Source organism: Mobula hypostoma, chromosome 23 (assembly GCF_963921235.1).
Source record: "Mobula hypostoma chromosome 23, sMobHyp1.1, whole genome shotgun sequence".
Classification (NCBI taxonomy): domain Eukaryota; kingdom Metazoa; phylum Chordata; class Chondrichthyes; order Myliobatiformes; family Myliobatidae; genus Mobula; species Mobula hypostoma.
Window position 1 is genome coordinate 12,021,174 of NC_086119.1, and position 576,716 is coordinate 12,597,889.

Below are 576,716 nucleotides of genomic sequence, written 5' to 3' on the forward strand. Positions count from 1 at the left end.
CTGCAGCTCAGCATCCACATACCCTCAGTTCTAATCAACAAGCCCCAAAACCTGGGCCTCCGTACCTCCTTCTGCAACTAGATCCTCACCTTCCTCATGGGCAGACCAATCAACGCAGAGAGAAATAACACTTCACTGACAACCAACACCAGTGAGCCTCAAGGAGGCGTGCTTAACCCACTGCTCCAGCCTCAACTGTGTGGCTAAGCACAGTTCAAACTCCATCTCTAAATTTGCCAATGATTGTTGGCAGTATTTCAGATGGTACGAGTTGTTGTATAAGAGTGAAATAGACAGCTGGTTGAATGGTGTTGAAACAACCACCTTGCACTTAACATTAATAAGACCAAAGAATTGATCACAGACTTGAGGGAATACACACCAGTCCTCATTGAATGATCAGCAGTGGAAAGGGTGAGCAGCTTCAAGTGGGGCAGCACAGTAGCATAGTGGTTAGCACAACACTTTACAGTAATGGCAGCCTGGGTTCAATTCCTGCCGTGCCTGTAAGGAGCTTGCACGTTCTCTTCGTGACAGCATGGGTTTCCTCCCACAGTCTAAAGACAAACCAGCTGGTCATTGTAAATTGTCCCGATTACACTAGGATTAAATTGGGGGATTACTGGGCAGCATAGCTGGAAGGGTCTGTTTCATGTTGTATCTAAATTTTTACAAGTTCTGGGTATCAGAAGATTTATCCTGGGCCTAACATATTGGTGCAATTACAAAGGTGGCCTAGCAGCAGCTTATATTTCATTAGGAGCTCAAGGAGACTTGGTATGACACCCAAAGATTCTGCAAATTTCTACAGGTATACCTTGGAGAGCATCACTGTCTGGTATGCACTGGATCAGAAAAAGCTGCAGAAAGTTGTGAACTCAGGCAGCTTCATCATAGGCACTAGCCTCCCAAGCAGAGGGCACTTTCAAAAGGCAATGCCTCAGAAGTGCAGCATGTATTATAAAGGAACCCCACCAATCAGGCTATGCACTTTTCTTATTGTTACCACTGAGGTGGTCCAGAGCATTAACTATTTTTTTTTTGCAGTACCTAATTTTTAAAACTATATTAATGTATGTCTTATGCTACTTCCATTTTTTAAAATTATGTATTGCTGCCACAGAAGAAGTGTGTAAAACTACAGCAGTATTCCAAGCATGATCATTGGTGGTTACAATTTGAACAATGTATGACAGTGCTGATAGCTACTTCTAAAGAGAAGCCCCATGAAATACTAAAAAGCTGAAGAAAGTGCAAAGAGACAATTGACCATCAACTGCAAGATGACTGAATGTATGGCTGTCAAAAACACAGAAATGTAAACTGAAAGTGGGCAACAAAACAAACGTTTAAGTTTAACTACTTAGGGAGCACAATAATATTTGACAGTATGGTTGATGTTGAAATTAGAAGGATTGGGATTGCTAAATGCAAGATACTAAAGAATAACAATTTCTATGGGTACGAAACTCTGTTGTGGCGCTATGTTCATTCCACACCAACATATGGGAGTGAATGTTCGATAATATCAAAGCAAAGTGAGGTTAGAGTTGAAGTTGTGGAAATGTGATTTTTGAGGAAAATGATGAAACTATTGTGAAGGACAGTAACAAATGAGGACGTGTTGCGAAAAGCTAAAGAACAGAGCAGATATCAATCAGGAAATGGCAGCTGGAAGTTCTGGGATGTACTACGGAAAGAAGCTCGAACATCTTGCAGAGATGGCAAAAAAAATAAATCGATGGAAGGAAAAGTTGAGGTTGACAGCACATGATATTCATGAGTTACATCATGGGATGGACAGGCAAAAAGTGAGCTTATTGGAACTTCAGATTAAAGACAGATGGAAGATCATGATCACCCATGTCATGCAACAGGACAACAAAGATGAGTTGGGATGCAACAAATTGGAAAGTTTAGAGGGACCAGTTATGGGCTGAAAAAGAATAAAACTGCAAATGTACTGAGTTGCAGGCACAGGCAGGAGGCACCAACTTCAATCCTGCAGGCCAGCTCCAGCTCACTCCAGGTTTTTCTTCATTGAGATGGGTAGTCAGAGCTGCTTGAGCTCAAGTGCTGTACTGTACCCATTCACTCTGCAGAGCTTAATTTAAAAACAAAACTCACGACACCACAGATGTGCAAGAATGAAGATGGTGCCTGCTGTCTTGACTCTACAAATGTGATGTCTGGGCTTGAATCAACATTACTAACAAATTGCAACTCTTCTCAGTGGGTTGAGTTTGCTAAATGACTTTACTGCATTACAATTGCAGAAGATATCCACCCAGTGTGACATGAGAAGTTTTGATGTTGTCCAAGAGATTAGATAAATACCAGTCTTAATTATACAAAATTGCATGGATACTGAAACCCCAGTTATAACCCAGCTGAATTAAAAGGCAACTGGAAGCTTGTAGGACTTTACACAAATTAGGCTGAAACATGAAACTGTGTTGAGAAACAAAGTATATTACACATTGAATGAAAATAGATGTCACATACACAATGAATAAATAGTCTGATATACTTGGTGTCTGGGGCTAGTAAAAGACTTGTCACTTTCAATATCAAAGCAATGTGGTAAAAGAGGTAGAATGCTGGGATAACAGCAAAATCCATAGATGACAAGTCTTTACAAGGCACTCAAAATCCCAAAAACAATTTTATCACACCACAAAGAAAGCAAATTCAAAGATGAACCATGAGGTAAATTAGATGAGATTGAAGCCAATGGGTGATTATTTGATTCAGCACATTATAGCAGCTGTTAATTGGAAGGATAAACCCAGGATACAACTTCAAAGCAAATTAGGCTGCATAAGCAAATTAGCAGGTAAAATATTGCAAGATACATTGAATCACTGTGCCCAGTTATAATTACATTAACTATCAAAATCTAAAACCACATCTTGGCAAGCTAGGGCAGCTAGCAAAGTAGCTGGCTTAACAGCACTATAATTTTTGGAACAAAAGGAGCAATAAGCTTCCTCCACCAACCACTACTGGACAAAGGATCATTCCAATGGCCAATATGAATGCAAGAAATTATACAGAATTTCCCCCAAAACATACATTTTGTAAATAGTAATTCATGTTATCTTACTGCGGTGTTTGCCCCATCTAGGTATTTTAAAGATGATTCTAACTTATTACGGAATCTAGTCTCTTGGGATTGTATATTAATATATCACAAGGCTTTGGTTTTAACCTCTGAAGGACAGCAGTTCCAACAGCAAAGAAGCATCACTTCAGATTGTGTGTGAACATCCTTAACCCACATTGTATCACACCAGAAGATTTTTCTAGCTGATGTGCATTAAATCCTCAAATCAGTAGAGAAAAATCATTTCAGTGCCTTACTGGAAGTACAGAATTACAAATGACAAACAAATGAGAGAAGCTCCAAGCTACAATAAAAAAACACCACACAAGCTGAATTCTGTCAGTTTTTTTGGATACTTTTTACAAGTCTGTACAACCAAGTAGCAAACTCATTGATCACAATATCATTCCATTCAAGTAATCTAGCAAAACTATTCTGTACAATGACAATAAGATTTCTCTTAAATATCAAATTAATCAGACATGACAATTGAGTGACAATCACTTACCTATAGATTCCATAACTTTGAAAAAGTCCCCTTTATGTACTGTGAGATCTTACAAAATATTAATACAGTGACTTATATACACATCTGCACAGCTAGCAAATGATTGAATTACAATGCAGTGCAAAATGAGTTTAGAAAAATGGCTTCCAGCTGCAGACTAGTAGCTCTCCATCCATTGTGCATGTCCTTTTTCCACCAGGAATCTATTTAACAACAGGACCTAGAGGGGGAAAATGAAAAAGATTATTCACCACAAGAAACAGAGGTCACTTCCTACAGCTCTCTGCGCATCTCCAGGTGTGAGCAATATAGCCTTTACAACTTAAATTTGATCCAATCGGGTGACCCATACATCACAAGGAAATGCTCCACCGTTTCATTCTGGCTGATCAATTTTTCCTCAGCCCCAACCTCCTGCCTTCTTGCCCATATCCCTTCATGGCCTGACTAATCTGCCTTAAATATACCCAATGACTTGCCTCCACAGTTGCCTTTGGCAACTAATTCTATAAACTAACTGCTCTCTGGCTAAAGAAATTTCTCATCTCTATTCCAACTAGATGTCCCTCTATCCAGAGGCCATCACCTCTGATCTTTGACTCCCCCACCACAGAAAACATCCTCTCCACATCCTTTCCATCGAACCGTTACCTTAATTCAAATTATGATTTCAGCACAAAAGCTCTTGGAAATTTAGGCTACGCCTACACTACGCCGGATGATTTTGAAAATGCCGGTTTCGAGTAAAAACGATAGGCGTCCACACTAAGCGTTTTTCAAAATATCTCCGTCCACATTAGGCGGATATTTGGGCGAATCTCCTCCTACTGGGCATGCGCAGGACACACAGAAAACAAGCGAAAAGGAAACAGTATACGGTGCGCGTTTGTCCAGTTACAGAGTAGAAAAACTTTGAAGGAATTGCTCTTGGCTCTCGCGCAGGAGGACTTAAAACTAAAAAAAACAAATACTGGAGTGTATGGAGGCAACCGACAGGGAGTTCACGGACAATATGACCCGGCTGATGACGAACATTGAAAAACTGACCAACTCTGTTGCATTAATAAAGCACCTTGTTAAATGTACTGTATAAAACATGTCTGCATCAGTGTTATCTTGCATTTCCATACAATGTTACATTAGGCTGTTACACATCTATTGTCAGAGAAGTACTTGCATAAATAGGTAAAGCACCTTCATACAAGCAAGGACAGAAAACAGGGCAAAGTGAATATACTTATTTATTCAGTAAGCTATGGGTCAAAGTATTTGGTGAGTACATTTCTAACTCTTCTGGCTTCAGTCTTGTTGCCGTCTGTTCTGAAATTGTTAGGTTATGTGGGGGGTTGAGTTCAAGAAAACAATGAAATGCCGTGCTGTGGCCATCTGTTCCGGCACGTCATGGCAGCATTTTTAAATAGTCAAAAAAGCTCACTTTACAATTTAACTCTCACCCCGTTCACACCAACTGTGCGTTATAACAGCCGTACGGCAGTGCTTGCGCAGTACCAAGCAGAAGCAGAAAAAGCATTGTTGTGTTGTTGTCATAACAACGTTCTTAAATCTCTCTGCTTACCCCATACACACTACAACGGATATTAGGCGTTTTCAGATTTATTCACCCTGGAGACAGTTTCTGAAAACCTCCATTTTCAGGGGATGAAAACGCCATTTTAGTGTGGAAAGAGGGTCAAAACGAAGAGAAAAGGCTTCATTTTCAAAATTATCCGGCGTAGCGTGGACGTAGCCTAAGTGGACTATAGCATTATGATTAAACCATTAAGCTTTCAATACTTGCCAATATTTGACAAAGAAACATACTTTATTGGATATTATGCACAAGGACTGTATAAGACCATTAAGACATAGGAGCAGAATTAGGCCATTTGGCCCATTGAGTCTGCTCCGCAATTCAAGCATGGCTGATCTTTTATGCCCCTTTAGCCCCTTCCCCTTCTTCCTGTAACCTTTGATGCCATGTCCAATCAAGAACCTATCAAGCTCTGCCTTAAATACACCCAATCATCTGGCCTCCACAGCTGCTTGCGGAATAAATTCCACAAATTCACCACCCCCTGGCTAAAGAAATTTTTCTGCATCTGTTTTAAATGGACACTCCCGTGTACTGAGACTGTCCCCTCTTGTCCTAGATTCCCTTCGGCCCCAAGCACACATATAGGTTCCGGATGAGCTGGGATTTGCACCTTGACTGGCGAACTCCGAAGAGACCAGTACTGGAATGGTTTGCATATAGAATGACTAGCTGTTGTTTACAATAAAAGTGCCTCTGGCACAATGGAAATGCAGATTATTTCTACTGCATCATGGGGTTCCAGCTGTCACCTGACACGTGCACTAAAACCCATACCTCACCTTTATAATTCTGATTTTTAGCCATTAGGAAGAGATGTTTTTGAAGCCTTAAAATTCAGAGAATGCATTTTTAAATGTCAAGACAAATAACTGAAGATCATTCAAGGAAAATTAAGATACCCATTACTTTCTACAACACATGATGCTGCTACCATTAAGCTCATTTGATCAATGGTGGCTCCCAGCAGCTAAGTGTCAAGTTCCATTCCACCCCCCCACCCCGAGCTTCTTTCAACAACTTTCTTTTGACACTTATTTACATTGGGATAACTTACAGTAGCCAGTTACTGGTTTAGGAACAGTTATTACCCATCAACCATCAGGCTCTTGAACCAAAGGGGATAACTTCACTCACCGCAACACTGAACTGTTCCCACAACCTAAGGATTCATTTAAGGACCCTTCATCTCATGTTTGATATTTATTGCTTATTATTTTCTCATTTTAGATCTGCAGTTTGTCTTTTGCACATGGGTTGTTTGTCCATCTTTGTGTGCAATTTTTCACTGATTCTATGTTTCTTTGTATCTACTGTGAATGCCCGCAAGAAAATGAACCTCAGGGTTGTGTATGGTGACATATGTATCTTAATAAAATTACTTTGAACCTACCAACTTATCTTAGGGACAGGAAACCAGATGACCCAGCAGAAATTCAGCCATAGAGAGAACATGCAAACTTCAGCGTCTGAAGTTACAACTGAACCCAGCTACATTAAGGTGCCACCATATTGCCCAATACTATATGAATTTTGTGCAATTGACAACTTAAGGCATTAAAAAGACCCCCGATGTAATATCTGACAGTTAGGAATAAACTTCTCAAATCCTTGAGATTACAAAACAGCCAAGAGAATGAAAGTGAATGAGGAGTGGCTGCTTTAACACCAACGATTCCGGTTCAGTTCTGACCTTCAGTCTGAATATTGAACTTGACTCTGGGTTTCCTCGACCACACCAGTTTTCTCCCACATCTCAATGACATGCTGACTGGCAGGCTTGATGTTCACTAGATTACTCCAAGCAGAGGAGAATTGGGGTGGAGTTGATGGACATGCATGAGGAAATAGTTACTGGGAAATAAGTGAGGAAAAGAGACTGCTCTGAGCTAGCTAAATAACCTAAACATTGAGGATAAAATATCAATCCTTCAAAAGGAAGCATTGCACCTCCAAACTGCACCATTTTAGTAACTACATTATTTATTTTCCTGACACCATTTCCTTTCCCATATACAGCTTAACACTTCAGATGAGACTAAGGGCCTACAAGGAACAAGGTATTTGACTCACCTTATCACCAGCTATACTCCACAAGTGTATGAGAGGTGTACCACTGTTGTCATAACCAGTTACCTGAAAATAAACAAACAGCAATTTAATCTCAAGACCAAAATCATTAGAGTTCCTGAAACTTTATTTTACAGCAATGAACAGGCCCTTCCAACCAGCAGCTCACCTATTTAACCCTAGCCAAATCAAAGGACAAATATACAATTACCAATTACTAACTGGAACAAGGAAATGAAGCACCTGGAGGAAGCTCCCATGGACAAAGATGAATATAGGAAAGTTACACTAGTCAATTAGTTTGCAATTCTGTAACTGATTTACTGACCTTTGTTTCATGCTCTGAATGCATAAGACCAGCTTTTATATTATATTGACCATACCAGAATGAATTCCGCTCTGATATATAGCAAGCACTTCCTTGAAATCTAAAATAATCAACCTCCACCCCCCGCACAGAAAATCCAGTAGATTCAGAGATAAACTTGTTTCTAGAAACAATGCAAATTGAAGCCACTTTTCATTAACTGAAAAAAGTCACATATTTGACTAAAATTAAACGGGGCCCCTGCCAACCTGTGAAACACAACCAAGTTTACCAGAGCAAGATGTAGAAACAAAAAGTGGAAATAATTTTCTGGGCAAACTATTACAAAATTGCTGGAATCCAAAGCTATGGAATCCCATGTCCAAAGTTCCCCTTTATTCATTCTGTAAACAAGGAGACAGATTCTCAAACAGGAGAAAATCTCATTCAGGATTTCTGAGCTCCACTTTCTTCAACATTGCTCAAACCCAATTAACAGTAACATCAGAGTGATAGGACTATCAAATGGACTGGAACAGGACTGCAAGTGGATGTTAAATCTGCCTCCTAGAATCGATTACATGAACAGTCTATTAGTAGTTAATATTTACTTGTCAAGTAGTCTCAGATCAGAACATGGCCCCATGATGAGCAATAAATGGTCACTGGGTCTACATTCTATAAAAAGATGAGGTGATCCCATTAAAATTTATTTATTTATTTGCAGGAATGAGCTCTCCTCTGGTTGTGGAATCAGAGCTCAGAAATGTGACAGTAACGAAATTGCTTCACACAGACATTTATGAATCTTTGGAATTCTCTATAGAACCATGGAAATAGACTTACCAAGCATTGTCTATCCAGGACAATATCTAAAAACCTACAGTTCTTTAAGAGAATACTAGCAAATAGTGCAGAGGTACAAGAATCAACATGACCTTGCTAATTGGGAGAGCTGCCACAAGCTGATAAATGGCTATTTTCTACTAATATTTTTTGTATTCTGATAGTCATTTACACATAGTGGAATTGGGACAAGGCATATTGCTGTGCACATAACTAGCAATGCTATTTGAATTTGCCTGGGAAACAGCATTCCTTAAAAATATCCATAATACCAGATTCCAAGTTCGGAAAGCCAGGTAACCTTCCAAGCAATTCTCACCTGGGCAAGTAAAGCTGCACCACGTGTCATTTCATCCATCGCAGCATTTGCTTCATCTGAGAAGTGGTCCTCACCTGTAAAACAAGTAACAAGGTCACAGATCTCTATTTGAAAGGGGGTCAGGTTATGCATCAACCTACTATAGTGATAAAATGCATGACTCCACCACGCCGGACATGCTATTTTCTCACTGCTGCCAACAAGATGGTGATACAGGAGCCTCAGGAACAGTTATTACCCCTAAACCATCAAGCTCTTGAACCAGTGGGACAACTTTACTTCTCCCATCACTAAACTAATTTCCACAACCTATTAACAATGCACTCTAGGACGTGCTGGGACAGTGATGTGAACCTGGGGTTATCGAGTGTTTTGTGCCTTTCACACACTCGCCCAGGTGACCCAGCCAGGGTTGATCACAGCCACCTGCAAGTTCACTCAGCAGCCTTTGTGATGGTCCTGATGGATCTTTTCTTTGCAGCCCCTTTAAAGCCAAGAGAGTAGGTTCTACACAGCGAGCAGACAGCAAAACCTCCACAGTACACCTGTATAGGCATGCATTGTGCCCTCCATCCCCGTGACACTGGTCTACCAGATCCTACTCACTTTCAAGGACTTAACCTCATATTCCCAATATTTACTGCTTGCTTACTTTTCCGTATTTACAGTTTGTCTGCACTGTCAGGTCTGATCTTTCATTGATTCTATTATGATTATTAGATTTACTAAGTATGCCCATAAGAAAAATCTCAGCTGTATATGGTGATCTATGTATTTGATAATAAATTTACTTTGAACACTTGTGAAACTCTAAAATATCCATGGGACATTACTAGCTACTCCAACATCAACTGCCCATTATTAAGTATGCTTGAGGTCATGTTGAACTGTGTAGGGAAGGAATTCCAGGATTTAAATCTGGAGACAATAGAAGAACAGCAAAATACTGCCATTGAATGAATGAATATAAATAGCAACTTGTATTTGCAACATTTGAACAGCTGGAGATCCTAAACCAGGATGGCAAACCTTTGAGTGTGCACCAAATTGACAATCTAAAAATTTCTTTCACATCTGATTATAAACTTCAGCAGAGATTATCATTGATTAATGAATTAGTTCAGTGATCCCCAACCACCGGGCAGCGGGCCAGTACCGGGCCACAAGACATGCGCTACCAGGCCGCGAGGAAATGATATGATTTGGCGATAGGAGTCAGCTGCACCTTTCCTCATTCCGTCACGCTCTGTTGAGCTTGAACGCACACGAGGTCATTATCCGTGCGTCATTCATGTCAGCACGGGAAGAATATCAACTCCTCCAGCTTGTAAATGATAGCAGGCTGAAAAGTATGTTTGACATAACATCTCTGCTGGCATTCCGGATCAAAGTCAAGGCTAAATATCCTGAGATAGCCATGAAAGCACTGAAAATGTTGCTTCCATTTCCAACATCTCTGCAATGAATGCAACGAAAACTAAATCGTGGAATAGACTGGACATAAGGAACCCCGTTCGAGTATCGCTGTCTCCCATCACCCCTCGATAGGACCGTCTTGTTGCAGGAAAACAAGCCCAGGGCTCACACTGATTCAGCAATATTGGTGCGTTGCAATGATTTTATATGTCCATACGAGGAAAATATGCACTGTGTGTTTAATATCCAAACGTTACTTAAAATGTTATGATGCTATTATAAGTGACTTATATAACCATATAACAATTACGGCATGGAAACAGGCCATCCCTGCCCTTCTAGTCCGTGCCGAACGCTACTCTCACCTCGTCCCACCAACCTGCACTCAGCCCATAACCCCCCCATTCCTTTCCTGTCCATATACCTATCCAGTTTTTCTTTAAATGATATCGAACCTGCCTCTACCACTTCTACTGGAAATTCGTTCAACACTTACTTCAAGTTCCCCTGTCCTCCCCGATAATTGTCTTATCGCTATATTCATGCAAGGAAAATATGCACTGTGTGTTTAATATTAAATTCGTTAGATAAACCCTTTTAGAAACGAAATTGAGTGTATTAGCCACTTATCACCTATATTCCAGTCGTGATTAATACCACCCCCCCACAGAATCGACAAAAACGATTTTTTTAAAAATCGGCATGTACACGCATGCAGAAGTTATGCATGTGCACTGGTGCCCGCGCAAGGCTTCATGGTTATTGTAGTCTTTCTTGGGGTAAACATAACGTATTTGACTGCTACTCTTGTACGTTGGCGAGCCTACCCCCTCCCCCCCCAAGTCAGCCGGTCCGCAAGAATATTGTCAATATGAAACCGGTCCGCAGCGCAAAAAAGGTTGGGGCCCCCTGAATTAGTTCACTCAAAAACACTTAGCAGTAAATGTATCTTTTTATTATGGGTGGGATTTAAGAATCGAGGAGCAACACTGCATGCCAATAAAAATTTGCATGTACCATCTTGAGCATGCCTGCAATAGGTTCAGTACCCCTGCCTAGACTGATGTTTAGATCTTTCCCCTTCTAAACTGTGAAGAGTTGCCATATTGCTGAGTGAATTCTTGGGAATTTGGGAAGTTTTGGCGCTCAGCACACCAGCCCGGTTATTATGTAGACTGTAGTGCAAAAATTAAATATAAACTTGCAACTGAGGCAGATGCACTTGAGCAGCATACGACTTGAACTTACAGACAATTTTCCACTGTAGGCTTTGAAAAGGCTTGGCACAGACTTCTTACCTGGAAGGGGCATTATATTATCCAGTAGGACTTCAGTCCCTTGGAAAGGGAGTGACACAAAGTCAGACCTATGCAAAGAAAAAGTGTGAAAAAGCAAATACAAATGTTTGCATTAAACATCAATCTAACTTAAGTCTCAATTGGGGCTCAAATTGACAACCGTCCGATTCGGTGTGTACTCACCGAGCTAGGCAAGTACACAGAACCTAACAGCCAAGTTCTACAATTTGAAATCACCAGACCATATTACTGTTACAGACTTTTATGCAGCAATTCTAATTTTTTAATTAGGTGAGGATTCTTAATTTTCCAGATATCTAAATAGGCTCACAATTTCAGCTAATGAGGACCCACTTGGAAGATATTTCTCCCACTGATGCATCTGCATAAGTAATAATGGCAAATATGTAAAATTTATATTTTAAGAATGAAGCATACAAATTAACAATGATTATTAGTTGATCTGAGGCGCATGATCGGAGGAAGAGTTGGCAACCTCAAAATAACATTAACATTTATCATCCATGACTTGAAATGGGTAAAATAATCAATTTTGATTTAGCTGTATTTTGAGAATGAAAGCTGAGGCACTGTCTTGACGTCAAGTACCTGGCTATAACACCTAAAAATAGATTTGGGCTCCTACTGGTTTACCTTTGGTTGAATTGTATGCTTAAGCACAATAGGTACATCACCTGATTTGTCGTAATGCTTCAATTTTAACTCGTTCATAGCCGCCATAGTCAACGTAACGAATTTCAACTTCATTTGTTTCTTCGAAAAAAGCAACCACTTGTGCCCTCCACCAAGCCCCATCTACTGCTGGAGCTGCACAAATTATACCAACTGTAGGAATAAAGAGAAGCATGCTAAGTTGTTTTTGCAACCGTGTAAAGGCAGTGAAAGCAAACATTAGTTACGCAAGATGTGGTGCTTTAGTAGGTTATGATAGATGAACAGTGATGAGAGCAGACCTGCAAATTAGATCACTGCAAGTTCGAACTATGGGACTGAGTAGCACCACCATAATTATGAAAACCACATGTTGTACTGCAGCACCAAACCTGCCCGTATCATGACTTGTATTATTATCCTTGTGATAAACAGCTTTGACAGCATAGCCATTGCATTACTTATCTTTCTCTCCTGCATTCAGTTCTTTCCAGACTCTACAACTCTCCTTCACACTTCAGGCAATTAACAATGGGCAATTAACTGATCAATCCACATGCCATAGCAATACAGGAGGAAATCAGAGTACCTGGAATAAAATTTTGTGGTCATAGAGAGAACGTGCAGATTCCATACAAAGGTCATTAAGAGCTTAAGGAGATTTGGTATGTCGAAGACTCCAGCAAATTTCTACAGATGTACCATAGAGAGCTGACTGGCTATATCACCACCTTGTATGGAGACTCCAATGCGCAGGATTGGGAAAGAGCTGTAGAAAGTTTAGACTCTACCAACTCCATTATAGACACTAACCTCCCCATCGTCAAGGACATCCTCGAGGTGGCATCCATCAGTAATGATCCTTACCAGCCAAGGTGTGCCCTCTTCTTACTACCATCACGCAGGTGGTACAGGAACCTGAGGCTGCGTGAACAATGTTTTACAAACAGCTTCTTCCCTTCAGCCATCATATTTCTCAATGGTCCATTAACACTTTGTCCTTTTTGCACTTTATTAAATAAATTTCTTTTTGTAAGAGTATTTTTTGTATTGCACTGACCTGCTGCAAAATAGTACATTTCACAACATGTCAGTGATAAACCTGATTCTGAGATCAAGACTGATGCTGGCGTTACTGGAGCTGAGAAGCAAGTCTACTAACTACAGTGCTGCCTATTGTCACACTGCAATCATGCCCAATTAGATAGCTCTGCTGTCATTTTCACAGCCAGGTTGCCAACTCTCGAGATAATGAAATAGAACATGCCACTGGCAAACCATGCAAAAGTTAGACAAGTGCAACGTGCATCCACAGAAGCCAAGTTTCTACAGTATCACCCGACTCCTAGAAAATGACTGCACTTAACGGCACAGCAGCACATCATGCTTTGAGACTGGCCACCAAATTACACTCAGCACCAAGACTGACAGTGAAATAAAGCACTGGCTGCAAAGAGACAAGTGTTAGAAATAAAACCAACACTGAAAGTTAACCCTGGAGAAGCCTGAAGCAGGGAGGTAGTGGGATACCAATATGATAAAGCAGATTTAAAACAAAATATCAATTTGCAATCCTTCCTGATGCATTTTGAAAAGAGCAAGGGAATTAGGCTCCCTGACTCGAAGTCAGCAAAGCAGCAACTCCATTGGTGGGGGAGGAAGGTCCATAGGGCTTTATAAGATACCATGGGATGTTTCCTCAGTGACACCAAACCACATGATTCCAAGATACCATAACTGGTTAGAAACATGCGGGATGGAACTGGGCATAATATACAGCACAAAGTTGAACGATATAGGTAGCATTTAATGTTGCCAAGATACAATACTTATTTCTTCCATACACAACGAATGGCAAGCACCATGGCAATTTATCATTGATCTTAAAACTAAAGCAATTCTCCAAATTCAGTGGTCAGGTAAACAGTTTTTAAACTTTTTGCTTATTTACTTCTTAAAGACTCCTAGATAAATAATTTGAAGTAGCAACTTGAGAAAAGTATACAAGTAATGCAAATTTTGGCTAATACCATTTTCTGGCCCATGTACGTGTCAATGAAAGACCATTGCACGAGATGAGTCCCATGGACTGGTCACTATGTTTTACATTACACAGCTTCTACCTTACTCTACCTTAAATTCAGATTATGTCTACATTAGCAAAGAAAAAACACTTAACTTCTAATGGAGGTGTCAGTGTTGGGATTCCTGGCTGAGAGTAAACAAGAAACATTTGTTGATCCATGCTACGTAGTACGTGGCACGTCGGATGAGTGTGCTGCTGCAGGAACATATGCCCTGCATTGACGATATTCACCACCAGCACTTCAACGGACACAGCATCCGGAAGCATGAGCTGTGCAAAACAGTTAAATTTAAGCCACTAAAAACAAAATTTGTCAAGTCAATCAATGTACATTTACACATCTAATTTCAAGCTTTCAGGCTTGGCATGAAGGTCCTCTATAATTTAAACCTACAATTTAAATGTGCAATAATTCACTTGACAACCGACCTTCAGAAAATCACAGCATGCAACCTTTTCACACTGCACATTGAGACCATCCCCTGCTAAGCAGCTTTTAAAAAAGTACTTGTTTTTAAAAAAATGCTTACTACTAATGGTGACATTCAGTTGTCTACATTCAAGTGCCTTCAATAGTTATCACCACATTTCAGTACATTTCTGCAACATTACAGCCAATACAAGTCAAAACAACTATTCTAAGCTCAGATGAATTCAATATTTGAAATATTATTTGCCTCAACATCTCAGTCAAATACATTCTTTTATTCCTCAAATGTACTCCTAATTTCTCCGGTTCACTAAACAATTGTATTTTAGCATCTGGACTGGAAAGCCTGAGATCCTAAGAGTTAAAGTTGCATTGCCCATTAAAGCTTAATCAACTGTATGGGTGTATTTCTGAAAAAAATGCTACTTTAAAAATCAGCATTCAGATCCCTCTATCATTGGGGGAAAATAAATTTTACCTGCTTGGTCTCCCCCAATTCTTCAGAACCCATAAACAAGACAACAGATGTATGGTTCATTGACCAGGGCATTCAAGCAAGTTAATTGTGGCAGACAATCCACTCTGCTAACCTACATACCCAGTGGTAAACTTTTGATTCTATGTTCTAAAGTTAGTCTTTGGCACATTGCAAACACTGCTGGCAACTTCAAAATGTGGTCTGATCATCAGGTAATTGCAGAAGGTTAACAATTTTTCTTTCAACTGTATATGGCATCCATCACAACATAATTAGGCTTAATGTTTCAGTATTAACATAGTTGATACTTACCCATGAGGTTATGGGCAATGCTGGTATTGTCAGAGATGGAGGTGCAGCATACAGGTTTGTAAGATCCAGCTCTTTAAACTTCTTTCCGATCAGGTCAAGTGCTTTGTCTACCTGGTGTTGATTTCCTGTTTAGAATAAAAACTTGGAATTTAATTTTGGTTTTGTCAAATAAGTAAATGTGGCACGTCTTTAAAATAACCAGATAATTCAGGGCAGGGGATGTTGACATTATTGGAAAACTCTTTGACATGGTTTCATGAGATTTAGTGTTTCCAATTCAGCAAGCAAATGCTTACTCAGTTTAGTACCTCATGGGAAACACAGTACCTCAAGCAATATGGTGCTTGCACAACGATAGTTGGCAATTGCAGCTAAATCCTTAACTCGTAAGACTGGGCAGCCGAGTGAAGCCATTTTGTAAAACTACTGGCTTAGGTTATTTCATTTAAAAGGCAGGGAAAAAAAAATCACATTACCTCATTTAATATTTTGTCCTGCAAGTCAATAGGCAAGGCAAAATTACTGAGATTACTGAATGGATGAGGTTTTTGAGGGTTTCCTTGAGAGGGCCTTTCCTGGTTGACTGCCAGTAACTGCTGGTGTTGCCTTGTAGTTGGGTGTGCTATTTTTCACATTATATGCTAATGTCCTGGATGACACAATTGCTGGCATTGTAGCCAACTTCGTGGATGACAAAGATAGATGGAGGGGTAGGTAGTGTTGAGGAAGCATGGAATCTGTAGGACTTGGACAGATCAGGAGAATGGTAGATGGAACAGTGCAGGAAAGTGTATGGCCATGAACTTCGGTGGAAGGAATAAAGGTGTAAATTAATTTCTAACTGGGAAGCAATGTCAGAAATCTGGTGCAAAGTGACTTGGGAGTCCAAGTGCAAGATTCAATGAATGTTAACTTGCATATTGACTTGGTAGTAAGGAAAGCTAATACAATATGTCAGCATTCATTTTGAGGGGACTAGAACACAAAAGCAAGGATGTAATGCTGATGCTTTATAAGGCACTGGTCAGATCACATTTAGAGTATGAGAGCAGTTCTGGGCATCATATCCAAGAAAGGGTGCACTGGCAGTGGAGTGGGTCCACAGATGGTTTATGAGAATGATCCCAGTAATAAAGATTTAATGTCACCTGGGCCTGCACTTGCTGGAGTTTAGAAGACGGGCAGGGGGAGGGAATCTCATTGAAAATGACTTAATATTGAAAGGTGACAGAATGGATGTGTAGAGGATGTTTTGAATAGCAGGGGACACAGCATCAGGAAAGAAAGATATCCCTTTAGAACAGAGATGAGGAGAAATTTCTTTAGCCAGAGGATGATAAATCTGTGGAATTCATTGCAACATATGGCTGTAGAGACCAAGGCATTGGGTGTATTTAAAGCAAAGTCTGTTTTGTAAAGGCATCAAAGGTTACAGGGAGAAGGCAAGAGAATGGGATTGATGAATGATGGCCAGACTCTGAGCAAGTGGCCTAATTCTGATCCTGTCTTCTTATGGCCTTTAAGTGGGTGTCTAATATAAAGAGAATTACACCAAATTCTGCAAGCACGTTAGTTAGGCCACAGTTCTTTAATGATCTGAATATAAAACAAGACTCCAACATCCATTCCTGTGGCGTTAAGCTGCCATCATCTTATTTAAAGATTGTAAACTGCAACGAAGTTTAAGCACTAACAAACCAAGGAATTCTAAACAGATGCTCAAGCACTATTTGGTTACCCTGGTCTCATTAATTACACAACCCATAAAAGTAAAAGTAAACCCAACACATTTAGAACTGACTAAGCAGGTCAAAACATCTGCCAAGTACAAAGCCATTGTCTGAGAAATTAAAGGCTGAACATTTCAGTAAATGAGTCATAGACATTAAGCCCCGAGTGATTCAACTGATTCAAGAGACTCGATTATCACCATAACTGTCGAGCATTGTGGGCAGGCTCTGTCGCTACGGTAATGTGTGGTGACACTTACAAGTTGCCCAGCACATGAGGGTGTATTGTTTGTTAGCATAAATGATGCATTTCACTTGACTTTTTAATGTACATGCAATAAGTAAACTTGAATCTTTACTGGCAGACATCTCGCACTCAGTCAGTTCTTGCCTGTGCATAATAGACACATTCCTGACCTACCTTCTATATGACAGATCTGGAAATCTTGTGTATAAGGCAATGTGGTTATGTAAATCTTGGCACCAGAGGTCTGCTTCAAGAAACTCACGTACCGTCCTTGCTTACCAATTAACCGTCCAACCAGATGCTGTGAACAGAACAGTACATGAATTAGAAAATTACAGGCAGAACATTCTGCCCATAAGGATTACCACAGAAATGTTACATTCTTCAAATGAAATACATATTCCATTACTAAGATCTTGTGTCCTTAACTGCAATACAATCACTGCACACATCTTTAATGATCTCGCACCGGCAGCTTGTTCCACTCACAACTCTCAATGAAGTTTCCCCTCACAATCCTCTTAAAACTTCAGCCTTAACCCATGACCTCAGTGGAAAAAGCCTGCTTGCACTTATCCTATCTATACCCCTCAATTTTGTACACCTCTATCAAATCTCTTAACTTTTTACGTTCTAAGGAATAAAGACTTAACTTATTTAACCTTTCTTTATAACTCAGGTCCTCCAGACCTGGCAACATTCTTGTAAATTTTCTCTGTACTTTTTTGTGGTGGCCATCACAAAGACTTCGATGGCTCAGGGACAGGAATTGTTACTTCAAGTGCCGGGTTTTAGACGTTTCAGAAAGGACAGGGAGGGAGGGAACAGGTGGGGGCGTGGTACTGTTGAACAGAGATAGTGTCATGGCTGCAGAAAAGGTGGACGCCATGGAGGGATTTGTCTACGGAGTCTCAGTGGGTGGAGGTTAGTAACAAGAAGGGGGTCAATAACTTTACTGGATGTTTTTTATAGGCTGCCCAATAGTAACAGGGATATCAAGGAGCAGATAGGGAAACAGATCCTGGAAAGGTGTTGTAGTAACAGTTGTCGTGATGGGAGATTTTAATTTTCAAAATATTGATTGGCATCTCCCTAGAGCAAGGGGTTTAGATGGGGTGCAGTTTGTTAGGTGTGTTCAGGAAGGTTTCTTGACACAATATGTAGATAAGCCTACAAGAGGAGAGGCTGTACTTGATTTGGTGTTGGGAAATGAACCTGGTCAGGTGTCAGATCTCTCAGTGGGAGAGCATTTTGGAGATAGTGATAATTCTATCTCCTTTACAATAGCATTGGAGAGAGTTAGGAACAGACAAGTTAGAAAAGCATTTAATTGGAGTAAGGGGAATTATGAGGCTATCAGGCAGGAAATTGGAAGCTTAAATTGGAAACAGATGTTCTCAGGGAAAAGTACAGAAGAAATGTGGCAAATGTTCAGAGGATATTTGAGAGAAGTCTTGCATAGGTACATTCCAATGAGACAGGGAAGTTCTGGTAGGGTATAGGAACCGTGGTGTACAAAGGCTGTAATAAATCTAGTCAAGAAAAAAAGCTTACAAAAGGTTCAGAGCTAGGTAATGTTAGAGATCTAGAAGATAAGGCTAATAGGAAGGAGTTTAAGGAGGAAATTAGGAGAGCCAGAAGGGGTCATGAGAAGGCCTTGGTGGGCAGGATTAAGGAAAACCCCAAGGCGTACTTGTAGAATGTGAAGAGCAAGAGGATAAGGCATGAAACAACAGGACCTATCAAATGTGACAATGGGAAAGTGTGTATTGAACCAGCGGAAATAGCAGAGGTACTTAATGAACACTTTACTTCAGTATTCACTATGGAAAAGGATCTTGATGATTGTAGTGATGACTTACAGCAGACTGAAAAGCTTGAGCATGTAGATATTAAGAAAGAGGATGTGCTGGAGCTTTTGGAAAGCATCAAGGTGGATAAGTCGCAAACACGAGGAATTCTTGATCCTCTCATATCCCTTTTGCCAATCAACTGTCCAACTCTTGGCTCCATCCCTCCCCCTCCTGGCTTCACCTATCATTTTGGATCTCCCCCTCCCACTTTCAAATCTCTTACTAGCTCTTCCTTCAGTTAGTCCTGACGAAGGGTCTCGGCCCAAAACGTCAACTGTACCTCTTCCTAGAGATGCTGCCTGGCCTGCTGCGTTCACCAGCAACTTTGATGTGTGTTGCTTTAAGATGGATAAGTCGCCGGGACCGGATGAGATGTACGCCAGGCTACTGTGGGAGGCAAGGGAGGACATTGCTGAGCCTCTGGCGATGATCTTTGCATCATCAATGGGGACAGGAGAGGTTCGGGAGGATTGGAGGGTTGTGGATTTGTTCCTTTATTCAAGAAAAGGAGTAGAGATAGCCCAGGAAATTATAGACCAGTGAGCCTTACCTCAGTGGTTGGTAAGTTGATGGAGAAGATCCTGAGAGGCAGGATTTATGAACATTTGGAGACAGTCAGCATGGCTTTGTCAAGGGCAGGTCGTGCCTTACGAGCCTGATTGAATTTTTTGAGGATGTGACTAAACACATTGTTGAAGGAAGAGCAGTAGATGTCGTGTATATGGATTTCAACAAGGCATTCGATAAGGTACCTCATGCAAAGCTTATTGAGAAAGTAAGGAGGTATGAGATTCAAGGGGACATTGCTTTGTGGATCCAGAACTGGCATGCCCACAGAAGGCAAAGAGTGGTTGTAGATGAGTCATATTCTGTATGGAGGTCAGTCACCAGTGGAGTGCCTCAAGGATCTCCTCTGGGACCCCTACTCTTCGTGATTTTTATAAATGACCTGGATGAGGGAGTGGAGGGATGGGTTAGTAAGTTTACTGATGACACAAAGGTTGGGGGTGTTATGGATAGTGTGGAGGGCTGTCAGAGATTACAGCCGGACATTGATAGGATGCAAAACTGGGCTGATGGAGTTCAACCCAGGTAAGTGTGAAGTGGTTCATTTTGGTAGGTCAAATATGATGGCAGAATATAGTATTAATGGTAAGACCCTTGGCAGTGTGGAGGATCAGAGGGATCTTGGGGTCCGAGTTCATAGGACGCTCAAAGCAGCTGCACAGGTTGACTCTGTGGTTAAGAAGGCGTACAGTGTATTGGCCTTCAATCGTGGAGTTGAATTTAGGAGCCGAGAGGTAATGTTGCAGCTGTATAGGACCCTGGTCAGACCCCACTTGGAGTACTGTGCTCAGCCCTGTTGCCTCACTACAGAAAGGATGTGGAAGCCATAGAAAGGGTGCACAGGAGATTCACAAGGATGTTGCCTGGATTGGGGAGCATGCCTTATGAGAATAGGGTGAGTGAACTCAGCCTTTTCTCCTTGGAGCGATGGAAGATGAGAGGTGACCTGAGAGAGGTGTATCAGATGATGAGAGGCATTGATCATGTGGATAGTCAGAGGCTTCTTCCCAATGGCTGCCACAACAGGACACAGGTATAAGGTGCTGGGGAGTAGGTACAGAGGAGATGTCAGGGGTAAGTTAGTTAGTTTGTTTTTTTTATCTATAAATGCAGAGGGTGGTGAGTGCGTGGAATGGGCTGCCGGCAACAGTGGTGGAGGCAGATACGATAAGGTCTCTTAAGAGACTTTTAGATAGGTACATGGAGCTTAGTAAAATAGAGGGCTATAGGTAAGCCTAGTAATTTCTAAGGTAGGGACATGTTCAGCACAACTGTGGGCCAAAGGGCCTGTATTGTGCTATAGGTTTTCTATGTTTCTACCTTGTCTTTCCTGCAGGTAGATGACACAGTAGTTGAATACAAGATTAATCCCACAGCTCCTTCAATTTTAGTGTGAAATTTTACAAGTGAACTTGCCCAAGTTTGTCAATCCACCTTTTGGAAATTCGACCTTTCATACAGCACTAACAGGTACTTTGGCCCACCAAATCAATAGCAGGTGTGCAGTTTAGTATAATGGTCAATTGTGTGCCAAAGGACCTCTTCCTGGGTAGTGCTCCATGCTCAAGGCAAGTCTATTCCAAACTAATAAGGACCATTAACAGTAAACCTACACCAAGCTTATTCTATTCACTCCACATTTAAATCAACCTTGGTAAACTGTCACATGTACCAAGACAGTGGAAAACCTTTCTTGCATATTGTTCATACAGATCATTTCAGTATAACAGTGCACTGAGTTGAGACATCCAAAGTGAAATAGTGCAGAATAAGGTGTTAGAGGGAAAATACAATACAGTCAATCAGGTGCGAGGTCATGACAAGATAGACTGAGGTCATAAACTCATTTTATCATATTAGGGAATCTATTAATAGTATTTTAACAGTGGGGTAAAAGCTGTCCTTCATGTGGTTTCAAGTTTTGTATTTTCTGCCTGATGGGAGAGATGAGAAGAGAGGATACCCATGGTGAGTAGGCTCTGATTATGCAGGCTGCTTTGGTCAACCCAACATTAGTGAAACTGACAACTAGCCACACCTTGAAACAATTTTTCTTTGCTTTCCTTTAACAGCAGCACGAATGTAATTCCTAGTGATTTCCCAGTGGCCACCCATTTAGTTCTAACATGTTGATCCATGGCCTCCTCCAAGACCACGATGAGGCCACTCCAGTTGGAAGAAAAAACTCCTCATTCTATCTGAGCACCCAACATGACAGTGTGCAGATTTTTCTTTTCCAATAATTTCTCTCCCCCTCTTTTTCTCCATTCCCTATCCTGGCTCCCTCCTTATCCCTTCTCTTCTCACCTACCTATCACCTCACTCTTGTGCCACCAGCCTATGCTTTCTCCCATGGTCCAGTCTCCTCTCCTATCAGATTCCTCCTCCTTTAGCCTTTTATCTTTTCCACCCATCACCTCCTAGCTTCTCACTTCGACCCCCTCCCCACCCACCCACCTACCTACCCCCCTCACCTGGCTTCACCTGCCAGCTTTACTCCACCCTCCACCTTATTCTCCTCCATTGATGGTGCCTGATCTGCGGAGTTTCTCCAGTAATTTTGTCTGTTGCCCTGGATTTCCAACATCTGAAGAATCGTTTGTATTTCTAATTTCAGTCAATCGTGGTTCATTGACAGCTGAGACAAACAGCTTTTACGATTCAACTGCCCAAGCAGTTAGCAGTGTTGTAATGACTGACTGCAGTCCATGGAACAAATAAACACGCCAATTCCTCTTGCAGCTCTATCCTTTCCCTGTCACCCAGCAATACCACCAGAATGGCGACAGCAAGTCCAGCTTATACATGAGTCAGAAGTTTATTTGCAATAGCAACCATTTTCCACAAGGTGACCTCAGTGTATTTTTTAAAACATTTGAGGTTGACCAGCATCTGCTTCAATTAGTCAGATTTGAAAACTAATCACTCAGAATTCAATTAAGGGGTCACACTGAAATAAACAGACTAAGTGTCATCATAAGCAATTCCGTCTGAATATTTTCAGCTAAGGAAGTCTTCAGGAACAAATAAATAGCCCTAGTTCTTATGTAAACTTGATTGCTTAGTCAATCAGGAGGCATATGACAATCTCTGAATATCAGGAGTTTAACATTGAAATGTGTAGTTTACCTTTGGCACCTGTACCTCCCAGATGATAAGTTCAGTTTTGCCTTTCGTAGTGTCTCTGCTCTGACATTCTGCACCACCTGCTGTACAGCCGCTATCATTTGAATCCATGCTATTTACATCTGAAGCTGGCAAACACATTAAAATTCAGTTATCCACAAACTATACTTAGCTTAATTAGCAAAGATATATTAAGAACTTTAGAACAATGTCATTGTTTTATCATGAAGCAGCATGCAGTTGTGCAGTCCCCAGCATTCAGTAAATTACTGCTGCCCTAGCTGCCTAGACTGGTGGAATAACCAAGATTTGAACACTACCAAACATCGAGGTTCAATAGCATCTTTTGACAGTGTATAAACACATCCCACCACGATTGCACAGAAGAATCAAAGGTGATCTACACTTGTCAGAGTCAGGTTCTTTTCCATCTTAAAGACCAGGTACAGGTACAGACCACAAAGAAAGCCATTATCATTCATAGATCATATCAAGCAACCAAAATTGATTGTTGGATGAACCTAATGAGATGTGTTGGAACACATTTGGACTTGGGGTGTAGTAGACCTGAACATGGATTAAATTTAAAATGCAGCTCTGGGCAATACGTTCCTAGAGCTGTGAATGGCAATTAACTGAAACACCAGATAACGAAGACTAACATCCATTTTGGTTCTCTGGAGTGTGGGTGTGAAGGTGGTGGTGTGAAAGTTACGTAATAAGTATTGTAGATACATTATAAGTACAGAATTTTCCTTTGATCTTTAGCATATAAAATGTCATAATATTGGGTCGATCAGGCCTCTTACTCTGAAAGGGTCTCAATAAGATGCCTGCTGTTCGTTTTTGCTGAATACACCACTTCTCTCTCTCTCGTGACTTTGTTTACACTACAAGATGCATCTTCCCAAAAGGAAAATTAAAGCTACACAGTTGAGGGTCATCAAGGGTGAGCACTGAAGTAAACCTGGAATCTGATGGTTGGGTATCTGAATCTCAGTTCACACAGAACTGTAATGGAATTAAATGCTTCTTGGGCTTGTGAATTTTATTCTATAACAAAGCCAAAGCAATTAACGAAGTTACAGCAGTGAAATGATTCAGCTGGGTAGTGTAACAGAACTGAAATGAATAACTTGCCTATGCTTTAAGCTGCAAGTAATGGCAGTGTTGTAGGCAATAAAAATTCAGGAAGTCCATTTATATAAAAAGGACTCAGTGAAAGAAAAAACAATGAAATACAGGGATATAATTCCACAAAAGCCAAAGGCTCACGTTGCTCTTAAACCCGAACCTCAAACAGGGTGACTAACAGACCAGCTCACAGCAATGCTTGCATTGTGAAATACAAAAGCAAATACAATGTTATATTGTCACTGACCTAGTACAGATGTACCAAGCTGGGAAATGGAGTTCTGGCCATAATCAAGAGACATTGTCTAGAAAGCCAATGGCTTCATTTACTCTTTTATAGCATGCCTGACCATTACAGTTACCCAATTGATAAATCAGTTCCAAGTATTCATTGTATATCAGAAACAACCTTGTTAGCATTTGAAACCAACTTCCCCAGTTTCAATGATAGCAATAAACAGGCTACCGAAGTTAATGTTAGAAGATGCTTCAATCTTAAACATTTCTCTAATTGAGACTGTATGAGTGGAAAAACGAGATCCTACTGAAAGTTTGGCAAGCTCTAGTTATAACCTGGCCTGAATTAGGATGGGACTTTTAGACGTCCAAGCACCAATTTAAAAAAGGTCTGGTACAATTTCTATATACTCACTGATCAAACATGCAAGCACCATCAGATCAGACATCTGGATGACTGCTGGTTCAGTGAGAAGATTTTCAATTCATTCAGCTTTGGACAAAATCAGGAGAGCAGTGGAGGAGATTTGAGAGAATGAAAAAGGACATTAACTGATGGACCGCATCCAGGAAATACATCAGCAGTTTTGCGTTCAGAGCCCTCAGCATTGTGAAGATTTGTCCCATCCATTTCACAATCTTTGACCTCCTACCATCAGGTTGAAGGCACCCCAGAACAAGGACCACACCCCCCAGGGCTAGGGAAAAGCTTCTTCCCCCAGGCTGAAAGATTTATGACCACTCTGCTACCACTCAGCACACATTTATGGCAGTGCCAGTAGCACTAATACTATTATATATTTAGCTATATGTTGTGTATGCACTTTATGTCAACTTGTACATCTACAGAATACTTTTTCCTATAATATTTCATTATTATTTTAGGTGCAGCATGTGACATAAACAGACTGTTTTGCACCTTTTGGACCCTGCGGCTGTATACATGTGTACGGTTGAATGACAAAATTAAACTTGTAAATGTCCTTTTCCTTGGTTAGAGGATAAAAAGTGCACCCAACAGCACTGTTGCTTCCATGGCAGCATTAACGGAGCATCAACTGATAGAACCTCGAGTAAGAATGGTGCAGTCACAATAACGGAGTTACACTATAGGCCTCGACATCACTAGGAACTAATGAGACATACAGACAGACTATGGAAGGATGTGGATAGAGGGCTATTATATTCAGTGAAATTAACTTTCCCTATGTAGACAACTCCTTAGTGTAAACAGAATTTGGTAGGCATATCTAGGGTTTCTTCAAAACGTAAACAATCCAAGTACCTGACCACACAAGAGCTTATTGGGGAAATGAGGCTGGCCAGGTGAACAGCAATCATAATTCTGCAAGCTTTCCTAGTTATGGAGAAGACTGATCCTAAGGTAGAAGTGCTAAATTGGGGGGGGAGAGGAGGAGGAGGGAGGGAAGGCTAATTACAACACTAAAAATTGACTTGAGGGCAACAAAATGCTAGAGGAACTCAGGTCAGTCATCATCTACGTTGGGGGGGGGTAGAAATAAACATTCAACGTTTCAGGTCGAAAGCCTTGGGAGCAGCAGATTGAGTGTACATCCACATCTGACTTGAGGGAGCTTTTTTTTTTAAAAAAAAGCGCCAGTTAACTGGAATTCAAAGACATCATGTTCAGTGAAAGGATGGGAACCCTGAGAGGGGATATTATAAGTTTAATCAAAAAGTTGAAGGTAGTATGACGTTTAGGAGGCTGAAATCAGACAAGACAAATAGAATGCAGAAAGAACTTAAAATTAGGAAGGTCAAGGCGAAATATCCTTGAAAAGTATGATCTGGGTGAATCCCAATGCATTCTATAGGAGCAAAAGGATATTTAGGGAAAGGACAAGCCCTGTTATGGACAAAATGAGGTAATTAACTTCAAAAATGCAACACAAGAAATAAGTCAACAGTAAATGGTAGGATCCTGTGAGAATCGATGTACAAAAGAATCTTGGGGTACAAGTCCCTAGCTCTCCATGGCGACAGCACAAGTGGCTAGGATGGCACATGGTGTGTTTGGCATGTTTGCTTCATTGGCTATAGAGTACAAGAGGTAAGAGTCATGTTGTAACTGTGTAAAAACACAGTCAGGTCATGTTTGTAGCATTGTGCAAATCATTATGCTCACACTGCGCTACACTATAGTAAGAACACGATGTCTTCTTGCAGAAAGGGTTCACCAAGATGATGTGCATTAGTTATAATGAAAGATTGGACTTGGATTGTTTACTTTTGGAGGATGAGGGGTGACCTGACGAAACTACATGAAATGAAACAGATAGGGCTGATTCTCCCCCCACCCCAGTGTAGAAATGTCAAACACTAAAGGGCATGAGGTGAGGGGAAGTTTAAAAGGTGAGCAAGCCAAATTCTTTCAATATACCTAGCAGTAGATGCCTGGGATGCGCTGCCAAGGAAGGTGGTAGCAGTTATGATAGCAATATTTAAGAGTATTCTAAGACATGAATAGGCAGGGAAGAGGGCAACAGACGATGTTCAGGTAGATGGAATTCGTTTAATTGCTATCATGGCCAGCAGAGATATAGTGTGCTGAAGTCTTTTCTTGATCTACCCAGGCTGTTTGCCTAAAATCAACATACAGTAAAAATACGTGGGTAAAAAGGCTATTTTAACAGTTATTACTAATGCTCCTAGGAGGTGAAGGAGAGAGAATACAACTGATTCAAATCATAGAAGTTTGTATTCACATATTGCAGTTTGACAATGTTGCAATTAAGAGCAACACACTTGCCTGGTTCATTAAAACGTTTGAGAACTGAAGGTTTGAACAGTTTGGGAACAACTTTATAGGATTTTCCTCACCTCATGGTTAATTTTGAAAACGAAGTTGATCTCCCAACCAGGAACAGAGTTTAAATCTGACACTTTTTGGAATAACTTTTAAAAATTTCATTACCACAGATGGTTGTGAAGGGCAAGTCATTGGGGTTAAAGTGGAGGCTGATGGGGCATGAAGGGTTATGGGGAGAAGGCAGGATAATGGAGTTAAGAGGGATAATAAGTCAAGTTTATTGTCATTGACCATAAAGTGCTGGTACAGTACACAGTAAAAACGAAATAATGTTCCTTCAGGACCCTGGTGCTACATGAAACAAAACTACACTAGACTATGTGAGACAGCACAAAGCTACACAAAACAACATAAAAACTGCACTAGACTACAAACCTGCACAAAACAGTGCAGGGCAGTACAATTAATAAACAAGACAAGCTGAAATGATGGAATGGCAAGGGGCAAATTTACTAATTCTACTCCTATATAATGAGGGAATATGGTCAATTGGAAAGGCTGTTTTGCTGTTGACTCACAATCCCACCAGCACTTCCTTGATTTTAACTTAAAACAAATTCTTTCCAGATTTATGCACAGAACTTCACAAAGATAGGATACACTACTAAAATGAAGCATATTCTAATTGGGACAATTGACCAAGAGTGATCGTGATGCACCATAAACACCTTATAGACTCATTTACATTAGTGTTAAGATAAGTTTGTTATTTTACCTCCAGAATGATCATACTCCATTTCAAGCAGCAAGTGGGAAGTCCCATTAGCAGCTTCCTCTTGACCTCCATTGGCATGCGAGAGTTTAGTGTCGTCCTGGAGTGTAGATTTATGTCCATGTTTTGGGTCTTGCCCCAAGGAATCTTCTCCAGCTACAGAGTTATGTAGTGTGTCTGTATTTTCTAGTGTGCTTTCTACTAGGCTAAGTGGCAGATCTCCTCCAGATATATCTCCTGAGTAGCAAACGCTGCATCCAGAATCCTCTGTGACAATGTTCAATTCCTCTGAAGACTTGTCATTAACTGGTCCGGGCTGCAACTCCTCTGTGCACACCTGACTTGTGCTCCCAGGTGCAACTTTAGCACAATCCTTTGAAACACTTTCTTTCACATCAGTTTCACTTGATAACATCTTTGGCCCTCCAAGCTTCTCCTTGCAAGTCAGGTCACTTTGAACGTTGGTTGCCTGGCAATTACTCAACAAGCCTTTATGGTTTTCTAGGTTGCATAGACCCATATTAGCTTCGGGTAGATATTCTCCATCAACTCCATCTTCTGAGAGACAGACACTGAAACCAGAATCTTCTGCTACTGGATTAGCTTCTTCCGAAGAGTTGTCGTGTACTTTGGAGATGGTCAACTCTGTGGAATGGCCCTGCTCTTCATCTTTACAGATCTCTTCAGTCAAGTCTTTAGCTGCCCTCTCCTTTGGTATCATGCTCTTTGGTGTTACTTCGGTCTTATATTTTTCTTCAGTGACCTCCCTTAACTCAGCACATACTTCACGTGCATCTCTAGCCACAGGCAATACTGTGGAATTTGTCAGCTTGTTATTTTCCACTCCAGTTGTGCACTCTCCCTCTGCACAAGGACCCAGCCGTGAAGAAAACAATTCTTCTTTGGCAGCCATTATTACCTCTGAGATCAAATCTGCAGCGGCCTCTTCAATCTTATCCAGATTAACTCGTTTGTCAATTGGTTCAGTGGACACACTGTCATCAGTGAAGCAAGCTTCTTTACGGAATTGGCTACCCTGCTCAGATTCTTGGCGAAGACCAGCTTGAATTAAATAGGGACTAATACCAACACTATTGAGCGCCATCTTGAAACATGGTGGCTCTGTTGTATTTCCTGAATTTTCACCTTCTGGTTCAGGCCTTTCCATGGAATGGTGGTCAGACACCAGATGTTCACATTCTGTAGGAGCTGCTGTAGTGAGTTTTGGTAAAGTTTTGTCAGTTTTTCCTTTGGCTTCCAGGTTATCAGAAGACTTTGCAATAGAGAATGGAGAACTTGTAACATTGTAGACTGAGGACTGTCGTGTTTCCAAGGAACCAAGAGTGGTTTTATCCATCATTTGATGGAGGTAGCCATCTTTCTCAAGCTTGGGTGATACCTGAATGGGGCCTTGCACATTGGGCATGAAGAGAGCTTCTTGGGTTTGAGAAGAGTCCAGTACCAATTTTTGAGCATTCTTTTCTGCACTGGCATCCAGGAACAAATTTGCAGCAATATCTGGTTTTCCTAGTGCTTCAGCCTGTAAAGTTGGCACAACTTGCATCTTGGCCACATTTTCCTTCTGGTTATATTTCTTGGCAGCAGTGACCGTTTCATTCGTACCATCCTCTACAGTAGCATGATTCTCTCCCCCAATCTTGTTGCTTTTCTCTGGCACAGTGGGAAGCTGCTTATTGCAGCTGTTTGCATGGCTTTTCTTACGGGTGATGTACCACCACCAGCCAAAGAGGGCCAACACTCCAGGGAGGGCGTATGGAAAAACATTACGAAATCTTAGAACCATCGCGGGACCTGAAAAATAAAATGGTATTTGTAAATGGTCAGTTGCTCAGAAGGAGAAGTTGATCTGTATTACACCTCTTGAAAATACGGTATTAAAATCTGGAACCATTACTGCACAGTGCAAGTCAGTCTGACGTTGAGGTCCATGGTGCTGAAGAGTTAGTTGGACTCATTCTCTGAATACCCCTCTCATTTCACTACACTGTGTAGTGAAAGTATATTTTCCAGTGAACCAACAAGTTTCAAGGGAGCACAGGAAATGGGACCTGGTCAATTTAAATGTGGGAACCATGGCCCAAATAAGCCAAAAAGGAGTGAGGAAGAAGGAGCAAGTTAATTGATTTCCAAGTGATTTCTAATAGTGTTGGTTTGGCATCTGGACACGAGTGCGGATACTGAATATTGTAATCCAGAGCAACAACGTGCTAGAGCAGGGGTTCCCAACCTTTTTTATGCCACAGACCAGACTGGGAACAAGTTGAGGGGTGGGTGGGTGTGTGTCTGTGTCTGTAGAAAGAACAATAGCTGGTATAACATGAGTGAGAGTGAAAAGCCGGATTAAAGCAGCAGAGGGCTGTGGTAAAGATATCCAAATAGCTAGATCAGGAATTATGATAGTTTTACTATACTTAAACCTCAAATAAGCCCTAGGAGAGGATGGAGAAGCTAACCAAAATATGATCAGTTATATCTTTGGTCATATCCAACCTATTGATTGGGATGTGAGGAAGAATTCCTAAAATTCTCATAGTAGTTGCATTGTTCGGTTATTCAAAAATTCATTGCAAAGCAAAACTCATTACTTATAAGATTCAAGGGACAATATACAAATAATATGCATATTCAGCTAAATTACTTTTAGGCAGCTGCTGAAATTTCCTGAATTTTAACAAAGATATTACCCACCAAGATTAGTTAAAATTCAGAAAACTTCAGCAGCTGCCTAATAAAGTAATTTGCCACTAAACAATGCAGAGTGTAAGGATTTAATGCCAAATGGCCCCATGCCTAGTGAATAGAGCTGACAATGGTGTTATGAACTAAGCATAGTAATATGCTACAGCTTGAAGTGTTTACATAGTATTTCATAACTGAACATACAAGTTGCATGGTGACATTCTATGTACTCCAAATAACTTCAATTCCTGTTATGCTTTCAAGCCATAACACTGCTTTAAAGTGTATATACACATGTAGTTGAAGATTCAAGGTTTCCTTCACTCAAATAAAGTAATTGCCTGCAAAAACTATAGAAAAATAGCACACATGCAGCCTGTTACAGACAATTAGCCAAACTTTGCTGTACAAATAACAGCTGAGATTTGGCTTGTTCAGAGGCAACAGCTCAAGTTTCAAGCCCCAATCAAAGATCACCTCTGGAGTTTACCCCATCCACAGATAAACAGGAAAGTTATTAGATTTAATACAAAGATAGCCTAATACATTAAACCAAAATATGTTGCTTTGAGTAAAAGTAGTCAAAAAACCTGAGCTTTTAACAACCTATACAAACCCATTTTCATTAACAATGAAAGTTATGTGCCCAAAATAGTGCCAGTTTTACTAAGTAAACAAACTATCCACATTCACACTGAAACATAGAACAGTGCACAAATGGCAGATAATTCTATATGAATATCATAGACTTTGAAAAGGCTTTGATGGCAGTAACAGGGATAGCCTCTGGCAAATTCTCAGATTATGGGATCCCTTCCAAAATTATCCTGCTTATCCAAAGCATCTATACTAACTTCACCAGCACAGTTTGGAACTGCAATTTGAACTCTGAAGTCAAGACAGAAACTATTTAACTTGGTGACTGACAGATAGAGGCATTATTGGCTACTTTAGAAGACCTTGACTTTGCAGGTGACCTTGCATTACTATCACACATACCAACATAAGCAAGAGAACTCAGTACCTGTGTACTTCTGGTGGACGGGCCGGACTCAGTCAGCCAGAGAAAGACTGAGACCATGACCCCCCAATGTCCTTCTCTCATCAAGGAACATGGCATCAATTTACCCAGCACAGGCAGATTCACTTAACTGGGCAGCATCATTCAGCAGGATAGGATGACCAAGGAGGACATCCAGTGCAGATTCAAAGCTAAGAACATCTTCAAACCTATGAGCAACATATGGGGACCAACCAAGTACAGCATCCACACCAAGATGAAGGTATACCAGAGCTGCGTTCTGTCCACCCTATTACATGAGCCAGAATGCTGCTGTATGACAGAACAACCTTGCCAAGCTGCCACTCCACACCATGAGCCTCCAGAAGACCCTACATATTTTTTGGCCAAAAATAATCTCCAACAATGCTCTACTCCCTCAGTGCCATCAAGAGGACATGGCCACAATCACCATGAGGAAATGCTAAAGATGGCTTGGCACATCGTGAGAAGGGAGGCAAACTCCATCAAGACTTCATTGAAGGGTGGAGGAAACGTGGGAGACCAAAGACAACTTGGCACCATACTGTCAAGACAGAACCACACTTGGGACACAATAGAGAGGATGTCCAAGGACAGACAGATGGAATACCTCCATTGCTGCCTTAAACACTGGTGGCATAACAGGCAGTAACCTACTAAAACTATCCACAGATAACTGCAACACAGTAAATAAAATGGGAAAAATGAACTAACTGTCCTGAGCAACAGTCCCCAACCACCAGGCCACGGACCGGTACTGGGCCGCAAAGCATGTGCTACCGGGCCGCGAGGAAACAATACAAGTCAGCTGCACCTTTCCTCATTCCCTGTCACACACTGTTGAACTTGAACATAGGGTTGCCAACTGTCCCGTATTTGCTGGGACATCCCGTATATTGGACTAAATTGGTTTGTCCCATATTTCCCCCGCTAAGGTAGAGTGTTCCTATGAAACCTTTCGTGCCAAAATGGCGTAAAGCGAAGAAGCAATTACCATTAATTTATATGGGAAAAATTTTTGAGCGTTCCCAGACCCAAAAATTAACCTACCAAATAACACAAAACCTAAAATAACACTAACATATAGTAAAAGCAGGAATAATATGATAAATACACAGCCTATATAAAGTAGAAATAATGTACGTACACTATAGTCGGGAAGATGAAGGCAAAACCAGTTTGTGTGGGGGGGGGGGAGAGAGAGAGAAAATCGGCACATACACGCACATCGCATGCGCACACAGGTGCCCGCGCAAAGCTTCATGGTCATGGTAGTCTTTCCTGGGGTGAAGTGTCCCGGGATTTGACTACTACTTCTGTCCCTTATTTGGGAGTGAGAAAGTTGGGAACCCTAACTGTAAAAGACATGTTGAGGTGAGTCTAACCCTATTTGAACACCCCCCCAGTCAGCCAGTCTGCAGAATATTGTCAATATTAAACCAGTCCGCGGTGCAAAAAAGGTTGGGGACCCCTGGTCCAGAGTAGCTGGAGGTCAACAAATAAACTTATCCCCCGGTTTGAATGGGTATCTTGTGTCAATATTTTTCTAAGACCAACAGCTCTCCAACTAAAATACTCAGATGCATTCAAAGCAGAAAAGGCCAGTTGCCAGATTTCATGAAGCCACAAACAGGATGAGTGGAAAAGTAGGAATTTTCCTTCCGAAATAGTTTATTCTATCAGCCATGGTTCAATAGATTGTATTGTTGTCCATTCACAAGATTGTGGGCTTACTCCACAATCTAGCCTCACATTCCACAGGAGCAGCAAGGATTGCACTGCTAGATTGCCAAATTTCAAGTACTTGTTACATCCAGGCTCTATTTACCATCAGACAGAAGACAACAATACATTAAAGGAATTAAGGCAGCCTTTCCTAACATACTGACTAATACTGTAATAGACTAAACTATATGGTCATCACATGTGAGCCTGGGGGAAACCCAAGTATAAATTTGCAGTTGTACTTTTAACACAGTGGCTGTTAAGCACCGAGCTCAAAAGGATGAAACAGTAGCTAGCGGTTAGCAACACTATGACAGCTGAGGGAGTCAGAGTTCAGAGTTCAATTCCAGTGGTGCCTGTAAAGAATTTGTACGCTCTCCGCAGCCCCATGAGTTTCCTCCGGGTGCTTCGATTTCTTCCCACAATCCAAAGACGTGGTGATTAGTATGTTACAGTTGGCCCTCCTTATCCACGAGTTCCACATGCGTGAATGAAAACCCGGAAGTGCTCTTCCAGCACTTCTTGTTTGAACATGTACAGACTTCTTTTTTCTTGTCAGTATTCCCTAAACAATGCAGTATTACAACTATTTTACATAGCATTTACATTGTATTAGGTATTTATAAGTAATCTAGAGATGATTTAAAGTATACGGGAGGATGTGCGTAGGTTATCGTGGATCCGGATCAAAAAAAACCATAAGTTCTCTTACTAAGTTGGAACAGGTACATCTGGTATTATTTAGCGTCAAACGTTTGTCTTAGTATATACTTTAACTTTCTATGCATATAAAATACTTAAACGTATGTTTCAGCACCGGGCTCGGGATCGGAAGTTCCCGAGTTCAATCCAGTGACAGATTGCTCCCGAGTGCGCTGTCCATCCCTGCCAGGTTGATGTAGAGGATCAAAAGCCCAAAACCCAATAATTAAACCACTGCGTTGCTTAGTAATAATTGTAGCTTTAATTGTGTTGGGCCCTTCTCATTTTATCCTTTAAAATTGTTCCGATCGTTGACTGACCATAGCCTAACACTTTTCCAATGACTGATGGCATTTCACCTTTTTCTGATTGCTTTAATATTTCCACTTTATTTTAAATCGCAATCGTGATTATTTTCGTGAACAGAAACACTGCAGATTCAGAGCTCTGCCACCGGGTCCTAATGCCCACCGCACTGAGACAGGTTAAATAAGGTCCGGGGTTCCGCTGGGTCCTAAGATCCACCACATTGAGACAGGTTGAATAAGGGACTTGAGCATCCATGGTTTCTGGTATCCACGAGGGGTCCCACAACTAATCCCTCATGGATAAGGAGGACCAACTGTAATTGGTCATTGTAAACTGTCCTGTGATTAGGCTAGTGTTAAATAGGTGGGTTGCTGGGTAGCACGGCTTATTGGGCTGGAAGAGCCTGTTCTGCGCTGTATCACTAGATTAACTAAATAAGGCTATAATTAGCATTAAATGGAAGTCTCTTCAATCTCCTTAAGTGACTGACTGAAACCAAGAGGAAGACTACGGTGTTTAGCTGCTGCAGATACTAACTTTGCTCAACTTGCAGTCTGCAAAAGGCCAGTTCCATACTCCACTGAATGAGGTCTGCATATCTCCAGTTGGTGGCTAACCAACTAAAATTTAAAACTCATTTCCATCCCTGGAAAGCTCATTCCCACCACCCTGCCTCCTTCACCAATATTCTATTAATCCACATGATCAAATAAATGCTGGTTCCAGTTAGGGCAAATCCAAGAGAACTTCAAAAAAAATTTACTAGCAAATATTGAGGGTTCATTTGATCTTTGTTCTGCTTGTCAGATTCAACTCAACTCAAATATACATATCACTAGATACACAGTATATATTTAAATACTTTATTTGCCATTTGCCTCCTTTTGCACATTGGTTGACAGTCCTTTAGCCCTTCACAGATTCTATTTTTAAATTTTCCTGTCAATGCCTTCCAGAAATTGAATCTCAAGGTAGCATGCGGTGACATATACATACTTAGAAACCGCAAAACTAAGCACTGTGTTAGTGGTATATTACCTTATATTCTAAGTTATATTTTGAGAAAGGTTTGAACAGAAACAAAATCCTACATCCCTCAACCATGACGGCAAGCCATTTTGCACCAAATCAGAAACCTAAGGAAGGCAGGGAAACAAAGTCGTACACTTGCCAAGTCAGAATGTGGTTTCAAATTTCACTGCAGTCATTTGGAAAATCTGGGCTAACACTGCAATACAGCAAGAGATATTAACCAAGGAATCAATGCTCCCACTTTTAAGAACACTTTTTCCATAGTCTGGGCCAATCTAACCTGTAATGCATTAATTAATAAAAGCAGATTAACAGGTCATTTCACAGTGCTGCTGTGGAACTTGCTATGCAGAAGTTAGCTGTCATGCTTCCCATGGAAATAATTGAAAAGATATAGAATAGACATCTCCAAATGGCTTAGTCCCATTTTCAAGATTTAGTCACAAAATTGCATCCCTATACAAGATATAACCATACTCCAAATAGCTTCATTCCTGCTTTAAATGAAGTCTTGACATTAGGCTTAGAAAATGTTCCCCAACCATATTAATGGGACAGCATTGCACAACGATCCTCAACCCACACCAAAAGTACAGAACCAAATGGAACAATACTACTACAGTGTCTTGTCCACTTACTCCTATTGCTCTTTGGGATACAGAAAGATGAGAAAATTGAACCACAAACTGTTTACATGCTGCACAGGAAATGCCACCTTTTTGATTCAAGTGACTTGAACACTAAGGAATTAGATCAGCCAGTGTATTCCCAAAATTGCTTGACTAGGTCTTTTTGTTGAACCTCAAGATCTATCAGCAGCAATTGATGGCAGGGCCGTGGCAGTCAATCAGGTATTGATAGGGTGCATAGTGGGAATTTGGTATATATCCCAGCCATTACTGTTGTCCACAGCTGTGCAAGGATCATAGAACAAAACCTTATGTTGGCATGTTTGCACAATGAATAGTCTGCTTCAATGTCAAAAATCTGCCTGAGGACTACTGTGGGACACACTGGGGAGAGAAGTACAGGTGGATCTAGATTACTCTTGCTGACAGTGTGTGGGCCACAGGAGTCACGGTCAGACTGCCCAAATCCTACAGCATCTCTCCATCTCCTGTTGAACCTGAAGCAGCCATCTCCCCATACTTGTTTGGCTGCACAACTTTATATATCAGTGATCATTGATTCGGGCTCCAGCTTAGCAGCCAAGGATGGAGGACAAGGAGTCAGCAGGAAAGGGTTGCAATCAGTTCTCAGCACCACAGCAGGAGTGGAGTTTTGTATCTGATCACCAGCACCAGAGGATTGAGCTTGTACCAGGTTACCAGCACAGCAGCACAAATAAATATGCTGCTATAATGACCACTGTAGCACAGATTTCACCACTTTTAGGAACATAGCTTGAGTGGTAGGTATCTATATTTACATAGCTAAAAAGCTTGTTTGAAGTTAAAGTAACTCATTGGAAAGTACAGCAGAATAAATTGAATGTTAAACTCTGGGCTGTTGTCTGCACTTTGTGCATCTAGGTACCATTTAGTCCAAGGTGAACAGTTCAAATCAACTTATTAATGGAAACTTGTGTTCACTTCCAAAACAGTCAGTAATAGACTGCTCAGCAGGCTAAAAAAGGAAATGCATTCCTTTCCCTTTTAGATGAGAGACACATTACTCCGAAGTGCAGATTACAAAATTTTACATAATACAATCTTAGATCCATAGATGTTGCTATCTATAATCAGTCAAGAATTATTCTTGTAAATTCACAGTTACAAATTAATTTGAAGATTCTTCATATTTGTAATTTTGAACTCAGTTCTGCATCCAATTTCTGGTCACAGCAAGTTGAGTATTCTGGATCAGTGTAACAACTTACATGAGTGGAACTGCCTTCAGGTGCTTATTCCACATTTGTGGAAAAATTCAAGCAGTAGAGCATCTGTGTGAAAATACAACTTGTACTTAAGAAAAAACAATTCTCAATTTGAAGTATTAGAGTAAAAATGCAATGCTAGATTCCAGTCTCAGGATTCTCCACACTTCTTAGCTGCATCTTCTCTTGAATCAGGCACATACATGTGACCAGCAACAATGATCCAACAAACTCAAATACTGCCCTAAGAAAAAGATGTCTTGCAGAATATTGTGACTCCATAGCACATACATTATGCACTGCTTTGCAAATTGACATCGTAGACAACTGTACTACACAGCCCAGCTCAAAATTCTTTGGAAATTTGAGAAGATTCAGTTATTAAAGCACATCAATAGGATCCATGAAGTTAAGGCTGAAGAAGAGAACAGCAGACTGCAAATCGGTGCATACAAGACCATCAACTGAAAACAAAAGGCAGACAAGTTTGCTAGCTTAAGAGGTTATAAAACAGTCAACAAAGAATTACTGAACAAGGCTAAATGGACTCTTCTGAGATCACTTCATAAGCAGTTTATGCAAATATTACAACTGAAGAGTTGGTTGGAGACAAGTGTTTGAGTATTGAAAGTACTGCTCCAAGAATTTTCCAGCACAATGCAAGATTTGGAAAGCAGCCCACAGACCATCTACTGCTTGAAATTTTCCTTTAAATATAATGCACTCACATTTGGGTAGATAAGCATGTACATGCACAAGTCACACATTGCTCATTACTAGGTCAAGATCAAAACATGGGACAAGGCAAAGGAAGCATCTGTGGAATGAGCATCTGAAGATAGTTTTATGATAGATGTAAAACAATTGATTTTATAAACCAAACCTCTTCACAGCTACATTACAGAAGACTTGACACATCAGAGAAACGACTGGCAACAGCAACATCCTAGGATGATTAAAGGCTACAGAAGACACTACAGGAACAATTCTGTTCGTACCAGCAATTTAAAAAAATGATAACTAGACTATGCAGACAACTGAAGTTGTGCAACACATCATAAATGTGTAGAGTAATGCAGAGGGAACGGTGCTCATGTTTGAAAAAATGCTTTTAAAAGTAGTCAATGCAAAGGTATAAATGGTAGTTCTTTAAAGTAACATTGCATGTGAAATAATTGAAGTGGAACTCACAGCTTTGTGGAGAAAACGCAGAAGCAGCCACTTGACGCGGTTTCCCACAAATGCTCATGTGATACTACAATACAGATGCATATGCAATTGACTACTTCAGTTTATGAGATTACAAAGAGGCCAAGTAAAAAAACAGCATCCTAGTCACACCTGATATTTGATAACTGTCTTCTCTTGGAGAGACTGACAGGACCAGTGTGAAAACTACACACTACCGTAGGTGGTATTGTCTGTTGCTTGACTGGTGGGTGATGCACTTGCTCCACCAGGTACACTAACTTTTGACGTGCTGATCTATGAACAAGGATCTCAGTATCATCCCAAACACCTCCATTAAGCAGTGATGGACCAAGGATTCCCACAAACCAGTTAAGGTTATTATTTTTCCTCATGTGGTTGAGACATCTTGAATCTTTTTCTTATCCACAGGATTGTACCTTGCCATGACAAAGGTCAGATTAGAAAGTCTTTTCCCAGAGTCTGGATTTGGGTACGTGAATAGTATGTCCTGCCAGGAGGAACTGGAATAAGATAAGGAAGTGAATGGAATTGTTGCCCGCTATATTAATTCACCTTCCTACACTGAAGTTTATAGCCTCCTGCACAGTTGTGAGACTCAACAAATTGAGGAACACATACCTGGGACACTATCAATTTCTCTAACTTTATATAATTTGTAGTTTCTGTTTGTATCAGGACTGGCTATTTGTGCTTGCTATTCCTCCCCACCACCAACACTTACTAAGCTACAGAGACCAACTTTCTTTATCAGTTCTGATGAAGGGTATTTGATCCAAAAGTAACTGGTTTCGGTTATTTCAGCATCTGCAGTTTTATCCTTACATCCATAAAACTTACTGCAGTGTAGTCACTGTTGTAATTAAAGTAGAATGGTAGCAAATTAGTTAGGGAACTTCTTACACTAGTAACAAAATGATGTTTTAGAGAGGAAGGATAAATATTAACAGAGCAATAAATACTTATGAGGCAGCCCCATAGCATGGTTAGCATAATACTATTACAGTGCCAGTGACCAGGGTTCAATACCCACGACTGTCTGTAAGCAGATTGTATGCTCTCCGCATGACCACGAGGGTTTTCTTGGGATGCTCTGGTTGTACACCCCAAAGACAGACAAGTTAGTAGGTTAATCAGTCACAAGGGTACAATTGGGCAGTATGGGCTCATTGGGCCAAAAGAGTCTGTTACCACGTTATCTCTCTTAAAAACACAATCAGGGTCAATAGCTTGTTCAAAAAGATCTCTCAGCACTCTATACCAGCCTGGAATTATTTAACATCTTATTCGGTAGATACATCTGACACTGTAGGACTTCCTTCTTATGACACGAGGGAGCTATCAGAGCATCTGAAAGCACTTTGCAGTCAATTAACACAAGAAATTCTGCAGATGCTGGAAATCAAAATCCAAATCAACACAAAATGCTGGAGGAACTCAGTCAGGCAGCATTAATGGAAATGAATACAATCAACATTTCGGGCTGAAACCTTTCTTCATGACTGGAAAGGGGGAAGACACCACAATAAAAAGGTAGAAGGACAACAACAAGGTGATAGACAAGTCAGGTGGGTGGGAAAGGTAAAGGGATGGAGAGGAAGTAATCTGTCAAAGTGGACAATAGGAGAAAGGGAAGGAGAGGCACCAGTGAGGTGACTGGCAGTCGAGAAGAGGCAAAAGTAGGGAAATAGAAGAGGGAACCAGAAGAAATCGATGTTTATGCCATCAGGTTGGAGTCTCCCCAGGCACAATGAGATGTTGCTCCTCCACCCTGAGAGTGACCTCATCCTGGAAAGAAGAATTAAAGATGACTTTCATGGAAGAACAGCTCGAATCTGATTCACCAGTCTTCCTGCACCAGTAATGGAGGTTGTGACAACCAGAATGTGGCACATGTACAATTTCTTTGGCAAGCAATGCTGTTTTCAGTTTACAAGAGTCTGCTACATCTGTTGCTTCCTTTCTTTCCAATGTTTGACAGCAAAAAAGATCTTAATAGCAGGGTTACAAGTTACTAACTACATTTTAAAAACCAAATAGCTTAAAACATTTCAGCTCATTCAAATATTTAAATATCAATGCAAACACCTTCAATTTAGTACATAACCAAGAACTAAAATACTAAGAGCAACAATGTCTTTGCATGCTATCCATTTAATATTTAATATTTGAATGTTATACAGTACTTTGCTGTGCAAAGTCCATCTGCAGAATTTAGGAGCAAGTTGTTCTTCAAAGCAAAATAAATTTGAATTCTGTTCCTTCCTTTCACATTTAGCACCATCAACTTGTCCAACAATGACAAACTACATCTATGCATATTCAAACCAGGACAAATTAACTTTATTGAAATCATGACTAATTTGGGAATAACAAAGACTAACCTGGCTAATGCTATCGAAGTTAACAAAATGAAGTTGCATACTATGCAAATAAGTTACCTCTCAATATAATTTGCTCCAAGTGGGAAATACTACAGATTCACCTTCAAACAGTGAAATGTGAAAGCAAAGAAATCTGTGACAAAATTTTCAGTACACTTCACTGCAGAAACTGGAACACCAATTTCTCCAGTATTCTCCAGGCCTAATGAGGTCCCATTTGAAAAAGGCCTGAATATTGCACAGATACTAAGTCAATGCTGTTTCAATAATCCATTATGAATACTGTCAACGGTCTTGACTTTTACTACCATTATCAACTGAACCTATGGTACAATTTTTTTTATACAGACCTTTAAAATCTGATCTGGCTATTTGCATACAATCTTGAATACTTTTGCCACACTTTGCAGTACAATGACTTTCCTGAATCCAGGACCTCAGGTACCAAAACCAAATAATACACCAGCATTACTTCATTATTGATAGTTTCAGGACAAACTGAATAGAATTAAAGACAAATCATATTCACCAAGTTGTTCCAGTTGTAATAAATCACACTGCAGTTCATTAATAGAAGACAGCCTTGTTAACTGAATATCTGGTATTGTGGTACTTGCCACACCCAAAAATACCTTTCATAAACAAAGCACTTAAAAAGTTAGAGGAATCTAGTTCAAGATTAGAGTAGTTCAGACCATTCTGAAGTCTGACTAATCCCTTAGGCATGCCAACATGTCTAAAATGGAGAAGTCAATCTGAAGAAACCAATAAATCCCTTTTGCTTTATGCAATCATTACTCTGGCATCCCACCTATTCCTGTGGATGGCCCTGGACTTAACAGATACTATTGCAAGCAGACTGGGCCAGTAGCATTTATTTAGAGGTACTGTACAGTGTGGAATAGGCCCTTCTGGCTCTTCTGAGCCACACTGCCCAGCAACCCAAATTTAACCCTAAACCAATCACGAGACAATTTACAATGACCCAATGTATCTTTGGACTGTGGGAGGGACCCAGAACACCCAACGAAAACCCATGCATTCCCCAGAGGATGCTGGGATTGAACTCTGGCACCCCAAGCTGTAATATACTCACCACTATGCTGCTGTGGTGTCCTGTTTAAAGAGTGGGGTTGGTGTATGTGGCCAGTTAGGAGTTGAAATACTTCAGGCACAAGTGCCATTGGTCTTGAGAATGATGTGTTAAGAGTCCAGACTAATTGGATTGAAAGCTTAATTTTTGATTTCAAAAATCGAAGTTCAAGTCCCAATGCAGTATCCTGTCTAAAGAATTAGTAAGGGGGGGGGGGACTTGCATAAATGCGAGTCTTTTCAAAACAACAGCTTCAGAGGGACTAGTCAATTAGTGCCCAATTCAAGCTTCTTTCATCTTGAACATATCTATAACAGTACTTTTCATCTCAAATGGAGGCAAGTTAATCAGAATTCAACATTTTTCATTCTAAGGGGCAAAACAAAACTGTGACAACCTCATTGCCCCCAGCACCCAAACTGCCAACTTTAAAATGCTTACCACTGTCCCAAGGAGCTTGTTGGGAAAAAAAAACTGAGAACAACTGGGATACAGGCTTCAGGTCAAGTGCCAAGTAAGAAACCCTCCTAGCAATCTAAATCAGTAACAAATTGGAAGAAACCAACTGCAGAGATGAATTTTTAAATGAAGCTCAATATAGGGTATGAATCTAAGAGGCACCACTTTTCTAAGAGAGAAAAAAAAACAATCTGGAATTACAACTGCACAGGGACATAACAGTTCTCTAGTCATCAGCATGCTTGTCCAACACAGAATTAAACGTTTAAGTGTAGCATGATTTTCAAAACATTAACTGCACAAATCAAAAGCAGCATATCTGCAGTAGGTCCATTCTAGCAAACCATCTGATTAAGTAGAAGCTTGCAAAAGTTATTCTACATTGCCTCACTTCCTACCATTCAGAAATGGCAGCTTGTGACAAAAGCTTGAGAATATTTGGGAAACAGAGTTAAACACTCATTCTGGAGGGCAGTTAATCATCTCCAATGAAATTGATTTCCTGCTGAAATCTGGCAGCAAGATTTTAAATTCAAATGCATCTCACTTGCCCAAACGTTAATCACATTGTATGATACTACTAAAATTGAGAATGTCTGCTTGAAGAATCCTGGAAGGACAGGAAAGTAAATGCCAGTGTTCTATTCCTGCTCGGTACAAGTCATAGTCATACTTTATTGATCCCGGGGGAAATTGGTTTTCGTTACATTTGCACCATGAATAATGCCCCTCGACTAAAGAACTGTCCAAAAAAGGGATCCTGTGCCCCGACAATACTCATTCCTTATCAATGAACTGATCCAGTTATCACCACATTGATCTTGAGCAAACTGGCTGGTTCTTATAATATAAATAAGCTTCAAAGTAGTTTAGAAATTGAGACATTCAAGAGATGCAAAACTGTATGTCTTATATATCAAAAGTATCTTCTTCACATTGCACACTCTGGCACAGCCTTTCCATTGCTCCTGGCCTACCCAAATTCCTGAATTAGTCCAATAAACAACAGGTGCAGGAGGCCATTCAGCCCTTCGAGCCAGCACCTCCATTCACTGTGATCATGGTTGATCATCCACAATCAGTATCCAGTTCCTGCCTTATCCCCATAACCTTTGATTCCGCTATCTTTAAGAGCTCTACCCATCTCTTTCTTGAAAGCATCCAGACTTGGCCTCCACAGCCTTCTGGGGCAGAGCATTCCATATATCCACCACTCTCTGGGTGAAAAAGTTTTTCCTCAACTCCGTTCTAAATGGCCTACCCCTTATTCTTAAACTGTGGCCTCTGGTTCTGGACTCACCCATCAGCAGGAACACGCTTCCTGCCTCCAGCATGTCCAATCCCTTAATAATCTTATATGTTTCAATTAGATCCCCTCTCATCCTTCTAAATTCCAGTGTATACAAGCCCAGTCGCTCCAATCTTTCAACATATGACAGTCCTGCCATCCCGGGAATTAACCCTGTGAACCTACGCTGCACTCCCTCAATAGCAAGAATGTCCTTCCTCAAATTTGGAGACCAAAACTGCACACAGTACTCCACGTGTGGTCTCACTAGGGCCCTGTACAGCTGCAGAAGGACCTCTTTGCTCTTATACTCAGTTCCCCTTGTTATGAAGGCCAGCATGCCATTAGCTTTCTTCACTGCCTGCTGTACCTGCATGCTTACTTTCAGTGACTTTCAGTCCATTTTACCTTCAAGCCACACACTCATGTTTTCTTAGATCAGCAAGAAGCTTCCGAAGTTGTATAACTAATCTTCCATTAAAATCTCTCATTGGCAAGTAGAATCAAGGATGTATGTGAATAGAAGTGCTTTAAAAACATCAGTGCCAGGCACTTTAGTAATGGGTGATAATTGGGCTCAAATGTGCTTTCTGGTGGATTTCTTCACCAATTTGGGCCAAAGGGCCTGTATTGTGCTGTAGGTTTTCTATGTTTCTATGTTACTTGCGATTCTAATGTCTGTAACCTCATCCTGCACACTCGGGTCTTCTCTGTATTGGTTAAAGGGCAATTTACACAAGACACTTTAAAAGTGCCTCCTGCTGGATGCAGTTGCGCATTGCTGATGACCCAAGTTATGCAAAACAGCTTTCAAAAGGGCTCATCTCATTACAAAAATAAAAGAGGTAAATGGAATACAAAATTAAGTACTAATTTTAGTCAACGATTAAAAAAATAAGTTGGGGGATAATGAGACCTCCAAGTAACCACAAGCCTACATTTCAAAAAAGCACCCAGCAGAAAAGGACAGTACAAATACCAAACTGTGGACACTCAATGGATTCATCACTTCAAAGTGGCCTATTGCCACATGACATAAACCAGCAGCACAATAGTGCTCATCTACAACTCCATTCTGCATCATATAATCTCTGAAAAACTTATAAATAAAACATGGAACAACTTACAACTGATGTATTCAAGAAGTCTTTAATTTCATGGGAACTGTACCTTAGAGGCTTGCATAACTACTGTCTTTCACTGTTAAAATGAAGTTCTTGGGAAGCTTAACAGCCCAAAGGCCAACTGTCTTGTTTGACCAAGGATTTGCAAACCATGGAAATTACACAAATCTCAAAAAATATTAACATCATCTTTGCAAACAATAAGCCGTGCTTTTAACCTACATCCCATGAACTTTTGTTATAGGGAATTTAAAGTTTAACATATTCATATACAGCAGAAAGGGGCACCAATGCATATTTAATGGATGCACTGTTTTTCATAATAGTTTCTGATACTGTCAGGAAGTGAATGCATAAAGTTGACACCCAAATGTTAAAATATTATGGACTATCTTTCCATTATTGCCTCCCTCAGAAACTTATCAATTTTGTCATATCCATCCAAACAACTAATACGCAATCAGGACCGAAATGATCAACCACTGAAGAAATCAACTCTTGCCCAAGAAATTCCCACAAACTTTGAAAGACTTTTGCACATCACCTGCCAGTTTGAACCCTCTCCCCCCCCCCCAACCTTATTGGGCATTTTGACCACCTGTTGTACAGCCTTCCTGTAGTCACAGTGTAGTTTCAGTACCACACAGTGATGCAACATGTCAGGATGCTCTACTGTGCATCGCTAGAATGTAGAATTTGTAGAGTCAAACTTTAAATTTATATCACCATGAATGCAAATTGCCAGTTGTTTGTCTACGTGTCAGAACGTTTTCTTCCAGGCAAAAGGAGTCTTATTTTAAACAAACCACTTCCAAACTGTCAATAAGCATAATAAAAGAGATCCTTCATATGTTATTGGCTCTTTTTCAGCACCTTTCCGTGTATATAGCCTCGATGGCAGGTAGGCAAACGCTTTGAGATTCAGGTCTGATTTTATTCAAAGGTTTTGAATTCTTAGGCAGGGCTGGTCAAAACTGGTGCCAAAAGGATCTTGCCCGAAGTTGCAAAAAGTACAACTAAGGGTCAGTGACCAAGGGGTTGTCTACTTGCAACTAAATGGATAAAATTCACCCATCCCAAGGACCATTGACCCTACATCTAGACAATGTGAGACTATCACTTCAAATAGTCGATATGACAGATGTAGCAAGGTGAAAACCAGTAAACATGAAGTGGATGAATGCAATAGAAGGGTACGTGAATAGACCACAATGAGAATGGCTGAACAAATGCAGGAAGACACAATAAGCATTTGGCTTGTTTATACTGCAGATTTTACTAATTAGACTGGCAGCTCAGAAATCATGAGCATTTTACTCACTGTCCTTAATACACTCCAAGTATTCATGAAAATTTATGCATCTAACTTTCCAAAATGCCCCTCAATATCTCCTATTTTCAAACAAGTCTATTTAAGATTGAGAGCAATGGGCTTGCAAAACCCACTGAAACATCCTCCCAATATCTCCTTTATTACAGCCCACAATGTTACAGATTTTAAGCTCATATTTCATTATTTATGCTTTAATCTAAAAACAGGACTAACATGCCCAACCCAGGGAATTTGTCTGAACTGCTGCCATTACAAGAACATTCCATCTCAACTTGGTGAGTAAAACTGTATAGAGTACTCCAAACATTTTAATATTATTTCTAAGGTATTAAATATAGATATCTCTCCTCACCCTATTACTGCTATCTTTGGACTTCCTAAAATTTCTAGTAATCTTTCCCCTTCAGCCCGTAGAATGATCGCATTTCTTACTTTAATGGCGAAAAGGTGTATTTTACAACATTGGAAAGAGCTTAATGCTCCAACTACCTTTTTTTGGTTCTCTCAGACGATTTTATGTTTGAATCTGGAGAAAATTAGAAGCAACCTTTATGATTCTTCATTTAAAATTGAACAGATTGGGGGACCTTTTATTCGATACTTTCATTTAATGTAATACATACCCTTCTTGTTTTTTTTCCCACTGTTTTTAAAGGAGGTCGGGATTGAGGACGTGATTTTAAGTTTAACTCTGTTTGGTTTCAAGTTAGCCCATTGCTTTGCTTTGCTTTTAGTTAGTTGCACGGTGGGTTTTTTTTGGGGGTTTTTTTTTTCTTTTTTTTTCCATTGATATATATATAAAATTTAGTATACTATTATGTTATCTTGGTTTTTTATGTTTAAATTACATTGTTTGTAGTATTTTTTTTGGTATTGATACCTTCTGGAATTCTATTATATTTTAACATTGTATTAATGTTTATATGGTTTACCTTTTTGTATACTTATTCAATAAAAAGATTTAAAAAGAAAAAGAAAACAAACATTAACTCAGCAACTTCACGTTGAGTCTAGTAAAATTCCCTCATTTTATACTTCATCCACGTTGCAATTAACGTTAATGTTATATTTGGATTTTCTGTCCAGTGAAAATAGCAGATAATTTGCAATTCAACTAATTTAATGCAAAACTAATTTGGAGTCAAGCCCATTTGGGTGTAAGGAGAAGCTTCATGTAGCTTTCAACTTTGTCTCATGTACAGTGCCTATAAAAAGTATTCACCCTCCCTTGGAAGTTTTCGTGTTTTGTTTTACAACACTGAATCACAGTGGATTTAGTTTGGCTTTTTTGACAGTGATCAACAGAAAAAGACTTGCATCAAAATTAAAACAGATATTAATTACAAATACAAAACAAAATAATTAATTGCATAAATATTCTTCACCTATAATATGACACATCAAATCAATGGTGCAGCCAATTGGTTTTAGAAGTCACAGTTAAATGGAGATCCGTTTTTGGAGACCTGATTGTAGTAAAAATACACCTGTATCTGGAAGGTCCAACTGCAGGCAAGTCTGTATCCTGGCAAAAAACACATCACGAAGACAAAAGAACACTCCAAGCAACTCTGCGTAAAGGTTATTCAAAAGCATATATCTGGAGATAGATACATGAAAACTTCCAAGTCAGTGAGTAATCTCTTGGAGTACAGTTAAGTCAATCATCAGAAATGGAAAGAATATGGCACAGCTGTAAATCTGCCTAGAGAAGGCGATCTTCAAAAACAAGTGACCATGCAAGGAGACTAGTGAGGGAGGCCACCAAGAGACCTATAACAACTCTGGAGGAGTTACAAGCTTCTGCGGCTGAGATGGGAGAGACTGTACATTCATCTGTTGCCAGGTGCTTCACCAGTTGCAGCTTTATGGGAGATTGGCAAAGAGAAAGCTACCGTTGAAAAAACTCACTTGAAATCTTGGCTAGAGCTCAGGCCAGAAGGCATGTGGGAGACGCTGAAGTGAACTGGAAGGTTCTATGATCTGATGAAACCAAAATTGAGCTTTTCGGCCATCAGACTAAACACTATGTTTGGCGTAAGACAAACACCGCACATCAAAAACACAACATCCTTACCGTGAAGCATGGTGGTGGCTGCATCATGCTGTGGGGATGCTTCATTGCAGCAGGCCCTGGAAGGCTTGTGAAGGTAGAAGGTAAAATGAATGCAGCAAAATACAGGGAACTCCTGGAGGAAAACCTGATGCAGTTTGCAAAAGAACTGACTTGGGAAAAGATTTGTTTTCCAGCAAGACAATAACCCCAAGCATAAAGCCAAAGCTACAGTGAAATGGCTTAAAAACAAAGTTAAAGTCCTGGAGTGGTCAAGTCAGAACCCAGACCTCAATCCAATTGAAAATTCGTGGCTGGAGTTGAAAAGGGTTATTCACTCATGATCCCCATACAATATGACAAAGCTTGAGCAGTTTTCTTAAGAATGGAGAAAATTGCAGTGTCAAGACGTGCAAAGCTGATGGAGACCTATCCACACAGACTCAAAGCGGTAATTGCTGCCAAAGATGCATCTATTAAATACTGACTGAAGGGGGCAAGTAATTATGATCAATAATTTTGTTTAACAATTTGTAATGTATTTAGAGCAATTTATAGAAATTTGTTTTCACTTTGACATGATCTCAGAACAGCCAAATGAAATCTACTGTGATACAATATTGTAAAACAATAAAACATGAAAACTTCCAAGGGGAGGTGAATACTTTTTAAAAATCAGTGTACAAGGAAACCCAAAACAGTATTTTAGTCTCTGGCTGGATAGTATACCACATTTCCACTTTTCCTACCATAGCACCATTACTCTATTTCACCACAACACGCCATTTACCAAATTTGTACTAAGTCACTTGTCAACAGCCGTCTACATTCTGCACTTCATACATGCTTTCCTTCAGTGCTTCACAATGTGAGCTGAGAGGTTGAGAAAGGAATTCTCAAAAGCTGAATATGCCTGGCTGTGGCAAGCAGTATCCAAGTCAGAAAATTTTACCATAATATTGCATCATCAGTTCTTCCAACTGATTAAAATAAACAAATGACAAAAAGCAAGCTCCCTTAGCAGGCAACTCAATAATAGAAAAATCATACAAAATACTTGCAACCAGAGACTAGTATTTTCCCCAAAAGGTTTGGGTTAGGACTACCTCGGTCAATTGACAGGTTTTACACCATTTTCGTAACCAGACTTAGACCACAATACAATCAAGTTATAATATATTTAATGCTTCATGTATTGCTGCCTGCCAAGAAAATTTAGGACAACAACTGCTCAAGTATGTGCCAGAACTACATGACTCATTACATCTGTAGTTTAAATAGTCTAAGTGAAATTTTAAGAGCATGCCTCAAAGTAATCTGATTGCTCAGAGCCCAGCACCAGAAGAGAGACAGATCATGTAAAAGCTGTCTGTTGGGCTCCAGTAAGATTTTACCTCAAGGGACTAGCAAGTACAGACTGTACACCTACCAAAAGCTGAACTTCCCGGTGACCAAACACTTAAATTGTGATTCCTATTCTGACAACGCTGGTCCATAGCCTCTTCTCCTGCTATGATGAGGCTACTTTCAAGGTGGAAGAGCAACACCTGATATTCTGTCCAGGTGGCATCCAACCTGATGGTATGAACATCAATTTCTCCTTCCAGTTAAAAAAAAAATCCCTCCCTCCTCTTCTATTCCCCACACTGGCCTCTTACCTCCCCCCCACCCCGCCAGTCCCCTGCCCCCTTCCCTTTCTCCCATGATTCACTATTAGATTCATTCTTCTCTAGCCCTTTTTTTTTAAACCATTCCCACCCACCTGGCTTCACCTATCACCTTCTAGCTATCCTCCTCCCCCAACTATTTCATTCTGTCATGTTCCCCTTTCATTCCAATTGAATGTTGATTGTTCATTCTTGTGGATGTTGCCTGACCTGCTGAGTTCTTCCAACATTTTCTGTTTTGCTTTGGATTCCAGCATCTGCAGATTTTCTTGTTTATTATTTACAATTTACTAGAATTTTACAAAGGTTTTGTGCCTGTCACTGGAGAAGGTAGTAAGCAGATGGACCCAGTAACTAGGAACTGGCCACATTGTTTTCATAAAGGGACATATTGATATTGTCCATAAAGGTCTATATCAAAAAACTTTCCATATACCCCAATGCAATCTCTTCAAAGTCATCTTGTGTTTTTCCAAAGCAGACACTGTGATTACTTAGCAATTGTGCTTCTTCTCCCCCCTCCCACACTTCTAAAGGCCAAATGGTGTGAATTCCTTTTGACTTCAATTCCACAATCTTTAAATGTGTCCCATATTCCAGTCACCACTGCCGTCCAGGGTAGAGAATTCTAGAGATTCATGAGCCTAAAAAATTCCAACAAATCTGCCCCCATTCAACTCTTCCACTTGTGGAGGAATCTCAATATCCACCTCATGACTCTCAAGATCTTTCCTCTCAAAATTACCTCACGATACAGGTCTAACTTTAAGTCATGTGATGAGGCAATCTTTGCATTCATGAAACAGTCTAGCAAATCCTTTCTGTACTACCGACAAAACCACAGTCCTACACACCTTACCAACAGTAGAATTGTAAAACTATTCCTAAATTCCCAAAAAGGCCATTTGCTTTCTGAATTTTTTATTGCATCAAAAACCAAGTTGGTTCATGAACAAAATACTTCTGTCCACCACTGGTCTACAGCTCTACTGCATGTCCAGTTAGTTAACTTTCCTTCTGATTCATCTCACCGGATATCAAGGACCAACATTTTCTTATTTTAAACTCATCTGCTCAGCTTTTACCCAATCAATCTTTCTAAATCCTGTTGGCAGAGTCCAGACATTGTCAGTTTAGGGTCGCTTTCCATCTCTGGCAAAGATGGATAGCTTACAACTCAATCTTTCTTTTTAAAAGAGAGCAAGTTCTTGAGTGCCAAGAACTATCCTTAGTCTTTGAATTCTGAGAACACCCATTTACTCTTACTGTAAATGTCTTCAATTCACGCTAACATGTGATGAACCGATCTTGAAATCCAACTCCTCGCATCTACAGGGTCCCCTCTTGATTCTGCCCTGTAACAAACTTGTCAATTTCCCTTTAAGATATCGATTGGTGTAGTTGTATTAATCTTGTCCAAATTATTTTAGTGGAATTGGAGTAGCAGAGTTTACAAATAATGTGTGCAACCATGGCGCACAACTGATTTAGTGTCATCTATTATCAAAGGGAGGATGTGGTACTGCAAGAGTGCATCATGAAATGGCGCAAGTAAAATGCTGCGTCCAGTACATCAGGAGTGGAAAGCCATTTCATACACCTCATGACCACCATCTGCATCACTGATTCAGTGCAATGTGAAAGCAACATTTAAATTTCAGTAACACACAAAGTTGCTGGTGAACACAGCAGGTCAGGCAGCATCTCTAGGAAGAGGTACAGTCAACGTTTCAGGCCAAGACTCTTCATCAGGACTAACTAAAGGAAGAGTTAGTAAGACATTTGAAAGTGGGAGGGGGAGGGAGAGGGGGAGATCCGAAATGATAGGAGAAGACAGGAGGGGGAGGGATGGAGCCAAGAGCTGGACAGTTGATTGGCAAAGGGGATATGAGAGGATCATGAGACAGGAGGCCTGGGGAGAAAGACGGGGGCGGGGACGGACGGACGGACCCAGAGGATGGGCAAGGGGTATAGTCAGAGGGAGAAAAAAAAGAGTGTGAGAGAAAGAATGTGTATAAAAATAAATAACAGATGGGGTACGAGGGGGAGGTGGGGCATTAGCTGAAGTTTGAGAAGTCAATGTTCATGCCATCAGGTTGGAGGCTACCCAGATGGAATATAAGGTGTTGTTCCTCCAACCTGAGTGTGGCTTCATCTCAGTTATGTTTCATTCAGCTTAGTAAAAAAGTCTGTTCTTAGTGTGTGCTGCATAACCTTTCAAAGGAGTACACGTTCTTCCAGGTTCTTTATAAACCAAACAGCATGGATGCTTCTACACCAGATATAAATATCTACCCACAAGCCACTTCCAAGGACAAGTGAGGTGGCACCAGGTTGTTTGCATATCTAATAGGAAAATAAAATAGGACATAAATTCAATGGGACAAGTTATTCCACTTAGAGGATTAATTTTACCCACTCCACTTGCCTGGAAACACCACCATATAGCCTGACTACGAAACAAGGGTTGGACAAGGGACTAGCAACTCCATCCTGTAAAAACCCAGGGCTACAGAAAGGCCAACAGAAGCTCCAAAGATCTCATCCCTGGGAGGGGAAGGATCGTTGAGATTGGCTACACCTGGGAACAATTTGAAAGAGATCATCCAAGGACAAAGGATTCCGGCAAGCTGATGTAGCAGCCTAAGCCACAGTAGGTGACGGGCTCAAGTACATGCCTGGCAAATCTTGCATTTCCAATAGTATTGCTAGCTCAAAAGTTTCTTGTAATACAGACTCAGCTCAATGATGATCTCCCGAATGTTGGAGGATGTCAAAAACTAATCACATGAGAACTCTTATGGCCAGCTTCATTTACATCCAGCAGCATTATGTGAAATAGCTTCTAACAGTAAAGGTCAGACCATTGAAATTATGCATCTTATGACTGTGTATGCACAAAGACCAGCCCCTTCAGCAAGCATAACCTTGAGCTGACCTCACCCATTTTAACCTTTGCTCTACTTTTCACTAAAGTCTCCACTCATACCTGGTGAGGAACTTGATTTATTTAGAGATACAGCACAGAACAGACCCTTCCCACCCACTTGACCCTAGCCTGATCACAGTACAATTTACAATGACCAATTAACCGAACCTGTGCATCTTTGGACCCTGGGAGAGAAGAGTACTGAAACACATGGGAAAGATGTACAAACTTCTTACAAACTGCGCTGGAATTGAACTCAGGTGCCAAGAGTCATAGTAGTGTTGCAGAAACCTGTACACTACTGGACTGGTTCCACCATCTTCGTTCGGCGCTCTGAAAAAAACTCTCCCACTGTATGTCAGTAATGTTGTTTTGTTCTAAGCTCTGCTCACAGGAGATCAATGTCTTGCCAGTTCCCAATTTCCTCACCTCAATTATGGTTGCCATCCCCCGCCCCCCCGCCAAATCAGGGCCAGTGTTACAATATACTCCAAAACTATTTCCATTTTAAATGCTTATGCGATACACAATTGTGTTAACTATTTGATTCAAACTGCTGACAAGCCCACAGGACGTACACTTGAATATTGCAGCAGCAGTCACAGCTTTCATCTTAACCAGGTTTCCAAAAAGGGGAAGCGAGAATCTATGGACCAATCAGCCTTTAATTTATTCCCAGGATGTCACCGATCAGCCAATGATTCACTTTTGTCCTTCAGCAAAAATACTCGCATGGAGTAACTGCACAAGGAGTGCCAGTAGTTAGGCACAGCAATAACAAAGGCACATGAGGAAAAGATCCAGTCAGGGGATGTACTTCCAGACATCTGCTCTGTCATGATTTGTGGTGAATGCCAAGACTTTGAGGTGCTGTCAAAGTAAAGCAACACAAACTACTGGAGGAAGTCAGCAGGTCAGACACTTCCTGATGAAGGGTCTCAGCCCAAAACATTAAAACTTATTCCTCTCCATAGATGCTGCCTGACCTGCTGAGCTCCTCCAGCATCTGCAGTCTCGTATTAGTGATTGCTGTCAAAGTAGACTTGGCAAAAAGTAATTCAAAATCAAGTTTATCGTTACATACACAAGTACACACATGAACAGGCAGTATTCATATAATTTACACAAATCATACAATCTTCTTCTACAGGAAAGGACAATTAGAATAATAAACAAAATCCATTTCAGCACAAAGAGATCACCTTATTGCTAAACTGTAGTGACTCAGCTTTTGCCCATTGTTCAAGAACCAAATGGTTGAAGGAGGCAGCTGTTCTTGAACCTGGTGGCGTGGGACATGAGTCTCCTGTAATTCCTGACTTTTAACAGTACAATGGGAGAAGTCGGTTAAAGTATTCAATGGATCACAGCTGCTCCATTTTCCCTCTCAGCCTCAATCTCCTGCCTTCTCCCCGTATCCCTTCATGCTGACTAATCAAGAATATATCAACCTCTGCCTTAAATATATCCAATGACTTGGCCTCCAGTCACTAGTGGCAACGAATGCCTCCTTCATTTATGGGGCTCAGTAATTGTAATGATTTTGAATGTTACAGGCCTGCAGATTATTACTGTCTGGTATGTTATTAACCAAGTCATAGAGGAATAAGCTATATTTGAGCATTTGTAAACTGAAATGAATACCAGTGTGACAGATGCCCACGTCATTCTGCATGCAGCCACGATATTGACCCAGAACAGATATGACAGACCAACTTTCAAAAGCAATTAAATTCACTGGTATAGAAATTTAGTGTAGTTACTGAAAGATAACTGAGTGATATGGCATGCAACAGAATTGAGCGTTCTTTATCTCAGACACCTGATATCAACAAAGAGAGCCGCCTTCCAAATAAATCACGCTGCCCTAAATACAGATCAGCCTCAATCTCAAGTCAATAGCTTACCTATGTCAGTTACCCATTATGTATTAAGGTGTTAATACATTAAACAGGTGATGCACAATTATCCAAAGACGAGCATGGACTTGTGCAAATCTGTATACCGAGTTGCACCCTCCATCTTCGACTCACCTGACTAGACCAGAGGAGAAAAGTCTCAGCTTCTTCACTCCAACTTTATAGAATCATCTACAGCTTCCAAAAAGTATCTCAAAATGTTTAATGAAACAGTAAATAACCCAAAATGAACTTTTTCCCCAAAAAATGTACAGTGTAGTGCTTTCAGCATTTACTTCAGCTTTCCAGCAGCTGCAGTATTTTGCTTCTGCAGATTTCCTTCACCCAATCTACACTACACGACCTTAGACAAAAGGCTGAGAAGGAATCCAGGACGACTATGTTCTGTAGGTTTCAAATTAAATGTCCTGTGTAAATTAGTTTCAATTCTTAACCCATCAAGACATACACATTGATATGCAAACTGAGGGAACTGCAAATTAAGGAGATATTTTAATTAGAAAATGCTGACCTGCCTGTGATCTAAAGACCATTCAACAGGACATCAAGGAGCAATGCCTCAAAAAGGCAGCTTTCATTAAGGACCCCCATCACTCAGGTCATGCCCTCTTCTCATTGTTACTATAAGGGAGGAGGTACAGAAGCCTGAAGGCACACACTCAGCAAATGAAGGAACAGCTTCTTCAGTTCATGGACTTTGAATCCATGAACACTGCCTCACTACTTTTTAAATATCTATTTTTGTACTACTTAGTTTAACAATTCACATTTTTTCTACTACAATTTGTACTGTACTGCTAAGCAAAGATGAATTTCACGACATGCCGGTGATATTAAATCTGATTCTGACCTGTGATTTAAATCCAATTCAACACTACTACCCATGACTGTCCATTCCGTTCTTCCTGCTGCCTGACCTTAGTTTACTGAAATGTAACAGCCAAAGTCTGGTGGAAGTCAGATTTGCATAAAAACTTAAAGACAACAGTTCAGAAGCTGACTCTTCCCACCAATTGGTAAAATGAAGCTAAACAGACCTTTTAAAGATGATGCTCTTCCAAAACTGGTTACCCATGAGAAAGATCATTTAAGCGATACTTGGGCTTTAACAGTTATTTATTACACATGAATCAGAATAACATGAACAAATTAAAGTGTTTAAGAACCCAAGAGTGACTTAACTGTCAAATGGAGGTCAGTATTTTACAGTTACTATTTTCAATAGTGCTTAAAAAGATGACAAAAGGCAGCTGCTTCCAATTCACCACTCACTATCTGTCCAATGCACTACAGACCATGAGAAGACATCACTGCACTTAAAGCCAAAACCATGAAGTCAAAACATTAGTTAGTTGCAGGCACACTGCATATAAAAAAAATAAAAGGGGCAGACCAGGGCAATAGCTATAACATACCAAAACTTAACCCACAAGAGGAAAAGTATTACCCGACCAATTCAAATAAATGATACACCGATTATGGGCAAAAAGCCACTTACGATGATTTTGCAAGTAGAGGGCCTCACCAATTTAAAGAGAAATCTAGATTGAGGTAATACTGTAATGGGGAAAAGCTGACCTGCCTGTGATCTAAAGCCAATTCAATACAATTAGCCACACTGCCCATACCTCTCTTCCTGGTGTCTAATCTGCTGAGCTCCTACAATAACTCGTTTTATTTTGTTCCAAGGTTTACTTCAAGCTGGCAGTAAAGGCAACTCTTCCCTAACCATTTAGAGAGTCGCATCTTCATTCCATCAACACAAAGAGACGAATACTTGAAATGGCTCCAACCCAAATTCTACACTCAGGGTTTCTAAGCACCACCCACTCAGTGCAGCCTCCCAGCGAGCCTAGACTTTTATCACCTGAAAACACAAACAGAAGGGCCGTTCTCCCGTCGGTGCCGGTGAAGGTGAACGGGGGCGGTCCAGTGACCTACAACACTCAGGAGGGACAATGGTAAGAAAGACTGTCGGGGAAGAAGATGGTATGAGGGAGCTAGTCTAGACTCCACATAGCCTTAAGCAGACGTCCAGTACTCGCCAGCCCCAGCCACCTAACCGTACCCCGGACTCGGCCGTGTTCCGAGTCCAGGGCCCAGACCGACCTTGGATACAGAAGCCCGGGGTCACTGCGGCACAGGGCGCTGCCAGCCATCCAGCCACAGTCCTCGGGCGGACTCGACAGGCGGTGGGCCGGGAACAGCCAGGAGAAACCCAAGGGTGAAGCGTGAGAGGCCTGGAGCAGCGGACAGGCCACAGCCGGGACCCCCAGTGACGTGCGCACCCTGGAGAAGCCCCTTCCCCCTCCCGGCAGCCGGAGGACAGCGGAGGCGCTCGGCTATGGCGGCCAGCAGTCCTTCAGGCTGGCGGCCCGGTCGCGGTACTCACGGGGCCGCTCGGTTGCCGCAGTCACGCCGCTTCGTCCCCGGCTCCGCTTGTCCGGCCCGCCGCCTGCACGTGTCCACGAGACGCCGCTAATGCAACCACCGCCTCCTCTCGCGAGAACACGCTTTTGGACCCGCCCACCGTCCCGACCCGTCTCCAGAAATTCGCACCTCAGGCCACGCCCACCCCAAGCGAGATCTCATTTGCGGAGGAAGGCAATCTCACGCGAGAACTCAACGCAGAGGGGGTGTGTGTGTGTGGGGGGGGGTGAGAAAGAGAAAGCGGTAAAGTCAGTGCAAGGCTCCGATTGGAGGAGAGGCCCAAACCCGCTGTCCAATCAGTTTGCACGCTTCGGAGTTGACGCACTAGGTGTTGAAGGGGTTCAACAGGGTGGATGACGAGATAAGATGGAAAATACGAGGCAATTCAGCAAGTTGTATGGGCAGTAACCGGGTAGGAAAAGTCTAGAAGGTTGAAGGGCCTGAAGTCTCACACCACGAGGTTCCTAGAACATAGAATAGTACAGCACAGTACAGGCCCTTCGGCCCACAATGTTGTGCCGACCCTCAAACCCTGCCTTTCATAATAACCCCCCCACCTTAAATTCCTCCATATACCTGTCTAGTAGCCTCTTAAAACTTCACTAGTGTATCTGCCTCCACCACTGACTCAGGCAGTGCATTCCACACACCAACCGCTCTCTGAGTAAAAAACCTTCCTCTAATATCCCCCTTGAACTTCCCACCCCTTACCTTGAAGCCATGTCCTCTTGTATTGAGCAGTGGTGCCCTGGGGAAGAGGCGCTGGCTATCCACTCTATCTATTCCTCTTAATATCTTGTACACCTCTATCATGTCTCCTCTCATCCTCCTTCTCTCCAAAGAGTAAAGCCCTAGCTCCCTTAATCTCTGATCATAATGCATACTCTCTAAACCAGGCAGCATCCTGGTAAATCTCCTCTGTACCCTTTCCAATGCTTCCACATCCTTCCTATAGTGAGGCAACCAGAACTGGACACAGTACTCCAAGTGTAGCCTAACCAGAGTTTTATAGAGCTGCATCATTACATCGCGACTTTTAAACTCTATCCCTCGACTTATGAAAGCTAACACCCCATAAGCTTTCTTAACTACCCTATCCACCTGTGAGGCAACTTTCAGGGATCTGTGGACATGTACCCCGAGATCCCTCCGCTCTTCCACACTACCAGGTATCCTGCCATTTACTTTGTACTCTGCCTTGGAGTTTGTCCTTCCAAAGTATACCACCTCACACTTCTCTGGGTTGAACTCCATCTGCCACTTCTCAGCCCACTTCTGCATCCTATCAATGTCTCTGCAATCTTTGACAATCCTCTACACTATTTACAACACCACCAACCTTTCTGTCGTCGGCAAAATTGCCAACCCACCCTTCTATCCCCACATCCAGGTTGTTAATAAAAAGCACGAAAAGTAGAGGTCCCAGAACAGATCCTTGTGGGACACCACTAGTCACAATCCTCCAATCTGAATGTACTCCCTCCACCACAACCCTCTGCCTTATGCAGGCAAGCTAATTCTGAATCCACCTGGCCAAACTTCCCTGGATCCCATGCCTTCTGACTTTCTGAATAAGCCTACTGTGTGGAACCTTGTCAAATGGCTTACTAAAATTCATATAGATAACATCCACTGCACTACCCTCATCTATATGCCTGGTCACCTCCTCAAAGAACTCTATCAGGCTTGTTAGACATGATCTGCCCTTCACAAAGCCATGCTGACTGTCCCTGAAATGCCTATAGGTCCTATCTCTAGGAATCTTTTCCAACAACTTTCCCACTACAGACGTAAGGCTCACTGGTCTATAATTACCCGGACTATCCCTACTACCTTTTTTGAACAAGGAAACAACATTCGCCTCCCTGCAATCCTCCGGTACCAATCCCGTGGACAACGAGGACATAAAGATCCTAGCCAGAGGCTCAGCAATCTCTTCCCTCGCCTCGTGGAGCAGCCTGGGGAATATTCTGTCAGGCCCTGGGGACTTATCCGTCCTAATGTATTTTAACAACTCCAACACCTCCTCTCCCTTAATATCAACATGCTCCAGAACATCAACCTCACTCATATTGTCCTCACCATCATCAAGTTCCCTCTCATTGGTGAATACTGAAGAGAAGTATTCATTGAGGACCTCGCTCACTTCCACAGCCTCCAGGCACATCTTCCCACCTTTATCTCTAATCGGTCCTACCTTCACTCCTGTCATCCTTTTTTTCTTCACATAATTGAAGAATGCCTTGGGGTTTTCCTTTACCCTACTCGCCAAGGCCTTCTCATGCCCCCTTCTTGCTCTTCTCAGCCCCTTCTTAAGCTCCTTTCTTGCTTCCCTATATTCCTCAATAGACCCATCTGATCCTTGCTTCCTAAACCTCATGTATGCTGCCTTCTTCCACCTGACTAGATTTTCCACCTCACTTGTCACCCATGGTTCCTTCACCCTTCCATTCTTTATCTTCCTCACTGGGATAAATTTATCCCTAACATCCTGCAAGAGATCTCTAAACATCGACCACATGTCCATAGTACATTTCCCTGCAAAAACATCATCCCAATTCACACCCGCAAGTTCTAGCCTTATAGCCTCATAATTTGCCCTTCCCCAATTAAAAATTTTCCTGTCCTTTCTGATTCTATCCTTTTCCATGATAAATATAAAGGCCAGGGAGCTGTGGTCACTTTCCCCCAGATGCTCACCCACTGAGAGATCTGTGACCTGACCCGGTTCATTACCTAGTACTAGATCTAGTATGGTATTCCCCCTAGTCGGCCTGTCCACATACTGTGACAGGAATCTGTCCTGGACACACTTAACAAACTCTGCCCCATCTAAACCCTTGGAACTAATCAGGTGCAATTCAATATTAGGGAAGTTAAAGTAACCCATGATAACAACCCTGTTATTTTTGCACCTTTCCAAAATCTGCCTCCCAATCTGCTCCTCTGTATCTCTGCTGCTACCAGGGGGCTATAGAATACCCCCAGTAGAGTAACTGCTCCCTTCCTGTTCCTGACTTCCACCCATACTGACTCAAAAGAGGATCCTGCTACATTACCCACCCTTTCTGTAGCTGTAATAGTATCCCTGACCAGTAATACCACCCCTCCTCCCCTTTTTATGCCCTCTCTATCCCTTTTAAAGCACTGAAATCCAGGAATATTGACAATCCATTCCTGCTCTGGTGCCAGCCAAGTCTCTGTAATGGCCACTACATCATAATTCCATTTATGTATCCAAGCTCTCAGTTCATCACCTTTGTTCCTGATGCTTCTTGCATTGAGGTACACACATTTCAGCCCTTCTACCTTACTGTCTTTACACCGTTTATTCTGCTTCTCTTTCCTCAAAGCCTCTCTGTATGTTAGATCTGGCTTTTCTCCATGCACTTCTTTCACTGCTCTATCGCTCTGGGTCCCATCCTCCTCACAAATTAGTTTAAACCCTCCTAAACCATGCTAGCAAACCTACTTGCAAGGATATTGCTCCCCCTCAAGTTCAGGTGCAACCCACCCAATCTGTACAGGTCCCACCTTCCCCAGAAGACATCCCAATGATCTAAAAATCTAAAACCCTGCTCCCTGCACCAACTTCTCAGCCACGCATTCAATATCCATCTCCTCCAATTCTTACCATCACTATCATGTAGCACTGGCAGCAATCCTGAGAACGTCACCCTTGAGGTCCTGTTCTTCAGCCTTCTGCCTAGTTCCCGAAATTCACACTTCAGGACCTCATCCCTCTTCCTGCCTATGTCGTTGGTCCCAAATGTATCATGACTTCTGACTGCTTTCCCTCTCGTACCAGGATGTTCAAGAAGAGCTACTTCCCTTCAACTATTCAATCGTTAAAAAAACCTACTCATTAAAGTATAGCAATACAAAGACCATTTAGATAGAGATAGGTAGTAGATACTTTATTGATCACAAAGGAAACTGCAGTGTCACATAGCATTACAAGTGCACAAATAGACAAGAGTTAGGAGAGGAACAAGAAAAAGATGAGTTACCTTAAATATAAGATGTACAAGATTTACAAGGCAAAGATTACAAGATCACACTGATAAGAAGGTAGTGCAAGCATTATCGTAATGTTATATAATAATGGGAGCACATTCAAACTGTCCAGATAAGTGGTGGTAGTACTGCAGGGTGTGGTAAACAGAGCTCTGGTAAACAAAGGTTAATAATCCGACAGGAGAAGGTCATCTTCCCCGGCTACAGGTTGACTCAGTATAGAGCCTAATGGTCGAGGGTAAGAATTACCTCGTATACCGCTCTTTGGAGCAGCACAGTTGTCTTAGTCTATGACTGAAAGTGCTCCTCTGTTCAGCCAAGTTCGCATGCAGAGGGTGAGAAACATTGTCCAGAACTCCTGGGATTTTCCATCGGGACCTTTGTTCTACCACAGCCTCCAGTGTGTCCAGTTTGCCTCCTATAACAGAGCCAGCCTTTCTAATCAGTTTATTGAGCCTGTTGGCATCATTCATGATGATGCCATTGTCCCAGCTCACCTCTGCACAGAAGATTGTACTGGCGACACCAGACTGGTAGAACATGTGAAGGAGAGGCCTGTATACTCCAAAGAATCTGAGTCTTCTCAGGAAGTAGAGATGATTCTGGCCCTCCTTGTACACAGCCTCTGTGCTGGTGTTCCACTCAAGTCTTTACACTAATATAGTCTTTGCTTTTTGTTTGCTCCTAATTGTGTTTTTTTCTTGTACAAAATGTGCATAACTTGTTTTTGTTTGTGAATGCAGTTTATCTGATGTTACATGCCTGTAAGGTTTTCAATCCACACATGTACTTGAGCATGTGACTATAATCATAACTTTGACCTTGCCTGCTGAAAATGAATTCAGGTGTCACATACTGTATAAAGTCACAAACCAGAAATATTAGTTGAAACAAAAGCAGAAAAATTGAAACTGATTGGACAGTGTCTGTGAGAGTAAAACAGTCAATATTTCCACCAAAAAAAACCTGCAGACGCTGGGAATTTGAAACAGAAATGGTGAGAAAACTCAGCATCTGTGAAAAGAGAGATAGGTTAAGGTTTTGATTTAGGGATCCTTCAGAGATGACTGTGTTGGCTTTCCTCAGATGCTGGCTGAGTTCTGCTTTTGCTTGGTAACATGGAATGAATTCTTGGCTTGGTAGCGCCGTAATAGAGAACAGGGGGATGATCAAATAGCAGAGAAATAAAGGTGGGGGGGGAGGGGCTCTACAGTGTCGGTACCATGCAGAGAAAGTCTGGAACAGATTCAAACTGTTCAAAGGTATTCAATGGATAGGGTAAATGCAAGCAAGCTTTTTCCACTGAGGTCATGGGTTAATGGTGAAAGCTGAAAAATTTAAGGGGAACATGAGAGGAAATTTCTTCACTCAGTGGGTCATGAGAGTGTGGAACGGGCTGCCAGTGCAAGTGCTGCACGCGAGCTCAAGTTCAATGTTTAGGAGAAGTTTGGATGGGTACATGGATGGTATGGGTATGGAGGGCTATGGTCCTGGTGCAGGTTGATGGGAGTAGGCAGGTTAAATGGTTCAGCACAGATTAGATGGAACGAAGAGCCTGTTCCTGGACTGTACGACTCTAAACTGACCCAAACTAAAAAGTGTAGGTTAAAGTGAACTATAGTAAACTCATGCCCTGGACAATTGCCTAACAACATCCCAAAAACTACAAGTCAGAGGCTTGTCATTGTATGTACAAGGTAAAAGCGGAAGAGCTTGACACTGTAAAAGGCTTACCCCAGTCTGTGTTTACACAGGATAGAGATAGAGCAGGAAAAGGTAGATAAAAAATAGCATAAGAAATAATAAAATCTTTGGCTCGGGGAGTATTCCTTCTAGAACAAGTGACCCACATATTAACATCAGCCTGCATTAAAGAGAAAGCATATTTTGAAGGTATTGTTGGCAGAATCTGAGGAGGCATACAAAAGTATGATAGATCAGCTGGTTGAGTGATGTTGCAACAAAAAACCGACATTAAGAGCTTGTCTTAAATATGGTTTGCCAAGCATAATAGAAAATAGCACAGTACAAGCCCTTTGCTATGATGTTTAATCCACTTTAACACTTCCCTCCCAAGGGTGCCAGGGTAACGTAGCAGTCGGCGCGATGCTGTTACAGCTCTGGGTGTTGGAGTTGGGAATTCAATTCCAACACCATCTGTAAAAACTTTGTATATCCTGCCTACGAGCACATAGACTTCCTCCAGGTGCTCCGGTTTCCTCCCACAGTCCAAAGACGTACCGGTTAGTAGGTTAATTAGTCATTGTGAATTGTCCCATGATTAGGTGAGGATTTAATAGGTGGTTTGCTGGGCAGGCTCGTTGTGCCGGAAAACAGAATAAAAGTAAATAGCCCTTCATTATTTCATCCATGTGCCTTGCTAAGAGTCCGGAATGTATCTGCCACTCCCACCATCCCTGACTGAGTGTTTTATTCACCCACCGTTCTCTGTGTAAAAACTCTGACATCTCTCCCTTACTTTCCTCCAATCATTTCAAAGTTATGCCTGAGTAATTATGTTTCTAATTTGCCACGCAGTCAGCAGAGTCTCATTGAGTTGTCCTGGCCACACTCCAACTGGATTTATGGAGAGTATAATTTGTAATTGGATAGGGACCCGACTCCATAGCTGGATTCATCATGGGTCATTGGTAGCTTTCTCAAATTGTCACCTATTGCCATTTCCCAAGATGATCACAATTGTCTTTTTAGCACAGCCTACAGATGCTGTTTGATCACCATCGTAACATTGATCAGTGTGCTGAGTTACTTAGGAAAAAGATCAAATGATATTTGCATGTGTATATCTTATCTTCAAATGTAATAAAGTGCTGCCTTCAAAATAATAATTAACAGAAATACTACTGTCGGTAATCTGCTGCCCCTCTACAGAATTACAGTAAATTCTCTATTGATAATCAGGGACAGTGAATAAGTCAGCTCAGAGTTAATTTTCTGAAGGGGATTTATGGTTATGTTCCTTAATCTACTCATCCAAAAGACGATATTTTTTCGGTGACGGAAGTGTCAATTTAATTGTGATGTGCACCTTGAGAGCAAAGCAATGCCCACTGCTCGCTGACAAGGAAATTCCTTGTTAGCTGGGTCCTGGCTGGCACTGGGAGTAGATTGCTTGCGAACTCTCACTTGCTAAAAGACACAGAGATGAATGGAGAGGTGGAAAGTAAAACAGCCACAGACTGAAATAAATCTCTAAACCGTGTCCCCAGAATATGCAGAGCCTGTAAAATCTTTGTACAATTTCTAGATGAAACCAAATAGAATTTAGGACAGCACAGTACAGGGGCAATATCTCTTTAGCTCATTGTACCAATGCTGGGTAATTCTATTTGCCAAAGCCTTCTCTTGTCTTCTAGATTTTTCTTAAGCTCTGTCCTGGTTACCTTGTATCTCTCTAGAGCCCTGCCGAATGTTTGCTTCCTAAACCTTGAGCAAGCTTCCTTGTTCCTCTTGACTAGATGTTCCGCCTCTCTTGTCAGCCATGGTTCCTTCACCCTACCATCCATTCCCAGTCTCAGTGAGGTAAAGACCTCCAGGCAGATGCTTCTTAAGCAACCTCCATGTTTTCTACTGTGCATTTCTCTGAGAATGCCTCCTCCAGTTTTATGCTCCCAATGATCTACTTCCTTATGACACTGCGCCTCATTGTCTGGCTGAGCTGTATTTTCTCTGTTATTGTTTTACCGAGTACGAACTCAATGCACTGTTGAAGTTAGTTACAACTTTGTCATTACTGAGGGCAATGAGATTGCAGTGCAAAACAACATACAATTCAATTACTGAAAACACAAAAACTAAATTTAAAATAATGTCTGAGTTATTTAGAATGACATGTAAGTTACAACTGAATTAAAAACAAAACTCTCTAAAGTGGGCATTGTTCAGTTGTGCAACGGCCCTGGGGGGGGGGGGGGTCTTTTTCTGTCTGGATGTCCATGCAGAGACGTTTCTGGATCTCCTGCCAGATACTGGGAGATTGAACAGGTGATTACTGGGGTGGGATGAGTCCATCACGGTTTTGTGAGCCTGTCGTACCCAGGGTGAGTTGTAGATGGTTTCCATATCTCACAACACGCTGGAGGAACTCAGCAGGTCGGGCAGCATCCGTGCAAATGATCAGTCAACATTTCGGGCCAGAATCCTTCGTCAGGTTCTGATTGAAACATGTAAGATTATTAAGGGATTGGACATGCTCGAGGCAGGAAACATGTTTCCGATGTTGGGGGAGTCCAGAACCAGAGGCCACTGTTTAAGAATAAGGGGTAGACAATTTAGAACGGAGTTGAGGAAAAGCTTTTTCACACAGAGAGTTGTGGATCTGTGGAATGCTCTGCCTTAGAAGGCAGTGGAGGCCAATTCTCTGGATGCTTTCAAGAAACAGTTAGCTAGAGCTCTTAAAGATAGTGGAGTGAAGGGATTTGGGGAGAAGGCAGGAAAAGGGTACTGATTGTGGATGATCAGCCATGATCACAGTGAATGGTGGTGCTGGCTCGAAGGGCTAAATGGCCTACTCCTGCACCTATTGTCTATTGTGTTGCTTTGACCCCAGCATCTGCAGAGTATTTTGTGTGTTGGTTTCCATATCTGGTAGTTGTGTCCCAGTGATGTTCTGTGCAGTCCTGATCACTTACTGAAGTGCTTTTTGGTCGATCTTGTTGCAAGTGGTGCCATTCAGGAAGGTCAGTATGCTCTCGATTACACATCGATAAAGGTTCACCACCAGCTTTTGGGGCAGATTTGCTCTCTTTAAACTCAAGATAGTACAGGTGAGGTGTTGGTGGTCTTAGGGAGCCTTCTGGGATGTTCACTCCAGAGAACTTAAAGCTGGAGATCCTTTCCATTGCTTCACCGTTTACGAGTAGTGGAGTTTGTCCATGCCTTCTTGATCTCCAGAAATCAATGATCATTTTGTTGATGTTGATTGAAGGGTTGTGTTTATTGCACCAGTCAAACAGTTTCTGCTCATCCTCTCTGTATGTTGTTATTGTCGTTACCTGTAATTAATCCAGTCACTGTGGTGTCATCTGCAAATCTGATGGAGGAGTTGGTGGCGTAGGCAGGGACACAGTCAGGGGTGAACAGAGTATAAAGGAGTGGACTTGGTACACATCCCTGCTGTGCTCCTGTGTTCAGGGTCAGGGAGGTTGTTGTGTACTTGCTTGTAATGACTTGATCTGCATGCAAGATGCGTTTTTCTCTGTACCTCAGTACCTGTGTCTGTGTTGGTGGCGTAGTGATACATCAAGAGGTCCTGAGTTCGAATCCGGCCGTTTCCTTGCTCGCTTTCCATCTGTGCTGGGTTGAGCATCGAGCTAGCAACTCGGCCTCGTAAGAAAACAGACAAATGGTAAAGAAACGACAGGGCTGTTGCCCAATGTGCCAAACAAGGTGCGGGAGGAACTCTTACTCAGTACATGTGACAATAGTGAACCAGTTTACCAATCACTTTAGTTGAGTTCCAGTACCTATGAAATGAGTACCTGGATCAATGCAATTTGATCCTGAGGATAGGGGTGATTGGAATTTCTTTCATCCCCTAGATCTGGGCTGGATTGCCAAGCAAATTCAAGGAGGTGAAAGAAAGATCATCTGCTCTTTACCAGCCGTATTGTTTCAACAATAATTGATGGAACTTCTGTTTTACTCTCAAGTCTTTTCTCCTTCTTACAAAGTTATTAAACCTCCCCAACAGTTGTGTTTCATAACCCATAATTTTGTTGTTTCTACATTTACAGGCTACAGACTGGTGACACTACACTCTTTTTCCACAGACGTTGGGTGAGACTAGAACTAGAGGCCATTGGTTAAGGGTGAAAAGTGAAATGTTTAAGGGGAACGTGAGGGGGAACTTCTTTGCTCAGAGGATGGTGAGAGTGTGGAACAAGCTGCCAGCATAAGTGGTGGATGTGGATTCAATCACGACATCTGAGAGAGGTTTGGATGGGAGTGGTATGAAGGGCTATGGTCAGGTCGATAGGGCTAGGCAGAATAACAGTTCAGCATGGACTAGATGGGCTGAAAGGCCTGTTTCTCCTGCGGTGCTCTATGACTCTGAAGTTCCGTATCCAGCCTTTCTCCAACAATCAACACCTCCTGCAAACATACCACTTGAGGATGTCCTTAACTTCTCCTCGACTGTCCCCAAGTCCTATGAACACCTTGAAACTTGTCATCAGCTGCAATCCAGCTCTTAAGGAGCAACTTTAGATTTAGCAACCGAACCGCGGGGTTAAAGGTAGATACATCATATCAATTAAATCACACTGAATTGCTTTATGTGACTGCAGTTCCAAATTGCTATGTTCCGGGGGGGTTGAGTCATTATCAGCAAGCCGGGATATGAAACGTTTGGTGAGGCTGTGCAGTTTATTTGTTATGCGAGGTTGCTTTCGGTTTGAATTTGCATTGCTTTTGTGAGATTATCATTTAAAAAGATAGATTGTGCAAGTATTGAATGTTAACTAGGTTGACACTCTCCAGCTGGATTTAGACCCTTAGATATAGGAGCAGAATTATGCCATTCGGCCCAACAAGTTTACATCGCCTATTCACCATGTCTGACCCACTTCCCTCTCAACACTAATGTGGTGATATGACGTGTCAGAACGTGATTGGGAAGAGTTCTGAGCATGCGCAGAAATGGTAGAATGATCAAGAACATGGTACTGAAAGAAACGTGGTTTGGTTGTTGCTGTAAATAAAAGTTCTATGTCTTCCAGAATATAATTCTTTATTGGTAACCCACGGTACATATAAATATAAAGAACACAACATGGTGTCAGAAGTCAGTCTGGAAGAATAATACATTTCCTAACACGGGAGAATCGAAGATAAAAAGGAGTTCGAACTGTTTTGGTGTTTGCTAACAGTTTTACAAATGGAAGGTTTGCAGCCTCCACCGACACTTCAATTGTCTGGGAACGTAGCTGAGAACTGGAGAAGATTTAAGCAGCATTTTGAATTATATTTAGCAGCGATCAAAGTGGATGGAAAACCGGAAAAAACAAAAGCTGCGCTTCTACTACACGTAATAGGTGACGACGCAATTGAGGTATATAATCATTTTATTTTTGAAAATGGAGATAATTTAAAGTTAAAATCGATAATGGACAAATTTGAAGCATTTTATATACCAAAGCATAACGTGACGTACGAAAGTCACATATCTTTTACATGTACACAGAGAGCTGGCGAAACAATTGATCAATATGTTACTGAGTTGAGACACTGGAGTAAAACATGTGAGTTTGGAGAACTGACAGACTCCCTCATTAAAGACAGAATTTGTTTGTGGCATTCGGGATAATGGTCTGAGAGAAAGTCTGTTAAGAGAACAAGACTTAGACTTGGAAAAAGCTTTGATGCTCTGCAAAGTTTTGGAAACCGTAACGTCACAGGCTAAAGACCTTTTCATTGAGAGCTGCAACGTAGACACTGTAAAAAAGCATGAAAATATCAGAAAAAATAATAAAACGACAACAAAACTGACAAAAATCAAGACGTCATCTGAGAGAAAAAAGCTATGTGATCGCTGTGGGCGGCAGCATCGACCAAAACAGTGTCCAGCGTATGGGAAAATGTGCAACAACTGCGGTAAGAGTAATCATTTTTCACACTGTTGCTGAAGTAGAAAGAAAATAAAACAAGTAAATGCAGTGCTTGAAAATGAACTTGAGGAGTTTTACATAGATGTACTTTGTGAAAACAAACAAAGTAAGATGACTGGACTATTCCATTGCAAGTGAACCAGAGCAATATCCTGTTTAAACTTGATACTGGAACACAGGTAAATGTTCTTACAGAATCTGAGTTTAATGCATTAAAGCCAAGACCAAAAGTTACATAAGACAAATATAAAAGTGACTGGGTATTCAGGTACTGACATTCCGGTTAAAGGAACATGTGTGGCAAAAGTATCACACAAAAATATTGCCAAAGCTTTCATTTGTGGTGGTGCCAAAGAATGTACAGTCAATACTGGGTTTATTTGCCTGTGAGAGACTGAATTTGGTGAAAAGAGTCTTAGTCCTGGATATTGGCGCAGAGTCAGAATACAGTGACTTGATGAAAGAGTATGAGGACATGTTCAGAGGGTTTGGTTGTCTTCCAGGGGAGCACACGATTAAAATTGACAACACTGTGCCACCCGGAGTACATCCATGTAGAAAAGTACCTTTTGCATTACGTCATCAACTGAAAACAGAGCTTGACAGAATGGAACGGCGAGGAGTCATAAAAAAATTTGGTGAACCAACTGAATGGGTCAATTCGCTTGTCATTGTTGATAAGAAAAATGGAAACCTGAGGATTTGCATAGATCCAAGAGACTTGAATTGAACCATTAAAAGAGAGCATTTCAAATTGCCTCCTTGTGAAGAAATTATGTCACAGTTTGCTAATGCAAAGTACTTTAGTAAAATAGATGCATCCTCTGGATTCTGGCAACTTAAACTAGATGAAGCGATTTCAAAGTTGTGTACCTGTAACACTCCTTTTGCCAGATACTGTTTTCTTTGGCTTCCGTTTGGAATTGCATCAGCTCCTGAAGTGTACCATAAAACCATTCACATGCTCTATGAGCACATTGAGGGCGTGGGTACTTCCATGGATGGTATTATTGTTTGGGGATCATCTAAACAAGAGCATAACCCAGACTCAGACAAGTTTTTGAGGCAACATGCAAGGCAAACCTGAAGTTGAAAAAAGACAAATGTCAGCTAGGAGTGACTGAACTTACCTTTGTGGGTGATATCATCAGCAATGAGGGTGTGCGTCCTGATCCATTGAAGGTTTCTGCCATTGAGAACATGTCAAGACCGCAATGTAAAAAGGATGTTCAAAGGTTTACGGGAATGGTCAACTACATGGGAAAATTCATACCCGATCTTTCGGAACAGCTTGCTCCACTGAGGCAGCGAACAGAAAAGAGAAACGAATGGAGCGCGAATCATGAACGGGAGAGGGCATGGCAAAATCTCAAGAAAGTGCTCACTAAAGAACCTGTGTTGAAATTCTATGATGCTGAGAGACCCATCAAAATCTCATGTGATGCATCTCAAGTGGGCTTAGAGGCAGTATTACTCTGGAAACATGATAAGGACTGGATACCAGTGGCATATGCACCTCGTTCATTCTCTGATCCAGAAACAAGGTATGCCCAAATTGAACGAGAATTGCTCAACATTATGTGTGCTTGTGAAAGATTTCATCAGTTTGTGTCAGGGCAATCTATTGACGTTGAAACTGATCATAAGCCTCTGATTGCATTGTTTCGTAAACTTTTAAGTGACTGTCCTTTGGCAGTTCAGCGAATGATGATCAAATTGCAAAGATATGCATTGAATGTGTCATACACACCTGGAAAATTCATGTACGTGGCTGACACACTTTCCAGAGCTGTGGATCCAACAACAAAAGACAGTCACAGGGATGCTGTTGATGTTCAGGCATTTGTTGATATGATCACAGAGACTGTACCTGTTTCTGCTGAAAAGTTGGAACTCTGCGTCTTGAGACAGAGAAGGACAAAATTCTCAGTCAGGTAATACAAGTGCCGAACTCTTACTCTCACCTAGTCCCATCAACCTGCACTCAGCCCATAACCCTCCATTCCTTTCCTGTCCATATATCTATCCAATTTTACTTTAAATGACAATATCGAACCTGCCTCTACCACTTCTGCTGGAAGTTCGTTCCACACAGCTACCACTCTCTGAGTAAAGAAGTTCCCCCTCATGTTACCCCTAAACTTTTGCCCCCAACTCTCAACTCATGTCCTCTTGTTTGAATGTCCCCCAGTCTCAATGGAAAAAGCCTATCCATGTCAACTCTATCTATCCCCCTCATAATTTTAAATACCTCTATCAAGTTCCCCCTCAACCTTCTACATTCCAAAGAATAAAGACCCAACTCGTTCAACCTTTCTCTGTAACTTAGGAGATGAAACCCAGGTATCATTCCAGTAAATCTCTGTACTCTCTATTTTGTTGACATCTTTTCTAGAGTTCGGTGACCAGAACTGTACACAATATTCCAAATTTGGCCTTACCAATGCCTTTTACAATTTTAACGTTACATCCCAACTCCTATACTCAATGCTCTGATAAAGGCCAGCATACCAAAAGCTTTCTTCACCACCCTATCTACATGAGATTCCACCTTCAGGGAACTATGCACCATTATTCCTAGATCCCTCTGTTCTCTGCATTCTTTAGTGCCCTACCATTTACCATGTATGTCCTATTTTGATTAGTCCTACCAAAATGTAGCACCTCACATTTATCAGCATTAAACTCCATCTGCCATCTTTCAGCCCACTCTTCTAACTGGCCTAAATCTCTCCACAAGCTTTGAAAACCTACTTTATTGTCCACAACGCCACCTATCTTAGTATCATTTGCATACTTACTAATCCAATTTACCACCCCATATTCCAGATCATTAATGTATATGACAAACAGCATTGGACCCAGTACAGATCCCTGAGGCACACCACTAGTCACCGGCCTCCAATCTGACAAACAGTTATCCACCACTACTCTCTGGTGTCTCCCATCCAGCCACTGCTGAATCCATTTTACTACTTCAATATTAATACCTAACGATTGAACCTTCCTAACTAACCTTCTGTGTGGAACCTTGTCAAAGGCCTTACTGAAGTCCATATAGACAACATCCACCGCTTTACCCTCATCAACATTCCTAGTAACCTCTTTAAAAAATTCAATAAGATTTGTCAAACATGACCTTCCACGCACAAATCCATGTTGACTGTTCCTAATCAGACCCTGTCTATCCAGAAAATTATATATACCATCTCTAAGAATACTTTCTATCAAATTACCCACCACTGACGTCAAACTCACAGGTCGATAATTGCTAGGTTTACTCTTAGAATCCTTTTTAAACAATGGAACAACATGAGCAAGACGCCAATCCTCCGGCACCATCCCTATTTCTAATGACATTTGAAATATTTCTGTCAGAGCCCCTGCTATTTCAACACTAACTTCCTTCAAGGTCCTAGGGAATATCCTGTCAGGACCCGGAGACTTATCCACTTTTATATTCCTTAAAAGTGCCAGTACTTGCTCTTCTTTAATCATCATAGTTTCCATAACTTCCCCACCTGTTTCCCTTACCTTACACAATTCAATATCCTTCTCCTTAGTGAATACCAAAGAAAAGAAATTGTTCAAAATCTCCCCCATCTCTTTTGGCTCCACACATAGCTGTCCACTCTGATTCTCTAAGGGACCAATTTTATCCCTCACTATTCTTTTGCTATTTATATAACTGTAGAAACCCTTTGGATTTATTTTCACCTCGCTTGCCAAAGCAACCTTGTATCTTCATTTAGCTTTTCTAATTTCTTTCTTATGATTCTTTTTACATTCTTTATATTCCTTGAGCACCTCATTTACTCCATGCTGCCTATATTTATTGTAGATATCTCTCTTTTTCTGAACCAAGTTTCCAATATCCCTTGAAAACCATGGCTTTCTCAAACTTTTAGCCTTTCCCTTCAACCTAACAGGAACATAAAGATTCTGTGCCCTCAAAATTTTACCTTTAAATGACCTCCATTTCTCTATTACACCCTTCCCATAAAACAAATTGTCCCAATCCACTCCTTCTAAATCCTTTCACATCTCCTCAAAGTTAGCCTTTCTCCAGTCAAAAATCTCAACCCTGGGTCCAGACCTATCCTTCTCCATAATTATATTGAAACTAATGGTATTGTGATCACTGGACCCGAAGTGCTCCCCAACACATACCTCCGTCACCTGCCCTATCTCATTCCCTAACAGGAGATCCAACACTGCCCCTTCTCTAGTTGGTAACTCTATGTATTGCTGCAAAAAACTATCCTGCACACATTTTACAAACTCCAAACCATCCATCCCTTTTACAGTATGAGCTTCCCAGTCTATGTGTGGAAAATTAAAATCTCCCACAATCACAACCTTGTGCTTACTACAAATATCTGCTATCTCCCTACAAATTTGCTCCTCCACTTCTCGCTCCCCATTAGGTGGTCTATAATACACCCCTATAAGTGTTACTACACCTTTCCCATTCCTCAATTCCACCCAAATAGCCTCCCTAGATGAGCTCTATAATCTATCTTGAGATTGCTATCCTGGAGGTCCTGTCCTTTAACTTGGCGCCTAACTCCCTAAGCTCACCTTTCTGGACCTCCTCACTCTTCCTACCCATGTCATTGGTCCCTACATGGACCACAACATCCAGTTGCTCACCCTCCCTCTCGAGAATACCGAGAACTCGATCCGAGATATCGCGGACCTTGGCACCAGGGAGGCAACAGACCATCTGGGATTCTCGATCTCTTCCACAGAACCTCTTATCTGTCCCCCTAACTATCGAATCCCCTGTCACTACTGCTCTCCTCTTTTCCCTCTTTCCCTTCTGAACTGAGGGTCCCATCTCGGTGCCAGAGACGCGACCACTGCAACTTGTCCCTGGTAGGTCGTCCCCATCAACAGTATCCAAAACGATGTACTTATAATTGGTGGGAACGGCCACAGGGGTGCTCTGCTCCTTCTGTCTATTTCCCTTCCCTCTCCTGACAGTCACCCAGCTACCTGTCTCCTGACTCTTAGGGGTGACTATCCCCCTGTAACTCCTGTTTATTTCTGCCTCTGCCTCCCAAATGATCCGAAGTTCATCCAGCTCCAGCTCCGGTTCCCTAACTCGGTTTGTCAGGAGCTGCAGCTGGATGCACCTTTTGCAGGTGTAGTCATCATGCTTGGGAAAATTCATGAAGGCCACCTAGGTATTGAAAAATGTAAGAGAAGGGCACAGGAAGTGATGTTTTGGCCCAAGATGATACAAGATTTTGCAGAATTGGTGTCTTCTTGTCAAATATGCCTTAAATACCAACCTGGCAACCCTAAGGAGCTACTGCATGCACACCCTCGTCCTCTGAGACCTTATCAGAAGGTAGGTGTTGATCTTTTTGTAACTGACAACAAAGATTATGTATTAATAACAGATTACTACTCATTGTATCCTGAAGTGTGTGGTCTGAGCAGAACAACTGCAGGGAATGTAATTACATGCATGAAATCAGTTTTTTCCAGACATGGTGTACCTGATGAAGTTTTCACAGACAATGGTCCACAATTCAATGGTGAGACATTTTGCTCATGAATGGAGCTTTGTTCATACAACATCTAGTCCATTTTTCCCTCAGCCCAATGGATTAGTTGAGAAGTCGGTAGGAATTATCAAGAAACTGATGCACAAAGCAAAAAATAGTGGAGGTGATTTTTATAAAGCTTTGTTAGCCTATCGCAGTACTCCACTTGAATATAGATTTTCATCTGCTCAGCTTTTGATGGGATGCCGTTTGAGATCCACTCTGCTAATAGATGAGAGCCTTCTGAGAACAGAGGAAGGTGAACAAGTGGAAAGATGGACACAAAGCAAAGCATAAAACATACTTTGACAAATGTTCTCGTCCATTACCTGAACTGCACCAAGGAGATGAAGTGAGGATACAAGACAACATGAACACATGGACACAGAAAGCTACAGAACTTGAAGAAGTACAACCCAGATCATACATGGTCCAAACAGAAGAAGGAGCAGTGTTAAGAAATCGCAAGGACCTCAAGAAAGAGTCAACTTCGGAGTTTCAGTTAACTGATGCAGACCAGACAAAACATGGAAATAACAACGAAACACAAGAACTGTGTAAACCACTTAGAAGGTCGACTCGTGTTCGTAAACCCCCAGAGAGACTGATAGAGACATGTTAAATTATGCATTTGCTCTGGTCAATGTTGCTAATTGTTTTTCTTTTTAAGGAAAGGAAGATGTGGTGATATGACGTGTCAGAACGTGATTGGAAAGAGTTCTGAGCATGTGCAGAAATGATAGAATGATCAAGAACATGGTACTGTAAGAAGTGTGGTTTGGTTGTTGCTGTAAATAAAAGTTCTATGTCTTCCAGAATATGATTCTTTATTAGTAACCCATGGTACGTATAAATATAAAGAACACAACAACCAGTCTCCTGCCTTCTCCCTGGAACCTTACATGCCCTGACTGATTAAGAACCTATTAACCTCCGCCATAAATACACACAATGACTTGGCCTCTGCAGCCACTGTGGCAATGAATTCCACAGATTCACCACCTTCTGGCAAAAGAATTTTCTCCTCATCTCCATTCTAAAGTGACATCCCTCTGTTATGAGGCTGTGCCCCCTGGTCCTTGACTCCCCCATCACAGGAATCATCGTCTCCACCTCCACTCTATCTAAGCCTTTCAACGTTCAATAGGTTTCAATGAGATCCCCCCCCCCACATTCTTCTAAATTCCAGCAAATAAAGGCCCAGGGCCATAAAAACCCTTTTCATATGATAAGTCTTTCGTTCCTGGAATCATTCTCGTGAACCTCCTCTGAACCCTCTCCAATGTCGGTACCCCCTTTCTTCAATACGGGGCCCAGAATTGCTCACAATACTCCGTGAGGCCACACCAATGCTTTATGACGCATCAGCTTTACATCCTTGCTTTCATGTTCTCGTCCCCTCGAAATGAATGCTAACATTGCAGTTTCCTTTTCTCACAACCGACTCAATCTGCAAATTAATCTTTAAGGATTCCTGCACGAGGATTCCCAAGTCCCTTTGTGCCTCAGATTTTTGAATTTTCTTCCTGTTTTGAAAATAGTCTATGCTTTTACTTATTCAATCAAAGAACGTAACTATACGCTTCCTGACACTGTATTCCATTTGCCACTTCATTGTCCATTCTCCTAACCTGTCCGAGTCCTTCTGTAGACTCCCTGCTTCCTCTGCACCAACTGTGCTTCTACTCATTTCAGTATCGACCACAGACTTGGCCACAAAGCCATCGATTTCATCATCCAAATCACTGACATACAAATTAAAAAGAAGTGGTTCCAACACTGATCCCTCTGGAACACCACTAGTCACAGGCAGCTGAGAAGAGAAGGTTCCCTTTTTTCTTTCTCTTTGCTTCCTGCCGATCAGCCTACGCTCTATCCGTGCTAGTATCTTTCCTGTAATACCATGGACTCTATCTTGTTGATCAGTCCAATGTGCAGCACCTTATCAATCACGTTCTGAAAATCCAAGTACACAGCATCCACCGATTCTGCTTTGTCTATTCTGCTTGTTATTTCCTCAAGGAGTTCTAACAGATTTCTCAGGCAAGATTTTTCCTTAAGGAAACCATGGTGACTTTGGCCAATTTTATCATGTGCCTCCAATTACCCTGAAACCACATCCTTAACAATCAACTCCAACATCTTCCCAACAACTGTGGTCAGATTAATTGGCTTACAATTTCCTTTTTTTTTACTTCCTGCCTTCTTGAAGAGTGGAGTGACATTTTCCAGTCCTCTGAAACCATTCCACAATCTACTGCTTCTTGAAAGATCTAATGCGCCCACGGTCTCTTCAGCTACCTCTTTCAGGACCCTGGGGTGTAGTCCGTCTGGTCCAGGTGATGTATCTACCTTCAGACCTTTCCGCTTCCCAAGCACCTTCTCCCTAGTAATGGCATTTGCACTCCCTCTGCTTCCTGACACTCTCAAACTTCCAGAACAGTGCTGGTGTCTTCCACAGTGAATACTGATGCAAAATACTTATTCAGTTCATCTGCTGTCTCCTTAAACCCCATTACTACCTCTCCAGCATCATTTTCCAGTTGTCCGATATCCACTCTCACTTTTCTTTTACTCTTTATATACCTGAAAAAAGTTTTGGTATCTTCTTTGATATTGTTGTCTAGTTTTCCTTCATATTTTCATCTATTCTCCCTAATGGCTTTTTCAGTTGCCTTGTTTTGGTTTTTAAAAGTTTCCCAATCCTCTAACTTCCCACTAATTTGACAATAATATTGTTAATGCCTGACGCCTCTCTAACACCAGCATCTCACTGATGTCACTAACATTGGGGCAATGGTCCATGTGAACCGACAGCAGATCTGGATGGAGATGAGACCACGGCCAGATCAGCCATGATCTTACTGAATGGCGGAGCAGGCTCGACAGGCCAGATGGCCGACTCCTGCTCCTATTCCTTATGTTCTTATTGATTCCCAAGTCACCCAAGGCCAGATGCCGTGCAGTAGTGAGAAGAGATGCTACCAAACACATAGTGTATCTCAAGAAAACTGATGTAGACATCACAATCTGGGAGATCTGAGCCATCAGGTTGTGGCCCACTTTAAGGAGAGGTGCTCGGTCTTTGAAGATGAAAATGGAGGTGAAATAATGGGTTAAGGACGCTTTGCCAGTTGGAGCACAACTACCAAGAAGAGCCTGGGTTTAAAGCTTCAGAATCAGATTATCAATTCAACTCAAAGTTCAAAGTAAATTTATTATCAAAGTACATATGGGTCACCATATATAATCCTGAGATTCATTTTCTTGAGGGGGCGTACTCAGTAAATCCAAGAAACACAATAGAATCAGTGAAAGACAGCACCCAACAGCACGGACAGACAACTAATACGCAATAGACAACAAACTGCAAATACGAGAAAAGAAATAATAAACAAAAAGCAATAAATATCAAGAACATGAGATGAAGATTGCTGAAAGTGAGCCAACGGCTGTGGGGAAAGTTCACTGATGGGGTGAATGACGTTGAATGAAGTTATCCCTGCTGGTTCAAAAGCCTGATGGTTGAGGTAATAACTCTTCCTTAACCTGGGGCTAGGTGAGTCCTGAGGCTCCTATACCTTCTTCCTGATGGCAGCAGCAAGAAATGTGCATGGCCTGGGTGGCGGATTGTGCTGGTGATGGATGCTGTTTTCCTTTGGTGGCGCTCTGTGTTGACGTGCTCGTTGGTAGGGAAGGCTCCAGTGATTGGCTGGGCTATACCCACTACTCTTTGTATGATTTTCCATTCAAGGGCATTGGTTGTTTCCAGACCAGGCTGCGATGCAACCAGTCGGTGTACTCTTCGCTTACAGCATCCTCCCGTAGTCCAAAGATGTATGGGTTAGAAGATTAATTGATCATTGTAAATTGTCCTGTGATTAGGGTGAGAGTTAAAAAGGTTGGTTGCTGGGTAGCACAGCTCATTGAGCTGGAAGGGCTCATTCTGCACTGTCTCTAAATAAATAAATCATTCAGCTTTCTACCCTCTTTCCAGTCCTAATAGAAACATAGAAACATAGAAAACCTACAGCACAATACAGGCCCTTTGGCCCACAAAGCTGTGACGAACATGTCCTTACCTTAGAACGACCTAGGCTTACCCATAGCCTTCTAAGCTCCTTGTACCTATCCAGGAGTCTTTTAAAAGACCCTGTTTTTTCCGCCTCCACCGCTGCTGCCTGTAGCCCATTCCACGCACTCACCACTCTCTGTAAAAAACTTACCCCTCACTTCTCCTCTGTACCTACTTCCAAGCACCTTAAAGCTATGCCCTCTCGTGCTAGCCATTCCAGCCCTGGAAAAAAGCCTCTGACTATCCAAACGATCAATGCCTCTTATCATCTTATACACCTCTATCAGATCACCTCTCATCCTCCGTCACTGCAAGGAGAAAAGACCAAGTTCACTCAACCTATTCTCATAAAGCATGCTCCCCAATCCAGGCAACATCCTTGTAAATCTCTGCACCCTTTCTATGGTTTCCATGTCCTTCCTATAGTGAGGCGACCAGAATTGAGCACAGTACTCCAAGTGGGGTCTGACCAGGGTCCTATATAGCTGCAACATTACCTCTCGGCTCTTAAACTCAATCCCACAGTTGATGAAGGCCAATGCACCATACGCCTTCTTAACCACAGAGTCAACCTGTGCAGCAGCTTTGAGTGTCCCATGGACTCAGACCCCAAGATCCCTCTGATCCTCCACACTGCCAAGAGTCTTACCATTAATGCTATATTCTGCTATCATATTTGACCTACCAAAATGAACCACCTCACACTTATCTGGGTTGAACTCCATCTGCCACTTCTCAGCACAGTTTTGCATCCTATTGATGTCCTGCTATAACCTCTGACAGCCCTCCATACTATCCACAACACCTCCAACCTTTGTGTCATCAGCAACGAAGGTCCTCGGCCTGAAGCATTGACTGTTCATTTCCCTCCATTGACGCTGCCTGGCTGCTTGGTGCCTCCAACACTTTGTGTGTGTGTGTTGCAGGATCTCCTGTGTGCCTGCAAACCTATATGTGGGTGATCTACTGCATGCTTTTGTTTTCTACTTCATCTTATTATGTCCCCCTTTCATCATCCATGGAACACTGGCTGCCCAAGTAAACATCAATAGCAAATATTTAATTTGTGCCCCATTTAAAAATGACGTGCTTCTGAGCTCTGCGATTAAACGAGGAATAGATTTGGCATAAAATTCAACATTTGGTCCATTGACAAATAAAGAGCGTATGTACAGGGCTTGGGTTGAGCTCAACCAATCATTTTAACACGTTTTACACAAACCAAATATGTTTTCATTAAGATTTTTAAGTTTTGGAATATTAAGGACAAAGCAGAAGACATGATTCTGTGGAACTCTACAGAACTTAAGCTCCTGGATTCAAAAACAGCTTAATAAAACCTAATCACGAAGAAGTCTGCAGATGTTGGAAATTCAAGCAACACACACAAAAAATGCTGGTGAACACAGCAGGCCAGGCAGCATCTATAGGAAGAAGTACAGTCGACATTTTGGGCCAGACCCTTCGTCAGGTCTCGGCCCAAAACGTCGACTGTACCTTTTCCTATAGATGCTGCCTGGCCTGCTGCGTTCACCAGTATTTTTTGTGTAATAAAGCCTAACTGACTGGGTAGGTCCATTGTCTCTGCCTGCTCCTGCCCTACTGATACACACATCTTGACTCCATTTTATCCCCTTGCTTCAGTCCCTTCCCACTTACATCCACAACGTGATCTTGATCTCAACAACTTTCAATTCTTGGCCCTGACCATCTCATTTTCACCTAGGTTGTCCAGTCCCTATACACTTTTATTCTATCATCAAGAAGGCCTTAAAGCTCTCTGCTTCTTTCTCAACAAGAGACTTGGCCAGTTCCCCTCCACCGCCACCCTTCTCCGCCTGGCAGAACTGGTCCTCACACCCAACAATTTCTCTTTTAGCTCCTCCCACTTTCTCCAAACAAAAGGTGTCACCATAGGCATCTTCAGGACTCCAGCTCTGCCTGCCTTTTTTTGGCTACTTAGAACAGTCCAAGTTCCAAGCCTTCCCTGGTAATGCTCCCCAGTTCTTTCTGTGCTACATTAATGACTGCATTGGTGCTGCTCCCTGCACCCATACTGAGCACATCAATGCCATCAACTTTGCCTCCAACTTCTGTCCTGTCCTGAAATTCACGATCCATTTCTGATGTCTCCCTCTCCTTTCTTAATCCGTTTCCAACTCTGGAGACAAACTGTTTACCGATATCTTTTATAAACCTACTGACTCCACTGTTATCTTAACTGTACATTTTCAACCTTGTCTCCTGTAAAAATGCTATTCCCTTTTCTCATTTCCTTTGTCTCTGCTGCATCAGTTCCCAGGATCAGGCCTTCCTTCCCAAAACCTCCTTCAAAAAAATGGGATATCCCTTCTTCCCCCACCAATGCTGCCTTTGCCCACATCCCCTCCATTTCCCGAACATCTGCCTTTACCCTATCTTCCTGCTGCCTTAACAAGGATAAACTTCCTCTTGTCCTCACCTACCTTGAGCTGGCACATCTGGTGCATCATTCTCCAGAACTTCCACAATCTTCAACTAGACCCTACTACAAAACACATCTTTACTCTCCCCCTGCCACCCTGCTCTCTGCCGCTTTCCATAGGGATGGCTTCCTCTTGTGATTCCCTTGTCCATTTGCCCCTCCTCACTAATCTCCCTCCTGGCACTTACCCTTGCAAGCAGAATTGCCGCACCTGCCCAATCACCTCCGCTCAGGGCCCCAAGCAGTTTTTCCGGGTGAGGCAGCACTTCACCTGCGAATCTGTTGGGGATTGTCTACTGTATCTGGTACTCCAGAAGTGGCATCTACATTGGTGAAACCTGAATTCGATTGGGTGTTCATTTTGTCCAGCACCTCTGCTCTATCCACAAAAAGCAGGATTTCCTGGTGGCGAACATGTCCATCCATAACCTCCTCTACTGCCATGATGGAGCCACTCTCAGGTTGAAGGAGAAACATCTCATATACCATCTGGGTAACCTCCAACCTGATGGCATGAACATCAATTTCTCCAGCTTCTGGTAATTTCCTCCCTCCCCCTTCAATTTCCCACTCTAACCCCTTCTTACCTCTCCTCTTTTCCTTACTTGCCTATCACCTGCCCCTGGTTCTCCTCCTCCTTCACTTTCTCGCATGGTCCACTTTCCTCTCCAATCAGATTCCTTCTTCTCCAGCCCTTTATGTTTTCCACCAATCACCTCCCAGTTTCTTACTTCATTCCCACCCACCTGGCTTCATCTGCCACCTTCCAGCTTGTAGTCCTTCCCCCGCCTCCCCCCCAACTTCTTTTCTCTGGCTTCTTCCCCCTGCCTTTCCAGTCCCGATGAAGGGTCTTGGTCTGAGACGCCGACTGTTTATTCCCCTCCTGACCTGCTGAGTTCCTCCAGCATGTTGTGTGTGTTGCTAATGAAACTTAACCTATCAGAAACACTGAGTCCAAAGGCAGTGATACCTGTAATACCTAGGAGCAGAATTACTCCATTCAGTCCATCCAGTCTGCTCTTGCATCCGATTATGGTTGATTTATTGCAGTGCATCAACTCTTTACTGTCATTGCTTACTTTAATTAAAATCAGTTTGTGGGACTTCGAATTTTCATTGTCACCCTCTGCAGCTTAAGAATGCACATTGCTCTGCATCAGTCACACGAGGCCCAGGGATAAACGTTGACTCTGGGACAGCAGAATGCTTTTATTGATTGGACAGGAAAATTTAATTGAATCAAAAAGAAATGAGCGCATGGGAGCACAAAGTAATGATGGGGTGAATGAAGATTAATGTGCAAGAGGAGAAGGCAGAAAATACCAGCAAAAGGGTAGAGTAGAAAGAGAATCCTAAATAAGAATTAAGTTAAAGATTAAGGCTCTTTGCCTGAAAGCATGCAGCATTTGTGATCTTAGTAGTAATGCGATCACTTGAGTTGAGTATGATATTCTGCTAAGGGATTGTCCTCAGGTTGCTGTAGAGATCGAGCCAGGATCCACACAGTCTGGTGCAGTGGGGGCAAGAGTAAGTGGTGGCTGTGGTTTGTGGTCGAGTCTTTTGGTTGTTTGGTCTCTTCTTTCGCAGCTGCTTCTTGTTTTCTGTGACGCATTAGTAAGCAGATAGATGCCGATGGTGTACAATGGTGCTTGATCTCATATTACAGAGGCGTGGTTACAGGATGATTTGGGAATTGGGACACAAGAGATTCTGCAGATGCTAGAAATCCAGAGCAACACACCACACCCAAAATGCTGGAGGAGTTCAAAAGAGTCACGGCCCGAAACGTCGACGGTTTATTTCTCTCCATGGATGCTGCCTGACCTGTAGGAATTGGGAACTTAGTATTTTGGATTATTCAATGTTTCAAAAGAATAGGTAAAAGGGGGGAAAGGATTCTGCAGATGCTGGAAATTTTGTGCAACACACATAACATGCTAAAGGAATTCAGGCAACATCTTTTTGGGCCAAGACCCTCATTAGGAAAAGGTGGTGAGGTAGTGTTGATTTTGAAGTAAGGTATTTGGGTGTGCATCAAGATATGAATAAACTTGGGTGGAAATAAATAATAGGGCGTGGGTGAGAATAAGCTGCGGTTCCCCAAAGCATTGTCACTTAGTAGGCCAAGACATAAACGGAGAAGTACCGGGGATGCATGCCAGAAGGAAACTGGACCAATAATGAATAACTTTAGTCTGCACACTAATTGAACTAGTCACACTGGTAAGAGTATCATTGGAGAAGAATTTGAGCTGTGCATTTTTCTGAAGGAAAAATGTTGCAGAACCTACCCAGAAAACTGGTTATTTTAGATATGCTAATTAATTGAGGCAGGATTAAGAAGAGAACTTGCAGTTAAAGATCCTTTGAGAAGCTGTGATCACAGCTGGGCAGAATTTCAGACACACGAGATTCTGCATTTGCTGGGAATCCAGAGCAATACACACACAAAGCGTTGGAGGAACTCAGCAGGTCAGGCAGCATCTATGGAGAGGAATAAAGAGTTGGCGTTTTGTGGCGAGACTCACCAGAATTCCAGAGTCAGTTTATGGGCAAACATCACATATCCAAAAACAACAGACTGAATTTAAATAAGGGCAATTGCAAAAATACAGAAGAGTAGTCCAGAATAGTTTAGGAACACTGGCTGAAGGAGAAATCAGTAGATGAACAGTGGTAATTATGTTGCTTATCGCAGTGCTCAGCAGAAGTTTATTCTAATTAGAAAGAGGGAATTTATAAGAAAAATGAACCAGCTGGTTAACAAAATATAAAAACAAAAGCCAGAGTATACAAATTAATGGGAGTTCAGAAAACTGAGAATTTTTCAGGAATTCTTCCATCATTAAGGACCTCCATCATTCAGGTCATGCCCTGTTCTCATTGCTACCATCAAGGAAGGAGGTACGGAAGCCTGAAGACACGCAGACGACAATTCCGGAGCAACTTCTTCCCCTCTGCCATCCGATTTCTGAATGGACATTGAACCCATGAACACTACATCACTGCGTGTTTTATTTCTGTTTTTACACTACTTACTCAACTATTTTATATATACATACACACACATAAATACTCACTGTAAGTAAGTTACTCTTGTTACCAGCAGGCTGACAGAAGGGGAACCTGGTACATTGTGATCTTTTGTCATTTATCACTTGCAAGATTTCTGAGGAGATTCAGAATAAATATCTGATGAGTTTCTTGATTTTTTTTAGGAATGACTGGAACATTCAAATTAAAGGACAATGGATTGTACGTCCTAAACCTAATAAAGTGGCCACCTGAGTGTATGTTTGTGGTCTGCTAATGCAACCCATCCACTTCAAGGTTTGACATGTTGTGCATTCAGAGATGCTGTTATTTGAGCTACTGGCACTGTTATGTCAGTTTGAACCAGTCTGGACATTCTCCTCTGACCTCACATTAATAAGGCATTTTTTGCCCACAGAACTGCTGCTTATTGGATTTTTTGTTTTTGTTTTTTGCACTTTTCTTTGTAAACTCTAGAGACTGTTGTTCACGAAAATCCTGGGAGATTAGCAGTTTCTGAGAAACTCAAATCATATAGCACCAACAATTATTCCACAAAGTCACTTAATCACATTTCTTCCACATTCTGATGCTTGGTCTGAACAACAACTGAACCTCTTGTCCATGTCTGCATGCTTTTATGCACTGAGCTGCTGCCACATGACCGGCTGATTAGATACTTGGATTAACGAGCGGGTGTACCTAATAAAGTGGCCACTGAGGGTAGAGTGGGGAAGTACAGTCCTCCATCCAGAAGCAAAGTTATTTAAACTGCATCATAAACAGAATCAAAATGTTTTGCAACATCAGATAATGGGACATTTTTTTCCCCAACAAAACTTGTGAGTAACATTAACAGCCATTTTCTTTTTGATTCTTTTAATGACATAAAATGCAACGGAAGGGAAGAGAGAAGTTAACATTACTGACACTAGAATAATCAAATTTCATATGTTATACATGTACAGCAACTAACTGCTTTACAAAAAGCAAAATAATACAATATATCATCACATGTATTTACAGTGTAGTAAATATACCTTTCTCAATTTTACACAAAAACTATTTACAGATGAACATACTGCAGTTTAAAAAAACTCTGTGGCCAACACTAGCAGTGACTTCTTGCAGTAAGGTCTGTTGCATAACATTGACTGAGAGAAACATCTTTGAGTTTTAAATTGTGTGCGCATGTGAACGTTTGTGGGGTGTGGGTGTGTTGACCTAGAAACTAAATTGAAGATACTCATGTTAGTCTCAGGTCACCTGCTCCGAGTTGATCCGCATTCAACTGTGAACAGAATCGTCTTGAAATCACACCAGAATATTTTGTTAAATGCACAAGATAGAGGTGCCGTTTCAGTTTTATTTTTGAGACATTAACGGCATCTACACAATTGTCCCTAAAGGAGTCACATTCGCTGAATACCACAAATTTAATACTAAGTTTTTTTTGTTTGTAATAATTACCTATTTTGGCAAAGTTCTTGCATATCATAGTTTAATTCATAGTTTTTCCAGGACTGTAAACAAATATAAAAAGAAAGACAAAGTCTTTGCTATTTGCGGATCAGTAAAATAAATGTATTGGATATGTACATTTTCTATGATTGCTGCAATGGACCTAACTTCGGTGAGTTAAATGTGCTTTAAACATGATGTTTGGTTACTGTACCTACAGCTTAAAAGGTTTCTTTCTCTAAACACAGGGTACCCTCAAAGCAAAAATCACCAACAGACATGATTAATTGCTACCCATTAAGCCATTTCTATTGATCGCTGAAAACTGAACTGTAAACAGAGGTTAAGCACTTTTCATTATCGTGTAGAAGGCGATTAGGTTAGAACCTTCCCTTCTGCAATTAATGGTTTCCATGTTTTGACAGCGATTACAGTGTTGATACGAATCTCAGTGCCTTTCCCCCCCTCCCCCAACTAAAGTAAAGGTGACAGAATTAAAACGAATCCTCTCTTTGCAACGCTAAGTTCCATGAAGAAGAACTCTTGTATTGAAACTGTAGAGAACACTGACGGCGTGAAAGGGAACTAAGATGAGTGTCCGGTCGCACAGCAATCTTCGCCCGTTAGTTGGACGGTGCACATCCCATGTGACGGGAAGAGAGCGTCTTTTTTTTGGGGGGAGCGGAAGGGCCCACTTGGCCGTAGCCTGACCAGGCCGGGTGGGTCAATCACAGAACACGTCACACAATCTTTTTAATGCTGGGGCGCTTGAAGCTGCTAGCACTGCGTTGCTTCTGCACTTGACTTGCAGACCCATGACGGATTCGCCCACTGTTGGCGTGTCCCGATGTTGGTGAGAGTTCCACGTTCTCTTTATCAATTCCTATGGAAACACACAGGTATACAGAGTGAATGTTAGTCACCATGAAGTGCATAAATTTCTAAGTAAATTTATTATCAAAGTACGCATGTTACCATATACGACCTTAAGATTACTTTTCTTGCAGGCATTTACAGGAAAATAAATTCAATTAAAGGCATCCGTTAGTCTTGTGAGACCATGGATCTGCGCCTGGAAAGTCTTCACTCTCCAGGGCGCAGGCCTGGGCAAGATTGTGTGGAAGACCAGCAGTTGCCCATGCTGCAAGTCTCCCCTCTCCACGACACCAATGTTGTCCAAGGGAAGGGCATTAGGACCCATACAGCTTGGCACCAGTGTCGTCGCAGAGCAATGTGTGATTAAGTGCCTTGCTCAAGGACACAACATGTTGCCTCGGCTGGGGCTCGAACTCACGACCTTCAGGTCGCTAGTCCAATGCCTTAACCACTTGGCCACGTGCCCACGCACAGGAAAATAAAGAATCTCTGAAAAATATATGTAAGTAAAAACTGATGAACAATCAATGTGTGAAAGAAGACGGTGTGCAAAGAAAAAGCATGAGTTGTAAAGAGTTCCTGAAAGTGCGTCTGTAGTTAGTAGAAGCAGTTCACAGTGGTGAGTGAAGTTATCAATGCAGTAGGCTGAGGGTTGAAGGGTAATTACTGCTCCTGAACCTGGTGGTGTGGGACCTAAAGCTTCTGTATCTCCTGTCTGATGGTAGCAGCAAGAAGAGAGCACGGCCTGGATGATGGGTGCCTTTGATGACAGATGCTGCTTTCTTGGGGCAGCTTTCCGTGTAAGTGTACTCGGTAGTGAGAGGGCCTTGCCTGTGATGGGACTGGGCTGCATCCACCACTTTCTGCAGCCCTTCCTGTTCCTGGGCGTTGGAGTTTTCATGCCAGGCCATGATGCAGTGTTAGGATACTCTTCCATTGTGCATCAACAGATGTTTGTCACAGTTTTAAGTAAACTTCTAAGAAAGTACAGGCACTTTAAAAAGAAACGTCACCAACCAAAACACAGCGCAACATCAAGCAGGCAGCTACACAATCAGGAAAGATAATCAAAGCCTCAATGAGTCTTTTAATCTTGAATCTTGCGTCAAATCAAATGAGCGAGGATTGTACTGAACTGCCCGTGAGTAGAACAGGCTATTCAGCTCCGGCAGCCCATTCCATGCACTCACTACTCTCTGCGTAAAGACCTTACCCCTGACATCTCCTCTGTACCCACTTCCAAGCACCTTAAAACTATGCCCTCTCATGCTAGCCATCTCAGCCCTGGGGAAAAGCCTCTGACTATCCACGTGATCAATGCCTCTCATTATCTTCTACACCTCCATCAAGTCACCTCTCATCCTCCATCGCTCCAAGGAGAAAAGGCTGATTTCACTCAACCTATTCTTATAAGGCATGCTCCCCAATCCAGGCAACATCCTTGTAAATCTCCTCTGGACTCTTTCTATTTCCATGTCCCTCCTATAGTGACCAGAATTGAGCACCGTACTCCAAGTGGGGCCTGACCAGGGTCCTACATAGCTGTAACATTACCTCTCGGCTCAACTCAATCCCACGATTGATGAAGGCCAATGCACCATATACCTTCTTAATCACAGAGTCAACCTGCGTAGCAGCTTTGAGTGTCCTATGGACTCGGACCCCAAGATCTCTCTGATCCTCCACACTACCAAGAGTCTTACCATTAATACTATATTCTGTCATCATATTTGACCTACCAAAATGAACCACCTCACACTTATCTGGGTTGAACTCCATCTGCCACTTCTCATCCCAGTTTTGCATCCTATCAATGTCCCGTTGTAACCTCTGACAGCCCTCCACACTATCCACAGCACCCCCAACCTTTGTGTCATCACAAATTTACTAACCCATCCCTCCACTTCCTCATCCAGGTCATTTATAAACATTACAAAGAGTAGGGGACCAGAACAGATCCCTGAGGCACACCACTGGTGACTGACCTCCATGCGGAATATGACCCATCTACAACCATTCTTTGCCTTCTGTGGGTAAGCCAATTCTGGATCCACAAAGCAGTGTCCCCTTGGATCCCATGCCTCCTTACTTTCTCAATAAGCCTCGCATGGGGTACCTTATCAAATGCCTTGCTAAAATCCATATACATGACATCTACGGCTCTACCTTCATCAATGTGCTTAGTCACATTCTCAAAAAATTCAATCAGGCTCACAAGGCAAGACCTGCCTTCAAAAAGCCATGCTGACAATTCCTAATCATAGTATGCCTCTCTAAATGCTCATAAATCCTGCCTCTCAGGATCTTCTCCATCAACTTATCAACCACTGAAGTGAGACTCACTCGTTTATAATTTCCTGAGCTATTTCTACTCCCTTTCTTGAATAAGGGAACAACATCCGCAACCCTCCAACCCTCCGGAACCTCTCCTGTCCTCATTGATGATGCAAAGATCATTGCCAGAGGCTCAGCAATCTCCTCCCTCGCTTCCCACTGTAGCCTGGGGTATATCTCATCCAGTCCCGAAGACTTATCCAACTTGATGCTTTCCAAAAGCTCCAGCACATCCTCTTTCTTAATATCTGTATCTACATTCCCAAGTTTTTCAGTCCACTGCAAGTCATCCCTACAATCGTCAAGATCCTTTTCCGTAGTGAATACTGAAGCAAAGTATTCATTAAGTACCTCCGCTGTTACCTCCAGTTCCATACACACTTTTCCATTGTCGCTCTTGATTGGTCCTGTTCTCTCACATCTTATCCTCTTGCTCCTCACATTCTTGTAGAATGCCCTGGGGTTTTCCTTAATCCTGTCCGTCAAGGCCTTCTCATGGCCCCTTCTGGCTCTCCTAATTTCATTCTTAAGCTCCTTCCTGCGGTTGCCCCTCAGTCCAAGGTAAAAAGTCCAGTTTATTCAATCTCTTGTCATAGCTAACATTCTAATCTAGTCAACATCTCAGTTAATCTCCCCTGCACTGTGTCCAGAACAATCACATCATTCCTATGCTGAGGCAAGGACAACACAACCTACTACGTATGGCTAAGCCATTGATTTACAAAATGTGAAGTTTCAAAGTTGCAGGGTAACTTTTATCAATGCCTTGAACTATGAAGGCAAGCGTGCCACATGCTGCCTTCACCAACGTATCAACCTGTATGCCACTGTCAAAGAACTATGAACGTGCACCCCAGGTCTCTGTTCATTAACATTCCTCATTTAGAGTACATTTCCTAACCATATATGACTTTCCTAAAGGCATTACTGTGCACTTGTCGGGATTAAATTCCAACTATATATATTCTAGCTATTTATATTTGTATAATAGCTATAAATTTCACAGCCCAGTTCTAAGCTCCAAAGTACACAGGCTTTTGAAGATTAGAGATGAGCTATATTTGTCACATGTACATTGAAACATACAGTGAGATGTGTCTCTTCCTCAATGTCAACAAGACAGAGGAGACGGTTATTGACTTCAGGAGAACTCGCACCACTCACACCCTCTACACATTGGCGACACAGCAGTGGAAACTGCAAGCACTTTCAAACTCCTGGGAGTGCACAACTTGCATAACCTCCCATGGTCTCAGCACACATATGACACAATCAGGAAAGCTCACCAACACCTCTACTTTATGAGTCTTTGAATCTTGAGTTTGCATCAAATCAAACGAGTGAGGATTGTACTGAGCAGCCCGTGAGTAGGACAGGCTATTTAGCTCCCTGCGCCATTCAACCAGACCATGTCTTTATTTTCATGCCATATAACCACCTCCACACCCTGCCTGGGAAAAGTGTTTGTGTTTACAAACCCATTGGATCTTCAGCATGCAACTGGACCTCAGTAGAACCAGTAACCGTGTATGGCTGATGTTACAATCAACTGCTTCATGACTGTGATGTTTGGAGTCCTTGGCGACAAGTGCACTTGCTTTGTGTCAGTTTCAGCCTTTGGTTTTGTGAAGATGATGGCTTGCACTGATCTGGCTTCCCCCAGTATCACTAACCTTCTTAGAACATTGAACAGTACAGCACAGAGCAGACCCCTCGACCCATGATGTTGTACTGAACTTTTAACCTTCAATCTAATGCTACCCTCCAACACAGCACTCCATTTTTCTTTTATCCATATGCTTATCTAACAGTCTACCTCCTCCTCCTGGCAATGCATTCCACGCCCTCACCACTCTCTGTGTTAAAAATCTACCTCTGACATCCCGCAATCACCTTCAAACTATGCCCATTCATATCAGCATTTTTTTTTCCCCTGGGAAAAAGTCTCTTGCTGTCCATTTTATCTATGCTTTTTAACATCTTGTACATCTCTATCAAGTCACCTCTAATCCTCCTTCGCCCAAATAGAAAAGCCCTAGTTTGCTCAACATTTCTTCATAAGACATGCTCTCTAATCCAGGCAGTATTCTGGTAAATTTCCTCTGCACCCTCTCTAAAGTTTACACATCCTTCGTATAATGAAGTAATCAGCACTGAACACAATATCCCAAGTGTGGTCTAACTATGGTTTTACAGAGTTACACATTAACTCGTGGTTTTTTCCCCTGACTAATGAAGGCCAATGCATCATATGTCATCTCAAGCAATTGAGTTTGTTTGGGGGTTCAAATTTTTAAGGAGAACTGAAGAGATCTTTGATCTCTGTTTATCAATGGGTATAAACTGAGTGAAAGGAACAGAAAAAGAAGAAATTCTTGTCCAGATGCTTTGACGTTTTAGTGTCTTGTTTGGGGTGGGGGTAGAGGGAATCAACATTCAAAGTTCAAAGCCAATTTATTATGAAAGTACATATACTGCTGCAAAGAAAAAGTTTGTGAACCCTTTGCAGTTACCTGGCACTAATTACTCATAAAATGTGGTCTGATCTTCATCAAAGTCACAATAATAGACAACATAATCTGCTTAAACTAATAGCACACAATTGAACAACTTCTTGTCAATACTGAGTACACCATTTAAACAATCACAGTCTAGGTTCAGAACAGTATGTAAACCTCTGGGGTAATGTCTTCTACAAAAGCTGTTCCAGCCAATGAGATGAGATTGGAGGTGTGGGTTGTGGAGCTGCCCTGCCCTATAAAAGACACACAAAGTTAGGTTACTGACGGAGCCTGCTCTTCTCAAAAAAAATCTGTTTATGTGCACCATGCCTCGATCAAAACAACTTTCAGAGGACCTTAGAAGAAGAATTGTAGACACATGAAGCTTGAAAAGGCTACACAAGCATTTCTAAAAACCTAAGTGTTCAGCAGTGCACAGCAAGAGAAATTGTCTACAAATGGAGGAAATTCAGTAGTGTTGCTACTCTTCCTAGGAGTGGGCATTCTGCAAAGATCACACCAAGAGCACAACATGCAATGCTGAAGGAGGTGAAAAGGAACTCAAGGGTTGTATCAAAAGACCTGCAGAAATCTCTAGAACTTACTTGCTAAAGTCTCTGTTCATGTGTTCACTACAAGAAAAACACTGAACAAGAATGATGTTCGTGGAAGGACACCATGGAGGAAACCACTGCTCTCCTAAAGAAAAACATTGCTGCATGTCTCAAGTTTGTAAAAGACCACCTGGATGTTCCACAATGCTTCTGGGACAATGTTTTGTGGATTGACGAGACACAAGTTGAACTCTTTGGCAGAAATGCACACCGCTATATTTGGACGAAAAAGGGCACTGCACACCAACACCAAAACCTTATCCCAACTGTGAAGCATGGTGGAAAGAGCATCATGATTTGGGTCTGCTTTGCTACCTCAGGGCCTGGACAGCTTGCAATCGTTGAGGAAACAATAAATTCAAAATTGTATCAAGACATTTCTCAGCAGAAAGTCAAGGTAGCAGTCCGCTATCTGAAGCTTAATAGATGTCAGATGATGCAACAAGACAGTGATCCAAAACACAAGAGTAAATCAACAACAGAATGGTTTAAAAAGAAGGAAGTTTGTGATTTGGAATGGCTAAGTCAGAGTCCAGACCTTAACCCAATTGAGAAGCTGTGACATGACCTGAAGAGGGCTGTTCATGCCAGGTATCCCAGAAATACTGATGAACTGAAACAGTTTTGTATAGAGGAATGGTCTAAAATTCCTCATCACTGTTGTGCAGGACTGATCAGCACCTATAGGAAATGTTTGGTGGAGGTTATTGCTGTTAAAGGAGGTTCTACCAGCTATTAATTACAAGGGTTCACATACTTTTTCCAGCCTGGATTGTGAATAATTAAACAATGTGTTCAATAAAGATGAAAAGTACAATTGTTCGTGTGTTATTAGTTTAGGCTGTGTTTGTCTATTATTATGACTAAGATGAAGATTAGACCACATTTTATGAGTAATTAATGCAGAAAGCCAGGTAATGGCAAAGAGTTCACAAACTTTTTCTTGCAACTGTATATAAAGATTTTCCTGGCATAATAATAGAAAGAACTGAAACAGCTCTGCACTGTATGAATACAGCAGTTTTATGTGGCGACAGGAGTGGACCAATAATCCACTAATCCAGTAAGACAGGAAATGACGTGTGGAACTCCTACATTGGTTTTAGTTTTTGTAGTAACCAAACACTGGTTTCATAAACATCTCCAGAACAACTGGCTGGTAATGTGAAGACTTGGCTTTTAGGAGTAAGAACAGATGGAGCTCCTGTTCAAAGAGCTACTGAAATACTAAAATGTCACCTAGACTACTAATATTCCCGCTGATCTGGGATGGTCAGGTAGTCCACACACGGGCACTGAGGTTTACTGGCTCGTGCTCATCCATGTTTTTTTAAAAATTGGGATTGCATTCAAGTTTAGGTCAGCCACCTTAAATTAACAATAGCACGTCAAGAAGAGGGCGAAGTTTGTGGAGTGTGGAACACAGAGCAAGATCTTGTAGGGCAGGGGGTGGCAGAAAGAGAGCAAGTAGGAACACACACAAAATGCTGGAGGAACACAGCAGGTCAGGCAGCATCTATGGAGAGGAATGAACAGCTGATGTTTTGGGCCAAGACCTTTCATCAGGACTGGAAGGGAAGGGGGCAGAAGCCAGAATGAAAAGGTGAGGGGAGAGGAAGAAGTACAAGCTGGCAGGTGATGGATGAGGGGGAAGGTGGGTGGGAGTGGTGGGGGAATGATGTGAGAATCTGGGAGCTGACTCGTGGAAAAAGTAAAGGCTGAAGAAGGAGGAATCTGATAGGAGAGGAGAGTGGACCATGGGGAAAAGGGAAGGAGGAGAGACACCAGAGGGACTTGATGGGCAGGTGAGGAGAAGAGAAGGGATAAGAGGGGAGCCATGATGAAGAATGGGAAAAAGAGAGAAGGGAGAGGAGGGAGAAATCACTGGAAGTTAGAAAAATCAACGTTCATGCTGACAGGTTGGAGGCCACCCAGACAGAATATGAGGTAACACACACAAAGTGCTGGAGGAACTCAGTAGGTCAGGCAGCATCTATGGAAATAGATGCCTGAGAGGAGAAAATGAATAAACAGTCAATGTTTTGGGCCGAGACCCTTCTTCAGGACTGGTAAGGAAGAAGGAAGATGCCAGAATAAAAAAGTGGGGGTTGGGAAAAAATGATAGCTAGATGGTGATAGGTGAAGCCCGGTGGGTATGAAAGGTAAAAGGCTGGAGAGGAAGGAGTCTAATCAGACAGGAGAGTGGACCATGGGAGAAAGGTCACTGGAGAGTATGAGTTGTTGCTTCTTCAACCTGGCAGGGAGATCCCATCAGCAGGGAAAACATCAGAGCACATGGACAAGAATTTCACCTTTGACTGTTCCTAACAACTTCAACTGTATAGTTGCCACCACAACCAGAAGGTATGTGGTTACACGGCCCAAATGCAGACTTCAAATGTTTATTCTCAAACTACGAGACTCGCAGGCAATTTTCCTTTTTTAAAATTTCCCTTTGTCGATCAGCTTAGAACTCGGAGACATTGTTTCAGAATTAGGAGTCAGTTATTACAGATAAAGACGAGAAGGAATTTCTTTTTTCAGAGCATGAATCTTTGGAATCCTCCACCCCAGGGAGCTGTGGGGATGAGGTCATTGAATATATTTAGGCTGATACAGACAGGGTGTTGATCTCACAAACAAGAAAAAAAAATCTACAGATGCTGGAAATCAGAGCAATACACACAAAATGTTGGAGGAACTCAGCAGGCCAGGCAGCATCTTTGGAGATGAGGAAACAGGCAACATTTCGGGCCGAGACCCTTCATCAGGCTGTTGGTCTATTGGGAGTCGGTATTTCTAGTGAAAGGCAAGAAAATGGAACTGAAACCAAGATTAGTTACGATCTTACTCTGTGACAGAGTAGGCGCAAGGCAAGGGCTACACGGCTGTTTCTGGCTCCTATTTCGTACGTTTCTTTGCAGAAAAAGCTGAATCTCTAAATATTCCTGTTTATTTTCCCCACTCTACTTGCCCCCTTCATCCTGTCCTGTATTCTTTTGGTTCTGTCCTGCTCATGTGAAATATAGGCTCTCACTGCCCAGTGGGCAGGGGGTACAAGAGCTTTAGGTCCCCACGCCACCAAGTTCAGGAAGAGTTATTACCCTACAACCATCAGGCTCCTGAGCCAGTGTGGATAACTTCACTCACCCCAGCACTAAATTGACTCTACAACCTATGGACACACTTTTATGGACTCAACAACTCATGTTCTCAGTAATAATTATTTACTTTTTAAAAAATTGCACAATTTGTCTAAATTTGCACATTTCAGTCTTTGTTATTTATAGCTTTTCATAAATTATATTGCAGTTCCTTAAATGCTCGCAAGAAAGTGAATGTCAGGGTGGCATATGTTGACATACTGTATATGTACTCAGATAATACATTTATTTAGAACTTTGTATTTGGTAAAATAATACACAATTATTTATAAAATTACGAATTCAAGATTATTGTTACGGGTGATTGCAAACTCAAGGAATTTCCCCCACTGTTCTCTCTAAGCTGTGCAGGTGTGTGGCCATACAGCAACTGAAATGCTCCCGCACGTATAGCCTTCGTTGTCACGCAACTGCGCAGCAACAAACGCTGCGTGTGCGGGAGTACTTCAGTTACTGCGTGGCCACACAGCTTAGAGGGAACAGTGATCTCCTGACGCACTCCCTTCTTTAAAGGAGATGCATGTGGTTTCTCTTGAGCAGCTGCTGGCTAAACAAATCTGTCTGTGGTCATAAAGACGACTGCAAATTGGCATCAATTGAAAAAGCAGCTGATATTCAAGCCGGGCAGCAGCTGCAGTGAAACTGCTCAACATTCAAGTCTATGACTTGGATTTTTGTAGGGAAATGCCAGGAGTACTTGTTGTCCTGGCAACAATTTGATGAAGCACTGTTGGCAGATGTCGGCAGCAGTTTCCTGGATTCTGCAGTTCAGTAAGACAGCACAGTGTTCTGGAGAATCCCCCACAGCCGAACGGTTCTCAATTTAAATGCAGGGAAACAACTGGAAGAGTCTCAAATAGGTGCCAGCACCTACACTCAGGTTTGTACTGTGCTGTACTATTCTATGTTATGTTCTATTAAGCGTGACCTTACTGAACTCTTCCTGTGTTTTCAATATTTGCATTTTAGATTAATATTTAAAGATGTTTATTAATTGTAAAAGCTAAATAAATTCTGTGTCTTTTCCTTCTGCATGAATGTGCAGGAAATGGAAATGCTGATCTAAGAACCTGATGAATGCCTCCACTACCACTCCAGACAACTGATTCCACTCCTGATGAAAGGTCTTGGTCTGAAATGTCAACTGTTTATTCCTTTCCACAGATGCTGCCTGGCCTGCTGAGTTCCTCCAGCATTTTGTGTGTCTTTTTGAATAGCTGACGCTTTATAACGGTCCAACACAGGGACAGGGCCTTCAGCCCATGATGTTGTACCGAACCCATTAAATTAGAAAACAAACTTCCAGTTAAACTGATCCCTTCCGGGATTAATCTGGGACAAAGTCCACATCCTTCCATTTCCTGCACATTCATGGGACTATCTAAGAGCCTCTTGAACAGCTCCACCACCACCCCAGACAGCCAAATCCAAGCACCAAGCACCTCCTATGTTAAAAAAAACCTGCCCGGCACATCTTCTTTGAACTTATTCCCTCTCACCTTAAATGCATTCCTCTTAGTGTTAAATATTTCAACCCTGAGAAAAAGATATTGTCTGTCTACTCGATCTGTGCCCCTCATGATCTTATAAACCTCTGTCAGATCTCCCCTCAGCCTCCGTCACCCAGAGAAAACGACCCAAGTTTGTCCAACCTCTCTGTATAGCACATGCCCCCTAATCCAGGCAGCACCCTTCAAAGCTTTTACACCCTTTAATCGGGTAACCAGAATTGGGTGCAGTTCACCCAATGTGGCCAAAGTAGAATTTTATAAAGCTGCAACATAATTTCCTGACATTGGAATGCAGTTTCTCAACTGCTAAAGATTATAGAAGGCATTCTATCCGAATGCATAATGACTTGATATGCAACTAACATTTACCTCAAAAGAACTTCTTGAAAGGGCAATTGGAAGATTCACTATAAATTTTTGCAATGAAATAGTGACAATACAGTACTGTGCAAAAGTCTTAGGCACATATAGGGTGCACAGTACTGTATTTGTCAACCTGGAGCAAAGAGTTTGTTTGTAAATCTGGTAGGAGCAAAGGATGTTGGGAATGGCAAGGGTGGAGCGCCACGGGAGGGGTGAGGGACAACAGGCAGGGGGAGGGGTGTCATGGGTGCAGATATACCCAGCCCACGGCACAAAAAAGGTTGGGAACCCCCGCTCTTCACCATCTCACCTGCTGAAGCTGAACTCTGACAAGTCATTTAACTGTATTAAACAATATCTCTGCACTTTTGGAAGAATCCACTAGATGGCAGAAAAGGCACAATTTTTTAAAAAACATATTTTAAACACCAGACAACAGGAATTCTGCAGATGCTGGAAATTCAAGCAACATACATCAAAGTTGCTGGTGAACGCAGCAGGCCAGGCAGCATCTATAGGAAGAGGCGCAGTCGACGTTTCAGGCCGAGACCCTTCGTCAGGAAGGGTCCTGACGAAGGGTCTCGGCCTGAAACGTCGACTGCGCCTCTTCCTATAGATGCTGCCTGGCCTGCTGCGTTCACCAGCAACTTTGATGTATGTTGTTTTTTTAAACACCAGAGATCCTGCAGATGCTGGAAAACCAGAGTAACACACACCAAATGCTGGAGGGACTCAGTCGGTCAGGCAGCATCCATGGAGGGGAATAAAGAGTCTACATTTCGGGCCAAGACTCTTCAGCAGGACTGATATTTTTTCAAATGTTCATAGCTTTGAATCATTCAAGACATCTTCTCAAGGGCAATAAATGCTGGCTTAGCTGGCAATGCCCACATCCCGTAAATGAATAAATTTAAAAAAAAACACTTCGCTGCAGAATAATTATGTTCAGATGGTGGTCAGTGAGTACTCAGTGCCTGACTTACAACTCTTTTCACCCTGTTCCTGTGCTTGGCCTTCCTTTCAAACAAAATGCAATCTCTTTTCAAAAAAGTTACGGGAGATTGAAAATCTAGTTAAGTAGTATCACAACAACAGCCTCTCACTTAACGTCAGCAAAACCAACGAGCTGATTAATGACTACAGGGGGAAGAAGCTGGAGGTCTATGAGCCAGTCCTCGTTAGGGGAACAAAGCTAAAGAGGGTCAGTAACTTTAAGTTCCTTGGCGTTATCACATCAGAGGATTTGTCCTGGGACCAACTCTTCAGTGTCATCACAAAGACAGCACCTTTACTTTACTTGAAGCTTGCATACATTCAGTACATTAACAAAAACTTTGGCAAACTTCTTTAGATGCACAATGGAGAGTATCCTAACTGGTTGCATCATGGCAGAAAGGGATGGGTACAGCCCAGTCCATCACAGGTGAAGCCCTCCCAACTACTAAGTCCATTTACGTGGAATGTTGTCACAGGAAAGCAGCATCCATCGTCAATGACCTCCACCATCCAGGTCATGTTCTCTTCTCACTACTACAATCGAGCAGGAGGCACAGAAGCCTTAGGTCCCACTCCACCAGGTTCAGAAACCATTATTACCCTACAACCTGAACCATCGTGGATAACTTAATCCTTCACTACTCTGAACTGATTCTTCAAACTACAGATTCACTTTCAAGGACTCCTTACAACTCATTTTCTCCGTTTTATTTATAAGATTAGCTTTGTCACACGTACATCAAAACATGCAGAGAAATGTGTCGTTTGCATCAAATCAGATGAGTGAGGGTTGTGTTGGCCTTGCTTATGGTGTCAACATAGCATGACCACAACTTGCAAACCCTAACTCTATGGTACGTCTTCAGAACGTGGGAGGAAACTGGAGCACCTGGAGGAAACCCAAGCAGTCATGGGAAGAACATACAATCCTCAATACAGGAGTGGTGGGAATTGAACCCCAATTGGTAATTGATGGCGCTGTAAAGCATTATGCTAACTGCACTATTTGTCTTCTTTTGTACGTTGGTGCTCATCGGTCTTTGCTTATGTAGATTTGTGTAAAATTGTTATCGAATTTCCTTTTTCCCTGTAAATGCCTGCAAGAAAATGAATCTCAGTGTGGTGTATGATGACATATACGACAGTACTTTGATAATAAATTTACTTTGAACTTTGAAATACTAATACAATGCTGAAAGAGATGCTGGAGTAAAAAGGGAGAAAATACTAAATATAATGAGGTTCTATTTGCTGACACTCAACTCCCATCTACAAGAGAGTTTAACACTACCACAAATATAAGCTACTTTGCAGCTCGTTCTACTAAATCATCCACATTTCTAATTTTTAAAAACTATAGTGAATTCAGGCAACTTTGGAATGGCCACGCTATAGTTTTCATCTGTACCAGAGAATTTCACCAGCAGAAGATCTCACGTGCGGTAATGTTGGGGATCGTTTACACACTGGCCAAAATGACAATAGCACACAGCCGGAGGAGACGAGGGAGGAAAAATGGAACAAGAGTAAGTTTTAGTCTGCGCTTAATAAAGTGACAGATAAAGATCAAATACAACATAGATTGAAACCAGGCAGAAAGGGCAGATTCAGAAGAAATATCAGAAGTGAAATTGGGAAGGATTGACCTCCCTCCACCGCAATCACTTAGAATTTGCCACTTCTGGAATAACCAGAACCTGGGGTGACAACCCATAGAACTTCCACCTGGAGGTTCAAGTTAAAAATTATTCTGCATTATAAAAATAACAGGTTTCAGCAAATGTGTATGCAAAACGTGCGGTAATCCCAACGAACAATTTATAATTAGTGGATTTTAAAAGCAGCATCTTCTCACCATAGTTCTGCTGTGCTCCGAGAGCTATTTATCAGATATCAGTGGGAAGAGAATTGACACACTGACACTTGAACCTTTCTGTTTTCATAAGCCTCCAACTAGGTACAGCTGAAAAATATTACTTAAAAATGTGCGTGTAACCTGAATTAACACCCAAAAGTGAATTGAGAAAAATGAAAACAATCTCAAGAAAGCTAAGTTGTACCCTGTTCACTAAATAAGACCATAAGACTCTGCAACAGAGTCAGGCCATTGAGTATGCTTCACCATATGATCACAGCTGATTTATTTTCCCTCTCAACCACATTTCCCTGCCTTCTCCCTATAACCTTTAATGTCCTTACAGATCAAGCACCTATCAACCTCTGCTTTAAATATATCCAATGACTTGGCCTCCATAGCTGTCTATGGCAATGAATTCCGCAGATTCACAACCCTCTGGCTGAAGAAATTCCTCCTCATCTCTGTTCTAAAAGGACATCCTTTTATTCTGAGTCTGTGCCCCCTGGTCCTAAACTTCCTCACTTTTGGCAACATCTGCTTCACATCCATTCTATCTAGGCCTTTTAATATTCAATAGGTTTCAATGAGAGTACCCTCATTCTTGTACACTCCTGCGAGTATAGGCCCAGAGCCAGAAAACGCTCATCTATTAACCCTTTCATTCTTGGGATCTTTCTTGTGAACCTCCTCTGGATTATTTCCAATGCCAGCACATCCTTAGATCATCATCGTGTCGATGTCATATGACATGTGCCTTGTCGTATGACGTGTGTCATCATGGTCTCATTATCCAGCCATTATCAGTACCCTTTGGAGATTGTCCTCCTGGTGTCAGTGGTCACATAACCAGGACTTGTGATATGCACCGGCTGCTCAAACGACCGTCCACCACCTGCTCCCATGGCTTCCTGTGACCCTGATCAGGTGCTACACCTTGCCCAAGGGTGACCTGCAGGCTACCGGAGGGAAGGAGCACCATACACAAGTGTAAAGGAGAAAAAAAATAATTATTACTCCAGATCCAATGCAGCACAAAAAAAAGATAAAGAACACAATAAATATAAATACATAAGATAGTTTATATACATAGAAACATAGAAAATAGGTGCAGGAGTAGGCCATTTGGCCCTTCAAGCCTGCACCGCCATTTATTATGATCATGGCTGATCATCCAACTCAGAACCCCGCCCCAGCCTTCCCTCCATACCCCCTGACCCCTGTAGCCACAAGGGCCATATCTAACTCCCTCTTAAATATAGCCAATGAACGGGCCTCAACTGTGTCCTGTGGCAGAGAATTCCACAGATTCACCACTCTCTGTGTGAAGAAGTTTTTCCTAATCTCGGTCCTAAAAGGCTTCCCCTCTATCCTCAAACTGTGACCCCTTGTTCTGGACTTCCCCAACATCGGGAACAATCTTCCTGCATCTAGCCTGTCCAATCCCTTTAGGATTTTATACATTTCAATCAGATCCCCCCTCAATCTTCTAAATTCCAACGAGTACAAGCCCAGTTCATCCAGTCTTTCTTCATATGAAAGTCCTGCCATCCCAGGAATCAATCTGGTGAACCTTCTTTGTACTCCCTCTATGGCAAGGATGTCTTTCCTCAGATTAGGGGACCAAAACTGCACACAATACTCCAGGTGTGGTCTCACCAAGGCCTTGTACAACTGCAGTAGTACCTCCCTGCTCCTGTACTCGAATCCTCTCGCTATAAATGCCAGCATACCATTCGCCTTTTTCACTGCCTGCTGTACCTGCATGCCCACTTTCAATGACTGGTGTATAATGACACCCAGGTCTCGTTGCACCTCCCCTTTTCCTAATCGGCCACCATTCAGATAATAATCTGTTTTCCTATTTTTGCCACCAAAGTGGATAACTTCACATTTATCCACATTAAATTGCATCTGCCATGAATTTGCCCACTCACCCAACCTATCCAAGTCACCCTGCATCCTCTTAGCATCCTCCTCACAGCTAACACTGCCACCCAGCTTCGTGTCATCCGCAAACTTGGAGATGCTGCATTTACCCTCATCCAAGTCATTAATATATATTGTAAACAACTGGGGTCCCAGCACTGAGCCTTGCGGTACCCCACTAGTCACCGCCTGCCATTCTGAAAAGGTCCCGTTTATTCCCACTCTTTGCTTCCTGTCTGCTAACCAATTCTCCACCCACATCAATACCTTACCCCCAATACCGTGTGCTTTAAGTTTGCACACTAATCTCCTGTGTGGGACCTTGTCAAAAGCCTTTTGAAAATCCAAATATACCACATCCACTGGTTCTCCCCTATCCACTCTACTAGTTACATTCTCAAAAAATTCTATGAGATTCGTCAGACATGATTTTCCTTTCACAAATATTGTTTATATCTCCATCCCACCACCTAATCCTTAGATAAGGAGCCCAAAACTGCCCACAATAAAGTCAGACCACATCCCATGTGTATACCTCTCATACATTGTGAGTGTTCAGGAAAGGAACAGAAACTGCTAAAGATTGCGTAAAGATTTCACGCACATCTGCTCTCACTCCATCCTCCCGTCACCCCACTAGGAATAGGGTTCCCCTGGTCCTCACTTACCATCCCACCAGCCTCCGGGTCCAACATATTATTCTCTGTAACTTTTGCCACCTCCAACAGAATCCCACCACTAAGTACATCTTTCCCTCCCCCCGCCTCTGCTTTCCGCAGGGATCGCTCCCTACGCGATTCCATTGTCCATTCGTCCCCCCCATCCCTCCCCATGGATCTCCCTCCTGGCACTTATCCGTGTAAGCGGAACAAGTGCTACACATGCCCTTACACTTCCTCCCTTACCACCATTCAGGGCCCCAAACAGTCCTTCCAGGTGAGGCGACACTTCACCTGTGAGTCGGCTGGGGTGATATACTGCGTCCGGTGCTCCCGATGTGGCCTTCTATATATTGGCGAGACCTGACGCAGACTGGGAGATCGTTTTGCTGAACATCTACACTCTGTCCGCCAGAGAAAGCAGGATCTCCCAGTGGCCACACATTTTAATTCCACATCCCATTCCCATTCTGATATGTCTATCCACGGCCTCCTCTACTGTAAAGATGAAGCCACACTCAGGTTGGAGGAACAACACCTTATATTCCGTCTGGGTAGCCTCCAACCTGATGGCATGAACATTGACTTTTCTAACTTTCGCTAATGCCCCCACCTCCCCCTTGTACCCCATCCATTATTTATTTATATACACATTCTTTTTCTCTCTCCTTTTTCTCCCTCTGTCCCTCTGACTATACCCCTTGCCCTTCCCCCCCCCCTTTTCCTTCTCCCTGGGCCTCCTGTCCCATGATCCTCTCATATCCCTTTTGCCTATCACCTGTCCAGCTCTTGGCTCCATCCCTCCCCCTCCTGTCTTCTCCTATCATTTTGGATCTCCCTCCCCCCCCCCACTTTCAAATCTCTTACTAGCTCTTCCTTCAGGTAGTCCTGACAAAGGGTCTCAGCCTGAAACGTCAACTGCACCTCTTCCTATAGATGCTGCCTGGCCTGCTGCGTTCACCAGCAACTTTGATGTGTGTTGCTTGAATTTTCAGCATCTGCAGAATTCCTCGTGTTTACTGCTAAAGATTGTATTGGAATAGAAATTCCTTGCCCTTGATTTTCAATATACTTGAGCAAGGATCAGTTCAGGTAATTTCCATTGATGGAAAGACCAGCACTAGCCCACCCACCTATATACAGAAAGGTGCTGGATAAAGGTCAGAAACAACATGAAGGAACCCACCCACTCTGCTCATGGACTGTTTGTCCCACTTCCGTCAGTAGCTTCATACCAGGACTACCGGACTTTTCCCCAAGCAGTAAGACTGATCCACACCTTCACCCACTAACGCACCCCTCCACTCCCCCCACCACCATTACTTTATCATTTACTGTCAGTCACCTTATGTACAAACACTCCCGTGCCTAGCGTCACTTTACAGATCAATCTATGTATATAAGCTATTTAATGTAATTAATATTTATTGTGTTCTTCATCTTATTGTGTTTCTTTTTGTGCTGCATCGGATCCGATGTAACAATTATTTTGTTCTCCTTTACACCTGTGTGCAGGAAATGACATTCAGCAATCTTGAAGAGATTTTCACTCACCAGGAGAATGCTGGGTGGTTGCCAGTGAGGTCATGGAATTCGAGAGGTTTAAGTTGGCAGTAATGCTAAGCTGGCTTTGGACAGGGGGTGGGTAGGGAGAGGTCGGTGTGCGTAAGGACTCCTCAGTGGATTCTTCATCTATTCCTGGCAAATACGTGTCGATTAATGCATCCAGAAACTTCACAATCAGCTCGGCGTAGTCTGGGATCTGGGTTTGCTGTGCAACAGGATAAACATTAGAGGAATATAGTTAAAATTAAAGGTTTCAACGATGATCCAAGTCAAATTTAAAATTAGAGAAATACATCTTGGCAGAACAATTCAAGCAAATGAAAGGGGTTAAATCTACAATGTTTGCTCAAAGTAACAGCTCCATTATATATTGGGAGAAACAAGAGAAATCATTTGTTGAGCTGTGTAAGTTATTTGTACTGTATAATCTTTGCACCAAGACTTGAATTACAAGAAAGCTCTTCACTTTGTGGGTACTGTGACAGCAGCACTGACAGCTGGGCAGACTGGAACAGCACCAATGGTTTGGAAACACAGGGAGCTTCAGGGGAGAGGAGGGGAGGCATGGATGGTTCCTGATTTGGAAGTAGGACTTGCTGCCTCATTTGTATCTGCAGAAGCATATTAACTGGAGCCACTGTGCAGCAAATTCAGCGAGGTTCATAACTTCATTCCAAACAACTCCAGCATCAGTACAGTTCTATTTATTAGACAAAGGGACGGAAGACGATAAGACACCGAGTGGAATTAGGTCATTCAGCTTATAAGGTCACCTCTGCCATCTGATCACGGCTGATTTATTATCCTTCTCAACTCCATTTTCCTACCTCTTCCCGTAACCTTTGACACCCTTACTAATCCAGAACCTATCAATCTCCACTTTAAATATACTCAATAATTTGGCCTCCACAGCCGTCTGTGACAATGAATTCCAGATTCACCACCCTCTAGCTAAAGAAATTCCTCTATCTCTGTTCTAAAGGGATGTACCTGTATTCTGGGGCTGTGCCCTCTGTTTATAGACCCTCCTATGTTTGGAGACATCCTGTCCACGTCCACTCTGATTAGGCCTTAGAAGCAAACTACTCAGTCCCTTGTCCTTTCTGTCCCTCACTGAAATTATGGGTGATCTGTGAATGTACAAATTCCTTACAGGCAGAGACGGGAATTAAACCCAGGTTGCCTGTACTGTAAAGCATCGAGCTAACCACTATGCTACCATGCCACCCCTTCTTCCCCGCTTCCCTTCTCCTCCCTTGGCTTTACATTTATCAGCCATGCTTCTCATTCTCATCCCCTCGATTCCGTGTTAGGTGGAAATAGTTTCATTCTATTTATGTCATCAGTTCTTATGATACCTGGAAGACCAAAACCAAATCACCACATTGCTGTCCAAAACCCAAAGAGTACAATCCAAGTTTGATTCAACTCTTCCCATAGGTCAACCAGTGGAGTTCTAGCTAAGTTTGCTCCACAGCCAATATATCCTATGGAGCACACGACTGTACAACTTCACAGTGTGTACAAATTGGCCGAAGTGATATCTATGTCACAACAGAGATTACCCTACAAATGTACTTAACTGCAAGGTTTTCTAGAAAATTTGGAGCCCATGAAAAAAATCTATAAACATTTTTGATTGCATTAATTTTTAATTAATAGTTCTTTAATGTTTCACCCAAAACTATCTCATTAAAAGTAATGAACATAATCACTTAATAATATTTTGTCCATTGTATCTATTTTCTACTTAAACATGCAGACAAGTCAATGCAAAGCCTAAAGCAAAAGTATTTAAATGATGCTTCAAAATAGTTTCAGTCGCACCTTAGAGAAAGATCCTGCGAATCTCCAAAGTCCATTGAAACCAAAACCTGAAATAGTGGGGCAAGAAAAATAATTATGAAGAGAAAACAATTCAAATCTTGGGACTTACTAGTGTACCAATCAAGATTAGAGTGTCCATTACCCCCAGATTTGCTTTTGATTCGTTATCTACAAGGACATACTTCAGTTGCATCTCAAATACTTCTGTATTGAACTTTTTAGACCATAAGACCATAGAAGCAGAATTAGGCCATTTGGCCTATCGAGTCTGCTCCCCCATTTCATCATGGCTGATCCATTTCCATCTCAGCCCCAGTCTCCTGCCTTCTCCTGTAACCCTTCATGCCCTGACTAATCAAGAATCTATCAACCTATGACTTAAATATACCCATTGACTTGGCTTCCACAGCTGCTGGTGGCAACAAATTCCACAGATTCACCACCCTTTGGCTAAAGAAATTCCTCCTCATCTTTGTTCTAAATGGACGTTCTTCTATTCCGAGGTTGTGTCCTCTGGCCTTGGACCCCAATCCCCGACCATAGGAAACAAGTTTGTTTGGCAACACACACGAAATGCTGGAGGAATTCAGCATGCCAGGCAGCATCTATGGAAAAAAGTACAGTCAGCGTTTTGGGCCAAGACCCCTGAAACGTCGACTGTACCTTTTTCCATAGATGCTGCCTGGCATGAGAGTTCCTCCAGCATTTTATGTGTGTTGCCTGGATTTCCAGCATCTGCAGGTTTTCTCTTGTTTTTGTATTTTGTTTGGCTTTAATTTTCATCCGGATATTGAGCAACAAAGCTCATATAGCATCCAATTCAGTTTACAGTGAACTTTTGTGTTGCATCCAGCATTTATGTGAGGAGTCTTAAGACTGGGAACCATGGTTTTGTTACTGTATAAAGAATGTACTTGTTAATAGCTCAACTGACAGTACAATGTTTCCAAAGATCTCTGGTGATCCAACTAATGTCATGGAATCTTATCCATCTTAATGATCTAGTTCCTTCCTACCTGGAGCAAGGCCAACAACATGTGCCAGCTCTTACTGAATTTGTTGTGGTTTCTATATGGCTTTCATGGGGGAGAACAAAAACAAGGTAGCGTTAGTTTAAAGCGAGAGAAAGGAGTTTCAAAGGGATTCGAGGGGTAAGCTTTCCTCTTAGACAGAAAGTGATTGATATCTTGAAAGTGCTGCCAGATGTGGTGGAAGAATCCAACACAATTACAATGTTTTAGAGGCATTAAGACAAGCACTTCAAGAGGAGAGGTGTATAAGGATATAGTGCTAGTGCAGTTATATGGAATTAGTGTAGATAGGCACACACACACATTTTATTTATTTATTAATTGAGATACAGTGCAGAATAGGCTCTTGGAGCCACGCCACCCAAGAATCCCCCAATCCCCTAATCACAGGGCAATTTATAATGACCAGTTAACTTACCAAGCAGTACATCTTTTGCACTGTGGGAGGAACTCAGCAAGTCAAGCAACGTATATGGAGGGGAATAAACAATCACCATTTTGGGCCGAGACCTTTCATCAGGATTGGAAAGGACGGAGGAAGAAGCAAGAATAAGATGGTGGTGGAGGGAAAGGAGTACAAGCTGGCAGGTGACAGGTGAAACCAGGCGAGTGGGAGGGTGGGTGGGTGTGTGTGTGTGGAGGGGGGGGAATGAAGTGAGAAGCTGGAAGTTGGCTATGTGGAAGAGGTTAAATCCTGAAGGTGGCGGCATCTGGTAGGAGAGGAAGTGGCCCATGGAAGGAAGGGAAGGAGGGGTGGGGAACCAGAGGGAAGTGATAGGTAGGTGAGGAGAAGGGCTGAGAGGGTGACCAGTGTAGGGAATGGAAAAAGACTGAGGGGGAAGAAGTTAGAGAAATCGCTGCTCATGCCGTCAGTTAGGAGGCTACCCAGACAGAATATGAGGTGTTACTCCAGTCCGAATGTGGCCTCATGGTGGCAGTAGAGGAGACACAGACATGTTGGAATGGGAATGGGAAGCTGAACTGAAATGGATGGCCACCGGGAGATCCTGCCTTTTGCGTCAAACAGATGATCAGTGCAGATGGGCCCATTTCTGTGCTGTGAAACTTTAAAACTGTAATGGCCAATTTGTAATAACATCCTTAGAATTCAAAAGAGATTTACACCAAGGTAGACTAGTCTGGGCCTGATTCCAGGTTCTGGAAAAAGTGACATTAGATCTGGTTTTGCTGAACAAGACAACCAACACCATCTGTGTTTCGTTACACACAAGCTCATGAATTTCAGTTGATAATGTGAATTCTTACTGGAGAATCCAGGGAACATAATGGACCAAAGGGGCCAGCATGATAACATAGTGGTTAGCGCAACGTTTTACAGCACCAATGATCACCAATTGGAGTTCAAATACTGCCATTGTCATTTGTAAGTTATCCCCATGACGACGTGGGTTTCTCCAGGTGCTCCAGTTTCATCCCACACTCCAAAGACGTAGGGGTTAGGGGTCGTGAGTTGTGGGCATGCTATGCTGGTGAAGGGATCATGGCGACAGTTGTAGGCTGCCCCAGCACTGTCCTCAAGCTGCATTGGCCGTCAATCAGAACAAATCATTTCATTGTATGTTGCAATGTACATGTGACAAAAACTTTTAATCTTTATTGCTTCATTCTATGCTGGAAACGTCTATTATTATGTGAAGCAACACACGGTGAGCTGCAATAAAGACAGCAATCAACAACGTGCTGACTTCCATGTCTTTGTCCCTGCCTTATACAGATATCATTAATAGCGAAGTTCTTTGACTATTTTTCGGCAAGATGTTATACTTTGCCTAACCACCCCCTCTTCCCCTCCCTCGCTGAGAAGGTTTCAGTTCCAAGACAATGAAATAAAGCTGTAAAGCCCACTTACTTTGTAAACACGCTGGCGGATACTGAGGTGGCGATTCTTCATGATACACAACACTCTGCACAATCCCATGGATGGGATTTAGCAGATTGGGGTCTTGGCATAGTGACAGCAATGTATTAATCTTGGAGTCCAGTAAATTGTGTCTAAGTATCACAAAAAAACACAATAATGAATCTACTAACAAGGTCTAAAATGTATTTAATAGTTGACAATGATATCACATTAGGAAATGGCAATAAGCCACTATCTATTAGATTATTTCTGCAAACATAACCTTAACACTGCCCTACAAATAACTTTGAAACACAGCACTTGTTGCTTTTTTAGCTTTTTCTGAAAACATAAATGACTTGATGGAATGCACTGGATGTTTCTGCTAAATAGAGACATTAGTCTTTTCAAAAAAGCTCAAATTCTCTGAAGCACTTTAGTGAATGACATGTTTGTGGATGAGGGGTTTGCTGTGCTTAGAAAGAGACCACTAAATGCTCATTCCAATGGTTACAATTTAGAATCTAGTTGAAGATCAGATGCGTGTTATGCAACACCAGAGGAACTTACACAATGGGAAACACTTTGGGGAAGACGACACTGGCTTCAGCTAAGTACTCGTACAGGATGCGCTGATCAAACTCATCTGTAGTGTATTTCACCAATGTGGCCTTTAGAGAAAAACACAAACTCATTAGATGGTTGAAATTGATTTCCACGTTATCCTGATCTATAAAGAAAAGTGCCATGAGATAACTTCATGTCAAGTTTACAGATAACAGTGGTCACCACACAGATCACAGAATTCAGACTGCTTGTTTAGATAATCTTATTTTCCTCCAAGGTTTGAAAACAAACCTTATCATGTGCAAAAATTTGCATCTCTAAATTTGGGAAGCAAGCTAACTGTCTTGATAACAGAACCTGCTGACAAGATGCTTTAAAGTGAACATTTTATCTTTGGATTGATTCAAAACCCACTCATATACATCTCAATGTACACTGCTGCATATGAAAAAACTCAGCTGGATTATGAATCTACCCACATTCCTTCCCCAGTACCTAGGTCCACCAATCACCTGCCAGCTTGCACTTCTTCCCCATCCCCCCAAATTTCTTATTCTGCTTTGCGCCCCTTTCCCTTCCAGTCCCAATCTAGGGTCTCAGCTAGAAAAGTCAATTGTTTATTCCTCTCCACAGGTGCTGCCTGCTCTTCTAGCTCCTCCAGCATTTTGTGTTTGCTACTCTGGTATATAAAAAAAAATTGAAGTCCTTCAAAATTTAAACACAGATCTTGCAGATGCTATAAATCTTGAGCAAGACACACAACGTGCTGCAGGAACTCAACATGTCAGACAACATCTGTGGAGAGGAATAAGCAGTCAAGGTTTTTGGCTGAGAAGATTGCTCCAGCACTTTGTGCATATTTGTTCCTCAAAAATTTAGGTCGTTCTATGTCAGGAATGACCTTTATGTTCTCATCTAAAGACCTGAAAATCCCAATTTCCTCAGGGTAATTTCTAATCAGGAATTTATTACAGCCTGCCAGCCTTGAAGAATTTAAGGCTAATATTGGAGGCAGGTCAAAAACTCCCAGACTGTAAGTTGCCCAGTGTGTACCATTACTAACATGACTTGGTAAAAATGTTTAATCCTACTACTCTGTAGTCATTTTTGCACTGTACATAACACAACTCACAAGTCAGATCCACATTAATCTTATTTGCCTGCATTAGGGCAGCAACTTTCCTTAACTTGAATCTAGAATTCTGCTGCTCCACTCTGTCCCTGACTGCTGATGAAACGCTCGGAAAGAATATTGTCGCAAACTGCAACAGGAGCACAGAGATACAAAGGAAGAGTGGGATTTATTTTGGATTGTTCTTCATTTAAGGTTTACAAATGACTATAATGCAGGGATCAAATGGATTTTTCAGGAGTCAGCCTTCCACTGGGAGTGAAGAACTGCACAAAACTCTGGTTAAGAGACAGCTTTAGCATCCCATACACTGTCATCTTCCCCCTTCTTTTCCAGCCCAAAAGAAGGGCCTCGGTTTGAAGTGTCGACTGTTTATTCATTTCCATAAATGCTGTCTGACCTGCTGAGTGTGTGCGTTACATCCCACAGATTTAACTGTTTTGGTATAAATCCAAAGATATAACATTACGTGGAATGCAGTTTTCTCTTACAGAAAAGCAGGAGGAAAAGGAGACAGAGGACAGTGATAGCTGTAGTGTCAAGCCTAGGAATTTATTGATCTAAAGCTGTAATTGAACTTGTGCACTATAAAATAATCAGGAAAGGAGTAGGTTGATTACACTCCAGGGTTCAGAAACTACACTATATCCAGATCGTATATATACTATGAAAGTTATCGATCAAGCACCAGTTGTAATTTGTTCAGAAAAACAGCATGGAACAGGCCCTTCTGGCTCAATGAGCTGAACCACCTGCTAACCCACTTATTTAACCTTAGCCTAATCACAGGACAATTTACAATGACCAATTAACCTACTAACCCGTAAATCTTTGGATTGTGGGAGGAAACTGGAGCACCTGGAGATTATCCACAGGCTCATGGGAAGGACGTACTTATGCAGTCTGTTCTTACAGACAGCGCCAGAATTGAACTTCGAACTCTTGCTCTCCGAGCTGTAATAGCATCATGCTAACGGCTACGCTACCGTGGCCCCATAATCTGTAGAAAGTGAACATTTACAGAGAACATCTTTAACATCTGCCGGATAATGCTGAGGATGTTCTACGAGTCTGTGGTGGCCAGTGCGATCATGTTTGCTGTTGTGTGCTGGGGAAGCAGGCTGAGGGTAGCAGACACCAACAGAATCAACAAACTCATTCGTAAGGCCAGTGATGATGTGGGGATGGAACTGGACTCTCTGACGGTGGTGTCTGAAAAGAGGATGCTGTCCAAGTTGCATGCCATCTTGGACAATGTCTCCCATCCACTACATAATGTACTGGTTGGGCACAGGAGCACATTCAGTCAGAGACTCATTCCTCCGAGATGCAACACAGAGCGTCATAGGAAGTCATTCCTGCCTGTGGCCATCAAACTTTACAACTCCTCCCTTGGAGGATCAGACACTCTGAGCCAATAGGCTGGTTCTGGACTTATTTCCTGGCATAATTTACATATTACTACTTAACAATTTATGGTTTTATTACTATTTATTATTTATGGTGCAACTGTAACAAAAACCAATTTCCCCCGGGATCAATAAAGTATGACTATGACTATAACTATGAAGATGTAAAGCACTGAGCCTAGCGATAAACTAATAAGCTATTATTCTAGGAACAGCTTCTTCCCTTCCGCTATCTGATTTCTGTGTAAACAACGAAGCAACCCATGAACACTACATCACTACTTTCGGCTCTCTTTTGCACTACTTACTTAATTATTTTCACACTCTCACACACACACACACATATATACATGTATATATACACACACACACATACATAAATTGATCTAAAACTTTGACAAACTTCTATAGAGGTGTGGTGGAGAGTCTATTGACTGGCTGCATCACAGCCTGGTACGGAAACACTGATGCCCTTGAATGGAAAATCCTACAAAAAGTCATGGATGCAGCCCAGTCCATCACAGGGAAAGCCCTCTCCATCGTTGAGCATATCTACAAGGAGTGGTATCACAGGAAAGCAGCATCCATCACAAAGAACCCCCACCATCCAGAACATGCTCTCTTCTCACTGTAATTGCACAGTTTGTTGTATTTGTTTTGCACATTGGCTGTTTGTCAGCCCTTTTGGGAGCAGTCTTTCATTAATTCTATTGTGTTTTTTTGTGTTCATTGTGATTGTATATGGTGACATATATGTACAGGTTTCCCCAGCCATCCGAAGGTACAGCGTTCCTATGAAACGGTTTGTAAGCCGGAAGATCGTAAAGCGAAGAAGCAATTACCATTTATTTATATGGGAAAAATTTGTAGCGTTCACAGTCCCAAAAATAACCTACCAAATCATGCCAAATAACACATAAAACCTAAAATAACAGTAACATATTGTAAAAATACTTTTCCACAATCATTGCCTGCACTGTTCTCTGTAGCAAAAGTCTCACGCAAGCGCCGTCGGCAAAAACACAGCTCAAGCGCACTCCAGTAACCTTTAAGCTATGAAGCTGCCAAATCATACCAGATAACACCTAAAAATACACAGCCTATATAAAGTAGAAATAATGTATGTACAGTGTCATATCACTTACGGGAATCGGGAAGACATCGAGCACACTGATGATGGTGTGTTAGGCTGAGTTGTCAGAGGTTGGGGTAGTGCAGTGGTCCACCCTCCGGGCTGCCGACCGATACCGATTTTCTATCATACAGTTCTTTGTAAGGACTCAAATCATCCTGCAAATATGCCCCAAACTGACGTACCCTTTCAAAATTAAAGTTGTACTTTATCATTGCAGTGAAAATCTTACGCAGTTGCATCATGCTCAATTCCTGGACAACTTCACTTTCGGTCCGTTCGCTACTGCATTTGGTTTCGATTGTTATCCTTTCCTCTTCCAATTGCATCAGCTCTTCATCTAACAGTTCTTGGTCACGGGATGCCAAAACCTCTTCAACATCATCTTCGTCAACTTCCACAAGCCAAACTCACTTTGTCCTTGTTTCATTCACCACGATCGAAACGCTTAATTATGTCTAGTTTTACACTAAGTGTAACACCATTACGAGCTCTTTTAGGCTTTTCCGATACCTTAGAACTCATCTTGCAAACGGCTGCTCACAGGTTCGTGCTTAAGCAATGCCGGCGAGAATGCAGTTCCGAATCTGGGGGAGAGCGGCTGCTTGGGGCGCGTGCTGCCTTTTATCGCGCACTGCTTTTTCTTACGTGCTACTTTTTCCGCGCGCTACTTTTTTCATTACAGTGAAAACACCTGTTAGCGAAAACAGGGAACTAATGTAGGTCTTCCGTAATAGTGAAGTTTTGTAAAGTGAACATTCGAAAAGCAGGGGACACCTGTACTTTGAGAATAAATTTACTTTGAACATTCGACATACTGTAGATTTCTTATTGTAGTTCATTCTTTTTTATGTATGGCACTGTACTGCAGCCGCAAAAATAACAAATTTTACAACATTGTGATATTAAATCTGATTCTGATTCTGTTTCCTGTACCACTTTGCAGCAGGCGCTTGGACAAACAAGATATTCATTTCAAACAGAAGGATGGCATATAATTGAGTTCATGTGTATAAAATATCTAATAATCTGTAATTTGCCCAAAATTATTTCCTTTCTATCCTCAAACTGCCTTAGGAGAACAATTTATTCTTGGGATGAGCTATGCTAGTTTTTAAGAAAACGATTCTACTCAGCAAATTTAAAGAACAATGAAATGAGGAACAGATAGAATACAAAAGGAGCATCTGACTGTCCTTTGGGGGCATGCCTTATTCTGATTGTCGAAAGCCGCTTCCGTTATGAGGTGTTAGTTTAGAAGGTGCAGCTGCTTTTCCCATTGGATAGATGCTTGGATGTCCAGTTTCAAATATCCTGTGTATATAAAATAGCACGTGGAAGGGGCTTACTCTCTTCTTCCTATTGTTTCAGACGTGACTGTTGGGAAGGTATGCTCTGCACGCACTTTTAACTAAGTATGTTTGTTGAATGTACAGATGTTCGCTGAATATTCAGCTTTGTATTGTCTGTAACTTGGGGAACATGAATGTTTGGTCGAATTTTTACTGTTTGTAAATAAATGAATAATATACCCATTCGCAGAGAGTGCTTTCTGTATCACTTGCCAGACCCACGAACCTGACTGAACATTATAACAACGTTCAAATGTTAAGTATGCCTACCAGGACGGTGAGCAGCAGGGCCTGGATCTTGGGGTCAGTGAGGACTTCTTCATCCAGGAGCACATTTGATTCAGACACCGAGACCTTCCGCAAGTGAGAGTGTTGCTGTGAGGATATCCGCTGTGTTTCTAAGTGAAGGAAAGTACAATCAGGTATTATAATATTGCTCCAACCTAACAGCATGAATATCGGATTCTTCTGCTGGTAAAAAAAAAATTTCCTCCCTCCCCTCTTCTTCTGTTCCCTGCTTTGGCCCCTTACCTCTTCTCACCTGCCTATCACCTTCCGCAGTGTCCTTACCCTTTCCTTTCTCCCTTGTCTACTTTCCTCTCCTATCACATTCCTTCCTCTCCAGTCCTTTACCTTTCCCACCCACCTGCCTTCACTTAACACCTTCTAGTTATCCTCCTTCTCCTCCCTCCCACCTTTTTATTCTGGCATCTTCCCCCTTCCTTTCCAGTCCTGAAGAAGAATCTTGGCCTGAAATATTGACTATTTGTTCATTTCCATTGATGCTGCCTGACCTGCTGAGTTCCTCCAGCATTTTGTGTGTGTTTCAATGTTACTTTGCAATTGAGAATTATACTGAGATGACAATGTAAAATGAAACTGGAGAGGCGATAATAAAGTGCCCCACTATGGGCACCAGTCTCCCCACCATCGAGGTTTAAAAAGGGTTCTAAGAGTAAACCTAGCAATTATCGGCCTGTGAGTTTGACGTCAGTGGTGGGTAAATTGATGGGAAGTATTCTTAGAGATGGTATATATAATTATCTGGATAGACAGGGTCTGATTAGGAACAGTCAACATGGATTTGTGTGTAGAAGGTCATGTTTGACAAATCTTATTGAATTTTTTGAAGAGGTTACTAGGAAAGTTGACGAGGATAAAGTGGTGGATGTTGTCTATATGGACTTCAGTAAGGCCTTTGACAAGGTTCCACACGAAAGGTTAGTTAGGAAGGTTCAATCGTTAGGTATTAATATTGAAGTAGTAAAATGGATTCAGCAGCGTCTGGATGGGAGATGCCAGAGAGTAGTGGCGGATAACTGTCAGATTGGAGGCCGGTGACTAGTGGTGTGCCTCAGGGATCTGTGCTGGGTCCAATGTTGTTTGTCATATACATTAATGATCTGGATGATGGGGTGGTAAACTGGATTAGTAAGTATGCAGGTGATACTAAGATAGGCAGAGTTGTGGATAATGAAGTAGGTTTTCAAAATTGCAGAGAGATTTAGGCCAGTTAGAACCCTCCTACTGTATTCCATTGGTTTTCACAAACTATGGTGTGTTTGAATTTGGAAAAAATTAGAAGTGCGGTTTATGACCCTTCCAATAAATTTGAACTAACTTGGAGGCCATTTATTCAGCATTTTCATTTGATGTAAGTTGACCATTTCCAAACTTGTTTTATTTCTCTGTACTGCTGGTTGAGAGGAGCGGAGTCGTTGACACTAAGGTTTTCTTCTTTCCCATTTTTAAGTTGTTAGTACTGCCCAAGTCTTTAGTTTAGTTGACTAATTCTGTTTAGTTCAGTTTTTTTTTGGGGATAGGGTTTTTTTTCTTTTTCATGTTTTTTTTTTCCAGTTTTTTTTTGCTTTATATTATTCATTCCTATTCTACACCATTGGGAGTTTTGTCAATTTATACTATTTGGTCTTATAATTATTTATTTTAACTGTAACAACGTATCTCCTACTATTTGTAATATTGTTATGTTATGTTTTCATTCTATGAAATTAATAAAAAGATTGAAAAAGAAAAGAAGAGTGGGTTGAAAGATGGCAGATAGAGTTTAATGCTGATAAATGTGAGGTGCTACACTTTGGTAGGGCTAATCAACATAGGACATACATGGTAAATGGTAGGGCACTGAAGAATGCAGTAGAACAGAGATAATGGTACATAGTTCCCTGAAGGTGGAATCTCATGTGGATAGGGTGGTGAAGAAAGCTTTCGGTATGCTGGCCTTTATAAGTCAGAGCATTGAGTACAGGAGTTGGGATGTAATGTTGAAATTGTACAAGGCATTGGTGAGGCCAGATTTGGAGTATTGTGTACAGTTTTGGTCATTGAGTTAAAGGAAAGATGTCATCAAAATAGAGAGAGTACAGAGAAGATTTACGAGAATGTTACCTGGGTTTCATCACCTAAGTTACAGAGAAAGGTTGAACAAGTTGGGTCTTTATTCTTTGGAGCGTAGAAGGTTGAGGGGGGACTTGATAGACTTAAAATTATGAGGGGGATAGATACAGTTGACATGGATAGGCTTTTTCCATTGAGGGTGGGGGAGATTCAAACAAGAGGACATGAGTTGAGAGTTAAAGGACAAAATTTTAGGGGTAACATGAGGGGGAACTTCTTTACTCAGAGAGTGGTAGCTGTGTGGAACGAGCTTCCAGCAGAAGTGGTAGAGGCAGGTTCGATGTTGTCATTTAAAGTTAAATTGGATAGCTATATGGACAGGAAAGGAATGGAGGGTTATGGGCTGAGTGCAGGTTGGTGGGACTAGGTGAGATTAAGAGCACAGACTAGAAGGGCCGAGATGGCTTGTTTCCGTGCTGTAATTGTTATATATTTGTATGATATCTTCAAAAGGTGGTGCCTCAAGGAGACAGCATCAATCCTGAAGGACCCTCACCATTTGGGACATGTCCTCTTCTCATTTCTACCATCAGGGAGGAGGTACCGGAGCCTGAAAACACACACTCGGTGTCTTAGGAACTGCTTTTTCCCCTCCGCCTCTGATTTCTGAATAATCCACGAACACAACCTCACTATTTTGCTCTTTTTTTACTCAATTTATTTATATTTCTTATTGTATCCTGCAGTAATTGTTATGTATTGCACTGTGCTGCTACAAAAAAACACCAAATTTCAAGACGGTGATAATAAATTGGATTCTGATTCCTTCAGAACAAAAGCCAAAATGAGGCACATGTAGGACAACCAAGTTGCAGGTTTATCAACCTCATGAATTTACCCTCTGCAAATGAGACTAGGTTTGATGCCCAGTTAGCTGACATTTAGTGGAGCCAAAAGACTTCTGGGGAAAACCAGGGAAGGCAGAAGGTACATTGCAGAGAAGAGCAATTGAGTGTATCATTCTTTATCTCACATTTTGAGCAAATGTATGAAAGAAAACAGAAATCAGCCCTCTCCTGACTGTATGGGTTTAGGAGAATGATCCCGGGAATGAAAGGGTTAACGTATGGGGGTGGATGATGGCCTTAAGTTTGCACTCGGTGACGTTTAGAAGAATGATGGAGGAATTTCATTGAAACCTACCGAATATTAAAAGGTCTAGACGGAGTAAACATGGAGAGGTTTCCAATAGTGGGAGAGTCTAGGACTGCAGGGCACAGCCTCAGGATAGAAGGACATCTCTTTACGTTGAATCAATTGCCACAGTGTGGTTTGGCGGGCCAAGTCATTGGGTATGCTTACAGCGGAGGTTGATAATGTACTTAATTAGTGAAGGTGTCAAAGGTTATGCAGAGAAGGCAGGAGAATGGGGTTGAGAGGATAAATAAATCAGCCATGATCAAACAGCACAGCAGACTTGATGGGCCGAATGGCTTATTTTGCTCCTAAGTCTTACAGTTTAGTGAAAACGCCAGAAAGACCATAAATATTTGGCTAGTTACCCATATCAAAATCGTGCTCTGCCACGCGCCTCATTTTCGGTGGAGTAGTAATCCCCGTCTCCACCTCCTGTCTCTTTGGTGCTTTACTGTCTGAAATTAAGTGGTCAAAACTTTTCCTTGTACCTGTAAGATAACGTGCATCACCTGTTCAATTTTAAACACAAAAAAAAGAATGCCACAGGGTTGCAGAACTTTCTCAATAAAAATACAAAGAAAGAAATGAAGATTTTCCAGGACTGACTTCCTGTTGACCCAATCAATATCTATCCCTCAATCAACAAAAGCAACCACCATTTCACTTATCATCTTATTGCCTGTGTGTGATAGCTGGGTGCAATTTAAGGGCTGCTTTTCCTGTATTGCAACACAGACAACAGCAGAACTTGTTGCAACAATTCGAGGTTATGAAAGGTGCTGCAAAAATTAAAGACGCTCATGTTTCACAGGCGCAGTAACTGAGATATGAGAGGAACCCAAAGCTAGACTCCATGGTCGTCACTGGTGTTCTTGTTTATATCTTGGCTAAGAAATAGTGGAAGATCAACAACCACTGCTCCGTGTGTCATTAGAAGGGAGGAGATGTTAAAGGAAGCAGTGTGTGGTTGGCTGATATTTCTGCTGATGGTTCACTCTGATGTTGGTCCTGCTAACTGTAGAACTACCCCACCCTTGTCACGAGGAAGCACCCTCCCCTTCAGTGAAACTGCCTTATTCATCATCAGACTTCTACATGGTGTCACAAATACAGTGGCATGCAAATGTTTGGGCACCCCTAGTCAAAACTTCTGTTACTGTGAATAGCTAAGGGAGTAAAAGATGAACTGATTCCCAAAAGGCATAAGGTTAAAGACGACACATTCCTTTAATATTTTAAGCAAGAAAACTTTTTTATTTCCATCTCTTAAAGTTTCAAAATAACAAAAAAGGAAAAGGGCCCGAAGCAAAAGTTTGGGCACCCTGCATGGCAGTACTTAGTAACACCCGCTTTGGCAAGTATCACAGCCTTGTAAACGCTTTCTGTAGCCAGCTAAGAGTCTTTCAATTCTTGTTTGCGGGATTTTCACCCATTCTTCCTTGCGAAAGGCTTCTAGTTCTGTGAGATTCTTTGGCTGTCTTGCATGCACTGCTCTTTTGAGGTCTATCCACAGATTCTTGATGATGTTTAGGTCAGGGGACTATGAGGGCCATGGCAAAACCTTCAGCTTTCGCCTCTTGAGGTAGTCCATTGTGGATTTTGAGGTGTGCTTAGGTTCATTATCCTGTTGTAGAAGCCATCCACTTTTCATCTTTGGCTTTTTTACAGACGGTGTGATGTTTGCTTCCAGAATTTGCTGGTATTTAATTGAATTCATTCTTCCCTCTACCAGTAAACGTTCCCTGTGCCACTGGCTGCAACACAAGCCCAAAGCATGATCGATCCACCCCACCCCCGTGCTTAACAGTTGGAGAGGTGTTCTTTTCATGAAATTTTACACCCTTTCTTCTCCAAACATACCTTTGTTCATCGCGGCCAAAAAGTTCTATTCAAAAGGTTCAAAGGAACATCTAAACAAGCCTGATGCATTTTGGAAACAAGTCCTGTGGACTGATGAAGTTAAAATATAATTTTTTGGCTGCAATTTTTCTTTTTCTTTTTTTTCTTTTTTCTTTTTCTTTCTTTTGTAGTTAGTGGGTATTTTTCCTGTTTACTTTTTAACTTGAGCTAAATGTCATTCTTCTGGGATATATATTTGTCAATTTATTTGTGGTAATATTACTTAAAAGTGCTGTGTGTGAGTTATATGTACTGTGTTGTGTACCATGGTCCAGAGGAATGTTGTTTCCGTGGTGGTATACATGTATATAGTTGAATGACAATAAACTTAAACTTGAATTTGAGAGAGGAGCAAGTTGATCTAATGGTTCTTAATGTTGATGCTATGCATACATTTCCTCCCACGCAGTCTCACCACACTATTTGCTTTTACTTTAATTCCTCTGAGCTGAGCACTTCCCAGCAAAGCTCAACTTTCAGAAAAATAGTGTACAAGCAGCAATACTGAATAGTGTTCATGTGCTGTAATAAATAGCAGCAGGGACTTCACGAAGCAAAATCTTGCTTGGAACCACCAGCAATGGGAAGCATTGATCAAGAGGGTTTGTCCAAGGTATGGGTTGTGGGAAAGAAGCACGCTTAGATCTTGATAAATAAATGTACTCAGCAGGAATGGTGTCAGTACTACACCCCGAACACCTTGGACATTTCCTCTTCTCCTCTCTCCCATTGGGCAAAAAAAATGCATAACCCTGAAAGCACATACCAGCAGGCTCAAGGGCAGCTTCAATCCCACTGCTATCAGACCACTGAATGGACTTGGCTTCACAGTCTACCTCATTATGATCCTCCACTTTATCACTTACCTGCACTGCACTTTCTCTGTAGCTGTTACACTTTATTCTGCATTATTACTGTCTTACCTCGTTCTAGCTCAAGGCACTGTGGAGTGATTTGATCTGTATGAACAGTATGCAAGACAAGCTTTTCACTGTATCTTGGTGACAATAACAAACCAATTCCCATACATTTAGGGATGGCCATTAAATGCTGAGTTTACTAGTGACACTCTGACCATGTACTAACTAGAAAAACAATTTCTAATTAATTGTGAGTTCTCAATTGTATAGTAACATTGTGGTTCCTAAGGTTGTCATAGCTGGGGGTGGTAGTGGGGACAAGCTCCCACTACCTATAAAGTGCTCCAAATGGCGTGCGACTCTAACAGCCTCTGACAGTCAAGTCCAGATCCTGGCCTTCACGTGTGGCTTAGCTACTAGGCCCGGCAGAACTGTTTCTACTGACAAGAGAAGGGGCAAAGGCGGATTACAGGCACCTCAAACCCAGATGCTTCAGGCAGGTGGGGCTTGTCAGCCTTGGACAGCAGCCCACCTAGGAGAAGGAAAACTCTGATTTTAAACTTCCGCTGCCTTGTGGCCATACTCACCCATGGGAAAGGCTTCAGGAGTAAACCCAGAGGAAGAAATCTGGAGCCGGGGTTTCTAAGGCAGTTTTATGCTGTTTACAACTTCACTCTGGCGACCTCTGTGACGACACTGGAGCCAAGCTGTATTGGTGCTTGCCCTTCCCTTGGACTCCATCAGGGTCATGGAGAGGGGGAGCCTGCTGCATGGGCAACAGCCGGTTCTTCAAATCTTCCCACCCAGGCTTGCGCCCTGGAGAGGACACCGTCCGCTAGAGGTGCAAACCCATGATCCCCTGGGATCGACGGCTGCCTACTACTAGTCACATTGAAACACACACAAAAATGCTGGAGGAACTCTGCAGGTCAGGTAGCATCTGTGTGTGTTTGTCCACCAAATGATCCAGACTAACCCCCAGAAAATGCTGGAGGAACTCAGGAGTTCTTGAAGCATCAACGGAGAGCAATAACAGGTGACATTTCTGGCCTAGACCTGATGAGGGACTGGGGTGGTACAGTAACTTGGTGGTTAGCATAATGTTGAACAGCGCCAGCAAGCAGGGTTTAATTCCTGCCACTATCTGTAAGGTGTTTATACAATCTCCCTGTGATCGTGTGGGTTTCATCCGGATGCTCCGGTTTCCTCCCACTTTCCAAAGGAGTATGGGTTAGGGTTAGTAAGTTGTTGGCTTGCTACGTTGGGGCTAGAAGCATGGTGACACTTGTGGGCTGTCCCCAGCACGATCCTCGGACTGTGTTGGCTGTTGACGTAAATGACGTATTTCACTGCAAGTAAGCTAATCTGTAAAACTAAAACTGACCTTCTTTGGAGAAAAGGATGTTTTGGGATTATGTGAACATGAAAGTTAGATGGATGGGCAAGAGCAATGAATATTATGTTGTAAAATGTGAGGTTGTTTAATTAGGTAGAGAAATGTTGAAGTTATTGCTTAAGTAAGTGATGGAAAGGTGTTGATGTTCAGAGGGAGCTGACTGTCCTTGTACACCGAGCAGGCACCTCAATTGGGAATGTAAATGGTTATGTTGCCCTCAGAACATCCTTCTACCATAGGCCATGAACTTATCAATCACCCTGCAATGGGTTATTAACTTCAAACTTTCTGCATAATCACTCAAAGAGCTGACCTGCATGTGCATGTAACGAGAGCCGTATAACTCATCTCCTTCTACCTTAGGCCACAAACTTATCAATCACTCCTGCTGTGGACTCTTTCTGGAGGTCCAAGATCCGTATGCTCCACGACCGCTGGACTAAGTATGTAAATGTAGGAGGGGACTATGTTGAAAAATAAATGTGCTAGGTTTTCTAAAATTGGCTCCTTCTACCTTAGGCCACGAACTTATCAGTCGCCCCTCGTACTTGTTGCTCTCACTTTCAGCTTCAACTGCTGGCTAGCAGTCTCGCGAAAAAGACAGCTGAGTGTGTAAGTCTCTCCCTGCGAGTACACAGCCTCTCTAACAGAAAGCCTCATGTAAGGCCTCCTCACTGGCGACACAGGAAAAGCAAACTTTTGGACTTGAGCTGAACTATAGAGGACGGAGAGGAGGTCTGGCCTCTGCACACGTAGCATGCAGGCCCACCAGTGTGTGGACACACCCTGGTACTCATGAACCAGATCCCTAGCTATAAATAGCCCCACTCTCTTGTGGGAAGCCTTGGGAGAGACAAAGGCTACAAGAGTACAACCAGACAGCAAATCCAAATGGAGCCCCTAAGACAGCTGAACGTCATTGAACATCCTTCTGGCAGCTCCTGCAGCCAACGTGGTGCCAAAAGAATTGCTTCATAATCTTTCCTTTGGACTACACTGGTGTGGTCGACAGGGAGATCTTGACGACTGGGAATCTCGGGATCTCCATACCTCCCACCCAGGTTTGTGATAATGATGATCATCACCCATTGCCCTTTGAAACAGACAGATGCCAACCATCACCGCATATGATAAATAAATTTGAATCTTGAATCTTGATGAGGATTTGAGTAAAGGAGTAAAGAAATCATCATCTAAATATAGTGTCTATAAAAAGTATTCACCCACCCCCCCCCCGGAAGTTTTTATGTATTTTGCTGCAATCATTTTACCTTCATAAGCCTTCCAGGGCCTGCTGCAGTGAGGTATCCCCACAGCATGATGCAGCCACTACCATGCTTCATAACAAGGACGGTGTGTTTTTGATGATTTGTGGTTACGCCAAACATAGTATTTAGTCTGAAGGCCAAAAAGCTCAACTTTGGTTCCATCAGATCATAGAAACTTCTTCCACCTGACTTCAGAGTCTCCCTCGTGCCTTCTGGCAAACTCTAGCCAAGATTTCATGTGAGTTTTTTTCAACAGTGGCTTTCTCTTTGTTACTCTCCCATAAAGCTGCGACAGGTGAAGCACACGGGCAACAGTTGTACGCACAGTCCTTCCCATCTCAGCCTCTGAAGCTTGTAACTCCTCCAGAGTTGTCATAGGTCTCTTGGTGGCCTCCCTCACTAGTCCCCTTCTTGCACGGTCACTCAGTTTTTGAGGACGGCCTGCTCTAGGTGGATTTACAGCTGTGCCATATTCTTTCCATTTTTTGATGACTGACTTAACTGTACTCCAAGGAATATTCAGTGACTTGGAAATTTTCTTGTAACCATCTCCTGACTTGTGCTTTTCAATAACATTTTCACAGAGTTGCTTGGAGTGTTCTTTTGTCTTCATGGTGTAGTTTTTGACAGAATACTGACTCAACAGCAGTTGAACCTTCCAGATATGAGTGTATTTTGGCTACGATCAATTGAAACACCTTGACGGCACACGGGGTCTCCAAACACAGATCTCATTTAACTAATTATGTGACTTCTGAATCCAACTGGCCGCACTAATGATGATTTGGTATGTCATATTAAAGGGGGATGAATACTTATGCAATCAAGTATTTTTGTGTTTTATGTTTATAATTAATTTAGATCACTTTATAAAGATCTGTTTTCACTTTGACACAAAAGAGTCTTTTTCTGTTGATCAGTGCCAAAAAAGCCAAATTAAATCCATTCTGATTCAATGTTGTAAAACAATAAAACATGAAAACTTTTTATAGGCACCGTACATGATATTATCTTACATAGGATTGTTCTCTCTACCACAGGAAGGATGCATTAACAATGTAGGAAGGGCAATAAAGGTTCACCAGAACCTAAAGAATCAGCAGAATTATTTCAGGAAATGGTGTTGGGAGGGATGGAGTCAGGGAAGTGAGAAATGTTAGATGGTGGTAAATGTTCCTATGAGGAGAGATTAAAGAAGTTCAGCAGGCTGAGCCCACTCCCTCATGTTTGGAAGAATGAAAGGCAATCTCACTGAAAAACAAAATTTTCTTTTTTACAGGGCTCGACAGGATAGAACAGAGCTGACATTTCCCCTAGGCTGGGCTGTCTGGGTCAGGAGTCAGAGGCTAAAAACAAGGCACCAGCCTTCAGGACTGGGGTGAGAAATTCCTAGGGCAGCACGGTAGAAAAATTTTAGCTCAATTGCTTTACAGCGCCTATGATCACTGATCTGGGTTCAAAACCCACCACTGCCTGTAAGGAGTTTGCTGATGACACTAAACTGAGTGGAAAAGCAAATTGTGCAGAAGATGTGGAGAGTCTGCAGAGAGATATAGACAGGTTAAGTGAGTGGGCAAGGGTCTGGCAGATGCAGTACAATGTTGGTAAATGTGAGGCCATCCACTTTGGAAGGGAAAATGAAAGAGCAAATTATTATTTAAATAATAAAACATTACAGCATGCTGCTGTGCAGAGGGACTTGGGAGTGCTTGTGCATGAATCACAAAGTTCGATTTGCAGGTGCAGAAGGCTATCAAGAAGGTAAATAGAATGTTGGCCTTCACTGCTAGAGGGATTGAATTTAAGAGCAGGGAGGTTATGCTGCAACTGTACAAGGCACTGGTGAGGCTGCACCTGGAGTAGTGTGAGCAGTTCTGGTCTCCTTACTTGAAGGAGGATATACTGGCTTTGGAGGTGGTATACCAGGTTGATTCCAGAGATGACGACGTTAGACTATGAGGAGAGATTGAGTCACCCTGGACTGTACTCGCTGGAATTCAGAAGAATGAGAGGAGATCTTATAGAAACATAAAAAATATGAAAGGGATAGATAAGATAGAGGCAGGAAAGTTGTTTCCACTAATAAGTGAGACTAGAACTTGGGGACATAACCTCAAGATTTGGGGGAATAGATTTAGGATGGAGATGATGAGGAACTGCTTTTCCCAGAGAGTGATGAATCTGTGGAATTTTCTGCCCAATGAAGCAGTGGAGGCTACCTCAGTAAATATATTTAAGACAAGGTTAGATAGATTTTTGCATAGTAAGGAAATTAAGGGTTATGGGAAAAGGCAGATAGGTGGAGATGAGTCCATGGCCAGATCAGCCATGATCTTATTGAATGGCAGAGCAGGCTCGATGGGCCAGATGGCCGACTCCTGATCCTATTTTCTATGTTCTTATGTATTCCCTATGACCGCATGGGTTTCCTCCGGGTGCTCCGGTTTCCTTGCACATTCCAAGGACATATGGTTAAGGTTAGTGAGTGGTGCCTTAGGAAGGCAGCATCCATCATTAAGGATCCCTACCACGCAGGGCATGCCCTCTTCTCATTGTTACCGTCAGGAAGGAGGTGCTGAAGCCTTAATGCATACACTCAGCCATTCCTGTCTGCCATCTGATTTCTGAATGGACATTGAACCCATGAACACTACCTCACTACTTGTTTATTTCTGTTTTTTGGACTGCTTATTTGATAGACATTATATATATTTAATGTATCTCAATTTTTTTCTCTATATTTACTTACAATGTATTTCATTGTACTACTGCCTTAAAGTTAGCACATTTCACAACATATGCCGGTGATATTAAACCTGATTCTGAGTTGTGGGCACCTCTGTTGGTGTCGGAAGCATGGAGACACTTGCCCAGCAAACCTCGCTGATCTGAGTTGATGCAATTCGCTCTGTGTTTCAATGTTTAGATACACATGAGACAAACAAAAGTAATCTTTCTTTTTACTTTTCCTTCACCTCGAGGATAGTAAACCATTGGAACATGATACCCAAGAGGAACGTAGAGACTTGGTCTCTGAAGATAATATCTACAAACCTAGAGCTCTATAAGGCCACGAGTTGTGACATAGTCAGTTCAGGAAGATATCACCAAGGTAGAAGGTCAACTAGGATCATACTGAATGTTAGAAACAGGAAGAGCCAGCTGCTGTTGTGCTTATCCTGAATACAGTGAAAACCAGGTCCACTGAAAGACATGACATTTCTTTGGCAGAGAAAGAAATGTCCCTAATCAGCCCTTTGCATCTTATATTATGAAGTAGATCAGCACTGGACACACAAACAATGTACTAGCAATACATATCCTTACCTAGTAGCTTTTTGGTGTTAGCCTGTGAAGGCTGCCCCATATCCAGGCTCATGGACTTGCGAGTCCTGGGACTAATCTGCCCCATTGTCGGGTAGTTAGCGGCTAAATATCTGTCCGAGATCTTGGGTGAAACCCATGGCTGACTTTCTCTTAAAGCTCTAAAAAGAAAATGCAGAGAAAAATAGTTGAAACTTCACTGAGATGATAAGTTTGAAAACTTGTATTGTTAAGATCCAACAGCAGCCTGTATTGTTAAAAATTCACTAATAATCACAACCTCAGCTATTAATGGAGGAAGAGAGTGAAATATAAAAGTAAACACACAAATGACAACAATTTCAGTGGAGAAATGCTTTACATGAGAATGGGAGAATAAAAAATAAGAATGTTTAGTTCAGTTATTTTCAATTTATTACAAATTGTAAGAAAGGGGTTTGTTTGGGTGGTGTCATTGTCAGCTCAAATATCATGGGCTGAAAGACCTCTTCTGAGCTGTACTGATCCACCTCGAGGAACTGTCTTCAACTTCAATAGTGGCACACCTGTCTGCTTCCGTGCCATTTCTGCATACCCCTTTATTCCTTAATCTACTAAATATTGAGCCATCTCCATTTCAAATACTTCAATGGTTCAACTACCCACTACAAGAACAATTTTCCTCTTTCCTCTTTGACTATTGCAACGAGCAAGTTGCCAGTTAGTCTAACTGCTGTGATCTGCCTGTAGCTCCCTGCCCTTTCTCCTTTTTTGAACAAGTGAGTCACACTGGGTATTCTCCAATGCAACACATCCAAAATGTTGGAGGAACTCAGCAGGCAGGCAGCATCTATGGAGAAAAGTAAAGAGTTGACTTTTTGGGCCAAGACCTTTCATCAGGACTGGAAAGGAAGGGGGAAGAGGCCAGGGTGAAAAGGTGGGGGGAGGGGAAGAAGTACAAACTGGGAGGTGATAGGTGAGGGGGAAGGTAGGTGGGTGGGGGAGGTCGGATGAATTGAGAAGCTGGGATGTGATAGGTGAAAATGGTAAAGGCTGAAGAAGGTGGAATCTGATAGGAGAGGATAATGGACCATGGGAGAAAGGGAAGGAGGAAGGGCACCAGAGGAGGGTGAAGAGAAAAGAAGGGGGAATGGAAAAAGAGATAAATGAAAGGGGAGAGAAATTAACGGAAGTTAAGAGAAATCGATGATCATGCTGTCAGGCTAGAGGCCAACCAGATGAAATATGAAGTGTTGCTCCTCCAACCTGAGGGTGGCCTCATCGTGGCAGTAGAGGAGGCCATGGACTGACATGCCGGAATGGGAACGGGAATTGGAATGAAAATGGTTGGCCACGGGAAAATCCTGCTTTTTATGTATGGAGCGAAGTTGCTCTTCGCAGATTGGTAAACCACTTTGCCGAACATCTGTGCTCTATCTGCCAGAAAAAGCAGGATCTCCCGGTGGCCACCGCTTTTAATTCTACTTTCCATTCCCATCCCAGCCTTGTTTTCTCAAGGCCTCCCCTTAGCCACCCACTTCCTGTTCTTCATTGTTTTTATACCCTACATGTTCTTTCCCAAAACTCATTTTCTCCCTTCTTGTGGGCTTTTTTATTTGTCTTCTGCTGCTGGACCTTAAAAGTTTCCCAGCCTTCTAGCTTATCACTCTGTATGCTATAGTTTTTAATTTCTTATGGAATCCCTCTTCTTCATTTTGATAAACACTTGCTGGGTATTAAAGACCCAGTGGCCTACCTCCTGCTCTCTATTTTCTGGTGGAGTTTAAGAGCATAAGACATAGAGGCCATTCAACCAACCGAGACCATTATACATTTAATTCACCCATATTGACTCCCAGATGAACTGCTACGTTTGAGTTCCACTACGCAGACATAACATTAGTTTTTAGAAACTAGCTTCCCCTCTGCTCACTCTGGATCACAAACCAACATAGAACCACAGAAACATAGAACACTACAGCACAGAAAACAAGCCATTCGGCCCTTCTAGACTGTGCCGAAACTTTATTCCGCTAGTCCCATTGACCTGCACCCAGGCCATAGCCCTCCAGACCTCTCCCATCCATGTATCTATCCAACTTATTCTTAAAACTTAAGAGTGATCCCACATTTACCACATCAGATGGCAGCTCGTTCTACACTCCCACACATTCACACTCTGAGTGAAGAAGTTCACCCTAAACCTTACCCCTTTCATCCTAAAGCCAGCGCAACAGCACAGGATGTGCACCTCAGGCTGCTTGGCCAACAACTCCAGGAACTTATACGTGCTTCATGGAAGCCCTCTCTAACTGTTCTTCATCTAATCACATCAACGTATCCTTGATCCCTCTCCACCCATGCCTTGTTTATTCGACTTCCCTTCTACAATCAGTTAACACACCAGCAATTCTCAATTCACACAAAAGTTAATTTGACATGAGAGACTATTTATGGCATTGCAATGAAAGACGTTGAGTCATATTTTCCACCTCCTCCCAAATGCCGGCAAAAGGTCAACAAAGCCAAAGCAATAACAACGTGCAAACAAAGCAGAAAAAAAAGGTGCATATAGACCTGGAGCCTGGGTCACCATGGTGCATGGTATATGTATCCATCGGCACATTTTCCATGGAGACGTCAGACATTAAGAGAGACTTCCTATGTTTCAGGCTGCAGCGACTCCTCACCTCCTCTGAAACAGTCAGTAAGGCTGTGTGGGGGGGGGGGGGGAAAGATAATGATCACCATTGTGACACTGCTCTTATCCCAGTCCGTGAACATTCTACAATTCTCAGTTCCAAGACTAATGTGGGCAAAATTACGCGGATGGGAAACTCAAGAGTATTAACGTTAGAATTCTAGATTCTATTTTATAGGGGGCTATGGCTGCAATGTCGCAGCGTCAGAGTTTTGTACACCACAGAACCATACCTTTTGACCCATTATTGCACCACCATCTAAGACCACTTACAAGTAGCCATTCCCCCACATTAGGTCCACTGCCTTCCATACCTTGGTGATTCAAGTGCTTGTCTAGAAGCGTCTTCTTAAGTGTTGTGAGAATCTCTGCCCCCACCACCTCCACAGGCATATGCGGCAAAATACATAACCCTCATGGACGCCTGAAGAGCTTAGCTGTCTCAGAACTGCTCAGGGATGGCTGGCAGCCCTGTGGCTGTGGTAACTCAAGCGTCAACCATATTTTTATTTATTTGCACATTTTCAGACTGAAGGCACCTAACTTGATTAAAGACTTGCTGTTCCCTCCCCCTGCCCCCAGAATATTGGGGCCCTACAAAAGAAGGATCAATTTGGTTGGAATTAGTCCATATGGCTCAGGTGTCATAATCAGTCAAGTCACTGGGGTGCCAGAAGACCAGGTTAAATCTCTCTGCCCAACTTGTTTATTTTGGTTGACTTATTTCCAGTAGCCTTTGAATGACATGGCAATGGGTATAATTCATGTTCCTCCTCACCCTTATTTTTTCTGGCAGTGCACACAAATAATCATATAATGGGAGGAATCTCAGTAGCTAAGTACACTTCTGATAAACCAAAAGCAAACAAAACTTCTCACCAGCAAGATAAGCCACGCTCTGTGTGTTAACTTCAAATTTGTCGCAGTTCCTGTGCTTGCCAACTAAGGCTAGTAGGGTATGCAATATCCTCACTGTTCTGGCCACCGTGGTGGGAGACGGATGTCTGTACCCTAAGTAAAAAAGGTGCGAGGGATAGTTGGGGGGGGTTGAGGGTAGGGAGGGGAAAGAAGAAGAGGAACATGATCTTAGCATTCAGTCAGAACATCACTTTCTAAATTAAAAATGAAAGCTGGCTCCTAACTTGTGGTTTTCAATCAGAAGTGAAAGATAATCTTGAGGCACAGAGGATAAAAATACAGTGGATTCTAATTAATTGGGGCAGCCGCTTATATTAAACAACTCATAACGAACAAAAAAAAATAGGGAAATAGCCAGGGTTCCCTTCATTCATTTGGGACACTACACCACTTAAATGGGGCAAGAGCCTATTGTCAAACCGTTTCTAACTAACGTCAGTCAGGTACGCTTGCTTGGCTATTAGACACAACATTGTGCTTTGAGGGAACAATTTTTAAATGGAATAGCTGCCCGTGTTTGTGTTCAAAATGCAGTGATTTTTGTCACTGATAGTTGGTGAGAAATAAGAGTAAGAAAATTCAGAACTGTTTTGCTCACCGCAGTTTCAAGTATTCAGGTTTGGAGATGCCAGAAATAGCCGGGAGTGAAAATGAAACAATTTCACTGCTTCAACAAGTTAGAAACTATGAAGAATTTGAAAGTATCTACAATCATCTTGAATGTTACAATGAAAATGAAGATTTGGAGGATGCAGTTATCGACCGCATTCTATGAAGGCAGTCCTTTATCTGCATTAAGTGGCTGCGCTGATTTTGTTCATTTACAGTCAAAAGAACAGATCTTGGATGAATCCCTCAGTCGATAAGCATTAGGAACTAATATGCTATTTTATGATGCTGCAGTAGTATTGGTAGTGTTCAAATTTGTTCTGTATTTCATTACAAAAATGTGTTAGTTTGTGCTTTTTATACCTTTTTAACTATTTCTATGAAATTTTAGCTAATTGGGGCAGAAGCTTAATTGGACCAAAATGTCCTAGTCCCGATATGTCTTAATTAACTGGAATCCACTGTACTTGTGTCTTATTTAAATAATTCCAAATCTAAATGTCAAAGCAGAGGGCAGCAAAATAAGGGAAAAGACCTAGCTGTAAGCATTCTGTTAATGCTACTGGCACAATAGGGGAGGGCATGGCACAGTAACATAAATCTTTACAAGAACAGCCCTTCAATTCCAGCATATTCAATCCCTACTGCAGTCTGTAAGGTGTTTGTATGTTCACACTGTAACCTCTGGCTGCTCCAGTTCTTTCCCACGTTCCAAACTAAATTGAATTGAATTGACTTTATTACTTACATCCTTCATATACATGAGGAGTAAAAATCTTTACGTTATGTCTCCATCTAAAGGTGCAATGTGCAATTAAAAGTAATTTGTAATAAATATTATGTACAACAGGATAGTCAATATAACATAGAAATACAGTAAGCAGTCTGATGGCCTGGTGGACGAAGCTGTCCCGGAGCTTGTTGGTCCTGGCTTTTATGCTGTAGTACCATTTCCCGGATGGTATAAACTTAAACAGTTTGGGGTTGGGGAGACTTGGGTCCCCAGTGATCCTTCGTGCCCTTTTTACACACCTATCTTTGTAAATGTTCTGAATAGTGGGAAGTTCACATCTATAGATGCGCTGGGCTGTCCACACCACTCTCTGCAGAGCCCTGCGATTGAGGGGAGTACAGTTCCCATACCAGGCAGTGATGCAGCCAGTCAGGATGTTCTTGATGGTGCCCCTGTAGAAAGTTCTTAGGGTTTGGGGGCCCATACCAAACTTATTCAACCGTCTGCGGTGAAAGAAGTGCTGTTGTGCATTTTTCACCACACAACCGCTATGCACAGACCATGTGAGATGCTCGGTGATGTTTATGCCGAGGAAATTAAAGCTGTTCACCCTCTCAACCCTAGATCCATTGATGTTAATAGGGGCTAGCCTGTCTCCATTCCTCCTGTAGCCCATGACCAGCTCCTTTGTTTTTGAGACATTGAGGGAGAGGATGTTTTCTTGACACCACTATGTCAGGGTGATGAATTCTTCTCTGTAGGGTGCCTCATTATTATTTGAGATTAGGCCAATCAGTGTAGTGTCGTCAGCAAATTTAATTAGCAGATTGGAGCCGTGGGTGGTGACACAGTCATGGGTATACAGAGAGTAAAGGAGTACACAGCCCTGAGGGGCACCTGCGTTGAGGGTCAGAGGGGCAGAGGTGAGGGAGCCCACTCTTACCACCTGCCAGCGATCTGACAGGAAGTCCAAGATCCAGCTAAACAAGGCAGGATGAAGGCCGAAGTCTCTGAGCTGCTTGTCAAGCCTGGAGGGAATTATGGTGTTGAATGCTGAATTGTAGTCCAAGAACAGCATTCTAACATAACCATTTCTCTTCTCCAGATGTGTAAGGATGGTGTGTAGAGCTGTGGCTATTGCATCATCTGTCGATCGGTTGTGTCGGTAGGTGAATTGTAGGGGGTCCAGTGTGGGTGGACGTACAGATTAGGATTAGTAATTTGTGGGCATACTATGTTGGCGCCAGAAGTATGGCGACACCTGCAGGATGCCAGCACATCCTCAGACTGTGTTTGTTGTTGACAACATTGCATTTCACTGTATGTACATCTGACAAATAAAGCTAACCTTTAATCTTTTACTTAATCCTACCCTCCCTACGATAGTCCTGATATGCAGATGGAGGTATGGCACTGCCACATGATAGGTATGCTTCTGACTCCTTCCCACAGCGGCCTACTCAGCCTGGCCCTGCACTGCTCTCGATCGACAGAGCCCACAGAACAAGGTCTTGAATCAGATAATACTCCAGATGGGTTTGGAAACTTGATGGCAGAGAGCATGAATCCACCATCTCTTCATCCACATCTGGATACACCAGGGGATGTCAGAGATGCCATATCAATCATCTTTAAGAAAGATGGCAATTCTGACCATGGTAGTTATGGATGAGTCTCCCTGCTGTTTGTTTCTGCACACCACTGTTGTAGCACGTGGTTATTTGAGTTCCTGTTGCCTTCCTGTCAGCTCGAACCAGTCTGGCCATTCTCCTCTGATCTCTCTCATTAACAAGGTGTGTGTGTCCACAGAACTGCTACCCACTGGCTGTTTTTTTTTTGTTATTCACACCATTAGCACTGTTGTGGGTGAAAATCCCAGGAGATTGGTTTCTGAGATAATCACATTACTTCCTCATTCTGTTATCTGGTCTAACCAACAAGACCTATTGACCGTGTCTGCATGCTTTTATACATTGAGCTGCTGCCACATGATTGGCTGATTAGATATGTGCATTAACGAGAAGGTGTACGGGTGTACCTAATAAAGGGCCATTGAGTGTATGTTTCATTATGGCACATTAACTAAAAGGCTTTACAATACAGCCCTCCTCAGTGAAGAGGGTGGATAACAAGGCCATGTCACAGCCTCCGTACTTCATTCAGTATTTCTCACTGTAATGTTGTATCTCACCTCCAACAAAAACGTGCGGAGGCAGCACGGTAGCAACACTGATAGCATAACGCTATTACAAAGCCAGCGACCTGGGTTCAATTCCCGTCACTGTCTGTAAGGAGTTTGTACGTTCTCCCCATGACCATGTGGGTTTCCTCTGGGTGCTCCGGTTTCCTCCCACAGTCCAAAGACGTACCAGTTGGTAGGTTAATTGCTCATTGTAAATTGTCCCATGATTAGGCTAGGATTACGTAGGGGGATTGGTGTGTGGTGCGTCTCAAAGGATCAAAAGGGCCTATTCTGCACTGTATCTCTATCTCAATAAATAAATATCCATCTGGATAGCTTCCAACCTTCCAATTCTAGTAATTTCTCCCCCTTACCTCTTTTCTCTCTTTCCATTCTCCATTTTGTTTACCCTCTCCCCTTTATCTTTTCCTCACCTGCCCATCATCTCTCTCTGGTGCTTCTCCTCCTTCCCTTTCTCACATGGTCCACTGTCCTCTCCTATCAGATTCCTTTGTCCTCACCTCTTTGCCATGTCCACCTATCACCTCCCAGCTTCACTTTATCCCCCACTCCCCCAGCCACCTACCTTACCTTTCACTTGGCCTCACCCATCATTTGCCAGCTAAATTCCTTGCCCTCCCTCTACCTTCTTAATCTGGCTTCTGCCCCCTTCCTTACCAGCCCTAACGAAGGGGCTCAGTCTGAAACATCAAATGTTTATTGGATGTTGCCTGACTTGCTCAGTTTAAAGTTTTAAATTTTGAACTTTCCTCCAGCATTTTGCGTGTGTTCTTTAAACATGGACCACTTCTTCTATATTGGGAGGCATCTCTCAGCTGGCACCGATGACATTATTCACCACCTCTTCTCTGCACCCATGCATCTTTTAACCGGTTAAGTAAAAGGGTGTTTGAAGATGGCCTCAGTCTTGGCACAAAACTCAAGGTCAAAAAGGCAGACTTCCAGTTAAAAGGATAACTGAACCAACATCAATGTCTTCTCCAAGACCTTGATGGATATTTGAGGCACGCCAGGTTATTTATGGGGTTGAGAGGCATCTGGTGGTATCATGATGGTATGGCGGAGCAGACTTGATGGGCTGAATGGTCTAATTCTGCACTTACGGCTTATGGTCCTATGACACCAGACTTTCAAACCATATACAGTGTTTGAAGTTATGCCACAGAACAAGCTCACCAGGCAGACAACAGGAAATAATTCAAGGTTGTGCTCAAAGAAAAAACTGACTGCCCTCTTCAAAAAAATAAATTACTCTCACTAATTCTTGGATATCCCTGGCTGCTCAAAGTGGAGAAGGCACTTTTGGGGTGGTATTGATAACTTCATGTTTATCAGGAGTTCACAGGACTTTTATTCAGTAAAGGGCAGCAGGAATAAGCCAGGCAATTACAGGCTGGTGAGACCAACATCAATTATAGAGAAATTGTTGGATGAAATTGAGGACAGGATTCGTCTACACTAGGAAATCCAGTCATTAATCGAGGATGGGCAGGATGACTGTTGGGGGGAGGGGGGAAGATCCAGTCTGATGAACTTGACTGAATTTTTGAAGCGTTAACGAAGTGTACTGATGAGAATAGTGCTGTTGAAAGAGTCTACATGCATTTCAGTAAGGCCTTTGAAAGGTACCATAAGAAGATTGGTAAGAGCCATTGGATCCAGAAAAGTTGACAAATTGGATCCAAAGTTGCCTTGGTAATGAGTATCATGGTAACAGATGATGACGGAAAGTTGCCTTGTTGATTGCGACTTGTGCCCTGTGGTATTCAACAGGGATTGGTGCTGGGACTCTTACTGGCTGTTCTGTACAGTACATTAAAGATTTGGATGTGCATGTTGGAGGTATGATGAATAAATCTGCAGATGACACAAAGTAGTGTTAAGCTGCAGAACAACACTGATGAATAAGTAACATGGGCACAGAAATGGTAGATGAAATTTAATCCTGTAAGTGCTAGATGATGCACTTTGGGAGGATCATGAAAGCTGGGACACACACAATGAACGCAAGGAGCACTGAGGAACGGGGGATCTAGGTGTACATGTCCAAGAGTCCTTGAAAGTAGCAGTGAAGGCAGATAAGGTGGTTGAGAAGCAATACAGAATGCCTGCCTTGATTTTCCAGGGCAGAGAATATAAGAGCAGAGAGATTTTGGCACAACTTTATAAAACCATAATTGGGAGTACTGTATGCAGTTCTGGTTACCGCAGCTCACTGAGAATGTGAGTGCATGGAGAGGATGCGAGAAGATTCACCGAGATGTTGCCAGAGGCAGAGTTTTTCCAGTTATGAAGAGAGAGTGGATAGGCTTGGTTTGATTTTCTTGGAGCGGAGGAGGATGAAAAGGGATCTGAAGAAGAACATTTTCATTGAGAAGATGATTGGTATCTAGTGAGCATTGCCTAACGGTGTGCTGGAAAGAGAAACAGAGTTAACGTTAATAGGCTTTATGAGGCTTTCGCCAGAGCAGGTTTGTGCCCCTTATTGAAGAAGGGGTATGCTGGCATTAGTGAGAGTCCAGAGGAGATTCACAAGAATGAAAGGGTTAATGGGTTTGAGGGAATCTGGGCCTGTATTGTTAGAGTTTAGAAGAATTATGTGGGATCTTATTGAAACCTATCAAATACTGAAAGGCTGCAATAAAGTAGACGTGAGAGGAGGTTTTCTATAATGGGGTAGTGTAGGACCGGAGGACATAGCCTCAGAATACAAGGATGTCCATTTAGAACAGAGATGGAAGAACTTCTTTAGCCAGAGGTTGGTGAATTTTTGGAATTCATTGCCACAGACAGCCATAGAGGCCAGGTCATTGGGTATATTTAAAGCGGAGGTTCATAGGTTCTTGATTAGTAAGGTTGTCAAAGGTTACAGGCAGGAAAATGGGTTGAGAGGGAATCAGTCATAATGGAACAGACTCAATGGGCCAAATGGCCTAATTCTGTTCCTATATTTCATGGTCTTATGTTCAGGTTGAAGACACTTCACTAGAAAAGTGAGAAAACAAGTTCTTTCAATTACCTTGAAGTTCCTTAGTGCTCATAAACTTCCCATCACTTTAGTGCTTCAGAGGTTTTTTTTATCAAATATCTGTTGGTACACCTGCATTGCACAACTGAACTTCACCTTGTTCCTCTACCTAATGTAAAGGTGCTTATCCATATAGGCTCCAAAACAATAAGCAGAAGTGAAAGTTAAATGAAAGCTTCTACACAAACAGTAGATAACAGGCAGATTTCAGAAGGAAATGAGTGGTGTGAAAAATTCTACACTGCAAACAGATAACAATTTTCTTCATCCATTTCTATAAACAATTTAACATAACAGTTTAATGTGCTCAGCATTTAATACTATCATTCTCACAATCCTGATTGAGAAGTGCGGAACCTGAGCCTCTGTACCTCCCTCTGCAATTGCATCCTTGACTTCCTAACCGGAAGACCACAATCTGTGCAGATTAGTGATAACATATCCTCCTCACTGACGATCAACACTGGCGCACCTCAGGGGTGTGTGCTTAGCCCGCTGCTCTACTCTCTATATACACACGACTGTGTGGCTAGGCATAGCTCAAATACCACCTATAAATTTGCTGATGATACAACCATTGTTGGTAGAATCTCTGGTGGTGACGAGAGGGTGTACAGGAGTGAGATATGCCAACTAGCGGAGTGGTGCTGCAGCAAAAACCTAGCACTCAATGTCAGTAAGACGAAAGAGCTGACTGGACTTCAGGAAGGGTAAGACAAAGGAACACATACCAATCCTCATAGAGGGATCAGAAGTGGAGAGAGTGAGTAGTTTCAAATTCCTGGATGTCAAGATCTCTGAGGCTCTAACCCAGTCCCAACATATCGATGTAGTTATAAAGAAGGCAAGACAGTGGCTGTACTTTATTAGGAGTTTGAAGAGATTTGGCATGTCAACAAATACACGCAAAAACTTCTATAGATGTACTGTGGAGAGCATTCTGACAGGCTTCATCACTGTCTGGTATGGAGGGGCTACTGCACAGGACCCAAAGAAGCTGCAGAAGGTTGTAAAACTAGTCAGCTCCTTCTTGGGTACTAGCCTACAAAGTACCCATAACATCTTCATGGAGCGGTGACTCAGAAAGGCAGCGTTCATTATTAAGGACCTCCAGCACCCAGGACATGCCCTGTTCTCACTGTTACCATCAGCTAGGAGGTACAGAAGCCTGAAGGCACACACTCAGAGAATCAAGAACAGCTTCTTCCCCTCTGTCATGCGATTCCTAAATGGACATTGAACCCTTGGACACTACCTCACTTTTTTTAATATACAGTATTTCTGTTTTTTGCATGTTTTTAAATCTATACAATATATGTATAATTATTTATTATTATTTTATTTATTTTTTTCTCTATATTATGTATTGCATTAAACAGCTGCTGCTAAGTTAACAAATTTCACGTCACACGCCGGTGATAATAAACCTGATTCTGATTCTGGAATTTGAAGAGAACACTGATGAATTAACTCTCCTCACCTTTCATCAGGTGTCCCACCAATGCAAAATTGAAGTTAGAGTTGAAGGTGAGCCCAACAAAGTGATCCATCTGCTTACAATGCCATTCCAAGGGTCTTCTAATTTCCATAAATACCTCCTCTGGACTCTGTCAGGAAAATCAAAAGGCTTCAATGAGCAACATCCTAAATCCTGTCTGCCCACTCCATGAACTGTTGGCATTTATCACACCATACCAAAGAGCACAGTTGGTGGTGGTCTGAAAATGCAGTGCGAAGTAAGTATGGCTTCTCATGTTTTGTTTAGAACACAGAACAGTACAGCACAGGAACAGGCTATTCAGCCTACAATGTTGTGCCAAACCACCTCCAAGGCAAATCAAAAACTCACAAACACTAATCCCTCCTACCTACACAATGTTCATTCCCCTCCATCTTTCTGATCCATGTGCCTATCCAAACATCTCTTAAAAGCCTCTAATATATTTGCCTCTACCACCATACCAGGCAGTGCATTCCAGGCATCCACCACACTCTGAGTAAAAAGCTTAAGCCTCACATCCTCTTTGAACCTAACCCCTCTCACCTACAATGCATGCCCTCTGGTAGTAGACATTTCAGCCCTGGGAAACAAATACACCCTGTCTACTCTATCTATGTCTCTCATAATCTTATAAATCTCTATCAGAAAGAGTAAACAGTCGATGTTTTAGGCCGGGATTTTTCATCAGAACTAGAAAAAAAAGATTAGAAGTCAAAGTAAGAAGTTGGGGAAGGTGAGGAAGTAGTACAAGGTAGTAGGTGATAGGCGAATCTGGGCGAGGGGGAGGGGTGAGTAAAGAGCTGGGAAGTTGACTGGTGGAAGAGATAAAGGGATGGAGAAGGGGGAAATCCAACAGGAGAGGGCAGATAAGCAGAAAATGTGAGAGGGGGAAGTGGGAATGGGAAATGGTGAAGGGAAAGGTGGGGGGGGGGGGCAATACCGCAAGTTCAAGAAATCGAGGAGCTCTTTACTTCACCCCTCCCCTTTCCCAAAATCAAAAGCCAGAGGTTGCTATAAGTCTCCACATTGTCTTCTGGCTCTATAACAGCAAGCTGAGAATGCCTAAAGAAATGAAAGCAAACAACCATACTAAATTCTATTCAGGAATTAATTTTTAAAATTATTTGAGGAAATACTTCCACAAAGCTAACATCTCTGGCAAGTGTTAATCTCTAATTTTACATCAGAAACCAAAAGATTTCTAAAATTGACCAAGGTATTAAGACATGTTGGGCATAGAGAAGTACATGGTGTATATAGATCACTGATCAGTCAAGATCCTAATGTCAAGGGGTAAAATAACCTACTCCTATTACTAGGTTTCTCAGAATTAGCAGTAGTTATTTGGATACCAATTTTTTAAAAACTTAAGTCATAAAACTTTTGTTTGTACAGAATACACAATAACATTTCAATTCAAAGAAAACAAAAAACTACCTTTTGTCTTCAAAGGGAAAATCATCAGTGTTCAGAATGACACCTCCAAGAGGACCAATGTCATAGTGTTTGGAGGCTTGAGTGCCTCAGTGACCCAGAGTGCTGTGTTGGCTGGAGTCACGGCCTTGTGCTTTGGCTCTTGGTAGGGTCACCCATGCCAAAGGGTAGAGGCCAGACTAAGAGGGGTCCACCAGTCCTCCAGGTTCGGGGATTCAGCTCAGGGCGAACAAGCCTGACTGGTCAAATTGTTACGGAAACAACAATGAAGAATCCTTCAATCAGACAGAGATGGAGGACCTTTATTACTGCCTAAACACCATTGGGATGTATGGGGTGTCCAGGGAGCGGTAGCACCTCTGGTCAAGGGGCTTGTTATGTCCAGTCTGGGGAAGCTCACCCACCTTTGGTCCCCACCGGACACTCAGCTCCCACCTGCAGCTCCCAGTAGCTGTTTGCATGCGACAGTGGCCACACCTGGGTACTCTGCTTCGACAGGCGGGCTAAACCAGGTGAGGGTAGCCAGCAGCCTCATACCCCAGTGCCTGTCCTAGCACGCAAATGAATGAGATCTACAGTGAGATCCAAAGGCTAGTTAAGTGATATTGCAATGCTCCACGGAGAGTAAAGGTCATGATAAGGTACAGAATATGCCATGGTCACCCACTGCAACAAATGAAGACCCCAGTTCGTACCACTGCACCTGGACTTCTGAGGCTGAGAGAGAGGAACTGCTCCAGCACAACGGCTTTTCCACTTAAAAACTCTCCCACACAGGTTTCCTGTCATTGTTGGATACACACACACACATATATATTTTAAAAATTAAATAAGTGAAAATAAATTTTAAAAAAATAAGTGAGCTAAAATAAAATGCATCTTTTTCAGAACGGCCAGACTCATACTCCAGTGCTCTGATCCATGAAGTTCTGTCTCACTTTCAGGACATTTGCCGTCCCTTTACCTTGTCATTGAAGACTTTGAGACTATCCAACGTGTGTAGATTTTGCTCCAACAATGCTGTGCCAGCTGAGTACAGGTTGACTTCATCCAGCTGTAACACTGCTACTGCCACCCAAAATAGGGCCTTGTGCATATTTGAGTCCTTTAAAAGCAAATGTTTTACAGTGTTATTTCTCTAGTTATATATTTATACATAAACTGTTAAACATACGTTAGAAATGAACAGCTTCAAGTTATTAAACAAGTATTTCAGTATTTTGAATGAACAGATATAGAGCTGTGACCATTTCAACTTTACGAGTTTCTTTTCTTTCTCCTTATTGGGCTTTCAACCGCACCCTCTCACACCCCAAGAGTTTAATACTTCATGCGAAAGACTTCTCCTCTGATAATGCAGTACTCCTTTAACGGTGAACTTAAATCAACCTAGATTTTCTGGAATAGAAAGGAACTTGAACCCACGATCTTCCACTTTCAGGTCAAGAGTGACTGGCAATTAACTGGAAGCGATTTTTTTTTCCTGAAAGGCAGTGATGCACTGATTTGATTAAAATATAGTCAGTTAGTCTTCTGCTTGTCTTAGAAAGTGAAAGCTGTTCTTGCCAAAAAGTTTACTTTGGAAACATATTTTCTCACTGATGCCTCTACCTTGTTGAGCAGTGGTTGAAGCTTGGTCAATGCTATGACAGTAGCTTCGATCAAAACTTGGCTGTTGTGGTTATCGGGACCTTTCAGGCAACTCTCCAGACCCTGTGCATAGAAGAACACTTTGGTTAGTTATGCATTTTTCATAGAGGGTATTGGATTTTCTCAAGTCTTCACCAAGGTGAGCGTTGAAGAATTTATATTGCATCTCCCAGTCCTTAGGGTCTGGGTTTCACTCCCACACTGCTTTCTCTGCTGTGAATAGGCCACAATAAGACAACATAAACCATCACTTACTAAGACTTTAATGACATTGGTTGAAAGACCATTCCAACAACAATCTAAAAACTCCATAGCATAACATCATGCTAATTAGATTTTTTCCTCCTTTGCCTACAACTCAAAAAGTATTTGCTCCTGTCTCAGAAATTACTGACTTTCAATTTAAAATAATCAAATACTATCCTCCTAATTTAGTACCCATGGCTCAGGAACATGCATTATTTAAGCAAGTTCATTCAACTTAGACTTCAAACTATTCCTAACCTCTTCAAAAAGTTTGACTTGGCTCCAAAACACCTTCAATGCTCAAGATGGATTTTTGTCATTAACAATCAATTTTCCCAGGAACTTCAGTTCAGCAAGAGTTATGGCACTTAATGCTTTGAATTCTTAAGAGAATACAAAAATTACTTCAGACTTGGGTCAGTTTTGAAGGGAAGGAATTTTGGAATTCTATCTGCCCTTTCAATTGCTATGATAGTAGAGCATTACTGATTGGAGGAACAGACCATCATATGTGATCAGATGATGATACGCTGTGCAGGTCTGTTGAAGAATGAAAGCCCACCCTCCACTGGAAACAACTGGCTGATGACTCATTCATGTAGTAATTTGTGCTTTGGGTCATTCTCTATAACTAGTAGCCCATGAAAAGGATGGAATCACAGACTCCAATAGTCAGCTCAAGCCAAACTACTGAATATCATTCCTTTAGCTAAGACTTGCTTATTCTTTTTACAGATTCGGCAAGTCCTGAAATATACTGATGAGCAGATAGTATATATTACACTAAAGGGCATATCTTATTTATTAATCATACATGCAGTAATACCAAATTCAAACTTTTTGCTTACAAGATTTCATTTCCTAGAAGGGGAGGAATTTCTTCAGTGGGGGGGGGGGTGAATCTGTGCAATTCATTGTAGACAACTATGGAGGCCAAGTCTTTGGGTAGTTTTAAAGTGGTGGCTGATATATTCTTGATTAGTAAGAGTGCCAAGGGTTATGTGGAGAAGGCAGAAGAATGAGATCAAGAGGAAAATAAATCACCCATGATAGAATGGCAGAGCCAACTTGATGGTCCATATGGCCTAATTCTGCTCCTCTACAGTGGCATGCAAAAGTTTTGACATCTCTGGTCAAAATTTCTGTTACTGTAAATAGTCATCTGAGTAGAAGATGAACTGATCTCCAAAAGTCATAAAGTTAAAGAGGAAATACTTTTTTCAACATCTTAAGCAAGATAAGTGTATTATTTTTGTTTTGTACAATTTTAGAGTGAAAAAAGGAAAGGAGCACCATGCAAAAGTTTGGGCACCCCAAGAGATTTGAGCTCTCAGATAACTATTACCAAGGTTTCAGACCTTAATTAGCTTGTTAGGGCTATGGCTTGTTCACAGTCATTGTTAGAAAAGGCCAGATGATGCAAATTTCAAAGCTTTATAAATACCCTGACTCCTCAAACCTTGTCCCAACGATCAGCAGCCATGGGCTCCTCTAAGCAGTTGCCAAGCACTCTGAAAATTAAAATAAATGATGCCCACAAAGCAGGAGAAGGCTATAAGAAGATAGCAAAGCGTTTTCAGGTAGCTGTTTTCTTAGTTCATAATGTAATTAAGAAATGGCAGTTAACAGGAATGGTGGAGGTCAAGTTGAGGTCTGGAAGACCAAGAGAACTGCTCGTAACATTGCTAGAAAGGCAAATCAAAACCCCCGTTTGACTGCAAGAGACCTTCAGGAAAATTTAGCAGACTCTGGAGTGGTGGTGCACTGTTCTACTGTGCAGCGACACCTGCACAAATATGAAGAATCATCGGAAGAAAACTTTTCCTGTGTCCTCACCACAAAATTCAGCACCAGAAGTTTGCAAAGGAACACCCAAGCAAGCCTGATGCATTTTGGAAACAAATCCTGTGGACTGATAAAGTTAAAATAGAACTTTTTGGCCGCAATGAGCAAAGGTACATTTGGAGAAAAAAGGGTGCAGAATTTCATGAAAAGTACACCTCTCCAACTGTTAAGCACAGGGGTGGATCGATCATGCTTTGGGCTTGTGTTGCAGCCAGTGGCACGGGGAACATTTCACTGGTAGAGGGAAGAATGAATTCAATTAAATACCCGCAAATTCTGGAAGCAAACATCACACCATCTGTAAAAAAGCCGAAGGTGAAAAGAGGATGGCTTCTGCAACAGGATAATGATCCTAAACACACCTCAAAATCCACAATGGACTACCTCAAGAGGCGCAAGCTGAAGGTTTTGCCATGGCCCTCACAGTCCCATGATCTAAACTTGTTTTGGTATTCACCAGTGAAAAAGATCTTGGCAATTTTAGAGATGACTTACAGACATTAAGAAAGAGATGTGCTGGAGCTTTTGAAAGGTATTAAGTTAGATAGGTCACCAAAACCAGATGAGATGTACTCCAGGCTACTGTGGGAGGCGAGGGAGGAGATTGCTGAGCCTCTGGTGATGATCTTTGCATCATCAATAGGGCCAGGAAAAGTACCAGAGAATTGGAAGGTTGCAAATGTTGTTCCCTTGTTCAAGAAAGGGAGTACAGATAACCCAGGAAATTATAGACCAGTGAGTCTTTCTTCAGTGGTGGGCAAGTTGTTGGAGAAAATCCTGAGCGGCAGGATTTATGAGCATTTGCAGAGACATCATCTGATAGGAATCATCAGTATGGCTTTGTCAAGGGCAGGCCATGCTTTATAAACCTGATTGAATCCTTTGAGGATGTAACAAAACACATGGATGAAGGTAGAGCAGTGGATGCAGTGTATATGGATTTCAGTAAGGCATCTGATAAGGTTCCCCATGCCAGGCTCATTCAGAAAGTACTGAGGCATGGGATCTAAGGAGACATTGCTTTGTGCATCCAGAGTTGGGTTGCCCACAGAAGGCAAAGGGTGGTTGTGGATGATCTGCATTCAGTATGGAGGTCGGTGACTAGTGGTGTTCCGCAGGGATATGTTCTGGGACCTCTTCTCTTTGTGATTTTTATAAATGACATGGATGAGGAAGTAGAGGGGGTGGGTTAGTAAGTTTGCTGATGACACAAAAGTAGGGGTGTTGTGGATAGTCTGGAGGGTAGTCAGAGGTTGCAGCGGGACATCGATAGGATGCAGAACTGGGCTGACAAAAAGTGGCAGATGGAGTTCAACCCAGATAACTGTGAAGTGGTTCATTTCGGTAGCTCAAATTTGAAGACAGAATATAGTATTAATGGTAAGACTCCTGGCAGTGTGGAGGATCAGCAAGATCCTGGGGTCCATGTCCATAGGACACTCAAAGCTGCTGCACAGGTTGACAGTGTTGTTAAGAAGGTGTATGGTGTGTTGGCCTTCATCAACCGTGGGATTGAGTTCAAGAACCGAGAGGTAATGTTACAGCTATATAAGACCTTAGTTAGACCCCACTTGGAGTACTGTGTTCAGTTCTGGTCACCTCACTACAGGAAGGATGTGGAGAGTGCAGAGGAGATTTACAAGGATGTTGCCTAGATTGGAGAGCATGCCTTATGAGAATAGGTTGAGTGAACTCGGGTGAATAAAGCCCCCAATACCGTGTGCTTTAAGTTTGCACACTAATCTCCTGTGTGGGACCTTGTCAAAAGCCTTTTGAAAATCCAAATATACCACATCCACTGGTTCTCCCCTATCCACTCTACTAGTTACATCCTCAAAAAATTCTATGAGATTTGTCAGACATGATTTTCCTTTCACATATCCATGCTGACTTTGTCCGATGATTTTACCACTTTCCAACTGTGCTGTTATCACATCTTTGATAACTGACTCCAGCAGTTTCCCCACCACCGAAGTTAGGCTAACCGGTCTATAATTCCCTGGTTTCTCTCTCCCTCCTTTTTTAAAAAGTGGGGTTACATTAGCCACCCTCCAATCCTCAGGAACTAGTCTAGAATCTAAAGAGTTTTGAAAAATTATCACTAATGCATCCACTATTTCTTGGGCTACTTCCTTAAGCACTCTGGCATGCAGACCATCTGGCCCTGGGGATTTATCTGCCTTTAATCCCTTCAATTTACCTAACACCACTTCCCTACTAACATGTATTTCCCTCAGTTCCTCCAACTCACTGGACCCTCTGTTCCCTACTATTTCCGGAAAATTATTTATGTCCTCCTCAGTGAAGACAGAACCAAAGTAATTATTCAATTGGTCTGCCATGTCCTTGCTCCCCATAATCAATTCACCTGTTTTTGTCTGTAGGGGACCTACATTTGTCTTAACCAATCTTTTTCTTTTCACATATCTATAAAAGCTTTTACAGTCAGTTTTTATGTTCCCTGCCAGTTTTCTCTCATAATCTTTTTTCCCCTTCCTAATTAAGCCCTTTGTCCTCCTCTGCTGAACTCTGAATTTCTCCCAGTCCTCAGGTGAGCCACTTTTTCTGGCTAATTTGTATGCTTCTTCTTTGGAATTGATACTATCCCTAATTTCCCTTGTCAGCCACGGGTGCACTACCTTCCTTGATTTATTCTTTTGCCAAACTGGGATGAACAATTGTCCTGACGAAGGGTCTCAGCCTGAAACGTCGACTGCGCCTCTTCCTATAGATGCTGCTTGGCCTGCTGCGTTCACCAGCAACTTTGATGTATGTTGCTTGAATTTCCAGCATCTGCAGAATTCCTGTTGTTTGAACAATTGTTGTAGTTCATCCATGCGATCTTTAAATGCTTGCCATTGCATATCCACCGCCAACCCTTTAAGTGTCATTTGCCAGTCTATCTTAGCTAATTCACATCTCATACCTTCAAAGTTACCCTTCTTTAAGTTCAGAACCTTTGTTTCTGAATTAACTATGTCACTCTCCATCTTAATGAAGAATTAATAAAGATACATTATGCAACTAAAAAAATAATAACAACAGCATGAATTGTAGAGTCTTTGAAAGTGAATCTGTAGGTTGTGGAATCAGATTGGAGTTGTGGTGAGTGAAATTATCCACACTGGTTCAGGAGCCTGATGGTTGTAGAGTAATAACTCTTCCTGAACCTGGTGGTGTGGGACCTAAGGCTCCTGTACCTCCTGCCCAATGGTACTGAATCCTGCTATCCTACACTAATCCCACAATAAATCATTCTTTATTCCATTTTCAGACTCTGCCTGTCACCTACACACTAGAGGAAATTTACAATGGCCAATTAGCTTACCAACTGCAATTCTTTTGGAAAGTGGGAGGAAAGCCATTCCGGTTAATGGGAGAACATGCGGACTTCATATAGGCAGCAGTGGAGGTCAGCGTCGAGCCTATGTCTATGGCATTATCAAGCAGTTCTGCTTGCTGCTGCACTATGCCGCCCACAGTTGCAGTTCCTTTAGAGACGTTTTGAGGGTCCAATTTGGAATAAAGAATAGTCACAAATAATAAAACTCACTAACACGGGAAGCAATTTTAGTATCTTAGCAACAGACTGAGCAGCAATCAAGGATTGCAAGTGTTTGAAGTATGAGATTTTGTTTTCTCTGGCACTGAAGCTTTACTTACTTAGTGAAAAAAAATAAATTCACAGGATGAAAAATTATTTAGGTGCTTACAGATAGAACCAATGAGTAAATATTTATGTAACAATCAGTAGCAGGATCCGAAGAAATAAAAAGCCGATGATTCAAAATTCAACATAGAATATCATTGTTCAAAGAGAGGCAAGAGTACATAAATTGCTTCAAGACTCAACTAAATGGAAAAATTGACAGTAAAAAAAAATACTTATTCTTTTGATGATAGAAAACCTAATTACTGGTGATTTGGTAATAACCAGCTCAACTTCAATCTTTGATTTGATGATAGACTCTCTAAAGATGGGCTGAATGGCAGTTCTTGTGCTGTACTGTTCGAAGTTCTATGTTCCAAAAGATACAGGATGGAGTCTTGGCCATAAGAAACCACGAGTGGCTCCAGCTCAAAAATATCTACGAGGATGTATGACAAGACTTTAATGACTAAACACAGTGCTTGTCCCAACAGTGTACAGCTTATGAAAGGAAACTATTGTTTCCAAGATACACTAAGAATACCTGCACAGCCTGCGCTAAGTCACGATGCATCTCCAACAGATTATAACAGTAGAGCCCAACAACTTACTTTCGTTCTAATTTTCACCTGAAGACCAGATTTACTTGAGTTTTAGTAGCTTTCAGATCACAAATGCTCCCAGCTTACTAAAGTTGTTCTATCCATCTCGTATCATTTGTACTATTCTGTACATATCCTGTATCATTTGATCTGTCTCGATATGAAATAGAACCGGGTAGCATGGGAACGGCCCCTTCAGCCCATGATGTGTGCACTGACCATGGTGTGACATTAAACTCTCTTCTACCGGCATGATTCACATCCCTCTGTTCCCTGCATATTCATGAGTTTATTTAAAAAACCCTGCGACACCACTATCTTATCTGTTTCCACTAGCACCCCTTGCAGCCAGTTCCGGGCATGTACCACTCTTAAAAAAACATTTACCTTCACATTTCCTTTGAACCTTCCCCATTTCATCTTAAATATATTGCCTCGTATTTGATATTTCTACTCTTAGAAAAAGATTCTGATCAACTACCCCATCTCGGCCTTTGATAATTTTATAAACTTTTGTCAAGTCTCCCTTCAATCTCTGACACTTTAGAAAACAATTCATGTTTGCTTGGGTAAACAACCCAAGTTTGCCCAACCTCTCCTAATAGCTCATCTCCTTTAATCCAGACAGAATATTGGTCAAGATTAAAATATTACTTTTTGTCACACGTACATTGAAACATACAGTGAAACATGTCGTTTTGCATCAGCGAGATTTGTGCTGGGGGCAGCCTGCAAGTGTCACCATGCTTCCAGCACCAACATAGCATGCTCACATTTTACTAATCCTAACCCGTACGTCTTTGGAATATGGAAGGAAACCAGAGCTGCAGAGGAAGCCCACGTGGTTACATTGTGACAAGGATACATATAGATAAGATGTTAGCTGTCCTGTGTGATCAGCAGTTGGTCTGCCACCTGTCTTCAGGAGAGAGAGAGAGATAAGGGAAACAATGGAGCAGCATTTGGAGATGGGTAATGAAGGGGAAGGAGAGCTGTCAAGAGCGGCTCCCCCTTTGAACCCTGAACTGTTTGAAGTGATGGACAGGCGATACCCCAGCAGGGGGATAAAAAGGGACAGGTTCGCTAAGGCAGGACACACACACGACACCCCGAGGTAACGAGACCCTGGAAGCGGTGCGCCTCTCACAAGTCAGTGGGAAGCTTTTGGACGGCTGATCGCGGGATCAAGCCATAAACGCACAGGGTGGAAAGGCATGATCGGCGGGAACCTGGTGTGTGTCCACCCTTGCCTGGGTCCCAGGTTCAGCGCAGGGAAACGATTGTATCTGGAAACGGAGGGGTCACGGTCGGTGACCTCAGATGACATCACAAAGGACTCGCCCGACAGCTGACTGCGAAGGTCTGTGTGTGGAAGCTGTGTTGAATATTCATTCGTTTTGCTCTCTCCCCCCCCCCCCCACTGTCTATCGCCATGGCAACGATTACTGCGAACTGAACTAAATTGAACTGGACTTTGTGTCACTTTGAAACTGGTCATTTACCCCTAGACAACGATAGAGCTTGATTAATCTTGTTATCTTAATTCTGTGTACATGTGTGTTTATCATTGCTGAACTGTTGCATTTATTATCCTTTTTTGATTAGAGTACTGTGTTGCTTGTTTCTTTAATAAAACTTTCTTAGTTCTAGTAATCCAGACTCCAACTGAGTGATCCATTTCTGCTGGTTTGGCAACCCAGTTACGGGGTACGTAACAACATACAATGGCAAGAATCGAACCACAGTTGGTGATCACTGGCACCCTCTTATAAATTGCTTCTGTACCCCTTCTAAAACCTCCACCTCCTCCCTACAATGGGGTGACCAGAATTGCACATAATACTCCAACTGTGGTCTAACCTAAGTTTTATACTGCTGCAAAATAACTTCCTTTCTCTTTTACTCAGCGGTCTGACGCTATTCACTTACCGAGAGCTACAGACCTGAACCACAAGATTCCTCTGCACATCAATGCTATCAAGTGTCCTACCATTAACTACATACAGAAACAGTATCTTTTCCCCATACATTTGATTTCTCAAACTGCAACATCTCTCAATTATCTGGATAAATTTCCATTTGCTGTTATATTGCCCATATAACCATTTGGCTGTCTCTTTAATCTGTCTCCACCTCCTATGGATACAGATTCTCTGTGCTTACCCTATATCTAAATCCATTGTAATCGTGTCCCTTATACACTCCTCCCAATGTTCTCTGATCTAAATCCATGCTACTTGAGAAATTTCTCAACTCTGTACCACATTGTACTTTCTAAACTGCATTGGCCAGAACAACGCACAATACTCCAATTCTGGTCTAACTAGATCACCATCCTCCACCTCTGTACTGTACAAGGGGTTGGGAAGAAGGACCACACTATAGGATTCTGCCACTACTAGAGAGGAAGGGGCCAGGTTGGGTGAGGAAGCCCCTCATCCCCTCATTATTGTAGTAGTGTACCACTCCAGGGGTTCACATAAATGGCAAAAGTCCTATTGGTTTTAAGGAATGTAACATAACAACACTGAAAGCATTGACTTGGATGCAAAAATGGAAAGGCATTGCACAGTTTATTTTTGTGAATATTTTATACAGTGATATTAAAAGTTTTACCCAGCTTCCTTTGCAAACTGGTCCGCGTTATCGTGGAACTATTAACCAAGTGACACATGAAGCTTCGTGTCATACCTGAGTAACTTCAACTTGCCCACATGATATCTGCACTTTTATTCTAATGTACAAGATAGTTCAAATTGGAATCAAGACACAAAGCTCTTTAAGGATGCTTGCAGTTGGCTGACACAATAAAAGAAGATTATATGTGCTACATTATTCTATTACTTGCACCCTTTAAACAGATTCAGTTGTAACCTCAAAATTATTTTCTTCCTTTTGAGTTGAGTATCTGATTCAATTGTTAAATGATAAATATTAGCTTTATTTGTCGCGTGTATATTGAAACATACAGTGAAATGTGTTGTGTCCATCAAATCTGTGCGGCCCGCAAGTGTCGCTACACTTCCGGCGCCACCATAATATGCCCACAACATATTAAAGCCTGATTTGTACTTCTGTGTCAACCCGACGTCGTATCCTACGCAAGTGACCTACGCGCGTTGAGAGCATTTATACTTGTGCATTGGTGTGTCTCTGTTGCTCTGCAGTTCGCGCACGTCACGCATGCGCACACACCTGCCCGTGCAAGGCTTCATGGTCATGGTAGTCTTTCTCGGGGTAAACAAGAAGCGAGCGTCTTTTTTCCTAAAAGCGAAATGTGTCCTCCATAATTTCGGAGGTCTGTAAAGCTTTATGGAAAGCATTGCAGCCAGAGTTCCTTCCCTGTCCTTCAGTCGCCAATGGGAAGCTATTGCAGCGTAGGAGGAAAGGCGATGCTACCAAGCGGACTGATCACAGTTGTTGCGTTCTGTGTTGCCGCGACGCGCAGTTACATTTTGGGAGAGGTGCGCGTCAGGCTACAGCATAGGGATCCACGTTGGCTCCGTGTAGGGTTTGCGGCGATGCAGTACTTACGGCGTCGAGTTGATGCAGAAGTATAAATCAGGCTTAACCCTAACCGTATGTCTCTAGAAAGTGGGAGGAAACCGGATCACCTGGGGAAACACACATGGTCACGGGGAGGATGTACAGACTCCTTACATAGGCATGAATCAAACCTCCATCAGTGTTTGCTGGCACAGTATAACGATGTGCTAACTGCCACGTTACTGTGCTGCCTGATGAGAAAAAAAACACCCTTGCTCCTTCAAAGAGACTAGGAAGTTCACGAGAATATTTCCAGGAATGAAATGGTTAACGTATGAGAAGTGTTTGATGGCTTTGGGCCTGTAGTCAGTGGAATCCAGAAGAAGGAGGAGGATATCATTGAAATCTATCAAATATTGAAATGCCGAGATAGAGTGGATGTAGAACGGATGTTTCCTACACTGGGGGAGTCGAGGACCAGCCTCAGAAAAGAGGGACCTTCATTTACAACCAAAATGAGGAAGAGTTTCTTTCGCCAGAGGGTTGTAAATCTGTAGAATTCAAGGCCAGAGCCAACATGGAGGCAAGTCAGTGGATATCTTTAAAGTGCAAGTTGATCGGTTCTTGATTAGTCAGGGCGTCAAAGGTTACAGGGAGAAGGCAGGAGAATGGGGCTGACAGGGATGATAGATTAGTCATGATGGAATGGTGGAACAGACTCCAATGGCCAAATGGCCTAATTCTGCTCCTACGTCTTATGGCTTTATGGAAACTAAAGTTCTAGATTAAGGTAGAATTGACAAGGTACTTTTATCCCTAACCAGTAGCAAGTTATCTGAATCTAGTTTGACTTTTTGCCTCTTGTGGGTGATGACATTCGTCGTTAGGAGTCGAAAATGTACATATTTTGATTCATAAACTGCCAGCTGGTTGGAGATGATCATGAGCAAAAGACAACTCTGTCCATCATCTAATTTCACAGATCATCTGCACATAAAGCAGTATGGTAAGGGTGACATGGTAGTGTAGAGGTTAGAGTAAGGCTTTACAGCACCAGAGACTGCAATCAGGGTTCAATTCCTGTCTCTGTCTATAAGGACTTTGAACGTTCTCTCTGTGACTGTATGGGTTTCCTCTGGGTGCTCTTATTTCTTCCCACATTCCAAAGATGTACAGGTTAAGCTTAGGAAGTTGTGGCGTACTATGTTGGTGCCGGTATCAGAGTAACACTTGCTGACTGCCTCCCAGCATAATCCTGGGACTGTGTTGGTCATTGACTCAAATGGTGCACTTCACTGTGTGTTTCGATGTAGACATGACAAATAAAATTAAAAGCTCCAGAAACTAAAAGATGCAAACATGCAGTCACTTCCGAGTACAGTTCTTCAAAAGATAATGCAACTGAGTTACATCTAACCTGTCAACTGCAATGGAAAATGTTCGTGCAAGTAAAAAGGTAAATCTTTGTATGTAACCTGAATGCCTCAGAGGAATTTGGCATCTTATTCACTCGTGAGCAACGAACTCCTAAAAAACAGTTGATTTTATTATTTTCCAGACTAGGGCACCTATTATTGGCTGTGTTCAAATTGGACTTTGCAGGAGAATGAGTTCGTCACTGATTGGGATGTCACTTCCATTTTTATTGCAGCCTTCAAGCCCCTGACAGGTAGGTGGAAAACTAAATTACAGATTAAGAGTGAATGGCAGAAAAGCCGCTCTTAATGCAAAGCCTCCTCTCAACACAATAGTTTCAACTTCATACTGATTTTATTCCCCCCCTCATCATCCTCCCACGTCACCTCCTTCAACACCATGTAGCCCAGAGCTTGTTAAGAGTCCCACAGCTATCAGACATTGCAGATTAATGTAAGCCACTGGTGACGGGGACAAAGTACTCCCTTAAGCAACCCCTGCTCTGCCAACAGAACAGAAACAGGTTGTTCTTACTGAATGTCCAAGGTGTAGAAGTACAACTTGTAAGATGCCTTTACCAGAAGGAACATGAGTGGGGAGTATGACGAAATATATATTTACTGGCATAATAAAGGAGTCCAGCCGAATATTGCATCAGTTTTCCTACTACTGACATGACTTTGTCAATGTCTGCGTTTTCTTTTGCTTTCTCAGAGGTTGAAGATATCAGGGAGTATTATTTCTGCATTGTGCATTGTAGGATCTATGGCTCCAACTGTAGATACGCTGCAAAGAGTTTAAAATAAAAGCTCCATCTTGATTGTTCTGGGTGTTGTAGCCACTCAGGGGAGGAAGAAGCACCAGAGGCAGGGTGGAGGAGAGGAGTGATATGGTGGGCACACTGGAGTCCGTACTGGGTTGGGGAATGGCCCCTCCCGTTGGTACTGCTCTCTAATGTTCGCTCGGTGGAAGACAAGCTGCATTGCGTTCATCTGCGCGTGATGAGGAACTGCAGCACGCTTGTTCTTGCAGAAGTGTGGCTCCAGTTCAACATCCCATGCAACAGCAATCTACAGGCCATGCCACGAAGGGTCTAGGGCCAATATAATTTTTTGTGTGACTGACTATGCTACTGTAACTATATGTGCTGTGTGAAGAGTGCGACTGCGTATTGCACCTTGGCCCGAAGGAACGCTGTTTTGCTTAGATGGATACATGTGTATGGTTGAACAACAATTAAACTTGAAGATGGACTTGAAACATAAATATCTGCTCAAAGCAAACCTGGAGGTTGACACAACTACTCTGCTAACTGATTTCTTCTTCGGGATTGAACAACTGTGCTAATGACACCCTACTGAATTGCACGGGAGGCCACTTGAGAACAATGCATCAAAGTTTTCAAGCTACATTTTTAAAAATCAAAGTATGTATACAGTATATAACCCTGAGATTCGTCTTCCCCACAGACAGCCATGAAACAAAGTAAACCATGGAACCAGTTCAAAGAAAAACACTCGAACAAACAAATTGCACAAACAGCAACAAAAAAAAACAAGCAAAAACACAGAAAATAAAACACAAAAACAAAAGAGTCCATATTCAGTTCAGCTCAGTGTTCATTATCTGCAGGCTGCCCCGAACTAAGTGAAGGCTATGGATAATATTTTAGTGAACCAGATTGGACTTACAACAATATGGCAGTTTTCATGAGCATACTTTTCTACTCTGGGCCCAAGATTGCGAGATTAATTTGGTTCACAGCTTGCCACGGAAGAACACAACACAACAACCCTACACTTCAATACAATGGCCTCTGCATATTAGCAACAACACAATGCTCCCAACCTGGGGTCCACCTGTTCCATGTCAATGCACTCAATATCTTGTAGGGCCAGAAAGAAAGTCCCCCTATTTACAAAGGCTGTAATTTACCAGTTTAAGAGAACATCAGTGATTTAACTGAAGACTAACTTTACAATATCTGTGTGATAATGTGCTTGATAATGTTCTGAATAGACACACATTGACCTATTGTAAGTCAAGCATTAATGTAATAAAACAAACAATAGCTTGATCTTAAGGAGGATGCAAGCATACAAATAACATTAAATTATATTAGTCCACCATTTGAAAACTTAAAGCTAACTCTTAAGTTTTGTAGCACATGGTTAATAAAAATGAGCTTATATTTCTTACTGGCCAGAATATAGTTTTAAAAATGGAAATTAAAAGGCAATGTTAAAAAAGCAATACAAAAAATATTTTTCACTCACCTTGCTTAGGATACGAATGATCTGTTTAATCTGCCCGTGAGTTACTCGCTTACTGATACAGCCAAACACAACAAGAGCTCTCGGCTGAAGAGATGGGTTATATTGGAATGCAAATCTATGTTGAACAAACATAGTTAAAAAAGAATGAGACAAAGTTGCAATGATATCAGGCGATATATTGTGCACATACCAGACTGAATGGAGATGATGAAAAATTACATGCCAAAAGTGTTCAGACATGTATTTAAACTCACGCTATCTGGTTCAATGCCCATTTGGAGTCTCCATTAGTCTATCTACCCAAGGTGGCAGTGAAGGGGAAGAACTGATCCACCCTACTATGGGCTGAGGGAAGAATAAAATCATCCATTCTTCCCCATTTCCCATTTTAGCCTGACGCTGTTGCAAAAGGAATCTTTGGACTATAGGACGACTCCGGAATACAACACATAGTGGATATTGTGGATAGAAAGACACGTCTTCTGTTGCCAGTGCTTTTCTTGAGACGTCATAGGAATGCAGCAGAGGTTTACACTTTTTAAACAATATTTCCCCTTAAGCCAAAGTAAACTTGATGATTAGCTTCTCATGTCCCTTTCTTTAATAGAATATAGAACATAGAATAGTACAGCACAATACAGGCCCTTCGGTCCACAATGTTGTGCCGACCCTCAAACCCTGCCTCCCATGTAACCCCCCAATTTAAATTCCTCCATATACCTGTCTAGTAGTCTCCAAAACTTCACTAGTGCATCTGCCTCCACCACTGACTCAGGCAGTGCATTCCGCACACCAACCATTCTCTGAGTAAAAAACCTTCCTCTAATATCCCCCTTGAACTTCCCACCCCTTACCTTAAAGCCATGTCCTCTTGTATTGAGCAGTGGTGCCCTGGGGAAGAGGCACTGGCTATCCACTCTACCTATTCCTCTTAATATCTTGTACACCTCTATCATGTCTCCTCTCATCCTCCTTCTCTCCAAAGAGTAAAGCCCTAGCTCCCTTAATCTCTGATCATAATGCATACTCTCTAAACCAGGCAGCATCCTGGTAAATCTCCTCTGTACCCCTTCCAATGCTTCCACATCCTTCCTATAGTGAGGCGACCAGAACTAGACACAGTACTCCAAGTGTGGCCTAACCAGAGCTTTATAGAGCTGCATCATTACATCACAACTCTTAAACTCTATCCCTCGACTTATGAAAGCTAACACCCCATAAGCTTTCTTAACTACCCTATCCACCTGTGAGGCAACTTTTCAGGGATCTGCGGACATGTACCCCGAGATCCCCCTGCTCCTCCACACTACTGCCATTTACTTTGTACTCTGCATTGGAGTTTGTCCTTCCAAAGTGTACCACCTCACACCTCTTCAAGTTGAACTCCATCTGCCACTTCTCAGCCCACTTCCGCATCCTATCAATGTCTCTCTGCAATCTTCAACAATCCTCTACACTATCTACAACACCACCAACCTTTGTGTCGTCTGCAAACTTTCCAACCCACCCTTCTACCCCGTCCAGGTCGTTAATAAAAACCACGAAAAGTAGAGGTCCCAGAACAGATCCTTGTGGGACACCACTAGTCACAATCCTCCAAACTGAATGTACTCCTTCCACCAAGACCCTCTGCCTTCTGCAGCCAAGCCAATTCTGAATCCACCTGGCCAAACTTCCCTGGATCCCATGCCTTCTGACTTTCTGAATAAGCCTACCATGTGGAACCTTGTCAAATGCCTTACTAAAAACCACGTAGATCACATCCACTGCAGTACCCTCATCTATATGCCTGGTCACCTCCTCAAAGAACTCTATCAGGCTCGTTAGACACGATCTGCCCTTCACAAAGCCATGCTGACTGTCCCTGATCAGACCGTGATTCTCTAAAGGCCCAGAGATCCTATCTCTAAGAATCTTTTCAAAAAACTTTCCCACCACAGACATAAGGCTCACTGGTCTATAATTACCCAGACTATCCCTACTACCTTTTTTAAACAAGGGGACAACATTCGCCTCCCTCCAATCCTCCGGTACCATTCCCGTGGACAACGAGGACATAAAGATCCTAGCCAGAGCCTCAGCAATCTCTTCCCTCACCTCATGGAGCAGCCAGGGGAATATTCTGTCAGGCCCCGGGGACTTATCCGTCCTAATGTATTTTAACAATTCCGACACCTCCTCTCCCTTAATATCAACATGCTCCAGAACATCAACCTCACTCATATTGTCCTCACCATCATCAAGTTCCCTCTCATTGGTGAATACCAAAGAGAAGTATTCATTGAGGACCTCGCTCACTTCCACAGCCTCCAGGCACATCTTCCCACCTTTATCTCTAATCGGTCCTACCTTCACTCCTGTCATCCTTTTGTTCTTCATATAATTGAAGAATGCCTTGGGGTTTTTCTTTACCCTACTCACCAAGGCCTTCTCATGCCCCCTTCTTGCTCTTCTCGGCCTCTTCTTAAGCTCCTTTCTTGCTTCCCTATATACCTCAATAGACCCATCTGATCCTTGCTTCCTGAATCTCATGTATGCTGCCTTCTTCCACCTGACTAGATTTTCGACCTCACTCATCACCCATGGTTCCTTCACCCTACCATTCTTTGTTTTCCTCACCAGGACAAATTTATCCCTAACCTCCTGCAAGAGATCTCTAAACATCGACCACATGTCCATAGTACATTTCCCTGCAAAAACATCATCCCAATTCACACCCGCAAGTTCTAGCCTTATAGCCTCATAATTTGCCCTTCCCCAATTAAAAATTTTCCTGTCCTCTCTGATTCTATCCTTTTCCAATGATAATGTTAATCATCACCCCTTTTCGCTCCATGTAGAATCAGGAAATTTGAATGGCTAGCCAGATTTTTGCTGTACTAATGACAAAAATGCATAAACGTTGGAATACAGGCTTTCTTGTTGTGAAGGGGCATGTTACAAGTCAATGTCAGCATAAAGTAATGTTCCTCAAATGGATGAAACATGGAGTATGGAAGTCAGATTCTTGTCTCCCCAAGCATACTCTTACATCCCAGCTCAAGAACAAGAAACACCGAAAATGTATCTCAGTGTAACAAGCAAACCATCTGTCAGTCTCCATAATGCCACATTCTTCATCAGGTTTAAGGACAAGCATTCTGCTCTCAAAGCTGAAAAGGGAAGGGGTAGAAATTCAATGCTGGCAGGCAGCTGACCGGTGCATAAGCAAGTTTCTTTACCTTCTAAGACCAAGTCCACAATTCCATGATTGGACTTCTGCAATCTTGGGATCCAGATACAAACCTTTGCTGCCAATTATCCTTCAACTAATGTATTGTCAGCATTGGCAATTAGCAGTAGCATGAATGGTATGAAGTCCTTGGTTGTTTAAGGTTAAAGCTAGTACATTTGCTGGTTAGGAGAGCATCACAAAGAGATGCCATTTGATTTATCCCTTTATCCTGTGCATTTCAGAATCTGGAGTCCATAAGGAAAACGTAAAAGAGTTTAACCCTCACTCTTTAACCAGTTCCTCACCAAACAGGCCACACTCTTTTTTCGCTATTGCCATCAGGTAGAAGGTACAAGAGCCTAAGGACTCGCACCACAAGATTTATTAATAGTTACTACTCCTTAACCATCAGGCTGTTGAACGAAGGAGGATCACTGCACTCATCTATTGAGATGTTCCTACAAGCAATGATCTCACTTTAAGGATTCTTTATCTTGCTATTTATTTATATTTGCATTTGCAGTTTGTTGTCTTCTATGCTCTTGCTCTTTCACTAATGTTGTTTACAATTACTGTTCTATAGATTTGCCGAGTATGCCTGCAGGAAAAAGATCTCAGGGTTATATGTGGTGACATGTGTGCTCTGATAATAAATTGTACTTTGAATGTTGAAGAGATTGTGATAATGATCTGACTTCCAATCCCATAGGAGAAATTATTTTGCATTATGACTCTGTAATTGTTTTGAATTTCTGTCTTTGAAAATCTGTGAGAGTGATTCTTACCCCAAAAAGTCTCAGTACAAATGACAATGTGGTCTGTGGTCTAGTAGGTAGGTTCAGCACAGAGCTTGGCAAGTAAAATAAAAATTGTAAAACAGAAAGCAAAATCAATATAAGCAACTCGTTGTGTACTAAGTGCAACTTCACAACACCTACTTTTGTGCTAACTCCGTCCACTGGTCCAGCCATTTGCAGGTAGGTATATCCCTCATACAGGCCTGAAAAATAAACATATTATTATGGTAATTGAAAAGCAAAAAGAAAAATGCTGATGCTGGGAATCTGAATCTGAAAGAGAGTACCAAAGTACTCGGCAGGAATGATGGCATCTGTGGAAAGGAAACACGAATTAAGATTTCAGGGTGATGATTTGAATTGTTAAAACTGTGTTTCTCCCTCCACAGACGCTGCAATACTAGCTGAATATTCCTTACTTTCTGTTTTAGTTCATTGAGATTTACTACTTTCAACATAATAAGATTTTTCAAGATCAGGGGTTCCCAACTTGGGGTCCACAGACCCTTGGTTAATGATTGGGTTCCATGGAATAAAAAAGGTTGGGAACCCCTGTTCTAGATAGGTATATATAAATGCATCAGGTAACAGCTTTCCCTGTTAAGCTTCATTAAGCTGGGAGCATATTAAAAGTGAACACTCAGTTAACTGCTAGCCACAGGACATCTATCATCAGTACCCATCTCTCAAATAAACAACTCCCTCCCACAGAATGCAAAACAAGTGAGACCTGCCTTCCTGCTGAACTCTGAGGCATAAACTGGCAGCTGGTAACGTTGAATACTGAATACTTAAATGGGCCACACCAAATCGGTGAATAAAGTAGCATCAATAATTCAACATGATTTACTCTCTGTATTCACACAATAACCCCAGTCAATTACATCTGACACTCAGTACAACAGGCAATACAGGGAACACAGAAGTTGGCAGATAAAACTGTTTTGCTCCTTAGCTCACATTCAGTTGCACAATTTCCAGCAATAAGGAAATAACTTCACAATTTGAAAAATACTGATTACAAGGCATAATTTATCATTTCAAAATGCATTTCATAAAACTGCAAACAACAGTGTAGCATACTTATCAATGTGACCAAAGAAATGGTTTTGGGGGTTTTCTTTCCTGTATGGACTCCATTTCAAGTGAACAAAAATGTCATAATGGATACAGCGCAGTCCATCACGGAACATCAGCGTCCCCTCCACTGAGTCTGTCTACACTTCCAGCTGCCTTGGTAAAACAGGCAACATAGTCAAAGACATCTCATGCCAGTCATCTTCTCTTCTACCCACTTCCACTGGGCAGCAGATACAAAAGCTTGAGTGCACGCACCGCGAGGCCCGAGGACGGTTTACTGTTATTAAAATCTTGAATGAAGACTTTGCACCTAATTTGTCTACCTACACTGCACTTTCTCTGTAACTGTAACACCACATTTTACATCCTGTTCCTACCTATCCCTTGTACTACCTCAATGTACAGTACTGTGCAAAAGTCTTAGGCACCTATATATACGACTTTTGCACAATATCGTATTTGTCAACGTGGATTGCATAGTAAGTCTGTAAAAAATCTGGCAGGATCAAAGGATGTTGGGAAAGGCAAGAGTGGAGTGCTGGGGCGGGGGTGGAAAAAGTGGCAGAGAAGAAATGCCAGGGCGGGGTGGGTGGCACGAGTGCAGACACACCCAGCCCTGAGACAGCAGGCAAGGTCATTTGCAAAAGTTCTAGGCACCCTAGCTATATATACGTATGTGACATTTGCACAATACTATACTTACATTTGGAAATAATCTGTATGGAAAGTTTTTTTATTATACCTTGGGACATGTGGCAACAATAAACCAATTAGTAATTAAGAGGGGCCTCATTTAAATTCCCTGGCATTCCACTCTCAAGGCAAGATATTAAAATTTCCATTTCCCTCTTACCTTCCAAAAGGACTTTGTTCCTTCTGTTAGTGTGCTGACTAAAACAGGTCCATCATGGAGGGGATGTGTACTGAGGAGTTGTGGTGGAAGGATGTTGGTACTCTAAGGTTTGCTAGCTGGGAGTATATGCTCTTCTGAACATTTTGCAAATTCATGAGTAATTCCAACATCCATTTCTTTAAACTTATTTTGTGAACAAGAAAAAAGGCAAGCTATTCATTGCTTCAAAATACAGGTAAGACTATTCTGTCAAAGATCGATATGTTCCTCTCTAAGCAAGCAAGCTTAATAATAAATCCTATTTGTCTGCCTTCTGGATTTATTTTTGCTGGGAGAACAAATTATTTTCTATTATGACCCTGTGTTTTCTGTCTTTGCCTGTCTGCGTGTATGACTCTTACCTCCATTATCTCCAACAAGGCTTCCGTTACGGTTTCAAGGGAGGTAAGGGCAAAAGTCTCTCTCTCATAGGATCCAGGAGAAAAGGAGCGATCACGATAGCTGGACCGGAATGCTATCACAGCAGCCGATTTGACTTTGCTGATTCCAAAAAGCAGGTAGAACTTGGGCAATGAAAACTCCGTCAGGCTGAGCCTCAAGACCTGTTTAGTCTCTTCTGTTGGGAAGGGAAAAAAAAGGTTTGTTTTAAAGAAAAGTACTTAATCTCTGTTTTAAATGGACAACCCCTTAGTCTTAAAAAGAAATCTCTAGTTCTAGATTCCTCTACAAGACAAAACCTCCTCTTACATGCACCCTGTCAATAGAAACATAGAAAATAGGTGCAGGAGTAGGCCATTTGGCCCTTCGAGCCTGCACCGCAATTCAGTATGATCATGGCTGATCATCCAACTCAGAACCCTGTACCAGCCTTCCCTCCATACCCCTGATCCCTTTAGCCACACGGGCCATATCTAACTCCCTCTTAAATATAGCCAATGAACTGGCCACAACTGTTTACTGTGGCAGAGAATTTCACAGATTCACCACTCTCTGTGTGAAGAAGTTTTTCCTTATCTCGGTCCTAAAAGGCTTCCCATCTATCCTCAAACTGTGATCCCTCATTCTGGACTTCCCCAACATCGGGAACAATCTTCCTGCATCTAGCCTGTCCAATCCCTTTAGGATTTTATACGGTTCAATAAGATCCCCGCTCAATCTTCTAAATTCCAGTGAGTATAAGCCTAGTCGATCCAGTCTTTCATCATATGAAAGTCCTGCCATCCCAGGAATCAATCTGGTGAACCTTCTTTGTACTCCCTCTATGGCAAGAATGTCTTTCCTCAGATTAGGGGACCAAAACTGCACACAATACTCTAGGTGTGGTCTCACCAAGGCCTTGTACAACTGCAGTAGTACCTCCCTGCTCCTGTACTCGAATCCTCTTGCTATGAATGCCAGCATACCATTCGCCTTTTTCACCGTCTGCTGTACCTGCATGCCCAATTTCAATGACTGGTGTATAATGACACCCAATACTCCACATATAATTCAATTAAGCCATCTGTCATATAACATATAATGCCTGGTATAACTGAAGTATACCTTCCCTACATTAGCATTCAACAAATGCTTTCCTAAGTACTTTAGTGCTTACATACTTGCAGGAACTACTGAGAATACAGGAACAATTAGCCCACCAGGGTACTTGGAAGTGTGGGGTGGGAGGTGATATACCAGAGCAGATTGAGAATTGTTTAGTAATCATTTCTGCTTTATGCTTGTAAAACAGTTTTCCTTCAGTTGTCAAACAAGGGATGTTGGTTCAATTAAATTTCCTGAGAACTGAACTGAAATAAATGATCAAGGCAAAAAAAGCTAAATTAAATTGTAGATTCATAAAACAGAGAACAATACAGCACAGGAACAGGCGCTTCGGCCCACAACGAAAGTGCCAAACATGACTCCTTGAGTGAAGTGAGCTCCCTGACTTGACGGACTGACTTACTTATTTATTAGAGATACAGCACTTTAACAAGCCCACGCCGTCCAATTACACCCCAGTTAATTGACCAATTAACCTACTAACCCGTACATCTTTGGAGTGTGGGAGGAAACTGGAGCAACTGGAGGAAACCCACATGGTCATAGGAAGAATGTACAAACTCCTTACAAATTTCGGCAGGAATTGAACACAGGTGGCTGGCTCTGTAGGAGCATTACGTTAACCCCCTATGTTACGGTGCCAAACCATATCTGAAAAGCCCAGTGATAACTTTACAATATTCCTTCGTTTTGGATTCCCAAAGAGCAAGCTTTTTGACATTAAACCTCCTGAATATCATCCTAATTTTAAATATCTAAATCACATTCTCCTCCCAGCTTTAAAGCTTTATTTGTCACATCTAAAAGGATTCACCTTGTCCTTTTACATTTGACATCATTTTGTTCAGTTTCTATCTCGAGTATACACACAAGACCTGGAGAGAAATCCTTGCTGTTTGCTTTCAGAGGTGAACATGCCCGCAAAAAGACATTTAAATTGTCACAGCAGTATTGCACTGAATGGTTTAACTCACATTCGTCAACTAGTTGCAGACGTTCATTGAAAATTTTGCCAGTGCAAATTGCAACAACTTTGAAGTCAAGTTGAATTTATTTATATAGCACATTTAAAAACAACCCACGTTGACCAAAGTGCTGTACAGATCAGAGCAGAATAGCTAAAATTACAAATACAAGAAACACAGACATAACCAACAAGGCAAACAGCTTATAGGCACAAAAGGAACACAAGGGCCTAGGCACAAGCCAAAAATCAGCCACATCAGGAGGATTCAAATGCTAGTGAATAAAAGTAAGATTTGAGCCTGAATTTAAAAGAGTCAATGGAGGGGTCAGATCTGATTGGGAGGGAAATGCTGTTCCACAGTCTAGGGGCTTCAATTGCAAAAGTGCGGTCAACCATGCACTTAAGTTTAGATCGCAGGACAGCCAGGATCCCCAAGTCAGCCGACCTGAGGGACCTGGAAGTAGAATAAGGGGTTAGAAGGTCTGTGTTATAAGGGGGAGCCAGCCCATTTAGGGACTCATAAACAAACAGGAGAATCTTAAAATCAGTTCTGAACCGTACTGGCAGCCAGTGGAGGGAGGCCAGGATAGGAGTAATATGGTCCCTCTTCTGTGCAACAGTCAGGAGCCTGGCTGCGGCATTTTGGACCAGTTGCAGATGGGACAGGGACGACTGACTTGAAAACTCCGTACAAGCAGGAAGGTGAATGTTGTAATAATTTCTCGTCTGTTTTGCAACCAGCTTGATGTTGTTGAAATTAGGTAAATCTCCATTAGTTTAATCAACATGTTCCAAAAGAAAGTATGTGTCAGCACTCGAAAACAAAACCGAAAACTTCAAACACAAACGAATGCATGTAGCAGAACTACAGTATACTTGTTTCATTATGATGTCCCAAAGTCAGTGCACTTCAATTCAATTATACAATGATGTAAGAAAAGTGACTCCAGGACAACATCCCATGCACCATCAATCTTTAGGCCATGCCTCTTAGGGACTTGTGCTAATATTATTTGGTGACTGTATTTGCTATCATAACTATATGTGCTGTATCTGACTGTACGTACTGTGTATTGCACCGTGACCCCGAAAGAATGCTGTTTTATTTAGCTGTATATATGTATATGGCTGAATGACCATTAAACTTGAACTTGATAATGCCCTTATAGCAACTGCAATATTGTAAGGGATATTTTAAAGATCTGTAATCCTGCCTTTCAGCCAAACAAAATCTTGCGTTCATTAATTACCTTCCGTAACAAAAATATATAACCATATAACCATTACAGCACGGAAACAGGCCATCTCGGCCCTTCTAGTCCGTGCTGAATGCTTACTCTCACCTAGTCCCACTGACCTGCACTCAGCCCATAACCCTCCATTCCTTTCCTGCCCATATACCTATCCAATTTTACTTTAAATGACAATATCGAACCTGCCTCTAACACTTCTGCTGGAAGCTTGTTCCACACAGCTACCTAAGGCCTAAGAAGCTTCTCAGTAGCAAGAATGAAAAAAAAGGACGTTGTGAAATAATCTGAAGTCAAAAACATTTGTAGGTGAGATCTCAAAACAGGAAATGGACTATGGGAGCCGCCCAGAGAGAGAGTGTAGTCACAAAGACAGCAAAGAAGACCAAAGAATTTGTGGTCTATCTTGGATGAACTGACAGGTTTTGAAGGGCAAAGATAGAAGATAAGTAAAATCTGATTGTGTTGGGATTAACACAGGCCTGAATCTCACCTCCAGCTTAAGTAGAATGTCAAGACAGAAGTAACAAACACAAAATGCAGGAGAAACTCAGCAAATTTGGCAGCACCTGTGGAGGTGAATAAACAGTTGGCTGTTTATTCCCTCCTTAGATGCAGCATAATTTGCTGAATTCCTCCAACATTGTGTGTGTGTGTGTGTGTGTGTGTGTGTGTGTGTGTGTGTGTGTGTGTGTTGCTCAAGACTTCCAGCACCTGCAGAACCTGTTGTGTTTGGGTCTCAAAGTATCTGGTCCGGTTTAAGATGGTAACTAGGGTTGGCCCTTACAGAAGGGCTTAGATCACAGATTTTGTTACAGTTCATTCAAGGTTGGCTATCAGACAAGCAGAGTAACAACACGGGGTCAACACAGATATCAGATCAAAAGATGTGGAGGAGAGATAAAACATGTCAGAAATGGGGTTAAAGACTATAAACGCAAACAACAGGAATTCTGCAGATGCTGGAAATTCAAGCAACACACATAAAAGTTGCTGGTGAACGCAGCAGGCCAGGCAGCATCTCTAGGAAGAGGTGCAGTCGACGTTTCAGGCCGAGACTCTTCGTCAGTACTAGACGAAGGGTCTCGGCCTGAAACGTCGACTGCACCTCTTCCTAGAGATGCTGCCTGGCCTGCTGCGTTCACCAGCAACTTTTATGTGTGTTGCTTAAAGACTATAGACCACAGACTACAGAAATAGAGCAGAATTAAGCCATTTGACCCATTGAGTTGGCTCCACCATTTCATCGTGGCTGATTTATCATCCCTCTCAACCTCATTCTCCTGCCTTCTCCCTGTAACCTTTGATGCCCTTACTGATCAAGAAACTATCAACCTCTACTTTAAATATAGCCTTGTTAGTCCTGACGAAGGGTCTCGGCCCGAAACGTTGACTGTGCCTCTTCCTAGAGATGCTGCCTGGCCTGCTGCGTTCACCAGCAACTTTGATGTGTGTTGTTTAAATATAGCCAATGACTTTATATCTCCAGCCACCTGTGGCAATGAATTTCACAGATTCACTACCCTCCGCATAAAGAAATTCCTCCTCATCTCTGTTCTAAAGGGACATCCTTGTATTCTGAGCTTGAGCCCTCTGGTCCTAGACTCTTCCACTATTGTAAAAATGCTTACCAGGTCCACTCTATCTAACCCTTTCAATACTTGATAGGTCTCAGTGAGATCCCCTCTCATTCTTTTAAAATACAGTGAGTACAGGCCCAGAGCCATCGAATGCTCCAAAGCCACCTTATGTTAACCCTTTCATTTATTCAATGTGAAGATTGGATATTGCAAATTTTAAACATTTTGGTTAAACCACACTTGGTATTGTATGCAGTTGAGGTCAACCATTTATGAGAAGGATGCATTTGCACTGGAGTTCAGAGGAGATTCACCAAGATATTGCCTGGGTTGGAGGACTTTAATTATTTGGAAATATTGGAGGAACTGATTTTAGTTTTCCTTGGAGCAAAGGTGGCTGAGGGGTGGCCTAACAGAGGGATATAAACTTACAAGAGACATAAATAAGGTATAAAGTCAGAATCTTTTTGTTCATCGTTCATTCATTGTGTGCTGATCATGGCCTTTCCATGACCATGATTGTTCTTGGCAAATTTTTCTACAGAAATGGTTTGCCATTGCCTTCTTCTGGGCAGTGTCTTTACAAGACGGGTGACCCCAGCCATTATCAATACTCTTCAGAGATTGTCTGCCTTGTGTCAGTGGTCGCAAAACCAGGACTTGTGATATGCACCGGCTGCTCGTACGACCGGCCATCGCCTGCTCCCATGGCTTCCCGTGACCCTGATCAGGGGGTGGGGGCGAAGCAGGTGCTAAACCTTGCCCATGGGTGACCTGCTGGCTAGCAGAGGGAAGAAGCGCCTTACACCTCCTTTGGTAAAGACACATATCTAACCCGCCCCAAAAGGGCTAATAAAAATAGGAGGGTGTAAGTTTAAGATAAGGGGAAGGAGTTAGAAGAGGATTTTAAGAGAGAGTATTTTTTCCCTCCACACAGTATGGTTGGTATTTGGAACTCAGTGCCATGGTAGGTGGTTGGTCATATACATTCACTGCACATAGAGGAATTTAGAAAAGCACTTAAATAGGCAAGACTTTGAGGGTACACACTTAATGCACGAAAATGGGGACAGTGTAAATGGGCAAAAAGGTCAGCATGCGTGTACTACAGAGGTACAGATTCATCAAGCACAGCTGTATGACAGGATACCGATGACTAAAAGAAAGTGGGACCAATCCCTTGGAACTCAGGAGAAATAGCAGTAGTCCGTGCTTTCCCATCATTCACCTGATAGGTAGAATTAGAACCAAATAGGAGTAGGGCAGTAAATGAAGAGGAGAAGGTGATGATCTTAAGGTAGCGTGTAGCAGAAAGGGAAAGGATGGTCACCTACCCACAGGAAAAATATCAGAAAGACTGAAAGAGTATAGAGATTGTCCTGTGATTATTTTAGGGTTAGTCGGGTTTGTTGGGGTTGGTGGGGCGGTGTGGTTCAAAGGGCCAGAAGGTTCTACTCCGCGCTTCATTGCTAAATAAAAAAAAATGACAAGGATGCTGCCAAGACTTGAGGACCCGAGTTTTAGGAAAAGATTAAATAGGTTAGGACTTTATCCTCCAGAGGGTAGGAGAATAGGGGTGAGGATTTCATAGAGGTAAACAAAATACGGGGTATAGATAGGGTAAATGCAGGCAGGCTTTTTCTACTGAGACTAGAATCAGGGGTCATGGGTTAAGGATGAAAGGTTAAATGTTTAAGAGGAACATGAGGGGAGACTTCTTCCCTCGGGGGTTGCGAGAGTATGGAATGAGCTGCCAGTGGAAGTGGTGGATTTCAACATTTAAGGGAAGTGTGGATAGTGCATGGATGGGAGGGGCTATGACCCAGGTGCAGGATGATGGGCATCGGCAAAATAACAGTTTGTCATGGAGTAGATGGGCTGAAGGGCCAACTTCAGTGCTGTAGTGCTCTATGACTCTATGATGGATAATGCTGCAGTTTCAATGCTATTGGGTTTACTACAACAGAACATTTTATTCAGGGTATTTATTGTTCGATTCCCCAAGGAGCACTTACAACTGGCTCTGACTATGATCCCAACTCAGACTTAACTGAATACAGGCATTTCATTAGGGACACAGTGAAAAGGCAGGAAGTGCAAATTACTTGGAAAGGAAGTGCAGCGATAAGATTCAGAAGCAAGAAAAAGGAAGAACTCTGTCTCTCACACTCTTTCCAACATAACAAGTTGATTTCAAAACATCTTGCTTTGAGATAACAGAAATTCACATTAATGGAAATTAAATCTGATGAAATATTAAGAATTGCCAAGAAGAGTGTTTTAAGAAAATCTATAATTCCTTCATATTTTCATACATTAAAACAGAAAGGTCAGAATTCTAGAGCTTACCACTGAAATTAAGCTGGGAACAAGTGCAGAGCGAATGAATAATGTTGATGACTAAACCATGGGTGGAAGCCCTCAGGGACAAAGGGCCTGTGGCCACTAACAAAGTAACCACATGGAAGAGGTAAGGGAGATGTGCGGCTACGTCAAGCGAGTTGTTGAAAGACAACATCAGCATGTATCGAGCAAGGATGGCGATGTCGTCCCACATTAGGTGCTGTTCGAGTGTAGGAGTTGGAGACAGGCAAGTCTTATCAATTATTTTGCACATTCTTCCAATCACCTGCAAGAGAAGAGCAAGACCAAGGTTACGTATTGCATATACGACCATAAGACATACGAGCCGATTCGACCATTCAGCTCATTTGAGTCTGCTCTACCATATCATCGTGGCTGATTTATTATCCCTCTCAACCCTATTCTCCTGCCTTCTCCCTGTAACCTTTGATGCTCTGACTACACAAGATCCCATCAACCTCCACTTTAAATATACCCAATGACTTGTCCTTGACAGATATCTGTAACAAGGAATCCCACAGATTCGCCATTCTCTGGCTAGAGAAATTCCTCCTCATCCCTGTTCTGAAGGGATGTCATTCTATTCTGAGGCTGTGTTCTCTGGTCCTAGACCCCCCCACTATAGGAAACATCCTTTCCACCTCCTCTCTATCTAGACCTTTCAATATTCAATAGGTTTCAATGAAATCGTCCCTCATTCTTCTAAACTCCAGAGTGTATAGGCCCTCATATGTTAACCTTATAATTCCCAGGATCATTCTTGAGAACGTCCTCTGGACTGTCCAGAATACCACCATGTCCTTACATAAGGGCCCTAAACTGCACACAATACTCCAAGAAACCACACAGTTTTGCACAAGTTAGACATAGCTGAATGCTTAAGCCAAGATGGTGATTATCATCATGAGGCAGCCTCAGTGTTGCCATAGGTACAATGGGAAAAAACTCAGTAAACTTTAAACTCAACTTTTTAAAATCCACTCCTATTTATAAATCAAATCCCGAATCTGCAACTTCATCCACTGGCTTGGCTTAATTGATTTTGTTGTACCAGGGTGTGAATCCTTTGGTTGGTGGAGAATTTCCATTTAAAGTTCAAAGAAAACTTATTATTAAAGTAGACAGATGTCACCATATGCTGCCCTGATATTCATTTTCTTTTAGGCAGTTACAGGAAAATAAAGAAACACAATAAGATTTATGAAAACCTATAAGTTATAAAGACTTAAACTGTACAAATGAAGACAAATCGTGTAAATAAATAATACTGAGCTATCATTATCATCAAGTGCCGTGTTGTATGACATAGGCGATCATGATTGTTCTTGGGGAGAGACTGGATGAACTGGATTTGTTTCTCCCTGGAGCAAAGGTGGCTGAGGGGTGACAAACAGAGGGATATAAACTTATAAGAGGTATAAATAAGGTATATAGTCAGGATCTTTTTTCACAGTTTTTTCATTATATGCCATGGTCTTTCCATGACCATGAATATTCTTGGCAGATTTTTCTATAGAAGTGGTTTGCCATTGCTTTCTTCTGGCAGTGATTTGCAAGATGGGTGACCCCAGCCATTATCAATATTCTTCAGAGACTCTGCTTGGCGTCAGTGGTCGCATAACCAGGACTTGTGATATGCTCTAGCTGTCCATATGACCATCCACCACCTGCTCCTGTGGCTTCATGTGACCCTGATCCGGGGGTGAGGAGGAGGTGCTAAGTAGGTGCTACACCCTGCCCAAGGGTGAACTGCAGGCTAGTGGAGGGAAGGAGCGCCTCACACCTCCTTTGGCAGAGACGCATCTCCACCCTGCCGCCCAGCTATAGAGTCCTTGAAAGTGAGTCTATAGGTTGTGCAGTTCAGCGTTGAGGCTGAGCTGAGACTTGAATGTTATTTAAGTGCTTATTTATCAAATGTGATCTTAGACAATGACTGTCAGATGACTATTAGAAAACACGAGAGCTAGGGTCCTTGTATACCTGAGCTCATGTCTAAGGGTTTTGCAGTCAATGCAAAGATTAAGCCGGACTTATCTGCAGCACCAGTGATCGGAAGGGCAGGGTTCAATTATCTATAAGGAGATTGTCCTCTCCATGATCGCGTGGGTTTCCTCTGGGTGCTCCAGTTTCCTGCCACATTCCAAGGATGTCAGTCAAGTTGTGGGCAGGCAGTGTTGGTCATTGACGCAAACAACACCTTTTGCTCTATGTTTTGATGAACATGTGATAAATAAAGCTGACGAACTGCTCCACCAACTTACGATCGATTAACAGAGACAAGGAGACAAATCTATGACTTCTGATTTGCATGGCTTCATATTTTAATCTCCACTCACTAGACAAGAAATAAAAGATTACAGATGCTGGAATCTAGAGTGAAAAACAGACTACTGAAAGAACTCAGTCAGTCAGTATCTGTGAAGGCAAAGAAATATTCGATGTTTTGGGTAAACATTCCACATCCTGATGCAGTGTCCAGACCCAAAATATCGACTGCTTTTGCCACCAGAGATGTCACTTGAGAAACTGACTTCCACTAGCAGTCTGTTCTTTTGCACCTGGGTATTTAATTTGGCATCCACATATGAAGAACAAATGGGTTGAATCTGGTTCGATACCTTGCTCGAAACAAGCTTGACATTTCCTGATGCAAGTGCCACTGCAGTGTCCGCCATGACCTCTGCCTTGATGGAGCCCAAACCGCCTGTTGCACTGGTCTTTATGAAACTATCGAGAACAACATCAAGCAGGTCTGTGATCTATGGAGAAAAGAAGGGATAAGGCAAAGAAACACATCAGAAAATTAACTCAAGCTAGAAATAGATGTAAATAAGGTTACTGCCTCAAAATAACTTTTTCATCAACATGAGTACACTCCTAGAAGAATCTGAAGTAGATGTGAAGCTGATGGCCGAACCTGGCTATAGAGTAATTACTATAAATCAAAAGGTTAATTCAAAGTACAATCGTGGTAAATTTTTAATCATATTTCAAACCAGCTATAAAAAAGGCAAGACAGCGGTTATATCTTACTACGAATTAGATCAAAAACAGTTGAAAACTTCTATAGGTTTTATGGAGAGCATTCTGACAGGCTGCATCACTGTCTGGTACGGCGGGGGGGGGGGGGGGCTGCTGCACAAGACCGAAAGAAACTACAGGAGTCGTAAAATTGGTCGATTCTCTGATTAACATCATCAGATTCTAATTTGTGAATTGCCTGGTCACTACATAATACAAAAACGACTTTAGTCCTCAAGGATGCATCAGTACCATTTTAATCCAACTGATATTGTCAGTTTTACAAAAATAAAAGGCATAAAATGGTTTTCGTTATTCCACATCTCCTCGTTCTATTGCTTCCTTCCTTCCTCTCTAAGAGACACTCAGCTCTTATGAGCTGGTATTTTAGGATGACTCCAGGAATGAAGGGTTTAACATATGAGGAGTGTACAGTGCTGGAATTCAGAAGAATGAGCGGAGATCTCATTGAAAACTACTGAATGGTGAAAGGACTAGATAGGGTGAATATGGAGAGGATGTTTCCTATGATGGGGGTATCCTAAACCAGTGGTCCCCAACCACCGGGCCGCGGACCGGTACTGGGCTGCAAGGCATGTGTTACCGTGCTGCGAGGAAACGATATGATTTGGCGATATGAGTCAGCTGCACCTTTCCTCATTCCCTGTCACGCACTGTTGAGCTTGAACGCACGCAAGGTCATTACCCGCGCGTCATCCATGTCAGCACAGGAAGAAGATCAACTCCTCGAGCTTGCAAATGATGGCGGGCTGAAAAGTATGTTTGACATAGCATCTCTGCCGGCATTCTGGATCAAAGCCAAGGCTAAATATCCTGAGATAGCCACGAAAGCACTGAAAACTTTGCTTCCATTTCCAACATATCTCTGCAATGAATGCAACGAAAACTAAATGGCGGAATAGACTGGACATAAGGAACCCCCTTCGAGTATCGCTGTCTCCCATCACCCCTCGATGGCACCGTTTTGTTGCAGGGAACAAGTATTCGGCCCAGGGCTCCCACTGATTCAGCGATATTGGTGTGTTGCAATGATTTTATATGTTCATACGGGGAAAATATGTGCTGTGTGTTTAATATCCAAACGTTACTTAAAATGTTATGATGCTATTGACTTATAAGTGACTTATATAACCATATAATAATTACAGCACGGAAACATGCCATCTCTGCCCTTCTAGTCCGTACCGAACGCTACTCTCACCTAGTCCCACCGACCTGCACTCAGCCCATAACCCTCCATTCCTTTCCTGTCCATATACCTATCCAATTTTTCTTTAAATGATAATATCAAACCTGCCTCTTACCACTTCTCCTGGAAGTTCGTTCAACACTTACTTCAAGCTCCCCTGTCCTCCCCTGATAATTGACTTATCACTATATTCATGCAAGGAAAATATGCGCTGTGTGTTTAATATTAAATTCGTTAGATAAACCCTTTTATAAACAAAATTGAGTGTATTAGCCACTTATCACCTATATTCCGGTCGTGATTAACATCTCCCCCCCCCGAAAAGAATTGCCAAAAACGATTTGTAGAAAAAAATCGGCACGTACACGCATGCGCACTGGTGCCCGCACAAGGCTTCATGGTCATTGTAGTCTTACTGGGGGTAAACACAATGTATTTGACTGCTACACTTGTCTGTTGGCAACCCTACTCCCCCACCCCTGGGTCGGCCAGTCCGCAAGAATATTGTCAATAATAAACCTGTCCACGTTGCAAATAAGGTTGGGGACCCCTGTCCTAAACTAGAGGGCACAGCCTCAAAATTGAGGGGTGACCCTTTAAAACAGAGGTAAGGAGGATTTTTTTAGCCAGAGAATGGTAAATATGTGGGATCCGGGCTCTGCCACAGACCAAATTTGTGCGTATATTGAAGGCAGAAGTTGATCATTTTCTGATTGGTCAGGGCATCAAAGGATATGGAGAGAAGGTTTATGGGGTTGAGTGGGATCCGGGATCAGCCATGATGGAATGGCGGAGCAGACTTGATGGGATGAATGGCCTAATTCTGCTCCTATGTCTTATGGTCTTATAGAGACTCTGTGCTGAGGGTAGTATCTGTAAAGTATTCTGATTCAGCAGCCTATTGGACGTAATGCTGAGACTTTGTAAAGCATCGGAGGGGTAGCGGGAGAGGGAAGGGAGGGGGGAGGGGGAGAGGGAGAGAGAATTTTCATCCATTGAATTGTGGGAACCTAAAACTCATTGTCTTAAAAGGGATACAGTAGATTCCAATCAATTGGGCCATTGGTTATCAGGGCAGCCACATATTTGGAACAACCCTTAAAGAATAAATTGAGAAAATTGCCAGGATTCCCTTCATTTATTTGGAAGACTATTCTGCTTAATTGGGTCAGGATACTGTTGCCAAACAGTTTCTAACTAGCATCAGTCTCATGCACTTGTGTGACCGTTAGTCACCACACTGTACTTCGAGCAAACAGTTCTTAAATAGAGTCAGCTGCATGTGTTTGTGTTCACAAAGAAGTGAATTTTGTCAGTGATAGTTGGAGAGAAATAAACATTAAGCCAATTTAGAACTGTTTTGAGCACTGTGGTTTCAAGCATTCAGGCTTGGAGATGCCAGAAACACCGTGAGTGAAAATGAAACGATTTTATACTTCATCAAGTTTTGAACTACGAAGAATTTGAAGATTTGGAGGATGCAATCGTTGAAAGCATTGTATGAAGGTAGTCCAGCATCTGTACTAGGTGTCTGCACTGATTTTGTTAATTTGCAGTCAATCAAAAGAACGCGGCAGCAGACACTGGATGAATTCCTCTGTCAATAACTATTAGGAACTAATACAGTTCATAGCAGTGCAGTAGTATTGGTAGTGTTCTAATTTGTTCTGTATTTCATTTAAATACATTACTCAATTTCTCTTTTTTTTAGACCTTTTTAACTATTCCCATGAAACTTCTGCTAATTGGGGCAGCGCATAATTGGGTCAAAGTGCACTGGTCCCAATTAACTGGAATCCATTGTGTTGTAAGAAACTTTAAACAGGTGCATTACACATGAAGAGGTGTAACCTGCAGGGCTAAGAACAAGGGATGTGAAGAAAAATCAACTCAAATTCCATGTTTTGCTGGCATGGAAATGATGGACTGAATGGCTTGGTTCTATGCAATAATTTGATAGCAGAAGACCATAACAATGAGGTTCTACAGCCAAACTGCATGCCAACATATCAAATTAGGAAGGTGTCAATGGTTACAGGGAGAAGGTAGGAGAGTGGGGTTAAGAGGGAAAATAAATTAGCCATGACTGAATGGCAGGGCAGACCTAACGGGCTAAATGGCCTAATTCTATGTCTTATGGTCTTATATGATCAGATTGCATATGCAGTGACGAAAGGTAGGAAGATTTGCATTACCCTATAACTTCTGGAAACAGGTTTGTGAGTTTAGCAGTTTTATTATTTGAGTTCTGATAGTCATGACTGATTTTAAAATGGTCAGATGTGATTGTGAACGAGTAAATTTGGTGGCATTTCAGAGGAATCATAGTGGTACCTGGCCAAGGCTGCCCCAGATTTTCGCCTGGATGGAAGGGTACATTTGCTTCTCGTTAATCGTCATTGTGATCAGCTTGTCCAGGATGGCGGTAACCCGCTGACGTTTGGCGTCATCATTGTGCTTACAGAAGCGAACTAGGTTCAACAACCAGGGTGTCATGTATTCCAGACAAAGATGCTTCAGCTCAATACCTGCAACAAAGAGAGCCAGTTAAATTTGGAAACTTTTACATCCTGATCAATTTCTTCATCAAATGCGAATGATGACATCTCAGTCTGCATTTAGTAGTAGGTTCGGTTTGTGCAGTTTATTCCCATGTTGGTTTACAAGTAACTTCAGATGATAATCTGTTCAGTTATAACTCCCACACCAGTTCCCATGTCCCATGAGTCCTCCAGAGCAGATTTACCACTCTCTGGATGCCCCAGTGCAACGACACACCCGGACCGCACAGCCCGAAGCCGTTCTCAACCTCACCAAATCGGCTCAGCACTTGGAGTGATCCAACCTTGTGCTCGGGTTAGGTGGACAGGCATCAAAACTCTTCTACATCAACTCCTCTCTAAATCGTTCACTCCAACAGTTACGGTGATAACAACTCTGCGGCTGTCTCTTGAACACACTGTTGCATTCTGCCACGGCCCATCCCTCGAATCAGCTTTGCCTCTGCTTGCTTTTGTCATTGTTTGTGGTGATAGTTGACCACAGCTTACTTCAGAAAAGGTGTTAACAGTAATGTTTCCAGTCATATTTTTTGCCTTCTGATCTACCAGTAAGCTGGCACACATCTTCAGTAGCGGCATTTGAGACATTGACCCTGGTTCCAGGCTCTCCAATCAGAGGAAACATTATGAAAATCAAAATGCTACAGGCGCTGGAAGTCTGGAATGGAAACAGAAGGTGCCGGATACATACACAAATGATGAAGTCCCAATGAAGGGTCTCAGCACGAAATGTTGACTCTTCATTCCTTTCCACAAATGTTGACTGACCTGCTGAGTTCCTCCAGCATTGCTTGTGTGTGTGTGTTACTCCGAACTTCCAGCATCTGCAGTATCTCGTGTGTTTATGAAATGCTGAAAACACTCAGCAAGTCAGGCAGCACCCATGGAGATAACAGTCTTCAGGTCTTCATGTTCCAGCATCTTCACAGAATGAAATAAATCCCTGTACTTGCCTTACTCATCCAAAGACATTGAATTGTAACTTGGCTGCAAATTCAGAACAGATCATTCTCCAATACATTTCTCAAAGAAATCAGAATGGGGAAAGTAGGTAAAAGGAATTATGGAGAGTGTATTTCAAGCATCGAAGTTTCACTAGTCTGGCCTTCAGGTAGAAGTCCAATACTTTTCCCAATCCATCACCCACTTGTTTTTAATTGCAAGAAGAAATCAGCAAGTTTTCAAAGCAAAAGAATGCTTACTGGATTTGCTGAAGCCCGAGATGCATTCTTCAAGAAACTCCAGTGTCAGGTGGGGTTCATTTGCTGCCAATGTTTTACTGATGGAGACAATGAATAATGTGTTGTTTGCAGGGATACAGAGTCCAGATGTCTCCAGCAACTGACCCTCAATTTTCAGATTGAAGGTGCATGTTAAGGCACACAGGAGATTATAGGCAGCAGATCTAAGGAAAAACACAAACATTAAAATGAAATTCAAAACTGTGTTAAAGTAAAATATTGCATGTGCACATCACTCAACACTGGTTCCAGGCATTTTTCTCCTCAGTTTGAGAACATCCTTTCTATAGTCAAACTCACTGTAACCTATTCAAAACAACAAATATATACCAGTGGGTTATGACAAGAGGAAGATGCAGGTACTCTTAACTGTTGCCCAGGATCAACACTGCACAAATCAAAATAAGGTTCTTATTATACAGATGACTGATATGAATGCCGCATCACAAAGTTGTTTTCCATTTCACAAAGAAACAAGTCTATCCCTACACCCAACAACACACACAAAATGCTGGAGGAAATCAGCAGACCAGGCGTCATCTATGGAAAAGAGTAAACAGTCTGTGCTCCCAGTGTGGCCTCCTGCTTATTGGTGAGACACGACGTAGATTGGGAGACTGCTTCGCCGAGCACCTACGCTCCATCTTCCAGAAAAAGCGAGATCTCCCAGTGGCCACCCATCTCAATTCTATTTCCCCTTCCCATTCCAACATGTCAGCCCATGATGAGGCCACACTCAGAGTGGAAGAGCAATATCTTATATTCTGTCTGGGTAGCCTCCAACCTGATGGTATGAACGTTGATTTCTTGAACTTCCAGTAATTGTTCATCCCTTTCCTTTACCATTCCCCATTCCTGTTCCCCTCTCTTACCTTTATCTCCTTACCTGCCTATCACATCCTTCTGGTGCTCCTCCTCCTTCCCTTTCTTCCATAGCCTTGTGTCCTCTCCTATCAAATTCCCACTTCTCCAGACCTTTATCTCTTTCACCAATCAACTTTCCAGTTCGTTACTTCAACCCTCCCAGATTCACCCATCACCTACCACCTTGTGCTTCTTCCTCCCCTCCAACTTTTTACTCTAGACTTCCCCTCTTTCTTTCTTCTTGATGAAGGGTCTCACCCCAATATGTCGATTGTTTACTCTTTTCCATAGATACTGCTGCTGAGGTCCTCCAGCAATTTGTGTGTGTTGGTTTTGGGTTTCCACCATCTGCACAATTTCTCATGTTGGTGGCCATATACCCAACAACCTGGCAGCAAGTTATCTTCTCTTATTGATTCACACTGCCTGCTACTTTCTCCTCCTTTTCCACCATACTTCCCTTTGCCTTGACCACTGCATCCTTGCTATCCTTTTCAATGACACACTCATTCTTCCCCCTCTCACCCACTCATCCAGCTTCAACAAGCAGTCCCACCAAGGAACGTGTCCACATTTCATCCAAAAATGTCAACAGTAAGTTTGAAATGGTGACCAGATGCATGAAAAGCAGACAGTGAGCATGTTTATGGGTGGTTTACAGTGAAATCTAGATTAATAAAATCTCAGAGGGAACAAAGGCGACGAATATAATGTATTGGATGTAATTACAGAGTAGAAATTTTTTACAATTCTTCACTTACATTTTAGAAAATTAACCATTTTTGAGGATGTACCCTCAACCAACTCAAATGCTGGTTCAGATAGATGGATTTTATGACACTAGTGAGATAATTTTGCCAACTCAGGAACAGCACAAGTTTAGTCAGACTGACCTCATTTGGCTGAGATGTTGATTCAGAGCCAGTCATGCCTTCCTTTCTTTTTATATCTCATTATGTATAACTCAGATCCTTTAGAATACTTTAACCAAGTAGATGTTGTCCATATGATAAAGCAGCACTTTAGCTTAAAGCAACTACCTGGACATATGAATAGATCTAATATAAAGTATAAACTATTTATTTTAATGCTCATATTAAGAACTGATTAAATTTGAAATCTATTTTAGATGATACGCAGGACTGGTCAGCAACTGTCAGCAGGCTGGATGGAGAGCGAGGTGTCTCCCAGTGGAGGTTGGTTGTAGGGGATTCGTAGCCCGTTCTTTAGTTAGAGCCTTCAGCATTTTGGGCATCGAGGGAGAGAGGAAGAGGAGTCATAAGTAGCTAGCCATCTGGACACAAGCTGGAGTCTGATCAGCCCCGGCTGGGTCACCTGGAGGAGGTTGTATGATGTTGAAAGACCCGAAACACCCGATGATTCCAGGAACATCACTGAAGATGTGTCCAGAAGCATCAATAGATATAAGCACACAGCAGATAGCTCAGGGGTTCCCAAACTTTTTTATGCCACGGACCAATTATATTAAGCAAGGGGTCCGTGGACCCCAGGTAAAACCTGCACATTTTTCTCAATCCTTTATAATAATACAGATGAAGATCATGTGACCTTTACCTCTATTTATAGCTTATCAGTAAGAAGTGTTATTTCTTGATAGTAAAGATATATGCTGTCACAAAAGAAGAACACACCCAAATTTACACTAGATTCTTCATTCGGTAATTTTCAATATTCTTTTGGGGCCCAGATTCTAACAATACTGGAGTCTATTCTGCAGCTCTTGTTACTCTCCCTCTGCATCCCAGCTTGGCTGAACAGAGGAACGCTTTCAGTAATAGACTAAGACAACTGCACTGCTCCAAAAAGCAACATATGAGGTCATTCTTACCCTCGGCCATTAGGCTCTATAATGAGTCAACCTATAGCTGGGGAAGTGATGACTTCCTCTCCTGTTAGACTGTTTGAGGTAACTTTTTTTTTAATTCTTTCTTATTTCTCTTCTAATATTTGTATATCTGTGCACTTGTAATGCTACTGTGACAGTGTAATTTCCTTTGGAATCAATAAAATATCTATCTACTTTCATCTTGTGCTCTCACAGTATGAAGGCATCATTGACAAAGGCACCGTTTATTGTCCATCTCTTACTGTGACCCTCGAGCTGAGTGTTTTTTTCTGGTTTGCTGAACCATTTTTTTTGTTTGGCATCACACCACCATGTGGATTTAAATTACATTATTGTAATATAAATCCCAGAACTAACATAACCTTTTTTAAAAAAATTCCACATCTGTGTATTTAATGAAACTTAGCTCCCCAACTATCACGATAAGGAATAGGCTTCTGCCTCAAGATCACTCGCCAGACTTCTGGGGAAGCAGTCCAATAACCACCACCATCCTATGATAAGACCATAAGATATAGGAGCAGAATTAGGCCATTTAGCCCATTGTGTCTGCACCGCCATTTCACTGTGACAGATCCATTTTTCTTCTCAGCCCCAATCTATAAGACGATAAGATAGAGACAGAATGAGGAATTCTGCTCCTATATAAAATTTGTTCTCTTTTCATATCCATGCATTTATTGGCCTTGAATCGTGACAAAGGCTTTACACCCAAGACCACAATAGGCAAGCTAAATTAAGTCACGATGACCTACAGTAAGGTGCATCATGCAGTATCTGATCCAGTATGACCATAAGACATAGGAGCAGAATTAGGCAATTCAACCCATTAGGTCTGTTCTGTCAGTCCATCTTGGCCAACTTATTATCCCTCTCAATTATTTTCTCCTGTCTTCTCTCCATAACCCTTGAAACCCTTACTAATCAAAAACCTATCAACTTCCACTTTAAATATACCCCATAACTTGATTTTTGCAGCTGTCTATGGCAATGAATTCCACAGGTTCACAACCCTCTGGCTAAAGAAATATTTAATCATTTCTATTCTAAATGGATGTCCTTCTAGTCTAGACCTCCCAATATTCGAACAAAATTATATCTGCTAAATAGAACGAAATTAATTTTAAAATATGTAAAATATCAAAATCGTATTTTCTTCTTCCAGAAAACCCAATGTATATATTTTGTGTTTTTCAGGATTAGCTTTGGCCTCAGACAAGCATCCAAAAGTTTGACTTTATGGATTTCCAGTGTCTGAGAACTGACTCTTTCGACAGCCGGATGAAGATCAGCATTGAAGGCAATACTCAAAGCTTACATATTATTATCGAAAATTTCCACTTCTACACATTCAGCATAACTCACTACCTCTTTCACTCAGTGTCCATATATCTTACAGAGATAAAGCAGGAACTTATCATTGGTAACAGAGAACCTTCACATACATTCAGTGGCCACTTTATTAGGTAGACCTGTGCACCTTTTCACTACTGCAAATATCTAATCAGCCAACCAATGTGGTAACAATTCAATACATAAAGGCAAGCAGACATGGTCAAGAGGTTCATTTGCAGTTCAGACCAAACATTAGAATGGGGAAGAAATGTGATCCAAGCCACTTTGACAGTGGAATCATTTTTGGTGCCAGATGGAGTAGTCTGAATATCTCAGGAACTGGGGCTGCCCTGGGATTTTCACGCACAACAGTTTACAGAGAATGGAGTGAAAAACAAAAAACAGAATTCAGCGAGAGGTAGTTCTGTCAGCAAAAATGCCTTGTTAATGAGAGAGGTCAGAGGAGAATGGCCAGAATGCTTCAAGCTGACAGTAAGGCAACAGTAACTCAAATGACCACATGATACAATAGCGGTGTGTAGAAGAGCACCTCTGAATACACAACACATCGAACCTTGAAGCAGTAGAAGAACACACCAGGTTCCACGTCTATAACTAATAAAGTGGCCTCTGAATGTATCCTACCAATAAAAGAGAAACATCATTGGTAACTGACAGCCTTCACATATGTGAACATCAACTGTAATGGAGAAATAGCTTAAAATTCACATTGTAGAAAATTTTCTTTTTGGAACTATTTAAAACATATTGGACTTTTCAAACTACTGGAACTTAGCAGTGTTAAGTCAGATAATCAAAAGGAGACATAACGTACCGCAAGCTTGGATCAGAGCTCCCGAGATTCAGAAGTGCTATGTTCAGCAGGGTTCCTGGAACATCCTTTGGTCTTATTTTAGTGTGCTGTGGGATGGAGTCTGGCTGTGACAATTCCCAGCGTGTCCTTATGTGGATAATAGATTGGACTATTGCCTCGCATTCTTGGTGCATGAACGTTAGAGGAGTGCCTTGATTGGCAATAGTTAACGTAAATTGGCTTTCATCTACCAAGCAAATTTCCTCTATTTCTGAAGCATAGTAAATATCGTTCAGAAACACAGACTGGCCAAGCACCCGGGTCCGCTCTGCTGACGTCACCTGAACTGCAGTGGATCCCACCTAGTTTATAAGGAAGAAGATGGAGCTAAAACTTTGGACCACAAACATCGTGAGTAGAATACTATCAACATTTGCAAAGCATTTTTCAATGATGTTTCAATAAAAACTCTGATGTTAACTTTTTTTTAGAGATATAGCATGGTAACAGGCCCTTCTGCCCAACAAGCCTGCATTGTCCAAGTACACCAAAGTGATCAATTAGCCAACTAACCCATACATTTTTGGACCATGGGGGGAAACCAGAGCACCTGGAGGAAACCCATGGGATCATGGGGAGAATGTCGATCTGGAGTAACCATTTTTTTTTTGATCTGCTTTATTCTTTGTTTTGGAAATGACATTAAACAATCTTGAATGTACAAATTTCTTGCAGACAGTGGCCGAATTGAACCTATGTTACTGGCATCGTAACGGCGCTGTGCAACTGTGTCACCCCTGTGCCTATCTGACATATAGCAACCTTTTGGATGCCCTTAGCCAATAAGGAAAGCAAACTTAACTTTCACTTTCTTTTTCAATCTTGCACTTTTTTTGACCATGTTAAATTTAAATATATAGATTTTGGGTCTTGTGTCACCAAACCTTATTATGGAGAGGGAAGATAATCATCTTGCTTATTTACAGTAGTTGCATTTCAAGCTGCAGATTTTATTATACAATTCAAGTGCTCCCTTCTCAAGAATTAAGTCCTGCTCTCAGATAAGCTGTACCTCCCCAAGCTTCAGAATCCCCAATCTGACCATTAGTAAGAAATTCATGAAAGGACCATCACTCCCTCCCACCTATGACGACCAATGTCTAAAATGACTAAAATGTCAATGTCCTGACTAAAATGTCAATGTATCGGGTCAAAACTGTATTTTTGACCTGGGAGTTGACAGAGGAGTCAGATGGCCATTATAAAGAAGGAGGGGTGAGACAGAGGCCAGTAGGTGATAGATGGACTGAGGAGGATTGAAAAATGATGGGGGCAGATTGTGCCAGGCAGAGGTAAGGGTAGGGGACATAGAACAATATGGCACCTGTCGACCCATGATGTCAACACATAGCACAACGCTAAATTAAATCAACTTTTTATGCCTGATCGATATATCTCAATTCCCTACATATTCGTGTGTCTGTCCAGTATCGTATCGTCCACTACCCCAGACAGCCTTTTCCAAGCAACTGCCACTCTGTATGCAAAATCCTTGCCCTGGACATGTCCTTTAAACTCCTCCCCTTTTACCCTAAAGGCATGCCCTCTAGAATTCGACATTTTACTCAGGAGGAAAAAGGATTCTGACTGTCTATCCTATCTATGCCTCTCATTACTTTATGAGATTCTGTTGGGTTTCCCCTCAGCCTCAGATGCTTAAGGAAAAGAAAACAACAACCAATGTTTATCCAGCCCATCATTATTTCCTTAGCAATATGCTCCTGGATATTTCAACCATAGTAACTTGCAGCACAATACCACCTGACTTGATATTCCTACCAGGAATGTACACTGAAGGAAGAATTTCCTACCTTGATGGAAACCTTGGTGTCTTTATGAGCCAGCTTTAGAGCATTGTGAAAAACTTTGAGATCCTCCTCCAGCGCCAGAGTGGCAGCAGGAAGCTTCTGATGATCTGGCTCAATATGCTCCACAAGCTTACCAGGCGAATCAATGAAGATAAGCTTTTTGCTCCCCTTGAGTCCAGTGAGAAGGCGCTCATGATACTTTGTGTACTCCCTCACCCAGGAGTTACAGTTGTAGATGTAGACTGCAGCCACGTTCTCATAGGCCGCCCCAGGGAAAACCACGAACCATTTGGAAAGGAAGTCTGTTTTGAAACGGTTGCTGGGTCCTGCGTGGGTTAGGTCCACAACAATCTCATATGGCTTGGCATAATATGGCTTCAGAGTTAGGAGGACATGATAGATGAGCAAGTCACCATTTATCTGCCCAGTCTTAAACCTGTAGGAGGAAAATGAACAGGTGGATAAATACTGTTTGGGAAAAGAAAATCACTTTAGCAAATGAGCAAATTCATTGTCTATAAAAGTTCTATTGAAGATACCACGCGCACGCACACACACACACAAAACACACACACACACACACACACACACACACACACACACACACACACACACACAACATTCTGCCATCATTCAGAGATATCAGGATTGGTGGAAGAGCCTTGGCCGGCAACATCGACTGCTTATTCCTTTCCATAGATGCTGCCGGGCTGCTAAGTTCCTCCAGCACTCCATATATGATGGAGACATGATGGCACTTAAGAGTAATACTCGAGTACTTCAAAGTACCATTTATTTTAAAGGAATGGGGCTGTGATTACTATTCTGGTTTCACTCGGAGACTCTGCATACCACGTGGTCCAAAAGCACAAGAATCAAAATAAACCAGGTACATCAGTCAAACAACTACAAAAACATAATCAATTTTGATTGGAATTGGTAATGCAATGAAAATTATTCACAATTAATAGCAAACTTTCCTACACAGCAAAATGAAAATAAGTTGGACACCAAGAGGATGCTTGGCTCATCAAGTTTTGGTCTAAGCAAACTTTTCTGCAAACTCAGATGTTTTTTATCCCCATAACTACCTCTTACGGAATTAGCAGTTTAATTTAACCACTACTTACAAACTTCCTTCTTTTTGGCATATCATATTTTTTGGGTTTTTTTTAGCATCTACATCTGGTGAGGCTCTTGATCTGTGAAACAGCATAGCTGACCGCCCATTTACAATTTCAAAGCAAGATGTGTATATTTGTTAGATTAGAACATAGAACAGTACAGGCCCTTCCGCCACAATGTTGTGCTGACCTTTAACCTACTCTCAGATCAATCTAACTCTTCCCTCCCACATAATCCTCCATTTTTCTATCATCCATATGCCTATCTAATGTCCCTGATGTCCCTTTACCATAAGACAGAGGACCACAGGAACAGAATTAGACTATTTGGCCCAACAAGTGTGCTGCCAGCATCCTGGCAGTGTGTTCCATACACCCGCTACTCTCTGTATAAAAAACTTAAGATACCCCCATATACTTCCCTCCAATCACCTTAAAACTATGTCCTCTCATATTAGCCATAAATTAAGTAATAAATTTGGTTATTAGTTCTTACTGTGTGGCTATTATCCATGAAAGTATGTCAGTTTTCACAATTGGAATGTATTTCATTTATGTATACATTTTTTTTGGCTAAATCTTGTAATTGGCTTTAAAGGCTCGATTTTTATCTTTAGCTTCCCATTCCTACATATTTTCATCTATTCCAACAAATACCCATTCCAGCAAGGGCTGCAACTTAAAAAAAAGGCTTCCAAATTGAATTTTATTCTTCATCCATTTGTCACTCACTACACCTTTCCTCTGCTTATCCAAATAAACAACAACAAAATATTGTTTGCGTTTAAAAACAACAAAATATCTTTGTTCTGCTTTAGAAAAAAGGCATTAAGGCTACTTTCCAAATTGCCAAGTAGCTCTATTTAGCAAGAGCACACTTACTGAATAGGAAATGGCCCAATCCTTTGTGGTTGATCAACGTCATCAGTATCGAATGTAGTTTTGCAACAAATTCAGTATAATTCAGTATTTTAAATTCACAATCTACATCAACATCAATGAGGTCATTACCTTGAACATCAATTGGGCAAAAGTGTGTTTCACACTACTCCTAACTGATAAGGAGAGGTGATCTACAGCTACTTGAAAAGGTAAGTTACAGTTGTATTTCATTGTGTTAAAAATAATTCGACATATTCAATCTCGCAGTTGGACCTTTTCAATGAGGTGAAACACTGAAGTCTCTCACCGGTCCCCCCAGGTTTGTGGTCTATATACATTTTGTAGAACTGAAGGAAATTTTTGTTCCTGCTTTCAACCAAGATGAGCAAGAAAAATCTAAGGGCAATTCGGTTGATTTATTGCTTTGGTAAAAGCTAACCATGAAGGCTGCAGCTTTAGAATGGAAGCAGAAATATGGAAATGCAAATCATCTTTTGATGCAGCGTTTTCAATTTGAAGGGAATTTTTATTTGAACCATCTTGTTTGGTTTCTGTGGCAAACAAAATTCTGCTGAACACGTTCTGTTCTCACATATTCTAATGTTTCAGTGAAGCTAGTCAAACGCTGTTGGCAAACATCCTTGCTATATTTTACCCCGTTCTGATATGCAGTTAATTTTACCACATATTTCCACTCCATTTAATTATTTGCAAAGTTTAAAGTTTCCAGGAGTGGGAGGGACTCAAAATTAAACCAAGTGCTGAAAGGAAAATAATCTGTGGCTGTGTGTAAAACTAGTTTCTTGATGTTCACCGTTATCGGGGCAGATACAGAATAGATAGTTAGATTATTAGCTGCCTTGTAACTTGACACAATATTCACAAGACTACACAATCCTATCATCCATGTTTTGCCAAACAACTTGGCTCAGGTGTATTCTAAGTAGTGCCAGCAGTCCGATTTCAACTCCCACCACTGTCCAAAAGGAGTTTGTACGTTCTCCCTTGACTGTGTGCATTTTCCTCCAGATGCTCTGGTTTTCTCCCACAGTCCAAAGACATACGAGTTAGGAAGTTGTGAACATGCAATGTTGTTGCTGGAAGCAAAGCCACACTTGCGAGTTGCCCCCAGAACATCCTTCAGTGTTGGATGTTTCAATGTATATGTGACAAATAAAGTTCATCTTTAAATCTTATATTTACATTTAACTATCGAACTGCAAATATAATGCATATTCCTATTTTTGTTATACTGAATGTAAATTTGATTTGTGTTTAACGTACTGCTTTTAGTGCTACAATTTGGACTATCCACTGGTATAGATAAGTTTTATTTACAAGTTTTAATAATACATTTCAAAAATGTTGCCCTAACAATCTGAAAGTTGCTTGCAGTAGGTAAAAGAATAATTAATTCTCCTGAATAATTGTTCCATTTATTGGTAACTGTATCAGACACATTCAGTTTGAGGTTAGTAGGTTAACTGGTCATTGAAAGTTGTCCTATGAGTAGGCAAGTGTTAAGTGGTGCTTGTTCTGCTCTGTATTGCTAAATAATAAATAACTGTTCCTGAACCTAGTGGTGTTGGACTTAAAGACCTTCTGTATTCTTAAACACGAGGATATCTGCAGATGCTGGAATTTCAAGCAACACACACAAAAAATGCTGGTGAAAGCAGCATCCATAGGCAGAGGTACAGTCGCCGTTTGGGGCCGAGACCCTCGTCAGGTCTTCCTATGGATGCTGCCTGGCCTGCTGCGTTCACCAGCATTTTTTGTGTGGTTCTGTATTCTTAGTTAGTTTGACAGAAGCTATCAGTCTATTCTAGCTCCCAACAGTTCCCTCTTCTGTTTCCTTGCATACCTGCACCTTCTCTCGCATGTGGCCATCAATATCATCTTGCCACTCACCTACGTCAAAGGGTAATTTATGGTAACCAGTGCTCCCTTGAGATGTGGGATGAATTTGAGAGAAACCCATGTGGTCACCAGGAGAATACGTGAAGATGGAATCAAATTTGGGTCCTGGGAGCTGTGAAGCAGCCCCAGCATGCAGATTTACACACTAATAACCAGTTCGTTGTGGCATCCAACCAAGGTTTGGCCATCTTGAGATGAGGCTCAGAAACAAGGAAGAGTACAAACACTGCTCCCCTTGGGTTCTCAGCAAAGAAAGAAAGTTGAAATATCCTCAGTGTCCATTTTATTAGGTACAAGAAAGGAATCCGATGCAGCCTTCTTTTGCTGTAGCCCATCCACTTCAAGGTTTGACATGTTGTGTGTTCAGAGATGCTCATCTGCACACCACTGTTGTAACGTGTGGTTATTTGAGCTGCAGTTGTCTTCCTATCTGTTTGAATCAGTCCATGTATTCTCCTCTGACCTCTCTCTTTAACAAGGCCCCAGAACTGCCTCTGACTGGATGGTTTCTGTTTCTCACACCATTCTCTGTAAACTCTAGACACTGTTGTGCATGGAAATCCCAGGAGATCAGCAGTTTGTGAGATACTCAATCTCCCCGTCTGGCATCACAATCATTCCACAGTCAAATTCACTTAGATAACACTTCTTCCACAATCTGATGTTTAGTCTGAACAACTGAACGTCTTGGCCATGTCTGCATGCTTTTATGCACTGTGTTGCTGCCACACGATTGGCTGATTAGATATTTGCATTAACGTGCCAGTGTACATGTGCACCTAATAAAGTGGCCACTGAGTGTCCATTTACACCCAGCAACAGGATAGAGACTCCGAATATTTTCGAATAGTCAAATCAACTAATTGGAGGAAACACAAACAACAGGAATTCTGCAGATGCTGGAAATTCAAGCAACACACATCAAAGTTGCTGGTGAACGCAGCAGGCCAGGCAGCACTGTACCTCTTCCTAGAGATGCTGCCTGGCCTGCTGCATTCACCAGCAACTTCGATATGTGTTAATTGGAGGAAACAATTAGTTTACTAGGGCTAATGATTAAATGTCTATTTACTATTTTTTCCAATTCTTTAGTTTAAAACAGACAGATACAAAAGATAATTTACTTTCTATTCATTGACAGGTGAAGCCCCAGCAATAATGGGTCGACACTCTAAGATGGCTTTCTTGGTAAGAGCTGGAATCTTGGTTCTTGCTCTGAACAGTGCATTTGTGGCTCCAGCAAAAAATTTTATCAACCATCTCAAACCTCTTGGTTCCACTGAGGAAAAGTACGTTACCAATGCTACCAAACTATTCAGTACCATTGAGGAAGAGTACGTTACAGATGCCCCTGAACTACTTGAGACCGCCGAGGAAGAGTACATTACGGATGCCCCTGAACCACTTGAGACCGCCGAGGAAGAGTACGTTACAGAGGCCCCTGAACCACTTGAGACCACTGAGGAAGAGTACGTTACGGATGCCCCTGAACTACTTGAGACCACTGAGGAAGAGTACGTTACGGATGCCCCTGAACTACTTGAGACCACTGAGGAAGAGTACGTTACGGATGCCCCTGAACTACTTGAGACCACTGAGGAAGAGTACGTTACGGATGCCCCTGAACCACTTGAGACCACTGAGGAAGAGTACGTTACGGATGCCCCTGAACTACTTGAGACCACTGAGGAAGAGTACGTTACGGATGCCCCTGAACTACTTGAGACCACTGAGGAAGAGTACGTTACCGATGCCCCTGAACCACTTGAGACCACTGAGGAAGAGTACGTTACGGATGCCCCTGAACTACTTGAGACCACTGAGGAAGAGTACGTTACGGATGCCCCTGAACTACTTGAGACCACTGAGGAAGAGTACGTTACGGATGCCCCTGAACTACTTGAGACCACTGAGGAAGAGTACGTTGTGGATGCCCCTGAACCACTTGAGACCACTGAGGAAGACGATCATAGGAATGCCCTTGGACTACCTGTTAACATGAAAGGGAAAGTTTCAAAGAAAGACACAAGTTTTATTTCTTACATTTTGTTACTTATCATTGGCATATTAATTGTTGTTTGCACGATTCTGTTGGTATTGACAATTGCCTTCGCCTATCAAGCATCAATTCTCAAGAAAAGACTGAGAAAACGGTCAGTAAGAAGCAATTCTGACTTCATTAAATCAACCAACCTCTGGTCGAATGGTGTTCGGCAAGTGCCAGAAGAGTCAGCAGAAAGCAATATCACACTTGAAGAAGTCAAACCTTTGAAAGACGAGGATATAGCCTAGCTCTCACAGGGCCTCAAAGCTGAAATCCAGTTGAGGCATAAAACTAATAAAGTTAGCTGGGAAATCTAGCAAAGGAGACTGACCTCAGTGGAAACTCATCATTTGTTAGCAAGTGTTAATATACATATTTGCCACAAAAGAATCTTTAGTCAAATTATCGAGAGTCACTTATCCAGATCCTCAGGAATATGCCTTCTGATTACTTTCATGAATAACTGCACAACTCCAGATTCCCACATTTATCCTAAAGAAACTGATCAGAACGTGGGTGAAAAATTTTACTGAAAAAAGAGGTTACAAAATTGGCTTGGCAAACCTGTAATAACATTTAATAATAATAATCATCATTTTGCATTGATTCCTATCAGAAATCCGGCAGGGATCAATGGAAAATGAACTTAGAAGACACAGTGGAATGTTTCTGTTTGCAGTTTTCCATTTTTTTTTGTAAGAAAGAGACCTATATAGTGCAGTATAAGAATAAAGTAATAAGATAATCTATTTTGTACAGAATCTTGCAAATTCCAAACTACTTGACAAGATAAATACAGAAACAAATCAGCAGATCCTGGAGCATCAGTTGCCAGCGAAACAGAGTTAATGCTGTATGCCGAAGAACCTTATTCAGAACAACGTTTCAGGTTTTCAACATGGGAGGTTATTAGATTTTCAAGAACTTAAGTATGGTTCCCATGCCCTTTTTGCTCCAAGAAAGTCGTCGTACAAAAAGTGTTGATATTAAGTGAGTGAGGCACTTTACGGATAGGCCATTGTTATTTTAGGTTGCTTGGTCTCAAATTGTTCTGCATTCCAATTGTATTCAGTTGAATAAATTTAGGGTACTGGGAGAGACACAAAAAAAAGGAAACTGGACAATACTCGACTGCATGTGAACATGTGAAACACGGAATAAGTGGTATCCATATTCCCAACTACTTAGCAAAGGCTCCACCAATTTATCGGCATTCAGCTACGTGTTTCGTAAATATCCATCTAGCGTTTGATGGCCACCCGCTTTATGTTATCTCGAGATACAGCAGAGAACAAGCTCTTCCGGCAAATAAGCCACACCGCCCAGCAATCCACCTATTTGACCCTAGCCCAACAACAGGACAATTTACAATGACCGATTAACCTACTAACTGGTGTGTCTTTGGAATGTGGGAGGAAACTGGCACCCAGAGAAAACCCACGCACTCATAGCGAGAACATCCAAACTTCTTACTGAGGAAGCTGGAACTGAATTTCCAACTCCCACGCCCCAAGATGTAATAGTGTCATGATCTTGTGGCACTATTTAACTAACTCTAAATAATAGATTCCTACGATGTCTGAACCTTCCCTAGTAAAAACAGAAAATGCTGGAAGACCAGGTAACATCTGTAAAGACATATTAACTGTTTGGATACATAATCTATATCTCAACTGAAAATTAACATTTCCATAAGAAAATGAGAATAAGTAAATTTTATATACCCATGTTTGGTTGAATGCAACCTGGGAGCTCCTGAAAGTTACACACATAAAATGCTGGAGGACCTCAGCAGGCCAGGCAGCATCTATGGAAAATATAAGTATTTTTTTCCACTCAGAATCTAATAACCCACATGAAAATTCTATTTCAATTTGAGTTCTCTGTTAGTTATAGATAATAGAAGCAATAGTTATGAAATTTTCTAATACAAAACATTTGAAATTTCAAAAATACTTTCAGTAATGTACCTGAGTATTTGTTCAAGATAAAATAATCTCCTTGAACTGTTCACTAATAAAGATGACCATGCATGGCTTTTTAAAAAAAAGTTGAACTGATAACTTTGTTTTCCTTTTGTGAACTGCAGTAAATGCAGAATGATAAACTAACATAACATCCATAAAATTAAGGGCACAATCATAATTGCATAAGTTACTGCAGTTATCCATCCAGAAAGATCATAAAACCCCATTGCTTATTTTACATCCAAATATTTCTCAAAAGAATCCAGTGTTTTTTTCTTAGTTCACAAGGATTCACTCACTGTGCAAAGATTTTCCTTAGTCCAACACAAGTAACACTTCTCTTCTCACTGTCATAGATCTTGAACATTCTAAAACATTTCTCCATAATTCCAAAACAATATTCAAGTCAATCTTGACAGAGACTAGATTGCCATGAATATAAATATGTTCAATGTATTAGAATCAGGAATGAGAGCAGCTGACAGCAAAGAGAATTAATCTTAGAATAGCTCTGGGTGGTTAGGTATGTGTACTTGCTTTTTTATTATTTTAACTTAAAACTAGGAATATTGCCACTTATTTTACTCCCTACTTACTTAGAGAAGCCAAAAAGTGCATTTTACAAAGAAAATCTATTTTGTAGTGAAACAAAGTTGCAAAAACAATATTGTTGTTGTTTTGTATGGCAGTCACAATTGAAGTGTGACCTGGGAGGGGCAGGAGCAAGTCTGTCTGGTTGGGATGCATACACAATTAAAGTATAAAGCAGAGCTTTTTTTTAAAAAAAAACAATTGCTTTTAAAAAGATGTGACACATTTTAATGTGAAAATATAAAAAAAAATTATGGAAAAACACAGATAGTGTCAGAATTTGAAGAGACGGAAAAGCAAGCCAACAAATGCAAATCAATATTTTAAGTAAAGGAACATTTTGGCTTGTGAAGAACTTTAGGATGATTTTCTATATTAATGGTGCTTTATTAGATAGATAGATACTTTATTGATCTCAAAGGAAATTACAGTGTCACATTAGCATTACAAGTACACAGATATACAAATATTAGAAGAGAAGTAAGAATAAAAAATAAGTTACCTCAAACAGTGTAACAGGAGTGGGTCATCACTTCCCCGGCTATAGGTTGAGTCATTATAGAGCCAAATGGCTAAGGGTAAGAATGACCTCATATAACGCTCTTTTTAACTGTGCAGTTGTCTTAGTCTATTACCAAAAGTGTTCCTCTGTTCAGTCAAGGTGACATGCAGAGGGCGAGAAACATTGTCCAGAATTGCCAGGATTTTCTGTGGGGTCCTTTGTTCCACCACAGCCTCCAGTGTGTCCGATTTGACTCCTATAATGGACCCAGCCTTTCAAATCAGTTTATTGAGCCTCTTGGCATCACCCATGTTGATGCCATTGCCCCAGCACACCACTGCATAGAAGATTGCACTGGCGACAAATGGCTGGTGGAACATGTGAAGGAGAGGCCTGCCTACTCCAAAGGACCTCAGTCTCCTCAGGAAGTAGAGGCGACTCTGGCTCTTCTTGTACACAGCCTCTGTGTTGGTGCTCCACTCAAGTCTGTCATCCAGGTGCATCCCCAGATACTTGAGGGTCCTCACCACATCCATGTCCTCACCATCAATAGTAACGGAGCAGTGGAGGCTTAGTCTTCCAGTAGTCCATCACCATCTCTTACTGATGTTGAGCTACAGATGGCTTAATTCAGCAATATAAAACAATATTTTATAAATGATGGTAAAACTTGATGAGGATTTACAGAATTTCCCATTAAATTTATGTATACAGGAAGAATATTTGAGGCAACGTGAATTACCTCAGCAATGGAGCTAAATGCAACATCAAAGATCACCAAAACATGCAGCTTGCAAAACTGGCAAACGCTTCGTCAAAACAGTCTGCAAATATCTTGCTAATTTCAATGAAGCTGTCTTGAAAGTAACAAAAGATTATTACATAGGCATGCACTAAACTTACACTAAAATTTACTCAAAACAAAATAGGTGGTGTTAAAAAAAAACCCTCAGGTCTTAGTTTTCCGATAAGAAAGATTTAGAACAAAGAATCAAACTGATTTGCTCCATTTAAAACCCTAGACCAAAAGGAATTGGGTTTGTTGAATCAGACTGATGTGCTAAACTTGAAGAATGCAACTATTTACTCTGAAAATGGTGCAAGTAACTCGACCGTTCAACTGGCTCAGTAGCTTAGACGGTTCAGTAGTTTTCAACTAACAACATATGTTTTTTGTAAACTAAACTGTAAATAAAACACCTTAACAAATTGTACAATTAAACTTCTGACATGTACCTATAGATTTTGAACAATATTCAACTTCCATCACCTTTATTCTGAAATAACGATCACCGTCAATCTCAATCACTCAGCTGCACTATGCAGGCCATATTTATGTTGAGTATCAAGTTATCGTTGACTTGCTTAGAAGTGAGCAAGATGGGCTTCACATGAAACATTTACAAACAAATTTCCTCCACCGACACTGCCTGCCTGCGCACACCATAACAAGATGCTCAAAACAGAACCAAGCCATGGAGTCAGAACATTACAGCATGGAAACATGGCATTCTCATCTAAGATGGCGCTACTGAGGACAAGTGACCTCACTGGTGGCTCTCAAAGCAAGAAATACAACCAAATACTTTATTAATAACACTTTTTCTGTTAAAAATAAAAATTATGGTAGGTGAGCAAAGGCAAGGCTGACAAGGATCAGTATTGCAGCTGTGAGCAAGGTTGAGGTATGTTCAAGAAGAAGTGGTTGGAACGAGGTCGAGGCATGTTCAAGACGGTGTTGGGGTGTGAAGAATGGAGAAAAGTTGGAGTAGAGGAGTTTCTGAGCCTGTTCACCTAAACTGAGAGTGGGGTTGGGTCAATCTAAGTGCCGGGTTGATTTGGAAAGATTGGGTACAGGCTGGAACATGGCAGCAGGGCCCAGGCCCAGAGTGTATCGATGTGAAAGGGCCCAGGTCCTTGTGTGAGCAATGACCTGATGTTTGGACAATCTAAACGTTCGGCCTGGCAAGGCGTAAGGACCAGAGCTGAGGGCCAGACTGGTTCTGCTTGCTGCTATGCAACACCTACTCCACTCTTGGCTGCACTGAAGCTGAGGCTGTGGGCCTGCTCCTACTGCTCCGGACTCATTATGGATTCACTTTCATTCTGAATGCTGTTTGCTTGCTTTGATTGTTTGCACAATCTCCCTCTCCCTCCCCATATTGGGTGGTTGTTGGATTTTTAAAAATGGGTTCTTTGTGGTTGCCTGTAAGGAGACAAATCTCATGGTTGCAAAATGTATAGATACTTTGATCATAAATGGACTTTGAACTTTGAACTAGTTCATGCCAATCAAGTTGCCTAACTAAGCTAGCTCCACCTGCCTGCATTTGGCCCACATCCCTCTCTAAACCTTTCCTATCCATGTACTGTACCTGTCCAAATGTTTTTCAGGTGTTATAATTATATCATGTCTGCTAGCTGCTTAGTCCACTTAAGCACCACTCTTTGTATGAAAGAGCTGCCTCTCAGATCCCTTTTAAATCTTTCCCCTTTCACTTCAAACCTTTGGCTCTAGTTGTAGACTCCTCTACTCTGGGAAAAGACTGTGGTTATTCACCTTAACTATGCCACTCCTTGTTCTCTAAACCTCCATAAAGTTACCCCTCAGCTTATTACTCCAGGGGAAATATGTCCCAGCCTTTTCTTATAACTCATCTCTCTAGCCTTGGTAAATCTTTTCTGTACCATTTCCGGTTTAATGACATCTTTCCTGTAACAAGGTGACTAGATCTGTATGTGACCTTACCAATGTCTCAGGCTACGTCCACACTATGCCGTATAATTTTGAAAACGAAGCCTTTTCTCTTTGTTTTGACCCTCTGTCCACACTAAAACGGCGTTTTCATCCCCCGAAAATGGAGATTTTCAGTAACGGTCTCCAGAGTGAATAAATCTGAAAATGCCTAATATCCGTTGCAGTGTGTACGGGGTAACCGGAGCTTTTTAAAAACCGCTGTCATGACGTGCCAGAACAGATGGCGACAGCACGGCATTTCATTGTTTTCTTCTTATTATTATTACTACTTTATTGTCACCAAACAATTGATACTAGAGCGTACAATCATCACAGCAATATTTGATTCTGCGCTTCGCAGAACCTAACAATTTCAGAACAGACGGCAATGAGACTAAAGCCAGAAGAGTTAGAAATGTACTCACCAAATATTTTGACCCATAGCTTACTGAATAAATAAGTATTCTCACTTTGCCCTGTTTTCTGTCCTTGCTTGTATGAAGGTGGTTTACCTATTTATGCAAGTACTTCTCTGACAATAGATGTGTAACAGCCTAATGTAACAGTGTGTGGAAATATAAGGTAACACTGATGCAGACATGTTTTATACATTTAACAAGGTGCTTTATTAATGCAACAGAGTTAGTCAGTTTTTCAATGTTCGTCATCAGCCGGGTCATACTGTCCGTGAACTCCCTGTCGGTTGCCTCCATATGCTCCAGTATTCGTTTTTTTTTTAGTTTTAAGTCCTCCTGCACGAGAGCCAAGAGCAATTCCTTTTAAGTTTTTCTACTCTGTAACTGGACAAATGCGCACTAAGTATACTGTTTCCTTTTCGCTTGTTTTCTGTGTGTCCTGCGCATGCTCAGTAGGTGGAGATTCGCCCAAATATCCGCCTAATGTGGACAGAGATATTTTGAAAAACGCTTAGTGTGGACGCCTATCGTTTCTACTCGAAACCGGTGTTTTCAAAATTATCCGGTGTAGTGTGGACGTAGCCTCGGACATCATAGGCCCAATATTTAATATCCTGATCACGGAAGGCAAGCATACTGAACTACTTCTTCACTATCCTGTTTACCTGTGTCACCACTTTCAGGGGACTATATACCTGCACCTCTAATTCCCTCTGTTCTGCAACATTCCCCAGATCCCTACCAAGTCCTGTTCTAGTCTGTCTTACTAAACTGGAACACATCACATTTATCTGCATTAAACAACATCTGCCATACCTCAGCCCACTGGCCAGTTGATCAAGGTAGCATAACCTTTGATAATCTTCTTCAGTGCTTACTGTACCACCAAGTTTGGTGTCATCCATAAATTTACTAACCATGTCTACATTCTCAACAGCAGTGGACTTAAGACCGATCACTGCTGCACATAGCTAGGCACAGGCTTCCAATCTGAAAAACAACCGTCTGCCTCCACCCTCTGTCTCCTACTGTCAGGCCTATTTTGTATCCAATAGGTTAGTTTCCCTCAATCTCATGTAATCTAACCTTTCAAGACCAGCCTACATACGAGCCATTTGTCAAGGACCTTGCTAAAGTCCATGTGGACAATGTCTACTGCAATGTCTATTTCTGGGTCCTCAATTCAAAAAAACTTGATCAGATTTATGAAGGACAATTTCCGTCCATAAACTCAGGCTGCCGAGAAAAGATGTGAAGAGAAGTGATCATTGGATCCATGGAACTGCGAAAGATAAAAGGATTAATTACACAAAAATAGAAATCATCTCAGCAAGTCAAATAGCATCTGTAGAGAGAGAAACAGTGTACATTTCAGGCCAGTGATCTTTCATCAGAACTTTTCGGAAAAATACCTACATTCCACAGATACTGCCTGACCTGCTGAGTACTTGCAGCATTTTCCTCTGCTTTTATTTCTGATTTCCAGCATCTATGATGTGCTGCTTCATGATTAGTTACGTAACTGCCTCATAAAACAGTCATCAAAAAACCTTTATAAACTTCTGTAGATGTGTGGTGGAAAGTGTATTGATTGGCTGCATTACGGCCTGGGCTGGGAACAGCAATGCCTTTGAGCAGAAAATCCTACAAAAAGTACTGGATTCAGCCCAGTACATAATGGGTAAAGCCCTCCCAACCATTAAGTACATTTAAAGGAGATGCTGTTGTAGGAAAGCAGCATCCAGCATCAGAGATCCTCACCACCCAGGCTATGCTTTTTTCTTGCTGCAGCCATCAGGTAGAAGGTACAGGAGACTCAGGACTCGCACCACCAGGTTCAAGAGCAGCTACTACCCCTCAACCATCAGGCTCTTGAACAAAAGAGGATAACAATACTCATTTTATTTCCGGTGTTCCCGCAACTGAAGGACTCTTTATCTTAATATTTCATGCTCTCATTATTTATTGCTATTTATTTATATTTGTATTTGCATAGTTTGTTGTTCATTGATCCTGTTTGCTGTTCTATAGATCTGCGGAGTATACCTGCAGAAAAAAGAATCTCAAGGTTGTACGTGGTGAAATAAGACCATTAGATATAGGAGCAGAAATAGGCCATTTGGCCCATCAAGTCTGCTCCGCCATTCAATCATGGGCTGATCCAATGCTTCCAGACATCCCCACTCCCCTGCCTTCTCCCCATACCCTTTGATACCCAGTCTAATCAAGAACCTATCTATCTCTGCCTTAAATACATCCAATGACTTGGCCTCCACAGCCACTCGTGGCAACAAATTCCACTGACTTACCACCCTCTGTCTAAAGTAATTTCTCCGCATCTCTGTTCTAAATGGATGTCCTTCAAACCTGAAGTCATGCCCTTTTGTCCTAGACTCCCCTACCATGGGAAATAACTTTGTCATATCTCATCTGTTCAGGCCTTTTAACATTCGGAATGTTTCTATGAGATCCCCCCTCATTCTCCTGAACTCCAGGGAATACAGCCCAAGAGCTGCCAGATGTTCCTCATACAGTAACCCTTTACATACAGTCATCCAACAAACCTACAGCACAATACAGGCCCTTCGGTCCACAATGTTGTGCCAAACGTACTTACTTCAGAAATTACCTAGGGTTACCCATAGCCCTCTATTTTTCTAAGCCTCATGTACCCATCAAGGGAGTCTCTTAAAAGACCCTCTCGTATCCGTCTCCACCACCGTCGCTGGCAGTCTATGCATTCACCACCCTCTGCGTAAAAAACCTACCCCTGACATCTCCTCTGTACCTACTTCCAAGCACCTTAAAACTGTGCCCTCTAGTGTTAGCCATTTCAGCCCTGGTTAAAAGCCTCTGACTATCCACATGACTAATGCCTCTCATCATCTTATACACCTCTATCAGGTCACCTCTCATCCTCCGTTGCTCCAAGGAGAAAAGGCCGAGTTCACTGTTCTCATAAGGCATGCTCCCCAATCCAGGCAGCGTCCTTGTAAATCTCCTCTGCACCCTTTCTGTATTTTTCACATCCTTCTTGTAGTGAGGTGACCAGAACTGAGCACAGTACTCCAAGTGGGGTCTGACCAGGGTCCTATACAGCTGTAGCATTACCTCTCGGCTCTTAAACTCAATCCCTCGGTTGATGAAGGCCATGCACCTTATGCCTTCTTAACCACAGAGTTAAATTTCATGCCTGGAATCATTCTTGTGAATCTTCTCTGACCCTTTCCAATGTCAGTACATCCTTTCTAAAATAAGGAGCCCAAAACTGCACACAATACTCCAAGTGTGGTCTCACCAGTGCCCTATAGAGCCTCAACATCACATGCCTGCTCTTATATTCTATACCTTCCGTCTCGACTCTGTCTTGCCACTGGATCCAGATGGGAATTGGGAAGAGAGAATGAGGCTGACGCTGCACAACTCTCCCTCACTTAAATCCAAATCATGCATTAGTCTTGACACCATCATAATGGTGTCGAGGTCCTCATCGACATCGACGATGGACGAACACACATACACATTCTATACCTCTAGAAATGAATGCCAACGTTGCATTTGCCTTCTTCACCACCGACTCAACCTGGAGGTTAACTTTTAGGGTATCCTGCATAAGGACTCCCAAGTCCCTTTGCATCTCTGCATTTTGAATTCTCTCCCCATCTAAATAATTGTCTGACCATTTATTTCTTCCACCTAAGTGCATGACCATACACTTTCCAACATTGTATTTCATTTGTCACTTCTTTGCCCATTCCCCTAAATTATCTAAGTTTCTCTGCAGATTCTCTGTTCCCTCAACACTACCCACTCCTCCACCTATCTTTGTATCATCGGCAAAGTTAGCCACAAATCCATTAATTCCATAGACAAAATCATTGACATACATCGTAAAAAGCAGCAGTCCCAACACTGACCCCTGTGGAGCTCCACTGGTAACCAGCAGCTAGCCAGAATAGGATCCCTTCATTCCCACTCTCTGTTTTCTGTTGATCAGCCAATGCCCTATCCATGCTAGCAACTTACCTGTAATTCCATGGGCTCTGATCTTGTTGAGCAGTCTCATGTGCAGCACCTTGTCAAAGGCCTCCTGAAAATCAAAGTGCACCACATCTACTGCATCTCCTTTTTCCACCTTTCTTGTAATTTCCTCAAAAACTTGCAGTAGGTTTGTCAGGCAGGATTTTCCTTTCAGGAAACCATGCTGGCTTTGGCCTATCTTGTCGTGTGCCTCCAGGTATTCCGAAATCTCATCCCTAACAATCGATTCCAACAACTTCCCAACCAGGCTAACAGGTCTATAGTTTCCTTTCTGTTGCTTCCCATTCTTCTTAAATAGTGAAGTAACATTTGCAATTTTCCAGTCACCCAGAATCTATCAATTCTTTAAAGATCATTGTTAGTACCTCCACATATGTACTCTGATAAATATTTTACTTTGAACTTTAAATGCTTGTAGGATCCACCAAACATAGCGACTGTACTGTCCAATCCTTCCGTGAGAATGGCCCAAAATGAATGCCCCACTACATATTTTGTATTTGACATATTGCAGCAGGTCCAATTTTATTTAGTATATAAGCAGGGATTGTGGTTGGTAGAGGGTTAAAACCACTATGACAGAACAGAACAATGGACAATGTTCTTAACCTTAGCAGATATCTGGAGATCACCACATAAATGATCAGTTAAGTCTGAGAATGTTAGAAAAGATAAGCAGAGATTGATTATGACTTAATCGGAGTCTCAAACTATTGACTGCACACAGAATTCTAAATCAGGAATTGTTCCGAGGAGACATGAAGAGCAATGAATACTTTGTGAAATAAACACGACTATAGGCTGGAACCAGACTGCATGAGATCACAGTCTGAGGCCTAACAAACTGAAAGCAATAAGACAGTGGCCAGCTGCCTGCAGTGTGAATAAAAAAAACAATAGGTCCACTCTAAGACATCTCCAAAGGCCTCAATGGCAGGCAGAAGAGCTGTCTATTGATAATAATAACAGAGATAACAGAAGCCTACGCAAAAAAACCCAGAAAATACTTAGGTGGTTAGGGCCTGGTCATGAGACTAACAAACTTGCTTGGGTGACAAGGATACTGAATGAAGTGACAGAAGCAAGCAATTCCATGCTCTTCTGTACATGACTGACCCAGGGCCCTTAACTGGGAAACTACACACTGAAGTGCTAAATGGAGGAGATTTTCTGTAATTGGACAAGGATTGTTGAACCTGGATGGGGGCTTGGATGCTTTAGGAAGATCGCTGGTATTTGAAACTTCCAAATGCAAAGGAATATGACCAAAGTGATTTCTTTCCCCCATTGACAATTTTGTCTCAAATGGAGCTACAGTGTCATGTTGGGTGATCCGTTAGCTTTTGTGTGAGGGAAGGGGTGGGGTTTTGGGTTTGCAAGTTTTGTTTCTTTCTCCTGTTTGCCTGTTTGTGCAGGGAGGGGGTTGATGTCATTTCTCAACGGCTCTTGCGGGTTTTTCTGCATTTCATGGCTACCTGGAGAAGGCAAATATTAGAGTTGTATTGTACACACATAATTCGATAATAAAAGTCAAAAGTTAGAATTCAGAATAATTGAATTGAGCTGGTTTCCACTCTAACAGAAGACAGAAAAGAGCCCATCTAGATTTACACACCTGTGGTAATTATTTAAAGGAGCACTCCATTTTTTATCCTTGCAACAGAAGACCAACAGGTTAGTCACTGCATGTTTCTCATACAGTAAAACCACAACCAAATAGGTTTTCTTTACATACAGTTAATGAGTAAAATCTTCCAGTTCCAATCTAAGGTTCACTCCTGAAACAATATTTGCTCTACACTACATGACCTACCAAATACATGCATTACCATTTTTCAGTTTTCTTACGCATAAAGCATATTGAATGCCGCTGTTAAAACCACCATAGTTTTCTTGCAAAATATGGACTTACACTATCTTTAATATCCAACCTAGTAAAGACTGGGGATGCAGAGGTTTACTTGATATGAAATTAATACCCAATCAAGTTTAATGCAAATCTGACCCAAGCAATTAACTATTTCTAAACTAGGTATTTGCAGAACAACTTGCTATGCTGCAGGAACATTGCAATTGTCCACGAATAAAATACAGTCATTTTAAGTAAACCATCGGACCTGGACCAGTTATTGAACGAGGCAGGCATAACACATCCCCAAGCCTCAGTTTTAGCAGGATGTACACTTGACCCGAATCTGACAAACAAAGTTAGTTTCTGATGGTTTTAATTAGAGTAGTCAGGCTCTTATGGGTGTAACAGGAAGTCACATTACTCCAACCAACCATTAAGAGGTGTGGTAAATCATCTAGTGCTTGAAGATTGTCTCCCCCTAGGAGAGGGAGGGAGGGGGAAGGGGAGAGAGGGAGAAGGAGGGAAAAGGAGAAGGAAAGGGAGGGAGAGGGAGGGAGAGGGAGGGAGGGAGAGGGAGGGAGAGGGAGGGAGGGGGAGGGAAGGGGAAGTGGGGGGAAAGGGGGAAGGGAGGTGAAAAGAAAAGAAAACAAAGACAGAAAAGGAAAGAAAGACAGAATGCATAATCAACATACGCCACCCAACAACCCCTAATTTAATCTGAGCCTAATCACGGGACAATTTACAATGACTGGCATGCCTTTGGACTGTGCAAGGAAACCGGACCCCGGGGGAAACCCACGCGGTCATGGGGAGAAGGCACAAACTCCTTACAGGCAGCAAAGGGAATTGAACTGGGTTGCTGTTAACCACTATGCTACCGTGCTGCCCTATAACCATAACAATTACAGCACGGAAACAGGCCATCTCGGCCCTTCTAGTCCATGCCGAACTCTTACTCTCACCTAGTCCCACCGACCTGAACTCAGCCCATAACCCTCCATTCCTTTCCTGTCCATATAGCTGTCCAATTTAACTTTAAACGACAACATTGAACCTGTCTCAACCACTCCTGCTGGAAGCTTGTTCCACACAGCTACCACTCTCTGAGTAAAGAAGTTCCCCCTCATGTTACCCCTAAACTTTTGCCCTTTAACTCTCAATTCATATCCTCTTGTTTGAATCTCGCCCACTCGCAATGGAAAAAGCCTATCCACGTCAACTCTATCTATCCTCCTCATAATTTTAAATACCTCTATCAAGTCCCCCCTCAACCTTCTACGTTCCAAAGAATAAAGACCCAACCTGTTCAACCTTTCTCTGTAACTTAGGAGATGAAACCCAGGCAACATTCTAGTATAAATCCTCTGTACTCTCTCAATTTTCTTGACATCTTTCCTACAAATCAGTGACCAGAACTGTACACAATATTCCAAATTTGGCCTTACCAATGCCTTGTACAATTTCAACATTACATCCCAACTCCTATTTTGAATGCTGATTTATAAAAGCCAGCATACCAAAAGCTTTCTTCACCACCCTATCCACATGAGATTCCATCTTCAGGGAACTATGCACCATTATTCCTAGATCCCTCTGTTCTACTCCATTCTTCAATGCCCTACCATTTACCATGTACAAACCCCATTTCCAGAAAAGTTGGGATATTTTCCAAAATGCAATAAAAACAAAAATCTGTGATGTTAATTCACGTGAACCTTTATTTAACTGACAAAAGTACATAGAAAAGATTTTCAATAGTTTTACTGACCAACTTAATTGTATTTTGTAAATATACACAAATTTAGAATTTGATGGCTGCAACACACTCAACAAAAGTTGAGACAGAGTTAAAATAAGATTGAAAAGTGCACAGAATATTCAAGTAACACCGTTTTGGAAGACTCCATATTAAGCAGGCTAATTGGTAGCAGGTGAGGTATCATGACTGGGTATAAAAGTAGCGTCCATCAAAGGCTCAGTCTTTGCAAGCAAGGATGGGTCGTGGCTCACCCCTTTGTGCCAAAATTCGTGACAGAATTGTTAGTCAGTTCAAAAGAAACATTTCTCAACGCAAGATTCCAGAGAATTTAGGTCTTTCAACATCTACAGTACATAATATTGTGAAAAGATTCAGAGAATTCAGAGATATCTCAGTACATAAAGGGCAAGGTCGGAAACCACTGTTGAATGTGCGTGATCTGCTTCGAGCCCTCAGGCGGCACTGCCTAAGAAACCGTCATGCTACTGTGACAACTACAGCCACCTGGGCTCGGGAGTACTTCGGAAAACCATTGTCACTCAACACAGTCCGTTGCTGCATCCAGAAATGCAACTTGAAACTGTATTATGCAAGGAGGAAGCCATATATCAACTCTATGCAGAAATGCCGACGAGTTCTCTGGGCCCGAGCTCATCTCAGATGGACCGAAAGACTGTGGAACCGTGTGCTGTGGTCAGATGAGTCCACATTTCAGCTAGTTTTCAGAAAAAACAGGCGTCGAGTTCTCCGTGCCGAAGACGAAAACGACCATCCAGGTTGTTATCAGCGAAAGGTGCAAAAGCCAGCATCTGTGATGGTATGGGGGTGCATCAGTGCCCACGGCATGGGTGAGTTGCATGTATGTGAAGGTACCATTGACTCTGAGGCGTATATTAGGATCTTAGAGAGACATATGTTGCCACCAAGGCGACGACTCTTCCCGGGACCTCCATGCTTATTTCAGCAGGACAATGCCAGACCACATTCTACATGGGCTACAACAGCGTGGCTTTGTAGACACAGAGTGCGTGTGCTTGACTGGCCTGCTGCCAGTCCGGATCTATCTCCTATTGAAAATGTATGGAGCATCACGAAGAGGAGAATCAGACAACGGAGACCATGGACTGTTGAGCAGCTGAGGTCTTATATCAAGCAAGAATGGACAAAATTTCCAATTGCAAATCTACTACAATTAGTATCCTCAGTTCCAAAATGATTAAAAAGTGTATTTAAAAGGAAAGGTGATGTAACACAATGGTAAACATGCCTCTGTCCCAACTTTTGCTGAGTGTGTTACAGCCATCAAATTCTAAATTTGTATATGTTTACAAAATACAATTAAGTTGGTCAGTAAAACTATTGAAAATCTTTTCTTTGTACTTTTGTCAGTTAAATAAAGGTTCACGTGAATTAACATATCACAGATTTTTGTTTTTATTGCATTTTGGAAAATATCCCAACTTTTCTGGAAATGGGGTTTGTATGTCCTATTTTGATTAGTCCTACCAAAATGTAGCACCTCACACTTATCAGCATTAAACTCCATCTGCCATCTTTCAGCCCACTCTTCTAACTGGCCTAAATCTCTCTGCAAGCTTTGAAAACCTACTTCCTTATCCACAACACCACCTATCTTAGTATCATCTGCATACTTACTAATCCAGTTTACCACCCCATCATCCAGATCATTAATATATATGACAAACAACATTGGACCCAGTACAGATCCCTGAGGGACACCACTAGACACCGGCCTCCAGTCTGACAAACAGTTATCCACCACTATTCTCTGGTGTCTCCCATCCAGCCACTGCTGAATCCATTTTACTACTTCAATATTAATACCTAACGATTGAACCTTTCTAACTAACCTTCCGTGTGGAACCTTGTCAAAGGCCTTACTGAAGTCCATATAGACAACATCCACTGCTTTACCCTCGTAAACTTTCCTAGTAACCTCTTCAAAAAATTCAATAAGATTTGTCAAACATGACCTTCCACGCACAAATCCATGTTGACTGCTCCTAATCAGACCCTGTCTATCCAGTTAATTATGTATACCGTCTCTAAGAATACTTCCCATCAATTTACTCACCACTGACGTCAAACTCACAGGCCAATAATTGCTAGGTTTACTCTTAGAACCCTTTTTAAACAATGGAACAACATGAGCAAGACGCCAATCCTCCGGCACCATTCCCGTTTCTAATAACATTTGAAATATTTCTTTCAGAGCCCCTGCTATTTCCACACTAACTTCCCTCAAGGTCCTAGGGAATATCCTGTCAGGACCCGAAGATTTATCCACTTTTATATTCCTTAAAAGCGCCAGTACTTCCTCTTCTTTAATCATCATACTTTCCATAACTACCCTTCTTGTTTTCCTTACCTTACACAATTCAACATCCTTCTCCTTAGTGAATACCGAAGAAAAGGAATTGTTCAAAATCTCCCCCATCTCTTTTGACTCCGCACATAGCCGTCCACTCTGATTCTCTAAGGGACCAATTTTATCCCTCACTATCCTTTTGCTATTAATATAACTGTCGAAACCCTTTGGATTTATTTTCACCTTACTTGGCAAAGCAGCCTCATATCTTCTTTTAGCTTTTCTAATTTATTTCTTAAGATTCTTTTTGCATTCTTTATATTCCTCGGGTACCTCATTTACTCCAAGCTGCCTATATTTATTGTAGATCCCCCCTATTTTTCCAAACAAAGTTTCCAATAACCCTTGAAAACAATGGCTCTCTCAAACTTTTAACCTTTCCTTTCAACCTAACAGGAACATAAAGATCCTGTACCCTCAAAATTTCACCTTTAAATGATCTCCATTTCTCTATTACATCCTTCCCATAAAACAAATTATCTCAATCCACTCCTTCTAAATCCTTTCGCATCTCCTCAAAGTTAGCCTTTCTGCAATCAAAAATCTCAACCCTAGGTCCAGTCCTATCCTTCTCCATAATTATATTGAAACTAATGGCATTGTGATCACTGGACCTGAAGTGCTCCTCAAAACACACCTCCATCACCTGCCCTATCTCATTCCCTAACAGGAGATCCAACACTGCCCCTTCTCTAGTTGGTACCTCTATGTACTGCACACATTTTACAAACTCCAAACCATCCAGCCCTTTTATAGAATGGGTTTCCCAGTCTATGTGTGGAAAATTAAAATCTCCCACAATCACAACTTGTGCTTACTACAAATATCTGCTATCTCCGTACAAATTTGCTCCTGCAATTCTCGCTTCCCATTAGGTGGTCTATAATACACACCTTTAAGCGTTACTACACCTTTCCATTCCTCAATTCCACCCAAATATCCTCCCTAGACGAGTCCACTAATCTATCCTGCCACAGCACCGCTGTTATATTTTCTCTGACAAGCAATGCAACACCTCCCCCTCTTGCCCCTCCTATTCTATCACACCTGAAGCAACAAAATCCAGGAATATTTAGTTGCCAATCACACCCCTCCTGCAACCATGTTTCACTAATAGCTACAACATCATATTTCCAGGTATCAATCCATGCTCTAAGCTCATCCACCTTTCTTACTATGCTCCTAGCATTAAAATAGATGCATTTAAGAAACTCTCCATCTCTTACTCTCTGATTATCCCTCATGGTGCAAACAACTTTATTATCTTTTTCTTCCTTCTCCCCTACATCTTCGGTCTGAGCGCTCCCGTTCTCTGTCCCCTGCCTATCCTCCCTCACACACTGTCTACGAGCTTTCTCTGTTCGTGAACTAACCTCTTCTCTCCTAGTCTCTTCAATTTGATTCCCAACCCCCAACCATTCTAGTTTGAAGTCTCCCCAGTAGCCTTCGCAAATCTCCCCGCCAGGATATTGGGCCCCCTTGGATTCAAGTGCAACCCGTCCTTTTTGTACAGGTCACACCTGTGCCAAAAGAGGTCCCAATGATCCAAACACTTGAATCCCTGCTCCCTGCTCCAATCCCTCAGCCACGCATCCTCCACCTCATTCCATTCCTACTCTCACTGTCGCGTGGCACAGGCAGTAATCCTGAGATTACTACCTTTGCAGTCCTTCTTCTCAACTCCCTTCCTAAATCCCTATATTCTCCTTTCAGGACCTCTTTCCTTTTCCTGCCTATGTCATTGGTACCTATATGTACCACGACCTCTGGCTCCTCACCGTCCCACTTCAGGATATCTTGGATGCGATCAGAAACATCCCAGACCCTGGCACCAGGGAGGCAAACTACTATCCAGGCCTCCTGACTGCATCCAAAGAATCGCCTATCTGACCCCCTAACTATCAAGTCCCCTATTACTACTGCCCTCCTCTTCCTTTCCCTACCCTTCTGAGCTACAGGGCCGGACCCTGCGCTGGAGGCACGGCCACTGTTGCTTCCCCAAGGTAAGCTGTACCCCCCCCCCAACAATACTCAAACAGGAGTACTTATTGTTAAGGGGCACAGCCACTGGGGTACTCTCTAGTACCTGACTCTTCCCCTTCCCCTTCCTAACCATGACCCACTTGTCTTCCTCCCGTGGCCCCGATGTGACCACCTGCCTGTAACTCCTCTCTATCAACTCCTCACTCTCCCTGACCAGACGAAGGTCATCAAGCTGCAGTTCCAGTTCCCTAACGCGGTCGATTAGGAGCTGCAGCTTGATGCACCTGGCACAGATGTGGACATCCGGGAGGCTGGGAGACTCCAGGACCTCCCACATCCGACACCGAGAACAACAAGCTGCCCTCACACTCATACCTCCCCCTTTCCTCAAATAACAGGAAAAATTGAAAACCGAACCTACTTTGCCTCACCCGTTTCCGCCTAAGCCCGTGGAGCCAAAGCCCTTGAGCCTTCACTCTGCTTCTGGCTCACTCCACTGCCCGTTGTATAAGGCTGTGTTCCTTTTAAATCTTCCACGCTTCACTGCCCGATGTCACTCACCTGTGCAGTCCCGCCTCTCTTAACTCCGATGAGAAAAAGAAAAATTCAGAATGGCTTCCGCCGCACTCCCGCTCTGATTCTCAGACTTCCTTCTCCGAATTTCATATCGGCATGAAGCAAGTCATGCAGCTAACAGACACTTGAGATATTCATTTTTTAAATGGATAATATTTTAAATTGCTAGATTAATCAATCCAGATTATTTTATGGCCATAGGATTTCAATTCAATGGCAACCATACAAATTAAATTAGGACCAAAATCTAACTCTGAAAATTGAAAGATTGCAGATCCTGGAAATCTGAAATAAAATGAGGAAAATGCTGAAAACACCCAGCAAGTCAGGCCATATCTATGGTAAGTTTGAAGACCTTCTTATAAGAACCCAGATAAAGTCAAATGCTTGTGTGACCCTAGGTTCTTTCTAATAAAGGGCTCTTGAACTCAAAGGTTAGTTCCATTTCTCTTTCCATGTCTGCTGCCTGCCCTGTTAAATTATTCCAATATTTTCTATTTTTGCAAGGGATAGATTTTAAATACAGAGTGTTAAGAATCTTTTAGACAAAGTCTGCAGAGGTACAAACATGAGTACAGTCAAACATTTCAATTAAAATGCACAATGAAAAACAGAGTGGAATTTTCTAATGCTTGCTATTTAAGCAAAGGATTTATGTCGAAATGTAGCTCAATTGTACAGATTGCCTTCAAGACTAAGCTTCACCAAAGCACACTTCGCAATACTTGCTCCTTAATGTTAATATCTCATCAGGCAATCATGTGGCAGCAACTCAATGCATACGAATGTCAAGAGTTTCAGTTGTTTTTCAGACTAAACATCAGAATGGGGAAGAAAGAAAGTTGTATCAGTATCAGAATCACTAACATCAGAGATTCTGGAAGCTTTCAGCAACGAACACAAAATTCTGAAGGAAGTCAGTAGGTCCGGTAACATCTATGCAGGGGAATAAATAGTTAACGTTTTAGGCCGAGGCCCTTCATCAGATTTTGCAGCAGTACACTTGATCCCTTCATCAGTATTCATACAGACCATAAATATTTACGTGAATTTATATACATGGCACTCAATATAAAATAATAAGTTGTCTGAATATCCCGTATATGCGCGGAGCAAGAACGACAGATGTGTAGTATGATTAAATGTTTTCACTGTGTCATGTTAGCAATGCTGGGCAACTTAAAGTGAGGGAGCACAAACCAAGCCCACCATGAGAAAAAGAGAGAGAGAGACCTTCACACATCGGAGGTCCAGTCAGGTCATCACACGATCAATTGGCCTTAATCGATCCGATACAGTTCACTCATAATAAGGCATATGTTACTGAATGCATTGAGGCACAGGCCACTCCAGGCACTGTAACACAACTCTGGTCATGTAAAAATCCCAAATCATTAGTGTGTTCCTGCATGGAATCTTCCTCCTGTAAGATGCCCTTTTGAAATTTGGAGAGAAAGTGAGGGGAGTGGAGGAATGATGGAGGAACCATTCTAATATTACTCCCACACCTCAAGGAATTTGGGCATCATATCACCCCTCCAATCATACACAACAGGGGCTTAGTTAAAAATAAATAATCAGGGAGGAATAAGAGTGCAGGAGAAAAAAGCCAAGTATCAAATATTGGCAGAATCTCAAGGGTGGTAATCTCAGGATTGCTACCTGTGCTATGTGCCAGTGAGGGTAGGAATAGGATGCTCTGGAGGATAAACAAATGGCTGAGGAACTGGTGTAGGGGACAGGGTTTCAGATTTCAAGATCATTGGGACCTCTTCTGGGGCGGGTAGAACCTGTACAAGAGAGACGCGTTACACTTGAACTACAGGGGGATCAATATCCTTTCAGGGAGGTTTGTTAGTGCTATTGGGGAGGCTTTAAACTAGATTTGCAGGGGGATGGGAACCAGTGTGCCAGAGCCGACAGTCTGGCTGGGGTGAAAATAAATGATGTTAAAAGTTCAAGCAAATCCGCTGATAGAAAGGTTGTGAGTGGTGGTAAAAATCTTCTGAGGTGTATATATTTCAATGCTAGGAGTATTGTGGGGAAGGCGGATGAGTTGAGGGCGTGGATTGACACGTGGAATTATGATGTTATAGCAATTAGTGAAACTTGGCTACAGGAGGGGCAGGACTGGCAGCTGAATATTCCAGGGTTCCGATGTTTCAGATGTGATCGAGGCAGAGGAATGAAAGGTGGGGGAGTAGCATTGCTTGTTAGGGAAAATATTACAGCAGTGCTCAGGCAGGACATATTAGACGGCTTGTCTACTGAGTCCATATGGGTGGAGCTGAGAAACAGGAAAGGTATGGCCACATTAGTGGGATTGTATTACAAAACACCCAATAGCCAACGAGGCTTGGAAGAGCAAATCTGCAGAGAGATAGCAGGCAACTGCAGGAAACATAAAGTTGTAGTGGTAGGAGATTTTAATTTTCCATACATTTATTGGGACTCCCATACTGTTAGGGGTCTAGATGGTTTAGAGTTTGTAAAATGTGTTCAGAAAAAGTTTTCTAAATCAATATATAGAGGGACCAACTAGAGAGGATGCAATATTGGATCTCCTGTTAGGAAACGAGTTAGGACAAGTGACGGAAGTCTGTGTAGGGGAGCACTTTGGTTCCAGTGATCATAACACCGTTAGTTTCAATTTGATCATGGACAAGGATAGATCTGGTCCTAGGGTTGAGGTTCTGAACTGGAAGAAGGCCAAATTTGAAGAAATGAGAAAGGATCTAAAAAGCATGGATTGGGACAGGTTGTTCTCTGGCAAAGATGTGATTGGTAGGTGGGAAGCCTTCAAAGGGGAAATTTTGAGAGTTCAGAGTTTGTATGTTCCTGTCAGGATTAAAGGCAAATTGAATAGGAATAAGGAACCTTGGTTCTCAAGGGATATTGCAACTCTGATAAAGAAGAAGAGGGAGTTGTATGAAATGTATAGGAAACAGGGAGTAAACCAGGTGCTTGAGGAGTATAAGAAGTGCAAGAAAATACTTAAGAAAGTAATCAGGAGGGCTAAAAGAAGACATGAGGTTGCCTTGGCAGTCAAAGTGAAGGATAATCCAAAGAGCTTTTACAGGTATATTAAGAGCAAAAGGATTGTAAGGGATAAAATTGGTCCTCTTGAAGATCAAAGTGGTCGGCTATGTGCGGAACCAAAGGAAATGGGGGAGATCTTAAATAGGTTTTTTGCATCTGTATTTACTAAGGAAACTGGCATGAAGTCTATGGAATTGAGGGAATCAAGTAGTGAGATCATGGAAACGGTACAGATTGAAAAGGAGGAGGTGCTTGCTGTCTTGAGGAAACTTAAAGTGGATAAATCCCCGGGACCTGACAGAGTGTTCCCTCGGACCTTGAAGGAGTCTAGTGTTGAAATTGCGGGTCCCTGGCAGAAATATTTAAAATGTTGCTGTCTACGGGTGAGGTGCCGGAGGATTGGAGAGTGGCTCATGTTGTTCCGTTGTTTCAAAAAGGATCAAAAAGTAATCCGGGAAATTATAGGCCGGTGAGTTTAACGTCGGTAGTAGATAAGTTATTGGAGGGAGTACTAAGAGACAGAATCTACAAGCATTTGGATAGACAGGGACTTACTAGGGAGAGTCAACATGACTTTGTGCGTGGTAGGTCATGCTTGACCAATCTATTGGAGTTTTTTGAGGAGGTTACCAGGAAAGTGGATGAAGAGAAGGCAGTGGATATTGTCTACATGGATTTCAGTAAGGCCTTTGACAAGGTCCCGCATGGGAGGTTAGTTAGGAAAATTATATATGGAGAGGTGGTAAATTAGATTAGACATTGGCTCAATGGAAGAAGCCAAAGAGTGGTGGTAGAGAATTGCTTCTCTGAGTGGAGGCCGGTGACTAGTGGTGTGCCACGGGGATCAGTGCTGGGTCCATTGTTATTTGTCATCTATATCAATGATCTGGATGATAATATGGTAAATTGGATCAGCAAATTTGCTGATGATACAAAGATTGAAGGTGTAGTAGACAGTGAGGAAGGTTTTCAGAGCCTGCAGAGGGACTTGGACCAGCTGGAAAAATGGGCTGAAAAATGGCAGATGGAGTTTAATACAGACAAGTGTGAGGTATTGCACGTTGGAAGGACAAACCAAGGTAGAACATACAGGGTTAATGGTAAGGCACTGAGGAATGCAGTAGAACAGAGGGATCTGGGAATACTGATACAAAATTCCCTAAAAGTGGCGTCACAAGTAGATAGGGTCGTAAAGAGAGCTTTTGGTACATTGGCCTTTATTAATCAAAGTATTGAGTATAAGAGCTGGAATGTTATGATGAGGTTGTATAAGGCATTGGTGAGGCCGAATCTGGAGTATTGTGTTCAGTTTTGGTCACCAAATTACAGGAAGGATATAAATAAGGTTGAAAGAGTGCAGAGAAGGTTTACAAGGATGTTGCCAGGACTTGAGAAACTCAGTTACAGAGAAAGGTTGAATAGGTTAGGACTTTATTCCCTGCAGCGTAGGAGAATGAGGGGAGATTTGATAGAGGTGTATAAAATTATGATGGGTATAGATAGAGTGAATGCAAGCAGGCTTTTTCCACTGAGGCAAGGGGAGAAAAAAACCAGAGGACATGGGTTAAGGGTGAGGGGGGAAAAGTTTAAAGGGAACATTAGAGGGGGCTTCTTCACACAGAGAGTGGTGGGAGTATGGAATGAGCTGCCAGATGAGGTGGTAAATGCGGGTTCTTTTTTAACATTTAAGAATAAATTGGACAGATACATGGATGGGAGGTGTATGGAGGGATATGGTCCGTGTGCAGGTCAGTGGGACTGGGCAGAAAATGGTTCGGCACAGCCAAGAAGGGCCAAAAGGCCTGTTTCTGTGCTGTAGTTTCTATGGTTTCTATGGTAAATCAGTTTCATCCTCAAAAAGATTAAATCGCATTGTTTAATCTAACATCCAAATACTGTTACCTTGGAGGAATAGTTATTTATTTATTTAGAGATACAGCGCAGAAGATGTAAGTAATAAAGTCAATTCAATTCAATTCAGAAGCTTCTCAAGTCAAACCCTATGTTCCTGTCATGAGAGGTGGGAATGGGTAAGGGTGGCCAACAGGGCTCTGGTGATGTTGTTCAGTGGATACAATAGATTACAGAAACATTGATGAACTCCAACCTTACCATCAACTTTGGGAGATCGTCAATGGCCTCTGCTCCACTGGGACCTAAGGGCCCAAGAAGACAGTGCAGATCAGGCTTTTCCAGCCTAATGAGCTGTGCTACCCAGCAACCTACCTATTCAACACTAGCCTAATCACAGGACAATTTACAATGACCAATAAATCTACTAACTGGTATGCCTTTGGACTGTGGGAAAAAACTGGAGCACCTGGAGGAAACCTATGTGGTTATGGGGAGATTGTATGAACTATTTACAGACGGCACCGAATTGAACTCTGACGCCCCAAGTTGTAATAGCACCGCAATAACCTCTCTGCAGAGTGACGCAGCAGAAGTTTAAATAAGTGCAATTATTTTATAATTCTCTACAATTCCAAGCAGAAACTACTGCATCCTTTGGGGAACATGAGGTAGATTCAAAATGTATTCAGCCCAAAAGATTGCTAAGGAATCAATCGTATTTCTGCAAACTGCATATTGGCCACGAATTACTGACAAGCACAAGGAAAGGTCAAAGGGGAGGCAAAATGAAACAGCACCAGTTTCCCTTGAAATCTAGAAAAACATTTTTAACCACAAGTGTCTTTAATGAGGTCCAGACTGTGAATTAAGTTTTCAATACGGTGTCAGAAGTCCGTCCCTCCACTCAGCTTGATGCTTCCTCTTAATCAGTACTTCACTGAACTGTATTGTTTAGACGGTTCAGTCAAGAAAGTTCTATATGAGGGCTCTAAATCAATTAAAATGAAACTTGCTTCCCATTCTCTTCTGCAGGAACTTTTATTCAAAGCTAAACTTGCAAATGGATTCCAATACTATCGTATGGCAACCTGGGAAGAGGAAGGGAGAAGCCAGGCTTGACATTTCACAGAGAAGCCGTGCTGGGTGCAGAGTTGCACCAGCGCAGGTTGAGTAATAGCACACACACGTTTAACCTCGGTTTATTGGAAGAGCAGGAGAAAACTGCAATGTCATAAACAGGTTTACAATAAATGTGGTCTTGTTGACTGCAGCACACAACACAGTACAAATATGGCATTCATTGTTAAACTTTTAATGGATGTTGGACCGAACTGTACTTGCTAGCAATACTGCTACTAATTTCTTCACATCCGGACAGCGTACTGTGCTCTTACTTCCCTTTTACTAAAACCTCAAAATTAACAAGTGACAGCACAACAGATGAACTTGATTGGTTTTGAGTGTTAACTCCATTACTAACAGTGACAATAAATGCAAAGTGATCAATCTCACAGGAATCTCCGCTTCAACGTGTAGTGCCCAGCAAAGGTCGTACTAGAGGCATCCTTCAAACTCCAGATCCAAGCTCTCTGTGGTAAGTGTTTTCAAGAGCATGAGTGATTGTGTTTTGATAGATGCACTGATGAACTTCCTCACAGAAGAATGGAGCACTCAGTTTTGAATGTGACTATACAAGAAGGCGAATGCAGAGTGAACAGTGTGTCAACTGAGTGAGGCAACAAGCGATGTAAGTAAAAGGCGCAGAGACTAATGAGTGGAGATTTGGAGGAATGGAGGTAAATGAGAGAAGTAAACAGACCTCGGCTCGGTGGGGATGGCCCACAGTGTATGGCTCTTCTGCTTCTGAAGAGCTGGGGGCTGGGTTGAGTGAGGAAGCCCCTCGTGTAGCAGCATACCACCCCAGAGTGAGCAATGCTATTGATGTGTAGGAATGTAAAGGAGGGGCTCCCAACCTGGGCATAATAAAGGTTAGGAACCCCTGACTAAAAGCATTGATTATGTTTAAAGAATGAAAAGGCATTGCACGGTTTAATCTCATAAATACTTTTTCTGAATAAAGTTTATTTTGAGAAAAATGCCCTTTACGAAATAACAACCTAATGTGGTTATCTGATTATAGTATCATTCAAATTACTAGAGATAGATGGGGTGCAGGGAGTTTGGTGGCAGATTGCTTTAGAATTCAAAGTTATTGTAAACCTAAGAAAGATCAATTCTACATCAAATCCACTTCATGGTGCCAATCTTAAAAACACTGCTTATGGTTGTTTCTACACAGTATTATTCTGAATACAAGTCAGATATAAAGTAAACTGCTGATAAAAAATAACAGTTTCATTCTCCATTGAAACTAATTTATCGTGGTGATTTATATGTAAATAGAGTCATATAATGCCATTAATTCAAACCTCTCTCAGACACTCAGTATAAATGACTGATTTTTACTTTTAAGAACAGTGGGAGCAGTGCAGCCAAACACAGCAGTTGTTCACATCAAACTGCAGCCCTAACAACAAGGAAATGTCAGGGCAATCACGCCCTTCCCCCCCCCAATGGCACGCTTTCTTTATCAATGAGAAGCAATTTGGTTTTCTTTGCAATTTGAAGTGTTTATAATAATGTCACCAATGTTCTGGCTCACTGGTTACACTTTCACCTCTCTGTCATAAAACTGTGTGTACAAATCCCATTCTCAGCACTCAAGCACTTAATAATTGCTAAGCAACACATGTACACAATGCTGGAGAAACTCAGCAGGTCAGGCAGCATCTATGGAAAAAGCAAACAGTTGATGTTTTGGGCCAAGACCCTTCATCATGCATTTCACATTAATGCTTTTCCATAGATGCTGCCTGACCTGCTGTGTTCCTCGAGCACTGTGTGTGTATTGCTTTGGATTTCCAGTGTCTACTGATTTTTTTGATGTTCTTAATACTTGCTAATGCAGTATGGTACACTACTAAAGAAATGTTTACTGATGAAGGGTCTCAACCTGAAACGTCAGCTCTTCATTCCTCTCCAGAGATGCTGCCTGACCTGAGTTTTTCCGGCGCCTTGTGTGCGTTGCTCTAGACACAGCATCCACTGAACCTCTTGTGTTCATTATTATCAAAGTGTTATCTTCCTGTCAAAGAAAACTCATGACTTCTCTTTTGCTAGTTGCAAAAGGAACCCATGACAATATTATTCAGCCATTACCTCACGTTTGTGGGTCCTTAAGATATCCATTTTCTGTGCAATCAAACGACGAGTTCAAAAAGGAAATATACGAACAGTGGAAGTGTCCTGAAGTCTCCAGAGGTGGTTAAGGGGAATCATAAACACAAGAGATTCTGTAGATGTTGGAAATTTTGAGCAACACATACAAAATGTTGGATGAACTCAGTAAGACAGACAGCATCTAAGGAGGGGAATAAATAGTTGATTTTTCTGGTTGAGACCTTTCATCAGCACTGAAACATCAATCGTTTATTCCCCTCCATAGGAGCTGCCTAGGTTCCTCCAGCATTTTCTGCGTGTTGCTCTGTATCAGAATCAGGTTTATTGTCACTGTCCTATATGAGGTGAAATGAGTTATTTTGCACCAGCAGTACAGTGCTATATAAATCATTGACTATCTTGGAAATTTTGCCACTGACAATTTTTGAAATGTGACAATGGGAGTAATTAACAGTGGTCATGTCTGTCACACAAGATTTAATTCCCTCTCTGACAAACACCTTGTATAATTTAAACTTGAACTTCACATATGGACTTTGAGAGCTAGGGAAAATAGGGGCTGGAAAAGTGATACAAAATTATGCATTATTGCAATGGTACATGAATGGATGAATTAAATGTGCAATGAAACTGCCTGCATGTACTTTTTGTGCAGCCATTAACAGTTTAGGGAAGTGACATTGATGTCAGCCATTTTGTAGAAGCTGCATTGTAGATTCCTGTCACGAAGCACCTTTCCACAATTAGACCTTAGAAACAGTAAAATCAAATAATCAACTTTTCCTAAGCCACATGCACTTTGCAGCCAACTGTATGTCGGTAGTATCATCTGAAACTTAATGCTGCTCAATCAATTCAAGTCAATGCAAATTATTGCAATAAACCAAGTATTAAGAAGTAATAATAGTCAATATAATACTGGCTTATGAGACAGCATTTAAAATATGTTACCAAAGGCTCCTGCAAATTTCTACTGAGGTACAATGGAGAGCATGCTCACTGGCTGCATCATCAGTTGGTATGGAGGGGCCACAGCACAGGACTGGAAAAATCGGTAGAGAGTTCTAAACTCAGCCAGCTCCACCACGGGCACTAGCCTCCTCAGTATCAAGGAGATCTTCAGAAAGCGATGCCTCAAAATGGAGGCATCCACCATTGAGGACCACACCTCTTCTCATTACTACCACCAGAGAGGAGGAACAGGGTCCTGAAGACACACACTCAACATTTTAGGAACAGATTCTTCCCCTCCACTATCAGATTTCTGAACAGTCCATTAATCCATCAACACTTCCTCAGTAATTTTTGCTCTCTTTTCGCACTACTTATTTTATCTTCTTTATTATATACTTTTTATTATAATTTGTAGTATATATTTTATATAACCAAGTCCTCTCAAACAGAGTACTTTGCCAGCTGAAATTAGAAAGCTATTTTCCCAATAGCTAGGTTACCTGAACAGAAGTAATATGCACGATGTTTAAAAATGCATCATCATTATTGGAAACACAAAAAAAAACTGCCGATACTGGAAATCCAGAGCAGCACACACAAAATGCTGGAGGAACTCAGCAGGTCAGGCAGCATCCATAGAAAAGAGTACACAGTTGACTTTTCAGGGCGAGAGCCTTCTTCAGGACTGGGGGAAGGTTGTAACATGTATGAATGAAAAGGTGGTGGGAGGCATCTCCCCCCTTCCCTCTCAGTTCTGGAGAAGGGTCTTGGCCTGAAACTTCAACTCTTTACTCTTTTCCTTTGATGCTGCCTGACCTGCTAAGTTCCTTCTCTTCACTATTGGACGCATTAAGTTTTCATTTGTAAGTGATGCAGCAATGATGCAGGTATATATTCTAAGTCTGACTTTCACTGCAGGGAATATGTCTAAAGAGTCACTCGGAAACTGCAGTATATCACACAAAAAAGTGCTTACAGTCTATTATTCAATTTCTTCATGCTGAAATTCTGTCAGCACTGGTTAGAAGTATTTGAACAAACAAATACTGTAGGGTTGAGTGTCGAAGTACGATAAGAGACCTATAACATTATTTAAAACACATTTAATGTCCTGTAACATTCGGTAATTATTATACCAATAGTAGTAGTAACAAATTATGGACTAAATCACTTTATTGGTGTGCTGACCTGACAGATCTGCAGCAGGCTGCCAATGCAGTACTTTCAGCCTTGGCCACAATCCATACTGCAAACCTGTTGACTTGCACAAAGCAGATAGCATCGCGGTTCCGGAATAGACCATCAGATTACAACTAGAGATTGAAATCAAGTGTGAAAATAGGGCCCCAAAGCCAGCAGTATGATTAGGATATTCACCTAATTTCAGGAAATGAAATCATGACAGAAGTTTCAAAATGAGTTGAAAGCTCTTTGTGCAACTCTTGCCAAAGGAGAGACTGCAGTGATCTGTATTCTCTTACTGATGGCTGAAAACACAATAATAATTCAGTTCTTTCCATAAAATATTTTATTGTTAGCATCTCATGTAGGAAGGATAAGTAAATAGCAGACACAAAATGACTTCAATATGCTGTGCATATTATTACACTTTTGTTGAAAAGGCAAGTTAAGGTCCTATACAAAATTCAAAAAATAGGATGCCAAAAGAGCATATAGACAAGGTCAGAGAGTGGGCAAGGTAATGGCAAATACAACGCAAGCGAATCTCCCTCCCCCACCCCACCCAACTCCAAGATGTACCCAACTGCTACTCTTTCTCCTAGTTCTTTTGTTCCTTCATTTTCAGCCACAGATCCTCCTAAAAGCAAGAAAAATTAACTCGGGTAATTAGGAAAAGAAGGGGTCCTCTTCTGGATCAACATGGTTGTCTATGAGTAGAGCCACACGAGATGAGGAGCTGTTAAATGAATATTTCTTATCAGTATTTGCCATGGAAGCTAAGGGATTGCACTGTAAAATGGTAAAACTTGGTAAGTTAAACCAAGCAGGACTTACTAAGCAAATGAAAAAGTTGTAGAACAGAAGGGCCTAAGGTTACATGTACAGAGTGGTGGCACAGGGAGACGGGGTGATGAAGAAGGCGTTTGGCATGCTTGCCTTCAGTAGTCAGGGGACTGAGTACAGAAGTTGGGATGTCACGTTGCAACTGTGCAAGTGCACCCACGCTGTCGTAGTGTGCTCAGTTCTGATTGCCCAGCTATAAGAAGGATGCTATTAAGCTGCAAAGGGTGCAGAAAAGATTTACAAGGATGTTACTGGAACAGGGGGACTTAGTAATAAGGGGTACTTATAAAAGAGAGTGGTTGTAGACTCTTAAATAGAGATATGGGTGATATAAAAAATGGAGGGCTATGTCAGAGAGAAGAGTTTGGTTGAGTTTAGAGTTGATAAAAGGATCAGCATAACATCGTGGGCCAAAGGGCCTGTACTGTGCTGAGGTGGATAGGCTACAACTTATAGGCATAGATAAGGTGGATGGTTAGTCTTTTTCCCAAGGTTGGGGAGTCTAAAACTAGAGCATGTAGATTTAAGGTGAGATCCGGGGAAGATTTAAAAGGGAGCTGAGGGGAAACTTTTTCCACACTGAGGGTAGTAGGTACAGGAATAGGAACGAGTTGCCAGAGGAATATTTCAAATAAAAAAAACACTTAGACAGATACATGGACAGAAAAAGTTTACAGGGGTATAGGCCAAGTACAGGCAAACAGGTATCTTAGCCGGCATGGGTGAATTGTGCCAAGGAGTCTTTTTCCATGCTGTACAACTCTATAACAATCCCGAATGGTTTCAGATTCTGCCCAACAGTAGTTCTTCCTAAGTTTAAAATCAATCTACTGTGAGGACCATGCGTAAGCAGTTCATTACAAAGTTGCTGACTAAATAAACGCTTCTGAAGATGGAATCAGTACATACAAAATACAGGATTTTTTTTCAGAAGGAGGGCACCAATTTACTCATGACTACTGGCCAATAAAAAGTGGAAATTCTGGAATTAGCTATCCAAAGAGTAGGAATGGAACATCTTAAGACATGCAATTTTAAAATGTTGATTACCAACCAATACTATCTTCCAATGATATTCAAAGGGGAACAGCTACTCAAAGGGGAAGTACAATTAATGCTGTGTCTGAGTGTGTACTGAGAAGCTGTTGAGTTATCTCTGTCCTCTATTCAGGAAAAGCTAGCCAGTGCACAAACACAAGAGATTCGGCAGATGCTGGAAATCCAGAATAACATACATAACATGCTAGAGGAACTCAGAGGTTAGGCAATACCTTCCGGATAAAGAAATTCTTCCTCATCTTTGTTCTAAAGGGACGTCCCTCTATTTTGAGGATGTGCCTCTGGTCCTAGACTCATCCACCACCCACTTTATGAAACATTTGTTTATGTTTCAATGAAATTCCACTGCCTCCCCCCCCATGCTTATAAATTCTAGAGAGTACTGGCCCACAGCCATCAAACACTCCTCATACTTTACCCCTTCCAATCCTGCAATCATTCTTGTTAACCTCCTCTGGATCTTCTCCAATGCCAGCACAACTTTTCTTCGATAAGGCTCAAAACTGATCATAATGCTCTGTGTTGTTTGACCAATCCCTAAAAAGCCTCAGCATTGCATCCTTGCTGTTATATTCTAGTCCTCTTGAAATGAATGCTAATATTGCATTTGTTTTCCTTACCACTGATTCAACCTGCAAGTTAACCCTTAGGGAATCCTTCACAAGGACTCCTAAGTCCATTTACAACTCTGATGTTTGAATTTTCTCCCCATTTAGAAAATAGTATATACTGTAATTCCTTCTACCAAAATGCTTGGCCATACACTTCCCTACACTATATTCTACCTGTCACTTCTTTGCTCATTCTCCCAATCAGTCTAAGTTCTTCTGCACACTCACTTTATCCTCAGAGCCAGATGGTCCTGATTACATAGTGTAACAAAACTGTCAATAGCTTACCCCTACTTCCATGTGCACAAGAGAGGGAGAGAACTGAAAATAATGGCCCAGATAAAACTGTGTTCTAACTCTGCTTTGTGTTAAACTATTAACTTTTAAAGTTAGTCTATTCCATGGAGATTTAAGATTTTAAAATATGAAAATATAAAATTATCTAAACAGGGATAAAGCAATTAAAGTCATTCATGGAACAAAAACATTAAATAATTAAAAAATGTGAACTATCTTATTGTTACCTTCCTCCTCTTGGCTGTAAAATTTCCACTGAGTAAGTGAAGCATTAAAGCACATCTGTGCTTTACCTCTGGACCTACTTAAATCAAATCCTGTACCCACTGCCACATACATGAGTATGTGTCAGGAACTCAAAATGAAACTACTCTCACTTATTAGCAGAACTTGGTATTTCAAACATCATTACTGTCACAAGTTTAAAAAAAAAACAACTGCCACATTTAAACCAGCTTAATAATGGGATGAAACTTAAGAAATTGGGTCAATAAGATGTGGGCAGCCCATAGCTCCATCTAAATATGTCTCAGCTTTAAATATAAATATTTTTGTGACATTTATACATAAAAATACTGAAAACCAGTTCTTAATTCTTCCAGATAATAAGAAGTCTTCAGCAAGCTGTTCTATGCTTCGAAATCCTCTGCCTTAAGAAATAGCATGGAAGCAATCCAGTTGACCCTACTGGCACTACTAGTAAATGGCCTGATGGGTTCAAATACCACAGCAAATTTCAGTACAATAATTGTTCAAAGGACTTCATTAGTTCAAAACACAACTATGCCAATGTCTCCAACCAATGCAAATGGACTGCCAAATGGCAACGACAACATCACTTCCAGTTTGACGAATTTGATGTCTTCCACAACTTCGCAAATGATAACGTTATCATCCAAACCATCTACTTCAAGTCTGGCCTCTCAGTCAACTTCAAATGTGATGACAATTAATCCATCTACTAAGTTTCTGACAACTACACCGGTGATGAGTAAGTCAATTATGAGGAAACAAAACAATGATGACAATCTGAATGCAAGCATGATTATTGCTTGCATCATAGGTGGACTATTGCTACTTCTGGTGGTCTGCATAATTGGCATACTCTTGATGAAAAGATATTTAAGAACAAATACAGCGCAGGACATCTCCTGGGCAGGAACTTGCCCAGGACCAGTTGGTGGTGAAGATACTGATCACGTAGCTGAAGACTGTGATCCTAATTCTGCTGCAGTAAAACGCCCCTCACTCACCACCTTTCTAACCAAAAAGTCAAAACGCGATTCCTTACTGGATCAATATGACATGGAGGTACAGGAGGTTCAAGGGATCAACAATTTAGCTTCAACAGAGACTGAAGAAGAGACACTGCCTGAAGTCATAAAAGACAATGACAAAGAAAAAGAACCACTAGTTTTAACTGAAGCACCAAGTCAAGAATTCCCACCACCGTCTGAGACACAGCCTCCGCTGGGTGAAGGTGACCAGCAAGCTCCAGCACTCGCAACAGACGCAGAAACTTCAAAGTCGTCACAAGATGTCCCTGAAACATTTTCAAACAATAATGATTTTCCTCCTCCACCAATGGAATTTTTGGATCTTGTGAATGATTCTGATTTGCCTCCGCCTCCCTGAGTAGAGATCAGAAGTACCAGGTGTTTGCTTTAGCTCTCTCAAGTGTATTGAAGAAGACCCAGTGTACTATCTTCTGAAGCTATAAGTAAAAGCTGGTTCTCTGCGGTAAATGCTTCCGTGCATTAGCATTTGATCACTATGTTTTAAAATTAGATGTGATAAAATTATGTACTATACCTAAAGTACAAAACACAGCATCTTTCCAATATGCAAATTAGATCACGAACAGAGGTGCAGCATTTGCTCTGCATTGCAATCTTGCTGCTGCATTTCTGCTTTTGGCTCGATTAAAACAATAGATAAATAATTCTGTCTTATTTCAATTTTCGCAGATTGAAGTCTATTCTTACAATTTTTTATTTCACTCCCACGTCCCTGTACTAAAGACAATTAGCTAACACTGGAGAATCTCAGCATGTTTGTCTTCAGCAATTCCACCTTCAGCAGTAATCCTATGTACAGTCTGTAAATGAAATTCTGAACCATCATGCTACAGCAAATGCAGTATTTCCTCTATTTAAATGGCAAAGCAATTTTAAGGCAACAAATAAAAAAAAAGACTTTGCTTACAGTTTCCTAAGTTGTATTCAAGATTTTTGCTATAGGCTGACTTGATTCCGTAAATGCAATATTAAGTCTAGTATCCCAAAACGGGAAAACCTTTTATTTTTTAATTGTTTTGCAAACTTATGGCATTAAGAATACTTTTAGAGATGGATTCAAACTTTGTTTTTCTGATTTCATCACATGGCATCATCAGAGCCATATGGCCTCCATCTTACCCATTATTCCTTCCAAAAGGTATTATTAGGCTTGCTTTATTTCTTCATTTGAAGTTTTCGTTTGTGCCAAAATTACATCCAATGAATCTGTGTTTTCACCTGTCTGCCAATTCTCCTTTTAACCAATACTCACATTTATATTCAAGAAAAAATCCGAGTCTAAAACTAACAGGAGAGCAACACACACAAAATCCTGGAGGAACTCAGCAGGTTAGGCAGCATTTATGGAAAAGAGTACAGTCAACGTTTTGGGCTGAGATCCTTCATCCAACAGGATCCCATCCCCAAGCACATCTTTCCCTTTCTCCCACTTTTTGCTTTCCACAGGGATCGCTTCCTACACAACTCCATTGTCCATTCATTCCTCCCCACTGATCTCCCTCCAGGCATTTATCCTTGTGAACAGAACAAGTGCTACACCTGTCCTACACTTCCTCCCTCACTATCATTCAGGGCCCCAAACAGCCCTTCACACTTTACCTGTGAGTGTGATGGGATCATCTACTGCATCCAGTGCTCCAGGTGTGGTCTCCTGTATATCGGTGAGAATTGACGCAGGTTAGGAGATCACTTTGCCAAGCACCTACACTCCGTTTGCCAGAAAAATAACGGGATCTCCCACTGGTGCTCACTTTAATTCCACTTCCCATTCCCATTCTGACATGTCAGTCCATGGCCTCCTCAGCTGCTGTGATGAGGCCACACTCAGATTGGAGGAGCAACACCATATATTCCGTCTGAGTAGCTGGCATGAACATCGATTTCTCGAACTACTGGTAAAGCCCCCCTTCCCCTGCCTTCACCATTCCCCATTCCTATTTCGCTCTCTCACCATATCTCCTTACCTGCCTCACCTCCCTCTGGTACTCCTCCCCTTTTTCTTTCTTCCGTGGCCTTCTGACCTCTCCTCTCAGATTCCCCCTTTTTCAGCTCTGCATCTCTTATACCAATAAACTTCCTGCTCTTTACTTCACCTCTCCCCACCCCCCTCCTGGTTTCACCCATCACCTTGTGGTTCTTCCTCCCTTCCCCCCACTTTCTTATTCTGACCCCTCATCTTTTTTTCCAGTCCTGATGAAGGGTCTCAGCCTGAAACGTCGACTGTACTCTTTTCCATACATGCTGCCTGGCCTGCTGAGCTCCTCCTGCACTTTGTGTGTGTTACTCGCATTTACATTCCAACCCTACCTCCAGCAACACCCACCCGGAGAGAGATCTGATCTCAGTTCAGGGATTTGTGTATACTCTTCATATACCAATGGTAATGAAGGGGGGATTGGAACTGGTATACATGTACTGAAGTACAGTAAAAAGCTTATATTGCATACTGTTCATATAGATCCAACAATTACACAGTGCATTCAGATAGAAGGTGGTAAAACAATGATAATGTATGGAGCTAAAATGCATGGTAGCATAGTGGTTAGCACAATGCTTTACCCGGGTTCAATTCTCACCTCTGCCTGTAAGGAGTTTGTACATTCTCCCCGTGACCGTGTGAGTTTCCCCTGGGTGCTCCAGTTTCCTCCCACAGTCTAGAGACGTACCGGATTGGAGGTTAATTGGTCCTTGTAAATTGTCTCACGATTGGGCTAGGATTAAATCAGGGGATTGCTGGTTGGCACGGCTTGATGGGCCTGAAGGGCATATTCCGCTTAGTATTTCAATAAATGAAAAAATTATGCAATCAATAAAATGAAAGCAACAAATTTTCAGAATGGGCTTGAGGACTGTCACAGAAAGTACAGTGCAGGTAAACAACCCTGAATGCTATCAATACATTTGATACCACTATAAATTTGGCCCACCTACAGTTTTTGAGAGCACAAACATAAATTAGTTAAATAAAGAGAGGCAATGCTTCAAGTTGAAGGATGAAAACAAAAGCACTGGAGTTATTAGGAAGGTTATGATGGGGCAGTTATAATGTAAGATCCACAGACCCAAGATCATAAGGAGGTAGATTCTGATGGGTGAATTTAATCTCAGTTGCCTGCATAATTATATGCCAGATAACCTCTGGCTGCTAATTATGTACATGTCAAAACTTTTGGGGAGAGCAAGGTATAAATATTAGTTCATTTACTCAATGCTCTTCCAACTTTAGGCACTTGGGATAAATCCATGAAAACGCATGTGATTGTTGCTAGCATGTCGTAGAAACAGCAATGAGCCTTAGAAGTTTTAACTAAGCTTGCACGATTGTAAGAATATTTCATTTTAGAGTTCCACTGAGTCCAATTTGACGGTAGTTGAGACAAATTAAGCAAAAGATTTTTGGCACTGCAACAGGGAACTACTGCTTGGAATTCTATGCCGTACATTCCCCCAGGACAATATAGTGCCAGTCCCGTCTTTGGTTTAGACTGATTACTATTTTCCCCCCCAAGGGACAGGTGTAGAGAGTACATTAATTTCCTCAGCACCATCCCACCCCCAATTTGCCACAGAAAATGATTTGCACAATCAATGTGGTGTGGTCAAAGCTCACAATTTCCTGTTTTCATTTAGGAAAATAAATATTCCTTGCTGTGATGATTTCCATTTTACTCCCCATTTAAACCTTTTAAAATCATAAGGAGTTCAGATGATCCCAGTTAAAAAAAAGGGCACAGTGGACAGAGAATGCATTTCAAAACTACTACTTAATAAGCATTTTGGTGTTACACTAAATCTGTACATTTGTTAATCTGCATATAAGTAGCACCAAGTTTTGTTACTGCATAACAAAAAATGTAATAAAGGCAACAAGACTGTTAACTTGAGTCTTTCTTAAATGTTTCTCAAATTAGACAAATAGAATGCTCCTCTGCACAAACTTGATGGCATTTCAGTTTGAACTCCACATTATCTTAAATGTTGGGAAGATTACAAATTAGAGTATATACTCAGGAACTAACTTAAACTCAGAATTGTTGCACTATCCAACAGTGTAGCCATGCCAACTTTAAATTAATTCCAATGAAAGTACTACATTTCATGTGGTTAAAATAAACAAATTTTCAAAATGGGCTTGGGGAGTGCTGCGTAACCTGTTTGTTTGACAGTCCTTTTAATGAGCCCATATTATATAAAATTACAAAGTACTTTCCAGGTCATTAAAAAAAGTTTCTAATTATACAGATGAGATGAGCCATGAGGATGCATGGAGAAAAATTTCGAACTGAAACATCGGGGTTAATAATATAAGACAGAGGAGCATTAGATAGCTCCTTGAGCTCACTCCATCTGTGCAAGGAAATCACAGTTGAGCTGATGTTTGGTGTTGACATTACTTTCTTGTCCAATCACTGCACAGTTGGACTCCCCTATAATTCAAAAGTTTCAGCTTTTACTGGATCAATAACACACCAATTTTGAAGATTTATCTTCTTCAATGGCAAAAATTCTTCACTCATCTCAATCCTATTTGGCCAGCCAAAAGAATGAGAGACGACTTGATAAAGGCAGAAGAGGACAAGAGGTGACTTGATAAGAGGTGTATAAGATGATGAGGTACAAATCAAGTGGATATCCAGAGATCTTTTTCCAGGGCAGAAATGGCTAATGCGAGGGTGCATAATTTTAAGGTAATTGGAGGCAAATATATATGAGCTATCAAAGGTAGTACTTTTTTAAACAGAGAATGGCAAGTGCATGGAACGCATTGTCAGGGGCGGTGGTAGAGGGACATACTTGAGGGACATTGAAGACACTGCTAAATGGGCACATAGATAAAAGAAAAATGGAGGGCTGTGTAGGGTTGGAGGGTTAGATTGATCTTGGAGCAGGTTAAAAGGTTTGTACAACATTGTGGACTAAAGGGCTTGTATTGTGCAGTATTGTTCTGTTCAACTATTTACTCGGAGACCCAATTCTCTATTTTCAGACCCACCATAATGGTGAACATTTATTCTGCCAAGTCTCCTCAGTCTCCTGACCTCTTTAATTAAGTCACCTTTGGTTTTAACCTCTGGAGTGTAGGCCCAATCAACTTAAATCATCCCAGTATTTACTATCATTCTAATGAATCTTCATTACATTCTCTATGAGGTAAGTGTATGCTTCCTGAATAAGAAGACCAAAACTTTATCAAAACTCTAGGTTCAGTCTCACCAAAGTCTTACTGAGCCAGTGTCAGATTTTCCTTACTTGTTGTTCATGTCCATACCATTCAGAACTCTGAGTGGTATTAGTACACTAGATTCAAGACTGATTATTCTCATTCTTCAGTGCACAAGTGTAAAGGAGAATGAAATCATTGTTACTCTGGATCTGATGCAGCTTTAAAAAATAACAATAGGCATAAAGAACACCATAAAAAACTCAATAAATATAAAAGCAATCCTATTAACCAGTAATTGCTACATACATAGACTGGTGGTATGTACACTAGGCGGTGTTTATATGGAGGTGTTAGGGTGGGCTTATGGGTGCAGGTGTTGATCACCCTGATGGGGGGAAAGGGAAAGTAGCTGTTTTTGAGTCTGGTGGTCCTGTTGTGAATGCTACGTAGCCTCTTCCCTGATGGGTGTGGGATAAACAGTCCACAAGCAGGGTGGAAGGAATCCTTCATGATACCACTTTAAATTAGGCCCATCTATAGTTCTCAAGAGCACAACCTAAAATTAGTTAAATAAGGGAAGGGAAAACTCCAAGCTGCAAGGAAACGGCAAAAAAAAAACAGTGGGGTTATCAAGAAGGTACGATAGGATAGCAAAATCCACTAAGGCCTGGATAGATGCCTTGTATTTTCATTCATTTTCCTCTCAATAAAAATCAAACCCATTCACTCGTGGAATGACTTGAGTGAATTTACTTTCATTTTGCTTTTCAGTATGGCACCCTCCTGCTGTATTTTGAATTAGTGGCAGGATGAAGTTTCCACTGTATGTACAGAACATTACTGACCACAGGCACTTTGCAGATAAATCTTATATTACCTACAAAGAGTTGAATGGTAAGCAATTTCATTTGAGACAAAAGTTTTGGCCTCATTCCAGAGACTAGGAAACAAAAATCTAGGTGGCCACAGTGCTGTACTGGAGGGCGGGAGGGGGGGTGTCTGAGTAATACTGAACTGAATGGCTTGTCACGTTGAGGGAGGAAATTGCACTTTTGTTTTTTTTTCCAGCAATATACTGTACACCAGCAGTTACACCTTGTCAGTACTTTCCTATTTGTACATACCACATGCAATGTAATGCTGGAAGACAAATCAAAGAATATGCATCTAAACAATTTGAATTAAAGTAATGTCATAGAACATAGAACATTACAGCATAATACAGGCCTTTTAAGCCCTGATGTTGTGCCGACCTTTTAACCTATTTTAAGATCAATTTACCACTTCCCTCCTGCATAAGCCCTCCATTTTTCTCTCAACTACATGCCCATCTAATTTTAATTAACAATGGGTCTTGGAAGTTTTGATCTTTGTAAAATAAGTTGTCCAACCTGCTATATGGTATACTAACAAAGAAAAATAATGCTGAGAACATACAATAGGTCAATTGCCAGAGAAGAATCGTAAACTCTCAACTGTAAGTCCCACAAAAGTAACATATGATAATACCCATTACCACATTCATTTTCCTCCAAGAGGACCACAACTTTATCGTAGGGTTTGGAGGCTTGTGTGCCTCAATGACCAGGAGAGCTGTGTTGGCTGGAGTCAGGGCTTTGTGCTTTGGCTCTTGGTAGGGTCACCCATGCCAAACAGGTCAAAGGAGAGAGTACGGACTATGAGTGGTTCACCAGTCTTCCAGGTTCAGCGGTTCAGCTCAGGGCCAACAACCCAGACTGGTCCAAAAAAAAAATTGATATGGAGACAGCAATGAAGAATCCTTCTGCATCTGAGTGGGAAGGTATTCTTGAGTCCTCACCCAGGAATTGCGTGACTGACAGTAGTGAAATCCGGGAGAAAGTTGCTGACACAATGAATGAGGCCCTGAATGTTGCCAGAGTTGGAGGATCTTCATTGCTGCCCTAAACACCAGCGGCTTAACAGGCAGTAAGTACATTCATTTCAGATTTCATACTGGACCCCAAATTTCCCGTGTATTACCGCTATCTCCAAGCCACTTGGTGAAGGGCGCATGCTGCACCTAGTTCAGATTGATCTTAGAGGATAAATTTGTGGGGACAGCATCACTGAACCCACTGTATACTTAGGGTTAGGGTCAGTGAGTTGTGGGCTTGCTATGTTGGTGCTAGAACCACGGTTACACTTGTGGGAGACCCAGCACAATCCTCATTGATTTGATGCAAATGACACATTTCACCATATGTTGTAATGCACAAGTGACAAATAAAGTTAATCTTTATCTTTGGAGAAATGCGAGGAGTGTCATGAATAAAGCGGTGAGCTTAGAGCGTGGATCAGCACTTGGAGCTATGATGTTGTGGCCATTATGGAGACTTGGATGGTGCAGGGGCAGGAATGGCTACTTCAAGTGAGAGGCTTTCGATGTTTCAGAAAAGATAGGGAGGGAGGCAAAAGAGGTGGGGGTGTGGCACTGTTGATCAGAGATAGTGAAACGGCTGCAGAAAAGGAGGAAGTCATGGAGGGGTTGTCTACGGGGTCTCTGTGGGTGGAAGTTAGGAATAGGAAGGGGTCAATAACTCTACTGGGTGTTTTTTATAGACCACCCAATAGTAACAGGGACATCGAGGAGCAGACAGGGAGACAGATTCTGGAAAGATGTAATAATAACAGGGTTGTCATGGTGGGAGATTTTAATTTCCCAAATATTGATTCATTTTAAGGTGCTTGGAAGTAGGTATAGAGGAGATGTCAGGGGTAAGATTTTTACACAGAGAGTAGTGAGTGTGTGGAATGGGCTGCCAGCGGCGGTGGTGGAGGCGAAAACGATAGGGTCTTTTAAGAGACTCCTGGATGGCTACATGGAGCTTAGAAAAATAGAGGGCTATGTGTAAAGCCTAGGTAGTTCTAAGGTAGGGACATGTTTGGCACAGCTTTGTGGGCTGAAGGGCCTGTATTGTGCTGTAGGGTTTCTGTGTTTCTATAGAATAAAAGGACGTCAGCTAGAACAAAGGAGGAAGATTTTCTGAGCTCTGGTCAAAAGACATGTAATGTTGGGTAAGTAATATTCAGGCTGAACCAAATGTGAAAGCACTCCTTTAGAATATGACTGACAGAAGAAATATTTCTTCCCATCATTCCAAATAATACTGGTTATTTAGCCCGTTCTTTTGACTTTGCAAGTATAGTGCATCTGCAACCTTTTCTATTGACTCTGTAGTTTTAGGAGTGGTGAAAGTGTTTTCATAATGGAGTGGGAGGCTGATTGGATCAAAACATATTTCTATTCTGTTTGTGGGTGAAAAATTATATTAGGGCTGCATTTTGAAGCCTACGTGCTGACATTCATTTTTAATTTGTATTTATTTTACTTACAGATACTGCATGGTAACAGGCCCTCCCAGTGCAACAAGCCCAATCCACTTACTTCCATACATCTGAACAATTAACCAACTAATCCATATGTCTTTGCATCATGGAAGGAAACTGGAGCACCCGGAGGAAACCCACGTGTTCACGGGAATAACGTACAGGAATTGAACATGGTCCACAGGCACTGTAAATCCTTATGCTAACCACACTATGGTGTCGTCCATTTGGTATTTTTGATCCTCCTCACTAGTAATTATTAAGGAAAGTGCTATAACATGCAGACCATCCCTCACAGGGTTTCATGGGAGAATCTGTCTCTTTTCAACTGTAAAACGCCTAAACATCCATTGGACCAAGATAGCACCAGCGACAAACAGCGACGTTTTGCAGACAGTTCACAAAACTACTAGATACTCTTTTTCTAGGTATACTTTTTGTGAACTGTGATGGATTGCAGCCTGTAATTTCCTTTTAAGGACGTATTTCTGAGCTGACTAAACGACCTGGCGCTTTTGTGATCTCCAGGGGAATTCAGTGAAGGTGAGAGTGGAGCATGCAGCTATAGCTGGGGGTGGCTGCGTCAATTCCCGATGGCCGAACACGAACCCACAGTCAGCATCATTACTCCGTGCTGATTAAAGCGTTGAGCGAGATTTAAATCACCCAGGATGAGAACGGAAAATGAGCAGGCGTTCGGCGCCGTCTGCCTGCCTTTGATCGGTCTCCCTCTCTTCTTGCTGCTGCTGTCATGTGGGAGACACAGGAGCCTTGCACCATCAGGCTCCTAGACGGGCCTCACTCGCCTCCGTGATGAATGGGCTCTGCAGCTGTGGACTCTGCAGTTCACACTCCATGTTTTGTTTACCTTTATTTTTTACTATTTGCGTGATTTGATCAAGAGGCTTCAGCACTGAACTGATTCTGCAGCTGTGACCTGCAACCATTGCCACTCACCTAGGACCGAAGTGGTTCTGTGGCTATGGCCTGCAGCCATCAGGCTCTTGGACCAGCTTCACTCGGCTCAGCACTGAACTGCTCCCTACTACTTTCAGTGACCACGGCATATCTTCTGTGTTTTTTTTTTACTTTCGGCCCGAAACGTCGACTGTACTGTTTTCCATAGACGCTGCCTGGCCTGCTGAGTTCCTGCAGCATTTTGTGTCTGTGGCTTGTATACTGTATACATACTTGGAACTTTGATGAAAATGATAATAAAGTTGCATCTTTGCAGATTGAAGAGCAGAAAGCCCATATGTTTATATAGATATTTCAAAGTGAGACTCGAACAACCATTACGCAAAATAACATTTCTCTGAATTTCTCACTACCTATCCATTCAAAGAAATAAAAAATATTGCATTTAAAAAATGGAAGAATGCCATCAAAAATGAACGAGTGCATTACACTGTGTATAACCAGTTATACTGATATCCCAATCTGAACAACCATTATTCATTTCATTGAATTTCACACCACCTATCCCCTGAATGAAATAAAAATTTATTACATTTAATCAAATATGTAATGATGAATGCCATTAAAAATGAACAGGAGAGCATTACACTGACAAGTTTGTATTTAACTTATACAACAGTCTTTCAACAGCGGAGGTGATACATAAAGCAGGAAACTGGGTGTACAATAAGTTAGTTGGAAAACAATTCCAGACTCTCTGAAAGAAGCTGCCAATAAGTTCTTGTTAATGACCAATCATTTTAGAGCCATTGTCTGGTGACTGAAGTGATTCCTTTTTAAATAAACTACTGCCAGAATCACATTCTGTGATTCCATCGATTTATTCCATTTAAACTGTAACACAATCATCTTAAACAGAATGAAACTTAACATTCTCATGGCATCAAAAAACAGAACTACATTTTTCAGTATTGCATTAACAATAGATATGAAACATCCTGGCTGCCTGCCACTCATCCAACGCTACTGAAATAATAAATTTAATTTGTGTCACACAAGATATGGGGAGGTGTCTTAGAAATGAGGTCATATTGTCAATAACACGTAATGTAGATTAAACTCAGAACAGGGCACAGTGCTTACTCCAAAGATCCCTGCGTCTTTTCGAAGTGGGTATAAATAGCTCATTTGTAAGCAACTGTCTAGGACTCAACATCAGCATCAAGAGCACTTGAGCAGCAAACATCTTCTTGGAAGGAACTGCTTTGGTAAGTCCACTATGATTTCTATCATGGGTTTTGTTCGTTCCTTATCTGTCAGGTTATTTTTATTTTTAACTTGCACCATTTTCCAGTGACTGCAGAGGGGGAAAAGAAATTTGTTGAGAGCAGCTAAAATGGATTTTTATGCAGTGCTGTGAATACGGAGTGCAAGGCAGCAGCTGTAATTCTACCAACCATTAGACAAAATAGCCTTTCATTGTACTTATCATCTCCTCCTCCTCACAAAAATAAACATTTATTACATTTTTTTAAATATTGAAAAGTGTGATACTATAAAAATTGAATCAGTGTGTATTATATTGGCCATTTAGTGCTGTATGAATAATTATGACATGTAGCTCTTCTTGATCACAGAATACCGCAGCGCTATTTTAAAATATATTATCATGAAAATCACATTTTTTTAAAAAACAAAGACATGTTTCTCTTTTATCAGTAGTGCCTTATTGTTGGAAAATCAAAAACTCAACACCGTCACCGTAAAATTTTAGCATTATTTGTAAATCACTTTAACACAGTTCTATATCTCGTTGTTTTAACACAAGCAATGATAATGGACCATTCAGACATTTAAGCTCTGTAACAATTACAGGCTGAGGCACTCAGTAACACCACACTGGAACTATGCCACAGGAATATTAGAATGCAAGGCATGCCTCATTTAAGATGTTCTGTGTTATCAGCCAAGCCATTTCATTGAAGGACCTTCTCCCAGCTGAACTCAGATACTTTCATGGAGTATTTTTGTTTTGAAGAAGTAGCGATGGAGGTATCGTGAGGGTGGATGGGGGTACAAAGTGGACGTAAGGAAAAAGATTTTTTCACTTTGGGCAATCAACACAGAAATGCTTAGCCAGAGTGTAAATTTAAGCAACAATTTTTCCACAATTAAAGTCAATGACAGATGTAATTCTTTCTTGTTCCAGAGGGAAAACAACAATTGTTCAATTATCTTCCTTACAGGACAACAATGGCATATACCAAGTTAACCAGATGCTTCTTGGCTCTTCTATCCGTCCTGTCATCAGCCGCAGCCACCTGCCCTTTAGAGTGTTGGTGCTCACAGAATGAAAGGCACATAGATTGCTCAGCCAGAAACTTAACAGCACTTCCCAACGACATCCAGATCAACATAATATCTCTAAATTTATCCCATAATGTCATTGAAGACCTTGATAACAAGCTGACCGTTTTCAATAACTTGAGGTTCCTTGACATATCCAACAATGTGCTCAGAAACATGCCGAGGAAGTTGCCACTGGCACTGTGGGAACTTGATGCATCAAATAATCATATCAAAATACTTCAGAAGGAAGACACCGTCTCCCAGTGGAACCTTATAAAACTGGATGTGTCCAACAACTTGATTGAAAGGGCTTTTTTAATTAACAACACATTGATTAATCTGAAATTCCTCAACTTCAGTGGAAACAAGTTCTGGACAGTCCCAACCAACATGCCCTACAACTTGACCACTTTAGACTTATCATACAACAACCTGCACAATATTCTTCCAGATACCTTTCATCACAACAAACTCTCAAAATTATACTTGAACAACAATAGCTTACAACTGATTCCAAGTGGTACTTTCGATCAACTGACTGGTTTGCAGTTGATTACTCTATATGGAAATATCTGGGAATGCAAAGACAAACAGAGTACGTACCTGTTGACATGGTTGCAAACTGTACCAACTGTGCTTGGATGTCCATGCTCTGAAGAAAATGAACATAGGCAAAGAGGATGTGGCTCAAGGATAAATACACAAGCAACTGTTAGCTCAACCTTCACAACCTATCAGTCTCATGTTGAAACAGTGACAAGTACCAGACACAAAGAGTCTGAAGGAAGTACACCGTACTCTGTAGCAAATCAGAAAATTGATATTTCATCATTTTTACATTCAGTTTCTTATAGCAGTTTACATTCAACAGCTTCAAGCTTCACTAATGAACCTGCCTCACTTAAACTTACTGAGAATATCACCACGCAAACGGCCAGTGCTGAAAGTCCAAGCGAATTGGTTAGTATTACTGATGGTCCAACAGAATGGCCTGCATCAACTACAATGCCCATCACAGCTTCTGAATTCACCTCCAGCAGTGCTGTTCTAATCGGGTCCTCTCCAGCTTTAACCACTTCAAGTACAACCTTCTACAACCAGACTAGTAGACTAATACCACTGGCAACTTTTGCCTCAACATCCGGTGTGCGTCACAGATCACCGGCTTCTGCTGAAATCTCAACAGTGCCTGATCCAACTGCTGACAATGCAACCATCTCTCAGAGTACTGTAGGAAGTACCTCAAGTCCACTTCAGGTTGGCTCCTCCAGTCTGACCACGAGGCCAAAGGTCAATGAAATCACTGGAACATTAAGCACTGTAAACCAAATTGTGACTACACAAATCCCAACCTCAAAAGCACACAAATATATGGGCATAACCTGCTTCATGTTTCTGACCATGCTGGTACCTCTGGTTGTTTAGTCTTTTAAATATGGGAAACAACCATTGCTGATGATGCCAACAATATATTCGATCAATGAGACAGATCATTTTAAAGTAATTTATTAAGGGACTAAAATAGTGAATGCCTCCCAAGATGGCTCTTACGGGTTACAACGATCAAGTCTAATCTTGAATCAGTTATGCCTTAGCCCTGTTCAGGTTGGTCCTTTGTCCTTTGACCAGAAGAGAGAAGAATAAAACAACTTTCACTGTGGACTCTCTTTTCCCTAACAGCTGCTGCTGCTGAGAGTGCAAAAGTGAATGTTTAGTTTGGACGGGATCATGTTCTGACATGAGCGTGGACTGGGCCGCACACCTGAGGAATAGGCACCTGGAGATGTTCTGAAGACAGAACAGCAGGGCACCCCAATAAGAGAAAAGGGAACAGCCAAAAGACAAAACTTTGCTACAAGACAACGCACCAGCAAATTAGAGAAAATATCCTGATCACCAAGTGTTTGAAGAACTAACTGAATGCCTTCTGCATTCAATAATGTTATTTTCCTCCAACAAAAAAAATCTATTAATTGTGATATATATTCCAAATCCTAACGGTTTCTGTCAAATTAAACTCTTGAAAATAGTTCAATAATTTTACTACTGAAACAGTTTTGGTCCACCTGAAATGTTTAACAGGATTCTGTTTGTATTATGCAATTTTTACTCTTTTGATTTCCCCTGATCTAGGTGGATGCATGCAACTGCTAAATTATTTCGTTAATACAAATTAATTGCAATGTAATTCACTTAAAACACAAATAAAATGTTTAATCTTGAAAAGGCCCGTTGAATAAATGAATTAAAATATATACTATTTGCATGCTACATATATGGAACTGGGACTTGGAATGTCAGTCACTTCTCAAATGAAATGAGATTTTTCTCTTCCAAAAGGGTTATAAATCTTTGCAATTCTCTACCCAAAGATCTGTGTATGTTCAGCCCTAGAGCATTTCGAGGATCAGATTGCCTGATTTATGGATATTTGGGGAAATCAAGGATGTGGAGCTTGAGCAGGAAAGTGGAGATGCAAGTTCAGCCATGATCTCTGCGAGGGTCAAGTGACTAAATGGTCAGCACACACTTAGGGTTGTACTACGTTCTTCAACCAACTTCCCTACAAGCTCTAAGGGAAACTACTTTAGTCCAAGTTGCTATCAGCGTAATTAAGAGCTTAGTTGAAACACACAAAATGTTGCCACTAACTGTTTCAACAAAGTCTTTGGTTCATCTACTCCGATGCTGAATAAAACTCATCTATGGTAATCATAAATGTTTAACTAGAATGCAGCAAGTACCTTTACTTAGGAGTCATAGTGTTATACAGAATAGAAGCAGGCCCTCCAGCCCACATAGGCATCTCAGTTGGCGTAGTGTATCTACACTAATCCTCCTTTCCAACATTTGGCCAATGGCCCTCTATTCCTTTTCTATCCATGTGCCTGTCCAAATCCTTTAGAAATGCTGTAGTTGTACCTAACTCCATCACTTCCTCCAGCAACTTGTTCCGTAGACCCACTACCATCTGTGTGCATAAACTTGTGCCTCAGATCCCCTTTAAATATTTCCTCTCTCACCTTAAGCATATTGTATGTCCTTTAGTTTCAGGATCTGCTGCCCTGGGGGATAAAAGACTATGACCATCTATCCCTGTCTGACGTAGGAATGATACTGCTTGGATAAAGTATGCCTCAACAGAGCTGGGGGAAAGTTTGCTTGTGTGCTGGGACAGGTTTAAGCTTATCTGGTAGGGTTTTGGCCAGAAGTGGGTAGCATTTAAAATGGGGAAAAATGCAGATAAAATTGAACGAGATACATAATGCCAGTGGCACAGTAGTGTAGCAGTTAGTGTAATGCTTTACAGCGCTAGCTGTAAGATCAGGGTTCTATTCCCATTGCTCTATGTAAGGAGTTTGTATATTCTCTCCGTGACTGCGTGGGTTTCCTCCGGGTGCTCCGGTTTCCTCCCATACTCTTTGAGATCTACAGGTTAGGGTTAGTAGGTTGTGGGCATGCTACATTGGCACTGGAATCATGGCGACACTGTGGGCTGCCTCCACACATTCTCGGATTATGTCGGTCATTGATGCAAACAATGCATATCACTGTATATTTCGATGTACGCGACAAATAAAGCTAAGCTTTAATTATCTTTTCTTTAAAATAATACACTTTTTCCACTTTAGAGAATAACAGGTAGTCTAAGATTTGTTTACATTTAATACATGTGTATTAAACAAGGGTGGTGGGCTGCAATTGCAACTTGTCATAAGGAATTACAATTTCAGGCAATAAAAGACCGAGCTAGCCAGTACCGGAGTGGGTTCTAAATATTCCTGGACACAAAATAATCAGGAAAGAATAGGAAAGGAAGAACAGAAGGGCACTGGAAATATTAACTGAGGAAAAGTTTACAATGCTGGACAGACAGGATATCCTGGAAAAGTCAAGTTTAGAAAGTGTGCTACCAGTTACTCCAATGGGATTATTTGAAAGGCTGCCAATTAGTGAGAAGGATATTATAGAGCTCTCTTGGAGGGAAGTTACACAGGACTGCAAAAGTCACAGAGCACTGATAATGGAGACAAACTATCCAAAAGTTGGTGGGGTAGCACAGTAAGAGGGATGTTTCTGAATGGCACAAGGAAAGGAGCATTGTTAAGAGCTAATCCTAAGGAATGAGCCAGGCCAAGTGATCCTAGTATTAACAGGGAAGCATCTGGAAAACAGCAATCAGAAGGGTTAAAATAGTTAAGAGAAGATAGCCCGTTGGATAAGAGTCATTTACAGTTCAATGGGCTGGCTCACTCCTCCAGTGACCTAGGATCAATGCAGATATCCAGCACGGTTTGTGTGGAATTTGCATGTTCTCTCTGTGACTATGTGAGTCTTCCCTCAAAAGTGTACTTTTTGGTTAATTGGCTACTGTAAATTGCCCGCAGTATGTTGATGAATGTTAAAATAGGGAGGGGGACAGTTGGTTTGGAGAGTCATAGAACACTACAGAGGCCCTTCAGCCCATCTAGTTCATGCTGATCTATTATCCTGCCTAGTCCCATCAACCTGCACCTGGACCATAGCTCTCCACACCCCTCCTGTCCATGTACTTATACAAATTTCCCTTAAATGTTGAAATCGAACCCACCTCCGCTGTTTTCACTGGAAGCGTGTTCCACATTCGCACTGCACTCCGCGTTGATGAGAATGTCGGGTGAGTAAAATGGGAAGAAACATACATGGGCGCTTACTGGTTGACACAGACTCAGTGGATCAAAGGAATTGCTTCTGTGCTGTTTGACTGTGGGTGAATTGGCACTATGGATTCCCTGGCATTAGTGTAGCTGAATGCTGGGAAGCTTTTCAAATTGAGAAGGGCAAGGAAAGTGAACACATAGCTTCCATGGGTGATAAAAAAAAAGATATATAGCAAAAAAAATTCTGAGAAAAGCGTACACATCAGACACCACATTGTTAACACCAAGTGAGAAGCAGGCCAGCCGAAGCAAGTTCACAGGGGAAATGAGAAAGGAAACAAAAGGCTGCAACTAAAGTTATATAAAAGGTTAATCCAAAAATATTCTACAGGCACAAGCAAATAGCAACAGGGTTGCAAGGGTGTGAGACCAATCACAGAACCGGCTGAGGTATTAATAAGCACTTCACATCAGTGTTCACCAGGATGTTGCAACTGTAATCTCAACAAGGCTAGAACCAATCGAAATACGAGGCAAGTTGAAAAATAATACAGGAAGCAAGGTAAATACTAATTGCTCTTAAAGCCAACTAATCACCTTTTTCAGATGCAGAGTATCCCGGGTTGCAGAGATGGAAAATGACAGGAGGGATGGCGTAGGAATGAACTTGTCTGATCAATTTGACCTCAGTGCTAAGAGAAGTGCCACATAATTAAGGTCAGAATTAGCAAACGTTTGGGCAAGTCTGGATTGATTACAGGAAGGAAGTATGGATTTGTTAAAGGCAAGTTGTTAACAACATCTTCATGGAGCACTGCCACAAGAAAGCAGCATCCCTCTTTGAGGGACACCACCTTCCAGACCATTCTCCCTTCTAACTGCTGCCATTGGGAAGGAGGTGCAGGAGCCTTATGTCCCCCACCACCGGGTTCAAGAACAATTATTACCCTTCAACCATGAGGTTCCTGAATCAGTGTAGATAATTTCACTCACCACAACTCCAAACTGATTCCACAACCTATGGACTCACTTCCAAGGACTCTACAATTCGTGTTCTCAGTATTACTTATTTACATCTATTTTTCTATTGGCACAGTTTGTCTTCTTTTGCAGATCGGTTGCTTGTCAGTCTTAATGTGCTGATTCTCATTGATTCTATTGTATTTCTTTGCTCTACTGCAAGAAAATGAATCTCAAGATGGTGGCATTGACATATTTTGACAATAAATTATCTTTGAACTTCGAACTTTGAATTACATTAAACCAACAACAGAATTTTTGGAATAATAGGTTGTACAGAAATGAATAAAAATTTGAAGAAGTAACAGGAAAATGGGAGTACAAGTTAAAAGTTGTTTTACAGGGTGGAAGGAAATGGACAATGGAATCTTCTCAACAGTCGGAACCAGAACCACTTCTTAAAATACATTAATGATTTGGATGAATAGACAGGTCACAATTTCTACATTTGCAGGTGACAAAACTTGACCTGGTGAACTCTGAGGGACAGTAATAGATTTCAAGGCAGATATGTTGGTGGAATAGGTGGACAGATGGCAAATGATATGTCATGCAGAGAGGTATGAGGTATTATATTTTGATCCGACGATTGAGAAGAGACAACATAACCTGAGGCACATTTCTGAATGGAGTACAAGAATTAAGAGATCTAGGGCTATATACAAATACTTTGTTTCAAAATGGCAGGAAGGATTAGCATACTGAGTACAGTACCCAGAGCTTCACTGAAGACTTGAAAATAAGAGCAGAGAAATAATGATGCACTTTTATAAAACCCTAGTTTGTCCACAACTGGATCATTGAGCCCAATTCTGGGTGTGACACTTTAGGAAAAATTTGAAGGTTCTGGAGAGATTGCAGTAAAGATTTACCAGTTGATTCTATGGATGATGAACTTCGTTTCTATGTATATCTGGGATGTTCTCCTTTGAAGAAAACAATGAAAATCTAATAGAGTTATTGAAAAAATATGAGGTGTAGAGATTTTTTTAAATTGCTCTGCGAAAATAGTGAATACTGCATCGATTTTAGAAGAAACTGCACCTATTTTAGAAGGACAAAACCTTGGGGGTGACAGAAGGAAAATGATCAGTAAAAGAACTAAAAGTGATGCGGGGATTTTTTTTTATGCAACAAGTGATTAAGATCTGGAATGCTATACCGGGGTGATAGTGGAGAAAGATTCATCAGGGAGTTAGGTAAGAATCTGTTAAGATTGAGGCCAGTTGAGGCCAGTTCATTGGCTATATTTAAGAGGGAGTTAGATATGGCCCTTGTGGCTAAAGGGATCAGGGGGTATGGAGGGAAGGCTGGTACAGGGTTCTGAGTTGGATGATCAGCCATGATCATACTGAATGGCGGTGCAGGCTCGAAGGGCCGAATGACCTACTCCTGCACCTATTTTTTATGTTTCTATGTTTCTATGAAATGAACTTGCAGGGCTACAAGGAGAAGGCAGGGGAGTTAGACAAGTTGGACAATGGATCTTCTCAACAGTCAGGACCAGAACCACTCAAAAAACCAAAGCAGATTCAAAGATCCATGATTTCCATCTGTGACATAGTCATTCTGAAATTCAATGATCTCTGCGAGATCACTTGAAAACTCAAGTGCCCTTAGAAACTCAGATCAACACAAGAAGGCAAGAGAGGCTCGGAAAATTGGTAGCAATGATCAGTCTTAGTTTCTAATCTAGAATTCTCAGGGTTTCAATTTCATACACTGTACGATCAGAAATGACTTATACTTTTAGATTTGAAATTCGAAAAATATTTGGTTTCTTTGGTACGTGACTACATTGTCCACTCACGCCACCCAACTCACCTCCCTCCTGGCACTTACCCCAGCAAGCAGCGCAAGTGCTACACCTGCCCATTCACCGCCTCCCCAGCCCATTCAGGGCCCCAGAAAGTCCTTTCCAGGTGAGGCAACACTGCTCCTGTGAATCTGTCAGGGTCATCTACTGAAACCAGTGCTCCCAGTGTGGCATCCTCTGCTTCATTGAGCACCTTTCCAAGTGGCCACCCATCCAATTTGACTTCCCATTCCCATTCTGACATGTTGGTCCATGGCCTGCTCTACTGCCATAATGAGGCCAGACTCAGGCTGGAGGAGCAACACTTCGAATTCTGTTACCGGTAACCTCCAACCCGATGGTGTGAACATCAATTTCTCTAACTTCCCCCTTTCCCCTTCGTTTTTTTTTCCATTCCCCCTTCTGGCTCTCCACTTACCCCCTTCTCTTCTCCTCACCACCCATCACCTGCTCTGGTGCCCCTCTTCCTTCCCTTTCTTCCATGATCCATTGTGCTTTCCTATCAGATATTTTCTTCTTCAGCCCTTTATCATCTGCACCTATATCCTCCCAGCTTCTTACTTCATACCCCACCCTCGTCCACCCACCTTCCCCCTGTGACGAGAATACACATAAAATTAAGATGTTTGCTGGCCTGGGTTAGCATCAGTGACATCAGCAAGTGGTCTGCCACCTGCCCTCAGGGGAAGGAGAGATAAGGAACAATGGAGCAGCGTCTGGAGATGTGTAATGAAGGGACGGGGGAGAGAGAGCTGTCTGGAGCGGCTCCCCCCTTTGAACCTTGAACTGTTTGAAGTGATGGACAGGCGATACCCCAGCAGGGGGATAAAAAGGGACCGGTTCGCTAAGGCGACACACACGCCACCCGAGGTAACGAGACCCTGGAAGCGGTACGCCTCTCACGAGTCGGTGGGTAGTACCAGACAACGGCCAGGGTGGAAAGGTACGATCAGCGGGAACCCGGTGTGTGTCCGCCCTTGCCTGGGTGCCGGGTTCACTGCAGAGGATCGACCGCATCTGGAGGAGGGGTCACAGTCGGTGACCTCAGGTGACATCACCAAGGACCCGCCCAAAAGCTGCTTGTGAGCCATATCGCCGGTCTGTGAGTGAAGCCGTGTCTGAATGATCAGTTGTTCCTGTTCCCTCTCTCTCCCCCCACGTTGTCCATCGCCATGGCAACGATTACTGCGAACTGAACTACTAAACTGGACTGAACTTTGAGTCACTTTGAAATTTGGTCATTTACCCCTAGACAACGATAGAGCTTGATTGATGCTGTTATCTTAATTCTGTGCACATGTGTGTTTATCATCGCTGAACTGTTGCATTTATTATCCTTTCGATTACTGTGTTGCTTGTTTCTTTAATAAAACTTTCTTAGTTTTAGTATTCCAGACTCCAACTGAGTGATCCATTTCTGCTGGTTTGGCAACCCAGTTACGGGGTACGTAACATAAGTGGGGTTCTCGTCCGCGATTTTGAACGCTAAATTTGGGACGGAGTAAATTGATTGGGTTAAAATTCCCGAAAGAAAGAATAGAGAAACAGCAGAAATGGAGGCTGAGGAATTTATAAAGGCGCCAACCTTGGAGGCATTAGAGGATGCCAGGAAATCAGAATTGATAGCTGTGGCCAAACGGTTGAATCTTGCTAAGGTGAAGTCGACAATGAGGAGAGAGGAGATACACAGAGCTATGGTAGAGCACTATGTATCTAAAGGTGTGTTTCCCCAAAGTGAGCTGGGGGTGGTGTCTATTGAAAAACCTGCTGGAGACGCAGTACAGGTACAGCTTGAAAAACTGAGACTCGAGCACGAGTTCCGGGTACGGCAGTTAGAACACGAAGAGAAGCAGTTAGAAAGGCGGGAGAAAGAGAAAGACAGAGACAGACAGTTGGAGAGAGAAGAGAGAGAGAGAGACAGTTAGAGAGAGAGGAGAAAGAGAGGCAATGGGAGCGAGAAGAGAGAGGGAAACAGAGGGAAAGGGAATTTGAGCTGGAGAAGTTAAAGATAAGGGCCGAGCAGGGGCTCGTGCCGAACCAAGGTGGAGGGTTCCGGGCGACCCAGGAGGTTAGGCTGGTTCCCCCATTTGACGATACCGACGTGGATCGGTACTTTCTCCACTTCGAAAAAGTGGCTATAAGTCAGGACTGGCCGAGGGATAAGTGGGTTGTTTTACTTCAGAGTGTACTGAAAGGGAAAGCCCAAGAAGCTTACTCTGCTTTGTCCGCGGAAGATGCCCAGAGGTATGAGGTGGTGAAAGAGGCCCTCCTCAGGATTTATGAGTTGGTCCCGGAGGCATACCGGCAGAGGTTCCGGAATGCGAGGAAACAGTGGGACCGCACGTATTTGGAGTTTACCCGTGAGATGCAGACATATTGTGAGCGTTGGTGCGCCTCGAAGGGGGTAGAGGGGGATTATGACAGACTGCTACAACTGATCCTGATTGAGCAGTTTAAAGGTTGTGTCCCTGAGGGTATGAGACCCTACCTCGATGAGAAAGAGGCAGCCACGTTAGCCGCAACTGCTAAGTTAGCGGATGAGTATGCGTTGACGCATAAAATGAAGGTTGCCCCGAGTAAAGGCTACCAGAAGGGTAGTCAGGACGGCGGGGAGAGTCCGCCGGAAAAGTCAGAAAGTAAGCCGGGGACTAGTGAAAAGGATAAGGTAGACCGGGAGCAGTCTGGTAGGAAGTCTCCTGGGGTCGTCTGTTATAATTGTGGGAAAGCCGGACACTTTGCGTCCAGGTGCTTTGCCCCAAAGAAGGAGACGGGAAAAGGCAAAACGGCAATGTTGAATGGCTGTATCGAGCTGTTAAGCGAACCGCTAGGGAAGGACAGGTCTGAAAAAGTCCAGGAAGGGCGCAAGAGGTTTATCTCGGCCGGACTGGTGTCAGTGAAGGAGGGGTTAAAACCAGTTCCAGTGCGGATCTGGAGAGACACGGGAGCGTGTCAGTCACTAATACTGAAGAGTGTATTAGAGTTTAGCTCAGAGACCCAGACTGGGGAGGTAGAGGTCAAAGGTGTTGGAGAAGGGACAGAGTCGGTCCCTTTGCACCAGATACACTTACAAAGCAACCTGGTCTCTGGACTAGTCACGATCGGGGTGAGGTCCGAATTACCGATGAAAGACGTGGAAGTCTTGCTCGGTAATGACATCGCCGGAGGAATCGTGTTCCCAGTCGTGAGATTGACAGGTCAGCCTGCCAGCATTGAGGCCCCGCCCATGGACTCACAGGTTCATCATGGGCCCGCGATAGTGAATTTAGCTGAAATGTTTCTGCCAACCTTGTATGAGACGGGGTGTAGTGAGACAAGAGGTAGTGAGGGAGCTGGGACGGACGTAGCAGTAGCCAGGAAAGAATTTGTGCAGACGCAGGAGCGAGACGAGGGGCTGATGGTTTTGGCAGAGACAGCTCTCTCTGACACAGACTTAACAAGGGAACTAGTAGGCTATTGTGCGGAGGAGGAAGTGCTAAGGAAAAAATGGAAATCAAGTACAGTACCCGCAGATGAGGAATGGGGGGTGGTGCGAAAGAGTTATGGGGATGAGGTTTTTAACATGGCCCACGAGGTACCCCCCGGTGGACATTTTGCGGTGCTGGATGAAACAGTTGGTGGAATCATGAAAGAGATTTACCGGCTGCCCAGGGGGAAGAATGTTATTGATCATGACCGACGGGAACTGAGACAGTCACCGGCTTTTGATATACTAACAAACCTAGTCGGTGTTAGCGTGGAAATCAATGAAGCTAGGGGCCCTCTGATAAGAGGAAAAAAACATTTTGAAAAGATTAGTATGGGATCGATCAGATGGGAGAAGGCTATTGTTTTGGCCAGGTCTACTGATAAGGTCTCTCCCTTAATCCCTGAACAAAGCGAATCTTTAGAAGAAGTAATTAAACGACTCGCACCCGTGTGTTTGATTGTCCTGAGGCAATGCAAAGAACTGGGACGTTGGGTGATTGTTGTTACAATAGGTCAGCCTAGTAAACAAAATCCATATTTAATGAGTAATTCAGTGACTAAAGGGCTGAGGAACACAGAGGTGTGTATTGGCAATTTAATACGGCTGTCTGAAGCCAGCTTGATAGTGAACCTTGAAAAAAATGAATTCGGCCACACAAGGGTCACTTACCTGGGAATTGTGGTGACACAGGGGCAGCTGGCCGTGATGCAAGCTACAGTGCAGGCTATCGCTGACCTCCCAACCCCGACAGACAAGAGGGCCCTCAGAAGGCTCTTGGAGATGGTGGGGTACTGCAGGAAGTTTTGCAATAACTCTGTGGTCAATACCCGTCCCCCTCCTACTAAGCCCTTGCGAGAGAAAACTGAGTCGGAATGGGACGACCCTTGTTATTGTGGTCCTGGACAAAACCAAATGAGAGGTTACATTGGTCGCAATTCATCAGTGTTTTTGGCCACTATGAAGTTTGCTGAGTTGGAGCCTGGTCTAAGGGATTATTAATAACACGTGTAAAAGGAACAGAAAATGTGATGACTGTCTGTCAAGGTGTTGACAGCTTCAAACTCGCTGTGTTAGCCAAATAGCTGATAAAGATGTATATTTGTGTATGTATCAAATAATGTATTCATGTTTGTAATTTTTACCTCCCGGTAAAAATCCTTAAATGGGGGAAGTGTGACGAGAATACACATAAAATTAAGATGTTTGCTGTCCTGGGTTAGCATCAGTGACATCAGCAAGTGGTCTGCCACCTGCCCTCAGGGGAAGGAGAGATAAGGAACAATGGAGCAGCGTCTGGAGATGTGTAATGAAGGGACGGGGGAGAGAGAGCTGTCTGGAGCGGCTCCCCCCTTTGAACCTTGAACTGTTTGAAGTGATGGACAGGCGATACCCCAGCAGGGGGATAAAAAGGGACCGGTTCGCTAAGGCGACACACACGCCACCCGAGGTAACGAGACCCTGGAAGCGGTGCGCCTCTCATGAGTCGGTGGGTAGTACCAGACAACGGCCAGGGTGGAAAGGTACGATCAGCGGGAACCCGGTGTGTGTCCGCCCTTGCCTGGGTGCCGGGTTCACTGCAGAGGATCGACCGCATCTGGAGGAGGGGTCACAGTCGGTGACCTCAGGTGACATCACCAAGGACCCGCCCAAAAGCTGCTTGTGAGCCATATCGCCGGTCTGTGAGTGAAGCCGTCTGAATGATCAGTTGTTCCTGTTCCCTCTCTCTCCCCCCACGTTGTCCATCGCCATGGCAACGATTACTGCGAACTGAACTACTAAACTGGACTGAACTTTGAGTCACTTTGAAATTTGGTCATTTACCCCTAGACAACGATAGAGCTTGATTGATGCTGTTATCTTAATTCTGTGCACATGTGTGTTTATAATCGCTGAACTGTTGCATTTATTATCCTTTCGATTACTGTGTTGCTTGTTTCTTTAATAAAACTTTCTTAGTTCTAGTACTCCAGACTCCAACTGAGTGATCCATTTCTGCTGGTTTGGCAACCCAGTTACGGGGTACGTAACACCCCTCACCTAGTTTCACCTATCATTTGCCATTTGTACTCCATCTCTAACACCGTACTCCATCTCTAACACCGCACCCCCCCTGCCACATTCTTATTTTGGCTTCTTACCCCATCCTTTCCAGTCCTGCTGAAAGGTCTCGGCCCAAAACATCAACTGTACATTCCCCTTTGTAGATGCTGCCTGACCTGCTGAGATCCTCCAGCATCTTGTGTGTGTTGCTCTGGATTTACAGCATCTGCAGGATCTCTCGTGTAAACATTTGGTTTAATTTGTTTCAGAATCAGAATCAGGTTTAACATCACTGGCATATGTCATGAAATTTTGTTGCTTTGCAGCAACACTAAACAAAGTTTCAACCAATTATCCAGTCATCTCTGCCAACCTCACTCTTCCTGGATAATGCAGTCTCTACCACACATCGAGATATGCTGCAGTCATGTCTAGGCAGTATGTCCACAACCCAGGGATTCTAAGACGCCAAGAGATTTCAGGAGGTTAGAGCAAAGAGTTCAAGGATGTCCTCAAAGTAATTCTGGATAAAATGTAACGTCCTCGCTGAATTGGGAGAAATCCGGGCCCATGACTATTCACACTGGAGACTGAGCCTGGAAAGCCACTGAATTCTGGCTATTTTATTATAAATATGCTAATGATGGCACTGGAAGTGTGGTGGCACTTGCAGGCTACCCCCAGGAGTGACACTAAAGGAATTTATTTGGTCAGTGCTGATGAACTCATTTAGCATATCATTAAGTTCTAATACAGGAATAAAAATGGAAAGCTTTGATTTTTTGTGGATTTGATTCAAGACAAATTTAAATATATAATTCCTACCTCTAATCCATTTAGAAACACAGAAGCTTAGTGTAGAGTAGGTCATCCAGCCCTTCGAGCCTGCATTGTTATTTAATACTGATCAAGGTTGATCATCCAAATTCAGTACTCTGTCCCATCTCTTGATCCCATTATCCCTAAGAAATACATCTAACTCCTTGAATATACTAGATGACTTGACTTCAATTATTTCCTCTGGCAAAGTCACGCAGAGCTGTCTACAATCACTTCACAACCGCAATGGAAAGAAGGCATCTTTGTCCTGGAGGGATTGCCTTGGGAGAATGAAAAGGCTGACTGTATCCAGACCCAAGGATCAACAAAAGAATTATTTTAATTTTGTGCTCTGTTCTCAGTGACACTCTGGCGACTGTTGTAGTATAGCTCAACTGCCACAGGAGGCCAACAATGAGCCCAGCCTGGTATAGTGCCCTCTAGTGGCAGAAAGGTATAAAGTCACTGCTCTCTACAAAGGCTCAGAGATTTTACTGGTTGCCCCCAAGACTGAATCGTGTGAACAGAAAAGAGATGTGTGGAACAATGTTCTGAAGCAGATAAAAAACCATGATTGAGTTGAATCATGGAATAGGCTGAAGTGTAAGATGGCCTACTCCCATTTTCTACACTTCTATATTCAGTGACTTTCCAGGCTCAATTTCCAGTTTGAGTGGTCATGGGCCCGGATTTCTCCCAGCTCAGCGAGGATCTTACATTTTATCCAGGGATACTTTGAGGACATCCTTGAACTCTTTGGTCTAACCTCTTGAAATCCCTTGGCATGACAGAGCTTGGGCTAGAGTGCTTGTTTTAAAAGATACTGACAAATAGACCACCCACCACACTGGTTGACTTTGATGAGAGCCTCGATGCTCGATGTTAGCAGGATAGTGGACAATGGACATTGGTTTCCAATCCTGCCTGTGGATTTGGAGGATATTGCAAATAACATTGCTGCCACACCTTCAGTGCTTTGAGGTGTTCATTTCATAGAAATGTCGAAAACCTACAGCACAATACAGGCCCTTCAGCCCACAATGCTGTGCCAAACATATACTTACTTTAGAACTTACTTTGGGTTACCCATAGTCCTCTTTTTCTAAGCTCCACGTACCTATCCAGGATTCTCCTAAAAGACCCTATTGTATTACCCTCCACTACCATCGCCAGTAGCCCATTCCATGCACTCACCACTCTCTGTGTAATTACTCCTGACATCTCCTCTGTACCTACTTCCAAGCACCTTAAAACTGTGCCCTCCCGTGCTAGCCGTTTCAGCCCTGGGAAAAAGGCTCTGACTATCCACACGATCAATGTCTCTTATTATCTTCTACACCTCTATCAGGTCACCTCTCATCCTCCATTGCTCCAGGGAGAAAAGGCCAAGTTCACTCAACCTATCCTCATAAGGCATGCTCCCCAATCCAGGCAAACTCCTTGTAGTTTCCACCATGCAAGAATGAATAGGTGGGCAGCCCAGTACTACACTTTAACGTTTGGTAGGGCAAAACCACCCGCTTCCTTGGGCTTTGACGTGTTTTTTTAGCAATTCTAATGGCTTTATAATTCCAAATGAAGGGTATAATAATTGAATCCAATTGCTTAAAATATGACAGAGGAATAAAACATGGAAATGACTGGAAAAGAGGAAGAAATCGTGGCAGTACAATCATCTTGATTGCGTTAACCCTCCCCACCAAAGAAATTGGAAGGGTTTTCCAGAAGTCAATATTGCATTTAACCTACTCAACTTTGTTTCGCCAATTCACTTGCAAAAGGTTTTGTAATAGTCACACCAAGATAGGAAAAATTATCATAGGTTATTTTAAAGGGAATGGACTGTAAATACGCTATATTAACCATTGCAGTGACTGGCATTAGTTCACCCTTAATACAGAAACCTGAAAAACTACCAAAGTTATTAATTAGAGTCAGAAGGGCGGGTATTGATGTTTGTGGGCTGGAGATATATAAAGGAACATCGTCAGCATATAATGAAAGGTGATGTTTATGTCCATGCATATCAATGGGAGGTATCAAAGGGTCCTGTCGGATGCTAACAGCCAGTGGCTCAATGATAACTGCAGACAAAAACGGAGAAGGGGGCAGCCTTGACGAGTCCCACGATGAATTGCAAAACGGGAGGAAATATTCTGATCAGTGATAATAGAAGCAGATGGGTGTGAATAAATTATCTCAATCCATTTAATGAAAGATGGTCCAAATCCAAATTTCTTAAGTGCAAACATCATCTATGGCCATTCCACTTGGTCAAACGCACGTTGCGCATCTAATGAAATGACTACAGCTTCTTCCGCATGTTTTGTATATAAAATATTGAAAAGACGACGCAAATTAAAATACATATGTCTACCTGGCATAAAGCCAGTTTGATCTGGATGAATAATAGAACAAATGCCTTCTTTCAACCTATTGGCCAGAACTTTCCCAAGAATTTTGGTTTCAATGGCAGCAGCAAAATGGGGCGATATGATGAAATCACCTCGGCATTACGGCCTGGTTTTGAAATCAGAGAAACATTGGCTTTACATAAACTGGGTGGCAATCTGGAAGCTATCCGAGAGTGATTCAACATTCGTAAGAGCAGAGGTGACAATTTTGGACTAAATACTTTGAAGAATTCCATGCTAAAACCATCCGGACCTACTGCCTTATTATTGGGGATGGAAGAGATGACCTTCTTGATCTCATCCAGCCTTATATCAGCATCAAGTGTACTTACTGAATCTGTTGACAGCGTGGGCAGATTCAGATTATCAAAAAATGCTTCCATAGCTTCAACGTTCGCACCACCTTGTGATTGGTAAACATTAGCATAGAACTCCGCAAAACACTTATTAATCTTTTCCGGGTCCATCAATAAAGAGCCATCTTTCGCCTTTATACGACGTATGGCCCTGGAGGCCTGCATCTGTCTTAACTGACGGGCTAATAACTTATGGGGCTTTTCACTAAGCTCAAAATACCTCTCTGACTTGTGTCAGTAGTTTTGAAACACTCTTGGACATTATAGAATTATACTCATACTGTATGGCAGTAATCTTATTGAGAAATTCTGCTTCCTGGATTATTTTGTAAGAAGCTTCTAGATTTGCTAAATAGAAACATAGAAAATAGGTGCAGGAGTAGGCTGTTCGGCCCTTCGAGCCTGCACCGCCATTTATTATGATCATGGCTGATCATCCAACTCAGAACCCTGCACCAGCCTTCCCTCCATACCCCCTGATCCCTGTAGCCACAAGGGCCATATCTAACTCCCTCTTAAATATAGCCAATGAACTAGCCTCAACTGTTTCCTGTGGCAGAGAATTCCACAGATTCACCACTCTCTGTGTGAAGAAGTTTTTCCTAATCTCGGTCCTAAAACGCTTCCCCTTTATCCTCAAACTGTGACCCCTTGTTCTGGACTTCCCCAACATCGGGAACAATCTTTCTGCATCTAGCCTGTCCAATCCCTTTAGGATTTTATACGTTTCAATCAGATCCCCCCTCAATCTTCTAAATTCCAACGAGTACAAGCCCAGTTCATCCAGTCTTTCTTCATATGAAAGTCCTGCCATCCCAGGAATCAATCTGGTGAACCTTCTTTGTACTCCCTCTATGGCAAGGATGTCTTTCCTCAGATTAGGGGACCAAAACTGCACACAATACTCCAGGTGTGGTCTCACCAAGGCCTTGTACAACTGCAGTAGTACCTCCCTGCTCCTGTACTCGAATCCTCTCGCTATAAATGCCAGCATACCATTCGCCTTTTTCACCGCCTGCTGTACCTGCATGCCCACTTTCAATGACTGGTGTATAATGACACCCAGGTCTCGTTGCACCTCCCCTTTTCCTAATCGGCCACCATTCAGATAATAATCTGTTTTCCTATTTTTGCCACCAAAGTGGATAACTTCACATTTATCCACATTAAATTGCATCTGCCATGAATTTGCCCACTCACCCAACCTATCCAAGTCACCCTGCATCCTCTTAGCATCCTCCTCACAGCTAACACTGCCACCCAGCTTCGTGTCATCCGCAAACTTGGAGATGCTGCATTTAATTCCCTCATCTAAGTCATTAATATATATTGTAAACAACTGGGGTCCCAGCACTGAGCCTTGCGGTACCCCACTAGTCACCGCCTGCCATTCTGAAAAGGTCCCGTTTATTCCCACTCTTTGCTTCCTGTCTGCTAACCAATTCTCCATCCACATCTATACCTTACCCCCAATACCGCGTGCTTTAAGTTTGCACACTAATCTCCTGTGTGGGACCTTGTCAAAAGCCTTTTGAAAATCCAAATATACCACATCCACTGGTTCTCCCCTATCCACTCTACTGGTTACATCCTCAAAAAATTCTATGAGATTCGTCAGACATGATTTTCCTTTCACAAATCCATGCTGACTTTGTCCGATGATTTCACCGCTTTCCAAATGTGCTGCTATCACATCTTTGATAACTGACTCCAGCAGTTTCCCCACCACCGACGTTAGGCTAACCGGTCTATAATTCCCCGGTTTCTCTCTCCCTCCTTTTTTAAAAAGTGGGGTTACATTAGCCACCCTCCAATCCTCAGGAACTAGTCCAGAATCTAACGAGTTTTGAAAAATTATCACTAATGCATCCACTATTTCTTGGGCTACTTCCTTAAGCACTCTAGGATGTAGACCATCTGGCCCTGGGGATTTATCTGCCTTCAATCCCTTCAATTTACCTAACACCACTTCCCTACTAACAAGTATTTTGCTCAGTTCCTCCATCTCACTGGACCCTCTGTCCCCTACTATTTCTGGAAAATTATTTATGTCCTCCTTAGTGAAGACAGAACCTAATTATTCAATTGGTCTGCCATGTCCTTGTTCCCCATAATCAATTCACCTGTTTCTGTCTGTAGGGGACCTACATTTGTCTTTACCAGTCTTTTCCTTTTTACATATCTATAAAAGCTTTTACAGTCAGTTTTTATGTTCCCTGCCAGTTTTCTCTCATAATCTTTTTTCCCCTTCCTAATTAAGCCCTTTGTCCTCCTCTGCTGAACTCTGAATTTCTCCCAGTCCTCAGGTGAGCCACTTTCTCTGGCTAATTTGTATGCTTCTTCTTTGGAATTGATACTATCCCTAATTTCTCTTGTCAGCCACGGGTGCACTACCTTCCTTGATTTATTCTTTTGCCAAACTGGGATGAACAATTGTTGTAGTTCATCCATGCAACCTTTAAATGCTTGCCATTGCATATCCACCGTCAATCCTTTAAGTGTCATTTGCCAGTCTATCTTAGCTAATTCACGTCTCATACCTTCAAAGTTACCCCTCTTTAAGTTCAGAACCTTTGTTTCTGAATTAACTATGTCACTCTCCATCTTAATGAAGAATTCCACCATATTACGGTCACTCTTACCCAAGAGGCCTCTCACAACAAGATTGCTAATTAACCCTTCCTCATTGCTCAAAACCCAGTCCAGAATAGCCTGCTCTCTAGTTGGTTCCTCGACATGTTGGTTCAAAAAACCATCCCGCATACATTCCAAGAAATCCTCTTCCTCAGCACCTTTACCAATTTGGTTCACCCAATCTACATGTGGATTGAAGTCACCCATTATAACTGCTGTTCCTTTATTGCACACATTTCTAATTTCCTGTTTAATACCATCTCCGACCTCACTACTACTGTTAGGTGGCCTGTACACAACTCCCACCAGCATCTTCTGCCCCTTAGCGTTACGCAGCTCTACCCATATCGATTCCACATCTTCCCGGCTTATGTCCTTCCTTTCTATTGCGTTAATCTCTTCTTTAACCAGCAACGCCACCCCACCTCCCCTTCCTTCATGTCTATCCCTCCTGAATATTGAATATCCCTGAACGTTGAGCTCCCATCCTTGGTCACCCTGGAGCCATGTCTCTGTGATCCCAACTATATCATAATCATTAATAACAATCTGCACTTTCAATTCATCCACCTTATTACGAATGCTCCTTGCATTGACAGACAAAGCCTTCAGGCGCTCTTTTACAACTCTCTTAGCCCTTATACAATTATGTTGAAAAGTGGCCCTTTTTAATGCTTGCCCTGGATTTGTCGGCCTGCCACTTTTACTCTTCTCCTTAGTACTTTTTGCTTCTACCCTCACTTTATACCCCTCTGTCTCTCTGCACTGGTTCCCATCCCCCTGTTGTGAACTAACCTCCTCACGCCAAGCCTCTTTAATTTGATTCCCACCCCGCCAACCATTCTAGTTTAAAGTCACCTCAGTAGCCCTCGCTAATCTCCCTGCCAGGATATTGGTCCCCCTAGGATTCAAGTGTAACCCGTCCTTTTTGTACAGGTCACGCCTGCGCCAAAAGAGGTCCCAATGATCCAAAAACTTGAATCCCTGCCCCCTGCTCCAATGATCATCTATTTCAGTTAACCTTTTCTTGAATCTTCTTTTTTCCGCTGTCTCATACGCTATTATGCAACCTCTAATAACCGCCTTCATGGCCTCCCAAAGAGTGGAATCATCAACACCGCCCGCATCATTGGTGCTTAAGTATAGATCTATCTTATCTGAAAGATAACAGCAAAAATCCTTATCCTTTAGCAAAGCATTATTTAAACGCCAACTACATTCACCTCTTTTGTGGTTCAATTTGAGTATAAGGGAGACAGGAGTATGATCCAATATAAGTATATTATGGTGAGTGCAACCGACTACTGTCGAGATCAATTTCGAACCTAACAGAAAATAATCAATCCTAGAGTAGAAATATGAAAAATCCTTCTTCGTGGGATTAAGAAGCCTCCAAATATCCACTATGTTATACGATTGCATGAGATTATTAAGTGTTACATTATTTTTAAGTGAACAAACTTGGGGAGGTTGTCTATCTAGGAGGGAGTTTAAGATGCAATTAAAGTCTCCACCTACAACTATGTTAGAGTCAGACAGATTAGGCATGGCCTTGAAGAGGTTCTGAAAAAAAATTAGATCATCAAAGTTGGGCCTGTACACATTCACTAGTGTCAATGTTATAGAATTTAATATTCCACTTACTATTACATATCTGCCCCTCAGGTCAGCGATAGTTTGTGTGTGAATAAATGGTATGTTTTTTTTATTAGGATTGCGACACCTCTAGTTTTAGTACTAAAATTCGACTGGTAGACCTGAGATGCCCAGGAGGGACAAAGCACTTTTGCTGCTGTTTTCTTAATGTGCATTTCTTGGAGAAAACAAATATCAGCTTTGAGTGTACGAAGATGTGCATACACCTTCCCTCTCTTCTGTGGACAATTCATCCCCCGTACATTCCAGCTGACAAGTTTAGTCTCACCAATGCTGTGCATATGTGAATTAAATGTCATATCTGCTATTTAACAAAAAAAATATGCTATATGCTTGTGGCATAACACAAACTGTAACTCGAACAAATAGATGTGCTGTAACAACCCCTTGAGAAACACAAAAAACCCTCCCAAAAATAAAAACACACCAGGAGTAGTACTTCCATCCCCCTAACCTAGAGTCAAAGCTATACACAAGAGCCGACACATGGCCCGGAATAGCAAGATAACTACCCATTACTCACTAAACACGGGAGAAACACCTCTTCACAAATACACTATGAAATATAAAAATAAACAATAACAATCAGTCCTCACCCACATCTTAGTGTGAGCTTATTTTTCAGTTCCTCATGCGCTGAACATAACAAATGAAGCCACTATCAATCAACGACGAATCCAGTAACCTAGCGTTAATCTGTTTTTAGGTTGATACAGTGTCCGAATGCCAATCTTTAACTTCTCAGCTCAGGAACTCCTCCGCTACGGCTGCAGTGCTGAATGTACTGGTGGTATTGTTAACTGTAACCACAATCCTCACCGGATACCGGAATCCACACCTAATTTTCCTGGCTTTTCATTTCTCCTTAATGTGCTGAAAATCCTGACGTTTCCTCATGGTAGCCGACGTTAAATCCGGGTAAATGAACACCGGGCGCCAGTCATATAGCAGTGGAGCTCTCTCCCTGGCCAACTGTAGCACCAGCTCTTTAACCTGGTAGTGGTGTAGCCTCGCAATAATAGCCCTTGGCCTACCATTTATAGCAAGTGCTAGGCTCTGGTGGGCACGGTCCACTTCAATCGGCTGGTGGAAATGTTCTTCCCCCAGCAACTTCGGAAGCAACGTGGCTACAAATTCTGTCGGCTTATTGCTTTCGGCTTTCTCCTGAACCCCGATAATGCGAATGTCTCGACGGTGAGACTGAACTTCAAGGTCATCCACCTTAGCCTGTAGCTGCGTGTTTTGGGATATTAGGCTATCAAGCCGCTTCTCCAACTCTTCGATTCACCTCTCATACGACTTGGTGGTATCCTCCATTAAACAAACACGCTTACTGACTTCGGTTAGAGCCGCTGTTAGGTTCATGATTGACTTATGCTCTGCATATCTCCCGTCTACCAAACTGTACAGTTTGTTTACCGCCACAAGGACTTCTTCAATGGTAGCTGGGACCGGGGCGCTAGCAGCATTAACTTTAGCTTCTCCTGGGCCCGCTAGCTTCGCGGAGCCCTCACCAGAATCTTCTTCTCCTGCGTCCATTTCTTGTTTCTTCCCTTTACCTGGCTTCGTCACTTCGTTCAGCCTGTTACAGCTCACTTCAGTCACTTAAAAAATAAGAATTAACTGCTATTTGGGTGAGGCAAAAGGTGAAGGTAGGCGCAGCTCCCGGGACACTCGTCTACTCCATACCAAGACCCCACATGACCCCCCCCTTGTACAACTTTAACATAACATTCCAACTCCTGTACTCAATACTCCGATTTATGAAAGCCAGTGGGCCATAAGCTCTCTTTATAATTATCTACCTGTGACACTACTTTCAAGGAATTACTATGTTTTTTTATCATTTACATCTCTAATATCCTATGTGATATCATCCTTATCCAGTAGCACTCACAGTTACAGTGGTGAAATGCTTTGACAGGATGATCATGGCTAGAATCAGCTCCTGCCTCAGCAAGGACCTGGACCCACTGCAGTTTGTCTATCGCCACAATAGGTCTATGGCAGAAGTAATCACAATGGCTCTTCTCACAACCTTAGATCACCTATGTCAGGATGCTGTTCATTGACTACAGCTCAGGGTTGAACACCATCATTCCCACAGTCCTGATTAATAAGCTACAGAACCTGGGCCTCTGTACCTCTCTCTGCAATTGGATCCTTGACTTCATAACCAGAAGACCACAATCTGTGTGGATTGGTAATAATATCTCCTCCTCACTGACAATCAAGGAGTGGTGCCTCAGAAAGGTGGACCCCCATCACCCAGAACATGCCTTCTTCTCATTGTTACTCTCGGGTAGGAGATACAGAAGCCTGAAGGCACACACTCAGCGATTCAGGAACAGCTTCTTCCCCTCTGCCATCCCATTCCTATGTGGACATTGAACCCATGAACACTACCTCACTTTTTATATTATTTCTGTTTTTGTACTACTTTTAGTTTAACAAATTTAAGTTAACAGATTTCACAACATATGCCTGTGATAATACGACTGATTCTTATTCTATCATTACCTCTGCCGTTTGGAGGACTATTAACAGATAGCCCAATTAACCAAAATCTATTGTAATAAATATTATAGAATGGAGTTATAGAGTCACAGAACACTACAGCACAGAAACAGGCCCGTTGGCCCATCTAGTGCCTGCCAAACCATTAATCTTCTTAGTACCATCATTTACACCCTGACCAGAGCCCTCCACACCCCCCTTTCTCAGCATATTCTCAGACACTCTTACACATAATCACTCTCCAGCTATATTTCCATAATAGCATTTATATTGTATCTGTTATCATCTATTTGTGCTGCTAGGCCACCCGTCATATTATAATCACTTTGCACATTCAGATATAGCAATATTAGACTTATTGCTTTAACATTTCCAATGTGGATCATTTCCCAGATCTCATCAGCCATCTTTCTGTGAAGGCAGGCATCAATGATAAAATGCCCAGTGTTCTATCAGAGCCCTTGGAAAGGGCCACCCAAGGAAAAGGCCAAGATACCAAATCCAAAAACAAAGCCCACCATCTGACCTGCTCTCCGGCATGCTTCAAAAACAGAACATACCTCAACAGTGAAATACCATCGCAAGGTGCCATTATGGCAATCCAAGCTCATGAAGCAAAATAATTTTTATAATGCTTACAAATTTCAGAGGAACTATCACACACACAGTTGTTGTTCCTCTCCGTGCCTTGTGGCACATCAGGCAGCTATCTTGCCCTTTTTTTTGGCATTTGTTTGTTTTGTTTATGAGGCTGAGCTGCTGGCTCTTCGCTGAACTCAGCATAGATGGAAAGCGTGCAAGGAGCCAGCCAGATTTGAACCCTTGACCACGCGCTTCAAAGTCTGGTGTGGATGCTACTACACCATTGGCCAGCTAAGGCATAAAGTTATAAAGACATTATTACAGTGATCTATAATATTATAGAAGTATTCAGTTCATGCACTTAAAAAGCATAAAAGTTGAATTTGAATGACTGATTGTAGCAAAGACTATTCTACCCATGATGACAAGTTGGTGACAGCACAAAATCTACTCACAAGCATTTTTAATTCTGTCACTACCCAAATAATTCTTTTAGCAATTTAAGTATTAGAGTTTAAAAAAATATTTCCCTGCATTTCAATTGTGTGTTAAGTACTTAATTAGTTGCAAAGTGTATTGGGCTGTCCTAAGTTATAAAAGGCACACCATCTTGCTGAAATGTTGATTATGGTTAGTTCCTGGTAATAGTTTCACATTAGGTTGAGACTGTTCAGAACCCAAACAATGGAGATAGAAATAGGTGTGGACTCTGTTAAATTATACCACATCCAATCCTTAACTATAAAGGCAGTAACTAGCAGAGCTACAAGACCATTCCTGGTGCGCTTGTTTAAGACTTCGGAAGGTGATATTAATCTCGAACTGTGTCTGAAAGGCTGGTTGTGACGAGAACATTTGGACAGTCATTTGAAGACCTCCCATGAAACTTGTACTCCTGACACTCTAATCATAATTCCACAATCCATGCCCTACCCAGATCCCAGTTTAATTGAAACAACACTGCCAGTTGCACCTTTAGTTGCTAAAGTCTCCTGAATGCTGGAAACTCCTCAGCTTTATACATCTCTCTAACTTCTTTTCAAGCTTTTCTCAATGATTTATTGGGACAGGTGGCAGAGGGGTTAATTTTGTTTGATAACACTCCTGGAGAGAGACACTTTACACACTGCACTTAGTTGAAGGCACATTAAGAAAGCAAGTTGAAATGCCACACGCCAGAAGCCAAAAGAGGAAGGTTGTAGAGCAGAATTCAGCAGACACAGATACTATATGTCCCAAACAGAAGTAATATTGTGGGGACTGCAGTGTGTCTCAGTACTTGAGGTCAATGAAACAACATCAGACTGCTGACAGTAGAGGACCTGGACAACCCATGTTCGATTGTGGATCTATTGCCAGTGAACAATTAAGATGAACGATGAGAAGTAGTGTTGCACAGATGTCAGTTGACCAGTTATCTGATCAATTTTGCTTGTACTCTCATCACCTTTCCTTCCCATAATATTCTACCTCAGGGAACAAAGCAAATCCAGTAAAAATAACAGGATAGTATTTCAACGGCACTGATTATAAAGGCAATTTAACCCTTTATGTCTTTTGCAAACACTCTCCAACAATACAAGGTAACAAAAATTCACAGCAAAATCTTGTGTGAAGAGCATCTCCCATTGGGCAACAGCTATTATGAACAGTCTAACAACGGCATTTTGTCACACATTCAATAAAATTGGTCAATCATATTTCAGCTGACATTATCACAACCAACTACTTTAAAAATATTGCTGAACTTGCCAAGGTTGGTAACCATGCACAAATCCCACAGTTGTTCATTCACTACTGTAAGAAAAAACAAATTATGATATGTCCTACCTTCTGGCTATATAGTAAAACACGGGATTTCCTGTTTTTGATGTTCCAGCCTGATAAAAGATGTTAAGTGTCTTTAAAGCTTTGAACTCTTCCTTTTCATGTACTTGATGCCTGGAACGAAAACGTTTCATTATAACCAGAGTCCTCAAAGTATCTGTGCTGCGAGTGTTTATGACTTAAATGAGGGAAGAATCTTTCCCATTAGAAATCCTCCGATACCTGCCTGTACCTTTGGGAAGTAAAGGTACTGTATAATTATACTATATGGAGATATACTGAGCCATTTAGTCCAGGGATAAATATTTACTCGGATTTTTAAATTAAATAGTTTTTTTTAAACATAGATTGGGTGCAGATGTTAATATTCAGGTGTTGGCTAAATACTTCAACCCTTTGATAAGTAACGTGAAGCTATTCAATTACAGCCTCCAACAGGACCACAATCTTGTCTTAGGGTTTGGAGGCTTGCACCTCAATGACTCGGAGAACTATATGTTGGCTGGAGTCAGGACTTAATACTTTAACTCTTGGTAGGGTCACTCATGCCTAACAGGTCAAAGGGCAGGGGCCAGACTAAAAGTGGTCCACCAGTCCCCCAGGTTCAGGGGTTCAGCTCAGGGCTAACAACCCTGACTGGTCAAAAAAATTGTGATGGAAACAGCGATGAAGAGTCCTTTATCTGTATGCAATGGTATTCCTGAGTCTCCACCTGGGATTTGCATGACTGACAGGAGTGAAAACTGAGAGGAAGCTACTGGCACGATGAAGGCAGCTCTGAACACCACCAGATGGCCAAAGACAACAGAGATGGAGGACCTTCATTGATGCCCTTAAAGCTAGTGGCATAACAGGCAATAACTAACAAAATATTCAATTACAAAACTTCCTGTTTCTATACTTCTGAAAATACATTTATAGCACTTCAAAGTTCAAAGTAAATTTATTATCAAAGTACATATACATTACCATATTAAGATTCACATTCTTGCAGGCATTTATAGGAAAAATAAAGAAATATAATTGAATTTACAAGAAACCATACATAAACTAAGACTGATAAGCAACACTGCTTACCTGGTCATAAACTCCTCAAACTTGGAGCTGGTGAGGTTTAGACTGGACCAGTGAGTGTCAGCAACAGGTTTGTGCTCAGGAGGGCCCAGATAGGCTAACAAGGTAGCCATCTTGTCAAACGGTCTTCTCCCTACTGCTTTGTGATCCCTGAGGTCATTGGATGATAAAAGTCATCTTTTGACTTTATTGAAATAAAAATTGACATTAAATTACATTCAGTTTTGCATTAAACGATTCAAGGATTAGACTAGTGCTTGTGATATTCCTTGTCAGAATGGCAGCACACTATTTATCATACATGCAAAATATTCAGAAGTGTATTGATACTATAAAAATGTTCAAATGTACTATGTTTCATGGATTCTGTTACTTTTGTGATAAATACTTAAAACAAAAGAGATATTACATTATGCAACTGAGTGAATTTCCCCCTAAGGAATTTTTCAATTATAAATCCTGATGTAATTGTAAAAATAATTATGTTTTTTTTTGCAAATTATTTCCATTTTTCTTTAGCTATCTCACTGTAGCATCCCTCACACATATCACTATTTACATCATTGTGCATTTAGACCAGGGATTCTCAATCTTGGGTGCATAGACCCCTGTTAACGGTAGGACTGCATGGTATAAAAAAGGTTGGGCACTTCTGACTTAGACATACATAATTTTGGGTTTAGGTATTTACAATAAAATAATTTAATATTTGGAATGACAGTACCATACTGTCCAAGAAATATTTGCGTTCAGTTATTTCTGAGTTCGAATCTGGCATTAGCTAAAGGCTATGTTTGGCTGGAGAATCAGCATACAAAGTTGTCTAACATTCTGAATTAACTTTTGCAAACTATCTGTTGCACTGGAATTCAAGTGTGGGCATTAAATTTGCATTCACCACAGGGAGAAGAAAGTTCAGTGAATGTCAGTGTTTTAGCATGAGGATCACACATACCTGTTACTAGAAAGATACTGCCCTATTTTCTCCTGATTGTTCCACAGCAACCTATGCAAAGCAAGAACGTTCCCATCACTGATGAATGAAAGACTGTGATTGACTGTGTCACTGGCTGGGCAGTCAGATGCAATGTCCAGGAAAAACCTTCCAGAAGGAAATACAGTGAGGGAAACGTGGTGGAGAGAGAAAAATGCATTAGAAATATTCTGAAAGGCATCATATCAAAATATATACCTAAACTGAAAGACAAACTTATAGATCATGTACATAAATGGGTTCCCAATCATGACTTGTAAAGAACAGGGTGGTCACCATACAGCTCAATGCAACACAAATAAATTGCTGGAGGAATTCAGCAGGTCAGGCAGCATCTATGGAAGAGAATAAATGTGTAACATTTATTAAGTATAAATTTATAAACTTTAATCCTTTCCATTTCTGCTGCCTGACTTGCTGAGCTCCCCCAGCATTTTGTGTGTGTTGCTCTGGATTCCCATCACCTGCATAACCTTTTGTGTTTACCAGACAGTCTATCAGGTTTGCACAAGGCTTCGCTTGTGCAAGTCTCCCAATTTCAATACCATTTATAGTCTTTATTCTTTGCCCACAGAGTCAGTCTTTCCTTCAGCAACAAAAGGAATAATTCCAGTTAATGTGCTTGTTGGTTCTGCACTTCACAATTAACATTTTGACAAGGGTTGTTGAAAATTCCAGCTTTCTTAACACTAACTGACGTGTGCTTTAACGTATCCCAAGGACTTACTGTGCCTGCTTTTTGCTTTGTACATATGAAGAAATTCCTGAGAAAAAAAGGAAATTTTCACTTTTGCCTAATTTTCTCTTTGGAAATGATGATTAAATTCAGAAAAAAATATACAATCGTGGAAACTTACTTCCCTAAAACACTGACTTGGAAATATGCAATATAGCAATAAGGAAGCAAGAATATAGTCCCATTTCCTACAAAGTATAGCATTTAAGCTGTAGGTGTGATTCCTCATTCCCCACAATACATTGTTCTATCTTTTAAGCATTATCTATCTGGATGAAGCAGCTTCTCCTGAATTTCAGATTGGTATTTTTAACATGATCACAAGTTCGGGTCTTGCCTCCAAATAGAAAACTTTCCAAGTTACCTTACCAAGAACACAAGAAACTCTGCAGATGCTGGAAGTCCAGAGCAATGCACACAAAATGCTGGAAGAACTCAGCAGGTCAGGCAGCGTCTATGAAGGAGAATAAACAATCGATATTTCAGGCCAAGACGTTTCATCAAGACCAGATGAAGTGTCTCGGCTCGAAACATCGCTTTCTTATTCCCTTCCATAGACGTTGCCTTGTCTTACGATGTTTGCTTTCAGCAATATGTTTACAATTCTTTCAGAAGAAAAAAAATCAACAGCCCAATGGAACAACAAGTAAAATTCATTATTAGGGTACATACATGTCACCACATACAACCCTGAGATTCTTTTTCTGAGGGCATACTTAGCAAATCTATAGAACAGTAACTGTAAACAAACTGTGCTAATTCAGATGTAAACGAATAGCAATAAATAACAAGCATGAAATAACAACATTAAAATAGAGTCCTTAAATGAGTGTAGCTATCACTATTCTTGAACCTGTTGGTGCACTTGTACCTTCTACCTGATGGCAACACCTAGAAAAGAGCATGGCTTGGATGATGAGGATCACTGATGATGGATGCTGCTTTTCGACAGCAACTTTTTGTGTAGATGTGCTCAATGGTTGGGAGGATTTTACCTGTGATGTACTAGGCTGAATCCACCACCTTTTGTAGGATTTTCTGCTCAAAGGCATAGCTATTCCCATACCAGGCCATAAATCTGCCAGTCAGCACATTTTTCACCACACTTCTATAGAAGTTTGCCAAGGTTTTCGTTGACATGCCTAAGCTCCGCAAACTCCTGAGGAAGCAGAAGCGTTGTGCTTTCTTCGCAATCATATTTATAAGATGGGTCCAGGACAGGTCCTCTGAGATAGTGACACCCAGGAATTTAAAGTTACTGACCCTCTTCACCTCTGATGATTACTGGCTCTAGGACCTCTGGTTTCTCTCTCCTGGTCTACAACCAGTTCCTTGGCCTTATTGACATTGAGTGAGAGGTTGTTGTTGCACCACTCAGCCAAGTTTTCAGTCTCCCTCCTGTATGTTGATTCGAATCCCCCCTGTGATACAGCCCACAACAGTTGTGTTATCAGAAAACTTATATATGGTATTGGAGCTGTCTATAGCCACACAATCACAGGTGTAAAGCGAGTAGAGCAGGGGGCTAAATGCTCATCCCTGCAGTGTTCCTGTACTGATGGAGATTGTGGAGGAGATGTTTTTGCCTATCTGAACTGACTGGGGTCTACAAGTGAGGAATTACACAAGGGGGTATTAAGGAGCTCATTCTAAGTCCAAGACGGTCTTGAAAACAGTACTTGAGTACGACAAAAGAAAACTGGAGATCTTAAGAGACATAGTTCAGCTGCTCTGCTGAAATTTATGAAATAGCTTCCAAAAATTAAATATGTTGCTTAAAACTATAGAAGCTAAACAAAAGGGTACAGTTAGGGACACATATCAATTCTTGGGGAAATTTGCATTCAACCATTGATTTAAAATAAAGGATTACATCTTCATTAATTGCATTAAAAGAGCTCTAAAACTACATGCATAGTACATACATGCATTCCTGCTGTTTCACAATCATCATCAGCATCATGTGCTATGTCGTATGATGTCGGCAATCATGGTCTTTTGACCATGATTGTTCTTGGCAAATTTTCTACACAAGTGGCTTGCCATTGCTGCCTTTTGGGCAGTGTCTTTAGTGGTAATCCCAGCCATTATCAATACTCTTCAGAGATTGCCTGGTGTCAGTGGTTGCATAACCAGGACCTGTACGACTATCCACCACCTGCTCCTATGGCTTCACGTGACCCTGATCAGGGGGCTAAGCAGGTGCTATACCTTGCCCATAGGTGACCTACAGGCTACTAGAGGTTAGGAGCGCCTTACTCCTCCTTTGGTAGAGACATACAGTATCTCCACCCCACAACCCTTTTTCACAATATCATATTCAAACAGAGTAAAAGTAAGTCATACATCTGAAAATACATTTTAATTTAAGAAGAAGAAGAAGAAAGCCCTTAACTCCAAGTGAAGTCATCGGGACGCCGTCCTGACGGCAATTTTTTTAGCAGGCTTTCTTATTTTTACGAGGCCAAGTTGCTAGCTCGACGCTCAACCCAGCACGGATAGAAAGCGTGCAAGGGAGCCGGCTGAATTCAAACTCGGGAGCCTTCGCTCCGAAGTCCAGCGCTGATGCCACTACGCCACCAGCCGGCTACATTTTAATTTAGCCATACAGTAAATTCAAAAATTCATAGTTACCTGCGGGCTGCATCGAAGTTGTTTTTGACAAAATCATTAAATGGCCTCATATGTTCTTCTTTTGTAAACAGGACATGATTTGCAATGCTTTGTAGAATCTGGTTAAAAAGCAGAATGATTATGCTCATTAATGACAACTGATTCTAAAGGCAGGGAGTTACCATAAACTTACCCTGATCTGCCATCATGCCATCAAAATTTACATTTAAGATCAGCCAAGAAGGCGAGGGTTTCCTTCAGATACTCCCCCACCCACCCCCTTTCCTTGCACAATCCAAAGATGTGTAGGCTAGTAGACCAGTTGGCCCTGCAAATTGCTTCCAATGTGTAGGTGAAAAGTGGAACCTGGCGAGAGTTGATTGGAATGTGAGGAGGATGAAATGGGATTCATGTCGGATTAGTAACAATGAGTGCTTGATGGTCGGTATACACTCAATGGTCTGAAAAGTCTGTTTCAATGCCATATGACTCTAGGAGACCCTGAATTCTTGACAGGTGACTGGGCTAATATTCTGCACTCCCAGCTGTTCAGTGTGCTTTATGCTATTGCTAGGTCACATTAGAATGTGTACGTTAAAAGGCTTTTATTTCTCTTTAGATCACTCTCCATGTTTAGCACCTGAAAAGCAATTGTCCTTCTTGCTGCCCAAGATGAGGCTTGATCTCATGTCAATCATCTGTGGATTGGGAGAAGTTTAAACAGTCATCATGGCAATTACTCCCCAGCTAACCCTTCCACAGCTCTTAGACTGAATGCCTTAGCTTACTTGCTGACAATTATTCTCAACACAATCTTCCATCCCTCAAGTCTGACACACCAACTCCCACAACTCAAGCTGCTTGGCCCCAAATTGACAGGACCTGATTTCAGATGCTTTGATCTGGTTGGCTGTGAAAGGGCCAGATTTCAATGTTATGCACAAGCAGACCTGATACAGGAGGTCCAAATGGCCAGCTTTGCAGATGTATGAGATGGAAGAGGATACTGTATCTCCAGTGCGGGTACACCAAAAGTATTTGTACTTACAGTACAGGTTTCAGAAATGTTAGCTTTTGCAAACTATTCTTCCCTAAATCCAGAACAATGACTGTTTACTTACTCAATAGACCAATTCCTGATTTCCCAATTCCCAGTTCGGAGGCCAACTCCTAATTGGAACCAGAAATTCTCCATATGTTAAAACTATTACCTTGGACATTAACTTCAATCCTCGTTCAATTCTTGGTGGAGGCTTCTTATCAAGAATTCCTGCTTCATATGGAGATACTATAGCAGGGTTGATGAATCTTAAGAACATAGCACTTCCGACAGCACCTATGCTGTTCTGGGGAAAACGCTGGCTGACAACCTGCAAGAAGGAAAACAGCAGAGACAAAAACAAAATGTTTTGTTAGCCACAGTTAAAATCTAATTTGTTCTCCTCATTGAACACATTTGAAAGAAATAGTATCCTGGTGATGTTTATACAGGTTGCCCCCAGGTTAAGGCAAGACTCCATTCTTGTGAACTGTTCATAACCTGAGCAGTTTGCAAGTCAGAGAATGGGTCCTGAACCAGGTTTCCACGTGGCAAAAGATACCTGCAGCCCATAGCAGCCGGGAACTCCATCCTGCCGGAACCCCAAGTACTTGATCTTATATGTCGGAGATGTACCTAAGTCAGGAATCTGTAAGCTGAGGAAGATCTATAGCAATAAAAAATATACACCTATTAAATGAGATCTAAATGGTCCCTAACCTCACCATACAGGATAATGTGAAGGAGTTGATTAAAATGTAGACTTCACATTATTTCCCCAAATGTAATCGTCAGATTCAGTTTCATCTTGAGGCAAGTCCGAGACAGATTTTAAAATGAATTAACTAAGTTCTCATTCTCTGTTTATAATCAAGTCTCATGTCCTGTATTCATTACCTTTTTTGATTTTGCCTCCATGTTACACTTCAACTCATCCGACTGACTGCAATTTTGTCCTATCGTCTTTGGAAAAAAATACAAGGAACAAGAAAAATATCCATCTTTGATCTTGAGAGCACCTGCAAGTTTAGGATTTTGCACAGCTGTGATTCATTCCACTAGAATTCCACGAGGATGAAAGGATGCTAAGAGGTAGCTACCTAAAAAGGATTAATTAACTTCAAGGATGAACAAGAAGTCAGGTTTGAGCAGCGCTGAAATCTCAGAGGGTTATGAGGATATGAGACAACACAGAGACAGAAAGACAAGAACTTGGTGGGATTTTATGAAGACCAGAAACTTCAAAATCAGGAGCTATTTAATTAAATGCCTGTGTGGATGAGCAAGCACATAGATATTGGATGAATGGAACTTGGTGGAATTTTTGACTATCTTCCAGTTTATCAAGAGTAGCATGAAACAGATGGACTGAAGGTTTCAGAAACAGATAGACTAAAGCAGAACAGTTACGTAATGATACCAGAGGAATCAAAAGACAGTTTTCAAAATGACATAGATGTGGGTCAATAGATCACCAATTTAGATCAAGTATGAAACCAAAGTTTGTGAACTACTTGCTTTGGTTTCATGGTTGCCAGGGACAGAAATGGAGGTAAGGAGTAGACATTGACAGGAACTAAAGACACTGGCTTTGCTCAACTTTCTAACACAGTGTTGAGTTCAAGGTCTTAAAAATGCAGAATGTCTCTGAAGTGCAATGACAGACCAATACTACGATACCAACCTTACTCCAATTCCACTACTGTATGCATGTAGATACATTTGTTTTAGAGCAGAAGAAAGGAAATAATGTTAAGTATATCACCAAGGACTTTAGCAAATTTCTCCAGATGCCATGGAGAGCATTTTGATTGGTTACATCACCATCTGGTGTGGAGGGGCCGCTGTACAGAACGAAAAAAGGCTGCAGAGGGTTGTAAACTCAGCCAGCTCCATCGTGGGCACTGGCCACCCCTGCATCGACGACATCTTCAAAAGGTGATGGCTCAAAAAGGCTGCACCATCATTAAGCACCTCCACACCCCAGGACATGTCCTCTTCTTATTACTACCACCAGAGGGTACAGGAGCCTGAAGACACACACTCAATACTTTCGGAAAAGCTTCTTCCCCTCCACCATCTGCATCCTGAACAGACAATGACCCCATGAATACTACCTCACTATTTATAGTCTCTTTTTGAAATATCCAATTCATTTAAATACCTAAATATTTAAATTTACTGAAGTATTGTTTAAAACATTGAATTTTTAAAATTTACCTAATATTTATATACTGATTACTCTTTAAGGGAGTAGCTTGTTAGGCAGTTTCTAAAGGCATTGAAGAGAGAATGTCACACACCTAAGAATCACCCGTTTTTATTGTTGCTTTTATAATTACCATGTACATATTTTACTCTGTAAGTTCACATAAACAAGGAATGTCATTGCACCTTACTGTATATGACAATAAACTAAACAGAAGTCATAGACAGATGGCAAGGATTTATTTCTATTAAGGACAAAAGTGAAACAAATCTTATTCCCCTTAATGCAATAGTTACCATTAAGATTATTACATGAATCTGGAATAAGGAATTTATTTTGCACTTTCCAATTGCATCTGTAGTTTTACTCATAACTACAGATCATTACTCTAGGTTCTGGATTAGTAATCAAACACCAGAATATCTACTTCTACCAATTACTTGCTTTAAGTTAACATCTGGTACAGAGACAGAAAATTACCCTTTCTCGCTTTCAAGAAAACTGAACAAACAGTGAGATTTATATTTTGCTGTAACTGCCATATCCGCTTGATCACATCGAGGTTTCGAGCATGTGGGAAGTTAACTGTTCAACTCTCCCTCAATGTCTTCACTGAGAATGGAATTCTGAAGCTACAAAGATGAGCTCCGCAGTGTAATTAGACACCACTAAACTCTAGTAGTAAATATCCCCATTTCCAATATAACCAAAAATCATGCACGTTTTTAGTACCCATATAGTCAGATTCATTTTTTATCACATGCACATCAAAAACATACAGTGAAATGTGTTGTTCGTGTTAACAACCAACACAACCTAAGTATGTGCTGGGAGGGGGGCAGCAGCCTGCAAGAGTCACCACCCATTCTGGCACCCACCTAGCTTATAGGCATACAGTGCATGGTGACACATGGGGTCTCTGCATTATTTTTGTCTGAGATAAACAAAACAATCGATTAAAGACATCTGAATCAGACAGGCATCATTCATTGTCCAGCTGCCCAAACATTGTGAACAAGGATCTCAAAACACCAGTAAAATCTCAGTAAAAAAAAATCCTTGCAATAAAAATGGGATTGCTTGTTAAGATGCCATAAAATGCTTGCAATGTAGAAAATGAACATGTAGTTGATGAGTTGAAAATTCCGTCATCCAGTGACCGGATATGTGTGAATAAGCATGAGAACAAAGACAGCCCTGTGATGTTAGTAAAGGACTATTCATATCACATGGAAAGATAGATTAAAGATCTAGAAAGAAATTCAAAAACATTAATTCTTTGGATTTCTTGTCTCTCTGACTCCCATTCTGTCACTAAAATGCGTTCATATTCTTCTGTCAGTTTAAATCAAGAATTTAACTTCCTCTGCCTTTTCAAGGACTTGGCATTTGTTAAACTTCTACTGATTACATTCACGCTGACATTTGCCAAGTGCCAGGAAGGTGCAGAAATTAAAAAGAACACCTCTTTGATTCCTTCCCCTTTCACTGTGAGCTCACTGTAAATCAGTGGGTCAGCACTCGCACAGTAATCAGAAGGTTGAAGGTTCACGTCCCATTCCTGAGATTTGGTATGTACCAAACACTAGAAAATCTCTACAGACATACCGTGGAGCATAATCTGGCTGGATGCACCACCACCTGGTGTGGAGGCTGTAATGCACAGGATCAAAAAAAGCTGCAGAAGCTTGTAGAATCAGCCAGCTCCATCTTGGACACTGGACACCCAGACACTGAGGAGGTCAAAGAAGACCATAATTCATCTAAAGGTGATCCAGCAAGAAGCTGACATCCATCATGAAGGACCTGCACTTCCCAGGACATGCCCTCTTCTCATTAGTACCATTGGGGAAGAGATACAGAAGACTAAAGACACACACTCAACGTTTTAGCATCAGCTTCTTCCTCTCTCCCATCAGATTTCTGAATGGTCCATGAACCTGACCTCACTACTTTGTGCACTACATATTAATTTACATTTTCTTTTTGAATCTCATAATAATTTTTTATATGTTGCACTGTGCTGCTGTCACAAAACAACAAATTTCATGACATCTGTCATTCATAATAAACCTGATTCTGATTTGAGCACAAAATTCAAGCTGACTCCACCCCCACCCCCACAGCACAAAAAAGTGCTATTTGTCAAACCAAGACCCACTTGCTTACTCCTGGGATGAAGCATTTCACACATGAGCAGGGGTAGCTCTCAATTAATATGACCAAAATAGATTGGATGGGTGTTGCATTTGTGACATCTCCCTTGTGCACATATTGGCTGCTGGGAGAATAACTCTTACATCACTTGGATTATGTAAATGTTAGTGACTTTACTTCAAAGGTATTCACTGGCGACGTAGTAGATCAAGACATTAATGATTGCAAATAAAGTGGCGACAGAAGAGAGACTGCAGATGCTAGACGTGTGGATCATTACACAAAAAATGCTGGGGGACTCATCAGGCCAGGCAGCATCTCTGGAGGGAAATGAACAATTATCAACACTTATTATCTATTCCTGATTGCACTTCAAGGGAGTAACTAGTTAGGCCATTTCTAAGGTTGTTCTTCTATTCCATGGATGTCTGCAAAGAGTAAGAATTTCAGGTTGTATACTGTATACATTCTCTGATATTAAATGGAACCATTGAAGGAAATTAAAGACAGAATGTCACACACCTAAAAATTGCCACTATATTTATTATTGCTCATATTATTACCATGGATGTGGTTCACACTGTGAGCTTCAGGCAAGAAAGGAGCGTCATTGCACCTTACTGCGTATCAAGAATGATTAATACATAAGAATAGTACAGCACCATATGGGCCACAATATTGTGCTGATCTATAGAATCTTACTCCATGTTCAATCTAACCTTCATTTCTACATAGCCCTTAAACTTCCATTCATCTTACATTCATGTGCATATCCACGAGCCTCTAAAACATCTCTATTGCATCAGCTGCTACTACCATTACTGGAAGTGTGTTTCAAGCACCACCACTCTCTTTGTAAAATAACCTACCTCTGACATCTCCCCTAATCTCTTCCCTGTTATGTTATTTTTTAAAAGAAACAAGCAAACACTAGGTTGGTATTCTAAGAATTTTGCTTTAAAATCTAAGGAGCAAAATTTTCTTTTATAAGGTTATCTGGCTAAAAAGACTGAAATAAATAGAAGCAATACATTTAGCTAATTGTCTGCCATTTAATACCTCATCCAAAAAAAATCCCTCCACGAGAATGCAACGCCAAAATGTCAGCCACAATTACAGTATGTTTGTTGTGCAGTTCGAACACCCATCCTGCCGACTGAAAGAAACTGCACCATTAAATGAATTCAACTAATACTTTATTGTATTACTTGGAGACCACAGTCAGCGTGGATCGGAAATAACATCTCCTTCTCGCTGACAATCAATACATCACACCTCAAGGATGCACTGCTGTATTGACTCTACACTCATGAATGTGTGGATCGAATTTATAGATGATACATCTTCTATAAACTCACCAATGACACAACTGTTGTTGGCATAATGTCAGATGGTGACAAGGAGGTATAGAGGAGTGAGATAGATCAGCTGGTTCAGTGGTGTCGCAGCAACGACCTAGCACACAACGTCAGAAAGACCAAGGAATTTATTGTGGACCTCAGGAAGGTGAAGTTGGGAGAACACACAGCTGTTCTCATCAAGGGGTCAGTGGTGGAAAGGGTGAGCAGCTTGAAGCTCCTGAGCATCATACCTCAGAGGATCTATCCAGGGCCCAATATACTGATGCAGTCATGAAGAAGGCACATCATTGGCTATACTTCATTAGGAATTTCAAATGTGGCGTGTCACCAACAACTCTAGCAAATCTCTACGATGCACTATGAGTAGTATTCTGAGGGGTTGCATCACCGTCTGGAATGGGTGGAAGGCACTGCATAAGATCGACAAAAGCTGCAGAAAGTTGTAGACCCAGTCAACTCCATCATGGGCACAAACCTCCCCACTACTGAGGACATCTTCCAAATGCCGTGTCTCACGAACGTGCTATCATCATTAGGGACCCTTACCATTCAGGGCATGTCTTGCTTTTTCACTACAATCAAGGAAACAGTACAGGAGCAGAAGACCCACACTCAATGTTTAAGGAACAACTTCTTCTCAGACCCCATTAGATTTCTGAATAGTCCATGAACGCTACCTTACTATTCAGTTTTTTTGAGCTATTTATGTAATTTGTTTTGTATTGCACTGTACCGCTGCCAGAAAACAACAAATTTCATGACCTGTGTCAGTGATAATAAACCTGATTTTGATTTTACTTGAGAAAAAGTTTGGTGGCTGAAAATGGAAAACAGAATAACAAAACTAATGTTTTTCCAAGCTAATTTCACAAAGAGGAAACAAACCATTTCTGCTGCTATGATTCAAAGAATCGGAAAGTTACAAGCTTGTGCTTCTTAAAAACTAGATGAACTAGTGGCATAATTAACACATTTCTGACATGCAGTGTCCTACTATAACTGTTTAGGGTCTCTTAATATAGAAACCATGCCTCTTAACTGAAAGACTATTACTATTAGAAGGGCGATGAGAGAGAGAAACAAGGAAGAAATAAAGATTGCAGACTAATATTACTGAGAAATATACTTAAAGATGGAGTAGCTGAACAGCTTATAAGTTTACATTTGAGCAGAGATGTACAACATGTATTTGCAGTGTGGATCATGGCTGACAGTTCCAAATTGGTATTTTGAAAGGTGATTCAAGAACAGACAGGAGAAATCTAAGGACACTGTTTACATGGATTTCCAGAGAATACTTAATCAAGATCATCAAAAGAGAAAGATAAAGATGAAGCAAGTTCATGAAAGCAAATTATTGACCTGACCAAAAATATTTACTGGTAGCAGACAGATTTGATGCAGTAAGAACGACTCAAATTGGCAAGCTACAGAACGTGTTGGAGGAGCAAATATGCCTACATTTATAATGACATCAGTGATAGTATAGAAAAACATGGATCCACATTCTTCTGACACAGAGATAAATGGCAGTTTTAGCAGCACAGACTGAACCAATAAAGTTTGAAGTTTCAACATTAGTCAATGTAGGCAAATTAGACGTAACAAAATACTTTCCAAATGGGTAGATGGTAGAAGAGTGGATAGCAAAAGTAATATCATAAACAGGTAATGATAGTGAAGCAAAAGACAGTAAGTGCACCTGTATTTATATCCAAAGAACTAGAGTTCAATTGTGTAGAAGTTAGGTTATAGCTGTACAAAGTTACAGTAGGATACAAAAAGGTAAGCAGAACAGTTTTACACACATTTTACCAAGGACATACTTGCCTTGGAGTGACTAAAGGATGAATTCAGCAGAATTACCAGAAGTAGTATTGTGCAATGGATCCTACCCGCTGTCAACGATTACTGGCATTGAAGGTTACCCATGGTACGGGGCCTTCACTGGCTTTACATATAAAATGTTACAAATTCCTCTTGATCAGATGCAACTTTATGATAACATGTTTTAAATGTTCTACAATGATTCATGAGTATTACAATATCAACTCATTGCTACTTAACGGCATATGTTCAGCATGATCTGCAGCTGTCAAGCAATCCACATACCCTTGATCTTATGCAAATATACACTTCAGTCATATGAAACAGCTGCAATGTAATATTCCTTAGGACCCCTGAGTTTTAAAAAAAAACACATCATTATTTGAAACGTTACCAATGTCAAGAGGCAAAGTTTATTGCAACATGGGATACCTGTACATAGGTTAACCAGGTTACAAGCAGGGGTGCAGTTTTAGCCGGAGCGCTCAGAAACGCGTTCGGCACCTCCTTAAGAAAAAAGCTGAAATAAACAAGCTAATTAATTAGGTGCCGCCCAGGGTGATTTGAGGGTACGTCCACACAACGCCGGATAATTTTGAAAACGAAGCTTTTTCTCTTCGTTTTGCCCTCCCGTCCACACTGAGCCGGCGTTTTCAGCCCCCGAAAACGGAGATTTTCGAAAACACTCTCCAGAATGAATAAATCTGAAAACACTTAATATCCGGCGTAGTGTGTACGGGGTAACCGAAGAGATTTTAAAATGCTGTCATGACAACACCACAACAACAATGCTTTTTTTCTGCTTCTGCTTGGTACTGCGCAAGCTGTTATAAAGCGCAGTCGGTGTGAACGACGTGAGAGTTAAATTGTAAAGTGAGCTTTTTTGACTATTTAAAAACGATGTCATGACGTGCCGGAACAGATGTTAGTTGTTTTCTTGAATGCCACCACCTAACAATTTCAGAACAGACGGACGAGACTGAAGCCAGTTGACCCATAGCTTACTGAATAAATAAGTATACTCACTTTGCCCTGTTTTCTGTCCTTGCTTGTATGAAGGTGGTTTACCTATTTATGCAAGTACTTCTCTGACAATAGATGTGTAACAGCCTAATGTAACATTGTATGGAAATACAAGATAACGCTGATGCAGACATGTTTTATACAGTACATTTAACAAGGTGCTTTATTAATGCAACAGAGTTAGTCAGTTTTTCAATGTTCGTCGTCAGCCGGGTCATACTGTCCGTGAACTCCCTGTCGGTTCCCTCCATACGCTCCAGTATTTGTTTTTTTTAAGTTTTAAGTCCTCCTGTGCGAGAGCCAAGAGCAATTCCTTTGAAGTTTTTCTACTCTGTAACTGGACAAACACACACGAAGTATATCGTTTCCTCTTCGCTTGTTTCTGTGTGTCCTGCGCATGCCCAGTAGGAGGAGATTTGCTGAAATATCCGTCTAATGTGGACGGAGATATTTTGAAAAACGCTTAGTGTGGACGCCTGTTGTTTTTACTCGAAACCGGCGCTTTCAAAATTATCCGGCGTAGTGTGGACGTAGCCTGAGTCTCTCAGAAACTGCTGATCTCCTGGGATTTTTACGCACAACAGACTCTGGAGTTTACAAAGAATGGTGCCAAAAACAAAACAAATCCAGCGAGTGGCTGTTCTGTGAGCGAAAACATCTTAATAAATCCACTCACTGGACTTTTTTTTGTTTTCAGCACCATTCTTTGTAAACTCCAGAGTATATTGTGCGTAAAAATCCTAGGAGATCAGCAGTTTCTGAGAGACTCAAATCACCCCAGGCAGCACCTAATTAATTAGCTTATTTATTTTGGCTTTTTTCTTAAAGAGGTGCCAAACGCGTTTCAGAGCGCTCCGGCTAAAACTGCACCCCTGGTTATAAGTACCCAACTCATGGGATATCCACATATACAGTGCCTTGAAAAAGTATTCAACCCTCACTCTCTGTTTGCATTAGTAAGTTTTACAGCCAGGGACTTTGATCAATTTAACTGGGAATTTTTATTTGTGAATAACATGATCCTTTTGTTATAGTAGAGTCCAAAAGATTGTAAAGCATGAAAAACTGAAAATTCAAAACCTGAAATGTCAGCAGTTCAAAAGTACTCATCCCCCTTTGCTCAGTACTTGGTTGAACCACCTCTCAGTACAGCCACATAATCTACCTGGGTATGTCTCTATATAGGCATTGCACAACATGATGGAGAAGATCTGCCCATTCCTCCTTGCAAAATTGCTCAAGCTGTGGCAGGTTAGTTGAGAAGTGGCAGCAGACAGCAATCTTGAGGTCTTGCTAGAGATATTCAATTAGATTAAGGTCAGGACGCCAACTGGGCCACTCAAGGATATCAACTTTCTTCATTTGAAGCCACTCCATAGTTGCTCTGGCAGTGTGCTTTGGGTCGTTGTCCTGCTGAAAGATGAACTTCCTCCTCATTTTAAGCTCTCTGGCAGAAGTTAGAAGGTTTTTATCCAGGATCTCTCTGTATTTAGCAGCATTCATCTTCCCATCAATCCTGATCACATTTCCAGTCCCTGCTGCTGAAAAGAATCTCCGTAGTATGATGCTACCTCCACCATACTTCAGAGCAGGGCGGGTGTTACTTGGCTAATACACAGTATCAGATTTACGCCACACATATCAGTTAGTGTTGAGGCCAAAACGTTCCACTTATGTCTCATCTGAGCACAAAACTTCCTTCCATGAGCAGGGTGGATGGAACCCTTTATGTTGTTACAGGCCCTTTTCCGGCAACTTTCTGCATATACATCCTTAATGATGGGTAGGTTGGTGCCAGTGATGCGTTTAGCAGTTTTGACTACTGGCTGTGGAGCTTTCCTGTCCTCCGCAGGGCCGTTTCTGTACCATGCAGTGTTGCAGCAAGTTAGGATGCTCTCTACTGTGCATCTGTGGAATGACTTCAGCATAGACTTGAATAGTCCAGCTCTCTTCTGCCTCCTCAGAAAATAGAGGCATTGGTGAGCTTTCGTGATAGTGTAGGATGTGTTCTGGAATCATGAGAAGTTGTGCTTGATGTGCACTCCCAGAAGTTTGAAACTGCTTGCATTTCCCACTGCTGTGCTGCCGATATAAAGGGGGTGTGAGTTATCCTGAGGTCGATACCCATCTCCTTTGCCTTGTTGACATTGAGGAAGGAGATCTTCTGTCTATCATCACCTCCCAGTCTTCCTCAATTGGTGAATTTAACGCCCCACCAATGAAAACACATATGAAAGAAACATCAAGGGCACACAATGTTTTTTTAGTTTGATATACCACTAACTGAGTCCTGGAGGTACATCACCCAGTCTTGACTTTGCCAAGTGTGAAGAACCAACAAGCAAGTGACGTAACTACTTTCCTCACCATCCTACCTATCACACACGGGCATGTCAACTACAGTATTACAGAAGAAAATGGAAAACTAGGCCATTTCTCCCTTTGAACCTGTCTATCATTCATCATGGCCAACCACCTACCTTGGTGCCATTTCCCTGCACTATCATTATCCAGATCATCTCACCGCCTCAAAATCTAACAAGCTATTTATAATTAACCTACTGACAGCCTCCACGGCCCTCTGAGCTAGGAATACATTTCTCTTTACACAAATTTACTGGTATTTTGAGGTTGGCACCCTGGTCCTAGTCACCTCACCAAGAGAGTGTGCCTGTTATTTTCAGTGTCACTACTACTACGTCAACTCAGGCCTAGGGGGCCAGTGTCAGACACGATGACGGACTCTCCACTTCTTCCTCTCCCTCATCAGTGTGTTCAATTCATCTACATTAGCCACGCCGCTGTCTTCTAGGAGCGTGTTGACCATAGTCTTGGGAGGGCACCCAGGGTTCATCCTCCCATGCTTGGGTTCCCATATGATGACTAGGCTGGCAGGTAGCTTGGGGTGGCATAGACAGTGTGCCACTAGTTGCAGTCTTCTCACCTCGATTTTAGTGGTGAGCATCGGTAGGTTGTTATAGAGCTCGACGTTCGTCATGTGCTGTTGCCAACTCACATCAAGAGCCATCCGGAGCATTCGTGTATAGCAACCATCTACAGACTTTTGCATAGTCTTGGTGAGTGTCCACGTCTCGCATCCATATGTGAGAATGAACTCTATGACTGCTATGAAAATCCTCTTTTTAAGTCCTCTGGTCAGGTTCGACTTCCAGATTTCCTTCATGTCGTTCATAGCCCTCCACGCCAGCGCTTTCTGTATCTTTATGTCCTTCTCCGAACTCAGCATCCTTAACCCGAGGTACTTGTAGTCAAAGACTTTCTTCATGGTATCATTCTCTACAGTCTTGAGAGTACCTTCGGCGCAGTTAAACGCCATGTACTCTGTCTTTTTAGCGTTTGGGTGAAATCCAACTTATTGCGCTCAATTTCCACTTTTGTCAGTCGCTGCTGTGCTTCCTCCATCTGGTCAGAGAGCAGGACTATGTCATCTGCAAAATCGAGATCTATGAGTGTAACTGGTCTGACTCTTTTGGTTTATCCTGGTTTTATGGTCAAACCAAGCTTGTCATGATCTTCGGTAGCTTGACGTAGAGTGTAATCAAGGACGATTATAAAGACGTAGGGTGCCAGAGTGTCTCCTTGCAACACACCAGCTAGGAGCTCGAACACTGCTGTTTCTCCCTCTGGTGACACAACTTTCGCCATGGTTTTGGTATAGCTGGACTCTATTGCTCTCAGTAGATAGTCTGGCAATCCATAAGCTTTCAGGATCCCTCTATTTTTCTTAAGTTTCAATGAGGTTTGGCCCTATGGTCTGCAATTTGGATACACAGGCTTCATCTGCTCAATCGCCCTTTGAAAACCTCTAGCCCAAGAACCAATCCAGTCAATGTTCTTTGCCCTCCATCTATTGCACAAATATCCTTTTTCAGTTAGGGAGACTAACATTGGACAAAACAGTCTAAATCCCATCAAATCAGAATCCGATATATCACTGGTATATCTCGTGAAATTTTTTTGCAGCAGCTGCAGTATACAAGACATAATAATAATTTTAAAAACTATAAATTACAATAAGAAATATATATCATTCATCAAGGACCCTCACCACCCAGGACATGCTCTCTCCCTGCTGCTGCCATCAGGAAGGTGGTATAGGAGCCTCAGGACTCACACCAGCAGGTTCAAAGTAACTACCCTTCACCCATCAGGCTCTTGAGCCAACGGGGATAAATTCACTTGCTCCATCACCGAAATGTTCCCACAACTTATGGACTCACTTTCAAAGACTCTTCATCTCATGTTTTCAATTATTATTGCTCATTTTTATTATTATTGTTTTTCTTTTTCTATTTGCACAGTGTGTTGCCTTTTGCACATGGGTTGTCCATCTGACAGTGTGGTTTTTCATTGATTCTATGGCGTTTCTTTGTATGTACTGTGAATGCCCATGAGAAAATGATTCTCAGGGTTATATATGGTGACACATATGTACTTTGATAATAAATTTACTTTGAATTTTAAAAATAAATTAATTAGTCCTTAAAATAAAGGGAAAAATAATGTAGTGTACATGGGTTCTTTGTCCATTTAGAAATCTGATGGCAGAGGGGAAGAAGTTGTTCCTAAAACATTGAGTGTGTATCTTCAGGTTTCTGTACCTCCTCCTTGATTGTAGCTACATTAAGAGGGAATACCCTAAGTGATGAGGGTCCTTAATGATGGATGCCACCTTTTTGAGGCATCGCCTTTTGACAATGCCCTTGATGCTGGGGAGGCTGGTGGCCAACATGGAGCTTGCTGCATTTCTAACTTCCTGCAGCTTTTTTCTGATCCTGTGTAGTGGCTCCTCCAGACCAGACAGTGATACAACCAGGTAGAATGCACTCCACGGTACATCTATAGAGATCTGCCACTCGTCAGTGACATACTGAATTTCCTCAAACTCCTAATGAAATTCAGTCACAGTTATGCTTCCTGTGTAATTGCACCAATATGTCGGGCCCAGGATAGATCTTCAGAGATGTTGACACTTATCTTACCATGGCCTGATAGACAACTGCAATAAGGCTTCCTTACCCCTGAATTCAAATCCACTCGTGATAACGTGCCACAATCCATGACCTATCTGTGCATAATGTTTCTCATGTACCACTGCACAGTGTTAGAAAAGCTGCAGAGGGGTTGTAAACTCAGCCAGCTCCATCATGGACACTAGTCACCCCACAATCGAGGACACCTTCAGAAGGCAGCATCCATTATTAAGGACCCTCACGATCCAGGATCTGTTCTCTTTTCATTACTACCATCAAGGAGGAAATACTGCAGCCTGAAGATAAATACACAACACTTTAGGAATGCACTTCTTCTCTCCTCGATCAGATTTCTGAGCAGTCCTCGAACCCGTGAAGACTACCTCATTATTTTGGTCTCTTTTTGCACGACTGATTTTTTTTAATATTCCTTAGTGTAACTTATGGAAATTTGTATATATTGAACTGCACTGCTGCTGAAAAACAACAAATCTCAAGACATACTGTATGTCAGTAATAATAAACATGATTTGGACTCTGACATCACTACACATGCTTATCTTTCACCTCATACCTACTGATGACAGAACTAAAATTCTTAACCAGTCACAATGTGATTTTTTTTGTCCATAGGATTTGCTTTAGGATCAAGGATCAGCTTTATACGCCATATACATTTACGTGTATTCGGAAAGCTGTGGTGCTATACTAACATCAGCTAGTTTTCGATGAGTTCAAAGCTGTAATTCCCTCAGAAGCATTTGATGTCTAAATTGCCAATACGCCTAAGAACATTTAAAATCCTATTACTTAAATTGTCCTCTAACCCACTGACAGCAATTCAGCATTAACCTTACGTAGTACAATTGTGTTAATCAGTTTCATGAAAAATGTAATGAACCATGAAACTCAGCTCATGTTTCGTGTTTTTAAGCCTTAATCCGAGTTTGATAAATTGCTACACACTTCATAGGAAGCACACATTAAACTAAATCAATTATATCCGCTTTCAAAATCCAAACTACATCATATACAGACTTAGAGACCACATTAAAGTAATAGTGTTAATTGGAGTGAAAGCTCATTTTTCGCCAGAATTAGTAGAATGATTCCAAAGCGGAAATCAAAAAGGCTGAAGGAAGGTGTTTTTATTTTTGAAAAAAAAAAGCACAAAGTATTAAGAAATTGCTTTTAAAGAAAGGGTGATATAAAAATTTCAAAAAAGGTCACTGAACTTACTGATTTTTTCATGGTTTCCTTTTTTTCTTTTACTGTAGATTTAGTCAGTAGAGAATGGCAAGTAGCCTACAGAACAGAGATGAGCACAAGTCACAGTACCAACTTCACACAACAAAAGCATATTGTTGGCTTCTACACAAAACCACAAAAATACACAATATTAAACTCTCAATTTTAATTAAATGTATAAAGTGGGAAATAAAAAACTTAGTTGGCACAACTATTTTAAGCCTAAGTTGTCAAACACTATCAACTCTTAAATCTCAACTTTTCTGACCAGAGAGAAATGTGCAGTTCCCCCCCATTAAATTATTTTCTTTTTCCCCCACAAGGGATAAACAAATACAACTGTTTTCAATCAAACTACTATTTCTGGCCAGATAGCATCTCTAGCTTTGTTCCATCAGCAAAAATAAATCGTGACTTCATCATTAATGCTTAAGTTATTAATCTCATCAATTAAAATACTACAATCTTTAAAATTGCTTAAGTTATCCTTATCAGGCAGCAACATGCTTTAAGACCTTGGTGGAAACTAAAATCTGGAAAACAATCTCAGGATTTGAATGTATCTGACAATACTGAAAACACAATACTGATGTTGACAGAAATACAGCAAAGTCTTGGTGGATCAATGCAACTGGTCTTATAAACCATTAATACTCAATTTCCAATTCACCCACCCCATAATCCTCCCCAAATTATCTGGCAAAAAGTTTCACCAACACTAAGTTAAAAACTGCTTCCTGGAAGGACAAAGCATAGAATTATCTGCTCAAAAAGCATAGTGGTATTAAATATCAGACACAGACACACTGTAAATATTTTATACCCTTTATGACATTTCAATTCAGTTATGTGTCCTTCAAAGGTAATAAATCATTTGGAACTGAAACTCCAAGGATCAAAAAGAGGTCCTCTGAAAATGGTGGATACAATGATCATCACGTTCCAAAATTCTACGGATTCAAGACATTTTTCCGCTGACTACACTACAGCAGGTGTAATTTAATTATTCATGAATGGAGGTAGAGAAAGAACAACACTACACACCTACTGAACTGATATCAGTAGAAGGGAAAATGTTTGAATCCATAATTAAGGAACTGGAAGGGTAATAGAAAATAACAACAGACCTAGGCAGAATTATTGGGATTTAGGAAACGTGAGTTATGGCTGACAAATCTGTTGGGGTTTCTAGGATGCAATGCTAGAACAGATCAAGGCAAACAAGTTGATGTGATCTATTTTAACTTTCACAATTACTTTCATAAGGGGCCATAAGGAGACTGATACACAACATTAGAGTGTGCACCATTGGAGTATAATATATGTGTACCTCATAACTGGTTAATGGACAGAAAACAGGCAGTGGAAAGAAAGGAGCAACTTTGGATTGGCAGGCTCTGGCTCATTCAGTGCTACCAAGATCAATGCTGGCCACACCAGTTCACAATTTATAGGAGTGATTTGCGTGAAAAGGCTGGGAATTCATCCAAAATTGCTGATGACAGAAAACTGAGTGGTATTGCGAGATGAAGTGAATGTGGTGAGGCTACAGGGAAAATATAGACAGGCTAAGTAACTTGCAGTGGCAGATACATCATTATGTGGAAAAGCAGGAAGTATTTATGTTTGAACATAAAAACAGTATACCTATTGAAAGGAGGATATATTTGCAATACAGAGTGTAGGGTGAGACTTCAACAAGCTTGTTCATCATCTGTTGAGAGATTAAACAGATTAGGTTTATAATCTGAGCGTACAAGAATGAGAGGTAATCTCACGAAATTACACAAAGTTGTTAACAGGGCAGTACAATGTTGTTTCCCCTGTCAGGGACATCTACATCTGACCAAGTCATTAAAGCAGAAGTTAATAGGTTATCGATTACTAAGGGCATCAAAGGTTATAGGGAGAAGAACGTTATGGGCAGGAGAATGGGGTTGAAAGGGATAATAAATCAGCCATGAATGGTAGAGCAGACTCGCTGGGCTGAATGGCCTAATTTGCTCCTATGTCTTTTGGAGCAATAAAAGTTCAGATATTCAGGGCATTGATGAATGTAAGTTTCTTCACCCAGAGTGTAGGGGTATTTGGGATTCTCTATCCAGTAGACAGAATTGATTTCTTTAATAACCATAAATGCATCAATATATATGAGGTTAGTGAAGGCATTGAGCTACAAGGTCGACTGTGACGTTATTGAAAGACAGAATAGACGCAAGGGGCTGAATGACCTATTTGTGGTTCTATTCTTATGTCGCCTTCCAGGAAGATTACAAAGAGTAGATTTTTAATAGTGGCAGGATGAAAAGTACCATTTTACAAACTCTTAATCAAAAACCTTTAACTTGATGCACACCTTGCCAACAAAAAGCAATTCAGCAGCTCTTTGGACAGCACCATGTTGGATCATTGAACTGAGCTCTCAACAGCCAGTATCAACACACAAGCAAAGTGATCAAGGATTCAAACTGTGAGATATATTTGAATAATAAAATATAATAAAGATGTTTTGGACCCAAAAGATCAAAACGCCACTTTGATTCATTTTTGTAATGAGACGATCAGTAAAATCTGTCCAAACTCTTTTTTCCAAAAATTGTAAATCAAAGTTTGTATTTGAACCTATAAAATTCTCACATTCATCACCTTGCATCAACCTGAAGAGCAAGCTAATCCATTTCCATCCACTGTCACTCTGAAAAAAAACTAACTGGGCTTGTACACTCAACAGAAACATTGACCTGCTGAGATTTCCTTCCCCACTCTGCTCGTTCCCCCCTCCCACCATGGTAAATTCCTTTCAGCAACTCCCCCAGGTAACAGCAATCCCTATTTAAATATCTATAAAATTTGCAGGTGATTTGTTCTAATCTTTCCATAATATTTTTTTACACCCTTTCAATACACAGTTGGCAGATATTTTTGTCAATTTCTCAGCACGTGCCTAATGGAAAATGAAGTGGAATTGGAGGTAAGAGTCTTATGTTTTGCTCCTCGGCCCTTCTGAAACCAGTAAATGGATCGCTATTTCACAGATACTCAGGGATGTGGGGAAAAAAGACTACCATTATTAAATGAAGGTATTTAAAACCTTTGAACTAGGTGACATAGTCTCAAGATTCAGGGGAGTAGATTTACAACAGAGATAAAGAGGAACTGCTTTTCCCACAGAATGGTGAATCTGTGGAATTCTCTGACCAATGAAGCAGTGGAGGCTACCTCAGTGAATATATTTAATACAAGGTTGGACAGATTTTTGCATAGTAGGGGAATTAAGGGTTATGGGGAAAAGGCAGGTAAATGGAGATGAGTCCGTGGCCAGATCAGCCATGATCTTATTGAATGACCGAGCAGGCTCGACAGGCCAGATGGCCGACTCCTGCCCCTATTTCTTATGTTCTAATGTAAAAAAAATGCAAGAATCCGGCAGAGCATCGCTTAAAGGCAAAACGTGCCCAAGTATATTAGATTATCCCATTATTTCAGACAAGCTCTCTGAGATTTTAAAATTACCTGTCAACAGTCTTATTGGTCAGTGCTCTAGTTTTGAAAAACGTCATTCTTATTTCTCTCTCACCTTCCTCCTCAAACTCATTAAGTTCATAAAGAACGTCAGCTCTCAAAAGTTTCCTAATGAACTAACTACCCAATATTCTGTCCTGGACCATATGTTTACTGATACTGTTAATGGTTCTCTTTCACAGATACTGTCCTCCATCTCTTCAGATAAGCCAAGATTCCATCACATTTGAGAACAAACAATCTTTGATCCATCCAGCCCTGAAAACTAATGCTCATTCCCCAGCATCCCTCTGCTGTCTAAAATTCTTGAACAGATTATTATCTCCCAAATCTGAGTTCACCTTACCTGGAAGCCTTTGCCTGAAATTCTCCAATGAAGCTTCTCTCTCTACTGCGATAATCAGCTCAAAGAGTCTCTAATCACTACATGGGACTATGACAGAGGTTACCTATTCCCTAAGCATCCTTCTCAACCAGCCTTAAACACAGCAGACCACTTCAAAACTACTTCATAATTAGGCTGGTCAGGATCATGTCTGCTGCCTTTCATTTGCAACAGGGGAACATCAACAGTGACTTTCTTGATCACTGGCGGAGGTGTCTCCCAAGGGTCAACCCAATACTACTCAATACTGGAGAAGCAAGATTCTCCTCCAAGTAGATACTGGGGACTAAAGCCATCATCTCCAATCCCTGCCACAAACTCTTACCTTTTACAAACATCATTTCCCAATCCCTCTCCTTGTCAGTCACCTGAAATTGAACCAGACCATCAGCACACTTTTATTGATAGTTCCTTTTGATGCAGGCCATTTGGTCCTTTCAAATTATGCTAGATTTTAAAGCAGTTCTATCAATCTAATTCCCTCAATTATTTCTCACATGCGCCCATTAACACTCTCTCATTCACCATTAGCCACTTACTAAAGAGCCTGTTCAATTTGCCAATAAACTCAATTTAATCAAACCTCTGTAGTCAGTGTGCAAACCTTCAGCAAGTAATGTTAATTCATACCTCTTCTTGCTGACATACTGGCTAACAGTTAAGCAAATCATCAGTTTTAATATTCCTCCATACCGTCCAGCACCTTTCCTGATGTGAATAGGCATCAAGTTATTTACTAACCTCTGATGTTTAAAAGTGTTATGTAAATAGAAGTTAACAGAGTCATAAAAAAGTACAGCATAGAAACAGGCCCTTCAGCCCATCTAGTCTGTGCTGAACCATTTAAACTGTCTAGTTCCATCAACCTGCACCAGGACCATTACCCTCCATGCTGCTACTATCCATGTACCTATCCAAACTTCCCTTAAATGTTAGGGACTCATAGAAATAGTACAGCACAGGCCCTTCAGTCCATCTAGACCATGCTGAACCATTTAAACTGTTTAGTTCCATCGACCTGCCCTCCATAGCTCTACCATCCATGTACCTATCCAAACTTCTCTTAAACGTTACAGAGTCATAGAAATAATACAGCAGAAAAAACAGACCATTAGCCCCAAATCAGATCTTATGTAGGAAGCATTAGAACAATCAACAGAACATAATAAATAGCTATGGCCATTGAGAACAATTTACCAAGACTAACCAGAAAAGTGCATTTTTATTGTTAAATTAAACTCAAGATACCAAAGGACAGAATTGACGTAAACTTTCATGATTATGAAGATCATGTGATTTGCTGGCTGTCTGAGCAATAAGTATTATAAATTTGAATTTCTGCAATATGAAAACATAACTCCAATTATGTGATTGATTCTTAAGCTCCACCTCGAGAAAATATGTCATGATACTTGTAACCATAACTAATACATGAGCTTGGCTACTTCATGTCATTAATACAATATGGTAGATCTTTTGTTTCAAATTTTCCATAATAGAAATTCGAGTCCCATTCAAAATAAACTTTCTGCTCTGTTTCAGTGGTCAAGGAATTTAAGTAAAACTGAGCAGTAATTATAGGTTACACAACAAATTTCATTCTACAATTGTGACAAAAAAAACAAGGATAATTTACATCAGAAGAAACATCACCAAATGCAACACTGGGAGTCAGCCTTAGAACTACTAATGTTTTCCTCAAAAGATCCACAAAAATAATCACAGAAAAATGTTTGCACCATCCTTGACAATTTATAAACTCAATAAAGCAAATTCAACAGATACATTCTCTCACTGGTATTTCAAATTTGTTAGACACAAGATTGGAAATGACTTAGCTTAATATTAACAAGGAATGGAACAAAACCATTCACATTATTGTTCCAATATACTAGTTAACTCCACTGTGCATTTCAGTTGAATATTCTTGCACATTAAGTAGCGATGCCAACAATGATCTGATACACCTAATCAGATTTACATCAGTAGTATTGTTTTATAGTGAATTTATCGAAAAGCAAATCATTGAAAGGGAATGATCATCAGCCAGTATCACATGTTACTACCAACATATTTTCACAATAGGTAAAGATGATGGCTTTTTTTTCCACTTGGGAACTAAAGGATAATTGTTTAAATCAAATGACAGACAAAGGGAAACTGAAGTTAACTTTTGGAATACACAAATATGTATACTATAGTAATCTCTATTGTAATTTAAGTAATTAGCACATGTATTGATATAAGATATATATATATATAATATACAGTATGATTGACTGGTGCCTGCTTCACCAGTCAATGACCTTTTGACTGGTGAAGCAAGCACAATGGGCTGAATAGTCTATTCCTCCTATTTCTTATTTTCTTGTCAAATTAAACCAATACACATAATAGTGAACACAGCTGCACTTTCTAAGGATCAAATCTTTTTTTAAATAGTCTTATGCTGTATTCAATAACTATTGAACTGAGAGTCTTGTTTCAGTTTTGGAACCAGCTACACCTATCATTGCGAGTCCACCAAAGATAAGCACTGGGTCAAAGCTATAAAATAAAATAACAATTACAACGAGTAAATAAAAACATAGCTGATCTAATTTCTTCAGCATATAACAGACAACATTAACTTCATTAACATCCAGTAATCAAATTAATGTTGGACAACATGCAACTGAGCAAACAAAAATGTATAGATTGAACAAGACAATAGGTTATAAAGTAAAATACTTCAGATGCTGGAATTCTGAGGGAAAAAACAGAATATGTTGGGAGTTCTCACTACAATCCCCTTCAGCTGGTTTCACCTATCCCCTGCTGAGTTCCCCCAGCACTTTGTGTGTGTTGCTCAATATTCCAGCATCTGCCACATCTCCAGTGTTTACATTGAGGCAGAGATTGGGTTATCATTTTAGTTCAATAATCTTTCTTCACAGAGAATTTCCAGCATTTTCTGTCTTTACACACCAATAAACTTATATCAGCATCTTGGTCGGGCACCTGAATGAAGCAATGTATCCTTTGAGCAAGTTGCTATCATCCAACTTTGCACTATGCAACAAGAAATGAGCATGCATTCCAAAGCATCAAGTCTGGGAAAAGTACAGCAGGGTCACTCTCTTTTAATTGAATAGACAGATATAGAAAAAAAATTAAATAACTAAGGGTGTTGAAAATAAAAATAAAGGTTTTTCAAAATACTCAGCAGCATCAGTAGGACAAAATTGCTCATTCACATTAACAGTTCTCCATCAGAACTAATGAATAAAACTTCAGTACTTCTTTCAATATAACCCTGACTCGACATTAGTGCAAAACACTGATGAAAGGTGATTGACCTGAAACATTAGGTCTGTTTTGCTCTCCTGAAATACTACCTGACCTGCCAAATAGTGTCAACTGGTCATTATATTTACTTAAATTCCTTTCTTTTGGCCAAAAAATAATTCCCATTGGTAATCAGAGGCAGAGCAAATATGTTTATCTAAAATAAAATAAAAGGGTTTGCCAAAGTCTCGTTACTAGGACAGCAAGCTCTTTACTGTACTGTTTACTGTTTATCTGTGCTGCATACTTCCATGCATTTTAAATTATATTTTATTAATTTATTCATGGTCAATTATGTTTTATGTGCTGTTTTATGTGCTATATGTATTGTGGGTTCACCCTAGTCTGGAGGAACATTGCAGTCAAGTGACAATAAATTTGATCGTTTATGTGGACAAAATTTAATCTACATATATACAATGATTAGAAGAATTGTTCATGTGACTGAAGTAAGCAAGTGCGATTCTTCCAGCTAAAGTGTGCAAAACAAAAGAGGTAAAAAGTGAATGCATTTAAAGTCAGAGAGCAAACTCAGGCTATACTGTGCTTGACCTTTACTTATACAATATTCCTTTTGGGTCATTCAATAATCAACTAAACCAGTATTTGCAAGTTTCCTTTGCTAAAAACACATTACCTGCAGAAACTGAGCAAAGATTTCAAAAATGCAAATTAAACCCAGTTCTAAAATCATCAAACAATTGTGCAACATTTTCCCAGTTTGGCAACAGAAAAGTAACTCGGAACTTACTAATAATCAAAACAACTTCATGACAGCTATTACATAATTTAAATATATTAGACTTGTTCTCTTTGAGCAACCGTGTCTCGTGTTCAGATTTGGCATAATGTAATAACCAGAAGAAAACTACAAGAATTACATCTTTCAAAATCATTACAATCCTGGTTATCAGTCCTATAAACAAAGAAAACCAGTGATCTGTGGAAAGTTAAACAAAGGAAACTATTGGGGTTATGTAAAATTATCAAACAACCCCAGATATCAAGCAAAAGGTGGAAGGCGTCAAGTCAATATTCCACTAAAAAATTGTTTTGTGAGCTTGGATGTTAATATGCAGCTCACACAAGGACAAAAAAATGGCCCCTTCAGTGGAAGAGTAACATTACAATGAATAGTACAAAGAGTAACAGTACCTTCAATAATATTGGAAGGTAGGTCATGGATGAGTGAAAATTGAAGAAGAGTGCTATTAAAACAAACAATTCATTTAAATTCTATATAAAATGGTCAACCACCAAGAATATTTTCACTGAAAACTGAGCACAAAGTAAACTATATGTGAGCTGTTAGCAGCAAAGCTCATAAACAATGATGATCACAGATTCTGGTGGAATAAATGGGAAACTTGTTCTATTGTAGATGATTCAACAGCCAGAGGGCTAAAATTTAAAGGAGTCTCTAAGACAGACAATATTTTTCTCAAGACAACTCAATGAATTGTTCTTGTTAAGAATCCAATGAGATATGGAAAAGATTCAACAGCTTTCCAAGACTAATTGGTCCTAATTTGTACCACCAAAGGGATAGAGAAGAATGTTGGAAAGACTGAACAACTATTTCTAGAAGAGGGGATATGCAATGTGCCAAGTGATATTTTTTTCTTTGCTATAGCATTCATCAAAAAGTAGAACAAGCATATTTGTTGTAAAAAGGAAGTCTTTAAAGTTGACCTCCTTTCAAGATTAGATGGAGGCTTTCCAAGAAATGGTTGATATACAGTTAAATTTTCAACCAAAATCACAACAGATTCCAGGAAAATCAAACTAGCTCTTATCATCAACTTCCTCTCCACTCAAACCAACTGGTCCTCCGTTATCTGTACAACATTCATTTCACTGCTTCAGAACCTTTCTACTTCAGCACCAGTGGTGGAATTTACATGCTGATAAGCAAATTTTACTTGCAGACTGAACAGGCACACAATTCATGCCCACAGGTCTTGCTTTTCTTTGTAGGGAAATTATTGGGACATTTTCAATTTAATCTGCTTTGTTGACCATCAAAATATATTTACAGACTCTGCCCAATTTAGTTAATAAACTTTTAAAAAATCCTATATCCCCAACCTGACCATTTCACAAGAAGCATTTGAAGAAACATCTGGCATAAAATTCATGTCACCGACTACAATTCTTCCATGCAATGAATGTCAAACATTCAATAGTTGTTCAGAAAATCTGGCTGAGCGGTGTCACGACAACAACCTCACTCTCAATGTCAGCAAGACCAAGGAGCTGATTATTGACATCAGGATCCATGAACCAGTCCTCATCAGGGGGATCAAAGGTAGAGAAGGTCAGCAACTTTAAATTCCTTGGTGTTATCACTTCAGAGGATCTGTCCTGGGCCCAGCATGTACTGTAAGTGCAATTGTGAAGAAAGCACAGCAACACCTCTATTTCCTTAGAAATTTGTGAAGATTCAACGCAACATCTAAAACTTTGATAAACTTCTATAGATGTGTGGTGGAGAATATATTGACTGGTTACATCAGGCCTGGTATGGAAACACCAATGATCTTGAATGGAAAAGCTGGCAAAAAGTAGCGGATACGGCCCAGTCCATCACAGGTAAAGCCCTGCCCACCAATGACCCCATCTACATGGAGCGTTGTCGCAGGAAAGCAGCATCCATCATCAAGGACTCCCATTACCCAAGCCATGCTCTCTTCTCACTGCTGCCATCAGGAAGAAGGTACAGAAGCCTCAGGACTCACACCACTAGGTTCAGGGACAGTTATTACCCTTCAGCCATCAGGCTCGTGAACCAGCAAGGATAATTTCACTCGCTCCATCACTGAACTGTTTCCACAATCTGTGGACTCACTTTCAAGGACTCCTCACCTCACGTTCTCAATATTTTTTTATATTTGCTGTTTTGTTGTCTTTTGCACATTGACTGTTTGCCTGTCCTGTTGGGTGCAGTCTTTTATTGATTCTATTATATTTCTTGGATATATTGAGTATGCCCGGAAGAAAACAAATCTCAGGGATATATATGGTGGCATTTATGTATTTCTATAATAAATTTACTTTGTGAACTTTGAACCAAGATTAAACCAACTGACATGCATACTGATATTTATTGGACCTTCATTGAGTTTCCAGTAAAATAATCTGACTTTAGAATTATATTCACAACACCATACAATTAAGGATGGCAAAGAAAGTGAAGGTTGAGTGAGAATCAATTATCAATTTTAAAAGGTTGAACCTGTGAGCAACACAGCTCACTAAGCAGATGTACCTCAAATTTACTGGAAAACTTTCTTTGAAAAGTAAAACACACAAAACCAAACCCTATTGCATATTCCCAACAAAAGATTTTACCAGAGAATACAACAGCTCCGAGTTCAAGGCCTCCCCCAAGTGGCTTCTACCTAATGCCCAATCACTGGTATGAACTTTATTAGTTCCCTTTGCCTCTTCCTAATTCTTATTGTCCCAGGCCGCATACCTGATACAAGCAATGGCAGACGCTTCGCAGCTGTGGGGGAAACTCGGATGAGGAATTAATGATTGCATGGAAAAATCTCTGCGTCATTTGCAGTAAATTCCGCTGATTTTCATCCAGGCTTTCCATTGGTTCTAACCTGTTGAGTAGTATTCACATCATTACTCATTTGGATCGTCAAAGAAACGCACACAAAACACCAGGAATACAGATTTCTTACATATAGCAGCACATTCATTATTTTCCACAACTTTTGCATGAAATACTAAATTCTACATCCTTTATATTCTCCTAGACTAACTTCATTTAATGAGAACCCACGCTTGTCTGTTTTGTGTGATAAATTTGCAGTTGACAAAACGACAGAAGCTTTTCATGTTGTTTGCCAAACTGAAAACACCAAGCTGCCTCATCTGGTTTATAAACTAACAACACTGGGTTTCGACAAAAAGAAAAGTGTGCTTTTAGGATCTGAAGGACATGGAGATGGCCCCATTGAAACAGGCAACATATAATACAAACCTCAACCATTTAAGATACACATTCTTCCAGTCTGGTGTCGCCAGTACAATTTTCTGTGCAGTGGTGTGCTGGGGCAATGGCATCAACATGGGTGATGCCAACAGGCTCAATAAACTGATTAGAAAGGCTCTATTATAGGAGTCAAACTGGACGCCCTGGAGGCTGTGCTAGAACAAAGTACCCTACGGAAAATCCTGGCAATTTTGGATAATTTTTCTCACCCTTTGCATGCTACCTTGGCTGAACAAAGGAGCACCTCTACTAATAGACTGCGACAACTACGCTGCTCCAAAGAACGTTATATGAGGTAATTCTTACCCTGCCATTAGGCTCTATAACAAGTCAACCTATAGCCGGGGAAGTGATGATCCCCTCCTGTTAGACTGTTTGAGGTAACTTATTTTTTTATTATTTCTCCTTCTCTTCTCATATTTATATCTGTGCACTTGTAATGCTACTGTGACGCTGTAATTTCCTTTGGGATCAATAATGTATCTATCTATCTATACCAATCTACATCACTGAGACCTGACAAATTCACGGGTTAAAAAAAGGTTTAGAATTTAGATCCCGTTCAATGTCCATGAAGGCATAAAATTAAAACAAGACTTCACCATGAGCAATCCAAGCCCAACCAGAGCCTAGGATTTTTTAAAAAATCTATCCATCCTTGAAATAGACCATCTGACTCTTCCACCGAGATGCAACACAGAGTGTCATAGGAAGTCATTCCTGCCTGTGGCCATCAAAATTTACAACTCCTCCCTTGGAGGGTCAGACACCCTGAGCCAATAGGCTGGTCCTGGACTTATCTCCTGGCATAATTTACATATTGCTATTTAACTATTTATGGTTTTATTACTATTTATTATTTATGGTGCAACTGTAACGAAAACCAATTTCCCCCGGGATCAATAAATTATGACTATGACTATGGGTCAGGTAGCCAGGCCTGACTCAGCTCTGTCTTCACAGCACAGGGCCAGAAGTGTATTTTATCTGCTGCAGATACCATAATAAATACAATGAGCACCGTTATCATAGGAACAGGAGATTCTGCAGGCGCTGGAAATCCAGAGCAACACACACAAAATTCTGGAGGAACTCAGAAGGTCAGGCAGCATCTATAGAGGGAAATAAACCGCCAACATTTCAGGATGGGTCCTGATGAAGGGTCTCGGGCCAAATGTCGAATGCTTATTCCTTTTCCATAGATGTTGCCTGACCTGCTGAGTTCCTCCAGCATTTTCTTTGTGTTACAAAGAGCAACATCTCGCACCAATGTGAACTGTGTGCAGAAGGAGAGAATATAAATGGATTTATGTCGGAATAATGCAGCAAAAGTGAGATAGTGTGATTTAAAAAAAAATGTTTGCAATAAAGCAACCTGTAGTATTGTAAAATTTTTAATGTAACACAATAATGAGCAAACAGTAAACATTAAGATAATCTTCTTTTGGCCTTATAAATAGCGCAAAAAAAGTCTTATAAGTGTCTATCATCAGCCAGTGCCCCAATGATATGTCCGTTTTCAATAAAATTGATTGTGGTATCACAATAATGAGCATTATTAAGCATTTTTTTACAGATGCCCTATGGAGAGCATTCTGACTGGTTGCATCACCGTCTGGAGCGAAGGCTCCGGTGCACGGGATTGGAAAAGACTGCCGAGGCTTGAACACTCAGTCAGCTTCATCAAGGATCCCACTACCCAGGATCATTACCTACCATCAATGAGGAGCTACACTCTGAAGACCCACACTCAATGTATTAGGAACAGCTTCTTTTCCTCTGACATCAGAGCTCTGAATGGACAATGAACACTACCTCTCTTTTTTGCTCTCTTTTTGCAAATTGTATTGATATTTTTATGTTTTTATTGTAACTTGTAGGATTTTTTAACGTCTTGCAGTGTACTGCTGCTGCAAAACAACAAATTTCACAACATATGTCCATAAAACCATAGAGTCTAACTAATCTATTCGGCTCATCATGTCTGCTCCACCATTCCATCATGGCTAATTTATCTTCCCTCTCAACCCCATTCTCCTTCCTTCTCCCTGTAACCTTTGACACCTTTACTAATCAAGAACCTATCATCCTCCGCTCTAAATATACCAATGACTTGGCTCCACAGCTGTCTGCAGCAATGAATTCTACAGATTTGCCACATTCTGGCTAAAGAAATCCCTCCTCATCTCTGTTCTAAATGGATGTCTTTGTTCTAATGGGATGTCGGTGATAATAAACCTGATTCCGATCATAAATCGCTATTCAATCTCCAGGGCACAACAACCACAGCGGCAAGGGAAAAATATTTGGTGATGCTGAACTGATTGGAGCCTGCGAGACAAAAGATGACTTCTTGAAATGTGCAAGACAAGGTGGTAATGGGCAGGCAGCAGTGGCCACTCAGAAGCCCCAACACTAAGCTCAAATGCTGCAGGTACTGAAAATTTGAAATAAAACAAAGTACTGAGGACAGAAAATTCTAGTCAAAATTCTCTCCCCCCATCAGTGCAGACTGATCAGATGAGTACACTCAGCATTCACTACCAGAATCTTTACTGCTTATTTCGCAGATACACAGCTGCTACTCAACGCCTAAAACATAACTTTAGCAAGTAGCCCATGCAGTGTCCCAACTCCATTACAGATCCCAGTCATAGTTGACACCCTTCCAGTAACTCATGTCATAACACATCTTGTAGATGGTAAGAGAACTCCAGAACACACCATCTACAGACAGGCTAAATGCAGAACATTAGCACCAGTGATTTCCTTCAGAAATGGAAAGGTACTGGCTCTAACAGGAACAATCAAGGTGGCAGAGATAAAATTAGATTATCATCATCATTATGTGCCGTGTTGTATAACGCGGGCGATCATTGTCTCATGACCATGACTGCTCTCGGCAAATTTTTCTACAAAATGCTTTCCCATTGCCTTCTTCTAAGCAGTGTCTTTACAAGACAGGTGACCCCAGCCACTATCAACACTCTTCAGAGGTTGTCTGTCTGGTGTCAGTGGTCGCATAACCAGGAGTTGTGATATGCACCAGCTGCTCATACGACCATCCACCGCCTGCTCCCCTGGCTTCATGGGACCCTGATCGGGGGGTAAGCAGGTGCTACACCTTGCCCAAGGGTGACCTGTAGGCTAGCGGAGGGATGGATCGCCTTACACCTCCTTTGGTAGAGATGTATCTCCATCCCGCCACCCAAAAAATGAGATAGGAACCATAAAATTCCTGCTTCCATCATCTTAGTTTCATTGCTCTTGTGAGTTTGGATTGTTCCCAGTATAGGCCACAATCTGGTACCAACCCACTGTACAAATAATCCAGGATATAGTTTACAGAGCAGCCCCAATACCAAATCATACCTTAATTAACGTAAGCGTTAACTCAGCTCTGTTTAACAACTACATTCAACACCCTTGTCATGCTTAAAACCACCCCTATGAATTTCCACAGACTGAGCCAAGGTGCAAAAGGAGAACACTATTTAACATTGAAAAGCTGTCTAGGGTTGCGAGGTGGGAGAATAGTTCCTAACCCTAAACAGATTGTTTAGAGATGATGGCTGTTTCACCTTCTGCAGACATTGCACAATTCGATGCTGCACAACTATCTTCTCTCTGTTAAAGAGATTGCATGATGCACTCATTCGTCTTTAGACATCAGGATATTGACAAAATAAGGGAAAGTCAGCTCTAACCTGGTAGGATCAACTTCAAAGCTGAGGTGCTGTTTCTCGGGATCTTTAAGTACAGTTTTCAGCAAAGGTTCAAGTAACTTCTGTAAATAAGCAGCACCGTAGACCTGAGAGTAACAAGAACATAAGCATTAGCAAGGTAAAAGCGGTCTTTTTTTAAAATAAGCATATCCTACCATTAAAATGTCCACAGGATTGAATTAGATTTGTTAATAAAATTGTAATAACCGAGCTGCATCGCCATTGTTGCGGACAGTACCATATTAAGACAAGAAACAGCCTTGTTTGTCTTTCACGTAACAAAAATGAAACACAGGTATACTATAAACAAGGAAACCTTGTCAAAAGCTGTACCCTGATCTCAGGAGACAAATTAAGTGTAAGATTTATGTCCTAATTAATATTTATGGATCTCAGATTACTGCCTCCTTAAACTTTCCAAGAACACTAAGGGGTTACTTAACACTGCCCATACACCCCCAACCTCCAATTAGAAGTTCACACGTTTCTTCAATTCCTCTCAGAAAGTGGCAGAAATATTGCATTAACAATTGAAACTATCTATTGGGAATATGCTAATTAAGCCTGGTAGACTAACACTCTTTCAAAATGAGTAGGTAGCAAACAGGGTATTTTTCAAAATGGAAGTGTTCATTTGTGCGATTGACAATAGCCACATGGAAATTAAAATAAATCTTTAAAAAAAGGCAAGTGGAATTTTTCATGCTGTGACTAGTTAAAGGTAAGAGTCCCTATAATTATATAGGCTGCCTCCCAATTATGAACTTCTGTGGATATTGTAAATACAATCCATTATTTTATTAATTTCAAAAGTTCAACATTTATTCCTACAAACAAAACTAGTTACCTCTCCACTTCTAGTGATTGTTCTTTAATGATCATAGGCACTTTGATTGCCATATATATTTACATGTACTGGGAAATTGCTGTGGTGAGTTGGTGTGACATGCAAGAAGAATCGTTCAACAATTATAAAGAATTATAAAAATAAAGTTAGAGGTTAAATAAATAATAATTGGAGTAGCTTTTGTGTATTTTCTGGCTTATGGGCAAGGTCTACTTATGGACATCTGTAATGTATATTTTACTGATTGATTGATTGAGGTACAGCGTGGAATGCCCTTCCAGCACTTTGAGCTGTGGCACCCAGCAACCCCGCAATAACCCTAGCCTAATCATGGGACAATTTACAATTTACAGTGACTAATTAACCTACCAACCCATACATCTTTGGACTGTGGGAGAAACCCGTAGGAAACCCACACAGTCACAGGGAGAAAGCATAAACTCCTTACAGACAGTGGCTGGGGATTGTCTGCATTTATCATTCCACAAATTTCAGCTATTTTAATGAATGTTGAGATCAAGTACAGAAAGAGAAGACAACAGCCAAAGAAGCTGCATATCAAACTCTTATTGGGTGAATTCAAAACCAAAATATTTTGAAATACTTGTACCTTTATTCTGTAAATAAGCAAGGTACTTTTTAGTAAAATTGTAGTTTGAGATCCATATAAAAACCTTTTAAGAATTCAACTAATGAAGAAAAAGGTTCAAGTGATGCTCACGATCACTAACTGGATTAGAGGTAGACCTTGTATTTGGCTACTTACATACGGAACCTGCACTTCATTGTGATTTTAAAGGAGTAGCATCCACACATCCGAGTTCCCAAGTAAACCTCGGGGCAAGAATGTATTGCTTTATAAAGATATCAAAGTTGTATCCATCATTAAGGACTTCCACCACCCAGGACATGCCCTCTTCTCATTTCTACCATACAGGAGTCTGAAGACCTACAGTCAATGTTTTAGAAATAGCTTCTTCCCCTTCACCATCAGATTTCTGAATGGTCCATGAATTTAAATATATTGCACTGTACTGCTACTGTAAAACAGTTTTCGTGATATGTGATATGTCAGTGATAATAAGCCTGAATCTGATTCTGAAGATGTCACTGCTGCTGGACAGCTGACGTTTACAAGCTGTCCATTAAATTCAGCTTCTCTCTCCATAGGTGTTACCTGAGCATTTTGGGCTTCTTTAGGACTTTTATTACGGGACCAAAACTGAATAGATGATAGTATAATTAATGTAAGTTAACATTCACAGGTAATTAAAAAGATTGAAAGGAGTGCAATGAGTTACCCCATGGCAGGATGAAAATGTCACACACTTCTCAACTCTATCCTTCAGAGTATCTGAATTGTAAATATACCTTAAAGCAGAATGTCATTATTTTACTCGCAAGGCTATTGCCGCGAAAGAGAGTCTGCATGGAATCAGCTAGCTCAACTTCCTTGGAGAACATATTCCATAGCAACTGGTACAGAAGATGACGCGAATCAAATAGCGTCACCAGCACTCGAGCGAGCTCATCCTAGTGGGGGGGAGAGAAAAAGCAAACATAATGATCAATTGTAGAACTGTAGGAAGTAATCGGAGATGTTGAATAAACTACAAGAAAGAACAGCACAGGGTTAATGCATAATGCCAGTGACAAACAGCAAAAAGTTAGGTTTGGAAACAACTCTACAAAAAATATTTACAGTACTACTGCTGGCACCTGCTCCCCACCATCCCCCTAAAGTAGTGGCACTTTTCTAAGTAAGTTGGCTAATATGCTTGCTTTCCAATAATACAAAAAGAGACCAAGCTATAACTCATGCTTTTGAGACAATTAAAGATGAGCTTTTGATTTGTTATATATATATATATATATATATATATATATACACACACACACATTGAGACATTAGAACATATAGTGAAATGTGTCGTCTGCATTAATGACCAACACAGTCCGAGGATATGCTGGGGGCAGCATGCAAGTGCTACCTTAAGAAATTTGTTCTTAAATCTCTCAGGACTCAGTTCCAGTCACTTAACTCAATTTGAGGAATCAACCACAGTACGTATTTTGAAATCTGTCTTAAATCCAGAACTGGGAAGGATAAGAGTTAATTTTTTACTTCCCACCCCCAACCAAATTTGTCAATTTTGGAGGAATTATGCAAGTCCTGTTTTCTCATATTTTCAGCATGGAAAATAAACACATAGCAGAAGGTTTCGAGTTAACTTTTGCCATTTACATTGCAAAATTAAATTATTTTCCCAAATTTTTGCTGATTTTCACTGGCAAGAATTTTGCAAGAACAAGATTCAGGTCTAGTGCTCAGCTCCAACCCAAGTCATGCTAACTTATTAAAACTGCTACTCACACCTTAGCTCCATTAAGCTGCCATAAGCATATCACCACCACAAGGAAATGACTAAAGGACTATTTTTAAGTTTTCTTCTAAAAGCAGTTGGAGGATTATTGCAATTGGTTGAAGAGTGCATTTTGCTCGTGTGCACATTTTAAGATTTCCTACCTGTTGGTTGAGATTTGAGACAGGCCCAATGGAAGTCTGCAGTAAAAATGAAGAATTGCAGTTTTTTGAGCAACATTGGTGCAATACCTTTCAAGAAATTGCAATTTGTAAAACTCAACTTTGGAAACTGTTTAATGGGTCAGATGTATTCCAGTTCCACTGAGGCTGGCATATGGGGAGAGCAAAAGCAATTTCAGAGGGCAGGCAGAATCCCACTCCAGAAAGTCACCAGCTCATTTGAGACGGGTCCCGACTTCCATTCCTGCGGGAAGTGCCTGACCTCTGCTTCCAGCTTATCTCTTAGGAATTGCGTAATGAACCAACTTGCCAAATTTGGTGTGGGGTGATGAAAAGAAGCAGCAGACAAGTCAATTTCTACATCAGCAAAATGACATACCATTTTGCAATACTACTAAAAAGCAATTTGCTTTAGAGGTTTGAGCATGAATCAGAGTGTATTAAGGAATTAATAAATAAACAAATGTGTTTTCCATTAAGGCGCAAAACATAAAGTGGTCCAAGTATGGCTGACAAGAGACAACCTAATATTTGATTGAAAAATAGCTTATAACGTTAATCAAAAGAGCAGTAAACTTGCTGTTTAAGAACATTTTTAAAATTTCAACAAATGAGGACAAAGGAACTGATAAAGAAAGGGAAACTACAAGAGCAAGCGACAAAGTTTTTACAGGCAGGTAAAAAAAATACCATATACCAGCAAAAGTTAATGTGAGTACGGTATAGACTGCGACAGAAGTTATATTGGGAAATAAGGAAAAGGCAGAGAAATAAAAAAGATAGCAGATGACCACATAAACCTCCTGGAAATAATAGAAAACATAGAGTGAATGAGAAACTGGAAGAAATTATCATTACTAACAAATCAGTATTGGAGAAATGAATAGGAATGGACATCAATTAAATCTTGAGGACCTGATTGTCTAGATCACAGTTTTGATAGAGGTGGCTAAGGAGACATTTACAAAATCCTACAGATTCTAGAACTGCTCCAATAGATTAGAAGGTAGACAATGTGACTTCACTAATTGAGGAAGTGAAAACACATGAACTACTAGACTAATTTTACTTGCAGTAGGAAGGAAAACACTACAATTTATCACGGAGATGGCAAGTAACAGAGAACTTTGAAAAAAAACTGTGTGGAGCCACACTGACTTTTGAAGTTGTAAACAGCAAGGAGTTATGTAGGTTTTCAGAAGGCCTTTGCTCATGTGCCACCTGAAAGATTATTAAAAAGAAATTAGTATTTGTGAGATTGACAATTGGTTAACGGACATAGACCAGGAGGAACATATGGGTTGGGAGGCTATGATTGGCAAAGATATGGCGTATAAGCTACAACAGGGAAATATGAGGTCAGCCTGTTAGCAGAATAAAATAGAAAAGCCAAGTATTTTTTAAATGGTAAGCAATTCAAATGTGTTGGTGCTCAAGGGACCTGGGAGTCTTTGTACATGAATCACTTCAAATTAACATACAAGTAGAATAAGCTACATTCAATTAGGAAGCCAAAAAGTATGTTGGCCATTAATAAAAGGACATTTGATCTCAAGAGGAAAAGGCAATTATACAGGGCCATGGTGAGACTCCATGTGGAATATTGTGTACGGAGTCTGATCTCCCTACCTAAAAAAGGATATGCTGTACTTGCAATGTAAGGAGCAGCATGAATACTTTCCAAATTGATTCCTAGAATGGGTGGGGGTGGAGTGAGTGTGGTGTGCAAGTACCCAAAAAGAGGAGAATAAGGAAACTGGGTCTATACTCACTTGAATTGAGAATAATGAGAAATCTCTTTGAATAAAATTCTCATCAAAATTCTTGTGGCGATTGACAGAGGGTATAATGTATTAGATTAATATCTACCCTTGCTGAGGTAGTTGGAACGGGGGGCCAAAATAAGCTAGCTATTCAGGACTGAGATGAGAAGAGGTTTCTTCACCCAAAGGGTAGTGAATCTTCAGAATTCTCCACACTTGAGATTTGTGAACGCTCAGTTACCAAGTTAAGATTAGTGGATACTTTTAAAAAAAATCAATGAATTTGGGGTTAGGCAAGAAAGTAAAGCAACAGTCATTTTCTTTTTATTTTTTTTAAATTTATTAAGATACAGTGCGGAATAAGCCCTTCTGGCCCTTTGAGCCACGCCACTCAGCAATTCCCCCAATTTAACCCTAGTCTAATCACGGGACAATTTACAGTGACCAATTAACCTGCCAACCGTTACGTCTTTGGAATGCGGTAGAAAACCGGAGCAACTGGAGGAAACTCACCTGGCCACGAGGAGGACATACAAACTCCTTACAGATAGCAGCGGGTATTGAACGTGGGTCCTGGTGCTGTGAAGTGTTGTGCTAACCACTACTCTACCTTGCCGCTCAAGTAAAGCAAGTCATTATGTCTTGATGGTGAAGTAGGCAGAAGGGGATAAATCGACTATTGCTGCTTCTGTTGCTTGTGCTCTTAAAGTGTTAATGCTTTGGTGCAAATTATATTTGGGCTTCCTTTTACATCTGAGCAGCACATCCATATAATGAGCTATACAGAGAACTGTAGTTAATTTCAAAAAAATTTAAATGGAATTTATGTACTTCTATAATTACAAATGCAACACACAAGATGTGAAGGCATATCAGGTTTGGAGAGAAGTCATAAACTCAAGAGATTCAACAGATGCTGGAAATCCAGGGCAACACACAGACAAAATAGTTGGAGGAATACAGAAGGTCTGGCAGCACCTATGGAGGGAAATAAACAATCACATTTCGAGTCAAGTCCCTTCATCATGACTGGAAAGGAAGGGGGAAGAAGCCAGAATAAGAAAGTTATGGTAGGGTTATGTAACAGAATGGATAATTAATAAATACAGAGAAAAAGGAACCCACATTTATCACTCTGATCCATGTGCAAATACCTTCATGCATGTTAATGTTAATTAACTTAAGGTTGTAATTATAGCACTAAGAACATTCAACTAAAGTAGGAAACTGAGTAAATCATTCTTCTGAAGACCAATGTTATGAAGTTCATTTGTGACATGTACAATTCTAATTAGATAACAAAATGTAGAAAGAGAGAGCAAATGACGTAAACTAACGGTAAAGCAATCCTGCTTCAGAAATCATCCACTTGGAAGTTTAACAATAAAGGATCAAACTCCAGAATCTTGAAGCTTTGCTGCCATCATCAGGCATAATACTGACTTGTTTCTCTTTTTCAATAAAATAGTCAACCTTGTGCAGTGTTAGAGGAAAGAGACAGCGAGGTTCCCCTAGATCACCATCTACCAATCTGGCCATCATTTGATAATCAGTCGTTCAGCAATCACACAAATTTGTTAGCAGCTGGCCTATGAAAGACCAAGCAACAAGGAAAGGCAAGCTGAACAATGGTGGACAGCCTTAAGCAGAGCTCCAAAGACACCTGCACTTCATAAGCCTGCTGTATTGATCATATGGTGCACATCACATAACCCTATTGTATTACAGAATATTGTCTGAAGTAAATGCAACTAATTTTCATTTAAATAAATCAGCATTATTGATTCCACTAACTCCGTAATGAATAATGAATAGTTACTTGGTAAAATATTGCTTTGATTTTGCTCTCCTTGAAATGATGTCTTGAAGTTTTTCGTTTTGAAAATGTAAAGCAGCTACTCAGAATCTACATTATCTGGTCTTTTTTACAATCCTTAAAGCAGCAATTATGTCCTCTCTGAGTATTTTTTTTGCAAGCCAGACCCTGCTCGTAATACAAAATCACTCTTCAATATAATCCTTCTATTGTTTTGGCTTCATCTTGTGTATTTTTCTCATTGCCGAAATAACCTTTGTTCTGTAGCAATCACACAGAATTCTAAAAGTATCCATATCAGTGAATTAGAAAATTCCTACTTCACTATTTTGACCTTCTAATTTATGCTTATTTCTTCATGTCTTCATTGACTTTTTATTGAAAATTTAACTAGTACATTTGCACCTTTTTATTAAAATAGCCAGGTCAAACTGGGATCCATTGGTTACAGTCAGCCTGGCTGCCAACAATTTTCTACCACTGCACAGCACAGCCAAACACCTGAGTAATCACAATGTCAAGTTCACCGATGACATGACGGTGGTGGGGCTAAAGACTAATGAATCAAGTTACAGAAGTTTCCCAATAATCTTTCCCAAATCTGACAAGTCTTTGTACATTATATTTACCTGTTACAAATAGTGATAAGTGTTTGTGAAGCAATTAATATAGGTTAAAATTGATGATCTTGACGATGAACAATGATGAGATGGCCTATGGGAGGACTCAAATAACCCCTTCCTTAATGTCAACAAGAAAAAGGAGATGGTTATCGACTTCAGGAGAACTCGTAACGTTCACACCCTTCTTTACATTAGCAGTGCAACAATGGAAACTGCGAGCGGGTTCAAACTCCCGGGAGTGCACATCTTGCACAGCCTCTCGTGGTCACAGAACACATCCTATATGATCAAGAAAGTGGCTGGAGAAAGCTAGGCTATGCACAACTATGCTCAGGTCCTTCTACAGATGTGCAGTAGAGAGCATCACTGCATGGTATGGAAACTGCACTGAAGTGGACAGAAAGGCTCCACAACAGGTAGTCAAACCTGCCTAATCCATCACGGGCGCCAGCCCACCCCCCCACCCTCGAGGATACAGAGTAACACTTCCTGACAATTCCTCTCCATCTGGTATGGGAGCAGCCGGGCATCGGACCAGAAGTCCCCACAAAAGATTGTGAGAATGGCTGAGAGGATCATAGGGGTCTCCCTACCATCCAACAAAGACATTTATCAGGAGCACTGTGTATGCAGGGGTCTTAGTATTATTAAGGATCCCACCCATCCATCCAGCATCTTCTTTGACTTTCTACCAATATGCAGAAGACCATGATACATAAAAACAAAAATGGTCAAGATGGGAAACAGCTTTTCCCTCAGGACATGAGGCTTCTGAACTCCCTGTCACATCTGATTCAAAATGTCACTGTTTAATTTATTCTGCACCTTACAATAATTCAATTGTGCACTTTACTTTGTTTATTTATGCATAATTCATCTGAAGATTTTATCCTTACTTTCCTAAGTTAATGCGCGTTATGTGTGTTGTGTGTATACTGTGCCTTGTTGTTTATATTTGTGTTTCTTGTATTTGTGACTTTAACTACCTGTTATGGTTTGTTTTTTGCACGTGGCCAAGTGTCAGTCTAGTGATCTGAAGGTCACTAGTTCGACCCTCAGCTGAGGCAACCTGTTGTGTCCTTGAGCAAGGCACTTAACCACACATTGCTCTGCAATGACACCGGTGCCAAGCTGCCAACCCTTGGACAACATCGGTGGCGTGGAGAGGGGAGACTTGCAGCATGGGCAACTGCCAGTCTTCCATACAACTTTGCCCAGGCCTGCGCCCTGGAAATCTTTTAAGGCGCAAATCCATGGTCTCACGAGACTAACAGATGCCTATTCTATTCTATTGTTTGTACAGCACTTTGGTCAACATGGGTTGTTTTTAAATGTGCTTTATAAATAAATTTGACGACTTAACTTAACTTTACACCCTGGTTCAGAGAAATGCTGTCTCTTTTGACGGTATACATGTTTTAGTTAAATGACAATAAACATGACTTGACTTGACTTATTTCATTCTCCTTTACACTTGTATAGTGGAAATGACATTAAACAATCTTGAACCTTGAATCTTAAACAATCTTGAATCACTGCAGGGAGGTAAATATATTTACATTAATTCAGTCCGTTAATGAATAACAGAATCAAATCCAATTCTAACAGTACCCACAATTTCAGGACATAAGAATATTTCTCTCTGATTATAGCCGCAACTATGAACACTTTCAGATATGGATGAAGGGGGTAATTAAAATCCATGAAGTGTGCAATCTGGGTGAAATGCAAATACACACCAACATTAGCAACTAGAAGATTACATATTTTAGTTCTAAGCAATGGTCTCAGTGAAATTGGTGCACATATTACACAGCAACAGAAATATCAAACTGTTTTTATTCTTTATTTTCTTATCCATCAATCATGAATCGAATGGCTAATTAGTAAAGGCGTCACTGGTCAGTGTAATTCTATGTACTTAATACTTCCTTTTAAAAATCAGGCCATTTCTTCACATGATTAAGCAATAGTTAAAAGACAGATTAAATTAGAAACCTAGTTGGCATTTCTCAGATTGGAAAAGGCATGAAAGATAATCTGACATTTGAAGTGTGGCACCTCCTACAATAAAAATTTTATGAAGGAAATTTCTTCAGCAAAGCAATATTTTTTTTAAGTTGGGAAAGGGGATGAGGAGGAGAGTGATGAGAAGGTCTGATTCCTTCATTCTCTCTTCTAATTGTCTCTTCAGCCTTTGCTCATGTTTTATTCTCTTGTATTCCCCAAAATACACAAGAACCTTAGCATGCTGAGTGTAATCTCCCATAGCACAAGGCACTGCCATACAAATACTGTAAGCAAAGTAACAAAACTGGTTTCCAAAATAACGTCACTTACCCACTGTGAGCAAGGCACCACATTGGCTAGAGCCATTGCAATGGGCAATTCTCCCTGATCTCCCATCATAGTGACCAACTCCACAAGTCTTTCAAATCGATCAGCCAGTACAGTTTCTGCTAGAGTGTCAAACTCTGTTCCCTGTTGAAGAATTTTAGTTAGCACTTCCATGAACGTAGCTCTTGTCTGAAGATCTTTATGGTAACCCAAGCCTAAACATAGTAACACAAGTCAGAAAGAAATCCCATTAGGGGTTTGAAATAATAAGACTAAACTTCAAAACCATATTTTCAATGGAAGAGCATTCATTGTAATATAATTTTTCTTAAGCAAATCTAAATGAACATTCATAGTACCTCAACATCTCCAAAATACAACATCAACACAAGAAAATAGGTTGTTACCCTAGAAAATAATTATATTGTTTATCTCAACTTTATTGATTAACGAGGCCACCAAAAGTTCTCTCATAACCTTACTCCTGAAACGTATCGAACTAAATTGACACAAAGCAAAGCCTCCCGGTTTGTAGACAAATTTTTGCTCTATCAATAATAATAACTTACAACATCACATATGTGCATGTTTCGTATTGCCTTGCAATTGCTGTTCAGTTACAAGGACAACTTTAGCTGGTATTACATGGTGCAACAAAGAATGCTTCAAACTTGGATATTGGATTGTAAATTAAGAAATATTAAAACAATAAAAAAGGCCAAGGCTAACAGGTTTAGGGAACCTTGGTTATCAAAGTTTATTGAGGCCCTAAAGAAAAAAAAGGAGATGGTATATATCAGGTGTAGGTAATTAAGATCAAATGAGATGCTTGAGGAGTACAAGAAATGCAAGTGAACACTTAAAAGAGAAATCAGGAGAGCTAAAAGACAACATAAGGCTGCTCTGGCAGAAAAGGTGAAAGGGAATTTGAACAGCTGCTGTAGCTATGACTGTTGGAGGATGCAGTTTAGTCAGGATGGCGCTAAATGGTGACTCCTTTGTTTGCATCTTCGGAAACAGCACTATTTCCATCTTTAATATCTCTACTTTCCCCTTTCAATGTTCTTTTGAAGTCCCTGACCTGGAGTCACATGCTGACTTCAGTTATTTGCAGGAATGGGACCCACTTTCGGGGTTTCACGACTGGCCGTTATTCGACATGCCAAGGACACGCCCTAAGAGCTTAGCTCGCCTTCGGAGGTCCAAGATCTTATGGCTCAGGAGTCAGGCAGGTCAAAGGTCGGTGTCCCGGCAGGAGACTGGTGTGTCGTGGGAGTCAGAGGATCTATGGCTGTGCGCCCAGAGACCTGAGATCTTTGGGCACAGAGCTTGGAAAAAGCGACGCAATGGAGTTTTAACATCGTACACCAGTGAGTTGTTTGTTATGTCTCTCCTCTCACTGTGAAATGGAGACACCTCTTTCTCCCTTATTAGGGAGAGAGAGAGAGCCTGTGGTATGTCGAATACTGGGTGGACAAGTGGTCCTTGGGGTGTTGCAAGTCTGTGTCCTTGCTGATGCTTTGCTCGTGCTTGAGTGCTCAGTGGTGGGTGCCCATGCTTTTTATTTGCTGGTGGGGAAGGAGGGATCGTTGCTTGATGCCGCTTACGCCCGGGAGGGAGGGGAGCTGGGGGGAGGGTCTTTGGGGTTCTAACATTTAACTGTCATTCATTCTTTGGGGGCATTCCTCTGTTTTCGTCGATGGTTGCGAAGAAAAAGCATTTCAGGATGTATACTGTATACATTTCTCTGACATTAAATGTACCTTTGAAACCTTTGAATTAAAGCAAAAGGACAGCAAGGGACAAAATTGGTTTACTTGAAGGTCAGCGGGGTCATCTATGCATGGAATCAAAGGATATGGGCAAGTTCTTAAAGGAATTTTTTTGCATTGTATTTACTCAGGAGAAAAATCACCAAGACTATAGTAATGAGGCAAAAAAGTCACAAGGTCGTGGACCATATCTGATTATGGAAAAGGTGCTGGCCATCTTGAGACAAATAAGAATGGATAAATCCCCAGGGACTGATAAGCAGTCCTCTCAAACTTTGTGGGATGCTAGTGCACAAATTGCAGGGGCCCTGGCAGAGATATTAAAAATAGTTTTAGTCAAGGGTGAGGTGCCGCAGGACTTAAAGATAGCTTATGTTGTTCTGTTGTTCAAAAACAGCTCCAAGAATAAGCTTGAAAATGATAAGCCAGTGAGCATGACATCAGTTGTGGGTAAATTATTGGAAGGTATTCTAAGGGACAAGATATATGAGTATTTGGATAGACAGGTCCTGATTAGGGATGGTCCACATGGCTTTCTGCGTGGTAGGTCATGTCTAACCTATCTAATAAAGTTTGTCAAGAAGGCTAATGAAGGGCTGGCAGTGGACATTGACTGCATGAACTTTAGCAAGGCCTTTGACAAAGATCTGCAGCACATGGGAGGTTGGTCCAGAAGTTTAAGTCACCTGGCATTCAGGATGAAGTTATCAACTGGATTCAGCACTGACTTAGTGGGCGAAGTCTCTCTGTCTGGAGTCCAGTGGTGTGCTCCAGGGATTGGTGCTGGACCCATGTTGTTTAACTATATTAATAATTTAGATAATAATATAGGAAATTGAATCACCAAATTTGCATATGATACCAAGATTCGAGGTGTAGTGTGCAGTGAGGAAGGCTCTCAGAGCTTGCAGCATGATCTTGACTATCTGGGAAACAGGCTGAAAAATGGCAGATGGAAAAGAATGCAGACAAGTGTGAGGTCTGCTGTAAAACAAAGGGAACTAGGAGTACAGGTTCATAGTTCCTTAAAAGTGGCATCATAGGTCATAAAGAAAGCTATTGGCACATTGGCCATCAAAAATCAGGCATTTAGTATAGAAGTTGGGATGTGAAGTTAAAGTGTATAAGATGTTGGTGAGGCCAAATTTGAAGTATTTGGTGCTGTTCTGGTCACCTACCTATGGGAAAGATAGCAGTAAGATTGAAAGAGTGCGAAGAAAACTTACAAGGATGTTGTCAGGAATCGAGGAGTTATAGAGAAAGGTTAAAAAGGCTAGAACTTCATTCCCCGGAGCGTAGCAGATGAGGGGAGATCTTATGAAGGTATAACAAATTATGAAAGGTAGAGAAAGGGTGAATGCATGCTGGGTTTTTCCCCTCAGGTTGGGTGAGACTAGAATCAGAGGTCATAGGATTAGGACAAAAGGAAATTTAGGAGAATCTGAACAGTAACTTCTTCATTCAGAGGATGGTGCGAGTGTGGAACAAGCTGCCACTGCAAGTGTTAAATGTGGGTTCAATTGTAAAATTTAAGAGAGGTTTGGATAGGTCCATGGATGAGAGGGGTATGGAGGGCTATGGTCCAGGTGCCCAGGTAGATAAGACGAAGCAAAATAACAGTTCGGATAACAGACTAGATGGGCTGATGGGGTATTTCAGTGCTGAAGTTCTCTATGATTCTATTATATACCTTGAAAATTTGTGTCAGAGGTAGGACTGCCCACTTAAAAAATCAGACCATAAAAACATCCAATTGTCAAACAGTTCGCTATGTTCAATGTGCGTCTGAGCCCCAACAAGCAAGAAACCGTGTAATGGTCAACTGCCCATGTCAAAAAATGTGGCAAACATTTGAAGTAATAATAAGTAAACAGGCACTTAAGCTCACCTATTGAGTGCATGAGTCCACTGTCTACATTGGCGTTGAGAAGGTTGGACATAGCAAGAACCGTGCAGTGTCTAAGTGAAGCAAGGCGACGTGACATCCCTCTCTTTCGTCCGCCAGTTTGAGCTGTCTCCTCCTCAACTTCGCTGCAGTCATTGAGCAAGTTCATGAAGAGCGTAAAATACCTAAGGGAGAGTCACTTTTACCGAGATATTGCAAATTTTGTGATTTTTTTACATAATACTTGCTAGATGAGGAGCTTTTTTGAGCATAGTTCAAATTACCACCAGATACAACAAATTGGTTTGTTGTTCTCTATGTCACAAACTGGACTCACTTGAGGAAGAGCTGTGATTTAGCCTCCATTAATTCTACGCCATCCCCCTCCTCCGGTTGTAAAGGTAACCCTGCGAGCAACGACACCACGGCCTCCATACTCGCTTGGTCAAGGTCTCTGTAGAAGATAGTCATAAAGAATTCCAAGTTTTATTTTCTAAAATTTCATAAAACGTGGTTTTTTTCTTTCTTTATTTTTTCTGGTTCCAACAGCAAACAGAAACCAATTCCAAAGTTACAGTATGGTTTATTTTCCATGTGAAGTTATTGCAAAGCTCATTACATCAACAAAATCCCTTGATTATGTACACAGGAGATTTTGCAAATGTTGGAAATCCAGAGTAAAACATACAAAATGTTGGCGAAATTCAGCAAGGTCAAGCAGCATCTATGGAGGGGAATTAATGGTCAATGTTTTGGACCCAGTCCCAATGAAGGGTCTTGGATTATTTTATTTATTTATTTATTTATTTGCTGAGATATAGGCCCCTCGAGCCACACTACCCAGCAATCCCACAATTTACTCCCAGCCTAGTCACAGGACAAGTTACAATGACCAAATAACCTACCAACCGATACTTCTTTAGACTGTAGGATGAAACCAGAGCACCCGAAGGAAAACTCATGTGGTCATGAGGAGAAAGTACAACTTCCTTACAGGCAGCGGTGGGAATTGAACCCGTCTTGCCTGTACTGTAAAGGGTTGTGTTAACCACTAAGCTACCATGCTGCCCTATCTTGTATTCTGTTATTTTGTACAGTCTAGAACTAATAACATATTATGTTACTAAATGAAAATGTAGTTAGACACCCAAACTGAATGGTGTTCTGAAGTGCTTCCAAGATACATATATAGCCTGAAGCAACAATGGAAGAAATTATGTCACAATTTTTCAATTCTCCAGTACAAGGTTAGAACTTTCTAAACTCAAGGCCTGTGGAATAGTAAATCCATTAATGTACAGTGGAGCTGCTTAAAATAGAACATGGAGAAATCGAAGTTTGCGATGGACAAATATTAGAACAATTGTCAAAAACTCCAGTGCCATAATGAAATTGGCAAAGGGCTATAATGGTTGTGAGGAGCATCTGCAGTGAACAGTGGAGCTGAAAAATAATAAGATAATCTGTATTTTCATTACATTTGGGATCTGAGGGTGGATTGGCACAAACAATTAAAAGGAATTCAGGACCTCATAGTATTTTCACAACTTTTAGAGTAGATTTGTTTCTAAACAGCTTCCAACCTTCTCCATTGCTATCACACCTTATTCTACATTCTCCTTTTGCTTTACCTTGTGCTACCTCAATGAACTGTTGCAATGAAATTATCTGTATGGATGGCACACAAAACAAAGGCTTTCACTAAGTACATGTGACAAGAATAAGGTTAAGATCTAAGATCAGCTTTCTGCGTCACACATATATTGAAACACAGTGAAATAAATTATTTGCGCAAACGACCAAACGAGCTATGCTTCCAGCACCAATATTGCAAGCCCACGGCTTACTAATCTTAACCCGAACATCTTTTGTCGTGGAATGTAGGAGGCATGCCATCAACTACCTTGACAAACTTCTGTAGATGTGTAATGACTGGCTGCATTACGGCCTGGTATGGGAACACCAATGCCTTTGTACGGAAAATCCTATAAAAGGCAGTGGCTTCAGCCCAGTACATCACAGGTAAAGCCCTCCCAACCATTAAGCACATCTATCTATATGAGACACTGTTGTAGGAAAGCACCATCCATCATTAAATATCTTCAACACCTAGGCCATACTCTTTTCTCGCTGCTACCATCAGGTAGAAGGTGCAGGTGCCTCAGGACTTGTACCACCGGGTTTAAGAACAGTTATGATCTCTCAACCATCAGGCTCTTGAACAAAAGAGGATATCTACACTCATCTATTGACATGCTCCCACAGCCAATGATCTCAACTTAAGGACTCTTTATCTTGTTATTTATTTATATTTGCATTTGTTGCCTTCTATGTTCTTGCTCATTCACTGATCCCGTTCACAGTTACCGTTCTATAGATTTGCTAAGTATGCCCACAGGAAAAAGCGTCTCAGGGTTGTATGGACTGACATGCACGTATGTACACTGATAATAAATATTACTTTGAACTTTTGAATTTTGAAACCAGAGGAAACGCACAGGGTGAACATGCAAACTTCTCACTGAGAGCCGCAATAATTGAACCCCGATCGGGTTTACAGCTGGCACTGTAAAGGAGTTGTGCTAACCACAACCGTGCCGCCCAAAACTAAATAGACCTTCCATTCATTCACAAAGGGGGCAGTCTTGCTGCAGTGGGTGGGAACCTTCCAGATAGGTCATAAACAAGCTAATAAATCTATTTGCCAATTTTATTTTTTTCATGCTTTTACTTTGTTAACAATAAAACTTGAGAAATTAGAAAGCATTTTTTCCCCAGTATTTAATTACACTACAACTATTTCAGAAAAAGTGGATAATTTGAGTAATAATGTTAACCTTAGTTGAGAAACATTTAATTGGAGAGAAAAAAAATTAGTTTTACCTCGTTAAGCACTTCACATCATCATCAGCAGCCTGGTTTGATGTTCCCATAACCCAATCTGTCAAGTATTCCACCATCTTGTTCCTGGATAATTAAAAAAAATCAGTTTGCAATGTGAACTTCCAATATCAATGCCTATAGGTAGTTAAAAACATTAGCGATTCTGCAGATGCTGAAAATTTAGACTAACGCACACAAAATGTTGGAGGAACTCAGCAGGTCAGGCAGCATCTATGGAGAGGATTCTCCAGAAGCCGGAAATCTAGAATAACATACAACAAAATGCTGAGGAACTCAACAGGTTAGCTAATCTCCCAGCTTTCCACGATGACAGCACATTCTTACAATGAAGACAAACTATTCTCACGACAAATTGTGCATTCCAATTCTCTGGATAATGCAATTCTCAGTCACATTTGTACATGTTATACTTATTCAAGGGACGTGCAAGTGTATGGCAGGGCCAGCGTTTACTGTCCCATCATTTAAAATGGGTTTGCCAGCCATTTCAGATGGCAGCTAAGTGCGAAAGACAATGTCGGGTCTGGAGAGTGCACTGGCCGATTACTTCTGAAGAACAACAGGCAGTATATTATGACCAAGGCGTATGAGACTACAGGTGCTGGAATCCTCATATTCCATCTGGATAGTCTATAACCCAATAGCTTGAATATTAAGTTTCTCTATAGGAGGTAGCCTTCCTCACCATTATGGTTACTTCCCCCTCTCCCTGCCCTTCTAGTCCTCCTTTTTCTGTCCCCTTTCCCTCAGAACAGAACAGAACAAGCAATAAAATAACTTCAGCAAAACAAGAACCAATCCTCCCTTCCACCAACCACACACCCACTCAAACGCACACACAGTCCACACACACACACACAGTCCACACACACACACACACATTCACTCACTCCTCTAACTCAAGGACAGACCTCCAGTCTCCATTGAACTCGCAGACTCGCAAGCCAAGCACCTCCAATTTTGAATTTGCATTTCATTTTCAAGCTGCCATCACGATTTTGAATGCTACCTTTGAATCAAGGGTCCAGGCCTCTGCAGACAGCATTATATCACCACTACAATATTTGATTTAAATGCTTACCTAAATTTCATCTCTTGGCAGAAGGAGAGATCATCTCGCCTCTCCATCATGACTTCCACCAATTGACAGAGTTTGGTTTTGATCTGAATTGCATGGACAGTATTCCCAAGAACACGCACATACCTGCAACAAAGAGCACAAAATGGCCAGCTGGTCATACAATTTGAGATATTTATGGATTTTACTTCTTTGCATCAGCTTAATGCATGAGAAAAATGAAAGTTAATCATTCAGTAACGCTAGCAGCAGAAGATTAGCTGGATAAATAATCACTTGACAAATAAGATCAGATAAGCAGCCTGATGGTTTAGAATTAGTAGCTCTGGTGGCGAAGTGGCATCAGCGCCGGACTTCAGGACGAAAGGTCCCGAGTTTGAATCCAGCCGGCTCCCCTGCACGCTTTCCATCCGTGCTGGGTTACGAGCTGGTGATCTCTTTGGAAACCCACCCGGCAGAAGGCAATGGCAAACCACTGCTGTAACTTGCCTCATACACGGTTCCCCACTACGTCAGAGAGGCGTGGAGGGAAATCGTCCGCTAACCGGAGAAACTCCGAATGCGATGTACCTTTCCTTTTCCATGATATGCTACCACTCAAATCTAAGACAAATCAAGATTACAGATCTTGAATAGAGGTCAGCCCTTCCATTATTTCTATCTTAGCTCCTTTCATCAACGTCAGGAAAGACTGAGACCAAGGGGTCCAGCCACAGAATACAAGGATGCCTCTTTAGAACAGAGATAAGGAGGAATTTCTTTTCAGATGACGAATCTGTGGAATTTATTGCCACAAGCGGCTGTGGAGGCCAAGTCCTTGGCTACAGGTTCTTGACTAGTAAGGGAGTCAAAGGTTACAGGTAGAAGGCAGGAGAAAAGGGTTGAGAAGGATAATAAATCAGCCATGATTGAATAGCAGGGCAGAGTCGATGGGCCAAATGGCTTAACTCTGCTCCTGTGCCTTATTGTCTGAGTAAGTTGACTTGTTACCTTCAAGTGATACTGATATTTTTACTCTAAAAGTTCAAAGTCCAATGTAAATTTGTTATCAAAGTACATAGACAGTATGTCACCATGTACAACCCTGAGATTCATTTTCTTGTGGATATTCACAGTCAATACAAGTACCACAATAGAATCAGTGAAAGACTGCACCCACCAGGACAGACAAAGCAACATATACAAAAAGTGCTGGTGAGCACAGCAGGCCAGGCAGCATCTATAGGAAGAGGTACAAACCAATGTGCAAAAAAACAATAAACTGTGTAAATTCAAAAAGAGAGAAAAAAAAAATAATAACAATAATAAGTAAATAAGCAATAACTATCGAGAACATGAGATGAAGAGTGCTTGAAAGTGAATTCATAGGTTGTGAGAAAGCTTTAGTGATGGAGTGAGTGAAGTCGAGTGGCTACCCCCTCTGGTTCAACAGCCTGATGGTTGAAGGATAATAACTGTTTCTAAACCTTGTGGTGTAGGTCCTGAGGTTTCTGTACCTCCTTCCTGATGACAGCATTGAGAAGAGAGTATAGCCTAGGTGGTAGGCATCCTTGATGATGGGTGCTGCGTTTTTGCAACAGCATTCTCCATGTAGATGTGCTCAATGGTTGGGTGGGCTTTACCCATGTATCCACTGTTTTTTGTAGGATTATCCCTACAAGGGCATTGGGATTTCCCAGCCAGTCAATATTCTCTCCACCTCATATGAAGACAGTTTGTCAAAGTTTTAGATGACATGCAAATCTTTGAAAATTTCTAAGGAAGTAGAGGCGCTGTTGTGCTTTCTTTATAATGGCACTTATGTGCTGAACCCAAGACAGATTCTCTGAAATGACAACACCAATGAATTTAAAGCTGCTGACCCTCTCCACCTCTGATCCCCTGATGAGGACTGGCTCATGGACTTCCGGTTTCCAGCTCCTGAAGTCAATAACCATCTCTTTGGTTTTGCTGACATGCAGTCAGATTTTCAATCTCCCTCGACTATTTTGATTTGTCACCACCTTTGATTCAGCCAATGACAGTTGTGTCATCAGCAAACTTAAATATGACATTGGCGCCATGCTTAGCCTCACAGTCACATCTAGCATAATATCTAAACTCATTAGCAAATAATGGTTACTTCAGCAAGAGAGGTGAGGAAAATTAGCAGTCATGATACCAACAGAGGGAACCATACCTAACGACTAAAGACACACACCTGCAGGAAAAACATTACCTGACTAAATTGAGCATCATCGTTTCAATGCTAGCCTGTCCGAGGTGCTCTGAACTGCCTTCAGTGTGATTGTCAAGTAGGTTCTTCATAATTGCTATCGTCTGTTCCACAAATGGTGTGTTTGTATCATTCAATAACACCTGTATGAAAATACAGTTGTGTTTTAAGAAGCATTATCACTTTCACTGAAAATACCACGTGCAACCGAATGGGAAAGTGGTGCCCAAGGCAAAAGAAAATGAATTCATCTGTCACCAAAACTAGAATTGTAGAAAACCAAGTTCTAGGTAATTGATTAGTACAATATAAATATAACTGATCTTCTGCAGGTATTAAAGATCAGTTATAATGTTGCTAACTGGCAGAACAGGATGGAGAGGCTAAGTGATCTACATTTTTCCCGAATCCATGTTTTTGCATAATTTGTTTGAATATCGCTAATACAGAAAATGAATTCATATCAAACACAAGAGATTCTGCAGATTCCAGAGCAACACACACACAAAATGCTGGAGGAATTCAGCAGGTCAGGCAGCATTAATGTAGGGGAATTAAGAGTTGACGTATTTGGGCCAAGAACCTTCTTAAGGACTGGAAAAGATAGGCGAGCAAGCCAGAATAAGAGGGTGAGAGGAAGGGAAGGAGTACAAGCTGGCAGGTGATAGTTGAAACCAGGTGAGGGGGAAGATAGATGAAGTGAGAAGCTGAGGCAGGATAGATAGAAGAGGTAAAGGCTAAAGAGGAAGGAATCTGATAGGAGAGACCGTGGACCATGGGAGAAAGGGAAGGAGGAGGGGAACCAGAGAAAGGTGATGGGCACGTGAAGATAACAGAAGGAGTAAAAATGGGGAATAGAAAAAAAGAGAGAAGGGAGAAGGGAGAAGGGGGGGATAAATATTCACTTGTTAGAGAAATCAGTGTTTATTCCAACAGGTTGGAGTTTGGCCATACAGAATATGAGGTGTTGCTTCTCCAACCTGAGAATTCATATCAAGTGTTTCTAACTGGTTTTTAATTCAATTTTCCCACCACCCACCCTTTCCTATCCACAACAGCACAAACTTGGATAACACATAGTGGCAGGTCTGGAGGGCATTTCATCTCAGTTCCATAGCCGTGAAACACTGATGAGGATTAAGTAGATTTGCTTGGATACCCACCTGGCCTTGCAAGTCAAAAAACCTGCTGATGCAATTTTTCAGCTTGTTGAAGAGCATGGGGTAAAGCACAGGACTAAGCTCCAGTCCGACTAGGTCTTTAATATTAGTCCTGATCTGAAGCCCTACTTTCTCATGATTGCACACCATCAACGAGAGCAGTCGTTCCAAAAACTTGCTGACCGGAGTCTCTGTATTTCCTTCAGTTGAAACCATGGATATCATGGAACCCTTCCTTTCAGTGATCGGCCCCATGGGAGGGCTGTAAGTGACTAAGCCTGAGTTAGTGCGATGCTGGAGACAGACACCTCCTATTGCACACAAGAAGCCTGTCATGTTAATCCACTCCTGTAGCGAGTCAGTGTCCGACAGGTCTATCGAGCCACCACTTACATGTGACATCCGGCGCTTAACAATCGTCTTATGAAGACTTTCTGATACCTAAAGGTGGAAGCACGTCAGTACATATTAAGTCAGATTAGGTATTACGACGGATCATTCTTCATGCACAACAGAACTACTTAAGAAAATAGCTTCCTTAAAATATTATAAATTGAGATTGATTATGATGTTTTATTACATAGAGTGAAATGCATCGCTTGTATCTACAACCAACACAGTCCAAGGATTATGCTGGGGGCAGTTCGCAGATGTCTGCCACCAACATAGCATGCTCACAACTCTCTAGCCTTACATCTTTATAATGTGGGAGGAAACCAGAGCACCTAGAGGAAACCCATGTGGTCACGGGAAGAAGGTAGAAACTCCTTGCAGACATTGGCGGGAATTGTACCCCAATCGGTGATGACTGGCGCAGTAAAGTTTTATCTAAGTCCTACAGTACAGCACCACCTGTTATTCAAGTTACACAAGAAAAGCATGGACAGAATCAGAGAGAAACTTGTGGTTTGTTGCTAAACTAATTCAGACAGTACTAATATAACAGGCACGTTCATAGGCAGCTGGGCACCGGTGAATTATGTTTTTATTAACTCTGTCATCGACTGCCCTAAACCCGTCTGTGCGGGGGGGGGGTGAGGGGTCAGCAACCCCATCCTGTAAAAACCAGGAGAAATGCCAAAAAAAAGCTCCGAAGACCTCATACCTGGGAGAGGAAGGATCTTCATCTAGAAGAAGTAAGATGGGCTACACCTGGGGAAAACGAGAGATTGACCTAAGGCAGAGGACGCTGGCGAGCTGCTGTCGGTGTCTCTGCCCCTGCAGGGGTGGTGGGCTTAAGAGCAAGAAGGGGTTTACATTGGGATCTCAGTTTATATCACCTAAATCCCAATGAAAGCAAGTTTATAGTTGAAATTAAACGTGGGAGGCCAGTGAATCACAAAGCAAAGACACAAAGTCTAACAGAAACATGCTACGAGCCCATGGTATTACGGGGAAGATTCTAGCATGGATAAAGCAGTGGCTGATTGGCAGCTGGCAAAGAGTGGAAATAAAAGGAGCCTTTTCTGGCTGGCTGCTGGTGACTAGTGGTGCTCCACAGGGGTCTGCGTTGGGACCGATTTTTTTTACATTATATGTCAATGATTTAATGATTTGGATGATGGAATTGATGGCTTTGTTGCAAAGGTTGCAGACAATATGAAGATAGGTGGAGGGCAGGTAGCTTTGAGAAAGTAATACCATTTCTTTGGTAGAAGAAATGAAAGGATTGACTACTTTCTAAGTGGAGAGGAAATACAAAAAACTGAGGCACAAAGGGACTTGGGAGTTCTTGTGCAGGATTCCCTAAAGGTCAGTTTGCAGGTTGAGTATGTGGTGAGGAAAGCAAATGCATTGTTAGCATTCATTTCAAGAGGATGAGAATAAAAAAGCAAGGATGTAATGTTGAGACTTTATAAAGCACTGGTAAGGCCTCACTTGGAGTATTGTGAGCAGTTTTGGGCCCTTTACCTTAGAAAGGATGTGCTGAAACTGGAGAGGGTTCAAAGGAGGTTCACGAAAATGATTCCAGGATTGAATGGCTTGTCACATGAAGAGCGTTTAATGGCTCTGGGCCTGTATTCACTGGAGTTCAGAGAATGAGGGATGACCTTAATGAAACCTATTGAATGGTGAAAGGTTTTGATAGAGTGGATGTGTAGTGGGAGAGTCTAAGCCCAGAGGCCACAGCCTCAGGATAGAGGGCATCCTTTTAAAACAGAGATGAGGAGGAATTTCTTTAGCCAGAGAGTGGTGAATCTGTGCAATTCTTTGCTACAGGCAGCTGTGGAGGCCAAGTCTTTATGTATATTTAAGGCAGAGGTTGATAGCTTCTTGACTGGTCAGGACACAAAGGGATACAGGGAGAAGGCTGGAGACTGGGACTGAGAGGGAATTTCGATCAGCCATGATGAAATGGCAGAGCTGAGTTGAAGGACCAAATAGCCTAATTCTGCTTCTCTATCTTATGGTCTTATGATATAAACCAAAGGAAAAAACTGGGTGCATTTTCATGTGGAGATATGATAATATACTCCAGATAAAAGAATATCAGATAATAATAAACATTGTTTTGCTAAATTCATTAAGGAACATAGAAAACACTACAGTACAGAGGTGTCACTGAGAATGATGCTAGACTGATTTTTAACTTACAAGGTAAATTTAACCCTTCCATTTTTCTTTCATCCATGTGCTTATCTAAGAGTCTGTTAAATGCCCCTAATGTATTTGCCTCTCCCATCACCTCAGCAGTGCATCCCATGCGCCCACCACCCTCAGTAAAAAAAAATCTACCTCTGGCATTCCCTGCTATACTATCATCCAATCACCTTAAAGTTATGCCCCCTCATATTAGCCACTGCCAACCAGGGGAAAAGGAGTTGGAGAAAAAAATCAGAAAAAAGTATTTTGCGTCTGGGTTTCGAAAACTAAATGACAGAATCAGAATTAGGTTTAATATCACTAGCATATGTTGTGAGATTTGTTGTTTTGCAGCGGCAGAACAGTGCAATACATAATAATAGAAAAACTATAAGTTACAATAAGAAATACATATAAAAAATTAATTAAGTAGCACAAAAAGCAAGCAAAAATAAGAAAAGGAAACAAACATCAGAACATAATCAAAATGGCCCATAAAAAGTGTAGAAATACAAAAATATATTACAGCAGTTCTTCACAGCAAATATTAGGTGAAGATGTTATTAGGAAAGAGTACCTAACTTTGTCAAGGGTATGCTAGTTTAGTACTGCGCTCTACTGTTCTATGTCCTATGTAAGTACCCTCATTGATAACTATTTAGATTCCAATACTATGAGGCTTCATCAATATATGATTTTATTTGGCCAAACCTTCACCAGGTGGTTTGTAACAATACAGTGGATTCTGGTTAATTGGGACATATCAGGACCAATACATTTCAGCCCAATTAAGCAACTGCTCCAATTGACCAAAATTTAGTTAAAAAGGTATAAAAAAAAGCCAAACCTCTATTTAAATGTGTAACAAATTATTTAATTAATATATTTAAATGATAAACAGAACAAATTAGAACACTACTTTCAGGACTATAAAACCATGCATTAGTTTGTAATAGTTATCGATCCAGGAATTAACCTAGAGAACCTTGTTATGTTCTTTTGATTGACTGTAAGCTGACAAAATCAGTGCAGAACCTTAGGGTAGACAATGGACTGCCGCATACAATCCTTCCAATGACTGCATTTTCCAAATCTTCATTTTCATTGTAAAGTTCAAAATGATCGTCAATACCTTCACATTCCTCATCGTTCCTAACTTGTTGACGTAGTGAAATCGTTCCATTTTCACTCCCAGCCATTTCTGGCATCTCCAAGCCTGAATGCTTGAAACCGCAGTGGGCAAAGCAGTATTGAATTGTCTTACTGCTTACTAACAGTGACAAAATTCACCGCTTTTTGAACACAAACACAAACAACTGTCATTTAAAAACTGTTTGCTCTAAGCAGGGTCTAGTGTCTAAAAGCTACGCAAGTGCATGTGACTGATATTAATTAGAAAACATTCGCAACAGTATCTTGCCCCAATTAAGCAGCATCATGTCCCAAATATATGATTATTTTCTTAGTTTAGAGAAACCGCTTAGTTTCTCAATTAGCTTTTGTTCTTTTTGAGGTGTCCCAGGTAAGCGGCTGCCCTGATTAACCGATGGCCCAATTAACCAGAATCCACTGTATTTCATTTCAATTTTTCACTTTAAGCACATGATAATCACAAGGAGTTGAAAAGGGAGCATTTCAATTTTCATGGTCCAGTTCGAGTTGGAAATGGGTAGAGGAAATGTATTAGAACAAACAATTATGCTTTTGCCATTTTCTCCACAACTTTTAAAAAGATCATGAGTTATTTGAAAAAGCAGAATAAGCCTGTCCTTTGATAACTTATCAAAACTGATTACATATTTTATGACTGCTTAGATTTCTTTAATGAAAATTTGGCCTTCAAGTTTATGAATAAAAGCAGACACATCAATAACCATTCTATTGTCATGAGAATGTTAAGAACACCAAAGTACAAATAACTAATCTAAAATATTAACCTAAAACACCTAAAAATAGTACTATACCAATCTTTGCCTCAATCCATAGACCCTACAATTGCTGCTGAAATCAATGGTGTCTTGGAGCACGTTCCAAATATGTCCTGAAGCGGGATCAGAGATGCAACGTCAGCAAAATGCCAGGCGTCTCAGCAGGACTGGTGCAAACTGGTAGATTACATCTTCTACGGCAAGTCTCAGATTTTCACATGACTCTGGGATGCAATTTCACACCTGCCAGCAAGGGCTAGGGAGATCCAGCTCATCACCTTTTGCTGCCTTTGGAGAGCTATGTGCTTGTGAACTTGGAAAGTTTCTGATGGGTCTGGGAACATTGTTTGGCTTTAGGCATCTGTGTTAACAGGAAGCATTTATCCACAAATTCAAAATGTTACAGATGGTGGATATCTGGCAGATGATCAGTGAGTGCTGAAGATACTCAGGTCATCTGGAGAATGGGGGAAACCTCTCTCTCCACAGATTATGCCTCACCCAATATTTTTAGTTCTTATTCAAGTTTAGTTTCCTATGCCGCAAAAAAAAATTAAAATATGAAGCATATTCTAATGCCGCAATGTTTCAGCATATATGCCTACCCATTCCATCACTGAGACTGGTTCCCAACTATTGATGGCCATGGCACAAGAGTCTTTCTGTATCATGCTTCCAAACTGAGACTTACCTGTCCATCCTCAATCTTGGTTTTCGGATAATTCAGAATTAACTTCGTAGCGTGCTCCCATTTTGTGTGTGTGTCTTCCCAGGCCTATAGAGACAAAATAGCAGAAGTTTGCGTGGGGAAAAGAAAATGGTGCAAATGTAGAACATATGGCCCACTTGTCAATATCGAAATTTGGCTGTCACAGATGGGAACAGAGGCTCCATTTGTTTTTAACAGAGCTGAATGTCGTTAAGTTTTATTTACAAATACCAAATACTACAGCATGCATTTCAGAGAAAACGTAGTTTAGACGTAACAGAGATTTTGTAGGTTTACCATTCTATGGTCTTTGCATTTGTGGCAGAGTATACATAATTTGGATCCATAACTAATTAATCTTCTTTTGCTAAAGCTAACACAGCTGGGGACAGTTCTCTAGATGATTACGTCATGGGCACAGTATGTTGGCGCAGAAATGTGTGCCAACACTTGTGGGTTGCCCCCAGCACATCCTTGGGCTCTACTGGTTGTTCATGCAAACAACGCATTTCTCTGTATGTTTCAATGTACATGTGATAAATCCAAATCTGTAATCTGAAACTGATTACATTAGATTCAAACAGGACATATAGCCCTGGCCAAATGTGGCATCCATCTAAACTAATGCTATTTGTTTCTTGCCCTCTATTCCCAGCCTGTTGAAGTGCCTATCTAAATGCCTCTTAAAAGTTGTTATTGTATCTGTTTCTAGCACCTCTCTTGGTAGTGCATTCGAGTGACCTATTGCCCTCTATATTAACAAAAATCTTGCCCTGCAAATCTCTAAAAACTTTCACCCATGCACCCTAAATTTATGCTCTATCACATTTTCATTTCCACAATACGGGAAAAAAATCTACCCTCTATACTGTAGGTCTTTGATAATTTAATATATTAATATTGAGTCACCCCTGAGCCTCTTACATTACAGAGAAAAGAATTCAAGTGGGCTTAACCTTTCCTTGTAGCTTATACATTCCAAACTAGGTAACCTCTTCTGCACCTAGAGGCTGCAGGTCCTACTTAAAGTGTTGTAAACAGACTGTACACAATATTCCAAATGTGGCCTTAGCAAAATCTTATCCAGCTGCAACATGACCTTTCAACTTTAATATTAATTGCTACAACCAATGAAGACAATTGATACATCATCACTGGTTGCTTCTAAGACTTTCACTCAAGTAAGCAGGTGCCTTTGGTATAAGCCGATAGCATTAGCAACTGCAGTTATTGTTCACTTCTATGATAATACACCATTCGCCAAACTTCACTGAGGTATTCAACACTAAGAGAAGGCTTTACCAGCCATTGAAAGGAAAAACCAGAAGAAAGCCAAATGACTCATCCTAAATTTTGAGATAAGTACTACAATTTGCAACTGCTTAAGCATCACTTGCCAAAATGCCAACCGTCAGATGGAATGTGCACAATAGAAAAGGGCATTTTTGCATCTTTATCAAATTAAGGCCAAAATATCTCAAGGTTTACCTCAGTGTTGCCTGCTGTTGGATGCTCTATCCTCCTCAACAATGCCATCACCCGTTTTTGAAGAGCTGCCCGCCCTGTAGAATAGTATTAACAAAAATATATCAGACAAAAAATATATATAAACAGAAACACTGAGACAAGGAGCTATCAACAGTGATCGGGATCCATTTACTTAACAGCTTCCTAATGTGAAGGATAACATTCTATTTTAACTTCTCTGAGGTACTGTGGTGTGAGTGTGATATTGGGACTTTTGAGTTCCAACTCATTAGCACTGAAAGCAGAAAGAAGAGCAAGTCTTCAAAAGGATAACAAGAACAAGAAATCACTTCAAAATTTATCTGGCCAGACCAGAATTCAAGGTGAGTGGTCCTGGTTTCGAATCCAGCAGGCTCCCTGCACGCTTTCCATTTATGTCTAGCTAGCAAATCAGTCTCTTAAAAAAACAGACAAAATGCTAAATTAGACTTGATATTTGCCTTCACACACATTACATAAGGATAGTTCTAGCTGAAAATATAAATGTTATAATAGGAGAGCTCAAAGGTTCATTTCACAATGAACCAGTAGTATAAAATCAAATCCTGCACAACACCACTTCCCAGTCTCAGGAGCTATTTCAATCCTTGCTTTCCATTTCCATTCTGCAGCCAGCCTAATTATTATGCTAAATGTTCCACTTTTGACATTTTAGCCATGATTTTTCAACACAGTAACTTTCTCATGGACTTGGTCTACTTTTTGTTACTTCAAAAATTTCCAAAAGATTGATCTTTTAGCTTTAAAAGCTACACCAACATTAGAAGACACTGGAGAGGAATGATTTCTCATCATCTCCAGAATCTGCCAATCAGAAGTGTTTGCTAAACACTGGACTTAAATTCAATAGACATTAGGAAACACAGAGTTTAGCCTGATCTACATTTTCCTTCAACATCTATTGCATCAATCCACCTAACTAAAACAAGCCCAATAATTAGGACATGAAAGACACATTAATAAACTATCATTTATTTGTAGGTAAAATGCTGTTTCTTAGACTATCTAAAAGCAGAAAAGAAAATTTTAATTCTTAAGCTATCCAAAACTTCCATCAGCCCAGCCTCCAACATAACACCACCACCCCCAATTTCAATTGCTGGCAGAGAAAATCTCATTCTTGCCACACTGCCTCAAATTTCAAGTAACATCTTCATTGTTAAAAGTAATTTAACATACAGGATAGCAGAAGATCCAATGGAGTAAACGTTGGTAATTTTACACAATTTAACGGAATTTCGATATCAAGTTGAGCTGCATGTAGACGGTCGTTAATCAGTAAATCTACCTGTTGACATCATATTGCTGACTGATGCAAACTCCATGAAAGTGTTATAATTTGGGAGGATGCTTTGGACAGGCACATCATCAACTCCACACCTAATATCAGCTTCTTCACAAAGGTGCCGGAAACATGACATGGATACAAGAACTGCTTCTATGTCGGGACTCCAGAGGAACATATAGAGTGCCACCTCCAGTTTCGTCTGTGCCTGACGACAAATGGGGATCCCACTGCCAAGTGTGGCACTCTCCTATGTATAGAACAAAATCAAAGAAATAAACAAAATAGCCGCAAATTAGTTCAAGCAGATTTTAAAAATGCAACAATATTCAATGCATATAGCTTCCAACAAGACTTAATATTCCAAGCACATTATAACAGAATATTAACATTTAATCCAGTTACAGCAGAATACAAACATACGGCAAGGTACACTATATTCTTTCACAATTCTATTTTCAGTGTTCACTGATTTTGGGAAATCAGGAATTTATTAAAAAAAAAATTTCTCCATCATAAGTGTGATAAAAATAGAGTCACAGAAAACTACAGCACATAAACAGGCCCTTCAGCCCATCTAGTCCATGCCGAGCTTGGCACGTTGGCCTACACCCAGACCATAGCCCTCCATACCCTTCCCATTCATGTACCTATTCAAATTTCTCTTAAATGTTGAACTCGAAACAAGAATCCACTGGCAGCTCATTCCACACTCTCTCCACCCTCTGAGCGTTAAGTTCACCCTCATGTTCCACTTAAACAGTTCACCTTTCACCCTTAACCCATGACCTCTAGTCTTAGTCTCACTCAACATCAGTAGAAAAGGCCTGCTTGCATTTACCCTATCTATAGCCCTCATAATTTTGTATACCTCTTATCAAATTTTCTCTCATCCTTCTACTTTACAGGGAATAAAGTTCTAACTTATTCAACCTTTCCCAATAACTCAGGTCCTCAAGTTCTGGCAATGTTCACATAAGTTTGCCCTGTACTCTTTCAATCTTTCCTGTAGGTAGGTTCTCTAAATTACACCTCATCAACATCTTATGCAACTTTAACATAACATCCCATTCCTAAGTACTTGGAAATGCTTTGGTGTCTTGACAAAGTGAGGCTATTCAAGGAAAAGACTACTTTTACAAGTTCCTACTGAATAAGCACATTATGCATAATATTTTGTGAAGGAGGTGCAGCAAGTTAGAAGCTCAGAATCAAAAGCCTGAGAAAGTTCTTGGCCTTTACAGATAGTAAAATTAAACTATTGCGCAGAATCAAATGACAAATTTAATTTTATTACCTTCTTCGTTAAGGAGGTCACATAAAATCTATAACAGCTCCCAAAAGTAGCCATACCATTTTTGTTCTGAAAGTGATTTTCAGTTTTGCACCTACCCAGGAGAGCAACCACATTGCTACTGCAGTAGTGGAACATTTTGCTTGCAATACTATACCAGGCATTAAAATGAGATCATTGACAAGACCTGTCATTTTTCCTCTTAACCCTAAAATAAAGTCAATTTACTGCAAATAATAAAAACAAAAAAACATAGATGTGGGAAGTCTGAAATGAAAACACAAAATGCTGGAAACACTCAGCAGGTCAGGTATCATTCAGTTTTGATGCAGCGACTATAAACTGAGATATTAACTTCGTTTGCAATACATTGGTTGACCCACTGAGTGTTTCCACCATTTTTCTACTTATTTCGTTTTACTTTTAACACTTAAAAAGTTCTCCTATCATTCCATTCTAAATTTATGCACTAAAATCAACTTTTTGTTCTGTTATGTTTTGTTCAAATTGAAACAGAGTTCAATTTATGATTTTCTTGTGAATGCTGCTTACAGTATGTGATGCTTCGTGTCTGTGAGATTTTTATTGCACATGTGTATATGACAATAAATTGGACTTCCACTTTGACTAATAATAAACCAATTATCATGAACACAGTAGCTGCAAAGAGGTTGACAGTAAGCCTTTATGAAGTTGCCCACTGTCACCGACGGCTCAATAAAGGCAGATCATCTTGGTGAGTACTGCCTTCAATCCTAGTTATCAATGTTCATCACTATTGATGATGAGTAACTCATACTTGACTGGGGAAGTAGGGTTACAATAAAATAAAACTGTGAAGGGTGATCACCAATCAGACCCTCAAAAACTACCTTCTCCATCAAATACCATCAACTTATTTACCAAAGTCAATAGAGTTACAGATAACAATCAAATAGACCACTGAAAACCTTCCTGATGCAGTAAATCTTATATCCTCAGAATACAGTGAAAGAGTACCTACACAGATTACTTAACTTTCCTTTACTTAAAACTATCAAACCAATAATCATTATTTTGCAACAAAGATCTACATTTTTACATGTATCAGGACTTCATTCTTTCACGGGGGTAGGACAATGGTGTATAATTTTCTTTGCCCAAAATAATGGCTATTACATCACTGAAAGTATTACCTTATTCTTCAAAAGAAACTTATTCCGACAAATAAGAATCTCCCGCAACCACTTGAGAATTTCTGTGCTGTTCAGCACTTGATGAGCAATCAATTTCTTACAGATGAAGAACAGAACCTGAGAGCTTTCAACACAAAATAGAGTAATTATGAAAAAAAGAGATCAGAGTTTCAGATAGATTCTTGGTGCTAGGCAGAGAGAAATGACAGTTCTACTGGGCTGAGAACTGAAATTGCATGCAGGGATGCCAGGTAATTAGGAAAGCTAATGGAATATTGATATTTTAGTTCACAGACCACTGGCAAAACTGCACAAAGTTTTGGTCCCATACTCTAGAAACAACATATCTGCATTGGAGACGGTGCAGGAACAATCCACTAGGTTGACTTAGTGCATGGTATTACAGGAAAGATACTAGCATGGATTGACTGTGTGGCAGGAAGCAATGATCGAGGGCTATGGGTAACCCTAGGTAATTTTGAAAGTAAGTACATGTTTGGCACAACATTGTGGGCCAAAGGGCCTGTATTGTGCTGTAGGTTTTCTATGTTTCTATGAGTGAGAATAAAGAGGGCCTTTTCTGGTTGGCTGCCGGTGACAAGCAGTGTTCCATGGGAGTCACTTCTTTTCACGTAGTGTCAGTGATTTTGATGACGAAACTGATGGCTTTGTAGACAAATTTGTGGACGATATGAAGGTAGGCGAAGGGGCAGGCAGTGTTGAGGAAGCAGGGAGTCTGCAGAAGGACTTACACAGATTTGGAGAATGGGCAAAGAGGTGGCAGAAGGTACACAGTGTAGGGAAGTGTATGGTCATGCATTCTGGTATAAGGAATCAAGGTGCAACAATTTTCAAAACAGGTAGAAAATTCAAAAATAGATGTAATGCTCAGGCTTTATAAGGCACTGGTCGGAGTATTGAGAACAGTTTCAGGTCCCTTAGCTAAGAAAGGATGTATTGGCATTGGGGAACGTTCTGCTTTGAAATTGCAAAACATAAAACTAATTGAAAGAAAAACACAATGAGATCAGGACAAACGTGTACTCTCTGATATTTTTTAGCGAGGTGAACATGTATGACGTGACAGCGTGGTGACATATGCCATTAATGTACTTTTACATATAACCTGTAACGAATTATGTGAACAACAAAGAATGCTGAATTAAACAATATATTTACATTATTACTCAAATGTTACTGAAACATTAAATACAAAATGGAGAGAGCCCAGAGGAGGCTCACGAGAATGATCCCAGGAATGTCAGGGTTAACAGTCAGTGTCAGTGTTTGATGGCTCTAGGCCTGTACCTGCTGGAGCTTATAAGACAGAGTTGGGGGGTTGGGGGGGGGGGGGAGATCTCCTTGAAAGTTATCAAATACTGAAAGGCCTAAATAGATTGTACATGGAGAGGATGTTTCCTATAGTAGGGCAGCTTTGGACCAGAGGGCACAGCCTCTGATTCGAAAGATGTCCCTTTAGAACAGAGATGAGGAAGAATTTTTATAGGCAGAAGGTGGTGAATCAAGGAATTCATTGCCATCCGTAGACGGCTATGGAGGCCAAGTCATTGGGTATATTTAAAGCACAGGTTGATATTTTCTTGATTAGTAAGGTTATGGGAAGAAGGCAGAAGAATGTGGCTGAGAAGGATAATAAATTAGCCATGATGGAACGGTGGAACAGACTCAATGGGCCAAATGGCCTAATTCTGTTCCTACCGTATGTATGTCTTATGGTGTTATGATCTTACTCACAATAAAAATGTTGGTGCTCCTAATGAACACCAACTTCAACACATGTACTACATTGTGAAAAAGGAATGGTGACAAAGCAGAATTTGGTATATGAATACATAGAGATTTACCTTATATCCCAGAAGGTTGCTATTGGTGCATCTGGGTTCCATAACCCTATGTTTTCTGGTTGATGAAGAACCAACAAGGCCTAGAAATAGAAATTGTAAGAAAAATTTATCCGAGAGCAAATAGAAACTTGGCACAATGCCCAAAAATGCTTTTGATCACATCTCTTTTTTCCAATAATCAATCAACAAATTAATATCTCAAGTCATAAATTTTCATTGTAGTAATGTTCTGATAATAGAGCTACTTTTCTTTGGACATAGTGGATAGATACTTCGATTTCAGGATTGCCATTTAAGTATACATAATGTACAAGGAAGGAATTAAATGTTGGAAATGCAAAGTAGTTCTATTGGCAATATGAAAAGATAATGATATTCTGGATAAAATTCTTCCCCAAAACTGTAAACAAAAGACAGCAAAATAAAACAGTTTTAATGAAACATCCAATGTGATTGATCAGAAATTAAGCTCTCCTCCTCGCTGACAATCAATACAAGCACAACTCAATGATGCCCACTGCTGTTCGTTCGTTCTCTCTCTCTCTCTCTCTCTCTCTCTTTCTCTCTCTCTCTCTCCCTCTCCCTCTCTCTCTCTCTGTCTCTCTCTCCAGTCATGAGTGTGAGGCTAATCACAGCTCAAATGCCATCTATCAATTCACTAATTACATCACTACTGTTAGCAAAATCTCAAAAGGCAACGAGGAGGCCTTCAGGAGTGAGCTAGATTGGCTGATTGAGTCATGTCACCTCAATATATTTACATTCAACATCAGCAAGACCAAGGAATTGAGTGTGGACTTCAGGAAAGGGAAGTTGGAAAACATACACCAGTCCTCATTGAGTGGTCATCAGCAGCTTCCTTGGTGTCAGGATCTCTGGGGATCTATACTGAGCCCAACACATTGAATAAGGGGCTGTACTTCATTCAGAATTTCAAGAGATTAGGGATCTTACCGAAGATTCTTACAAATGTCTATAGATATACGGTGGAGAGCGTCACCGCCTGGTATAGAAGTTCCAATGTGCAGGATCAAAAGTTGCAGATTCAGTTAGCTCCATCACAAGCACAACCATCCCCACCATCAAAGATATCTTCAAAAGGTGGTGCCTCCCAAAGGACAATAAATGAAGGTTAATGATAATAAACCTGACTCTGATTCTGTTTCTGAATTAATGCTCTCACCTCCATGGCTTCCTGTGCTATCTCAGGCATGCTCGTCTGCGGAACCAGCTGAACTAGACCAGTTATCAGCTCAGCAGTGCTGTTCTGGATTTCATGTCCAAGCTTCCCTGGATTCTGCACAGCACAAAAATCATTTTTGAATGTTCAAAAGATGAAATGGAAAACAAAAAAAATCTAGCTGTGCAAGTTTAACATTCATACAGCAAATATCATTTTGTTTTTAAATTGGAGATCTCATGAACTTGAAACCTGAAGATATTCTTTATTCATCAGTTTGTAGGGAATATCTTCATATTGCCATTCAGAGCCTTTAAGGGTTAAGTTACACACTGTAATCAAATTAAATAAAGCCACAACACATAAGACACTTGAGTATTTGCATTAACTTCAACCAGAAGGAAAATGACTCGGATCATATGCTTTCAAGAATTATGCGACATGATAGAAAATACATACTTCAACTAGGTAACTACAAAAAATGCTTGAAAATCATAGAAAGTTTGTTTTAAAATACAAATTCAAGTTTCTTTATATTGTTGTCTTTGCCAGCTATTAGAAGTCATCTCCTGCAATCTATAGTGTTGATGAATCACTATATTGCATCATTAAAACTTACAAATAGCATCAGCAAATTACTAAAATTGGCATCCTTTCTTCCAAACTATTGATCGATATTGTTACCTTTACTAGAATAGATTTATTAATTAATCGCAAAATTGTAGTGGCTTGACAGTTACAATCATCTTCATGGCCCCTCCAACACTTACACTTACATGCAACATAAGTTTTGGGTCTCCGTGAATTAATTTCACAATGGCCAACAGTAAAAACTTATAACTTCGAGTTTCCGAGTCTGTTGGTTTTTCTTTAAATTTAAGGCTTGTCATTTTTTCCTTGAATGTAAGACTCTGAAATAAATTTTTGAAAAGAGGGAAATGAAAATAAACAAGATAGCGCAGTTGATCATCTAAATAAAATACTGCTCTGGTTTTGAATGTACCAAAGATCTGATTTGTATGTTAACACTAGCATCTATGGACGTACATACATATATATGTGTGCACAACTTATTAAAAACACTATGTACATTAAAAAACAATTATAAAACAATGAAACAAAATGCAAAACATTAGTAAATGCATGGCAGAAAAGGAGCTGTTTAAATTTAACCAGATTTTTTTTCAATAATTAAGATTTTATTTGAGAAGGTGGATGCATGCTACGTGTTCATACCTAGATAGATTACATTGTGTTTACTAATGTAACTAAGCACAGAAAAGTCAGTGGTCTAATTGCTTTTCTGTGGTAGTTACTATGATTCATACTTACAGCAACAGAAGCCCACTGCCATGCAAAACAGTGACTGGTTGGCGTCTGATCATGTGAGCGACAGCAGCCAATAAGCACAGAAAATAAAGCAGAAGACAAAGCACCACCAATCAATGTCAGAGTAGCCATGTTAAACAGCTGCTACCTAACCGAACAGGTGACACTAAACATATAGTTACAAATGGGTTATGAAATGAAAGATTTTGCATGTTTATAAATGCCCCTTCCCTCCCCATAAACTATATCGGAATGCTCCAATCTACCTATATCCAATGTATTCCACACTCTTAGAAACCTCAGAAAACTGAGTGACAACATTACTTCATCCAATTAATGTGTACAACAGAAAATTAACACTACTATTAACAGCTTTCAGTTAAACAACAAACTAAAAGCTCAAAAGGCTCCGTAAACTTATCCATGTGCTCCCATCTAGTAATAATCCTTTACATGTATTTCTGAAAATAAGTCACTTTTTCTCTCCCTAATCTACAAAGGGGCATCGTGGTCTAAAGCTAGATTTAGCACAATGGGTATTGAAAATCTAAAATACCAGTGATAGACAAGCACAAAAATTTACCTGTTCCATCCAGTTGTGTAGTACCAATTCAACACCAATGTGTAAAAAAGACTACAGTGTAAAACAAACACACACAGAGCAGGTGTCCAATGTGAAAAATTTGTAAACATCAAATATCCATACTACAAGTTATTACAAGGTTAAAAGCTATTGCTCCGATCATTTCTTTCTGTCCAATACTTCTTAATGCCCAGCTACGGAATCGTGACAATTTTCAGGGTCAGTAAAGAATAGGAAAAAATAGATTTGCGTCCAAAAAGCTAAAACACTTGAATGATTTATATAAATGGAAGTGCTACTTGGATGAAATCTTTTATCCTGATCAGTATGAAACCGCGGGTCTGATGAAGACATGATGCATTTCATTTTGTGAAATGATATAATGGGGGTGAAGCTTCATTGGTCACTTCTGCAATGGATTACAAGATCCATGGCCTCTGCAACCAAGTGCAGAAAAATATCCTGACTTGCAGACAGTACCTGATTTTCAAACTGCTTCGTTGAATGAAGCAATCAAAGCATCTGTATTTTAGAACGGGAACGTGATCACGTGTTTGGAACTAATCAATGTTTTTATTATCATATTTTTATAGTTACACTTAAATGCATTATCTTGGCTAAGTTAACTATAAGTTGAGTACTCCTTTTCCGAAAATCAAAATCCGAAAACCTCCGAAATTCGAAATTTTTTGAGCACTGTCATGATATCACAAATGCAAAATTCCACAAGGCACTGGGAAAGTTTCCAGGTGATGCACAGATTTCTGTGCACTAGAGACAGTCCTGAGAAGTGACCTCACATACGTAATGAACAGAAGAATGAAAAATAGAAAAACACTGTGTAAAAAATGGATTTGTCAGCATTGGAGTGAACACATGGTGTGTAACGGTATGCTGATCATGAAACAAGCAAAGAACGAAATGAAAATTGAAGGTAATTGTGAATATTCAGCAAGGTAAATGCAAAAATTTAAGAAAAGAATTTTTTAATGTTTTGTGGTAATAACATGTCTGCAGACCATGAAGCAGCAGAGAAATCCATTAATGAGTTTGCCAGGAACATCGCTGATGAAAATCTAACACAAGAACAAGTCTAAAATACTGATTGTTTTTATACTTTTCATTAAAACTACAAAGGCAAGTACAAATACAGTGTACTGTAACCTTTTAATCAAAACAATTGTAGGCGGAGACTGAAAGCCTGCCATTGTCTGTTGTTATTCAACAGCTGACTCACGCATTCTCCCGATGCTGATGCGCCGCTTTTGTTACCTTGTACACATTATTTTCATTATATTTATGGTACGTAATCATTTTTACTGTTAAGAACATATATGTGATGCACATATGTATCACACACATGTAAGTATAAGAGAAAGACAGCTTACCGGTAGCACATAATTTCAGAGTCAGAAATGATGGCTATCTCATCACATATTCCAAAATCTGACAAAATCTGCAATCCAAAACACTTCCGACCCCAAGCATTTCGGATAAGGGGTACTCAACCTGTACCTTCTACTACATTTAATTTCTATTGAACCACACTTTTATAATTTATTTCATGATGGGCTTTTGTAACTAAACATTCAGTGCGGTATGCACTGTCAGAAAATGCCTCATCTTTGACCTCCAGTAAAAAAGAGCCAGCGTTTCCTAAATAAAAACTTGCACCATACTTTCACAAGAAATTGGCCCAGTTGTTTGCTAAGATGATCAGGGTTTTTTAATGTTGGTTTTAAGATTTTTCTTTAAACAGACTTACACATTTAAAAGAGCAAGAATCATTAACATCTATGCCAGTACAGTACAGGTATTTGTATTTGTCTATCCCTATTCAAAAAGGCCCTGCAAAACTAAAACTAAAAATTTTCTCTTCTCTCAAAATTATTTCTCTTGTACAAGCCTAATTATACAGAAAACATCTGTAAATATTAACTTTCTGCTGCACCTCCATTTCATTCCTATACAATTCAATAACTGCTCTGAGATTTTAAAAAAATCTTCACTTCACAGAAAAAGGAGAATCCAATGATCCGTTCAATATTAGTTATTTGAAATCTTATTTTCTAACTCTTGCAAATGTGTAAGTTCATACAGTGGATTCTGGTTAATTGGGCCATCTGTTAATCGTGGCAACCACTTATCTGGGACAACTCTTATAGAACTAAAACTAATGAAGAAAATAGCTGGATTACCTTTGTTTATTTGTGACACCCTGCCAGTTAACTGGGTCAAGAGACTATTGCCGAAGTTTCTAAAACTACCGTCAGTCGTGGGCACTGTGTGGCCATTAGATACTGCACCCTGCTCAGAGCCAACAGTTTTGAAAATAGCATCAGTTGTGTGTGTTGGTGTTCAAAAATCAGCGATTTTTGTCACTGACAGTTGGTGAGAAATAAGCATTAAGACAATTCAGGACTACTTTGCTCAATCCCTTTTCAAGCACTCAGGCTTGGAAATGTCAGAAATGAAACTGAAGTGATATCACTACTTCAACAAGTTAGAAACTATGAAGAATTTAAAGGTATCGACAATGATCTTGAATAATGCAATGAAAATGAAGATTTGGAGGATGCAATCGTCAAAAACGTTGTATGAAAGCAGTTCAATATCTGCTTGAAATGTCTGATTTTGTTCTTTTACATCAATCAAAAGAACACAACAGCATACTCTGGATGAATTCCTCTCTCAATAACTTTTAGGAACTAATACATAGCTTTATGGTACTGTATTGGTAGTGTTCTGATTTGTTCTGTATTTCATTTAAGTACATAATTTCTTACTCACTTAAATGGCTATGTCCTTTTTTATATCTTTTTAACTATTTCCATGAAACTTCAGCTAATTGGAGCAGCCACTTAACATACAGGTCCCGAAATGTCCTAATTAATCGGAATCCACTGTACATATACATATATTTGTGAAGGCATGGTTCAAAATAATATTATGCTAGAAACTATATCTCAGACAAACAGATATGAAAAAACTGCAGAAATGGTATAATGGAAACATTCAAATAATCCAACAAGGTACCAATTACTAGGCGTACCGTTGTCAAACGCAAGGGAGTGTGCGTGCTGCAACTCTGCATCACCCTATTCAGAGTTTCGGCCAGCATGCCTCTGAGCTCTCCTGAGTAACAGTACACAGCATCGATCTTGGGCCACCAATCAACTGCAGACTTAAGATGCAAGGAATAGAAAGGATAAAATATGAGACACATTTCACTTAAACATACTCCAATTCAATAATCCGGCATCTATTCACAGTAAATTGAGTGTTAATATACCATTCCATTACCATCCAGAAGAGGGCAGAGAGTTTGCACACCTTGAAATAACATGTTCCATGCACATTTCTATAACATATCATTCTATCTTCAGAGACTTTAAAGTTCAAAAGCTCAATGTAATTTCATTAACAAAGTACATACATGCCACCTTATCATACGCTATCTGTATATGATTACATATACAATCAGTAAAAAAAAATACTGATGCCATATTACTTGCAATTTTGAGCTGCAAGCATCCTCCCCTTTAAGAACTGGGAGTGGACGAATATTACAAAGAAAACCAGTGGCCAGAATTGGATCAAGCTAGAGTGAAACTCAAATCACAGTGATAAAATACAAACATTCTACCTAATTTTGTACCAAGCAGCACTAAGTGAACTTTGTCAATAGATGCCAGGAACTGATACAGCCCACTAATTTAACATGAATGCAGCTTTGTGTAGAAATTTGTCAAATAAATAATTTTTTAAATTATATAATTGAACTTCACTGATGTGCAATAAACTATCCTTCAAGTTTCCAACCGGTTAAGACATGGCAAACAGTATTTTGTTTATATTCAAACTTTCCCGTCACATGAGAAAGCTATACAAAAGCCAAGAGCCAACTATATGTTGTAAAAGTTAATGAATTATAAAGCATGGTGAGACCGCACCTGGAGTATTGTGAGCAGCTTTGGGCCCTTTATCTAAGAAAGGATGTGCTGGCACTGGGGAGGGTCCAGAGGAGGTTCACGAGAGTGGTCCCCATGAATGAAATGGTTAATGTATGAGGAGCATATGATAGCACTGGGCCTATACTCACTGGTGTTCAGAAGACTGAGAGGGGATCTCATTGTAACCTATTGAATGTTGAAGGGCCTAGATAAAGTGAATGTGGAGAGGATAGTCTAGGAACAGGGGGCACAGACTCAGAACAGATGGACATCTCTTTAGAATAGAGATGAGAAGGAATATCTTTCACTGAAGGTGGTGAATCTGTGCAATTCATTGCCACAGATGGTTCTGGAGGCCAAGTCATTGGGTATATTTACAGTGGAGGTTGATTAGCAAGGGCATCAAAAGTTATGGAGAGAAGACCGGAGACTGGGGTTGAGAGTGGTAATAAATCAGCCATGATGGAAAGGTGGAGCCGACTCGATCAGCCGAATGGCCTAATTCTGCTCCTGCGTCTTATGGTCTTAGGAAATCTTTTCCACTATAAAAGATCAGATAACAGCCTTGTATAGGGTATATGGTGCAGGTAGAAGGAATGGGATAAGGCAAAGTACCTTTAAAAAGTCAGAAGGAGAAAATGTACAGAGTAAGTTACACAGCACAGTGGCAGACCCTCAGCCCAACTCATCCATCGCAATCAAGGTGCCTACCTGAGCGAGTCCCATTTACCAGTGTTTGGCATACATCCCTCTGAACCTTTCCAATCTATGTACCCATCCAAATCTCTTTTTAACATTGTAATTCTACCCACCTTTACTCATTCCAGTTCATTCCACATCCTCTACGTGAAAGAACTTACCCGTCAGTTCCCCTCTAAATCTGCTCCTGCTTATCTTAAGTCTGTGCCCTCAAGTTTTATACACCCCTATCCTGGGAAAAAGACTGTTACCATTTTCACCTTATCTACGCAGTTCGACTTTTTTTTATTCACAGTCACAATCAGGCTGTACTTGAGCAGTGCTGACAGATGAAGAGCGTTGGCAGGCTTAAACCATCCCAGTTCAAAATTCTCTGGAGAGCCGGCAAAAAGAGTAGCAAATGGAAACCGCCAATGGAGAAATATCTGTGGTTTAAACATCTATAGGCTTTTGTTAAACCTTTAAAGCCTTCAGACAACAATAAAATGTTTAAAAGTTTATTGTGCCACAGTAGCTATCTGGTTAGACACACGAGTAATCTGGTTAGAGCGACACGATTACACCTTGTGGCTTTCTGGAGTGCAGAGTTCTATTCTGGTGCTGTCTGTAAGGATTCTGCACGTCCTCCCTGGAGAACGTGTGGGATTTCCCCGGGTGCTCCAGTTTCCTCCCACAGTCCAAAGATATTCCGGTTAGGCTAATTGGTAATTGTAAATTATCCTGTAATTAGCTTTGGGATAATTGGGATTGTCGGGGATAACGGATGTGGCATGGCTTGAAAGGCAGGAAGAGCTGAAATAAATGTTATTTTCAAAAACTAGAGCCCATGGTAATTTAGGGCAATGCCTACTTAGCTATCATGTTACATTTAACATAAGAGCATAATTTTTTGCTCGTTAGAATCAAAAACATTTTTGCCGTCACCTACACTGTGAGTTGTCACTGGATACTGCAGTTCAAGTAAAATACAGGATCTGTTTGTTGTATAAAAAATGGATTTCCATGTAGGGTAATGTAATGGGTGACAGATGACACATATTGTTCATCAAAGAAACTGTTCTACATTATTCACAAACACCGTCACTGTTTAGCTTGTTCATAATAGAAGTAAAGAGCCACAGCTTTTGCTAAGCACATAAAACAACTCACACTTGTTGTATTCACAAAATCCTACATCCGTAACACATGTAATGGCGCGATACAATTACAGCTCGGGGCTTCAGAGTCAGAGTTCAATTCTGGCACCGTCTGTAAGGAGTTTATACATTCTCCCCTGTGACTACTTTGGGTGTCCTCTGGGTGCTCTGGTTTCCTCCCACCGTCAATATATTTCCCATTTAGTAGGTTAATTGGTCATTGTAAATTGTACTGTGATTAGGCCAGGGTTAAATCAGTGGGTGGCTGGACGGTGCAGCTTGTTGGATCGGAAGAGCCTGTTCTGCGCTGTATTTTAAAATAAATAAAAATAAATACATAAACTCAACATGAAAAAAGTTTCTCATTTCTCTGCACGTTCCACCAGAATAGCAAGAGGTGTTTTTCATTCCCATTCTTAATTTATAATGTTAAGTTTCACCAGTCTATAAAGACATCACAAATATAGTAACTATCACAACCTGCAAGTACATCATGTTTACTATGCCATGACTAAAAGATTAGCTTTACTTGTCACATGTACATCAAAACATCATATAGTGAAGTTCATTGTTTGCATCAAATCAAATCAGCGAGGACTGTGTGGGCAGCCCACAAGTGTCGCCATGCTTGCAATGCCAACATAGTATACACACAACTCACTAAAATACTATCTTTGAAATGTGAGAGGAAACCAGAGCACTTGGAGGAAACTTGTGCAGCCACAGGGAGTATGTACAAATTCCTTACAGACTGCGCTAGGAATCAAAACAGTACCTTAAACCTGCCACGCTGTAAATAGTTGCACTAACCACTATGCTACCTGCCACCCATGAAACCTATGGACCTTTTGAGAATACTTAAGGTACCTCTATTACACCCTAAATATTCCCAAAAGGTAATAAATACAGTAACTCTTTGTGTTATAAAGCTTAATATGAAATTTGATTTCTTTTCAAACAAAACAAATTGAGCTTAAGTTTAAGAATTATGAATAATACAAACTGAACAGCATTCATTTACAATTCAACTGTTCTGGAAAAAAAAAGAGAATATATACATGTTAAAATATGACTCTGTCCAATTCTTTCCACAAACAGCATGACTCATGAGACTCTGGCATATATTTACACTTTTTTTTAAATGAAATATCCTTCCCTGGCTGAGGTCAAGGGAAACAATCTTGCAAAGAACCATGAAATTATTCAATTTCCAAATGTGCCCAGAGAAACGATGAATGAATCCTTTAAAAGTGCATGCTCACTATGAGCTCTCTTGTTTACATTTTAAGGTCAGTGAATACTTCCTTAGCAATATTTGAACCTCATTTATACTCCACTTGGATGAAGGACCATCATTAACATTTAGACCACTGAAGAATTTCAGGACAGAGATGCCTCTGCTGAAGGTTTAATTTGGAAAGGCAGAATGTATAAACTCTAATTAACTGACCACAATTGTAACCACAGGTGGGGTTATGACGGCTTTGTCAATAATCATGATAAAGATCAATTCCAGCAAATATTTTTTCTGGGAAAAAAATAATTTCATCTCTTCATAGGTGCTTACCTATTGTATATGTATTAAACATCTCTATTTCAAATTTTTGGTTAGACATTTAGCCCTGGGCACACTGGCGAATTTCAGAGAAAACTGAAGGTCTGAGCCTAAAGGTCAGAGTCTGAAGGTAGAGACCCACAGGAGTCAAGAGAGCCCAGGTTACTGGGGTCGGAAATCTGTGTGAGTCTAGAGGTCGAGGTCTGAAGGTGAAACCCGTGATCGGCATCCTAGGATAGAGTTGGAAGCCCAACATGTAAGTCTGAGAATCCAGGGATAAGGACTGGAGCAACACACATAAAAGTTGCTGGTGAACGCAGCAGGCCAGGCAGCATCTCTAGGAAGAGGTACAGTCGACGTTTCGGGCCGAGACCCTTCGTCAGGACTGGAGGCCTGGTGACAGCCTGTCCTGGGGTTGGAGGCCTATCTGTGTGGGTGGGAGGGGTGGGAAAGGGTTCTGTTTTGTTCTGGTTGTCTTGTTTTGCTTTGGTGTTATTGTTGCTTCATGTGTTGTTCTGCTGAGCGTTGTGGACATATAATATTGGCCCTGGAATGTGTGGCGACAGTTATGGGCTGTCCCCAGTAGATCCTCAGGTGTGCTAGTTGCTAATGCAAACAATGCACTTCACTGTATGTTTCAATGTACACGTAATAAATGGTCTAATCTAAATCTGAATCAAAAGGTTCAATTAAAGAGCAGATGAATCCCTTGGGTCCTTAAAGGCAAGTAGAGTTGGAACTTAAGACTCTGTAGCACATTCAAATCCAGCTGAAAAAAGGTACATTTAAACAAAACAAAGCACCCCAGTTTAACAAAGAAATCCATCTCAAAATCTAATTCAGTGCAACTTTTCATAAAGTAATTTTATACCAGAATGAACACACAAGGGGTTTATTAACATTAACACCTTGACAAAGCACTGAAATTGTTTTCAGAAGTTTGGATGCAACATTAACATCACAGCCTGGTATGGAAACACCAATGCCTTTGAACAGAAAATCCTAACAAAAAGTAGTGGGTACGACCCAGTCAGTTCCTCACAAGTAAAACCCTCCCCACCACTAAGTACATCTACACGGAGTCTTGTTGCAGGAAAGCTGCATCCACCTCCCAGGCCGTGTTCTCTTCTCATTGTTGCAATCATGATGAAGGTACAGGAACCTCAGGACTCACACGACCAGGTTCAGGAATAGTTATTACCCTCATCCATCAGGCTCTGGAACCAAAGGGTTCACTCAACTTCACATATCCCAATTTATGAACTCACTTTCAAAGATTCTTCATCTCATGTTCTCGATATTTATCGTTTATTTATTTATTATTAATAATTTTTCTCATTTGTATTTGTACTGCTTTTTGTATTTTGCAAACTCGTTGTCCGCCCTGTTGGGTGCGATCTTTCATTGATTCTATTATGGTTATTAAATTTACTGAGTATGTCTGGAGCAAAACGAATCTCAGGATTGTAATGTGGTAACATATATGTACTTTGATAATAAATTTACCATTAAAATCTACTTACACAGTATCACAATAACCATTTGCTGCAACATGATATACTTACGTTAGTAATAATTCTGTGCAATGAATTAACCAACACATAATGAAAAGTTGGAGAAGTTGATGCCAAACAGACCTGTAACAAGACAAGGGACTTAATGTCAGCAAGAGGATGTACAAAATTCAATCTGCCAGGTTGCTGCAAACGAAAACCCAGGGTTCAAAAACTAATCAGCCCACCACACTGTTCTTTAAGGCTGACATATGCCTGCATTTCATGCCTGGCTCCTAACTGTCCCTCAAGCCACTTACAAAGGGGAAAAAGTGCTGAAGGCTCACCACTTTATTTGCAGTTCCTGGAAATAATGCTGCCTTTGTATGCCTCAAAATGATATGTAACAGTAGAATAAAGCTAGTCTTCACATTTTATGCATCACTTGAGTATAAAAGCAGATGAATATTATGAGGGGTTTAGATAGGGTAAATGCAAGCAGGCTTTTTCCACTGAGGTTGGGTGAGACTACAACTAGAGGTGATAGGTTAAAGGGTGAAAGGTGAAATGTTTAAGGGGAACCTGAAGGGGAATCTCTTCACTCAGAGGATGGCAAGAGTGTGGAACAAGCTGCCAATGAAAACGTTAGACACAGGTTCAATTTCAACATTTAAAACAAATTTGGATAAGCACATGGATGGGAGGGGTATGGAAGGCTATGGTCCAGGTGCAGTTCGATAGGACAAGGCACAGTCTGTGCTATAGTGCTCTATGACAATAACTTTACAAAAGCAGCATCTTTAAAAAAAAACACAGGAGATCTCCCAATATTTCAGCCAGTATTTATCTCACACCCAAATTAAATTAGATAATTAAATAACTTTCATTTATATGCAGTTGGACATTATTTTTTTCTGTCCACTATTTGTATTCCGCAGACCCATCCTTTGCAGCCATGCTCTTCTTGGCTTGTTCCAATCATTGACAAAACAACGTCAATGGAACAATTTTGCTCATTTGCTGTCATAAAGCTCGAAGCAAAGTTCAACTGTACAAGGATTCTGTGTATCTACGTGTAGAAAAGTTACCAGTTCAAATTCCACCATGGCTAGGCATGGAAATCGATTTGTTCATTTTCAAATCATATAACCTTGAAAACTGCTGGATCTATCAAAACCTTTTCTTCATCCTTTTGAGTAATCTCCTGATCAGCAGGTAAAACAGATAAATCTGCAAGCCACTTCCACTAATCTTAAATCACAACAACCCTCAATATAGTTATATGTAGTTAATATGTGTAATTAGTTAACATTTTTGTGTGAAGGCTAATGAAATCCAAGGGTAGCTGATTGGCATGTTTGAAAGAGAACAAGTTGCAGGGCACAGCAAAATAAGACGAATAATAGGACTGAGGAATGGCTCCCTCGTGGTCGCCAGGGGTCCAACAGACCAAATGGCATCTTGATTTAGTGCACGTATAAAGGGGATTCACATTTGGATTCCCAATTCACTACATATGAAATGTTGTCAAATGCACTGGTCATCCAGTACACTATCAACAGCCTCCAGAGTGACCTTTGAGGCTGTTGTTACATAGGACTTGCTTTTCAAACATGGGAAATTCCTGGTGGTTATGCACTTCCTTGGTTCCTTAAGGTTGTTATAGCCAGGGGTGGTATTGGGAATACGCTCCCAGTGTCTAGTAAATGCTCCCAATGGCATGAGCCTCAAATAGCCTCTGACAACCAAGTCCAGCTGCTGGCCTTCACATTTGGCTGAGCTAATAAGCCTGGCGGAACCATTTCACTGACAGGAGAAAGGGCAAAGGCGAGTTATTGGTGCCTGAAAACCAGTCGCTGCGGGCAGATGAGGCTCCTCAGCCGTGGTTGGCAGCTCATCCACGAGAAGGAAAACCCTGATGTCAAACCTCCACTGCCTTGCCACGATACCCACTCATGGGGAAGGCTCCGGGATAAACCCCGAGAGAAAAATGGAGGCTAGGAGTCCCTAAGGTGGTCCTACATTGAGCTCAACGCTAACTGATGCTGCAGGTACCAAACTGTATCGGTTTCTACCATTCCTTCAGGTTCATCTGACATGTCGAGAGGGGGATCTTGCCACATGGGCAACAGCTTGCTCTGCATATCGTACTGCCAAGACATATATAGACAGCAAGGATGCAACACCCATGGTCAACCCTGACTCACTCACGATGCACATCCTAGGTCTCATCTTACCTTTGCTCAACTAATCAAGACATCATAACCATAAACATATTCAATCTGTCAGAGGAGGCAAGTTTGAAAAATGTTAAGAGCAAAGATCAGTGTATACAATGAAACTTCTTCAAGAATTAGTGGTCCCAACCTGCTAATCCTATTCCACAATACAAAGAGGCAACAAAATAAAGCAGGCTTGCAACATCCATCAGCAACAGACGATACTCTGCAGATGCTGGAAATCTTGAGGAGCACGCACAAAGTGCTGGAAGAACTCACCAGGTCAGCAAATACTATACAGAGATTCAAGATTCAAGTTCATGATTGTCGTTTCCCTCGGAGGGGCCGCTGGTTTGAGTTGCTTCCCTTGGAGGGGCTGTTGGGTCCCGATGCTCTTGGTGGTGTTATTGAAATTCTCAGATTTATGGATTGGACTGTAGTTCATATTGGCCTCTCTCAGTTCTTTCTCGTGTTCTCATCCATTCTTCCTTGTTGCCAATTGGCGGGCTGGGGGTTGGGTGATCTGTTAGCTTTTGTGCGAGGGAGTGGGTGGGGGGTGAGTTTTTGATTTTTTTTCTTTTCATGTGGGGTGGGATTGATGTCTTTCTTTCAACTACTTCTATGGACTTCTGCATTTTATAGCTATCTGGAGAAGACAAATCTCAGACTTGTATTCTGCATACAACTTTGATAATAAAATGAACCTTTAAACCTTTGTTTAATGTAATTTCCTGTATACAGGTGTAAGGAGAACAAAATAATTGTTACTCTGGATGCAATGCAGCGCAAATAAAAAATACAAAAGATAAAAACATAATAATAATAAACACAATAAATATCAATACATAAGATAGCTTCTATGCATAGATTGATTACCTGTCTACAAAGTGATGCTAGGTAGTACAATAAGATGACTGACAGGGAATAATAAGTCAGTGGTGGAGTTAGTGGGTGGAGGGGTTGATCAGCCTTACTTCTTGGGGAAAGTAACTTCTTGGGGAAAGGTGGGTAGGCTGGTGCCAGTGATGCATTGGGCAGTTTTGACCACCCACTGAAGTGCCTTCCTATCTGCTGCAGTACAGTTTCCATACCAAGCAGTGGTGCAGTTTGTTAAGATGCTCTCTGCCGAGCATATGTAGAAAAACATAAGTATGGATGTGTGAAGTCCAGCTCTCTTCAACCTCCTCGAAAAGTAGAGGTGTTAATGAGCTTTCTTGTTTTCTGGGACCATGAGAGTCTGTGTGCGAATTGCATTCCCAGGTGTTTGAAACTGCTGTGCCTTTGATGTGAAGAGGCGTGGGGAGTGGCATGAGTGGTGCAAGTTCTCCTGAAGACGATAACCATCTCCTTTGCCTTGTTGACATTACAGAAGAGATTATTTGCCTAGCACCAGGCCTTCCACCTCCTCTCTGTAGTGCGTCTCAAAAACAGATTCTGGTTTCTTCCCCCTTCCTCTCCAGTCTTGAAGGATCTCCGTTCAAAACGTTGACTGTTTATTCCTCTCCATAGATGCTGCCTGATCTGCTGAGTTCCTCCAGCACATCGTGTGTGTTTTCCCCAACACCAAACAAAAGGTTTACTGCTTATCTGTAGTCTTGTGTATATTTAAAGTATCACTTTTTTTGAGACAATCTACTGAATTAGTGACATGAATTTTATGAACTCGGAGAGGGACTTCCGGGTCATCAAGGGAATGGCGGCGTAAGGAAAAGGTCTCTCGACAAAAAAGAAGGTAAACTGCCCCAAAATCGAATTTAGACAAATACTTAATATTGCATAACTATATTAATAAAAGGGGCAAGGATGATGTCTAAGAACAAGAATAAAAAGTCCGCTTCGAAGGCTGATAAACATAAAGAGATGCAGCAAGGCGACGGGCCTAGCTCCCCCACGGCAAGCCAGGACGGAGATAATGAGGGGGAATTGGTGACTCTGTCTTTGATTCTCGGAGAGATTCGCGAGTTCCGACAAGATAACAGCAAACAGCTGGAAGATATTAAAGGAGAAATAGTAAAAACTAACTCGCGGATAGATGAAGCCGAAGCGAGGATTGTTGGGATTGAAGAGAAGCCACAAAATGCCGAGGAAGTGATAGCAGAAATGCTGAAGCTACAAGACCAGCTCCAGTGGAAACTAATAGATCAAGAAGGCCGCTCGAGAAGGGAAAATGTGAGGATTTACGGAGTTCCCGAAGGAACCGAAGGTAAACCCGGATTGATGATTCCCTTCGTGGAGAAGCTGCTTAGAGAGAACCTTGATATACCAGCCGCAAAAGACCTACAGATAGAAAGGGCTCACCGCGCGTTGGCACCACAGCCTCCGGCAGGCGCCCAGCCCAGATCGATTCTGATCAGATTTCTCAGTTACAGAACGAAGGAAGAGGTGCTTAAAAGAGCATGGCAAAAGAAAGGTTTCATGTGGAACAACTGTAAAATCAGTTTAGACCACGACTACGCACCGGGGATTCTTGCCAGACGGAAGGAATATACGGAAACACGGAGAGTCCTGAAGGAAAACAATATCAGATTCCAGACCCTGTATCCAGCTCAGCTGAGAGTCTTTTACGACGAAGGGACAAAAACTTACGCTACGGTGGAGGAGGCAACGTTGGACCTGGCGGACCGGGGACTACCTATTAAAGTTATCACCCAACCGGAGTCGCTACTGGAGAGGATTCGGCAGAAGTCGTGGCAGTTAGTGGGGCGAGGACGCTCCACTCGAACCAGAGTGTCAAACTACAAGGAAAAGCTGCAAATATTCAGACGCGAATGTACAGAGAATACAGATTAATTAAGAGAAATGACTGAAAAGAGTAAATCGGACTTAAAAGTAAAATGAAAACTGGTAACTGAAAATAAACTAGGCGGAATAACTTGAATGATAGCAATATGGTCGAGACACAAATAGGAGAAAATTCTCTATGATTATTCAAACTGCTGAGGGCCCTCTAACACAGGGTGAAGATAGAGGTTATCCCTCTGAACTGAGGCGGGTCGGTGCTCAGGCCTCACTGTGGGAAGTCGGGAAAAATTTTCAAATGTTATACGTTCAGAAATGTCTAGGGTGTGGTTATATGTCTTGGTTTACTGTTGAGAAGGGATTGCTTACTGTTTGGTTAGAACAGGAGAGTGCTTTTTTTCTACTAGAGAAAAATGCAAACTGAATTGGTAAAAATAATTTCCTATAATGTTAATGGGGTTTTGAATCCAATTAAAAGAAATAAGATTATGTCTTAATTGAAAAAAGAGAGGGCACAAATAGCTTTCCTCCAGGAAACACATATGAGCCAATCTGAACATGGAAAATTAAAAAGAATGGGCTTTAAGCATGTATTTTATTCATCATATAAATTGAGTCACAAAAGAGGGGTAGCTACTTTAATATCAAGTACTCTTAATTATGAACATATTTCAGAGACTAGAGACAAAGAAGGACGGTTTGTAAAAATCACAGGAAGAATAGAAGGTACAGAAATAACATTGCTGAATGTTTATGCTCCTCCAGGTAGTGAATGGTCATTTTATAGACACATTTTTGACCTAATGATCAGTTCTCAAGGGGTAGTAATTTGTGGAGGGGATTTTAATATTAGATTAAATCCTATATTAGATTCTTCAAGAATAGTTACTCAGAATAAACCTCTGACTCGGAAAGTGAATTCATTGATGGAGGAGTTGGGAATTATAGATGTCTGGAGGGAATTACACCCTACTAGTAAAGATTAGCTAAGATAGACTGGCAAATGACACTTCAAGGATTGACGGTGGATATGCAATGGCAGGCATTTAAAGGTTGCATGGATGAACTACAACAATTGTTCATCCCAGTTTGGCAAAAGAATAAATCAAGGAAGGTAGTGCACCCGTGGCTGACAAGAGAAATTAGGGATAGTATCAATTCCAAAGAAGTAGCATACAAATTAGCCAGAGAAAGTGGCTCACCTGAGGACTGGGAGAAATTCAGAGTTCAGCAGAGGAGGACAAAGGGCTTAATTAGGAAGGGGAAAAAAGATTATGAGAGAAAACTGGCAGAGAACATAAAAACGGACTGTAAAAGCTTTTATAGATATGTAAAAAGGAAAAGACTGATAAAGACAAATGTAGGTCCCCTGCAAACAGAAACAGGTGAATTGATTATGGGGAGCAAGGACATGGCAGACCAATTGAATAATTACTTTGGTTCTGTCTTCACTAAGGAGGACATAAATAATCTTCCAGAAATAGTAAGGGACAGAGGGTCCAGTGAGATGGAGGAACTGAGCGAAATACATGTTAGTAGGGAAGTGGTGTTAGGTAAATTGAAGGGATTGAAGGCAGATAAATCCCCAGGGCCAGATGGTCTGCATCCCAGAGTGCTTAAGGAAGTGGCCCAAGAAATAGTGGATGCATTAGTGATAATTTTTCAAAACTCGTTAGATTCTGGACTAGTTCCTGAGGATTGGAGGGTGGCTAATGTAACCCCACTTTTTAAAAAAGGAGGGAGAGAGAAACCGGGGAATTATAGGCCGGTTAGCCTAACGTCGGTGGTGGGGAAACTGCTGGAGTCAGTTATCAAGGATGTGATAACAGCACATTTGGAAAGCGGTGAAATGATCGGACAAAGTCAGCATGGATTTGTGAAAGGAAAATCATGTCTGACGAATCTCATAGAATTTTTTGAGGATGTAACTAGTAGAGTGGATAGGGGAGAACCAGTGGATGTGGTATATTTGGATTTTCAAAAGGCTTTTGACAAGGTCCCACATAGGAGATTAGTGTGCAAACTTAAAGCACACGGTATTGGGGGTAAGGTATTGGTGTGGGTGGAGAATTGGTTAGCAGACAGGAAGCAAAGAGTGGGAATAAACGGGACCTTTTCAGAATGGCAGGCGGTGACTAGTGGGGTACCGCAAGGCTCAGTGCTGGGACCCCAGTTGTTTACAATATATATTAATGACTTGGATGAGGGAATTAAATGCAGCATCTCCAAGTTTGCGGATGACACGAAGCTGGGTGGCAGTGTTAGCAGTGAGGAGGATGCTAAGAGGATGCAGGGTGACTTGGATAGGTTGGGTGAGTGGGCAAACTCATGGCAGATGCAATTTAATGTGGATAAATGTGAAGTTATCCACTTTGGTGGCAAAAATAGGAAAACAGATTATTATCTGAATGGTGGCCGATTAGGAAAAGGGGAGGTGCAACGAGACCTGGGTGTCATTATACACCAGTCATTGAAAGTGGGCATGCAGGTACAGCAGGCGGTGAAAAAGGCGAACGGTATGCTGGCATTTATAGCGAGAGGATTCGAGTACAGGAGCAGGGAGGTACTACTGCAGTTGTACAAGGCCTTGGTGAGACCACACCTGGAGTATTGTGTGCAGTTTTGGTCCCCTAATCTGAGGAAAGACATCTTTGCCATAGAGGGAGTACAAAGAAGGTTCACCAGATTGATTCCTGGGATGGCAGGTCTTTCATATGAAGAAAGACTGGATGAACTGGGCTTGTACTCGTTGGAATTTAGAAGATTGAGGGGGGATCTGATTGAAACGTATAAGATCCTAAAGGGATTGGACAGGCTAGATGCAGGAAGATTGTTCCCGATGTTGGGGAGGTCTAGAACGAGGGGTCACAGTTTGAGGATAGAGGGGAAGCCTTTTAGGACCGAGGTTAGGAAAAACTTCTTCACACAGAGAGTGGTGAATCTGTGGAATTCTCTGCCACAGCAAACTGTTGAGGCCAGTTCATTAGCTATGTTTAAAAGGAAGTTAGATATGGCCCTTGTGGCTACAGGGGTCAGGGGGTATGGAGGGAAGGCTGGGTTCTGAGTTGGATGATCAGCCATGATCATAATAAATGGCGGTGCAGGCTCGAAGGGCCAAATGGCCTACTCCTGCACCTATTTTCTATGTTTCTATGTTTCTATATTATACATATTACTCTTTCCCTCATTCAGCCTATTCAAGGATAGACTATTTCTTTATCTTTAATACAGATAGACTCAGGATAAAAAACTGTAATATTGCAACAATTGATCTGTCGGATCATAGCCCAGTCTCTATGTCTCTAATCCTGGAAAGGAAAATGAGGAAAACACTATGGAGGCTAAACTCACATATACTCAATAACCCGAAAGTAATGGAGAGATTAAGGGGAGAAATCAAAGAATATCTAGACCTTAATGACACGGGAGAAACATCACCAGTGATTTTATGGGATACATTGAAAGCTGTACTGAGAGGGAAAATTATTTCCATTATTACTCACATGAAAAAAATCAATGCACAAAAATTAGCAGACCTTCAAGGAAAATTAAAACAACTTCAAGTTGTAGATAGCAACAAAAGTAATTCAAATCGAAAACAGGAAATTAGGAAATTGCAAAGCGAAATTGATGATATTTATACGTTGGAAACTCAAAGAAATTTTCTTTACCTGAGACAAAAGAATTATGAAGTAGGAGGTAAATCAGCTAGATTATTAGCATATAAATTACGAAAACAACAAGCAGACAATACAATTCATAAAATAAAGAATCCAAAGACAAAGCTTGTGGAGAGTACAATAGGGAAAATTCAAGAGAGTTTTGAAACATATTATCGAGAGCTGTACTCCCAACCCCGGGCCCCCAATGAGCCCTATATAGACAGTGTATTGAATTTTTTAGATCTACCTAAACTTACAGATTTACAAAATGAAAGTTTATTAGAACCAGTAACTGTCAAAGAACTGAACGTGGCCATCTCTAGGTTAAAGGCTGGAAAGTCCCCGGGTTCTGATGGGTTTACCTCAGAGTGGTATAAGTCCCTGAAGACACAGTTAGCCCCATTACTACTGAACACCTTTAATTGGATCTTGCAGAGAGGAGAAACTCCACCTTCCTGGAGAGAAGCGATTATTTCAGTTATTCCTAAAGAGGGTAAAGATAAACTAGAATGTGGCAATTATCGGCCAATTAGTGTTCTTAATTTAGATTACAAACTATTTACACCTATATTAGCGCGCAGATTGGAAAAGCTTTTACCTGGCCTAATCCATTTAGACCAGACTGGATTTATTCAACAAAGACAAACATAGGACAACATAAGGAGAACTCTGCACATATTAGAACAGGTTAATAAGAACGAGACAGAGACAATGGTAGTAGGATTGGACGCTGAGAAAGCTTTTGATTCGGTTAGTTGGGCATTCCTATACAGAGTGTTAGGAAGATTCGGCTTTCAAGAAAGGTTTATTAAAGTAATTCAGACTCTATCTGACAGCCCTACAGCCCGAATTAAGATAAATGGGGACCTCTCTGACTCCTTCATTTTAGAGAGAGGCACTAGACAGGGATGCCCAATTTCTCCTCTCCTTTTTGCGCTATATATTGAACCACTTGCCCAACTAATAAGACAGAGCGAAATCGTAAAAGGTATCAAGGTGGCAGGGATTGAACAGAAAGTGGCGTTATTCGCAGATGATGTTTTGGTCTATCTGAGTGAACCAGAAAAATCATTTATAGGATTGTTTACACTGTTGGATGACTTTGGGAAAATATCAGGTTATAAAATAAATGTAAAGAAAACGCAGGTTATGTCCCTAAATTATACACCATCCAAAAAATTGCAGGATACATACGATCTTAAGTGGGAAGCTAAATCATTAAAATATTTAGGAATAACCCTGCCGAAGGATCTTTCAACACTGTCACAGGTAAGTTATGGGCCATTAATCTCAGAGATAAAAGCAGATATGCATAGATGGAATCTTATCCCCTTTTTAAGTTTAAATTCAAGGATAAATACTATAAAAATGAATATTCTTCCTCGGTTATTATATCTTTTCCGTACTTTACCAGTGGAGGTGGATGATAATCAATTCAGGGAATGGGACAAATGGATTTCCCGCTTCATTTGGCAAGGAAGGAAACCTAGAATTCGATATAACACCTTACAGTTAGGGAAGGAAGGAGGAGGTATGGTTCTTCCTTGCCTGAGAAATTATTTTTATGCCTCACAGATAACCCCTCTGTTATATTGGTGTAATAGGGAATATAAGGCTAGATGGAAGGAAATAGAATTTGGATTAGTTGACAGTTTTCCTCTTCAGGCCTCAATAGCTGACAAAGGACTGATGGCCCAGTTGGAAAAATTTAATAATGCTTGGATAAATCTTACATTAAAAGTATGGCAGAAGGTGGTTAATTCATGTGGAATTAATAACATGTTAAAACTCTTTAGATGGTGTGCATATGATACCGAATTCCTTCCCAACAGAGGAGATAAAAGATTTGAGCTATGGATAAAGAAAGGTCTTACAACCTACCTCTCATTTATAGATAAAAGAGTATTACAAAGTTTCCAAATCCTGCAGGACAAACATGGCCTAGAACATAATGACTTTTTTAGGTACCTTCAAATACGAAACTATGTTAACCAGAGTTATAGATATACAGACCTATCAACAGTAGAATTAGAATTTTTCAAGATTCTGAATTCGGCTTGCAGTTCAATACCTAGTAAATCAGTTTCTCGCCTATATAATGCACTCTCCCATGCTAAAAATGTAAATACACCGTATATTAAAGAGAAGTGGGAGAAAGAAGCGGGGTTGGTACTTTCAGAGGAGGCTTGGGGGAAAATCTGCAGCTTTCAATGGTCCTCGACTAATTCTTTGACTTGGAGAGAACATTGTTGGAAAAACATTATAAGATACTTCAAGACCCCATATCAGGAAAAATATAAAGATACAAACGTGACGTGTTGGAGAAGGTGCGGCTCCAAGGAGGCAAATCATTTTCATATTTTCTGGGATTGCCCTAAATTAAGTCTATTTTGGGAAGGTATTCATAGAACATTAGTTAAGGTACTTAGGTCCCAGATACCTCTGAACTTTGAGATGCTCTATTTGGGGCATGTATTGTTCCTTGAACAGAAAGAAGATATAAAGTTGCTGCAGGCCCTCTTAGCGGCAAGTAAGAAATCAATCACTAGAAAATGGCTAAATCCAATACCACCTACATTAGAAGATTGGTACGAAATTATCTTGGAAATATTTAAAATGGAAAAGTTGACTTACTCCCTGAGAACTCAAAAAGAAACATTTTATCAAATCTGGAATAAATGGATTGAATATATAACCCCAATGCGAGCAGACTTTAGATGACTCTCCTAATGATTTATATTGCTCTTCTCATCAACACAGTAATATTGCTAACGTAAGCACCCCTAGTCTAAATGTTTGTTTTTTTTTTGGAAAATAGAGAATTAACACAAGTAAAGGGAAAGATTTGGGAAAGGGATAAAAAAAATGAAAAAATTAAGTAAATAAGTACATAGGGATTGGATAATTATGTCTGCGGGCAGGAACAAGCACGAACAAATTGGGATATAAACACCTACAATGGTTGGTATATAGGCTTGTATGCAACATTTTGGACCAGTGGAAATGGTCCAGAAGGGTTGTATGGAAACTATTATTACCATTTTTCTTAACAACTAATTTCATTACTTAGCCTAATAGGTTAGATTTACCACAGTACATAATTATCTATTTAAATGTTTATTTTCCTTTTATATCATCTCAATGTGTACTTAAGAATGTATAAATAATTGTAGTTTTATACATATAAAAAAATGGAAAAGGTTATATGTGTGAAAAAAGTACATGATAATTGTGAATTCCTTATCCAAATAAAAATAAAATTAAAAAAAAAGAATTTTATGAACTCACCGTTAATGACAAAGGGTCAGAAATGTAAACGTTTGTAAAACAAAATTAAAGCACAGCAAATTACCTTGAAATGACTATTGTTGTGAGGGTTGATACGAAAACAGGAAACAAAACAATCTATCATGAGATCCACATCTGCACTCTGGCTGCCAGCACCTCTGGAGAAAGGCTTGCTAGGATTGAACAACAGGGCCTGCAAAGGAACAACATACCAAAGCAATTACTGAGGTAATAAAATATATTTAATGCATTTACTGTATCTAAAGGCATTTCATTTTTCTTGATCATTTTCAGAGTTTCCGCTAACGCTTCCCTGTTAAGCATTTGTTAATCATTTTGGAGTTTACTTTCTGAACTTAAATCAAAAACACACACAGCATTTTGTTTTGTGAGAGCAGAAGCTGCAGGGAACATAGACAATGATTCATTCTGATTCCTCGTGGCAGGGTACTTCGTGATCTTTTTCTCCATTTACTGTTCCTGCCAAAATTATTTTGTTAATTTCTAGAGAGGCACAGTGGGGAGTTTACTGACCTGTTACAACACAGCCTGGTATAGAAGCAAACGCTTCGTCACAAGATCACAAGACAAAGGAACAGAAGTAGGCCATTTAGCCCATCGAGTCTGCTCCACCACTCTACCATGACCTAAACTATTCTCCCATCTAGTTCCAATTTCCGGCTTTTTCCCCATATCCCTTGATACCCTGACTAATTAGATACCTATCAATCTCCTCCTTGAACACCCTCAATGATCGGGCCTCCACAGCTGTATGTGGCAACGAATTCCATAAATCCACGACCCTCTGGCTAAAAAAATTTCTCCTCATCTCTGTTTTAAATGGGTACCCTCTAATTCTAAGACTGTGGCCATGGGAGAAGGCCTCGTCAGTCCAAAATCAACAGCGCACTGATGATGTCTCCTCGCATGGTGACGAAACGTTCGCCAAGATTGGAGAACAACTCAACCCAACCACAAGAAACGTTGATTATAGTTATCTAACAATTTAAAAGAACACAGCACAGATTCGAGAAATGTGTATTTAAGTCTTATTTCCCAAGGTGAAGGGATCTGGTGAATATCTTCATGGGTCCAAGGTAGTTAGTAGGAGTTGGAGCTACAGCCTAAATCTATCCCAAAAAAAATCTACCAACATCCTCACCGTTCACCCTTTCAAATGCAGGTGAACAGTACTTTTTAAAAGAACTCATAATATTGAAATTAATACATTTCATAGCAAAAGAATATTTTTGCACCAATAAGTCCAGAGTGTTTTGAAAACGTATGAAATTTTTGTATATAAGGTTGGCACATCCTTAAAATTTTGTGATTATATATGAAGATCGATTCCAGGAGGTCAAATTGCGTGAAGTTAACTGGCCAAGGACTTCACATCAACTTGTGAAATTGTGCCAACAATTTTCCTGGCAGTCATTTCATGAGAGAACAGCCTTAATAGTTTTAACCTGCAATTTGCACTGTTATGCTTTGCTAATCAATAGAGGAACTGAAGTGAGCTCATCTGAATGCAGAGGTGGCAAACTCACTTTAGTTTCATGTTTTGAGTTATGGCTTACTGTCAGAAATCTTGAGACAATGTAACAGCAGTCTGTAACTGATGCCTCATCTGGGCTCTAATTGTTTATCAAGCCAGAAATAGTGACTGGATGGGCAATGCTAACAATCATTAAATTTCTTTTCTTTGAGGCTTCAGATCTTGGACTCATCAATAGGGACATGACAACCTGTTGCCCAAACTGGTCAATACCCATTTTTCGGCAGGTGCACGGAACTGTTTAACGAAGTGATCTTCCCTTAGGTACAAATTCGTCCTGATTTCCAACTCCATAATATGTGCAAACTAATAACTTATGAGTGTGATATACTATGCTGCTGCCGCAAAAAAATCTCATTTTCATACAATTTATGTCAGGCAATAACAATAAACTTAAACTCTAATCTGTTGTCAGGAAACCCACATCTTTCACTTCCCATGCAGCACACTGGCATATAAATTAGCTGAAGCAACAAGCCTGGTGAGATATTTTTGTAAAAAATTGTGGATGAAAAAACAAAGTAAGTCACAGTATTTTATTTTCAAACTGTAGAAACAAATCCATCCATCTTCCTCAAGATAATTATTTAATCTTTTTTTTTCTCAATTCTTTTAAATATCCAGATGATTAAATGAAATGATTTGGTATGTTAAAAACGTGTCTTTTCTTTCAGTAAATTAGCATAAGGGGAAGTAATGGACACCATGAGATATAATAACATACCTTTAGGTCCACAACCATGGACTGAACCTGAAAGCAGATGACAGAGTTGTCCTCCCAGCTGATGTACGTCGAGGCCTTGCAAAGTTTAACACAGGCTATAGCAGCACTCTCGGTTAGTTGCCGACTACCACCATGACCAGCAAGAGCTTTCTTTAAGTTGTCCAGGAATTGCTTCTGCACAAAGTGAAGAAGACAAGAAAGAGACAAAACAATTCAATCCTCCTGCAGTTCCATATATTGACACACTAATGCCCTTCAGATCCATTAACAACAAAATTACACAGGGTAAAAACGTCTAAAGGTGAAGCAAAAACAACAGATATCTGTTTGGGTTTATATTTAGAATCATAGAATTATCACAGTAAAGAGGCCGAAAAATCCATTGAGACTATAGTATAAGTACCAGTGCACCAGAGAGTTTACTCGAGGATAGGGAATTAGGAAAAAGGGCTGTAATAACTGTAAGGTATGAATGCCATTTTCTTTACCCTGAACTGTTTATGACTCAATATTGGGAATACATAGTGGGATTGACTTTCACTCAGCTGGAAGCAAGCCTGAATGAATCACTGTCTCAATTCCCCTCAACTAAAACAGGAGATCGATCTTGGTCATCTGGGTAGCTCGGAGTTCACTCAAAGAGCTCCTGCATTGCAGCAGGATCTTGAGCAGCTTAATCAGGTAATGTGGCTCCACCCTCCCCACAAAATTCCTCTGGAATTAGTTGACTGCCGGCTATACCATACCTTCAGTTTTACCAGATGTCTCGGCTATTCATAAAATCTATAAACTATTAAAAGTTAAAGGATAAAAGAATTTGAAAAACTGAAAATGTTAGAGATAACTACTTAACAATTAAAAAATATTAAATCATGAACAAATAAAATATTACCCATTCTTCTCCATAACCATACAATCCACATTGAAATCAATAGACGTAAGGATTTTATACCGGTTCAAACTAGAGTCTGCAGCTGGACTCCATTGATCACAGGTGGAACATGTCAGAACCCGGTCAATAAATTTGGAATTCATGTATGTGAGTTCAAAAATGTAGAGACATTTACTGAGAAATATCATCCGTTGTGTGTGGAATCATTGGTATCTGCCAGCAAAATCAGGGTCCAATACTTCTAGCCAAAAGCACATTCCGCATGCTCCCCTCAAGATACAAGCTATCCTACAGTCCACATTTTTATCTTTGGTGCTGGTCAAAAGTCAACTGTGCAGATAAGCACGCTCTAACGAGAGTCCTACACTACAAGTTGCAAAAAAGGTACAGTGCTGCTGAAGCTGTAAGTGAAAAGGGCACAGTAGCACAGGTGCCCCATAGCTCCAGGTAGCCGAGTTAAATTGTGATCTTTAATGCTGGAAATGGAGTTTGCACATTCTCCCGATGATCACACAGGTTCCCCATCTCTATTTTCCTCCCACATCTTGGTTGATCGGCTAATTGGCTTCTGTAAATTGGTTCTTAGGTTAATTAGGTTCTTACACCACCAAAAATTTCCCCCAGGTGTAAGCAGGTGGCAGAACTTAAATGGAAGGCAGGAAGAAGTCAATGGGATGCGAGAAGGGAGAAAATGGATAAATATGATCATGATATGTGTTTGATGGCTCTGGGCCTGTACTCACTGGAGTTTAGATGAATGGGGGGGGGGGGAGCCCATTGAAACCTACCAAATATTGAAAGACCTAAATAGAGTAGACGTGGAAAGGATGTTTTCAATAGGACCAGAGGACACAGTCTCAGAATAGAGGTCCCTTTAGACGAGAGCTGCCATGTAATTTCTTTAGCCAGATGGTGGTGAATCTGTGGAATTCATTGCCACATACATCTATGGAGGCCAAGATACCGGGTGTATTTAAAGTGGAGGTTGAAAGGTTCTTGATTAGTAAGGCTGTCAAAAATCACAGAGAGAAAGTAGGAGAATGAGGTTGAGAGGGAAAATAAATCAGCCATGATTAAATGACAGAGCAGACTCAGTGGGCTGAATGGCCTGATTCAGTTCCTATGTCTTACGGTGTTATAGACTAGTGAAAATGGATGTTTGATCATCAGCATAGATGTGTAGGCCAAGGAGAAAGGTTCCCTCACAATAGCTGAGGGAACAAAACCAAACTCAGCCAAGCTAGCTGTAACAGGACTAACTTGCCTTGGTATCCTCAGATTAGGAAGAGACTAGGATATACTAGGAAACTACTTGCTAGAAGCTTAGATGAACTCACCTGCAACAATTTCAGAAGGTTGACAAAAACAAATAATAAAAAATGCTTTTATACTAAAATTTGAAATAGGCGAATAATAGAGCATAAAATAACTTCTTTAAAAAAGAGAAAGTAGTTTTGCTGTAAGAAATGAAATGCCATTCCTATTCTATCTTGAAGCTCTGATAACACACTGATTATGTTTATTCATGAAGCTGGGGCAAGCAGGAGGAAATGCAACTAAAGAGAAATATAACAGGGCAGGAGAGAGAAAGAAGACTAGAAACTTAATATTTCCAATAATTCCAGTAAACTAACAAAAAATCAATCCCACAGCTCAAGTATTCTCATTGGTAGCAATAATAATGATCACATTACAAAAGTTTCTCGTATTATATAAGAAGCTGCCACTGATGACTCAACATGCAACCAATCTCCAGATATTTACCCATTCAGCTAATTGATCTAATACCACATGCCATAAACATAAGAGATTCTGCAGATGCTGGAAATCCACAACACATACAACGCTCTGCAGGAACTCAGCAAGTCAGGCAGCATCTATGGAGGGGAAATAAACAGTTAATGTTTCAGGCTGAGATCCTTCATCAGAACTTCGATGACAGGTCTCAGCCTGAAATGTCGTCTCATTGGTCCTCTCTGTAAATAATGCCTGACTTCCCAAGTTCCTTCAGCATTTTGTATGTGATACAGCATGCCTTCTTTGTTAAATGTACAGCTTTAAAAGATGCAAACTAGACAAATTAGGCACTAACAAAATTTATTTTAATTCTAAGTACATGGTGGTGTGATTTCCCCAAGCCCCAATGAACCAGGTGAATCACTATACAGGTATTACTTAGCAATTTTTTTTTAATAATTGAATTGACTTTATTACTTACATCCTTCACATACATGAGGAGTAAAAATTGTTACATCTCAGTCTAAATGTGCAATGTGCAATCATAGTAATTTTTAATAATTTATAACAAGCAAAACAGTCAATATAACATAGAAATACACTCAAATCAGCGTAAGTTAATCAGTCTGATGGCCTGGTGGAAGAAGCTGTCCTGGAGCCTGTTGGTCCTGGCTTTTATGCTGCAGTACCATTTCCCAGGTGGTAGCAGCTGGAATAGATTGTGATTGGGATGACTCAGGTCCCCAGTGATCCTTCGGGCCCTTTTTCACATCTGTCTTTGTAAATGTCCTGAATCAGGGGAAGTTCATAACTACAGATGCGCTGGGCTGTGCGCACCACTCTCTGCAGAATCCTGCAATTAAGGGAGGTACAGTTCCCATACCAGGCAGTGATGCAGCCAGTCAGGATGCTCTCAATTGTGCCGCTGTAGGAAGTTCTTAGAATTTGGGGGCTCGTACCAAACTTCCTCAACCGTCTGAGGTGAAAGAGGCACCGTTGTGCCTTTTTCACCACTCAGCTGGTGTGTACAGACCACGTGAGGTCCTCGGTGATGTGAATGTCAAGGAACTTAAAGCAGTTTACCCGCTCAACCCCAGATCCACTGATGTCAATAGGGGTTAGACTGTCTCCATTGCTCCTGTAATCCATGACCAGCTCCTTTGTTTTTGCGACATTGAGGGAGAGGTTGTTTTCCTGACACCACTGTGTCAGAGAGATGACCTCTTCCCTGTAGGCCACCTCGTTATTGTTTGAGAATAAGCCAACCAATGTAGTGTCATCGGCAAAGTTACTTAGCAGATTGAGGCTGTGGGTGGCTCATGGGTATACAGGGAGTAAAGGAGGGGACTTAGTACACAGCCCTGAAGGGCTCCTGTGTTGAGAGTCAGAGGGGTGGAGGTGAAAGAGCCCACTCTTACCACCTGCCAGCGATCTGACAAGAAGTCCAGGATCCAGCTGCACAAGGCAAGGTCAAGGTCGAGGTCTCTGAGCTTTCTGTCGAGCCTGGACGGAATTATGGTGTTGAATGCTGAACTGTAGTCCAAGAACAGCATTCTCACAGAAGTATCCTTATGAAAAGACAATAGCTCAGCAGAAATTTGTACAGACCATCGGGTAAGAACACAGCTCTTTCCATCTGAAACCGGGATGAATTTGAATGAAAATTTTTAACAGGTGTAATCATTTGGCAGCAAAAGCTCTACAACACTCTACCAAAGGTAAAAGCCAATTATAGTATTTCATTCAAAGAAGTGGGGCTATCTTAGAAGTTGATAAAAAAAAACCTAGCATCATTGTAGAATTTTTAGTTTATCTTTCTGTAAGGCACTAAATTGCACTACTATAAACAATTCTCAGGGAATTGTATTTTTTCTGATTGCTCAAGTGGTCATTCGCTTCCTGTGGAACAAACCTATCACAGAATGACCTCTTCATATCGGCAATAGGCTGTCAGTGAAGAGGACCAGTTGCACATGGCTCACCGCCCAACTTTTCAATCATGTAAAACACCGGGCCTTTGCTCAGAATGCCTAAGCAGCCACACTACCTCAAAACAAGAACCACTGTAGAAACTGATGAGTCGATCATCTGCACAAAGACTATTTTATAAATATTAACATTCCAGCATACAGAAGATTTGTGAAGTAGTCTTTTTCCCTCCAAGATGACCACACCCTAGACGTGGTTTGGAGGCTTGCGTGCCTCAATGACACAGGGAGCTATGTTGGCTGGAGTCAGGACTTGATGCTTTGACTCTTGGTAGGTTCACCCATGCCAAACAGATCAAAGGGTAAAGGCCAGACTAAGAGCGGTCCACCAATCCTCCACGTTTGGGGCTTCAGATCAGAACTAAAAACCCTGACTGGTAAAACAGAAGTGTTACGGAAACAGTAATGAAGAATCCTTCTGCACCCAAGTGCGATGGTATTCCTTAAACTCCACCCAGGACTTGATTGATTGACAGTCATGAATACCGAGAGGAAGTTACTGACACAATGAAGGAAGCCGTGAACACCATCAAAGATGGAGGAACTTCATTGCTGCCCTAAATGCCAGCAGCGTAGCGGGTAAAAGAAAGAGATACAGAAGACTTATATGATTGTTTTAATATAAATCTTCTGTCTGATGTCATCTTTTTAAGACTGGAATACAGAAGCATAGAGCTTAAATTATTGTACAGCAGCCAACTTATCCAGGGAGCATTTCAAATCCATCATGGCATTGGGAGAATTTAAGTTCAACCAGGTAAATTGATTTGGAATTGGAAAATCAAACAACATAATCCTACTGGAGACACAAGGCACAGCAGATGCTAGATTTGGAGCAACAAACAATCTGCTCTAGGATCTCAGCAGGTAAAGAAACATCTGTGAGAGGGGAGGTGGGGAAACTGTAAATGTTTCAGGTTGAAGTCATGCACCATGACTGAGTGGAGAAGTGAGAGATAAGAGATCTTGCCTCTCCCCTCTCAGTCCTGGTGTAGGGTCTTGATCCAAAACACCAGTCATTCCTCTTCACCCACAGATGTTGCTTGACCTGCGTGAGTTCCTCCCACAGACTGGTTGTTGCTCCATCAACCTAGTGGATTTTCAAAAGCTCGTCCATCTCACTGATGGATTTCAAGGAAGGATATTTACCTTCATTACCCAGTCTGGCCTGCGCCAAGTCCAAATCCAATGTAGCTGACTCTCAACTGTCTCCCAATTTCTGAGGTAATTAGGAATGGAGAGTAAATGCCACTGTTGCCAGTGTAACTTCTCTCAAAATCAAGCATAAATTACCAGTTTTCAATCTGGAGTAACTAATCTACAACACTTACTAAAATGGAAATCTATCGATGCTTTAACCCCTATTGGATTGGGCTGTAGAATTGTTATCCTTCTTGCAGTTTAACTTTCTTATGCTTGTTTGTATTTTTATATAATCACCTATATACATTGGGATTGTTCACTGATGGGTGTCACCTTATTGAATCTGACTATTTAATCTGGTGAAATTTCAAGAGAATTAGTTGTCTGGGATAAGAAGACCAGACCACCTTTTTTCCCTTAGGCTCTCTTATGTTCCTTCCTTTGTCTGTCCTTTTTCACTCTTCATCTCTCACCATTCTTCTCCCCTCCCCTCCTTTGTTGTTGTAATGCAGGCATTCCCAACCTGGGGTCCACGGATCCCTCAGTTAATGGTAAGGGTCCATGGCATACAAAAGGTTGGGAACGCCTGTTGTAACGTTCAATAAAACAATCGTAAGCAATAACTTTTATGCCACATTCTTATTTTCCGAAGCAGCCTTGGATCACAAGAGCATAAGGATCCAACAATGCCTTAAAGATTATGGCAAAAAATGATTCACAAATCCAAAGAAAGTGGGGAAAAGGCATTTGTGATGGGCACCTCGTAGTTTATGAATCAAGTAGCTGATCAAGTAGTAGATCAGGTTTGCCCTGGGCTTATTGTGCATTTAAACATGAGGTGGCCAGTTTCAATCTGGCTATGTCAATAAAGATGAGAAATACATTTCCTTTCATTTAGAAAACTAATCATAATTCTTGTTCTTGGTCAGTACATGGCAATCATCGTTGAAGCATGCCCATGCAAAGAGGATCATGCTGGGCTACGATTTCCTTTGGTTCAACAAATGTATAATAAAATTTTACAAGCAACAAGGCACAAAAGACCTGCGAGAGTAGCTCCAGCAAAATGTCAACATCCTGGGGATGAGTGGAGCAAGCTTACCTTGTTCATTTTGCTTTCTTCAACCTCCTCCTTGGAGATGTCCTGCAGAACGTCAGGTGAGAGAATAAGGAGGATGATCTGCAGAGGCCACACTGCTGCTTTTCGTTTGGCACTTTCGGCAAAACTATCCACCAGGTCAAACAGCTTCTCTGAACAATCTGTGTGTGTGTTGGCGGGGGGGCGGGGGAGGGGGGTAAAAGCAATCAAAGAAACACAATACAAAAGGTAAAAGGTGTCAGATGATTCACAAACCCACTCATTCTAACAAAGTGATGATTTAAATGTGAGGAGAAAATTATTCAACTATGCATAGCACAAAACTAATTTTTTATTTTCATTATAGAACAAATAATTGTTTAATAGACACATGTGCTAGTTTCTTATAAAGCATTAAAATTTCGTGTGATAAAAACCAGACATTCCACAACTGCTCCACATCCCAGAGATCTGCAGCATCTGTTTGGATCGCCATTGGTAAATGCTATACAAACCAAGAAGGAACGAAGAGGAAAATGAAGAGTTGGCTTAAATAGTTTTGGGTGCAATGATGGAATACAAAAATGAGTTCAGTGCCTTCAGTTCATCTGCAGCAGAAATCAATGTAACAAGTTATTGGACCATGTGCAGAATTTTTCCACGATTGAAAAAAAGACCATAAGACACAGGTGCAGAAATAGTCTGGTCCACCATTCCATCACGGCTGATATGTTTTACCTCTCAACCCTACTCTCCTGCCTTCTCCCACGAGTTCCATGATGTACTGAGCTGTGTCACCAACCTTGCAGTTTCTTGTGGACATGGCAGAGAAGTTGCTATACTGAGCCAAGATTCTTTGAGGTAGGAAGCTTTCTATGGTGTACTGATAAAAATTCCTAAGAGTGTAAGGGGACATGTCAAATTTCTTTAGCCTCTTGAGGAAGTAGAGGCACCAGTAAGCTTTCTCAGGCATGGCGTCAACATAGTTGGATCAGGTCAGGCTATTGGTGATGATCCTAGGAAGATGATAATGTAAATTGCTGCAAGCCTGTTACCCTTGTCTGGTGGAGGAACAGTCAACATAGGAGCTGTGTAGCCTCGGCTGCAGCGAGAACTAGGCCTCAAGCCTTAAGCTTGCCTGCTGCTTCAGCCCAGGTGCGAGAGGCAGGAGCACTACAGCAAGGCTGAGCTTGATTGGGGCCTGACTTCTCTCAGTCAGTGCTGCCTTTCCGTGTTCGAGCAATGGAATGACAAGCTGGATTGTGTGTGTCTGTACACTACCATCAATTGCAGGATATTGTTGCTCAGGGTCTTGGAATTTATGGGTTTTTTTCCAAGTGAATATGCTTCTTTGCTCAATATTTTGAATTATGTTACTTGCTATTTTTGAATGTTTGCATGCTATTTTGAATGTTTTGTCCCAGGGGAATGGTCTTGTCCTGCTGTATCTACGCATGGTTTGAATGATAATTACACTTGATTTGATTTGATTTCTGATTTGATGAAGCTCTCAATCATCTTGACCTCAGCACTGTTGATTTAAATGGGAGCACGTGCACAGCCCCCTTCTTGAAGTCAATGACCATCTCTTTTCCTTTTGCTGACATTGAGGGAGAGATTGTTGTCATGACACCATGTCACTGGGCTCTCTCTCTCCTTCTTGTACTCTGACTCATCATTATTTGTGACACAGCCCACTAATGATGGTATCACCCACAAATAGAGTTAGTGCGGACTCTAGCCACAAAGTCGAGTGTAGAAGGCTGAGGACCAGTGAGGTACCAGTGTTGAGAATTGTAGGAGGGGTGCGGATAGGGTAAATGCAAGCTGAGGTTGGATGAGACTAAAACGAGTGGTCATGGATTAAGGGTGAAAAGTGACATTTTTACAGGGAATAATGAGGAGGAACTTCTCAGAGGGTGGTGAGAGCATGGAACAAGTTGCCAGTGGAAGTGGTGGATGCAGGTTTGATTTCAACATTAAGGGAACTTTGGATAGGTACATGAATGGGAGATGTTTGGAAGGCTATGGTCCCGGTACAGGAGCGGGCAGAATAATATTTTTGTATGGACTAGATGGATCAAATGGGCTGTTTCTGTGCTGTAGTGTTCTATGATTGTAATTTCCAGCTGTCTCAGAATTAATGCCCTGCAATTCTACATGGACAACAAAGCACTGGCCAGCAAGCATTAACGCACCAAGCTTTCAGAATGCCCTACATCGTTCATTCCATTTCAAATGCAATCCACTGCATGTTTCACCATCATAAGCCACGAGATGATTTTTTTAACTTCTTTTTATGTGTGTTCTCAGGATGTGGGAGAGGCTGGCAAAACCACATTCGTGGCATTACCCTGAGGTAATGGTGGTGAGCTTGCTTTTCCAGCAGCTGCATTCCCTTCTCTTGAACAGTGCAAGCATTCTGTACTTGTCTTTTCATTATTTTTTATTCTGTTTCCATATGATCAGGAGAGAGTCAATGAAGATTTGCAAATCAGTTCTTGGTTAGTGGCGCAAACACCAGGCAATCTGTAGATGCTGGAATTTCAAGCAACACACATTAAAGTTGCTGGTGATTGCAGCAGGCCAGGCAGCATCCTGACGAAGGGTCTCGGCCCGAAACGTCGACTGTACCTCTTCCTAGAGATGCTGCCTGGCCTGCTGCGTTCACCAGCAACTTTTATTTGATTAGTGGATCCCTTTAGACCAGAATGAGAAGGAATTTCTTAAGCCAGAGGGTGCTGAATCTGTGGAATTCATTGCCACAGACTTCTGTGGAGCCTAGTCATTGGGTATATTTGAAGTGGAGATTCATGTGTTCTTCATTGGTAAGGTGGCAAAAGTTACAGAGAGAAGGCAGGAGAATGGGATTAAGGGGGATAGATGACAGAATGGTGAAGCAAACCCGATGGACTGAATGGTCTAATTCTCCTCCTTTGTTTTATTGTCTTATATCTATGCATTTCAGATGTTAGTTAAACGGTAGCCTGGTATCTGCACGTACGACCGCACTAATAATTAACACTTTAGTTAACAAAGGATCTGATAAAGTCTTCAGTACATAAACACAGCCACAGCAGCATCCAAAGAGAAACTATAGGAGTTTCAGATATCCAACAGCTCTCTCCAACATGTGACAATGATATCCGTAGCGTCACTCACCTGCCAGATCAGGCTGAGGTCTCTGGTACAACATGGTGAACTCGTCGGGATAATTTTCCACCCAGTTCCAAAATGCCTATATCATTAAATATTTCAATGTTTGTAATCATTTCAGCTTATTACAGAAGGATTATATTTAAAATCATATCTGTAAGATACACAGCTGGGTATATTCTTCGGCCTCTGCGGTTATTTTTAGAGTTTCCTGTGATATGATTTTATAAACAAGTAAAATGTATCAAGATGCAACATTCCACCAATGTTCAGAAGCACAAATCCATCTTTTGAAACACACAAAAAATTTTCATCCCACACAAACAAAACTATTCCCCATGAGGAGGCCTAAATGATGTGTTGTCATAGGTTGCAGATCGGTATAAGCATCACTGGAACGTCATGTACACATTTTTAAAATCACACAGCTTAAGACCTAGCCTTGGCTGACGCTCAAACCCAATGGCTGTATCAGTAGGGAATTACAACAGCTTTCAGCTGTGTTGATCACTTGACTACTTAAGTACAAAATCATCCTCGAATCAGAGTTGTACAGCTGAGGAACATGCCTTTCCAGCCCACCATATCCATGCCAACCATTTTGCTCATCTAGACTAATCCTATCTGGCCACATTCATCATCATCATTATGTGCCGTGTTGTATGACATGGACAATCATGGTCCATGACCATAATTGTTCCTGGCCAATTCTACAGAAGTGGTTTGTCATTGCCTTCTTCTGGGCAGTGTCTTTACAAGAAGGATGACCCCAGCCATTATCAATACTCTTCAGAGATTGTTTGCCCGGCGTCAGTGGTCACATAACCAGGACTTGTGATATGCACCAGCTGATCGTCCATCACCTGCTCCCATGGCCTCAGGTGACTCTGATCGGTGGGTTAAGCAGGTGCAACATCTTGCCCAAGGGTGACCTGAGGCTAGCAGAGGGAAGGAGCATCTTACACCTCCTTTGGTAGAGATGTATCTCCATCCTGCCACCCACTGCTTACATTAGGTCCATAATTTCCTACATCTTGCCTATTAAAGCGTCTGTCTAAATGCCTCTAAAATGGTTTCAGCCTCTGCCACTTTTCTCTGTAAAGCACATTCCAGATATCAACCACTTTCTAAAAATTTATCCCTCAAGATCCTCTTTAAAACTCATTACTCGCACTTTAAACTTAGCCTTTCCTGTTTCTGAAATCATAACGGAAGGATCAGAAAGAAAGAGCACAAGAAACACACTCTAAGTGCTAGAAGAACTCAACAGGTAATGTAGCATTAATGAAGATCAGTTGCAATCTTATTGAATTGCATATCTGGTGTACAGGACAACTTCTCCCTCTCCGAAGGAGCAACCTGATGGCATGAATATTTATTTCTCCTTCCAGTAAATAATTTTCCTCCCCTCTTTCTCTATTCCCCATTCTGACCTTTTACCTCTTCTCACCTGCTTATCACCTCCCCCTGGGTCCCCTCCTTCCCTTTCTCCTATGGTCCACTCTCCTCTCCTATCAAGATTCCTTCTTCTCCAGCCCTTGACCTTTCCCACCCACCTGGCCTCACCTACCACCTTCTAGCTATCCCCCTTCCCCTCTCCCAACCTGCCATCTTCCCCCTTCCTTCTCCTCCAGAAGACGGGTCTCTTCCCAAAACATCGAGTGTTTGTTCATTTCCATTGATGCTGCCTGACCTGCTGAGTTCCTCCAGCATTTTGAGTGTGTTGCTTTGGATTTCCAGCATCTGCAGACTTTCTTGTGTTTACTATTGAATTGTATATCTGGTGCACAGGACCACTTCTACCATTATCTAAATTTCAGACATAAATAGAATAGACAGTCTTTTTCCAAGGGTAGAATTGTCAAATATTAGAGGGCATAGATTTAAGGTAAAAAGTGGAAAATTATATATCTTATTGTAATTTAATGTTTTTTTTAATGTATTGCTCTGTACTGCTGGCCGCAAAACAACAAATTTCACGACATATGCCAGTATTAGCCAATACGATTCTGGATTAGTTTAAATTGGGATCAGAGTCAACACAAACATTGTAGGCTAAAGAACAGAAATTCTGCAGACGCTGGAAATCCAAAGCAACACACTCAAGATGCTGGAAGAATTCAGCAGGCCAGACAGCATCTATGGAAAAGAGAAAACAGTCAACATTTTGGGCCGAGACCCTTCATCAGGATTGTAGGCTAAAGTTCTAATTGTCTGTATTTCTGCTAAGGTCATTGGTGCTTCCTTAATCACTTACAAGTTCTGGCACAACATCTTGAAAAGTATGTTGAAAACAACCCCAATGTAAATTTCAAGAGAATTCAGCCGACGTTTATGTAATATCTCCTTTTAATTACATGGGATGAAATGCCATCAAGATCAAATTATTAGTAAACTGTTATAGTTAATAATCCGTATAATCTAAATGCAAGAATTCAACAAGAATTTTCAACACAAAATCTGAAGATTTAACTTGCAAAAATAATGATATATTTCACTTTAGCAACTTTGTGAAATAGTTCACATTTCATAATTATAAAGTTAAATTAAATATTCAAAATATTACAAATCCCCTACATAATCAAACATAACTATAACCCAACAAACTCAATAGTGAAGATGCATGTAACACTGGAATAGCCGACACAAAAGATCCTGCAGATGCTGGAAATTCAGAGTAATGCATACAAAATGCTGGAGGAACTTAGCAGGTCAGGCAGTATCTATGGAGAGGGATCAACAGTCGACACTTCGAGCCAAGAGGCTTCATCAGAACTGGAAGGGAATGGGGAAGATGGCAGAATAAGAAGGCGGGGGATAGGAAGGAGTACAAGCTAAAAGGTGATCTTGAAGCCAGATGGGTGGGTGAAGGGCAATGAAGTGAGAAGATGGGAGGTGATAGGTGGAAGAGGTAAATACCCTTCCTTTCCAGTTCTGATGAAGAGTCTTAGCCCGAAGCGTCAACAGTTTATTCCGCTCCATAGATGTTGCCTAATTGTTTCACACAGGTAAACAATTCTTTAAATCATCTCCCTCCATCCATCAGATGTCTATTAGGAAAGGGACAAAATGCTGAGAGAAACTTACCTTTTCAAGACTGCTGATGACTGCCAACTGAGCTGCCTTTTTCAGTGATTTGAATTTAAAGACTGTCTCTGTAGTAAATAAAAGGATTTCATTACTTTCTCTTCGAGCCTGATTTTAGCACATGCTAGAGGAAATTAAATATTTAAGAAAATACTGTGAATAGAGCCAAGCACAGGAAGCTTATGCGTTAATTCTTCTGCATGAGCAGAATAATTGTATGCTTTACAATTGAGCTCCAAGTTATTAAACTGAAAATTTCAGCTATTTTGAATTTCTCCACTAACATTCTACATATCATTGATGTCCTTCTTAGCAACGTTTCATTCCCAGAGTGTTAAGTTAGGTCATTAACTTCTAGTTCTCAGTCCAATACTTTCACTGGCTTCAACAAAATTCAAAGGAGGTAGGCAATTGATCCATCTCCATCTCTTCATCTCACAAACAGGAACACAAAACATCTCACATTTTAATTGAGCTAAATTTATCATTCAGGAAATTTGGATGATCATCCAACCTTAGGCACAATCCAGAGCCCTATCACCATGCCATGATAATTAAAATGTTCCATTTTGTCAGAAAGAATTTAAGTACAAATCTAGCCAAAACAAGTGACATATCCTACAGGGAGAATGGCAGACTCTCAGATCAAACTAGGCTAACAGTTCATGTGAATGCCAAATTAGTTCTGACATTTCCCTCTAAGTCACAAAAGCTCAATTGTTATCGGTAAAATAATCCAGCCTCCCATCTTTATGAGCATCCTATTCACATCGCCTAAAGCAATTGTTCGGTGCATGTGATAGGAAGGATTTCTAATAATCATTTTGTAAATTTGTATTGATATACTGTATAACATGTCCATTATTCACTTAAACTGATCTAATCTTAATCATCCTCTAGACCAGGGGTTCTTAACCTTTTTTATGCCATAGGCCCCTTTGGCAGTCCAGTGAAACCTATTGACCCCCTTGTCAGTCCAGAGAAGTCCATGGATCCCTTTGTCAGTCTGGTAAAGTCTATAGACCCCTTTACCCCTTTGGCAGTCCAGTGAAGCCTACAGACCCCTTTGGCAAGCCGGTGAAGCCTACAGACCCCTCTGGCAATCTGATGAAGCCTATGGACCCCTTTGGCAGTCCAGTGAAGCCTATGGACCTCTTTGTCAGTCCGGTGAAGCCTATGGACCCCTCTGGCAGTCTGATGAAGCCTATAGACCCCTTTGTCAGTCTGGTAAAGTCTATAGACCCCTTTGGCAGTCCAGTGAAGCCTACAGACCCCTCTGGCAATCTGATGAAGCCTATGGACCCCTTTGGCAGTCCAGTGAAGCCTATGGACCTCTTTGTCAGTCCGGTGAAGCCTATGGACCTCTTTGTCAGTCCGGTGAAGCCTATGGACCCCTCTGGCAGTCTGATGAAGCCTATAGACCCCTTTGGCAGTCTGGTGAAGTCTATAGACCCCTTTGGCAGTCCAGTGAAGCCTATAGACCCCTCTGGCAATCTGATGAAGCCTATGGGCCCCTTTGGCAGTCCGATGAAGCCTATGGACCCCTCTGGCAGTCTGATGAAGCCTATGGACTCAGTTGGCAGTCTGGTGAAACCAATGGACCCCTCTGGTAGACCAGTGAAGCCTATGGACCCCTTCTGCAGTCCAGTGAAACCTATGGACTCATTTGGCAGTCTGGTGAAGCCTATGAACCCCTTTGGCAGTCCAGTGAAGCCGATGATGAAGTCTGGTTTGGCAGTCCCCTTTGGCAGTCTGGTGAAGTCTATAGACTCATTTGGCAATCTGGAGAAGCCGATGGATCCCTTCTCAGAATAATGTATTTAAATACATAAAATAAGATACATAGGATTACAAAAGCAACCAATTATATTGAAATATAATTAACAAAATATTAAAAAGCTAATTTGTGATATAGTGCGGAGAGTTTAAAAAGGCAGGTTGCTACCAACGGCTCTCCTTTGGATCGGGACTACAGAGCGTCGTGGGAGCTGAATTGTGAAGGAAGGCAGTTTTTTTTAAAAACTTCTTCTAGTGCAAGAAGGGCGAGACTGCGCAGGCGCGTGACGTCAGCAGGACCGCGCGGAGAGTTTAAAAAGGCGACCACCCTATACAGCGGGCTGCTGTCGGAGCGGGCAGTGGAGTGAGCGGTGGCAGAGTGTAGGGTTTTGGCTTCAACGGGCTTCAGCGATAAACGGGAAGAGGCGAGAGCGAAGCGCCAACTCTTTTTTCTCTCCCCCCCCCCACCCCTTTCGCGAATCAGCCCGGACAGACAGGAACAGCAGGGCTCTCACAGCTAACGGTTTAAAAAGTTTGTCTGTTTGGCGAAGTAAGTGGGTGAGTAGACTTATTTTTCCTGTTCCATTCGTGTAGAATTAGATAGCATGCCTGCAGGGTTAGTGCTTTGTTCAGGGTGTCAGATGTGGGAATCCTGGGAGACTTCCAGCCTCCCTGATGGCCACATCTGCACCAGGTGCACCGAGATGCAGCTCCTCAGAGACCGTGTTAGGGATCTGGAGCTGCAGCTTGATGACCTAGTGCTTATCAGGGAAAGTGAAGAGGTGATAGACAGGAGCTACAGGGAAGTAGTCATCCCTAGGCTACAGGAGTCAGAACACTGGGTCACTGTCAAGAGAGGGAAGGGAAATGCCCGGATAGTGGAGAGCACCCCTGTGGCTGTCCCCCTCAGCAACAAATATCTTGTTCTGGATGCTGTTGAGGGGGATGACCTGACAGGGGACACCCACGCTGACCGGGTCTCTGGCACTGAGCCTGGCGCTGTTGTGCAGGAGAGAAGGAGGGAGAAGAGAAATGCGGTAGTCGTGGGGGATTCCATAGTCAGGAGAACAGACAGGAGATTCTGTGAGCCTGACAGAGATACCCGCATGGTGTGTTGCCTCCCAGGTGCCAGGGTACGGGATGTCTCGGATCGGGTCCTGAATATTCTAAAGGGGGAGGGTGAGCAGCCAGTTGTCTTAGTACATGTTGGTACCAATGACATAGATAGGACAAAGGAGGAGGTCCTGAAGAGAGATTTCCAGGAGTTAGGAAGGAAGCTGAGAAGCAGGACTTCCACAATAGTAATCTCGGGATTGCTACCTGTGCCACGTGCTAGCGAGGGCAAGAGTAGTCGGATCAGGCAGATGAATGCCTGGCTGAGAGACTGGTGTAGGGGGTAGGGCTTCAGATTCTTGGATAATTGGGATCTCTTCTGGGGAAAGTATGACCTGTTCAAAAGGGACAGGTTACACCTAAACCCGAAGGAGACCAATATCCTGGCGGGAAAGTTTAATAGAGCTGTTAGGGAGGGTTTAAACTAATTTGGCAGGGGGATGGGAACCGGAATCATAGAGCGGAGGAAGGGGAAAACAGAAATAAATCTAAGATAGTGAGCAGTAAAGATGTCAGGAAAGACAGGCAGGTGATGGGGCAAATGTGTAGCCATTGGGATGAGTTGCAGTGCAATAAAGTTGCAGTGAAATCAAAGCAAAAAGTATCAAATACTGGTCTTAAGGTGTTGTACTTAAATGCACGCAGCATAAGAAATAAGGTGGATGATCTTGTTGTACAGCTACAGATTGGCAGGTATGATATTGTGGCCATCACTGAGACCTGGCTAAAGGATGCATGTCTCTGGGAGCTGAACGTCCAAGGATACACGGTGTATCGGAAGGATACGAAGGTAGGCAGAGGGGGAGGCGTGGCTTTATTGGTAAGAAATGATATTAAATCATTAGAAAGAGGTGATATAGGATCGGAAGGCGCAGAATCTTTATGAGTTGAGCTAAGGAATAGCAGGGGTAAAAGGACCCTGATGGCAGTTATTTATAGGCCTCCAAACAGCTGCAGGGATGTGGACTACAAATTACAACTGGAAATAGAAAAGGCTTGTCAGAAGGGCAGTGTTATGATAATTGTGGGGGATTTTAACATGCGAGTAGATTGGAAAAATCAGGTCGGCACTGGATCTCAAGAGAGAGAATTTGTAGAATGTCTGCGAGATGGCTTTTTAGAACAGCTTGTTGTTGAGCCCACTAGGGGATCGGCTGTACTAGATTGGGTATTGTGTAATGAACCGGAGGTGATTGGAGAGATTGAGGTGAAGGAACCCTTAGGAGGCAGTGATCATAACATGATTGAGTTCACTGTGAAATTAGAAAAAGAGAAGCCGAAATCTGATGTGTCGGTGTTTCAGTGGAGTAAAGGAAATTACAGTGGCATGAGAGAGGAACTGGCCAAAGTTGACTGGAAAGAGACACTGGCGGGAAAGACGGCAGAGCAGCAGTGGCTGGAGTTTATGCGAGAAATGAGGAATGTGCAAGACAGGTATATTCCAAAAAAGAAGAAATTTTCGAGTGGAAAAAGGATGCAACCGTGGTTGACAAGAGAAGTCAAAGCCAAAGTTAAAGCTAAGGAGAGGGCATACAAGGAAGCAAAAATTAGTGAGAAGACAGAGGATTGGGAAGTTTTTAAAACCTTACAAAAGGAAACCAAGAAGGTCATTAAAAGAGAAAAGATTAACTATGAAAGGAAACTAGCAAATAATATCAAAGAGGATACTAAAAGCTTTTTCAAGTATATAAAGAGTAAAAGACAGGTGAGAGTAGATATAGGACTGATAGAAAATGATACTGGAGAAATTGTAATGGGAGATGAGGAGATGGCAGAGGAACTGAACAAGTAGTTTGCATCAGTCTTCACTGAGGAAGACAGCAGGATACCGGACACTCAAGGGTGGCAGGGAAGAGAAGTGTGCGCAGTCACAATTACGACAGAGAAAGTACTCAGGAAGCTGAATAGACTAAAGGTCGATAAATCTCCTGGACCAGATGGAATCCACCCTTGTGTTCTGAAGAAAGTAGCTGTGGAGATTGCGGAGGCATTAGCGATGATCTTTCAAAAGTCGATAGATTCTGGCATGGTTCCGGAAGACTGGAAGATTGCAAATGTCACTCCGCTATTTAAGAAGGGGGCAAGGAAGCAAAAAGGAAATTATAGACCTGTTAGCTTGACGTCGGTGGTTGGGAAGTTGTTGGAGTCGATTGTCAAGGATGAGGTTACAGAGTACCTGGAGGCATATGACAAGATAGGCAGAACTCAGCATGGATTCCTTAAAGGAAAATCCTGCCTGACAAACCTATTACAATTTTTTGAGGAAATTACCAGTAGGCTAGACAAGGGAGATGCAGTGGATGTTGTATATTTGGATCTTCAGAAGGCCTTTGATAAGGTGCCACACATGAGGCTGCTTAACAAGATAAGAGCCCATGGAATTACAGGAAAGTTACATACGTGGATAGAGCGTTGGCTGATTGGCAGGAAACAGAGAGTGGGAATAAAGGGATCCTATTCTGTTTGGCTGCTGATTACCAGTGGTGTTCCACAGGGGTCCGTGTTGGGGCCGCTTGTTTTTACATTGTACATCAACGACTTGGATTATGGAATAGATGGCTTTGTGGCTAAGTTTGCTGACGATACGAAGATAGGTGGAGGGGCCGGTAGTGCTGAGGAAACAGAGAGTCTGCAGAGAGACTTGGATAGATTGGAAGAATGGGCAGAGAAGTGGCAAATGAAGTACAATGTTGGAAAGTCTATGGTTATGCACTTTGGCAGAAAAAATAAACGGGCAGACTATTATTTAAATAGGGAAAGAATTCAAAGTTCTGAGATGCAACGGGACTTGGGAGTCCTCGTACAGGATTCCCTTAAAGTTAACCTCCAGGTTGAGTCAGTAGTGAAGAAGGCGAATGCAATGTTGGCATTCATTTCTAGAGGAATAGAGTATAGGAGCAGGGATGTGATGTTGAGGCTCTATAAGGCGCTGGTGAGACCTCACTTGGAGTACTGTGGGCAGTTTTGGTCTCCCTATTTAAGAAAGGATGTGCTGACGTTGGAGAGGGTACAGAGAAGATTCACTAGAATGATTCTGGGAATGAGAAGGTTAACATATGAGGAACGTTTGTCCGCTCTTGGACTGTATTCCTTGGAGTTCAGAAGAATGAGGGGAGACCTCATAGAAACATTTTGAATGTTAAAAGGCATGGACAGAGTGGATGTGGCAAAGTTGTTTCCCATGATGGGGGAGTCTAGTACGAGAGGGCATGACTTCAGGATTGAAGGGCGCCCTTTCAGAACAGAAATGCGAAAGAATTTTTTTAGTCAGAGGGTGGTGAATCTATGGAATTTGTTGCCACGGGCAGCAGTGGAGGCCAAGTCATTGGGTGTATTTAAGGCAGAGATTGATAGGTATCTGAGTAGCCAGGGCATCAAAGGTTATGGTGAGAAGGCGGGGCAGTGGGACTAAATAGGATAAAATGGATCAGCTCATGATAAAATGGCGGAGCAGACTCAATGGGCCGAATGGCCTACTTCTGCTCCTTTGTCTTATGGTCTTTATTAACACATTAAATATCAAGTCTGTAGGCAAGCTAAAAATTTATTTTTTAAAGACATCAGTGTGAAGGCTGTTGTTGCTTAGCTTGAATAAGAATATTTAAACTGTGGGTGGTCTTTGACAAAGCGACACACGTGTCATGTTGGACATCCAGTCGCAGTGCTGCCCAGTAGTTAGCCAGCTACGTTGCATGAGCGTCAGTAGATTGGAAGACTGCGATCACGTTCGATCTAGCGGTGGGTCTAATAGCTACCATAATTTCAAAGTACTGATGAGGGTGTCATAAATGACTTTTTGAGATATTTATAACAACTGTAGTGTGATATGAAAATATCTGCGATTTCTGTCGGTGACAAGGTCACAGGTACTGTTAATACTACTGTGGTTTGTTGCCTACATTGATAATTGAAGAAAATGCTAAATTTCAGTTGGAGGATACTGAATATAAAGCTATAATTTTTTTCCTATCCAAGTTCATGGACCCCAGGTTAAGAAACCCTGCTCTAGACATTCAGATTTCTGTTATGTTATAATCATGCTCCAATAATGCAAACTCAGCTGCTTTGCAGGTGGTCCATATTGATCACAAACAGATCAAATTCCTACTCAAACTACCAATAACCTTCATATTCCCCAAATTCTCCCTACTTGGGAAATTCTTCGTTAAGATATGAAAATGCCACAGAGACCAAATTATTGGTGGAATAGCCAAGGCAACCCAAGAGAAATTGCATAAAGGCAGGAGAACCCCAATGGATATTTCAAATTTAAATGATCACTGTGATCTTACTATAATACTACTGGAATATTATTCATGTCTAAAATAATAACCATGTGATAGCCCATAAATATATATACCATCTACAGATAGTACCCATAATGCCCACCTTCAATCTGATATTACCCCTTTACATATACCTGCCTTTTATACAATGTTGACTCAACAACTTCATAACTCACTTACATCTACATACAAAATAAAAATGTTGTCCTTTTGGAGATTAAAACAAACAAACTTAATCTACTGTCTACCAAGCCATTTAAAGGCTCAGGCAGAATTTGGAAGGGTAGTTTAAAAAGCCCTCCCCACCACTGAGCACATCTACACAGAATGCTGTCTAAGGAAAGCAGCTTCCATCATCAAGGAACTTCACCACCCCCAGGTCACACACTCTTCTCGCTGCTGCTATCAGGAAGAAGGTACAGAAGCCTCAGGGCTCACGCCACTGGGTTCACACACAGTTATTACCCCTCAGTTATCAGGGTCTTGAATCAAAGGTTGGCTCTTCACCCAACTTCACTTGCCCCATCACTGAACTGTTCCCACAACTTATGGACTCACTTTCAAGGAGTCTTCATCTCATGCTTTCAATATTTATTGCTTGTTTATTTATTATTATTATTATTATTGTTTCCTTTTTTACTTTTGTATTTGCAGTTTGTTGTCTTTTGTACAATGGTTGTTTGTAGGCCCTTTTGGGTGTGGGCTTTCATTGATTCTATTATGGTTCTTGGATTTACTGAGTAAACAAGTAAACAAATCTCAGGTAGTATATGGTGACATATACGTACTTTGATAATAAATTTACTTTGAACTTTGAACATGTACTTAGGTACAGTGACAATAGTAAACCAATCTTGTCTTGCATACTGTTCACAGAGATCAATCCATTACACGGTGCATTGAGGTAAAACTATAACAGAATGGACAATAAACAACATGGAACAGCACAACACAGAACAGATGTTTCAGCCCATGACGTTGTGCCAACCTATATAAACTGTAGTCCATGATCAACCTAACTCTTCCCCATACACAGCCCATAACCCTCCATTTTTCTTACATACATGTGCTTATCTAAGAGTCTTTTAAAAGCCCCTATTGTATCAGGTTCTACCGGCACCCTGGGCCGTGCATTCCAGGCAGCCACTATCCTGTCTCTGACATCTCCCCTAAACATTCCTCCACGCACCTTAAACAGGTGTCCTCTGGGATTAGCCACTACTGCCCTGGGGAAAAAGGTGCCGACTGTCCACTCTATCTGCGCCTCTTACAGTATAATCTGATATCCCTCTGTCACGTTTCGTTACCTCTCATCCTGCATTGCTCCAAAGAGAAAAGCTTTGCCTTGCAGCTCTTGAATTCAATACCCCTTACTAATGAAAGTAATCACATCATACACTTTCTTAAACACTCCATCAACTTGCATGGCAAACTCCGAGGGACCTATGGATCTGGACCTTGACATCCCTCTGCTCCCCGACACTGCTAAGAAGCCTGCCATTAACCTTATACTCCACCTTCAAATTTGATCTTCCAAAGTAAATCACTTCATAATTTTCTGGGTTGAACTCCAACTGCTACTTCGCCTAATAAAGTGTAAGAGTTACAGATAAAGTGCAGAATAAGTAGATAATAAGGTGTAGGGTCATAACAAGGTAGATTGAGGTCAAGATCCATCTTTTCATACTAGGGAAACATTCAAGGGTCTTATAACAATTAAACAGAAGCTGCCCTTGAGCCTGTATATGTTGCACCAGGAAAATTTTATTTATTTTTCATTTATTGTGATACAGCGCAGAACAGGCCCTTCCAGCCCTTTGAGCCGCACCACCCAGCAATTCCCCAATTTAATCATTGCCTAATCAGGGGGCAATTTATAATGACCAATTAACTTACCAACTGGTCTGCCTTTGGAGTGTGGGAAGAAACTGGAGCATCTGGAGGAAACCCATATGGTCAAGGGGAGAATGTACAAACTCCTTACAGGCAGTGGCAGGAATTGAACTCAGGTTGCGTTGCCTGCATTGTAAAGCATTGTGCTAACAACTACGCTACTATGCCACCCAAAAAAGACCCAACTACAAAATTGCCCCAATATAACCTCCAAATTTCTACTGTACTCATTATTCATATATAATATGAAAATGATGGCCAATTCACTTAATTGTAATATTGTTTTAAACCTCCCAAGATTCAGACCATAAGTTATGCAATGCTTTCACTCATGTTGTTAGACATGGTGGCATGGTATACGTTCTTACATCACATTGACACCAGTTTCGACATCGAATGACACAATCACTCACTTCCCTAATCAGCATGTTGCCAACGTTACTCAAGAGTCTGAATGAGGTTGGTCCCCCATTCCTTGGCTGGTATACCTTGCTTCTTATAACCCTGTCAACGGACTACTTGTCTCAGTCCCATCAGGGAGGAGGCTATATAGCATCCACATCAGAACCACCAGACTCAAAAACAGTTACTCTTCCCAAGTAGTAAGGCTGATCAACACCTCCAACCACTAACTCCACCAATACTTTATTTCCTGTCAGTCACCTTATGTACAGCCTCCCATCACTTTATGGACATACAATTAATCTATGCATATAAGCTATCTTCTGAATTTATTTATGTTGTGGTTTTTTAAATTATTATTATGTTCTTTAACTTTTATGGGGGGTTTTGTGGTGCATTGGATCGGAATAACAATTATTAGTACTGAAATGTGAAAAGAAAAAGTTCTAATTTACCTTGCAGCAATCGTTTGAGTCTTGCACAATCCACATTTATGTGCTGTATCAATTCAATATCATTGACGTCAGTACTATCTTCTGAGCACACTGCCAGCTCTTGTAACCTGCAAATGAACGTTAATATAAAACATTCAGTAAGAAAACAGGTATGAATAATTAAACTAATCAGCAACAAACCTAATTTGCTAAAACATACCAGCTAATCACTGACCATACTACTAACCAATTACCACAGATGATTATTAGTACTTCAGTAACATCAGCATTATTGAAATTGTATTCTTGAAACTCTTAAAACGTCACTAAAAGTCTCTCACAGTCCATCACAGGCAAAATGCTCTCCACCATTGAGCAAATCTACAAGGCGTGCTGCCACAAAAAAAACAGCGACCATCATGAAGAATCCCCCATCATCCAGGAGGTACAGAAGTCTGAAGTCCAACACCACCAGGTTCAGGAACAGTTATTACTCCTCAACCATCAGGCTCCTGAACCAGTGTGGATAACTTCACTCACCTCAACACTGAACAGAGCCTATAGACTCACTTTCAAGGACTATACAACTCATGTTCTCGGTATTATTTTCTGTATTTATTTGTTTTGTTTATTTATTATTTGTTTTATTTTTGTGTTTGGATAGTTTGTCTTCTTTTGCATACTGGTTGTCAGTCTTTGTGTGCAGCTTTCACTGATTCTACGGTTTTGTTCTACTGTGAATGCCGCAAAAAAAACGCAAGGTAGTATATAGGACATATATGTACTTGAATAATAAAATTACTTCGAACCTTGAAATACTACCCAGTTCACGAAAATATCGAGTATTCACAACACCTCACACATAATTCACTTTCAAATCTGCAGGAGAAGCTAATTAAGCTAATGGAGCTGATTAAGAGATCCCAGGGACTATTCTGTTTTTTTTCTATAAAGGACTGTATTAACCACACTTCTTGTCGGATGCGATCACTACAATCAAAAGCCTGCAACTTCCCTTTTGGAGTTCAGCTCTTAAGCTGTCTGTACAACATGGCATTTTTGCAATGGGAACTGAAGTCACGATGATGCAGGACAGCCGTGGCCTGGGGTGTACAGGCCGAATCGAGGCAGCAGGGCCCAGGCCAACAGCAGAGGATGAGCCAATGTTCGGCCACCGCTGGAATGGACATGACTTGGAAGTGATTCAATGAGGCAGAACTGAGGTGAGGTGAGGAAAGTGGAGGCAAAGCAAAGCCAAGGAGGCAGGACCCGGGCAAAGACCTGAGGTTTGATCGATTCAAGTGCCAGTCCGAATTGGCAAGTTCAGGAATGAGTCAAATCGAGACAGTGGGGCCTGGGTCCAAGAGCGTATTGGAGCAGCAGGGCCAGCTCTGAGGGTGAGGAATGACCCAAGGTTTGGACGATGTAAGTGCTGGGCTAGATTGAAAAGAATGAAAAGGTCAGGGTGTAGGGGCTGGAAGCGAGGTACGGGCCAGCTTAGCTCCCTGTTCATCTCTGCGCTGAACTGTGGTTGTGGCCTGCAGCTAATAGGCTCCTGAATCATCTGCAGTGATGACTGGCTTCATAGTTGTGGACTCACTTTCATAAACATCAGTTCTGAATGTTATTTGCTTAAGTTTATTGTTTGCATGATTTTTTGTCTGTGTACTTGGTATTTGACTGTCTTCTTTTTTTTTAAGAGTTCTATTGGGTTTCTTTGTTTTGTGGCTGCCTGCAAGAAGATGAATCTCAAGGTTGCATTTAGTATATATTATTTGATAATAAATATATTTTGAATTTTGAACAAGTGATTCTGCAGATGTTGGAAATCTACAGCATGCACAAAATGCACAAAAACTCAGCAGGTCAGGCAGCATCTATGGAGGGGAATAAACAGTCGATGTTTTTGGCTGAGACTTTTATGAATTATTTACTTATTTAGATATGCAGCATAGTTTCCTGCCAACAAGCTCACGCCGCCCAATTACACGCATGTAACCAATAAAAGTAGCAACCCATACATCTTTGGACTATGAGAGGAAACCAGGGCACCTGGAGGTAACCCATGCAGTAATAAGGAGAACACACAAACTCCCTACAGACATTGGCAGGAAATTGAGCATGGAAAGAAAGGGAGACAGAAGCCAGAATGATCCCTCTCCATAGATGCTGCATGATTTCCAAAGTCCCTTCAGTATCTTGTGTGCGTTATTCCTTTTTTTCCCCTCTTGTTTAAAATTTCAATCAGGTTTTGTATGAGACTGTGTAAGATTTTGTAACTAAACTCCATGCCTCTCAGTGGCAGAGGATGTTGACTCATTTTGCCGACTGCAAACAAGATTGACTCAGAACTGTTTCAGATTTTAAGCTGCATATATCACCTTGATCCAAATGAAAAAACCATCTGTTATGGTTCCAGCAAAGTTTCACAATTCAATACAGATCAGTGAGACTTGATCTGTTATGATACTACAGCAACAGGAAATGGCTTTCTGCACCAGTAAATGGACAAACTGAATTAAATAAGGATTCTGCTTAAAATTAAAATATTCCATCACGTACCAAACCAACACTCCAAGATCACTGCATCCTCAAGTTTAGGTCTCTTGTAAATCCCCCCATCTTTTATAAATTCGTTGTGGACTGCCCAACCTATTCTCTGCACGTTCCTGCTTTTATCTTTTTGCAAACTCAGGGTCATGCAAAACTCTACATCCACATTATAAATCCCACCTATTTCTGTTCATCAATGCCATAGGCTTGCTGGCTCCACGTTATGCCTCTATTTTAAAATCATTCCTCTTGTTTACCAACCACTTCATGGTGTTATTCTTCTTTTAGTATTGTCAGCTCCAGCACATCCAAGGTGTGAATACTGCTCTGATCTTAGATTCTTCACTCAGATGTGCTGACCACACTATTGGTGATTATTTTCTTCAAAGAACTCTTTCTCAGAGCTTCCCTTCAGTTCACTTGGCTCCTTCAACGTGCTTCATAAAAACCACCTCGTTTATTCCTGATTTTGCTATAGTTAGGTTTAAAATCAAATTTTCATAAGATCATAGAACACTGCAGCACAGAAAAAGAACCTTCCACCCATCTTGTCCATGCCAAACCGTTATTCTGCCTAGTCCCATTGACCTGCACTTGGATCATATCCCTCCATACCCCTCCCATCCAAGTTCTTCTCCAAACTTCTTCAATGTTGCAATCAAACCTGCATCCACCACTGCCGCTGACAGCTCTTTCAACATTTGCAACACCCTCTGAGTGATTAAGTTCTTCCTCAGGCTCCCCTTGAATATTTCACCTTTCATCCTTAACCTATGACCTCTAGTTCTCAAAGACGCAGAAATCTGCAGATGCTAGAAGTCCAAGCAACACACACATAAAATGCTGGATGAACTCAGCAGGCCAGGCAGCATCTATGATAAAGACTAAGCAGTTGACATTTCGGGCTGAGACCCTTCAATCAGGTCCCGATGAAGGGTCTCAGTCTGAAACGCCGAGTATTTACTCTTTTCCATAGATACTTTCTGGCCTACTGAGTCTCTCCAACATTTCGTGTGTATTACCTCTAGTTCTCATCTCACCCAACCTCAGTTAAAAAGCCTGCTTGCATTCAGCCTATCTATACCCTTCAAAATTTTGTATACCTCTATCAATCTGCCCCTCCCCGTTCTCCTATGCACCAGAGAATAAAGTCCTAACCTGTTTAGCCTTTCCTTTTAACTCAAGACCTCAAGTTCTAGCAACATTCTTGTAAATTTTTTTGATAGTATTCCTATATAATAGCATGAAAAGGTGTGTTGCATTAGGAAGTGTGATACAAATACAAACAATTTTAAGAATTGGTACATTGGTTTATTATTGTCATGTGTACCAAGGAATGTTTTGCACAACATTCGTATAGATCAACCCATTACAACAGTGCATTGAGACAGTATCAGCTAAAACAATAACAAAATGAGAGATAAAGTATTACAGATACAATGAAATGGTGGTACAGGAAGACAAAAAGTGCAAGGCCATGCCGAGCTAAATTGAGAAGTCAGGAGTCCATTTCATCATACTAGGGAACCATTCAATGGTCTTATAACAGTAGGATAGAAGTTGTCCTTGAGCACAGTAATATGTGCATTCAGGCATTTGTATCCTCTAGCCAATGGGAGTGGGAGAAGAGAGAATGTTCAGGGTGGATCGTTCGCTCGTTCTGAGTCGTATAACATGGGCGATCATGGTCTTTCCATGACCATGACTGTTCTTGGCAAATTTTGCTACAGAAGTGATTGCCATTGCCTCCTTGTGGACAGGGTCTTTCCAAGACGAGTGACCCCAGCCAGTATCAATACTCTTCGGAGAATAACTGCCTTGTGTCAGTTGTCACATAACCAGGACTTGTGATATGCACCAGATGCTCATACACCAACTACCACCTGCTGCCATGGCTTCACGCAACTCCGATGAGGGGGTTTGGGGGGCGGGGAGGCTAGGCAGGTGTACACCTTGGCCAAGGGTGACCTGCAGACTAGCAGAGGGAAGGAGCACCTTACACCTCCTTTAGTCAAGGCGTATCTCCACCCTGCCACCAAAAAGTGGATGTGGTCTTTGATTATGCTGGCTGCTTTATTGAAGCAACATAAAGTGTAGACAGAGTCTGTGGAGGAGAGGCTGGTTCCCGTGATGTGCTGAGCCACGTCCCCAACTCTGCAGATTTTTTTGTGGTCACAGAAGCGAAGCCGCCAAACCAAGTTGTGAATCTTCAAGGAAGGATGCTCTTTGAGCTGCAGTAATAAAAAGTATGTGGGGGTGTAAGGGGACATGTTAAATTTCTTTAACCTCTTGAGGAAGTAGAGGTTTAAACAGGAGCATGTGCACAGCCCCCTTCTTGAATTCAATGACCACCTCTTTTGTTTTGCTGACATTGAGGGAAATATTGTTGTCATGACACCATGTCACACCATGTTTATCTCCTTCCTGTACTCTGACTCATCGTTATTCATGATACAACCCACTATGATGGTATCATCACAAACTTGTAGATGGAGGTAGAGCAGAATCTAAGTTCAGTGCAAGGAGGCTGAAGATGTAGCCTTGTTGAGAATTGTAGAAGGGATTACTGCCTATCCTCACGGAGAATGACAAAGTATGATTAAAAGTTTAAATGAGGTAAATGGAATGGAAGGAGATTCATGAATATAAACACCAATGCTTTTGCAATTGGAAAGCTGTAATTGGTAGCACTGGGACCTTAGCCATTTGCTATATTGTTACGTATGTCAACAGTCTAGATGTCAACACAGGAGGTGTAATTGCTAAGCATGCAGGTGACAAGATCTCACAGAGGTTCATAAGATTATGAAAGGTATAGAGAGAGTAGACAGGCAGCATCTTTTTCCCTGGGGTTAAAATATCTAATATCAGATGGCACACACTTAAGATAAGAGCAGGTAATTTTAAAAGAGATGCAAGTGGCAAGTGTTTTACCGAGTGGTGGGTGCCTGGAACGCGCTGCCTGTGATGGTGATACATTAGGAACTTATAAGAGAAGTTTAGATAGGCACATGAATGTGAGGAAAATAGAAGGATATGGACATCGTGTAGGCAGAAGAGATTAGTTTAGATGGCCACTTGATTACTAATTTTATTGCTTTGGTGTACCTTGTGGGCCAAAGGGCCTGTTCCTGTGCTGTACTGTTCTATGACATGAAGGTTTATAGTGAAGGTTGGTTGTGTAAGCAGTAAGGAAGACAAATACAATGTTTGCATTCATTTTGAGAGGCCTAGGATGTAATGCTGAGGCTTTATAAGGCAGAGTCAGACCACACTGCAGAGTATTGTGAACAGTTTTGGTTCCCTTATCTAAGAAAAAGATGTGCTGGCATTGGAGAGGGTCCAGAAGAGGATCACTAGAATAATTCCAGGAATGAAAAGGTTAACATATGAGGGATGTTTGATGGCTCTAGGCTTGTACTTGCCGGAATTTAGAAGAATGAGGGGGAATCTCACTGAAACCTATCAAATATTGAAAGGCCTAGATAGAGTGGAAGTGAAGAGCGTGTTTCCTATATTGGGAAATATCTAAGACCAGAGGGATTCTAAGATTCAGAATAGAGGGATGTCCATTTAGAAGAGAGATGAGGAGGAATTTCTTTAGCCAGGGTGTGGTGAATCTGTGGAATTAATTGCCTGTGGAGGCCAAGTCATTCAGTACACACCTATGTCTTATGTTTTTATTCTAGTATGTTTTACAACTGAGCACTTTTTAATGTCATTTGTGGTATAATACAAATGCAGCACAAATCAAGGTCCTGTGGAAGATAATATAACATTAACCAGATAATTTATTTAAGTAACCTTGGTTGAAAGAACAAAAATACTGATGAGATATTTTATTGGCTCCCCTATAGCAGCTTCACAAGTGGAGACAGACTTAATCTAGAAATAAGAACTCATAGCAGCGGTAATACAATAATCATAGGGGACTTAAATCTTCATGTACATTGATTAGATCAAATTGGCAAAAGTAGCACAAAATGTAACCAAAGAAACAGAAGCAGGTCAAATGTCCTCTCAAACCAGCACTGTTATTTAATGAAATCAGGCTGAATTGATCTTGTACACAACATTTACTTTTTTGGATCTCAGCTTTGCTGCTTTAGCATTCGTTGCCCATTCTGAATTGTCCTTGAGGATATTGGACCAACCTCCTTCTTCAATCAAATATTGAATGCTGCCATCACTGAACAAGAAACAGCTAACACCGACACTTTTCAAATGATACTCAGCGACTTCCATCAGGCTTGTTTGAAGAGATCTCTGCCCAATTATCACCAACAAATAACCTGCAGCACCAGAGGTCCCAACACTGCTAGACGACGATAAGGAATGCCAAGCGTTCTGTGCCTGGACTGTATTTCGGGAAACTTGAACATTTGGCTGTTCTTCTCCTACCTGCATAGAGGCAGAGACTAAAGAGCAAGGCTCCAGAGGTAAAGACAACAAAGAGGTGGTCATGGGAGGCAGAGGAGCAGCTACAGGATTGCTTTGCCTCAGTGGACTGGTCCGTGTTCAAGGACTCATCAGAGGATCTGAATGAATACACCATGGTTGCCAATGACTTTATTAAAATAGAGCGTTTTGCATGTCCCCACAAAGTCATTCAGAGTTTTTCCCAACCAGAAGCCTTCGATGAACCATGAGATCCACAATCTGCTGAGGTCCAAATCAGTGGTATTCAGGTCTGGAGACCAAGTAAGATACAAGGTCCAGATACAATCTCTGGAAAGCCAACTCACACACAAAGTGGCAATAAGCTTCAAGACCTTGGCCTCCTCATGCAATGGAATTCTTGATTTCCTCACTTGCAGACCTCAGTCAGTTCGGATTGGCAACAACATATCCCCCACAGTCACCATCAGCACAGGTGCACCACAAAGCTGTGTGCTTAGCCCCCTGCTCTACTCACTTTATGATAATGACTGTGAGAATAAGCACAGTTCCAAAGCCATATTTAAGTTTGCTGACAACACCACTGTTGCTGGCTGAATCAAAGGTGGTGATGAATTAGTATATAGTAGGGAGAATGAAAACTTGGCTGAGTGGTGCCATAACAACCACCTCTCACTCAGTGTCAGCAAGACCAAAGAAATGATTATTGACTTCGGGAGGCGGAAACCAGAGGTCCGTGAGTCAGCCCTCGCTGGGGGATCAGAGATGCAGGGGGTCAAAACTTTAAATTCCTCTGTATTATCATTCCAAGTCCTGTCCTAGGCCCAGCACACAAGTGCCATTATGAAGAAGGCACTGCAACGTCTCCACTTCCTTAGAAGTTTGCGAAGATTCGGCATGCCATCCAGGTCATGCTCTCCCTCTGTCCCTCTTTCTCTCTCTCCTTTTTCTCCCTCTGTCCCTCTCATTATACACCTTGCCCATCCTCTGGGTTCCCCCCCTCCCCCTTTTCTTTCTCCCTGGGCCTCCTGTCCCATGATCCTCTCATATCCCTTTTGCCTATCACCTGTCCAGCTCTTGGCTCCATCCCTCCCCCTCCTGTCTTCTCCTATCATTTTGGATCTCCCCTCCCCCTCCCACTTTCAAATCTCTTACTAGCTCTTCTTTCAGTTAGTCCTGACGAAGGGTCTTGGCCCGAAATGTCAACTGTACCTCTTCCTAGAGGTGCTGCCTGGCCTGCTGTGTTCACCAGCAACTTTGATGTGTGTTGCTTGAAATTCCAGCATCTGCAGATTTCCTCGTGCATGCTCTCTTCTTGTTGCTGCCATCAGAAAGAAGGTACAGGAGCTCCAGGTCCCACACCAGCAGGTTCAGGAACAGTTATGAGCACTCAACCATTCGTCTCTTGAAGCATTGGTGATAACTTCACTCGCCTCATCACTGAACCGGATTTACAACCTATGGACTGACTGTCAAGGACTCCTCATCTCATGTTCTCAATAGTTATTACTTATTTGTTTATTTTTCTTTTGTATTTGCATAGTTTCTTGTGTTTTGCAAAATTTTTTTTTGCCCATCCTGTTGGGTGCAACCTTTCATTGATTCTATTGTGTTTCTTGGATTTATTGTGTATGCCCACAAAAAATGAATCTTAGCATTGTACATGATGACAGATATGTACTTTGATAATAAATGTACATTGAACTTTGAATTGCTACAGTCCTCGCAGTGCAGGTGCTTCTGCAGTGTTGGTGAGGGGGGAGTTCCATGATCGACCCAGCAAAGCAGGAAAAGCTGTGATACATTTCCATTTTAACGCTGCCATAGTGCAATCAAGAGTGGAGTACGATGTTCTTCTAAGGGGTTGTCCATTGGTGGGTCCTCAGGTAGCTGTAGAGGCCAATCTGGGATCCATATATGCTGGTGCAGTAAGTGGTGGCTGTGGCTAGTGGTCGGGTCTTTTGGTTGTCCAATATCATGCCATCATACAGCTTGGAAACAGGACATCCTGCCACATTTGTGGCAACCAATAAGCACCCAATTGTATCAATCTCATTTTCCAGCACTTGGCATACCCTTGAATCACCTAGGCGTAGAAGGTTATGTCTAGTAGAAAATTCATAAATGCCGCCTACAATTCTGCTTCCACCACCCCCTCAACCAGGGTATTCCAGGTACACTCACTCTCAGAGTGAAAGAGTTCCCACTCAAATCCCTAGAAATGCAACACTGCAGCAGCGTGCAATACACTCTTCACAAAATTATGAGGGATATAGACTGGATAAATGAGGTTGAGTAAGACTAAAACTAAAGGTCACAGGTTAAGAGTGAAAGGTGAAATATTTATAGGGAACCTGAGGGGGATCTTCTGAGGAGGAACTGAGTGTGGAACAAGCTGCCAGCAGAAATGTGGTGGATGCAGGTTCAGTTGCAACATAAGTACATGGATGGGAGGGGTATGGAGGGTGATGGTCCAGGTGTAGGTCAATGGGGCTCGGCAGAATAACAGGTGGCATCGACTACTTGAGCTGATTGGCCTGCTTCTGTGATGTAGCGTTCTTATGACTCCAGGTCTTTTAGCCCTTACCCTAAATCTACGTATTGTTATCTACCTCTGACAAAAGGAAAAGTTGCTTGCAATCTACCCATCCATACACCTCTACTTCAGAAAAATAACTAAATTTAAATTAACCGCTGCCAGAGTGGGATCTGAAGGTGAATGATTGAATTATTACCACTGGTAACAATAATACTTTCTCCTTTCCCAAATCCTTGATTATCTAATTATCAATCTCAGCTATGAACATAGGTCCTGATGAAAAGTCTCAGCCCGAAATGTCAACTGTACTCTTTTCCATAGATGCTGCCAGAGCTACTGCGTTCCTCCAGCATTGTGTGTGTGTGTGTGTTGCTTGGATTTCCAGCATCTACCGTTTTTCTCTTGTTTATAATTACTCAGTGACTATTGATGGCTGGAGTAAGGAATTCCAAAATTTCACAACCCCCAAATATTAAGAGGTCAGCTACTTTTTCTTGGACTACAGTCCCATCGCCATGTCAAACTACTCAAAGCATGCATTAATAGGAGATCACCTCTCATTTGCCTAAACTCAACTGAGTATGTTTAATCATTCATTTCTATTTCTTTCCCTCACTGGACAACCTCATCAGCTCAGGAACCCTTTATTCATCTCCTTGCTGATAAATACCTTGGAAAAGCGAGAGAGTTCAAGACAGCTTTCTGGAACAATGTGACATGAAATCAATAAACTTGGAACAAGACTAAACTCACTGAGGGACTCTCTGGAAGAGCTGATCACCACATGATGGAATTACATAATTCAGCAGTTCCAGGTAAGTATAGGACAGTCATAATGTTGATGGTGCTGTGGATAGTGTAAAAGATTATCATAGGTTATAATGGATTATTGATAGGATGCAGAGTTGGACTGAGATGTGGCAGATGGAGTGCAATCTGGAAAAATGTGAAGTGATACACTTTGGAAGGGCAATACTGAAGGCAGAGTACAGGGTTAATAATTGGTTAATGGCAGGATCCTTAGCAGTGTTGAGTATCAGAGGGATCTTGTCCACATCCAGCAATCCATTAAAGTTGCCCCACAAGTTGATAGGGTGGTTAAAAGGTATATGGTGTGTTGGCCTTCATTACAGTCAAGGGATTGAGTTCAAGAGCCATAAGGTATCATTGCAACTCTATAAATAAAGTCGGGTTGGACCACACCCAGAAAATGCTGGAGGAACACAGCAGGCCAGGCAGCATCCATGGAAAAGAGTACAGTTGATGTTTTGGGCCAAAAGCCTGCATTCATTTCTGGTCATTTCATTATGGAAGGATGGGGAAGCTTTACGTAGGTGAAAAGACTTACCAGGATGCTGCCTGGATTAGAAGATAGATTGAGCAAGGTTGGGATTTTCACTTTGGGGTGAAGGAGGATAAAAAGTGAATTAATAAAGGTATATAAGATAATAAGAGGCACTGATAGAGTGGGCAGCCAGCACCTTTTTCCCAGCAGCACACACAAAATGCAGTCTTGTTGAAGGGTCTTCGCCCGAAACGTCGGCTCTCTGTAAATAGAGATGCTGCCTGGCCTGCTGAGTTCCTCCAGCATTTTGTGTGTTTTGCTTGGATTTCTAGCATCCAAGATTTTTCTTTTGTTTGCGACCTTTTTCCCAGGATGGAAATGACTAATACAAGAGGGCATAATTTTATGGTGATTGGATAGAAGTATGAAGGGAATGTCAGAGGGTTTTTTATGATCTGTGTGGAAAACGCTACCAGTAGTTCTGGTAGAGGTACATATATTGGGAATGTTTAGGAAACTCTTGATCTAGGCATGTGGATGACAGAAAAACAGAGGACTATATGGGAGGGAAGCATTAGATTGATCTTGGAATAGGTTAAAGGGTCGTGGACCAAAAGGCCTATGTTCTATGAAACTACAGTCTTAAACATAAATAAAGCCACATGTATAGAAACAAGTAGTGCATTGGTTACGCTAGATTATATAGACAAAGATCTCCTGGCAGACAAAAGCAGTTAAAAACTAATTTTAAATTTCTTAATAAATGTTTATTTCAGTGAGAAAATAAAAAATTCCAAAAGGAATCCATCAGAAGCTAAGGGTTGTTGTAGGTTGAAAGAGAGGGCTTACAATATTGTTATCAGCAATTAGCCTGTAAGTGGAAAAGTTCGAGGAAGCTGCAACAAATGATCAAACAATCGATAAAGGCAGTGAGAACAAATAAACATTACATCATGAAAGCAAAAGCTATACAAGGCTACAAGAGCAAGATGGAAGAGAGAGAGGCATAGGGGATGCAATGAATGCTACCTGCCTCTGTGCCACATCTGCGACAGAGAGTCAGGTCAGAAAAATGTTATAAGTAACCAGGGTCCACTTGGGTTCTGACTGGTCACAGGTCAATAGGGCCCAGGCTGGATCCAAATGTTATACCCAAGTGTGTAATGTATCAAGTTAGCCAATGATAACTGGATGAGAAATTTAGCACTGATGAAGATTCACGGGATCTGTAAAGGTATGTTTACAGGTTAAGCAAGCAATCAAAAAAGTTGTATTGAATGTAACCCAAGAAATGAGAGATTGTGCACTTAGGAAAATTTTTTCCCCCAAATAAGAAACTATAATTATTATTGTACAAATCCATTTTCGTATTCTGGCTCATGAGTTACCAAACATGTGGGTAAAGCAGGCAATTAGAAAGGCAAATAGAAAGTTGGCCTTTCTTGCAGGAGTCAAAGAATGAAATGAAGTCAGTCTTCAATTTACTGCTCTGTCAAGCTGTCAAATGCAGTACTGTAAGGAGTTAGGACTCCATAGCAAACGGATGTCCAGTGCATTTTAGATTGAGTTCTGGAGTGTGAAGATTGGCCTATGAGGGAAAAAAAGCTGAGGAATAACCTGCAGCTATTTTGAATGAAAAGAGATCACCCAGATGAGGATTCTGAGCTACTGCCAGGTCAGATAATGAGGCTATTTCCTCTACATATTGACTCTGGAACCACAATTTCCACCCTGTTTATCATTACCTATGAAACTATGTCATTGTTTGCTGCCAGCTAATTGTTGCATCATTCCAGCAACAGTTTTAGTGCTCTTTCTTGTAAAAATTGTGTATGCGTTATATTCTTCTTGTGGATGCTGCTTATCCATCAGGCCCCTGAACCAGTCTGGATAATATTTATTATGATTTTTTTTCCACAGTTTGGCTTTTTTTTTGCACATTGTTTGTCAGTGTTGTGTGCAGTTTTTCATTGATTCTGTTGTATTTCTTTGTTCTACCGTGAATGCCCGCAAAAAAATGAATCCAAGGGTAGGAAAAGGTAACATACACGTACTTTGATAAATAAATTTACTTTGAACTTTGAATGATGTTAGATCTCCGTGATGCTACTGCAGTTACATTTTTCAATACATCTGTACATAAATGTACAGATACTTGTGCATATGACAATAAACTCGACTTTGATTACATGGTCCATCGTTGGCGCTTCCCTTTCTGGGTCTCTATACGTCCATCTCAGGGGATAATCCAGTACTCAGGGGATAATACCAACCTCAATAAAATTTTGAAAAGAAGACTGCAAACTCTCAACCTGCTGATTCACAGGATAATGCTTTATCAATTAAATCAGCAGCAACATGAGTAAAAAGGAAGCAAATGTTCTTTTGCACAACTCTTGAAATTTAACCTGCAAATGACACTATTGACCTTGCAAAAAAATTCAGATAACAGCCGTTTTGAAGATGGTGTTCATACATGGAGAAACAGAAATAAAATTTAAAGATTTTCAGCACAATTAAACAAAAAGAAAAATGAATGTCTAATTTTATATTACAAAAGAATCAGTAAACATAATTGCTCATTATCAGAATATTGCTAACATTGCCAGAGCGTAATTCACCGATTAATAAACCAATAGTAATGAAAACTGCCCTCTCAAAGGTGGCTGCATTTTATTAGGTTTAGATATGCTTCATGTGGAACACAATTACATATCAGATGGACCTTCCACCCATTAATGGGCAAGTGTGATAGTCACCAGAGCCTGTGGGATGATAAGAATCCAGCAGCTTCTAAACAACGCTTAAAAGTAGTTAAACAGAAAGGTAAGACATCAGAATCATATTTCTTATCACTGACCTATACAACTTGAAATTTGTTGTTTTGCAGCAGCAGTACAGAGCAAAGGCATAAAATTATTATGAATTACAAAAACAAATAAAAATAAATAATGTGAAAGTGTTCATGCACCATTCAAAAATCTGGTGGTGGAGCCGAGTAAGTTGCTTCCACTTCGTCTCCATAGATGCTGTCTCACCTCAGGGTTCTTCCAGCATTTTGGGTGTGTTACAGCAGTTTCTGAATTACTATCTGTGGGTCTTCAAGCTCTTGTACCTTCTGCTTAATGGTAGCAATGAGAAGAGGGCATGTCCCCAGTAATGAGTGCCATGAGAGATACTGCAGCTTCCTTGAAGCACCAGCTCTTGAAAATAGCCTTGATGGTGGGGAGAGTTCTTGTTCCGATGTTAATAATGTTTATGCCACAAATCTGTTCAAACCTGATGAGGTACATTATATGAAAGGTTGCAGGATTTAACCCAAAAACTACGAAACCCAAAGCCTGAAACGTCGACTGTACCTCTTCCTAGAGATGCTGCCTGGCCTGCTGCGTTCACCAACTTTGATGTGTGTTGCTCTGCAGAAATCAAGCTTATTATGTCCAGGACTTTAAAAACAAACCATTTAAGCAAATGCCAGCAGATGAGCTGAAATGTCATTCTGAGAAGTCTTTGTCACCAAAGCCTTGGGAGCTTAAGGTAAAGAGCCCTTAAGAACCAGTGATCACAATATGATTGTGTTCAACTTCAAATTTGATAGAGAGAAAGTAAAGTCTGATGTAGCAGTACTTCAGTGGAGTAAGGGAAATTACAGTGGTACGAGAGAGGAGTTGGTCAAAGTAAATTGGAAGGAGCTGCTGGCAGGGATGTCAGCAGAGCAGCAATGGCATGTGATTCTGGGAAAAATGAGGAAGGTGCAGGACATGTGCATTCCAAAAATGAACAAACACTCAATGGTAAAATAGTACAGCCGTGGCTGACAAGGGAAGTCAAAGCTATTGTAAAAGCAAAAGAAAGGGCATACAACAAAGCAAAAATTAGTGGGAAGATAGAAGATTGGGAAGATTTTTAAAACCTACAGACAGCAACTAAAAAAATCACTAGGAGGGAAAATATGAAATATGAAAGCAAGCTAGCAAATAATATCAAAGTGGATAGTTGAAGTTTTTCAAGTATGTTAAAAATAAAAGAGAAATGGGAGTGGACATAGGACTGCTAGAAAATGAGGCAGGAGAGATAATAACGGGAGACAAGGAGATGGCTGATGAACTAAATGAGTATTTTGCGTCATTCTTCACTGTGGACACTAGCAATATGCCTGATGTAGTGTGTGAAGGAAGAGAAGAAGGTGCAGTTACTATTACAAGAGAGAAGGTGCTCAAAAAGCTCAAAGATCTAAAGGTACATAAGTCACCCAGACCAGAGGAACTGCATCCTAGGGTTCTGAAAGAGGTAGCATTACAGATTGTGGTGGCATTAGAAATGATCTTTCAAAAATCATTGTATTTGGGTGTCGTGCCAGAGGACTGGAAAATTGCAAATGTTACTCCACTCTTTAAGAAAGAGCGAAGGAAATTACAGACCAGTTAGCCTGACCTCAGTGGTAGAGAAGACGTTGGAGTCAATTGTTAAGGATGAGGTGATGGAGTACCTGGTGATAAAGGGCAAGATAGGACAAAGTCAGCATGGTTTCCTTCAGGGAAAATCCTGCCTGACAAACCTGTTGGAATTCTTTGAGGAGATTACAAGTAGGATAGATAAAGAGGATGCAGTGGATGTTGTATATTTGGACTTTCAGAAGGCCTTTGACAGGGTGCCACATATGAGGCTGCTTACCAAGTTAAGGGCCCATGGTATTACAGGAAAATTACTAACATGGTTAGAGCATTGGCTGATCAGTAGTAAAGATTAAGCAACTGATTGGAGTCAGAACACAATCACAAACTTTGTATCATGTCAGTGCAAGATTGTTTACCTGAAAGGAGTTTCAATATGGATCTTTTCCCCTATTTCCCTTGAAATGTGGACAACACAAGTCACGCATTAAACTCAACCCCCCACTTAATGAATGCCAGGAACTGGGGTTGAGGAGGAGATTTAAAAAAAAGATCAGCCATGATTGAATGGTGGAGCAGACTCGATGGGCCAGATGGCCTAATTCTGCTCCTATGTCTTATGGTCTCTATAGTCATTAGTATGTACATTTATGCATATACAGGAATTTATTTTCTTTTTCTCAGTGTCAACCTCACCATCAATTTCCACACCATAAAAGCAATTTCTATAGATTTCATTTTGGACAACTTAATTGATTCAAATTTGTGCCAGGAGCCAGGATTATTTTCATGATTTTTCTCTGTAGCATTCTCTAAATTCACTTTTACCCTTTCACCATATTTATGCATCAAATTGAACAAATATGCTACCATACTACTCTGTGACATCAAAATTACATATAATGAAATCTATTATTTAGTCCAAACCATTACTGGTGTCGATTTACTCATTTGCTAGTATCCTTGTATTCACATTCCCTCATATCAATAGCCTTCTGTTCACATAGTCAGCCATGCATTCCACAAGACAACACCCTGTTAAAGAATCTCCGGCCCAAATCTTTTGAAATTCAATCACATTTCAGCATCCTTTAGTTCTAGATCCTTCTGAACTACTGATGAAAAAGAATTCTCCATTTTTTTTCCTTTAGACATAAACTTGGCCTATCAAATGCATACCAAATATCAGAGCAATCTTATCAATCCCACTGGCCCATTTATTTCCATGTTACCTTTCATCTGCCCATCAACTCATGTCAAATTCTCCTGTCATCCATTTATAGTTTCCAATTAACCCACCAGTCGGTCTTTGGGAGATGGGAGGACACCCGATGGAAGGTGATGACTACTCCTCACAGGTAGCCCCTTTGGTCAGTATGTCATAGCCATACTTTATTGATCCCGGGGGAAATTGATTTTCGTTAATAATAAATAAATAATAAATAGTAATAGAACCATAAATAGTTAAATAGTAATATGTAAATTATGCCAGTAAATTATGAAATAAGTCCAGGACCAGCCTATTGGCTCAGGGTGTCTGACCCTCCAAGGGAGGAGTTGTAAAGTTTGTGGCCACAGGCAGGAATGACTTCCTATGACGCAGTGGACTATGGAACCCAGGTCACTAGTCATGGCTTACTCTGACTTGTGCTCTTTGTTTCCCATCCTGATGAAGGGTTCTCAGCGCAAAATGTCAACTGTTTACCTACAGTCTCATGTGCCCATCATCTTTTCCATAGATGCTGCCTGGCCTGCTGAATTCCTCCAGCATTTTGTGTCATGTTGCTTTGGATTTCCAGCATCTGCAGAATTTCTCAAGTTTGCCACGGGTCATAGTCATATGCCTCCGACAAATTCCCAGCCAGGAATCCACCCATGATCATGCCCAGGAAGAATATAAAGTAACTTGCTTTTGGGGAAGGAGGGGTTGAGAGAGACAATGAGTTGCAGATGCTCAAACAATTAAGGCAAAAATTTGAGAGATTTGCTGCCTGACTTAAATATTAATCTGCAGAAGTAGCATTGAACACATCAATAACTTGCAACTCAAGATGAGCCAAACTATTGATCCTTTGCAAGACAATCCTGATTGTCTCTGTAGGCTCCAGCCAAGCAAGCAACAAAAACAAATTTACAGCCATAAAATTAAGCTTCATTTTATAAGAAGCAAAATCATGAAGGTTAGCAAATTCAAAACAACATTCATATTGGCTCATTAACGTGGAACATATATTACTCCTGTCAAACTGCACTTAGTAACTTTGATCTGTCTAGATTACTGCCCTGTATTCAGGAAGCTTGAAGCCTGGAGTGAAAAACTAGAAAGACAGAGCTAGTTTACATGTAGCAAACAAAACATTTTACTGTATTTTTTGATGTACATGTCTCCAACAAAACTAATTTCTAGTATCAACTTGGCTAAAGGAAGCTAAAACAAAAACTAGGAATTGTGGATGTCTAGAACAGTAAAAGTGCTACAGTCAGAATAACCTCCTAGCTTATAGCTTGCATAGAGCAAGTCTGTGGTGTTCCTGTTCTACTCATCATAACTAACACTAATGCCCAAGGGTAATTGTAACTTTGGCCTTCAGATCTAATCACTGGATTTCAGCATCAGATTCTCAAATTTACAAATAGGTCTTCACAAACTTATGGGGAAATGTGTATATAGATATCAATAATGTGCACAACAAGTAAAGCACAGAGTTATTCCTAATGTTAGATTTTACTGCTGTTCCTTACTTGGGTAGCAAAATTCAAAGATTCAGTGCAGTACTTTGAAAATGTACTGCAACTGTGTGAACAATAAGCACCCACAAATAGTTTGCTGAATTGTTTTCAATATGAAACAGAGTACAGTAATGTGATACAGTGACACTAATGCATTCCATTCACTAAGCTATGTTATTCAATTAATAAAATGCAGAGCTGCAAGACATCCAGAAAAGTGACAAAAAAAGCAACACTAACAGAGTAATTAAAGTCACAAGCAAGTCATAGTCAGCCAAATCACGAGGGAGCTACTTGGATTTTACTCTCCTTCAAAGTATTCCATAGTTGGAATAGTGTCAAGTCAAGCCATAATATAAAATAATATTCTCATTAAAAGTACAGTATTTCTCTACAGAAGAGAACAAAAAATTGTGATCAATTGATAATAATATCTTCATTTCTGTTATAAAAAATACAGAATGGACCAAAATTACACTTTGAAAGTTGACAGAATTATACAAAGAACAAGGCTGCTGAAGCTAAAATAATTATAAATATACTTATTCAAGCCTTAGTTAGGGCTGCATTAGAGACAGATTAAAAGCCCCTTTGAGCATAGCTTTCCAGGTAGTTTTCGAACCAGTCAAAGAGATGCAAAGGATGATTTAGTGCTGATGAATCAGTGGTAGCAAAAAGATGGCGTATCTTGCAATTAAATTCCACAACATTTAAGGTCCATCACTTGAGTACCTGTTTACATAAAGTTGGCTCCACCATCCCCAATATGGATAAACATGGCCTCTGTTCACACATTTCTAAAATCATTAATTTTGTATGAATATAAAAGGGGGTAAGAGGCTTTCAAGCAAAAAGGTGAGGTATTCAAACATTTGTCTGAGAAAAGTTGTAAGGGATGCAACCACTGTTTTCTAAGCTACGATTTGATGATCTATTACTTTGCTGTAATTAAAGGATTTGATTGTGAAAAGCATGTTTCCTGTCTGACCTCTGTTCAAGCAACTTGCTTGTGCTAAACATTGAACGGGTAAAGATTAAGCAACTGATTGGAGTCAGAACACAATCACAAACTTTGTATCATGTCAGTGCAAGATTGTTTACCTGAAAGGAGTTTCAATATGGATCTTTTCCCCTATTTCCCTTGAAATGTGGACAACACAAGTCACGCATTAAACTCAATCCCCCACTTAATGAATGAATTTTGTCACTTTAATTCAGGCAAGTTAACCAGTGACAATTTCTTTCCATGGGGCTTTAATGAAGCAGTTAAGTTTTCCTAACGATCCTTCATCTTTTAGGTCTTTTTGTGTGTGAGGCTGACTGTTTTAAAAAAAATATATCACTTTGGCAATCTGCCACAGTGAGAAATGAATCTTCAGACACCAGGCTGTGAAACTGACTTGCATAGTGCATTTCTTGATTTCAAGATCTCTGAAAGCACTGAAACATCGTAACCTGCAACCATATTCACTGCTTTGATATATGAAATATGGTGGGGGGGGGGGGCAATTTACACAAAAGCAGGAATGTGACAATGGCCAGATGATCAGGTTTCTGTTACCTTGGGCATTATGAATCATTATGAATGCTGATCAGGGGACCTGGAAAAGCTCCTTTATTCTCATCTTAAATCATGTCATGAAATCATTTGAAGTCCACATCTGAGGGTCAGCAGTTTAATGACCTATCTGTGAGGCAGCTATGTTAAGAGAATAATATTTCACTGGAGCCTCAGCTGAGATTTTCATGCTTGCACAGTGAAAACTGAATTCAGCAACTTCAGACTTGCAAGCAAGGACACTATTATTGAGCTATTGAACATGAATCTCAGGAGTAACAGATATGGTTAGGTTACTTGACTGAACTTGATCTGGAGACATATGGACAAATCCCACTGTGACAGATAAGGAATCCAGTGCACTTGGAATTAAAAGCTAGTTCCAGAAATCATGAAATCAGCAGGTTGTCATAAAAACTTATCTGGTTCACTTATGTCTGCTGAGGAATGAGATTTTCATCTGGTCTGACCTATACTTGATTCCAGGTACACCAACGTGATTATCTCCAGAAGGACCACAACCTTGGCATAGGGTTTGGATACTTGTATGCCTCAATGACCCAGAGAGCGATGTTGGCTGGAATCAGCTTTCACTCTTGATAAGATTGCCCATGCCAAACAAGTCAATGGGCAGAGGCAGAGTGGTCCACTGGTCCTCCAGGGTCAAGGGTTCAGCTCAGGGCTAACAACCCTGACTGGTCAAACAAAATTGTTACGGAAACAGCAAACAAGAATCCTTCTGTATCTATGTGTGACGGTATCCCTGAGTCTCCATCTGGGACTTGCATGACTGATAGTAGTGAAAACTGAGAGAAAACTATTGGCATGATGAAGGAAGCCCAGAACACCTCCAAGACCAAGACCAAAATTGGTTTTGATGGCCAAGGACAGACAGAGTTCGAGGACCTTCATTGCTGCCCTAAACGCTAGCGGTGTAACGGGCTGTAAGAGATCAGCCTCTGAGATAGCCGAGCAAGTTGATCTACTTAAGGAACTCAGTAAATACCACCTTTACTAGCAACGTTTGCATTCAGTGAGGAAATGAGAAAGCCACAAGACACAAACTTCTTGGTTTATTCTACCAATGCACATGACTTTTTTTTTAAAATTTCAGTTGTATCTCGTTTTTTTGGTTTTAGGGGAGATGTTAAACGAAAAAGTAAAAAGGTACACTAAACTCAGCAGACTCCATCACTTACCAAACAAGTCCTAACGAAAATTATATGAACATATATTAGGAGCTGGAGTAGGCCATTCTGGCTCTCAGGCTTGATGTGCTATCTCAGCTTATTTGACTGAAACCTCAAATCACATTTCCTTCCATTCAACTAACCTTGCACCCCCTTGTTTATCAAGTTCCAGTCTGTACCTGCCTGGAAAACTCATTCGAAGGCTGCTTCCATCATGCCCTGAATAAGGGAGTTTGAAAAACTCATGCTGCTCATCAAAAAAAAAAGAGTCACCTCATCTGTGTTAAATATGTGACTCACTTGTCAAAAGTGACACCCAGTTGGAGGCCCTCCCAAAATGGGACACATAATTTCACATCCGCTCTATCAAAACCTTTCAGTATCTGGTACATTTCAAATGAGTCCCTTCTCAGATGCAGCCCTAGCTGGTCCATCTTATCCTCATAAGATAACCTGGACACTCAAGGTGCTTTGTTTCTGAACTAGTTATAATACATTAACACATTTTCTTAAATAAGGATGTGAATACTGTTCAGGGTGCTGCAGATAAGGTTTCACCAGTGCCCTATAGAACAGAAGCATGACCTCCCTACTTACATTTTCAACTCTCCTTGCACACATTTTAAAAACTGTCAGCTTTCTCAATTAGTTGCTGTACTAATATATTAGCCTTTGGTAGATGAGCAGGAGGATACACAAATATCTCAGCATCTCAGTGCTCTGTTATCACCCACCACGTAGATAATTTGTTCCAACACATCCTCCCTGTCGGTTCGTTAAGATTGTTATTCTGAAGAAGGTAGTGGGGATTAGCTCCCACTACCTATTAAATGTTCCCTGTGGCGTACTTCTCAAAGAGCCTCTGACGACCAAGTTTAGCTTTTGGTTTTTACATGTGGCTCAGCTACTGAGCCTGGCAGAACCATTTCTACCGACAGGAGAAGGGGCCAGTTATTGGTACCTTAAAACCAGTGACTTCAGGCAGATGGGGCTCGTCAGTCATGGTTCACAGATCACCTAGGAGGAGAAAAGCCTTGATCTCAAACCTCCGCTGCCTTGTGGCTCCAGCCACTCATGGGAAAGGCTTCGGGAGTAAACCAAGAGGAAAAGTCCAGAGCTGGAGTCACTAAGGCAGTCCTTCGGTGAGTTCAACTGTGACTGGCAACTCCTGCAACGCTGCTGGTGCCCAACTGTATCGGTCTCTGCCAACCCTTTGGATTCATCAGCTGCATGGGGAGAAGGAGCCTGCTCCACAGGCAACAGCTTGCTCTCCATATTGTACTACCCTGGCTTACGTATCATGTAGACAGCAAGGATGCAATATCTATGGTCAAACCCGACTAACAGTAGGCCTCAATTATCTTCCCTGTTAAAATTGATAATCTCACACTTTCCAAAAATATATTTTATTTGCCAGATCTTTGCCCACTTGTTTAACCTAGCTTTATCCCCTTGAATCCCCCCTACGACCTCATCACAACTAAATTTCCTACCTATCTTTATGTCAAAATCTGCAATCATATCTTTGGAGCCTTTATCAAAGTAACGTAAAAGTTAAGGGCCCATCACCAATCCTTTGGTCATACTACCGGTTACATCTTGCCAACCAGCAAAGACCCTCCCTGTATGTTGTTTTAGCCCATTAGAAACAGAGTAATACAGCATGGAACAAGCCCTTCATCCCAATAAGTCATTGATCAAATGACATTGATCAAATAGGTAGTCCCTGTTTCCTGCATTCAACCCATTTCCCTCAAGGCTACTCCCCTCAATGTGTACCTATCCAAGTGCTTCTTAAACGATACTATCTCAACCACTTCCTCTGGCAGCTTGTTCCATATACTCACCATACTTGCCATGAAGAAGGTGTCCCTCAGGACACCTTTAAAAGTTTCCCCTCTCATCCTAGCTGTATGCCCCTTAGTTTTAGACCAAACCCACCCCCCCCCCAAACTGGGAAAAAGTTTTCTACCATCTATCTTATCTATGCCTCGTATAACTTTAAACACTTCTGAAGGAGAATCACCCCTCATTTCCCTACATTCCAAGGAATAAAGAATAACATAGCTAGCCTCTCCACATAACTTGGGCCCTCTGGTCCCAGCAACATCCTTGCAAATCTCTTCTCCACACTTTCCGATTTAACTACTTCTTACCTATAACAAGATGAACAAAATTGTACACAGTACTCCAAGTGAAGTCTCCCCAATGCAACACAACTGCAACATAAAGCCCCAACTCCGATACTCAGTGCCCTCAAATGATCCATTGTTCTACTGCTATCTGCAACCACAATATAAACTTTTACTTTCCAAGCTGCACCTTATCAAATGAATTGTGAAAACTTCAAGCACAAATAGTCAAATCTAGGTGCACATGTTACTTCTCCAAAGAACCCCAATGGTCAAGAGTTATTTCCTTTTAATAAAACCACACTCACTTTTTCTGATTACCTTGAATTTCAGGATTAGATTAGATTTATTATCACTGACATACATCATGATATTTGTTGTTTTGTGACAACAGTACAGTGCAGAGATAAAATTACTATAAGTCACAAAAATTATAAATAGCGCAAAAGAGGAATAGCAAGGTAGTGTTCACGGGTTCCTGAACCATTCAGAAATCTGTTGGTGGAGGAGTAAAAACTGTTCCTAAAACAACACGTGTGGGTTTTCAGGCTTCTCTACCTCCTCCCTGCTGGCAGTAATGAGAAGGGGGCTGCCTCAGATGAGGTCCTTAATACTGACTTCTAATGGCACCACCTTTAGAACAGCAGTCCCCAACCACCGGGCCGCGGACCGGTACCAGTCCGCAAAGCATGTGCTACCGGGCCGCGAGGAAACGATACGAGTCAGCTGCACCTTTCCTCATTCCCTGTCACGCACTGTTGAACTTGAACATAGGGTTGCCAACTGTCCCTTATTTGCCGGGACATCCCGTATATTGGGCTAAATTGATTTGTCCCGGTTTGCTAAGGTAGAGCGTTCCTATGAAACCTTCTGTGCCAAAATGGCGTAAAGCGAAGAAGCAATTACCATTAATTTATATGGGAAAAATTTTTTATCGTTCCCAGGCCCAAAAAATAACCTAACAAATCATTCTAAATAACACATAAAACCAAAAATAATTAACACTAACATATAGTAAAAGCAGGAATGATATGATAAATACACAGCCTACATAAAGTAGAAATAATGTATGTACAGTATAGTCGGGAAGATGAAGGCAAAACCGATTTGTGGGGGGAAAATAAATCGGCACGTACACGCATGTGCACATCGCATGCGCACACAGGTGCCCGCTCAAGGCATCATGGTCATGGTAGTCTTTCCTGGGGTAAAGTGTCCCAGGATTTGACTGTTACTTTTGTCCGTTATTTGAGAGTGAGAAAGCTGGCAACCCTAACTGTAAAAGACATGTTGAGGTGAATTTAACCCGATTTGAACCCCCTCCCCCCCAATTGGCCGGTCCGCAAGAATATTATCAATATTAAACCGGTCCACGGTGCAAAAAAGGTTGGGGACCCCTGCTTTAGAAGATGTTCCCAGTGGTGGGGAGGCTTGTGCCCATGATGGGGCTGACTGAGTCTACAACTCTCTGCGGCTTCGTGATCCTGTGCAGTGGAGCAGCCATACCAGGTGGTGATACAACCAGACAGAATGCTCTCCAATGTTTATCTATAGAAATGTGCTGAGATCTTTGGTGACATACCAAATTTCCTCAAACTCCTACTTAAGTATAGGCACTGGTGTACTTGCATCAATATAAGGGCCCAGGGTAGATCCTGTGAGATGGTGACTCCCAGGAACTTGAAGCTGATCACTCTTTCCACTGCTGACAGCTCAAAGAGAATTGGTGTACATTCTCCCAACTTCCCCAACCTGAAGTCCACAATCAATTCCTTGCTTTTGCTGATGTTGAGTGTGGAAAGAGTAGAGTAGTAGGCCAAGCACGCATCCTTGATATGCACCTATGCTGGTTGTTAAATCTTTCCAAGCTCCCTAGTAAAATATCTTCAATGATGTCTTCTAACATTTTCTATACTTCTGACGTTCAGCTAACTGGTTTCTCTCTCCTTCTCCCTTTTTTGAATAAAGGAGTCACATTTGTTATTTTCTAATCTAATATCAACTTCCTAGAATCTAAGGAATGTTGGAAATTTACTACATTAACAGTTACTTCTTTTAAGACCCTGGAATGACACCCATCAGGATCTGAAATTTATTTGTTCACAAGTCCAATTTATATGTTCTTAGTACCACTTCCCTGATGTCTGTCATTTTCCTTTATGTCCGCCCTCCTTCTAAACCACAACTTACAACTATTTCTGGGAAGTTGCTTATATCCTCTGCAGTAAATACTCCTGCCAAATTCCTGTTTAATCCATCTGCAATTTCCTTGTTTTCCTTTATTAATTCCACAACAGGAGAAAGGAATTGGTTGCGGTACTTATGATCCTAAGGGGTCATGAAAGGGTGGATGAGGACAGCATGTTTGCTCATTTGTGATCCTTTCCACAACACAAATGCTCACTTTGTTAAACGCCTTTCTTTCTAAAGACATCTATCGAAATTCTTAACATCTCTTTTTTATATTTCTAACTTTATTTCAATCTTCTCTATTAATTTTTCATAATTTTTAAAGAAAGAATACATTATCCAGTTAATACGTTATCTGCTGCTCATGTTTATTCAATTGTATGCATTTTTAGTTTTATTGTTTAATAGCACAGCCGTTTGTCACTGTAAATTTACTAAGCTTGGAATCCGAACTGAAGATCCTCCTGCTCAAGTCCAGTTGACAACTGGGACTTCATCATAAATATTCTTATGGAAATAATTTTTAAGTCAATGATCTAACAAATAGCCCAAGTATAAAATAGTGGAAGCCACAGCATCAGTAATTAAGTGATTCTATTCAATGTGCTTAATAAATTCAACAACAATTTTTCACTGATTTTCAAATTATTTGCTCATCAAAACAGAAGTTCTTCTACGTTTGCTACTGTGACTTGAACGAGCACATTGCACTGACCTGGTGGAGATACGGCTGAAGACAGCATTGAAATTATTACAACTCAGAGAGAAGAGAACCCCAGAAGCAGAGTTACGGAGCTGAGCTATGAGCGGGTTTCCTTCACGGGACATGTGGATGAACTGGCAAATTTCTGGCAACAGCTGTTTTACCAGCATGGTCTCATCGAGCCGCATCGTATCCTTAGGCTGCTACCAAAGAACAACAGAAGGTTAAACAGTTCCTGATGCATGCAAAGGATAAAATTTTATAGCTATGACACATTCATAAGAACAAACTTTATAACATGCTTTGGTGAGAAAAGTCAAATGAATTACATAATCTTTTTTTTTTATTAAACAATCTAGAGCTAGAAAGTAAAAGGCTAAATAAAGTCAAATAAATGGAATGGGAGAAGAAACTGAGGGCGTGATCACTGTTGGAAGTCTATAAAATTGATTTTGAAGATGTAAAGATTGAGGGAAAATTCTTCAGAGGCCAGACAAGGGATAGTACAGATTTCAGTAAATACCCTTACTTGCAACAAAAAAAGTGAATAGGAGGGGGCAGAATGATTGATTCTGACATTCTCACTACACAGAAGATGCTGACCATGTTTTCCCCACTTATGACGTTTCTCTCTATTTTAATAAGAGGGAAGATTTGGCAAAAGTTTGTATTATCAGAAATACCCACATCAAGAGACTATCATTCCTTTTGCCACAGCCAGCTTTCGTGGCCACTGTTAAGAATAAACACCAACTGCTTCTTGTCCTCTCATCTTACGCAATTGATTTAACAAAACACAAGGCTTTAACTGTCTCAGCAGCTTGGTAGGCCTTGCTAGTCAAATTTAATTAAATCCCTTAAAATGTAAGTTCTTTTTTCAGAATAGAAGCCAAATCACGAAAGTGGGAAAGTGAGAGGCATAAGGAAAAGTTTACAGCAAGAAACTTTGAAAGACAGTATTAAAACAGGTTTGAAATTATGACTAGAAAACTAGAGGGTTGGTTAACCTCTTCCATTTCTATGCAGAAACAAGGGTAACTTGGAATAATATTGCATACAGTACATAATGTATTAGACAATCCTAAAATGCTTCATTGGGCTATAATCAGGGAAAAAATGCAACATCTACACTAGGCAATACTAGCCCATATAAGCAAAAGTGGAGGGATTAGTTTTAAAGCAGTATCTTAGCTGTGGAAGTTGGAAAGGCAAAGGTTTAGGGAAAGAATTTCACACCTTGGCAGTAAAAGACAATAATAGCAGTTAACGTTTCGGGCCAAAATGTCGACGGTACTTTTTTCCACAGATGCTGCCTGACCTGCCGAGTTTCTCAAGCATTTTGTGTGTGTTGCTTGGATTTCCAGTAACTGCAGATCTTCTCTTGTTTGTGAACAGCAGATCACATCATTTTTTAAGAAAGCGAAAAGATTAAGATCAGAACTTTAACTGGGAGCCAGTATAAGAATTATGGATGGATGAGACTTGGTGAAAGTTGGGACACAAGTAGCTAAGGTCTGGATTACCTTATGTTCATGTACAATATGTCAAGGTGACACTGGAAAAGTCAAGTGTAAAGGTAACAAAACATGGATGAAAGCTGAGATGGCCAACATTACTAAAGTACATATAGTTTGCAGTTCATCTGGCATTGCTAAAGATGCAGAAACTTCATGTATGAGAATAGAAGTGAAAGGGACTCAGGTGGATGCATTGGAATTGCTAATTCCCTGCAGTCAATTGGCATGTTTAGTAAAAGATTCATTTTCTTAAGTAAAAGATAGCCTAAGAGAGACTCCGCCCCGAACCCTTAAGTTTCTTGCACATGCCTAATAAGTCAGTCGACCATGAAAATAAATATACCCAAGAATATTTTAACTGTAGTTCAACATTTGGCTTTCTTTCAGAACAATAAGGAAATCTTCTGTATTATATCCCATAGGGAGAAAGAAGCAACAGACTGTATTAAAATTAAATATCTTGGGCCCCTTGGTCTTTCAGCCCAGATGTAATCCCAACAGTAACTCCAACAAGACATGTGGAACAGAAGGAGGTAACACCTGCAAAAGAAATATTCAGCTAAAAGTGGTAAACAATTCACCTCCATAATTTCTATTGACTGAATCTTCACATTTTTACTTGTTTTATATAAATATCATAGCTTCAGATAGAACTGTTTAGTTTTTCTTATATGCAACAGATCCAATGCCAAATGTAACAATCAGGTCTTTTCAGCTACGTAAAGAAATCACAGGATATGAATAACCCATGCATTTAAAGGTCACCCTTAAATTAGTTCAACTCTAGCCACATTTCCTCTTCCAAAATTGACTTGTGCAGAGTGCCATTACATGGGTGGCCAGTATTTTCCGGTAATCTAACTGAAATGGCCACCCTCCCAGTGAGTATTAACAGCTTGACTGGGGGCTGTGGACAGGAGCCTGAGAAATATGTGGAAGCCCAAATCTTAAACTGACACACATGCAAATATGCAAGCAGCCATCACAAGCAGAAATGTGACTCATTTCGCTTTTCCCTTGCTGGGGGCGGATTGTCACGTCCCTACTGCCATGCACAAAAAAGCTAATGAATGTTTGTATTAAGTAAATCCTAGACCATGTGTGGTTCAAACTCATGTTGTCATTACCCGCTAATCTGTCTCAAATACTTAACACTTACTTGTCAGTTTTCTGCCCCCCCCATCTGTTTTTGCCAGGTGATAATACTAAGAATATCAGAATTATAACTGATATACAAGGAGGTGTTAGACTATCGTTTCCATAAAAGACCTGCTATATTCCCTCCCAGCTAGTATCAAATTGAATTAACCACTAATATAACTGAACGCTGTTGTGGAACACATTAATATTTGACAAGTTAAGCAGCACAGGTTACAAGGAAGTGCCACAAGACGGATTTCCTATATTGAGTTTATCATGTTACAAGCACAATTTGCGTGTCATGTGTCCAATTTAAACTCACTGATTATCTTCCGATACAAAGGAAGCAAAATGAAATTTTGAGAGTAATAAAAAGTCAATGTTTTGGGCGAAGACTCTTCATCAGGACCTGACTACAGTCCTTTTGCCTTGATGAAGGTGTCTCGGCCCAGAACAGTTTATTCCCCTCCACAGATACTGCCTGACTTGCAGAGTTCCTCCAGCATTTTCTATATAATGCTCAAGACTTCCAGAATATAAGTTGAGAGAGTGCATTGAAGAAAAGAAAAAAACCTGCAGAGTAATTGTTCCAAGTCACCTTCGCTCACAGAACCAACTTTCTGCTACGACAATCATTCTATCCTGGATTCTTGTAATGTTTAGAGATTTTGGGAAGGAAGTTAGTTGAGATATAGATAAGCTACATTTTTTTTTAATGTAATGTTGATTTTCCTGAAATTTTCTTAAATGTGCCCCTGCAATAATTCTGTTAGATCACTCACCAACTTGTTACACAAATGGGAGTTAACTCACAAGCTAGTTCTTCAACCAAGCAGAAAAACACCAACTTAATAAAACAGATATCTGCTGTTTAGTCTTTGGCTTTATAATTATTTATGCTTTTACTTAAAACTAATCTTTTAAAGTGCGTTATTTTTCCCCACCCCACCATCAAAGAAATCCTGCCTGCTTCCTTTGCACTCTCATTTATCCTCTTCCCACTGGCCTTTCAAGAGCTTGCGTCAGAACATCTTGCACTGAAATTTTCGGTCATAGCCGTCACCCCCAGGTGTAGCTAATGCCCGTCCCCTCCTATCCACCCCCTCCCACGCCTCCATCAACTCTGCTGCCTATAGCCTACAACTCAACAGGAACAATCTTATCTGATTTTACATTTACACTTCAGCTTAAAATTCTCATCTCTTTATTTAAACAATCAGAATCAGGTTTATTATCACTGGCATGTGACTTGAAATTTGTTAACTTAGCAGCAGTTCAATGCAATACATAATCTAGCAGAGAGAAAAAATAATAATAAATAAAACATAATAAATAAACAAGTAAATCAATTACGTATATTGAATAGATTTTTTTTAATGTGCTAAAACAGAAATACCGTATATTTAAAAAAAAGTGAGGTAGTGTCCAAGCTTCAATGTCCATTTAGGAATCGGATGGCAGAGGGGAAGAAGCTGTTCCTGAATTGTTGAGTGTGTACCTTCAGGGTTCTGTATCTCCTACCTGATGGTACCTTTCAATAAACTCACCTTTCCTTTCCTATATCATTACCTCCTGTTTCCTGATCAGTAAATTCTCCATTCCGCTCAGCCATCCCTTCGTCTACCTCACCATTGGCAACTATGCCAAAATCTCATATTCTGACAGTCCCTACTTAAACACCTTCATATCCCTACTCAGTGTTCCATCATTTTAAAAGTACTTTGTAAATGCTAGCCGCCATCCTTAAACACCATCTCTTTCACTAAGGTTTGAGCAACACTTCTTTTACCTCAACTTTCACTATTACTTGAGATACTTTTCTACATAAAAATTGTGTAAGATTTTTACTACAAAACCTCTTTGAAGATCCTGCAGATGCTGGAAATCCAGAGTGACACACACAAAAAGCTGAAGGAACTCAGCAGGTCAGGCTCCAGTTATGGAGAGGAATAAACTTAGCACTTCAGGCTGAGACCCTTCGTCAGGACTAGAAAACAAGGGGGAAAGGAAGGAAATGTCTTCTTCGTACTTCCTTCCCAGCCCTCATGTAGGGTCTCAGGCCTTTAATCCTCTTCATAGATGCTACCTGGCCTGCTGAGGAAAAAAAAAATCTGTAAATATTTGCCTGTTTTATATTCTAGAGCTTTATTGAAATGCAAGGCATGATCATAGTAAATTTATTGCCATGTTAAACTTTCAATTATAATTTACAAGGATATTCAAGAGTCAAAAGTAAACAGCTTGCTAAATTCATGGTGACCACCAAGAACATATTCTTACATTAATCCTGTCCTTATCTCATTTTACTCTCCCTATCAACTCCCTCTGGATTTTGCCATTCATCTAAACACCAGAGATAACTTACAGTGAACAAATAACTTTCCAACCCTCATGTCTTTGGGATACGGGAGGATATTGCAGCATCCGGAAGAAACCCACATGGTCACAGAGAGAATGTGTACATTCCACACAGACAGCAATAGGGTTACAGATTGTATCTGGGTCATGGAGCTGTGAGCAGCTACACTGTGCTGATCTAAGTATTTTGCTTGTGGTACAGGTTATCGTAGCACATGCTTGTGATACCAACCCAACCCACACTACTTCCTATCAGGCAAACTCTGATTTGTTTTCTTCTACACTTCCCGCTTGCTTACATTAGTGTAGCCCTTACTTCGTAGCACCTATATTAGCCAACCCAACTCCTTCCCTAGAAAAACTCCTATAAAGGAACTGCATTGTCTAGCCATCCACTAACAAGTGTTCATCAAGATGAATAAGCTACAGAGAACCAAAATATTTCTCCGCATTCTGAACCCAAGCACCATAGTGTAACAGTTAACGCAACACTTTACAGCACCAGCAGTTGGAAGACTAGGGTTCAATTCCTGCTGTTGTCTTTAAGGAGTTTGTAAGTTCTCCCCGTAACCACGTGGGTTTCCTCCGGGTGCTCTGGTTTCCTCCCACATTCAAATTGCGGGTTAGGATAAGGAAGTTACGGGCATGCTATGTTGCTGCTGGAAGCATGGCAACACTTGCGGGCTACCCCCAACGTATTGATAATGATGATGCAAACAACACGTTTCACTGTATGTTCTGATGTTTCAATGTGTGTTGACAAATAAAGCTAATGTCTAATCATTTAATCAAACTTATTATTTTTCTACAGCCTCTCACAACAATATCAGATCAATCTTTGTAACACTCACAACTTAGATTTCTCCGGGAGAAGGCTCAGGAACTTGAAGACTCGTACTGCCAGATTTGGGAACAGCTTCTTTCCAACTGTGATAAGACTGCCGAACGGATCCTGACCCGGATCTGGGCCATACCCTCCAAATATCCGGACCTGCCTCTCAGTTTTTTTGCACTAACTTACTTTCCATTTTTCTATTTTCTATTTATGATTTATAATTTAAATTTTTAATATTTACTAATTTTTACTATTTTTAATATTTAATATTTGTAATCCAGGGAGCGGAAAGCGCAGAATCAAATATCGCTGTGATGATTGTACATTCCAGTATCAATTGTTTGGCGACATTAAAGTATAAAGTATTCACCATAAACACCAGTAGACTTGACTCGACTGGAAAGATTACCATGATTTCAGGAACTCCACCATGGTGCATTGAAAATAGAGCTAAAAACTGGTCTAAAACCACACAGATAACCGCAAGAGGAAACTTTTAAAGCCTAACCATCTGTGCTTTTGCACGGTACACAATTTTTTTTTTAAAGTTTAGATTTCAATTCAATTTTTAAACAAAAAATTGTAATTCCACCATGGAAGAAACGATTGGCTTCATAAAATTTACAAGGAAGCATTGATCTAACACAAAGATTAAAGATTAGCTTTATTTGTCACTGGTATATCAAAACGTATAGTGAACTGTGTCATTTCCATCACCAACAGAACATGCCCACAACTCACCTACCCTAACGCAAACTGTACATCTTTGGAATGTGGATGGAAGCTGGACCACCTGGAGGAAACCCACTTAGTTATGGGGAGAAAATACTCACTCCTAAGACAGCAGTGGAAATTGAATGCTGATCTTAAAGCTAGTGCCGTGAAGCATTGTGCTAACCGCTATGCCACAGTGCCTCCCTCAAATATCAACATATCCTACCAGAGGCAGTTCAATAACTCTATCGTCACCAAATGTCCAATTTCCAGAATGAGAGATGATATTAGTGAAAGTTTAAAAGATTCTGACATGATTTGATAGGCTGAACTCAAGGAGATTAGCCAATCTTTGGAACCCTTGGACCTGGAAGCTCTGTTGTTGAGTTCATTCAAAACAGAGATCAACAGATTTCTGAATTTCAAGAGCATCAAGGAAAGCAGAGTTTGGGCAGGAAATTACTGCTGACTAAGATCTAGTCTCAATGAATGGCAGTGCAGGCTTGGAGGCCTGGTTAGCGCCTATTCCCATTTCTTATGTTCTTACAATTAGCTGGAAGCAAGACTTTAAATTTCCACCAATACTGTTACCACGTTCATTTTCCATCCACATATTTAGTCAATGATCTCCTCAGCCTATACATCACTATTTGCTCCACAGATACCATCTAATCTGCTGTGTTCCTCCGACACAGTTTTCTTTCAGATTCCAGCATCTGCAGTATTTTTTTTCTACAGTCCGTCCAATCTTTCCTCAGTTAAAATGTTCCAGTCCTGAATGCCAGTATCCAATGCCATGCAAGCATATATTTTCCTGCAATGAGTCCAAATCCATGGGCATAATCAACCTGCGATGATGAACTGCATATACTTCTTGTCTGTTGCATAAACCATGTTAACTTGCTCAGGATGGCACCAAACTGTGACTGCCATTGAAGTTTTAGTTATTTTTGAGTGTTTTTTTTTGGTTCGGGGGATTTTTTGGGAACAGAGGAATTAAGAGGTCAGATTAGGGTTTTACTTATTAGAGATACAGCTCGAAATAGGCCTTCCAGCCCCTTGGGCTCTGCCGCCCAGCAACCCTCGATTCAACCCTAGCCTAATCAAGGAACAATTTACAATGACCAATTAACCTACCAACCAGTAAACTTTGGACTGTGGGACGAAACTGGAGCACCCGGGAAAAAAAAACAAGCATTCCACGAGGAGGAATTACGGACTACTTGCAGATGACATCGGAATTAAACTCTGAACTGCTATGCTATCGTGGACGGGGATGTGGGGGAATTAGAGGAATAAGGGAGGGAGAAACTGCGATTGCTTTGCTGTCGTCGTTTCATTGCTCGTTCTGTTCTGTGTTGTTTTGCCGAGCATTGAGGGCATCCTATGTTGGAGCTGGAGTGCAAATGCGGGCTGCTCCAACACACACTTTAGTACATTGATTGTTAACACAAGTGACACATTTCTCTGTATGTTTCAATGTACACATGACAAATAAATTTGAATCTTAAGTCATGCATATATTTTGAGCACAAATCGCCTGCGCTTACAGTCTATATGGCAGATAGCAAAGGACAGTATCCTGTGTGCATGCTTAAACCATTATCATCCTTGCTGGCTTCTTCTGCCCCACACTTAAAGCATCTGTGAACATCCATTGCAGCACATCTTCGTATTCAAGTGTACTGTACCAAGAACCACAACATGGAATACATTTCCAGATAAGCAAAAAAAAATCTAGAATGACAGACACATTTGACAACAAAGCAAAATCAGAGGTTTTGCTACTTACCCCTGCAAGACACTTCTCCAACGTATCTAATATTATCAGTTGCGAAAGATACAAGTTCTTCTCAGCTTCTGCACCAAATATTCGCTGGGAGAGCAAAACACAGTATCAGACACTTTGCAACAACCACTTCTATAAGTTTACCAGCTGCACAAGGCAGCAAGATCTGACTTACTGAGAGAAAAAAAAACAGGTCCTCATATTTTTGACCTTCTATGGGGAGTTAATTGTTGATCGAGTGGGTTTTCTTACAGGACTTCTCTCTCACCATTCCCTTATCCAGCAGTATGAAAATCTCACTGATTAACTACATCACTCACCATTATTCTCCACAACTATCTCTGAGAAAATACTTCAAATCAATAACTTGGATGACTCAAATGGAAATCACTGGCTTTAGTCATATATGAGCAATTTATGGAAAGGCTCCATAACAGTTAATTTTACATGAATGTGCCTCATTTTTTAAAAATCCAACTTTAAGTCACTGGTCTGTCAGATTTTATCCTACGCATCAAAATACCAACAATGCAAAGGATTAAGGAGGATCAGTGAAGAACTGAACTCCTTAAGTAATTTTATAAGCCAAGTAAGAGCTCAAAGTACAGTGGATTCCTGTTAATTGGGACACATCAGGACCGGTACATTTTAGCCCAGTTAAGCGACTGCCCCAACTAGACGAAATTTAATAGAAAAAAGACAAAGTACCACTTAACTAAGTAACAAATTATGCATTTAAATGAAATACGGAACAAAATAAAACACGGCCAATACCTCTACAATATGAAAAACTGTATCAGTTCCTGATAGTTATCAAAGTAGGAATTCATCTGCCGTGTTCTTTTGATTAACTAAATGTACAAAATCAGCACAGACACCCACTGCAGATAATGGACTGCCTTCATACAAGGTTTTTGACAACTACATCCTCCAAATCTTTTTCATTGTAACATTCAAGATGATTATGGATACCTTAAAATTCTTCATAATTCCAAACTTGCTGAATTTGTGAAATTGTTTCATTTTCATTCTCAGCCACTTCTGGCATTTCCAAGTCTGAATGCTTGAAATTACCGTGAACAAAACAGTTCTGAAATATCTATCAGTGACCCAAACACATGCACCTGTCGTTGTAAATATGGTGTAGTGTCTAACGGCCATGTAAGTGCACATAACTGACGCTAGTTATAAACTGTTTGGCAACTGTCTCCCGTCCCAGTTAAGCAGCAGTGTCTCAAATAAACTAAGGAAATCCTGGCTATTTTCTTATTTGTTTTTGTTCTTTAAGAGTTGTCCCAAATAAGTAACTGCCCCGATTAACCAGTGGTCCAATTAACCAGAATCCACTGTATTCCAAATATAGAAATTGGGGAGCTAACATTAAATTTAACTCAATTTTTAAACAAAATGCTAAAAAAAACTCAGCTGATCAAACAGCATCAGATGAGAAAAGAAGAATTGACATTTCAAATCAGTCAATGGTCAATGACTTAAATGAGAAAATGGAAGGGTGGATTCGTAATTTTGCAGATGACATGAAGGTTGGTGGACAGTGTAGAAGATTGCACAACAGGATGGTTGCAAAGCTTGGCTGCAAAGTGGCAGATGGAGTTCAATCCACAAAAAGTATGAAGTCATACACTTTGGAAAGTCAAACTTGAAGGCAAAGTGCAGGGTTAATGGCAGGATTTTAGCAGTGTGGAGGAACAGAGTAATCTTGGGGGTCCACATACATAGATCTCTCAAAGTTGCTCTGCAACTTGATAGGGCAGTTAACAAGGCTGATGATGTGTTGGCCCCATTACTCAGGGGGCTGAGTTCAAAAGCCATGAGGTAATATTGCAGACCTATAAAACCCTGGTCAGACCAGACTTAGAATATTGTGTTCAGTTCTGGTCGCCTTATTGTAGGAAGGATTTGGAAGCTTTAGAAAGGGTGCAGAGGAGATTTACCAGGATGCTGCCTGGATTAGAGAGAATGTCTTATGAGGAATGGTTGAACACTGTAGGGTTGAAGTGAAAGAAGATGGGAGCAGCTTGACAGAGGTGCATGATAAGATGCATTGGATAGAGTGGACAGGCAATGCCATTTTCTCAAGGCTGCAATGGTTAATACAGGAGGGCATACTTCTAAGGTAATTTAAGGAAAGTACGGAGAGGGGTGATATCAGAGGCATTTTTACAGAGAGTGGGCAGTGCATGGAACATTTTTCTCCAGGTTGGTGGTAGTGGCAAATACATTAGGGGTATCTAGGAGACTTAAACATGGATGGAAGAAAAATGGAGGGTTATGGGCTTTGAAGGAAGGAAGAGTTACATTGATCTTGACATAGGTTGAAAGATCAGCACATCGAGAACTCAAGGGTTAGTAGTTTCATGTTCTCTGCCCTTCTTCAGATGTAACAGAAGCAATTTTTGCATAGTTTGCCCATTAATCAAAATACACCAAGTTATTATGAAACAGCAGGTCCAAAGTGGAGTATAATGAATAAATCATCTAGCCTTATGGTTAGGTTATTTCAAACATCTGTCAGCTTGAACCAAAGCATTTTATACACTTTTTTAGCTTTGTCTTCTGTTGCCAAATGCATGAAAAATTTAGTTGTATTCAAGTTCAAGTTGTCATTCAACTGTACACGTACTGTATATACAGCTAAATGAAACAGTGCTCCTCTGGGGCCAAGATGTAAAACACAGTACATGCAGTGCCATACTGTCACAAAATGACAGTAGCACAAGTCCATGAGCAGCATGACCTGTAGATTGATGAGTGCAGGGATATTGTCCTGAAGTCACGTTTCTGTAAGAACAAGCACTCAGCAGGTTACCGGTAGACAAAGGCAATCCGGCTCATCTCACACTGGGTTAGCCACAGACGAGGTCAATCCAGCTCATCTCACACTGGGTTAGCCACAGACGAGGTCAATCCAGCTCATCTCACGCCGGGTTAGCCACAGGTAAGAGCAATCCAACTCATCTCACAATGAGTTAGCCACAGTCAAGGGCAATCCAATTTGCCTTCCGGGAAGCAAACACTGTGCAACAGCACCGATGGGCAACCCAGCACGGATTCCAGTGCGTCTGCTGCATCTCTGTTCCCTCCCACACTGCTTCTGGCACTTCCTGCCCTGAGTGGCTGCAAACGGTGACAGAGCAGCACGAAGGCCTGGTCTGAACAACAGGGGCCATGCAGCTCTCTCACCATCAGCTGATATTGACTTATCAAATCTCTTACCCTGCCTCTCCCAACACCATACCATTTGCATGTCCCATTGTAGTTCTATCTGAATGTTTCTGGATACTTACCATGTTATTTACATTTTTCAAGATGGTGGTAAGACCACTTATGACCAAGGAAAACTTGTACTTGGAAATATTGATGAGACATTCCTTATTGTGTTCAGTACTAACTTTGGAATGGGTGTTCTGTTGCCCACCTTTAATTGGAAGCTAGAGGGAGAAAGAGATGAACACGTTACTCTTCATTGAGCTACTGGGATGTAATATTAAACAGATTTCATTTAAAGGCTTTGAATGACCTCAGTTCAGAAACATGATTTTTCAGTGCATAGATTTCATAAAGGCCAGATAATAGAGTTTTGAAAACTAATTTAATAATATTAATGTTTTCCTGAACAGGTCAACAGTAAAGGTGTTTCTCTTATCTCACTTTCAGGGGGATAAAAAAAAAGGGCAGCAGTTAGTGTAACGCTATTACAGCTCCAGCACTCGGGCTCAATTCCACCACGGACTGCAAGGAGTCTCTACGTTCTCCCTGTGACCTCCGTGCGTGGGTTTCTTTCAGGTACTCCAGTTTCCTCCCACATTCCAAAGGTTAATAGATTAATTGGTCACATGGGTATAATTGGACTTGTTTGGCCAGAAGGGCCTGTTACCGTGTTGCATCTCTAAATAAATAAATGTAAGCAGCATTTCTGGAGATTCACCTTTTAAAAAGCATTCCAAACACACCTTTTCATGATTACTCTTTGTACAAATATAATGGTGATAATTGTCAAGGCTCCCTTTCTCCACTATTTGGTTCACCTCTGTGAGATGCCACAATTAAAGAGACAACCACGTGCCCATTTAGTTTTATGTTAGCCCATTGAAATGCAGATGAAGTAAAGTCAGGCAGGGGAAGAAAATTTAGCCATGCTTCCACATTGGATTATCCAGAAGCCCCTGTTAAATGTAGATGGATAGTGGCTAAAATCTCTCTCACTTCTTATAATCAAATGAAATTTAGCAACTTGTGGGGAATAACAGCAAACATTAGAATATGCAGGTACATAACTCAGCACAAGCGGTCTCACAATTCCACGTTATCACACATTCAGCTGCAGGGAGAAGTTTTATTTTTATTTATGCTCAATTCACTTTCTCTGAAACAGTCACCTTTCAGTTTATTTAAATCCTCAACTGTCCTTTCATTAACCATCCCATGTCCTTGAGGCTTCCATTGTTCCACCCTAAAAACAGTGTACACATCCTGTACAAAATCTCATTTAATTCAACAAAATTGTACTGACACTTTACTTTCTGTATAAACTTTTAATATGATCCTTCAGGAAACTCTGACCAAAATGGAGGACTTTTTTTTAAATTGAACCATTTACATTTGCTCAGGCTGTTCAAATGAAGTACAGCTTTTTGACATAATAATTATGGTGGACACAGTACAAATTTACTTAAGCATAATTTAATTCAAACATATTAAAATACATTACGTAAAGCAAATACAAAAATTATGAATTACTCAAACTGAATTTTTGCTGAAAAATAATGGGATTACTAAAACAGTAACTTAGCAATTCATTTACCTACATCAATAATACATGCTTGCAACCTTTAGGATTATAAAGCATTGTAATTGGGTAAATCTGCCACATAGCAATTATGCCATTTCATACAAATTTTAGGAGAGACTACAGGGGATGGAAAGTGCTATTACAAAATTATAAAGTTCACAAAGCAGCTTATTTCATGAATACGGTGGTAGGAATTTCTGAAATAAAACAAAAAACCAAGTTGTGAAGTAAGATGTTTTGTTCTACAGAAGATAAAAGCTGAATATAAAACTTCAAATGGGGAATGAATAACATCATGTTCTATTGTCCATAATTCTCTGACATACTTAAAGACCACAATTGGTCTTTACATTCTATGTGCAATACAAGATTAATGAGGCCTTTTAAATCTGTGAAGGATTTTTCAACTAAGTTATGCCTCAACTTTCCTGTAGTCACTTATCACAAACATGAGAAAATCTGCAGATGCTGGATATCCAAAGCATACAAACACACACAAAATGCTGGAGGAACTCAGCAGGCCAGGCAGCATCTATGAAAAAGACTAAACTGTAGATGTTCCCGGCCATGATCCTTCATCAGAACGGGTCTCAGCCCAAAACGTCAACTGTTCCTGATGAAAGGTCACGGCCCAAAATATCGACTGTTTACTTTTTTCCATCGATGCTGCCTGGCCTGGCAAGCTCCTCCAGCATTTTGTGCGTGGTTCTTTAGTCATTTATGTCCGCTTTTCCCAGCCCAACATTCCAAAACACCAAAGTCTCTCATAACCATTCTTTAACAGGCTTCCTGCAGGCTTGTGCTGCTTCCACTGCCTCTTATCTACCAGTCATCCTCCAAAAGATTGCTTCCTGTGACAAACACCACAAGGACATGAATGTCATTGGTAAACGTATTGATTTGGAGATTTCAAAACTGGATTCATCTTTGACCCAAGATTCACAGTAATGCTAGAAATCAGTGAAAAATAAATAAAGCACACACCAAGTAATTCACAGAGCATAACAGCTTTTCAAAATATTTTGCTGGTAGCATCAGCATGCTGATGATGTAATTACAACCACATTTTATTTTGAAGGTTGCAAACCCACCAGTTCTCATTATAGATTTGTTAGCAATTATTACTAATTTTTTGAAAAAAATACATACAAAATTGCTCCCGGCTACAAAAGGGTAACAGACATTTTTTGTTAGTAAGGATAACTGAGTAAACAGCTTACACAGAAGCAAATTAAACAATATATTTTTTAGGTAGCTTCAGCTAAGAAAGAAAACTTGCCAAGGCACCAGGATCAATCCCTGCTGCTCTTTTGAATGGTCCCCTCTGCAGAAAGCCCTGGTGAGACCCCATCTGGAGACCTGAGTGCACTTTTGGTCTCTTTACATATGTAGCCAATCAACCAGATAAAAAAGTCATCCAAAGACAAGGCACCCCAAAATACTGTTTTTAACGGCACTGAGTTATAAGGAAAGATTAAATAGGTTAGTACTTTATTCCTCAGAACGTAGAAGACTGAAGAGAGACTTAATAGAGGTATACAAAATTATGAGGGGTGTAGAAGGGGTAAAAACACTGAATTTGGCTGGGACTACAACTGGAGGTCATGGGTTAAAGGTGAAAGGTGAAAAGATTAAGGGGAACATGAGGGGAAGCTTCGTCACTCGGAGGTTGGTGAGAGTGTGGAATGAGCTGCCAGCACAAGTGGTGCATGCTGGCTCGACTTCAACGTTTGAGAAGTTTGGATAGGTACATGGATGGTAGGGGTGTGGAGGGCTATGGTCGAAGGGAGTAGGCAGTTTAAATGATTCAGCACAGGGTAGATGGGCTGAAGGGCCTGTTTCTGTGCTGCACTTTTCTACGACTCTATGAAATGTCACCCTGAACTACACATGAAGAAGTTTTGCCATGTTCTGAGTCAACAGCCAGATTGCTATCAATTGTCACAAGCTGACATTAAAACTCAATTCAACTGTAATGTAGACTTTAGAAAGTGTATGCCTTCCTTAACATTCACGGGGTGCCGCAGTGCAATTTCAAAACTGAGATTCACATTTGTATAATTGAGAAGACCCAAAATAAATGAATGAGAATTGGGAGCCAATTTAGAGATTCAAATTTATTCAATTATATACAAAATTTAGGGACAAGTTATAAAGTGATATAAGAATGAAGTTACACAGTGTTAACACAATAATCTCAATAGACACCACACAGGACAGGAAGACAAACTTGAAGGGATAGCCTTTCATTACATTGACTGGCAATCAATCTTTTTAAATAAGCCTGATCGGCCTTTAAAAAGCCAAAGTTCAAAGTAGGTATATGCTACCATATACTTCCTTGAGATTTATTTTCTTGCAGGCATTTACCGGGAAACAAAGAAATACAATTTTCAAAAAACTATATATAAACAAAGATTGACAAACAACCAATGTGCAAAAGATAACAAATTATGCAAATTAAAAAATAATGAGGGCATGAATTTCAGAGTCCTTGAAAGTGAGTCTGTAGGTTGTGGAATCAGTTCAGAGTTGTGGTGAGTGAAGTTATCCACACCAGTACAGGAGACTGAACAGGGTAGTAACTGTTCCTGAACCCAGTGTCTACTGCTCATCTACACACTAGAGGCCAATTAACCCACTGATCCAAATCTTTGGATATGGCAGAAAAGTAGAATCCCTGGAGGAAATCCATACAGACACAAGGAGGACATGCAAACTTCACAGAGGCAGCACCCGAGATCAGGACTGAGGCCTGGTGTTGTGAAAGGCAGCGGCTCATCTAACTATACCATACTGCTGCTTCAGTTACCAGGCTCCAAATCCTCACTCCTAGCAAGGAGAAACAATTACTAGAGACCTGGTGATGTTTTGATGCTTTAAACAGAAACCATTAAATAGTAGGTGTGAGAATCAATTTATTTAATTTACCAAGTGTAAGAGGCTTAAACTTCCCTTAGAATCACCAAGCATTTATTCAACGGCTCATTATATGAAAAAAGAACTACATTGAATTCCAGTTAATGAGGACACATTGGGACCAGTAGATTTTGACCCAATTAAGTGGCTGCCTCAATTAGCTGAAGTTTCAAGGAAATAGTTAAAAGGTATGAAAAAGCCAAATTACTGTTCAACTGAGTCACATTTAAGTTTTTAAATTTAATACAGAACAAGTTAGAACACTACCAACGCCTCTACGGTATTACAAAACTATATTTGTTCCTAATAGTTATTGATAGAGGAATTCATTTGCCCTGTTCTTCTGATTGACTGTAAATGAACAAAATCAGTGCAGACACCTCGTGCAGAATGGTCTGCCTTCATACAATGCTTTTAATCTCCAACTCTTCATTTTCATTGTATCATTCACGATTTTCAATACCTTCAAATTCTTCAAAATTCCTAACTTGCTGAAGTAGTGAAATCATTTCATTTTCACACCTGACTGTTTCTGGCATCTCCAAGCCTGAATGCTTGAAACCACAGTGAGCAAAACAGTTCAGAATTGTTTTACTGCTTATTTCTCACCAACTATCAGCAACAAAAATCACTACTTTTTGAACACAAACATATGCAGCTGATGCTATTTACAGACTGTCCACTCTAAGTAGATTGTAGTGTCTAATGGCCACACAAGTGCACGTGACTAGAAACTGTTCGGCAACGGTCTCCTGTCCCAATTATGTGGCATAGTGTTCTAAATAAATGAAGGAAATCTCGCCTATTTCCTCAAAGTAGTTTTTGTTCGTTAAGAGCTGTCCTAAATAAATGCTGACCCAATTAACTGATGTCCCAATTAAAAAATAATTCATTGTACTTTGTAAAAGGAAAATGGTAAAAACAATAAGAAAAAACACATTACATTAGATACCAACCAGTTTTGTTTTTTCTTTCACTAACACACAATGAAGGAGAAAACTCAATTTTTTTTTATTAAAACAGACACATTTACAATTCTTCAGCTACTTTCTATCACGGCCAATAGCTGTATGTTAAATCTTGCATGCCTACCTCTCCAGATACACAACCGAGTTTATTTCCCACAATGGATGATGGAGATTAAATTTCCTCCTTGACAATTGGAAATAATCTTTTAATGCAAATGACAATACTGAAAAGCAAATATCAGAACTGTATGTATCAGTGGTATATGTTGAATTACTATGTCACATTCATATATAAATTTTCTATTTCATACAGTAGGTTTAGCTCAGCAAACGCTACTGATTTCTGAACAAAATATAACCTTTTATTGGCTATATAGTTCACAATACATTCACTCAGTGCCACTTTATAAGGGCAGAAGGTACCTAATAAAGTGGACACTGAGTATATGTCCATGGTCTTCTGCTGCTGTGGTCTACCCATTTCAAGATTCAACGTGTTGTGCATTCAGAGATGCTCTTCTGCACACCACTATTGCAAGGTGTGGTTATTTGAGTTACTGTCACCTTCCTGTCAGTTTGAACCAGTCTGGTCATTCTCCTCAGACCTCTCTCATTAACAAGACATTTTCCACCCACAGAACCCGCCTCATTGGAGGTTTTTGTTTCTCGCACCATTCTCTGTAAACTCCAGAGACTGTTGTGCGTGAAAATCCCAAGAGATCAGCAGTTTCTAATATTCAAACCACCCCGTCTGGCACCAACAATCATTTCATGGGCAAAGTCACTTAGACCACATTTCTTCCCCAATCTCGTGTCTGGCTAAACCATTTGACCATGCCTGCTTGCTTGTATGCATTGAGTTGATGTCACATGATTGGCTGATTAAATCTTTGCAAGTATCAGCAAAGTTATGAAGATGTAATTGTTATCAAGCAGCACAGAATCACCAATAAACTGCTCACCAATGTTCAGTACACAACAAAGACAACCAATGTGCAAAAGACAACAAATTGTGCAAATACAAAAAAAAAACAAAGTAATACTAAGTAATAAATACTGAGAGCATGAGTTGTAGAGTCCTTGAAAGTGAATCCATATATTGTGGTATCAGTTCAGCGTTGTGGTGAGTGAAGTTATCCATGCTAGTTCAAGAGCCTGATGGTTGAGGGGTAATAACTGGTGGTGTGGGACCTGAGGCTGCTATTTCCTGATGGCAGGAGCAAGAGGAGAGCATGGCTTAAGCTCCAAAATCGACCAAGATAGCACTCAAAAGTGGCAACTCTTTGCGTGCAGCCCTGAAGGGAATCATCAAATATTCCCTTTTAGGACTACTACAGATGAAATCCACAGTCACAGCCATGGGTACAAGCAACATTGCTTTCTGAAGCTTAAAAAAGTCGCCTCAAAAATGGCGGACTATAAACTCAGGGCATGCATGGTTTTCCTTTAAGAAACAGGAAATGCAGAAAGCGTACTGGACTGCAAGTGAAATTGAAATGTAAAGCTCTAAGAAACCCCCCCCCCCCCCACCACCACCACCCCCTACTGTAGTGCTGACAAATGTACACTGTCTGGAAAATAAAACTAAAGACTTCAGAGTAATTTTGCAAAACGGGGACTGTCATGTACTTTGCTTCATGGAAACATGGCACACCCCCTCCCCCACCATTTTGGACACAGTACTGCAGCCCAAGGGCTTCACCAGCTACCACAAAGTCAGAACAGCTGAGTCTTTGAAGGGTAGAGAAGGCAGAGTGTGGTTCATAATAAACTCACCATGATCGACAGAAGTGGCAGTTCTATGTCAGCCCTGCTCGCCCAACCTGGAACATCTAGCAGTCAAGTGTTATTAACTTCAGCTGCCAAGGGAGTTTCCTGCCATCACCCCGGTAACGGTGTACATTCCACCCCTGGCCAACACTAGCCAGGCACTGAAGGAGCTGAGCACCATGATCAGAAGCCACAAAAACAGTGCACACTAATGCCTTCTCAATCATCGCGGGTGATTTCAACCAGCCCAGCTCCGGCCAACTATAACCAACGTGTCACCGACAGAATCAGGGGAGCCAACACTTACCGTGCCATCCCACACCATCACTCTGGAAGGTACAGTCACCTGGCTGTCTTTCTACTTCCAGTGTACAAGCAGAGATGGGGGATTGCAGCACCAGTGGCGAGGACCACAATGAGAGGCAGAGGAATGCTTACAGGTCTGCTTGAATCTGTGGACTGGGCAACACTCAGGGATATATCTTTGAATCTGAATGAATATGCCACAGTTGTCACTGACTTCACCAAAACTTCTGTGGATGAGGGTGTGTCTTCAAGGACATGTCAGACATACCCAAACCAAAAGCCATAGATGAACCAGGAGATTTGTAGTCTAAGGGCTAGATTTGTGGCATTCAAGACTGATGATCCAGACTATACAAGAAGTCCAGGTACGAGCTACAGAAGGCTATTTTAAGATCGAAAAAAACAATTCCAATTGAAGTTAGATATATACACAACTATATACATATATACATATATATACATACACACACACACGTACGTGTACGTGTCTCTCTCTATATTATCTATATAAAAATTTGTGTATATGTATATATATATGCATATACACATACATTATACACACACATACACAAATATGTGTAGTACACAGAACCAGCTGCTGGAAGCAGGCCCCCATCCTGACTGGCTAACTCAAGGAAGGACAGTACTCATAATGAAGGATCCTCACAAAGGAGCAACACCATCCTATAACCTGCCTGTCAACAACATGGAAGCTCCAATCAGGCATCGTAACCACGAGGCTGAAGGAACATGTGTGTAAGTCCCTGAGCCCTGCTCAGAGGGGGATTGGTAATGGAACCCCAGGGGCCAAGCACCAACTACTGGTAGACAAAGCAGTCATTCAAGACCAACCAACCTAAGCGAAACCTGGATCGACTACCAGAAAGCATATGACTCAATGCACCACACAGATTCTGGAATGCCTCTTTATGTACAAGGTCGGTTGCATACCAAGGACTTTCATCAAGAACTCAGTGGGCCATTGGAAGACAATGCAAGAAGTTAACTCAAAGCCATTAGTGCAAGTGACCATCAGATGTGGAATATACCAGGGTGTTGCACTATCCACTGCATAGGCTTGAACCCCATTAGCCAGATAATCTCAAAGAGTGGATATGGGTACAGGTTCGAGAGTGGAGTGACCACCAGCCACCTGCTATACATGGGTGACACCAAGCTGTGTGGTAGCTTCTACTTTGAAAAAGGCATACTCCACAACTTCATTCCAAAGAAACAACTTTATCTCAAATGCCAAAACCAGTATGTATATACTTCTAATAATGCTCACCTTATAACAAGCGGAATGCCAGAAATGAAAGAGACACGACTCACTAATCCACCTGACAAGAGTGTACAGTAGAGACATTGGGATATCATTTGGACTGGAAAAGTGCAGCTGCATGGTAGTGAAAAGAGGCAAACTTATCAAGCCTGAAGTAGTCGAGTTACCTGAAGGCCAGATATCAAATGTATAGGACAGCTACAAATACCTGCAGACCCTGTAGGCACATGGAAGCTACAATGAGGACACTAGGAAGGCTACAACATCCAAGTACCTCCAAAGAGTAAGACAGGTCCTAAAAAAGCCAACTGAATGGGAAGAACAAGATGAGAGCCATTAACACATTCACCCTACCAGTCATCAGAAACCCAGCCACAATAGTGGGCTGGCCAGGGAACAAAGTTGGAAGCCGCTGACATTAAGACCAGGAAACTAACTAACAATACATGGAGGATTCCACCCAAAGTCCAATCGTCGAGTGACTGTACACCCGCCAGTATAAAGGAGCACAGGAACTTGGCCACAGTCCTGGAAAGAATGCGAAACATCCATGAGTATGTCAGGAAGATGGCCTCCAAGGATGACCTGCTTGTAGAGTACCTCAGACTGCTTGCAGAGGACATGGAAATGGAATTGGGTGCAGCAGAGCCAGAAGATGAGAAGCCAAGGCAGGACAGGACAAGCAACTGCACGGGATGTGTGTTCACCAGGTATCAGAGGTGGCTGATGTAAGAAAGTCCTACCAGTGGCTGGAAATGACAGGGCTGAGGGACAGTACAGGGGCGCTGCTCATGGCTGCAGAAGAACAGACGCTGAGCACAAAAACAATAGAAGCAGGGATCTATCACACCAGGCGAGACCCCAGATGCAGACTGTGCGAGGAATTCACTGAAACCACCCAGAACACAGTAGCAGGATGCAAGATGTAGGCAGGGACAATGTACATTGAACGGCACAACCAAGTTGCAGGAATTGTTACAGAAACATCTGTGCTGAGTACAGATTGGACACTCCCAAATCCAAATGGGAAACACCATAGAAGGTAGTGGAGAATGGCAGAGCGAAGATCCAGTGGGATTTCCAAATACATACTGGTAAGCAGGTATTGGCCAACCAACCAGACACAGTAATAGTGGAAAAGGAAAAGAAAGCAATAGTAATAGACATGGCAATCCTGAATGACAGCAACATCAGGAAGAAAGAATGAGAAGCTAGAGAAATACCAGGGCTCGAAGAGCGGATGAAGAGGATGTGGAAGGTTAGAGCCAGAGTAATCCTGGTGGTGACAGTAGCATTTGGAGCTGTGACACCTGGATTGGGAGAGTGGCTCCAACAAATCCTGGGAACAACACCTGAGATCTTGGTCCAGAAGAGCGCACTACTAGGAACAGCAAGGATACTGCGCCAAACCCTCAGGCTCCCAGGCCTCTGGTAGAGGACCCAAAACTGAGGGGAAAATACACATACATACTACCCATAAGGGGTAAGATTATATATCTTATGGCAAGTTGTGTTTTTTTTAAATTTTGTATTGTGCTGTATGGCTGCCGGAAAGCAGTGAATTTCAGAACATACGGTATGCCAGTGATATTAAACCAAATTCTGATTCTGGCCTTGATGGTAGAAGTCCTTGTTGATAGATGCTGCTTTCCTGTGACAGCACTCCTTGTAAATGTGCTCAATGGTGGAAAAGACCTTACCTGTGATGGACTGGGCTGCGTCCACTACTTTATATGTAGGTCTTTCAGTTCAAGGGAATTGGTGTTTCCATACCAGGCCATGATGCAACCAGTCAGCATTACTCTCCACCACGTATCTATAGTAGTTTGTCAAAGTCTTAGATGACTTCTAAGAAAGTAGAGGCGCTGCTGTGTCTTCTTTGTAATGGCACATAACGTGCTAGACGCAGGACAGATTCTCTGAAATGGATTTGAAGTTGCTGACCCTCTCCACCTCTGATTCCCTGACGAGGACTGGCTCATTTCAGTTTCTTCTTCCTGGAGTCAATAATCAGCTCTTTGGCTTTGGTTATTGGTCGCTGCAGAGCTTGCAACACATCCACATCTCCCCAAATAATACCAAATGCAGTTTTAGATTACTTCAAAGCTCAGATAAAAGTCAGACTGGAAAGACAATATTCAACTCAAATGTTCCAGAAAATTACTATCTCTAACAGGATCGCAATCAATCATATGCAAAGCGTTCTGAAGTAAACCATTTACCACCTGACTTTCCAAAGTCCTTCTACCATCTACAAGGCAGAAGTCAGGAGTTTGAAAGAATAGTCTCCTTACCCTGGACGAATGCAGCTCCAAAAACCCTTAAACCCCTCTTGACGTTACTGGATAAAACAGAATAAGCTACAAACTGTGCTTAAAAGAGCTCAAGATGTGGAAACAAGAAAACAAAAATGAAAAGTACTCCCATAATCATCACTGTTGCCTTTTAGTAAGAAGTGCAAATCTAAAACTGAAGAGCAATTAGCAATCTAAAATCTATCAACTACAAAATGACACAATGGACCAGGAACTACTTTGTTGTTTAATCAAGTGTTTCAGTAAGATATTTTTAATAATACTCCAATATCTCAGAATTGGGATATAAAATGCACTGCCATGATCTTATTTACAATCTGCACAGTTAAAAGCAGAGTACTGAAGTGAATCAAATGCAGCTTTGACCTCCAAATACAATTCACTCTTTTCTCTGCCGTGACTCTGCTCATTTTCCAGACCTGATTTCAACAAGCTTTTCAGAAGGGTACAGGAGAGTCACACACACACACAGCATACAACTTGTTAAAACTGATGTAAAAAATCCTGCTCACAAAACAGTGGACACATTGTTTTGCTTGCATACAGTGAATTCCTTAAAGGTCATAGTCCAACCATTTCCCTTATGCAAAAAGCCAGAACCAACTGCAAAGGATCGGACCATGGAAGACCATCAACAGAATCTGATTGGCTGAATTACAGTTTGAAAATAATGCAGAAATACTCTTTGAATTAACCCTTCCATGGCAAGAGTGGTGCCTGTGTGTCAAAATATCAAGAACCAGCTATTTTTGCTAAGAGAAAATAGTATTCTCCTTCTTAACTTGTACACTTTAAAAGTCTGTCTGGTATGCAGGGGCCATGGCACAGGATCGGAAAAAGTTGCAGAAGGTTGCAAACTCAGCCAGCTCTATCATGCCCTTCCCAATATTGAAGACATCTTCAAAAGGCGATATCCATCATTAAAGAACCCCATCGCTCAGGACATGCCTTGTTCTCAATTGCTACCATCATAGAGAGGGTACAGGAGCTTGAAGACACAAACTCAATGCTTTAGGAACACCTTCCCTTCCATCATTGGATTTCTGAACGGACAATGAATCAGCCCATCACTTCCTCACTAGTTTTGCTCTCTATTTGCACTGTTTATTTAATTTAATTTTTTGTAAGTATTTTTAGTATAATTTAGGTAATTTTTTTGTATTGGACTGTCCTGCAAAACAACAAATTTCACAACATATGTGACGTCAGTGACAGTAAACCTGATTCTGATTCCTTTCACTCAATTTGAAATTGCGTATAAGAGCAAAGAGGTCCTTCTGCAGCTGTACAGGGCCCTGGTGAGACCAGACCTGGAGTACTGTGTGCAGTTTTGGTCTCCAAATTTGAGGAAGGACATTCTTGCTATTGAGGGAGTGCAGCGTAGATTCACAAGGTTAATTCCCGGGATGGCGGGACTGTCATATGTCGAAAGACTGGAGCAACTGGGCTTGTATACTCTGGAATTTAGAAGGCTGAGAGGGGATCTTATTGAAACATATAAGATTATTAAGGGATTGGACATGCTGCAGGCAGGAAGCATGTTCCCGCTGATGGGTGAGTCCAGAACCAGATTAGGGGTAGACCATTTAGAACGGAGTTGAGGAAAAACTTTTTCACCCAGAGAATGGTGGATATGTGGAATGCTCTGCCCCAGAAGGCTGTGGAGGCCGAGTCTATGGATGCTTTCAAGAAAGAGATGGATAGAGCTCTTAAAGATAGCGGAATCAAAGGTTATGGGGATAAGGCAGGAACTGGATACTGATAGTGGATGATCAGTCATGATCACAGTGAATGGCGGTGCTGGCTCAAAGGGCCGAATGGCCTACTCCTGCACCTATTGTCTATTTTCTTAAAACATCACTGTTTCACCTACAAGCCTGAGAAAAGCAAATGTCATTTCCTTCAATCAAACATTACAAATAGCAAGCTGGTAGGATGAAGCACATTTAACTTAAGTATGTATATAAGGTGATGCATTTGAAGAGCTTACTTCCCATTTTATCTCTGCCCTTACAAGAAAGAATGCAACCCATGTTAATACATATTAAAATAAAATCAGAATTTGCAAGTCAATTCCTCCAAATCTGTCACAGCTCCCCAACAAGTACCTCAGCATAAAGATTAGGAAGGTTACAAATTTACTTCTGATTCATGCAGAGTCATCTGAATCCATGTTAAAGGAAAGTTGAAAGCGTATAAGCCATCAAATCTATCAAACGGTGGATTTTTTTTTGAAACGCTGGGAATGGGATCAAGGAGGAAACTGGATGAAAACCAAGCCAGTTAGAGGCCATGTAGACACTCAAACCTGCTCTGTCTAATTTGATCACGGCATATCTGCACCTCAGTTCTGTTAGCACATTAAGAAAATTGAATCAATAACAAAATCAATTTGCAATTTATCATGGCCTTGAGAACATTAAATGTTACTACTGCCACTGCCTTCCACCCACCCCTCCTGTACATCCAGTCATCTGAAACTATAAGGTGGGATTTTCAAGAGGAAAGATTCTCATTTTGCAATACTAAATATCTAGCCAACAATTCAGCAGACAAATGCATCAAGCCACCAATTAACTTTAAGAATGTGATTATCTTGAGGAAATGTGTCAAGAATTCATTTTAACTCTCTGATTCTAAGCTCATATGTTGCAATGGGCAACTCTTAAAGATCCTTGCCTGTACTGTAACTGTACCCTCATTCCTTACTTCCAATGCATCAACATAAAAATATTTCACAAGATATCATAAAGGTCAGTGGTTCCCAAAGTGGGCGGTGGGAGTTTCTAAGTGGGTGGGGGGGGGCACTCAGTATCAAGAGGGCAGCTGAGGGATTAAAGGCTTAATTTCAGAACTGAATTACTTATTATAAACATTCGATCCTCAGTACTTCATAATTGAATACAATGATCACATACATAATCACCTCATCTCTTCCTAAACCACTGTTCTCTTAGACCCAGCTCGAAGAGCGTTAGATTAGATTCAACTTTATTGTCATTGTGCCAATTACAAATACAAAGCCAATGAAATGCAGTTAGCATCTGACCAGAAATACAAAGAATACTGTTATTTCCAAAATAACTGTGAATAAAAAGCGCTACAGCACACAAATATAAAAGTACTGAGACAGTACAACATGGATGCAATACTGCTTAGGGCTGTGATGTGAGGTTCAGCAGGGTCACAGCCTCAGGGAAGAAGCAATGTGACACTTTTGTATTGGGCATATCATGAGAAATCTGGACTGCGAAATTGTGATATTTCTAGGCCCGCCTGTGTATTATTGCCATCACTACTACAGTTCTCATACTCCAATCACACAATGACGCAATTCCTCTGAATTAGGGTATGACTTTCAATGGGGTAAAGTTCAGATTTGGCCCTTTTGAATGGTCTTGGCCACATTTCTCTAGCCCACGGCCAATGTTCTCTAAGGTGTGCGCATTTGTGCATGCACACATCTTTTGCTACTAGCACGCAAAGAAATTTAAACTGCGTACAAAAGGTTGTCACCCTCCACCTCATCTGCATGTTAAGCATATTTCACAATCACACACAATCAAATTTCCTCTTCCGGTTTCTGATGCAGACGGTGTTGACAACTTGGGAGCTTGTGATAATTGTCTGCAGATTTCAGAACTGACTTACTTATACTGTTTCTATTGAAGAAATTACTGATTCACTATACCCTTTGCTTCTTTGGAATTCGATATAAAGTGCAAAACAACTGCTAGTTCATTTAAAGCAGAATGACTTAATGAAACAGTAGAAACTACTACACTAAAAGCTCATGAGGTCAGGAACGTGCAGTTAAGAGAAATATTTATATACAATGCAGAAACTGGTATGTATTGTCACAATGTAAAAGTTGCTAGAGAATTTTCAAGTGGGAAGAAGTGGAGTGATATTTGGAAACTTGACTTTTTCAAGTGTCATTTAGCAAGCAAATCACCTATGGACAGTGTGCAAAAATTCTGGCTAGAAAATCCTTCATTACCCTCTAAAAGCCTGCTACATATGATTTGTGAGAGTGCAGATGAATGAGAGCGAAAACGATCAAATCCAGAGGAGATCAAAGTTCTTATTGACAGTGTTTTGCTAGTTGTTAAAATGAATACCTCTATATATAAAATTCAGTATGCACATGTTGTTGTCAATAGGCAAAAAATTCCACAGCACAAGATTTTTGTGCACACTGGTCATTACAAATTAAAGGGAACATTGCCCATGGCCCAAATGAGTTATCACTGCCCGACTTTATATACTATCAAGCAAAGTCAGATTTTGCCTGAGATATGATGATGTCATAACTTTCCACTTTATTGATTGCAGCACTTGAGGCTGGATTTAAACAATGGGTGATTGATAGTGGTCATTAATCCACAACTAAAATGGCAGAAGCAGACCAAATGAAAAAGTACAGTGTGGTGTACCTGAAATATGGATTTATACCAGCACCAAACAACCAACACCAGCCAGTGTGTCTGTTGTGTGAAAAAGCTTTTTTCAAATGAGGCAATGAAACCGTCAAGGCTCTGAACAGTTTGAGAGAATACACTCTGATAAAGCAAACAAGAATTAGGCTTATTTTCAGTCACTTGGTGAAAAATTTCTGAAATGGAAGTCCTTCAGAACATGTTTACTAGCACTTCACAACAAAGCATTATCTTAAGAGGAAAGGCTGTTTGCATGCTTCATACAACATTCCATTGCTCATTGCTAAATCTGAAAACCCCCATACAATTGGAGAAGAACTGATTCTGCCAGCAGTATAGGAGGTTCTGAGTATAGTTCTGCATAGGTCACCTGACCAAATAATTAAAGTTTCTCCACCTAGCAACAACTGTTCAAAGATGAATAGATGAAATGTCTGGGAATGTGGAAGACACATTGTGCAACACACTTAGGACAACAAAATTTGCTCTGCAGTTGGATGAGTCAACTTTGCCAGGCAACAAATCTTTGCTTCTTGGTTATGTTCACTTCATAAAAGATGAAAGCAAAGTTCAAAAGTTGTTAGTTGCAAGGGTATTGGAAACAGATATGAAGGGAGTCAATATTTTGGGTTGTTGAGCCAGTTTTCATAGAGAAAGACATCCTGCTCACCAACATTTCTGCTTGTGCAACAATGGGGCACCATCATTGTTAGGGCGTCACAGTGGGGTTATTACTTTTTTGTTAGGTACCCAACACATTTATCATTTATTGTGTAATTCACAGATGTAGGTTTTCACAAATAAAACTGTGCGAGGCATTTTGTTTCAAAAAAACATAACACATTTTATTGAACTCAAAACCTGAACATAAAGCACGCTAGAACCCTTCATGTAATTACGTCATCACATCTGACCATCCTCTAAGTGAAACCCCAAATCAATGTCAGTCATAGTGAATTATGCACGTTTCCACCAATCATATGACCCTACACAGACAACATCTTGTTGCAAAAAAAGCTAAATGATCAGCTGCACAAATTATTAAATTCTGTTACAAGAGCAGTAAAAAAAATCAAGTCCCATGTTCTCAATTCTTGACTATTTCAAGAGCTTCGTATTGAGAATGATGAACAGCTTGAACACCTGCTGTTGCACACAGCAGTCAGACAGCTCTCAAAAGGGAATTGCTTGAAATGCTTTTATGTGTTTTTGAAACTGTATGAAACCTTGAAATTTTTTGAAACCTCAAATGTTTTGTTCAGTAATCAGCTTAAGAATATTAGGCATGACATTGCTTATTTGTCGGAATTATTTGCAAAGTTTAATGAAACCAATCTTCAATTGCAAGGAAATAATGTGAACCTTATTAAAGTCAAATCAGTCATCTCCACATTTCTGTCCAAGTTAACCCTATTTAAATGCAACATTGGCCATCACAAGAATTCCCAAGCCTCTCAGAGTTGGAAGAAAAAGAATACCAGATAATGATCTTCAAGTATACTGTGCCCACCTTGGTGAGTTGCATGAAGATATGTCAGAAATATTTCAAGATCTTCTCATGATCCAAATTCCAAATTGGGTAATAAATCCACTCCTGAATACTTGTAATGATGAATTAACAGGAAGAATGGAGGAAGAACTGATCTCACTACAAAATGACTGAGCTGAAGCCAAGGTCCAAGAACATATCAAAAAATTTGGTTGCAGAAAGAAATCTCTGAATGCTATCCAGCACTGCGGAAAAAGGTCAAGATGTTCTGTAATGTCTTTCCAACATTATATTTAGTGGACCATGGTTTCAGTGGAGTTGCCCAACTTCCTTCAAAGCAACGAAACACACTGCAAATTACTGAACGTGGGGATCTGAGACTCCTTCAAAGTGACATTCCACCTGATGTTTAAAAGCTGATATCACTGCACCAAGCTCAATCATCTCATTGAAAGGTGAAAAGGCAATGAAGTAGTGAATAGTAGGACTACTAACGTATGCTCTAAAATTTTCAAAGAAAATTGTTTTTACTGTAATTAAATAAAGAAACAAATTTATTTGTAGCTTTAAATAGACATGAATAATTTTTGAAATTATTTGTCACTGCTTTGAATTTTCAGTTCCTATTTTCTTTCACTGTGCATTGTGAAGCAAAATTCTTTATAGACTTTGTATAATGGCCGGAAAGGGATGTGGTCTGGGAGCCAAGGGGGCAGTACCCAAAAAAGTTTGGGAACCACTAGCATAGGTTATGGCAGTATGTTGATCAGATAGAATTAAGAAACAATGTTTTATAACATAGTTATTCTAGCTCTATTGCAGGGGTTCCCAACCTTTGTTATGTCATGGACCAATGCCATTAAGCAAGGGGTCCCGCAAGAGCTACATTCAAACAAACGGTATTTTCAGAATTGATACAGAACAGCAGCTATCTGTGTATCACACCTCCCTCTGAACCACTTTTCCTTCACTTTTTCCTATGGTCTACTCTTCTCTTCTATCAAATTCCTTCTTTAGCCTTTCTACCTATCTCCCAGCTTCTTACTTCATTCCCCTCCCCACTCACCTGGCTTCTCCCATCACCTTATAGCTTGTATTCCTTCCCCTTCCCCACTTTCTCATTCTGGCTTCTTGCCCCTTCCTTTGCAGTCATTGACTCTGTATTCCTTTCAATAGATGTTTCCTGACCTGCTGAGTTCTTCCAGCATTTTGCATGTATTTTGCATATAGCTTAACAAGCTTGTCAGTGATTTCGTCAAGACCAACCGGCCACCATGATGAGTAAATTTGCCTTTTCAGTCAAGAAAAATTCTAAAGCTAATTTAACTCAATTCACAAAGTGCCTCAAATTGAAAATTAACAAAAATGCAGATGATGGATATATGAAATAATACAAGAAATACTCAAGTCAGGCAGCATCTATGGAGTGAATTGGAAGGCACACACTCATCGATTCAGAAACAGCTTCATCTCCTCTACCATCTGATTTCTGAACCCATGAAGACGACCTCATGACTTTTTTGTTTCTATTTCTGCACACTTATTTAAACAGTGTGCTGCTGATTGTGGTGTGTCAAAGCATTTGGAAGACACATCACAATCAACAGGGCATTGATAATGTCTCCTCACATGGTGACAAAACGTTTGCAAGTGAAATGCCAAGATTGGAAAACAACTCAACCCAACCATCAAGCAATCGAGCTACACATCTTCTGAATTATTTCTAGGCAAAGATGTATTTAGTGGTAGGGTCCCATTGAAGATGGTGAAATTTACAGAGAATGATGTCTTGCATGTAGAGAATCAAGGGTTGGTAGGCGAGGTCAAGAGTAACTCTATCCCTGTTACGGCAGCAGGAAGATGGGGTGAGCATGGATGTCTGGGAAATGGACATGTGGGTGAAGGCAGCATCAATAACAGACACCTCTGGTGCCCTGGGAAGGAAAGCCACATCCTGGAAACAAAGGGATTGAGAAAAGTGAACAGCATTTTTACAGGTAGAAATCGATAAGTTTATGAAATATGTCAGTAGACAGTTTGTCTCCAGAGGTGGAGACAGAGATCAAGAAAGGGGAAAGGGGTGTCAGAAATGGACAAAGTGAATTCAAGAACAGGGTGGAACTTGGAAGAAAGGTTGGCGAGCTCAGCTCAGGTCCATAAAGCACCAATATAGTCATCAATGTAGCACAGAAAGAGTCGGAAGCATTACCAGGGAAGACTTGGAACATGGACTGTGCCACATAGCCAATGAAAAGGCAGGCATAGCTGAAGCCCACGCAGGTGCCCATGGCTACCCCTTGAGTTTGGAGAAAGTGGAAGGAGCAATTGTTGAAGGTGAGGACCAGAATCTGTAGAATCTCTTGTGTTTCTGATAAGGAACAGTCAGCATGGTTTCTGGTGGAAAATCATGTCTCACAAATATGATTGAATTTTTTTTGAAGAGGTTATGAAAAAGATTGACAAGCATAGGACAGCAATTGTTGTCGGCACAGACTTTGGCAAGGCCTTTGAAGAGGTCCTGTATGCCTGGTAGGCTAGATCACAGGACCCAGGGTGAGCTAGCCAGTTGGATACAAAATACAAACGTTTGTAGATTTGATGGAAGGAGAGAGAGGGTGGGAGTGGAGAGTTGGAGCTTGGAAGTCTGTGGCCAGTGGTGTGTCACAAGGACTGGTCCAAAAAATAATTCATGAGGATATTACTGGGACTGAAAGGCTTGAGTTACGAAGAGAGGTTGTCATCTTGTCATCTACATTAATGATTTTGATAGTAATATTGTATCCATGGTAAGTTTGCAGATGACAGCAAAGTGGTGATGGAGTGGACAATGAAGGTTACTTACAGTTACAAAAGTATCTGGATTAACTGAGGAAGTGGAAAGGACTTACACAGTAAATACTAGGGCCCTGAAGATTGTTGCAGAGAAGAAAGACACTTCTCTGAAAGTGGAGACACAGGTAGAAGGAGTGGTGAAGAAGACATCTGGCACATTTGCCTACATTGGTCAGAGCACTGAGTATAGGAATTGGGGTATCTTGTTGAAACTGTACAAATTATTGTGAGAGACATGGAGCGGCTATAGAAAAAATGTCATTAAGTTAAAAGGGATGAAAAAAGATTCATTGGGATATTGCTGGGATTGAAGGGCTTGAGTTACAAGGAGAGGTAGGCATGAGCCTGAGAGGTGACCTTATAGGTGGTATATAAAATTATGAGGGGCATAGATAAGGTGGGCAGTCACAGTCTTTTTCTCAGGGTTAGGGAGTCTAAAATTAGAGGACATGGATATAAGGAGAGAGGAGAAAAATTTAAGAGCGATCCAAAGGGCAACATTTTCACAGAAGGTGGTGAACATGTGGAACAAGATGCAAGAGCAAACTGTAGCAAATGGAATCTGTAAAAGACATTTGGACAGGATTGAAAAGGTTTAGAGCAGGGGTCTCCAACCTCTTTTATGCCATGCACACCTGCTCTAAAACTTTTCAATCCGTGGACCCCAGATTGGGAACCTCCGGTTTAGAGAGATAGAAGCCAATTAGGACTAGCTCAGGTAGGCAGCTTGGTTGGCAGGGACAGATTGTGCTGAACAGCTAATTTCTATGCTGTGTAATTCTGTGACTATGGAAATTAGATACTGAGCCATGTAAAACATACTAGGGCAGATGACTGAAAGCTTGATCAAAGAGGTAGATTTTCAGGAACATCTTAAAGTAGGAATGAGAGTAAAAAAAAAAAGGCAGATTTATAAGGGAATTCTACATTCAGTCCAGCAAGTGAGTAAACAAAGATGGTCAAAAGCCAGAACTATATAAAGATTCAAAAGATACAAGGATAGTAGCCTTGATGAGATGACACACATAGGGTGGAACATAGACTTGGAGTGATAGTTCAATGAGAAAATACTATCACCCCCCCCACTCCTCCCCCCCCCGCCATTAATTAGAAAACCCAACTTGAAACTACTTCCCAAATATTTGAAGCTTCTCATTAACAGGACTGAACAGAGATGAACGGCTGAACTATTTTTGAAGCAGCTTAAGTTGTAGATAACATGACTGCCAATTCGCATTGACCCCACAAACTTTTACTTGTACTAATATATCTATTAATATACTAATTTCCTTATTAATTAGTCTTACACAACAGTGTTAAAAATCACTGCTACCTACATGCTGAAATGATGCCTTGTTATTGTCTTGCTAAGACAAATTGTCGTTCTTCCAGCCAACGTTCCTCCCTAGGGCAACTTCAACAAAAAGAAAACCAAATCATCCAATCTGTTACTCATTGACAGCAGGGAGGGTAGTTTGGTTCATAGTCCACATATCAAGAGACATAACCAACAACTCCCAAGGATCTTCCTGTAAAAATGCAGTGCAGTCTCATTTCTGCTCATTATTACCATCAGGGAGGAGGTACAGGAGCCTGAGGATGCACACTCAAGGCTTTAGGAACAGCTTTATCGTCCACATACTAAGATACAAAACAACAACTCTGAGAAAGATAGTACTGCATGCTTACAGGAATATTTCATTACTACCATCAGGGTATAGGAGCCTGTGGACACACACTCAACAGATAAGGTACAGCTTCTTCCCCTCTGCCATTCGAACAGTCCATGAATACCATGGCACTATTTCTATATATTTCTTATGTAACTAAAAGTAATTTTATGTATTGCACTGTACTGCTGCCGCAAAGCAACAAATTTCTCAACCTACGTCAGTGATTCTAATAAGAGTTTTTAAAAGGAACCAGAGGTACAAGTTTTTCCACACTGAAATGGGCAGGTGGAATACACCTAATTCTGGTCATTATTCAAAGATCAGCAGTTTACTTGTGGAAGATTAAGCTACGCTTCACTATTTTCTAGAATGACCTGAGTTCAACTCCCACTGCTGTCCGCAAGGAGTTCGTACAGTCTCCCCTTAACCGCCTGGGTTTCCTCCCACATTTCACAGACATACCGGTTAGAAGGTTAATTGGTCATTGTAAGTTGTCCTGTGATTAAGAGTTAGATAGGTTGGCTGCTGGGTGGTGCGACTTGTTGGACCAGAAGGGTCAGTTCCATGCAGTATCCCTAAATAAATAAATTATGTGTCAGTATATCAATGAGCATCTACAACTTCAATTGCTCTAAAATGCAAAGAAAAAAAATTGTATTTAAAGAATTCTGTTCAGAAATACATGTACAATCAAAGCCAACCACATTGCTTGTATAGCAAACACAAAAGAACCTCCTTATTATAAGTTTCGTGTCATCCGAAGGGTTTTAATAACCTATCTCAGGTGTCCTCAACATTATATTTCAGCTCAGCCTATTGCACTCCACCTTTCTACAGAGTCTCTGCACAATTACCACAGTGTGCACAGTGAAACTGAATACCTCAACTCTAAGTAATTTTATGAAGTGCTGGACATTTCCTCAGGAAGCTTAAGAAATAGAGCTACTGTTGACTCACCCTGGCATTTCAAGGCATCAATCTGCAGGCAACTTTATAGTTAGGCAATTCGTGCCAAGCCTCATTAACCAGCAATTCCAGAAGAAACTCTAGCTTCTCATGACAAGTTTGTCTGCATGAGGTACAGGCTCACGGAGCAAAAAAACAAGGTGCTATGCTTAATATGCCAAACATCTGCACAGTGTGTGCCTATGAAAACCTGTCAAGTATACAAGTTGCAAGTTCCTGGGTGCCAACATCTGAGGATCCATCCTGGGCCCAACATATTGATGCAATTACAAAGCATCGGGTCCACAGTCAATGCTACCTCATTGGCTCCTCATCTCTGGACAGCAAAGATGCATACATCAGGATGCTCTTTATCTTCTACAGCTCAACATTTAATATCATCCCCTCAAAACTAATCAATAAGCTTCAAGACCTTGGCCTCAATTGTGCAATTGGATCCTCGATTTCCACATTTGCAGACCCCAGTCAGTTCAGATTGGCAACAACGTCTCCTCCACAATCTCCATCAGCACAGGTGCACAACAGGGCTTTGTGCTCAGCCTCCTGCTCTACTCGCTTTACACTTACGACTGTGTGACTAAGCACAGCTCCAGTGCCACATTCAAGTTTGTTGATGACACCACTGTCATAGGCCAAATCAAAGGTGGTGACAAGTCAGCATACAGGAGGGAGACTGAAAATCAGACTGAGTAGTGCCACAGCAACAACCCTGAATCAACATCAGCAAGATCAAGGAGCTGATATTGACTTCAGAAGGAAACCATTGGTCCATGAGCCAGTCAGAGGTGGAGAGGGGCAGCAACTTTAAATCCCTCAGTGTTATCATTTCGGAAGACCTGTCCAGGGCCAATGTGCAAGTCCAATTACGAAGAAAGCCAGCAGCATCTCTAATTCCTTAGGAGCTTGAGAAGATTTGGCATAACATCTAAAACTTTAATGAAATTATACAGTTGTGTGGTGGAGAGTAAATTGACTGGCTGCATCACAGTCTGGTATGGAAACACCAATGCCCTTGAATGGAACATCCTACAAGAAGTAGTGGATACAGCCCAGTCCATCATGGGCAAAGCCCTCCCCACCGTTGAGCACGTCGACATGAAGCGTTGTCACAGGAAGCATCATCCATCCTCAAGACCCTCCACCATTCAGATCATGCTCTCTTCTCATTGTTACCATTGAGGTAATACAAAAGCCTGAAGAAACACACATTTCAGGAACAGCTTGTTCCCCTCTGCCATCAGATCTCTGAATGGACAATGAATCCTTGAACACCTCCTCTGTATTTTTAATCTCTCTTTCTGCACTACTAATTTCTTTATATTTTTTATTGTAATTTATGGTTTTTATTACTATGTACTGCAATACACTACTGCCACAAAACAACAAATTTTACAACATATGCTGGTGATTCTGAGGAGAGTTTAAAAATGTCATGGTGCTTGCTTACAAGTTTCACTTCACACCACTTTAATACAAGTCAAATAACTGTTAGCTAATCATGACTGACTAATATACAGCAGCCAATAAAAAAGTTGGGTCAAGTAGGGCAGTCATTATGACTCCGTGGGTTTTGGTGTGAGTCAGTGGTCCAGGTGGACAAAGTGCAAACAGGAACTTTGGAAAGGCAGATCTGATTGGCTAAACAAGTGGAGATGTTTTGGAGGACATTCATATTATAAGGGAGGAGGTATTTGCAACCTGTGGCACATTAAGGTGGATAAATCCCCAGGGCCCGACTGAATACATCTTTGAACTTTGTGGGAGGCTAGAGAGGAACTTGCAGAGGCCCTTGTGGAGATATTTGCTTCACTGTTAACCACACTAGTGAAGTTACTAAAGATTGTAAGGTGACTGTTTTTCCATTGTATAAAAAGGGTAACAAGGACAGGCTAGGGAACAACAGGCTGATCAGCCTGACATCAGTAATGGGGAAATTACTAGAGGGAATTCTGAGGGGTAGGATCGACCAGCATTGGATAGGCAGAGTCTGTTTAAGTGGAGTCAGTAGAGCTTTGTGCATGGGAAATTGTGCTTGACTAACCTTTTCATTTATTTTCCTGAAGTAACCAAAAACATACATGATGATAGGGCAGTGGATATTGTCCATTTTGATTTTAGTAAGGCATATGACAAGGTCCCTGATGAAAGGCTGATCTTTGAAGGTTATGTCCAGTGGAATCCAGGGAGGGCCAATTAGGTGGATTGAAAAATGGGTTGGAGCTAGGAAGCAGACAGTGGTGGCTGAAGGCTTTTTCTCAGAATAGAGGCTGGTGACTAGTGGTGTACCACAGGAGTCAGTGTTGACACATTTGTAATGTTATTTATGAAAGTAATTTAAATGTGAATGCACAAGGCATGATCAGTAACTTTGCAGATGACACAAAATAAGGAGGTGGTGTTGATCGTGAAGGTTACCATAGATTACAGGGGGATCTTGGTCAATTAGGGAAGTGGACTGAGGAGTGGCAAATGGATTTCAATACAGAGAAGTAAGGTCAGACCAGTGCAGGAATGGTACTGGGGAGTGTATGGGAACTGAGGAACTTTGTGGTCAAGTACAGAATTCATTCAAAGCAACATCACTGGTAGATGGTGGTGAAAAAGAAGATTTGTGCACTGGCCTTCGGGCAGGGTATTGAGCATAAGAGCTGAGACATTATGTTGCAGTTGTGTATGTCATTGGTGAGACAACACTTGGAGTACTGTCTGCAGTATTAGTCACCCTGTTGTTGGAAAGGTGAAGTTGAACAGAAAGGAAGTGCACGAAAGATTCCAGGATGCTGCCAAAATTAGAGGGCCCGAGTTGTAGGGAGAGGTTGGTCAAGCTAGGTCTGTCTTCCATGGAACATAGGAGAATAAGGGCGTCCTTATAGAAGTGTTTAAAATTGCTAGGCTGAGGAAGTGGATAGTAACAGTCTTTCTCCAGGGTAGAGGAATCTAAATGTAGGGAGCACAGATATGAGGCTGGGTAACAGTTTCTACACAGGGTGGAGAGTATATGGAACAAGTTGCCAGTTATACCTTTTCTACCTCTCACCTCCCAACTTCTCACTTCATTCCCCCTCTCCCACTCACCTTCCCCTCATCTGGTCTCACCTATCACCTTCTCGCCTTTTACTCCTTCTCACCCTCCACATTCTTATCTTGGCTTCTTCCCCCTTCCTTTCCAGTCCTGATGGTCCATAACATTATTTATTCCACTCCATTGAAGCTACCTGAACTGCTAAGTTCCTCCGATATTTTGTGGAACTGCAGAATCTCTTGAGAGTATTACTTATGCATTTGGATAGGTCCACGGGAGGACAGAACTGAGAGGGACATGGAACGAATGCAGGAAATGAAGACTAGCTGGGTAGGCACCATGGTTTGCATTAACTTGTTGGCCCAAAGGGCTTTTATCTGTGCTGTATTGCTCTAATCACAAACAAGAGAAAATCAGCAGATACTGGAAATCTGAGCAAGGTGTCCTGCCGAGGGTTTTTGGCCAGAAACGTTGACTGTACTCTTTTCCTAGATGCTGCCTAGCCTGCTGAGTTCCTCCACAATTTTGTATGCATTGCTGTATTGCTCTCACTCTAGCTTTGGCCCCTTTACTTAAGGAGGAAGGTGTCTAAGAGGCAATTCAGAAAATAATTTCTTAGTTGGGTTCTGGAGATGAAGCTGGTCATGAGAGCAAAGTTGGTTCAACTTTTAATCATTGAATTTTAAATCTTTACAGTAGGGTTTGTCAAGAGCAAAGTAGATGCTGAGTGGATATTTCTTCTCATGGAGAAATGGGGACTACAGTTTCAGAATGGTGGGTTACCTATTTAAGATAGACAAAAGGAAATTTCTTTTCTCAAAGTACTGTGAACTTGAGAAACAGAGACACAATTTGTGGGGGATGAATCATTGAACATTTTCAAGGTTGAAATAGGTAAATTTTTGGTCTATGACGATTCAAGGAGTTGATGAACATTCAATAAAAGTGCAGCTAAGGCCAAGATCAGTTCTCCCCATAACAAAACCTCTCCAGCTCTGACAACATCTTTAGAAACCTTACCTGAATCCTTCTAGTGCTAATACATCCTTTCTCCAATATCATGACCAGAACTTTCTGCCAGGATCCAGCTGTGGTCAAACAGCTCCAGCATTACATTTCATTTTCTATCCCTTGGCTAATAAAAGCATATATTAATCATTTCTCCGTGGGAATTACCCAACATCCTGATAATTATCATCCCTTGTTCAGCACCACTAAAGACGAGTCATAGAATAGTACAGGCCCTTTGGCCCACAATGTTGTGCTGACCCTTTAACCTACTCCATGATCAGTCGAACCCTTCTCTCTCACACATAGCCCTCCATTTTTCTCATTCCTCAGGCAAGTCTGCAGTAAGCAAATTTATCATTCTTCCAATACATTTCCCTCTTCAAAACATCAAAAGTATTAACTATTACTTTTGAATCTTTAAAATCTGTACAACTGCAATATAAATCTGTCAGTACCAATGCAGACATTGAAATGTTTTCCAACACACTTCTGCCTGAGAATGGACTACATACACACTACCTCCTATTCTGTGTACTTATTGATATGGTATCCATGCTATTCACCCCATCAAGTCAATGCCAGCTCGGACCATTATCATCAGTTCCAGTTCATTGCCTTCTTCCCTGTAACCTTTTGTAACATTTAACATCAACTCCCAATTCTTCTGACTCACCAAACATACAAGAGGCAATATACTATACGCAATTAAGCCATTAAGTCTTTAGAAAGTTGGGGGGAAAATCTTAAGTAGCCATGAGAACCCTATGCAGTGAAAAGGACAACGTGCAAACCCCGTACAGATAGCATCAGGGGTCAAGAACAAAACCACATTACTGGGGCTGGGCATTGGCAACAAAAGTGACTGTTGTACCACTAAGCAAACTTTTTTTTTATTTTGCAAATTTCAATTTGTCAAGTTTATTTTAGAATCAGCCTTTCACCATTACACCATCTCCACCATGATTACTATCAATTTAGTTTAATTTGCCTAATTCATCCAATAGGAGTCAATGGAATTTCAACAATGACCCAACTAATCCCTCTTAGTAGCTATCCTAAAATTTGTGATCAAGGCCCCTTGTTAAAAATTCTTCTGAGATGGGAAATAACTACCTTAAACAATTTCAAAGTACCATTGGTTTCCTTCAACCACAACAGTTGAAGATTTGAGCACGATGAACACTAACTGCACTCTCTCCCTTGTATCCTGAACCAGTGTGGATAATGTCATTCACCACCATCCTGAACTGATTCCATAACCAATGGATGGCTCAGCAGTGTAGTGGTTAGCCCTGGTTTAGTTCCCACCGCTGCCTGTAAGGAGTTTGTACATTCTCTCATTGACCCAGGTGCTCCAGTTTCCTCCCACAGTCCAAAGACCTACCGGCTGGTAGGTTAATTGGTCATTGTAAATTGTCCTGCGATAGGTTAGGATTAAATTGGGGATTGCTGAGCAGCATGGCTCGAAGGACCAGAAGGATCTTTCCATGCTGTATCTCAATAAGTAAAGAGACACACTTTCAATGACTCTACAAGATTTTTTATTTGCACAATTTATCTTTTACACATTGGCTGTTTTTAATACATAGATTTTCAAAAATTCTATTGTATTTCTTTAATTTCTGAATAAATGCCTGCAAGAAAATGAATTTCAGGGTAGCATATACATACTTTAATAAATATTACTTTTGACTTTATAATTAAATATCCTTCTCCCTCAATAAAACTTCTACTTCTCCTTTGGAGGTTTCAGAGCCCATGGATTTAGTAAGAATAAACATCTATGTATCAAACCCAACTCCTTGTCTCTCACTCTTTGCAGTCCAGTCGTAATTGCAATCTACTTTAAATAACCTATCCACTTACACAATATAATCCCATAAATGTCTAAAGCCCAAGTCATCTGACAAGTTTTCCAGTAGAACACTCTCAGTTACTTCAACATCTTCTAATCACACAAAGAACAGGGTTTATTGCAAAAGAAAATGCATTTGATCATTCTCAAGTGCATCAAACTAGACAAATTAGGCAGGTTCTCACACAACTTAAGTAGCATTAACATTGTTCCAATCTAGCAATACATCCTAATGCTGTATTTGTTTTTCTGTGGTACTGCAAAATGCTCATCTGCACTCGACATTGATCATGTCCTGAAGTGCCCTGGCCCTGCCCTGCAGCCAGTAGTGGGTATCCCTGTACTTATTGAAACATGCTTGGAATTACTTAGGCTCAAATGCGTCAAGTTATATTTATCCACAGCGAAGGACTTCTGCATTTCATTCAGTACCATACTTTCTGAAGAAGTGCATTCAGAATATTTACTTTTTTCCAGGAACATTTTGCCGTGTAGCCCAAAATTCATTGACGACGTTTCAAACGTTGCCTCAAACCAACCCGCATATATAATTGCAGCTGTTCTTTCCAAATTCCTGGTCCTAAGTTGAGCCAAAGCAGCTCGAAAATCCAAATAAAACCGCATCAAGTGCAATTATACAGTCGAATGAACATCAACTGAAACATTTCAACCATTCTTCACATCAGAAAATGTTTTTTTTTAAATAGAGGAAATGGATAGTTTAAGAAAAAGGACTTAAGGTTCAGAGGACGTCATCCAAACCCGGAGGTTGGATTACAGTCTTGAATCATTCTTTTCTATTTATAATTATACTGCAGATTTCCGCTCGGCTCATCTGATCAGCAAATCTTTGTTTCTCCATTGTAGTCTGAAAATGTTGACAAATTGTCATTAATTTTCTTAGTTTCTCTTTTAAATATTGCTTCTGAAATTTCCCTCAAATGTAATTGCCAAAGGAGAAACATAAACAAGTTATATTTACTACCTTTCTAAAAATTGCTACAGCATGCATAAGCATTATTTCTCAACTGTGGCAAGAATTCATAGCCACAGCCAATCTCACTATTAACTCTTCCACCAATTACCTCAAAAGAGTGGCATCTGTCATTAGGGACCACCATCACTCAAGACATGCCCCCTTCTCATTGCTAGCACCAAGGAGGTAGTATAGGATTCTGAAGATGCACACATTTTAGGGACAGCTTCTTCCCCTCCACCATCAGATTTCTGAATGGACAATGAACCCATGTGCACTACCTCACTTTTTTCTTTACTTATTGCTCTCTTTTTGCACTACTTAATTTACTTTTTCAATATTACAATATTTCTTATGGTAATTTATTGTTTTTATTATGCATTGCAATATACAGCTCCCGCAAAACAACATACTACACGACATATGCCAGTGATTTTAAACCTGATTCTGAATTATCTGCATTTCCCCTAAGACCATTAGACACAGGAGCAAAATTAAGCTACTTAGCCTATAGAGCAGGGTTTCCCAACCTGGGGTCCACAGACCCTTCAGTTAATGGTCGGGGGCCGTGGCACACTTTCCCTCTCAACCCCACTGTACTGCCTTCTCCCAGTAACCTTTGACATCCTGACTAATCAAAACATCAAGCAACATACATCAAAGTTGCTGGTGAACGCAGCAGGCCAAGCAGCATCTATAGGAAGAGGCGCAGTCGACGCTTCAGGCCGAGACCCTTCGTCAGGTCCTGACGAAGGGTCTCGGCCTGAAGCGTCGACTGCAGTCCTGACGAAGGGTCTCGGCCTGAAGCGTCGACTGCGCCTCTTCCTATAGATGCTGCTTGGCCTGCTGCGTTCACCAGCAACTTTGATGTATGTTGCTTGAATTTCCAGCATCTGCAGAATTCCTGTTGTTTAATCAAAACATCATATTATTTCCCATTAAAGCGATCACTAGTAAAATCCTCACTGAATTTTCATCCTTTCACACAAGCCACACATAACAAATTTCTACAAGGATAATGTCCTCTAATCAAACTGAGCTTACTTTAAACCAAAAAAAATTACTGGCAGTAGTTTTTGACCTTGTATATCCAAAGTTAGTTCAGCATGGATTACAACAGTTTTGATTATTGGGATATAGTGTATCCTATTTGATATGATGGTTTGGTAATCAGTAATCTGCTAGAGTTAAGTCAAGCTTGATTCCAAGTGATATCATCCGCATAATTTGGGCACTCTCTCACAATTATGGATTTAATTTCTAATTTAAGTATCACTTCTTTTTGCATCTGAAGGAATCCAAACACAAGCGAGAAATTAGTTCTCCAGTGACTCAGTTTGCTAAAATGGCAAATTTACAAATCTGACCTGCAAGGTTCAACTGGGGGATGGAAGAGGCAAGTATTCTCACAATACTTAAGTGCTTAGATGAGCACTGGAAACACCACGGTATATTCAGCCAAAGGCAAGTATTGAAAGATGAGATTACTATTTATAGATGTTTGACAGCCAGCAAACATGGTGATCTGAAGGTCCCATTTCTGTGCTGTGTGACTCAATTAACTCATGAACTGGAGCCATACAGATTGAGTTCACATCAGTGACCCAAGGAAGTAGAGAGGCTACAGTAGCTGGCTTGATTAGCCCAGGATGGCAAAATAAAGAATCCTGCTCCTGATGATGGTGTATTGGAAAGTATGACCTGTACATAAAGTGCTTGCCAGCAATCTACAGGCGTACCTATTCCTACAGCTATCAACGTGCGGCAATTCAAGTGCAAAAGTTTCATCATGAGGATCAGCAATGGGTTTCCCAGTTTGTTGTTTTTTTTTATTTGTGTAGTCAGAAAATATTAGCTCGTTAAAGCTCCCTCACAACTACTTACAGCTATAACTTATAAAAATTACTAAATTAAAATCAAACTACTAGGCATGTCAGGCGTGTGGTGAAATACCTTCCGAAGGCAGGTGAATCAGGTTGAGAGGGACAATAAATCAGCCATTAATGAACCGTAGAGCAGACCTGATGCGTTGAATGGCATAATTGTATCTTACAGTCTTAATTATTTGGATGAAACTGGAAAAACCCAAAAAACCCAGAACAGTTTTCCTACTCCCTAACAATCAATCTCTCCACTATTAACACAGCGTGACAGTAACAAATTAAAACATCAGAAGTGCCAAGGGACTTAAGAGTCCTCATACAAGACTCCCAGAAGGTTAATTCACTGGTTGAGTGTGTGGTGAAGAAGGCAAATGCAATGTTGGCATTTATTTCAAGGTTAATGGAATATAAAAGCAAGGAGATAATGCTGAGCCTTTATAAGACATTAGTCAAGCCACACTTGGAGTATTGTCAACAGTTTTGGGTCCCCATATCTCAGAAAGGATGTGTTGTCATTGGAGAGAATCCAGAGGACGTTCACGAGAATGATTCCGGGAATGAAGGGGTTAACATATGAGGAGCATTTAGCAGTTTGGGCCTGTACTCACTGGAATTTAGAAGAATGCATGGAGATCTCTTTGAAACCTACCGAATATTGAAAGGACTAGATAGGGTGGACGTGGAGAGGATGTTTCCTATGAAGGGGGTATCTAGAACTGGAAGGTATGGCCTCAAAATTGAGGGGCAACCTTTTAAAACAGAAAAAAGGAGGAATTCTTTTAGCCAGAGAGTAGTGAATCTGTGGAATGCTCTGCTACAAACTGCAGCGGAGTCCAAGTTTGTGAGTATATTGAAAGCAGAGGTTGATAGATTCCTAGTTCGTCAGGGCATCAAGGGATATGGTAACGGGGTAGGTGTACGGGGTTGAATGGGATCCAGGATCAGCCATGATGAAATGGCGGAGTGGACTCAATGGGCTGAATGGCCTAATTCTGCTCCTGTCTTATGGTCTAACAATATAATGTTATTTGCCAAGGCTGTTTCAACAGTGACCTTTCTGACCAAAAATTAAATGTGCATGGGACTCTGCAAGTTCCAAGTGGCATTTCTTCGTCATGAACCTAAACTCTTAGAGATGGCTGCTGATTAGTGAAAAATCATTCCATTATGTGCTATGTCAAGGCACTCCATTCCATCTCTGCAATCCTCTGCCAATGCTCTGCTCTGTATCTCCATCAGGGACAATGGTTAAAATTTTCTTCACAAGAGGATTGGGTGGTGGGGGGGGTGAGAGAAAGAGGGTAGTGGTGGGGGTAAGGGAAGCTGAACTATCCCTGAAAAGGTGACTTCCCTGTCCATTATCCTCTTGGGCTTGGCATGATTATTGACCCAAGATCAAAGAAAAGAGAAATAAATAACAAGACAGCAAAAGGGAGGGATATGATATGAACCCAATATGATTTTCACTAACACAGGCAGCAATGGAGTTAAATGTCCAGCAAAGGTCAAATGAGTAAGTCATTTGTGTGATCAGCTGAAAACACCAATCTCAGTCTCATTCCCAATCGAAAGAGTTACAGGATAGGAAGGAGTCAGGGTGTGGTAGAAAGGATAGAGGAGCAATAATTAAAATAGTTTAATTAAAATCATTTTTGACAAATTCTAAAGTACAGAGGTCCTTTCTGGAAATATTTTAAAAGTTTATTCCTCATAACATTTGAAAAAAAAGGATGTGCATTTGAGCTGTGGTAACTAGGAGGGCACATGGTTAGAAAATAAATGGAGGATGCTATGGGGAAGGGGAGGGATTCGACTGATCCTAGAGTGCGTTAAAAGATGAGCACAACCTCGTGGGCCGAAGGGCCCATACTGTACTATGTCCTATGTTGAAACTGGAGCAGCAAGGCAGGATTTGGCTAGGCATCTCTTGTCTAGATCTGAATGGCCACAGTTCTTTCTAAATTTACGATCCTATCAAAGTTGGCTCTGATGGACCTGGAATCACAGAGTGATCAAACATTCATAGTCACAGGTAGATGGCAAATAAAATGATTAAAGATTGCAGACACTTGTGGTCAGCACAGTGAGACAGCAGTTGGCAGAGTTGCCTGCCAGCTCCAGAGACATGATCTTGGGTGCTGCAAGTTGACTGTGACCACCTGGGTTTCCTCATGCAAATCAGAGAACGAGATTGATAGATTAACTAGCCACTGTCAATTGCCGCTCCTGGATGTAGATGACGCATTCAGATTCAGCTATCGCACGCATCTATGTCAAAACATACAGTAAAATGTGTTGTTTGTGATAAACAACCAACACAATCCAAGGGTGTGCTGGGGGAGGCTCACAAGTGTTGCCGTACATTCTAGCACCAACATAACATGTTCACATTGTTCAGCAGAACAACACAAATCAATCAAATCAAAGTACGTATACATTACCATACACTACCCTGAGAGTCATAGGATCAGAAGCACGCAAAGGGTGAGAGACAAGGAGTTAGGTTTGATACTTAGATATTTATTCTTACTGAATCCGTAAGCTCAAACTTTCAATTTTATTGAGGAATGGAAAGATATTTTTGATTATATCAAAGTCCAAGTAAAATTTATTACTGAAGTAATATGTTACCACATAAGATCATATGCTACCTTGAGATTTATTTTCTTGCAGGCATCTAACAAAAAATAAAAAAACAATAGAATTTATGAAAAACCCATGCATAAAGAAAGATTAACTAACAACCAATGTACAAAAAACAAATTTGGCAAAATAATAGAAACATAAGTAAATAAATAATACCGAGAACATAAACTGTCTGGGGGTTGTGGGATCATTTCAGAGTTGATGTGAGTTGTTATCTACACTGTTCAGGGGCCTGATGGTTGTCAGGTAATAACTGTTCCTCTAAGCAACAAAACAACACCAAAACAAGCCCCTTTCCCACTGTCCCACCTACCCACACCCAGACAGGTGAGAAGAGATTGTTAGTGTGAATGCAAGAGTAAATAATAGGGTTGCTATATTGGACAATTAATGAAATGTAACATGATCAAAATACATGGATCATGGGGGGGGTGTTTAGAGATGAGAAGGAGGGGATGAGAGAGGGGAAATGGTATCTGGCACTAGGGGAAATGGTATCCAAGGGTAGCACTTTAGGGTGCTACCCTTGTAAAGGAGGCAATACAGAAATGCTTGAAATTCAATGGTTTCCATCCCTCCAGGTGAAAGTTGGCCTGAGAGTGTTGTTCCAAAGCAGGATGTTCAGGAAAGTGAAAGACAAACACACACATGACCTCAGGATACCAGAAAGCCCTCTACACCCATTGAAGTTCTTCAGGAGTTCATCGTTTCCAACTGTGTTTGTTTCCTTGTAAAAAAAAAGTGTTTTGTTTATGTTTTTATTGTGAATTTGCTCATATGAAGTTATGTCCCTGTGATGCAACCCGACTTCAATCTAAGCTGTTTAGTCCTTGTCATAGTGTAGTAAACACAATAGCCAATTTGGTATTGGGGTTGCGGGGGGGGGGGTACTGCACAGGATCGTAGTAAGCTGTAGAGAGTTATAAAATTAGTCAGATCTACCATGGGCACGAGTTTCCATGGTATCCAAGACATCTTCAAGGAGCAGTGCCTCAGAAAAGTGGATTCTATCATCAAGGCTGTCACCACCCAGGACATGGCAGCTTCTCATCGTTACCATTGGAAAGGAGATCAGAAGCCAGAAGGCACACACTCAGCAATTCAGGAACAGTTTCTTCCCCTCTGCCATCCGATTTCTAAATGGACATTGAACTCATGAACACTACCACACTACCCTTTTTTTAACATTTCTGTTTTTGCTCTACTTACCTTAATTTAACTATTTAATATACATATACTTACTGTAATTCAATTTTTTTTCTATATTTATCATATATTGTGTCATCATCAGAGGCATCCGTTAGTCTCATGAGACCATGGATTTGCACTTTGGAAGGTTTCCAGGGCGCAGGACTGGGCAAGGTTGTATGGAAGACCAGCAGTTGCCCATGCTGCAAATCTCCCTTCTCCACGCCACCGAGGGAAGGGCACTAGGGTCAATACAGCTTGGCACCGATATCATCGCAGAGCAATGGGTGGTTAAATGCCTTGCTCAAGGACACAACACGCTGCCTCAGCTGAGGCTCGAACCAGCGACCTTCAGATCACTAGACCGACACCTTAACCACCTGGCCATGCACCAACACTATATTGTGTACTGCTGCTGCAAAGTTAGCAAATTTCACAACAAATGCCAGTGATATTAAACCTGATTCTGATAGCTCACACAAATCACCAGATAATCTCATCTATTGGTTGAAAGATAAATATTTGACATGAAACCAACAACACCCCCCCCCAACCAAACAGCAAGTTATGTTACATGTACTTCAGCAGGAAAAAAAGGCCTTATTTTATTTAGAGCTACAGCACAACTCCGCCATGGATGGTCCCAGGCCTGGCTGCGAGAGGTGGTGGTTTGGGCATGGGGTTAGCAACCCCATCCCATAAAAACCCAGAGCTACAGAAGCTCCAAAGACCCCATCCCTGGGAGAGGAAGGATCTTTGAAGACGGGCTACACCTGGGGACAGCTTGATAGACTGGCCCGAGACAGAGGACTCTGGTGAGCTGCTGTCAGCAGCCCATGCCCAAGCAGAGGTAATGGGCTTAAGGAGATATAACATGGTAACAGGCTCTTCTAGCCCAATAAGCCTATGCCTCCCAATCTCATCCATGCAATCATACGTCTTTGGAAGGTGAGAAGAAAGCAGAGCACTCTGAGGAAAAAGCCATGCGGTCATAGGGAGAACATACAAACTCATTACAGAGAGTGGCGAAATGGAACCCAGTTTGCCTGCATAATTGTGTTATGCCAACTGCTACACTACCATGTCGCCCCCAATAATGAGAAAAATTCAGTAGTTCCTATTCGCTGATAAACACATGCAAACAAATTACAGTTCAGAGAAGTCTTAAGGATAACCATTAGTCTAAACTCACAATTTGTCCCTATAAGGCAAACCAACAGCCATATCATAATGAAATAATGAGGGTAGCATAACGCTATTACAGCACCAGTGACCCAAGTTCAATTCCCACTTCATACATTTTCCCCGTGACCAGCTGGGTTTCCTCCGGGTGCTCCGGTTTCCTCCCACAGTCCGAAGACATCCAGGTTAGTAGATTAAATCACAAACAAGAGAAAATCTGCAGAGATGCTGGAAATCCACAGCAACACAAACAAAATGCTGGAGGAACTCAGCAGGCCAGGCAGCATCTATGGAAAAGAGTAAACAGTCGACGTTTTGGGCCGAAACCCTTAATCAGGTTCGTAAGTTAATTGGTCACATGGGTTTAATTGGGCAGTTCAAGCTCATCGGGCTGAAAGAATCTTGTACCATACTGTATCTCTAGATAAATAAAAATTCTGGACTCCAATCAAGTCATAAGCAACACACATTTTAAAGGGTTACAAGCATACAGTCAAGTTCACAATTTTACCTTAACTCAATTCTTAATACTTTGATAGGGTCAGGCAAGAATAAGCAGCAGCTCAACTAGATGGTTTTTTCCTCAATTACCTGGGAATCATCATTGGTCAGGTCTGACCAACAGCATAAAGCTGAGGCAATAGACTCCATTTCAGTGTATTGACAAAGCCACATTTCAGAGAAAAGGCTGCACCTGTCACATGCAGCATTTTAACACTGATCCATGTTATATCTCAGGGCTCAAATCACAGAATTCCTGGTGTTACCAATATACCTGAGTATATTGTTGTTGTTCTCCGCGTCTTGTGGCGCATCAGGCAGCAACCCTGCCATTTCTTTAGCGTTTGTCTGTTTTTTTACGAGGCCGAGTTGCTAGCTCGACGTTCAACCCAGCACGGATGGAAAGCGTGCAAGGAAATGGCCAGATTCGAACCCGGGACCACTCTCCTTGAAGTCCGGTGCGGATGCCACTACACCACCACTGAGTATATAGGTGCTATTAAATCCAGGGAGGAATTCACGAGCCAACACTTAGCAATGAGGACTGAACAATGACCAAGGAAGGAAAACAGCTGATTCTCAACAGGACACACCATTATTGGCAAGAGTAGAGTATAACAAAATATTTATGTACTTTAAGATGTTACTCATTTCACAGAAACAAAATGTCTACTTAACTTTGGCTATTTATCACTATTAATAAAGAAAAATCAATAGTATACTGCAATTTTGTCTGCCTCATCTATAACCTGGTCACAATTTTTTTTTGAAGCTCAACGTGAAATCTAGGTAAGATTGTATTCACGAGGAGTGGAAAGAGAAAATATTCTTTTCCCAGAAAAATAAAATTCACAAGTAGTGTAGATTTTATTGCTAGCTGGTCACAATATAAAAAAGGACGTTCCTACTCAATATATAAATTTTTAGCTGTAAATACTACAAGGCCCTACGTTGGTCAGGGTCAACCATGGATATTGCATTATAGCTGTCTATGTGACATGCAAGCCAGGGCAGTACGATATGGAGAACAAGCTGTTGCCTGTGCAGCAGGCTCCTCCTCTCCACACAGCTGATGAATACAAACGAACAGCAGAGACCCATACAGTTTGACACCAGCGATGTCGCAGGAGTTGCCAGTCAGTGCTCAACTCAACGTAGGACTGCCTTAGGGACTCCAGCTCTGGATTTTTCCTCGGGGTTTACTCCTGAAGACTTCCCCATGAATGGGTATAGCCACAAGGCAGCAGAGTTTTGAGATCAGAGTTTTCCTTCACCTAGACGAGCTGGCAACCACAGCTGACAAGCGCCATCTGCCCAAAGCGACTGGTTTTAAGATGCCAGTAACCTGCCTTTACCCCTTCTCCTGTCAGTAGAAAATACTCCACTGGGCTTAGTAGCTAAGCCACATGTGAAGGCTAGGAGCTAGACTTAATAGAGTCTATTTGAGACATACACCATTGGGAGCATTTAATACATAGTGGGAGCTTATCCCCACTACCTTCCCCAACACAGCCAACCTTACAGAAACTAAGCAACACACATCAAAGTTGCTGGTGAACGCAGCAGGCCAGGCAGCATCTCTAGGAAGAGGTACAGTCAACGTTTCGGGCCAAGATTCTTCGTCAGGACTAACTGAAAGAAGAGCTAGTAACAGATTTGAAAGAAACTAAAGCATCTTAGGAATTATCCACCCATGTGCCTGCAGCATTAAAAATAAATTTACTAAACTACCAAGATGAAGTTGTTCCACCATCAGGAAAGACAATCACCAATAAAATGGAAGCACCTGTGGGTCCTGATGCTGCTCAACTGATTGAGTTGCTCTAACTGTTTGTTTTTTTGCCCAAGATTCCACGTCTTAAATCAGCCAGCACCTGTGAGCTGACCATAACCCATGAAATATAGTTTGCACATTCAGTATCTAATCAGTAGATTGCAAATACAAAAAAAATCTAATTCTATTCATTCTGGCCACCAGTTTAAAGAAAACCATGATTCATGTGAAAATCTAATCCCATCAACAACTTTTACCTCTCTTATTGCAAAGGAGAGTAACTCACCGTTGTATTAATGAAAATATTCCAAATTTATAGAGTTTCTCCTAAATTATCTTACCTTTGCATCATGCAATTCTAAAATTGAGCAAACTAGTCTAACTTATACCTGATTAAAATCTCAATCAGCTGCCAATTCAGATCATTTATTTATCGTATGTAAAGACATAGGAGGAGGCCACTTGACCTAGCAAACTCATGTCAGTCCTAAAGGAAACAATCCTGTCTGATTCAGGTTCATATATTGATCATATTTACATCAAAATGTACATTGAAATGTGTCATTCGCTTTAACAACTGGCCCAGCCTAAGGATGTGCTAGGGACAGTATGCAGGTGTCGCCACACATTCCAGTGCCAACATAGCAAGCCACCACTTTCAGCAGACCAACACAAGCAACAATGGAGCAAGATCAACAAAAGAACAGCAGCAAAACAAGTCTGCTCCAACCACAGGACAGGCCATTTTCAGCCCCTAGGCTTCCAGTGAAAATTGGAATTTTCACACTTGGTAGGGAATAGGGAGACAACTAAAGCCACAAACTACAATAAAATCTTTCTAGACACATGAAACCCAGAGGGGGAAAAAAAATGATTACCATTAAGACCATATTCATGAGCGTACCCACCATCAAGAAATTATTTACTGCGAACTATTGCATCTTGAAGCAACTTCTGAAGACAACATTTATTCTACCACCTCCAGTATAGTATCAATAATGCAACTGAGAAGAAGTAATTCTCCTTGAAACACCTTGAAGGTAATTGGGGGTCAAAAGTAAATTATGCAATAATTCTAACAGTGATTAAAAATGATATTCTTGCCACATCTTAATCACTTTGGAAACAAAGCGCTTTAATGGCTTGCTTTTATGGCATTTGGGTTTGCCTGGTGGATTAGCCAGATGGATGTGAAAGGTGATATCATACTGCTTACAAAATCAAAAAAAAATCTATTGCTTTACCTTTTATAGCTAAGTTCATTTATTTTGTGCACTCTACTTATTAACCTTCCAAAAGAATCCACAAAAGACATCCAAATTTGCTGCATTTGATGGAAGGACGTGGTACAGTAGCCTGAGGACACACACTCAATGTTTTAGGAACAGCTTCGTCCCCTCCAACAGCAGCAGAGTTCTGAATGGGCATTAAACCCATGTACACCATCTTATTCTTTTTTTCCTCTTTTTGCACAAAATTTTTATATATACATTCCTTAATGTACTTCAGTTTATAGTTTTATGTATTGCAATGTATTGCTGCAAAGCAACAAATTTCACGATATTAAACCCAATTCTAATTCTGATGCTTTTGACCAAAAAAAATAATAAATCTGAAAGACCAACTCTACTCCTCTCTAAATGGAGATTTCCTAACCTTCCTAACCTGAGGATGCTGGAAATCCAGAGCAGCACACACAAAATGCTGCAGGGCTCAGCAGGCCAGTCGGAACTGATGAAGGGAACCAGCTCAAATCCTGTTTATTCCTTCCTCTTCATAGATGCTGCCTGACCTGTGAGTTCCTCCGCCTGAGATCCTCCAGAAGGGGTTCCCAACCTGCGGCCCACAGTCCCCTCAGATAATGGTAGGGGACCACATTATCAAAAAATGCTGGGAACCCCTGATCAACAGGTTTTTTTTATGGATAACTACTGCAGTCCAAAACCATACTTAAGTGGCTGCTCTCAGTATGAGAGGCCAGGTATTGGCATCATAGTTAAAGGTGATCCGACCCTCACATGGTCTAGATCAGATTAGCATTAACCTGTAGACTTTGCCTTTGCTACGACAGGGATATTGTTTAATTATCCATCACAATTAGATATGTTCAGGAACGGCAACACTTCTATCTCATCTTTGTCCCACCCAAAACTTAACACAATTTAATTTGATCAGAAGTACAAAGGTCCAAATATTTCATCCTTCCACTGCACCTCAAATGAACCAATACAAACCAGCCACTTGGCTCACCTGGCTCGGTTCAAACTGAACAGTGAACCAACAGACATGTTTGGAAAGTAAATGACCAGCAACATATTACCAGAAACATTATAGATGGACAATCCCATATTTCATTAACTAACAACTCATTTGAACTAGTCAATTGGGTAAAAAGGATCAGGGCAAAAAGCTTTGCAAGTCCTGCAGTATCCTGCAGTAGTAGGCAATTAAACAACATCAGTGTCCTAACAAGAGCAAAGGTCAGCTATGGAGTGCTAAGAGAAAAGGCTTTCGTAGCCACATTCAGGTAGAAATGCCAAATGAATAATCCAGAAAAGGCTGGTAAAACTTAGATCAGGCATCTGAGAGTAAAGGGTCTCATTCCTGAAACAGTAACCATTTCTCTTTCCACAGACGCTGCTTGACCTGCTGAAATTATTCCAGCAGTTTTGGCTGTTATGCATTTCCAGCACCTGCAGTTTTTTGGCTTTAAGCAGTTAACCCATAGGGCCTATTTCTAAGATCTCCATCGCCACAGAAACCAGTCTTCATCCAATTTACTCAGGCGAGATGAAGAAACTATCAAAAAAAACTTGCAATTTAAAAATCAGACGCATCTTCAGCCAAGCTGCTCCTGTAGAATACTACCCAATTGCTCAGGTATGTTCCATTCACTAAAGACTAATTTAACCGGGCTAACGACAGACCAGCCTACTCTCTATCATCGAAGTGATACAAGCTATTGTCAGCTGCACAATCAAGTTGTATTTTACTAATAAGCAGCTCAGCAATATTGAGTCTGGGTTTTACCAGGCCCATTCAGTTAATCCAGATATGAGATCTGGAGATGAAGTTAGAGTGACACTCTTACACTCCAAGGTATCATCTAACCTAGTGATGGTCAAAGACGCATAGGAAAAATGAAATCAATATCTAATAGGAAAATATTCCTTTAATTAAAAAGTGATTAATCTAGAAAATGCTGGAAAAACTTAGGTCAGGCGTCAAAAAGTACAAGGCCCCATTCCTGAAACAGTAACCATTTCTCTTTCCACAGATGCTGCCTGACCTGCTGGAGTCTTAAAACATAGAAAACCTACAGCACAATACAGACCCTTCAACCGACAAAGCTGTGCCAAACATGTCCTTACCTTAGAAATTAACTAGGATTACACATGGCCCTCTATTTTTCTAAGCTCCATGTACCTATCCAGGAGCCTCTTAAAAGACCCTATCATATCCGCCTCCACCACCATCACTGGCAGCCCATTCCACGCACTCACCACTCTCTGCATAAAAAATGTACCCCTGACATCTCCTCTGTACCTACTTCCAAGCACCTTGAAACCGTGCTCTCTCGTTCTAGCCATTTCAGCCCTGGGTAAAAGCCTCTGACTATACACACGATCAATGCCTCTCATCATCTTATACATCTCTTATCAGGTCACCTCTCATCCTCCATTGCTCCAAGGAGAAAAGGCCGAGTTCACTCAACCTATTCTTGTAAGGCATGCTCCCCAATCCAGGCAACATCCTTGTAAATCTCCTCTGCACCCTTTTTATGGTTTCCACATCCTTCCTGTAGTGAGGCGACCAGAACTGAGCACAGTACTCCAAGTGGAGTCTGACCAGGGTCCTATGTAGCTGCCACATTACCTCTAGGCTCCTAAACGCAATCCCATGATTGATGAAGGCCAATGCATCGTTTGCCTTCTTAACCACAGAGACAACCAGCGCAGCAGCTTTGAGTGTCCTATGGACTCAGACCCCAAGATCCCTCTGATCCTCCACACTACCATAAGTCTTACCATTAATACCATATTTTGCCATCATATTTGACCTACCAAAATGAATCACCTCACACTTAACTGGGTTGAACTTCATCTGCCACTTCTCAGCCCAGCTTTGCATCCTATCAATGTTCTGCTGTAACCTCTGACAGTCCTCCACACTATCCACAACACCTCCAACCTTTATGTCATGAGCAAATTTACTAACCCATCCTTCCACATCCTCATCCAGGTCATTTATAAAAGTCACAAAGGGTAGGGGTCCCAGAACAGATCCCTGAGGCACACCACTGGTGACCAACCTCCATGCAGAATATGACCCGTCTACAACCACTCTTTGCCTTCTATGGGCATGCCAGTTCTGGATCCACAAAGTAATGTCCCTTTGGATCCCATGCCTCCTTACTTTCTCAATAAGCCTAGCATGGGGTACCTTATCAAATGCCTCGCTGAAGTCCAAATACACGACATCTACTACTCTACCTCCATCAATGTGTTTATTCACATCCTCAAAAAAATTCAATCAGGCTTGTAAGGCACAACCTGCCTTTGACAAAGCCATGCTGGCTATTCCTAATCATGCAACACACATCAAAGTTGCTGGTGAACGCAGCAGGCCAGGCAGCATCTCTAGGAAGAGGTACAGTCGACGTTTCAGGCCGAGACCCTTCGTCAGGACTAACTCATAATCATGTTATGCCTCTCCAAATGTTCATAAATCCTGCCTCTCGAGATCTTTTCCATCAACTTACTAACCACTGCAGTAATACTCACTGATCTATAATTTCCTGGGCTATCTCCACTCCCTTTCTTGAATAAGGGAACAACATCTGCAAACCCCCAATCCTCTGGAAACTCCCATCTCCATTGATGATGCAAAGATCATCGCCAGAGGCTCAGCAGTCTCCTCCCTCACCTCCCACAGTAACCTGGGGTACATCTCATCTGGTCCCAGTGACTTATCCAACTTGATGCTTTCCAAAAGCTCCAGCACATCCTCTTTCTTAATATCTACATGCTCAAGCTTTCCAGTCCACTATGGGTTATCCCTACAATTGCCAAGATCCTTTTCCATAGTGAATATTGAAGCAAAGTATCCATTAAGCACCTCTGCTATCTTCTCCAGTTCCATAAACATTTTCCACTGTCACAGTTGATTGGTCCTATTCTCTCACGTCTTATCCTCTTGCTCTTCACATACTTGTAGAATGCCTTGGGGTTTTCCTTTATCCTGTCCGCCAAGGCCTTCTCGTGGCCCCTTCTGGTTCTCCTAATTTCATTCTTAAACTTCTTCCTGCAAGCCTTATAATCTTCTAGAACTCTATCATTACCTAGTTATTTTGAACCTTTCATAAGCTTTTCTTTTCTTCTTGACTAGATTTGCAACAGCTTTTGTACACCACGGTTCCTGTACCCTACAACACACACATCAAAGTTGCTGGTGAACGCAGCAGGCCAGGCAGCATCTGTAGGAAGAGGTGCAGTCGATGTGTCAGGCCGAGACCCTTCGTCAGGACTTTGGGTCTCGGCCTGAAATGTCGACTGCACCTCTTCCTACAGATGCTGCCTGGCCTGCTGCGTTCACCAGCAACTTTGATGTGTGTTGCTTGAATTTCCAGCATCTGTAGAATTCCTGTTGTTTCCTGTACCCTACCATTCTTTCCCTGTCTCACTGGAACGTACCTATGCAGAAGTTCATGCAAATATCCCCTGAACATTTGCCACATTTTTTCCGTACATTTCCCTGAGAATATCTGTTCCCAATTTATGCTTCCAAGCCTGCCTGATAGCCTCATATTTCCCCTTACTCCAATTAAACGCTTTCCTAACTTGTCTGTTCCTATCCCTCTCCAATGTTATGGTAAAGGAGATAGAATTGTGTCACTATCGCCAAAATGCTCTCCCACTGAGATATCTGACACCTGACCAGGTTCATTTCCCAATACCAGATCAAGTACAGCCTCTTTTTCAGCATTGTCTGTAATTTCCAGCATCTATGGTTTTTGGCTTTAAACAGATAATCCATGGTTGTAGGAGGCTAGAATCAGAATGGGGTTTATTATTCTGATCTATCCCAAACCCTATCATCTTCAACTGCGCCCCAGTTTGTGTCGTGAAATTTGCGAACTTAGCAGCAGCAGGTCAATGCAATACATAACATAGAAGAAAAAATAAAAATAATTAAGTAAATCAATCACAGTATATGCATATTGAATAGATTAAAAATCATGCAAAAACAGAAATAATATATATTTTAAAAGGGAGCTAGTGTCCAAAGGTTCAATGTCCATTTAGGAATGGATGGCAGAGGGGAAGAAGCTGTTCCTGAATTGCTGAGTGTGTGCCTTCAGGGTTCTGTATTTTTTACCTGATGGTAACAGTGAGAAAAGGGCATGCCCTGGGTGCTGGAGGTCCTTCATAATGGACGCTGCCTTTCTGAGGCTACGTCTGCACTGGATCGGATCATTTTGAAAACGCCGGTTTCGCTTAAAAACGATAGGCGCACACACCAGGCATTTTTGAAAATACCTCTGTCCACATTAAAACAGATATTTGGGCGAATCTCCTCCTACTGGGCAAGCACAGGACACACAGAAAACAAGCGAAGAGGAAACTGTATACTCGGTGCATGTTTGTCCAGTTACAGGCTAGGAAAACTTAGAAGGAAATTGCCAAACGAAAGATTTGGTGCACGTTTGTCCAGAAACATTTCCTCCAGCCATAGTCTCTTCACAGATGAAAGGGACGACAGCTACAACTAAATGCAATAAGGCTTATTACTGGGCAAAAGTGAAATTTGCTGTTACCTCATTTGTTTGCCTTTACTTTTGCCATGCTTTTGTGTATTATTTGCTGTATTTAACATGTGCAATAAAACGAGTTACTGAGCAAAAGTGACAATTGCATCAATGTTTGCACAAGCAATACATTAATAAAGCATCTTGTTAAATGTATAAAACATGTCTGCATCAGTGTTATCTTGTATTTCCATACAATGTTACATCAGGCTGTTACACATCTATTATCAGATATTGTTGTGGTGTTGGAGGTTGCGTTCAAGAAAACAATGAAATGCCGCGCTGTTGCCACCATTTGTTCCGGCACGTCATGACAGCGGTTTTAAAAACAGCCGGTTACCCTGTACACACTATGCCATATATTAGGCATTTTCAGATTTATTCACTCTGGAGAGCGTTTCTGAAAAGCTCTGTTTTCGGGGGAGGAAAACACAATTTCAGTGTGTATGGAGGGTCAAAACGAAGAGAAAAAGCTTCAGTTACGGATTTATCCGGTCTAGTGTGGACGCTGAGACACTGCTCCTTGAAGATGTCCTGGATACTTTCATAGGCTAGTACCACTGATGGAGTCAACTAAATTTACAAACTTCTTTCAGTCCTGTGCAGTAGCCCCACCCCCACCTCCTCTACCAGACGGTGATGCAGCCTGTCAGAATGATCTCTACGGTACATCTATAGAAACTTTTGAGTGTTTTTGTTGACATATCAGATCTCTTCAAACTCCTAATGAAGTATAGGCATTCCAGGCCACCACTGAGAAGCAACATCTATCCTGAACCCTATCATCTTCAGCTGTGCCCCAGTTTTCCTTCCAAGTGGAGATATTTGATGGGTAAGAAAAAAGCACAAACTGCAGTTCTGAAAAAATGACAGGGTTAATGTGCTTCTATCAAAAACTATTATAATACAATCATATAATTGTCTCAGATAAAGTTGTTTACCTCCTGATTCTGAAATCTAACTTTATAAATAATTTAATTTCACTAGGCTAGAAAATATTCTACCTGCAACCACTCCCTTCTGCCCTTTTTTGATTTCCCTCATACTGGTGTATCTCCCACCCCTTCTCTTCTCCTTATAAATCCTCATGTCCTGCCAATCACCTTCCTCTGGTTGTGTACATCCTCCCCTTTCTCCCAAGTCAACTATCCTCCATCAGATTCTTTCTTCTTCAATCCTTTACCTCTCCCACCCACCTGGTCTTACCCATCTCCTGCCAACTTCTACTCCTCCCCCAACCTTCACATTCTGGCTCTTGCACCATCCTTTCCAGTTTTGACGAAGGGTTTCAGCTCAAGACATCAACTGTTTATTCCCCTCCATAGGTGCTGCCAGCATTTTGTGCAAACATAATGCTGCAGTTAGAGAAAGTGCAGTACTCTCACAAGGGCACAGGCATTCAAGATGGCGCATCACCAACCCTTCAAAAGCAATTTGAGATGTATTGCCAGCAATGTCCACATAGCAAAACCAGAATTCATGTTTACACACTGTAAAATTCTCTTCTCCTCTGCAAAACAGTTCACAAACATTATCCCCAAGTTTTTATTTTCAAACTTGTTTTGAACATTAGACAAGAATTATTTCTTTGCTTTGACGCTGATCCAATGGACCCAGCTGTTTCCAATACATTAACCAAACGGCTATTCCTATTGCAGCCAAAACCAATGGTACTGCTCATCTCAGAGGCATTACAGTCTTAAAACTATACAAGTATTTATCGACTAGCAATAAATCAAGGAATCTAAATTATCAGAATAAGGTATATTATTATTGACACCATGAAATATGTTATTTTGTGGCAGCAGTACAGTGCAATACTTAAACATTACATAGGGCAAAAAGCGAGCAAGATAGTAAGGTAGTGTTCATGAATTCATGGACTGTCCAGAAATCTGAAGGCGGAGGGAAAGAAGCAGCTCCTAAAAAGTTGAGCGCATGTCCTGGATGGTAAGTGTCCTTCATGAAGGGTGCCACCTTCTTGAGGCATTGCCTTTTGAAGATGTCCTCAATGGTGGAAAGGCTAGCGTCCACGGCTGGGGTTACAACCCTCTGCAGCTTTTCCAATCCAGTGCATTGGAATCCAATTTTGCTCCACACCAAATCCCCTCAATCTTCCAATGAAGTATATCTGCTAGAGTGCCACCTTCATAATTGTATCAATATGTTAGTCCCAGGATAGATCTTCAGAGATGTTGACACCCTGGAACTTGAAACTGCCCACCTTTTCTGCTGCTGACCCCTTGATGAGGACTGCTATGTACAGTATTATTCAACCATTTGAAATTAGCGAATTCAGATATATAGGTTTGTAAAATGACAATTAAATTCTTAAACCATCACTGATCTTATTAACTGGTGTCTCCCATCCACCGCCATCAACCTCATACTTCTCTCATCCCGCACCTCCTGTATCTAGTCATAGTCATACTACATTGATCCCGGGGGAAATTGGTTTTCATTACAGTTGCACCATAAATGATTAAGTAGTAATAAACCATAAATAGTTAAATAATAATATGTAAATTATGCCAGGAAATAAGTCCAGGACCAGCCTATTGGCTCAGGGTGTCTGACCCTCCAAGGGAGGAGTTGTAAAGTTTGATGGCCACAGGCAGGAATGACTTCCTATGACGCTCTGTGTTGCATCTTGATGGAATGAGTCTCTGGCTGAATGTACTCCTGTGCCCAACCAGTACATTATGTAGTGGATGGGAGACATTGTCCAAGATGGCATGCAACTTGGACAGCATCCTCTTTTCAGACACCACTGTCAGAGAGTCCAGTTCCATCCCCACAACATCACTGGCCTTACGAATTAGTTTGTTGATTCTGTTGGTGTCTGCTACCCTCAGCCTGCTGCCCCAGAACACAACAGCAAACATGATCGCACTGGCCACCACAGACTCACAGAACATCCTCCAGCAGATGTTAAAGGACCTTAGTCTCCTCAGGAAATACAGACGGCTCTGATCCTTCTTGTAGACAGCCTCAGTGTTCTTTGACCAGTCCAGTTTATTGCCAATTCGTATCCCCAGGTATTTGTAATCCTCCACCATGTCCACACTGACCCCCTGGATGGAAACAGGGGTCGCCGGTACCTTAGCTCTCCTCAGGTCTACCACCAGCTCCTTAGTCTTTTTCACATTAAGCTGCAGATAATTCTGCTCACACCATGTGACAAAGTTTCCTACCGTAGCCCTGTACTCAGCCTCATCTCCCTTGCTGATGCATCCAACTATGGCAGAGTCATCAGAAAACTTCTGAAGATGACAAGACTCTGTGCAGTAGTTGAAGTCCGAGGCATCTACCTCCTACCCAAGATCCACAAACCTGCCTGTCCAGGTAGACCCATTGTTTCTGCTTGTTCCTGCTCAACAAAACTTATATCTGCATACCTCAACTCCATTTTATCCCCCTTGGTTCAGTCCCTTCCTACCTACATCTGTAACACTTCACATGCTCTTAATCTTTTCAATTATTTCACGGTCCCTGGCCCCAAAATCATCTTATTTTCACTATGAATGTCCATCCCGCATCAAGAAGGCCTCAAAGCTCTTCCTCTCTATCTCTGGAGACAGCTTATCTACTGATATCTTTTAGAAACTCACATTCTCACAACTACCTGGAGTATACCTCTTCCCATCTACCTGTTACCTGTAAAAATACCATCCCCTTTTCTCAATTCCTCTGTCTCTGCCTCATCTGCTTTCAGGATGAGGCTTTTCATTCCAGAACGAAGGCGATGTCCTCCTTCTTCAAAAAAGGGAGCTTCCCCTCCACCACCATCAACGCTGCCCTCACCCACATCTCCTCCATTTGGCATATGTCTGCCCTCACCCCATCCTCCAGCCACCCCACCAGGGACAGGGTTCCTTTTGTCTTCAGCTACCACTCCACCAACCTCCACATCCAACACATAATTCCAATGGGATCCCACCACCATGCATACCTTTCCCTCCCCTCTCCAAATTTCCGCTTTCCGCAGGGATGGCTCCCTACGCGATTCCCTTGTCCATTCATCCCTCCTGGCACTTATCCTTACAAGTAGAACAAGTGCTAGACGTGCCTCTACACCTCCCCCCTCCCTACCAACAAGGGCCCCAAATAGTCCTTCCAGGTGAGGTGACACTTCATTCATGAGTCTGTTGGTCATCTACCGTATCCAGTTCTCCTGATGTGACCTGTATATCGGTGAGATCTGATGTAGATTGGAAGATCACTTCACCAAGCACTTAACGGAAAAAGCCAGAAAAAGCAGGATATCACAGTGGCCACCCATTTTAGTTCTACTTCCCATTCCGACATGTCAGTCCATGCCCCCTCTACTGCCTCAATGAGGCCACACTCAGGTTGGAGGAGCAACACCTTATATTCTACCTGGGTAGCCTCCAACCTGATGGCATGAACATCGATTTCTCAAACTTCTGGTAATTCCCCCCCCCTTCTCCTTCACCATTCCCCCTCTCACATTATTTCTTTACCTCCCCATCAGATCCTCATGGTGCTCCTCCCCCTTCCCTTTCTTCCTTGGCCTCCTGTCCTCTCCTATCAGATTCCCCCTTCTCCAGCCCTTTATCTCTTTCACTAATGGACTTCCCAGCTCTTTATTTCACCCCGCCCCCTCTCCCGGTTTCACCTATCACCTTGTATTTCTTCCTCCCCTCCCCCCAACTTCTTATTCTGACTTTTCATCTTTTTTTTCCTCCAGCCCTGACAAAGGGTCTCGGCCCGAAACGTCAACTGTTTACTCTTTTCCAGAGATGCTGCCTGGCCTGCTGAGTTCCTCTAGCATTGTGTGTGTTGGTCGGATTTCCAGCGTCTGCAGAGTTTCTCGTTAGTGATTAAACTCGTGATTTTTTTTTTGCAAAACTTCCAATGAAGCCAGCACATCAGCAAATGCAACTCCAAGAAAATCTATGGAACTGTAAATGACGCCAAGTCATGTTGCATTTCATTGTGAAACAAAACTTCAATTCATTTTGTTATAAGTAGTTTTCAATAGTTATCCAATCACAGTATTAACAGGAAAGATTAAATGAAAATAAAAGAGGTGCTGATTCTTAAAGCTAGTTTGATAAAAAGTCAACTTCACTGGGCTATAAAATAATCAATAATCTAAAACACTCAAAAATATTCCAAGCAGCTCTGTGATAGTCAACTATTTGACACAGTAAGTATGACAACTCATGCACAACCATAATCCATCCAAGAATTACCTATCATAATGCAGGAGATACCGGGAACAAATCTCTGCTCCATATGTTGACAACAAATAATCTCTAACTTTACAATAGTTGAATTTATTGTAGTACACTTTACTACAATGGTAATTGCTGAAGTTACAATTATGCCAGAATTTTATTTTATAATTACAGAGCCACTTCCATCAATGTAACTGAAGATTAAAATTCTTAATGGGAGGAGTTGTTGTAAATATGGAATTTTATAATGTAAATCAATTTTTTCACACTCAAGGGTTTTCAAAATACTTTGAAATACCAGTTCAAAGAAAACAAAAAAAATTCAAATTGTGAACATCTATTAGTTGATAAATGTTGTTTGAAAGGAAATATGTCAGTGTGGTCTACTGAAGAAATGTTGAAGAATACAAGAACACACTCAACAGTTTCAAACTTCTGAGTGGGCAATGAACCAACCCATGATCTCGACTGCACTGTTTTTGCTCTGTTTGCAGACCTTATTTAATTCATTTATACATGCAATGGATTCCAGTTAATTGGGAAACACTGGAACCAGTACACTTTAGCCCAATTAAATGGCTGCCCCAGTTAGCTGTAGTTTGATGGAAATAGTTTAAGGTTCAAAAAATGCAGAACAAATTAGAACACAACCAATACTACTACAGTACTATAAAACTGTGTATTAGTTCCCAATAGTTATTGATGGAGGAATTCATCCATTGTACGCTGCTGTGTTCTTTTGATTGACTGTAAAATCAGCGCAAACACCTAGTGCAGATAATGAACTGCCTTTATACAGTACTTTCCATGATTACATCCTCCAATTCTTCATTTTCATTGTAACATTCAATATGATTGTTGATACCTTTGAATTCTTTGTAGTACCTAACTTGTTGAAGTAATGACATTATTTCATTTTAACTCCCAGCCGTTTCCAGCACCTCCAAGCATGAATGCTTGAAACCGCAACGAGCAAAACTGTTCCAAACTGTCTTACTGCTTATTTCTCACCGGCTATCAGTAACAAAAATCACCGTTTTTTAAATACAAACACATGCAACTGACGCCATTTAAAAACTATTCTCTCTACGCACAATGTGGTGTCTAGTTAAGCAGCATAGTGTCCCAAATAAACAAAGGAAATCCTGGCTATTTCTCAATTAGATTTTGTTCTTTAAGAGCGGTCCCAAATAAAATATAAATATATATATTTTATTTGGGACAGATTTATATATGTAGATAGATAGATGGTGGGGGGAAGACTAAGTCTTTTGCACAGTACTGTATTTGTCAACATGTAACAGAGATTGGGTTTGTAAATCTGACGGCAGCAAGGGATATTGGGAATGGAAAGTGTGGAGCGCCACAAGTGGAATGTGGGACAGGTGACAGAGAAGGAGTGCCAGGAGCAGGGGGGGGGGTGCAGGTGAGACAGCAGGCACGGTCATTTGATTCCAAACAATTGGTTTATTGATCATTACAGAATGTCTCTCTGGTGCTTCCTGCTCCCTCCTCCTTTCCCCTCAACCATGATCCCCTCTCACTGCCCCCTTCCCACTCTTAGACAACAATAGAGAAGCATTTCAAAATCAGGTTATTCATTACTCACATATGTCATGAAATTTGTTGGTTTTTTTGCGGCAGCAGTACAGTACAATACATACTGTGCAAGTCTTAGGCACCCTAGCTGAATACAGGTGCCTAAGACTTTTGCACAGAACTATACATACACAATAAACCTAATCCTGAACATCAACACTAACAAACCACAGGTCATCTCAGCTACAAAGCTACAAGCACCTATCTGAGCTCTCCAATCTGATTAGCTGGAAGCGCTGTGGAAATGGTGTAAAAAATGACATACCTTCCTCAAATTGTAAATCCACACAGGTCCAAAAACCTGACTACAATCACAGTGAAACTTCACCCATTAGTTAGTAGCTGTTCAAGGCACCAGATACTTATGGAATTTGTACCTAACTTGGCAATACCCTTTGGCAAAATATTTACAAGAGAGAAAAATTACATTTCCTCACTGAAATAACCACAATTTTATGCTTAACTTTTAGATAAATTGATCTCAATGGATGCAGTAAAAATCACAACAGAATAGGCTGCCACTGTTACAGTTTTAAAGGACTATTAACCAGCTATTAACTTGCTTATAACTTTTAATCTGGTCAAACTTTTTAACCACATATTAAATCGAGTAACAGCCAACATACAAAATATCTAATCATTGAAAAAACTCTTATGTTGTTCAATCCACAATTACTGAAAATTGTTCTGTTTCATTGTCTCCAACAATCTGTCATGAAGAAAAAGACCCAGTCTAGATTCCACTAAATGGTAATGACTTTGTTGATGCAATTCACTCAAAGCTGGCAGAAGAACCACAAAGTTGATTAAATTTTACGTACATATTTCACTCGTCCTAACTCAAATTTCTGGAATCTGCTCCCCCCAGCTTTAACAGATGCACTAGCTGCCTCATCCAGCTAAAACTGGCCTAGGCCCCAAATTATATTAGTCACCACTGCAAATTTCAACTACTAATATTCATTTGCAGGCCAGAGGAGGCTGTAAAAAGATACAAGGCTAGCATTAACTACTAGATATCATTTATTTATATGACCATGAAACTGGCTCCTATGTGCATCTACAATGGGCAAATGAATCTGAGTTGAACTCAAGGATACTCAAGATCCATTTTAGTCACACTTTGCAGACAGATTAACAACAGAACGAACAGTGAAAAGTCTGTGTATTTCGATACGAGAGGGTAATAAGTGTTCAATTTAGAAATGCATAAGCCATTTGATCAAATTCAATGCAGAATCTCCCACAACCTTCAGCTGTGTGAAAAAGCTGACTACTGAGGCAGGGGACGGGTTGGGAAGCTGAGGTCCGGATTCAACAAAAATGAGTGTAATAATGTTTAAATCTCGTAGTTAACTCTAACGGGAACTACAACAAAAGCTTCACATCATCTCTGCAAAAACAACGTTGCAATAGTAACTGTATTGACCGAGATGGAAAAGTACAATTAAGATGAAGCAAAACACAAGTTTAAATCCAGAGGGGGAGCACGGTGCCCTTATTTGATACAAACATCAGAAGTGTCGCTGAGAAATAAACGGAGAGGTGGTGGGAAGATTGCGTGATGTTCAGAGAGCTGGAAGGGGAGCACTCCTACTTCCATGTGGGAATTTATTTTTCTATGAAACAAGTGGGATTAATGATGATCAAATGGAAGTGGGAGTGGGGTGCGGGTTGGAATATCACCCTGCTCCTGCTGCCGGGATTCCTAAGAGCCAGCCCTGGAGAGCACAGAGGAGGGCCAGGCCTGGCTCCACTAAAGAGCCACCCACCCCCAGAAAGCAGAAACAAACGGACAACCGATTCACCTCAGAAAACATTCAACCGCGCAATTGCGAAGGAGGGGACCAAAATAAAGAATGCAAGTCATTCCAAGCACTCCTGGGCTTTACAAAAAAAAAGCAATCAATGCAAACAAATAGCACACCTCCAGCTTAAAGATCAGTCTTACCTGCTCATCAAAACGCGTTATGACGGCTTGAACCCATTCCACCGGCTTATGAGCCGCCATGCTCGGCTTTCCCCCCCCCCACCCCCCCAACCAACTCCTCCTCCCCCTCCCCCTCCCCTCTCTCTCCTTAGGGTGAGCCCACTGATCGTTGCTCTTCTTGTCTAAAACCCCTCCCTAGTTCTATGTTTTGTTTTACACCCCCCCTCCCCCCCTCTCTCTCACTGTCACTGCACTGCTATCCCTCCCCTCAGCCGTTCCACATTCACCAGGACACGGCGGCCATGACACTAACCGGAAGTTTGATTTCTTCCCCCACCCCCCCTCTCTCGCTCTCGTTGGCTCCCATGGTTGGGCCTGACGCATGCGCGCACCCTCCAGCCTGTTCATTAAGAAAAGTATGGACAGTTACGTCATCGCCCGCCAAACCCCGCCCCCTCCCCTTTCTCCCTACTCCAGCTTGCACTCCTGTGCGCATGCGCACAGATTCAGGCAGGCTTTTTTTCAATGGGGAACATGAAAAGTGGTCAGTGTTGATGCAATTGTATTCTGTTCTCTCCGTTTGTTTTTTTATTGTGGAAAATTTGATAATTGTTTATTTCTACTTATTCTACTTAAAATTGCAAGTGTGTCTTTTTAAAACTAGGTATACATATCAAGAAAATTGCAAAAATAATATATGCTGGCAATATACGACATCTCTCAGGTTCTGAAAAAGATGAATTAACATTTTGGGTATATATTTTCCATCGGAACCAGAAACTAGGAATCTATTTTTGAAATAAAAATAGTTTTGAAATAAAAATCTATAACCCTTGTTCTGTAATATAAAGGGGCTCGAGTTAATCCCGAATCCCTGTCCTAACGTTGATCCCACATCAAGCTATTTTAACGTTGGCCGATTGTTTTGCTACTGTTTGAAATGTATAAACTGCCCTTTTGTGTGTCTGGATAGAAGAAAATATCTCGACCTCTGAACTTGAAATAACAATTCATGCTGTTGATATTGGGTGATTTTCATTTGAGATAGTTTGTAGAAATTATTTACATTTTGAGAGTGGAGGGAGTATACGAGAGTTCAAGTATTACCACAATGCTAACGCTTACGCGAGACAGGGATCTGCTTTCCGATATTCAATGACTATATCTGCTTTATTTTAATTACTGATAAGTAATTTACAATCTGATCTAAAAACTTTAGTGAGAGAAAGAGAAGGGGATCAACAACGTCCGTTCAAATGAAGGCAAATAAATCTTTCGCACTGCTCAGTAAGTTTTGGCGTGTTGCTTTGTGTCGTATAGTTTCACTTACAGGAATATTGGTGTTTCTCTTTCGCATTTCTCCAAATTAAAACGGCTTTATTCTCGTATCATCCTTAACATTAAATGATCTCGCCACACTGAAACGTATAAAAACTGAGGGAGAGCGATATTTCTCCGCGGAGGGAGATTTACCCACGCATCCTTACAAATTCTACTGCAGTGCGAACTGAAGCGGTGAAAATCTAGTTCACCTCTGTAGTTTATCTGAGACCGTAATAACCTCGCGTCTACTCCAGAACAGGAGATCTGTAGGTACTTTTGAAGCTGAATTGTACTGCAGGTGTAAACCGAGGACTCTGGGGAGTTTAGTTACACATTTCATGACAATTGCCCGTGATATTAAACCTGGTTCTGATTCTGATGGAAAATCAGCGGGCAGCTGAGATTCTTTCACTCAGTTGCACAACTGACTTTTTCGCAGATTTAGGGTACCTACAGGTTCCCCATCAATTTCCACCCCCCACCCCATCCGCACCTTTACTATTCTCTAGTATAGAGAACGGAGCTCAAAGAGGGAGAATAATACCAACCAGATTATACAAAGGCAGAGGGCAGAGAGAAAATGTGTTACATAATGATGCGAAGAAGCTCCCCCTCAGATAGTCCTCCCTACAGTTGCTGATAACTCCGTCATGCGTTTCAGGCATTTCCAAAAAAAAACTCGAGGAGTCGGTAATCAAGTCATTTCCCAGAATGGCTGTGCACAGGGGGAAAACATGCAAATGAACAGGAGAAATGCACTTTAAGAATTTTCCGCATAAAATAAATCTTTGAAACAGGCATTTCGTGCCTTGATTCTACCATTGCGTTTGCTAACATAACCACTTCTTGTACAGTAATTGCTTCCAGCAATAGGGTAATGAACTTGCGCCGAGCAAGTGTGTGCACTCGAGGCGGGACAGAAGTGCCGCTGAGTGGTCAGAGGAAGAGCTGAGACACACTGCAAAGTAGCGCCGGCTTCTTCACCGTGCCTTACCGAGCAGCGGCGATGTCAAAGTGCCCTGACCTCCCAGTTTTGACGGAGTTCAGCAATTGAAACAACAACTCACAAAAAAAGACGTAGGACTGGACGTTGAGTGCCAATCAGAATTAGGTCCACAATGCAGTTACCGAATTATCTTCCATTCTCTTTAAAGAAAAATGCCGTGTTTTTACAGTCCGTGTCAAATGTGTTTTACGTTGAAAAATGCTGCTCTCTAACATTAAGCAAGATTCCCGTATTGAATATTATAAACGGAATTTCGGGTTTAAGTGGTAAATCCGACCACATTCGGGCGGTGCAAGTTTAAGGTACTTTCTATCTTTACGGACACTTTTTGTGATTGTCAAGATTCAAGACTCTTTAATTTCATTTCCAGTACACACGTGTAAAAGAGAGCGAAGTCATTATTACTCCGAATTCGATGCAGCATAAAAAACTCAGCAGGATAAAGAACACGATAATTAAAAACACAATAAACTTAAATGCATAAGGCAGCTTATATACGTGTTTTGATTGTATGTCTATAATGTTACGCTAGGCACAGTGTCTGTACATAAGTTGACTCCTCTGACAGGAAATGATAAATGAGGGGGGGTGTGGAGGGGTGAGTTAGTGGGTGGAGGTGTTGATCCGCCTTACTGTTTGGGGGAAAGTAATTGTTTTTGAGTCTGGTGGTCCTGGTGTGGATGCTATGTAGCCTCCTCCCTGATGGGAGTGGGACAAACAGTCCGTGAGCAGGGTTTGATCCTTTATGATGCTACTGGTCCTTTCCCGGCACCTTTCTGTATACGTATACTGTATGTCCTTGATGGCGGATAGGCTGATGCCGGCGATGCGTTGAGCAGTTTTGACTACCCGCTGTCGAGGTGATAAACATCACCAACGTTTTGAAATAAACAGAAGACACGAGTAAATGTAAACTGTCACCAAGTTCAGTCGCACTGCTTTCACTGCCCTCTGATAAGGATATGTGTGGAAGATGGTAGGCTTGCGCGGATTCACGCGTGAGCGTTCATGTTTGTGTCCTTAAGCAGATACCTTTGACGTGAGTGAACGAATGCGAAAGCTGTGGAATAGCGGGCGTGGGGAGAGAGACGCGTTAGATCTCAGCCACTCCATGCGCTACTTCTCCAGCATCTAACAGGGTGCTTCATTAACACCCGCTGCAACAGCTCGCCTGGTTTCTAAATAAATGCAGAAATAAACTGTAATATCTGTATGATAAAATAAACTATTGTTTCGTATGGTTTGTCTTATTCCGAACGCTGGTAATTAATTCTTGTACCTCGAATAAACCTCGGCGTTTCTATTTTAGCAAGATACATAACACAAAGTTCAAACTTCAAAGTAACTTTATTATCAAAGGACACATATGTCACCATATGCTACCCTGAGATTCAGTGTCAGGGGACATTCACAAAGAGACACAACAGAATCAATGAAAGCCTCACACAAAGAAAGTCTGTCAACCCTTTTCGAATTCTCGTACATCGCTTATTATTATTAATGGCATTAATGATTTATTTAATATTTCCTCTCTGGGTTCTGTGGGAGGAACAAAATCAATTCTCCTGTCCTCAGCAGCCAGGCCTTCGCAATTGGCATTAATTAAGCCCCACGCAGTATCGCCAATATCTTGGCTCCCCCCACTTCTCGACATCGCAAATATAACTTGTCATTTTAATATGAAAAAGCTTGCCATTTTCACTTTCAAATACTCGCCGGATTTTGTTCGTTTCTTTAAAAAAAAGCTCTGGTTGCACAAATTACGAAGAAATTCATCAACGTGCGGGATATAGTCAAAATAATAAAAAAAGATTAACCATTCTAAATATTTGCATTTACATTTATTCATTGGGTACTATTAAGCGCTACATACAATTAATTATTTTGGAATGCAACGAGTGACTTTGTTAAAGAGACAACCTTTTGTTCTTTACCCCTGTCCGAATGAACAAAGGATTTCCTAAAACAGCTTCGCAAAGGCACTTGATCAAAATGCTGCTCACGAAATAAATAAGAATTTTCGCGATATTGTTTCACCAGATGTCGTTTTCTGGTGTTCGTGAAAGCGAGGTGTTCTTAATAAACCCTGCATTTGCTGTGGAGGTTTGATCGCCCTCGTTTCCCCAGTGCGGACCTCGCACACACACGAAGACAGACTCTTGGCTGTGCGCGCTGTGTGTTTTTTTTAATAATGAGCTGGCCGCGCGTGCGCACTTAGGCAGCCGCTTCCGGCGTCGGATTTCATTAATGAAAAGTTGGGCGGGTGACGTCACGGTGCTCCAAGCTTACCTCAGCGGAGAAGGGAATCAGGAAACGTGAATGGGACGAGTCGCAAGCATCAATGGGCGCTCACGGCAGCCCAGCCAGACTGCAGGGAGGACGAGGGAGGGGGGATGGGTGTTCCTGCGATTCAGCTCTTTTCCGGCACCGTGAATGAATACGACTCGTCCCTTCAGACTCCATGATCACATTGCAATTCCAGCCAAGCTTAAAGCAACCATTTTGATTCACAAAGTGCAGTGTTCGAGTGATGTATTGCTATTGTATACATTTTGTACATGTTATTTACTATCACGTTCGACTGCCCAGTTTTAGAAGAACATCGTTTATTCATCTGCAACTTCTTATCACACAGAATGCTCACATCTTACATGGAAATTCCAAGAGCTGTACATATAGATTATAACTATTTACAAATACCAATTTTAAATATGTACCGAAATATCTTAATGTGAATTCAGTGATCACATACACGATAAACAATCTATTTTAGATTTGTGCAAAAGGGATAATATGAAAAGGCAATTACAGACATTAGGTTCCTGGGCGATTTAAAATGCTAATTATTTTTAAATTACTAACGCTGTTTTAATGAAAAACGTTTTTGATTTTTATTGATAGATAGATTTTCATTGGCCCAGATTCATAATCGCTTCCTCCATTTGACTAGTTTTCGATTACATTCGGGGTTTCATTAACTCACCTTGCAGGTCCCCGGAGGATCACAATCTAGTGTCATTATATCATTGATCATGTAATCGAAAGCCTCCGCTTTATTTTAGACGCCAAGACACCAGCCCTGATCAGGCAACCCATTCGTTTCCCAGTGAACAGTATAGAGTACGAGCCTTCCATTCGAAGACATAACAACGTGATCTCGGAAGGCAGGAGCTCAATTGCAGATAAATTCGTTCTCCGGTGTTTATTTCTCATCTAGCTTCCAAAATGATATCAGCAACCGAACTCATTTTAAAGTTAACGATTCTATCTTACTAGTTTATTCATCAGATCTCTAGTTAAATCCTCTTCACCCTTAAACACTTCCTGCCAAAATAAGAAAGCACAACTCACCCGAGATGCCAAGGGTAACGCAGGGGTAATTTTGCGCATTTTCCAACGCACAAATCAAGTTCCAGTTATAATTTGGTAATGACGTGAAGGATGGGGAAATGGAGGGTGTAGAATTTATTTCTTTTTGTGATGGTCCTTGTTCAAAGCTAAAAAAAAAACCTTGTGTGCAATGTCAAGGAAATAATTTATTGTAATCGTTCACTGAGTTGCGCTTTCAAACCGTGAGACTATGTATATCTGTTGTTGGATAGTACAGGCAGTAAGTGATGGGCTGAATACCATTAATCTATCAAGTACCCCAGAGTCCCGAGAGGCATTGGTTGCCATGTGGAACACAACAGCGCTCGCTTGTGCCAGAGGAAGACTCCGTCGGAAGCGGTGAAGTGCAACGCAGCTGGTGGATTACAGCTTGGCATCGTCCATCACGGGGATAACTCTAGGGGAGTGTGGTACGCCCTCCTTCCCTAAACAGATGCTGGGCCACTTCCTCTTCTTATGACGTTACTGTATTTGTTTTGCTAACTTTTGCAATTGATGACTTCGTGATCAGATTCGAAGTTAACTTTTACCCTCGGATTCACACGCACGAAAGGGTCTACAAGAAGGGTCAGAGCCGTCTCTATTTCCTGAGGAGACTGAGGTCCTTTAACATCTGCCGGACGATGCTGAGGATGTTCTACGAGTCTGTGGTGGCCAGTGCTATCATGTTTGCTGTTGTGTGCTGGGGCAGCAGGCTGAGGGTAGCAGACACCAACAGAATCAACAAACTCACTCGTAAGGCCAGTGATGTTGTGGGGATGGAACTGGACTCTCTGACGGTGGTGTCTGAAAAGAGGATGCTGTCCAAGTTGCATGCCATCTTGGACAATGTCTCCCATCCACTACATAATGTACTGGGTGGGCACAGGAGTACATTCAGCCAGAGATTCATTCCACTGAGATGCAGCACAGAGTGTCATAGGAAGTCATTCCTGCCTGTGGCCATCAAACTTTACAACTCCTCCCTTAGAGGGTCAGACACCCTGAGCCAATAGGCTGGTCCTGGACTTATTTCATAATTTATTGGCATAATTTACATATTACTATTTAATTATTTATGGTGCAACTGTAACGAAAACCAATTTCCCCCGGGATCAATAAAGTATGACTATGACTATGACTACTCTGAAAACACTTTGAAAGCACGGCCTTGTACAAGGGCACATATACATCATCCAAGTGAAGGGACGGAGAGGTTAGTTGAAGCGCATGATTTCTCCACGTCACGTGGAACTGTTGCATTGAAGTTAAACCCTGGCATGGCCCCAAGAGAACAAAGTCTATTTTCAAGAGTGCAGTTGACCCGAGGTATCTACTATCATCTCAAGGTGACGGATTTCAGAAATCTGATCGCCCCTTTCTCCCGGTGCGACAACGACCAATCGGAAGGAACACTACCTCGCCATTCAGTACTGCTCTGAATTACACCAGGCCGCCAAAACAATCCGGTATCCAAAATAAATATTTCACTCATTGCACCATGGAGATCAAATGATCTCTCACCCGAGCAAAATCGTACATCCATTCAGGAAGTTCTGATTTAAACCTCGCTTCCGATATCTATTCGCATAACCAGCTTAATATTTCAACACGATGCCGAACTGGACTGTCTTTTTTTTGTTTATTCAGGCAATACAGAAGATCCCAAGGCAACACATACAAAACGCTGGAGGAACTCAGCAGGCCAGGCAGCATCTATGGAAAAGAGTGAACAGTCGACATTTCCGGCCGACACCTTTCATCAGGACCCTTCTTCAAGATCCCAAGGCAGACTAGGGAGGAGGCCAGGGATAATTGTCTGGAGGCTTAACCAACACTGAACCATTAGTTCACAGACATAAGTTAACTCGTCAATCTTATGAATCTTGGAATGTAGTACTACAATAGAACTTAGCGTGTAGTAATACAGAAAGTCATTCAACTCATCAAGCCAGCAGCAGCCTCTTTAAACAGCAGTGGATATGGCCCAGTCTATCATGGGTGAAGCCCTCACCACCGCTGAGCACATCTACATGGTGCTCTATGGCAGGAAAGCAGAATCTATCATCAAAAACCCCCACCACCCAGACCATGCTCTCTTCTTGCTGCTGCCACCAGGAAGGAGGTACAGGAGCCTCAGGACTCGCACCACCAGGTTCAGGAACAGTTATTACCCCTCAACCATCAGGCTCCTGAACCAGAGGGAATAGCTTCACTCAACCCAACAACTTATGGATTCACTTTCAGAGATTCTTCAACTCATGTTTTTGATTATTTATGTTTGGGAGGGGTATTTGCACCGTTTATTATCTTTTACACATTGGTTGTTTGTCTGACTTTGTTGTGTGCAATTTTTCATTGATTCGATAGTGTTTCTTTGCATGTACTGTGAATACATGCAAGAAAATGAATCTCAAGGTGGTATATGGTGATGTATATGATATTAAATTTACTCTGACCTTTGAAATAATCCAGTTAGTTCCATTTATTTAAGAGACTGCTAGACAGGTATATGGAGGAATTTAAGGTGGGGGGGTATATGGGAGGTAGAGTTTAAGGGGCAGCACACTATTGTGGTCCGAAGGGCCTGTACTGTGTTGCATTATTCTATGTTCTATGTTCTATATTCCTTTGCTCTTCCCCATATCCCAAAAAAAGGTTCTGAACACAAGAGATCCTTTATATGCTGGAAATCTACATACAAAATGCTGGAGGAACTCAGCAGATCAGGCAGCATCTATGGAAGGGCATAAACATTGACATTTCAGGTTCAGTCCTGATGAAGGGTCTCAACTCAAAACATCAACTGCGTAGATGCTGCCTGACCTGCTGCGTTCCTCCAGCATTTTGTATGTGTTACTCCCAAAAAAGGTTCTTCCTCCCTCAAGTGTATACTCAATTCCTTTTTGAAAGCAGCAACTGAATTTCTTTTGCCCACTCTATCAGACAGTGCTTTCAAGATCCAGACAAGCACCTTCACCAGGAAAGGGTTTGAAATGAAACTCCATCCAGGTCTTTGGAGCTACTTAGATCTTTATAAGTCTTGGTATTTGTCATTGTCGTCGTCTGAACCCTTAGTGCCTAGGTGGCACATGGCGCCTCCTTGGTATTTTTACACTGCAAAAAATACAGAAGCGCATCAGCAAATCACAAACTATCTGGCATTAAATTCCTGCCACCATAAACATTTATTCCATGCTCCACCTTATTCTCCTATTAATTTGCATCATCTTCTGCCCTTTGTCACCTCCACCTATCTTCTCCATTCTGAGGAGGGCTTCTGGCAACATCCCCACACTTCCTTCCTGCCTGTCAACACCCCCTCTTCCCTCACCTGGATCCACCTATCACCAGGTTGATCGTGCTCCACCCCTTCCCTCCACCTTTTTTATACCAGCCGTCTCCCCTCTATTTTTCAAACTAGATGAAGGACTCTGACCCAAAAGGTCAACTGCCCATTCTCTTCCACAGGTGCTGCCTGACCTGCTGAGTTCCTCCATCACTTTGTCTGTTCCTCCAGATTCCAGCACCTGCAGTCCCTTGTGTCTCTGTGGTCATTGACGAATGCTGGCTGACATGATCACGCCAGGTCGGAAGTTTGTGAGTTCATTTCTCAGCAAGTGGTGACGGGCTGAAGATGCATCTCTACTTTCCTCCGCCAGTCTGCAGATCACCCTTGGACAAGGCGTAGCACCTGCTGAGCCCCCTGATCAGGGTCACTCGAAGCCATGGGAGCAGATGGTGGATGGTCGTCTGAACAGCAAGCTCATATCATAAGTCCTGATTATGTGACCACTGACACCAGGCAGACAATCTCCGAAGAGTATTGATAATGACAGGAGTCACCTGTCTTTATAAGACACGGTCCAGAAGAAAGCAATGGCAAAGCACTTCTGTAGAAAAAGTTGCCAAGAACAATTATGGTCATGGAAAGACCATGATCGTCCATGTCATACGACACAGCACATAATGATGATGATATTATTGTTACAGCAAAGTCTTGTCTGCTCAAGTAAACAAAAAATATTCATTGCACTTATTGTGCTGGAGGATGGAAATTCTCTCAATCTTCCAGTCAGTCTTTACCTCTTCACTGAAGTCTCTAAAGAAATTAGTTATTCTGCTCATATGCTGGTGGTGATCCACTCTGCACAAGTTGATTGTTACTTTCACATCTCCAACATTCGGCGGACATTAAGTGTAACTATTTGAAAATCCATTGTTAACTCGACACCTAGACATCAAAGGCAGTTATAGATATACAAGTTCTTTCCTTTCGAAGGTTCCATACTTCTGCAACACAGAAAATACCAGTCATGAAGAAGAGCAAGATAGAATCACAATCAGAATTGAAGTAAGTTGCAGAAATTTGTAAAATTAATCAGCTCCATTATGGACACTAGCCTCCATAGCATCCAGTACATCTTCAAGGAGCAATGCCTCAGAAAGGTGGTCTCCATCATTAAGGACCCCCATCACCCAGGACATACTCTCTTCTCATTGCTACCATCAGGGAGGAGGTAGAGGAGCCTGAAGGAAAACCACTCAATGATTCAGGAACAGTTTCTTCCCCTCCGCCATCTGATCTCTGAATGGACATTGAACCCATGTACATCATTACTTTTCTCTCTCTTTACACTACTTAGTTAATTTAAAAATTATATATATTTCTCACTATAATTTACAGTATTTATTATTATGTATTGCAATGTACTGCTGTGTATTACAACACATTTCATGATATCACTGGCATATGTTGTGAAATTTGTTGTTTTGCAATAGCAATACGTTTCACAACATATACCACTGATATCATGAAATGTGTTGTAATACGCAGCAGTACATTGCAATACATAAAAACTATAAATGATAAGAAGTACAGTATAATATAAATTAAATAAGTAGTGCAAAAACATAGCAAAAATTAGTGAACTAGTGTACATGGGTTCATTGTCCATTTAGAAATGGAATGACAGAGGGAAGAAGCTGTTCCTCACCGTACAGATTATCGTACCTCTTCCGTGATGGTAGTAACGAGAAGAGGGGATGTTCTGAGTGATTGGGATCCTTAAAGAGGGATGCCACCTTTCTGAGGGACTGCCTTTTGAATATGTCCTTGATGCTGGGGAGGCTGGTGCCCAACTTTTCCCGATCCTGTGCATTGGCCCTTGGCCCTTCCATATCAGACTGTGACGCAATCAGTCAGAATGCCCTCTAAGAAACATCTGTAGAAGTTTGCTAGAGTCTTTGATAGCATACCAAATCTCCTCAAACACCTAACGAAATACAGCTGGTGTTGTGCCTTTTCAAAGTACCACTTTTGCATCGTAATTTGAGCATTGACACTGGGGGTGGCATGGCAACAGAGAGGCCAGCACAACGCTTTACGGTACCAGGGACGCAGGTTCAATTCCCGTCGCTGCCTGTAAGGAGTTTGTACGTTCTCCCCGTGACCGTGTGGGTTTCCACCGGGTGCTCCAGTTTTCTCACACAGTCCAAAGACATACCAGTTGGTAGGTTAATTGCTCGTAATAAGTTATCCTGTGATTAAGGTAGGAATAAGTTGGGCGATTGCTGGGTGGCATGGCTTGAAGGGCCAGAAGGTCCTATTCTGTGCTGCATCTAAACAAACAAACAAACAAATAAATAAATAAGCAGAGAGCCACAACTGAAATACACTGCACCCATGTGGAGAGTGAGTCAGCTGCTGAGCTGAGGGTGATTCCACGAGGCCTGTATTTATTTTTTTAGTTCTACATGTTATCTATCTTCATAACCATGACAATGCACTATACACTTGGATCCTAGCTGGACAATGATCATTGATTCAGCATCTGTATTTGTTAATTGTCCTCTTATCTAGAGTTCTTAAGCCCTTTTCCATTATGTTTAATCTTGTCAAGTTTGCTTTGACTGGCTCGGGTTTTCCCTCATACTGTGATTAGTTAAAGTGGACTCCCGATTAGAGCCTATTACAGGGTCCTTGTGCTTCGAAAATAATTTGTCTTGCAGTGTTGCTCAGTCAAGCCATCAATGCTGTGTTGGAACTCCTGTGAATAAACTCTGGCTTCTGTCTCAACATGGGAGTCTGTCGCTCCGCCGCACCTGGGTTCAGTCGTCTGTCAGCCCGCACCGTGACGTGCGCCTATTCAGATTACTTTCTCTTTCATAAGCATGAAAGAGGAGCAGGTGCAGGTTCACCAGATTGACTCCTGGGATGACAGGACTTTCATATGATGAAAGAGTGGATCGGCTAGGCTTATGCTCTCTGGAATTTAGAAGATTGAGGGGGGATCTTATTGAAACGTATAAAATTCTAAAGGGATTGGACAGGCTAGATGTAGGAAGATTGTTCCTGATGTTGGGGAAGTCCAGAACGAGGGGTCACAGTTTGAGGATAAAGGGGAAGCCTTTTAGGACCAAGATGAGGAAAAACTTCTTCACACAGAGAGTGATGAATCTGTGGAATTCTCTGCCACAGGAAACAGTTGAGGCCAGTTCATTGGCTATATTTAAGAGGGAGTTAGATATGGCCCTTGTGGCTAAAGGGATCGGGGGATATGGAGAGAAGGCAGGTACAGGGTTCTGAGTTGGATGATCAGGCATGATCGTACTGAATGGCGGTGCAGACTCAAAGGGCCGAATGGCCTACTCCTGCACCTATTTTCTATGTTTCTATGTTTCTATCTGCCCTGTCGAGCCTGCGCCACCCACCCAGAAGTCAGAGGAGCAGAATTAGGCCATTCAGCCTGTTGATTCTGCTCCGTTGTTCCATCATGGCAAACCTGGCCATGACCTTCACTCCATCTGCCTCCTTTTTCTCCATAATCCAAAGTCCAAAGTACAAAGTACCTTCATTATCAAAGCACGTATGCAGTATACAGCCCTGATTCATCTCTCTGCAGACAGCTATGACTCAAATAAACAGAATGCTATGCAAAAATCTGTCTCACTGTGTTTTATATAAATTCAACAAGGAAGCCTCTACTGGGCAGAGAATTCCACAGGTTCACTGATCTCTGGGAAAAGCTGCTTCTCCTCACCTCCATTCTCAATCTCCAGACTGTGTCCCCTTGTTCTAGTCTCACTCACCAGTGGAAGCAATGTCTGTAATATCCCTTCTCATCCTTCACAATTTCAGTGAGTCTAGTCCCGGGCAATTCAATTTCTCCTGATGGGCTAAACTCCTCATCTCCAGAGTCAAACTAGTTCACAGATAAAGATTATCACTGTACTTTCCAGCCTTGGCCTAGATAGACTGGATGTGGAGAGGATGTTTCCAATAGTTGGGGAGTGTAGCACCAGAGGGCACAGCCTCAGAATTAATAGAACAGAGGTGAGGAGGACTTTCTTTAGCCAGAGGGTGGTGATCTGTGGAATTCATTGCTACAGATGGCTGTGCAAGCCAAGGTATTGGGTATATTTAAAGCGGAGATTGATAGGTTCTTGATTAGCAAGAGTGCTAAAGATTACAGAGAGAAGGCAGGAGAATGGGGTTGAGAGGGATAATTAATCAGCCATAATGGAATGGCAGAGCAGACTCATTGGACCAAATGACCTAACTCTGCTCCTAAATCTTATGGTCTTAAGAAAATGTGTCTCACCTCACGCTGTCTTGTGTAGCGATGTGAAATGCAGATCAATGTTTAATAATGAATGTTCCATGTGTCTGCATTCATGGAGGCAATGTGTATTCATTGAACCATGAATTACTGACATCAGCAAAACTGGTAAGACATACAGGATTGTTACAGAAACCTAAATGGTTTAATAAACGTCCTCTGGAATAGGATCAGCCGAGCACTATATTATGTATACATGACTCCACTCCATATCTTAGAGAATACAGTTGGTACATTCTGTAATAGCTGGGGAAACCATTCATTTGACAGGACAACCAAAGACAGACACCCTATGTGATATTTCCATCAGCACTCACTCCATCAAACACAATTTCAAAACTTCCTTTCAGGAAATGAGTTTTGGGTTTCCTGCGCCCTCTAATCTTCAAATCGCCTCTAATCCTTTAACCAATGTTATGTACCCCGTAACTGGGTTGCCAAACCAGCAGAAATGGATCACTCAGTTGGAGTCTGGATTACTAGAACTAAGAAAGTTTTATTAAAGAAACAAGCAACACAGTACTCTAATCAAAAGGATAATAAATGCAACAGTTCAGCAATGATAAACACACATGTACACAGAATTAGGATAACAGGATCAATCAAGCTCTATCGTCGTCTAGGGGTAAATGACCAATTTCAAAGTGACGCAAAGTTCAGTTCAATTGAATTCAGTTCAGTTCGCAGTAATCACGGCCGTGGGAGATGGACAGTGGGGGGAAGGAGAGAGAGAGCAAAACAAATGAATATTCAAACGGCTTCCACACAGACCTTCGATATTCTTCGCAGTCAGCTTTCGGGCGAGCCCTTTGTGATGTCTTCTGAGGTCACCGACCGTGACCCCTCCGTTTCCAGATATGATCATTTCTCTGCGGTGAACCTGGCACCCAGGCAAGGGCGGACACACATACCAGGTTCCCGCTGATCGTGCCTTTCCACCCTGTGCGTCTATGGCTTGGTCCCGTGACCAGCCTTCCAAAACTTCCCACCGACTTATGGGAGGCGCACCGCTTCCAGGGTCTCGTTACCTCATGGTGTCGTGTGTGTCTTGCCTTAGCGAACCTGTCCCTTTTTATCCCCCTGCTGGGGTATCGCCTGTCCCTCACTTCAAACAGTTCAGGGTTCAAAGGGGGAGCCGATCTTGACAGCTCTCCTTCCGTTAAACTCTCCCATCCCTTCATTAACATCTCCAAATGCTGCTCCATTGTTTTCCTTATCTCTCTTTCTCCTGAAGACAGGTGGCAGACCAACTGCTGATCCCACTGGTGCCAGCACAGGACAGCTAACATCTTAATCTATGTGTATTCTCGTCACACCAATTACCCTGGATCTATGGCCCCTGGGTTTTGTCCTCTCTGCTAAGGAATGAATGGTGGGATAAAATAAAATTATGGCACGGAGAAAAAGTTACAGCTTGAGTCTGGTAATATCACTTCCCAACTTTTATCCTGTGACCGGAGCGGCTAAGGTTCCAGCTAATTGTTAAATGCACTGTGTGTTTCTGTTTCCATCAGCCCTGCAGACAGTTTTCTGGTCTCCCTGCTCACTCAGTAGAAAAGAAACCTCAACTCTTCTCTAACCCTTCTACCGATTCAATTTAATCTCTGTCTCTTATCGCTGACAGAAAGAAATAGGCTTTTCGTATTCACCCAGTTCAGTTCTCTTTTAGTGTTACACACACTTAAGACTATCTTCAGAGACACAAGAGACTGCCGATGCTGGAATCTGGAGCAACAAACAGCCTGGTGGGAGAACGCAGCAGGTCGAGCAGCATCTGTGGGAGGAAAGGAATTGCTGACGTTCGGGGTTGAAACCCTGCATTAGGACTGAGAGCAGAGAGGTGAGATGGCCAGCAGAGAGAGGAGGAGAGTGGTTAGAAGGGATTCTGAGGTTATTAGAGAGCTGAGGAGGGGTGGAGGATGACAGGCAGATAGCACCAGGTAGGCGAGGAAGCTGGGATGGACTAGGAAGACTGTTGCTAGTGAATGGCAGATGGAGGCAGACAAAGAGAAGGAGAGGAAAAGCAAAAAAAAAACAACAAATGCAAACATGAGGAAATCTGCAGATGCTGGAATTTCAAGCAACACACGTAAAAGTTGTTGGTGAACGCAGCAGGCCAAGGCAGCATCTCTAGGAAGAGGTACAGTCGACGTTTCGGGCCGAGATCCTCCGTCAGGACTGACTGAAAGAAGAGCTAGTAAGAGATTTGAAAGTGGGAGGGGAGGGGGAGATCCGAGATGATAGGAGAAGGCAGGAGGCTATTTTCACTTTCCTCCGTTATTAAGAAAACATCTCCAGTTTAACCAGCTTCTTTTCATCATGAGAATTATCCTCAGCAACATAGAATCACAGAACAATACAAGTCCTTCAGTGCAATAAAACCAGTCTACTCTTGTTGTCCACCTAGCTATTTAGGACAGCAGGGAAGTGTTACAGTGCCAGAGACCTGGGTTCATTTCTGCTTCTGTTCATAAGGAGTTTGCACATTCTCCCTGTGGCTGCGTAGGTTTCACTTAGATGGTCTGATTTCCTTCCACATTACAAAAACGTACATGTTAGTAGGTTAATAGTCTGTAATGAGCTCTTCCAGCCTGTGTGTGGCGCCGGAGAGCATTGGGCTCTGAGGTTTTTAGAGCAGCTGAATTGGTTAATTGCTGTTCAATAGAAGTTGTTAATCATTTAGAGTTCCTTGTGGGTTTTCTTTCGAGCGACTTGCTCTTTGTAATACAATTTCCTTGTCTTCTCTGTTTAAGCTTTATAAGTTTATTTTGATAGGCTCAGGGATTCTGCGTTACTTGTATTATTTAAGCGGATGCCCAATTAGCGCTAATCGCAGGGTCCTAGTTTTGAGAATGTTACTTCTTGCGGTGGTGTTCAGCTGAGCCACCAATGTTGTTTTGGAATTATTTTGAATAAATTCTTGTCACCATGCCTACATCAGAGTCTGTCTTTCCTCTGCACTTGGATACCAATATCGCCAGTGCACATCGTGACATGACCACATAGGTATAATTGGGGCGGCATTAGTCTGTGGGGCTGGAAGTGCCTGTAACCGTACTGTGTCTGTAAATAAATAAGAATAAATAGTCTCAATTTCCTGCAATGAACCCATATCCCTCCAGGCTCCTCCCCTCTATGTACCTATTACAGTGCTCCTTAAATGATACTATTGCACCTGTCTCAACCACTTTCCCTGACAGCTCATTCTATATACTCACCATCTTCTGTATGAAAAAGTTACCCCTCGGGGCCCTTTTAAATCTTTCTCCTCTAATCTGTTGTGCATTTAATATTTCAATAATATTTGAGTAATCTTGTAATGGTTGATTAAGCATTTTTGTTCATTTAAATAATTAATTATGGTTACGTGTAAAAATACATGAATTGTATTCGTCATCATGCTACCACGTGATATGGGCACGCCTTGCTTAAACTTGAAGATAGAACCATATTCCCAGACTCCCGTCTCTTCCTTTGAATTAGTTTAATGATTTGAAGTTACAAAACAAAACATAATCCTAAATCTTTGTCCCTAGTTTTGGACTCACCTTCCACAATGAAAAGGTTGTTACTATTTATCTTACCTAAGTCCCTCGTAGTTTTAAACATGTCTGTAAGTTGCTGCCTCATTCTTCTTTGTACCTTGAAATATAGATCTATCCTAACCAACCTCTTTCTATTACTCAGGCCCTCTAGTCCTGGCAACTTCCTTGTAAATCTACACTCCTTCCAGTCAAACCAATTTTTTCCTATAACAGGATGACCAAAACTGTACACTGTATTCCAACTGCGGCCTCAAAATTTACCCTAGACCCTTTTAAGAGCCAACAGATCCTTAAGTTTAATGAGCAACTGTTCCCAGGACATGTCCTGAAGTGCGAAGCAGAAAATGGTCAAAATGGGTTTAGAAGTGAATAGCTCTGTGAACAGACAGTACTTGGTGTTATTAAAGATTTAAAATAAAAATCTACAATGAAGAATTGTATAGTTAATATTTGGTCTGGGTTATGGGCTCTATGTTTTGCCATTCATGTAACCTGTTGATAAATAAGAGCATAAGAGCAGAATTAGTCCATTCAGCTCATCAAGTCTATTCTGACATTCCATCATGGCTGATTTATTTTCCCCCAACCCCATTCTCCCGCTTTTTCCTTGTAACCTTTGACACCCTTACTAATCTAGAACCTATGAATCTCCACTTTAAGTTTACCCGGTAACTTGACCTCCACAGCCATCAATAGCAATGAATTCCACAGATCACCACCCTCTGGCTAAAGAAAGTCCTCCTCATCTCTGTTCTATTATTTCTGAGGCTGTCCCCTCTGGGTTACACTCCCCAACTATTGGAAACATCCTCTCCACTTCCATTCTATCTAGACCTCCCAGTATTCAATAGGTTTCAGTGAGGTCCCCCCTCGTTCATCAAAACTCTAGCGAGTACAGGCCCAGGGCCATCAAAAGCTCCTCATACGTTAACTCTTTGAATCCCAGGATAGTTCTCGTGACCCCCCTGTGGACTCTTTCCAATGCCAGCACATCCTTTCTTAGACAGGGGCCTAAAACTGCTCAACTGACCAATGCCTTATAAAGACTGGGCATTGCATCCTTGCTTTTAGGTAAGCCGAGATATTGGACAATATAGCTTTCAGGAAATATGTTGTCCAATTTTGACCTTGTCTGTAGCAGATCATTTCCGAAAAAAGTTTCACCGAGTGAGAAACTGGATAGGGCGTTTCTTTGCTCTCTTCACATTAATGTTTCTCGAGAGTTATTCTTCCCATCACACCTATTTTGGCCAGGCTCAAAGAGCTCTGCAAATCCACTAGGGAAGTCAAAGAGCCAACGTCTGTAAGTCCGAGTACCCTGGAGGCTGGGGGCCTGGAGGCAAAAGAGTTAGAGGACTCTGTGTGTGTCTATGAGGGTGGGTGGGTGGGAGTGAAGTAAGGGGCTTGTTTTGCTATTGTTGTCTTGTTGTTATTGTTCTGTTGTTAGATTAGATTATGAGCACACGCAGTCCTCTTTTATTGTCATTTAGTAATGCATACATTAAGAAATGATACAATGTTCCTCCAGAATGATATCACAGAAACACAAGACAGACCAACTGAAAAACTGACAAAAAACACATAATTATAACATCTAGTTACAACAGTGCAAAGCAATACTGTAATTTGATAAAGAACAGACCATGGGCACATAAAAAAAAGTCTCAAAGTCCCGATAGCCTCATCATCTCATGCAGACGGTAGAAGGAAGAAAAACTCTTCCTGCCATGAACCTCCAGCACCGCAAACTTGCCGATGCAGCACCCTGGAAGCACCCGGCCACAGCCGACTCTGAGTCCGTCCGAAAACTTCGAGCCTCCGACCAGCCCTCCGACACTGAGCACCGAGCACCATCTCTGCCGAGCACTTTGACCCCAGCCCCGGCAACAGGCAATAGGCAAAGCCGAGGATTTGGGGCCTTCCCCTCCGGAGATTCTCGATCGCACAATAGCAGCGGCAGCGAAGCGGGCATTTCAGAAGTTTCTCCAGTTGTTCCTCCATGCTTCTTCACGTCTGTCTCCATCAAATCAGGATTGTGCACGGTACCTACTTAACAAATACGGATATCATTTCGGAGCGGCCGCACGCGCTGCGTCGTGCCGCCATCTTCTCCTCCCCTCCTTATTGGTTGTTGTTGCTTTTGCTATTTGTGTGTTCTATGGATACATTGGACTTATTATATTGGTGCCAGAATATGTGGTGACCTTAGGTCCTGTTGGTTGTTAACGCAAATGAAATATTTTATCATATGGTTGATGTCCATGTGTTAAATAAATGAATCTGTATCTGAAGCTAAAATCTGGATTGAATCTGGATCTGTAGCTGGACCTAAATCTAAATCTAAATCTGAACCTAAATCTGAATCTGAATCTGAATCTAAACCTAAACCTAAATCTAAATCTAAATCTGAACCTAAATCTGAATCTGAATCTGAATCTAAACCTAAACCTAAATTTAAATCTAAATCTAAATCCAAATCTAAATCAAATCCAGACCTAAATCTAAATCTAAATCTGACTCTGAATCTGAATCTAAACCTAAATCCAAATCCAAATCCAAATCCAAATCCAAATCTAAATCTAAATCTAAATCTAAATCTAAATCTGAATCTGAATCTGAATCTGAATCTGAATCTAAATCTTAATCTAAATGTAAACTTTAATCTGAATCTGGATCCAAATCCGAATCCAAATCTAAATCTTAATCTGAATCTGAAGCTAGATCTTAATCTAAATTTGAATCTGTATCAGGATCTGGATCTGGATCAGGATGAGGATCAGGATCAGGATGAGGATCAGGATCAGGATCTGGATCTGGATAACACCACAGTAGTCACAGAGCCACCCTGCTTTATTCTCTGTTTAGAAGGATACTCGGTTATTACCAGCCTTCCTGATAAGCAAACTCCAGAAGACACTGAAAGCTTCACAGACACTTGCACGGTCCAAAGGATCTGTCACGTCTAACAGAGAGTGCTTGTTTCCATTATTTCACTGCTGAGACACTCGTTCCATAAGTTCCTTGTGAGTGACACTTCCAGCAGCACTTCATTATGTGAGCTGTGATTACAGCAATGCTGCTCTCCTGGGGTGCAATGGGGATCTTGGAGAAGGAGGCCAGGAGATGGAGTCTATTCCTGTATATTCTTCTGAGATAGTGTGTCCTGTCCGATGAATCATATGCTCATTACCTCAGGTTTTCCCAAGAATTCCATCAGTGAGGTTCAAAAAGTTTAAAGTCCAAAGTAAATTTATTATCAAAGAAAATAAAGAAATCCGATAGAATTTATGAAAAAGTGAAAAAGAACAAAGACTGACAAACATCCAATGTGCAAAAGGGAACAAATTGTGCAAATGATAAATTTAAAAAAATGCCAGGGACATGAATTATAGAGTTCTTGAAAGAGAGTCTGAATCAGTTCAGTGTTGAAGTGAGTGAAGTTATCCACTCTGGTTCAGGAGCCTGATGGTTGAAGGGTAATAACTGTTCCTGAACCTGGTGGTCTGGGTCCATGGGCTGTTATACCTCCTGCTTGGTCTGTAGCACTTTGAGGAAAGATCTTCAGCCATGGTCTTCTGCCTGTGCTCCACCCTTTGTCAATTTCAGGGTCACGGTGACTCTCAATTCCCTCACCACAGGACTTTTCCAAGTGGCAGCACCAGATCTCTGCTCTCTTTCCTAAGTCATTGCTCTGTGCTATATCAGAGTGGCCAGCCAGGCGCAGTAAGGACCAGAAATGATTTCACCGAGTTTGATCACTACTGACATTGTGGCTTCCCACCTGTGCAGCAGCCAAACGCAGCAACTGGGTCTTTTCACGAACAGGAAAGCTTCCCATCCACTCAGTGGAGAGGAAGTTGTGCATCACACAAAGAGTTTGATCACAGTGAAAGCCATTTCCAGGAAGCACATGTTGGATGGAAGACAGCGCCATTAGACATTTCCAGCTGCTGCCACTGCCCAGAGCTATCAACCCTACCTTACCCTGCAACCAGCAGACTCCTGAACCGCTGACCACAACTCCAAACTGACTCTACAACCTACAGGGTCATCTTCAAGGACTCTTTCACAACTCATGTTCTCAGTACTTTTGTTTATTTGCACACTTTTGTCTTTTTTTTGTACATTGGTTGTTTGTCGGTCTTTGCTTATGTCTAGTATTTTATAAATTCTATTGTATTTGTTTACTTCTCAATAGACAATAGACAATAGGTGCAGGAGTAGGCCATTCAGCCCTTTGAGCCAGCACCGCCATTCACTGTGATCATGGCTGATCATCCACAATCAGTACCCGGTTCCTGCCTTCTCCCCTTATCCCTTGTCTCCGCTATCATTAAGAGCTCTATCGAACTCTTTCTTGAAAGCATCCAGAGAATTGGCCTCCACTGCCTTCTGAGGCAGAGCATTCCACAGATCCACAACTCTCTGGGTGAAAAAGTTTTTCCTCAACTCCATTCTAAATGGCCTACCCCTTATTCTCACATTGTGGCCTCTGGTTCTGGACTCCACCAACATTGGGAACATGTTTCCTGCCTCTAGCGTGTCAAATCCCTTAATAATCTTATATGTTTCAGTCAGATCCCCTCTCATCCTTCTAAATTCCAGTGTATACAAGCCCAGTCGCTCCAACCTTTCAACATATGACAGTCCGGCCATCCCGGGAATTAACCTCGTGAACCTACGCTGCACTCCCTCAATAGCAAGAATGTCCTTCCTCAAATTTGGAGACCAAAACTGCACACAATACTCCAGGTGTGGTCTCACCAGGGCCCTGTACAGCTGCAGAGGGACCTCTTTGCTCTTATATTCAATTCCCCTTGTTATGAAGGCCAGCATGCCATTAGCTTTCTTTACTGCCCGCTTACTTTCAGTGACTGATGAACAAGGACACCTAGACCTCGTTGTACTTCCCCTTTTCCTAACTTGACACCATTCAAATAGTAATCTGCCTTCCTGTTCTTGCCACCAAAGTGGATAACCTCACATTTATCCACATTAAACTGCATCTGCCCACTCACCCAACCTGTCCAAGTCATCCTGCATTATCTCAACATCCTCCGCACATTTCACACTGCCACCCAGCTTTGCGTCATCTGCAAATTTGCTAATGTTACTTTTAATCCCTTCATCTAAATCATTAATGTATGTTGTAAATAGCTGCGTTCCCAGCACCGAGCCTTGCCGTACCCCACTAGTCACCGCCTGCCATTCTGAAAGGGACCTGTTAATCCCTACTCTTTGTTTCCTGTAAATGCCTGCAAAGAAATGCATCTCAAGGTGGAATATGGTACTCTGAATGGAGGGATGGATCCTGGAGAATGAGGGCTAACCCAACGCGTCTGTGTGTTTCCTCACACCAGTCTACTCACTTCAATCTGAGCATCTAACACAGCAGCAGGCCTGCAAGCATGAGGGACGTAATAAACTCCACCAACCTCCTGAAGGTAGAATTTCCAGCGTCAGTCCGTGATGTTTTAGTTTGTTTTATTGCTGACATCACTTTATCCAGATTCAATGAAAATATCTTGCATATTTTTACACAGATCAAATCATTACACAGTGCATTGAGCTGGAATAAGGTAAAACAACAGCAATACAGAATAAAATGTAAAAGCTGCCAAAAAAGTGCAGTTCAGGTCAACAATGACACGTAAGATCATAATGAGGCAAGTGATGAGGACAAGTGTCCATCTGTCATGCAAGAAGTCAGTTCAAGAGTCTGATATGTGACGGGGTCCTGAATTACCCCTATGAACTGTGCTTTTGAAAAGAGAGAGAGAGAGTTATTTAATACCGACATCTTGTTTTTAAGAGAGAGAGAGATGAAGACAGCTTTGGATGATGTTATGGTTTCTCTGCAGCATGTTTACATTTTTACAAGGACGCTGGTTTCAGCTTCTGTATTCTTACAGAGGGAGAGGGGAGGAGCTGTTTGAGAGACAGTTGGTACTCAGCACGGGGAGATAAATAGAAGGTCAGATGATAAACCGAGACACATGATTTTGGACACTGAATGAGTTTTGTTGTGCCCACAGAAAAAGTGGGTTTTGGGAGGATCGATCAGGCGGATCGATCAGTGGCTCTCACAATGTGAACAGGGCATGACCGGTGGGGAGTTATTTGTGTCCAACCATCGCCTGGGTTGATAATTCCACCACAGAAGTATGGTCCCCTTTGTTTTGGTCACAGTCGGTGACTTCTAAAGGATTTCGGAGGACAACGGAAAGATCGACGGTGTCAGCTCACCTGAAGACTCAAATCTCTCCCTCTCTCTCCGTCTCCATCACTACTCAACTCAATACCACGAACTGAACTGAACTTTACTCATCATCGTAAGACTATCTATTTACCCCTAGACTTGAAGACTTGAAGAAGCTTGAATTTCATATAATTCCACACTTATACATATATATTCATTGCTAACTTGTTTGATTTATCTGCATTTATATTACTGTAGTTACTAATAAATAATATTAGTTAATAGCAATACCATACTCCAAAGTGTTTTCCATCTCTGCTGGTTCTTTAACCCGTCATGGGGTATGTGACAGATAATAAAGTTCAAAGTTCAAAGTAAATTTTATTATCATAGTACGTATAGCTCACCATATACAACCCTGAGATTCATTTTCTTGTGAGCAATCTCAACAAATCTATGCTATAACTGAATCGATGAAAGGCCACCCAACTAGGGCGTTCAACCGGAGTGCAGAAGACAACAAAATATGCAAATGCAAAAGGAGAAATAATAATATGAATAAATAAGCAATAAATATCGAGAATATGGGATGAAGAGTGCTTGAAGGCGAGTCCATAGGTTGTGGGAATATTTCAGTGACGGGGCAAGTGAAGTTGAGTGAAGTTAGCCCCTCTGGTTCAAGAGCCTGATGGTTGAGGAGTAATAACTGTTCCTGAACCTGGTGGTAAGAGTCCTGAGGCTCCTGCACCTTCTTCCTGATGGCAGCAGTGAGAAGAGAACATGGCCTGGGTGACAGGCACCCTTGATGATGGATGCTGCTTTCCTACGACAGCATATCGTTTAGATGTGCTCAATGGTTGGGAGGGCTTTACCTGTGATGGACAACAGGGAAAAGCAGTTAGAGGAAAAAATCTGCAGATGCTGGAAATCCAAGCAATACCCACAAAATGCTGGAGGATTTCAGCAGGCCAGACAGCACCTATGGAAAAAAGTAAACAGTCGACGTTTCGGATGAGTGTCCTGATGAAAGGTCTCAGCCTAAAATGTTGCCGGTTTGCTCTTTTCCATAGATGCTGCCTGGCCTGTTGAGTTCCTCCAGCGTTTTGTGTGTGTTGCTGGGGTAGAAGCTGTCCTTGAGCCTGGTGCTACGTGTTTTCAGGTGTTTGCATGTTCTGCCCAATGGCAGAGGGAAGTAGGGAGAATGTCTGGGGTGGGCGGGTGGCTTCGCCCTGGCCTTGTCCTTCAGGCTGCTCAAATGAGCAAACAGGAGACGGCAGTCTGAGTTAGAGGAAGGGAAGCAAGGAGTCCTGGAATCTGAGGGCCCACAGGCAGAGACTGGGAGCACTGGGAACAAAAGGAACAGCAGGTACAAGGGACTACCAGCGGGATGTCCTTGGTTATCTTCTGCTGATTACACGGAGCAGCCATTAGCTGCATGGGACATCAGGAAGTTCCTGACAGAGAGACAATTTTCATTAGGATTCGGCAAAATGTAGGAAAATGAAGTAAATTTCTCCACTCACTGATCCTTAATACCAACATATCCCCAGTCCCTCAGTCTATTACCTCAGCCACTGCGTGACACTGTAAACACTTTAAACTACACTTTACAATGCTGTTTATATTGTAAACACTTACTGGTATTTAAGTTTTTATGCACATCTTATTCCAAGTCTGTCCTTCAACCTCCAACTTTATTTTTTATATAATCCATTGTTCTTCATAATTGCTGAATATTGTTGTTCACACCAAAACACTACAGTAAATTCCCAATACAGTACATGCAAATGTATATGGCAAATAACATCAATCCAGAAAACAAAAAAACAATGGTTTAGCTTTAAAGGGTTAGCTAAAAAGATTAGCTTTATTTGTCACATGTAAACTTCTAAATATATGGTGAAACGTGCCATTTTGTGTTACGGCCAACATAACCCAAGGGTGTACTGGGGGCATCCCATAACTGTCACCATGCTACCGGTGCCAATGTAGCATGTCCACAACTTACTCCCTCCAACCCATACATCTTTGTTATTTGGGAGGAAACTGAAGAACTTGGAGGAAACCCACATAGTCATAAGAAGAATGTGGGAACTCTTTGCCAGTGGTGGCAGGAATCCAACCCCAATCAGTGACCACTGGTGCTGTAAAGCAATTGCATTAACCATTGTTATGTAAACAACAACAATGAATATCAATCGAGACGGGTTATATAAAAATAACCAAACATTTATTAAACACGGATAAACGATAAGGTAAAAAAAAAACAAACGAAAACTTTAACCGGAAGTTAACCGATATGCAGCCATTCAACGAATCAACACTTGGCTCTGGTTCTTAAAGCGTTAGATGCAAAAACGGTTCTTAAAGCGATACAGTCAGATATAGTTCTTAAAGCGATAAATTCGGAAGTCCAACAGGTCTATACATTCAATTGGGGAGAGGCTTCTCTGGAGAAGGATTTCTTCACAGACGTAACTTTCCTGCTGGCTCTGTCCACAGAATCCACGTGGAGGTAAATAAACAGTTTAAAACAACTGACCTTAAATCCTTTTAGAGAGAGAGCGCAAACCGTTGCATGAACTCCTTGCTCTTTTTGGCAAGAGTTATCTCCGATGCAGGTCACTACTCCTCCAACAAAGACTCAATAAGGTCGATCCTTTATTAAACTGCCAAACGATGCGACTCCTCTCGATCCCTTGATCCTGCACTTCGATAAATTCTTCACTCTCCCTTCTAATGTTGGAATTGAGTGAATCAACACATCTAACCAAAAATTTCCAGTCCAATAATATGATATCTTGCAAAAGAACACAAAACCGTTTTAAAAATGAAACTGCGTCACAAAAACAAACACGCAACAAAACGGAGATACAGCATGTTCTACCTGGAAATCTACAAACTAAAAAAAACCCACTGCGTCACCTAGGTCGACCCTTATATAGTCACGGTGAACATGTCATCACGTGACCTCACATCGGTGGGAAAATCACATCAGGTGACCTCCAAAAGAACATTACATCATTCTCACAGAAAAGGAACAGATCTCCTTGAGCATGTAACACCATAACGCTACCTTGACACCTCAGCGGGGAGCATCCAGATGATGCATAAAATCCTGTACTTCCTGCTGTGGAGATCCATAGAATCATGGAGTCATACAGTACAGAGTCAGGCTTTTCATCCCATGATCAAATGACAGAGCGCACTTGATGGTCTTTGGTCTCTAAATGTAAATCTTTTTAAAAATCCTTTCTGATTGTTAATGCTGCTCTTTCACCGTGTGCAGGGAGGCAATTTAAGGGTCCCTTTTGTCTGGTTTGACTGAGGTCAGCCGAGTGACGGGATTGGACAGGGGAGATGCCTAGAGTTTGAAACTTGGGTACTGTCAGATGCAGAATAAAAGGTTGCAGAGCGCCCTCTGGAGGTCACCACCCTCTTGTACCTCTTGCATTGCAATGACTGGGCACTTTAAAACGAACATTATTTTTGAGCATTACTTGTGTGAAAAGGAGAGACAGAGAGGAAAGGAGAAAGAATGAATGAAGGAGAGAAAGAGAAAGAAGAAAAGAGAGAGAGAGGAGGAAAGAAAAAAAGGAATAAATAAAAGGGAGAAAGAAGGCTTATTATCACTGACGTATACAGTATTGTAAAATGTGTTGCTTAGTAGCAGCAGCACAAAGCACGACATAAGTGTGGATATCTTCACTCACATCAACACTGTACTGATTCCACAACCTATAGAGCAACACACATAAAAATTGCTGGTGGACGCAGCAGGCCAGGCAGCATCTATAGGAAGAGATTTGGGGACGTTTTGGGCCGAGACCCTTCATCAGGACTAACTGAAAGAAGAGATGGTAAGAGATTTGAAAAATTCCCTTTCAATGGTTCTACAACTCATGTTCTCAGTCTTATTATTTTACACTTTTATTATGACTTGCACAATTCCTTTGCACATTGGTTATTTCTCAGTCTTTATAGTTTTTATAAATTGTATTATATTTCTTTATTTTACTCTGAATGCCTGAAAGAAAATGAATCCCAAGGTAGTATATGGAGACGTGGATAATAACTTGACTTGGTTTATACGAGGCTGCATATAAAGTCATGAGGTCAGTTTTATGGAGGGTTTTAAAGGAGAAGAGATGAGGGCTGGAGAAGTTTTGGGATAGAATTCTTGAGCTCCTGAAAGCACACATCTCTATCGTGGAGCAATGCATGCTGCGGGTCTGTGAGAGGCCAGAGCTGGGGGAGGGCGTTGATCTGGGACGACTGTACTCTGGGGAGGTCAAACCCTGAGTCTGTGTCTGCTGGAGGCCTGTCCTAGGGTCAAAGAACTGTGTATGTGTGGGTGTGGTTGGAAGGGAGGAATGGGGCTTGTTTTTACTGTGGCTGTCTATTGTTTGTTGTGTTCTGTGTTGTTCTGCTGAGCATCGTGGGTATGCTGGCACTGGAATAGGTGGTACCACTTGCGGGCTGCCCCCAGCACATCCCTGGGTGTGTTGGTTGTTAGCCCAAATGATACATTTCACTGTATGCTTCGATGTACGCCTGACAAATAAACTTGAATCTTGAATCTTGGGGGAAGAGAAACAGACCAAAGATGCCCCAAAGTGCTCAGGAAGTGTCAATATTGCTGCAAAGTAGGAATTTCAGACCTGGATCTTCCCCTCATCAATCCATGTACACAGTTCTTAATTAAAACAGCAAAATCTTGCAGCAATGTTCACTATGGTATAGAATTAAAATGTTCTAAAAGCACTCAATTTATCACGCCATTATACCTGGAGTTTTGAATTTGCTGTATAATTGTGATCAAAGTAAAAGTTGGGGCACCAGCGTTTGCACATTAATTCAGACGGTGTCTGTAAGGAGTTTGTACGTTCTCCTGGTGACCCCGTGGGTTTCCTCCGGGTGCTCCAGTTTCCTCCCACAGCCAAGGATGTACCAGTTGGTGGGTTAATTGATCAATGTGAATCATCCCGTGATTAGGCTAGGGTTAAATAGCTGAGTTTCTCCAAGCCTTGTCATAGGGTTTGGAGGCTTGTGTGCCTCAATGATCCAGAGAGCTATGTTGGCTGGAGTCGGCTTTGGCTCTTGCTATGGTCACACGGGTGGCGGTTAGAGTAAGAGTGGTCTACCGGTCCTCCAAGTTCAGGGGTTCAGCTCAAGGCTAACAACCCTGACCGGCCATAAAAAAATCGTTATGGAAACAACAATGAAAAATCCTTCTTTGTGGTGAAGAACAGACAGAGATAGAGGACCTTTATTGCTGCTCTAAATGCCAGCAGCGTAACGGGCAATTAAAATTTAAAAAACAACAGGTTTTTAGGCAACGTGGCTCATTGGACCAGATTGTGCTGTATTTCTAAATTTAAAAATTAACCTTTAAAGGATATCCAGATGATGCAATATTGTTATTTAAAATTTTGCTGTAATTACTGACGCTTTAATTATTGAAATAAAAATTTTTGTATTTATTATATCATGGCAGTTTTTTTTTTCTGCTGAAGACCATTGATGTTTGCAGTAGAATCAGTGAGGAAATTCCAGCATTGACTTGAGAAGTTAACCTCCCCATTAGGAATTGGTGATGACTGTTTTAGGTTTCGGTTGGGGTTAGGATGATAGTGAATGATGTCCTGGCATCAAAGTGCAATTTGGCAAATAGGACAGTTGGGACAGCAGAGCGGTTAGAGCAACATTTTACAGCGCCAGTGATTAGCGATCGGGGTTCATTTCCCGTCCCTTTCCTCCGGGTGCTCTAGCTTCCTCCCACACTCCAAAGACACATGGGTTAGGGTTAGTAAGTTGTGGGGATGCTATGTTGGTGCCAGAAGCATGGCGATACTCGCAGGCTGCCTCCGAAACACCCTCAGACTGCGTTGACTGTTGCTGCAAATGATGCATCTCACTGTACGTGTGACAAATAAAGCTAATCTTTACTTCTTCAAACTGTGCCTCTCTGTAGTTGCTGACTAGTGTTGCTCGTCTTAATTTTCTCCCAATGTTACCAGCGTGAAACGGACCAATAGTTAATGTAGTCAATTCTCTTTCTCTTCCGCAACAAGTGAAATGAGCAAACATTCAGTCCGTCAGCACTCTAGTCAAAGACACTGTAATATTGTAGTCTGGGCTACTTTTTAGAGACCTAGGATCCACTTACCTGACTTTTATACCTTTTTATAAATTTTATAAATTTATACCTTTCTAAAGATGCTGGGACTCTGAATATGCCCTCTGTATACACTTTGCAATACAGACTGTTCTTCAAGATTATTTATCATGCGTACATTAAAAACATACGGTGAAATGTGTAGTCTGCGTTAACAACCAACACACCCAATGGTATGCTGGGTGCAGCTCGCAAGTGTCGCCACACGTTCCAATGCCAACGTAGCATGCCCACGATGCTTGGCAGACTGACACAGTCCACGAGAAACAAACGGCAACAGCAAATCAAGCCCCCGTTCCTCCTCCTCTCCCACACACATTCACAGTTCTCCAACCCCAAGACAGTCCATATTCTTCAGCATTGGTGCCAATGCCCATATCAAACCTATTTCACAAACTTGCTAGAAGACCAGGACGACACAAAGGCACAAATAGTAGAGCCAAAGCCTTACCACCACTTCAAATTTCAAAGTAAATTAATTATCCAGGTAGCATTTGGTGACCATATATGGTCACCAAATGCTACCTTGAGATCTCAGTTGAATTGAATTGACTTTATTTCTTACATCCTTCACATACATGAGAAGTAAAAATCTTTATGTTGACTCTCCATCTGAATGTGCAATGTGCAATTTATAGTAATTTGTAATAAATAGTATGTACAGTAAGATACACAACAGAACAGTCAATATAGCTTAGAAATACAATTGTGTCAGTGTGACTTAATCAGTCTGATGGCCTGGTGGAAGAAGCTGTCCCGGAGCTTGTTGGTCCTGGCTTTTATGCTGCGGTACCGTTTCCCGGATGGTAGCAGCTGGAACAGTTTGTGGTTGGGGTGACTCTGGTCCCCAATGATCCTTCGGGCCCTTTATACGCACTTGTCACTGTAAATGTCCTGAATAGTGGGAAGTTCACATTCGCAGATGCGCTGGGCTATCTGCACCACTCTCTGCAGAGTCCTGTGATAGAGGGAAGCACCGTTCCCATACCAGGCAGTGATGCAAACATTTTCTTGCAGACATTCATGGGGAAAAAGAAAAACTAGAATTTTATGAAAAGCTATACATAAACAAAGATCGACAAACAACCAATGTGCAAAAGAAGGCAGTTTGTGAAAATAAAAAAAGATAAATTAATAACACTGAGAACATGAAAGTGAATCTGTAAGTTGTGGAGTCAGTTCAGAGTTGTGGCGAGTGACGTTACCCACGACGGTTCAGGAGCCTGATGGAACTGTTCCTGAACCTAGTCCTGATGAAGGGTCTTTGCCAGAAACATCGACTGTTTATTCCCCTCCAATGGTGCTGCCTGACCTGCTGAGATCCTCCAGCATTTTGTGCTGATCAGTATTTCCAGCATCTGATGAAAGTCTTGTGTTTATGACCTTTGCTTATTGGATGCACTCAAATTCGGGCAGGTTCTCCAGGGTGCACTGGAAATAGGAGCCAAAAAAAACCCCAATCTTCTGGAAGAATTCAATGGGTCTGGCAGCATCTGTGGGTGGAGAAGGAAACGGTAACGTTTCAGGTCATAAACATGAATCAGGAGAGCATCCATGATGTCTCCTGTGTTTGCAATGCCTGTCCTCGCCACAAGATGTCTCTGCAGTGCCATTTTGTAAGGGAGTTTGAGTTAAAAGACAACTTGCGTTGTTCATCTTTCAAAGATCCAAAGCACATTTATTATCAGAGAGTGTAAAAATTATACACCTTGGGATTTTTCTGCCACAAAACAAGAAACCCAAGTGACCCAATTTTTAAAAAAGACCAAAAAAACCCCACTGCACAGAGAAAGAGAGAAAAAAACTCACAAATCATGCAAACAATAGAAGCAAGCAGCATTCCGAACCAGACTCTTCACCCAGATCCATTCCTGGAACAGCTGGAGTAGGTCCAGGCCTTGGTCCCAGTTTAGCGGGGCCAAAAACTCACAGCAGCTGGATCAGTTCACAGCCTCTGTGGAGAAAGGAATGAGAGAGCAAGTGAAATCAGCCCAACCTATTCTTCTGTTCCCAACGCTTGGGTTACCAGTCTATCTGTGCCAGTGCTTAAATTGTCCAAGCACCGGGTGGTGCCTCACTCTAGGATCCGGACTCCGGCACCACAATACGCTTGGGTCGCCCATCCCAGAACCATTCTCGATCTCACCAAATCGGCTCGGTGCTTGGAATGATCCAGTCTCGCGCCCGGGTTAGGTGGACGGGCATCAAAACTCTTCTGCATTGACTGCTCTCCTAATTGCTCACGCCATCTCCGACAGCGGTACCAACTCTGTCTGCGACCCCGGCTCACACATTGCGCCTCACAGTGCCCCAGCACGGCTCATCCCCTGAACTAGCCTCGTCTGCGCCCACCTTCTCACTGTCTGCGGCCATAGCGCACCACAATTTGCCTCAGGAAAGATGCTATAAGTAAAGTATTAGTCAAATCTCTTGCCTTTCGAAATACCTGTAAGCTGTGGTACTCCTTCAGTCATGCCATCTGAAAGTGGAAATCAAGTTCAAGTTTATTTGTCATTCAACCAGACATGAACACCCTTAAATGGAGCCAAGTGAAACAGCCGAGTGTTACTCTGGGGCCAAAGTGCAAAACACACTACTAACTATTTACTAGAATGTTACCTGGGTATCATCACCTAAGTTACAGAGAAAGGTTGAACAAGCTGGGTCTTTATTCTTTGGAACATAGAAGGTTGAGGGGGGACTTGATAGAGGTGTTTAAAATTATGAGGGGGATAGATAGAGTTGACGTGGATAGGTTTTTTCCATTGAGAGTAGGGGAGATTCAAACAAGAGGACATGAGTTGAGAGTTAAAGGGCAAAAGTTTAGGGGTAACATGAGGGGGAACTTCTTTACTCAGAGAGTGGTAGCTGTGTGGAACGAGCTTCCAGCAGAAGTGGTTGAGGCAGGTTCGATGTTGTCGTTTAAAGTTAAATTATTCAGCTATATGGACAGGAAAGGAATGGAGGGTTATGGGCTGAGTGCAGGTCGGTGGGACTAGGTGAGACTAAGAGTTCGGCACGGACTAGAAGGGCCGAGATGGCCTGTTTCCGTGCTGTAATTGTTATATGGTTATATGGTTATATGGTTAACAGTCATACAAAGCACAAGGCACACATAGCACATGTAAGACAGCAGTAAAATACAGTCACACAGGAAAGATATATAATGCAAATCCCTGAGTCCATGGGTGTTGCAGCAGTCTGCAGTCAGACACAATCCAGCTTGTCTTTGGCCGAGCAAACACTGAAGGTCAGCACGGACATTGCCAGCCTGAATGCTGTGCCACACCACCTCTGGCACCAACTCTGATGTGTCTCCCCGGATGGCTATAAACAGGCAACACTGCGGCTCGGGGACCTAGCTCTTGCTACGACTCAGGCCACGCAGCTCCCCCACTGTCCACCCGCTCCGTTCGCCAATAAACCCAGGAATCCGACTTGCAGCATTTCACATCACCAGTGTCCAAAAGGGTCTTGTGATCACAAGAAAGGCGACTAAGAGAATGACTTGCTGTTAGTCTGCACACCGCCTTCGTGCACTGACTCCGACACCTCTCCAGCAACAAGGTCCACTTCAAGTCCAGCTCCTTCAGTTTTTCCACCAACGAGCAACTCGCCGATGGGGTAGATCTGTAGTACTTTACATTCTTAATGTCCAGCAGCATCTTACGATCATAAAAAATGCTTTAAAATAAAGACAGTTTCACCTTTGATTGGCCACATAGAAGCCGCTGTGTCTGAGCACTAGTTGTCAGTATCGTGGATTACCCAGCAAGTATCTGGGGATGAACAGTTATGGGATAATTAGCCCACATATGATCACTGAGCAAGCTGATGATACAACAAAAAGGAAGATAAGGGAAAAGAAACAAAATTAAATCATCGACACAAGAGATTCTGCAGATGCTGGAAATTTTGGCAACACCTGGGGCGGGCACAGAGTGGACATTCAGAGGTTTAGCCCCAGGGCGACAGTGGCCAGTATGAGGATGCATAATTTAAAGGTGATTGGAGGAAAGTATAGATTAGATTAGATTAGATTCAACTTTATTGCCATTGTGCCAAGTACAGATACAAAGTCAATGAAATGCATTTAGCATCTGACCAGAAATGCAAAGAATAGTGTTATTTACAAAATAACTGTGAATAAAAAAAGTGCTACAGCACACAAATATAAAAGTACTGAGACAGTACAATATGGGTGCAATACTGCTTAGCGCTGTGATGTGAGGTTCAGCAGGGTCACAGCCTCAGGGAAGAAGCTCTTCCTGTGCCTGCTGGTGCGGGAGCGGAGGCTCCTGTAGCGCCTACCGGATGGGAGGAGAGTAAAAAGTCCATGGTTTGGGAAAGATGCATCCCTGATGTTTATGGTAGATGTTCTCAATGGTGGGCAATTGGGTGCCGAAGGGGATTTCAGAGTTTAAGTTTCTCCCACAGAGAGTGGTGGGTGTGTGGAAAGCCCTGCCAGGGATGGTGGAAGAGGCAGAAACATTGAGGGCAGTTAAAAGACTCTTAGATAGGCACATAGATGACAGAAAAATGGACTGTGTGGGAGGGAAGGGTTTGATTAATCTCAGAGTGGATTAATGGGTTGGCACAGCATTGTGGGCTGAAGGGCCTGTATTGTGCTGTGTTCTATGTTCTCTGGTCTGTACTCCTCACTGTTAAGATTTTGCAGCTTCTAACTTTAAATGCGCTGGAAACTCAAATTTTAAAAAAGCCGGACATACAAAGCTGGATCAGCCTATTCTGCCTATTCCATGATTTCACAACAGCATGCCTCATCCAATTGTAACCTCAGCCCTGCATTCCATTCCCCTCACAACAACCACCCACTCCTGGCTCATGAGAAATCTAGCCACACCTCTCTGAAAAATATTCTCTTGGATCCATTGAACTTCAAGGAAGAAATTTCCAAAAATTGGACCTCCTTGGTTTTGATCCATCTTGACTTTCTCTGGAGAGCCCCCCATGAGGGAGCAACATGAAAGACCACCTGGAATAGGTGGTTGAAACAACTGGTGATTTATTGAAAACTGGTGCCCACCTGGAGACCAGTCACAGCAGATCTACCAGCGCATGAATTTAATACGGTCTTTACATTCTCAGTTGATGAGATTACCAGCAAAGCTACATTTTGCTGACCCAATGGTGGCTAGAAGATAGAACGTCACAGCACAATACAGGTCCTTCAGACCATGATGTTGTGCTGCCCTTTTGACCTACTCTAATGGCAGTCTCACACTTCCCTCCTGCATAGCCCCCCCATTTTACTATCACCCGTGTCTCTTAAATGTCCCTAAAGCATCTGCCCCGACCACTGCCCAGTAGTAAGTAAGTAAAATTTATTATCAGAGTACATACATGTCACCACATATAACCCTGAGATTCTTTTGCCTGCGGGCATACTTAGTAAATCTATAGAACAGTAACTGTAAACAGGATCAATGACAACAAACTGTGCGGATGCAAATAACTAACAAGACCATGAAATGACAAGATAAAGAGTCCTTAACGTGAGACCATTGGCTGTGTGAATCCCAGAAGTAGAATGAGTGTAGATATCCTCTTTTGTTCAAGATCCTGACGGTTGAAGGGTAGTAACTGTTCTTGAACCTGGTGGTGCGAGTCCTGAGGCTCCTGTACCTTCTACCTGATGGCAGCAGCGAGAAGAGAGCATGGCCTGGGTGGTGAGGATCTCTGATGATGGATGCTGCTTTTCTACGGCAACGTTTCACGTAGATGTGCTCAATGGTTGGGAGGGTTTTACCTGTGATGTACTGGGCTGAATCCACTACCTTTTGTCGGGTTTTCCACTCAAAGGCATTGGTGTTCCCACACCAGGCTGTAATGCAGCCAGTCAGCACACCTCCCACCACATCCATAGAGGTTTGCCAACGTTTTTGATGACATGCCAAAGCTCTGCAGACCCGTGAGAAAGTAGAGGTGCTGTCATGCTTTCTTTGCAATAATATTTATATGATGGTCTTCTGAGAAAGTGACACCCACAAATTTAAAGTTACCGACCCTCTACACCTCTGACCCTCCAAAGACTACTGGCTCATGAACCTCTGGTTTCCCTCTCTGGAAGTCTGCAGTCAGCTCCTCGGTCTCACAAAATACTCTGCAGGTGCTGGGGTCAAAGCAACACTCACAACATGCTAGAGGAACTCAGCAGGTCGGGCAGCATCCGTGGAAACGATGAGTTGACGTTTCCGTCCTGGCGAAGGGTTCCGGCCCGAAACGTTGACTCATCGTTTCCACGGATGCTGCCCGACCTGCTGAGCTCCTCCAGCGTGTTGTGAGAGCTCCTTGGTCTTATTGACGTTGAGTGAGAGGTTGTTGTTATTACACCACTCAGCCAGATGTTCAGTCTCTCTCCTGTATGCTGATTCACCACCAGCTTTGATACAGCCCACAACAGCAGTGTCATCAGCAAACTGATATATGGTGTTGAAACTGTACTTAAGCCACACAGTCACAGGTATATCGGTATCTCAATGTGTGTGATTATGGTCCCAAGTACCAATTAGTGGTGATAAGTTCAGACAGTTTCAACACCTCAGGGTGATAATGCTCATGTCTGTGCAGTTTGTCTCTGTCTCGGTCTTTGAGGTGTTCCCACCTCCAGTTGAAAACATTCCATGATGCTCATTTCACAATAATAGAATTCATGAATTATCTAATGCTACAACATATTAATAGTTCTCCAAATCATTAATTCTATGCCTCCTCCTTACAGAGCAATCCTCTCCATCCCCTTCACTTCAGAATCAGGTTTAATATCACTGGCATATGTCATGAAATTTTTTGTTATGTGGCAGCGGTACATTGCAATACATAATAATAAAAGCTGTAAATTACACTAAGTATATATATATATATATATATATATACATATTTAAAAAGCTAAATTAAATTTGTAGTGCAAAAAGAGAAAACAAAGTCGTGAGGTTGTGTTCATAGGTTCATTGGCCATTCAGAAATCTGATGGCAGAGAGGAAAAAGGTTGTTTAGGAAGCACTACATGATGGTCCCACTGAGGCAGAGGAAGGATGGTAGGGTGAAGGAACCATGGTTGACAAGAGAAGTGGAAGCATACTTAAGATTTGGGCAGCAAGGATCAGACAGGGTGCTTGAAAGCTCTAAGGTCGCTAGGAAGGAGCATAAGAAGGGACTTAGGAGAGCTAGAAGTGGACATGAGAAGACCTTGCGAGCAGGATTAATGAAAACCCCAAGGCGTTCTACACATAGGTGAAGAACAGAAGGACGGCCAGTGTGAGGGTAGGACCAATCAGGCCATGTGCCTGGAGTCAGTAGAAGTGGAGAAGTCCTTAATAAATACTTATTTCAATATTCGCAAGTGAGGGGGATCTTGACGAATGTGAGATCAGTATAGAACAGTTTAATATGCTGGAGCATGTTGACGTTAAGAAAGATCTGCTGGAACTTTTCAAAAACATTAGTACAGATAAGAGCCTGGGGCCAGTCAGAATATACCCTAGGAAGCAAGGAAAGAAATTGCCGCAGGTTTGGCGAAGATCTTTGTGTTCCTACCGGCCACAGGGGTAGCACCAGATGATTGGAGAGTGGCAAATGTTGTTCCTTTGTTCGAGGAAGGTAATAGAGATAACTCTGGGAATTATACACCAGTGGGCCTTATGTCAGTGGTGGGCAAACTTTTGGAGAGGATTTTTTGGAGAAAGGATTTACGAGCCTTTGGTGAAGCTTAATCTGATTAGGGATAGTCAATATGGCTTTGTGAGGGGTGGGGCTGGTCATTCCTTACGAGTCTGATTGACGTTTTTGAGAAAGTGACAAGACAAATTGAAGAAGGGAGGGCCGTGGATGTGGTGTGCATGGATTTTAGTGAAGCATTCGACAAGCTTCCTCATTATTATGTATGCCTTTATCCTATCTCCCCTCAATCTTCTATGTTTTAGATAATCAAGTCCTGCAATCCTGGCATTGTCCTCGCAAATTTTCTCTGTACTCTTTCAACCTTATTTATATCTTTCCTGCAGGTAGGTGACCAAAACTGCATACAGTACTCCAAGTAACACACACGAAATGCTGGAGGAACTCAGCAGTCCAGGCAGCATCTACGGAAAAGCGTACAGTTGACATTCTGGGCCGAGATACTTCATCAGGACTGGAGAACAAAGGTAAGGGGTCAGAGTTAGAAGGTGGGGGGAGGGGAGGGAGAAACTTGGAGTGAGGGGAGGGGTGAAGTAAAGAGTTGGGAAGTTGATTGGTGAAAGAGATACAGGACTGGAGAAGGGGAAGTCCGATAGGAGAGGACAGAAGACAATGGGAGGAGGAACACCAGAGGAAGGTGATGGGCAGGCAAGGAGATAAAGTGAGAGAGGGAAAAGGGAATTGGGGATAGAGGGGGGAGGGCATTACTGGAAGGGTCTCGGCCTGAAATGTCAACCGCTTACTCTTTTCCATATTCGCCGCCTGACCTACTGAGTTCCTCCAGTATTTTGCATGTGTTGCTTGGATTTCCAGCATATTTCACAGTATAAATAAAAATAATCTGACCTGATAAAACTAAGCAAAGCGAACAATAAAGATATGAGATATGTGATGGTATTACAGAGATGTGAAAATAAACCAAAGACAAACATTTAAAGAATTAATACACAACAGAAGTATCTCCCCTGAAGAAACAAAAACCCAACAGGAAAAATGCACCAACTGTGGCGAGTAAGAAGATTTAAACAGTCCTGACGAAGGGTCTCGGCCTGAAACGTCGACTGCACCTCTTTCTACAGATGCTGCCTGGCCTGCTGCGTTCACCAGCAACTTTGATGTGTGTTGCAAGAAGATTTAAAGATAGTCTTAGATCAAAAGGAAGACTTAAAGTGCTGTCATAAAGAGCTGGAGGGTTAAGGTTTGGGCAAATTTTAGATGGCAGCAAAAGAGGAAACTTAACGCCTGCTGCCGTTTAGGACAGCAATGAAGGTCCTCCATCTCTGCTTGGCAGTGTTCAGGGCTTCCTTCATCGTGCCAGAAGAGCCCTCTCGGTTCTCACTACCGTCAGCCATTCAAGCCCCGGGTGGAGACTCAGGAATACCGTCGCATTCAGTTGTAGAAGGATTCTCCGACGCTGTTTCCGTAACAATTTTGTTTTACCCAGTCAGGCTTGTTAACCCTGAGCTGAACCCCCCCCCGAACCTGGAGGACCAGTGGGCCACTCTTAGTCTGGCCTTTACCCTTTGACCTGTTCGGCAAGGGAGATCCTACAAATAGCCTAAGCATAAAGCCCTTAGTCCAGCCAGCATAGCTCTCTGGGTCACTGAGGCATGCAGGCCTCCAAACCACGACAAGGCTGTGTTCCTCTTGGAAGAAAAGAGGAAGGAAGAATACACTCTGAGAGGGGTGACCAGGGTGCTTCTGCTGGGGCAAGTAGGGGGGTGATGGGAAGTGAGGGTGACAGGAATGGGGGGTGATGGGAAGGGGAGTGATGAGAAGTGAGGGTGACAGGAATGGGGGTGATGGGAAGGGGGTGATGGCAAGAGGGGGTGATAATTCTACTGCTGCTTACGCGATAGGAGGGGGACTTTGGGGTTCTGATGTTTCTATCAATCATTCTATGGGGTTTCTCGTTTTGTGGATGTCTGTGGAGAGTAAGAATTTCAGGGTGTATACTGTACACATTCTCTGATATTAAATTGAACCATTCAAATCCAGTGAGAAACACACAGAGTCTGCAAAAAGTTCCTGTCAGCATATAACAAGGATAGAGATAGTAACAGCTGGAAAGTCCTGTGACAGCAAAGCAAGCAATGTCAATAGCGCGACAGCACAGGTGTTAACTCTTACAGCGCCAGGTATAAAATCAGGGTTCAATATCTGCACATTGAGCCTGGTTCCCATTGAAGACAAACAAATTCAAAGGAGCCTCTCCTCATTTGGACTTCCCTTGCTACTGCCCTGCATACACATTGGTTGCTGTGGTGCTCTGTTGATCTCCCATTGAGAAGTGCAATCTAATTAATAATTCATTGAGACATGACAACGTTTTCCAGGAACGTTTAACATATAAAGTGTTCCATATGTTTTTTTCTCTCTCAGTTTATGCACTGTACTTTGGTAATGCAAAGTTGCAACAAATAGACGTAGACACAGAGCTGTTCCTGGATTATCTCTGGACCTTCAGAAAGTTGTATCTATTTCTTTCTTATCAGTCCACGTTGTGATGTGCAAAACCAATTACTCCCACTGTTAGATAACCATATAACCATATAACAATTACAGCACGGAAACAGGCCATCTTGGCCCTTCTAGTCCGTGCCGAACTCTTACTCTCACCCTCACCCGAGATCCAGAGCTTCCTATAGACGCTGCTGACTATATTCTATCATTGTGCTTGCAACCCACCTGTGGTCAACAGCCAGCTAACACTTACAGATTTCCAAGTTCAAAGTAAATCTATTATCAAGATATGTATATTCATAGTGATAGTCATAGTCATACTTTATTGATCCCGGGGGAAATTGGTTTTTGTTACAGTTGCACTCTGAGATTCTACTCTGAGATTCATTTTTTTGCTGGTATTCACAGCAGAATAAAGAAATACAACAGAATCAATGAGAAACTGCACGCAAAGACTGGCAAACAACCAATGTGCCAAAGAAGACAAACTGTGCAAATTCAAAAATAAAACAAATAATCAGAATAAATCAATAAATAAGTAAATACTGTAAATAATAGAGAGTGAGTTGTAGAGTCCTTGGAAGTGAGTCAATAGGTTGTGTTCATGGATCAGTTCAGTGTTGAGGAAGTGAAGTTATCCACAACATACAAAGGCTGATCAACGACCAACATGCAAATGAAGACAAACTGGGCAAATACAAAAAAAACAATCAATCAATAAATAATACTGAGAATATGAGTTGTAAAGCCCTTGAGAATGAGTCCCCAGGTTGTGGAATCAGTTTAGTGTTGGGGTGAGTGAAGTTATGCACGCTGGTTCAGGATGGTTGAGGAGTGATAATTGTTCCTGAACCTGGAGATGTTGGACCTGAGGCTCTTGTACCTCCTCCCCGATGGTAGGAGCAAGAAGAGAGCCTGGCCTGGATGGTGGGGGTCCTTGATGACGGATGCTGCCTTCTTGGGGCAGGGCTCCTTGCGGATGTGCTCCTGGTGGGGAGAGCTTGTTTTGTGATGCACTGAGCTGTGTCCAACGCATTTTGTAAGCTATTCTGTACTTGGGCATTGGTGTTTTCATAGAGGCTGTGATGTAACCAGTCAGGGTTCTCTCTACTGTGCATCTTATAGAAGTTTGTCAAAGTTTTACCTGACATACTGAATCTGCGCGGACTTCTATAGAAACATTTAAAATTATGAAAGGGATAGATAAGGTAGAGGCAGGAAAGTTGCTTCCACTGTTAGGTGAGACCAGAACTAGGGGACATAGCCTCAAGATTTGGGGGAGTAGATTTAGGACGGAGATGAGGAGGAACTGCTTTTCCCAGAGCGTAGTGGATCTGTGGAATTCTCTGCCCAATGAAGTAGTGGAGGCTCCATCAGTAAGTATATTTAAGACAAGCTTGGATAGATTTTTTCATAGTAGGGGAATTAAGGGTTATGGGGAATAGGCAGGTAGGTGGAGATGGGTCCATGGTCAGATCAGCCATGATCTTATTGACTGGTGGGGCAGGCTCGATGGGCCAGATGGCCGACTCCTGCTCCTATTTCTTACATTCTTAAAACAAGGGTTTGCCGCAGAAAGTCACTATAATCTGCTTTACCAAAGCATGGTTTTGTTTCAATTGGATATGTGCCAACAACGGCTACCACTGGGCAGGAGGTGCAGGATTCTTGGGTCCCACGCCACCATGTTCGGGAGCAGTTGTGGTCCAGCAGCCATCGGGCTCCTGCATCAGCTTCCCTCTCCTCAGCACCGAACGGAGTCTGCAGCCTGTGGACGCACTCTCGGCAACTCTGTGTTTTGTTTGTTTACCTTCTTGCTATTATTTGCACAGCGGATGCTCGTTTGTCCTTCCTGTGTGTGGCTTGTCATGGATTCTATGGCATTTCTTTGTTTTCATCAGGGGTTCATTCCGAGCTTGAGGAGCTTTGGTCGGTGATGAAAGACTTGCAAATTTGCACAGAAGTACTGTGGAGAGCATTCTAACTGGCCGCACCACTGTCTGGTGTTGGGGGAGGGGGGGAGAGGGCTACTGCGCAGGATCGAAATAGGCTGCAGAAAGTTGTGAACTTAGTGAGTTCCATCACGGGCACTGGCCTCCACAACATCCAGGACATCTTCAAGGAGCGATGCCTGAAAAAGGCGGCATCCATCATTAAGGACCCTCATCACCCAGGTCATGCCCTCTTCAGCAAAGGGTCTGTGGACCACAGGTTGGGAACCCCTGCCCTAGTGTATCTGCTGCTCCCACCACCCCTGGCAATGGATTCCACACACTCACTACTCACTGTTTGTAAAACAAAAACCTCTGACATCCCCCCACCCCAACACCTTCCTCTATCAAGTCAACACAGAGCATTCTGCAGATACTCCAAGTTTTGTATTCCTCCAACAAAGTTGGTGCCCTGGGCCTCCTGTCCCATGATCCTCTCATATTTTTGGCCAATCACCTGTCCAGCTCTTGGCTCCATCCCTCCCCCTCCTGTCTTCTCCCATCATTTTGGATCTCCCCCTCCCCCTCCCACTTTCAAATCTCTTACTAGCTCTTCTTTCAGTTAGTCCTGACGAAGGGTCTCAGCCTGAAACGTCGACTGCGCCTCTTCCTAGAGATGCTGCCTGGCCTGCTGCATTCACCAGCAACTTTGATGTGTGTTGCTTGAATTTCCAGCATCTGCAGAGTTCATCGCGTTTGCATGCCCTCTTCTCATTGCTACCACCAGGGAGGCGGTACAGGATCCTGAAGGCACACACTCAATGATTCAGGAATAGCTTTTTCTGTACATATATAGCATATATACAGTAATTTACAGTTTTTATTATCTATTACAATGTACTACTGCTGCACAACAACAAATTTCACGACATATACCGCTGATATTAAATCTGACTCTGATTCTGATTTTCCCGTGGATGCCTGCAAGAAAATAAATCTCAAGGTTGCATATGCTCCACATATTTGGATAATACATTTATTTTGAACTTTAAGAGGTGGGAAATGGCTCAAATGTTGACTAAAGATAGCAAACTGCATTCGGACTTCTTTGGCATGATGTTAGTCGCTTTAATATTGCTTTTTTGTCCTAACCATGTACACTCTCATCACTCAGATCTCTCAGCAAGTTGTCTTTCCAAGCAAGCTAACCAGTTTCATCAAGCTAGTATCAGCAGAGGGCCTGTGTTTGTTTTTTGCAGATCATTCAGCTCAGGTTCCTGAAGGCTGACAAGTGATCTGAGCGATGACAATTCAAATGAGAAGATTTGTCCTGCAGCATCAGGGGAACTCTTCATAGTATCGTCGAGTTGACATCGAGCTTATTGTCATGTGCATGTGAGGTACAGATAAAGATAATGGTTAGTTTTATTTGGTATTTGTACATCGAAACATACAGCGAAATGTGCCAATTGTATCAATGACCAACACAGTCTGAGGAAGGGCTGGGCCATCATAACATGCCCACAATTTACTAACCCTAACAATATATTTTTGGAGCGTGGGAGGAAATGGAGGCACCTAGAGGAAACCCACACCATCACAGGGAGAACGCCTCATAGATAGTGGCTGGAATTGAACCCTGATCGGTGATCTCTGGCACTGTAAAGCAGTGCGTTAAACTCTAGGCTACCATGTCACCAAACATTGTACAGGTGTAATGTGTGTAAAGTTGCTTGCAATGGGATATGTCGTCAAATTAGAGTTCAGTTATCCAGGAATAAAAAACAGATCTTTACATAAAATCCTGAGGAACCATCTCCCTCAGGAAACTTTTGTGTTGTAATCCATAGAGAATGTTTAATATGAGAGGGTGTTAAGGGCTTTAGAAGCAAAGTGACTGAAAACAGGTAAGAAAGAGATTATCCACAGACTATCTGAAGAATATAATAGCCTTGTAGAACGGAAATGCCACAACCCATTTGCCTGTTCCTGTGTTCTCTTTTTATTTTGTCTTCACACGAGGCTGCAGCGTGCCAGGTTTTATGAGAACTCGTTGGCGTTATTAATGATTGTTCGTTACGTGTCGAATTGTATTGTTTGACATGGGCGATCATGGTCTTTCCATGACCATGATTGTTCTTGGAAATCTACAGAAGTGGTTTGCCATTGTCTTCTTCTGGGCAGTGACTTTACAAGGCGGGTGACCCCAGTCATTATGGATACTCTTCAGAGGTTGTCCAGTGTCAGTGGTCGCACAACCAGGATTTGTGGTATCAGAATCGTGTTTAACATCACTGGCATATGTCATGAAATTTGCTGACTTTGAACCTGATTTATATGCACCAGCTGCTCATATGACCATCCACCACCTGCTTCCATGACTTCATGTTATGCTGATCCGAGGGTGGAGGTTGCTAAACAGGTGCTACACCTTGCCCAAGGGTGACCTGCTGGCTGGCAGAGGGAAGGAGTGCCTTACACCCTGTTTGGCAGAGACAGAACTCCACCCTGCCACCCACGTTCTCACTAGTTCACTGACAGTGATACTGTGTACAGGGGGAATATAGTTGCATTAGTTTGCCCGTTGATACTACTCCATCTTGTGGAATTGCACGTATAACCCGGACTGACCCATCATCACATTAGAAAGGAGGGATGTCTGGAATGTTACTCTAACTGCAGCAGATACATCCCAGAAAACCTCGAACTCAGTACATTTAAGAGAGGGGTTAGCTTTAATTGTCACATGCACATTAAAGTAAATTTTATTCTCAAAGCACCTATCTGTCACCATGTACAAACTTAACTTGTGGGCATACTCAATAAATCCACAGAAAGATAACCAATACAGGATCAATGAAAGTCTGCACCAACCTGGGTGTTTAACCAGTGTGCAAAAGAAAACAAACTGTGCAAATACAAAAAGAAAGAAATAATAATAATTAATTAATTAATAGGCAATACATATGGAGACCATGAGATGAAGAGTGTCTGAAAGTGTGTCCGTAGGTTGTGGGTACATTTCAATGATGGGGCAAGTGAAGCTGAGAGAAGTTATCCCCTTTCGTCCAAGAGCCCGATGGTTGAGGGGTAATTACTGCTCCCGAACCTAGCGGTGTGAGTCCTGAGGCTCCCGTACCTTCGAGAAGAGAGCATGTCCTGGGCTGTGGGGTGCCCTGAAGATGGATACATTCAAAACGTACAGCAAGGTGCAGCATTTTCCATCCACGACTAGCAGAGCTCAAAGATGTGCTGGAGACAGCCCGCAAGTGTCCCCGTGCTTCTGCCATCATCATAGCCCGGCCACAACTTAATAACCCTACCCTGCGCACCCCTTGGACTGTGGGAGGAAACAGGAGCACTTGGAAACCCATGCGGTCATGGGGAGAACGTGGGAAGTCCTTACAGACAGTGGTAGGAATTGAACCCGGATGGGTGATTGCTGACGCTGTGAAGGATGCACTAACCGCTATGCCAGATTGGTCTCCCAACATACGCTGTGTGTATTATTGCTGGATTATGGCTTCAGATAGCCATAGTCAGACTACACACAGTCACAGTGAGGAATGCACGTGGTGTTCTTGCAAGCCCAGGCTGAGGCTTCCTGCAGAATACACAACCTGTGTCTTGATCACTGTGCTGGTTACTCCCCAGACTAAAGAATGAGAAGCCCTGTTGTTAATTTTTTAGGTAATAGTAACATTACTGAATTATGAACTGAAGGTATGAAACCAAATGTTTTAACAAGAAAGGAAAATTGATATTGGCCCCATCACCCAGCAGATGGCTTCTTCTCGTTGCTACCATTAGGGATAAGATACAGGAGCCCAAAGACACACACTCAATGTTTTAGGAACAGCTTCTCTCCCTCAGCCATCAGATTTCAGAACAGACAATGAACCAGCCCATGAACACTAACTCACTATTTTTGCTCTCCTTTTGCATTACCTGTTTAATTTAAATAGATGTACACACTGTGTAAAAGTCTGAGGCAGCCTAGATTTTTATATGGTTTCAGATGGTGGGACCTCCACAGAGCCCTGATCGCAACATCACTGAGGTTGTCTGGGATTACCTGGAGAGACAGAAGTGAGCAAAACGGCCAAGGTCTGCAGAAGAACTGTGGCAAGTTCTCCAAGATGCTTGGAACAACCGACCAGCTGATTTTCTTATAAAACTGCACGACAGTGTACCTAAGAGAATTGATGCAGTGTGAAAGGGAAAGGGTGGTCACACCAAATATTGATTTGATTTAGTATTTTACTGTTTACTGCTCTTTATGGTAACTTTTTGATATTTAGAAACATTTTATCTCATTATTTTTGAAAGCATCTTCACTTTACAAAATTTTTTTGTATGTGTCTAAGACTTTTGCACAGAGCTGTGTGTATATACGTGGCCTAAGGTAGAAGGAGTCAATTTTAGAAAAGCTAGCACATTTATTTTTCAACATAGTCCCCTCCTACATTTACACACTTAGTCTTGCAGTCGTGGAGCATACGTATCCCTTCTTTGTAGAAGTCGGCGTCTTGGACCTCCAGAAAGTGGTCCACAGCAGGAGTGATTGATAAGTTTGTGGCCTAAGGTACAGGGAGTTGAGTTATACAGCTCTCATTACATGCACGTGCAGTTCAACTCTTTCAGTGATTATGCGGAAAGTTTGAAGTTAATAACTCATCTCCTTCTACGTTAGGCCACGAACATTTCAATCACCCCTCGTGTATACATTTCTTAATGTAATGTATTGCTTTTTAAAATGCATTGCACTATCCTGCTGCCACAAAACAGCAAACCACGACATAGAGCATGTCTGATTGTGAACCAATTGCTGTTAAACATGATATACCACTGCACCACTCCCTCATCACAATGCACAAAGTTAGAAGCATCAGCACAAAATGAACCACAACAGGTTTTCATTTGATTTCCTTCCAGGACCAGAAACAAGGTAACCACATGAAGATCATGCCAAACAACGCCATGAACACAAAAACGTCAGCATTCAAGAAGGATGCTGTTTTATTATTTCACAAGGACGTCGCTGCAACTTGAGGACTTGAGTTGTAGATAAAGGTTGAATAGGTTACAACTTTATTCCCTGAAGCGTAGGAGAATGAGGGGAGATTTCATAGATGCATACAAAATTATACACTGTCCTTGGAATCACGGGAGAGAGATGAAGGACAGCCATTTCTACCACCACAGATGCAGCAGAGAAAGCGTCAAGATGGCTCTGGATAAAGAGGGCAGATCCATGGGTTGCTGCTAGGGCACAGGTCGGGGTCTGATCAACCCCGGTCGGGTCGCCTGGGCGAGGGTGCATGATGTTGAAAGACCCGAAACACCTGACGACCCCAGGTAACATCACTGATGATGTTCCCTAGCTTAGCATCGTGCAGATGTTTCTGTAAGAAGAAGAAGAAGAAAAAAGAGAAGATAGGGTAAATGCAAGCCGGCTTGTTTCCATTGAGGTTGGTTTAGACTAGAGCTAGAGTTCATAGGTTAAGGGTAAAAGGTTAAATATTTATTTATTTACTTACTTATTGGTGTACAGCCCTGATATGCCCTTCAGGCCCTTTGAGATGCGCTGCCCAGCAATCTTCCGAATCATGGGACAATTTACAATGACCAATTAACCTACCAACGGTACATCTTTGGACTGTGGGAGGAAACCCACGTGGTCACGGGGAGAACGTACAAACTCCTTACAGGCAGCGGCGGGAATTGAACCCGGGTCGCTGTTATTGTAAAGCGTTGCGTTAGCCCCTAAGGGGATTGTTGAGGGGAACCTGAGGGGGATATTCTTCATTCTGAGGATGGTACAAGTGAGGAACAAGCTGCTTACGGAAGTGGTGGATGGGGGTTCAATTTCAACATTTAAGAGAAATTTGGGTAAGTACATGGATGGGAGGGGTATGGAGGACTATGATCCAGGTGCAGGTTGATGGGACTAGGCAGAATAATAGCTTGACATGGATTAGATGGGCCAAAAGGCCTGTTTCCGAGCTGTAGTTCTCCAGGACTCTCTGACTCTTTGGTGTGACTGTACAGGAACAATTTTGTTAGGAGTGCAGCTAGTTCCTGAGTACCACAATGTGGACGTTGTCCAGTTCACAGCCTCAGCTCTATCCAGTGGTCTTGGCAGCTTCCTACAGCATGTGGTGCGAAATGAACCAGCTGAAGAAAGAACTCTTCAGTGAGGGGGGAGGGTCTGAAGAGAAAGCCAAGACAAATAATACTTGGCACTTCTAGCTGAACATGTCTACAAGTCTCTCGCACCGGAGGGGAAATCAAGAACTGACACTGATTCATTGGCGATTCCTCCAAGTACACTGGAAAGGATTACACTGTTAAAGTATAGCACTCGAAACCCCATAAATAGTCAGTACTGTACAGACAAATGAACCCAACTTCAGGCTTTCTTGGCTCAATAATAATGTGTGGGTGTATAATGGGTGTGCTTCAGAATCACAATCAGGTTTAATATCACTGACATAATTTGATATTTGCATGACAGTGCATTACATTAAAATACTATCATTTATGATGAGTGTATATATTAAATAAATTAAATATGAGCATTGCAAAAAGAGAGTAAAAATAGTGACTTAGGTTGGTTCATTGTTGGTTCAGAAATCTGATGGTAGAGGGTCAAAGGCTGATCCTAAATGGTGAGTGTGGGTTCTTGGGCTCCTGTACCTCCCCTCTGATGGTAGTAATAAGAAGAGAACATGTCCTGGGTGATGGGCATCGTGAATGATGGATGCCACCAACTTTTTGAGGCATCACTTGGGAATGACCTGACATTTGGCCGATTTAAACCCTGGGCCAGATTGGTGTCGGGGCTGGAGGGGAGAGACAGGCCAGTTTTCTCCTCACTGCTCAGCAAGGTTTACTCGTCTCCGTGCTGAACTGAGGCTGTGGCCTGCAACGAACGGGCTCCTGGATTGGCTGTGGCTGACTTTGTGGCTGTGGACTCACATTCATGAACAACAGGAATTCTGCAGATGCTGGAAATTCAAGCAACACACGTCACAAGTTGCTGGTGAACACAGCAGGCCAGGCAGCATCTCTAGGAAGAGGTACAGTCGACATTTCAGGCCGAGATCCTTCCTCAGGACTGAATGTTATTTGCTACTTTTATTGTTTGCATGATTTGGCTTTTTTCCTGCACTTTTGAGTGTCTGATGGTCTTTTTTTCATGGATGCAATTGGATTTCTTTGCTTTATGGTTGCCTGTAAGGAGACGAATCTCAAGTTTGTATATGGTATACATGCTTAGATAATAAATGTACTTTGAACCTTTTGAAGGTGTCCTGAATACTGGGGAGGCTAGTGCCCATGATGGAGCTGCCTGTATTTACAACCCTCTGCAACTTTTTCTGATCCTGTGCACTGGCTATTCCATTCCAGATGGTGAGGCAACCAGTTTGGATAATCTTCACAGTACATCTGTAGAAATTTGATGATGTTCCAAAACTCCTCGTTATTTCTAAAAGCTGAGTAATCAGGAAGCGATTTACAGAAAATAACGGAACTCAGACACCTCTCATTTCAGAATCCCAGCAAGTTAGCTGAAAAACTTCAGAGCAACAAGTCTGAAGGATTCTTAACAACCTTCAAAGGGAATAATCCTCAAAATCTCTCTTCTGCTCTGAGCTATTTCACCGTCACAAAGGTTGCCTTTACACTCTGCTGTTACACCCATAATTTCTTCGCCCTGGATCTTATCAGTGTGGCTGTGTATAGTCACAAGCAAACTATGTTGCTGTTGGCTCACACACACACACACACACAAAATGTTGGAGGAACTCAGCAGATCAGGAAGCAGCCATGTAGAGGAATAAAACAGTTGACGTTTTGGACCGAGACCCTTAATGTGGACACAAAACACTCAAAAACTTCCAGAGACCTACCATGGAGAGCATTCTGAACAGGCTGCATCACTCTCTGGTATGGGGGGGGGGGCGGGGGGGGGCGCTACTGCCCAGGACCAAAAGAAGCTAAAGGAAGTTGTAAAATTAATCGGCTCCATCTTGGGTACTAGCCTTTGTAGTATCCCAGACATCTTCAAGGAGCGGTGTTTCAGAAAGGCAGCGTCCATTATTAAGGACCCCCATCACCCAGGACATCCCCTCTTCTCATCGTTACCATCAGGTAGGAGGTACAGAAGCCTGAAGACACACAGTCAGTGATTCAGGAACAGCGTCTTCCCTTCTGCCGTCCAATTCCTAAATGGACATTGAACCTATGAACACTACCTCACTTTATTTAACATTATTTCTGTTCTTGCACTATTTTTTAATTTAAATATTTCGTATACATTATAGGTGGCGCCATGATAAGGTGCTTCTGGCTCTTGCTGACACACTAGAGCGGGAGAGATGCAAGAAGAGGACGGCTGGCACAGATTTGAGGAAGCCCATCACCTTCATCAAAGAGGGAGCCAGGCCTTTTGTAACCAAACAGCCAAAGCCCAATCTGCTGGTAACGGCCAGGTCCTGGGAGATGAGGGTCGATGTGGGAAGGAGGCTGCAGTTCCTGGATGTGGTGCACACAACCCTACGCCCGGACATTGTACTGTGGTCAACTGAAGACAGGAAAGTAATTCTGGTCGAGTTGACTGTGCCGTGGGAGGAAGGATGGGAAGAGGCCCACAAGAGAAAGGCCTTGAAGTACCAGCCCTTAGCGCAGGAGTGTAAAGACAAGGGATGGCAGGCATGGTTGTTCCCTGTGGAGATTGGCTGCAGAGGTTTCCCAGCCAAATCAGCATGGCGGTTGTTGTCAGCTCTGGGCCCTGACGAAAGGAGCAAAAAACAAGCAGCTTGTAGGATGGGGGAAGAGGCAGAACGAACCTCTTGCTGGATTTGGAGTAGGCGAGAGGAGGGAAGCTGGAAGTCAGGAGCAGATGGGCAGTGATTTGGCCACCACTGCCGGTCCACCAACTGGACAGCGTCGTGGTTAAGGGTCGGAACACTCTCTTAAGGTTGGGAAGCACCTGTTGACATCTGCTCCTGGGTGAAGGCTACAGTTACCTTATAAGGTATCTGGAGAATGCAGCCTAACAGGTGTATGAAACAAGTACTTACTGTAATTGATTTATTTTTAAAAAATATTATCATACATTGCATTTTACTGCTGCTGCTAAGTTAACAAATTTCACGACATATGCTGCTAATTTTAGGCAACATCTCTAGGAGGAGGTACAGTCGACATTTTGGGCCGAGACCCTTCGTCAGGACTAACTGAAGGAAGAGCTAGTAAGAGATTTGAAAGTGGGAGGGGGAGGGGCAGATCTGAAATGATAGGAGAAGACAGGATGGGGAGGGATGGAGCCAAGAGCTGGACAGGTGATTGGCAAAAGGGATATGAGAGGATCATGGGACAGGAGGCCCAGGGAGAAAGAAAGGGGGAGAGGGGGAGCCCAGAGGATGGGCAAGGGGTATAATGAGAGGGACAGAGGGAGAAAAAGGAGAGAGAGAGAAAAAATTAATAATAAGAATAAATAAATAAATAATGGATGGGGTACGAAGGGGAGGTGGAGCATTAGCAGAAGTTAGAGAAGTCAACGTTCATGCCATCAGGTTGGAGGCTACCCAGAGGGAATATAAGGTGTTGTTCCTCCAACCTGAGTGTGGCTTCATCTTTACAGTAGAGGAGGCTGTGGATAGACATATCAGAATGGGAATGGGATGTGGAATTAAAACGTGTGGCCACTGGGAGATCCTGCTTTCTCTGGCGGACAGAGCGTAGGTGTTCAGCGAAACTGTCTCCCAGCCTGCGTTGGGTCTCGCCAATATATAGAAGGCCACATCGGGAGCACCAGACGCAGTATATCACCCCAGTCGACTCACAGGTGAAGTGTCGCCTCACCTGGAAGGCCTGTCTGGGGCCCTGAATGGTGGTGAAGGAGGAAGTGTAAGGGCATGTGTAGCACTTGTTCCACTTACAAGGATAAGTACCAGGAGGGAGATCGGTGGGAAGGGATGGGGGGACAAATGGACAAGGGAGTCGCGTAGGGAGCGATCCCTGCAGAAACATCGACTGTACTTCTTCCTATAGATGCTGCCTGGCCTGCTGTGTTCACCAGCAATTTTTATGTGTGCTGCTTGAAGTTCCAGCATCTGCAGATTTCCTCGTGTTTGCCGGTAATTTTAAACCTGATTCTGACGATGAAGGGTCTCGATCCGAAACATCAGCGCTTTATTGCCATCAGTAGATGCTGCCTGACTTGTTGAGTTTCTGCAGCATTTTATGTGCATTGATTTGATTTCCAGCATCTGCAGAATCTCAAGTTTATTATCGTTGGTGGCTAACTGACCATTGACCAAAACACAGCACTGTTTGCTTCAGATAATATCTTTTCTATTTTGAATCAAAGTTACCACTTTAATTTTGTGTCTTGTGCATTATTGACTCTGCTGGGTAATTACTTCTCCCAGTCTAAGTTGAAAACTAATGTGTTTTATTTGTTTGGAATAAAGTTATACGCTACCTATTTTTACACTGAGTTCTGCTTCCTGTTTACTACAGTAATCTATAACCAATGTGACTGCAAAGTCCAACAAAGTCCGGCATTTTTCACAGTTGCAAAATATTTCCTTTTATGCCAATTCAATCAACCCTGCCCTGGAGCAAATACAGTCCCTCTGTATCAATTTAAAATGTCTTAAAACACAGAAGGGAGCCATTCAGTCGGCTGGGGCTATATCTGATCTTTGAGAGTTCTCCAAGTTCCATGTTTTTCTGAAGACATAGGAGGCTATTTATCACATCACTTCTGTGCTGGCTCGGGGAGCAATCCAGTTCTGGCACTGATTTTCCATGTAACTTATTAGAAAATACAACAGAAAGCATTCCAACACAGCACAGGCTCTTCAGGCCAGGATGTTGTGCCAACCTTATGAGCTACTTGAAGATCAACCTAACCCTTCCCTCCTACATAGCTTCCATTTTTATGTTTGTATATCATCCCTATGCCTATCTAAGAGTTTCTTAAATGTCTCCTGTTCTTCATACGTTCTCTCAACTCCTCCAAGATTATGCCAATTATCTACAAGGCTGAACAAGCTGGGTCTTTATTCTTTGGAGCGTAGAAGGTTGAGGGGGGACTTGACAGAGGTATTTAAAATTATGAGGGGGATAGATAGAGTTGACGTGGATAGGCTTTTTCCATTGAGAGTGGGGGAGATTCAAACAAGAGGGCATGAGTTGAGAGTTAAAGGGCAAAAGTTTAGGGATAACATGAGGGGGAACTTCTTTACTCAGAGAGTGGTAGCTGTGTGGAACGAGCTTCCAGCAGAAGTGGTTGAGGCAGGTTCGATGTTGTCGTTTAAAGTTAAATTATTCAGCTATATGGACAGGAAAGGAATGGAGGGTTATGGGCTGAGTGCAGGTCGGTGGGACTAGGTGAGAGTAAGAGTTCGGCACGGACTAGAAGGGCCGAGATGGCCTGTTTCTGTGCTGTAATTGTTATATGGTTATATAGGCCAACCTACAGTGGCCAATTAAACAACTGATACACTCATCAAATGCCACTTCTCTGTCTCATTTCATAACTGTGCTTCAAAATTTTCTTGGAAAACTTTTCTGTATTAATAGTGATATGCATATGGTAGAAATCTGCAATTTATTGCCCCACAGATGGTAATTGGTAAATGGTTTATTACATGTACTGAGATATTGTGAAAATTTTATTGCACATGCCACCCAGACAGATCAAGGCAGTACAAAGGGAAAAGCAACATCAGAATATAGAATATATATAGGGCCGGCTGGTGGCGCAATGACATCAGCGCCGGACCCGGGAGCGGAGGTTCCCCGGTTCGAACCCAGCCGGCTCCGCTCCCAAGTACGCTTTCCATCCGTGCGGGGTTGAGTGTCGAGATCGCAACTCGACCTCGTAAAATAAAGGGAAAAATACTGCAAAGTGTCTGTGTGAGGAGTGGCGCGTCACACTGTCTCTCTCTCGCTCCGCGCCTTGTAAAGGCATGAAAAAGACATCGTCCCGCCAACAGTGCACACGCATGGACGCACACATGCACACGCCAAAAAAGAATATAGAATATAATGTAATAGTTACAGAGAAAGCGCAGCGAAGGTAGACAAATAGAGGCAAGATCTACGAGGAGATAGAGCAAGACATCAAGAGTTGATCTCTAACAGGCAGGTGTCCTCGATAACGGTGGGATACATGCTGTTTTTGAGCCTGGAGAACCACACAAAATGCTGGAGGAACTCAGCAGACCAGGCAGCATCTGTGGGAAAAAGTACAGTCAACATTTCAGGCCGGGACTGAGACCCCGAAAAGTCGACCGTACTTTTTTCCATACACTGGTGACACGTGTTTTCAAAGATTTGTATATGGTGGGGGGTAGATTCCAAGTTCAAGTTCAACCACACACACGTATATAGCTAAACGAAACAATATTCCTCTGGGACCAGGGTGCAAAGCACAGTACATATATTACATACAGCACATTAAATAATATTAACAGATGATAAACGATATTCTGTGGGTGTACAATTTGACATAAAGTGCATATACACTATGACATATAGTCAAATAGAAAACAGTTTAATGTTGCTGGTGCCAACATAGATAATGAGTTCTGGATGGTAGCAGGGTATCTGCCTTCAAGAGGGAATTGGATACATATATTATGGAGAAAAGAATTCAAGGGGTCAATAGTATGAACTATAGGGTTGTACCAAAAGGGCAAGCTCTTTGTTGCAACCATTGCATAGCACCATAGATATTTGAATTGCTGACGCAATTGTTAACACTATCTTCGACCATAGCAAAACACACAATGTTATCTCCTCTAGCTTGGGGAAACCAAACATACATTGGGTGAGTTCTTTGCAGAATACCTCTGCTTAGTCCACAGTGGCGATGCTAAGCTTTCTGTTATTGTCACGTTAATTCTCCATCCCATCCTGACCTATCAGTCTGTGACCCGCTGCACTGTATGACACCTCATTTTCTGACTGGCACCTTGCAGCATTCCAAACTCATGACTGGATTCTCCAACTCATTCTCAATCTGCATCAGAACCGGTCATTTCTGAATATTGGCTCAGTTTTTTTTCTCTGAACAATACATCCCGACCTCCTATTCGCAACTTCGCCTGTCTCCAACTGCCCCCCATTAACTGCTCACCCCTACAGCAATGATGGCCTCACTTTATCACACTCATACAGAATGCAAACAGGCCCTTCAGCCCAAATTGTCCATGCTGACCAAGATGTCTTCCTGAGCCAGGCCCATTTTCCTGAACTTGGCCCATATCTCTCTAAACCTTTCCTATCCCTCTACCCGTCCAGATGTCCCAGACCTTCCTTTTGGCCTGTCTATACTGCCTTCCCTCCACTCCACCCTCAGTTTAATTTGGGGGGGGGGGCAGCATGGTACCATAGAGATCAGTGTAATGCTTTACGGCACCAGTGACTGGGGATCAATTCCTGCTTCTGCCTTTAAGGAGTTTGTACATTCTCCCCGTGACCACATAGGTCCCCTGTGGATGCTCTGTTTTCCTCCCACAGTCCAAAGACATATGGGTTAGTAGTTTAGTTGGTCACATGGGCGTAATTGGGCTGCCCTGGTTCATTGGCCCAAATTGGAGCAGCGCAGTTGTCTTAGTGTATTACCAAAAATGCTCCTCTGTTCAGCCAAGGTGATACGGAGAGGGTGAGAAACATGGTCCAGAATTGCCAGGACTTTCCGCAGGGTCCATTGTTCTATCACAGCCTCCAGTGTGACCAGTTTGACTCCTATAATAGAGCCAGCCTTTCTAATCAGTTTATTGAGCCTGTTGACATCACCCATGTTGATGCTATTGCCCCAGCTCACCACCGCATATTAGATTGTACTGGTGACAATAGACTGGTAGAACACGTGAAGGAGAGGACTGCATACTCCTAAGGACCTCAGTCCCCTCAGGAAGTCGAGGTGACTCTGGCCCTTCCTGTACACAGCCTCTGTGTTGGTGCCCTACTCAAGTCTGTCATCGAGGTGCATCTCCAGGTACTTGTAGGTCCTCACCACATCCACACCTTCTCCATCAATAGTAACAGGGAGACCTGTTGAAGGTTGACTGTATTTTTTTCCATAGATATTGCCTGGGCTGCTGAGTTTCGTGTGTGTTGTTTGGATTTCCAGCATCTGCAGATTTTCTCTTGTTTGTAACAGGGAGCAATGCAGGCTTAGTCTTCCTAAAGTCCATCACCATCTCCTTTGTATTACTCATGTTGAACTGCAGGTTATTCACCTTGTACCATTTGACTACCAGGGCCCTGTATTCATCCTCCCATCCTCGCTTTACACAGCCAACTATTGCCGAGTCATCGGAGAATTTCTGCAGATGACATGACTCAGTGTTGTATCTGAAGTCTGAGGTATACATGGTAAACAGGAAGGGAGACAGTGCTGTCCCCTATGGGGTCCCAGTGCTGCTTACAGCCATGTCTGACACACAGCTCTGAAGCCGCACAAACTGAGGTCCGCCAGTTAAGTAGTCCATTATCCAGGCTACAATGGAAGTGCTAATCTGCTTCTCCCCCAGCAACAAGGGCTGTATGGTATTGAAGGCACTTGAGAAATCTAAAAAACATGATGGTCACAGTACTGCCCTGCTTATCCAAATGAGTAGGCTCTGTCCACCATGGCTTTTTTACTGGCGGTCCCCGATGATGGATGCTGCTTTCCTGCGACAGCATTTCATGTAGACGTGCACAGTGGTTGGGAGGGCTTTATCCCTGATGGACTGGGCCCTATCCACCACTTCTTGTAGGATTTTCCGTTCAAGGGCATTGGTGCTTCCATACCAACATACTCTCCACTACACACCTATAGAAGTTTGTCGGAGGTTTAGAAATCATGCCGCATCTCCGAAATTCCGACGGAAGTGGAGACACTGCCGTACTTTCTTGGTAATTGCCCTCACTTGCTGGGCCCAGGACAGGACCTCTGAAATAACACCACCCAGGAATTTAAAGTTGTTAACCCTCTCCACCTTTCATTCTCTAATGGGGACTGGCTCACGGGCCTCTGGTTTCCCTCTCCTTACTCTATAATTAGTTCCTTGGTCTTGCTGACATTGAGTGAGAGGTTGTTGTTATGACACCACTCAGCCAGATTTTCAATCTCCCTCCTGTATACTGACTCATCACCATAAGACATAGGAGCAGAAGCAGGCCATTCAGCCCATCGAGTCTGCTCTGTCATTTCATCATGGCTGATCCCGGTTCCCACTCAACCCCATACACCTGCCTTCTCGCCATATCCTTTGATGCCCTGACTGATCAGGAAATGATCTACTTCCACCTTAAATATACACACGGACTTGGCCTCTGCTGCAGTCTGTGTTAGAGTATTCCACCGATTCACTACTCTGTGGCCAAAAGAATTCCTCCTAACTTCTGTTTTAAAAGGTCGCCCCTCAATTTTGAGGCCGGGCTCTCTAGTTCTGGATACCCCCCTCATAGGGAACATCCTCTCCACGTCCACCCTATCTAGTCCTTTCAACATTCGGTAGGTTTCAAAGGAATCTCCCTGCATTCTCCTAAATTCCAGTGAGTACAGGCCCAAAGCTGCTAATGCTCCTCATATGTTAACCCCTTCATTCCCGGAATCATCCTCTTGAACCTCCTCTGGACTCTCTCCAATGACAACACATCCTTTCGGAGATGTGGGGCCCAAAACTGTTGACAATACTCTAAGTGCAGCCTGACTAATATCTTATAAAGGCTCAGCACTATCTCCTTGCTTTTATATTCTAGTCCCCTGCAAATAAATGCCAACATTGCATTTGCCTTCTTTACCACAGACTCAACCTGTAAATTAATGTTCTGGGAGTTTTGCACGAGAACTGCTAAGTCCCTCTACACCTCTGATGTTTGAACCTTCTCCCCATTAGATAATAGTCCACACTATTGCTCCTTCTACCAAAATGCATCACCATACATTTCCCAACATTGTATTCCATCTGCCACATTTTTGCCCATTCTTCCAATTTGTCTATGTCCTGCTGCAATCACATTGTTTCCTCAGCACTACCTACCCCTCCACCTATCTTTGTAACATTCGCAAGCTTTGCCACAGAGCCATCAATTCCATTATCCAAATCAGCAGTCCCAATACTGACCCCTGAGGAGCACCACCAGTCACCGGCAGCCCGACCAGAAAAGGCCCACTTTTATTCCCAGTTGCTGCCTCCTGCCATTCCACTATCCATGCCAGCGTCTTTCCTGTAACAATCTTTGATTTGGTCTACTACTGTGGTGTCATCAGCAAACTTCAATATGGTAATGGAGCTGCGTTTAGCCACACACAGTGCTTAGAATCATAGAATACTCCATTCTATGATTCACAGAACCAGGTCCTTCAGCCCATCTAGTTCATGCCCAACTGTTATTCTGCCTAGTCCCACCTGGACCAAAACCCGCTGTACTCCAAACACAAAAGATTCTACAGCAGCTTAAATCCACAGAAACACATACAAAATACTGGGAAACCCAGCAGGTCAGGCAGCATCTACGGAAAGGAATAATCAGTCGACGTTTCAGGCGAAGACCCTTACTCAGGACCCCCAGTACCCTCTCATGCACTTAACATTGTACATAGAAATCTACTGCGCATTACAGGCCCTTCGGCCCACAATGTTGTGCTGACCATGTAACCTATTCTAGAAACTGCCTAGAATTTCCCCTCCGCATGGCTCTCTATTTTTCTAAGCTCCATGTACCTATCCAGGGGTTTCTTAAAAAACCCCATTGTATCCGCCTCTACCAGCATTGCCGGCAGTGCATTCTAAGTACCCACCACTCTCTGTGTGAAAAACTTACCTCTGACATCCCCCTTGTACCTATTTCCAAGCACTTTAAAACTATGCCCCCTCGTGTTAGCCATTTCAGCCCCGGGAAAAGGCCTCTGACTATCCACACGATCAATGCCCCTCATCATCTTATACACCTCTATCAGGTCACCTCTCATCCTCTGTCACTCCAAGGAAAAAAGGACAAGTTCACCCAACCTGTTTTCATAAGGCATGCTCCCCAATCCAGGCAACATCCTTGCAAAGCAACACTCACAAGATGCTGGAGGAACTCAGCAGGTCGGGCAGCATCCATGGAAACGATCAGTCAATGTTTCGGGCCGGAACCCTTCGTCAGGACTGAAGAGGGAAGGGGCAGAGGCCCTATAAAAAAGGTGGGGGGAGGGTGGGAAGGAGAAGGCTGGTAGGTTCCAGGTGAAAAACCAGTAAGGGGAAAGATAAAGGGGTGGGGGAGGGCAGGCAGGGAGGGGATAGGCAGGAAAGGTGAAGAAGGAATAGGGGAAAACACAATGGGTCGTAGAAGGAGGCGGAACCATGACGGAGGTGATAGGCAGCTGGAGGAGGGGGCAGAGTGAAATAGAGATAGGGGAAGGGAGAGGGAGGGAATTACCGAAGTTGGAGAATTCAATGTTCATACCAAGGGGCTGGAGACTACCTAGACAGTATATGAGGTTTTGCTCCTCCAACCTGAGTTTAGCCTCATCATGGCAGTAGAGGAAGCCATGTATGGACATATCCGAATGGGAGTGGGAAGCAGAGTGCAAATCTCCTCTGCACTCTCTCTATAGCATCCACATCCTCCCTGTAGTGAGGTGAGCACAACTTCTGTTAAATAATTAACACACCCCAGTGGTTGTGAATGCCCTGTCTTGCAAAAGCGCTCAATGAAGAACTCCCCGCCATATCTCGCTACATAAACAACAAGATCCTATCCATCCAAACTGGAAAAACTGCTGCACACGTGAGGAATGTGTGTGTGTGTGTGTGTGTGTGTGTGTGCGCGCACGTGCGCGCGTGTGAGAGAGAGAGAGAGAGAGAGAGAAGGAAGGAAGGAAGGAAGGAAGGAAAGGAAGAAGAAAGGAAAGCAAGAAGAAAGGAAGGAAGAAAGGAAGAAAGAAAGAAAGGAAGGAAGGAAGGAAGGAAGGAAGGAAGGAAGGAAGGAAGGAAGGAAGGAAGAAAGGAAGAAAGGAAGAAAGGAAGAAAGAAAGAAAGAAAGAAAGAAAGAAAGAAAGAAAGAAAGAAAGAAAGAAAGAAACAAGAGGACAAGGTACAGCGAGGACTCCCACGACAGACCCGGGAATACGTGCACGTCCGCAGGTGCGGACGCGAGGGGGGGCAAGGCAGAGGCGGGGCGCGATGACGCAGCGGCCACGCCCCTCCCGTGGTGGCCATTTTAGGGCTTGTCAAGCGCGGGGAGCGTATTCACGGCGTCCACGTCAGTCTGTGGCGGTTGTCCGGCGGCGGGGAGGTGTGTTTGCTCCCTCAATCACCGAATACTCATTGTCGTGCTGAATAAAGTGCACCGTGTTTTCAGTCTGTTGGTGAGGTAGGATTGTGGGAGGGAGACGACCCGAGCGATTAGCGCCCGTTCTCGGCTGCTCGCCGCCTTTTTTTCTTCTTCTTCTTGGTCCACGCCGATCGTGTCCGCTCGTTCGTTCCCCGCCGCGGTTTCTGGAAACTCGGATCGTGAGTCCTTAGATGGCCAGCTTCCCAGGATCTGTCAACGAGAATGAAATAGGTGAGGGTGCGGGGCCTGGGTGGGCGGTGCGGTGCTCTGGTTCTGAGGGACGGTGGCGGTGGCGGTGTGAGGGGACGGAGGAGCTGGGCCGGGTACTAGGTGGTCGGTGCCGGGGGCGGTGCGGTGCTCTGGTTCTGAGGGACGGTGGCGGTGTGGGGGGACGGAGGAGCTGGGCCGGTTACTAGGTGGTCGGTGCGGTGCTCTGGTTCTGAGGGACGGTGGCGGTGTGAGGGGACGGAGGAGCTGGGCCGGGTACTGGCGGAGGTGGGGGGGGGTCGGTCTCTGCGGTGGGAGAAGCTGGAAGGCGGGGGAGGTGGCTGGGCTGACGGGTTGTCTCAGTGCCCCTTGCAGGGGCTGCAGCCACGTTACTGCAGATATTTTTCCTTCTGCATAATTTTATTCCCCCGCAGTGGACTCATATATTGGAGAGATTGATCAGCAATTTGATTTCAGCACTTTATTAATTTATCTTTTTCATTGTATGTGTGTACAGTAGTGCAGTATTGTAACCGAATAAAGGTTGGGACAGGTCTATTTTACTCATATTGCATTTATTTGCTATTGCTGAATACTGAGAAGTTATGCATGCTCACTTTGGTATTTTAAAGACACTTCACTAATCAATTTTTAAATTCAACATTGAATCTCAAAAAAAAGTGAGTTTTAAAGTAGTGCATTAATTGTAATTGCATTGTGGCCCCGGTGATACCTTTTGTCTGCTTTGAACCTACGTTAAATGCTCTGTACCCAATCTTACCTCCTGGGCAATTGTAACAACTTTTGAAAGCACGTACTGGCATTGATGACTTGTAGGGATGTAGTATTTTGGAGCTGCCAAAACAAAAATTGTTGTTCCGCTATAGAGTTGCATTGCTATTTGTTGTAATTAGAATTACTTTGTTAACAAATCTGGATTCCATCCAACAAGTTCGCTCGCATTGAAGGGAAGTTAGAAATCCTCAAATGCTATACACCCAGCTTCATTTCTTTATTTACAGTTGCCTAGCTTCCATTCTCTTAAGTCCCTCAGACTTGATTTACTTTACGGTGGTTGATTTTGTCTGTCTGAACATGAAACTGATGAGTAGGCTCAGTGATTTTTGCTCTCCTAGTTCAGGGAGACAATATCAGATTGTTTAATGTAATTTCCAATACATGTTTCTATGTAGCACTTTGGGGCATTTTACCTTTGTGAAAAATGTAGAATTACATCAGAATTCTTTTGGCAACTTCCATATTGCAGCTAATATTTACATTTGGTATAGTTGGAAGACTATGTGTTTCTTGATGATCCTTGTCCTTGCGAGCCAAGTTTGGAGTACTGGGTGTCCTCTGCTGACTTGAGTGATTATTCTTAGAGGATGGGTTTTAAGCTTTGAGGCATACAGTTCAAGCATGATCCTTCTACTTGTATGCAAGCTTTATCTTGATGATCCAAATACTTTGTACATGCCTCTGTTGTAGGGGTTTCCCCAGGTTCTGGATTTTTGCCATTTAGGCTGCTTCAAATGAGTGAGGATTATCCCATGGGAATATTGAAGGGGAATTTGTATTTGTTACAGTCGCCTTCAGAATGGAAAGAAAATCAATGTCTTCGGTCTTATTGGCACAAAATAAATTCTAAATGTGTGTATGTCTAGTAAGTCTTGTTGCTTGTGTCCTTGTTCTTGATTGGTGTTTGATTCAAATTCCAAAGAGTAACCAATTAAAATTGAAATTATTATTATTTCAATTCTAATTGGCTACTCTTTGGAATTATTGTCACGTACCACAGTAGAGTGGAAAATCTTGCCTTGCACCTTGCATATTGTCAGTACAGATTGATACATTATAATGGTGTATTGTTAACAAGGGAAACAATAAGAGTGCCAAATAAAGTGTTACCGTACAGGGAGGGCAGTGACGTGCAATGTCACAACAAAGTAGAGAGGTCCAGAGTCCATCTTGCTGTACTGTTTAAGCTTGCTGTTTTAATACTGTTAATTTTTGCCAAGTGCGTAAGATGGACAATTGACCTCACCAAACTAGCGTGTTGTGACCTTGCATCTTCCTATCTAGCTGTACTGCCACTAGACTCGAGGGCAGCTTCTATGCTGCTGTTTTAACCATATAACATATAACCATATAACAACACTATTGAATGTTTTCCTAGTATGATTTAAAAACAGTCAATAATAATTATAAACACAAGGTCTGCAGATGCTGGAAATCCAGAGCTACATACATAAAGTGCTGGAGGAACTCAGCAGATCAGGCAGCATCAATGCAAGTGAATAAACAGTCGACATTTCAGGCTCAGATAGACTACTTCCTCTCCAGCTCTTTACCCACCTGGCTTCACCTATCACCTTCTCGCTATCCCTCTTTCTGCCCCCCCCCCCCACCTTTTTATTCTGGCATCTTTTCCCTTCCTTTCTGGTCTAGAAGAAGGGTCTCGGCCCGAAACATCAACTGTAGATGCTGTCTGGCCTGCTGAGTTCTTCCAGCATTTTGTGTGCATTGCTTTGGATTTCCAATATCTATAAAATTTTGCATGTTTATAAAAAACAAGATTGAGGAAAAGGTCATGACACCGTGTCATTAGGGTCTGTGTTTCTTTTATTGCCAAATATTTGGAGATTGAATTGAAGGTGAATATTCAGCCTGTCTTTTCTGCATCTCAATAGTTCCATTCTCCTTCTTCCCTTTTGGTCTGCAAATTGTTATTTAAGGAGCATGTCTAATTCTCTTCCAGCATGTAAAAGGCTCGGAGAATGTGGAAGGCATATCATGAATTGATCAGTAAATCTTCATGTTTATTTGTTCTTTTGGGGGGGGAAGAGAAGAGGTGTTATGTGTTGAGTTGATTTTAATAGTTTCAATTATCTCTTCAACTTTAAATCATTGGGAAAATTTCTGGACTTGAAACTTTTGTTTTTGATTGAGTTAAAATTACATCCTGACTTTTGTTAATTCCAGGGTGTATTAAAGTGCAGCTTATGTTTATTTTGGAGATCTATCCAAGCCTCTTGAAGTTTTCCACTATCATGCTCTCTAGAGGCTACATTATCTGTATCAATAGCAGACATCAAAACTATAATCTCTTCATGCTAGCCCAGGTCACCTTGGGTAATGAAAACATTTGGTTGCTGCTCTAGTCCCTTGAACCTTCCATCAGATTAGAAAAATGTGCCTTGAATCTGAAGTATAGAACTTCATTTTATTAAATTTTTAAAAATCTGCTCTATAATTATAAGATCCTTGCATTCAGGTTTGTGTTTTTATTTTGTACAGAGTAATATTTGAAATTATTCCACAATATGATAAAACAAATTGTGGATCAGTGAAAATTGAACTGTTGCAGAGTAAACAAAATGGCTTCCAATCTCTAAGAGAAAGCTGCACTCTTCCCTGCAGCACCAGGCCACCATTTTGGTGAAGGCTTCAGGTGTGTCATAGATGTAAATGGAGCCACTGTTCTCTGAGCAGCTGTGTGTGTTGTGTCAATGGCATTTTAATAGTCTTGTCACCGTCTTTGCATTGTGCTTTACTTGCTAACTGGAATTGTGGTTCTTTTTAATATCGTATCTCCTCAGGTGCATCTTGCACATGAAAGTTATAGAGATCTGTAATTGTATGTCAGAGTTGGTCAAAGTGTTTATTTGTGACATTATATAAGACTCTGCATTTAAACAGTAGATGTAGTGTATATGGATTTCAGCAAGGCATTTGATAAGGTACCTCATGCAAGGCTTATTGAGAAAGTAAGGAGGAATGGGTTCCAAGGGAACATTGCTTTGTGGATCCAGAACTGGCTTGCCACAGAAGGCAAAGTGTGGTTGTAGACGGGTCATATTCTGCATGGAGGTCGGTCACCAGTGGAGTGCCTCAGGGATCTGTTCTGGGACCCTTACTCTTTGTGATTTTTATAAATGACCTGGATGAGGAAGTGGAGGGATGGGTTAGTAAGTTTGCTGATGACACAAAGGTTGGAGGTGTTGTGGATAGTGTGGAGGGCTGTCAGAGGTTACAGTGGGACATTGATAGGATGTAAAACTGGGTTGAGAAGTGGCAGATGGAGTTCAACCCAGATAAGTGTGAAGTGGTTCATTTTGGTGGGTCAAATATGATGGCAGAATATAGTATTAATGGTAAGACTCTTGGCAGTGTGGAGGATCAGAGGGATCTTGGGGTCCGAGTCCATAGGATGCTCAAAGCAGCTGTGCAGGTTGACTCTGTGGTTAAGAAGGCGTATTGGCCTTCATCAATTGTGGAATTGAATTTAGGAGCTGAGAAGTAATGTTGCAGCTATATAGGACCCTGGTCAGACCCCACTTGGAGTACTGTGCTCAGTTCTGGTCGTCTCACTACAGGAAGGATGTGGAAGCCACAGAAAGGGTGCAGAGGAGATTTACAAGGATGTTGCCTGGATTGGGGAGCATGCCTTATGAGAATAGGTTGAGTGAACTCAGCCTTTTCTCCTCGGAGCGATTGAGGATGAGAGGTGACCTGATAGAGGTGTATAAGATGAAGTCATTGATCGTGTGGATAGTCAGAGGCTTTTCCCCAGGGCTGAAATAGTTGCCACAAGAGGACACAGGCTTAAGGTGCTGGGGAGTAGGTACAGAGGAGATGTCAGGGGTAAGTTTTTTACTGCAAGAGTGGTGAGTGCGTGGAATGGGCTGCCGGCAACGGTGGTGGAGGCGGATACAATAGGGTCTTTTAAGAGACTTTTAGATAGGTACATGGAGCTTAGTAAAATAGAGGGCTATGGGTAAGCCTAGTAATTTCTAAGGTAGAGACATGTTCAGTACAACTTTGTGGGCTGAAAGGCCTGTATTGTGCTGTAGGTTTTCTATGTTTTTATATTTAAACTGGGGGGTAAAATATTCCTGGAAGATACAAACTTTGCATAGTTGATATTTTACTAGTAGAATCCATTTTCATCCTATCCCATCTCAGCCTAGTAATTTTGTGGGATTAACTTTTACAAAATTGAATTGTGAGATTGCCCAGCACATGTTTGTGTTGTTTATCATTTGCTTGTGACTTATTACCCTTTGGTTGTTGTTATTAGAGTTCAAATGCTCTGTTCATGTCTGTTTATATAAATTTTCTCTTGCTATATTCAATATGGAATGGTTGTACTGTAGTGGTTTCATTTTTTTGTCAATTGAATTGTAACAATATGCTTCCATGTGATTTTAATACAACCTCTGAAGAAGACAAAGCATGGTTTAACTAAACAGTTCAAATTTAATTATATAGGTTTCAGCTGATTTGTTTTATATAACTGTACAATGTTGATTGAGCCATTTTGAAGCTCTATGTTGTCTAACCTTCCGTGTAGTAAAATATATTTATTGAGATCCAGTGCGGAATAGGCCCTTCTGGCCTTTTGAGCACGCTGCTCAGCAACCCCTGACTTAATCCTAGCCTAATTACGAGACAGTTTACAGTGACCAATTAACCTCCCAACTGGTATGTCTTTGGACTGTGAGAGGTAACCAGAGCACCCGGAGGAAACCCATGTGGTCTCCGGGAGAACGTACAAAGTCCTTACATCAGACAGCGATGGGAATTGGACCCAGGTCGCCTGTACTGTAAAGCATTGTGCTAACCACTATGCTACTGTGCCACATAAATAGTTTGAAAATGTTCTCGTTCCCAAAATTAAGCCCACAAGAAGGAAATTCTTGTAGTTTCATTGTGCTACCACAAAGACTTTTGGAGGTGATTAATTGCTCTAAATGCATTTGGTTATTTGAATAGGAACTGCAAAATGCAACCCTAAAAATTCCCTTCTAATCTGAAAACCTGCAGAATGAGCCATTAGTTACTTGGTGTAATTTTGACCTCGAAACAGTGTTCAAATGTTACCATTGCAGTGTACAGTATAAAATAACATTTTGGACACACTTAGCAGATCAAGGGGCATCCATGCAAAGATAGAGTTGCCATTTGACCTATTTATCTAACCTTGTTTTAATTAACATTTTGCCTTTTATTTTCATGTTTGAACTTTATCCCATTTTAAAGCACTTTGAACTACATCGTTGTATGAAAAGTGCTTATAAGTAAGTTATTATTGTTGTTTCAAGTTTGGGACTGTTGGATCCTTTTTCTCTGCTGCCTGGCTCCTTGAGGTTTTCCCAATATTTTCTGTTTTTAGTTTGGATTGCCAGCGTCTGCAGTTTTGTTGTTTACTCCTCCTGGCATCTTAATAGGCTTGGATGGTGAGGACGGTGATAGTGCACAGGCCAAAGTTGAACTGCTGTAGTAATGTTCAAAGTGCTTTGTTGCTACTCGAGTTGCATAACATTGAGTGTGACGGAAGTATTAGAACAGTGTAAACTCTGCTTAAATTTTTTCTTGTTTGCTGACCTTTGAGATGACTTTTTAATGATCATTTGCTTGGAATGTCAAAACTGCATGTTTTGGGATCTTTATTTTGAATTTAAATTGAGGTTGTAGTAAATGTAACTTGTTCAGTGTAACATTTTCAGTTAATTTCCCTTGATTTTGCAGTGAGTCAGATAAATTGTAGTTTGACGGGAAGCTGGACTTGCTGAAGCAGTCTGTCCTGATGTTACATCACCCATTATTACAGATTAGTTTTAATCCTTCCCAGCTTCTAGTTGTTAAATTGTTTAAGAAATTTACATTTTCTGAAGTTTTGCCTTTCCTGTTTTTAATCATTTGTAATTTTTTCTCCTCTGCAGCACAAGCCCGGCTAATTGCTGATCTTTGGGCACCCAGTGCTCCATTTGAACAGAAATCTGGCTGTGAAACCTGGACCGTTGCCTTTGCACCTGATGGCTCATACTTTGCTTGGTCTCAAGGTCATCGTATAGTGAAACTAGTCCCTTGGTCTCTGTGCCAAAATAAGTGAGTATTATTTCACAACATGGATTTTGAAGAGAAATGTAATCCACAAGAGGAAATCTTTGTCAAGATGTGAAAATTCACTGTGCTATTGCCCAACCCTAATTGTAGAATGTGTACCTGTTTTGAGTAATTTCTGTGAGATCTGCTTTGTTTTATGACCTGAGAGTGGAGAATTATGGATGAAAACAAAGTGATTTTAGATTCTAATTGCTGTGATTTGCAATTAGATGCAGTTGGTCAGTGATTAAGTGAGTGCAGGACTGAACCTATGCCAACTGTTTCTGTGCCGCTGTTGGAATAGTCTGGGTTCACAACCCACGTGTCACTTGTGTGAAGATGGCCATTTATTGACAGCTGCTGCATTACACAAGTTGCCTTTGTCTTGCTCTGAATAGTGGACAAAGTTTGTGCTTGAGCAATTATAACAGATTGGATCTTCTTTCAGAGTGTCTGCTAGCAGTATATTGCCTTGCGCCGCTTGCAAGTTTAGTGGCTGAGACAACAAAGACCTTGACAATATTCCGGAGAGAAATAAAAGGAAAGTTAATGAGATTAAATGTAGTAGCACCAATTTTTATTGTGTTATTGGTGTGATCAAATGATTCAGAATTGTTAATCTGTAACTAGTTGGGGAATTTAAGACTTGCACAAAATAGCTGGAATCACTACAGAGGCCTTGAATAGTTCTGTTCACAAAATGTCATTTTTGAACTGAATCTGCTAGACTTCTGTGGTCTGCTCTGTTATAGCTTTAAAGCCACAGCACTGTGAATGATGAAATGGGCTTGCTAGACCATTTTGGAAGCCTGTTATGCCAAATAGTTAATAAAGAGTATATTCTTTAAAAAAGCCATATTGACCATTGGTGTCTGATTTGGAGGTGACGAGAGACATATTTGGATCAGTGAATTATGCAAAATCTGCTTTGTTAATGTGCACATTATTTCTGTACACAATAAACTGGGAAAATAGTTCCAATTAGTAAAACAGGTTGTTATTTGGGAATAGAATTTGTTGAGTTTTGCTGGGTAAATATGAGTGAGTATCTACTAGCCTCAGTTGAGGAATTGGATCCTACTTGGAAGTAACTCCATGGGCTGGATGTCCATTTGGTGCAGAACTTCCAACATTCAGACTACCTGGTGCAGCTACATAAAGGATGGTGCTGCCAATTATAACATTTTCCAATTGTGGCTGTTTAAACAATATAATGGTGCACACCAGGATGCAGGAATAGCTGGGTCATTTTCATTTGTGGCTGATGTGGCAATTAACATATGAGTGCAGGCAGTAACATCTCCTGCGAGGATTTATCCTCCTGAATTGTGGTGACAAAAGCCCTGATCAAACCCCTGACTGTCTGCCATCTTGGTCATCATTATTGAGAAACTTGAATGGACTAGCTGTGCATAAGAGTAAATCACAAAAAGGGTGTTTTGCAGCAAATCTCTTCCTTGCCCCCCAATCTTATCATCTTCTATTGGGAAATGTGAGGGAATACTTTGCACTCAGTTGCGTGAGTTGCAGTCTACTACTATTTAAGAACAGATTAAGACAGTGAGAAAAAGCAGCATGTTAGATCAGAGGCATCTGTGAACTCACTCCTCCAGCAGCACATTGTCTGTAGTGTGTACCACCTACAGCAGTAAATCATTCCAATTCCAGCTTGGCAGTACAGCAACGGTGAAGTATTATAGACGTTTTTGTAAAATATCCTGAAATTCCAGCAGTGCTGTGGGAATGTTTCCCACAGACCACAGGATTTAAAGAAGCTGGCTCTCTACGATTATCTTGTGGATAATTTGCCTTTGATAATAGGTACTGGCCTTCCAATGACACTATTTTGCACCCAGTGGAATTAACATTTACAATGCACAGCAAGCAGTATACTCGCATTGAATATATTGGGTTAGCTAAAGTTGTTTGCTTGAAATCATAAGCGGAAAATGGCTGTTATTGGAAAGTTGTTTTCTAAATCATGTGATTGAGGGCAATTTGGTTCGTATGACTAGAAAATGATTAACGTTTTAAGATGGTGGTTTTTGCAATATTTAACCCTCACTGCTCCCTTTAATTTAAAAAAAAAATGTGGTTTGGTCATTTAACATTGTACATACTGTGGTTCTGATTCCTGTTTGTGTTTTCCAGGATGAAATGTATTGCAATTAACTTTAACTTGCTTTACATTGACTTCTACGTTGTCTAGTTCTTTTTGTTTTTACTAACCCTGTACTTTATTTCTTCCCAAAAGATTGTGTTTTGATGAGTATAATAATACTGTGAATAAGAGCCCCAGAAAACAAAATTCTGATGCTCAGAAGAATACACCAGAAGAGCATACAATAGACTGCGGAGATATTGTGTGGTCCCTTGCTTTTGGTTCCTCTGTACCTGAGAAACGTAGTCGCTTTGTGAACATTGAATGGCACCGATTCAAGTTTGGCCGAGACCAGCTGTTGTTGGCAACTGGCTTGAGCAATGGGCGTATCAAAATTTGGGATGTGTACACAGGTATTATACAGATCTGTAAATTTATATTGTTACTACTTTCAGCAACTTTGTCAAGTTGGCACCTCAAATCTGATAACTAGTCATTGATTTGAAAATGGTTTTTTTTTACATATAAAGGTAGTTCCTTTTTGTTGCCATACAATCAATTTTGTATTGATTATGTACTGAGAAGGAACTGCTAGCTTAGCCATCAAGCAAGTGTTCTTGTTTTCATTTTTGTTTACCATATTCCTTGGAACAAAAGTAATTTTGATATGTTAAAATTGTGCCTGGTCCTTAACACTTGTCGCTAATTGACTGGTGGAATTGAAGAAAATCCTAACATGAAGGGTGAGGCTGTTATTTTAGTAAGGAAAAAATTGTGTTCTTTTTGGATGAAGTTCCTATTTCCCACATTCTGCCCCCTTCTCCTGTTTTCTCTCCTCTCCTACCCAAACAGTCTGTTTTGTTAAAATGCATGCTGTTGCTTTTTTTCGTTGCTCATGGAAATGATCATTTTTATTCAATCCTAATCATCTACACTAATGAAATCTTGCCTCTGCTACCATATGCCTTTTTTTTGCAGAATAATTGCTAAATATTTAAAATGTACTCATCTTAACATGACTTTGCACTGTGTCAATTATTGGGTATCTGCTTTATTTCAGGTAAATTCCTTCTTAATTTGATGGATCATAATGAAATTGTTCGTAATTTGACCTTCGCACCTGATGGCAGCCTTATCCTTGTTTCTGCATCAAGAGATAAAACTCTGAGGGTCTGGGACCTTAATGATGATGGTACGTCCTTTTTTTGGAATAACCAAAAACACTTTTCTGTGACATATATTCCATGGAAATATGTCCGGCTGTAATTTTCAACAATAACGGCCTTATTCATAATAGTTGAAATAATGAAAATGACAAAGCATGTTGGCTCTCGCATCAAAGAAACTAATATGCAAAATGAATCAGTGGTATAGCACTGGTTAAAAATAAAGTTCTGTATTCAGTTTTGAGTGCTCACCTTTTGGGATTTTGTAAGAACTCTCTTGAGTTTGGCACTATAATAGATTTATTTTAGACTTGCGGTCAGAATTGAGGTTTGGGTTTATAGACTTGAAATACTAAGTTTACAAGGTGTTAAAGGAGTCTCCTAAAATAATAAAGTGAGGTAAACTTGAAGCTTTGCTCTGGCTGTGAAGAATTGGAAATAAATTTAATGTTATTGTTTCAGTTTCAATAAATTAATTTTAAATTCCTTGCAAATAATTAATCAAATGAGTCAATTTTACTGCCACCAGAGATGCCACCATTTCCCAGTGGTACGGTACTTAGTCCTGTTGTAGATTCAAAGCCATTGCAACCCAGGCTTAACCCTGGTTGGTTTAAAGAGATTAGCTTCATTTAACACATGCACATTGAAACACAAATGTAACGTTTTGCATTAAATCATTTCAGCGAGGATTGTGCTGGGCAGCCTTCAAGTGTCAATACACTTCTAGTGCCAATGGAGCATGTCCACAATTTACTAATCCTAACTTGTACACCTTTAGAATGTGGGAGGAAACCTGTGTGGTACTGGGGAGAATGTATTATCTCCTTACAATGGCAGGGATTGAACCCTAATCTGAAAGCTGGTGTGCCAAAGCGTTGTGCTAACCCTTGAGCTCCCATACTATCCCGACCTGGTACTATCTTCCCCCGCCCCCCCCCCACTTCTCTTTTTCACAGGCTTCCCGTCCCATGATCCTCTCCCTTCTCCGGCTCTTAGATCCACCCCTCCCCTCCTGTCTTCTATGATTTTGGATCTCCCCCTCCCACTTTCAAATCTCTTACTATCTCTTCTATCAGTTAGTCCTGACGAAGGGTCCCGGCCTGAAACGTCAACTGTACCTCTTCCTATAGATGCTGCCTGGCCTGCTGCGTTCACCAGCAATTTTTATGTGTGTTGCTTGAATTTCCAGCATCTGCAGATTTCCTCGTGGCTGGTACTATCTGTGTAGGGTTTCTTCCTCTGGGTTTCCTTTTAAGTGCTGTAGTTTCTTCCAGCATTACAAAGGTTGCTGGTTCATGGGTGACCTATAGCAGCCAATTAATGTAGTGTAGTTGGGTGATAGGAAAGCAAATGGTTGGCGTGTAGGCAATCTTGTACATTTTCAAAGCTGAAGAGGTGAGGAGAGCTTTGTGCTAAATTGGGGAAGGAGGGAAATGTATCTACATTTATCCTGAATTAGACTTGACTATCATTAAATCTTTACAGGCAATATGGTAACCGTACTGAGGGGCCATAACAACTGGGTGTACAGCTGCGCCTTCTCCCCAGATTCAAACATTCTCTGCTCTGTTGGAGCTGGAAAAGCGGTATGTGTTGGAAGTTCCTCTTCTCTCATTTCAAATAAAGTTTTATTAATTGGTGATCGTGATATTGCATGTATTGTTTTCTATTATACATTGAATGAATTATGACTTGTTAGAGCTAGATGCTACGATGATACAGAAGCACTGTGTACATCACAACATTGCCACATGAGAAACGTTCCAAAAATTAGGCTGGCCTTTAATAATGACATACAGTCCTTTGGTGTATATCAGCACATGGCCACAATTGAAAGTTTCTAAATGGTTTTTTTTTCATAATGTTTTCAGCACTACTAGAGAGCATATGTGTAGGAAGATATTTGACTCTTGGATATGACTTAATCTATGTCTTTTGATATAAAAAGTAGTCCTATTGAACTAATTTCATCAGAATTACTGTTGTTTGGATACAGTAACTGTAAGCATGACTTTGCCACTATGTTAACTGGAAAGTGAGGAATAATTTAACTTTTTCAATCACGTTACCAGTAAATTGCACTGTACCCCAAAATTGGTTGAAAATTTCTTTGCTTTGTCCTTCTATGCTTCCCTCCCTCCCAAACAATCCCAGTAGACAACAACAAACTTGAATTTTTATTTCTCTTTAATTTGCTTCTGGTTAAGGGGACAGACACCTATCCTTTTCATGGCACTTCATAGTTACAAGCATAAACAGGAGAAGTGAGTGGTTAAGTTTATGTAAGATTATATATCTGGGTGATTTTTCTCCAGCCTCATCCCTGTGGGTAATGATTAGGGTTTCATGGACACTTTAGATGTCATAATTGGAGTTAAATGTTGAATTTGAGTGCTTGTTTAAAATCATAAAATTCTAACATTATATCTGTAATCTGATGGCCTCTATAGAGATTATCTCCTTTGGACACCCCAAGGCAAAAAGAGGTCTGATAAGACATTTTCCTCATTTGTTTGTTTGACTTGTGATATTGGCAGCCAAAAGAAAACCTAGTTCCAGTTGGTTTCAAGCCTTTGTGTTGGGCACAGCTGAACAACTGGACACAAAAGCTACTCAGAATATTAATGCATTTTCCTCCTCTAATCCTGCTCAGACACCACTTTAGTTGTTTTATTTATTCGTTTTTATTTCTCACTACAACATTCACAAAAGCAGCATGTATTCACTGCTCAATCATATCTATATCTATAAATAATGCATTTGCAATTTTTGGTATCCTTTCTTCATTGTACTTGATCTCTCATTTTCCTTCAGTGTTGTGTGTTTAATTCTACTATGACTAATAACACAAGGGTGAAAAGTCTTTTCTGAAATTCAGTGAACAAATCTGTATAAAATAAGACTTATAAGTGTGAGATCTTGGATCTTCAGTTAATCAAAATAATAAGCTTATGCAGAAGGAGGCAAATGGCAGCAGTTAAACCCTACAATTATTGAGTTACTGTCTTGACCCTAGCACAGGAAAGCACAGTAAACCTTATCCTGTGCACTGCGTATGTGCATTTCTAGTCATTTCTTCTGAACAATTTCAAAGTACCCCTTTAGATTTTTACTGCCTATTTTGTGTGTTTCAACCATAAATGTCTGCTCCTGGATCTTTTGATACTGATATGATGATAATTGAGTTTGCATAAGGCATTACTAAACAGTAATTACACTGCAATTAAATTAATTATTCCACTAAATAGAAAGGCTAAAACTCCACTTGATGCGTAACTGAATCTGGAGTGACTTATCCCTGTAACCATTAACAGCACCTGGGCAGTGGGTAATTAAAACTAGGGTGGTATTTTGGCCCAAACACAATAAAATGATTACTAAAACTAAATCTTGCTGTTTAGATTTGAATGCTTTCCCCCTTTGTTGTCCTTGAGTTGCTCTTTTATTAAAATATAGCATAATAACAAAGTAAAAGCAAGAACAACAATGCTACTGTAGAACCAGAGTATTTAATGGGTTTTTGAATTGCCTTTATCATTGTGCTTTCGCTTAAAATTGGTCACAAATGATGCTGGTAATGTTGAACTAATTTTTGTTAGACTCTTATGTTTTAAATCCATGTTTGGTAGGTCTTGATAACCTAATAGTGAAGTTGAATCATGTTTCTACCACTGCATGCAGAAGCATTTTTAAACTTAAAACCTTAAAACTTGAAGTTTCTGGCCCGAGGGTAGGTGAGTTCTCTCCAACTTTTCCTCCCCATTTATCTCAAACTTACTGATTTTAATCTTTATTTAAACTTCAGGGAATGCAACTCAAGTTTGTGCGGTCTCTTTATAAGTTAAACTTGGTATCCAGGTATCACTATAAGCAAATATCCTTCCTTACACATGATGCCTAATGTACCAGATGTGGCCTGACCAGAATTTGCATTATAACTTGCAGTACCTTGCTTTCCAGTCCTCAAGATACCAAGATCAACACTGGGTCTTCTCGATGTTGTTCTGTACCTGTCTGTGACGCTTCTTTAGAACCCCATGGCTTTTGGCTTTTCAGTTTAGAAAGATAACTACGATCGCTTGCATTGCAGTCTGTTTGCCACAGTTTTATTTATTTTGCCCTGTTTCTTTTATCCTTTTGACTTCTGTTTGCATTGCTTACAGTTCTGTCTCTTTTCATATCAATAGAAAACTGCATGTGGTATTGTCCCATCTTCTAAAGCACTGGTTTAAAGTGTGAAAGTTGCAGTCCCTATACAGATTTGTCCAGGTGGTAATTGGTCTTGTGAATTTGAGCATTTCCCAGTTATCCCCCTCCTTGTCTCATGTTGCTCAGCTAATTTTATCATCTGATTGATACTTTGCCTTCAAATAAATTATGAGGGAATTTATCAAGCATTTGTTTGAAGTCCGTCTAAGAAACATCCACTGATACTCCTCCGTCCACTAAAATTCTAGTTTCTTCAGATGTGGACCACCCATTACATAGCTGGAAGACTTGCTATTCTGGTCAGTAATTATTCGGGGTTAGGCTGTGTATCCATGCCCTTGTTTGGCAGATAGTGATTTTGTGACTTAGTGACTAGTATTTTAAAACTATCAGGCTGGAGTACTTGGCTTCTGCACTTGAAAGCCATAGTTTCTCTACCAGTTGAAAGTTTTAAATATTGTATGTTGTCAAAACATGTGATGAGCATACCTTAGCTTGTATTGTTGTAAATTTGAAAAGATTTTGTAGAACTTCAGTTACTTTTATTATTATGAGCCTTGGATTGTGTTTTTTTTTAAACTGTGAATTACCCAGTTTTTAATCTGTCTTGATAATTATGGATAGCAACAAGCTGCTAAACGTTTGAATAAAAAAATTTAACCTTTTCCCTCCATTTTACCAAGTATTTTTTTCCTCTTTAGATCTCCCACAGCATGTACCATTCCTGGCAGAGGGTGGGCAGGCGACCTGCTCCCTGGCCTCTGACAATGTTACCAGAAGGTGTGTGTGAGCAGTCCAGGATAACTTACTTATTGGCTTTTTTCTCCCTCTTCCTCAATGGGAAGTACTTGGCTTCAGCTTGGTCCTTCCCCAGACCACCTGGTGTAAGATGTGGAATTCTGCATGGAGGATCACAAGCGTGAACCTATGTTGTAAACTCAATGGAGCACCAACCTGCTGCACCACTGAGCTGCCTGCTATCAATTCCATGTTGTGCAGTATGGTAGACTCTTTTTATGTCTTTACTTGTATTTTCAAGGAATGACGAAATAGACAGTGTTGTACCGTGACCATCTTTATACTGTATTTGGGAACTGGTTAATATCAATCATGAGCTGATTTCTGTAGTACCACCATTCTCCTAAAGTCTGTAGGCCTCAAGGATCATGTGAGTTTACTCAGAGTAGCTGAACCAGATGCCATAAGTAATGTTGGGGTTCAGTCTTTGGTTCACTAAGTTAGCTCTTCAAAAACAAGCAATTGAAGCAGAGTGGGCCATTAGTGTTTGTTTTACTTTTCAGTAAGATGATGACTGATCTTAATCAAGTACCACCACCTCCTTATGTATGTCTCCATCCTAATGATTATCATTAGTCTGAGTATTAAATATGCCCACTTTGTTACAGAATTTCAAGGGCTCACTACACTCCGGTGGGATGTAGTGGAGGGAAGCTCTTGTCAGTGATCCTGAATGGGAGGTCCCATACTTTGAGATTGACCCCTGTGCAGACATTTTGAGTTTTGGGAAAGGGCACCACTCTACATCTACCCTGTTGAGTCCCAGAAGAATTTTGTATGTTTCATTTGGATCAATCCTGTCAACTGAATCAGTGAAGATTGATTCTGTGTGCTCAATTTCTTCAAATAGACCAACCCTTTCCCCATGTTATCATCACTCTGAGCCTTCGCTGCGGTTCCCCTGCAACTGCCCTATTCTGTGCAAGGAGGGCACATGCCATGTTTAGTATTTTAGATGCAGCCTCATCAGGAACCTGTGTAACTTCCAGTAAGAATCCTTAAATGTTGTAATCATTGGTTTTCCTAGTTTACTCACTGATTTGTGTACAAGGCCATGTGTCTTCTGAACACTCGTGTCTTTCAGTCTAACCATTCATTACCTGCTCAGCTTTTCGTTTTACATTTTACAACTGAATGAACGGCATTGGATTTTTCCACATTCTTGTCTGTTGATTGAAACTGTATCGCCTTGAAGCCTCTCTACATCTTCCGACCTTTTCTGACACCCAGTTTTATATCATCAGTGAATATATTGCATTTCATCCACTTGCTCAGAACCTTGATAGAGATTGCAAACAGCTAGAGCCCTAGCATTGATCCCTGTGGCACCTAACTACTAACACTCTTGAGAATTACTAGTCATTCCTCCTAGTTTCTAACTGTGAGTCAGTTCTTGATCCACGTACATTTATTGCCACCAATCCCATATGTTCTGATTCTTTTAGATAATCTAGTATGCCACACATTCATGTCCCTATTCTATATTTACTGCTTTAATCTCAAATCTCAAGTTGTCAAATTGTCAAGCTTAATTTCCCACATAAGTAAAGTTGTTACTGGCCAGTCCTGTTGTATCTTAAGTGCTCTTGTCTCTGGATTCATGTACCTTATAATACCAGGTTTACTAGTTTGTATTTCCTGGATTTATAGTTTTTTTTCTCATTTTAAGTAGTGGGGGTACTTTTTGCCACTCTCCAGTATTTCAAAACCTGTTATCTCCATAGCCACTTTTTTGTTTTAAACCTCGGGATGCAGTTCATAATTTCCTGTGGATTTGGCTTTCACCCCGTTAATTTCTCTATTTTCCTTACTAATTGGAGTCATAGCAGTACACCACAGACAGCGCCCTTTGGCTGAATGACTCCATGCTGACCACTGCCCACCCAGCTAGTCCCAATTTCCTGCGTCATTTTAGCCTCCCTTTCAGTCACAATCTATACATCAAGGGCAAGTAGGTGCAGTTAAGCCAGAAACCTAATTATTTTCTGCCGTAATCCCCTCCAGCTTGTTCCTGTTAGTTGAGTGTCAGGGTTGGCCAATAAATAGTAGCATCACTTGTGTGCTGTGATCAGATTTAATGATAATTGAGCAGTTGCTATCCACGACTGTGGATGGCCAATGCCTCCCTGCAAAGTTAGTTTTCAGGAGAGGTGGGGGGGGGGTACAAAGTTAAGACTTAACTGTTTATAAAAAAAAACAAACAAACAGTTTGCAACTTCTGGACTTGAAATCAACTTACTAATTTGCGTTAGTGAATTTGGAATAAGTCCAAAACTAACACGTTTTAAAATTAAAACTGAGTAGTACTTAATCGTAATAATATCACATCTAACTTCATACATTACATGTTTAATTGTAAGTTTTAAATTTAAGACCATCCAGCAGATTAATTTTTAACAGGCCAAATGATTTAGTAATGTAGCATACTAAATTTGCCAGGTGGAGATTTTTGTAAGCTTGTCCACTGAAGCCACATGTATCTTAAATTCTGTTTTTTTAAGTTAGTTGACCTTGATAATTGAGAATTGCTGTATGTGACCTATTCTGAAGGCTGTCTATGCTGTATACTATTGCTGTAACTGTGCTACCATATTTTTCAGATGAAGGCACTGCTTTAGTACTTCTAATGCTGTGACTTCTATCTGACTGTGGAAGTGCGACAGATGGACAAAATGGCTCCATGTTGAATGATAAGTGGCATCCAAGTTGTAATTGATCACCAGTTGAAAAGGGAGAGGCCTGGGAGCGGGTCACCTGTCCTAAATAGCTTCTGGAGAGTTGCAGGGCTCAATAGGTCCAGGGGCGGGAAGAACAAACTTGGGGGAATATTATACCCTCAGAATTTACAGAAAATAATAGTTTGTTCCAAACGTTGTAATATCTAGCATTCAGTGTATTTTGTCTCTAGTTGAATCATCTGGTTAATTTATCGTGACATTAATAATGTAACCATAAATGTAATGTTGTTGCCTCAGTTTTGTGCTGCTTGCCGAAGGATTGTTCCTTTAGGCCGTCAAAAATGTTCTTTTCTCTTGCAGTATCTGCTGTTTCATAGGCTCTCGCTCCGAGTGAAAACGTTTTGTAAACACACGTGAACTTTAACTCTGAATGGAGGTTCCGTTGGAGTAACAAAATGTTATGCTTAAGTTACCTGTACAGTATTTTTCTACATATATTTAATGTTGCTGAAGAGTTAAATTTCAACTGGGAAACGTAATTAAAATGTTTAAAGTTGTAAAGTTTAAAGTATTAGCGTCCTCTGAGGATGTTTAGAAAGTAAATATTGGATGTATTATTTAAAATTAACTATTGCTAGCATGTTTTCAAATATTATCTATAAATTTCTTGTTGTTAAATTGAACAATTTTAAGTATAATTCAACAGCCTTATCAGAATTTGTGCTAAATTGGCCTTAAGTTATAAAATAGTGGACGTATGTTTGCTGGGAAGAATAACCACAAACTGGGGCTGTAAAGCATGACTCTCTCATTGCAGGTTTTTCTGTGGAACATGGAAAAATACACCATGATTCGTAAACTTGAAGGTCACCTGAATGACGTTGTATCATGTGAATTCTCTCCTGATGGAGCATTATTGGCTACAGCCTCTCATGACACACGAGTTATAGTTTGGGATCCACACATAGGCAGAATTTTGTTGGAGCTGGGGTAAGTAAACAGTTTTAGCTTTGACCAGTGTGATTCAGCAGTGTTTCCTAACTTAATGCAATGGGACTTTTTTTTTCAAATTTCTTTTTTTATCCTCTCCTGGCACATTGATTCATCTTAGTTTGGTGTTTGTTTGGAGAAGTTGGCTAGGTTTGTTTTCCCTGGAGTAGAAGTGACTAATGGTAAAAGAGCCCTAACAGAGATATTAACCAGCTGGTGGTGTAGTGGTATCAGCACTGGACTTTGAGGCAAATAGTCCTGGGTGTGAATCTGGCAGGCTCCTTGTGTGCTTTCCATCCTTGCTGGGTTGAGCATTGAACTAGCAACTTGGCCTTGTAAAAAAAGAAGTCAAATACTACAGAAATGGCAAAAAATGCAGCCCAGTACACCACAAGTTGTGAAAAGAAACAACAATGGAGGTACATAAAATTGAGAATGATAAATGGGGTAGGTGATAAATCTTTGTTTATCATAAAGGCATAGGTTTAGATGGAGAATTGCAAGACATTAGAGGGAATCTGAAGGAGTCGGTTTTTTTTTAACCCAAAGAATGATTAGAATCTTGAATGCCTTAAAGAGCTGGTTATGTCAATACTCCGTTGACCTTTAAGAAGGATCTAGATGAGTACTTGAGTTTCCAAGCATAGAAGCTATGGGCCTGATGCTGGTAAATGGGACAGTAGTAGATTTTATAATTGTGTGCCTTCTCCATCTTGCACCACCCCTGCACAGTTAGAGGAGTTTATTTATGTGAGTGCAGATTTTTTTGTGTGGTATAATTGAGTAGTTTTATTGAGAGATGTGAGAATTAGATGTGATTCAGGAACAGCTTCTTCCTTTCTGTTTCAAATGTTTTTATTGTAAAGCAACATCAGCTTAACCACAATCAACAATGTCCTAAAGTACACTGCTTTTTTAGCTTCTTCCTTTGAATGAATTTTGAACCCATGAACACTACCTCACTACTGTTTTTACTTCTATTTTTGCACTGCTTATTTAATTTAACTATTATATATTTACTGTAATTCACTTGCCACAAAGACAACAAATTTCACAACATATACCGGTGATGTTAAACCTAAATTATCTCTATAATGGACAAAAATCATAAATGCCATTCTAAACAATCTATGCACTGGTTAGCTTTTCAAAATTGAATTTCCATGTCATAGAATGAATAAGATGCATGTTATATCTCACCACTGCACTTGCTTCTCAAAGTTCTGTCATCAAAATTGATATCCCCGGATGAATGATTTAATCTGTTTACTCAGATTTTGAGAGTTCAATCCACAAGTTTTTCTTTTGGCATTTCTGCTGAGGTCTGGAAATGAAATTGTAGGTCAGGTTTTTTGTACTTTCATATGGTGGAGTTTTTTTTTCCAATTTAAGTTCATCTCGGCCTTTTCTATTTATGCACAAATATTGATAATTGCATTTCTGTTTGTGTAACAGGCACTTGTTTCCACCTCCTACTCCAATATTTGCTGGTGGAGCAAATGATCATTGGGTGAACTCAGTTGCCTTTTGCCATGATGGTATGCACATTGCTAGCATTGCTGATGACAAGTAAGTGATTCTGGCAATAAATATCGTAAACGTTTTGAACTAACACACAATAGACAAGGAGAGGCAGTGGATGCTGTTTACTTTGACAAAGTAGCGCACATGAAGCTGTTAAAGACAATGGTGTTACAGGAAGGATAGAAAATTGGCTGACTAGCAGATGGGAAAGAGTGGGAATAAAGGGGGTCTTTTCTGGTTGGCTGCAGGGGTCAGTGTTAGGACCACTTCTTTTCACATTATATGTCAATGATTTTGGTTGACAGAACTGATGGCTTTGTGGCTAAGTTTGCAAAGGATATGGAGATGGGTAGAGAGGCAGGTAATGTTGAGGGAGCAGGAGTCTGCAGAGGGACTTAGATTGGGAGAATGGGCAAAGAAATGGTTAATGGAATATAGGCAAGTGTTAATGGTCATGCACTTCAGTAGAAGGAATAAAGAGTCTTATTTCCTAAATGGGGAGAAAGTTCAGAAATCAGTTGTGCAAAGGGACTTGGGAGTCCATGTACAGGATTCCCTAAAGGTTAACTTGCAGATTGAATCAGTTGTAAGGAAGGCAAATGCAATGTTAGCATTCATTTTGAGAGGACTAGAAGATTAGAAAAGATTGTAACGTTGAGGCTTTATAGGGCATTAGTCAGACCACACTTGGAGTATTGTGAGCAATTTTAGGCCCCTTATCTAGGAAGAGATGTGCTTACATTGGAGAGGATCCATAGGAGGTTCATAGGAACGATCCCAGGAATGAAAGGGTTAACACGGGAGAAATGATTGGTGGCTCTGGGCCTATACTCACTGGAGTTTAGAAGAATGAAAGGGATCGCTTAAAACTTATCGAATAGTGAAAGGCCTAGATAGAGTGGACATGGAGAGGATGTTTCCAATAGTGGGAGAGGCTAGGTCCAGAGGGCACAGTCCCAGAATAGAGGGACGTCCCTTTAGAACAAAGATAAGGGATTTCTTTAGCCAGAGGGTGGTGAATCTGTGAAGTTCATTGCCCTGGATGGCTGTGGAGAATGTCACTGGATATATTTAAAGCAGAGGTTGGTAGGTTCTTTATTAGTAAGAATGTGAAAGGTTATGGGGAGAAGGCAGGAGAATGGGGTTGAGGTAAATGAGCCATGATTGAATACTGGAGCAGATTGTGATCCGAATGGCCTAATTCTGCTCCTATGTCTTACGGTTTTAATGTAAGTACACAATTGAGACGAGATACTGAGTAGGATGAGTAATACCTGTTTGGTGTCTACCAGTAATGGTGCTTATTTGTTTTTCAGAATGTTAAGATTTTGGAGCATTAATTCTGATTGTCCAATAGAGGTTGCACCTTTATATAATGGGATATCCTGTGGCTTTTCTCCAGATGGTCATGTCCTTGCTACAGGGTAAGTAGTTTTAATCCAGTGAAGTGATTTTTATCAGAAAACCTTGAAGCTGTGACTTTTACCTTGATGTTAAGTAGCTTTCTAATGTGCCTTATAATAGCATTAATATACTTTAACTGCGGCTGCAGTTTGCTCTGCACATCTGCATGTTGTTCTGCCAGCCATATAGGAATACGATACTGATGTTTCCTACGTTAAGCTGGATTTGTGTTGTAAGTGCATCTTTTCACAAGTGTGTCAATGAAAGAATATTTGTTGTTTACATTATATCTGGAACTGTTGCAGAGAAGTATAAGCTTTGAGGCAAGTAAAGGCTTAACTTGTACCAGTTCTTTGTTATATTATTCCAGTTGCATAGATTATAATGTCTTCTTGCTTTCAATCCCTACTTTATGTGTCAGAATCTTACCAAAAATAGTGTATGCAGCACTTTAGCCTAAGATCTTGTATTAATAAACTATTGGCTTTCTCATTCCTCCTCCAAGATCACGAGATGGAAGTGTTCACTTCTGGACTACCCCCAAACAAGTCTCAAGTCTTCAGCATCTCTGCCGCATGGCTCTACGAAGAGTGATGGCTACCAGGACTGTTGAGAAACTGCCTATCCCATCACAGATAGTTAACTACTTGACATATCGCATAGTCTGATCCATTTGAGCTGCTTAACTTCAAAGGCTTAAGAACAAGTTGCTTTTATGATTCGAGTGTATTAAAGCAGGTGATTTTTGCTGCCTTGTAAAGCAAGAGGGTGCATGGACAGCTCGTACAGACTTTTAAACTGTACATACTCTGTAAACTTGTACCATTTTTATATATAGCTGTGTACAGTGATTATTTTATGTTCCTTTGCTGTTGATGGTCCAATCTATTACTACAGATTGGTGATTTTTTTCAGGTCAATTTGTGGTATTGGGAAAGTGGGCACAAAGTTTTGTTTGGTCTTTGCTCCAGTCCGCAGCAGGAAAAACTGTCAACTGCCAAAGATTTGAACACTTGCAAATGCAACCTTACTGTATTTCAAATGTGAATTTATTTTTGTTCCTTTTTTAAGTATTAAAAAGCTAAATTTTGTCTGTCAGCATTTCTGTCCTGAGGTTTTGTTCCAGGCTCTGCACAGATCTGAATTGATCTACAATTCAGAATCATTCCATTTGTGTTCATCTTGTGTACCCATCGCATCATTGTGGATAATCTCTTGTGATCTTGAAGATCCTTTGCATCTTTAGTTGTGCTAAGTGTATTGCATGCAGAACTGTAGTTGTGCACAAACCAGAGCATTATGAAAACTTAGTATAGTTTTTTTAATGCTCTGTACTCAAAAGTCCATGTTCCCTATTTTCCTTGGTATCTGTTTGTCATGCCACCATAGATCTACCTACACTCAGTGGCCACTCTATTAGGTACACCTGCTTGTCAATGCAAACATATAATATGGCAATTGTATGGCAGCAACTCAATATATAAAAGCATGCAGACATGGTCAAGAGGTTCAGTTTTGTCTGGCCAAATATCAGAATGGGGAAGAAAATGACTTAGACTGTGGATGATTGTTGGTGCCAGAACGGGTGGTTTGAGTATCTCAATCTGCTGATCTCCTGGGTTTTTTACACACAACAGTCTCTAGCATTTACAGAGAATGGGGTAAAAAACGAAAACATCCAGTGAGCAACTGTTCTGTGGGCGAAAACACCTTGTTAATGAGAGATTTCAGAGGAGAATGGCCAGACTGGTTCAAGCCGACAGGAAGGTGACAATATCTCAAATAACAACGCGGTACAACAGTAGCGTGCAGAAGAGCATGACCGAACAAACAAAATGTCAAACCTTTGAAGTGGATAGGCTACAGCAGCAGAAGACCACGAATATACACTCTGGACACTTTATTAGGTATCTAATAAAGGTGCCATTGAGTGTACATGAACCAGTTTTCCTCCTTTCCTCCCTTCTCTTATCATACTACTACTTCCCCCACCTCCACAATTTTCTTTTCCAGCAGACTCGTTAGTGCCTTTGGAATGTTGCCATTAGAATTTTCCTAATTGCATTGAATCAAGAATAGATAATTCATTGCTGATTAGTATGCTTATTCAAGCCTTCACCCCACCACCAACACTGATGCATTGCTAATCAAATTCCTTTTTGGGTTTTAGCAGTAATATAACAGCAGAACATGGAACAGTACAGACCCTTCAACCCATGTTAAAGGGTCAGCACAACTTACTCAAAGATCAATCTAACACTTCCTTCTCACATAACACTCCATTTTTTTTCATTCATTTTATTTATCGAAAAGTCACTTCAATATCCTTCATTTCATAGTACATGAATTCTTCTTCCAAAGTATCAAATGTAAAAAATTGGTACCCGAAGTCCAAGTTTAGTGTGAATTCAAGAGTTGAAGTGTATTGAACTTAATTAACCCAGCCTGAAAGAGAAGTGTACAAGTATCTAGAACCACCATCTGGGATGATTTTTTTTCATAAGTAGCTGTTTTTACAGTGCCAGGTCAAGACAGCAGCCTTGTGATGTGTCTGTATTCACTGACGACACCTCTTCAATTTGACAACCTAAATGAATTTCAAATAAGTGAAATGGTTGGATTAAAAAGCTCCAGTTTGAATCTCTTTGCAAGTCTCTGCTCATGTGAACTATGAAATTCTGCTTAAAGTCAAATAGAGTAGCTGAAATCTGTTGGAACAGATAAGAGAAACAGATTATTTGGAACAAGGAAGAGTGCAGGGGGAAGAGACAACACGGGTGTGAGGTAAAAAGCAAGACAAAGCGGAACACTGACAACTTTGGCATAATTGGAATCCAGCCAAGCTCAATTTAAGGCAGAGAAAAATACACTAGTAATGCAGTTGCGTGATAGGCTTGTGGATGTCAGTTGTGTAGATCAGTGGTACTGGAGTTGCATGCTTTTCTAAACAAGTTTGGCCCTATTATTCCTGAGAGAAAATGATTAAATCCCAAGAGTTGGTTTAATTAATGAAACATTTTCCCTTGAAGAATTCCATGCAAATTGAAACTTATAAGTACATGGTGTCTCAATGTTCACAACTTAATGATAATTTTCATTAGCAAGAGGAATTTCCAACTTGCAAAGCCATGGTAACTGAAGTAGCATACAGTCATTACCAGAGAAAAATAAAAAGCTATTGTTCGGTGCTCTGGGACAAAGCTGAATATTGGGTAAGCAAGGTTCTGAGGTATCTTAAAGATCCATAGTCCCAGGCCAGTTTACTAAAATGGAGTTGTCCATTAAATCCTCTCCTCCCACCTCCACTGTACTGTAATCTTTACTCCTCACTTAGTGCCAAGGAATGACAGTTGACTTCATTCCTCAAGCAAGTCAGTCTGAGCGAAAGTAGCGTATACAGGCAAGCAATATAACAAAGGTGCCAGACCCTGTCATCTTCTCTCACATGCTCCTCAGTCAAAAAATAAAAGTGGTTTTAGTTACAGATTGTACTCTGAAGCAAATCTAACAGTGAATTTGATAGAAGTGGGTTCTTATTTCATGTGACTCAGATAATGGATTCCTGTCCTGAAAGTCACTTTGTGTGTAACACTTGTCACTCCATCAACACTTTCAATAACGGGAATGGGTTAGCACACATAAAAATTGCTGGTGAACGCAACAGGCCGGGCAGCATCTCTAGGAAGAGGTACAGGTGACGTTTTGGGCGAAACCCTTCATCAGGACTAACTGAAGGAAGAGCTAGTAAGAGATTTGAAAGTGGAGGGGGAGGGGGAATCCAAAATGATAAGAGAAGACAGGAGGGGGAGGGATGGAGCCAAGAGCTGGACAGATGATTGGCAAAAGGGATATGAGAGGATCATGGGACAGGAGGCCTAGGGAGAAAGAAAAGGGGGAGGGGGGGGGAAAACCAGAGGATGGGCAAGGGGTATAGTCAGGGGGACAGAGGAAGAAAAAGGAGAGAGAGAAAAAGAATGTGTGTATATAAATAAATAATGGATGGGGTACGAGGGGGAGGTGGGACATTAGTGGAAGTTTGAGAAGTCAATGTTCATGCCATCAGGTTGGAGGCTACCCAGATGGAATATAAGGTGTTGTTCCTCCAACCTGAGTGTGGCTTCATCTTTATAGTAGAGGAGGCCGTGGACAGACATATCAGAATGGGAATGGGACGTGGAATTAAAATGTGTGGCCACTGGAAGATCCTGCTTTCTCTGGCGGACAGAGTGTAGGTGTTCAGTTTGAGGAAAAAGCAAAAGTGGCTCTGCTGTTCAGCTGATAAATAATGTTTTTTTTTCTCCAGATTGGCCTTGAAGGCGGGTATAACGCTGGATTTTATTTGCCAATTCTGAGTTCAACAATGTAATTTGATTTGACACAGTCTTTCTGATACCCCATTTCCTCCTTCTTGTGAATAAGATGTTATGAAAAGTAGAAACAGCCTTTAAAGAGCTTTTTATCACATGTACATTAGGATATATAGTAAAATATGTCATTTGCATTGAGGATGTGCTGGAGGCAGCCCGCAAGGGTCCTACACTTCTGGTGCCAATGTAGCACTTCCACAACTTCTAAACCTCTTAGTATCAAATAATCGTCTTGTTAGCTCCCATTCTGCTTTCCTGCCATATCCCCACATCTCTTGGTTCTTCTATCGTCTCAAATTCTGTCTCACCTTGGTATGCTAATTGACTATACATCCACATCTTTCTGAGGGAGAGAATTGTGAAGATTCACAACCTCTGGGAGAAGAAATGTTGAATGCAATATGAAAATGTCCCTCTGAGCTGGATTAATCTGTTTTCTTAACCAAAACTATTTTTAAGAAATTTGGGTTTTTCCCCCCAAATGTATGCAATGTCTTAGAGATAACATCTATTGAATTTTGTGCTAACCCAAGAGAGCATTGGGCAGCCTGGGGCGGTGGTGGAAGCAGATAAAATGTGGTAGCAGGTATAACAAATTATTATAAGTTGCAATGAAAAAATAACTAGTGTTTGTGCTTTTATTAACTTCATAAATCTGATGGCAGAGGGGAAGAAACTGTTCCTAAAATGTTGAGTGTGGATCATCAGGTTCCTGGACCTTCTCCATGATAATAGTGAGAAGAGGGCATTCCTTGATAGTGGGAGTCCTTCTTGAGGTACGACCCTTTGAAGGTGTCCACGATGGTGGGGAGGCTTGTGCCCGTGGTGGAGCTGGCTGACAACTCTCTGAAGCCTCTTATGACTCTGTGCTTTGGTGTCTCCATGCTAGTCAGAATGCTCTCCGTGGTACATTTGTAGAAATTTGCTTGTCTTTGATGACATACCGAATCATCTAAAACTAACGAAGTTTAGCTGCTGGCATGCCTTCTTCATAATTGTATCCGTCTGTTGGGTCAAGGATAGGTGTTGATGCTAATGAATTGGAAACTGCTCATTCTTTTTTTAACCCCTGATACCTCAGTGAGGATTGGTGTGCATCCTCCCGACTTACCCTTTCTGAAGTCTGCTATCCTTTGATCTTGCTGCTACTGAGTGCAAGGTTGTTATGTTGACACCACTCAACCAGCCAATTTTGCCAATCAACTGTCCAGCTCTTGGCTCCATCCCTCCCCCTCCTGTCTTCTCCTATCATTTCAGATCTCCCCCTCCCCCTCCCACTTTCAAATCTCTTACTAACTCTTCTTTCAGTTAGTCCTGACGAAGGGTCTCGGCCCGAAACATCGACTGTACCTCTTCCTAGAGATGCTGCCTGGCCTGCTGCGTTCACCAGCAACTTTGATGTGTGTTGCTTGAATTTCCAGCATCTGCAGAATTCCTCGTGTAAACTATTTCACTCCTGTTTGCCTCATTGTCACCTTCTGAGATTCTGCCAATGACGGAGGTATTGGCAAATAGTGAATAGAGCTATGGGTTAAGCACATATCCTTGAGGTGTGCCTGTGTTGACATTATCACCAATCCATACTGACTGTGGTCCCATGATGAGGAAGTCAAAAACCTAGTTGCGGAATAGCTACAGAGGCCCAGGTTTCAAAGCATTCTGATTAGTACCGCAGGGACGATGGTGTTGAATGCCGAGTTGAAATCGATAAACAGCAGCCCAACTGTAGACTCGTTGCTGTCCAGATGGTCCAAAGCTCAGTGGAGAACCATCTGTTGTAGACCAGTTGTGGCATCATCTATCTATTCCCTGTATGTTCATATGCCTCTCTAAATGCATTTTAATGTTACAATTGTATCAGCACCCTTCCTCCAACTCCCCGGCAGTGTGTTCCAGATACATACCACTCTGTAAAAATCTTTCTATACACATCTCCGAGCCATAGTTGATAAAGTTGGACAATAAAGTTGAATAGGTGCTGTTTTGATCGTGATCGAAGTCACCAGGAGACACTGAAGCTGGTGATATAGAAATGTTCATTCAGCAGAAGAAGCAGGCACTATACTGGAAGCCTTCAGACCGAATATCACATGATATTTTTGTATACTAAAGATCAAAAGTAATGGCAGGACAATTCTACAGTTACAATGTATCCACAATGCTTCCTTTGAATTACGTATAATTTTCAAACACTTAGATCTTCATATCAACACTCCAGCCACCCAAAATGAATGTTAATCATCACTGACTCTGGGCTGAATTCATGCATATGCAGACATCTCAAGTCAATGGAGAGTTTCTTGGTTTGCAATTTGATCCCAATATGCAGCTCCAAGAACACCATTGTTCCGAGCTGCATTTTCAGCTCAATCTACAATCCACATTCAGGTTTGGAGACTGGTTGCTGTTGAAATTAATACTTGCTATGTACCGTAACTCCAGAATACGCCCTAACAGATGCACCTAATAATGACCTCTTGTATGACTGGTGAGCAACAGATATCATCCAAAATTATTTGGCAATGCCCTTTTCAATTTCATAACCAAAATGAATTTTAAATAAATGAAGTTTTTGGATTTGAATCTGATCTGTAAGTCTCTGCTTGTATGAACTATGAAACCCCGCTTGAGTATAGGTCAGGAGGGTTTTATATTAATCAATATCAGCTACACTGTCAGGCAAAGTTCCTTTCAGTGCCTTGGTGGAAAAACCACAGGTCCTGTGTAAACCAGCCACAAAAAACAAGAGGTTTTATTTTTACAACAAAGTGATATATGGGACTGATTTCCAAGTACAACAGTAAAACCAAAACAAAATCCCACAAACTCCTGTAAGAATAAAAGAGATGTAGCTGTGTGTGGGTTTAGAGAGAATACACTATGTTTATTGTAGTGGAAAAGAAAAGGCAGGGGGCAGCTTTTAACGATCCAGTGACTATCACAGCAGCAGGGGGATTTACAAACGTAAATTCAGACAACTAAATAAGCATAAGGGCAATAAGGTTAATAAGTCTTGCTACTAAAGCTGGCATCACTAACAGTGACTGTGATACAACTGGACTGTTGTGAAAATCTGTCTGAGTCAAGAACACCCTTTCGGGAAAGGTAACTGTTGTCTTTTAATCTCTTTGATGAATTTGTAACTCCAGACCTGCAACAATTTGGGTTGATTTCTAACTAGAGAAACCATAAAGTTGAATCGTTTACTCTGATCACATAGACCTCAATGGTTCAGGAGATAACTTGAATCTTCACACCTTTTTAGACATCAGTACTGTATTAGTCTTCATAATTGCAGCCACATCCCATATATACATGCAGTGGCCACTTTATTAGGTACATAATATCAGCTACACTGTCAAGCAGACAGCAGACTCTTCCCATTGCCTTGGTAGAAGAGGTTTTATTTTTACAACGAAGTGATATATGAGACTGATTTCCAAGTACAACAGTAAAACCAAAACAAAACCCCACAAGTTCCTGTAAGAAAGAACCACAAATTCCTGTAAGAAAGAACCTAATAAAGTGCTACTAAGTGTATGCTCGTAGTCTTCTCCTGCTGTAGCCCATCCACTTCAAGATATGACACGTTGTGCATTCTGCACACCACTGTTGTAATCTGAGTTAACGTCTCCTTGTTAGCTTGAAACAGTATGGCCATTCTCTTCTGACCTCTAACATTTACAAAGCATTTTTACCCATCGAATTGTGGCTCACTGGATTTTGTTTTTGTTCTTCGCATCATTCTCTAAACTCTAGGGACTGAAAATCCCAGGAGATCAACAGTTTCTGAGATACTCAAACCACCCCATCTGACACCAACGATCATTCCATGCTCAAAATCACCTAGCTCATATTTCTTCCCCATTCTGATGTTCAGTCCGAACAACTGAACCTCTTCCTCTTTTTCTTTGACTTCTAATGGCCGTTGGCAGTCCGACTTGAAAATGCATTACCGCCACCAACTGGACTGGAGTGTGGTGTACAGAATTGGGGAAAAATAACCCTCATTACTTCGTTTTTCAAATGAAAGTTAAATTACCCAAAAACCCTATAGATTGTAAGTAGTGAAATATGATACTGTGAATTAAAGTCACTCTCATAATTTACAAAGTTTTAAAATGAAAACTATCTTCCTCCCTCTTTTACGGATCGTGCTTTTCAAATTTGGAAGACTAAGGGTATTTCACGGTTTTTGGATTTATTTTTAGATGGTTCCCTTATGTCTTTTGAACAATTATCTAATAAATATAATTTATCAAGAATACATTTTTTTTAAGATATCTACAAGTTAGAAATTTCCTAAGTACTATACTTTCTTCCTTTCCAATGCTTCCTCCTACATACATTTTAGATACTATAATTAACCTTAATCCATGTCAGAAAGGTGCATCGGCTATGATTTATAATATTATTATGAAACTTAGGAAAGCTCCCTTTGATAAGTATCGGGTAGATTGGGAACAGGAATTGGGTTCTATCATTTCCGTGGATGACTGGGGGCAGATTTTACAATTAGACAATACTTCCTCTATCTGTGCTAAACATTCCCTAATTCAATTTAAAGTAGTTCATAGAGCACATATGTCCAAAGATAAATTAGCTCGCTTTTATTTTCATATTAATCCTTTTTGTGATAGATGTCCGGGGCAGATAGCCTCTTTAACTCATATGTTTTGGTCTTGCCCTACTCTGGAAACTTTTTGGAGAGACATTTTTAATATTATCTCCAAGGTATTGAATATAGATATCTCTCCTCACCCTATTACTGCTATCTTTGGACTACCTAAAATTTCCAGTAATCTTTCTCCTTCAGCCCGTAGAATGATTGCATTTCTTACTTTAATGGCAAAAAGATGTATCTTACAACATTGGAAAGAGCTCAATGCTCCAACTACCTTTTTTTGGTTTTCTCAGACGATATTATGCTTGAATTTGGAGAAAATTAGAAGCAATCTTTATGATTCCTCATTTAAATTTGAACAGACCTGGAGATCTTTTATTCAATATTTTCATTTAATGTAATATATACCCTTCTTGTTTTTTTTTACTGTTTTTAATGGAGGTCGGGATTGAGGACGTGATTTTAAGTTTTTTAACTCTGTTTGGTTTCAAGTTAGCCCATTGCTTTGCTTTGCTTTTAGTTAGTTGCACGGGGTTTTTTTTGGAGTTTTTTTTTTCCTTTTCTCTATTGATATATATATAAAAATTAGTATACTATTATGTTACCTTGGTACGTTATGTTTAAATTACATTGTTTGTATCATTTTTTTTGTATTAATATCTTCTGTAATTTTATTATATTCTAACAGTGTATTAGTGCCTATATGGCTTACCTTTTTGTATACTTATTCAATAAAAAGATTTAAAAGTAAAATGAAAACTATCAACCGCATAGAAAGATTGTAATGAAACCTTCATTTGATTTCATTCAACCTTATATGCTTCACACTGTAATAGTATATGTTCAATTGTTTCATAATGATGACAAAACCTACACAACCTAGAATGATGTTGTCCAACAAGATAGAAGGAATAATTAAGCATTGTATGCCCAATTCTATGTTGTGTCAATGTAATTTCTTCCCTTCTTGTTTTACCCCCTTCTCCCAAAAACCCAACAGTCTTATGAATTCTGTTAAGGGTTCTTCCCTAATGCCCATTATCCTCAAGTCTTGTCATAACTCCCTAGTTCATAATCCTAACAACCCATTACTGCCGATTTGCTAAACTGAACCACTTCACCATGTCTGCATGTTTTTATGCATTGAGTTGCTGCTACATGATTAGCCAGTTTGGTGCTTGCACCAATGAGCAAATGTACCTAATAAAGTGGCCACTGAGTGTATTTAAAAAAATGAAGAGTGTCCACCCCATGCTCCCCTGCCCAGGATGGATAAATTCAGGTGGGTGTTCTTTATCTTGAGACTTTTCGGGAAGAAAAATCACCCTGCATCAAAGACCATCTTAAAGAGAGCAAAAAAATTTGCAAAGATCAGGACAAGAAGCAAAATGCCCGCACTCAGCTGGAGTCGATGGGCAAACAGCTTGAGAATTCTGCCAGCAAATTAGCCACATCATAAGGCTGCAACAGTGTCTGTAAGATGTTTGCACTTACAGTGGTATTCACCAAAAACAGCAGAAGGCAGTCGGAATTACTGTACCTAAAAGGGAAGGTGCAGAATATGGGCCGTAATTCTCCTTTAAGGACAGGGCGGGTTAAAACAGGAGTTCATTTGCTTGACAAGTGTTTCATGCTGTCTTTGCATTGCTACTTACTGAGTCCAGCTGGCATTCAGCCACACTGATGTCGGCCAACAAGTACTAAATGACAGCACAACCAGCTGAAACAGGCTGCAGCCGGTTTGCTCCAGTCACTGATGATCACAGCCAAGTTTTTTTTCCTAACTCTTGAGGGGCCTGGGCCAAGATTACAGAAATCAGCAGCTTCTGCAGGCCTTGCTTAACACAATGAGCTCGAGCTCTGGGAGCGTTGGAACACAAAGTGGGGACACAACAGATTGGAAATGATCCTGACCTACACAACAACAACTCCTATTTAAAAAGCAAAACATGCCTGAACATAATAAACTATTTCACTACTTTAAGATTTGGCACCAGTCTATCTGACAATGGGATAGATCACCTGAAACAAAAGATCATAAGACATACTGTAGGCCAGGGATTCCAACTTTTTTGATGCCATGGACCAATACAATTAAGCAAGGAGTCCGTGGACCCCAGATTGGGAACCCCTGCTGAAGGAGCAGAATCAGGCCATTCTGCTTATCCAGTCTGTTCCACCATTCCACCATGGCTGATTTATTATCCCTCTTAACCCCATTCTCCAGCCTTCTCCCCATAACGTTTGACACCCTTACAAATCAAGAACAAATCAACCTCAACCTTAAAGATACCCAATGGCCTGGCCTCCATGGTTGTCTGTGGCAGAGAATTCTGCAGATTCACCATCCTCTGGCTAAAGAAATTCCTCCTGATCTCCGTTCTAAAGAGACATCCTTATATTCTGAGGCTATGCCCTTTGGCCTTAGGCTCCACCATTACAGGAAACATCATTTCCATATCCACTCTATCTATAACACAAAATACTCTGCAGATTCTGGGGTATGCAGATGCAGAACGAAAGGTTCTGGCCCGAAACGTTGACTGGTCGTTTCCACGGATGCTGCCCGAACTGCTGAGTTCCTCCAGCGTGTTGTGAGTGTTGCCTCCACTCTATCTATTCTTCATCAATATCATCATTACCTGCAGTGTCGTATGACATGGGCGATCATGGTCTCTGACCATGATTGTTCCTGGCAAATTTTTCTACAGAAGTGGTTTGCCATTACTTTCTTCTGGACAGTGTCCTTACAAGATTGGTGATCCCAGCCATTATCAATACTCTTCAGAGATTGTCAGCCTGGCGTCAGTGGTCACATAACCAGGACTTGTGATGTGCACCAGCTGCTCGTACGACCATCCGCCACCTGCTAGCGGAGGGAAGGAGAGCCTTACATCTCCTTTGGTAGAGACTTAACTCCAGCCCACCACTCACTCTATCTAGGCCTTTCAATGTTCAATAGGTTTCAGTGAGGTCTCAATAAAGCTGGGATAAAGTAGTTGGTTTCAAGTGGTGATTAAAATTGGTCACTTGTATTATTGTCCTGTGCACCGAGGTAGAGTGAAAACATGCTTTGCATGCCATCCAGACCGATCATTTCAGAACATAAGTACATTGATTTAGTATAAGGGAAAATAATACCAGAATGCAAAATTGAAGCCCAGAGACCCAAATTTGATGTTTTAGGAACAGCTAATTCCCCTCCACCATCAGATTTTTGAACAGTCCTTGAACCTCATTAATTCATCTCTTGCACTGTTTATTTTTTAACTTGCAGTAATTTTTAAATCTTACACTGTACTGCTGCTGTGAAACAACAACTTTGACAACATAAACTCAAGAGTAATGCATTTAGATCACCTTAGGTTTGGACGTATAAGTTCAGCTGGGAGAGCAAATAAACCAGTTTAAGGCTTCATCTGAAGAAATGCACCTCTGTCTGTACAGCTTCCCATGGGATGGAGCGTGTTAGGCTAGCATTTTGTTTAAAGTTACCAGGAGCAGGATTTGAATTCACAATTGTCTGTCTCAGAGTGAGGTTGTCACTGTTGACTACCTAGTAAAACAGGCTTAAAGGGCCAGCTGGCTCATGAGGAGAAGGCAGCAGTAGCCAAGATCATAGCATTGTGACTGGCTCTGACTTGCAGGAGGACAGGAAAATGTGACAGAGTATATCGGTAGGAGATTCTATGGTAAGGGGAATAGACAGGAGATTCTGTGGGTGCAAACTGGACTCCTGGTTATTGTGTTGCCCCCTGGGTGCAGGGGTCTGTGATATCTTGGTGTGGCTATAGGCATTCTTAAAGGAAGGGTCAATGAAGAGTTGTTGAATATTGAAAGCTCTGATAGAGTGGACATGGAAAGGATGCTTCCAATAGTGGGATTATCTAGGACCAGAAGGCACAGCATCAGAATAGAAGGATGTCCCTTTAAAACAGAGAAAAGGAGGAATTTCTTCAGCCGGTAGGTGGTCAATATGTGGAATTCATTGTCACAGACAGCGATGGAGACCAGGTCATTGGGCACCTTTAAGGCTGAGGTTGATTTGATCTTGATTTGTAAGGGTGTCAAAGGTTATGGTAAGAAGGCAGGTGAATGAGGTCGAGAAGGATAATAAATCAGCCACGATGGAATGGCAGAGCAGACTTGATGGCCAAATAGCCTAATTCCGCTCCTATGTCTTATGGTCTTGTTATGGTGCATGTACATAGGTGCCAATGATATAGAAGAAAAGTGGGACAAGCTCCTACAAGCTAAATTTATGGAGCTAGGAGAAAAATTAAATATAGGACTTCAAAGATAATAATCTCAGGATTGCTTCCTGTGACATGTGCTTTTCAGACAAAGAATAGCGGAGTAGTTAGTATGTATATGTTGCTTGAGCAGTAGTGGTTTCAGATTCCTACGGCGCTGGAACCAGTTCTGGGAGAGTTCAGAAAAGTACAAACCAGGAGGCCTACAACTGGGCAGGACTAGGATCAACGTCCCAAAGGGATTGTTCGCTCATGCAGAAGGGGTGGTTTTAAATTAATATGGCAGGGGGATGGGAATCCAGGCAGGAAAACAGAGGCAAGTAATGCAGAGACAAAAGCAGAAGTTAGAAAAGAGAGAAGTAAGAGTGAAATACAGAAAGAGACACAAAGATTACTAGATCCTAAAAGGATTCTAAAAGTCATCATGGTTTCCTTAAGGGAAAACCTTGCCTGACAAACCTGTTGGAATTCCTTGAGGAGATGATAAGTAGGATAGATAAAGGGGATGCAGTGGATGTTGTATATTTGGACTTTCAGAAGGCCTTTGACTCATGTGACAACACATGAGGCTGCTTACCAAGCTATTACATGGTATTACAGGAAAGTTACTAGCATGTTTAGCTCATTGGCTGATTGGTAGGAGATAGTAAGTGGGAATAAAAGGATCCTTTTCTGGTTGGCTGCCAGTGACTAGTGGTGTTCTGCAGGAGTCAGTGTTGGGACCACTTCGTTTTATGCTGTATATCAATGATTTAGATGATGGAATAGATGGCTTTGTTGCCAAGTTTGCAGATGAAACAAAGATTGGAGAAGGGGCAGGTAGTGTTGAGGGAACAGGTAGGTTGCAGAAGGACTTGGACAGATTAGGACCATAAGACCATAAGATATAGGAGCAGAAGTAGGCCATTTGGCCCATTGAGAATGGACAAATGAAATATAATGTTGGAAAATACACGGTCATGCATTTTGGAAGTAGAAATAAATGTGCAGACTATTTTCTAAACGGGGAGAAAATCCAGGAATCTGAGATGCAGAGGGACTTGGGAGTCCTTGTGCAGAACCTCCTGAAGGTTAGCTTGCAGGTAGAGTTGGTGGTGAGGAAGGCAAATGCAAAGTTAGCATTCATTTCAAGAGGTCCAGAATCCAAGAGCAGGGATGTGATGCTGAGATTTTATAAGGCACTGGTGAGGTCTCACCTTGAGTATTGTGTACAGTTTTGGGCTCCTCATCTAAGAAAAAATGTGTTGGCATTGGAGAGGGTCCAGAGGAGGTTCACAAGGATGATTCCGGGAATGAAAGGGTTATCATAGGAGGAACGTTTGATAGCTCTAGGTCTCTACACACAGGAATTTAGGAGGATGAGGGGGGATCTCATTGAAATCTTTTGAATGTTGAAAGGCCTAGACATGGTAGATGTGGAAAGATGTTTCCCATGGTGGGAGAGTCTAGGACAAGAGCGCACAGCCTCAGGATAGAGGGGCATCCATTTAAAAAAGATGTGGAGAAATTTATTTTGCCAGAAGCTGGTGAATTTGTGGAATTTGTTACCACGGTCAGCTATGGAGGCCAAGTTGTTGGATGTATTCAAGGCAGAGCTTGATAGGTTCTTGATTAGACATGGCATCAAAGGTTATGGGGAGAAGGCCAGGGAGTGGTGCTGAGGAGAGGAAAAAAAGATCAGCCATGATTGAATGACAGAGCTGACTCGATGGGCCAAATGGCCTAATTCTGCTCCTTTGTCTTATGGTCTTATGAACAATGAGTGACGGTCCTTTGTCTGACCGTCCATAGTATTTGGGGAAAAAAATAGTACTTGAAACAAGGATAGACTTGGCTGGAGCCAAATCTGCGAATCTCTGAGAGCCGGCTGGGGAAATCAAAGCCCAATTCTGCTGGAGGTTGGAGGTCTGTGTCGTGGTTAAAGGACTGTATGTGTGTGGGTGGGAGGGGGTAATGGGGCTTGTTGTGTTCTGTGTTGTTCTGCCGAGCATTGTGGGCATGCTCTGTTGGCGCTGGAATGTATGACAACACTTGCGGGCTGCCCCCAGCACACCCTCGGGTGTGTTGGTTGTTAATGCACACAATGCATTTCACTGTACGTTTCGATGTCCACGTAATAAATCTTCTTGAATCTTGAATGGCTTGTAAATGAGCAATGTCACCTGTGCCATTTTCTGAAGTATAGGCAAGGTACCAGTGTAAGAGAGAGAAATCCGATAAGTAGAAATGTGCATTCAATGGCCACTTCATTAGGTACAGGAGTTGAACTCAGTCCAGTCTTCTGTTGCTGTAGCCCATCCACGTCAAGATTTGATGTGTTGTGCATTCAGAGAGGCTGTTCTGCACGCCACTGTTGTAACATGTGGTTATCTGAGTTACTGTCACCTTCCTGTCAGCTTGAACCAGTCTGGCCATTCTCCTCTGACCTCTCTCATTAACAAGGCAATTTCGCCCACAGAACTGTCACTCACTGGATTTCCTTTTTTGTTTTGCACACCATCCTCTGTAAACTCTAGAGACAGTTGTGTGTGAAAATCCCAGGCGACCAGCAGTTTCTGAGATACTCAAACCAATGCCAATGCTCGCTTTTTTTTTGCCAGTGGGGGGAGGGAGGATTGTTGCTTGCTGCCGCTTACACGTGGGAGGGAGGGGAGCTGAGGGGGACTTCAGGGTTCTTATGTTTAACTGTCGTTCGTTCTTTGGGGCTCTTCTCTGTTTTCGTGGATGTCTGCGAAGAAAAAGCATTTCAGAATGCGTATTGCATACATTTCTCTGACATTAAATTGGACCTTCGGACCTTTGAACCTTTGAACCCGATCTGGCACCAACAATCATTCCACAGTGAAAGTCACTTAGATCACATTTCTTCCGCACTCTGATGTTTGGCCTGAACATGCTTAATGGTATTATGGTATTGGTCCATGGAATTAAAGAAAGATTGGGAACATATGCTCTAGACCTTGCCTGCATGCTTTTATGCGTTGATTTGCTGCCACATGATTGGCTGATTAGATGCAGTATTTGTATTAACACACAGGACCACAGGTGTACCTACTAAATATTTTATATTTATAAATCTATTTTAAGGGGATGGTTTTAGAGTTTTGGTATCACTGTTTCAATGAAGCAGATGCCTCAAGTATTAACTTTGAATTAAATTGGCGTAAGGTTAAGGAGAAGGCACGATCATCATTTAGGCCAAAGGCAATGTTAATAGCAAGGAATGTGCTGGAACAGTCATGTTTAAAGTTGGCAGGGAATAAAAGTCTGAGCATACACTTAATTTGTGCTGTTATGTTTGATATTGATGGATAGCCAAGGATAAGAGCAAGGGCAGTGAAAGAGCAAAGAAGTGCTAATGAGCTACACTATGTGAAAAATTTCAGTAATCAGAACAGATTAGAAAATCTGACCTGTCCTGACGAAGGGTCTCGGCCCAAAATGTCGACTGTGCTTCTTCCTACGGATGCTGTCTGGCCTGCTGCGTTCCACCAGCATTTTGTATGTGTTGCTTGACATTAGAAAATCTTATACTTTTCTAAGTATTGTGACAGCGGACACAAGAACAATCGTATTTTACCTTCTTCTTATTTCCCTGTCTCTCCCAAACATTCACTAGCTCGCCCTCTCCCACAAAGAAAGGACTGAAACACCCAAAGTTCCGGTGAAGGGTCTTGGCCTGAAGTATCAACTGTTCCCTCCCCTCCATAGGTGCTCTCCTCCAGCATCTGCAAAACCTCTTGTGTTTATGAAACATTCAAAGGGGCCATTTTGTTGAAGCCAGCAACGTTTGTGACAGAGCTGCTGGTGTGAGGTACCATCAGGGGAGTCACTCTACATGTGAGAGACTAAGCAAGGATGATCGGGAATGCTCGACTTGCAAAAGAGAGTGGGAAAGAAATGCACTTAATGTAGAAAGGAACAGAGGTAAGGTAACTTTGGAAATCTAAAGTAAGCAGTTTGGATCTAAGATAAATAATGTGTAGAGTGTGAGATTAGTGAGACAAAGAAAGAGAAAGGATGGGCAGAAAGAAAAGAGGTTACAGTCAGTAGAATGTAGTAGGAAGAGGCAGTCAGTTAGCAGACAAGCCTAGGTGGTTTTCAGATCCAGGGCACAGTAGCATAGTGGTAAGTACAACACTTTTACTGTGCCAGTGACCCCGTTCAATCACAACTAACAGAAAATCTGCAGGCGCTGGAAATCCGAGCAACACACACAAAATGCTGGAGGAACTCAGCAGGCCAGGTAGCATCTACGGAAAATAGTACAGTCAACGTTTTGGGACCCCTCTGCAGGACCTAGCCGACCGTACTGTTTTCCATAGATGCTGCCTGGCCTGCTGAGCTCCTCCGGCATTTTGTGTGTGTGTTCCGGGTTCAATTCCTGCCGCTGTCCGTAAGGAGTTTGTACGTTCTCCCTGTGACCACATGGCTTTTCTCCGGGGGCTCCGGTTTCCTCCCACAGTCCAAAGACCAGTTGGCAGGTTAATTGCTCATTGTAAATTGTCCTGTGATTGGGCTAGGATTAAACTGAGGGTTGCTAGAGGGCCAGAAGGGCCTAATCTGCACTGTATCTCAATAGATAAATAAATAGAGCCCATCATCATTTTTAGATATTCAGATCCAGATCCCGAATCTGATTCTGATTCAGAACCAGATCTAGATCCAGATCCAGATTCAGAATCAGATCTAGAACCAGGTACAGATCCAGATTCAGATCTAGATCTAGATCTAGATTCAGAATCACATCTAGAACCTGGTACAGATCCAGATTCAGATTTATTTATCACATGTGAGGCCCTCTGTTGGTCAGGTTGACCATGTATGTTGCAACTCAGCTGCCTATGTGATATGCAACCCAGGGCAGTACAGTACAGAGAAAGCTGTTGCCCATACAGCATGCTTCTCCCTCCACACAGCTGATGAATACCAAGGAACGGCAAATGCCAATACAGTTTGGCACCAACAGTTCTACCTACATTCCCCTTAACTCCCCCCTCCCAGATTCTACCGATTATTCAATAAATTTTTCATGCTTTTGAATAGTATCCCATGTACCCAGAGTAGAGATGAAAATGTATGAACAGTCAACATTTCAGGCCGAGACCCTTCCTCAGGACAATCTTACATCCTCAGTATAGAAGGAGATCCCTTTAGGTCAGAGATGAGGAGGAATTTCTTTAGTCAGAGGGTGGTGAATTGTGGAATTCATCACTGTGGAGGTCAGTTCATTGGGTATATTTAAAGTGGAGGTTGGTTGATTCTTGATTGGTAAGGGCATCCAAGGTCACAGGGAGAAGGCAGGAGAATGGGTTGGGAGGGACGACTAAGCTGCCATGATGGAAATGTGAGCAGACTCGATGGGACGAATGGCCTCATTCTGTTTCTACATCTTATGGTCTTATGGTTTTATTACAGATAAATCTTACACCGGGCCTGTAGTTCTGAATTAAAGATAACGAGGTGATAATGAGGTGCCCTCAGCAGCTCTGCTGTAGGGCGAGGAAAGGAATCTACAGCCTTCTATTGATTTCTATCTGGAGAGAGAAAGATTCTACTTGCGGACCGGAAATCTCTTTCCTCTCCCCTTCCCCTCCAATTGCCACTTTGCTGCCACCACGACACGTGACAGCCATAGCATTTCCAACACGGACACAGACAAGTACTGGTCGTCAGGAAGCAGTCCCATCAGAGAAATAATAAACACAAGACATTGTGCAGGTACATTTCTCTACCCCCGCCCCTTCTTTCCTTTTCAATTCCTCATTCTGGCTCCCCTCTTACCCCCTTTCTTCCCCTCAACTCCTTCTGGTGCCCCTCCTCCTTCCCTTCCTCCCGCTGTCCACCCTCTCCTTCTATCTGATTCCTTCTTCAGCTATTCAATCTTTTCCACCTTTCACCTTCCAGCGTCTCACTTCACCATCCCCTCTCCCCCCTCACACCTATCACCTGTCAGCTTGTACTCCCCTAACTCCCACACTCTGCCCCCTCCCTTTCCAGTCCTGACGGAGGCTCTCGCCCTCAGCAAGTCGACTGTTTACTTCCGATTTCCTCCAGCATTTTGTGTGCTGCCCCTGCAGAGGTGTACAACGACTAAACTGGGACTCGTTCAACACAGTTAACACAGGGAATGGTAATGTTTCAGCTCATGGGTGAGCAGGAAATCAGAATTAGAGGAATGTATTTTCTGAGAGGGTAGAAGTGCTGAACAAGAATGTTGAGTTAGATTGCAAACAAGAGTAACCATCTAAAAATCAACCACTGGGGGAATTCAGCAGGTAAGTAGCATCTATGGAGGGATATGGTTAGCCAATATTTCCGGTTAAGATCCTTCAGTCCAGATGAAAGACCTGGACTTGACATGTCGACTGTCCATTTCCCTCATTAGACGCTGCCTGGCCCATTGAATTCATAGAACTTAGAACATCACAGCACAGTACAGGCCCTTCGGCCCACGATAGTGTCCCAACTTTTTAACCTACTCTAGGATCAATCTAATCATTCCCTCCTATATAGCGTCTGCTTTTCATTCCTCCATTTGCCTATCTAAGAGCTTATTAAGTGTCCCTAATGTATCTGCCTCTACCACCATCACTGGCAGGGCATTCCACGCATCCACCAATCTGTGTAAAACAAAATTACCTCCGACATCTCCTCTATACTTTCCTCCAAACATCTTAAAATTATGTCCAGTCAATTTAACTGTTTCCACCCTGGGAAAGTCTCTGTCTGCCCACTTGATCTATGCCTCTTATCATCCGAACTCCTCTATCAAGTCACCTTTCACCCTCCTTTGCTCCAAAGAGAAAAAACACAGTTCACTCAACTTACCTTCATAAGACAGGTCCTCTAATCCAGAAAGCATCCTGGTAAAACTCCTCTGCACCCTCTCTAAAGCTTCCAGATCCTTCCTATAATGAGGTGACCAGAACTGAATGCAATACTCCACGTGCGGTCTAACCAGGGTTTTATAGAGTTGCAAAATTACTTCGTGGCTCTTGAACTGAGTGCCTTGACTAATGAACATATGCCTTCTTAATGACCCTATCACCTTGCATCATGCCTATCTAATTGTTAACCTTTTAATTAAGGCATCTTCTCTCCCAATGTCAAGATCAACCTTAGTGCTTTGTGTATTGCTTGAGATTCTGGTACCTGGAGTCCCCGGTGTCTCTATCTTAAAGTCAAAGCACTGAAAACCTGGGAGGCAGGTGACAGAAACTTGGTGTGAGGCAGAACAAGGGCAGAAGACTTTTGTCCGACCATTGTAATGAGGAACAGAAGAACATGTTCTCAGGTGGCTGGTGAAGGGAGACAGCTGGAGAATAACCACAACAGAATAAAGGAAGTTCATGGCCATCAAATGGTTAAGTGAATTCACCAGCTCTTGTGGAGATGTGACTGAGATTGCAGAAGCCAGCTGAGTCACGACCAGATTGAGGAGCTGTTCTCTCTTTGTGTGACCTTCATCATGTTCAGACACAGTAAATGTATCGACTTCTCGCAGATAAAGATGTTTCCCAAGGAACCAGAAGTGATAAGCTTAGCATGAACGAGGTATTTCCAGAAACGTTCTTTCAGAGTCATTAGTTGTGAGTCAGAAGCAGAAAGTTAGACCAACGTGTGGTCATAGGATCAGGTTCCAGAGGCAAACAAGCCCTTCAACCCACTGATCCATGCCAGCCGTCAAGCACCTGTTTACATTCAGAGTTCAAAGTACATTTATTATCAAAGTATGTTTACAGTATACAACCTTGAAACAGCCACAAAACAAAGAAGAACCACAGAACCTGTTTAAAGAAAACCCCCACACAACAAGGCCATCAAATGTGATTAAAAAAAAGAAGAAATTGGGCCAACAAGCAAAAAGCAAACAGAATATTAAGCATCAAACCGTAGAGTTCCCTAAGTGAGTCCACAGCCACGAGCTGCCGAGGCGAGCAAAACCAGTCCAGGAGCTATTGGCTGCAATCAATCCCAGTTCAGAAGAAGAGTATCCAATAGTTTTGTACGCTGCCTGTGAGATGTCACCACTGGTCACCTGCGCCATTATTATTCTCTCCACATTTCATTAGCTCTATTACAGAGGGAACATGCAGGCTCTGCATTGGTGCTGCTGGGAGTCAGGTCTAAAGCCAGGTTACTGGTGCTAAAAGGCAACAGATCTACTAACTGTACCACCATACACAGCAAAACTGCATAGTGTTTCTATGTTTCAAGAAGCCAGGGGACGTGTCCCTGGCGTCCAAACCTGTCAGTATTTCATCAGGTATTCAATCACTTAAGGCTGATTTATACTTGTCCGTCAAATTGACGCTGTAGGTACGGTGTTGCCGTGAACCCTACACAGTGCCTACGCGGATCCCTACGCCGTAGCCTGACGCGCACCTCTCCCAAAATGTAACTACGTGGCGTGGCAACATAGACCGCAACAACTGTGATTGGTCCGCTTGGTAGCATTGCATTTCCTCCTACACTGCAATAGCTTCCCATTGGGCGACTGAAGGGCAGGGAAGGAACTCTGGCTGCAATGCTTTCCATAAAGCTTTACAGACCTCCGAAATTATGGAGGACACATTTTGCTTTTACGAAAAAAGACGTTCACTTTAAACTTGTTTACCCCGAGAAAGACTACCATGACCATGAAACCTTGCACGGGCAGGTGTGGGTGCATGCGCGACGTGCCCAAATTGCAGAGCGATGCAGACACACCAATGCACAAGTATAAATGCTCACAACACACGTAGGCCACTTGCGTAGGTTACGGCGTCCATTTGAGGCACAAGTATAAACCAGCCTTTAGTCATTACAAAAAGTTTTTTTGTGGGATCTTGCCGTGCACAAATTCCATCACTGGCATGGACAAGTTGGTTGGATGGTCTGCCATCATCTCCCTCTGTTGCCCCTCCTCCTTTCCTTTCTCCACTCTCCTCTCCTATCAGATTCCCCCTTCTTCAGTCCTTTACCTCTTCCACCTATCACCTTCCAGCTTCTTACTTAATCCCTTCTCTCCCACTCGCCTTCCCCTTCACCTATCACCTGCCAGCTTGTACTCCTTCCCCTCCCCCACCCTTCTTGTTCTGGATTCTTCCCATTTCCTTTCCGGTCCAAAGCGTTTACTGTTTATTCCCCTCCATGGACGTGGCCTGACCTGTTGAGTTCCTCCAGCATTTTGTCTGCTTGCTCCGGATTTCCAGCATCTGCTGAATCCCTTGTGTTACTGGCCTGTTCCAGTGCCGTTGATTCAGTGTCCATTGGCTGCCCTGTTTTTCTAAAGCACAGCACCCACCACACCTCAAAGTCACTTGCGCGACACACACAGAACGCTGGAGGAGCTCAGTGTGGGCTGCCTGACCTGTTGCGTTCCTCCAGCATTTTGTGTGTGTTACTCAAGACTTTCAGCTGATGGATTTGAGTACAGGAGCAGGGAGGTACTACTGCAGTTGTACAAGGCCTTGGTGAGACCACACCTGGAGTATTGTGTGCAGCTTTGGTCCCCTAATTTGAGGAAAGACATCCTTGCCATAGAGGGAGTACAAAGAAGGTTCACCAGATTGATTCCTGGGATGGCAGGACTTTCATATGATGAAAGACTGGATCGACAAGGCTTATACTCTCTGGAACTTAGAAGATTGAGGGGGGATCTTATTGAAACATATAAAATCCTAAAGGGATTGGACAGGCTAGATGCAGGAAGATTGTTCCCAATGTTGGGGAAGTCCAGAACGAGGGGTCACAGTTTGAGGATAAAGGGGAAGCCTTTTAGGACCGGGATGAGGAAAAACTTCTTCACACAGAGAGTGGTGAATCTGTGGAATTCTCTGCCACAGAAAACTGTTGAGCCCAGTTCATTGGCTATATTTAAGAGGGAGTTAGATATGGCCCTTGTGGCTAAAGGGATCGGGGGTATGGAGAGAAGGCAGGTACAGGGTTCTGAGTTGGATAATCAGCCATGATCATACTGAATGGTGGTGCAGGCTCGAAGGGCTGAATGGCCTACTCCTGCACCTATTTTCTATGTTTCTATGTTCTGTGTTGAAAGACACTTAGTTGGTTGTGAAGTCCCCAGACCACAGAGATGTAAAACTTTCTTCATAAAGTGCAAATATATTGATAAGCCATTTTAAAAGAAAGCGTTGGTTGAACTGGAAGGACTGTAGATCAACCATGATGAAGTGGGGGAGCAGACTCAATGGGCTGAATGGCCTGATTCTTCTTCTATGCCTTATGGTCTTCAGACCCGTAATGTTGGTGAGGAAGGAGGTGAATGGCAGGTGTAGCACTTTCTGCTCGAATGGATAAGTTTTCATTGACTGCTGTAAACTGGATTTCATTGGCATCTAAGCAGTTGCTGTGCACTCAGTATTAGCTTACTACAGTGCCGGAAAGTTGGTTCGATGTGTTGAAGTTGCTTTCCTTCATCAGTGCCAGGTCTAAACAGTGGAGCTCTTCACCCAGCGGTGTTGTGGGAGCATCTTCACCAGGAACGCAGCAGTCGAGGGCACAGCTCCTCAGCACCGACTCAGGGCCAGTTAAGGATGGACGATAAATGCCGGCTCAGCCCGTAATATCCTTATTCAGCAAGTAGTCCTGGACTTGCAGTGCTATCTAGCAGGCAGATGGGTACATGACGAGAGCCAGCCTTATGATGGACTGTTAAAGCTGGATGGGATGCTTAAGAGTGAGTTGGTCACCCGGTTAGTTCTGTGTGACCGTCACGTAGGCACTGAGCAGTCTGAAGGTTACACAGAGGCAGATGAGGCAAGACATTTTCTCTCAGAAAATTAGGCTTTATAAGGTATTGTTCAGACTGTATTTGGAGTATTGCAAGCAGTTTTGGGCCCTATATCTAAGATATCGTATCTATGAAGTAGGATGCCGTGCACAATCCTGATTTGATGGAGACAGACGTGAGAAGCACAGAGGAACATCTGGAGAAACTTCTGAAATGCCCACTTCGCTGCCGCTGCTGCTGTGCGATCGAGAATCTCCAGAGGGGAAGGCCCCAAGTCCTCGGCCTTGCCTGTTGCCGGGGCGGAATTGAAGCGCTCGGCAGAGATGGTGCTCGGTGCTCGGTGTCGGAGAGCTGGTCGGAGGCTCGGAGTTTTCGGACGGACTCGGAGTCTGACTGTGGTCGGATGCTTCCAGGATGCTGCATTGGCAAGTTGGCGGCGCTGGAGGTTTACCATCAGCGTGAGACGATGGGACTTTCGAGAGACTCTGTGACTTTACCGTGCCCAAGGTCTGTTTTTACCAAATTACGGTATTGCTTTGCACTGTTGTAACTATATGTTATAATTATGTGGTGTTTGTCAGTTTTTCAGTCTTGGTTTGTCATGTCATTCCGTGATATCATTCTGGAAAAACATTGTATCATTTCTTAATGCGTTCATTACTAAATGACAATAAAAGAGGATAGCATGCCCTCATAATCTAATCTAATCTAAAAAGGATGTATTAGCATCGGAGAGGGTCCAGAGGAAATTCATGACGATTATTCCGAGAATGAAAGGGTTAATGTATGAGGAGCTCGGGGCATGTCTCGCTGGAGTTTAGAAGAATGGGGGAGGGGATCTCATTGAAACCTGTCAAATGTTGAAAGGTATATGGACAGTATCTTTCCAATAGTGGGTGAGTCTCAGACCAGAGGACACAGCCTCAGAATACAAGGACGCCCCTTTAGAATAGGGATGAGGAGGAATTTCTTTAGCCAGAAGGTGGTTCATTGCTGCAGACAGCTGTGGGAGCCAAGTCATTGGTATATTCAAAGTGGAGGTTGATATATTCTTGATCGGTAAGGGTTTACAAAGGCTACAGGGTGAAGGTAGGAGAATGGGGTTGAGAAGGATAATAAATCAGCCATGACGGAATGCCGAATTTTTCTTGGTGGGACGAATGGCCTACTGCATGTCTTATGGTCGATGTTTGGAACTCTTCCTCGAGATGAATGGAAGCAGAGTTCCTGAATGTTTTTAAGGCAGGGACAGATAGATTCCTGATAAGCAAGCGGT

The 576,716-nt window shown here is 41.5% G+C and overlaps 6 protein-coding genes across 16 annotated transcripts; 4 read left to right on the forward strand and 2 right to left on the reverse strand.

The window, feature by feature from the left end:
• Positions 1 to 2,245: 2,245 nt before the first annotated feature.
• akap1b (A kinase (PRKA) anchor protein 1b) lies at positions 2,246 to 57,223 on the reverse strand. The gene is made up of 11 exons (XM_063030998.1): positions 57,112 to 57,223; positions 27,879 to 29,687; positions 22,966 to 23,090; positions 17,591 to 17,717; positions 15,440 to 15,564; positions 14,310 to 14,489; positions 12,157 to 12,305; positions 11,462 to 11,529; positions 8,748 to 8,821; positions 7,279 to 7,341; positions 2,246 to 3,834 (listed from the first exon to the last, which is right to left on the reverse strand). The coding sequence occupies exons 2-11, from the start codon at positions 29,677 to 29,679 to the stop codon at positions 3,772 to 3,774; spliced, it is 2,775 nt and encodes a 924-aa protein (XP_062887068.1). The 5' UTR covers positions 29,680 to 29,687; positions 57,112 to 57,223; the 3' UTR covers positions 2,246 to 3,771.
• A 27,576-nt stretch (positions 57,224 to 84,799) lies between these two features.
• Positions 84,800 to 469,904, reverse strand: nf1a (neurofibromin 1a). 9 transcript variants are annotated; one of them, XM_063031787.1, is made up of 58 exons: positions 469,839 to 469,904; positions 415,775 to 415,918; positions 412,473 to 412,556; positions 404,129 to 404,316; positions 378,466 to 378,572; positions 368,541 to 368,608; positions 365,460 to 365,535; positions 362,322 to 362,479; positions 355,460 to 355,633; positions 353,245 to 353,373; positions 341,345 to 341,416; positions 335,489 to 335,620; positions 331,301 to 331,435; positions 330,528 to 330,641; positions 329,345 to 329,424; positions 327,480 to 327,603; positions 325,014 to 325,260; positions 323,687 to 323,760; positions 322,181 to 322,264; positions 316,982 to 317,419; positions 315,822 to 315,961; positions 313,607 to 313,729; positions 312,505 to 312,588; positions 309,959 to 310,075; positions 309,625 to 309,806; positions 305,968 to 306,179; positions 299,408 to 299,443; positions 298,252 to 298,413; positions 296,016 to 296,119; positions 291,778 to 291,913; positions 281,057 to 281,122; positions 266,419 to 266,577; positions 265,229 to 265,326; positions 261,820 to 261,966; positions 260,868 to 261,014; positions 259,794 to 259,904; positions 183,068 to 183,500; positions 181,218 to 181,558; positions 176,278 to 176,480; positions 174,849 to 175,042; positions 170,902 to 171,042; positions 168,269 to 168,548; positions 160,982 to 161,196; positions 158,789 to 158,850; positions 154,637 to 154,751; positions 141,078 to 141,179; positions 140,431 to 140,571; positions 138,012 to 138,138; positions 129,920 to 130,051; positions 128,917 to 129,052; positions 126,364 to 126,521; positions 117,979 to 118,122; positions 114,332 to 114,459; positions 109,040 to 109,140; positions 108,479 to 108,621; positions 105,578 to 105,624; positions 103,739 to 103,955; positions 84,800 to 86,265 (listed from the first exon to the last, which is right to left on the reverse strand). In XM_063031787.1, the coding sequence occupies exons 1-58, from the start codon at positions 469,896 to 469,898 to the stop codon at positions 86,123 to 86,125; spliced, it is 8,415 nt and encodes a 2,804-aa protein (XP_062887857.1). In that variant the 5' UTR covers positions 469,899 to 469,904; the 3' UTR covers positions 84,800 to 86,122. The 9 variants fall into 9 exon arrangements, with proteins under 9 accessions (XP_062887857.1, XP_062887858.1, XP_062887856.1 ...); XM_063031788.1 differs by having other exon boundaries at positions 117,979 to 118,101; positions 404,129 to 404,319; XM_063031786.1 differs by having other exon boundaries at positions 404,129 to 404,319.
• LOC134336790 (uncharacterized) lies at positions 185,141 to 193,352 on the forward strand. Its single transcript, XM_063031247.1, has 2 exons — positions 185,141 to 185,279; positions 188,132 to 193,352. Exon 2 carries the CDS (start codon positions 188,149 to 188,151, stop codon positions 189,280 to 189,282), a length of 1,134 nt encoding a protein of 377 aa, XP_062887317.1. The 5' UTR covers positions 185,141 to 185,279; positions 188,132 to 188,148; the 3' UTR covers positions 189,283 to 193,352.
• LOC134336666 (uncharacterized) lies at positions 207,766 to 226,103 on the forward strand. 2 transcript variants are annotated; one of them, XM_063031013.1, is made up of 3 exons: positions 207,766 to 208,188; positions 213,773 to 214,334; positions 221,529 to 226,103. In XM_063031013.1, exon 3 carries the CDS (start codon positions 221,590 to 221,592, stop codon positions 222,559 to 222,561), a length of 972 nt encoding a protein of 323 aa, XP_062887083.1. In that variant the 5' UTR covers positions 207,766 to 208,188; positions 213,773 to 214,334; positions 221,529 to 221,589; the 3' UTR covers positions 222,562 to 226,103. The 2 variants fall into 2 exon arrangements, with proteins under 2 accessions (XP_062887083.1, XP_062887084.1); XM_063031014.1 differs by lacking the exon at positions 207,766 to 208,188 and having other exon boundaries at positions 213,706 to 214,334.
• Positions 230,195 to 240,867, forward strand: omgb (oligodendrocyte myelin glycoprotein b). Of its 2 annotated transcripts, none has more exons than XM_063031012.1 (2): positions 230,195 to 232,922; positions 233,901 to 240,867. In XM_063031012.1, the coding sequence occupies exon 2, from the start codon at positions 233,908 to 233,910 to the stop codon at positions 235,426 to 235,428; it is 1,521 nt and encodes a 506-aa protein (XP_062887082.1). In that variant the 5' UTR covers positions 230,195 to 232,922; positions 233,901 to 233,907; the 3' UTR covers positions 235,429 to 240,867. The 2 variants fall into 2 exon arrangements, with proteins under 2 accessions (XP_062887082.1, XP_062887081.1); XM_063031011.1 differs by having other exon boundaries at positions 230,196 to 232,922; positions 233,864 to 240,867.
• Positions 469,905 to 529,368: 59,464 nt separating the features above from the next.
• wsb1 (WD repeat and SOCS box containing 1) lies at positions 529,369 to 552,559 on the forward strand. Its single transcript, XM_063031504.1, has 9 exons — positions 529,369 to 529,724; positions 536,426 to 536,591; positions 538,843 to 539,102; positions 539,750 to 539,881; positions 541,344 to 541,444; positions 548,361 to 548,533; positions 549,989 to 550,102; positions 551,374 to 551,481; positions 551,967 to 552,559. Exons 1-9 carry the CDS (start codon positions 529,685 to 529,687, stop codon positions 552,127 to 552,129), a joined length of 1,257 nt encoding a protein of 418 aa, XP_062887574.1. The 5' UTR covers positions 529,369 to 529,684; the 3' UTR covers positions 552,130 to 552,559.
• The last annotated feature ends 24,157 nt before the right edge of the window (positions 552,560 to 576,716 follow it).

Excerpts from the sequence above, each read along its gene's own strand:
- wsb1 (XM_063031504.1), top strand. The coding sequence starts at position 529,685 with ATGGCCAGCTTCCCAGGATCTGTCAACGAGAATGAAATAG. Across the intron at positions 536,592-538,842 it reads TGGTCTCTGTGCCAAAATAA|ATTGTGTTTTGATGAGTATA; the intron begins GTGAGTATTATT and ends TCTTCCCAAAAG. Across the intron at positions 551,482-551,966 it reads GGTCATGTCCTTGCTACAGG|ATCACGAGATGGAAGTGTTC; the intron begins GTAAGTAGTTTT and ends TCCTCCTCCAAG.
- omgb (XM_063031012.1), top strand. The coding sequence starts at position 233,908 with ATGGCATATACCAAGTTAACCAGATGCTTCTTGGCTCTTCTATCCGTC.
- nf1a (XM_063031786.1), bottom strand. The coding sequence starts at position 469,898 with ATGGCGGCTCATAAGCCGGTGGAATGGGTTCAAGCCGTCATAACGCGT. Across the intron at positions 312,589-313,606 it reads TGCCAAGAGATGAAATTTAG|GAACAAGATGGTGGAATACT; the intron begins GTAAGCATTTAA and ends TTAATTATCCAG. Across the intron at positions 126,522-128,916 it reads CATGGTGACCCAGGCTCCAG|AGCTTTAAGAGAAAGTCAGC; the intron begins GTCTATATGCAC and ends TTTTCTTTTTAG.
- LOC134336666 (XM_063031013.1), top strand. The coding sequence starts at position 221,590 with ATGGAAGCAATCCAGTTGACCCTACTGGCACTACTAGTAAATGGCCTG.
- akap1b (XM_063030998.1), bottom strand. The coding sequence starts at position 29,679 with ATGGTTCTAAGATTTCGTAATGTTTTTCCATACGCCCTCCCTGGAGTG. Across the intron at positions 23,091-27,878 it reads GGAGTATGATCATTCTGGAG|CTTCAGATGTAAATAGCATG; the intron begins GTAAAATAACAA and ends TGTGTTTGCCAG. Across the intron at positions 8,822-11,461 it reads TAATATAATGCCCCTTCCAG|GTGAGGACCACTTCTCAGAT; the intron begins GTAAGAAGTCTG and ends CTTGTTTTACAG.
- LOC134336790 (XM_063031247.1), top strand. The coding sequence starts at position 188,149 with ATGGGTCGACACTCTAAGATGGCTTTCTTGGTAAGAGCTGGAATCTTG.